The sequence below is a fragment of the Thrips palmi genome, unplaced genomic scaffold (assembly GCF_012932325.1).
Source record: "Thrips palmi isolate BJ-2018 unplaced genomic scaffold, TpBJ-2018v1 HiC_scaffold_19, whole genome shotgun sequence".
Taxonomy (NCBI): domain Eukaryota; kingdom Metazoa; phylum Arthropoda; class Insecta; order Thysanoptera; family Thripidae; genus Thrips; species Thrips palmi.
In genome coordinates this window covers 6772110-7305686 of record NW_023144628.1, presented here as the reverse complement: position 1 = coordinate 7305686, position 533577 = coordinate 6772110, and the positions used below count along the sequence as shown (strand labels likewise).

The following is a 533577-nucleotide window of genomic DNA, read 5'->3' as shown; positions in this document are numbered from 1 at the left end:
GCGCGACGGACGCCTCATCATCCCCCTACAGTGTGGGGCGGCCTCGGCAGCCACCACACTGTAGGACTAATGGGGGCTGAATGGAGGCGTCACGCGACCGGGCCGCCGAGACGGCCGGCCGCCAGCACCTACACTGCGACCGGCCGGGGCGGCGGGGCGGCGCGCCGTGGCGGGGCGGCAGGGCTGTCATTATATTACATGCATGAAAGGGTGTGTTTAAAAAGGAGAGCGCGCCGGGGCAGTGCAGTGCCAGGGCGAGGGGCGTGGGCCCTTCCCTTCCCGACATCTTCGGCATTCTTGGGCCGCCGTGATATAATTGCGGAGTGCGGTGTGTGTGTGTGTGTGTGTGTGTGTCTCGGTTTGTGTGAGTAGGGCGGAGTGTTTGTGTCCAATGTGCACACACATACACACAGCGCTTACATATAGTTCATGAGATGGTGCTGGGACTGCCATCCGAAAAGAAAGAAAAAAATGACGTCCACCACAAAGGAGGGGAGAAATTATGAAAACGAATAAATTAATTTGGAGGAAAAGTTAATGCTCGCGTAGATAAGAAGAGGACTACGTTCCGTGTGATGAGTATCACTGTTTTACGACGAGCCCTCGAAACAAAAAACAAGAAATGAAAACACACACAAGCTGATCCCTTAATGTGTCTTGTACTTTTAGGAATGTTTCAAAGTAAAGGTATCATCAGCTAAAAAGGAGCGGGACCTGATGTCTTTTCACTCGCGAAAGGAAGACGAGTGACAAGACAGGGGAGGCGGGATATGGGAAAACTCGAGCGAAGAACTGGGTGCTGCAAGCGCGGATACTAGTACTTGCACACTTCAGCGTCCGCTCCACCGCGTGGCATACGCGTCGCGCGAGTGGGGGGGAGCTCAGCACCCCATCGGGGCTGAAAGAAAGAGCGCGAGGGGGGGCGGGGGCGTGGCGGGGCGTGGCGGGCGGGGCGGGCGTGGCGGGGCGTGGCGGGCGTGGCGTGGCGGGGCGGGGGTGGCTCGGTGCGCCCTCCGCGTCGCGCCTCTGCCGCCTCCAGGCCCGCGGGGCGTCTCTGCAGAGTCTCCAGTCCCGAGCCATGATTGATTTAATCAAAACAGCAGCCTAGGCAGCAAGTGCGCCTCGCGCCGCCATCCCGGGCCGTGCCGTGGCCGTGCCGCCCTGGGCGCGACGCGACGCGACGCGACGCCTCCGAGACGCACAGTGGGCCAGAAGACCGGTGGAGGCGGCCAAAACTCTAGACGCGTTTTGAGCTCCAGAGTCGCTGTATGGGACTCGAACCGAACGTGTGACCCCACCAATGGATTGCTCTCCGAACGGCGAAAACGCTGCTGCTGCTCCTCAGTGACCCCATCGTTATATTTTCGAAAGAAAAATGATAAAGAGGAGGGAAATGAAAAACGTTTTGTCGACAGACGTGTGCGTGCGTGTGTGGAGCCCTGCTCGTAATAAAGATCGTTACCGTTTCGCGCCTCGGCCGGGCCCTCGGCCCTCGGCAGACCTTGCGGCTCGCCTCCCGGCCCTGCTCGCGCCCTTCTGCACGCGCGCCTCGCCGGCCTCGTCGCCGGCCGGCACGAACAACAACAAAACGAAAACGAAATCCCAGAGGAGGAATAAATGAAAAATGAAAAGGTCGTCCGTGATGCTCGACGTCCTGCTTCATTTTCCGACCTTCTTTTTGGACTCCTGTGTGAGTGTGAGTGTGTATGAGTGTGTGTGTGTGTGTGTGTGTTTGTGTGCGTGCAGCTCTCTAGCTGCCAATAACGTCGTGGTGAGCAGCCCTCGCAGACTGATCCCGGCCGGTGGTTTCGTCGCCGCTGTCCCTCTCACACCTCTAATCCGAACGCCCCATGAGAGCGAGACGGACAGAGCGACGAGCACACTGTCGGGATGATTTCAGCCGTCCGCTCGGCCGTCGCGATGTGCAAAGGAGGAGTGAAAGTGTCGTCCAAGCTCGCGGTGTTTATGGCCCTGATCGCGACACGCGACGCGCCAAGTCCACGACGGCCTCTCGAGGAATGCACTGAGCCGAGCTGCAGACGTCGGTTGCCCACCTTATCGCACACACCAGTAGAACATGGTAGTCAAAATCAGATCACCATGACGGCAAATGATGTCATTTTGGTGTCAAAGTTTCGTCTGAAGTCACTCCTCTTTCACGTCTCGTTGGATCTCATTTCGACTTTTCTGTTCCCCCCGGCCAGTGGTTTTCGCAGTGCCGAAATTGCCATTGAATGACTCACTGGACTCACCCTCGCGCGCCGACCGCCGGCCCGACCGCCGGCCCGACCGCCGGCCGTCGCAGCAAAGTATCGTGGTTTATGAAAAACGCCTCCCTCGCCAAATATTGTACTTTTCTCTTGGAAATTGGCGGGCGGGCCTCACGGCGCTTCGGCGGGCAGCGCGTTCGCTGCGCGTTCGGCCCTCGGCTTTACTGCTGCGGTAATTGGATAAACGCCGGCACGGCACGGCACGCCGGGGCAGCGAGGGCAGAGGCGAGCCCGACAAGCAAATCATGTCATTTCGGCCGTCACTGCGTCACTAACGGGCTAATGGCCGTCCAGGCCGTGTCGTAAACCGACCGCAGACTTTGTCTCCTGCTTGTCACTAAGGCCGTCGTCCGAATCGAACGTCTCAATCTCGGCGAGAATGCCTTGTTTTTCACTTTTTTAACGGCACAACAATCACCATGGGACACCGGCCGGCCGGCCTGCACCGCCGACATGGGGCACTAATGAACCGGCGGGGGAAAACCACCGCGAGTGCCAGAAGACGAGGTGGCCGCGAGGAAGACGAGACACACCGGCTTGGCGACGGCCTCCGTGGCGCCTGAGGGCCTCGGCGGGCGACAGCGATGCCGCACTGTCTTGTCTCCCTCGCACCCCCACGGAGCGCCCCGGAACGCCCCGCGAGTGGGAACGGCACAGCGGAATCAGCCTGCAGCCGCCGCGGCCTGCGTGGCCTGCGGGGCAGTGGAAACTTTGGCGGCTCATTTGGTGACAGAAAAACACACGCACACACGCGCACGACACGTCGGGGCGGTCCCGGTTCTGCAGCCGACACTCCGTCGCCGCGGCGGGAGCGCGGCGGTGGCGGTTCACACGGTGCACTGAATCCCTGTCTTCACCGCGGCGCGCTGGGCCGCCAGTCGAGACGGCGTCGCCGAGCAGAGGCGGTTGTCTGTCCGCGTCCGGGACGGGGGGGCGGCCTCCACTTGACGTACCATGTCTGCGTGGTGGTGGTGGAGGAGAATGGTGGCAGCTTTCCGGGGATGGCCCCGCACTTGCACTGGAAGACGAGGGCGCTGGTGGCTGGCTGCGCGAGCTGCGCGGACCTGGCTCACGCCGCGGGGTCGGCGGCGTGGAGGTGGACGTCGGCGACGCAGGGCATAATCCAGACACTAATAATCCAGAACGGGGCGCCGACGCGGGCCTCTTGAAGCACTACCGGCCGCCATGCCGCATCACTGATTCACACTGCACTGCACTGGCACGACGTCGTCGTCGCGTCGCGGTGGCGTCCGACGCCGTGGAGAGGCGCTAGCTTGGCGCGGTGCGTCGCTAGCTTCGCGGTTCGTCACTGCGATGGGCCGCCTCCGACGCCGTGGTAGCGGGCCGTCGAGCCCCCCGGGGGGCAGGGGGGGCGGGGCGGGGGTGCGGGGCCACTGGAGGGGCGGTGCGGTGCCCGCGGCGTCGGGTCCTGGGGCGGCGGCGGCGCGGCGACGGCGAGAGGCTGGCTGCCGGGACGCGACGTGCTGCTCGGCGCACAGGGACTGCACTGGCACCGCCGGCCTGCCGCCCGCCGGCTGAGGGGCTGGCTCGGGGCGAGGCGCTCGCGGCGGGGCTGGAGGGGGAGGGCGCCCGCCTTGCGGAGCCTTGCGGCCTGCCTGCCTGCCTGGCCGGCCGCCGCGGTGGGGAGAGCCTAGAGCCGCAGGGTGCCGCGGTGGCCCGGCCGTGCCGTGCCGTGCCGGGGAGGGACGCGTCCGCGCGCTGCCATTGGTGGGCCGGGTGCGCCGAGGGCCGCCATTGGCCGCCTGCCGCGCTTAGGCGGTGCTTCGCCTGGGGCGGCCGGGGAGGCAGCGGCGGCAGCGGCACCGCCAGACGGCCAGCCAGCGCAGGCAGCACGGTGGCGGGGGCAGCGGAGGCTGTCGCGGCGTCGCGGACCACGGCGCCGCGCTGGACCACAACGCGGCCGGCAGTCGCGGCGCGCGCACGCTCGCGGCAAGCGGCACGCTGCGCGCCGCCAAGATCGCCGAGCGCGAGCGCGACGGCGATGAGTCGCGGCTCGCGGGTTCGCGCGGCGCGGCACAGTGGGCCAGAAGAGCGGTGGAGGCGGCCAAAACTCAAGACGCGTTTTGGGCTCCAGAGTCGCTAAACAGGACTAGAACCGAACGTGTGACCCCATCAATGGATTCCTCGTTCGCAGAGCAATCCGTTGGTGCGGTCACACGTTCGGTTTCAAGTTCATTTAACGACTCTGGAGCTCAAAAGGCTGCCTTCATCGTCTTCTGGCCCACTGTGCGGCGCCGGGATGAGCGTCGCCGGCCGTGCATCGTGTACCTCTTTGAAAAGTGTCCCCTCAACGGAATAAAAAACGCTTCGCCTCGCGCTCGCTCTCCTTGCAGTGGCTTCCCATCAGTTCAGGACATTTCACTCGGAAACAGCGCTGCTCCTTCGCAGCAGCAAACACTCCGAGACCGCCTCCGTCTCCGCTCCACTGCTCGAGCGTGCTCCACCCGGAGGCTGGGGCCGCTGCGCTACGGGGAAGTCCCGGACGGTCTTGTAGCCGAAGCCGCTCGCATAACGAGATATTCGAAAAAGGGGGAAACAACATCGGCCGCAGTCCCTCCCTGCACACTGATTTCGACGACTGGGAGGTCACTTCTCTCTCGCACTCATGGGGCGGCCCCGAAGGGTGCGAGGGAGGCAGTCTGACGGAACCCCCAGCTCGGAATCATGCAGCCTGCTGCCCCGAAAGGCTCTCCGCTTATTTGCAAGACCAAACTTTTGCGTTGGGCGGGGCGGGGCGGGGGGGGGCGGGGCGGGGCGGAGGGCTGCCGCCGCCAAGGGCCAAGGGCGCGGTGCTGTTCATTCCTCACTGGATATTATCCCAGGCGCTCTAAACTCCACATTATTATACCTGACATTTACATTACAAGCTCGCAGGCCAACAGCTTGGGGCGCTCGCAATTATGCGGTGACATTTCTATTTAGGAACACAGCAAGAGAGTGTTGCACTGTAGTTGCGTGGGCCGTGGACACGGGCCAGCGGGCCGGCGGGCCGACGGGCCTGGGGGGCGCGAGGCGCCGAGCAAGGCGCCACCCCGCGGCTGCCGCCCTGCCGCCTCATCCCCTAGGACCGTCGCTCTGTCTCTCTCGCACTCCAACGGAACGCCCCGTGCTCACGCGGCGTCCGTAGGGGTGCGAGAGAGACAGAGCGACGGAACGCGTCGCCAGCCAGCGGGCACGTGCAAGTTATAAACTCGGACTGGGTCCACGGCAGCCCACGGCAGCCCACGGCGAACCGCGCACTGCATCATTGTTTACGCAACCATTGAAGCGCAGGGAGGCTGCCGCATGGCTGCCGCCCAGAGGCAGCTCAAAAGTTTCAAAATTAATTCACTTTTTCCTGTTTGAATACTTTGAAAGCGGAAAAAAGGGAGCGCTGTCGTTTCGGCTGTTTTGTTGGTCAACCTCGGTTTGTAATAAGTTGGCATCCAGAGAGGTCAGTCAACATCATAAGCAGGGCTCAATCGAGACTGAGCAAAGCTTGCGCAGCCCGTGTGGCGGCATGCTCCAAAACAACGTAGAAAACACGTCAAGTCTTGGAATTAACGCTAGTCAAAATAATTCGCTTCAAATCTCAAAATCAATTAATTGCAGCGGAAAATACATTTTATCCGACCCGGACCTAGTATCTGCGCGCTTATGGTGAATGTAGCGGGACCCTCACACATGCACACACTCACGCACACACACACATCACACGGCAAATGCACGAAACATAGCCCCGAGCCACCCTCTGCACTACGGCTATGGTGCGCAAAGCTTGCGAAGTACGCCGTTGTTTATAACCTGCACTCGCCAGAAAATCCGACTGGTGCGAATGAATGTGTAATTGCCGCACAGAGACAGTAATTACTAATTACTTGGGACGAGCCGCGAATCGCCAAAGCTGTTCACCGCTTTGCAAAGAGATCTAACTCTCCGCTGAATAAACGTTCATCATTCTATCTAAATGAAAGCTAGTTTTTTTTTCCTCACAAAAACCCGGTATTTATTACTCTACTCGGTGGTGCGGCAGTTTCCCGGAATGAACAGAAATTAAAACAATTTTCCATACTAAACACGCAACGATAAGGGGCAATTTAAGAGAGGGCTCGCCCGCCGCGGGCCCCGGGGGTGCAACGCCTGCAACGTGAGCGTGTTCGTGCTTTGGGCCCTTTGGCTCAATGCGCTGGTCATTGTCTGCACTTGCATTCTGACCGGCGGCAGCGCGGCCCGGGGCGGGGCGGGGCGGGGCGGGGCGGCTGTCCAGCAGCGGGCAGGACGACATGCGGCAGCAACGGAACGCCTGCTTTTTGCACACGGGGATGAATATTCAAAGTGTCAGGCGTCATAGGCGGCGCGGCACCACTGTACTAGAAAGCTTGCTTGTTTTGTTTGAGACACGGCGCGCGCGCGCTCTTGGATTTCTGCATTTACATATGTGCACGACTTGCATAGCTAGAAAGGCGTCGTCGCCGCTGGACGGTGGCCGCCGCGCCCCGCCCCGCCCCGCCCCGCCCCGCCCCGCCCCCCGCCCCGCCCCGCCCCGCCCGGGGACCCTCGGGGGCGTCACGACGCCGCGGCCCGCTACCGACCGGCGACCGCGGCGGCCCGAGGCGCACCGCACACCCATGCAAGCCTTGCTCGCAGTGGAGTGGCGGGGCTCGCGGGGCCCGACGGGACGGACGCGATGCGGGCACGCTGGAATGCCGCGCCGACCGCGGCACCTTTTATTAGAAATATTTAAAAAAAAAAAAAATTGGTGTGGGATTTTTGAACCCCAGCCTGAAACAAGACAACAAAAAAGGAAGGTCGAAGCACGGGTGGGCCGACGACGGCGACACGTTTGGGGCAAAATGAACGAGCCGCCGCTTCGCCGCTTCCGTCGTCGCCAGCCTCATTACTCCGGCCACGGACTTACGGTGCGCACTTCATCGCGTGCGAAAGGCGAATCAAAAACAAAAACAAAACCCCGGAGCTTGTCACAAAAAACCGCGCCGAACCGCCCAGCCAGCCCGACCCGGGACCAAACATGTGCAACAATACGTAAACAATTAGGGGTATAAAAATGAAGACAAAAAGGTCCAAATTGGAACCAAATGCGAGCGAGCGATCCAGGTCGCCCTCTCACCCCCGCCCCGCGTGTGCGTGTGTGCGTGCGTGCGTGCACGGCGACGAGGCGTGCTCAAAGTGTGGGAACGATAACCCGATCACGTGACGGGCCCAACACGCACGCACTGCAACGCACTTTCCCTTATTGTCGTCGCCCGTCTTTTTTTCTGCGGTGTCAAAATTGCGGTCACGCCCGAGTTTTGTTTTTGTTTTAAGGAGTAACCACCGCCGGCGGCACCGAGGGCGACCCACAGCGAGCGACCCGGGGCAGGCACGGACAATAGGCCCCATCTTGCCTCCACGACCACGGACAGCATCACCATGGCGGGTATCACCGTGCCCGCACCTGTCGCGTCCCCAGCTGCCACCTCCCGAAGGTACCCGAAGGTACCCGAAGGCAGCCAGCATCCTGAACGGCACCAAAGGACGCCCTGGGGCCCAACTGCCCGAGCGGCGAGGCAAGCAGCCAGGCAGGCAGGCAGGCAGGCAGGCAGGCAGGCAGGCAGGCAGGCAGGCAGGCAGGCAGGCAGGCAGGCAGGCAGGCAGCCAGCCAGCCCAGGACGGCGAGGACACGATGGGGCCAGGCCGAGACCTATTAGCTCAAGATTGGGTCCTTGTGCCCCGGGGTGCTGTGCGGGGGTGGCCGCCGCGCCGAGCTCTGGGTGTGCGGGCGTGGTCAAGCACCACGCCAAGCACCACCCCCACCAGTACACCGAGTACTACCAAAAGCACTAATGGCCTCATCTCAGCGCCACCACGACCCACCATCGCGTGGAGGGGCGGCATCACGCCGATGGTACTAAATCAACCGACATGATAACGTCCTTATGCAAACACACGAGCCCGGCCGGGTGGAGGCCGGCGAGGCCCGCGCCTTGGCCAGCGCGCTTCCACAGGGCCCACAGGGACAAAGTAACCCTTCCGGGCGCTCGGCCGGGGTGGGCATGAGGAGGCCGAGGCCCTAAACGTGTCGAATAAATTAGGCGAGGCGAAGAAGGAGGACCCCCTCCCCCTAGGCGCGCGCGTCGCGTCGGACGGCCCTCTTATCATTAAACGGCCCAATTGGCCGATTAAAGGGTGACCTTCCCTAGTAAACAGTTTGTCCCCCTCGCCCACTCCGAGTCCCTGACGGTCCCTGACCGAGCCCAGCGAGTCGAGGCGCAGGCAGGCAGGCAGGCAGGCAGGCCGCCCCCAACCGCCCCGAGCCAAAAAGAGGGCCGAATGCACCAAGTCTGGCGGGCGGAGTGTCTCGGAGCGGCGCACTGGCGCGCCCGATGGACTCCCGGCGACTCGACTCCGGCACCCTGGACTTGCCGGACTTGTCGGGGGAGCCGGGGAAGGCCCGCGGGCACGGCCAATGGGCGCGCCGCACCTGCGGCAGCACCTTGCGCACGGACAAGCAGCGCACCGTGAAGGCGAGGGCGTCCAAAGCGGATCCGATCCGAGCTTGACAGTGTCATCACTCCGATTTCACGAACTGCCGTAAGTACGGGGTCCACGACGAAGCGGCTCAGCGCGCCGAACTGCAGACTGATTCCGCGAGGGTCGTTTTCGTCGCTCTGTCTCTCTCGCACTCATGGGGCGTCCCGTATGGGAGCGAGAGAGACAGCGACGGAACACCTCTCGGAATGAGTCTGCTGAACAACGCAGCGCGCCTAATCTTCATAATTCCTCTAAAAACGTGCGGCGGGGCGCGGTTCAACGCGCGGCCGGCGAGAAGCGACGCGTTACCAACAACAACAACAACAAGAGCCTACCGCCCGTGCCCGTCCGCCCATTGCAGCGGCAGCGCAACAAAAACAACAAAAACGGGCAAAAGGAGCGACCGTGAATCTGATGCTGATCAACGTGTTGTCTGTGTCGAAAGGAAAATGGCTGCGGTGTGTCGCGTCGTACACGGTGTACTTGGTGTACCCGGTACCGCCGCGCCCACCGCGCCCCGCCCCGCCCCGCCCCGCCCCGCCCCGCCCCGCCCGTCACGCTGCTACGCTGCCGCCCGCATCGGGGAGGAGTTTTAATTAGTTCAAAGTGGCCGCGCCGCCACGCCGCCACGCCGCGCGATGGCCGGCGGGTGCGCTGGCTTCGCCCTGGCTTCGCTGGCTGCCTTGTAGCGGCCGGGCCGGCCAGGACGACAAGACCCCCTCCGTCCACTCCGCCCCCGCTGCCACGCCACCGCAAAATGGCGGCGCGAACCCGATTTTCAGCGCGGAAAAATATTCTCGAAACACGTCGGTTTTCCCCCCGCCCCGCGCGCCCCCCAAAAAGGAACGTTCCTCTCTAAATCAAGTAAAAGGAATGATCGAAGCGTAATCGTCCACTATTAATTAGGCTGAATGCAGGCCGGCCTGATGGGATGATGAAATGATTGGACACTGATTGGCCCCGATTTGTGGCGATCGTGTAAACTAAAACCTCCTTCTTCGCGCGTGAGCATCGAGCATCCCAGGCGAAGGCAAGGCGAAGGCAGGCGAGGCGGGCACGTTCCGAAGGTCCGGACCCACAGAGTGCGTGTCCGCGCGTGTGTGAGTACGTGTGTGTGTGTGTGTGTGTCTGCGTCCGTGCATGTGCGTGCATGTGTGTGTGGACTCATGGCGCGGCCTCGGTGATGGTAGTCGAACTGCGGGACCGGGCGGCAGCAGCAGCTTGATCGCGCAAAAGTCATGCCTCGTGTGTGTGTGTGTGTGTGTGTGTGTGTGTGTGTGTCTGTCTGTCTGTGTGTGTGTGAGTGAGCGCGCGATCTATGCCGCCGTCGCGTGACACCAGCGAATTATCGGTCGCCAAATGAGCGCATCTGAAAATCGTAGAAACGGCCATAATGGCGCAGCAGTATGTATTAGAGACGAAGGTCGTGAGTGTGTGTGTGTGTGTGTGAGACCCCTTTTGCGCAAGATGCACTGGGCGATGCGGGTGCTGTAGTACCCTCTCTTTCGACAAACATGGCAGATAAAATCGAATAAAATGCCCAAATTCAAGCAGTGAGGGATTGGATCCTCGCCGCGCTACGCACTGGTACGGCTTCCCGGGCAGTGTGTAATGCATTCTGCTTGCCTGCTTACGAAATTAATTTGGCGGCCTGCCCCGCGGGGGTTTTGCGGCTGACACTGCACGTAAGCACCGGCCGCACTAACACTGAGAGTACTTTCATCGCCGCACGTGTGAGTAGCGTGAGCAGCGTGAGCAGCGCCTACCCGGAACACACTCCTGGTAATATGCATTTTAATAATCAGGACACACCCATTTTTTCCCCTCTCGTGATGTATAAACCCCCACTGCGTTTCCAGCAGCGTAGCACGAAATTTTAATCTGTAGAGTTCTCGCTCTGCGATACCAGGACAGAATTAGGGCTCTTTTGCCGCAAATTAGGCGGCGCCGCGCAGGCCGGGGCGGGGCGGGGCGAGGCGGGGCGGGGCGGGGCGGGCGGCGTCCTCCCGGGAGGGCGATTTTCCTGTCACTCGCTCTGTGACGAGGGCCGCGTGGCCCCATGGCCCCGTTGCCGGACCACGATAGAGCGGCTCGGCTCGATTCCCGAATCCCGGCCCGATTCGACACCTGTCAATCAGAGGCCGAACCTTTTGTGCACGTCGGCGTCGTCGGCCGGCCGGGGCAGCGCCGGGGCATTTAGGGCGGGCAGTGCCGCCAAGCCGCGTCGGCTGGACCAGGTGCGCCAACCTGCTGACGCCAAGCCGACCGCAACGGCGACGGCGACGCTATGCGACGCCGCACACCGGTGGAGGCGGACAAAACTCTGAACGCCTTTTGATCTCCAGAGTCGCTAAATGGAACTCGAACCGAACGTGTGACCCCACCAATGGATTGCTCTCCGAACGAGGAATCCATTGATGGGGTCACACGTTCGGCTCGAGTCCTGTTTAGCGAGTGTGGAGCTCGAAACGCGTCTGGGGTTTCGGCCGCCTCCGCCGGTCTTCTGGCCCACTGTGCGTCCCGGCGGGGCATGCAGCAGGCTCAGAGGTACACTGTCTGGCTCTCGGAACAGCGCCACATCCTCTTTATACTGTTGCGCAGTGAGGCTCTCCCTTTGCCCGTGACAGCATGGCGCAGCATGGCGCAGCCTGGCCGCCCGGACCTGTTCCGTACTCGCGCTCCCCGGGAGAGGGGGCGGGGAGGGGGTGAAGGCCGGGACGACGGCCGGGACAGTCGCCCGCGGCTAGACAGGGAGCAGTGGGGGGGGGGGGAGGGGGCAGAGCCGGGCAGAGGCACAGCTGCTGGAGCCTGTGGGGCGCCCTGCAGGTCCGCAAAGGGCCGCCGAGGGAGACGTCCGCGAGGAAGGCGAAGGGCGGCGACGCGGCGAAAGGGACAGACAGTCGGGCCCACGCACAGTGGAGTTGCCTGCCAGAAGACCGGCGCAGGCGGCCAAAACCCTTGACGTGTTTTGAGCTCCGGAGTCGCTAAATAGGACTCGAACCGGACGTGTGACCCCACCAATGGATTCCTCGTTCGGAGGGCAATCCAATGGTGAGGTCACACGATTGGTTCGAGTCCTACTTAGCGACGCTAAAGCTCAAAACGCGTTTCGAGTTTTGGCCGTCTTCACCGGTCTTCTGGCCCACTGTGCCACGCACCGCCAGGACGACCACTGTGAATGGTAGAGTAGTTGGTTCTGATCGGGCCGAAAAAACAATGCATTCATCCTCTTTGAATGGCGCGTCCGAGAACGAAAGCAACAAGTAGTCGGACAACAATGGCCAAGGCGGGCACCATTGTAGACATGGAAACTTGAACACAATCTTTTTACAAAAACACAAAATTTCAAAAAAAAATGTAACAAACAAAAAGAACTGCAACTAAAAAAAATAGCATAACTCAAAATTAAAAATGAACGTAACAGTGATCACCATTGAACCGAACCTCATTCACCGTAAGTACTGAAACAGGCTAAGCCCATTAGCGCGAGAAATATGGAAATCGTCCATCGGCCTTTATTTTCCATTTTCAAACAATATCGGCCGTCGGCGTCCACCGCGACGTGGATGCCCTTCGCCCTGCCGGCCCTTTGGTCGTTATAATTCACCGCCTTTAAATAAATCATTTGGTGGGAAAGGGCCGGCAGCGGGCAGATCGTCGCTCTGTCTCTCTCGCTCACACGGGGCGCTCCGCCGAGGCGCGAGGGAGACAGAGCGACGAAGGGCTGCGCGCGGAGTCGCCCAGCAGGGACCACCACCGGCGGCGGGCGCGCGCCGCGGTGGACGTCATCTACACTGTGTGGCAGGACGGCGTGCCCCAATTAGTGGCGGGCGTGCCGCGTGACGACGGCCAGGACGGCGACCAGGACGACGATGGCATGCGCGCCTCGCCGCGCCACCGCATCGCGGGCACTCCGGAAGGCACGCGCGGCCACCCTCACGGCCAGGACCACGAGGGCCACGAGGACCACGAGGACGCGCTGCAGGGGGCCGAGGCGCAGGGAGCCGCGCCGTGACTCCCTCTTCAACAAGCGAGGTGCGCGCCGAGCGGGCGCCACGTGCCGCGCAAAGCCGCCGCAGCGGGCGGTCGCGGGTTCGACTACCCGCGACGGCGGTGTTGTTTTAGTTGTTAGCAGCCCTTGTTCGCACAGTGGGACAGAAGACCGGTGGAGGCGGTCAAAATCCCGGACGCGTTTTGAGCTCCAGGGTCAGTAAATGGGACTCAAGCCGAACGGGTGACCCCACCAATGGATAGCTCTCCGAACGAGGAATCCATTGGTGGGGTCACACGTTTGGCTCGTCTCCTGTGTAGCGACTCTAGAGCTCAAAACGCGCCTTGTGTTTTTGCTGGCCGCGCCACTGTGTCCATTGTGAGTCATGCTGCGCCAAAGCGATCGGTCGGTGGCGGGTTCGAATACCCGCGACGTTGTTTTCGCTGTTGGCAGCCCTCGTGGTGCTGCGCCATGTCGCACGCCACGTACAACGCGATGTGGTGGGCGGCGCAGGCCGACCTGCACCGCCTCACGGCCAAGGACCGCCGGCTGCAGCGTCGGCAGCGGGAGACGGACAAGCGCGCCTCGCTGGCCTGGGTGGTGCGGCTGTACGCGGACTACATCCGCATCACCCGCCGCCTGGACGAGGTGCACGACCAGCTGGTGCACCCGCAGAAGCGCATCCTGGTGCGTGGGCCGCACCGCGCCGCACCGCGTGCTGCAGGCCGAGCAGTGGGCCGGAAGGGAGAGAGGGAGAGCCTTATGGAGGCGAAGCATGCCTCCTTGCTGACCGTCATCCCTTGCGCAGATCCGCCGGCTCTTGGACGGCTGCATCGGCCGCCTCCTCGAGCTCAAGCACGAGCTGTACACCGAGCTGGACAAGAGCAACTTCCAGTGCGTGCACGTGTCTGTCTCTCTTGCACCCAATAGGGGACGCACCACGCGTGCGAGAGAGACAGAGCGACGGCGTCGCCATCACCGCGTGCTTGTCGTTCGTCCGCAGCTACATGGACGACCTGCTCATCGAGCAGAAGCTGACGCACCAGGACCTGGAGGTGCCGTCGCCGCGCTACTACCGCCGGGAGAACGAGCCGGAGCTGCAGGCGCGGAGGGAGTTCGTGGACCGCGTGCTGGGTGCGCACAAGAAGGCCGGCGTCTTGAGCTCCGGAGTCGCTAAACAAGACTCGAACCGAGCGTGTGACCCCACCAATGGATTCCTCGTTCGGAGAGCAATCCATTGGTGGGGTCACCTGTTCGGTTCGAGTCCCATTTAGCGACGCTGGAGCTCAAAGTCCGTCCGGGATTTCGACCGCCTCCGCACTGTGGTGCCCGGGGAAACAAAATCAAAAGTGACTCAACGGGCGGTCTTGCCCGCAGCCAAGATGGCGGCGGAGGCGGAGAAAGGGTCCGCGGTGGTGGCGGCCGAGGCCGTGGCGGCGGTGGAGGCGGCTGAGGAGGCGGCGCTGGCGGGGCTGTCCAAGGGCGGGCGCGCGCGCCGCATGCGCGAGATGCTGCAGGAGCAGCACGAGGCCGCCGAGCAGGAGCCCGCCGACCAGCGCGCCCTGCGCGAGGCCGTGCACCTCATCCAGATGCACGAGCGCGCACGCCAGAACCGCATCCAGTCCTTCAACCGTGAGTCCGCGACCGTGGCCGAGGCCTTGGCGCCCCGGGCTGCTGGCCCATCCCGCGCAGCGCTTCGTTCTGGCTCTCTCGCACTTGTGGGGGGCGCTCCACGAGTCCCATTCAGCGACTCTGGAGCTCAAAACGCGTCTAGAACTTTGACCGCCCCCACCGGTCCCCTGGCAAATCCACTGCACCAGGCCGCAAGTGGATGGAGCAGCGCTACCAGCAGCCCACGGCCAAGAAGGACCGGCCGTCGGCCGAGAGGCAGCACGCCGCCGCCGTGGAGATCCAGCGCCACTACCGCGGCCACGTGGCGCGGCGCCGCGTGCGGAAGTACCGCGAGAAGGAGGACACGCTGGTGGGCATGCTCATGCCCAGGAGCGTCGACTACTCGTACAAGGTGCCCCAAAAACTGACCGCTAATTTCGCAAAAACTACAGTTAAGATGCAACTTCAGCACCGAAGTTGCTCCGTTTTTCTCGGTTCGAACCGACCGCCTGCCCCCAGGCCCGCATCGAGGAGGTGCAGGCCCTGCGGCGCAAGCTGCGCCGCGACCTGCAGGCGGCCTACGAGGCCACCATCGTGCAGGAGCGCGAGTGGGTGGACCGCGTCCTCAGCCCGGACATCTTCGACGACATCGGCGACGAGATGCGCGACTGGGTGCAGTCCTGGTACTACGACGTCAAGAAGCTGCCCAAGTACCCGCCGGGCAGGGAGCGCAAGCTGGCGGGGACGCTGCTGGGGCTGCCCAGGAAGACGCCCAAGGACATGTTCCCCGTCGTGGACACCGTCATCCCGGGGGTGCCTCGTGAGTGCCATTCCGAGTGTCGTCACTCTGTCTCCCTCGCACTCGTGGGGCGTCGCGTGCAGGTGCGAGAGAGACAGAGCGACGAGGAGACGAGGACGGCGTCGGCGGCCACTCACTCGAGTTTCCTCCCTCCAGCGCGCAAGCTCGGCGGCTCCAACCTGGTGACGGCGGACTTCTGGTGCACGAGCACGGAGTTCAAGGAGGCGGCCGAGAAGCTGGCCAAGGACAAGAAGAAGGGCAAGGGCGGCAAGGCGGCCAAGACGAAGCTCTCGCGCGAGGAGAAGAAGGAGCAGCGCGCCAAGCGGCGCGAGGCCAAGAAGGCAGAGAAGCAGCGCAAGCTGGCCGACAAGCAGCGCGGCTTCCAGCTGGAGGAGTCCGCCGTCATGCCCGCGCTGGGCATCGCGGAGCAGGAGTACCGCGTGGTGCGTCCGCCACACTCTTAAAAACTTGGCGAGTTTTTCGCAGTGCAGCCGATCGTGCGGCCCATCGCACAATAGGCCGGGAGACCCCACCAATGGCTTCCTCGTTCGGGAAGCAATCCGTTGGCGGGGCCACACGTTCTGTTCGAGTCCCATTTAGCGACTCTGGAGCTCGAAACGCGTCCGGGATTTGGACCGCCTCCGTAGTGTCGCCTTTCCAGGACTGGGAGCAGATCCGGCCGCCCGAGGACAACCCGCTGGAGGAGCTGTACGTCGACCTGATCCGCGATGAAGAGATCCACGCCAAGCAGTTCGAGGTGCGGCAGGCCATCGACGACCTGATGCGCGCAGAGCTGGAGAAGCTCAAGGAGGCTGTGTGGCGGGAGAAGAACAAGCGTGAGTGTCCACGGCGGCGAGGGTTGGTGGTTCGAGTCCCGACGCCGGCAGTTGTTTGTTGTCCGTGTTGCCGACAGGGAGGAAGCGGAAGCGGAAGCGGAAAAAGAAGGGCAAGAAGCGAAAGAAGAAGAAGAAGGGGAAGCGGCGCGGCAAGAAGAAAAAGAAGGACCTGACGGCCGACAAGACGACCGACGAGCTGCTGGAGATGTTGGTGCGCGCCGGCGTGGTCAGGAACTCGGCCGTGGCCTGCATGGAGGACTTCTTCGGCGAGCCGGCCTACTGCAACTTCGAGCTGCGCGAGCGCCTCAAGGACCCCCTGCCCACGCTGGGGGACATCCGCCAGGCAAGCGGGCAAAGCGAAGCGGGAAATTGCACTCGGTGCCCCGCATTGGTTTGGACGTAGTTGCCCAAAATCACGGTTTTTACCCCAGTGTGCACCCAGTGTTGCCACACCAGCGGGGATAATCTCCCACGATGCGCACCAGTGTCGAGAGGGTTGCCAACCTCAGCGTTGCTTTCGCGCAGCAGTCCAGCAGGCAGGCTTAGGTTGGCAACCCTTGCAGCCCTGGTGCATCGCAACTTACGTGGCAACGCAACACTGCCCAGGCCGTCCGCGAGTTCTGCATCCTGCCACTGGGTTCGCGGCGCGCGCACGAGCTGGCCCCGCTCGTCAAGTCCGTGCTGCTGGCCGGGCCGCCGCTGTGCGGCAAGAGCCTGCTGGCGGACATCGTGTGCACCGAGACGGGCGCGCTGCGCATCGACCTGACGCCCGAGGCGGTGGCCGCGGCCCGGGAGAAGTTCCCCGCCAAGAAGGAGTGGAAGCTGTTCCTGCACGTGGTCAACAAGGTGGCGCGCCTGCTCGCCCCCACCGTCATCGTCATGGACAACGCGCACCGCAACTACTACAAGCGGGTCGGTGGCAAGAGAGCGCACAGTGGGCCATAAGACCGGGGGAGGCGGCCGAAACTCTGGTCGGGGTTCGATTTGAGTTCCTTTGGCGCCTTACGAAGCCAGGGTAGGCAGTCCCGTCGAGCAGCAGAGTGATGCGGGCTGGCCTACCCTGGCCCCGTAAGGCGCCGTGAGCTACTCTAAGTAAGGCAAACCCTCCAACTGAGCGCCTTCAAAGAAAATCATAGGACATTCTGAGAGGCAGAGCGATACACTTGTCAGAATCATTGCGCTAGCCATTGGACTTCACCTTCGGACTTTGCAGGTCCCCAAGGCGGAGCGCCCCCTCAAGCCCAAGAAGTTCGCGCGCACGCTCAAGAAGATCGTGAAGGGCATCAAGAAGCCCGACCAGGTGCTGGTGCTGGGGCTGACGAACGAGCCCTGGAAGGCGCGGGGCCGGCGGCTGGTGAAGGCCTACCAGAGGCACGTCTTCGTGCCGCCCCTGGACTACGGCTCGCGCTTCCTGCTCTGGCACAAGTTCATCATGGAGCACCACGGCGTGGACCGCAACTTCGAGGTGTGTACCCGCTAGCCGCCCCCTGTGCAACGTGTCCTTGACGTGTCCTTGCGTTGCCCTTGACGCGTCCTTGGCGTGTCATTGCGTTGTCCTTGACGTGTCCTTGCGTTGTCCTTGACGTGTCCTTGGCGTGTCCTTGACGCCCAGGTGACGCCGCTGGCGCACGTGACGGAGTGGGTGCCGCTGCCCACGATCCGCGAGGTGGTGAACCGCGTCCTGAGCGTGGAGCGCCGCATCCACCTGGACTTCAGGCCGCTGCGCCAGCAGGAGGTCCTCACCGCGCTGCTCGAGTTCCCGCCGGTGCCCCCCGTCAAGGTAAGGACGAAACGAAACCTCGGGTATTCGAACCCACGCCGCGCGCGTTTGAAATCCCGGACGCGTTTTGAGCTCCAGAGTCGCTAAACAGGACTCGAACCGAACGTGTGACCCCACCAATGGATTGCTCTCCGAACGAGGAATCCATTGGTGGGGTCACACAGTGGGCCAGAAGCCGGTGGAGGCGGCCAAAACTCTAGACGCGTTTTGAGCTCCAGAGTCGCTAAATGGGACTCGAACCGAACGTGTGACCCCACCAATGGATTACTCTCCGGACGAGGAATCCATTAGTGGGGTCACACGTTCGGTTCGAGTCCCATTTAGCGACTCTGGAGCTCAAAACGCGTCTAGAGTTTTGGCCGCCTCCACCGGCTTCTGGCCCACTGTAGGTCACACACGTTTGGTTCGAGTCCTGTTTCGCGACTCTGGAGCTCAAAACGCGTCTGGAGTTGTGACCCCCTGCCACGCCGTCCGGCTGTCGACAGGAGCGCGCCAAGTGGCTCAAGTGGTGGGGCCGGACGCCAATCCAGAAGAAGCGGGCCAAGGTGCTGGAGGAGTGGCAGAAGGCGGCGGAGAGCGCCTCCAAGAAGCGCCGATAACGCGCGCCAAATAGACTCTCCGACTGTCCGGCCGTTGCGAATGAGGGATGAATCCGAGCGTCGCTTTCGCGACTCGCGCCATAAACTCGCCGGCCGGCGGACAGAAACGGGACGCCCCCGCGGTCGGGCTGCCAGGCAGTGCCAGGCAGTGCCAGCCCTGTCATTGGTCTACGCGGCCGTTTCTCGGAGCAGGAGAGACACTCCGCCGCGGTGGTGATAAATCCTAAATCGCAGCACCCCACTTGCTCCCGGGGCACTCCAAGCTGCTCCAAGCGGCACGCCGAGTCCGAACGGCGCTCTCTGTCTCTCTCGCACTCACAGTGCGTCCCGGACGGGGTGCGAGAGAGACAGCGGCGGGCTCGTCTGCCGACCGGGGTGACCGACCACGACCGGCCGGGCCGGGGCCCGACTCGCGTCATTACTTATTGAAACACGCAGTTTGGAGCCTTGATCCATTTTATTCGCTGGCACGCTGCCCGGCCCGGACGGCGCCTGTCATCGCGTCCAGCTAGCTCCCTCTCACTCCCTCTCACTCCCACCGCGCCGCGCGTCATGGCGTTTAACTAGCCCCCTCACTCCCACCCCGCCGCACTGCGCCAATGAAGCTGTCCACCTGATTCACGCCACTTTGGCCGAGCGAATCCGCACCGTGTTGTAACGCTCTGTCTCTCTCGCGCCCTTATGGGGCGCCCCATGAGTGCGAGAGAGAGAGAGAGAGACACCTCCCGGTTGTAATCGGCCAGCAGGGCCACTGACCGCGCTCGCGTCGCGGTGCACACCACCTAGTGCTGGTGCGGTCGACTCGGCCGACAGTGGTGCGGTGTGTGCGTCCACCGCCGCCGACCGGAAACTTGCGGAAAAATACAACGAAAAAAAAAGTACCCCCAAAAATAATAAAAATTGTTGTGTAAAACTGCGATTTGAAGTCGATAAGGTCCGTGCCGTTCCCCCAGCACGCGTGGTTCCTCGTCGGGATGGATGCCCGCTAATTGGTGGCCCGGGCCGGCAGGACACGGTGCGGCATGGCGTGCGTGTGTGTGTGTGTGTGTGGGGGGGGGGTGATGGATATCGGAGGCACTGAATCTCCATCTCGACCATTTGAGACAAAAGAAAAGTGACGCCATGTGGGAGGAAAAGGGGGTGGGGAGGGAGAGGGGGTCAGCAACATACGAATATATGAGAAAAAACGCTGAAAAAGTTGGTGGACGACTGGAAGACGAAGAAAAAAAAGGATTTGGTAAGACGGTGAAGGAAAGAAATAAAGAAATAAAAGGGAGAGGGAGAAAGAAGGGGCCGAGCCGACCATGGCCGCGCACCGCCATGCTGTTCGGTGATAGCATCGCGAACCAAGGAGGAGGAGAAAGGGGGGGGGGGTAAAAACGAGGCGCACAATGGAGAAATAAGGCGACGCATCAAAACAATTACCAAGAAGCATTGGGATAAACCGCCGCCAGGGACCTCTACCCCCGCTGGAGCCGCGGGGCTTTGGCGGGGCTCGGCGGACCGCGGCAACCGGAGACAAAAGTGCATAAATTAGTAGGGAAGGGCTAGTTCCGATTACTTGGCGATAAGCCGGCCGTAGCTCATCCAGGCTCGGCGAGCGAGCCAAAGGCAGCCAGCGACTCGCGGGCCGGACGCCAGCAAGCGAACCAAAGGCAGCCAGCACGCTGATTCCGAGAGTCGTTCTCGTCGCTGTGTCTCCTTCGCGCTCACTCGTGGGGCGTCCCCACCAGTGCGAGAGAGACAGAGCGACGAGAACGACTCTCGGAATCAGCGTGCAGCCAGCCCGGCCAGCCAGCCAATGGCCCATTCATCGGACCGCTCATCTCGGCCAGCCAGCGGCTGTATTCCGAACTGTGCCTGTCTCTCTCGCACCCCAACGAGCCGCCGCATGAGTGCGAGAGAGGCAGAGCGGCAAAAGCGCTACTCGGAACGAGCCTGGAGCCAGGCACTGCCAGGCACTGCCAGGCACCCTCGTAGGCTGCGATGGTCCGACTCGTGGCCATTCATGGACTCGCACTATCGCCCATAAGGCCGGGCCGCCAGGCCGCCAGGCTGTGAGCCCGCGAGCCCGTAAGGCCGCGAGCGACGTTCGAACCGCATCGCAGTCCCAGCGTAGGAGCAGAACCAGAACATGGAACAATCCATAGTAAATACTAGTCTGGCCAAACCACGATTTCTACAGATTTGTTACCATTTCGACAAACTTTGCTGCAATACCGCTCCCAAACCAGGACGCCTTTTTACTGGTATTTCATAACTTACTTTTAAACCAGTTATGAAAATGGGAACACCTTGCAATGCGATTAGCATTGGAATTTTTTCTCTTACGTTTTCAATTCCCGTCCACCCTTCCGACTTTGTTTTCCGCGGTGGAGTCGCAGATCGGCTGGCCTGGCCGGCCAATCACAGCCGCGCTGGCCGGGCCCGTCGGCCCCCATGCACTGCCCCGCACTGCCCCGCACGCCGCTGCCTCGCTCGCTCTCTGTCGCTCTCACGCGCACGCGGGGCCAGGCGCAGGGGTGCGAGGGAGACAGACGCAGTCGGGCTTTGCTCCGCCGCAGCCTCATGCAGTGCAGTGCCTCATGCAGTGCCGCGGCTTGCCGGTAATGAATGGCGGCGTAAGTCATGCTCCGCGATTGCACGGGGGAGGACGAGGACCGTAAAGCATGCGGTGGTGCACTGCGTTGCACCGCGCACAGTGGGCCAGACGACCGGTGGAGGCGGACAAAACTCCAGACGCGTTTTGAGTTCCAGAGTCGCTAAATGGGAGTCGAACCGAACGTGTGACCCCACCAATGGATTCCTCGTTCGGAGAGCAATCCCGCTGTCGCAGTCGACAGCGGCCGCCGATTCAGAACAGTCGCTGTCCGTCTCACTCGCACCCCCACGGCACACCCCGAGAGAGAGAGAGAGAGATACACGCCGCCGGCTTGGCTTGGGTGGAGGCGCGGACTGTCATAGGCTGCTGGAGTTATCACGCGTGAAAGTGTGTCGCGAAGCAGGCGGCCGGGTCCACGCACTTGTTGTTGTTGTTGTTGTTTTTGTTTGTTGCTGTTGTTCGTACCGATACCGCGGTCCCAATAAACGATCCCCGGCGCCCATTACAGCCGCGGTCCTAACTCATCCTCGCCGCGCGGCCGGCGCGGCCGGCACGGTCGGTTTCGCGGCTCGCGCGCCAAGTGCCTGCGGAGCGCTGCGAAGCGCGAAGCCTGCGAACTGCAACGCCCTTACGAGCCAGGAAGACCGATTCCGAGAGTCGTTTTCGACGCCCTGTCTCTCTCGAACCTATAGGGCGTTCCGTATAGGTGCGAGAGAGACAGAGCGACGAAAACGACTCTCGGAATCTGTGTGCAGAGTGATGATCCCGAACGCCGCGTTCGACGCACCGTCCCGCTCGCTCGTAAGGATTTCCGGACTCGGGTGCGAGAGAGACAGAGCGACGAAAGCGCCCCGTCTGGTGGGCCTCTGCAGCAAGAGCGAGAGAGACGGCTGCGAGCAAGCTGCAGAGCGCGGCATTCGTTATGGTGCTCGGCAATGCAAATCAGGTCATTACGAGTAAAAAGCGCGCCGGGTGCCTTCGGGTACCTTCGGGTGCCTTCGGAGTACCTTCGGGTGCATGCAGGCCGCGCACCAGCACACTGTTTCCGAGAGTCGTTTTCGTCTCTCTGTCTCTCTCGCACCCATACGGGACGCCGCATGAGTGCGAGAGAGGCGGAAAGCGACTCTCGGAATCAGTCGGCAGGTCCGGGACGCACCATGCTGGACGGCCAAACATGGCGACCTGGCTGCTGACTCGACTTTGAGTAGTGGAGGTGGATTCCGACGGCCCGCCCGCACTGGTCTGACTAAGCACAGTGGGCCAGAAGACCGGGAAGGCGGTCAAAATCCCGGACGCGAGGCAGTGCAGCAGTCTAGCATTCCGCTACACTGCGGGCGCGGGACGGCCCCAGGATGGAGCGAATTGATTGTGTGTAATCTAGTGGAAACTCTTTTTTTCCCTTCCTTAGAGAGGTGGAGCGAGAGAGAACCAGTTTCTAGTTTAGAGAAGAGAGAGAGAGGGGGGCTGGACGCGTGCCCGCGTTGTTGCTGCTTCTTCGTCGTGTAATTTGCGCGGCCGCCGTGTACCGAGTGCCGACGGCCCGGCGGGCTCTGGGCGGCCCGTGCCCCGGACGAGGGGGGCGAGCCTGTCAACACGGCGGCGGGCCTCGAGGCGGCGTGTCCACTCCACTGTGAGTCCGCGGCCCGCACCAAACATGCGCCAAAGCTGTCCTCCGCGCCGCTAATCGTTTTGCGAAATGCCCGCGTCTAAGTTACAGTGCGGTCGCCGAGATGCCGCGACGCGATTGCCGCATGTGCCGTCGATGCATTGCCCTGCCCCGAACGGTGGCTCCGTCTCTGTCGCTCTCGGAGGGCCGTTCGGAGGGAGTGCGAGAGAGAGAGAGAGAGAGAGAGAGAGAGAGAGAGAGAGAGAGAGAGAGAGAGAGAGAGAGAGAGAGAGAGAGAGAGAGAGAGAGAGAGAGAGAGAGAGAGAGAGAGAGCGCGCCCCGGCGATGCATCAGCGTGCATCAGCCCGCGGCAAGAAAAGCACGGCACGTCGGTACCGCCTTGCTGGGCCTCGCAGACCCGCAGACTGGCGGTGGAGGCGTGCTGCGCAAGTAGTCGCCGACTACGCCGAGTATCAGCGAGGCTTGTGGCCTGTGCTCCTCTCGGGGGCCGTCCCCCGAGCACCACAGTGGGCCAGAAGACCGGCGTAGCCGGCCAAACCTCTAGACGCGTCTTGAGCTCCAGAGTCGCTAAATGGGACTCGAACTGAACGTGTGACCCCACCAAAGGATTGCTCTCCGAACGAGGAATCCATTGGTGGGGTCACACGTTCGGTTTGCGACGATCCCCTTCGTCGGTCTCTGTTGCACTCGGCGGGGTCCAGGCCGCCGGGGCGCGAGAGAGACAGAGCGACTGCGCTGCCGAATGGCGAATCTCTTTGCCGGCTTACGGGAGCCCCCCCGCGTGCTGCCCCCCGGGGCCCCCCGGGGTGGGGCACTACTACTCCGCACACATTGTCCGAAAGGCAGCCACGCCACGCCCCCGTCCAGCCTGCCGGATTTATCAGCCAATCAGCTCGTTGCGAAACAAAAGGCAGCGTTAGCGCAGCGGGGGCGGGGGCCGCCGGCAAGCGAGGCCGAAGGGCCGAAGGCACGCCGCCAAGACGGCCAAGATCTTCCAGTAGACTGATCCCCAGAGTCGTTTTCATCGCTCTGTCTCTCTAGCGCCGACACGGGACGCCCCATGAGTGCGAGAGAGGCAGAGCGACGTAGAGGACTCTCGGAATCAGTGCACAGGCCGTGCGGGACCGCGGGCGCCCTGGACCTGCCGCCGCCGCCCAGTCTGAAGCATCGTCTCGTCGCTCTGTCTCTCTCGCGCCCCTTCGAGACGCCGCACGAGCGCGACAGAGACAAGGAGAGATCCCTCAGAACCAGGTGGCAGGGCAGGGCAGGGCCCCGCGGGGTGCGCTGCTGCTCCGAGAATCCAGACTGCGGTAGCGGCGAAGCGGGATTGCCATCGCGGCCGTCCAGTGATAACAGCCGCCAGAGGTGCACGCCGCCGTGGAGTGCCCTGCGCACGCCGAGCGGTGCACAGTGGGCCAGAAGACCAGTGGAGGCGGTCAAAATCCCGGACGGGTTTTGAGTTCCAGCGTCGCTAAGTGGAACTCGAACCGAGCGTGTGACCCCATCAATGTTCAACGAATGTGACGTCACGTTCCTTTGAATGTGAAAACTGTCACGTGACAAGCCACACTCAAAGGAACGTGACAGGCTTGGTTCATTTGTCATTTTAATTTGACGCGACGCCACGCCACGACTGCCCATAGTCAACCGACTGCCAATAACGACTGAAGGCGCTTTTTGAGCTTCTTTTGTTTTCCTCACGGTATTTGCAGTTTTGAAATGGTCGCTTGCCTGTTTTGTTGTCAGCTGTTCGACGCGATTAAATTATAATTTTTCTTGTACTGTGTCACGACGATTCTTCGAGAACGATCTGTGCGTTAGAGACTTTTTGTGTGTCACTTCTTGAATACCCAGTGGAATGCCTGTTGCTTGGAATACTGTGAGAATCATACAAGTTTATGAACACCAAGTCACCTTCATTATGAGTTTGCCACTACAGAAAGCAATGTTTTGGTTTGCTTTCAACGTCGGATACGATCAGAAGCAGTCACCCTGTCCACAAATTGATTCAGAGGGGCTGCTCAGAGTACCTAATAAGGTTAGTACATTTTAAACAAAACAAAAGACTGGGCGGGAACCGAAGCACGGCGTAATCGATCGCCACCGCCACCGCGTCGTCGTGGACCTGCCCACTGACTCCGAGAGTCGCTTTCGTCGCTCTGTCCCTCTCGCACTCATGGGGCTTCCCGTGTAGGTGCGAGAGGGACAGAGCGACGAAAGCGACTCTGGGAATCTGGACCTTCTCGGGCCGAGCGAGCGGCACGCGCGTCACGGGGATGGGGTTATTGCCGGCAAGCCCCGGGCTGTCCGAACGCCGCCCGTCTCTCTCGCACTCGTGGGGCCGCACGGCAACGCCCTCGAGAGCGAGGGAGACGGAGCGACAGGGAGTTCGGCGGCAGCCCGCCGCTTTAATGTCGCGAAATGATGGGCTGCAGAAGGCCGAGCGGGCCACGCCGTGACGTGCATAGGACGACCTGCCGCCTGCATGCATTATCGGACGGCCTAACCTCAACCTCGGCGCGTTCGCCGCGTTCGCGTTTAGCGCAGCAGCCGAGCGGCGCTGCAGTGTCCGCACGATTTATGTCGTAACGCGACGCCCAGCACGGCGCCCGGCCACTGATCATCATCGACCTGGAGAAAAGGGGTGCAGCCTCCATGCAAAAACACTCACACACACCAACACAACGCACAGTCTTTCACTCCGACACACACACACGCGCGCGCGCGCGGTGAATTCATTTGCACATTTGCTGGCAAACAGTCATGCCCCTCGCACACACAACCTGCCCGCCGCGCCACCGGCTTCACACGGTCAACAGTTTAAAAGCGGCGGTGGCGACGCCCCCGACTCCAAGGGCCGCCGCCGTGCAGGACGTCGGCCGCGCGGCGCCGCGGCCACAACAACAGGATCAGGGCCTCCTCGGCGAGCAGCTGGGTGGCGCCGCCCCATTCGTAGTGAGGGTGTGTGTGTGTGTGTGTGTGTGTGTGTGTGCGGCGGCCTTGCAAGCGGCGAAAAGGGACCCTCTGGGAAGAAAGGGGCATCCTCGGGGCGGGGCAGCGCCATGGAGCGGCGTGCGCGCGCCGCCAGCGCCGACCTGTGGCGGGTTCAACGTACAATTAGACGGGGCGTGGCGGGGCGTGGCGGGCCGTCGGGGTGATCCCTTTACGCGTCGCGCTGCCCTGTGACTGCGGACTGCGGCCGTCCGGCCCCGCCGTGGTTCCTTCGCCCAGTGCAGCAACATCAAGCCGGGCTCGCCCTCGCCGGGCCGACCCCAGAAACGCCCCGGCTGGCGGCGTGGCGGCGCGGCGGTGCCCCGGCCGGCCGGCCTCCGGGAAGCGCCTCCAGACGCTCGCCCGTCCGCCAGCCGTGCGTCCGAGGGTCCGAGGCCCGGTGCCCCTCGGGCTGGCCGATGGGCTGGCCGATGGGATGGCCGATGGCCTGGCCCCAGTCTGCTGCCCTCGGCGTGGGAACGCGACGGCCAGCCCTCGCGGCGCTGCGCCCCCGCCCCCGCCCCCGCCCCCGCCGCCCCCTTCCCCCGGCCTGCACGCCGCGCGCTCCGCCGCTCCGCGCCGCTCACGACGACGACGGTTCGAAACACCGACGGCCAGTCGGCCCGTCACACGCCGAGAATACATTTCAGGTGTGATGTGACGTGGCCTTGGCTGCCTTCGCGCGCCACGCCGCGCCGCACGGCTTGGCATTAATGTGATTAACTCGTTGCTTGTTTTCGGTCGTTTCATTAAACATTTTCCTTTTTCCTTCATAACAAGCTCGCTGGTGTTTCGCTCGCGAGCGTGACGATATGCAGTTGGGGAAAAACTGGGTCTAATTAAAAGTGAAAACAATTGTTTCTAGACTGGTAATTATTTTAGGTGTTGGATTCGCGGCGCCGCCTAGGGGCACGCCGCTTCTCTGTGGGAAAAATCGGGGCCGTGGTAATGTCCCGCGGGTCCTGTATTTCGGCAAGGCTGCTTTGGGCAGCGTGATGCGGGAGGTCAAAGTGATGAGTACACTGTAGACCGATTCCGACTCATGGGGCATCCCGTATAAGTGCGAGAGAGACAGAGCGACGAAAAAGACTCTCGGAATCAGTCTGCTGCACCGTCGGTTCTCAAACGGGGCCGGCCGGCAGTGACGTGTGTTTTGGGTTCGTGGGACGCGTGGGCCTGCCGGCGCCGAGGCGGCCCAGAGGCGCCAAGACCCCCGGCGGGGCGTGCCGGGGGGCGTACCGAAGGCGTACCGAGGGCGTACCACCGGAGGGCGTGCTCGGGCACGAGCGACCCCTTCGTTACGCGCGCCACGCCCCGCCACGCCCCGCCACGCCCGCTCTGACCCCGGGCCGGCTCCAGCACCGCTCCAGCGCTCCAGCCAGGGGCCCCACCCCCGCTGACAAGTACACTGGGAACCCTTGCCGACGGCCGGCGCCGCAGCAGGCTGAAGCCGAGAGGAGAACCCCGTCGTCGGCGTGCCTCACGAGTGCGAGAGAGACACCACCACACGCTGGGAATCATTTGCAGGCGGGCCGGACCTCACACGGTCCAGGACCGTCCAGGACCGGCGCTCCAGGAAATTGCATTTCCCGCACTTTTCCGGACGACACGACTTGGCATTGAATTGCCGGTCGGCGAGGGGAGTCCACCGAGTCCGGCGGAGTGTGGAGGCAGTGCGCTGCACTAGCTCGCCGCCCCATCCCTCCACAGTGGGCCAGAAGACCGGTGGAGGCGGCCGCAATCCAAGACGCGTTTTGAGCTCCAGAGTCGCTAGACAGGACTCGAACCGAACGTGTGACCCCACCAACGGATTCCTCGTTCGGAGAGCAACCCAATGGTGGGGTCAGACGCTCGGTTCGAGTCCCACTTAGCGACCATGGAGCTTAAAACGCGTCCGGGATTCGGCCCACCTTCTCCGGTCTTCTGGCCCACTGTGCGTCCTCCCCGCCGATACGTCTTCATCCCCGCCGCGGACCCTCCGACCCGAAAAGGGCGAAGAAATGGACGGCGAGATGAAAGGAAAGAGCCGTTGAATCAGTGTGGGCGCGGTGCACGACGCGCACGAGGCGGCGGGGTCGAGTTCGGCGAAAAAACAAAACCGAGGGGAATCGAACCCAGGGTGGCGACGCGGGGCGCACCAAGGGGCGCACGCAACAGGCGGGGAAAAGAAACGGCGTGTGCGGCGAAGGGCACCACGGCACGGCACGGCACTGACGGCGTGCTCGGCGGTGACGTGTTCGCGATGCCGCACTACTTGGCGGCGAGCTCCGCGACCCCGCCGGCGACACGGCAGACTTTCCAAAGCCCGCGGCCACGACGGTGTGCTCCGCGCCGCCGTGCCGCGCCGAGCGTGCCGGGAGGTATGCACGGAGGGGCCTAAACGCCGCGCGTCCCCGCCGCGTCCCCGCCGCGTGCCCCCGAGCCCCGAGGCCGCCGTCGTGGAGTAGTAGTACTACCGCGCGGCGTGTGCCCCCGCGGTGTGCCCCCGAGGCCCCGCGTAATGGACGGTCCGAGAGGATGACTCACACATCTACTTTTTCCTGGTGCGTGCCGCCGCGCCGAAGAAGTACGGCAAGAAGAACAACACGCCGCGGACGACGGCGAGCCGCGCGCGGCGCGCACGCTTGGCCGCAAGAAGAAGAAGAAGGCCCTGACGCATCCCAACGCACAAAAAAGGGGAGGGCCCGTGGAAAAAAAGAAGAATAAAACGGCGTGTAAATTCCCTTCGCTTCGTCCGGCCTGGAGGGCCAGCAGGCTCCGGGCAGGCTGAGGTCCTAAAGCCCTAAGGCTGCGGGGCACTGTAGGGAAGGGCACTGCAGGGCTTGTCGGGCGCAGCGCCGCGCAGCGTTTCGTGTATGAGCGGCGCAATGCGATGAGGATGAGGCACGGCCGATGCCAGATAGCGGGCGGGGAGGGTCCTGGACTCGGTCCTGGACTCGGTCCTGGACTCGGTCCTGGACTCGGTCCTGGACTCGGTCCTGGACTCGGTCCTGGACTCGGTCCTGGACTCGGTCCTGGAGAGAAGGGCACTTGGAGCGAGGATGCGCGCCCATGTGCAGCTGCAAGTTGTTTTCGTCGCTCTGTCTCTCTGGCACAGAGGCAACGCCCCATGATTGCGAGAGAGACAGCGCGCGACAGTTGTAGGTCCTCAAGCACACCTAGAATCGAACATACAGGGCTGCCATTTTAATCGTCGTCTGAGCCACAGGGGAGGTTGCCTTGCTGGGGTTGACGCGGGCGGTGGGTGCGCCGGGGACACGATGAGCGTCGTGCGGTGCCCCCTGGTGCCCGTGCGGCAAGCCGTGCGGGGCCGCCACAGGCCGCTGCGATGCAAGATAGGGGCGTGGCGAGGGCGGGGGGAGGGAGAGCCTCCTTGCGCCCGGGGCGGCGTCCAGAGGTAATCACAGGTGTGGTCCAGAGGGCGGCAGGGCGGCAGGGGGACGGGGAGAGACAGGTCGCGATGCCGGGGTCGGCTTCGGTCTTCGGCTCGGGACTTCGGGATCGTAGCGCGGCGATAAGCCGACTGGTCCCGAAGCCCTCGGTACCGATAGCCGGAGGAGGACGCGTCGGTGGGGTGAGTAACGTGCACGCGGTTTTCAAACATTTGGACGAGTGGAACAACCGGACTCGCTCCAAACTGGGTGGGCTGAAATTTTTGCAACGAAGTCGTAACCGAGTCTGACTCCCATTCTCACCCATATTGAGAGTAACCCAAGAACACTGCACCCCGTTGAGGAGGTACCAAGTGTGCGATTAAGGCTTGTATTGAATCCGAGAGTCGTCTTCGCAGTGGTGTTTTCCGGATCACACGTGGCGCCTGGAAGGTAGGCAACCCACAAAACCGTATGGTCTATAAACTTTTTAAGAAAACACCACTGCGTCTTCGTCGCTCCGTCTCTGTCGCTCGCATAGGGCGTCCCGTATAGGTGCGAGAGAGACAGAGCCCGTCTACGTTCGGGTTACGGAGTCGGCGAATCGGCGGCGCTCCAACCAACGGCCGCGTATTGCTTTCCTTTTCTCGCCTGATTGCCATGCAGTGTCTCTGCGTGGCGTGCCGTGCCTTGGCGTGGCGTGCCGTGCCGTGCCGATCCGCGCACGCAACGCGAGTCTGGCGGCGACCTGGGCGGCAGCAGGCCGCGCCGCCGCGCCGCCGCGGCACGAAAAAAGGCAAAATGTTTGCAAATTGGAACGAACGCCGCAGCCAGAGCCGGGGCAGAGCGCCACACTGATTGCTAGCTATTGGTTGGCTGAGGCACACACACACACACACACACACACACACACACACACATTCAAACACACACGCAGGCCGCGGGCCGCCACCGCCGCTCTCGTTAGCTCGCTGCTCCCACAAGGTCGAGGACCTGGTGGCACTGTCGGCGGCAGCCATGCGGCAGCCCCGAACCACGACGCCGAGGACCACCGACACTCGGTTTTCGTCGCTCTGTCTCCCTCGCACTCGTAGGGAATCCCGTAGGACGTGCGAGAGAGACAGAGCGACGAGAGCCTTGTGTCGGCAGTCCTCGGCGTCGCACTGGGCCAGAGGACCGGTGGAGGCGGCCAAACTCCCGGACGCGTTTTGAGCTCCAGTGTCGCTGAACAGGACTCGAACCGAACGTGCAACCCCACCAACGGATTGCTCCCCGAACGAGGAATCCATTGGTGGGGTCACACGTTCGGTTTGGCGACTCTGGAGCTCAAAACGCGTCTAGAGTTTTGGCCGCCGGCGCCGGTCTCCTGGCCCACTTTGCGGCGCCGCCCCCGCCTGGTGAAAACAGGCACTTGTTCCTTCTAGAGGAGTACTGGCAGGTGGCGGCAAGATCAATCAAACTCGTCAATTCATTTCGCTTGGGGGTTCGGATGTCCGGGTCAAACATTGTGTTGGACTATTGCCTGTTTTCCACTGCCTGCATCACTCACACACACACACACACACACACACACACACACACGCACACTAACACACGCGCAGGCGCTCCGTCGCAGCACGCGAGAACACCGGCCTGACGTGTGAACAACAAAGTCCCTCGTCGGCGGGGAAGGGCGGGGCGGGGCGCGGCACTCTTCTGGATCGGAATCCCAAATTACCCGGCGAAACGCAAATAAATAGGCTTTTACGTGAGTCTGGCTGGCAGTCCCAGGGCAGTCCCAGGGCAGTCCCTGCATGCCGAGAGGGTGTGGGTACCAATCAGGCTGACTGCCCGGCCGCTCGGCCCGATCGCCGGACGGACGGTCACTACACTGGGATGTCTCCGGCCGGCGCCACGTAATGAATGACCCGACACCGTTATTTTCAAACCGCCGGGGCCGTTCAGGGAGTAGCCGAGGTGCAGACGCCGCACAGTGGGTCTGGAGACCGGCGCAGGCGGCCAGTATTCTGGATGCGTTTTCGGCTCCAGAGTCTCTAAATGTGCCTGAAACCGTACGTGTGACCCCACCAATGGATTGCTCTCCGAACGAGGGGTGGGGTCATACGCTCGGTTCGGACACTCTTTGGCGACTCTGGAGCTCAAAGCGCGTGTAGGGTTGTGGCCACCTGCGCCGGTCTGGCCCAGTGCGCCGAAGCCGTTTAGAAGGGCCAGCGGCTGTGCATGGCCAGGTTCGACTCCCACTGGATGCCATTTTCTTTTTCTTTTTTCCGAAAGCCATGTTGTGCGGGTGGCAGCGTGGCCGGGGAGAGGCACGGAGAGGCTCGGAGAGGTCCATGGCCGGGGCCGCGCTGTTCCCCGCAGTGTACAGTCTCCTGGCACCGGCTCCGCCCGAGGGCACGCCGCACGCGCGCACGACCACACCGCTAAAAAAGAAGAAATAAAAGGAAAGAAGGAAACACGAGAGAAAAAAAGAAGAAGAGAATAAACACGCGCTCCTATGGAATAATTATTATTCGAGGCGCCGCGACGATCGGGATTTATTTTCACAATGTGTCATCCTTCTGTTTTCGGAGAGGAATCGGCTCGGCGGATCGGGCCGTGGGGGGCGTAGCCGTAGTCAGCAGACCGATTCCGGGAGTCGTTTTCGCCGCGCTGTCTCTGTCGCACTCTTGGGGCGTCCTGTATAGGTGCGAGAGAGACAGGGCGGCGAAACGACACTCGGAATCAGTCGACCAGGGCGTAGCCGAGGCGGAGTGGAGCTTTTTCCGACAGCGCCGCGAAACAAGAACTAGAGTGAGACGCTGCTGTGTGTGACTGCACAGGATTTACCTGACTGCTTGTCCGACGCGATCGAACGCACTGATACGTCCTATCGCGAACCCGCCCCGCCCCGCCCCGCCCCGCCACGCCCCTCCGCTAGATGCGTGCAGATTGCGCGCGGACGGACGCACCCCGCTTGGCCAGGACGGCGAGGGATTCCGGGGGGCCGTGCCGTCGCTGTCTCTGTCGCACTCGCGGGGCCGCAAGGCGTTCCGTGCGGGTGCGAGAGAGAGCGACGAAACAACGATCCTTCGGCCGGCGGTACTGCCTGCGTACCGCGAGAACTGCTGATTGCGCAGATAGATCCAAAGCGACGAAACAAAAAAACTGCCGGGGCCCGGAGCCGGGGCCCCGGAGCCAAGCCTGCGCGTGGAGGCGGCGGAGCGCCCGGAGCTCACGGGACCCTGGAGCTGGAGCCGCGGCGACGCCCGGAGCGGCGCACCGCCCTCCGGAGACTTCCAGCGGGCTGGCAGAGACTGGACGGGGCGGGCAGGGCACGCCGGCAGGGCACGCCGGCCGGGGCCCAGGGCTGTGGTTGTCGGGCCAACCCCGCATTACACACACCGCTTAATATTTATATGCCCAGCAGGCTGGTTTCGAACAGTGGTCTGACTCGCTCGTGCTCACGAGACGTCCCGTAGGGGTGCGAGAGAGGCGGCGCGGCGGCCCGCTGGCCGCGGGGCTGCGGGGGCCACTCCGGGGGCGGGGCGGCGGCGGGGGCGTGGAGGCACTGGCGGAGGAGGAGGGGGCGCGTTACCCCCTCATTACTGCGGGGACCATTCTCAGTGCGCTCGGCAGCAAACGGCTCTTCATTACGACATTACAAGGGTTAGGGCCGACGGGCCGAAGGTGTACCGAAGGGGTAAGTACCGAAGGGCGACCGCAAAGGACCCGAGTACTACGCGCCGACCGGCCGAAGGGACTGAGGGACCCACCCGCAGTGATACCATCTCGTCGGCGCAGTCGTCGCGGTACCGCCTCGCAGTGGGCCAGACGACCGGCGCAGGCGCGGTCGAAAACTCTAGACACGTTTTGAGCTCCACAGTCGCTAAACAGGACTTTGTTTTTGTTGCAAAAATACCCTTATTATTTCCAAATACCCGTTACTGTAAAATCTCAACAGAAAACTGTGCTCATCACTTGTCACGCATTAATAAAATTCATTATTTTTCACTTCCTACTTGGCGGTTTATTAACGTATCACTGTGCCGCGCGGCGCTCGGGTAGCGGCGACGCGGCGCCAACAGATATTAAATTCATATTAAGGGTAATAGTGAAGGAGGCGGCTGCGGTCATGCGGTCCTCGGCGGTAATGACACACACACACACACACACACACACTCGCGCGCGCCGAGGCTGTGCCCGCCGTGCCCCCTAATGCTCCGTTTGAACCGCTCTGCATCGAGATGAGGGGGTCATACTGCTTGCGTATTAATCACGCAGACGGAACCAGATCAGGACAGGGCCTCGGACAGGGCCTCGGCCAGGGCCTGCGCACTGACTCCGAGAGTCGTTTCCGTCGCTCTGCCTCTCTCGCACTCACGGTGTGTCCCGTGAAGGTGCGAGAGAGGCAGAGCGACGAAAACGACTCTCGGTCTACTGGGCCAGGGCAGGCCAGGGCAGGGCAGGCCAGGGCCTGGGCCAGGGCGTTGTCAGCAGAGGCAGGGCTGGACGGGCTCCAGTCCAGATTACATGTCATTACAAGCGACTCGTCTCCAGAGCCGCTCCAGCCGGACGACTCCAGACGGCGACTCCAGCGCGCTGCCGCCTAGTCGCCACCTCGGCCGCGGCGGCAAAGGCGACAAGTTATTCCCAGCAACAAAAACAACAACAACAGAAAAGAAAGAAATTAATAATGAATGAAACGAGGGATATAACGCGAACTGGGTTATGGCGGCGCGGCCGGGCCGGGCCGGATACACCGGGACGGCCGGGACGATTCCGAAGAGTTTTCGTCGCCCTGTCTTTCTCTCTCACACGTCTGGCACTCGTGGGGCGGCCCGTAGGGGTGCGAAGGAGACAGAGCGACGAGGCACTGCTCGGCCGACCTCGCAATAAATTCAGACATCCCGAAACAATTAAGACGACGAGGGCGAATTTGGTGGCGGTGCCTGGCGGCTGGCGGCCCGGCCCGCTGGAGCTCATCAAGGCCGAGAGGCCCTTCCTCGCCGAGGAAGGAATAAAGAAGGCCGTGCACCTGACGTCGCGTTATGCAATCAACAATCTAATTGGCCGTGGTGGCCCCTGATTGGCGAGGGTGTTCGTTCGCCTGGATTCGTTATTATTCGGTGTCTAGCGTGCGTGGGAGAGGTGCGCGCTGAGACTTTCGGAACGCAGCGTTTTCGGAAATGGAAGTCATACGAATGGGCTTCGCAGCTTGACTGAAGGACGCCGAAAGGAGTGGAGTGTGAGCCTTTGCTTTTTGGTAGTATTGCTTTTTTTTACATCTGTCTCACTTTTGTCTTTTGCCCATTTTAGCTCATTGTTTTTGGTGTCACTTCTCTCGTATCCTTTGGTGGTTAAAAATAACGATCAGGCCGAAATTGAAACAGAGTAAGAAAGCCCTCTCTGGCGGCCGCAACTATGTTCGAATAAACAGGTTCACGGCTCCACAGGCAGCGCAGGGCTTGGCACGGCACCGCGGCCGGGTAAATGGCTTCGCGCCACACCCCGCCACGCCCCGCCCCGCCCCGCCCCGCCCCGCCCCGCCCCGCCCCGCCACGTCTCGTCACGCCGACGGCGGGGCTCGCGCGCGCTATCCGGAGCACGCCAATCTGGACGCCGGCCTGGACTGCCTGCATGAGCGAAGCCTATTACAGCGCGGCTCTCCTTTTCTATAGATGAAAACATGAACAGCGGAGTGACTTCTATACGCCTTGCACTACTTCTGCTGCGTCGCATACGTTCAAAACCCCGCACGGATTTTGAGCTCCAGATTTGCTAAATGGGACTCGTATCCACCGTGTGACCCCACCACAATGGATTGCTCTCCGAACGAGAAATCCTTTGGTGGGGTCACACGTTCGGTTCGAGTCATAATTAGCGACTCTGGAGCTCGAAACGCGTCTGGACCGCCTGCACCGGTCTTCTGGCCCACTGTTCGTGCGAATGTGACGAGGACGTGATACGCGCCAGGCTCGTGACCAGACTACTACTTGTCGGCCATCGGAGCGCCTGCCCCTTCCCCACCCCCACCCCTCCCCAGCTCGCTGCCACACTGCCACAGCATGCAAAGCCCGCACCCATATTTTCACTTTATTTTATTCTGATAAAACAACAACAACACGACCAAGACGAAGAAGAAGGAGAAGTCGGGCGGGGCCTGCAGGGGTGGAGGGAGGGGGCCGCGTGCCCCGCAGCGCCAGCAGCCTGGCAGCAGCCGCCCAGCAAAAACAACAATCACAAAATGGCTCCTTTACATATTATTAAATGTCCGCCCGCGCATTCGGCAACAACAACAAAAGATGTGTCCCGCATCCCGCAGCGGCGGCATGCGTTGCGTGGCCGTGCCGTGGCCCGCGCGGGGCACACTAGACTGCTTGCAGGCGTATTCTGGTCTGGTCCATCTTGTCCTTGTTGGAGGCGGCTGGCCACAGTGTGCCAAGACTGGTAGGAGCGGCAAAACTTCTAGACGCGTTTTGAGCTTCAGAGTCATTAAATGGGACGCAAACCCAATGTTCGACCCCGCCAATGGATTGCTTTCCGAACGAGGAATCCATTGGTGGGGTCACACGCTCGGTTCGAGTCCTGTTTAGCGACTCTGAAGCTCAAAACGCGTCTGGAGTTTTGGCCGCCTCCATGTGCGCGCCGCGGCCAGCCCGGCAGGCACCGTGCCGCGCACGCCTGTGGCTGTGCTGCCTGCCTGCCGGGCGCTCCCTCCGGGGACACGCCCGGCGACGAGGCCGCCGCGGGGCTCGCCGCAGGCTCCAGTAGTCTCCACACGGGACGCCCCGAGTGCGAGAGAGACGCAGCGTCGAGAGCCGTGTTCGGAACCAGCCTCCAGGCGCTGGACGGCGCATAGTTGCCGGTGATTGAACAGCGGGCCGACGGGGACCTGCGTTGTGGAGGCTCACCGTGGAGGCACGCGACCGGAGTAATGACTCTGGCTCGGTGCGCCTCGGTGCCTCGGAGTGCCTCGGAGCGCCCGGCTACCCGGTGCCGTCCGGCCCTTTTAATACCATTTTGGTAAGGCCCGCGTGTTCCCGCTCCATTCCTGCGAGTGGGCGTCGGGGCGGCCAGCGCTCTGTCTCTCTCGCACTCACGGGGCGTCCTGTGCAGGTGCGAGAGAGACAGGGCGACGAAGACGCCTCTCGGAATCGGTCGGCTGGCTGCCCTGCGCGCTGCGCGTCAGCTCGCGGTGAGCCATGGCCCCCGAGGGGCAGCACGGGGCGGGCTGGCGGGGCAAGGCGGCAAGGCCCTGACAGGCGAGCGGTCGGCGCGTCCCCGCGAACCTAGCCATTGGCTGCGGCCGGCGCGGCCCAGCCGGCCCGGCCAGGCAGCCAGGCCCGAGCCGGCCGGAGAATTTATCTGGTAATTATATGTTGTGAGCCGGCTCGGCTCGGCTCGGCTCGGCTCGGCTCGGCTGCGCGGTTGGCTGCGGCTTCCACCAGTGTGTATCCATCCGCCACGCCGACGGCCGACGCGGACCGGGCGGGGATGCGATGTCGCGGTGGCGTACCGCGTCCCTCCGGCGACTGCCGCCCAGCCGGGCCTGCCGGGCCCTGGCCGCAGGCACTCGACTTGGCCGCGTGTTTAAATACCCTAAAACGCGGCAACGCGGCGGGGAGGGCCATCCCGGGGCTCGGCCCTTTACATGTTCCGCGATGCGGCGCGATAAGCCCGTGTGCTTTGACCGCCCCACCCCGCCCCACCCCGCCCCGCCGCACCCCGATTCCCCGGCCGATAACGCGCCGCCCAATGCCACTCGATGCTTTCACGACCAGCAACGCGTGAGTCACCTAGTAGGGCTCCATCCTTTAAGACAATAGGCGGCGCGATGTCTCGCGGCCCCGCCCCGCCCCGCCCCGCCGCCGTTTATCTTGGGCAAATTGGGAGGTACGAACGGCAACGGGGCGAGGCGGCAACGGGATAGTGGTGGAAATCACTCTTTCGATCTTGATATCGAGAGTAATGCCAGTTTCACAAAACTGACGTCGTCAGGGCGCGCGGGGCGGCGCGGGGCTACCCTACCCACCCGGCCGGGGCGGGCGTGCGGGCGTGGCGCAGACCTGTTGCGAAGGGGCGTGGGCACTAATTGGCGGTGGGGCTGCGGGGGCTCTTCATCACCACGCCGGTGACACTTCCCCAGAAAAAGCAGAAAAGGGGCGGCGGGCCTCGGAGCAGCCGCGCAGAGGGTGGCGTCCTGCACACGGCGCACAAACCGCGCGCAAAAGTTGGCGTTTCGCGACGTGTGTGCCGCCCCATGCCCACCACGCCTTCCAAGGTGTCGGGTGGGAGCTGGTGGGGCGTGGCGGGGCCCCGGTGGCCACCAATCAGAGCCCGGCAGCACCGCGTGCCGGACGCCGTGGCCGCCGCGAGGCGGGGCGTGGCGGGGCGTGGCGGGGCGTGGCGGGCCGTGGCGGGCCGTGGCGGGGCGGTGGCCCCACTGCGGGCACCGCGGGCCCCGGCCAGCCCAGCCAGCCCAGTGACATATGAGCGGCTGCCTACCGATGGCCCCGCCCGCCCGCCCCGCGCGCCCCGCAGTGATTCATTGAATGAGGATCAATAATAATTCGGAGGCGATCGACACTCCGATATCCTACTTCCTGTGCGCGAGTCGCGCGAGTCTGGAGCTGGCGTCCGAGGAGACAAGAATGGAGCCTCGACTCGCCGTCCTGGAAAAGTGGAAAAAGGGAAAACGGGAAGGAAGGGCATCTCGGGCGATGGAGGCCACCCCGTCTCCGTCGTTAAAAGCAAGCACGTCGTCGTGGACATCAAAACACGGCTTCAGTGGCGGTTGAGTCGCACGCGCTCGTGTGTGTGTGTGTGTGTGTGGGGGGGGGGGGGTTACAAGGGGAGTGATAGTCATTTCGCACGTCGCGCAGGTAACAGCACAGGTGCGGCTGGCCGGCCCGTCCGGGGCTCGGTCCGGGGCGTCGGCGGCGAGGTGAGGGAGGAGCGGAGTTTATCCCGACGAGCCGGAGAAATATGAATCGCGCGTCGGGCAAGTGCTTATTAGACTTCGTCCGGCCGCCGCACCCCGCCTCCAGTGTCTAGAATTTTGGCTGCCTCCACCGGTCTTCTGGCCCACTGCGGGACGTGGACGAGGACGTCAACGACGTGGACCCGGTAATGTGACGCCGTGGTTGCCGTGTCCGTGGGTCGTGGTGCCCCGGGGCACTGGAGTACTCCCTTTAGGCCCTGTAGGCCCTGTGGGCTGCTGATCGTCATGGCCAGGCCCAGGCCGGCCCGGGCCGTGTGGCGTGTACATGCACACCGTGCAACAGCCCCTGCATGTCTTCGGCCCCCACACCAATTACCCCGGCAGCCTCTTTGGCTCGCCTCTCGGCGTGGCGTGGAGGCATCCCTGGAATGTGGCGACCCGGCGACCCGCCTGGCGACGCAACCCTCCCTGAGAATAAGCATTTTAAAAAGTTTCGAAATTTGTCTCTGGCGCGGTTGATTTTTCACGGTGTTGAAATTCACTTGGCGCTGATGAAGCCATGTGTGTCCCACGCCGCCAGTCCCAAAACGCGGCCTCGGTGTCGTTTTCAATCTACAACTTTTCCCGGCAGTTGCCGTTTGGTCGCTCCGAGAGTGTGCTGCCCGGCACGGCCTGCCCACGGCGGTGCCGCGGTGCCGCCCCGCCGCGGGGTGTGCGTTCGCTGCGTTCGCTGCGTTCACCCGGGGCGTAACCCGTGGGAATGGGCCTCGCCTCGCCCGCCCGCCTGCCGGCTTGCCATCGCTCTGGGCGAGCACGAGCTGGACGCGGCCTTGTCCTGCCACGCCGCGCCGCGCCACGCCCCTCCCTCCTCTCTCTCTCTCTCTCTCTCTCTCTCTCTCTCTCTCTCTCTCTCTCTCTCTCTCTCTCTCTCTCTCTCTCTCTCTCTCTCTCTCTCCCTCGCACCGCCGTGCGGCCCCGCCCATAGGAGAAGCCCCCTTTATGCGTAACAGATTGCTGATTATTCGTCCGGTGGCTTCAACGTGGAAAGCACGGCGCGGTTTGGCATCAAGCAGCGCGTCCTCCTCGTCGTCGTCCGTCGTCGTCGTCCACGGAGGACGCGGATGTTTTCATTGTCCGACGTTCCTTTACGCACCCCTTGCAAGCTGGGTGACATTCCCGATTTCGGTAGCCCTCTGCAGACTGATTCCGAGATTCTTCTCGCTCTGTCTCTCTCGCACCTGTACGAGACGCCCCATGAGTGCGAGAGAGACAGAGCGATCAGAGTCGCATCGCTCCGTGTTTGCGGCACTCGATAGCCAGCCACTCCTGACCCGGCCCACTACTTGTTAATCCTGGTGGCGGCCGTGCAGGGGCCGTGCCGTCGTGCCGTCGTGCCGCCCGTCCCGTCCCGAGTCCGCCCGCGGCCCGCGGTCTGGTCGTAGAATCCAGTCTGCAGGGCCGGGCCTGGGCCGGCACTGGCACCACACTGGCAGCACTGGCAGCAGACAGCGCGCTGCAGCACGCGGCCCGTGTCGCCCTCGGCGGCGGCCCCTCCTCCCCGCCCTCCCCGTCCACCCCAAGAAGCAGCACACTACTTTGATCGTCGGCACATCAGCGCGGGGCGCAGCATGGCGGCGGCGCGGCACCGCCTCCCGGAGAACGTGACCGAACGCCAGCACGCCACGGCGCGGCACGGCGCGGCACGGCGCGGCACGGCACGGCCGCCTAGGTCTCAACAAGCAGCAAGGGGCGGCGATCGCCATTGGCCGGCCACGCCGCCACGCCGGCCGCTCTGATTCTACACGGCGGTAATCCATGCAAATTGAGTCCGCTGCATGACAAACGGTTGAGACGCCTCGCCTCGCCTCTCCGCCCCGCGCGGCGCGGCGCACAGCCCGGCCGTCACGGCCCCGAGGGGCAGCTGGATGCACTGGGATGCACTTGCACCAATATGCGCCGCACTGCAAGCACTGCGGGCAGTGCTGGGCGTCACGCGAGGGGCTGGGCCCGCTGGGCCTCGGCCAGCCGCAGCCTCGCGCCTGGCCTCGCCACGCAAGGGCCTCTCTGGGCCGGTCTGGCCGAGCAGCCAGGCAGCCAGCCCGTGCCGCGCGTCGTGGGCACCAGCTATTTAAATTGGCCTTATTAAAATGGACGTACGGGGCATTCCAGGCCTTTCCCCGGAACCGTCAGCCCGCCGTCATGCACCTCGCCGTCGTCATGAACCTCCCGGCGCGTGAGTCACAGCGTGCGTCATGCCGCGTGTTTACGTGCAGCCAGACAAAAACTCCGAACGAATGGACTCTGGTATTTGAACCCGCGGCAGTGACACGGCGGCGCCGATGAAGGGACGGCCGGACCGTATCGACGAGCCGACAGTGTGTTGATTGATACACCGCGGTACCAGCACTGGCGTAGAGGTGGCGGTGGTGGCGTTGGCGGCGGTACCCCCCGGCCCCAGGGAAGCTCATCAGCAGACCCGAACCCCTTGGAACCCCACAGCACAGCGGGGTGCCTTGCAGTGCCTTGCAGTGCCTTGCAGCCTCCAATCGGAGCGCGTTGGGCTGCGTCGGACCGTCGAGCCGCTTTGTTTCCCAGCTCCCCCCGCGTCCGTCCGGCGGTCCGTCTCGGCCACGGCCACGGCCACGGCCGCCTCCACTGCGAAGACTCCGAACGATAACTTACGTCTCCGACTCGCACTAGTGCGCGTTGCGCGCTGCGTTTTGGCGGCAGCGGCCGGAGGAGGCCGACAGAAGAGAAGACAGACGAAGAAGGGTCGCCGCACAGAGAGAGACGCCCCACGGGGCCCACGGGGCCCACGGGCAGGGGTGTTCCCGTTACATAACGTGCGCAAGTTATGGGCGCAGTAAAGCCCGTCGCGGACGGCCCGGGGCCCTGGGGCGGCGCAGCCTCGGCCGAAGGGTCGGCCGAAGGGTCGGCCACGGGCTGTGCCACAGGGTCGGCCAAAGGGTCGGCCACGGGCTCGGCCACCTCGTCGTCGTCCGCCCCTCTCACTCTCACTGCCTTTCTCTCTCTGCAGCCTCCCTCGCCGAGTTTGGGGAGGCAGTAGGGAGGGGGGATACCGCGGGCTGCGTGAGAGAGAGAGAGAGGGGGGGGGGGTCCCCGCCCGTCGCTCCTGTCGCTCCAGCGCGCTCCAGAAGGCCGACTCCGAGCAGTGCTTTCGCCTCTCTGCCTCTCTGCCTCTCTCGCACTCGCAAGGCGTCTCGCAGGGACGCGACAGAGGCGGCACTGTTCGGAATGAGCCTGCAGCGCCGCGGCCTGCATGCAGCCCCAGGGCAAAGGCTCACGGCCGGGTGGGCCTCCTTCCCCTGTGTGGGAGCGAGCGCGCCGCGGCCGCCGCGCGCTGCAACCCCATTCTTTTATTTCTTAATTCTCCGCGCGGACCACCGCATCGCGACGCGAACGCGCACTCCGACTCCGGCGACGTACTACATCGTGTCTGTCCAACGCCATGAAGGTCGCCCCGGTCGTTTCCATGCACCACCCACGCACAGCGCCGCACATGCACCGGGCCTATCTAACTATATCACGCCGGGCGGGAAAGGAGGGGAGGGAGGGGGGGAGAGGGAGCAGGGGCACAAGAGCGACGCGCCGGAGGAGCAATATTTCACGGGGTGTTCGTTGCCCGCGGGCGCCGCTCGCCCTCCCCTCCCCCTCCCCTCCCCTCCTCTCCTCTCCTCCTGCGGGCCCGGGCTGTGTGGGTACTGCACAACCCTTCAAACTTCCTCACTCGTTGCTGTTTTCCGTTCCCCTCCGCGCGTTTATCATACCCCCGAGCGTGCTCGGCTGAATGTCGATTGGCAAGTTCTTCGCGGTTATTGTATGGATTTTGTTCGAAAAAATAAACACCTCTTTCATGATTCATTCCGGGAAGAGAGAGAGCGCGCGCCTCCGGAGCAGAAGCAAATTTAAATATCGCGCTGCCGAGCGATTCGGGAGAGTCGTTTCGTCGCTCTGTCTCTGTCGCTCTCGTGGCTCTCGCCGTCGGGGTGCGAGAGAGACAGAGCGACAATTCTTCGCTGTAGTGAAACGCCCGGGCGGTCGGCCGCTCTGTGCCGCTCCCTTTAGCAGGACGAGGAGGACGAGGCGGCCGGCGGAGGCCATGACGGTGGAGGGGGAGGGCACAGTGTCGCCTCGGCCCGGTCGTCGGGTCGTCCTCCCAGGGGACAGGTTGGCCCGGCACTAAGATGGCGGCCCACCGCCCCGGGGGGGCCACTGGGGACCCCGACCCCATTCGTCACCTGCACCCCCTCCCCGAGTGCTGCGACATCTCCGCCTCCTCGAGCGAGGCCGTGGCCGCCGTGGCCTCGAGGCCGCCGTCGTGGCGCTCCAAGGTCGGCGAGGCGCCGGCAGAGCGCCAGCAGAAGGCCCTTGTCGCGTAATGAGGCATTACTGTGGCCTGGCGGCCGTGCCGACGACGACGGAAAAAAGAGGTCATTGAGTCGATGGGAGCCAAGGGAGCTCGGAATTGCCAGATACGTGATTATGTACTACATTACTCGGAACTACTCTTTTATTTAGTTTTTGCACTTTATACAACAAGAGACTCCTCGGTCCGCCTATAAAATCACCCAGTGTTTTTGTTGTGCGCAAAGTTTTGTTTTGCTTTCCCTTTCATCGCATCATGCATTTCAATTTTGTTTCCGTGATTTGTCGGGAATGCTCTCTCTATTCGGAACGCTCGGGAACGCCCCACGCGGCGTTCGGACGGAATCGCTCCACTGCCAAACTTCCTCGAACACATAACAAGCGGCGTGGCGGCGTGGTGGCCCCACTGGCCGGACTGCCCGGACACGCGGCGGAAAGCGCGCGTAATTGTCAGGGAATAAATCACGGTCCATTTTTAAGCGCGGCTCGCCACGGCGCGGCGCGGCTCTGCGTGCGGACCACGGACTCCAGGTGTAAAAAACGCGCCGGTTGTAAGAGTAATGAGAACGTCTCCGAGTTGGTCTCGAAGACGTCCAATTTGGAGCTGGGCAGCGAGCCAGCCCAGCCCGGCCTCATACACTGTGAAGCAGGTATCGACCTCTGCGCTAACCCCTCCCCCTCTCCCCCTCCCCCGCTGTCAGCGTTCTCCTTTTTTTGATATTTGTGTTTCGGACCGACAGCGCCGCTTGTTCGGTGAAATGGTTTTGTGGAAAGCACAGGCGGGCGATCGTGGGCCGCGCGGCGTATTTACAAATCGTTTTCGAATTAACACTCGACCCTCGTCGGGCGCGGTCCGCGCGGTCCGCGTCCACCTGTTGGTTGCGCTAGCGCGGCCAGCGCGGCCGCGGCCAGCGCTGTGACAGCCCCATCTGCGGCTCTGCGGACCAAGTCGTTCTCGTCGCTCTCGCGCCCATACGGGTCGCCCCATGAGTGCGAGAGAGGCAGAGCGACGACTCTCGGAATCCGTCTGCCGCGGTCGGACAGGGAAACCACAAAAATTAATAAGGAGCGAGCGGCGCGCGCGGCCGGCCTGCCTTAGAGAGGCCGGCCTTAGAGAGGCCGGGCCAGCGCTTAGAGAGACGGCCCGGCCGGATTTGTTTTGAGTCGTATGAATAATGCGGTTAATATGCATGGGGAGTGCTTAATGTGCGGGAGAGCGGCGGAGAGTCTCGAGTCGGCCGGCCGGGCCGAGGGCCTGCACTGCAGCACTCATTCCGAGAGTCGCTCTGTCTCTATCGCACCTCTACGCGACGCCTCATGAGTGCGAGAGAGACGAGAACGCCATTGGTGACGGGAAGGAGAGCAAACCCCGCGCGGGGTTGGCTTCACCTTCTGCGAGAGAAAATGAAAACACGGGGGGGACGGAAAGCAGAGCCCTAGCAGAGCGCAGCCACATCAACCTGCTGAGGGGTGAGCGTGGCGCCGAGGAGTGGAGTGTAGCAGCCCCCCCGCGGCGAGCCCCCGCAGAGCACCCCACCGCGCGATCTCACCCCCGCTGTGGCGCCAGCGCCGCGCGGCACGCGTCTGGAGTGCGAGTGCGCGCGTGAGAGAGAGAGAGAGAGAGAGAGAGAGAGAGAGAGAGAGAGAGAGAGAGAGAGAGAGAGAGAGAGAGAGAGAGAGAGAGTACTCCGTTTCCTGTCCCCTTCAGCTTTTTCAGGGCGGCTGGCATGTTGCGTGTGTGTTTGTCGCGAATGTACGTAGGAGTATTTTTCCTCCCTCTCCACGTGCGTGGCAAATATCACATAGAGAGAGCGAGAGAGAACTGGGTCCAGTTTGCCCGCAGTGTCGGTGTTTCGGGACTGGCCAAAGGGAGCGCGCGGGACGAGCGGGCCAGCGCCAGCAGCATGAGTCTGCCCGGCGCACTCAGCACTCCGTCGCTCCTGTCTCTCTCGCTCATGATTCGCCCCACGGAGTGCGAGAGAGACAGAGCGACGAAATCCTTGCCGTTTCGGAGTCAGTGGGCAGGGCGTATCGCCAGGCTCCTCTTGCAACGGTCCGTGCAAACATTAATACGCATCTCAGGAGCAGAGCGCCGGTCAACTCGCCTAGAGCTCTCTCTCTCTCTCTCTCTCTCTCTCTCTCTCTCTCTCTCTCTCTCTCTCTCTCTCTCTCTCTCTCCCTCCCTCTCTCTCACACACACACACACACACACTCATACACAGCGTACATAAAGTGAGTCGAATCGGCTATAAACCACGCCACCATAAATCGGCCGCGGAAATATCTCTGCCGGCCATCCGACGTCCCAGCAGCGCCAGCAGCGGCCACTCCAGCGGCTCCAGCGGCTCCGAGCGCACTGTCACCCCAGCGCCCGTGGCGCCCCGGGGCCATCGCTGTACAGTACTATGTTGTGTGCCGGCCGCGCAGGCCGCGCTGGCAGCGGGGGCGTCGCTCGCCGTACCTACAGTGGTGAAGTGGGTACAGTACGTGCGCGCTTCCTTGTTGAGGTGGCCAATTGTTATACCACGGGACCACCACACTAGGTACCTACTTTGTGTGCCCCTCCGTGCTGGAGTGAATTTCGTCTCCCTTTGTCTCTCTCGCACTCATGGGGAGGGTTGAGGAGAGACAGACTGACGGACTGACTGACGAGGGGCAGAAAGAGCGTCGAAACGCTGGAAAGAATCAGTCTGCATTGACTCTGCAAATTTTGCACCGAAAAAGCCGTTTCTTGAATGAAGATAAATCTACTTCTATCAACTGAATTCACTTGAAATGTTTTAAGTAAATTTACTTATCGTAAGTCAATTGTATCTTGGTTCAAAGAAACGGCTATTTAAGAACTGCAGACTACTTTGTGTGCATCGTCGCGCGCGGACTGCCGCGCTCTCCTTCTGCTGGCTGCCGCTGCTGCCGGCGAGATAATTAAAAAGAGCAACAACTCGAAAAGAGTTACGACTTTGTCCGCGGAGAGGAGAGAAGGATTCGTTAAAAGTTGTTGCGGCGATCTGGTGAGTGCGCCAAAGCCACACCGCCAGGCCAGGGCCAGGCCAGGCCGCCACGCGCAAACGGCTGCCGCCACTCCGCCACTTTTCCTCGAGAAAAACTCTTTCTTGCCGTCCGACGCTTGCCACAGCCTCGTCGCTCTGTCTCGCTCGCACCCCCAAGGCGCGCCCCATGAGCAGGAGAGAGACAGAGTGACGAGAGCGCCACTGCTGCTGCCATGCAGACGAGGGGGTGCGCCCGCCAGTCTAGGGGGCGTCCGTAAAGCAGACAACCACTTGCCAAAACAAGAGCGACCTTGAAAACACACACACACACACACACGCACCGCGCGGAGTGCAGATGCAGATTGTTAGCAGGCCGGCCTCGTTGTCGTCATCAAGGAGCCTCGAACAATGCCGGATACGACAATGTAATGCTGCTTTGTGTGTTTGTGTGCGCCAGGCAGCGCCAAGGCCAGACAATGGGCGACAAATGAAGACGCCTCTCCCTCCCTCTCACTACCCTCCGTCCACCGGCGCCGGCCCGGTGGACGCCATCCGGGACGCCGGGGGTCGCTTTAATTGTCCCACCTTCACCGAGTTTCGCCGCGGAGAACGAGAAGCAGTACGACTCCAAAGTACAGGCTGCTTGTTTTCCTGTTGTTTTGCTTGTTTTCCTTTTCGCCTTGTTATTGTTGTGTGTTCCGCGAGAAAAAGGGAGAGGCGGTGCGGTGGAGCCGAATGGCACGTCTCCAGCGAGTCTCGCTCTGTCTCTCTCGCGCCCACATCGGTCCACGGGACGCCCGGGGTGCCCGAGGTGACTCGACTCGATGCCGTCGTGCGAGATGGCCACACAGCCAACGGGTCCTGGTAAGGGAAGCCTTATCTCTTTACTACAGGAAGTACTTTACTATAGTAAAGTCAGGCGACTTCCAGAGACTTCCTGAAAAAAAAAAAAACAGGAACTTCCTGTAAAAAAAAACGGAACTTCCTGAAAAAAAAACAAGAAATTCCTGAAAAAACAAAAACAAGAATGTTCTTGCCGTGTGGGTGTTGTTCACGAGGGGGCAAAAACTCGGGATTTTCGTGTACACATGATTCGGAAAACGCAATGATTGCGCATGGTTTTAATTGATTTCATGGCTGATTTTGCCTTATTTCGCGACGCACCAGGGTGATGTTGAGCGTGATTGCGTGTGATTGTGTTCGGAAAGAAATGATCTCGGACTGATTTGGCATGGTTTCGTGTGATTCTGCCTAATTTCGGTCGATTTTAGTGATTTTGGCTGATTTCGGATTGCTTGATTTCGCGTGATTCTCAATGATTCGCGTGTGATTTCGGGGGCCGTGTACACATGATTGCGCGAGTTTTTGCCCCCTCGGTTGTTCAGCATATCTCTGCAGTGTAGCTTTTCCACGATAATGCGATCAGCGCTCTCGGGTAATGGCTCTAATGAAAGCATGAAAGGCCGCACGCGCCTCCGCGAGGACGCCCCACTGTACTTCGCCTCCATTCACGCGAAAAGGTAAAACGCGCGGGTAACGAAGCCCAACAAAAACCGCTACACTAATGTGCCGGAGTGGCTCCATGCACACCCCGAACGAAACTCGAGTGGCCAGTCACGTGCCGCGAAGGGAGGCATGGGGGAGGGGAGGTGCTCTTTTACGCCCGCTGACCGCACCGCCGCCCCCTTTGCAGGGCGTCTCGGTGTCACCAAAGAAAACACGGCGAAGGCGAATGCGCGAATGATCAACTGAATGAATGAATGTATGAATGAATAAACTAACAGAATGCACGAATGAACTGCCATCTGAATGCATGAATAAATGACCAACTGAATGCAAGAATGGGTGACCAACTGAATGAACGAATGAATGACCGGAGTGCCGAATAGGATGAAGGTACCGATGGAATGTTCGAAAGGGTTGGCTGAATGAAGGCGGCAAAACGCAAACAGAATCAAACGGTAGATCCGGTCCGATTGAAAATGAATAAACAGGATGAATGAAACGGGAGGATCCGCCTTGCCGGTAGGGCGAGCGCGCCCGGCGAATGAATGGATGAATGAAATGACACACGGAGTGGTTTCCATATCTGGAAATGAATTAACGGGTGTGGCCGCGTTGGGTCCACGGACCTTGGCTGCCCATGGCTCCCGATGGGCGGAGCGCAGCGGCACAAGCGTGCCATGGGCCGCCCCGCCTCACAACAACTCATGGCGCGTGCCCGCCCCGCCCCGCCACGCCCCGCCACGCCCCGCCCCTGCGGCGCAAGGCTCGCGCGGAGATGCACTCAAAGTTGCCGTCGCGGACCCGATAATCTGAATGATAATCCTAATTAAAAAGATGGGGAACATCTTAACACCGCAGCAGAGCATGCTCTGCAGTGCTGCAGCGTGCCGCAGCGCGGTCGCTGAGTTATCGCCGGCCAATCTTCGCTGACAAGCGCCTCCAAAATTTCCCTCGCTTGTGCGGAAAAAAAGAGGAGGAACGGTCGTAATCGACCCGAAATGAATATTAACGAAGACACGCGCTTCGCACCGCGCGCATCAGCAAACCAGCGCACTGCCATGGCACTGCACCGAGCGCTGGAATTTAATTTGGAACGCGGAGACAAACGTGTTGACTCCCAGACACGCCCACGCAGCCTTAATTACGTTATTCCGAAGGGAGGAAAAAGAGAAAAAAGCCGCGGCGAAGGGCAACTTATTACGGAGCCCGTCAGGTATGTGGAATCGAGTTACGAGCGAGGCGTTTAACCATGCAAGGTCCTCTCTCAAATTGGATCGGTATGGAAAGTCCGATACTCCAATCTGGTTTACTCGCTCTGCCCGCTCTGCCGGCCCGGCCAGCGAACGGCCCCGCTTCGATAATATACGCCGGGTAATATACGAAAAAATCTGACCGGCGTTGGCGTACGGATTAAAGCGAAGGAATTCAATCCGAGGAGTACAAACTTGTGGAGTATACCGGCAAGGCACACCGCCGGAGTCTGCTGCCGGAGTCCGGCCCTGTTTTACATACCGTAATTACGCGCCCAACACACCCACGGCCTCACCGAAGCGAGTTCGTCTTCCAGCTCCGATATCGGGCCGCAGCGTTCAGCGGAAAATTGGAAAGCGGAGAAAAGCGGTTCATTTACCAACAAAAACATATTTTTTCGCCGTGTTTCGGAACACACACGCCCCGGCAGCCTGCAAATGCATATACACGCGGGGAGTGTTGTTCTGGACGCTTGACTTGGGAACCAACCAGGTGCTGCTGGATAAACTCAATCACAGCTCTATGAACATCGCTCTCTCTCTCGCACGAGCATGTGTGTGTGTGTGTGTGTGTGTTTTGGCGTGCGTTTATGGTAAAGGGGGAAGGGTGACGCGGGCATCGCATATGATTATTACAACGCCGTTAGCACCCAGAAAATGACATTTCCTTTCAGCATATTGAGTGGAATAACACAAAGAAGGTGTCAGCTTGATTTAGCCTCAAGACCAGAAACCAACCGAAAAGTACAATACTGTTTCGGAAGCATCTAATTTCTAGGGTTCTTCTATTGTTAATTTGGGGAAGTTGCTGTCTCCGGCCTCATAAGCAAACAAAACTGTCAAAAATTGAAACTGATTTGGTCATCCCGGCAAGCCCTTTGTCGACGGCATTCATTTTCACGCCCGGATCTATGACCTCCGGAGGCAATACATCACGCCACCTGCCCGGGGCATGCCCGGGCCCGCCCGGAGCCTGGCTGCGGGTTCGGCGAGCTCCGCGACGCACCGCCTCCGGGTACCTCCGGGAACCTCGGGGCCCCGCGTGGCCCACAGGCGAAGGCCTCCGGATTCCAAATGGTGAATGCTCATCAGCGACCCAAGCATGTCCGGAAGTCAGTCAGCCGAGCCATTCCGAAAGATCTTTCTCTGTCCCTCTCTCGCACCTCCAATGGACGCCCAAAGAGTGTGACAGAGACAGAGCGACGAGCCTTCGCTCGGCAGGCGGGGAGGAGTGCTGCGTGGCCGAGCGGCACTTGGTTCCAGGCCAGTGACGTGCAAATAACGCAGGCGCTGCTGCGAATAGCGAACAAAAGAACGAGCAGTTTTCGCACCGCGTAGATCTAGTCCCGTCTGCTTGCTCGAGTCCGAAAACAAAACACGTATTAGCTGCTGACTCGCAACTGGAAAATATACCGAATCGTAGAGACTCCAGGTCCCGTTCGTCCCGGCAGGAGCGCCTCCCATCCCATTTCGCGTCCCCTCCGCTCTCAATCGGCAGTCAAGTGCCACTTCAATTATAAATGTGAAATGGTCGCGTCTGCTGTTTCTAATCTCCTCCGCCATCACTTCCGCGCCAAGAAGTGCATGGCCGAATCCGTCGAGCACTTTATCGAGCCAGAAGCCGAGAGTAATTTTCGTCGCTCTGTCTCTGTCGCGCATTTACGGGACGCACCATGCGTGTGAGGAAGACGGACCGACGAAGACGACTCTGGGAATCAGTTTGCAGCAGGGGTCGGCAAGGCCGCATGGACGAAAGAGCCGCAGGGACAGCGAGGGACAGCAGAAGCCCGAGGGACCGAGGCCTGCAGCGCAGCGGAGCCAGCGGAGCGGAGGCCGCCGCAGGGCACCTGATAGGTTAGGAAGCGCGAAGTCCGCGAAGCGCTGTTTGGCTGGGTAATCGTCCGCGTTGAGTAAACCGATGTCACCGAGCACACAAAAACACAGTGCCCCAGGTGACCGATAACGGCGCCAAGAAACCAACAAAAACCCGCGGAAACGCCAGAATGACACCGTTCGGACAGTGCCGTTGCGAAACGCGCCGCTTCGTAGTTCAAGGCCCTCCCGCGCGGGAATCCACGGCGTCATCAGATGGAGCGAAAGAATTTAATTTCAAAGACGCGTTGGCAGTAATCGAAGCTTAATGCCCCTCCCATCACGTTCGGATGAAGAAACGTCCATTTTTTTCGACGGCCGCACCAGGACCGTTTACTGCTTATTGGCGTATGTGGCGTTATGCGTTAGGTGTGAACTCGGCAGGGCTGGGTATAAATCAATCGTTCTTTTAACGCGCACGCACACATGCTCACACACAAGCGAGACGGCGAAAGACAGAGTACGGGTTACGGACAAAAGTGGCTTATGCCGATGATCGGTTTCAATAAGTCTGCCCGCGCCGTGGACGCGCTGGCCCCGTGTTTAATTGACTTAATTCGGGAGGTAATGGACTAGATGATTCCAGGTCATATACACTCGTCTTTAATTGGTTATTACTGCGGAGAATGTGGATGTAAATATACGGACAGCCTGGGACGCGCGCCGGCTGGGCCTTTGGCTGCCTTTTGGCTGCCAGCAAATATAACACACATATACACACACACAAGCAGTCGGCTGCCAGCTCACAGCATTTTACGGCCGGTATTTCGGTTATTACACATCTCGCCGGCATCGTGGGACGCGCGCATGCGCCGGCAAAAGTCTTTGGGCAAGGGCCTGGACGGGGCCCTGGACGAGGTCCTGGACGGGGCAGTGCTGCAACTGGAGCGGCGCGCCACCACCACCGCCAGCATGCCGACGTCCACCACGCGTTGGCGACGGCCGGGTAGACACAGCCTCATCAATCAGTGGCGGCGCGTCCTCAGGCCCACGTCGACTCCGACGTCGACTCCCGGGTCAGGAGTCAGCTTGTCGGCACTGTCTGCTGTCCATCTGTCTCTTGTCCATCCGTCTGATGGCTGGCCGGCTAGGCAGAGGTCTGTGGTGAGGTCCCGACCAGCAGCGTGTTGTGTTGCTTTGTATCAGAACCGCGGTCGCGCTGCGCGGCGTTCGGGCGGCTGCGTGCGAAAATGGTGTCGTGGTGTTGCTGAGCACTGTGGTGGAGGTGGAGTACTCGTTGAGGCCGTCCCGCCCCCGTCCCGCCCCCGTCCCGCCCCCGGCACGCCTCCCGGCCCGCCCCTTCGCCGCCCCCGCAGTGCCCGGGGGCACGGTGGGCCTGGCGCGGGGGCCTGGCACGCGCCACCACGCCGCGGGGATGCCATTGCGGTTGGGCATGGAGGCTTCGGTGGTCGCCGTAGGGGGGCGTCCGCAGCTTCACAGGGGTCCCGCAGGGAGTTCCACGGGGGGGCTCCCGCCACCTCCCGCCCGGGGCCGGCTACCGCCCCGCTACCGCCCCGCTACCGCGGACAAGATGACACGGTCACTTTAAAAGCCTCTTCCTCCCCCGGCCAGCGGGCCCCGCGGGCGACACGGACCCATTTTTCCACTTTCTTCGGCATTTCGCGTAAAGAGGTTTGATGGGCGGAAACGAAGCGACGCCGATAGCTGCTGCTGCGATCCCCTGGAGGGGCCCTGGAGCTGGAAAGCGAGAAGTCAGCCTGAAGGCATCCCAAAAGCAGTTCAGCACCGAAAGACCACAGCCCACAAGAAGCCCGATGGCATCCCGAAAGCAGCCCGAAGGCAGCCCGAAGGCAGCCCGATGGCATTCCGAATAAAGCAGCCCGAAGGCGGCCGAGAGGCAGTAAGACGGCAGCCATAAGGCAGCGAAAGAGACAGAGCACAGAGCAGCCGCTTGTCTCACCTCATCTCGGCGAGACAATGGGGCAGAGGGCCGCGGCTGATTGGATGCTCATACCACACATCACGGTAGGGTCCAGGGCCCCGCCGGCCCGGCCCCGGCGCGCGGGCCCATAGCCCAAGCAGCTTAAAACAAAACTCCAAATTGTTTTCAGCCAACAATGTGATAAATCATAATGCAGTGAAATTTATAACTGAGCCGGCCTCCAATAAATCAGGGTGTGACAAGCCGACAAGTGGGTGCTCGCCACAACGTGCCACAACGCCACGGCGCGCGTCGGCGTGATGTGATGTGCGGGTGATGCGCTGCGCCGAGCGAGGGGGACGCAGCACCCCGAGCGAGCGAAGCGGAGTCGGGGACGTAGCACCCCCAGCGAGCGAAGCGGGGCCTTGCGAGGGAGACGAAGCTCTTCCACCAAGAGGAGCAGAGCAAATCGTAGCGAGTTCTGCAGAAACGGCACCTCGGCAGCGCGCATCAGGCCGCTGAACCTGGCCAGGTCCCTGCTGCCACCACCACAACAAGTCGGACGAAATTAAAACAATTCGAATACCTCGGAGCGTAGCGCACGGCGCATCAGGAGGAGAAGAAGGGTTAATATCCTCGGATGAGAATTAATCTAGTCGAGACAGTGCAGTCGGTACCGTCGGGCACCGTCGGTGGGGCCGTCCAGGCCTGGCCAAGGGCCTGGCCCGTCCGGGGCCCGTCCGCCACCACCTGCACCCTAATGGCGGGCTCATCATCCATGTGGGAAAAATCGGGTTTGCATAATAAGCGCGCCGCTTTCTTTATAGCACCGGGTCAGGCCGTGTTGGCGGCGCCCGGCGCGGGCTGGCTCAGATTTATCGAACCAAATTTAGGCCTCGATTTCGGCCGCCCCGGGGCCGAGTAAGCCGAGGGGGAGTCGCTGAGAGGACTTTCCTCCGGGACTTTGTCCAGAGGTATCGGCGCACGAGGTGATGGGTAAATTGGTCTTGTTTGCCTTTGTTATTGTTTTTAAATAAACAAACCGCGCGCAGCGAGCAGTGTGGCGAATTGTGTTAAAACAAGTGTCCATAAGCCGTGCTTTCATGGCGGCCCAGCAAGACCAGGAAATGAGGCACACGCTCACACACACACTTACAACGCGTTCACACACACTGAGCGAGAGAGACCCTCAAACAGCCCGACGACCGCATAAATCATTCAAATTATGTGGTACTCGTTAACTGCGGCCGGGACCATTAAAACGCATTCAGAAGGGCTTTTCGTTGCGAAAAAATTTAATAAGAACTACATTAAAGAGGAACAGGACGCGGGGCTTTTGTTTTTGGAACCTCCAAAAAGGTGGCTCAACAAAACAACAATTAGTAATCGGGAAAAAGGCCCTTCGCGGACAGGGAGACAGCACATCACTTGGACCAAGTTCGACGTGAATGGGGTGTTGGCCCCCACAGAGACACCTGACGGGACTCGCGAGGGCTCGGCGGGGTGCCCGACGGGGGGCCCTACAGGGGGGCCTCAGGTGAGGGGCTTCTGATTATAGGGTGCTTGTGCAAACAGATCCACATATCCACACATCTTCCGTTACAAGTTGACAATATTCCCTCTAATGCATCTCCAGGCTAAGAAAAATTGTGTAGTTGTACTTTGCCGGCTAGCGCCTTGAGAAAATTCCTAGCAACCAGATTTCATTTCGGTCCACTCGTTTAGCCGCACCATGGCGCATCGAAGCAGCGTGACCCCTAATAAAGGCGGCCTTTCGAGATGCTGCTCTTTTTTGTTTTTGTTTTATTTATTTTTTCTACCTGGCTGGGGTCTTAGCAGGGATGCGGTGGGTGCCGCTCGTTCCGGGGTCACAGCAGACTCATTTCTGCGCGTGTAGTGCCTCATCAATCAGAGCGAGCGCCGCGCCGTGCCGCGCCAAGCCGCGCCAAGCCGCGCAGCGTGACCAAATTCCGTGGTGAATCGAGCGTGCCTTACGCGGTCTACGCTAAAACACTGCGAAGCGCGCCCGCTTTTTTCAAGCCCGTCTGGCAGACTGGCGGTCCGGCGGCCTGCGCGGCTTGCTTAATGGTGCCTTAAACTACCAACGGCAACAACAACCGGAAAAAATGCCCTCTCTAAAAACAAAACGGGTAAAAAAAAATAAAAGGACAAAGTTTGATTGGATTCTCCGGAGCATTCAGCGAGGGCGGGGCGCGCGGTTTGAATCACGGTCCAGCGGCGAGCCTCGTCCTGCCGGCGAGCCTGGGCCTGACCGAGCCTGGCCAAGCCTGGCGGTGCCGGCCGAGGGGGGAACGAGTTTTAACGACCGCCGCACTCCCGTATGACAAATTTGCAGGTCAGCACAACCAGGCTCAACAAGGCTCAACGAGGCGGCAGTGGGGCAGGACCTGTTCAGACGGACGCGGCTCTAGCGTCCTCGAGAAGGACTCGATTGAAAAGCTCACGGTGGCGGCAATGAGCGTACTCTGTTATTGGTGCCCATGACTCACTGTTAAATCAGGATTTCATAAATTGGTGGCATTTTTTTCACAAACATTGTTATGAAACAATCCAGATGTAAATGACAATCGACGATGAACCATGTTATGAAATGTAACGCGTTTCGATCATTCAGGGCAGTTAAACAATGGCACAAGTTCTGAGGAACACCGGTGCGGCCATTTGCCAATAACCGAATCACTTTAGCTCAGCGGGCGCGGTCACTGTGGGCAGCCTTTACCGCTGGCTCCACGTCCCCGGGAGCGGAGTTCAGCTACTGGCTCACCAGCGACACCCTTGGCCAGCCTGCTTTGAGCCAGTTTTCGAAATTTACAATCGGGGATTGCGGAAAATTACATTGTGAAGATGCTCAAAAGCAACACTAAGCATGCGCAAATTCAAACGGATGAGAAGATCAGAATACCAACAATTGTCAATTTTACGAAATTGTTCGAATTTTCGCATCAAGTTATGAAAATTGCAATGTTTGTAAAATTCATATCCGTGTTTGGAAAATTGTCATCAAAATTGCTTTGAAAATTCATAACTTTTTTAACAGTGATGTTTGAGGGTGTCATTTTGGTGCGGCCACTTGTCCGCCGTCCCGGCGGCAGACGGCGGTGGACCGCTAATTCCCCGCTAACCGCATCCATCCATCTATCCATCCATCCGGCGTTCCTGGCGGTCTGGGCAGGGCTGCGCCAATATTTGCCCAATACGGGGAATCCCTTTAGCCAGCGCGCGGTCCGTAGCAGCCAGCCGGCCGGCCCCTGGCCCCTCACCCAGTTCCTTGGCTCCGACCAGCGACACCCCGCGCCACCGCGCGGCCTATTATGCGCGGAGTATTTACACGGGGGCTGGACACAGATGTGCGGAACAAGCGGCACCACAAAAAAAGAAGTGTAACGAAAACTGAGTCGGAACGTGACACGGCGAAAGGGCGACCGGCACGTGGCAGCGCAAGGCAGTGCCACAACCAGCAAGCGGAGAGAAACAGAGAGTCTCCAGAAATAAAACACACTCGTTTCCGTGCTCGGTACGCATTTTCAGTCCACGAGGTCGTACATACTCTCGCCAAACTCTCGAGAACTTAGGCGACCCTGGCACAAGAGAAATGACACGGTTAAAACATGACCAAGTCGAGTTTGTTATATTCGAAGAAATAATTCGTAAATTACGAAGTGTGTACTTTCTTTGTGAACTTATTTACGCTACGCTAAAAATGCTTTGTTAAAACAGGTTTATTCTTCGTTGGGCCTTAAATGATTTGTAAGGTTTTCAGAGGGCCGATAAATGAAAATAAAAAAGCTCTGCGATGGTTTTTTTTCGTTCAGGTGCAGCGACACCTACATGGGGAAGGTGCACACCACTCTGTCGCCGCAAGGGATGCCGAGTGGGGGTGGGGGTGGGGGTGGCGCGTTGGTGGTTAAAGAGGTTTAATAGCCTCGGTAATGACGCGGATCTATCCGCCTAATCACAATGCGCCTTTAAAGCGTTACTCTAACAGGGACCCGCGGGTGGGCTGGGGGAGGGGGAGAGGGGATCACGGTGGAGACAGAGGGAGGGGAGGCGGAATCATGCTTTGACGAGGGTGCGGCTAGCCGACGATCTGTCAGGACAACAGATGGCCTCATGAGAGAGCGAGCGGGAAAAAGAGAAGGCGAGAGAGAGGGGCGACTGGACGGGCAGTACGGGCCCGCTTGTTGAAATGCATATTTTTAATCACCCCTTGATATTGAGCAAGCTTGGCCAACAAAGGCCAAGAAGGAGAAGGGCGGAGCGGGACCCAAGCAGGCCCACCGCCATTGTCCCAGCGTCACCTGCTCAAGTGGGCCGCCAGGTCGATAACGTGTTGATGACTGCGTTACACTGTTGGGGGCACAAACTGGCCAACAATGCCGGCACAGCAAGGTGGTCCAGGTGCGAAGGGTATGTTAATCGTCCTCATTTGAATACCCCATTTTTGCCTGATTTATTTGAAATTGGTAGGTTGGTCACGTCGTCAAAGCGGGAACCTAACCTCAAATTCACACGCTTTTGTTGTTGGGTTGGTGAACTGGTCAGGGCTCTGTGAACGTCCCTCTGGGTCTGGACCGTCGTCGCCTCGACACGCACCGCCTCGCGCCGCGGCAGCCTCCACCCCTGCAGGGCCTGCCTGCCCCACCCATTATCTTTTTCAGACATCTTGATAAGGCCGCGAAACGCCACCTGCCACGAGGCACGGGGCGCGGCGCGGCACGGCACGCAGATGACCCTGCGGAGAAGAGGGAGGCCCGCCGCGGCCACGCCCCTTCTTCTGCGATGCAGACGAGGTGAAGCCGCGAATCGATAGCAAACAAATGTCGCAAAGTGTGTATCGCCCTCTTTCTCCGGGCTGCAATCACTGAGCAGACAAACGGACGGCCAGGCAGGCCGGGCAGGCCAGGCAGGCGGACGGGGTAGACAGCTGTGATGGGAATCCGACAGCGAAAGGGTGTCGCGCCACGACGCGCCGAGATGTGTGTCAAGTGAATGGCTGGCCAGGCGGAGCGGGCCGAGGCGAGGGACCCCCCCGGGCGATTAGCTCTCCCCCGGTTTTGCTTTCAGGGATTTGCACTTGAATGTAAAGTTAAAAGTGCTAATGACAGGGCGACCCTTCGGCAACCCTTTGGCAACCACATGGCCTTCCCCGAAGTAATGGAGTGGCAACGGAGAAAACAGTTCCATTTCTGTCTCGGTCGCGCGACGACAGGTGCCGCTTCCACGTTGCCTGTGTTGTTTTTATTTCGCCACTAAAAGGCCTTTTATTTGTGACAAGACCAGAAAGACCTTTTTGTATCCGACATGCAACATTTCGCAATGAATGCAGGACATTGTTTTGAACGCCTCGTTTGCCCGGTAAAACCATCTCCTGAACATTAACTTTTGACCATGTCTGGGAATCCCAGTAGGAATTTACCGTGTGCGGCCCAAGTGATGCATCCGTGTTCAAGCCAAGTCAAACGATCACAATCATGGGTCCAAAATCTCTACGATTGTGTTTGAAAAACGCGTGCACAGCCCCTCGCCCTCTCTTCCCCCGCGCCCCGCGCACCTTCTGCGTGCCTCGCCGGCCTGCCGCGCCTGCCTCCCTCCTCGGGAACACCCCGCCCCGCCACCCCTAGCCAGGCAGGCACGATTGCAGATAAACCAAGTATGAAGTTGTTTTTAAATTCGGGGCGGGGAGGGCGCGGCGCGTCGGAGGAGCCGAACCACCCCACTGCCGTGACGGAGTGACGGGGACGACCGAGACGAGTTGACGAGGTCCTCATCGCGGAGACGGAAACAAAAGCCCTGCCGCGGAGGACGGCTCTTGCGGTTCGTCGGTCTGTCTCTGTCCGTCGCGTTCGTGGCGCTGGGGCGCACTCGGGCATTCCGCAAGGGTGCGAGAGAGACAGAGCGTCGAGAGCACGCCGTCGTCCGTCCGCCACCGCGGCGACCGCCACGACCGCGACACCAGGAACGTGGTGGCGTGTCGCGTGAGGCAGCGGCCCGTGCTGCGCGGTGCTGCGCGGTGTGGCACGCGGCGGGACCACGCTTGGCCAGGCAGGCAGATGGGTTTCTGAGGCTTGGCGGCCTGGCGGCGAGAGGGCGCATGCGCGGTGGAGGCCGAGGCCGAGGCCGCGGGGCGTGCCCGGCCACCCTGCAATCTAGCCGCCCCGGGCCGCGGGCTCCGGGCCGCGAGAGAGGCGAGCCGAGGGGCGTACACTGTACACTGCTGGAAGCGCTGGAAGCAGCCGGGCAGTGTCGTTTCGTCGCTCTGTCTCTCTCGATCTCTTCCGGCGCTCCTCAGGGCGCGAGAGAGACAGAGCGGCAAACCGTTCTTCTGAATGGCTCGGCAGAACAGCTGAGCCGGCGCTGCGTCGCTACCAGACGGTCGCTACCCCCGTGGGGGCTGGCCTCTTCGCGACGGGCCTGGTGCGCGGGGTATGTCAGCGTCGGCAAGGTATGTCTTCTCCAGAGGAAGGTTGCAGTAGACAGGAGTCGAACCAGCCTCCTAGCGACGCTAGGCCGGCGAGGCAGGGCACTAATTCGCGCCCTCACAAGCAGGGCGGTCGTTCCGCGAGGAGTTTTCTCTCAAGACAAGAAGTCTGGCGGCGCGGTCCCTGACGGCTGCTCGTCGCTACCGCCGCTAACTCTCGCCGCGCCCTTCCGCGGCCCCACCGCGGCCCCACCGCCCCCAGGCCCTGCTCCGCGTCCCCGCGCCTCGCAGCACTAGCGGCGAGGGCTGGGCCGCTGGGGCGCCGCCAACAAATTGGTTTAGAGGTTAGGAAGGCGGGGATGATTCGGTTGCGCGTTAGATGAAGCTGCACACAGGCGCGCTGCCGCCCCGCCCCGCAGCAGCCCTCTGTTCCGTGAAGCGGGTAGTGTAGGTACAGTCCCGCGCAAAGGGAAGCGACTGCCGCTCGACGGCCACGTGCCTGGCGGCCTGGCGGCACGGCGACGGGCCGTCGGCGACGAGGAGCCCCCGTGGAGGCCGTGTGGCGACAAAGGGTGGTCCTCGCGCGGCGCGGCACGGCGGCCGCCCCCCGCGGCGACCAGCATCGCCACGGTCACGTACCGCGCCGCGGCGGTCAACCCAGCCGACCCAGTCAACCCCGGCGGCGACGCGGAGGCCGCTCGCTCGCGGAGCACGAACACGACAAGTAGAGCACCCCGCGCGCTACATCCAAACTCGAAAAAAAAGGAAAACATTTCTAATTTTCGTTTGTTGTTGTTTTCCCGAATAGCCTCAGACATTCTCCGGCCGTCCTATCTGACGGTCCCTCGGACGGTCCAGAGTCTGGACTCCGCGCGTGCCTCTCCCGGCCCTAATTGCAGGTGTGAAGGGCTGGCGGGGCCGTAGGGGGCCGGCCCTTCGCTGGCTGTCATTCGCCGAGGCCGAAGGGCCGCCCCGCCCCGCCACCGCGCCGCGTGTATGATCAGCCTGTCTTTAAAATCTCATCACCACTTCAATCTCGATCGCACGAGCGCCGTCTCGCGCTGCCGCTAGGCCGGAACAAACCCAGCAAGCTAGAGCCCCGGGTTCAAATACCCCTCTACCTCGTTTTGTTGTTGTTGTTTTATTTTTTTCTTGTTCGCCACGCGATCCGCGCTGATTCACCTCGTGTCGATGGCGCGACGGATCGCGTTGCGTTTCTGCATAATGCCCCGACACCGGCCTGCCCCGCCAGCTCGTCACCTGCAGCAGCCCGGCGGCACACTGAGAGTCGTTTTCGTCGCTCGGTCTCTCTCGCACGGAGCGCCCCATGAGTGCGAGCGAGACAGGGCGACGAAAACGACTCTCGGAATCAGTGTGCAGGCTGGCCATGCTGGAGCGGCGTGGAGCGGCAGCGCGGCCAGCCTCTCATTACAGTGGCACGCGGTGGCTTTCCGTGGGCGGCGTACGGTGCACGCCCCGCCCCGCCCCGCCCCGCCCCGCCACGGCCCGGCGCTCGTGCTACTTCAGGTCGCTCTGCGCCCCCCTCGTCCTCACTATTAGTACCCGCAGGACTGATTAGTACTCCGAACAGTTCTAATTCCCGCCATCAGGGTCTAACGAAATTGCCAACTTTCGGTGGCTCTATCTCCTAAAAGGCGAGAAAAACTACAGTTTCAAAATTCTTGGAAAGACAGACAAGCCAAATTCTACTCTCCTCCTTTGGCTTTCCGTGGCTCTGGGGGGCGGCCTGGAAATGGTTGCACTGTCTCCGAGGCTGCTGCTGCAGGACACTGGAAGGCCTGCAGGGTGGCGCTGCTCGCCACGGCTCGCCACGGCGCGGCACTGCTTGTAGTGGTGCGCGATGAGTCGTGAAATGAGAGCAGACGGCCCAAGCTCAACCACCGCGACCCACCACCCTCTCCCTGTTTGTTTGCGCCTTGCCCTTCTCTCTCTCTCTCTCTCTCTCTCTCTCTCTCTCTCTCTCTCTCTCTCTCTCTCTCCCTCTCGACGCCGGCGTTACTTTGGCGTAGTAATGAAAACGGCGGCTGGGCGTCGCGCTGCCCAGAACGTCGCTCCGTCTCTCTCGCACTCACGGGGCGTCCCGTAAGGCCTCACGGGTGCGAGAGAGACGGGCGACGAGCCTGCAGGCCCGGCCGTGACAGCAGGTGTAGGTGGAAGCAAGGTGAAGCAAGGCGGGGTCCCGAAAGAGAGCTTGACTCCGCTGCAAAGCCGCCCGGCCCAACAGACTGATTCCGAAAGCCGTTCTCTCTCGCACCGGTACAGAGCGCCCACGAGTGCGAGAGAGGCAGCGCGATGAGAGCGACTCTCGGCCGTCCCAATGAAGCAAATGGCCCGCTATTTAATTAGCCGCGCTTAGCCGCGAGGTGGCCGCGACAGGACTGATCCGGGCTGCCAGCTCGGGCGGCCCGCCTGCCTGCCGCCTGCCTGCTGGCCGCCAGCCCTGCCTGGCCGGCAGGGATTATCGCCCTCCGCGTGGCGACGACGCGGCGACGGCTTCATTGTGGAAATAGACTCGCCACCCATCAGCGCTGGCCGTGGCCTGCCGAGCGATTCCGAACGGCGCGGTCGCGCTGTCTCTCTCGCACCGCCACGCGGCGCCCCACGCGTGCGAGAGAGACAGAGAGTGAGAGAGAGCGCAGCCTGCAGCACCACCTATTTTCCGCGTGAATGAGGAAGGCTGCGCGTATGATGCGAGGGACGGCTGGGGTGGGGCAAAGTGAAAAAGACGAGCACGCGCTGTGTGTGTGTGTGTGTGTGTGTGTGTGTGGTGTGTGTGTGTGTGTGCAGTGTTGGTGTCACTCCAACTGGAATGGTAAAACGCGCCGTGTGTTATTGCAGAGACGTCCTGCACAAACAGAACCACAAGCAGAGCTACGCGGGCAAACAGGCACACACACACACAGACGTACGAACAGCACTAAAACATAACCCTACTCGCTCGCACGACAAGCCCAGCGCAAACGCAGTCACGGCATCGGCGCCCCCCAGAAAAGAAGAAAATTTGCGAAATTGCCCCCCGCGTTTCTCGGAACAGCCGCACGCCCACCGCCGCGCGTACTACTCCGCGCACGCAGAGCGGCGGCGCGGCGGTGCTGTCGCGTGGTGAACGTATCCAATTTGTAGCGTCTCCTCCACCCCTTCCTCTCGCCGCTCTCGCCCCCGTCCAAGCACTCTTAGCGGAGCGTGGCGGAGCGTGGCCCAGCGAGGCAGCGCCGTGTTTTGGTTTGTTTTGCCACGCGACCGACCGACCGAGCGGGCCGCGCTGCTGCGCCGCTGCGCGCGGCTCGGCGGCTCAGCGAAACCCTATCCACTATCCACTCCGCGGTCAAGGGTGCGCCTCGCCGCGCACGCCAGTGGAAGGGCACGCTGCGCCACTGCGAACGGATACGTCGACAACAACGAGAACAACAACAGCCAACAACCTGCAACACTGCCTCGTCAGACATCTGTAAGTACGAACAGAACTTTTTCGCTCTCTCTCTCTCTCTCTCTCTCTCTCTCTCTCTCTCTCTCTCTCTCTCTCTCTCTCTCTCTCTCTCGCTCCTTTATTCTAATCGAACGAGTGACCGCACCAATGGATTGCCCTTCGAACGAGGAGTCTATTGATGGTATGTCACCGCTCAAACTGGCCTCGCGCGCGGACGAGGTTCCGCGAGTCGCCGCGAGATGGCGCTGCGCGCGCCGAGCCGCCGCACGCTCGCGGTGGCGACCTAGGTTAGCGTAGTAACTAGTTTGTAAGCAAGTGGCGTCACTGGTGGCGGTCTTGCATTCTAACAGATCTCCCCTACCACAGGAGAAACGAAAATCGTGACCTGCTTTGCATTGCTCAAGACCCAGTTCATTATGATTGCCCTCAAATCAAAATGAGTGAAGATGTGTTTGGCGAGAGAGCAAGGGGCGCTCCTCGCTCCTCACTGCTCTACAACAGTATTATAGCAGAGAGGCAGGCAAAAGGAGCCGCCACTACACTGTGGCGACTGCAGCAGCCTCCCCCTCCCCTCGGCTCCCCTTGGCCGTCATGTCGCCCGCTGCCCGCTAATATCTCCCGGCACGTGCGTTTGTTTGGCAGAAGATCAGCCACGGCGGGGATATTGAGTGGGTGCGCCCCGCCCCGCCCCGCCCCGCCCCGCCCCGCCTTGTTGACTCGGGTGACAGTGGTGACGGCGGCCCAATAACGCGCACCGTCCCCTCTGCCCGATTCCCGATTCACACGGCCTCGACACGGCCCCGGCCAAGGACTCAGCCTCCGCGAGGACTCTCTCGGTGTCGGGGCGCGTGGAGCTCTGTCTCTGTCGCACTCACAGGCGCACTCCGTTAAGGGTAAGAGAGTGACAGAGCGACGACCTCTCTTCTGCATCGCACGGCACGGCAGGCTCGCAGGCACCACTGACGCTCTGAGAGAGAGAACGCGACAAAACGACTCTCTTAAGTTCAGTCCCTTTAGCCCACGCGCCTTACGAGCCCAGGGTAGGCCAGCCCGCTCCACACCGTCGCTCGACGGGACTGCCTACCCTGGGCTCGTAAGGCGCGCACCCAGGCCGAGCTCAGCCGGCCTCGCTTTCTATCCGCTCTTCAAGTTCAAGTTCAAGAAATGGGGCTCGAACCGAACGTGGATTGCTTTCCGAACGAGGAGTCTATTGGTGGGGTCACACGTTCGGTTCGAGTCCTGTTTACCGACTCTGGAGCTCAAAACGCGTCTCGAATTTTGGCCGCCTCCCTGTCTTCTGGCTCGCTGCGCGTTAGGCGTTGCAGCCCCCTGGCGTCCGTCCGGCCCGCGGGCTGGCTGGCTGGCTGGCTGGCTGGCCGGCTGGCTGGCTGCCTCGTCGGGGCGTCTAATGGGGCCGTGATTACTCGGCGCCAATCTATCGCAGATTACGCGGCCGGCCGAGGCGGGCGGAGCGGCGCGGAGAGTCTAGCGCCAAACCCTAACGACATTGCCGCCGTTCGGCAGACTGATTCCGAGAGTCGTTTTCGTCGCTCTGTCTCTCTCGCACTCACGGGGCGGCCCGCACAGGTGCGAGAGAGACTGGGCGACGAAAGCGACTCTCGGAATCAGTCTGCAGGGCTAATGCGCGGCCTCCGCCGCCACGGCGAGACGACGGCGTCGTTGCGGCGCTTTCCGCGCGGCCCTCGGCTCGGCCGCTCTAACGGCCCCGACGTTGTCCGCCACTGTTTGCGGACCCCGACACCACTTACAGCCCCGCGCCGCGATCCTCGACGAGGACGCCGTCGTCGCACAGTGGGCCAGAAGACCGGTGGAGGCGGCCTAAACTCTGGACGCGTTTTGAGCTCCAGAGTCGCTAAGCAGGACTCGAACCGAACTTGTGGCCCCACCAATCGATTCCGCCGTCGCAGAGCAATCCATTGGTGGGGTCACACGTTCGGTTCGAGTCCCATTTAGCGACTCTGGAGCTCGAAAGGCGTTTAGAACTTTGGCCGCCTCCACGGGTCTTCTGGCCCACTGTGCGTCGCGGACCCCGTCTGCCGATGCCGAACGGCTCTTTCTCTCTCTCTCGCACCCCTGTGGGACGCACCGTGCGTGCGAGAGAGACAGCGCGTTCAGCCCGCGGCGCGCGGCCCGGAGCCCCAAGTCATTACCCGTCAAGGGCCCTCCGCAGCACAAACACTCGACGCGACCCGCGACACCCCAGCGCGCCGCGCGTTGCGCTCGCGCCACCCCAGCAGCCCTGCGACAGCAGCGACAGCAGCAGCGATGTGATTTTTTGGCCATCGACCTCCTATGAATATTTTAAACACTCGCGTGTCGCGTGCGCCAAGTGACATGAAAATGGCGTTTCGCTGCGTTTACAGTTGGAAAGGAAAAACAAAAATGTTAGAAGTATCTCTGCACGGTTAGACTTGGTCCTGAAAGATTCAGGACCGTAACGCGTCCCTGAGGTAGCCGGACACCCGTTTCCAGGACGGGAGTGGCAAAATTCAACCAGTTTGCCGTTTGGTCTTGAGCTGCCGTTCGAGAAATCTGGTCCCGAAAAAATGGTACTTAGAGCGGTTCGAAACCAGGGACCGCCGCTTCCCCCTTCGATGCTTTTTAAACACTGAGCCCACCGGTACGCCAATGGAGATTATGGCTCTGCCTGCGCTGGTACCGTATCTTCTCTGGATAGACCTCCTCAAGCAATTGGTCGCCGAAAAAATTGTACATACAACCCGTCCCGAACCCGGGACTTGCGCCGCTTCCCACGTCATGCTCTTAACCACTGAGCCACCGGGACGCCATGGCACCCGCTCTGCCTGCGCTGGTACTCAATCTTCTCTGGATATACCTCCCCAAGCAATTGGTCGCCGAAAAAATTGTATTTTCTACCAGTCCCGAACCCGCGACCTGCCGCTTCCCACAACATGCTCTAACCATGGAGCCACGGGACACCATGGCGCCGGGACGTCCGTTTCACACTCAGCCCTACACCCTACAGGGTGGCGAAGCGGAAGAAAATCCCCCGAAAGAAAACGAAATGAAATTAATAATACTATGCTAATACCACGTACCCATCAGGATGGGAGACACGCACGCGGCTAGGCACGGCGCGGCACGGCACGCGCGGGCTGTGTGCCCTGCGTGCCCTGCGTGCCCCCAGGTGTGGCAGTCCCTTTGTGTGGCCGCCATCATGTCCCACCCGCATCATCGGCACGCCACGTACACGCCCCACAACGCGCTCACACACACACGCACACACACACACACACAGCACACACACACACAGGCACACACACACACACATGCAAAGCGTGTTCGGGGCGCGTAAAGGGCACCCACACGGCACATATGAGGCACCCAGCCCTTTGAGCCGACTATAGGTGACCTGATGGGCCCCGGGGCTGGCGAGTGGCGGCTGCGCGCGGTGTTCGGGGTGGCGAGTTGCCCCAGACACGCGGATGTACTAGAGACACTGTTTTTGAGCTCCAGTCCCCAAAGCCGCTTCGCATATCAAACTCAGTGCGGACCGATTCCGAGAGTCGTTTACGTCGCTCTGTCTCTCTCACACCACAGGACGCCTCATGAGTGCGAGAGAGACAGAGCGACGAAAGCGACTCAGGGAATCGGTCCACAGGACGGGTGCCATATGTTTGATCCAAGGCCTATCGGGGGTAGTCGAGTTGAAAAGCCCACGCACGGCGTGACGTGGTTTCTGGACGGAGAAGGGACACTACACTGTGTGCCCCAGTGCCGCCTTGAGCCCCGCCTCGAGATTGCGGGCCGGTTGGTCGGTCGGCCTGGGCTTGACTCGGCTTGACTCTCCGGGCGCGAAACGCGTTTAGGGACTCGCCGAGAGGAAATCCAATCTTCGCCCGCGGGCCCAGGCCGGCCCAGGCCAAGCAGGCCCCGGCCGAGGAGGGGAGGCCCGGGATGATCCTATATCGGACCTATATAAGACGCGGGGACGCGGGGCAGCGGTGTAGGGGACACCCCGTGCTGGCGTGCTGGCCGTGCCGCGTGGGGTGCGCCGCTCTCTCCCTCTCTCTCGCACTCAATCACACTCGGCGCGTGCGGACCGTGAGGGACAACAAAGAAGACACACCTGCCAGTTGCAGTCCAGGCTCAGGAAGGACATGTCGGCCGCCAGCGTGCCGCGGGCAGGTCGCACGGCGGGCCGCGCGGCCGGCAGGCCCTGGAGTCCTGGAGTCCTGGAGTCCTGGAGGGCGCCGTCCCTGGAAAAGGAAAACTTGGTGTCAGGCGCATGCTCCATCACCCAGCATCAGAACTACTTTCGATTCGATCCCGAATCTTCAATGAATTTTCAGCTGGGTTGTTGCAAGGTGAGTCACCCGCGACCTTCTTTACGTAGATGCAACCCCCCCCCCTTTCCTCCCCCGCTTGTTTTTGCCCCTTCCAGACCCAGACCACCACATTACCAACATCAATACGCATGAAACCAATCATCTCGTCAAAATCTTTATTTTTTTCATCCGTTCCGTGTCTACGCGCAATGCCAGGCCAGGCAATGCCAGGCAATGCCAGGCATACCACGGCGTTAGTTTCACACACTCGGACCCCCGGCCTTTTAATTACACCCTTTCAACCCCCCACCGCCGCAGCGACAACACGCATTTTTGTATGAGAATGTGGCGGTGCACGGCATTCCGGGCGCGTCGTCGGCGTGCCTCCGTCGGCGTGCCTCCGTCGGCGTGCCCGCCCGCCCGGGTGACCGTGGGAACGGGCGCCGCCGCCGCCGCGGCCCGTGCTACTGGTGCTACTGGTCTGGCCGCCACCAATAAGTGGCCCGTCTTGGAGGAGCGAGGAACGCCCCGCGCGGCACGGCGGCACGGCGGCATGGCGGCGCTTGGCGCTGCCCGCCACGTAATTGGCCACGAGAAGCCGATCGCGTGCGAGTCCGGCACACTCATTCCGATGGTCTGTCTCTCTCGCACTCTCGCGGTGTGCCGCGCAGGTCGCGGACTTTCGGGCGCGGCCGTCGGTCCGCCTTCTCGGAGTCGCGGACTCCGTCCACTCCGTCCACGGGTAGGCGGATCCTCGGAGAGGCGCTGGGCGGGGCTGCAGTTTGATTCCGGACTCACAGCGTTCTCGTCGCTGTCTCTCTCGCGCAGACGCGGAGCACCCCATGAGAGCGAGAGAGACACAGCGACACATTGTCCACGACTGTCTGCGATTTTCTTTTCATCCTGGAGAACAGAAGACGGCCACCGCAGACTGCAAGGGTTGCGCACCGCGGGCACAGTGTGCTCAGCTGCAGCACGGCGTCGTCGCGCACCTGCGCTCCTTTGCCGAACCTGGAAGACTGATCGGGACTCTCTTTCTCTCTGTCACACTCATGGGGCGTCCAGTGAGAGAGGCAGGCCGACGGAACGGAACCTACCGCTCGGAATCGGCCAATCAGCCGTCTGCAGAGCGTACAGCGATTCATCGCTCTGTCCCTCTCGCACCCGCACGGCGTGCCGCCACGCGTGCGCGAGAGAGACAGAGCGACTCTGTTCAGCCTGCTGCTGGCGAACCCCATCGAGGCCCGGTCCCCGAACCACACGGTCCACGGGGTCCTACGGCTCGTTCCCACGCGGCCTCTGACTCACCCTGCACTGCAAAAGCACTGCCCTGCAGTGGGAGGTTTCTCTCTCTCTCTCGCACTCATTGGGCGCTCCGTATCGGTGCGAGAGAGACAGACCGACGGCCGCACTGCACTGGCAAGCGGGGCCCCGGCCGACTCCCCCGCCCCGCCCCGCGCGCCTTTATGCCGGGCGCTGGCGGCGCGCTGGCTGCGCATCGGGGGTGAAATCGCATCGGTGCGAGTCAACAGCGCGGCACTTGATTCCCTTTCCGAGCGATTCGCCTGCCAAAACGGCCGGGACGCCCGGGACGGCCGGGACACAAAGGCAGCCAGATTAGCCACCGGGCCGAGAGGACAATGGGCCCTGGCCTGGCCTGTTCACTCGACGCGTCGTCGCCGAGCGCAAGTTACAGTGCACACATGTCTCATTCCCACACAGCGGACCTCTGGTGCTCTATACTACCTCCCGGTACTCTGGAGAGTTTGTTTGGCAGGTCTTGAAGCACACACATGACGTTACGGGCGCACAGTGGGCCGGAAGACCAGCGCCGGTGGCCAAATCTCTAGACGCGTTTTGAGCTCCAGATTCTCTAAATGGGACTCGAACCAAACGTGAGACCCCCATCAACGGATTCCTTCGTTCAGAGAGCTATTCATTGGTGGGGTCAGACGTTTAGAACGCCTCTCCGGTCTTCTGATCCACTGTGCGCCCTTTATGAACCACACCGCAACTTACACGGAGTAGCGCTGCTGGACTTCCCCGGCGGCAGGCCGCTCAAGCACCGGCGAAGCCCCCAAGCGCCTACACTGCGAATAGCGCCTCGCGCTGCCTGCCTATAACGCGCGCCGAGCAGGGTGGAGCGGGCAAGGCCGGTCGCTATTCGCACGACGCGCGTGCACGCGGCGCTAGCGGCCCGACTGCCTGGCGGTCACGTGTCGCGCCTCGCTCGGCCTTATTCGCACGACGACGCGGCGCTCGCGGTCTGGCGGTCTGGCTGCGGCGGGGCGCGCGGTGAGCGCGGCCAGAGCATGCGGGGGAGTACCCAGTGGCAATCGGAAGCTCCTCGCCGCCGACAACGGCGTCCTCTCCATCCTCTCTCTCCGAATCCCCGGCCCCCCGGCCCCCGGCCCGGCAGAGCGGCAGAGCGTTCCAATCTCAGTGCGCAGGCCCTGGCCCCAGCCGGGCCCTCCCCGCCCCGTGGGGACGCGGGGGCCGCGTGGAGGGGAGGGGGGGTGGAACACCGCCAACTCGACATCGGCGAGGCCCGGGGCCCGGGGCCCGGAGGCTGGCCGCGCTTTGGCGGCGCTTTGGCCGCGGGCGCCAGTCGTTCATGGAGCCATAAGGCGCCCCTCTCCCTTTTTGCGGCCACTGGTTAACTTGGCCGCCAGCCCGAAAATGACCTAATGCCTTCGAATGGCGCCCCGTGAGTGCGAGAGAGACTGAGCGACGAAAACGACTCTCGGAACCGGACCGCTGACCGTGGCCGTGGAGTGCGTCCTCGTGGCTGACGGGCCTGACGGGCCTGACGGGGTGCACGGGGTGGGCCGCTGCGAAAGGGGCAACAGATCGAGATAAAGCAGCGCGAGGCGGCGTGGCGGTAGGCGATGCCGAACATTGCTCCGTCTCTCTCGCACTCCACTTTGCGTCTCGTGGGAGAGACAGAGCGACGGAGCGCCGTTCGGAACCAGCCGCAGTGTGCCAGCTCCGCCATGGCTCCGCGCTCCGCCCGCGCGCGCCAGTTTTTCCTTGTTTTTCCTGAATTACTTTCTCCAGCCCGCGATCCCTCTCCCGCCTCCCTCCCTACACCTGGCGGGCCCTGCTAGGATATCTGCCTAATTGAATTACGACAACACCGAACGGCGCGCTTTATGAAAAATGGAATGCTTCCCGTTCCCGTCCCGGCAGCCCAGCAGACTGATTCCGAGAGTCGTTTTCGCCGCTCTGTCTCTCTCGCACTCATGGCGGGTTCCGTATAGGCACGAGAGAGACAGCGACGAAAACGACTCTCGGAATCAGTCTGCAGGCAGCCCCGGCACGGCGAACTCCTTTCTTTTCCCCGGCCGGCGTGCTTGCCGCTTGTTTATCGTGTTCCAGCAGCTGCGCTACATTACGGCATGTATTATTTTAGGGAAATTTGCCGGGAAAGAGACTTTCAAATGTGAGGTGAGAGTCGGGGCGCGGCCGGCGGCGTGTTGCCTACCTGGCCCTCCTGGCCCCGGCCGGGTCACCGAGAGACGGTTTCGTCGCTGTCTCTCTCGCACTCATAGGAGGTCCTGTATAAGAGCGAGAGAGACAGACTCTTGGAATCAGTCGACAGGCCGACTTGTCGTTCCCCGGCGTTCAATTTTCTCGGCTGTCGAGATGGCGCACGAGGTGCAAACAGAGAGCGCTCCGCCGTAGTGCGTGCTGCAGGCTGCAACCCCCAGCCCAGCCCAGCCACCCCTCGCTGGGGTTTGCCTCCGCCTTGGCCCGCCCGGGGGCGAGCCGAGCCGAGCCACCGCGGGCCGAGCCCAGCCGCGCCGGGGCGCCGCCGGGAGCCGAGCCGGCGGGCCGACACCCTTGCGGGGCCGCCGGAGGAGAAGAGACCGAGGACCGCGAGGACCGCCACCCCTCCGGCCCCCGCCGCCGGTCCCCGCCGCCGGTCTAGTCCCAGGGTCCCCTCCGGCCGGGCTGGCTCCGGGTCCGCTGGGAGTCCCTGCCAGGACCACGCTGGCTACGCTGGCTACGCTGGGGGCGAGGGTAAGGAGCGACGCCGCCACGCCACGCCACGCCACGCCGCAGCGCTGGTTGGAGGGTCACCCAGTTCGATCCGCCTGCAAGACCGAGTGCCGCGCAGCCATTGGCCGCCAGGCCGCCAGGCAGCGCCAGCAGCGCCAGCCGGGGAGGGAGGACCAGGCGACAAGCTCTGCGCCGCCCTGCGCTCTGCAGCGCTCTGACCCCATCGCCCGCAGCGACGCCCAGGCGCCCCGCCCGCCCTCGGCCCGGCCCTGAGCGATGGCCTAGAGCAGCCTCGCGGGCCGGGGCGGTTCGGCAGCACAGCCAGCACGGCACCCGTTTCTTACGTCTCCAGCGTTCCCTTTCGGGCTTCCCCGCGGCGAGTGGAGGCGAGGGAGACACGAGCGGGACCGCCGGAGAGCAGCAACGACGCCCTGTGGGTTGGCATGTTGGAACGCCCATACGTCCTTCTTTCATCCATTCACACCAATTATTTTTGCAACTGACACCGAGTATTTTTCAATGCACGCCGGCGTTTTCTCAATTCTCACCGATTGTTTTTCAACCCTTCCGGTTTTCGCCCTCCTCCGACCGGAGCCTGGCTGGAGGCTGGCTGGAGTCTGCCTGGAGCCCTTCCAGCTTCCAGCGCTTCCAGCGGCGCGCTGGCCGGCCCCTGCAGCCTCCCCTTGCCGCTGGCACCGCCTCGCCGCCCCTCCACTGCCGCCCCCAGCCGCCGCCCCCAGCCGCGCGGCCTCGGGGCCGAGGTTGCACGCTGCTGCCCCTTTGGCCAAATCGATACACGCAGCTACCGCCGGGCTGCCTGCCTGGCTGCCTGCCTGGCTGCCTGCCTGGCTGCCGCCCCCAGTGGGGCCCTCAGGCCGCCGCGGCCCCGTCGACCCGCCCCCGGCCCTCCCCGCCCCCGGGGCAGGAAGCGGAGGCGGCGCCACGCTGCCGCCGTCGGCAAGGTGGAAGCGACGCGATGCTGCGCGGCGCGCCCGGAAAGTCTGCGACTGAAAAATGACATTGCCGAATGGAGGGAGGGGGCCAACTTGCCAACTTTCCGGCGCGCGGTCGCCGCCACTGCCATGAAGGCGGGCAGGGAAAGCTAAAGGTGTGCAGCAGCGAGCAGGGGGCGGCGAGGTGGCGTGGGAGTGAACAAGACGGGCAAGACGAGCAAGACGGTCGCCGACAATGAAAAGCACTCTGGCTCGCCCGGACGGCCCGCCGCGCCGCCTCAACCTGCTTCAACCCCTTACACAAGTAACTACTTTGGCCCTCACACACGGCCCCCGACGGCCCCTCACCCACACACGCGCACGCACATGACACTCTCCAAGTTCCGCTCGCACTTTCCCCGACACCGATGCCAGCGCCCGTCCTTCTCTCCCTCTCTCTATCTCTCTGCATCTCTGTCTCTCTATCTCTGCCTCTCCCTGTCTCTCTATCTCTCCCTCCCTCCCACCACGATTCTCCAGGACCAACTGACATTTTTTCCCATGGCCGTCTCATTTACGGCGGTATTAATTTTTGCCGGCGCGATTTACCTCGACGGGGAATAAAAGAAGAGAGGGCGTGGAATTGCGCCGCAATAGTCGTATTACATTTTATTGGTATCTGTGGCAATGTGGCAGTGGGCTGGTTCCGAGACTCGCCGCGCCGTCCCTCTCGCACTCACGGGGCGTCCCGTATGGGTGCGAGGGGGACAGAGCCTCGGAATCAGTCCAGTGGGCCGAGGCAGGGACGCTAGGCGAGGGGAGGGGAGGGGGCGGGTGGACGCAAAACGGGGTGTGTAGCTCCCTCTTCAGCATACAGCCTTGCCCCGAGGCCAGGATCGGATTGGCGCACAGCCGCACAGAGACCGGCACGGGACAGGCGGGGTGGGGCGGGGCGGGGCGGGGTGCGGCACTCTCCATACAGGCCAGGGCGGCAAGGGCTGCTCTGCTTATTATCCGAGCCTAAGTTCGGCACGGAGTTCCCCGCAGCTCCCCCCGCCGTGCAGAGAGAGAGAGAGAGAGAGAGAGAGAGAGAGAGAGAGAGAGAGAGAGAGAGAGAGAGAGAGAGAGAGAGCGAGCAACCCCTTATTTTGGCGGCACAATTTCGGTTTGGAAATGACGGTCGAGGAGAAATGGATATTCATTCCGGCATGATGGGTGCGCATCGCTGCGGACTGCGGAGGCTGCGGGAGCAACGAGCATCGCCAGCCGCCGCACAGTGGGCCAGAAGACCGGAGGAGGCCAAAACTCTAGACGCGTTTTGAGCTCCAGAGTCGCTAAACGGGACTCAAACCGAACGTATGACCCCATCAATGGTTTCCTCGTTCGAAGGGCAATCCATTGGGGGGCCCCCACGTTCGGTTCGAGTCCCATTAAGCGACTCTGGAGCTCAAAACACGTCCGGGATTTTGACCGCCTCCACCAGTCTTCTGGCCCACTGTGCGCCGCTTTGGGCGAGCCACCGAGCTTTGGCTGCTTTGGCCGAGCGGCTGCCGAGCCGAGAGCCAGGCGCGTCCGCGCGGCAGCGGCACGCCGCTCGTTTGGCCGTTCGCTCGGGCACGGCGGCACGGTGGGGCCGGGCTGGGTGATGACAGTTAATTATTGGCTTTACCTTTGAAGTGGCGCGGTGCGCGGTGCGCGGTGCCACCAACAAGGCCAGCAACGACCACGGCGGGAGAGCAGCGCGCTTCTTTGACAAAACCCTGCCGCCACTGTGCTACTACCGCCGCCACCGCCACTGCTGCCTCATTTAGCGTTGTCGCTTCATGTCCTGCCGTGGAAGAGCAAAAAGAAGAAAGGCATAACCTCGCCGCTGCTGGTACTCGAACCCGTGCGCTTGTCATCAAGTTGGGAGACGCGACACGACAAGGTGCGTCATCGTCGTCCTTGCCCGCCGGCATGCTGATTCCGAGCGTAGGGCCCCCCCCTCTCTCTCTCGCACTCACAGGGCGTTCCGTGCGGGAGCGAGAGAGACACGCGGCCTGCCTCTCGGAATCAGCCTGCAGGGCGCCGGGATTGTGAGGGATGGGATTTAGATGGGCTGCGAAGATACGGCCACTCCGCCCCATGGCGCCCCATACTCCATATGCAGCACCGCGCACGTAATACGCGAACGGGTCACCCTTCCCCAGGGCGGTGCCAGGCGTGCCAGGCGTGCCAGGTCCAGGCGAAGGGCACCAGCACCAAAGGACTGGGCCCCAAAGCCAAAGGGCTGGGCGGTGCGCGCTCTCCCTCAACCACTCTCTCCCTCTCTCTCTTCCTTTAGCCGTCCGGCGCCGCCCGGTAAACATTTCCTCTCCTCGGCGTCGTCTTTGCCGCACCGCACCGCCCCTGCCCTGCAGGCTGGTTCCGGAACGGTCTCTCCGCCCCGTCTCTCTCGCACCCCCACGGGATGCCCCTTGAGTGCGAGAGAGACGGGGCGACGGGGCGCCGGTTCGGCATCGTCCTGCTGTCCTTTCACTGGGCGGTGCTGGGCGGCGCGCTCACAGGCAGAGCCAGGCAAAGCAGCCTCTTCGCCGAACCGCGCCAGCAGACTGATTCCGAGAGTCCTTTTCGTCGCACCGTCTCTCTCGCTCTCGTGGGGCGCCTCGTCTAGGTGCGAGAGAGACAGAGCGACGAGAACGACTCCCGGAGTCCGCAGGGGGCGCCGGGGCGGGGCGAGGGGGGTCAGCGTCAGCGGGGCCCTCTGTATCCGCCCATCCACCCCGACGGCAAACACGTCCTAGCCGAGGCGTGGCGCCCCCCGCCAAGGGAAAGGAAGACGGTGACGGCCTCGGACTCTCTGACGGCGGCCTCGGACTCTCTGACGGCGGCCTCGGACACTCTGACGGCGGACGTTGACGGCGGCGCCACTGCTCGCGCGATGACTCCGGGGCGTGAGGGTCGTCGTCAGTCGAGCAGACAGGTTCCGAAAGTCGTTCTCGTCGCGCCGTCTCTCTCGCACTCATGGGGCGTCCCGTCTAGGCGCGAGAGAGGCAGAGCGACGAGAACGACTCTCGGAATCAGTCTCCGGGGTGCGCCAGGGTCCCACGGGAGCGGCGAGGGCGAGCGGGCGGAAACGCGTCGATGTCGCCCGGCCGTTCCTCCGGTCCGCCAGTCGCGCTCCCTCGGGAACCTCCAGGCTCACGGCCGGGCTGATCCCATTTCACACCGGCGCGGCTCGGCGCGGCGCCCCGCCGTAATCCACCGTGAAAATATTGCGGCTGGTGATCCTGTAGAGGGGATTAATACAGTGCAGGCTGAGAAAGTGGTCGACGGCCACCCTCCCCGCGGCGAGGCGAGCGGCAAGGGCGAGCGTGGCGCCCGTTCCGCGTAACGCGATCACCGGGACCGGCAGTCGGGCCGAAAGTGCCGCGTCGCTCTGTCTCTCTCGCACCCCTTCGAACTGCTGCCGCGCGAAGGCGAAAGCGACGGACCGACGACAGCACTCCACGGAAGCACCTCGCATGGCGTGGTCGAAGAGTTGACTTATTTCCTGAGAAGACGGCGAGTCCACTTTAATATATTTCTTAATTCGGGGCGGGCGGCTGCGCACCGCCCACGGCCACGCCACGGTGAAGCCTCGGCCACGCGGTGCAGCGGCGGCGTGTGCCGTGGTGCCGTGCCGTATGTAAATAAACAGCTTTCCCCGTTTCGTCCGTCCGATTGGCCGCCTACCCTGCGCGGCGTCGCCGGCCATCGCCCGGAAAGGACACGCCGGCCTTTTCCACGAACGTCCAGCCGAACCAAACGATTCCGAAAGATCATTTCGTCGCCCTGTTTCTGTTTCCCTCGCACTCATGGCCGTCCCGAAGGGGTTCGAGAGAGACAGAGCGACGGAACGACCTGCTTGGCGGGCGGAGCGGGGCTGTAGCCCTTAATGGTAATGGTAGCCCAGCTCGGCGCCTGCGAGGTAGGCAAGTCGGCGCACGGGAGCGCGCCGCGGTGCCTACGCTGCAGGCGTTTCCAATCCATTGCCATTAAGGGCTGCACCGGACGCGCCGCATTGCCCTCAGCCTCGACTGATTCCGAGAGTCGTTTTCGTCGCTCTGTCCCTCTCGCACCCATACAGGGTGCCTATGAGTGCGAGAGAGACAGAGCGACGAAAACGGCTCTCGTGTGGACAAAAAGCGTCGCCGTTTTTTCCGGTCCACCTTTGGCCTTTTTTCCAGTCCCCCGTCGGCGGGGGAGGAATATGCGCGACATCGGTGTTGTTTGTGGCCCTGACCTCCACGCACCGCCGCCCCGCCTCGGCCGCCCCGCCAGCTGATGCGTTTCAGGCCGCCACGACGCGCACCCCGCGGCCGTCTGGACGTCGGCCTGCCGGGCCTGCCGGGCCTGCACCGTCAAAACCGGATCAGAGGCAAAACGGGCGGCGCGGCCAAGCGGGGATTATATCGGGATTAGGGCGCCACCATGATGGCGGGGAGGACGACGACGACTACAACGACGACGCCGAGGTGGTCGACGACGATGACGACTAGGAGGAGGAGGACGCTGACGACGACGACCAGGAGGAGGGCTCTGGATGACCACATATAGAGGCCACCGACGACGCTGAGGACGATGCCACAGATCTCACTCGTGACCGTGACCAAGACCGACCACTTCTTGAGCAGCGAGGGAAAGGTGCCACGACCCCTCTGCCGCCGCCGCCGCCGCCGTCCTCCCCATGCGGGGGTGTGTGGCAGTGTGGCGGCGGCGCGCCACGTGTTTTTTTGCCGCGACGCGACATGCTCGTGACACGCTGCGGCCCGAAATTATTCATGCAGCCTATTATATAAAGATTTGATGGGGATGTGTGTTATCGGGGAGCGGAGCGCGGAGCGCGGGCTCGCCGTTTAGTGGGATGATAAGATGATTGGCATCCCCGTACCCGCACACATGGTGAGCGCGCGTCTGTGTGTGTCTGTGTGTGTGTGTGTGTGTGTGTGTGTGTGTGTGTTGGGGGAGCACTTCAACCACAGGGAACAATTTTCTTGGTCGCATTGTCCGGCTCGTTAAACGGCTCAGACATATCTTTCCATAAGTATACAGCAAGTGTCGCGCCCACTAGGGGGATGATGATGACGATGATGATGACGCAAGGGAGTCCAAAGTGGTGAAAATCTATCCTCCGCAAAAAATGATATGAGGGAGAGTGGGAGGGGGAGAGAGAGGGCAAAAGCTACACCGCGCGAATCTCGGAATGAGACACCACGCGGTCCCCGCTCGCCGGACACGCCCACTTTCATTTTTCTGCCTGGCGCTCGAAAAAAGAGAGGGCCCTGCGGCGAGCATCGGACGAGTACACGTATCGTAATTTTACCCCACATTTTCCTCCTCTGAAAACGCACGCACGCCTAGCTCTTTTACATCTAATTTAAATACATTTTTGCGAAAGGGGGACGGGAGTGGGGGAAGAGAGGGAAGGGGTGAACACGGTCCGCACGGGCGGCCGCAACCCTTTTCGGCCCTCGGCGGGGTTCGTTTTTTGGGCCGACCGACTTCCTCTCACTCTCTCGCACCCCCACGGCAACGCGCCGTGAGTGCGACAGGAAACGACCCTTCGGCTGTCTGCGGCTGCCTGAAGGATCGCTTTCCTTCCACCAGTCACACTTGAGTAGTGCGGTCCAGAATGCTCTGTGAATGAAATAGCCACGCCCTCTCTAAATTCGAATTTTGAGTGAGATGATCACTCATTCATTCATGATTCATTCATGATCATTCATTGGCAGTGTAACGAAAATCTTCACTCCGTTTCGGCCTGCCGAAAAGTCTTGCACTCTGCTTCCCAATTTCTTTTTGTTTTCATGTTTTCGTTTCTGTTTTGCGGCAGGGCAGCGAAGGGCGGGCAAACGCAATGAACGGCGGCCGCCTCGCCTTTCGCCTTTTCGCCTAACAAGCACGCGGCCGTTCGGCTACAATGCGACACTACACCGTAAGTACACGCCGGGGCGCGTGGCGCCGAGTCGCGCCCAAGAGTCCGCGCCGCCCGCACCGCCTTCTCGCAATAATGAAAGCCAGAGGCACGCGTCGCCTGTCTCTCTCGCACCCTTCCGGACTCCCCCGCGGGAGCGAGAGAGACGGAGCGCGTCCACTCGTGGGGGGCGGTGCTCCGCGGTGGCGGCGGCCGGCGCTGGGCGCGTGCCTCTCGTTATGTACTTGATTACGATACGTCGGCCGGGCGAGCGGTCCCGAAAGGGCCTCCCCGTCGCTCTGTCTCTCTCGCACCCCTACGGGCCGCCCCGTGAGTGCGAGAGAGACGGAGCGACGGAAGCGCGCTCCGAGGCCGCGGAGGGCGCCGCGACGTGGACAAGGCCGTGGCGGTGACGCTGCGGTGGCGGCGGTCGCGTGCGCGGCGTGCGCCGTGGAGGCCGTGGAGGCCGTGGAGGGTTTAGCGGCTCCTCCCCGAACCGGGCGGGGAAGGCCGCGCTGGCCTGTGCAAGTCAGCCCGACAAACACACGAGTTCACTAAATGGTCAGTCCGTGACGACGAAATGGCCGTCAGAACGACTCGCTTTTGTCCAATTTTGACTTTAAGATCGTCTCACGTCAAAAAGACAACTTTGTGGGTTTCTTCGTGTTTGTTTGGGGGGCTGACGCGACCAACGCGTGGACGCCGACAAGTTCCTCGAAATCACCTACGTTTTTAACTACTCGGCGAAATCGGTTCCTGGGTTTTCGAAGAACTTCCTGAAAATCGCCTGCGTCTTACAGGCAACTTCGTCTTTGCCGTGCACCCTCGGCGGGGCTCGCCAACGACCCCAACACCCCGGACCGCCGGTGGCCGGAACCTCCCTTGCTGCCGCTTGCCGCTACTTGTGCTCTTGTTCTCCCGAAAGCAAGAAGTGCGGCGCAAACTGTGATGCGATTCCCGAATTTGATTCCCCGCGCTTGTTTTTTGTTTTTTTGTTTTCCGGTCTGTGGGCTCAAGGCGCGTCGTGGCGTCGCCAGGTCGAAGCAGCGCCGGCAGCGCCAGGCAGGCTGGCGGCGTGTCCGGCGAGGCGAAGGAGGGTGTGGTGGTGGAGCGGTGGAGCGGCGTCGGGGGGTGGAGCCCGGTGGAGCCACCATCCCCTTAGGGCCCTAAGGGCGGGAGGAGGGCTGCCTGTGGCTTGCCCTCCCCGCTCTGGGTCCGCCCCGGCCGCCCCGCGCCACCCCCTGTGGCCCAGCCTCCGGCCGCGCCGCCCCCGCGCCGCCCGCTCCCCCACCCCCGCGGGGCATGGCCGGGGTGCGGGGCTTCCCCTCCGCCACCGCCCCTCCGCCGTGCTCCGCGCTCGCAGGGCTGGGATGGGAACTCCAAAGAGACCGCGGGCTATTTGCACAGGCGCTCGGCTCGGCTCAGCTCGGCTCAAACGGCGCGGCGGTCCCGTGGCGACGCGACGGACTCGCTCCGAGCCCTCTGCTCTGGCCGTGGCCGAGCCCGTGGTGGCCGAGCCCGTGGTGGCCGAGCCCGTGGTGGCCGAGCCCGTGGTGGCCGAGCCCGTGGTGGCCGAGCCCGTGGCAAGTGACAAAACTGACCGCTAGTGATGCTGGCGGACGGACAGCTGGACGCCCCGAACCGAGTACCGAAATACTCTTTGGCGGTCGGCTCCGTCTTCGCCTTGCTCCCTTCTCCTCCTCCGCCTCCGCTCTACTCGAGGCCCTACTTGTTATTTTTAAGGAGCTCGGTACGCAGTGCGCGGTCGCCGTGGTGCCCCTGGGGGGCTAGGCAGCGCACCGCCCGCGCTTGCCATGGCTTGCCTCGGCCGCCATGGCGGCGTTCGGACCGTGAGAGGCCCCCGACCCGAGACAAGCAAGAAGAAAGGCCCTTGGACGGCCTCGGCCAAAATAAGTCGGCCGGCCGCAGACAAGTTTGCATCGCAAACCTTGACGAAATGCATAAGTGATGGCGGTGCCTAAGCGGAGTGCATAGCGCAGGCACTCCGGTGGGGCGGCCAGGACGGGGTAGTGGATGAGGCCCTGGATGGACTCCAGCGGCACGTGTGCCGTCCGGCCGGCCGAGCCAGCCGACTCCTGGAATATATCGGGCAGATTGGGCGCCCCGAGGCTGGGGGGGGGGGGGGAGAACGAGGGGCGGGGAACGTTCTGGGGCGGCCTGTACCGTGGAAAGGCACCGACGTGACATGACGGGGAGGGCGACAGTGCAGCGGAGTGTATCAAGACTTGGCACGCCGTGTCCATGCCGTGGCCGTGCCGTGGCCGTGCCGTGTCCGTGCCAGGGGCCATGGCGTGCACCAATGACAGGCCGTCGGGACGGGGACGACGGGCCCCAGAAGCAAGGGCGAGAGAGAGACACAGCGCTCCCCTGGGAACCCCTCCCCCCTCCGCCACCCCTCCTCCCCGCGTCCCCCGGATCCTTGATTGTGCCCTGCGGAACCCACAATTAGTACTGCCGGCGAGTAGAGCGGCCCTGCTGGGCCCTGCCGCCCTGGCTGGCTGGCTGGCTGGCTGGCTGGCTGGCTGATAGGGGAAGCTGCGGTCGATGCAGTGCGGTACACCAGCAACACTCCTGCAGCGTGTACAGCGTGAGCGTGTCAAAAGCCTTCTCGAAAAATGCGGGTGGCATTTTGCGGACGCGTAGAGTTTGGGCCGCCTCCACCGGTCTTCTGGCCCACTGTGCGCCGTACGGCCGTACGCCACACTCGCAACCTCGCAAGGGTGCGCCGCGAGCCTCCAATCTCGGCCCGCTGGATTTCCCGTCTCCGTCTCGCTCTCGGTGGGCGGAGGCAGAATTTCATTTTTATTTTCCCTCCCTTGGCGTCGGCGTGCGTTTCCCTGCTTCCCCCACTGATGGATACTCTGTGGGAACGCCGGCATCTGCCGCCCAAGCCACGCCCTCCGCGTGCACGAATACACGTAACGCCGCTGTGGGCCCCACGGCCGAGCCCACGGCGCCACCGTGGGGGCTCAACAGTGTAACCGCCACGACACGTGAGGCATCAGTGTCGGAAGGGTTGCCTACCTCGGCATTCTCGAGAGCAAAGCACGGATATTGCCTATCACGCAGGCTGAGGCAGGTGTGTACCCGGAGGGGAGGGGGGCACCGGTCGTGACACCCCCCCCCCCTCGGTCTCTCTTTTGTGGAACCTATATGTAGGCAACTCACAGAACAATGCGCTTGAATGAAGGCCATTTCAGCAGCACGCCTGCCGCGCCGCCGCCACCGAGTCACGGCAGACACTTCCCTCGCTGCAGTTCGTCGCTCTGTCTCTCTCGCACCCCTACGTCACACCCCGTGAGTGTGAGAGAGACAGAGCGAGTCGAGCTGTCCGCCCCAATCAGACCCCTCATCCGCCACGGCCCTGCAGCGCTGCGCTCTCCTTGTCCTGCCCCGCGTGTCGCTAGTGTCGCGTGGACTCATTCCGAGATTCTTTTCGTCGCTCTGTCTCTCTCGCACTCGTGGGGCGCCCGTAGGAAGAGACAGAGCGACGAATGCCTGGCTGCCTCGGCGGGGCGGCGCGGTTCGGAGAGCCTCTGGTAGTGCCTGTAGTGTCCCGCGCTCCGCAAACATTGACAAGGCTAACAAAGTAAAAGTCGGCGCAAACTCCGACAGAGCCGCCTCGCCAAAAGAGAGGTAACAACTGCCCTTCTTCTTATTGTCTGCGTGCGACTGCTGCAACTCTTTTACCTCATTGTCTCGTCCCAAAAAATATATACCTAATGAAAGATGAAAAGGAGGGGAAATTGAGTCGGAAAACACACAGACTGTCGTGTGCAGGGGCCTGTCTGCCTGTTGGCCTTGTCTCGAGGACGTTCAACTGCTCTTTGCTTTACTTTGCCACAAAGATTCGCGGGGCCCGGCAGCGGGATGATCGGCTTGAGCTGCCGGGGCTGGCGCGGCACGGCGCGGCACGGCGTGGCACGGCCTGGCACGGCCTGGCCTTGGCCGGCCTCAAAGAGCGCAAGACCAGACTCTTGATTTCTTTGCTCGCCTTGCCTTCCTCGCCCCGTTTCGCTTTTTATTCAATTCGATTGAGCGAGATTGCGCACGGCCCGGCACGGCCCGTGACCGCAGAGAAATAAAATTGCAGTGGCAAGCAGGGAGTCTCCGGCAGTGCACTGCACTAAGGCTGAGATCCATTCAGGGATTCAGGATTTGGATCCGGGGCAGCGGGGCTCGAACGGCCACAATGGGCACAATGGACGAGAAGGGACTCTGTTTATCAAGTAGGAGGCTTACCTGTGGCCAACGCAGCCCGGCCCCGCCCTGCCAAGGGAAAGGATTACATTTCGTGTCGTGCCTGCTACTCAAACTGCGCATAGTACTTCTGTCTACAAGCCTTTCATCTTTATCTCTCTTGTTCTTCTTTCCCTTCCATTTTTCGTCCTTTTTCCCCCTGGCGAGTTCTGCGTCTGTTTTGTAATGCGCGCGCAAAGTCTAGTGTGTGCGCGCGCGATTTTCAAAGGCGGACTAGAGCGCGCGCGTTTCTAGCGTGCCTTTGCTGCACCGGACGTGGGCGGGGCGGGGCGGGGCGGGGCGGGGCGGGGTGCGTCGGGGTAAGAGGAACGCCGCCGCCGCCGCGCCCTCTGCCCCCTGATGCCGCCTGTGCTGCTGAATTGTTATGACATTACATTTTAAAGCGGCTGGCTGGCGCACTTCAAAGGGAAGCAGTGTGTTTGTGATTCTCCGCCGTGGCGCGGCGTGGCGTGCCGTGGCCCTCCCCCACCCTCCGCACCCCTTTCCCGCGGCACGGCACGGCACGGCACGGCACGGCGGGCGCGAGGCTGGCGGGGGCGTGCCTGGGCATGACAGCGCCGCGGCCGCAGCGCCATCCGCGCCGCCACCAACAAGGCCAGCACGGCCACCACCAACGACAGTGCAGCAGGCTCATTCCGACACAGGCGTTTTGTCGCTCTGCCCCGTCGCACCCACCGACCATGCCGCAGCGGTGCGAGAGAGACAGAGCGACGAATCCGCTCCTCGGGACCGCCATAGGCCGGCCGCCGGCCATGTCGCAAACGGTGCGGCGGCGGCGGACGGAACATCGTCATCGCTCTGTACGACGTCTCTCTCGCGCCCTTACGGAACGCCCCACGAGTGCGCGAGAGACGGAGCGAAATGAGCCTGCCGGCATGCAAAGGGATCGCTGGCAGCCTCACAGCCTCCCCCATGGTGTCGTCGTCACCCCGCGATGCACCGCGACGCGCCGCGCCAGTTCATTTGGACAGAAAATGACTGGCTGCCCGACAAAGGGGTTGATTGGCCGTGCGTTGGATGCCGCGATGCCGCGATGCCGCGGGGGCGAGGCGGGGGTGGGGGAGGGGAGGGGGAGGGAGGAGGGCGCCAAATGGCCCCGCGCGGCCGCGGCGAGGCGGCGAGGCGGCCGCGATCTGCGGCGAACCGCGCAAACGGCGGCCCAGGAATTCATCGGGGGGAGCAAGGGACCGCCGCAGGGCCTTCCCTCCGGGTGCCGCGGGCCCGGCCCACAGTGGGCCAGAAGACCGGCGCAGGCGGTCAAATTCCAGACGCGTTTTGAGCTTCAGAGTCGCGCTAAATGGGACGCAAAAAATCTTTACATCCACGTTAGCGTCCGACAATAGGAGGACAACTCTTTGTGTGCCGTCAGGGCGGTTTTCGCGGGCACACAACCCAATGAATTAAGAGCTAAATTTATGATGGAAATGCCGGAAAGGAGAGGAAGGACTCGAGGGAAGCGTTTTGCCGCAAAGCGAGTTCCGCACTTCCTTATCCGCTTCTCCTAATTGTAATGACAGCAGCAGGTTGTCCCGCGGGACGCGCGGGACCAAGGCACGCCCGAGACTCGGGGCGGCTCGCCGCGGCCGGGCACGGCCGGGCATGGCCTGGATATCACTTATTCAGAATATCTTGATTTTTCTGAGGAAACTCTCGACAGTGGCCTCCAGGGGAAGAAGCTTCCGAGGCCTCGCCGCCTCGCTCGGCACAAAGGGAATAAAGAAAGTCGCTTTCGAAACAAAGGAATAAGACGGAATGGGGGAAAAGGACAAAAAGATTACCGAGAAAGAAAAACTGTTTCATGAAGGCGGACAAGCAAACGAATTTAATTGTCTTTTTAAAAAGTTTGTGAAGTGGAAGATAAGGTGGTCTTGGTGGCGGCGGGGTGCTCAGCTCGACCCTACGCCCTACGCCTTAGGGATTTTGCAGGGAAATGAGTGGAGGGCCGGGCGAGGGGTAAAAAGGCGGCCCTTTTCTTCCTGGCCAGTATTCGAACCCGCACCCGGAGAAAGAGGGGCCGAGGACCGCGAAGGACGCGCCCAAACCACAGCGTGTTCGCGACAGGGAAGACCGTAGTGACTTCATTCCCTCGACAGGGAAGACCACTGTGAGGTCATTCCCGCAGTCCCTTGAAAAGTACCCGTTTCTATCCTATCCTTCTTCCTATCAAAAATTCTTCTTACTCCCACTTTTTCCAGTTTTCATTTGTACTGCCCCCGGCCCGCGAGTCCCGGCCGAACCATATCGGTGCGCGGCCCAATAGTGTCGCTGCGCGTTGAGATAGCAATTTATCTATTTCTGCGCAGGGCCCCGCGACGCCGTTACGCCGTGATAAGCGCCGCAGTACAGTCCCGGTGTCCTGCACTGCAGTCACTGCCGTCAGGGTGAGTACACACAGTGTACAGTGATCTGCACATGCACGGTGGCAACGGTGCATGGCAAGCAGCGCGACAAGACGCGAAAACCGAATCAGAATCGGAGCGTGAGTAGACTGATTCAGAGAGACGGTTTCGTCGCTCTTACTGGACGCCCCATGAGTGCGAGAGAGGCAGGGCGACGAAAACGACTCTCTGAATCAGTCTGCAGAGGGAAGGAAACGGCGTCCCTGTCGCCGTGGCCAGAAGCAGAAACAGCCGCTAGTTAGTTGCTCCTGCCGCCGCGAGATGGCGCCACCGCCCGGGCCGTCCCACTCCGACGACGACCTGGACGACGTCTGCTACTGCTGCGAACACGGAGTAAACATGGCTGTCTGGCAGCAACAAGTTTTCGCCCTAGACGCCAAATACAACGCCCACCGCGCGCCAAACCACCCAAATTTTAGTACGTGATGGTTGACACGTCTAGCGGGTCATCGTGACCACTCCAGAAGAGTCACAGTGTCCTGTCAGGCGCGTTGTGGCGTTGCACTCAGCCCCTAACCTAGCTCTGACAGTTGTCAACCTTGTGTTTTATTCCCAATGTTATTGTTTGCAGGGACCCAGTACATTCGGAGGAGAAGCCAACTCTTGAGAGAGTGTCCACGGAAAGAGGTCAGTGAACAATTCTTTGAGGTACATTGAGGTGAAGGAGTAATATGTTGCCTTGTGCAATCGCTCCAGTCGAGATATCTCTTTTGAATTATATCTTAAGTTTCCGTCTTTGTCGTAGGATTCACAGTTTCGCAGACAGTATTTAAAGCATAGGAACCAATTGTTGCAACAGAGATATGGCATCTCGTTCAGTGATCAAGCAAGTTTAAGGAGTCTTAACATGAGTGCTCGAAGTAGCAGTCGGGTATGTTGAATGTGCCCCAAAACCTACCAGTTGTCCTTTCAACGTTTTTTCTCTTTCTTAAATGTTTGGCTTTCTTTTGCAGGTAAGTGAATCCACTGAATCGTTCCGACAGTTACATGGGAGTGAAGATGGTGTGAGCCTGAGCAATTTCTCCAGGCGACCCAGTGTTGCCAGTGGAGTTGTTCCTACTCATCAAGCGGAAGCTTCACGTGCCATTGTGGGAGGGAATACAATTGATGAAAATTATGCCTTTGTTGGTGTCCATCACATATTTGATCAGGTGAGCCCCCTGGACCATTTTACCCATCTACCTAAAAGCTTACAGATTTTTTTTCTTTTAAATTTGATTGTACTCCAATAATACTGATGGAATTTTTCAGCATAAAGCAGCTGTAACAATGTGCAAATTCGCCAATAATGACCGTTCCCGCCTCTGCTGTGTGTCCAATGATGGCTCAGTATCACTTTGTGATGTCACTGCTACTCCGCCCAAAGTAGACTTCATTCTGGAAGGTCACAAGGGACCAGTAACTGGTAGGTAGCTTTTACTATAAAAATTCATATCTGTCACAACTCTCTTTTATTGTATAATTATAATCACTTCATATGTCATTATTTCCAAAGAATAACTGTTAATTCTCTTTCAGGCTGTGATTGGTCAATATCAAACGACTTACTAGTTACCAGTTCATCTGATGGTACTGTCAGACTATGGGATGTTTCTCTTACAAATCCTAAGTGCCTACGGACCGTGTCAGATCCTGATAATGCCCAAGTCCTATGCTGTGCATTTGTCCCAGCCAACAGCAATATGGTTGTTGCTGGAAACGGACAGGGATCTCTTCTAGTTCTCAATATTTCAACAGGAATTTATCCACGTCCTCGAAGCAATGGAAAAATAGGTGGTCAAATATTATCGGTAGCATGTGAGGCGACTGGACACCTCATATGGGCCGGAAACAACAAGGTATTGATAAGAAATTCAGAATCAAGTCTTTTCATGATTGCCTCAAATTTTAATTAACTGTGGGACTTTGCACTTCCAGGGTGTTATTGTCTCATTTATTATTGATGCTGGATCTGGTCGTCTGACTAAATGCAGGAAACTGAACATAGCTGAAAACTGTGCCATCACTTGTTTGAGCTGGCGTGCATGGATGAGTAGAGAAGCCAGGGATCCAACTATTCTTGTCAATTGTGCGGCCAATGTAGTATGTCTGTTCAGGTATGCTCAGAGGATTGAATGAGAAATATTTTCAGTGATTTACTTCACCTAACCATTTTTTAAATGTTTCCAGAGTTTCTGACAACAATGGCACTCTTCAACTCCGACGAAAATTTGCTGTTAGGCACAAACATCAATTGCTGCGATCTACCTTTTGCCCTATTATGTCCTTTAGGCAGGGCGCTTGCATTGGTGAGTTTGGTGTTAGTTACAGTTGCACTAAAATTACTGTTATAAAATTTTGAAAGCAACTCTTTACACTCTAATTTTGGTTTTGTTTACTACAGTAACGGGAAGTGAGGACTCTTGTGTTTACTTCCTGGACATAGAACGCGAAGGCAAAGCCTGTGTTAATAAACTTCAGGGTCATGCCTGTCCTGTCCTGGGTGTAAGCTTCAATTATGACGAAAGCCTCCTCGCCACCACAGATGTTCAAGGACTCGTAATCATCTGGCGGCGCAATGACTTAAACTCCATGCAGGGTGAAAGCAACTAGTTTGTAAGATTATTATTGTTACTTTGTTACCTCACATTCCATCTGGGTATCCCCATTTTATGATTTCATAGAGTATTTATTCAGAGTATTAATGTTACTATTTTTATGTAAATAAATTTTAACTTTTATTGAAAATATCATATCAAATTGATTTACAAAGTTCTACCTTTGTTGGGCAAACCATAACATCAAATCAGAACACGAACATATCATAGAGCAGACCTCGAAAGGCTAAGCACATCAACACGCCGGCCGACTGTTTGTCACAGGTTTTATCACGGGCTGCTGTCCGCTCCCCCACCCCTTCTGCAGGTGTGCTCATGTTTCTCTAGGACTGCAGGCCGGCCGCAGGTAGGGGGATGTTGCTGCAGGACTGGCACCCGCACCCAACCTTTTGTGTCTGTTGCATCGCTTTCATTGTTAGCAGTTGGGTGCGGGTGCCACGCGGAGAAGGGGGAGGGGGCGGGGGTGCCTTTACGACAGGACTGGGCAGGCCGGCGCACTGTAGCGGTGCCGAGCGCTGCGGGTCGGGTCGCGCCGGCGTCTGTCCGTCCGTCCGTCGTCGCGTCAGGCGCGTCAGGCGTCAAGTTTACTTGTAGTTCGCCGAAGCGGGTCGGCCCGGCAGGTCGTGTCGGTGTCGGTGCCCGTCGGTGCGTGGCGTGGCGTGGCCCGCTGACAAGTGCAAGTTGATCCTGTGCGTGAAGGACTCGTGGACGTGATGCAGCGCCCTCAGCGGGAACAGCGGGCAGTCCCGCGGCAGAGGTTCCTGCTGCCGACACCCGCCTTGCGAGACCTGCGCTCCGCCGCGCCGCGGTCCCGGCCGCCACCGCATCACGCCCCCGCGGACTTTGGCTTCGGGTCGTGGTACCCCCCTGGGCCTGGTGCCCACAACGCTCGGATGGTCATGGGGCCGCGGTCCCGCCCCCCAGGGCCTCCTGGGCCGCAGGGGCCGCACGCCCCCGGCCCCATCCGCGCCGTCGTCGACAGGCCGCGGTTCCGCGGGCCGCACGCCTTGCCGCACGCCGCCGCCCCCTCGACGAGGCCGCACTGGCCCACCAGGAGCGCCCGCCGCGCCTTCCAGCACCTGCAGATCGTGGAGCGGATCGCGTCGCAGTCCTGGCACCGCTGGGGGACGTGCCTGTGCAGCGAGTCGGGCTTCTTGACCGGCGTCGGGGCCGTGCGCACCTGGGTGGCGCGCGCCGCCCTGGACCTCGGCGTCGTGGACCCCGCCAAGACGCCGCCGCCCGAGGCGCTGCCGCACCCCCTGCTGTGGCCGCGGCCGGGGGACGCCTCGTACGACAAGCTGAGGGACTTGGTGGTCCAGCAAGCCAAGCGCTTCTCCATGGCGCTGCTGCCCGCCAGCAACGCCAAGCGTCGCAGCGACGCGGTGGACCACTCGCGCGTCAAGCAGCGCCGCGTCGATGCCGCCGACCGCGCCCCCGCGTTGCAGCAGCAGCCCGACTCGACGGAAGACTCCACCGTTCTGGACTCAAATAGTGTTCTGGACGGGTGGGCAGGCTACAAAATAGTGGATAAGACGGAAGATTCGCCCGTCCTGGACAGTCCGCTGTCGCCCGTCCTGGACAGTCCGCTGTCGCCCGTCCTGGACAGTCCTCTGTCGCCCGACCCGGAGGACCCCATGACGATGACGACACCCCTCCTCCTCAACGAGGACGCCAGCGAGAACTCCACCTACAGGCCGTATCACACTGTCGGGATGTCGTCGCTGTCCCCCGCGTGGTCGCTGCACGGGGCGCACCCGCACCCTCGCGTCGACGCCGCCGTGCCCCCGTCATCCTCGCAGTGGCCCTGGTACGTGGCGTCTGTCGGCGTGCCCCTGCCGGTGCCGTCGCCAACCCCATCCGTGTACGACGAGGACGAGCATCTGCCAGATGAGTACGTGTCCGAGGATCACTATGACGGCCTGGCCGACGGCCCTGACGAGCCCGGCGGAAATCCTGGCAGGGAAACCCCACTGTCTCCGTCAAAGGCGGTTTGTCCGCGTGTCCGGCGCGCGCCCAGGAGCCCGTCCCCCGATTCATCCTCCTCGTCGTCAACGTCCAGCACCTCGTCAAGTGCGTCCGACTCGTCCTCGTCCTCGGCGAGCAGTGCGTCGTCGGCGAGCTCCTCCAAGTCGTCGTCATCTCGTTCATCGCGGTTGTCCTCGGCGTCAAGCAGCGCCTCTACGTCGCCTTCGACAGCGCCGGGTCCGGTCGTGCCTGTGCCTCCGGGTCCGCCTCCGCCAGTGTCTGAAACGCCCCCGTCCTCAGGGCCAGGGCCAGGGCAAGAGCCTGGAGGGGTCGCTGACCAGGAACTCCCCGCCGCGGTTGCGTCTCTGGGTTCCCCCGACGCCGACCTGGAGCTGGAGCGTGAGCTGGCAGCCCTGGGCGTGCGAGGCGTCCCGGATGGCGCGTCGGACTGCGGCAGCCCCGTCTTGGCCGTGGCCATGACCGCGGCCGCGGCTTCTGTGGATGCCGAGGAGGAGAGTGCTGCGGACCCTGGTGCCCCCACCCCCGCCATCAAGCAGGAGATTGACGATTCTTTTTATTTTGAAACTACCCAGACAATCCCTTCCGAGAGTCAGCCGTCAGGAAGCATTGACACCCTGCCATCAAGTTTAGAGGTGAAGGTGAAGATTGAATCTGACTGAAAGTAGTTTGCGCTCACCAGAGTTTTACAGTAGCATTGCATTTATTATTTTATTGTGTTCTTGTATTTTTAAGTTTGATCTCGTGATGATTGACATCGCCCATAGTAATGATTATATGTATCGTGACTAGTTGTAGGAAACGTAATTTGGACCTGCTATGTGTAATTAAATGACAAATAAGACTTATTTTGCTTCATTATAAAATATTTATTAGTCAAGGTCAACAAGGACTTCATCATGTACACTTTGTACAAAACAAATCACAATTCAAATATACAAATAATGATACACAAAAATATTAGAAACTATTATATTTATTTTATTGTAGAAAAAGTTGATCAGTATAAAATTGATATAATCACAAATGTTGCTCATTGGAGGCAACATAATAAAGCCAATTTATAAACTAAAGGACACTGATGTGGTCTACTATACATACTTAGTTCTTTTGTATAATTTTTTTTTATCGAAGAACAATGTGTGATTACTGGGTAGGTCACACATGTATCACTTTCAAATACAATACCGAAGAAAAACAACACACTGTTAATCGAGCACAGCCCTGGGAGTAGGAGGCATATAGCAAATGAGAAACATTTTTTAAACATTCATAAATAGTAATAACAGTACCTAATCACACTCTAATTCACTTGGAAACTTCATTTTGTTCCTGGAGAATATAGATTAAGCCATTTTTAAGTAAGAAGCCCAAAATACTGGTGTAAAATTGTACAATATTTCAACACTAAAAATTCAGTGCCATTGTCTCAAATGGAATAAAAGCTCAAAACATAGTCTAACAACAACAAGAGCAAACCTCTCTCCATAGGAGAAGAAAGAAATACTATTAAATGATTGCACAAATCAAACAATAACCCAAAACAAGCAGATCAGTTTCCAAACGTTCAAACATACATTTTGATTGTTTCAAGGAAGGCATGGCAAAACTGTAAGCTGCTACACCCACAGCATATGTAATTACTGTTAATGACTAGATTAAGATTAACAACTTTGAAACAGCTTTGCAAAACACAATATTACTTGGCCATGACAAAAGTCTCAAGAAGATAGAATAAGAAAAGGTTTAATTAATGAGAACATAAAAGGAAATGCAGAAATTCTATCTGAATATTCCTTTTCTTGTAAAGGCAGCATTTTATGTCATAGCACATATTATCTATGATCTTTGGCTTATGACAATAAGAAGACATGGCCCACTGGGCCTCTGTATCTTTGTACGGCACATCTATCACAATCTAACTCTTGGCACACAATGTTCATGGCAAACAAAGCACTAAATGTAATGGAAGTTCATGATTTATACTGATAGATTTTTTGTTTAAGAGAAAGACAAATTAACAGCATCACACCTTTGAACCAGGTGTGTGGGAGGCTTCACGAATTGTAACATGAGTTACGAAGGGCCCTTGGCGAATACCACTTGTACCATTTACAGGGCCGTGATGGAAGGAGGAGCCATTGACCGGACCGTAGGTTGAGAAAAGCCTGTGACTTCCACCTGAAAGGAAAATTTTGCATCATTAAACTCATAATGTCCAAATTAATTAATACATGATCCACTGGCAATTGGAAATAAGTATACCTTGGGGTCTTGAGTTATGCTGCCCTTGTGGTGAAGGACCACCATTCTGTGGCGACCGACGAGGAAGTGAATTTGTATTTCCATTGTCCATCATGCGGTGTTGGTTAGCTCTCATGACAGCCTGAACACTTTCATATTCATAGAAATTTGAAACTGGTCTCTGATGGGATTCACGATTGTCTCTCCGTTGTGAATGGTAGTGCTGCTGCCGCCGACTGTAAGATGTAAATTAAAGAAATTACAGAAAAGAAATAGTATGACAGGGATGAAAGGAAACATTAAGCATCAACAAATCTCAGACGTGCACACATACACACACACTATAACGACTCTACTTCAATATCAACCAATCTACCGATCACAGTTCATAAATAAGGACTTCTATAAAAGGCTAACTAAGCATAATGGGCACACTCAATCTAATTAGTAACTAAATATTTCCTCTAGACACTGTATTCAAGTGAAACATTGTCGCAACTCATTCGTGCAATGAATAATATGGCATCAAGTCTAAAGAAATTTGTAAAGATATCATTTTACACAAAGCTACACACAACTTGGAAATTACTTTGCACTCTTGATATCCTCATACCTTTCTTCCTCTACTTTTAACCTCTGTAGTTGGACTTGCCGTCTCATTTGTAAGATATCGAGTTCAGAGAGTTCCTCTCTGGTCATGGTAAAAGAGAAGTGAAAGACAGACCAAAGAAAGTTACATTAATTTTACACATTTTAGTGACTTTTCCTACAATGTGTCTTCCTATGTCCGACAGTAACAGAGACCTTTACAAGAAAAACTAGGCACTTACTTGAGGTGCTGCTGAATTTCGTCATAATTAACATAGTGGCTGAAATGTTGAGTTGGATCCGTGATTCCTACTCGGCTTCCAGGCCTAGTCATCTCTCCATAGAGATCATATGCTCCGGGAGATGGACAAGGATGCACAGTCGGTTTGTGCTTCTGATGCTGGTATGGCTGATCGACTCTCTGTGAAAAACATAACAATGATTAAAACTAGCACAAGAGCAATAATTTATTTACAAATTGCACCGTTACCACACAACTTTGTGAAATTTATTCAGTAGTAGTAATTACCTGCTGAATGGCCTGCTCATAGCGTTCCTCCCTCTCATCCAGTGGATACTGGCCCCTGCGCTCAACATGTCTTCGCTGGTGCTGGGCTCGCAACTGGTGAATTCTCTGAGTGCGTGACTGACCCGCTTCCCCAGGAGATCCCTCACTACTGCTGCCGCCAACTCCTCCGCTGTGTGATTGTTGACTGTGATGTGAATGTGACGAAGAGACATGCTGCTGTTGTTGATGGTGGTGGTGATGATGGTGGTGATGATTCATATGCTGCTGTGATGATTGGTGATTGTTATGGCCTGTATGACCGTAGTCAGACCCATTCACACTGGCAGTTTCCTGCTGCTGCTGCTGCTGTTGTTGGTGTTGTTGCTGCTGCTAGGATTAAAGAGATGGGTTATTACTACTAATTGTAGCAAACTTACTACATTGGTTCAGAACCTCTGAAGACCGTTACCTGTTGACGTTGAAGCAACCTTCGGTATTGCTCCTGAATACGTTGCTGTTCGTCTTGAGCAGCTCTTCGAGCGGCCTCCATTTCACCAATGGGGTCGTCCATGTCCATCTCGCAGTCCAAATCGGATGGTTTCCGATGCTTGCCGAACCTGTAACCATACAGCAGAAATCATAAACAATTGTCCTCCGTCGCAGTGTAGACACTTTCTTTCCGGGTGTGCAGAAACTACGCTCTTTGGGTAAGGTGTATATTGTTCTTAAGGCCCAGAATGGAAGAGTAAGTATCGGCGTCGGCAACTAGTCAGCAGAACCAGACTCACCGGAACATGGAGCCGATGCCCTTGAGCAGTCCTGGCTTCTTCTTGCCCAGCTTGTTCTTGGCGTCCATGGCGTTGAGCGACGACTGGCGGGGCGCCCCCCGCGCGCAGGCGAAGGCCGGCGGGGCGTGCACGTCGCGCACGTCCACGGCCACGCCGTCCTCCTCGGCCACTGCAAGAGGGTCATCGAGAGGGCCAGGGTCAGCACCGGGGTCAAGCAGGCACGGGTTGTACGCACTGGGTAAGGCAGGGTCCAAGTAAGCAAGCGCATTACAAGTCTCCATACGGTCCCGGAGGTCCGCCGAGGCCGAGGCGAAGGGGGCCTCGTAGCTGCGGTCCACGGCCGCGCGGAAGCTCTCGTTGCAGCCGCGGCCACGGATCACACGCACCGCGCCCTGGGCGTTGCGGTACGTGTAGGCGGGGTCGCCGTCCTCCTGCATCTGGATCTGCAAAGCGCGAGGAGCAAGGGCACGTGAGACACAGACACCGACGACCAGCTGCCTCTGCGGCAAGGCCCAAAAGACATCCATCCAATGTCCAATGGAGACGCAAACACACACCTCTTGCACCATGGTCTGGAGCGACTCCAGGCTGGACGACTTCTTCATCCCCAGGGAAGGCCCCAGTTCGAATTTCTTGCGTTCACCAGAATCTGCAGGCAGGACGACAGGAATGAAAAAAGGAGGCTGATAGCGGGCAGCTTATTACGGCTTCAAGTGAGTTGCCCGAATGCAGGAAAGAATGAATAAAAATGTTATAATTGAGGAGAGCAAGCCATGCCACCAAAATGCCACAAACTGACAGACACAGAAGCAGAGCCCCAGGAAACAAGAAATACAAAACAGATTTCAAGTATTGTTCAAGTGCTCAACTAGTTACAAATGGTGCACCAAATATTAAAATGGAAATGTGCTCATCCAAGTACATACACTCAGAAGCTTCATGTGCTTGAAGAACACTCGTCACAGATTCAACAGAGATACCACGCAACATTGCTGTTGCCTTTTGAATCTTATGGCGTCCTTGAAATAGAAAACAAATGCAGCCATAAGAGACCTACATTCACTTTCCTCAGAATAATAAAATAAAACTACTAATAATACTACAAAGGGCTAAGAAGACTGGTTGATTTTGTAATTGTATTTCTAGATATCCATCCATAGGAAGGACTAAATTAAAGTATTAGTTTAGCATTAGTAAAGAGGAGGATTAACACAAGCACACATTAAACCTTACAAATAATCTTTCCACCTTAACACACACTACAAGTGGCAAAAACACAAAACGAATTTTTATTACCAGACAGGTAAGAACACAAACCTTCATTGCTGGTGTCATGGTCTGAGCTTCCACTTTTTTCTCGCTTCTCACGCTCTTCCCTATAGAAAGAAAGATAATAGGATATTGTCTTACATGGTCCTCATGATAATTTACAGAAAATCTTTAATTTTAGAACAATCAGACAAAAAATATTACCTAATTTTCTTGTTGCGTTGATATGTATCAGTACTTTTAGCATCTAAGGTGGCATGTCTTTTTTCTGACATACTTTGACGTCCAAAGGCATCTCTTGAAAATCCAGCTGCATCATCAAGTGAGAGCCTGACAAAGCAAATACAAATGCATCAGAAATTTGCTGAAAATTTGCACATTTTAACAAGTATATTTCCGATGTTGAAATTTTGGACTTACTGGCTTGCATAGGTCACATCACCATGTGGTTCGCTGGTGTTGCTTTGTTCTGACTGTTGTGATTGTTGATGTTGCAGCTGTGGTCCTACTTTATTGGGTTGCGACTGCTGGCTAGTGACACTTGGTCTGCGGCTGTCCTCACCCTCACCCCTCCTACCACTGAACAAGGAATTTTTCAACAGTTAAAAACACACATAAATTTAAGTCCTAAAAATAAACTGCTGAACAGGGAGTTTTCTTACCGATTGGTATGAGGCTGTTGAGTACCATAGGTGGGGCTTTCTTCTATGATAATCATTTCTGCATTACTAGGGTTAACTGTGGGGCTGTTGAGGTGGCCGTGGTGCCTATCAATGGGTGATGAACCACCAGCCAGGAGAGCAGTCGTATTCCATGTTGATGTATCATGGGTCGCACGGTAGTAGCTCTCATTGTGACGAGCACTTTGAGTGTGCCCGGTTAGTCTATCAAGAACTGGATTCCGCATTGATACACAGTCTGAAACAAAATAAAAAAGTGGTAGAAAAACACAGACTTGAGTGCTATAGAATTAATTACTCTAAGGCAAATACTTCTGATAAAATCATAACATACACACCTAAGGATTTGTCTAAACTACAATCTAAGCTTCGATCCAAACCACCATCAATAACACGATTGTGGTCTTTGTAAGGTAAAAATATAACAGTATTGTCAGAATTCTCACTGGTCCCAGAGTTGTCTGGGGTACATGTGTCGTCATGTTTTCCATTAACTTCAATTCCTAAAGAGAAAAGAAAGAAAATACATGTACATGTTAGAGTGCACAGAGTCATGGGTGTCAAATGTAAGAATGACAGTGTAAGTCAACCTACCTTTAGAAATGAGGGATTCTTTTGTACTGCTTGATGGCGCTGATGGAGATGGTGCCCCTGTTCTTCTTGCAATTGTCAATGTTATGACCCCTGGTATGGGTCCCTCAGTATGGAGCATGGCCCGTCTCAGAGTCTCCATGGCATCTGCATTGGACTGATTTAGGAGTGACACTCCGTTAACATTTAAAAGTTGATCATTTGTACGTAATCGTCCATCTCTGGAGGCAGCTCCTCCATGTAATACACTTTTAACAAATATTCCTAGGTCATATGATGCGGCTTGAGAGTTGCTAACACTCTGATTAGCTGACGTTTTGCCCTTTACACTGACACCTGGAAAATGACAAAAAGACAAAAATATTTAAATTGCATCACATTGCAAGGTGCACAAAAACTTTTTGGTTTTTGAAGAAACTGCTCTGTCTTACCTAAGCCTGCTTTCTCTGTGTCATGGACTGGGATGTCAAATTGAAGAATTTCTTTGTGTTTCCATGGGTATATTAAAGAATCTTCACCTGATTTTTCATGATTCTAAAAGGAAAAGGGAATTAGAAAATAACAGAACACAGATACAAATTCGATGATTGCCTCAGTGTGTGGTGAACACATACCTTGTGATAACCATTAGTAATATGAATTGCTTTTTCACTACTGGATGATTTATTGCTATCTTGTGACTCATTACTGCTGTTTGCTGGTTGAGATGGTGAATTAGATAACTCTTCACTAGATTCAGGTGATGACTCCTAAAAATAGTAACCAAGAATTAGAACAAAATCTTCGGTTTCATTCTTGATGAGAATAATTTTATTTACTCACAGTGTAGTTTGATTGAGGACTTGAGCCTGTGGCATTTGTGTCATCTTGCCGAGACACAACAATGTGAACAACACTACCAGCAGGTGCATTTCTTAGAACTGTAACTGCTTCAGCTTGCGTCTTGCCAGTCATTTCAACACCATTCACCTCTAGAAGCCTATCTCCAGGCCTCAGGCGACCATCTTCAACAGCTGCCCCCTACAGACAAAAACAGACAGGTTAAAATATATATATGATCATGCAAAAGATCCATCAATCTTCAAAGAACCTGGCAGTACCTTAGGTAAAATATTTTTTATGTAAATAGGGCAGTTGCCACCAGCTGGGTTATCCCTCGTAGTGATGCTGAAGCCAAGGCCATGTGGGCCTTTCGTCAATTCAATGGCCACTTTTCTCCCCATTCGACGAGTATTGGCAGCCAATATGGCAGTGGCTGTGTTGCGGACAAGTGTGCCGGAGGACCCAGGGCCTCCGTTGTTTGTTCCATTGGTAGGAAGCTTCTTAGTTGAAGAAACTGTTGCTACTTTAGTCTGCATTCCCACTACTGCAAAGAAAGAAAATAGGAATAAATTGATTTGTACATATTGCTATTTTCAATAAAGAAATAGTAAAGGAAACATAGCTTACATCTTTCCTCTGTTTCAACCATGGCAATATTCTCCTTGTCGGAGGACGATCTCGGAAAGACAGGGGGAGGAGGTTTCTTAGTATAGTTGGCTATGCTACTGCGGTGTTTGACTACACGCAGTCTCAGTTCAGGAGACCTCAGTGAATCTTTGAAAATATCCTGAACGCTGCAACAGAAAAGGAATGGTGAAACTCGATTCATTAAAACCGAAGTAGGAAACAGCTAGACGTCGGCGTCAAACGGAACTCAACTCACGTGTGGAATGGCATGTTGAGCAGGTTCTTGCCGTTGATCTCGATGATGCGGTCGTAGACCTGCAGGCGGTGGTCGCGGTCCACCCTGCCGCCCGGCTCGATGCCCTGCACCAGCAGGCCGCGCTCCTTGCCGAGGTGGTCGTAGTCCGGCACCACGTGGATGCCCAGCGGGCCGGCCTCGCTCCGCAGCACCACCAGCTCGGTGCTGTCTCTGTCGCCGTGGCCGTGGCCGTCCGCGTTGTCGGCGTGGTTGGCCTGGCCCAGGGGCTCCTTGCGGCGGTGGTCCCGCGGCAGCGACAGCGACTGCCCGCGGCTCGGCGCGCCCACGACGCCGTCCCTCGCGCCGCCGGAGCCCATGCCGGCCCCGGCGTGCACACCGGAGCCCATGGCGGGCAGGGACGCCATGGCCACTCGCTCGGCGGCGTCGCACCAGCGCAGACCGCTGCAAGACACAAGAGCATGGCCGGAGGTCAAAGACAAGTACTTCAAGACGCGAACCACAGTGGGCTAGAAGACTTGGACCGCCTCCACTGTGCGTCACAGCCACAGAGACACTCACCCCGCGGACTCGCCCAGGAACTGCATGGACAGGCGGTTGGAGCCGTCCCTGCTGAAGCGGCCGTAGGCGGGCGGGCGCAGGTGCGACTCGCGCTGCGCGTCGCGCTGCGCGTCGCGCTGCAGGGGCTGTGCGTCGCGCTCCTCGTCCTCCCAGTCCAGGCTGCCCGGGCTGCCCAGCGGGCTGCCGGCGTGGCCGTTGGTGGTGGCCTTGGCGGCCTTGGACAGCGGCGAGGTCTCCGACGTCTCCATAATGATGGGCGCGGCGGACCAGCGCTTCGAGGCCGCCTTGCGCTGGCAGGGCGGCGGCAGCGTCGAGGAGGGCACCCTGTCCAGGCGGTCCAGGCCCTCGGGCAGCTGGTTGAGGGCGGGCTCGCTGCCGCGCCGCACCTGCAGCTGCAGTCCGGACACCTGCTCGCCGGTCACCTCGATGTCCGTGCGGCCCAGCCCGCCCAGCCCGCACGTGCCGAAACGCTCCGAGCCCTGCGAGGAAGCCACACTGTCAAAAACGCCTGCAAAGTCGGGGTCGGCAGCCCCGCGGCACGGGTGCGCAACGGGACGGCCTACCCGCCAGGCGCCAAGCCCGGCAAGGCCAAGCCCCATAACTCACGTGGAAGATGTCCGGGGAGCCGGTCCCCACCGAGGACCCTGAGGCGCCATCGCCGCCAGTGTGTCCGCCGGGGTGGTCGCTGCCCGCCTCCTCAAAGGTGGCCGTCAGCGTCTCCCGGTCGTCGGCCACGTCCACCAGCCGGTCGTCCGGGTCCAGCAGGCCGCCCTCGGCCGAGCTGACGGCGTGCACCGACACCCATGTGTCCGGAGCCTGCAACAAAAAGAGCGAAACACATTGAGCACGCTTGACACCACAGTGTAGTGACTACACTTTACACTTTTCCGTCCGGATCGGCGGCATCGGCGGCCAGCTGACGAAAGCCCTGGCACCGCAACGGCCAGGCCGAGGGCCGGGCTGTGGCCAATGCGGGCCGCGCTTTCTCGGCGGCAAGCCGAACCGTAATCCGAAATCCGTCACACCGGGTTGCGGCGCGGGGCCGCCCGCCCGGCCCTTCCACAACGCCAAGGCCGTCCGCGTCCGCAGGGCCGCACTGCAGGGCAAGGCTCGCATGCCGCGGCCCGGGCAGCGATTCCAAACAGCAACGCTGTCTTCGTCGCACTCGAGGGGCATTCCATAAGCGTGCGAGAGAGACAGAGCGATGAACCGATCTTTTGAATCGCTCGACAGACGCCACCGACGAGGCCGAGTGGGACGGTGTCCGTCATGCCCATCTCGCCGCGGTGTGTGTTGGTCGACGATGTCCTTCGGCGTCGTCACGGCAAAGGCACGCCGTCGTACAGAGCGATGCGTTACGCGCGACGCCCAGCGAATCGCGAATGAGAATCAAAGGACGGCGGCGTCGGAGGAGGTTCGCTGGAGGGCGTCGGCGTCGCCTCATCGTCGCCCGCCGGCGTCCAGAGTGCCAGCGGGCAGACGGACAAACGGACAGACAGACAGACGGACAGGCACAGGGTCTTTATTCCTACAGCCGAGGCCCGGCCGATGCAAAGACCGCGACGCCACCAAGCCACTCACGTTTTCAAAAAAAAAAAAGACAAGGCGGTACAAAAAAAAAATTAAAAATGAGATATTATTTGCGGAACAGCGTCAAGTCAAAAGAATCGGGACAAATGAGACGGGAAAATGGCGGCCGCCAAAAGGCGCGGCGCGGCGTCGACGCGTCCCATCAGAAAAAAAAGATAATAAATAAAAAATGGAGCAGTCACGACGGTGATGGAGTTTGACACGCCGCCGCCCAGTGACGGCGACTACGGGGTTCATGAGGCCGAACAGCGAGCAGAGCAGCGCACTGCTGCCGACTCACGGCAATAAAGGGCTGGCCGCGGTATCGCGCCGCAGCGATTTCTCATCATCGCCGCCTTTTCCCTTGTTTTATGCCCGCGCCGTCCCCGCACTGTAGTACTTCGTACGCTAACCGGTCACTTTACTGCCGGCCAGAGGCGCAGCAGCGCAGCGGCGCAGGCCGCGGTCAGTGCACCTGCAGGTGCAGCAGGAGGCCGCCGATTACTTCGTCGCCGTCTCTCTCGCTTGCACATGCTTGTGGCTGCGGCTGGCCCCGCGAGTGCGAGAGAGAGAAGTCGGAAACAGCCGGCAGACCTCCCGGTGCATCGAGATGCGGGCAAGCGGCCTGTTTCCGAAAGACGTTTTCGTCGCTCTGTCTCTCTCGCACTCGCACGGGGCGTTCCGTAGAGGTGCGAGAGAGACGGGGCGAGGCTGCAGGCCGAGGCAGCGCGAGCTGCGCGTTATTACCGCACTGTGGAATCGGCGGCGCTCAACCTAACCTAACCTAACCCAGCTCAGCTACCCAGGCGGGCCGCTCGCTCGCCGGCATCGCCCGCCCGACGGGTCCCTTTCGGTTTCGTTCGCTTTCCCGGCGGCCCGTCAATACACCGTGATGAGAACCTGCGGCGGCTGCGTGCGTCTCGTCGCGCTGTCTCTCTCGCACCGGCGCGCGGGACGCCATGAGTGCGAGAGAGACAGAGCGACGAAAGCAGGTTGGGAGTCATGGGGCCTGGAGCCGTGCCTGGCGGCGCCAAATCAGTCGGATAAAGCCGAGTTCTCATGCCTTGGTGCCCGCGGCCGTGGCCGGGCCGGGCCGGCTGGGCCAACCTGCCTCCAGCCTCGGGTGTGTGGCGGGGCGCGGGGCGCGGCGCGCACGGCCCGGGGCAGGGCGTTGCGCAAGCGGGCGCCGCGACGCTCCACGACGGCCCGCCCCGCCACCACGCCGTACGGGTTATGCACGGCTTATTAGCCCCGCCGCACGCCACTCGGTCTAATTGTTATTTCTAAATTGAGTGCCACCACCCCTAGCGCCACGCGGCCGCGCGGTCAGCCTCGACCCGATGCGGGGGCGTAACCGGCCGCCCCCGCCAAGCCGGGGCTCGCAATCTAGCTCATTAACGCGGCCACGCCGCGCCAGTCGTTGCTGGACCGACTGGACCGAGCTAAACGGCGCCTCGTCCTCGTCGGCGGCACGGCGTTGGGCCGTGGCGGCCATGTGAGCCACGCGGCGGGTCAAAATCCCAGACGCGTTTTGAGCTCCTGAGTCGCTAAACAGGACACGAACCGAACGTGTGACCCCACCAATGGATGCCTCGTTCGGAGAGCAATCCATTGGTGGAGTCACAAGTTCGGTTCGACTTCCATTTAGCGACTCTGGAGCTCAAAACGCGTCTGGGATTTTGACCGCCTCTGGCCCAAAGGGCGCTGCTCGGAGCGCTGCCTCACCAGGCCTGGGCCTGTCTCTCGTCAGCGACCAGTGGACTGATTCCGAGAGTCGTCTTCGTCGCTCTGTCTCTTTCGCACCACAACGGGACGCCCCACGAGAGCGAGAGAGACAGAGCGACGAAAACGACTCTCGAGATGAGTCTGCAGACCGGCTTTACGAACGGACCCCATGCACCGGGCCGACGCAGGCCGACGCAGCCGACGGACTGCACTGCTCCCGATTAGGAGCCACAAAGAATCACGGACGGCAGACGGGCACTCGACGCACAGCGCTGGCGCAGGTGTGATAAGGGAGATAGAAGTCGAACCCGGACAGCGCGTCGCTGTCTCTCTCGCACCCTTACCGGCCGCCACGCGAGCGCGAGAGAGACAGAGCGACCAAGGCATGAAGCGCCACGCAGCGGCGGATGATAAAAATCCGACTCAATAAAAGCGGCAGGCCAGTGGCCGCCACGGCTCTGCAAGTGCACTGACTGGGCTGCCGCGGACGCGACCCGCCCCCCGCGCTGGCTGCCGCCCGCCGCGCTCCACGGCTATGTAATCAGATTCCGCGCGCCGCGGCCGGCAGGCCGGTAGGGGTACACCCTCAGTGATGCACAACTTGCGTCGGGTTCCGTCCACGGCGTGGCGGGGCGAGGCGGGGCGAGGCGGGGCGGGGCGGGGCAGGGGCGCTGACCGGAGTGGATGCCAGCGCTGCGTCACGGCAAGCGGGCGCCCGCCCGCCCCGCCCCGCCCCGCCCCGCCCCGCCCCGCCATTCACCGGCCAGTCCACTCCCATTGACTCCGGAGGGCGCAAAGTCGCCGACGTCGAGATTCCCATTCTGGAGAACGAGACGTCGGCCTTCCGCCCCAGGAACACGTCCCTGTTTGAGGCTGCGAGGCATGGATACCCAAAATGAATACGACATTCTCTTGACAGAAAAGCGCTCTCGACATAGGCCAGCCGTCCTACTCGATGTAGACTCTTTCTGTGCAAATTCGATTGCCGCCGCGGACCTCGTGCGGGGCGGGCCGCAACGCGCCAAGAGCAGCCACTTGCGCCACGGCGAGGATTGCGACGAGGGACGCGGCCGCGACGCCGTGCCGCCGCGCTGCACCACCACGGCAAGCCGACGGCAAGCCGCTGCACCGCGGCGAACGACCGCGACGACCCAGATAAGAAAAATGTACAACAGTGCGGCGAATCATCGTCATCGCATCAGTCGAGTCGCTACAGTGTAGTCGCGCCACGCGCCGCCGGGAGTACAGTGGAGGGAGCACTTGGCCGCCTTCGTGCACGCCGTGGTGCACGCCGTGGTGCACGCCGTGGTGGCGCTGGGCGGAAGGCATCGGCCTCGCCATCGCCATCGCCATCGCCCGGAGGACGGACAGCGAGGACCATGACGCGGCCCATTACGTCTCTCTGTCTCTCCTCCGGGACAAGAACAAGTGCCGGGGCGCTCACACACACGCACACACACGCAGAGGCGCGTGCACGGCTCGCGGGATGGAAAGCAATCCACGCCCCGCCGCCGCGGTGAACGGCCGGCCGGCTGAGATGCCGCGCCATGTAATGTGCAGACTAGACCAGACCGCCCCGCCCCGCGCTCCGCCCCGCCCCGGGCTCAGAACCAGGCACGCCCCCTTACACACGCCACGCGGCCACGCGGCCGAGACAACAACATGCCGGCGGCACGTGCGCCTCGCTGGCCGCGCCTAGAGCCGCCGAAACGCGTCACCGCCATCGGAGCGAAGCACGCCGAAGCGCGCCCGCCGGGACCACCAACCACCACACTGCAGTCCGGCCCTGCTTCGGCGTCGGCCGGGTCGCGGGTTCAAACACCGGCGAGAGCGACTTTTCCCTCCCCGTTACGTTGCCTGCCACCCGGGTCGGGCTGGCTCCTGTTTCAGGCGGCGCCTTGCCTTGCCCTGACTGCACACGTGCGCGCCGCCGCGCCGCACACCTGTCCCTGTGGGTGCAATCAGGTGTGCAGCCGTCTCTCTCGCACCCCCTGCGGCGCGCCCCGCGAGTGCGAGAGAGACAGAGCGAGTCGGGTAATTGGAGAGGCGCTGCTCCGCGCCGCGCTCCGAATCGGGCTGCTTCTGGTTCCCCAGCTTCGCGTCTTTGGCGTTCGCGGCCCGCCCCGCCCCGCCCCGCCCCGCCACGCCACGCCCTATTTGGCGGAAAGGCGCGGCCGCCTCGCGGGTGTGCGCGTTCCTTATCGGCGGACGAATAGTTAGCCACGCGCCCAAGAAGGTAAAAAGAAGTGTAAAGTCACGCAAAACTGAAAGAAAGCCTGGGCATCATATCTGTTGTTTGCTCGGCCGTTTGGCGTTCGGCTGGTTTGGCGCGGCGACGCCTTGGAGACACATTCCATGGCGTTCCAGCCCAAGAGGCGCGGCCAGCGCCTTCCCTGTTTGCTTCCGTGTTATCGCCGCGCGAAAAACAGACACGGCGCACCGCGGCAGCGCGCGTTAGTGTGTGTGTGTGTGTGTGTGTGTGTGTGTGTGTAGGTGTGTGTGTGTGTGTGTGTGTCCAGGACGCCGCGTCCCGGCTGGTGACTCACCCACCGCATCGCGAGGCCTTTGGGCCAAAGCCTCTTCCGTGCACTCTTTGACATTTGCCCCCATGAGTACATAGTACAGCACATTATTGCGCCAACACCTCCCTCCCTGTCCCCCTCCCCTCGGAGTCCTCGCCTCTCGGCGGCCCGCCCGGCCCGCGACGCGTCCGCCTCGGGGCAAACGCTCGACATGTTGTAGTATGCAGCGTGTGTTGTGTTTGTGTGTGTGTGCTCATCGCGGAGAAGGACAAGCGAGGGCTTGGGCAACGACGAAAGGCCACGCCGGGGGGCAGCAGGGCATGGCGGCCATTTCGCGCCGCCCGCCCTGCACGCCTTCCTCCCTCACATTTTTATCTCGCTCCTTTTTGCGGCACGACGCCGCGACTGCGACACCCACGACCTTGAGGCCCCGCGCCGCCGGAGCACTAGAGCACGGCCCGGCACACAGTGGGCCAGAAGACCGGTACGCGTTTTCAGCTCCAGAGTGGCTAAACAGGCCTCGAACCGAACGTTTGACCCCACCAATGAATTCCTCGTTCGGAGAGCAATCCATTGGTGGGGTCACACGTTCGGTTCGAGGCCTGTTTAGCGAGTCTGGAGCTCAAGACGCGTCTCGAGTTCTGTCCGCCTCCACCGGTCTTCTGGCCCACTGTGCGCCACTAGCCGCGGCAGAGACAGGCAGCGGGCAGGCAGAGATCGCCGAGGAAGATTGCTGGCTTGCTGGCATTCCGCTGGAGCGGCGGCAGGCAGGGCAGGCTGGCTCGCGCTCCCCGCCGCGGTGGCGCCGCGGTGCTACGCCACTGGCGGGGAGCGGCGCACGGCAACACTGCGCCCCGCCCCGCCACGCCCCGCGAGGCACAGCGCCGCTCGAATCGGCCATAGCCAACTCCACAGCTATTTGAATGTAATACTCGGCGGGCCGGCAGCGTTGCCAATACACTGCCTCCAAGGCGAGTGCACGGGAGAAACAGGTACGGCGGCGTGGCACATCGCGGGCCGGGCCGCCTCGGCCGTGAGCCTCGGCCCTGCCCAGCTGGCGTCACTGGCGTCATGCACCTGCCGGCCTGCCGCCCGGGATGCGCCGTGCCGTGCCACGCCGTGCCACGCCGTGCGCCGCGAAAGCAGTCGCGGAAAGAGTAACAACACTCCAGCCGGCCCGCTGGAAGTGAAGTGTTCAGTGTTGGCATGGAACCCGACGGGTGCACGCGCACACAAGGAGCACCGAACACCTGGCCCTGGCCGCCCTGGCCGCCCTGGCCGGTCGGCGCATATTTTCGTGACTGTACAACATTCTCCGCACTGCCTGACCGACCAGCCCGCCGCCTCCCTCCCAGCTGAGCGGAGCGCCCTAACAAGGCGCACGGCGGCGCGGGCCCCGCGGGCCGCGGGGGGTCCACTCAAGTTGTGCAATGTACCGCGGCCCGCCGCGCCGCGCCGTGCCACGCCCCGCGACAAATTCGCCCCGCTTCTGTTTCACTTTCGTTGGCCGGCGCGCCGCGCGGCGCGTTCCCCCTTTCCGGCCGGCCGGCGCTTTCCACGCAAACCAGAACGACGCGAGGCCGGCGATGCCGCCAACGTGGCGGGGCTCATCATCGCCACCAGCAGCACTCCGTCGTTTCTCGCCGGGAATGGCGGGCACGATACTTGCCGCCCCGACGAGCGCTCCGCGAGCCTGCTGCTGCTCGCCGTGCCCTCCATGATCGCCATTGCCGTACCTGCAACACCAGAAAGAAGGATCCAGGTCACTTGTCTGCCCAACAAACAAACACTCTCGCGCGCTCTCGCGCCACGCCGTCGTCGGCCTGAAGCGGCGACTCGATTCCCCAGCAGCCCGGAGTCCTGGAGCGCGCAACTTCACTCGCGCCCTTCCACAGTGGACCAGTGGGCCGGCCGCCTCACCTTGTCCTGCTCATCCTTGCCGCCGTCCTTGACGCCATCCTTGACGTCGTCCTTGACGTTGTTGTTCTTGATGTCCTGCGTGGCGGACTGCTGCAGCTGCTTCTGCAGGCACCGTTGCAGCTTCTCCACCTTGTAGGTGTGCCGCCAGCCGAACAGCTGCGCCAGCTTCTCGGCCACGTCGGCGCAGCGCGGCCCGCGCCCGGGGCCCAGCCCCAGCGCCAGCGCCGCCTCCTGCTCGGCCTGCGTGGCCTGCGTCACGCCGGGCACCCCGGGCACCCCGGGCACGCCGCCCACCCCCACCCCCCCCCCGCGCCCGGAGAGCCGGCCGAGGGCTGCACCATAGCGGCATGGGGCGCTCAGGCGGCCATACTGGAAGGGCAACAAGCACGCCGTCAGGGCCAGCACAGCACAGCCGTTCCGCAGTGTGTCGTCGCTCTGTCTCTCTCGCGACCCGCAGGGACGCCCCACGAGAGCGCGGGAGACAAAACGACGAAACTGTTCAGAATCAGCAAGTACAGACTGATTCCGAACGGCGCTGTCGTCGCTGCGTCTCTCTCGCACTTTTGCTGTACGAGAGGGACGGCGACGACGGCGCCGTTCGGAACCAGCTCCGCCCTCCCGGAAGGGTCAGTGACCCAGTCGGGGAAGGCGCAGTGAGCGGCGGGCCCTTCAGGGAGCGGTTCGACGACAAAGAGTGTAGGCTTCGGGGCCTAGAACGCGCAGCGCGCATCGTGGCCGCCAGGGAGGCACGAGTCCACACCGTGCGGCACACCGTGCGGCACACGGCAGAGAAAGAGGGAAAGAGAGACAGAGAAAGCGTGCGTTATGCACCGTAATGCAGCGCGCACTGCACGGCCATGCAGGCAGGCAGGCCCGCGGGAGTAGAAAGCAAAGACCGCGGCCCGAAGCCCGAACGGGACAGAACGGGACGCCGGCCTAGCCTTAGCCTGGCCTAGCCTTAGCCTGGCCTAGCCTGCCGGGCGTTCCACGGTTCCGGGGCGTTCGGCCGCTCCAATGCATGGGAACCGGGCGGGGAGCGGGCCGGGGCGGGGGGAGGCACGGGCAACAACGGCAACGCCCGGCGTCGCCGTCCACGCGGCACGCGGCGACCGAGAGAGCAGTGCAGTGCCCGGCCTCAGCCTGCCGGTGTCGTTGGTGGAGCCCAGCACGCCACGCTCTCTCACTCCCTCGCCAAGCAGCGCGCCGGCGCCCCGCTATCAAAATCACATCGCCTCATTTCGACTTTACGGCTAAACGACTTTCGCGCGGCTCCGCTCTGCTCCGCAGTTTGATCCTAGTAATTATTGCCCCGATACGAGTCGAGCCCGCAGCGATCGGGCCCAGCCGAGCCCTGCCGGGCGCCAGGCGGCGCGGCTTGGCACAGCCAGGCAGGCAAACTAGTTGGGGGCCCAGCCCAGCCCAGCCCAGCCTCCAGCCCAGCCTCCAGCCCAGCCGGCCCGCCCGAGCTGGCAGCCCCGTTGTGGCACTACTCGCCGCGCTTCGTTTCCGCCGGACGGGAAAAGGGCCAATCAGCGTCCAGCCAGGCCAGCAGCGCAGCGCCCGGGCCGCCCGTTCAGTGTAGTGTCACGGCGTGAGCCAATCTGCTGGAGTCCAGTCCAGGCGGCTGGAGTCCGGTCCACTGGAAGGCCGCCGCGTCACCGCCCAGCAAACTGATTCCCAGCACTGCCTTCGCCGCTCTCTTTCTCTCTCGCACCCGTACGGGGCGACCTAAGAGTGCGAGAGAGACAGAGCGACGAAGGCAGTGCCAGCAGTGCCCTCACAGCACAAGCTGCCCAAAACGGGAGAGCCGAAACCATTCTCCTCGCATTCTGCTCGATTCTGCTGCAGCAGAGATCACAAGTCGCGTCGTCGCACTGTCTCTGTCGCACTCGTAGAGGATCCCCTGAAGAGTGCGAGAGAGACAGAGCGACGCACCGCTCTTCTGAATCACACGGCAGCGCCGCGGCGGAGCGGATTAACGACTCCGAATTTCATGTCATTGCCGACGGGGTGATAACTCAGGCGACTTGGCATCATAAAGCCAAAGCCAAAGCCCCACTCGGAAACGGCAGCGACGCGAGGCATTTTCAGAACGGCTCGATTTATGGGCGGCGTCTAGTACCGTCCCGTCCACCGACTGGCGGGGCTCGCCGCGGGGCTGCCCATGCTACGCGCTGCGCCACTGGACGCGAAGGGCTGGTCCGCCCGTCTCTCTCGCACTCGCGGGCATACGGGAGGGTGCGAGAGAGACTGTTCGATTCGAAATCAATCTGTCCACACGCCACAGCCGCCGTCCACCTGCCAGAGCACCCGGAGTCGGAGTGGCCAACCGCAGGGGCTTCGGCTTGGCTCTGCGTCCCCTTCCTCCTCCTCCTCTTCCTCCTCCTTCTTCTTCTTCTTCCTCCATCCCACGGCAAAGGGCGCCCCGTCTCGCTGCACTGCATATTCACGCCGTCGAGCCGAGTCCGGCGCGCACCTTGACCCGCCGCAGCGCCCAAGCAGCGCCGCCGCTCCGCCAAGGACGCCGACAACGCCGCCGCCGTCTTGACTCGCCGTCGAGCAAATCGGCGCGCAAATTGCCATTTCTTTTCCCCGGCGTCGCCTTTTCTTTTATTCTCGCAAGTCGAGTCACTTCGGCGAGGCACGCGGGCGGCGCGACGCGACGCGGAGGACTTTGGCGTCGACCCACGTCCTCACGACGCAGCCATCGCCGCCGTCGCCGCGCGAGCACAATGCACACAGCGCAGCGCAGTGCAGGCTGCCCCGTCTCTCTCGCACCCATGGGGCGTGTGGTCGAGGTGCGAGAGAGACAGAGCGGCCGGCGCCAGCAGCAACGGACGGCGGCAAAAACCAAAGCGATAATGTCACACATTCCGCGATCGCGCGGGGCGCGGGGTCCTGCCGAGCCGAGCGACTTAGAAGAGTCGTCTCGTCGCTCTGTCTCTCTCGCACTCATGGGGCTCTCCGTGGGGTGCGAGAGAGACGACGCGGCCTCGCGGACCTCGCGGATCACGTCGACGCGGTGGAAAGGCGCCGAGCAGTTCGCACATTACCCGATATCACTCCGCGGCAGCCGTTCCATTCCACTCGTCGCTCAGTCTCTCTCACACTCGTCGCCCCACGAGTGCGAGCGAGACAGCAACGACACGGGGCGCCCTTCGACGCGGGAAAGTGAATCACTGCAGGGCAGGGAGCCAAAGGGACGCCGAAGGGAAAGGAGTATATGGCCGGCAGGCGGCAAGGCCCGGCAAGGCCCGGCAAGGCCCCGCCCTGGACCGAGCGCACACACACCACCACACACGCCGGCGCGGCGGAGCACTCACAATATAACAAGCGTGAGCACCTATCAATTGCGGCACACTCTCACATTCGCAGTGAAAGCGCGCGAAAGAGCGAGAGAGAGGGAGCGACAGGCAGCAGGGAGAGCAGCGCGGCCGAGGCACAGGGAGGCCGTGTGGCAGGCCCACCGCCCGTACGCAGACACGACTAGTCGTGTGTTCGCAGAAGTTCGCCGCCGTGCCTGTATACACTACACTGTACACCTTGTACACCCTGGCGGCGGCGCGGTGCCGTCTGCCGCGGATCCTCCGTCGCCATCGCTAGGCCTTGCGCCTCGCGCTGCTATCGCGGGGGCAATTAAAACTAAGTCCGCGACGCCCAGGCGCACCAACGTGCGGGGTACGGCAACGACGGAATGACGGGCATCCGGACGGGCACGGCGATGACGGGCACGGCGACACCAACGACACACAGTCGCGCCGAACGAGCGCCAGCAAACGGCCACGCGCCCTAACGGTGCGACAGTCCGGGCGTGGCCGCGTGGCCCCGTGGCCGCGTGGCGCCACGGCCGTGGCCGTCCCGTTAGCGGCTTCAGCGTCAGCGCGTCAGCGGCCGTCAGCACACGCAATGCTATAGCGGGCGGGCCTGGCGGGGCGGGCCCGGGGCCCTAGGTGCGCACACACCGCATCCTCAACGCCCCGCCGAGCAAGCACCCAACCCCGGACCCAGCTGACCGGCCACACCGGCCCAGATATCCTGCAGCACTGCAGCAGCGACACACGCACGGTTGCCTCACTGCCGCTTCAAGCCCAACGGAGCTTTCGTCTCTCTCGCACTCACGGACCAGCGGGTGGGGTGCGAGCGAGAAGGGGCGACGAAAAAGCACTGTTCGGAACCGCCACCGCGTCCGCCCTGCTCCATTCGGCGCGCCGGAATGCAGTGAACTGCTCCGCAGCACACCGCCGTTGGCCAACCCCGCCCCGCCACCCACGCCGACGTGAACGCGAACCACGTCCTGGAGCAGGCTGGGGCGCTGGGGCGGGCGGTGGCGGCGGCGCGCGTGACGGGCAGGGCGGCGTGCCGGCGGAGCCCCGGGACGTCACCGTCACCCTCGGAAAAGTCCCTCGCTAAGCCGGACGGCCGTGGAAATACCACCGAGGTGAGGCGCGGGCGCGCTGCGGTGCTGCGGTGCTGGGGCGCCCCGCCCCGTCCCGGCAGAGGCCGCGAAGGCCCTCGCCGAGGGCGTTCCCGCCGCCAAAAAGTCCCTCTGCTGGAAACAATTACAGCATTTCGCAACGTCGTCGTCGCCGAGGGCGTGGGCGTCGCCGTGGCGTCGCCGTGCGCATGTGGGTAGCGCGGCACGGCGACGGGACAGTGACCGAGAGGCGAGCGCGCCGAGCACCCCGCCAGCCGCCACCGCCGCACAACGGGACGGCTTCGGCGCCAGCGCCGCCAGCAGCGCACCGGGGGCACCCCGACGACCGCCCCGCGCCGCCGCCGTGGAGGCAACGAAACAGGTTGCACGGCCACGCAGCCACGCACGCCCCCCGCGGCTCCGCGGCTCCGCCCCGCCGCGCCCTACCTTGACTCATTATCGCCATAATCGCCTCGCAGATAGCGCGAGGCCTGGCGATACGCGAGCACCGCGGCCCGCGAACGCCCGGCCGGGCCGCCACGCCGTCGGCACTGTCGGCACGCCCCGACGCCTCGCTCGCCCCCAGGCAGGTGCCCACTACACTATTTACCCAACACGAGGAATGTCATGCCCAGTGCAGTGCCCGGCGCGATCCCAGAAGGCGATGCTCTTTGCCGCGGCACAGCCAGGCCAGGCGGCGTCGACGGCCACCCGATAGTGCACTACACTGCACGACGGGCGGGACGCGTCGCGTGGGCGTCTGGGTCCGCCGTCGCCGTCCCCACCGACCACAGCCTTGCCTCAATGGGTGGCGCGACAGTCACATTCCAGCGGGGTCAGCCCCGCAGCCCGGCGGACGGACCAACGGGGACAGAGATTAGCAAAGAAAGGTGGCAACCCTAGAACGCCCCCCCCCCCAACAAGCCCGTCAGAACAAAATTTCGACGGGGCTGGTCAAAATAAGACACCCTCACACGGTCAAGTGTGGCGTTCTAACTACAGCCTACGTATTGGGTTGGCTTCACGTCCGCACCAACTCGGATGGGTTGCAAGTCCAGCGACGGTCTAAAATTCAATTACCTGGCCCTCGACACCCCGCCCATAAAGCTAGTCGCAAATTACGACCGACCGAGCAATTGCAGTAATTGCGCCGTTTTAATCGGAATGCTCGAGAAAATCATCGCTGAGTTACGACGACGTCGTACGACCGCGGGGGGCTATTGGACCGTCGGCGGCAACCCTAGCCGGCGTCCCGGCGACTGGCATCCAGGCGGATTCCAGCGGCCACCACGCCGGCCTCCACGGGCTGCATGAGGCGCGAGGGGGCCTCCGCTAATTTACGACCAGAGACGCGGCCGCCCCGCCCCGCCCCGATCCGCCGAGCCTAATTAGGGGCCGCGCGGCTCGGCACGGAAGGCCACGACGCCGTGGTACGGGGCCCGGACACGGCGGGCACGACCACCGCCAGCACCGACCACCGCGCTAACGGAATGCACCACGGCGGCCCGGCCGGCGGCGTGCTGGACGCTGCTGGACGTGCCACAACGCCTTGACTAGCCGGCACGCATTTTGCATTCTGCGAAACCCGCCGCCCTCGCCGCCCCCACAATGGCTGCGGAAATAGCCGCCGAAGATGACCGGTCAAAGGGTTTACCGCCCGCGAAGAGAGCACCGTCTCTCTCGCACCCCCAGGCAACGCCCCGAGGGGGAGACACAGAGCGACGGCCTGCAGCCCGCACCTCACGTTCCAGTATCGGACCGCCGCGCCGGAGGCCCCGTCCCCGTCATTTGGCTCGAGCCAAGCGATTGCCGGTCGAGTTAGCGGCAACGCGCTAACTCGCGGAAGCCTCCCCCGCCGCGGTAGCGCTGCACCGCCACGCGGCTTCGCGGCTACACTCTCCGCGCCGTCGACTAGTGTACGGAGGTGCTACACGGGCAGTGCCAGGCCGAGCCGGGCGGACGGCAGCGAAGGCCGAAGGACAGTCGGCTCCAAGACGACAGCCAGCAGACTGATTCCGAGCGTCCTTGTCGCTGTCTCTCTCACACCTGCACGGCACGCCCCACGAGTGCGAGAGAGACAGGACGACGGAATCAGTCTGCTGGCCGTCGCGGTGCCTTCCATGTTTGTCGTTATGGCCGGCCGGGCGGCAGGAGCAGAGCCGCGCAGAGCAGCCCGCCGATCCGGTTTCCGCCGTCGTCCCGTCGTCCCGCGGAACGTGGCCTGTGCCTCGCGGGCCGCGGCGCGCGCCGCATCGGTTCGACTCCTTGCCGGCTGGATTCCGAGCGGGGAGGTCTCGTCGCTGTCTCTCTCGCACCGACACAGGGCGCCGCAAGGTGCGACAGAGACCGCGGCCGCGCTTTTATTCACCAGTTGCACAACAACAACGCGCCGCCGCGGGGCGGGCCGGGCCGGGCCGCAGTGCCGCAGCACCGCCCCGCCGGGCGCCACAGCCCACAGCCCACAGCCCGCCGTCAGGCCGTCACCGGAATGCAAGCGGAAAGTACCGGGCCGGGCGGGGCGGCACGGTGACCGCGGGGCCGGGTCGCGGTGGCGGCAAGCGAGCGATTCAGAAGAGCGCTGCGTCGCTCTGTCTCCCTCGCACCCCAACGCAGAGCCTCACGAGCGCGACAGGGACAGAGCGACGAAACGAATCTTCTGAATCGCTCGGCAGGGAAATGGATAGCCGCGGTCGCGACCGCCTTCGCCAGCTTCGCCTTCTTGGAGTCCGCGAGCGCGGGGCTCGGCCGGTGGCAGTCCGGATGCAGCGTCCACCGCCGGCGGGCTTATCGTGAGAAAAATCGGAGAAGCCCCGCGCGCCGACATGCAGCCGAGTGAGCCCAGCGTCGCTCTGTCTCAGTCGCGTCCATGGGGCGTCCTGAGTGAGTGCGAGAGAGACAGAGCGGGATCCCTCGGCAGCAGCAGCGGGGCCCCGCAGTCTCCCACGTAGCGCTGCGCGGCGGGCGCTCGCGCCGAATCGATCTCCGTCTGCAGAGCACAGCCAGCAGACTCATTCCGAGAGGCCTTCTCATCGCGCTGTCTCTCTCGCATCCATACGGGACGCCCCATGAGTGCGGGAGAGACAGAGCGACAAAAACGACTCTCGGAATCAGTCTGCAGGGCCTTCCGCTGGAGATTTCCCTCGTCCATCCGCGGTTCCGCCAAGGCAGCGCCACGGCAGCGCCACGGCAACGCCAGGGGCTCCGCGGTCGCGGCGCCTAGGGACCCGTCACCGCCGCCAAGGCCTGCTCGGCCTGCTCCGCGTCCTCGGCGAGGAACGGGCGGCAGGCAGCTGCACACGGCTGCCGTTGGCTCATCAATGAGTGTTGCGTCTGCAGATGGCTTCGCCGCCTCGCGCAGCACTGTTGCACCACGCACGCTGCAGTGCAGGTGCATCGATCGGACGGCGTGCCACAGTGCACGCGCCGCCCGGCCCGGCCCAGCACGGCCACACCACCACACTGTCGCACTCGCGACGCGACGACGAGGACGCCGGGGCCACTTTGGGGGTAGAAAGCGTAAACTCTTTGGTCGGCGGCACGCGGCTCGACGGCCACGCGACGCCGGCCTCACTGCGTCACAATCACCACTCACACTAAATTCACTGACACACTCGCGACAGACGGACCGACGGAAGCGAACGCACGCACCGCGGCACGGCTTCGAACGCGCGCGGGCACAGCGGCGACGGCGAGTCGGACAGCGCGGCGACGCGAACGAGCGATCCACTGGGCTTCGCGGCTGCAGCCAGACTGAACTCAACGGCGGGCCGGCGGGCCGGGACTCGCGCTCGCGGGGCGTGGCGGTGGCGGGGCGGGGCGCGCAGCCTAGACCGGCCGGGCGGGGCGGGGCGGGGAGGAGGGGGCATGACGACGACGGTGGTGGCAACCGGCAGGAAAACACTGCGAAACCTTTCCGTCAACGCATAGCCAACTTTTTCAGACATTTTGCAAGGGCAGGGGGCTGGGTTGGCCAGGCAGGGGGGCGGGGCCCGGCCCGGGCAGCCAGCCACGCAGTCAGCAGGTGGATTCCGAACGAGTGCCGGTCTCTTTCTCGCACCGCTTTGACGGTGTCCCGTGAGGGCGAGAGATGCAGAGCGTCAAAGGCACTGGTGGTCGGGATCAGCCGCTGCAGCCGCGACGCGACGTCATCTGGCGGCCGATGTCGCAGACCGTCGCCGACAGCCTCGCATCCCCTCTCACCTTGACACACAGGCTAACCCATTCTGCCGGCGCTGCGGCGCGCTGCGACGCGACGTGGGAGGCTGTAGAGGCACGCGACGAACATGTGCAGGCATTAACGCCCCGAGCAAACACGCGCCGAACGCACGCAGCGCCGTCAGCCGTCCCTTCCGAATCATCGTCCCGTCGCTCTGTCTCTCTCGCACTCACGGGGCGTCCCGTACGGGGAACGGAAGCGACGGAACGGTCCTTCGGAGCAGGCGGCAGCTCGCTGCAAAGGACGGCCGACGGGCACCCCAGAGGGGCACCCCGGTCGATGACGCCACGCCGATGTAACCGGCAGGCAGGCCGACCGGGATGCTCTCGTTGGCTCGAAAGTGTCTCGGGAATGCGGCGTCAGCGTCACCTGCCAGGCCGGCCGGCCAGGCCCTGCCCTGCCCCTCGCCCGGCCCGCTTCCTGGTCGCCGACTCACTCGGCGACGCGACGGCCTGCTGGCTGCAGCTGCAGCTTCCGCGGGTCGGACGCCACTCTGCCATCCTCCCCCAGGAAGACTTGACTCAGGCTCGCGTAAAAAGCCCGTCGGGACGCCGCCAGTGCTCGACATTCGACATGCCGGCGACGCCAACCGAACGCGCTAGCCTGCGCTAGCCTCGGGGCAGCCTCGCCTGCCCGGGGTAGCCGGCTAGCTGCACCGGCCGAAGCCCAAGCCGACCGGATGTACCGGTCGCCTCTGGTCGCGGCTCAGCGCGCAGGGCGTGGCGGCGTGGGGATGGAGCGGCGGCGGGTACACGGTCGGCACCTCCAGGGCCTCCAGCACCTCCAGGACGACGGCGGCGAGGGCGACGCGCGGCCGCGAAACTCTGAATACAAAAGGAGGAGAGACACAGACGCAGCAGCCACACTGCTCGACCCCACCCCGCGCACCGTGGGTAAAACTTTCAAGGCCCGCAGCAGCCTGCGCACTGCAGTGTCCCCCCTCGCATTAATTGAGGATGCAGTTCCCCTTTTTGTTGGCGCACTGTCGTCGAATGAACGAGGAAATGAGCGGCCCCCGCCCTCCCTTCCTGTCGACCGAGCGCTCTGTCTCTCTCGCACGCATGGGGCTCGCCGCAAGGGTGCGAGAGAGACAGGGCGACGAACCGATCCTCCGAATCGCTCGGCTGCCTATTGAATCGGAGGACGAGCATCAGCGAGACCCCCTCCCCCTGTTCCTCACACACACACACGCACACACACGCGCATGCTCACACTCACTGACCATGCCAATGCGCCGTACGGATCGGCGCCGGGTTTGGTGCGAGGCTTCCTTCCGCCTCCACGTAGGGGCGCTGCGCTGCCCGCCTCTCTCCCTCTCTCTCTCTTCCCGAGTGCGCCCCACGAGTGCGAGAGAGACAGCGATGACGGCGCACCGTTCGGAACCAGCAGCGCCGCGCACGTGCAGGGGCGTAAAAAGGAGTCGCCGCTCCAACAAGACGGGCCCCAATCAACAACAACAACAACAGCCGAAGTGCAGAGCAACATCACGGGCCTTATTACGAGCCGCGGGCCCTACACTCTGTATACACTGTACGCACCCATCAGGAGGCGAACGAGGGAAAGTGCAGCAGTGCCATGCACAGTGCCATGCACCGCCTTGTTATGCCGTACCGGGAACAAACAGCGAGACAGCGAGGCAGCGCTGCAATGCGCTGCACTTTGGCTGCGCGCAGCTCTGCAGGAAGCACCGAGAAGCACTCGCTCCGCGAAACATGACGGCGACCAAATGTCTTCCTCCGGCGGCATGCCTGCCAGTGGAGTGGAGTGGCTCTGACTTGCTCTGACTGCACAGCCCGCGGAGTCATTCCGAACAGCCGGTCTCTCTCCGTCGCACCCTCCAGGACGCCCCGCGAGCGCGAGAGAGAGAGGCAGTGTTGCTTCCGTCCACTGCAGGCTCGGCGGGAAAAGTGCAGGCGGGTCGCCTCGAAAGCGAAATGAAATGAGCGCGACGACGCGCCGCCAGCAGCAGGCCGTCGTCGCTGTCTCTCTCGCACTCGCGGGGGCGTCGCGAAGAGAGAGAGAGAGAGACAGAGTGGAGTTCGGAGGCAGCCTGCCGTCCGTGATCCGGAAGGGCTTGACGGCGGCGGCGCTTTGACGACGGCGACCTGGAGCAGAGCGACGCGGCGAAACGCGGCGGCGTACTGTACAGTACTATGAACGTGTCAGTGTGTGTGTGTGTGTGTGTGTGTGTGTGTGTGTGTGAGCCACTACTCATTTACACGGGGCCTGACCCCAGGTCGAGGGGGCATCTCACTCGATGAAGTAACATTCACTCTCACTCTCACAGACGCGCACGAGGCTAGGTCGCGGGTGGCCCCGTGCCGCAGGGCCGCAGGGAGGGAGGCAAGACTTCTGCAAGCATTGCTCCACCAGGACCAGGGTCCAACCCAATTAGCGGGCCCCCTTATAAGCCCAAACCCTCGCCCCCGGCCGCGGGAACTCGGGGGCCGACGGCGCTCGTCCAGCCTCCATTCTCCAACCTCTAACCCCCGTCGTGGACGGGCAGGCACTTAGTCATCGTGATCGGCGGCGTCGGGACAGCACCACCGCGTCAAGGCCCTGGCGCCGTGTCGGGCTTCGGCATGGGCTCCGGCATGGCGTCGCGGACGCGGCACGTCGGCGTGGTTGATGGCGCCGATCCATCCCGGGCCGGCAGGGCAGGGCCTCGCCGAGCCGCGGCGCCGCGGTCCACCAGCCTCGCCGGAGAGAGAAAGACAGAGACACGCCGGGGTCCTTGGTTCGATTCCCACCGGAGCGGCGCGCCGGGACTCTTCCTCGGCGTCCCGCAGGGCGCCGAGGCCATCCAGGTCGCAGGGCGCTGCAGGCTCACTTCGAACAGTGCACTGTCTCTCTCGCACCCCTACGGGAAACCTCATGAGTGTGAGAGGGACAGAGCGGAGGCCACGGCAAAAAAGGGCAATCTCGCGCCCCGCAGCTTTTAACCTGCTGGGAATGCAATTGGACCGCGGGGCGGCAGGGCGGCGGCAGGGCGGCGGGGCCGCGTGCGGGACGGGCGGCACGTCGCGATCGGCTGGCCGGGAGAAAGCCGAGCAGTCACCGCGCCGCCACCCTGTCCCGTCAGCCGCGTCCCCACAGTGTGCCCACACGGTGGCGCCGGGAAGCCGCCACTTTTCCAATTGTCTCCCCATTATTACCCCCTTCTTTTTTCGGTGCAAAAACCAACCTCGCCGGCCGGGACCGGTTTCTACGTACACAAAATAATCAGGCAGACTCTCGCTGGCGTGACCCCGCCGCCCAGGTTCACACCATCACAGCACCATCAACTAAAACGCGCCACCATTGTTCGCGTCGCACGCAGCACGCCGCGCCGCACGCACGCCAAGCCGGGCGAGAGCGCGGCGGCGCGGCGCTTCGGCGGCAGGGAACGCGTGCGCCGCCGTGAGTGCAGGCCGGCCCGGTGCACGGCCGCGCTGCGTGCGGCCTACCCGGCCACATCACGGCGTCCTTCCTGGAGGCGCCAGCGCCACTAGTCCGACTTGCCGAGCAACAGCGCGGCTGCGGCGCAGTCCGGGCGCCGGAGTGGCTGGCCGCTGGTGCAGGCTGATTCCGAATGGGGACTCTCGTCGGTCTGTCTCTCTCGCACACACACAGGACGCCCCATGAGTGCGAGAGAGAGGCCTCACACTCGAAGTCAGCGGGCTGGCCGGCATGGAAAACACGACAGCAAACAACACAGCCAGCCACGCCGTCGGCCCACTCGGTTCCCAACGTCCGCATTGTGTGCCCGTCCCGTCCCGGGGAGAGCTTCGTTCCCGATCAGCGCGGCCGCGGCGGGCTTGGCGGGCGCCTCGGCGCGGAGCTCCACGTCGAGTACACTAGGAGAGCGCGCCGAGGGCGTGGCGGGCCCCGGGCGCCCCGGGCCACACGCCGCGACGCGACGCGCCGCCAAGGCCACGGCGTCGGCCTGCGCCCCGCGAGGACGCGCTTACGCGTAATTACCCGGCACCGCCAGCAACACGCTCTGCGTGTGCAGCGCCACGGCGACCGCCACGGCGCCCCGAACAAAGGAAAGGGACGACGCCGAGGCCCTGGCCGCCCTGGCCGGCGGGGAGGGGCCACGCCGCCACGCCGCGGCCTCAGACGTGGGTGGCGTCCCAAGTCAAGCGCAGCCCGCGGCCCGGACCGCGCTGCCTCGCGCTGCCGCGTTCAACGCCCTCCTGCTCTCCCGTCCGTCCAGCCAGGCCAGCGTCTCCAAGCAGCGCCCTCGTCACTTTCTGTCTCACTCGCACCCCTGACCCGTGCGCGGCGCCCCATGAGTGCGAGAGAGACAGAGGCTTGCACCGTTCGAGCTTCGGCCGGCCGGACGCTTTTCCCTGAACCAAACCCACGGCGGCGATTGGCCACCGCACCGAGCTGGGCCGGGCCGCTGGGCCCTCGGCCCACGCAGCACGGCGCCGCGCCGCCCTGCACGGCCATCCCGAACGACCGTCTCTCTCGCACGCACAGCGACGACACGCGGCGCCAAATCAGGCTGCTCGCTCAAATTGCGGCGCGCAACGTCCTCCGGCCGGCCTGCAGACCGATTCCGAGAGTCGTTTTCGTCGCTCTGCCTCTCTCGCACTCAGGGGGCGTCGCGTATAGGTACGAGAGAGACGGAGCGACGGCAGTGTGCCGGCCGATGGCCCGGCGGCTTCCGAGACGACAGGCTCACTGTAATTTGGCCAGGCTTACGCCCCGCCGAGCGAGCGCCACCGCCGACACAACCCGCTCCAAATTGGGCCCCGCCCCGCCCTTCCACGGAGTCGTTACGTCCTCCAGGACCTGGGCGTAAATTTAGGGTTCCTTGACCACGCCAGCGCGGCGCGGCGCGCGGCCACCGTGACGGCGGGGACGTGTCTGAGAAATCTCAACGCACGACCCGCCCGGCCGGCCAGGCCACGCAGCCAATGACAGAGGCAGAACACCCGACGCACGGAAAGTTGGACATGCGGGTAAGAGCTCCTGAGTTCAGTCAGTGTCTCAGTTCCTCTGATGCCGAGAGTCGTTTTGGTTCGCTCTGTCTCTCTCGCCCCCATGAGTGCGAGAGAGACAGAGCGACGAAGACGGCTCTCGGAATCGGTCTACAGTCCTCGCCTTGCCGCTTCGCTTCGCTTTCCCCGGCCGGCAGGAATACAAGCGAATCACAGCAATTAGTCGCCTTGCCGCGGCGCAGCAGTGCCGTGGCAGTGCCGTGGCAGTGCAGCGCCAGGTTCTCATGGCCGCGGTGACGCGTCCGCGCGCGCCCTCCAGGTCGGCGAATGGAGGCGCCTCGTCGCCGCGGCCGCCAGGCTCTTTCCGTCTCTCTCGCACACCTGAGCAGAACAGACCACCACATGAGTGCGAGCGAGACAGAACGATGACGGCGATGTGCCGAATCGCAATCGCAGTGCACTGTCGACGGGGAGATGAGGCCAACACGGCGACGCAGCACTGCGTTGCGCTTCGACACGCACAATCAGAGGCCCGCTAACGTCCGCCGCCAAAATGGGGAATCCATCCGGGACGGGAGTGGCACTGCACTGCCGTCCGCTCCGCACTGCCCGCCAGTGGCGTGACTCACGGCGAGAGGGGCCTGACCTTCCCCACGCCGACGGGGGTATCTCCGCCGCCAGACACCTGCGGCGATACTCCGCGGATGCATCTCGCAGCGCGGGGTACCGCCGTGGAGGCGCGGGGTAGCGCTGCCGGCCCTGGACGCTGGTGGCGATACTCCGCGTCGCCGAGTCAGTGGAGGGGCGGCAGTCGAAAGAAAGGGAAGGGGTATGCAGCTGCTGGAGGCCCTGCATGCCCCCACCCACCCCCTCGCCGGCAATCCAGTGACAGCTCCGGACACCTGCAGGCTGTGCGCCGCTCCGCGAGCACGCCGTGGACGCCGTGCCGTGAGGCCACGCCACGCCAGGCAGGGCAGACAGCCAACTCAACTGGCGGACAGGGGCCAGCAGGCAGGCAGGCTCGTTTGCCGCGGCCGGGCCGGCGCTGCGGGCACGCTGAGGCCATGCTGCGGGCAGGGACTGTACCTACCTGCCACCTTGGCGACACTAGCGCCACGACGCGGCAAGCACGCCAACCGCAGCGCGCCACACCTCGGCACTGCGCCCGGACCGCGGCACCGCGGCACCGCCAGGCCGCACTCCGCCATTCACACACTTGTTTATTTGGATTCCACTCCACAAGACGTGACCACGTGACAGCCTCGCCCGGGGCGCGCCGGGCAGCCGGACGTGACACCCACGCCGCCCCGCCCCGCCCCGCCGCGGCCGTTACTCCACTGCACTCGAATGGAGAGCGATATGACGGCGGGGGTCCTCGTTCTCGTTACAGACGCCGGACAGGAAGCGCGGCGCGGCGCGGCAGACGCACTCAGTCATCGGCCGGCAACTCGACACGGCCGCTTCCTGCCGGTGGAGACGCCGCCGCCGTTATCTCACCGCGTGCCCTGCTGCATAGACTGGACGAGTCGTATCCCTCCGCAGATAGTCCCAGGACAAGGCTCCCATATGATAGCATGGAGAAGCACGCTGACAGCATAAAATACAGAATTCTTAGCAATTAAATGTTTTGAAATGGAAAGAACAGCTGTTTTAAATACGATTCAGCTCGATAAAACAAAAATTGTATTGCCTACTTCTATAATAATGTGATATAAAGACGGCCGACGAGCTATCCTCACGGTGAATTTCTCATACCCCGTAGCCGGGCCGCGCGCCAAAGCAGGCCATTCTGCTAGCATTCTGTTTTCTTTGTACACTTGAAAGTAAACTGTGCTTTGCATTTGGATGAAATCACAGATATAACCAATCTAATTTTAGGTTGAAAATGTTTTCTGGCGATTCAAGACTGTTTGTGGGAAGAAAAAGACTACCACAGAACACAGCAGACAGGGCCATCATATCAACACAAACCGAGGGTATGAGGAATTCACCGTAAGCTTTTAGCTCCGTCTGCAGGTTTTACGAAAATCCTTTCCTAAACAGTATTAAGACGCCAAACTCGTCCAGAGTCGTTAAAAATACCGCCATCACAAAAATGCACTTGCATTGCTTAAGAAATGTCTAATAAGTTTACAATGGGCACTCCGAAAATCAGTCCCATAAGATTAACATGGTAACATAGTCCCTCTGGTCCTGGCGGATGAACACAACCCCAGACCTCACTCGTCCGGCCTATGGTGCCCTGCTGCATGGTGCCCTGCTGCATGGTGCCCTGCTGCATGGTGCCCTGCTGCATGGTGCCCTGCTGCATGGTGCCCTGCGACCCCGGGGCCGGCGTCGCTCTCTGTCGCACTCGTGGAGCGTCCCGCGGGCCGTAGGGGTGCGAGGGAGACGGCTGGACCGCGCCGCCGGCGGCCGGCTCCCTTCCAAACGACCACAGGGCCGCCGGAGGGCCGTCGCGTCGAAGGGCATAAAAACACACAGCCCCGCCAAGGGCCGGCCGCGGAGTTAGCCTTGGGCATGCCACTGGACCCGGCCCTTGGGGCCCTTGGAGCCCTTGGGGCCCTTGGAGGGGCCCTGGGGGCGGGGGACCCTTCGGGCCGTGGGCATTTAGTTAGCGTCGGTGCCTGACGCCCTGACGGTGCTGCTGCCGATGCGGCGCTGCGGTGAGTCAGCAGCAACAGGTTGTTGTGTCTGCCGGACCCGAGCCCCAATGGGCAGGCACCGTGCCCCTGCCGGCGGCCGCTCCACGTGGGTCCACCAGGTCCACCAGGTCCACGAGGTCCGCGGCGAAGAGTAAGGCGCAGGGCCGTGCCGCCATGCCGTGGGCCGCCCGATCTCAAAGCCTCAAACCGCGACTCACTCGCCCAGGCTCATGCCGCGAGTGAGGTCTCTTCTCTCTCGCAACCATGCAGCATCCCGTATGGGTGCGAGAGAGACAGACCGACGAGAGCCCCCGTTAGGAATCCGCATCGGCCCGCGTCGCCGCCCACCTGCTCTGCTCGGCGCCGTGACCTCCGGCTGCGTCACCGCGGTGACGGCGGCCTTTCTTTGAAAGCCAGTCACACGCACACACACGCCCCAAGCGGAACCGAACTGAATGCCGCTCATTAGTCAAGCCGGGCTGGGCTCCCCGACGACGGCGCGGCGGTGCGCCTGTCGAGATAAGCACGAATCAACACGGGCAGCGCGTGTTCGGCCAGGTCCTAGAACCAGGTCGCCGTCAACGCGCCGCGACGCACCGCGAGAAGGGGTTCAAGTGCAGGCGCGCCTCCTCACTCCGAACAGAGCTGTCCTGGCTGCCTCTCTCGCACACACACGGGCCGCCTCACGAGTGCGAGAGAGACACGCGGCCCCGATTGGCTTTATTGTTACGTCTCGTTGGAGGCGGAGGGGCAAGAAGGGGTGAGCCTGCCGTCTGATTCCGAAGGATCGCTCTGTCTCTCTCGCACTCATGGGGGCGCACCGTGAGTGCGAGAGAGACAGAGCGACGAAACGGCCCCCCCAGACGGCCGCTGCGCGTACAAAGGGCGCGCCGGAAGGGCTGCATTACACGGCGTGGCGCGGCGCGGCCGAGATAACAGGTCCAAACCAAACCCGGGGAACGCCAAGCACCCCCACAGGCTGGCCCTACACAGGAAACCGAGGCAGCGCTGCAAAGGCGGCGACAAAACCGCGCCGCGGCCCTTCGGTCCTTCGCTGGCCTTCCTGGGCGAGTCCTGGGTGCGGCGCGCCTTTCCAGGCCAAAGTGCGGCGTGGCGCGGCGCAGCGTCGCCGTGCCCTCAATAGGCCCCTGACTCATACCGGCCCTATCGCTCGCGAGGCAGGCAGGCAGCGCAGTGCAGTGCTCAGCGCATTGTCTGCATGGCGGCGCGATCCTGGTGCAATGCGCCAATCGAGCTGCCACACTGGTTTCCGAAGAGCCCTTTCGTCGCTCCGTCTCTGTCGCACTGGAGGGGCGTTACCGAGGGGTGCGAGAGAGAAGGCGACGAAAGCACTGCTCGGTTGGAGGTTCGGAATCGGCCTGCACTTGCCAGCGATAAGGCACGCGCTGCCTTGCTCTGCATTGCTGCCCGCCAATCCCTCGGCCCCTCCCATGGGTACTCAACCTGCCGGGCCGGCCCACTGCCCACCAGCAGGCTTCCGTCGCTCTGTCTCTCTCACGCGCACCCCTGCGGCACTCGCGACTCCCCGAGAGTGCGACAGAGACAGTCCGCCGCAGAGCCAGCGCCTCTCCGCGCCCCGCGCCGCCAGAGACGGTGTCAGATGATCGACGCCGCGGAAGGCGCGGAGGGCGCGGCGCGCAGCAGGCCGGGAAGGCCAAGTTCACGTACGACGGTCCGCAGATTCCTCGCGACCACAAGAGGGGCCTCTGCAACGCGATCCTCCCAGCGCCCCAGAGGCGCGATGCTGAGGTCATGCCGAACCGGAGACTGCGCGCCCGGGACGGCGGCAAGCGTCCCGGCTGGACCCGACGGCGGCACCGTCCCGCCTTCGACAGTCGTCTACGTCGCTCTGCCTCTCTCGCACCTGCAGGGAACGTCCCATGAGTGCGAGAGAGACAGAGCGACGAAATCGACTCTCGGAATCAGTCTGCAGGCAGTACACTCCCCCGAACAGGCACGCCGAATCGGCCGCCGGTCCACTCCAGCGCACAACAAGCAAGGGGAGCACGTCACACGGACGCGGCGTGGCGGCGTGGGCGGGGACACGGCTTCTGCGAACCCGGCCCGCCCGCCCTTCCGCCCCACCACCAACACGGCCAGGCTGACTCCGAACACGGCTTCGTCGCTCTGTCTCCCTCGCACCCCTGCGGACCGCCCCGTGAGTGCGAGAGAGACAGAGCGACAGGTCTCGGACACGGCGGCGGCGGCCTTTGAGGGCCGGGAAGCCCGCCGCGCACCTCGCAGCCACAAAACAAATGCCCGGGCCGCCGCGAGAAGGAGAAGGAGAGAGAGACTGAAACGAGACTAACCGCGGCCGAAATCGACCAACATGAATCATAAACGCAGAGTGCTGCCGCCTTGCCGCCGCGTGGTGGCCGCGTCGGGCTGCTTCCGGACCGGGCTTTCTGTCCCTCTCGCACTCGCTGGGCGTTCCCCGAGAGAGTGAACACGGTTTGCAATCACCCGGACGGGTATTGCGAGCAACGGCAGGGCCGCAAAAACGGCAAACGCACACACTCGCACTTTTACTCGGCAAAACCGGAAGGATAATTAGGGAGAACCCGCCCTGTGCCTCCCTCTCTCTCACACACACTCTGGACCATGTGCTCGGCGCGGCCATGCTGGGCGCTGCTGGAGACCGCCGAAGTGGCACAGCCGCCCTTCCAACTGGAGCGAGGGCGTGGCGTGGCGTGGCGTGGGTCCACATGTGCCCCGAGCCCGACCCTAACGATTTATGCAAATGCGCGTCAAACACTTCCGCGGCCCGCCCCGCCCCGCACGGCCACGGCGGCCACACATTGCGCACACGTGCACGCCAGGCCTCGGCCAGGCCCCTTCCGGTCCAGCAAAGTGTCCCTGCTTCGCAATTCGGCAGAATCCGAGAAATGCTAGACCGAGGTCGCTGCGACGTTCGCACTCGGGATCGAGAACCGCATCGCCGCATCGCCATCGGCGCGCAAGGATCGGAGCGATCCAAAGCGCTGCGGGTTGAGGCGGGGCGGGGTCTGCGGTTCGCAATGCTATGCAAGTCATTCCACCGCAGCGCTGCGCCGGGCATTCCATGCAACTTACACTCACACACACACCTACATTCACACACACGCACGCACGCACACGCAACGACGCTGGAATGGCACCGAGCCCAGCCAGGGCCGCTCCAATCCGCGCGCTCATAGCCGCTTAGCGCTGCCAGAAGTGAAACGCCCCGTTAAAACGGCCTGCCGGCCGAGCCGAACGGCCAGGCCAAACGCCCTGCACTGCGAGTCGAACAAGCCCGATGGGGGAAAGGTGAAATTAGCACCCCGCGAGGGAAACGCGACACGGCGCCGCTAAGTCGCGCCTCCAGTGCCCCCCTCCCCCTCCCCGGCTCGCTGGAGCGCTATTCCTGGCCGCGGTGGCCAGGGCCGCACGCCGGACAAGAGGTGGCCGCCGCGGGTCGCGGACAGTACACGCCAACCACCACCACCTCCACTACCACCACCACGACGCGCCGCGGGCCGCGAGCTTTTTGGCGGCAAACGCCCGTCCGTCCGAAAAGGGGCAGAGAAGGGCGCCGCCGTGGTGCAGGCTCTGCTCGGCACTGCGCGCGAGCGGTACATGTCGGTCCTGATGTAGGTCAGCAGCGCCATGAGCTCCACGCGGGGGAGGGGGGAGGGGCGTCTATCGGTAATCGGCACGTAAATGACGTCGGCAGCCCCGCGGACCGCCGGACAGGCGGACGGGCAGACGGACGGACGGGCAGTCAGACAGGCAGGCTGACAGACAGCCCATCACAAGATTGAATTTCGTCCGCGGGGATCCCTGGTCGGGTTTCACGCCAGCGAGCCGCAGATCAGCACCACCGAAATGACCCTGTCCGAGACCCTGTCCGTCTGCGCCGGCCCGGCTCGTGTAAAGGGGCCTAGGCCACGACAAAGGGGAGCGAAAACAACGAGGAACGCGCATCCGGCGGCGGGAATCGAACCCGCGACCCGCCCTGCAGGCACTTGACGCGCCGGGGTTATGGGCAACTAAACGGTCCACGTCGTAAAATACATCCGGCGAATCCTGACCATGGCAGGGCCGCGTCCTCGCGCCGCAGCGCGCCAAGCTGCAGGGCGGGCAAAGTCTTTCTCTCGCGGGGTGTTTCGCGGGAGGGCGAGAGGGACCACAGTCTAGTTCCGCGCCACTACTTTGTAGTGTAGTGTACCGCGGCGGCGATGTCGATCCCCCTCCCCAATTCAAAGCCCACGCCACACGTGCGGCGCGACGCACGGCCAGGAGGACGCGGCACGCGCAGCACCGCAGAGCACACGGAGCAACGCGCTGCCGCCACACTACCAAAGCACTAAAACGCACAAACCAGCGCCACCAGGACGCAACCCGCAGGACACGCAGAAGCGGCATTGCACCGCTGCACTGGCGGGCAGGGCGTGGGTGTTGCCCCCCGGTCGCCCTGGACGTCATGACAACGCCGGCAACCCTTCCCGCGCGTCCGTTCACCCCGCACCCCTCCACTGCCACCGAATTCGAGGGGATGGCGGCGCGGCGGCGGAGGGGAGGGCTGCATGCCGCGGCACGGCGGCACGCGACCGCCCGCGCCACCACCTGCGAAGCGCGCGCGCGAGCCGCGGAGACGAGCCGAGCACCGCGATGACGCGAGCCGAGCCGAGCCGAGCCACGGCGGCGCTCGCGGTGCACTCGGAGGAGTCGGAGCCCGGGCTCGAACCATCGGACAGCGAGTCGCGCTACTGCAGGAGCCGTGATGATTATCAAGATGAGCTCATGTCGCTGTCTTCCCGGACCGTCCCGGACGCCCAAGGGCACGGCAGCACGGCAGCGAGAGGCTGCGCTGCGGCGAGAGTGACTGCCGCGCCATCACTCTCGGAACGCTCGGCTCGGCAAGCTCGCTTCGGCCGCTTCGGCATGCCAGAGGGCTCCAGTGACATTCTGCGGAGCGTCTCCCGTTTCCTGGAGCGAGCGAGCAGGAAAAACAGAGGGCAGAAAAACCCGCCCCCACAGCCCGGTGGCTGCCGGCCGGGCTGGGCGCGGCTGGGCTCGGTGCGGCCGCAGCGCTCGGCTCGGCTTGGCGCGCAAAACGTAACCGTCACCGGGCCGCCGGGCCGCCAGCTCGGGCTGGCCGCCGCGCCGCCGCACCGCCTCCTGCTGCCGGCTGGCTGCCAGCGCGACGCGCCATGCAGGGCTTGCCCCGGCTCGGCTCGGCTCGGCTCCGCGTGGCCCGGCCGGGCCTCGTGGCCGCGCCGCTCGGCTCGAAAGGACGGCGCAGCGGCACGGTACCAGTACCGGTCGCCGGGCTGCGGGGCCGAGCGGCTAGGCACCGAGTAGCAGCCATGTTCCGGGGGTTCCGGGCCTCCGGGCCTCCGGGCCTACAGCCGCCGCCGTTCCGGCCGCCACGGCCATGGGCCATGCACTGCGGTCGCCGCACTGTAATTGTTTCCTGCGACCAAACCGCCGTTTAGGACCGCCCTGCCCCGCGGGCTGAATCCCAACAGGGCTGCGTCGCTGTCCCTCTCCCTCTCACGAGGCGTGGGACGGCGAGAGAGAGAGACAGAGTTCCTTCTTCCCTCCTCACGACCCGCCACAAACTGTCCGTCGTCCAGCCGAAGAGTCGTTTCATCGCTCCGTCTCTCTCGCACTCATGGGGCTCTCCGTTAGGGTGCGACAGAGACAGCGCGACGAACTCATCCTCTGAATCGCTCGGCAGCCCGGCGAATCCGCGTCCGCGCGCACTCGACAACGCAACGCACCAATTTCCAGGCGCGACGCAGCATGACCCTACACTGTCGCACACGCGCGGCACGCACGCGCGGCACGGCAGTGCGCCCTCAACGAGAAATCCGTTCCACAGTAATTATCAACAACATCGCAGCCCCCTCCCCCTCCACATAAAATCAGAACGTGCCTGCGGCTCGGCCCGGCCCGACAAACCGCTCTTCTGAATCGGCCGGCCGGGCCGAGGCCTCCGCCGGGAAATTCGGTGTCCAAGTAAGGCATCGGCTCGACGCTGATATGGAAGCGGGACCAATCAAACCTCCAAGTAAAGGGGAGGGGGCCTTTCGGGCCTTTGCTGCTTTTGCGGTGGCCATCGGCAAGGCGAAGACGCCCATCCCGCGGCACACCAAAAAGAAGCCCCCACCCCTCCATTATCCTGACCCATACAGCACGCAGGTTGCTGTACTTCTGGTCCGGGACATTTCACTCCCCGTCCCTTTTTGCAGTGCAGGAGCAGCTCGATTCCGAACACCTTCCGAACGCTGCTCTGTCACTCTCGCTCCGCCACGGACCGCCACACGAGTGCGATCAAGACACCGTATAACTGCAGTGCGAGCCGCGTGTGGCGAGGAAGCGACGTCACGACATCATGAGGGATTTCTCCGAGGAAAGGGAAGACGCGGATAGACTGACATCCCCATTCCATTCCATTCCATTCCGTGGCGCCATTCCCGCGGACACCACCGGGGCACTCGTTCATTCATTCATGCATTTATTCATTCATTCGTTCGGCCTTTCTTTGTTTCCGCGCGGACAAAGCCAGTAGAAAGTACCCCGGCCTGTACGCCCTTGATGCGCGCCCTGCAGTCGCTCCGTCTCTCTCACACTCACGCAGCGCCCCGTAGGGGTGCGAGAGAGAGAGACACGGCCGGAATCAGCATGCAGGCCGGGCCGGGCCCTGCGAGAGTGGAGCAAACACGACACGCGCGGCCAAAAAATCCGAAACTAGAGCGAGCAAAACGCTCAAAGAAACGCGATCGAAGAGGAAGAAAATCAGAGGCGTTTGCATAATGACCCCCAGGCCGTGCTCGCACCCCAACGGAACGCCCCACGAGTGCCGGAGTGCGAGAGAGACAGTCCACGCCCATCTCCGCTTCCTGGCGCGGCCAAATTAAATCGGCAAAACGGTCTCCCTTCTCCCTTTCCCACATAATGACCGGAGCACGAAGTCTAGTGTCGCCGTCGACGCCTCCGTGGCCCCGCGCGCCTTCCGCATCGCATCCCTGCAGACTGGTTCCGAGAGTCGTTTTCGTCGCTGTCTCTCTCGCTCCGAAACGGGACGCCCCATGAGTGCGAGAGAGACAGCGGAGTCAGCCCGCGGGCCGCGGCGTGGGAATGAATGGCACATAGGAGCGCCCCGCGGCCCTCCACGCCGTCAACGCGCCAAACGACAGCAAAAATAACGAGACGGAAAGCGGTCAGAAAAAGCAGAAGGCGTCCTGTCACAGCGGTGACCTCTCAACCGGCACCACTTTTTCAAATTTAATTCAAGAATTCTCTTTTTTCAGGTTCAATTTTTGTGGATCCGGCAAGAAGCGGCGCTAGGACGTCCAATTCGCTCCCCGGCCGCTTTCCTTGGTTCTTGCCTCCATCTTTTTCCGCCATTTTTAACTGTGCTCAATTGTTTCTCTTTAAGCCGTTGACCGCGCCAAAAGGGACCGCGGCGAATCGAGTCCGTCTGGCTGGCTGGCTGCAGACGACTCCGAGAGTCGTTTTCATCGCTCTGTCTCTCTCGCACCCATGCGGGACGCCCCACGAGTGCGAGAGAGACAGGGCGACGAGAACGACTCTCGGAGCTGGGCGTCGTCGGCCAGGGTGACGCTCCTTTACAGAGATGGCGGACATGCCCGTCGCTCTCCTTCATTAGCGGCCCACGCCGACTGCCCCGACAGCACAGCACCGCGTCCACGGCGTCCACGGCCACGGCGCGCACGGCCTCCGCGGGGAGCCGCCGCTGAGCGGCCCGAGCGGCCCCGGGTTTGTTGAACCCTCCTCGCCGTCATCTGGGGCATCATGCAGGCCGGGCCGGTGGCTCGGCGCCGAGGCTGGTATCGAACGCCCCGGAATCCCGGCGGCAGCGACACGGCGACACGACGGCGGAGTGCTACGATAGTGGTGAGCTTCATGATGGCCCGAAACACGGCGCCGGCGGTCGCCTGGAAGACGGACATGTACACCGTTTTGGCGCCAGCGGGGCACGGCGGCACGGCTTCCGCGGGGTCAAGGACCACGCCAGTGCCCGGGCCCGGCCACGGCCCGGGCGCCCTGCCCATGACAATGACAGCGTACAGCAGCGGACAGGGCACTCCGAGACACAGGCTAACGACACAGTGGGCCAGAAGGCCGCTGGAGGCGGTCAAAATTCCTGACGCATTTTGAGCTCTTGAGTCGCTAAATGGGACTTGAACCGAACGTGTGACCCCACCAATAGATAGCTCTCCGAATGAGGAATCCATTGGTGGGGTCACACGTTCGGTTTGAGCACTGTCTGGAGCTCAAAACGCGCCTAGAATTTTGGCCGCCAGCGTCGGCAGCCCGACGACCGGCCAGCCGGCCCGGGTTCGACCACCACCACAGCGTAAAAAGATTTCCCTCAATTACGAACGTAAAAAGTCGGAGACCGCGCGGCGCAGACAAAACACTGTGTGGTCCCGCGGGGGAATCTTCCTGCCTATGACGTGTACGTGTAATTGGTGTCGGACCCGCCGAGGAGACTGAGGAGCACGACGGGCAGGAAGGCGAGGAGAGAGTGACGGCGGATCCACCGTGGATCCACGCAACCGCCGAACGGGCGGCGCGAGCACGCCGTCAGAGACGCGCCGGAGACATCGCCCGGAGGATGCACTTGTATTGGTGTGGCTCTCACGTGCGCTCTCCGCGGGCAGTGCAGCGGACAGCGGCTCCGTCGCCACAGATGAAGTCAAGGAGTGACAAGCGGCGGCGGCTTTTTCTGCAGGCTGGCTGGTTCCGAGAGTCGTTTTTGTCGCTCTGTGGGCCGTGCCGCATAGGTGCGAGAGAGAAAGCGACGGGAACGACCCCCGGAATGAGTCCGCGCTGCAGCTCGGCTCCCGTTCGGTGCCCCGCTCGGATGTAATCGCATCGCGAGGCGCGGTTCGGCGGGGCGGCTTTCGATGAGGCAATCGTAGTGATTTAAAAATACCGTCATTTATTCAATCTTACGGTAAAATACGTTTTAAACCGTAAAATACGTAATTTATTCCGTAATTTTCGTATTTTTCGTAATTTTCCCTAAATGGCCAGGAACATACGAATTTTATATTTTGACCTTTCTGACGCACATTGAATTACTGCGGCCCCTACTGTACCCTGCTGCACTGTCTGAGTGAAATTGGAGGGGGGACTTACACACGGAACGCCTCTAGCATCCCTCGTGCAAATTTTCACAGAATCCCGTGATGTTTTAAAATCGAATTCTAGGAGGAAAAATTCTGATTCATCTTCTGATTTCTGATTGTCAGTTAGAAAATTTTTTACTGACTAGCGCGGCAGAAAATTTCTGAGTGTGTCATCAGGAATTTCCTGATAGGAATATTTCCGATAGCCAATAAAACCTTGTCTGATAGGTTTCTAGATTTTTTAACAAAGTAGAAAAGAGCACCAGGTAATGTTGATGGTGCAAAAATGAAGCGTTGATGGCTATTTTAATTTTATGGACATCGAATCATTTTTGATATGCCTAATCACGAGCTACCAAAAATCGGACTTAAGATTTGGATCAGAGTACAAGTTTCCCCCGCCCCCCTTCCTACCCACGGTGTTTCCACCTTAGCTATCCCCCCCCCCAGCTCCACCCCGAACGATTTTAAGACAAAAAAGAGTCTGTAATCATAGGATTGTTGTACCATTAATATGGATTGCTGCCATTTAACTTAAACACGAATTTCGGGAAAAATACGAATTTTACGGGGGACGTTTATTACTTACGTTTTTTACGTAAAATACGCTCGTATTTTACGCGTATTTTACTGGGACTAAAATCACTAGGCAATCGCGAGCCCCGTCGCCGTGCTCGCCGTCCCCGCCGTCCGCGGGGCAAAAACGGCAAAAAGGGGAACGGGTTCAGCGACGGCACGAGGCGGCCACAAAAGGCCTTTCGCCGCGGAGGCTCGCGGCACCGCGGCACCGCGTCGGCCGGCGCACCTCGGCGTCGAGGACTCGGGGCGAGGCAATAGGCTTACGCGAAGTCGGCGGTGACGCCACCGCCATGCTGCGGGCCGAGGGCTGCGCTGCGGCAGGGTGATGGTCCGGATATCAGACAATGGACCATCGCGAGACGGGCCGGGCCTCAAGCTCAGCTTCACTTGAACCCCTTCCCCCTCCCCCCTCCCCGCCTCCGCCCGCCCACCGCCGCGGCGCACGCAAAGAAGAAAGCCGTCCAGTTCAATCAAACATAAATTTGCCCCGAAGAGCCCCGGCCGTCCAGCTGCGGGACCATTCCGGAGAATCGTTCCGTCTCTGTCGCACTCACGGGGCGTCGCGCAGAGGAGGGAGAGAGAGAGAAGAGGCGGCTCTCGTCCGGCTGGCCGTCCGGACGGCGCGGCAACCTTCCAAAACCGTCACGCCGCGTCGAGGACCGCGTCGGGGCGGTTAGGCGAGGCTCACCCACTCGGTGTGCTGCAGCAGCAGCGCCAGCAGCGCACTGTACTGTACAGTGTGCGCGTTGCATCAGCACAACAAAAACAAACCGAAAGTGGCCTACATCTCGACAAGTGACTCCGATTGGCGTCCCGCTCCACACCTGTACAGAGTATAATTGGCTAATTGTCGCGCTGAGGTGAACCGGCGGGCCGACGGGGCCGAACGAGTGGTCCGTGCCCCTCGCAGTGCGAGTGAGACGGAAAGACGAGTCTCCCTCCCCCTCCAGCGAGCGGGCAAACCCGTCCAGACATCTCATGACGGCCCCGCCCCGCCCTGCCCGGCTGGAGCATAGCGGCAATGACAAAGTGACGAGACCACGAGGCTCTCATTGACCCACATACGACGCCGTGGTCGTAACGCGTATACGCGTATACCTCAAGGTCAGGCGGCCCGCGCCGTCCGCGGATCGCAGCCCGGCCCAGCACTGTGGTGGAAGCGGCCAAAACTCTTGACGCGTTTTGAGCTCCAGAGTCGCTAAATGGGACTCGAACCGAACGTGTGACCCCACCGATGGATTGCTCTCCGAACGAGGAATCCATTGGTGGGGTCACACGTTCGGTTCGAGTGCTGTTCAGCGACTCTGGAGCTCAAAACGCGTCAGAGTTTTGGCCGGTGGCGCTGGTCTTCTGGCAATCCACTGTGCGGCGCAGCCCGCTGTCGTTCGTGTCTCCTGGCAGGGCGGTTCGGCACTGCAACTCACCTGCAAGCAGAAATAAGAAACACGCAACATTAGCGTCATTGCAGTGTGGTAGGGGAGGGGGGCCAAGTCCAGGTCTAAGCCCCCCGGCACCGCCGGCACCGCCAGCACGGCCAGGCCCAACCCGACCGAGGGAGGGCCCTTGTACGACTTCCCTTGGCGCCGGGCGCCCTACGGAGGTGATTCCGAACAGTGCTGTCTCTCTCGCGCCCACGGGGACCACCGCAGGGGTGCGAGAGAGAGAGAGAGAGAGAGAGAGAGAGAGAGAGAGAGAGAGAGAGAGAGAGAGAGAGAGAGAGAGAGAGAGAGAGAGAGAGAGAGCGACGAAGCACTGTGCGGAATCAGTCTGCAGGCCGGGGCGGAAACAGCAGGGCTCATCTGAAGGGCCTAAGTCCCGCAGACCGAAGGCCGAGCCGAAGGCCGAGCCGAAGGCCGAGGCCAGCCGAGGCACCGCGGTGGAAGGCCTCTCTCTCACTCAGTTCTCTCTGACCAACCCACTCATTTTACACATTTTTCGGCGTCAGTCAGGAGGAGGAGGGGTCGAGCGGTCGCCGTCGTCAGGAAGGCCCGCCTGTCCTCCAAGGCCAACGCGTTCGCGTTTTCTCCATTTTCTCCCCTCCTCGGCAGCCGCGGCAGCCGGGGCGCACCCCTACACCGCAGCGCGCTGCACCGGTCGGCCGGCTCGGGGTGAAGGGCCCCAGGACGCCGACGGGGCGCGGCGCCAGGACGTTACCCTGAAGCCCCACGGGGCTGCATATGCACCGTGTCTCTGGATCAATCCCATCAGCCAGCCAGCCAGCCGCCAGCCCACCAGCTGACTGATTCCGTATGCACAGCGCTAGCGCTTCGCCCAATGAGCGCGAGAGAAACTCAGCGGCGAATCAGGAACATGATAGGCCAGACCAGGGACGATCTTCTGCCAATTCGGGAAAGCGCAGTTTGGATCCAACCCGCGCAGGCGCAGGCAGGCAGTCCGCCTACTATATCTCCGACGCCGCGTCTGCATCGCGCATCGCGCCGCCGACACAGTCGCACAGTCCGCGGGACGCACTGCCAGCAGAGCCAGCAGGCTCATTCCCAAACGGCGTGCTTCGTCGCTCTGTCTCTCTCGCTCTCATGGGGCGCTCCCTGGGTGCGAGAGAGGCAGCAGGGGAGTCAGCCTGCAGGCCGTACGCGATTTCACCGCGCGGGTCGCGGATTTCCATAAGTCCGTCGTCGCGGTCCTCCCTCCGTGTCCAAGTTTTCTCCGCCATTGCGGCGCGGCACGGCGCGGCGGAATGTATTACACCGATAAGCCTGCCGTGCCAGCCTTGGTGCCGGTCTCTACCAGCACGTGCAGCATTGTGCGCGGGGACCGCGGGGACGCGACGCGACGATAGTGCCGCGCAATTTCACTTTTGCAGCGCTGCAGCGGCGCCGCCGACGACACCGAGACCCCCGCCCGCGTCCACCGCGTCCACCCCCACGGGGCACGGGGCACCTCGGGGCACCAACACGGGGGCGTGCGACGGCCGAGATAAGCCGGCGGGAACCAGCCAGCTCTCTCTCTCTCTCTCTCTCTCGCACTCATGGGGCGTCCCGTGCAGGTGCGAGAGAGACTGCGACAAAGTGGCGCCCTTTCGGAACCAACCTGCTGCAGGGCTCCCCAATCGGCCGTCGCCCCCAGCAACACACACGCAGCGACACTGGGCACACATCCGGCGGCCCTTCGGTACACTGGTAACACACCCTCCTCGGGGTTCTGGGTTCGACTCCCGGCGCCGCCCTTCGCACTTCGCCAACAAGCTAATTGCCGACGCGGCGATGCCCATTCTATTCAATTCTGGACGGATAGAGGCTAGAGGCTGGATAGACGCGGCATAGAGGCTAGGATTGACAAGCAGGGCCGGGACGCCTTGGCTCCGCCTTGGCTGGGCTCCACTTCGCGGCCTGTGTGCATTGTGTGCAAATGGCGATGCAGCCACAGCCAGCCAGCCAGCCAGCGATAGGCGCGGAAAAGGAAGAAAAAGAACAGTCCAGCGGGGAGGGAAGCTGGCACGGCGCCACGCCACTGTCAGATTGTCATTATTTCCACGAACGTCGCTTTCGAGCGCGTCACAAAAGCAGCAGGCTAGTACCCGTTGCTGCTCATGCGTTTTGGCGGGAAAAAAAATGGGGAACGCGGCGTTTGGTATGTTTCCGGCGGCTTTTTCCGTCGCCGAAAGCTCCACAGCTTCAGCTTTACCGCTCACGTCGCACATTCAGACAGACAGACAGACAGACAGACAGACAGACAGACAGACAGACAGACAGAACAGCATCCCACCAACAATCCAGCAGGGACTCGCGTCCCGGTAATTTGAGCAGAGCTTTTCCTTTCCGGTGTCAAAAGAGAGAAGGAGAAGGAGGAGGGCCACGGCCATGACCGCGAGGAGAGGCACAGTGGGCCAGAGGACCGGTGCAGGCGACCGAAACTCTAGACGCGTTGAGCTGAACAGGACTCGAACTGAACGTGTGACCCCACCAATGGATTCCTCGTTCGGAGAGCAACCCATTGGTGGGGTTACGCGTGCGATTTGAGTCCCATTTAGCGACTCTGCAGCTTAAAACGCGCCCGGAATTTTCGACCGCGATGAGAGGGAATTCGCGGCCTACCTGACCTGTCATCTTCCGTTCGGCCAATTTGCCTCGACGGGGGCAACCGGGGCAACCCCCTGGCCGGTGCCGGGGCGGAGGGCAGAGGGGTTGGGGGGGGGGGTTGCAAAGTGGCCCTGCTGTCGCTCCGCTCCCCCAACCAGACCGGCAAACAGGAAACCCGTCATTTTCGGTCCCAAATCAAGACAATACCCATCGCCGCCCGGGAAAGGAATTTCCCTGAGAAAACGGCGCCTCGAGTTTCGCAGGCCCCGGCCGGCCCGGCCTGGTGGCAGTGTGTGAGCGCCAACTGGAGCCCGCGGCTGCAGACTCATTCCGAGAGTCGTTGTCGTCGCCTGTCTCTCTCGGACTGATGGGGCGTCCCTATGGGCGCGAGAGAGACAGAGCGACGAAACGGACAGCCTGCTGGAGCCGATTCGCGCGCGGGGCCGTGGCGGGCCACTCCAGCACTCCAGCGGGCGAGGTGAATCACGGCTGGGGGCGGGGCGGGGCGGGGCGGGGCGGGGCGGGGCGGGGCGGACGCGCTTGACCTTGGCGCCGGCATCCGCGGGCCAAAGCTCCGAGGAGCCAGCCGCCGCACCACCGCCGCCATTGCCCGCGAGCTTCCGGCTGCTTCCGGGAAACGTTGAGCAAGCGATTCACGCCAGCCAGCCCAGCCGGTCGGCGGGCCAGGCCGTCGCTCCGTCCCTCCCGCACTCACGGCCGTCCTGCGCGGCGCGCGGCCGAGAGAGAGACAGAGCGACGACGCTCCGTTTCGGACAGCCGGGCGGGCCGACAACCCCTTGCGGCCTCCCCGACGCCGCCGAGGTCGCCGACGACGCCGAGGGCGTTGTGCGATGTGCGCGCACACGGCGCCTCCGCCTCGCCGAGGACAAGCCGCCCTCCCAGTGGGCCTGCATGGCCTGCACTGCATGTCCCGGCAGACTGATTCCGAGAGTCGTTTTCGTCGCTCCGTCTCTCTCGCACTCATGGCGCGTCCCGTGCAGGTGCGAGAGAGACAGAGCGACGAAAGCGACTCTCGGAATCAGTCTGCTGGACGCAATTAACACGCGGGCTTACGGCTTACGCCCCAGCACGGTGGCCGGCACGTGGGACGCGACAAGCACTGCCCGACTACGAACAGTACGCTCGTCGCTCTGTCCCTCTCGCACTCATGGGGCGCCCGTGCGGGTGCGAGAGAGACAGAGCGACGAAAAGCGACAAGACGGGAGGCGCGCCATGCGCCTCGCAGTGTCCCGTTGGGACACACACCGCGTTAATAAGCTAAACACTCACGCACGTTCATAGTGGACTCACACTCGCCGGCGGGAGGCACTCACGGGAGGCGTGGGCTGGCTGGGGCGTTCCTGTCCATTTTCGACCTTAAATGGCCGTGAAATGAGTGAAAACGGAGCCGGTCTATCTAGTGCTGCCGCGGTGTAAGTAAGTCCCTGGAGCGAGGTAGCAGCTCCACACACACAACACGCTCACACACACGAGAACAACACACAGACACAACCGCCCGCGTCACGCTCCGAGGCTCGGCCCGGGGCCCCGCCGCACACGCCCGCCAACTTCTGTAAACCAAAATCGAGAAGACGAGCCTCCTTTCCCGCCGCCAGTGCACAGTGAATTTGCCAGAAGACCGGCGCCGGCGGCCGAAACTCTAGACGCGTTTTGAGCTCTAAAGACGCTAAACGGAACTCGAACCGAACGTGTGACCCCGCACCAATGGATTGCTCGTTCGGAGAGCAATCCATTGGTGGGGTCAAACGTTCGGGTCGAGTCCCATTTGGCGGCTCTAGAGCTCAAAACGCTTCTAGAATTCTGGCCTCCTCCACCGGTCTTCTGGCAAGTCCACTGTGCAGTGCAGTGTGGTGGCGTGCCGTGCCGTCCAATGACAGGTGTGGATGTTCTGGCGGACAATAAAGCCCACTCACTCACTCCACTTTTTTTCTGCCTCTCTCACGGTGGCGGCACCAAGCATCGCGTAGCATGGCGCACACAGAGGGGCCCAGCTGCGGCGCGGCCAGCTGGGGGAGGGGAGAGAGAGAGAGAGAGAGAGAGAGAGACCTCTTCCACAACTTCGTAATATTCCTCCCTTTTTCTCCGGCGATCCGCGACGGCACGCCGCGGCACGCACGGCATGCCCGTGCAGATTAAACCAGCAGCGTTCGCCATAAATCCGAGACATCGCGCCGCATCGCCGGATGGCCCGGACAATGTCAATGGGCCATTAATTAGGCGGCGATCGGACGGACAGACAGGCAGACAGACGGACGGTGGGCACGCGATACGTACACCGCAGTGTACCGCACCACATCACCGACGGCCGCATGTGGGCGCCGCGGCAATCGACGGGCGAAAAAACCTTTTCAAAAAAAAGGCTTCGATGTAGGAAATCAAGACCATTTTCATTGATTTCTTTTGCGACATTCCATCCACGCATTGCTCGCCTCGTTAGCGCGAGCCATCGCGGCGGCGTTTGCAACGCCAAGCAATGCGACGCCGTTCGTCCCATGCAACGGCGTGCAGCCGATTAGCGCGGCAAGGTTGCATCGGGCTGCCTGCACACTCACAGACACAGACACACACACTGACACAAGGCCGCGCTGGACATACCGCCACCGCGCCGCCACCTGTTGCATCGCCTCGCCTCTCTCTCTCTCTCTCTCTCTCTCTCTCTGTCTCTCTCTCTCTCTCTCTCTCTCTCTCTCTCTCTCTCTCTCCAGCAGCAACAACTGCGCGCAAATGTCATCCTCACCTTCTGCGTCCTTCGTCTCCTCTGCTATTTTTTACCCCCCGCAGTAGTAGACTGATTCCGAGAGTCGTCGCGCTGTCTCTCTCTCTCACCAACACGGGACGCCCCGCGAGTGCGAGAGAGACAGGCCGACGACGCAGCTGGATGGCCGCGGCGACACGACGCCACAATGACGACGTCCCTCCGAAAAACGCCCCGCGCTCTCCAAGCGCCCAAAAATGAAAAACCGCCGTCGGCGAGGCCTGTGCGAACATGGCTCGATATTACCCCCACCGCCATCATGCCGGCGCGCTTTTTTTACGACGAGAGCTAACGGCGTCGGGACGACGTCGGGATGGCGCCTACCTTTGTGTGCACGGCGCTCGGCGCGCTCGGCGAGGCGATCTAGACCGCCAGCGCCGCCAGCGCCCCGCCGCGCCGGGCCCACGCTGCCGGGCCGCAAGGACAGGCAGTCGTGCACCACTTCCTCGCACTCTAGGGCCGTGGGCGAGCCGAGTGTCCAGGCGACGCCGTGCCGCCGTGCCGTGCACTGTGTGTACCGCCACGCGGCCACGCTCGGATGATCATGCGACCGACCGACCGGCCGCCACGGCCAACAGGGCCGGCCGGCCACGCGGCCACGCGGCCACGCCAGCAGGCGGCCCTGTCCCTCTCGCACTCCTGGGGCGTCCCGTGTAGGAGCGAGAGAGGCAGAGCGACGAAAACGACTCTCGGAGTCGGTCTGCAGGATAGACAACCTAGGCCACCGGTACAAGGGACTACAGCGCAGTGCTGCCAACTGCCGCGGCACGACCGCCGAGCTCTCTCCTGCGCCGCGCCTTGCTGCGCCTTGCCGCGCCTTGCTGCGCGTTGCCGTGCGCCGTGCGTGCGTGCAGCCCCAAACTAAACCTCGAACCTCGCACGGCCGCGCAGCCGCGCACGGCGTGATGGTTAACCCGTCAGCCGGGCAGCGCGGCAGCGCCTTTCAGACTTCAGAGACGTCCAGGCGTCCGGCCGGCAGACTCCAGCGCGGCCACTCCGCCGTGCCGCGCCACTGTAGGCAGACGTTTTAATTACACGCCGCGCCGGCGAGCAGAGCAGCATAAATAGGACAGCGACCCGCGCGTCCAGCGCCCTGCAGTGCAAGTGCAGTGTGGTGCACTCCGGCAGCACATCCATAAACTGTGCGCTGACGCCACCACGGGCGCTAGTAGGTAGACGTGCCAGAGAGACACAGACTACGATCAGCCGAGTGATTCAGAGGGCCGGTGTCGGTCTGTCTCTCTCGCGCCCCTACGGCGCACGAGTGCGACAGAGACAGAGAGAGCGACGAAGCAACTCTTCTGAATCGGTCGGCAGGGCAGGCCAGTAGAGACATCGCCGCGGGGCGGCCACGGCATGCAGGAGTGATCAGGAGGGCGAGGGGGAGAGAGAGAGAGAGAGAGAGAGAGAGAGAGAGAGAGAGAGAGAGAGGGAGAGGGAAGTGCAGGCGGCATTCCTGGAACCAGAGCCAACAACACGACGGCCGGCCGGCCAGCCGCTACGGCGTCGTAGTCCTTCGGCGCTTCGGCCGCCCTAGGCGCCCCTCGGGCTGCAGTCCTCCGGCAGGCCCTTTGGCAGGCCGGCCGCGGGCTGCACCTCTAAGTGGAACGACGGCGACAACGAGGCAAACGGAGTACATGCAGCGGAACGGAGTGGCGCCGCGCAAACAAGTGGCAGTGACGGCGGTGGCGGTGCAAAGAGTGGCGGGGCGGGGCGGGGCGGCGCCAGCGCGAGCACACTGCGAGGCAGAAAGCCGCGAGGCGGACCGGCGGGCCCCGACCTTGGCCGCGGTGCCCGCCCGCTCGGCCTCACGCCACCCCGCCCCCACGTACCACGCCGTACCACGCCGAGCAGAGGGACAGAGGGCCGGGGCACAGCGCCGCGCCGCCGCGCTCGGGACCCACGGGACGATGCGCCGCCGCCACCCCCTCCCACCCCGCGAAACCAGGTCACCGCACCGCGGCAATTCACTTCTTGACCTGCAGCAGCGCCGCAACCGCGCGCACGACGCCGACGTCCAAAAGGTCCAAGACACCGGGGCCGCGGCAGCCAAAACAAACCAGGCCAGGCCGCCGCGCTGTCTCTCTTACTCCCTTGCGGCGTCCGGGGGCCGTGCGAGAGAGACAGAGCGACGAAAAGCCCTGCTGGCCCAGCCGCCTCGAATAATACCCGATCATTCCCAGGCCATCATTAGATAGATGACGGCGCGGCGGGCGCACGACGCCGATCGCTATCCTGGACGGGCGAGCGGTTTGGCCACGACGCCGCGGTGGGAACCTGGAACCAGTATCACACGGTGGCCCCGACAATCATGCGCACATCCAAACCGGCGGGGCGGGTCGGCCGCCAAAGGCAGCCACTGGCGCGCCTCTCGGGGGCGGAGCGGACGGGTACCGCCGCACGGCACGGCACGGCACTGCCAGGCTGCAGGATGCACCGGGCGGGGAGGGGAAGGGTCGCCGCCGATAGCATCGAGGCCATTTACGTGTGTCCGTCCGCGGCCGGGGGCAGTGTGGGGGCAGGCCCGGGCATCCATGCGTGGAGCATGCGTATACGCAGGGCGGCGTGGCGTGGCCAAGCGAGGCGTGGCGTGGCGTCCACCTGCGCAGTCAGCCAGTCAGCAGGCAGGTCTCCCACGTTCCTAATTATGGCGGGCTTCAAATCACCGCGGCCAGCCCAGCCAGCCCGCCGGCCAGCCCCTTGCTTTACTTTAGTTGTGTTGTTATTGCGCGGCGGGCCGCGGGCCGGGCCGCCCGAGCTGGCAACAGCGCGGGATGCAGGTGCAAGTGCGTCGCTGGCGCAGTGCTGGCGCGAACACGACCCACGGCGTGCCCACGGCGCGGCCAACTGCACGCGGCTTTAATCAAACGGCCGGCCCGGCCCGGCCAGGCCGACGTCGACGTGAAGGGACTGGCCGCGCAACGTGCACCGCGCGGAGGGCCGAGGGCCGCGAGGAGCACGCTGGTACACTGCGCCGCGCCGCGCCCCGCGACGCCACCACGCGCCAGCACTGCGATAGCGGTGCTGAGAAGCGATTCCCAACATCGCTTTCGTATCTGCCTCTCTCGCACCCACAGGCTAGCCCACATGGGTGTGAGAGAGAGTGGCACCGGTTGCACCGCCGCGTCCCTGTTGCACCCCGTCGCCCTCCACAACGCCGCCGTCCTGGCCGGCCGACCTTCCTTCCTTCCGGTGGGGGAGCAGGGAGCGGCGAGCCGGGCCCGGCCGGGCCGCCAAGCGAGACGCCGCGGCACCCTCGCGCACCCCCGCGGCCAGGTTCAAGTACCGTCCGCGCCCAAAGTGCACGCCGCGGCCAAGCCGCCAAGCCAAGGCGGCCCGCGGTGGGCCAGAAGACCGGCTCAGCTGGCCAACACTCTCAACGCGTTTTGAGCTCCAGCGTCGCTAAACAGGACTCGAACCAAACGTGTGACCCCACCAATGGATTCCTCGTTCGGAGAGCTATCCATTGATGGGGTCACACGTTCGGTTCGAGTCCCATTTAGTGACTTGACCGCCTCCACCGGTCTTCTGGCCCACTGTGCGGCCGGGCTGAGGATGGCGGGCAGAGGCACTACAGTTACTCCACTCCACTGCGGGTCGAGCTCGAGCCTCTTCCCTCCCAACCCCTTCCCCCTTCCCCCGCACGACCGCCGTCGAGCGCCAAGCGAGCACGCCCCGCTCACCTTTGCAGGCCCCGCAGGTCCTGCAGGTTGAGGCCGCCGCGCCGCGTCATCGCCACCAGCCTCGCTCGGTCCACCGGGACGTCCACCAGGACGTCGGACGCGCCCCCGCCGATCAAATCAAGGCGCCTCGCGGGGCAGGCATCGCGCCGTGCCGCGCCGCCGTGCCGCCACACCGGGCTTGACCTAGGCCAGGGCCGCGCCAGGCCGCGCTGCTGGAGGACCTCTCTCTCCAGTTGGCAACACCGCGCGCGGTCCGCGGCCCGCGCCCTCCTCGCAGCGCCGCGGCCTAGCGGCAGACCCATTCCAAAGAGGCGTTTCGCCTTCGCCGCTCGTTCTCTATCGCACTCACGGGGCGCCCCGTCAGAGTGCGAGGGAGACAGCGACGACGCGGTCCCTCGGAGTCGCCCGGCTGTAGCCGCGCTGGAGAGCCGCGCCGCGTGTTTGGGCCCCTCGGCCTCTCGGCCCCTCGGTCCATCCGCACGCAGCGGGCCCTCTTTCTCTCTCGCTCGCACCGACGAGGCGTTGCGTCACGCGGCCCGCCCCGCGACCGCCCCGCATTGTGCCGCGTCTGTCTCTGCCTCGCTCGAGGACTGCTCGGACAGCTCGGACGGGGTGCGGCTTCGGTGAGCGACGAAGAGGTGCGTCTCCAGCGTCCAGTGCCGCAGATTCTGTGGCCGCCAGCGAGCAGCCTGGGCGTCGGGATTCGGGATTGAAGGAGATTTCGACGCGCGAGACGAGGACGAAGCGCGGAGTCCCTAGGGTATCGCGGCAGGACACTGCGTCCGGAGTGTCGCTGTCTCTGTCGCACTGGCAGGGCGGCCTGTCGGTGTGAGAGAGAGACAGGGCGACAAACGATTCTTCGGCATGGCGCGGTAGGACGCGCTGACAAGGAAGGCCGCCGCCGCCGCCCGCGGCGCCCTGCCGCCCGCGAGGGAAAGGCGCAGCGCAGACCGGCCCGACCGGGAGGCGTCCTTGGCGCCAACAAGCAGTGCGAAGCGGCGAAGGACCGACCCGCGGGCAGCGCGAGCACGCCGCCAAGCACGCCACCACGCTGGCGGCGTCCAGGACGACCAGGACGTCCCGGGCCGCACCCACCTGCGCCTGGCCGCGGGCGAGCCAGGCCCAGCCAGGCCCAGCCAGGCGCCAGGCGCTCGGACGCGGTGCGAGTGCGACGGAGACGCCGCGACCCACATCGTAATCATGCCCCTCACGCGATAGGACGTGCCGTACGCGCACCGCGCCGCGCGAGCCGCGTCACGACGGCGACGCACTGCTGGCCGCGCCGTGGCGCAACGCCAGGCCACGCACGGCGAGGGCGGACGCGTATGCAGCTTGCAGGCAGCACGCAGCGCGCAGCGCGAAGCACAAGGGCAGGGTCACCCCAACACGGCGAAGGCGGACACGGGGGCCATCGCCTCTTGCGTCAGCAAACTGTCCTTCTGCCCCCAGGAACACCGAAGGACAGGAACGAACCTTGGAGTCAGCCTGCAGGCGCCCTGCGACGCCCCTGTGACCGACCACAGTGTAACAAGGGCTCTCGGCCGGCCGCCCACGGCGGCGCCTACGCCGTCGGGGCAGAGCAGCCCGTCAGGCCGTCATCTGGGTGAGGCGAGTGGGGCCCCGGCCGGGCCCTGGGAGGCCCCGCTGGGGTATCGATTGGCTGGAACTCGCGGCAAAGCCGAGCAGCGCGGCGGCGGGTGGCGGCGGCCCCGGCCCCCCAATACGCTTCGACCGGAGGACGCCGCCACCGCCGCCCCACGCGCCTACGGGCCGCGCCGCTCCGGCTGCACGCCAAGCCGGCCGTCGAGCTGGCCACCAAGGTCCAGCCCTGTCGGCGCCAACGAACTGATGATCAAGGCGCTGCAGAGGCCGCACAGTGCTCTCGCCGCTGTCTCTCTCGCACTCGTGGGGCAAGAGAGAGAGAGAGAGCGCAGAAACACTGTGCGGAATCGCTCTGCAGCGGCGGGCATCCCGAGCGTGGCGTCGTTCGTGGCGGTACAAGGCCACCTTCCTCGCCGGATGGAGCGACGGGGCCGGCAGGTGCACACACACACGGACACACACACACATGGGCACGGCGGGCACGGCCCGGGCAGGCCGGTGCGACTTGGCGAGCTGATAACTGCTAACCTAAATACTACAGCGCCGGACCGGCGGCGGGGCGGCGAGACCGAGACCCCGAGTGCCGTGTGGGGCCGTGTGCCCCGACCAGTCCTCGCCTCGCCACGCCCCCCCAGCGGCTGCTCCTCCATCGCCAGAGTATCGCCACCGTCACCGCGCGGCGCCCTGCTCGCGGTTCGGCTTTTTCACGACGCAAAAAAAGGAACCGATCGAAACTGGCAGTTCCGACAAGTGGGCCGTAAAGTAAAGCCAAGGTGAAGTAACCAGCCCTCCCCCTCGCAAAAAAACACAACAACGGCCAAGCGGGCAATGCCCAGCAATGCCGCACGGAGAGACATTCGGAGCGCGTCCGTCGTCGGAAGGTCCCTACACTGAGAGTACGGCCCGCATGCGAGCGAGCGAGGCTCGCCTGGACAAAACGGCGCCCTCTGCCTTTTGCACGCGCGACCGCAGTGACTCACTGCTTCGCCGCGGACGTGACGCGGAGTGACGCATCGTCACGTCACCCCGAGCGGCGGACGGCCGGACGGCCGGGCGCGTCAGCCACCCCGACGACGCGGCGACGCGGCGACGCGGATGGGGAAGTGCAGGCAATGCAGTCTGCAATGCACCGCGACGGGGGCATCCTTGGCCAGTGGCAGAGTTATCAAGCCGCCCCCGCCGCAGTCGCGAACACCGCCAACCTGCTGGGGAGCGATCAGCGTGGAGCCGTAGGCAAAAAAGCAAATCCCATGGGGGCAGAAACACTCTCCTCGGGACCAGAAAAACTCCCCATGGGTCCCAGAAACACGTCCATCCCATGGGGCCAAAAACACTCTCCGTGAACCGACGAGGAACACGCGCGTGATGCGCGTGCGCCCACGCCAGGTTGCCGTCGACGGCTCGGATCCGCTCGGTTTGATGCGATACGACAGTGATAACGGGGGGCCGAGCGTGGTACGACAAGTGTAACCGGGGAGGTCTCGACGAGGGCGGCTCGAGCCCCCGGACAGCAAAGCGGCACCGTTGGGGCCGTGGCATTCGAATCTCGGCGGAGATAGTAGCCATTTCGGCGCTTCCGTGTCTGGGGACCGTTCCGGCTTGGCCGCTGGCGGCGGGGCGGGGCAAGGCGGCGCGGGGCGCGGCGCGGTGGTCCGCGACCGCTACTCCTCCACAAAAGCAGGGCAATCCGGCCCCAACTCACTCCATTCCCTCCGCCCCGCACAGCCCCGCCGCACCGGCCGGCCGGAGAACCCGATCCAGGACCTTCGCCAACGAGTCCTGCCCGCGCCGCGCCCTGCCGGCCTGGTCCGCGGGTCCGCCCAGCCCTACCGCGGCGCGAATCGGAACTAAAACATTCCGAAACATTGGCGGCTGTCGATCGTGGCCCAGCCAGAGTCGGCACTGGGAGACCTCGCGGACGCGGACCGATTGGCGGGTCCTCCAGGCACGGGCGCAGCATCACGGCACTGAGTGCCAAGTCACCGTGGTCGCCCTCCCCCTCCCCCTCCCCTCCCGCATTCCGCGCCGAAAGGGAAGCCCTCGCTGGGGGCCGCAGGGCCTGACAGCCCCAGCCCCGGTCGGCGCCGACGCCGGGCGACTCCTGACATGCTCCTGGCGCCGGGTGGCGCCACCATGGAGGCAGGGCGCCGCCCCGTGTAACTGCCGCCACGCACCAGGCGATTCGACTGCAGACGCCGTCGCCCTGCTTCGCCTCGCCGCCGAGGGGTTGCGTTGTTGGCGGTTGCAAGAACCCCGCAGCAGCGAGCCGCGGGTATCGTTCCGAACGGGCAAAACTTTTGGCGCGGGCGGTACTCGTTGTACTCGAGTCGAGTCTCGGCCCGGAGCCGACACAGCCGGAGCCGGAGCAAGCCGGAGCTGGAGGCGGGGGAAGGGGGGGGGGTGCCCCGGGCAGGGGGCAGGGGGACGGGAGGAGAGGAGGACTCGCTCGTTGGGGTCGGGGCCGGCTGAGGGGCCAGCAGGGCAGGGCCAGCAGGGCCAGCACCAGACCGCCTGGGTCGGTTTGGTTGCCGGTGAGGCAGCATTCGGCCCCGCACTCACTTCCTTCATCAAGTGTTTTCAGTTCCGGAGCCTCCCCTGACTCCGGGGAGGCCCAAGAGCACGAGTCGGAAGGGATGTCTTGTCTCACCTTTCCAGACGCCTTCTTGTAGCGGACCGTCGCCTGCTGCACCAAATCCTTGACCAGGATGTCGCCGTGGCCGCAAGGCACCACGACGCGCACCGGCCCGAAGCACACCGTCACCTTCATGGCATTCCTCTTGACGTTCACTGCACTTCACCACAACCACTCACAATTCACTGCACTATCACAACACAGGCGCGTGAGCACGCAGACACATACACAGAAACAGACAACACTTTTCACTGACTGGCAACTGGCACCACACACAAATCAACAACAACTCTATCACGTTATCAACAACAACAACCGGAAGACCGCGGCGCGTTGAGAGTCGCATGTGCCGCGCGGCGAACGGCGAACAGGGGAAGCCCGGGTGGAACGCGCGCAGACATGTTGCCGCGTCGAGCACGGCGCGCACACTGACTGGCGCGGCGTGGTGTGGCGGCGTGGCGGGCGACGACTGAGGTGAGGACTGGGGGAGGAGGGAGGCACGCCAGGCACGGCGTCGACGCCAGGCCGTGGCTCCAGCTGCAGCCGCTACCCCCTCCACCAGGTGCACGGCATAGTCGCTTCACCTCAAGTTGAGCTCTCCAGGCGCGCCCCGCCGCCCCGTCCTGGAACGGCCTGGACTCCAGCTGGAGGGACTGCAGACTCCAGGCCGGCTCCAGGAGCACTCGCCGCGCGCCGCGACCGCAGCCTGGAACAGCGCCTGGACGGGTCGGGTTGCAGTGCAGCTGCCCAGCTGCAGCGGAGAAGGTCCAGCGCTGCTCCAGCTGAGCGACCACCGAAGGATTCGTTTCGTCGCTCCGTCTCTCTCGCACCCTAACGAGGCGCGTCACGAGTGTGAGAGAGATAGAGTGATGATGGAGCGTTCTTTCGGAATCTGCTGGAGCACAGAGAAATGATACTTAGCTGCGTTTCGCTGGAGTCTGCGAAATGCCTTATTTTCATGCCGCGGAGCATTGATCCGAGGAGCCGCAGCCAGAACGTGGAAGTCCCGTGGAAGCAGGCAGGCATCCAGCTATCCTGGAGCCCACAATCAAGGCGAAGTTACTGTACCTACGTAGTACTCCCGTCCCGAACTGATTGGACCAGTCGCTGGCACCGAAGCGAGATACGTACGACTGTCCGTCACTGACATGTCATGTCATGTCGGCCGCTGCCGCCGTCGTGACGTGACGAGGAGGGCATGCCTGCCGTGGATTAGGCAGAGGGAAGGACGTGACGTCATCAGGCATCGGTCAAATTCTGACAGCCACTACTCGGTGCTCTAATTTAGTCTCCAGGGAAGCTCCCTCAAATTCGTCACTCTCTTTGCTGAAGACGGTTCAGGCCACTGCACTGTGTACTCCCCATTCAATTTGGGCACCGAAGTAGTTTTCGTCGCTGTCTCTCTCGCACCCATACGGGACGCCCCATGAGTGCGAGTGAAAAAGCGACGAAAACGACTCTCGGAAGCAGTCTGCTGGAACCTGTATTCGACATCAGCGACTTCTACCGGCAGCGAGCCGCACTAGCCGCGCTCCGCCGAGTGTCCCTGCAGACATGGGGTATGTCGGCCAGACGGGCTGCCCAACTAGGAAGACAAGAAACTTTAAATTGGTTCATCAAACTTGAAAAATGGACAGAAAAGAAAAAAAACAGGATTGACAAGTGACATTTAATGACTTAAGCACCAAGATGGCTTAGACACAAAAATGAATGACATAATAATAAGAATGATTTAAGCCAAAATGGCTTTGACACAAAAATGAATGACATCATAATCAGAATGACTAAAGCACCAGGATGGTTTAATGACATCAAAATCAGAATATAACATTGCAGTAACTCTTGCTACGAATACATGGAGTCAAGAAGACTGGTAATTCAGTAAAACTTGTAAAAATAAAAATAAAAAACTAGTAAGTTAGTTGATAACTGAATCATCACTTTGGCCGTTTACAGGAGAGCTAACGGAGCGGAACAGCGTCATTTGAACACCACCCTCCTCTATGGCAAACCGTGGGCAGGGGCTGACACTGTTAGTGACTGGAATACGCAGAGTATTAGCAACTGTGAGGTGGGCAGGAGAACCTGTCAAATTATGAAACAGCATGTGTTAATTCAAAATAATAAAAAAAGAATTAAGAAATTGATTTTACAAGGGATGAAGCTACGATTGCTGAAAGGCAAGCAAAAATTCACCATAAGTAATGAACTACTTTTGTACGCAGAGATCCCTACCTTTCCTCAGGGCAAGGGCATGGGGAGTGAATCCATACGCATTTCGTATGTCGGGATCTGCCCCATGCAGGAGCAGCCACCGGGTGAGGGTAGCATTACCAGCTTTAGCTGCCAAGTGAAGCATGGAGTTGTTGTGCACATTTACATCATCAACAGAGCACCCTTGAGAAAGAAAGAGAAAAGATAAGGATTTTTGTAGCAACAACTAAGGTGTAACTAACTTGAAGAAAAGCACACCTTTTTCCCACAGAAGATTGAGAGCTCTGGGGTCCCATGAAGAACTCTTACTGACTCTGTAAGCCACTAAGTACATGGCAGTCTCTCCGTCTGAATTAGATAATGAAATGTCTGCTCCTAAACAGGGAACGAGAAATGTGTCACAATTAAGAGTTACTTAGACTCCATACTGCAGGTAGGAGAGCTACTTGCCAATATTTATCATGTACTGGATGAGTTCAAAATTATTGTTCCAGCAGGCTCTCTGCAACAGATATAATTTCCTTTTAAAATGAGAAACATTTGGCCAAGTTTAGAAGGACATTTGTACTTACCAAGAAAGGTGTGTATCCATGCGACACAGTGCAGTGCTTCCAAAGGGGAACGTTCACTAGATGACCGTTCTTGGCCAACAATTCGATGCATGCATTGGTGGCATCGGGATCCGGTGGACACTGTGATTCAATACAGTTTGATTCAAATAATTTGAATAAAAAATTCCTTATTAATAACTGAACAATGTGCCAGGGCATCACCCTGGGATTATACTTGACCATAGAAACAAAACTTACACCTGCATAATAATGGATCTTAGCCAAGTCAGTCTGCTCTGAGAAGTCAGGACCTGTAACCCATGACATCTCGAGATGACACATAAAGACCAGCGACATTGGGTGAGCTGAGGGACTTGGACATACCTTTGGTGCATTTCCTGTAGAGCAGGTACCCCATCGCGACCACTGCGGCCGCGCCGCCTACGCCGCCCCCGTACAGGAGGACGGTGGGGTCGGCATGGAGCCCAGTCAGCAGGTCGGCCTCAACCTGCCACCAAATCTCCCTCACCTCTGCTGCAAGGTATCCTGGAAACACGACATCGCTCGTCAAGTCATTTCATTCAAACTCAATGGCTGTCGTTTCTTCGTTTTAATATAGAAGAAGACTGCCTCCATCTTTGATACCATGATGCCGGAGAGCGTCCAGCCCTGCCCTGTAGGCCCCATCGAAAAGTCAATCACTCCCCATCCCTTTCTGCCTGTATACTTTAAGAACCGCACACGGAGTCACACGATCACTTAAATCTCACCAAATAGGTCGATTGTGGCGTTCATGGTTTGACGCAGATGTTCGGTCTTCACAGACCACCGTTTCGCCGCCGTTACTTTCTGAACTTCGTTTGACACGTTCGAACCGGCTGCGCGCGCGTACCTCGCACTACGTGGGTGCGTTCCAGTAAGAAGCTTCCAGGCAGAGAACGACCAATCGAACTTCAACGTGAAGGGCAGGGCATCTCTCTCCTTGACTCATTCACAATTTAATTCGAATGATTCTTTTAATTTAAAAAATGACCTTCACTGCAAAATGAATGGAAGAAAGCACTAGCAGGGCGCAAGACTGTGGAAACGAAGATCTGACCGGAAATGACCAGTAGGGTGCCGAGGTCGTTGCCCCGTGGCAGTGCAAAGTGGAAACAAAAACATCCGCAGCCCCCCGAAATCCGGAGGACGAGGGCGAGGAGGGAGGGGCGGAGTGGGTGATTGCAGACGATATGCAACATTAGGTGTAGAAAAATATCATTTCTAGCCATTATGGCACGTAAAAATTACTACTTTTACTTCATGGCGCATTGAAAACTAGAAGGGTTCCTCAAAAAGAGGGGCGTCAGTATGGCTCGTCAAGTAGTGGCGACAATTGCCATACTTTTCGCCCTGTTTGCAGTGTTCTGCATTGTTCAGGGTTCTGAGGGAGACCAGTCCCCTTTCTATCGCAACTGCATAGACAAGTGCATTCAAGCAAATTGTACCAAAGGTAAAAATAACTGAAAACAGTCCAGATTATTATTCATTTTTCTTGCAGGTTATAGTTGCCTCCACAAATGCTGTCTATCCAAAAAGTTGTGTTATTTTCATTCCTTTTTCTGTGACCTGTGATGAGACTGAAGTGTGAATCTTTTCAGGTGGTAAATTTTCCAACACAAGCAATGTTCATTATTCAACATTAGATACCATAATTGGGTGGACTTGTCAAGATGAATGCAGGTATACATGTATGTGGCCAACTGTTGAAGCGTTCCGAGGAAGAAAGTGGAATGTTCCGCAGTTCCATGGCAAGGTGAAGTGAAGCAATGAATTACTATTCTTATTTTGAAGGCTTTCCTAACCATCATTCTTATTCTGTGTATTGTCAGAAACCAGCATATCTAATAGATTTTTGTGTACTATTTTCAGTGGCCCTTTGTTCGTGTTTTGTGCATGCAAGAAGTGGCATCTGTCACATTTTCCATCTTAAATTTCATTGTTCAACTCAATGAATGGCGGAAGTTCCGGAAAGAAGTCAACCCTGACTATCCATTTTATTGGATGTGGTCATTCTATGTGATGGTATGAAGCTGTAACTGAGAATTTTACAAACACTGGGAAGCATATCAACTTAGTCATTTATTTTACCTCTTTTGTCAACAGATCTGTCTTAATTCATGGGTATGGTCTATTGTCTTCCATGCACGGGATACTTCATTTACTGAAATTATGGATTATGTGTCAGCCTTTTCAGTAGTGACATATTTTTTGTTCTGTTTTGGGGCAAGGTGAGTTTTTCTCATTTCAGATTTTTTGCTGTTCTTGTTATCAGTTGGGAACTAACATTTTACTATTGTTCATTTAAATTTCCCTCAGAGTTGGAAGCCATTTATTCCGAGGAGCAACTGTTGTCCACGCATGTCTTTGCATTGCACTGTATGTCTTCCATGCAACATATTTATTATTTGTGAAGTTGGATTATGGTTACAATATGATTGTCAACATAAGTGTTGGTAAGTGCTCAAAATTGATCACCATATCCTGGAAAGCTAATAAACTCATATGAGGCCCATATTTGACGGATTTCTCTTTTGTAGGTGGTATAACATCTATTGTCTGGTTTGCCTGGTGTGTTAAAAAGCAGAGAGAATTACCACACACTCACTATTTGATGCATTTTTTACTCGGTTTGTGGGCAACAATGCTTTTTGAGATTCTTGACTTCGAACCAATTTATTGGATTTTTGATGCTCATGCCATTTGGCATTGCACAACAATTCCATTGCCATACCTGCTTTTTAGGTAAGTTTTCTTCTTCCACAATTTTCACTGTGTATCACAGTTTTCTTAAAAAACTTTACTAATTTGTGAGAACTTTGACTGTTTATATTTAATATTATTATTATTGATTTCAGATTTGTGAAAGCTGACTGCAAGTACTTACACAAGGAGAAAGAGAAAAATATTTGATTATTGCTTTTTTTCTTTAGAAGCTTAATGCCTATCTAAAGACAGTCTTAAATGTTTTTGAAAGTATTACCAAAGGACTGAATATGCAGATCGTTTTAAATCTGCCTATGTGACACTAGTCAGTTGTGGGCTTAGTGTACTTGTGTAAACACTGCATGTGCGAGATGTGAAATCAAACAATGGATGTGAGTTTGCAGATTTAATCCAAGAAAGTAGTTGTTTCATTTTCTGCTTTTAAATTGCGCTGTATGGTTTTGAACACCAATTGGACACAGTTACCCGCACTTCTTTGGTCACATAAAAATAACTATTACAGAAAATTCATTTTAAAGGTAAAATCAGATGAATTTTTGTAAGACCACAGTCCATTCTATTTCTCTGCAGCTAATGTCTGTTGTTTGAGTTTGGTCCCATAGTCAACAAAAGCCATAAATACCAAGTCATATTTTGTTTTTCTTCTCTCTTTCTTTAACACTAAAATTTCTCTTATATAATTGTGAAGTCTATGTATGCATTTAATGTTGGCATTTAATTTTTGTCTAGAACTCATCTTCTATAAGTAGTGCCTTTTCTTAGCTGTAACTTGCAAGGGGAATGCTACCTTTCCTGTGACTTAGTTTGTTTCAACAAGTTTACAGTCAGAATTTGAGTCTGTTTCATGAAAATTTTACAAGTTATTTGACTTGATTTCAGTTTTAAAATTGGAAAGGATTTAGTATTTGCCTGTAAAGCTACCATTTCATTGTAGTGCCTTTCTCATTCTTCTTATTATAACTATCGTTGCACCCTCTTTCATATTTTAACTATTACCTGTGACACTTGTTATGTTTGGCTTCACTCTTGGTTGTAATCCATGAGTTAAAAATTTATATCGTCTTTACTTTCTTATCAATTAGGTGTGGTGCAGTACCATTCCACCCATAAGTTACAGTAAAAGTCTGTTGTAGCAAATTGCCCAGATATTTTTTTTGTTAAATTTGTTATTTTGTGGATTGTGGATGCGAGGATGGCTGCTTCTTGCTCCATCTGTCTTTTGGATGTATCGTGTCCAAGGTTAATTGTGTTGTTAATTTTGTTCTTTGTTTGCAATGAATGAGTCCTCTGTTTATGTCTCTTCCCAATTTGACAGAGCTCTAGGGAGATAACCTGTATAATGTATTTTTATTTTATTTCTTACTTGATGTTTGTTGTACTTTATGCATGAATGTGAAATAGGTATTCAAGCACAAACTGACTGCAGCACCCACTGGCTAAAAAAATGTGGATCACTTACTTTAAATTAACCTTCTGAACATGTATGTGTTCAATATGAATTATCATTTTTAAGCTATGCCCAGATTGCACTGAAATGAGTCTTTGTGTTCAGTCCAAAAATTTTTTTGGTGCTTTGGGACCCAATGACAGATTTTTATTAAATTCTTAATAAAATGGATAATATGACATTTTTCCAATGTTAATTTTCAAGTGACTGTTGTTTACAATGAGGTACAAGCTGTTGTTTTAAGTACTTACTTTTTAATAAAATTTCAGTGCAGTACCTTGAGTCTGAATAACTCCTTTGTAATGTTATTATTTGGGGCTTTGTTAGAAAGTATTTTGTGCCATTGAATGTTCAACATTTTATTTGTTCTGTGTAGAGTCTTTGGCTGTTGAAAGATTGATGCCATTTTGGTTTGATGTGACATGAAATTCTTTTTTGTAGGTGTGAAACTACTGTTGTACCTATCATTGTTATCAATCATTTTATATTTTAAAAGTTTCAAATATGTTTCAAAATTAAGATGTGGAATAGTTTATGAATTGTTAGACTTTAACTTTGGTTTCTAAAACCAAAATCAAGTTGCGATGTAATGTGAATGTAAGCTTGTTAGTTGCTACCTTAGCGTTTAGGTGACTACAAAGTAGTGCAGCTATTAGTGATAGTTTGTTTAGATAACATTGATATATTGTCATGTTATGTGTAGGTCCCTTGCTGGTTTCAAAAATAATATATGTCTATTTTTAATTATTCCAATCACCCCAAATTAATGTGTTTGTTGGTATTCGATTTATTGTTGATTTATATACACTTGTGTTTCTTTTGTGTGTGTGTTGCTTGCACTTTACCTATTTACCTAGTATCTAAATGTTGAGTATTTATCAAAATATTTGCATACAATAATATCATGAGGTGCCTGCAACTCACTAAGCTGGAGCTTGGTTGAAATTTATTTCTTGTTGATCGTCCATATTTGCAAAAGTGGTTATGATATGAATTTCTTGTTTTGTTGTTATATTATTTGATTTTTCTGTGCTTTACCAAAGTGAACCAAATTCTTGTTTCGTGATACTCTAAAATGTTTTTCCTTTGGATTTTTCTTTTTTGTTATTACACAAAATGTGAAATTAAAATCTTGCTTGAAGAACGTCTTTTCTTCCTAGTCTTCCTAGCCTTTGATGGGGTTCAAACTGGGTGGCGCAAGTGGAACGGCGATGGGATCTAGGCGAGTGCCGTCGCCGTCGCCGCGTTGCCGTCGCTCTGGGATCCGCGTTTATTTGGTTATTCAACATTCAAGGCGAAAAGCGGCGCGATTCGGACCGCTGGGCGCCGCGCCGACCCGACCGCCCCGAGTTCCGTCGGGGCGCTGCCTATGCAGGTTTCGTCGCTGTGTCCCTCTCGCACTCGTGGGGCGCCTGCAAGGGGTGCGACAGAGACAGAGACAGCCACTGCGCTCGGAACAGGGCCGAAGGGTGGTGCTAATGCTAAACACAGGCGGTGCTAACGCGCCAACGCGGCGCTGCTGAGCCCGGCCAACTTATTTCCGCCAGGATGAAGCAGGAACCGGATGCAACGGCAGCACTGCAGGGCTGCAGGCTAGATGACTGGATGCAGGGCAGGACAGGGCGCCGCCCGATCCGCACGGCGACGGCAGCGACAGCCTACGCGGAACTCGGCAAACGAAGCACCAATTGCATTATTTTTCAAAAAGTCCGAATCACGACCGCCCTCACGCACACCACGGCGTGCGCGGCGTGCTGCGGGGCCAGACGGTGCGAGTCCCAGTCGGCCGTCGGCCCGCCCGAGGCCCGCAGCCCCGCGGCGGCCCGCTACCAAAACTCATTTCCGCGTTCGACGCAAACTGCCCGCGCCCAGGCCAGCAGTCCAGGAGCGCGGAGCCTCCGATTACTTGTCATTTTTCCGGTGGCGCGCCGCTCCGCCGCTCCGCTCCGGTGGCGCTTGGCCGCGCTTGGCGTGGCGCTCGGCGTGGCGCTTGCTCGGATGGCCGCTTGGCCGCTGCCTCGTGTAATTGGCCGCCGGCTCCACAAATAACCTGCTCAAGTAGTCAACAATTTCCTGGCCGCCTCCAACAATAATCTAATTGCGCTCGGTGCCGCGTCGGGCCAGGGCGGGCCGGACGGGGCGCTCCCGCCGTCCGGGGCGACGTCGCCGTCGTCGAGAAGAGCGCCGGCGTCCTTGACTTGCGGGACCGCGGCGGCGAGGCGAGCGGCAGGACAGGGCGCGGAGCTCGGCGCGGAGGACCAGGCGGCGTGAAGCGATTCGTTATCTTGAGCGTTGTGCGACAGGACGAGCAGGACGGACAGGACGGCGCGTCTTCCGGGATGACATGTTGCTGATTCACGCCCCGGCACGTCGCTCTGTCTCGCTCGCACCCTTTAGGTGCTCTCGGAACGCGCCGCGAGTGCGAGAGAGACAGAGCGACTCGTTCGGAATCCGCCTGCCGGCGCACGGCGGGAACGGAACGCGCTTGCAGTGGAGCAGTGGCCAAAAAGGGTCCCAGAAAAAAGGCGCCTCTGGCGGGGCTCGAACCCGTAACCCGCGCGCACCCAGACCAAACGGCAGCGATGTTACGTGGAGTTACGCCGGAGGGCGGGCGGACGGCACTCCCCGCATGAAGCGGCCGCGCGCCACGACGGCAGTTGTTTCTTTTGGATTCCTCGGCGTGCGGGGCGCAGGGCGGGGCGCGGTGGCAAAGGGCCCAAGGACCGAGAGCCTCGAAACTCCGGGTAGGGCCGCCGTGCCGACGTGCCCAGCATGCCCAGCGCCGTGCCCTCGCCGCCCGGGTCACTGCCCTGCCCCCGGTTTGTGTTCTCCAGGTGGGATAGGCTAGGATAGGGCTCTAGATAGGAACTTGCCGGCGGCCGGGTTGGGGGGGGGGGGGTCCCATTCAAAGCGAGACTGCCGTGCTGCCGCCAAGGCAAAGAAGGCCGACAATGCGCCTTACCTCGTTCGTCTCTGTAATGTCTTTACGACGTCACCGGCCGACCAGAGTTTCGTCGCCCTGTCTCTCTCGCGCCCGTACGCGACGCCCCACCAGTGCGAGAGAGACAGAGCGACTAAAGCTCTGTCCGGGGAGACTTCCACAACTCCGAGCCGCCACCGAGCCGGACCCCAGGCACGACTCCGCACTGCGTGTGTCACAGCACGGCTCTAGAGTCGGGCCGCGTGGCCGATCAACGAATCAACGAATCTACGACCGTCGCAGCGTTGCTCAACGGAAACGAAAATTCGCGGCACGTACTGCAGAAAATAAAGATCCACCTGGAGGAGCAGTGGAAGCCAGCGTAAGTCAATAGTTGTCTGCTTCATCACATTTTTCATCGGTACGGTAAAAGTGATTGATTTCATGAAACCTGTTCGCTCCGTCTTACTTTGCGAGTTACTTCCGGAGTGTTTGACTATCCGTGTCGTCGGGCGGCTGCTGGGCGCTGGCGGAGGTGGTGACACCGTTCATTTTTTCCCACTCCCCCTCCCTGCCGCCCAGGGGCTCTGTCTCTCTCTGCCCCGCTGTGCTGGGGCCACATTAGTGTAGGGCAGGGCGTGTTTGTTGACAATGCGCCCAGGAAAGGGAAACTGAGTGAAAAGGGTTGCATCGGCCTTATCGGGCGTGGCCGCGTTTGTGGCGGCGGTGGCCCGCAGACTGATTCCGAGAGTCCTTTTCGTCGCTCTGTCTCTCTCTCGCACCTACAGGGGGCGCCCCATGAGTGCGAGAGAGGCAGAGCGTCGGAAACGATTCTCGGAATCAGTCCGCTGGCGGTGTGGCCTTCCGTCCGGGTTCGGCTTCCTCCCGGACGTCAACGAGTAGTACTTTGTGTACCTTGTGTACCTGTGTGGAGGCGGCCGTGCCCTGGCGGTGCCCTGGCGGTAGCGGGCCACCTGCCCCACCCCCTCCACCGCCACCCCAAAGCTCCACGCGGGAGCCGGCCTGCCTGCCCGGCCTGCCTGCCCGGCCCGCCCCACTGCGCCCCACGCCGCCTCCCAGTCAGTTGCGATCAAGTCGTGACGGCGAGCGCAGCGGGGCCGGGGCCGTGCGGGACGGGACGAACGAACGAAACGCGAGTGTGTGTGAGTGTGCGTGTGTGACAGGTCACGTGACAACGTCACAGTGTCATGCCGACGTAGTGGTGCACCGGTAGTGATCGCACATCAGTGTCATCCAGTGCAAGTGTTGGTGTGTGTGTGAGTTAGTGTCGGACGTACGGCGAGGCTGCCCTCCGCGTGGATTTGGAGGACAGGCTCTCGCGTCGGTCCGACGGTGTGTCAGTCAGACGGTCCGTCCGGGACGCGCTTTGGATACAGTGCCTCACGCCGCCCCTCCACGCCCTCGGCACTTGCCGGTGAGTACCTGACCTAATCTGGATGAACCTAACCCCAACGTGTCGGACATTCGGGTCTCATGCGACCACAGTTCAGGAAACTGTCGGGGGATGAGCGTCAGATTTGGACAGAGTGAACTCTCTGTGGGCTGCCTAAAGACTCTGAATGGACTATCTGTGGGCTGCCTAAGGACTCTGTATGGACTTTCTGTGGGCTGTCTATGGACTCTGTTGCCTCTTTGTCGACTCTCTAAGTACTCTCTCTAGGTACTCTTCGAAGGCAGGACCGCCGAGCCGACTCGAGGTTTACGCGCCCTGCCAGTCCTGCCGGCCCTGCGCTGCCTTGTGTGTTCCCCGTTCCCGGCCACGACACTGCTTGTAATTGATTCTCCATTTCCGACTCATGGCTTGGCCGCTTCCCTTGTGCGTTGCGTTCCGTCCCTGCGGCTCGGACAATGCGCCGCGCTGATTGGTGGCGCAATTTGGCCTCTTATTATTCGCCAGCCAATCAGGAGGCTGAGAGTCGTTTTCGCCGCTCTGCCCCTCTCGCACCTACACGGGAAGCCCCATGAGTGCGAGAGAGACAGAGCGACGAAAACGACTCTCGGAATGAGCCTGCAGGATGCGCCTCGCCTCGCACTTCCGACTTGGGCTTGGGCAGCCATTGGCTTTGCCATAGGCTTTGCCGTGACCGCACAGTCTGATTGTTTGGCCAAGTCAAGGGGATTGCGGGCATTGCGTGTCGCGTGTCGAAATGGTTTCGGCTTTTGTCTCTGTCTCTCCACACATGGCGCGGGGCGCGCGGCCAGGGCGGACCAGTCCGGGGCCTCCTCTCCAGCCTCTCCAGATGTTCGCCGTCCTTCAGGATGCCGCGGCCCTCCCCCTCCCCCTCCCCCGGCGCCGCTCGCCGCGTCCGCACTCCGCACACACCACCGCCTGCAAAAACGGATTTCACGCGCATCAGCCCGTACACTGTACAGGTGCGTCCGCCGGGATGACAACCTTGTCGGCGCGGGTTCGAATCCCGTCGACGCGGGACGGCCGTTCCTGCTTTTATCGTGGGCGCCGCGGAGTGCCGCTTATCTTTGCGACTTCGGAATGGGTTCGAGTTGGGCGCGCTGGATGGGACAGCTTTGGCTGCGGTGGAGAAGGGTGACCTGGCTGCGGGGCGGCCGTCAAGGGTGCGCCATGCTGGAGGACGTCGCGAAGGTGTCGACGGCGGCGTGGCGAAAGTGCGGCCCGGTGGCCCATGGCGTCCATGGCGGCCATGGCGGCCGGGTTTGCTCGCCGAAGCGGCCGAGCAGCGAAGCAGGCGAAGCGGCCGAGCAGCGAAGCAGGCGAAGCGCGCCCAGTGGGGCCCAGACGGCCCAGACGGCCCAGACGGCCCAGACGGCCCAGACGGCACCGAAGGCGGCTCAACAAGGATGCGATCCAGGATGGCGCGACTAGAGGCGGCACGGCGTGGCTGCAGCCACCTGCACACTGATTCCGAGAGTCGCTTTCGTCGCTGTCTCTCTCCGCGTCACGGAGCGCCCCGTGTTGCTGCGAGAGAGACAGAGCGACGAAACGACTCTCTGAATGAGCCACCTGCTCGGTCGCTTTTTGGCCGCGGTCTGGGGGCGTCCCCAAGGCCGCTGCCCGCACACCGGCGAGGCGCGGCGGGGCGGGGCGGGGCGCGCGGGGTCGGCCCACCAACGCCCGTCTGCCGCGGCCGCGGCGTCGCACGCGTCCCACGCATGTGACTCCTCGTCGCCGAGCCCCGCGCCCCGCGCCCCGCCCGGCAGCCCGGCCCGCCGATCGGCCGTCCGCGTGGCCTCGGTGGCCGCGGCCGGCGCAAGCAGCGACGCCACGCGGACGGCGATGACGGGCACCCATCTCCAGGACGCCAGGAGCAGCTCGACGTCGACCGCGTCCCTGGCGCCGCCATTGTCCGCGCTAATGTGGGAAGTCGAAAAGGTTCCGCGTGTCTGGCGGATCGCCGCCGTGCTGCCGTGCGGCCGGTGCTTATCGCGGCCACGTAAACGCCGCCCAAACGGCGGACCGGCGCGCCAGCGTGCCAGCGCCGCCGGCGGAGTGATTCGGTTTGAGGAGAGTCCTCTGGCAGGAGGAGAGTCACACTGGTGTCACACTGGTGTCACACTGGTGTCACACTGGTGTCACACTGGTGTCACGCTGGTGTCACTCTGTTGCGTCGGCTCCTCGGTAATGACGTCCTAATGGCTGGCCTGGCTGGCCGTACGGTCCTGCTGCACGCTGCGCTGCGCCGTGCCGCGCGTTCAGAGTGGACGGACGCAGTGGACTGACGCAGTGGACTGACGCAGTGGACGCGGCGCTCGTCGGCTTCGTCGTTATTTTCCCAGGAACCGGCCGGCCTTCCGTCACCGCGCGCACGGCGAGCACGGCGAGCACCGCGTCAACGCAACGCAGTGAGAGTGCCCGCAGGCCGACGCCGAACGACGCCTCGTCGCTCTGTCTCTCTCGCACCCCGACCGAGCAAGCCTCGAGTGCGACGGGGACGGAAAGCACACCGTTCGGAATCATCGGCCTGCCGCCCAGCCTAACCCAGCCAAGCTGCCCGCAAAAGGCTCTCGTCCCGGCCGGCCAGCAGGCGGATTCCGAAACTGCGGCCGTCTCTCTCGCACTCCTACGGTACGCCCCAAGAGTGCGAGAGAGACGGAGCGAAGCGTCCCGTTGCGCGTGCATTCTGCATTCCCGGTGGCGGCGACCACGGCGACGACCACGGCGACGACCACGGCGACGGCGAGAAGCGTGCGTCCGCGCGTCAAAGTCGCGCTGCCGGCCGGTCTAGTCCGGTGCCCCCGGTGCCCAGGACGCCGCCGACTAGGCGAGGAACGCGGGCTGATTAGCGTGCCTGTCGTCGTCGCTCTGTCTCTCTCGCGCCCATAAGAAGGGCCCGTGGGTGCGAGAGAGATAGAGCGACGACAACGACTCTCGGGCTGGAGTCCTGCAGAGGCAGTTGCAATTACAGGACGGCGAATCTGGCGAAAGGCAGGACGACGTGTCCGACTAGACGGACTGGACGGTCTTGATGCGGCGGCCCTGATGCGTTGACATGATCGCATTAGCGGTCTCACGGCGTCCGCTCGTCCAGCGTGATGCACTGTGTGGTCTGCTCGCCGCCGCGCCGCCAGACGCCCGGACATTCTAGCGGGTTCACCGTTCGCTGCGCGCGTTTAGGAAAAAAATGAAGAAAGAAAGACTTGATTCGTACGACTGGCGATGATGACGACGGACTGCTTCGCACCGGGCATAGCGGCAGTGCCTTGGCCGCCTCGGCCGCGCTGCAGATGGGAAAACGGCAAAACACTGAGGCAATCGTTTTGAGACGCTTTGTCCGATTCCTAATGGCCGCGGGTTGCGTTGCTGCGTTTCTTCACGTTATCTCGGAAGCCACCCGTTCGGCACGGCTCAGGGCACCTACACTGGAGACCGGGGCACCTTGGGGCACCCCGATCAGTGAGTTATCCTCCCCATTCGTTCGCGCGCGGGGATTTATTGCGGGGAGTCCTCGGCAGGGCCGTGGCCGGGCCTACACTGGGCCTACACTGGGCCTACCTGGATTACCTGGATGGGCGGGACGGGGCTGCTTCGCTTGCTTCGCTGGCTTCGCTGGGCCGCCGGTGATTAGCAACAAAAAAGGGGCAAAAATAACAAAAGTGCCGTGCCTGCAGGAATGCGCCCGTGTGGTGTGGGACCATCCGGGCCCATTTTGCGAAACGCGAAGCTTCCCCCCCCCCCCCCCCACCTGCTGCGCGCGGGTCCCGAAGGAACCCCCTCTCCCCCGCCTCTCCGGGCTCTCCGGGACTCGCAGAGGCAGTGTCAGGGGACAGGTGGGATGAGGGATGGGTTCCGACCAAGGTTGAATCATCCTGTGCGTGTGTGTGTGCGTGTGTGTGTGTTATGGAGTCGTTTGGGTGTGTGGGAGTTTGCACGTGTGTGCGTGTGGGTTCGCGCACGCCGAAGTGATTTTTGGGGTCCCTTTTACTCGTTATAATCTTTCTGCGAAATCCGTCCCGTCCGCCCCTTCCCCGACAGGGGCGAGATCGTAGATCGCACACACTTACACACGCACACATGTACACACACATGTACCGACACATGTATACACACACACACACGCTCGTGCGCGCGCACACACACACACACGCTCACACACACTGGACACGTTCGACACTACCTTTCTGTGGTGGTGGATGCGTACCTATTGGCACAGTATCGTTAGGGCATACCGGTTTATGATGGAAGTGGCGCCGTTAGTTGCGGGTTCGATTCCCCCCTCCCCGAAAAGTGCCGCGCGAACTCGTGACCGGCGATAGGGGAAGCCGATACGTCAGCGCGCACTTCCACGGCACACGCCTTGCCAGGCGTGTGTCTGTCTCTCTCGCACTCGTGGGCCGCCCGGTGCGGCTCAGCGGGTGCGAGAGAGACAGACGCTTCTGGGTCAAGGGCTGCACTGCTGCGCTGCACCGTCCAGGTGCGCCACTGCGCCCAGGTGGTCGCGGAGGCAGTCGCGTCCAGACGGCCAGACACCACCGCTAATTCCAATCGGCTGCCATTTTTTTGGTGTCCGTCCGTCTGTCTGTCTGTCTGTCTGTCTGTCTGTCTGTCTGTCTGTCTGTCTGTCTGTCTGCTGTCTGTCTGTCTGTCTGTCTGTCTGTCTGTCTGTCTGTCTGTCTGTCTGTCTGTCCGTCCGTCCGTCCGTCTGTCTGTCTGTCTGTCTGTCTGTCTGTCTGTCTGTCTGTCTGTCTGTCTGTCTGTCTGTCTGTCCGTCTGTCTGTCTGTCTGTCTGTCTGTCTGTCGGTGTGCGTTTACATTTTATTTGAAGTGACAAAGCGTCAGTGAGTAGTCCTACATCCTTTTGACAAATGGGCTGAAACCACACCTTCCATGAGGCGGTTTTGGTGTGTCCGGCCCGGGGTCGGGGTCGGGGGCCGCGGGCCGCCACCTCGCCCCGTTGTCGTGGGCGGCGAGGCGAAGAAGCGAGGGGCGAGGAGGAGAGGAGTGTGCCGGTGTGTGTTTCGCGGGACTCGGCGGCATCGAGGGGCGATGCAAGAAGGCGTGGGCCGACTGGGCAGACTGGAGCGCGTAACCACGTCATCCACCCCAAATGCAGCCAATCCGAAAACGAAAATAAGTTATCGCCGCGTGCACCTACAACTGCCGCGGGAAAATTGAAATGTAACCGACAGTGCCGCATGAATATAACTCGTGGATTATCACGCACGGGGAACGAACAGCCAGGATTGTTCCCAGCAGCCGCCTTGGCGCGTCTCCCAGAGTGTGTCTGTGTGGGAGCAGATAAGGCGATACCCGAGAGTAACTGTGTGTGTGTGTGTGTGGGTGTGTACGTGTGTGTGTGTGTGTGTGTGTGTGTGTGTGTACACGTGTGTGTACTACGTGAGGGGGGGGGCAGGGCATTGAATTGACCATCTTTATAGTGCTAATGAAAATGCACATCGGGCCTCTCAAATCCTTTGTGTGGAATCCTTAGCGATGGGGGATTAGTATAACGTATATACAAAGTAAATGAAAATTGTTTATGTCCGTCTTTTTTTCGCGGTGTACCTAGCATGTCCTGCAGCGAGGCCAGGGAAGTCCCGCGTCCCGCCGGGCAGCGCGTGCCAAACGAAAGGGCCAATGGTTGGTCGGCATATTGACGACGAGTAAATCCAAGGGACGGGGTTTCCTGAGTGAGTGTTGCGATGCGTGTGTGTGTGTGGGGGGGGGGAGAGGGGGGCGTGTTTGTATGGGTGTACCCTTCTCACCTGTGGCCAAAGGGTTGTCGACCTCAAGGCCCCCCTGCCCGGGGCATGCCCTATGCCCCGTGCGGCCCCGTGCGTGCCCCAAGCCCCGCGCGCTGGCCCAGGCGGCCAAGCCCTTCCCTCCAGCGCCCCCGTGTTCCTCACTCCGGCGTCAAGGTCTCCATTCAACATCGATCGTTGCGCCGATAGTATCAAAGGATTACGACCTTCCCGTAATTTTTTTTTTAAAAAGTCGTTTTTTTTGTTTGTCTTACTTTTGTTGGCTGAGGTGGTTCTTTTTCAAGGAAGGGCGTATGCGAGGCCGAGCCGGGGCCGAAGCCTGACCGGACCATGGGGATGGAGCTGCAATCGTGTGACACGGCCAAAAGGGATTAAAGGGAGAAATAAAAATATACTTGTAAACAGCGACAATTCAATAAAAAGAAGTCCTTTAGGGAATGGATGCAAACACGTACCGATTGGCGTCCCTTCCAGTCCCAGGGCTTATTGGCGGCCCTGCCCGGCCCTGCCCGGCCCTGCCTGCCTGCCATGCTGGCCCTGCGGGTCCTTATTGGCGGTGCCTCGCGCCGCCGAGCTCGGCACTGCTTTGGCGCTTTGGCAATGGCTCGTTAGCGATAGCGAAAGTGGATCACTGTTGATGCTGTGTGTGTGTGTGTGTGTATTAGGTGTGTGTCGGTGTGTGTGAGTGAGTGTGTAGGTGTGTGTCCCAGGCCGGCCAAGGACGAGGGCAAGGGACTGGCTGGGTTCTCAAAGGGCCCTCGGCCTCGCCACGCCACTGGGCCGTGAAGGGAGGCGGTTGCCGACCGCGGCCCTTCGCGGCCCTTGGCGGCCCTTGGCGTCTGGGCGGCCCGGAAACGATTTGGAGGGAAAAGGGAGAAAGAGCGACGCTGGGGCGCCGCGGTGCGGAGCGCGGAATCGTCGGGAATCCTTCGGGAATCCTTCGGGAATCCTTCGGGAATCCTTCGGGGTCCCTCCGGGTCCCTCCGGCGGGTCCGGCCGGGGCGTCCTTGGCCAGGACGGCGTTCATTACTCAAAGTGGCCACGAATTGAGGGAATCGAGGCGACGACGTCCTTCGTCCTTCGGCAGTCATTTCCTCCTCCTCGGGTCTGTGGCTGCTGCTGCTGCAGCGGCCGTGTGGTGCGTCCCCCTTGGGCCTTTGGAATGCTGGACGACATCGAGTAGTGCGTGCTGCGTGCGTGCGTCCGCACACGGCGTGGCGTTACCCAACGCGGTGCGTGGCGGGGCGGTGTCGCCCCAGTCCCGCATAGGCCCGCCGCGCCGCCACAGAGGTCGCGTGACGCGCTGAGAGGTGCGGCACCGCGGCACCGCGGCGCAGGTGAACACCTCGCCTTATGAAATCAGTTCTGTGTCGCAGCGCCCCGCTTAGAACAAAAACTCCTAACAATGGGAAAAGCTTGTCTCGTAGAGTACTTACGCGCCGACTCACAGCGGGCGAGAATACCGGTGGATGCGGTCAAAATTCCGGACGCGTTTTGAGCTCCAGAGTCGCTAAATGGGACTCGAACCGAACGTGTGACCCCACCAATGGGTAGCTCTCCGAACGAGGTTCGAGTCCTGGTTAGCGACTGAGCTCAAACGCGTCTTTGGCCGCCTCCACCGGTCCTCTGGCCCACTGTGTGACGGGCCGGCTGGCGTCCTGGAAGGTCAGAGGGTTCGTATAGTTATTTCGAGGCCCGGGGTGCAGACGCACGTGATAGGACGGCATAGCAGGCGAGAGAGACAGAGCGACGAGAGCACTGTTCGGAAGGGCCGTACGTGGCGCGGGCATGAAGCAGCCCGTCGAAGGAGGCTTCTCCGAATCGCCTGGATTCATTCCGACTTGACCCGACCACGGCAAGGCGACGGCCGACGCGACGAGGCGTCAACCGTCACCGCCAGCCGTCAGGTGCACGTCATAGCGACGCTGCAGACTGAGAGGCGTTTTCATCGCTCTGTCTCTCTCGCGCTCATGGGGCGTCCCGTACAGGTGCGAGTGGGACAGAGCGATGAAAACGACACTCAGTCAAGAGAGGTGCACTGGGGGTGCTGCGGCTGCGGGCAAGGGTGTCGAATCGCTGCCGGATGGCCGGAAGCAGCTGTCGCGCGGGCAAGCCCTTCCTCCTCGACGAAAATGAAGAGTGTATCTCCCCGTGGTCGCGGCCGTCGCAGCTTACGCGCGGCCCCCACCCATTAGCGCGGCCAGGGCGTGGCGGCGTGGCGGCCCGAAAGATCGTTTCGTCGCTCCGTCTCTGTCGCACTCGTGGGGCGCCCGCAGGGGTGCGAGAGAGACGGAGGCATTACGGAGCACTGCAGGGCACTGCAGGCCCCTAATGTCCTTTACGTGTATTGTCGAACACCAACCACTGCAAATGGCCTTTAATTACAATGTGGAGGAGCGAGGGGGGCATAAGCGTGCTGCCTCACTCGCTAAAGTGGCAACGCGGCGCGAACCTTCCGCATCATCCGCCCACACTCCGTGCGTCTCTCCTCTGCCTCTCTCGCACTCGCGGCGGACGCCCTGCAGGCCCTGGAGGTGCGAGAGAGACCGAGCGACCGAACGCAGGACGAGTCGCATCGGTCCCTCTGCTACCCTTTCCCACCTGCAGGCACACTGCAGACCTCCTCGCCGCGGAGTGCACTCGGGAGTGGACGACTCGGAAGGTGGAGGGTTTTGTGCGGATACCTGCGAGTCCAGCGAGCAGGGCCAATTGAAGGGCCAATTGAAGGTTGGAGGCCTCCGCCTCCATCATCAACAGACCGATTCCGAGAGTCGTTTTCGTCGCTCCGTCTCTCTCGCACTCATGAGGCGTCCCTTATGGGTGCGAGAGGGACAGAGCGACGAAAACGACTCTTTGAATCGGTCTGCAGGCTCTGGCAAGAAGCCCTTGCAGCCCTTTGCCCACGCCGCCCCGGCGAGCACCGCCCCGTAATCCTGCGTCAATATTTTTGAAAAATAAAAGGGCAAAAAAACAAAAAACGAATATAGGACTCTTCAAACGCGTTGCGTACTTCTCGTCTCGTCGATGACGACGCCTTTTCCCGCTCACTTTTCGTCTCGATGGAAGGCCGCCCGCCGCCGACGATGATGATGGGGCAGCGCCCTCTCGAATGAAAGAAAAAGTGTCGCGTTGGGAGAAGTGGGGGGGGGGCACTCGTTGGGGCATTTGCATACAAAGACAGATCTCGCGCTCCACCGCGGCCTAGGCGTGTCACTCACCGTCCAGTCGCCGTACATGCACTGACTGGTATGACTCAGCCTGACGGTAATATCCAATATAAGTGCATATGAACTACAAAAAGTTAAAACAAGCACTGTTAAAAATGAGTTGGAGAACCCTAAAAAGGCGTTCCGAACACGGGTAAAATGGTGCTTGAGACTCATTCAAAATAAAAGATTTGAGGTTTCAGAGTTTTCCAAAGGTCGGAGGCAGTTTTATTCCCAACTCGTTCTTCGTGAATTTTCAAAATTTTTTGGTAACTTTCAAAACAAAAACAATTTTTATTTTGTTTTCAAGACAAGGGCCGGAAATCCAGGGGAAGTGTTTGAATGTCCGGCCGCCGGCCGCGCGAGAAAATAAAACGAACGGAAACACGGCTATATTTTCGTTTTTTATGCCCCGTGTCTAATTTCCATTCTCTCTCTCTTGCTCTCTGAGGTGCGAACTGCCAACCACCCTGCCGAGCGATTCAGAAGATAGGTTTGTCGCTCTTCTCTCTCGCACCCTGACGGAGAGCCCCACGAGTGCGAGAGAGACAGAGCACGCTGAGTCGCTCGGCTGTCCGGCGAGCCGTTGGCGAACCAGCGAACACGGCAGTAAAGTAAAGCCCTTTTGTCGGACAGGCATTCCTATTCAAATTTGCCGCCTCCTCCGCCTTCCACGCACCATCACACACGACGACGGCCTGTCCACGATGGAGTGTGCGAACCAGAAGAGTGGCGTTCTCTCTATGATGGGGCGCAGCGGGCGCAGCACGCGCAGCGCCGGGCGTTGACACTCGTAAAAGGAACGCCACACACCAACACACACACACACACACACACACTCACGAGAGGGAATGCACCTATGCAGCACGCGTTGAATCCACCGCCGGACTGCGGTTCGGTTCAGAGAAAGCATTTTCATGCGCGGGTCGTGCGGATGCATACGATGCGGGCTGTAGGATGCCGCGGGGTGCCACGGCCGTGGGCTAGAGAGGCTCGGAGAGGCGTGGCGCACAGTGGGCCAGAAGACTGGTGGAGGCGGTCAAAACTCTCGACCAGTTTTGAGCTCCACAGTGGCGAAGCAGGACTCGATCGGAACGTGTGACCCCACAAATGGATTCCTCGTTCGGAGAGCAATCCATTGGTGGGATCACACGTTCGGTTCGAGTCCCATTCAGCGGCTCTGGAGCTCGAAACGCGTCCAGAGTCCTCTGGCCCACTGTGAGGCGTGCGCGGACGAAGCCCTGAGACCCTTCCCTCTGCGCGCGCATCGCACTCCATCAGAGTCTCATCGCGTGCGCACGGCACCGACAAAGACAATGCTGGTGACAAATCTCGTGAGAACGCCTCTCATCCTCCTCGACGTGCTTTTTGGAGCCGTTTATTGAACTTGGCGCGTGTGCGTGCGGCGTCGTGTTCTCTCATCAGCGTGCTCTCAAGGCCGCCGCCCCGCCCCGCCCCGCCCCGCCCCGCCCCGCCCCGCCCCGCCCCGCCCCGCCCCGCCCCGCCCCGCCACGCCACGCCTCCGCACAGCAGACAACGCGCGGCGCCCCCTCCGCGGTGAGGCGGCGGTGGGGTGGGAGGCTGAGGTGGACTGCTTGCATAATTGTCATTGCGCCCATTACAGATTGCAGTGCCCCTCCCCTTCCCCTCCCCTTCCCCTCCCAGGGCGCTCATCAAGAGCCCCGTGTCGAAAGGTCATTGACGCTCCGCGCGATGGGTGGTGGTGAGCGGAGCGGGGGGAGGGGGTAAGCGAACGGAGTAAAGGCCCCAAGGGGTCAGCACCTATCGATAGTAGAAATATTTTAATGCGACTGCATTCGCCTGCTCGCTGCAGGCAGGACTGCTGGGTTCGATTTTCACATTAAAAAATCAGTTTGTTGCGTGGAGCGAGCGGCAGCGAGCCTGCACGGCTAAATACCGCTGCCTCCCTCCTTCAGCCTCCAAAGTGGAAATCGTATAAAAGCGGCACAGCAATGCATTGAACGCATTAAAATTTTTAGAGACTTCTCGCCAACTATCAAAACCTAAACTTGAAGAAGCAGCGCGTGTTCTCCCTTAGCGATCGTCTGCACTGCACTCCTTCGCACGACTGTACACGCGCGCAAGCAAAGCAAAGGAAAAAGCCTTTTTGTGCAAACATTAATTAAAAGTGCTGCAGCCGCTTGTTGCGCGCTGCGCCGCGCTGCCGCCCTGTCATCGCACCGGCCGGCCGGCCGCGAGTAACACATTCAGATCGGGGGCCGAGATTTTACCGGGTCGGATATTACTCATTTGTCGGCTCAGGGCCGAACCCTCCCCCCTCCCCCGCTCCCCCTTCCCGATCCCCCTCCCCTTTCCCCCAGCTATGCGCGAATTGCGATTAAAACAAGAGTTATGGCCCGTCGATTCCACGAAGTGGACGTTGGCCGCCGCGGAGCCGCGGAGCCCTGGACCGCGACGGTGGGCGTGCTGCCTCGCCGCCGTATCGGCCTTTGGGCCATTCGTCTAGGCGCGCGCGCGGTGTCCCCGCGCCCCAGCGCCCCCACGCAGTGGGCCAGCCGACCGGTGGAGGCGGCCGAAAAGCCCCGGACGCGTTTTGAGCTCACTGTAAAAAAAATTCTGAAATTTCAGTACAATTTGTTCAGACTTTGCAGTCTGAATCGGTAATTCAGAAAGTTGCTTTGAATAATCAGACTAGGAACTCTGAAATTTGAGATCAAACCGGTTAGTCTGAATTTTAAGCAGAAGGTCTGAAAATTCTGATAGAGTTTTCGGACTTGTCATCCTGAAACCTGTTTTCATAATGTTGGTATGAAAATGTTGACAGATTGTCTACTAATCAAGTCTATGCGTAAGGCGTTGTATAAATTTATCGGAAATAATAATGTACACCCGTGCTTCACGCAGATTCGTCTGTGTACGATAGATTAACCGTAAGAGTTGTCCGAACTTGCATTCTGGACTTGCCGAAAGGAGCTGGTATCCCCTGAAGAGAGTCACGCGGCACGGCTTCCCCCGCCGCCAGGCAGCGCCCGTAGCGCAGTGGTACCGAGCTCGTCTCGTAACCAAAAAGTCCCGGTTCGAACCCGGGCCGTAGCCAACAAGCGAAAAGTGGAAAGGAGGTACCGTCACACGTTGGTGGTTCATATTGTTCTCTTGTTGATTTCTTTCTCTTTGATTTATAGATGGCACTTTTATTTAATATTTCAGAGAAGGAGTCTGAAAATGTTTTTCAGACAAGTAGTCTGAATTTGGAATTCAGACAGAATGGTCTGAATAATTACTCTGAATTTTCAGACCACTAGTCTGTTTAAAAACTTCAGACTAAAATTATGAAATTTCAGTAATACTTTTTTTACAGTGCTCCAGAGTCGCTAAATGGGGTTCGAATCGAACGTGTGACCCCACCAATTGTCGAACGAGCAATCCATTGATGGGGTCACACGGTCGGTTCGAATCCTCTGGAGCTCAAAACGCGTCTAGGGTTTTGGCCGCCTGCGCCGGTCTTCCGGCCCACTGTGCGCAGCGCCGCCCATGCTGCCGAACCGTACTTGTCTCTCTCGCACCCTTGCTGCGTCTCGAAGGGGTGCGAGAGAGACCACGACGGTCCGGAACCAGCAGCCGCCTTCTGGCGGCGTCACGGCGGAATCGGGAACCACGAAAATGAAACTGGTCGTCGCCTTCGGCCCCTTCGGCGCGCCGCACCGCGGTACATGCCGCATGATATATCTGGGGGCGTGATGCAACCCGGCCGCGCGCTGTTGCGACACTGCTTTGGCGAAATGTGAAATGTGGCAGTCAGACGCACGTATTCGGCCGGGTCGAGCCGCACCGGGTCGTACGGGCCGTATTGGGCAGCTTGCCCCTCCGCCGCGCCCTCCCGCTCTGCCTCTCTCGCACCCATACGGGACGCATGCGAGAGACAGAGCGAGGAGCGTGGCTCTCAGTCCGCCGCCGCCGGTGTGAGACCCTCCAGTCCAGACTCCCAGAGCGATATTGCCCAGCCAATTTGGGATCCGTACGGCCGGTACGGCCCCTAGCCCGCGCGCAAAGGCGGAGTGGCCGGCGGGATTTGGATTTGGGGCTTTCGAAAGGCGCGGCTCGGCGGAGAGTGATTCAACGTGCCGCACCTGTAAGCGGACGTAACTTTTCAGTTTCTATCGCGGCACGTTCCTAATAAACCCCCATAGGGCAGGGCGGCGGAGGCATGGAGAACAAAAAATAAGAGACTTTGTTTTTGTCCGAGTACGACGAGGTAGAGGCAAGCCGAGAAAACACCCCAACTCGGAAGACGACGCAAAAATGTGCTACGCAAACAATGACCCAAGCCACGCAGTACCACGGCAGCACTCCTGGACGGAGACTGCGTGACGCGGCGCGACTCGTCCGAATCTTCGCAACATTCTGCGACTTGGGCGGCGAAGGTGTGGACCAGTGTGGACTCTCATTGTGCCAGCGCATTGCCAACGGGCCTCGACCGCGGCGGGCTCTATGGCTGTCGCACGCTTCGCAGAAACAGAGGGGCCAACAGTGGGTAGGTTCGGCTGCGGCCCCCTCTCGCACGTACAGGGACGCCCCGTGAGTGCGAGAGAGACAGAGTGACGAAAACGACTCTCGGAGTCAGCCTGCCGGATGGCGTCGTCGCGTGGTTGCGCAGGGCGCGCAGGGCGGCGACGACCGACGACGTGCATTGTGGCGGGCACGTCCGGCCAGTTCCGCTGTTTTCATTCCGCGCCAAACTGCCGCGTTCGTCGCGAATGGTGCTAGTGGGGAAGGAAGAGAGGTGGGGGACGCTTGTTTGCGCATACGGTTTTTTGTTTGCCGTATGCGGTTTTTTGGACGGGCTGTCTGGACGCAGCATGCACTGCGACGGGGCGCTGCAGGCAGACGCGCCGCACTTGGCGCGCGGAATGCTTTACGGGGCGGCGCCACGCTAGCGCCGGCAAACGCTAGCAAACGCCGCGCCGGCCTGGCAGCACACTGGCAGCGCCTGGCAGCGCACTCACGTAGCCGACGCGGCGGACGCGGCGCCAGTAATTGGCTGGCATTATTTCACACACACACACACACACACACACACACGACAGGGAGACGAAATTATCGTCGATATTTTATCGCGTGGCCGCGGCGGGCTCCGCCACACGTCATCCGAGGCGCAGTCGGCGCGGATTCGCGACATGTCGGTTGGAGCGCCGCCGCGCTGCGCTTCCATTTGGCGAGCCCCTGCCGACTGGTTTCGCGACCCACGCGGCCCGCCGAGGACCCGCGGTCGCCCTGTCTCTCTCGCACCTGTACGGGGCGCCCCATGGGTGCGAGAGAGACAGGGCGAAGCAAAGGACTCTCGGAATGGCTCTACGGCCCGCGGCCTGTCCGTGGAGGGCCTGGCGATGGAGTGGCGCCAAAACGTTTTGCGTTTCCCCCCTACGCGCCGCACAGGGCCAGAAGGTCGGTGGAGGCGGTCGACATCCCGGACGCGTGGATCTCCAGAGTCGCTTCATGAGACTCGAACCGAACGTGTGACCCCCCAATGGATTGCTCTCCTGCTTTCATTGGTGGGGTCCCACGTTCGGTGCGGGTCCCATTTAGCGACTCTGGAGCTCGAAACGCGTCCAGAATTTTGGCGGCCTCAGGACGTTCGGTGCCGCGGGGAAACCCCGGCGCTACTCCTTGCGTGCGCTGCGGGACTTCCCCGGCCGCGCGGGGTAGCGACGCTGCCCGTCCGATTATGCGCTCTGTGAGGTTGCAAGGCAGTGTCACACCTGCTAATGAATGACGATGGACGGTCCGTGACGAGCCGAGCGGCACGGACGTCCGTCCCAGCAGGCCCAGCCGAGCCGGGCGGCGCGCCGCGTGCGACCTTGCCCGCTAATAGCGGAAATGCAGCGACACGGCCCGCTGCCCGCGCGCGCCACGCGTCGGCCACGCGTCCGCCGCGGCCCGCGACGCGGGTGTTGAGGAGGGCCGGCCGCCGCGTTCCAAGTTCGTGGACAAAAGGTTCCGGGTTCGAGTCCCGCCGCCGGCCGGCACGCACGCGCGCCTTTCCGCTGCGCCGGCCTTGCGCACGATGCAGTGCTGCGGCGCCCCGTCGCTCTGTCTCTCTCGCACTCACGGCGCGGCCCGGACGGGTGCGAGGGAGACGGTGCCGTGCCGTCCGAACGGCTGCAACAACTACGCAGAAAAGTGCAGTGCTGCGTGGGGGCCTTGGACGCCCTGCAACAGCACCGCCATGCGTTCGCATGCATTGCAGATCGGCGTTTGCCGAAGCGAGTCAGGGACGCGGGGCCGTGCGTCGCAGTCGCAGCGCTGTGCGTCGGTGTTGTCGGTGCACCAGGCGACGAGGCGAGCTGTATAGCCGCCCAAAAGTAGAGTCACGTTACACGAGGCATCGGTAAGAACGCCTAACCTGCTGACTGATTCCGAGAGAGGCGTCGTTTTCGTCGCTTAAAGTCTTGGAATCACAACACACGACCAATGCCTGTACAACCATGGACAGCGTGATTATTGGCAGCACGATCATTGACAGCGTGGTTATTGACAGCACGATCGTTGATAGCGTGATTATTGACAGCACGATTATTGGCAGCACGGTCGTTGGCAGGAGCTCCTATCGGCTGGTCGCTCTGCCCCGTTGGCAGTGCCGCAGTGCCGCATTGCCGCGGTGCCGGTGCAGCCCTCCTCCAGGGAGTAATGGCCGGGCTTTGTGCACGTGCACACGTGCATTGTGGGCAGCGTGACTGTCAAGCGGCGAGGCGGCGAGGCGGCGAGGCGCTGACGATGGGCTGGGTGCCTCGCGGGGCCTGCAGACTGATTCCGAGAGGCGTTTTCGTCGCTCTGCCTCTCTCTCACCCGTAGGGAACGCCCCGTGAGTGCGGGAGAGACGGAGCGACGAAAACGCCTCTCGGAATCAGTCTGCTGGCCGCTTGGCGTCGTCTTTGTACAGCCACAGGCACTGCAGGGCGCCGCGCCGGGCTGTGCCCCTTGGCCGGTCCACTGCGAGCGGTTCGTCGCTCTGTCTCCCTCGCACGCATGGGACGTGGCGTCGGGCCGCGAGAGAGACAGAGAATGTTGGTAGTGGAGCTAGCTGCAGGCGAGCTAGCCCAGGCTAGGCCAGGCCGGCCGGCCGGCCCTGCCGCGAGGCTATCGAACTCGTGTGCCGCTGCGGTGCGCTGGGCCGTCGGCCCGCCGCCATTGGTCCGCTCGCTGCGGTCCCCGCGGCCGTGTCTGTGGTCGTGAGACGTCGTGAGCTCGTGCTTGTACGTGGCCCCCCCTTTTCCGATTTGTTCGGAACATGCTCCACCTGCCGGCCGCCCCGCCCCGCCCCGCCCACCGGCATATTACCTCATTGCCACATTGCGGGCATTCCCTCCGGGATGCACACCCGCCGGCCGAGCGGTCCGTGACCGGTCGCCGTCGCCGCCGAAAGCCTCTGCCTGCGCTAGCTGTACATTTAATTAAAAGATTGGCCTGCCGGGATACGGAGGGAATCTCCCTGTTCGGCCACCAGTCCCATTAGTCGCGTACTTCCTCCGCCCCGCGGCGCGCCGTGTGCTTTGTACTCGACTTGGGCACCGCGGCCCGCGGAACTACCACCCGATTCCGAAGGATCTTCGTCGCTCTGTCTCTCTCGCACCCCTCAGGGAAGCCCCATGAGTGCGAGAGAGACAGAGCGACGAAGCGACTTGCAGGCCCCGGTGGGACCAACGGGGACACGCCAGCCCCCGCGCCGCGCCCGCCAGGGTCTTTGCCACGACCTCTGGTGTCCCGTAGCGTCCCGCAGCAGCGTCCCGTACACCGAACGGCCATCGCGATAAGCCCCGGCTCCGAGCAGCCCGCCAATCCGGCAGCACCACCGCGACACGCGGGGACACAGTGCATGCCCTCAAATGGGCCTCGGACCCGGCACACGACGGCCCAGCCAAGGGCCCAGGACTGGCCTTCGATAACGAGGAGTCAGCGTCGGAAGAACCGCCTTGTGTTTGATTCGAGTTCCAGACCAGTGTCTGGGCTTCGATTTTTTCGGCCCATTGTCACAGTAGGCTTCGAATTTTCCAGCTCACTGTCATTGTCAGTGGACTTCATGTGCGGTGCAGTGTGCCTGCCTTCCAGGCGCTTGCCTGGGCTTGCCGGCGGGTGTGGCCCACACTGTGGCCCTGTAGGGGAAGGCGCGCACTCGGCCGGTCAACGCACGGCGCCGTACGGTACCTCTCGTACCTCTACCTCTTCCTTGGGCTTCCTCGGGGCACCGCAGCACCGGCCCGTAAGGCTTGCCCGTCGGTCCCTCGGCCGCAGCATGCCAGCGTGCGTTGCAGTGCGTTGCAGTGTGTTGCCGGCCTGGCCGACCGGCTGGGGAAGCGCCAAGCGTGTGGTTTACGGCCATGGGGGCGGCCATTCGAACGGGGCCCTTTTTGTGAGCAGCAAGCTCATTCCGAGTCTGTCTCTCTCGCACCTATACGGGGCGCCCAATGAGTGCGAGAGAGACAGAGCGACGAGAACGGCTCTCGGCTGGCGGTCTCTCGAACTCGAACGCCGTCATCGGGCGGGTGGATAATGATCAGTGCGCAACGCGAGGCCGTTAGGCCGTTACGGCCTGTCACAGCCTGGTGACCGGCCAGGCCGCGGCCCGGCCGTCACAGGTCGTCACACACTGGCCTGGCTTATCTGAGCCGAGCGGAGCAGCGGAGCCAAGCAGCGGATTGGCCTAAGCAGCCTTAGCAGCCTTAGCAGCCTCGAAAGTGTGACGTGGTGGTGCAACTGGCAAAGTGGCGCGGCCGGCGCGGCCATCGCGGGGGTGGCGGCCAGGCCGGTGCAGTGACCTGGTTCGCGACGACGCGGTCCACGACGGACGAGGTCCGCGACGACGCACAGTGGGCCAGAAGACCGGAGACAGAGCAACGGGACTCCTCGCTTGGGAGATACAGTAGGAGGGGGCTATTTGGCTGGTTTGGCAAGCCTCACGCCCTTCGCGCCTCGCGGTTAATCCGTTTGACATTGAAGCCCCACCGCGGCGACCCGCCCCGCCCCGCCACGCCCCACCACGCCCCGCCACGCCCCCGGACGACGACACAACCCCTAATTAAAAAGTAGATGCAAAGCACTGCGAAGGCGCACTGCATTTAGAGGCCCTGAATCGTCTGATTACGAATAACATGGGTAGACTTTGAGGGGAAGGGGGAGGGGGGGGGGAGACCCCCGCGAAGCGGCAGCAGCAGGCCGCGGCGGGGCCAAGCTCATGTCGATGCCTTATAGCTCCCGAACGAACGGGGCGGGGGAACGGGAAGGGTTGGAGGCGGGGGGGGGGGGGGCACCTATGGGCTCCGAGAATGTGCATTCATGATCTGTCCGCGCGCAGCACGAGTGCAATGCTCCCTCCCTCAGGCGCCCGATGGAGGAGCGCCGAGCAAGCGCAGCAGCAAGCAAGCAGGCGGGCAAAAAAAAAATAAAAACAACATCAAATAAAAATAAGCACAGCAGATGGTGATGAATGCATTACTTTGTTTTGGCGGACCCGTTACCGTTCGGCGTGCGTGCTGCACGGCCTGCATGGCCTGCGTGCAATTAGTGCCGCGCCGTTTTGGCGGTGGCGTGGCGGTGCCGTAATGAGCGTGAGTTGCGTACGCCTCGCCACGGCGGCGTGCGTGCGGCCGCCCCGCCGCCACACTGCAGACTGATGCCGAGAGTCGTCGCTCTGTCGGTCTCGCACCCATACGGGACGCCCCATGGGTGCGAGAGAGACAGAGCGACGAAATCGACTGGCTGAATCAGTCTGGCTGCCGCCCTGCCCACCACGACGACGTGGTCCTCGACCTCTGCGGCGGTGCGGCGCGGCGGTGCGGCGGGGGTTTCTTTTGGTGCAGTTCGCTGCTTATTGGCGCTAAGGAAGAGAGGTTGTTGGCAAAGGCGGAGGAAATAGTGGTGGAAATGACCGCGCCATGGCGGGTCCCTCCTGCTGCAGTCCTGCATCCTAATGACGGGCTTCCTCAGCACCGAGGCGCGCTGGCTGCCGAGGACGCCGATAAGCCGAGAGCCGACATCGTCGCTCTGTCTCTCTCGCTCTCATGGGGCGTCCCGTATGGGTGCGAGAGAGACAGAGCGAGGAGAACGACTCGGAATGAGCCTGCAGGCATTGGCCGCAGGGAGGGGCTGGGGCTGCAGGACGCCCCTGTCGCTGCTAGGCGGCTAGGCGCGGTGCCTCGCGGACCTCTGACCCCAGGCCGTGCCTGCAGACTGATTCCGAGAGTCGTCCTCGTCGCTCTGTCTCTCTCGCACCCATCGGGAATGCACTATGAGTTCAGGCAGAGACAGAGCGACGAAAACGACTCTCGGAATCGGTCTGCTGGCCCTGGCCGCGCAGCCGTGCACGGTGCACTCCGGCAGCCGACGTCGCCGCGCTTGAATAGCAGTGGCGCAGCAAAGTTATACTTTGATGTGAGGGGGACGGGGCTCACCCTAGAGCAGCGGTTCCCAACCCCAAATGGGGTCGCGAAAAAATTTCGAGGGGTCGCTGGGGTCGCGGCTGTTTTCCGGCTGGCAGAATTGTTCAAAACAGTCGAAAATGCCTTTGAAAACTCGTGTTTTAGGCCGACTTTAAGCAGCCACTGCGTCTGATCCGAGGCGGTATTTCGTCCTCCCTCAGTGGGCATTTGGTCTTTGGACCTTCCTTTAGCATGCCTTTGTTACGGAGTTCGATTATCGGCCTTAGTTTGGGAGCAGTGTTGTCTCAAAGTGGATCAAAATGGCATTCAAAGGCATTTTTTACTGTTTTTATCAACTTTGAGACAATACTGCTCCCAAACTAAGGCCGATAATCGCACTCCGCAACAAAGGCATGCTAAAGGAAGGTCCAAAGACCAAATGCCCGCTGAGGGAGGACGAAATACCGCCTCGGATCAGACGCAGTGGCTGCTTAAAGTCGGCCCAAAACACGATTTTTAAAATACATTTGTGGCCGTTTTGATCAACTTTGTGGCAATACTGCTCCCAAAATAAGGCCGATAATCGCACTCCGTAACAAAGGCATGCTAAAGGAAGGTCCAAAGACCAAATGCCCGTTGAGGAAGGACGAAATACCGCCTTGGATCAGACGCAGTGGCTGCTTAAAGTCGGCCCAAAACACTATTTTTAAAAGACATTTGTGGCCGTTTTGATCAACTTTGCGGCAATACTGCTCCCAAAGCGACCCGAGGCGGGGCAGCGCGACTCCAGGCGGTGTGTCGCGGCGGGGCCCGACCCTGGCCTTGCTGCAGCCTGCAGCCCTGCCGGCCGCCCGCGCGTTCAAGTTCCCGGCTGTCCGTCCCGGCCGTCTGCGTCTGCACGGCGTCACGCTCTTGTTTGGGCCTTGCTTTGTGTCGCCGGGGACGTGACGGCGAGCTGCACGGAGCTGCATAGCCGCATAGAGCCGCATAGAGCTGCAGCAGGGTGAAGGACCTCGCCGCTCGCCCCGCCGCGCCGTGCCGCGCCAGGCGACGCCCCTCCCCCCTTTTCGTTTCTCCCTTCCCCCTTCCCCCTCCCCCTTTCCTCCTTCCCAATCAGCCAGGAACGGCGCGGCGCCGCCGTCGTGGTGCCGTCGGCTTCCCAGTGTAGTAGGAGGAAGAGGCGCACCCAAAGCGATGCGCTTTATCTTTGTTGAACCGCCGCGCGCCCCGGTCCGGTCCGGTCTGGTGGTCCTCCTCGATTCGGGCGTGAAACCGACAGCGTTCGCTCCAAACAACACTGGGCTCGCCGATGACTATGCCGGGGCGCGGGGGCCGCGAGGCGATGGTCGTCGCGGTGTGGCAGTCCTAGTGCTGTCTGCAGACTGACTTCGAGAGTCTTTTCCCGTCTCTCTCGCACTCACGGCGCGTTCCGTACAGGTGCGAGGGAGACAGAGCGACGAAAACGAGTCAGTCTGCTGCCGACGCTACCACGTTGCAGCCCCCCCCCCCCCTCGATAAAGGCAGCACTCGGTCGTTAGCGCTTGTAGTTGTAATTTGAATGCCGCGGACTGCGTCTCTGTGCGCGGCGGCGCGGTGCGGCGCAACGCGAAGCAGTGCCCGGCCGTGGCGATGCCCGCCGTATCGGCAGCACACTGCTCCGCGCTCGGCGCTCCGCCTCCGGGTCCCCCCGGGTCCACGGCATGCTTGGCCAGCACGGGGACGGATGTAATCAGCTGGCTAAAGGGCCGCGCGGCCGGCCAGCCAGCGGCCCAAGGCGGCGCCGCGCCCCGCCGCGCCACTGCCAAGAGTCGTCGTTTGGTCGCTCCGTCGCTCTCGCACCCCTGCGGCACCCGAAGGGATAGACAGAGACGGCGCGACTCGGCAGCGGTTTGCCGGCCCCCCGATTAGGTAAATTGGCGTCGTCGACACACGCGCCAGCGCGTCGCGCCCCGAGACTCAGCGAGGTGCGCGACGCGCCGCGCCGTCGTGGTCACCGAGGCCACAGGTTAAACTTGGCAATGTCCGCGCGGAAAACCGCAAGGGAGGGCGCGGAGGGCTCGGCCAGCAGACTCATTCCGAGAGTCGCTTTCGTCGCTCTGTCTCCCTCGCCCTCAGAGTGCGAGAGAGACAGAGCGACCAAAACGACTCTCGGAATCCGCGGCTCGCCCGTTTGCGGACAGCAATATAGTACAGTGGAGGGCGCGGACGCGGACGCGGCGCAGCGCGCTCTGGTGTCACGTGCGCCAATCTCGACCGGATCGGAGTGAAATAGTCACGTGTTGTGAGGGCAGGCAGCCAGGCAGGCAGCCAGGCAGGCAGCCAGGCAGGCAGCCAGCCAGGCACGCGCGGTTAAGGCAGATGCTCGCCTTCGGATTTAATCCTTTCGCGCATCCTTACGGCCCTGCCATGCCACACGCATTCGCGTCCTATACATACGCAGATAGATGATCCGCGGAGCGCTGCGCGTCGCGAGCGCGCGCTGCTACTGCTGCCGCTCAAAGGCAAGGCCCTTCACCGCCCCCAACAAGGCCCCGCTGCAGCCACCGCCTGCATCCCATCGGCTACTGTGTGCATGGTGCCCTCTCCGTGCACCTGTCCTCACCGGCCTTATCTTGCATCGGGCCATGTAGATAGGGTAGCCGAGCCGAGCCGAGCCGAGTGATGCTCAGGCAAACACATGTCGGCCTCCCGATCCTGTTACTCTAATTTTGAATCCGCAATCTCTTCTTCCCGGCTTGTTGGCTATACTGTTCCGCGGGGCGTGGCGGGGCGGGGCGGAGCGGTGGCTGTCGTGTAGCGGTGGAAGCAGCCGCAACGGCCTCTGATCTTGACAGTGGCTAGGTTTGCAGCTTCAGGTAGTTTGTGGTGGCTGTGGTTACCGGCGTGTGTGTGTGTATGTATGTGTGTGTGTGTGCGTGCCGGGTGGCGGATAGGGCGGGGCTTGCGAGTAATGTCCCCAGCCGTTCCATATACACAAAGGCCGTAATGCGATCAAAGGCGCGCGCGATATTTGGATAAGCGGTGATGGCACGGCGCGGCGGCCGTGTCACGTTACAGTGGGGCTGCGTTCCGCGTCCGGCAACGGTAGCGGCAGGATTCGCGCGGAACGCTGCTGGCGCACTGTCAAAACATTTTGGACTCAGAACCACTTCATTGGATCGATTCCCGTTTCTGTCCTGCGCGTCGCCGGAGTGGCGCACCAGTGGCGTGAACGTTCCAGCGTTCCAGTAAAAACCGGCGCTCGAACAATTAATATAAATTGAAGGAACGTCTTGCCCCGCCATTCCACTGCAAGTTTTTCGATCGAGCGCCGCATTTGCGTCGTTTTCTTGCCGTCGCCGTTCGTCCATTCCCGAGTAACGAGTGAATGGAGGATGACTTGTGACATCCGCGTCGCGCCGCGCCGCGTCGGCCGATCAACAAAAGCTCATTCTCGTTCTCGCCGTTGTTGCGGCGCGAGTCGTTCTTTGCTGTACTTTCCGCTGACTGGAGACTCGTTCCGAGAGTCGTCTTCGTCGCGCTGCCTCTCTCGCACCTGTGCCGGACGCCCCAAGAGTGAGAGAGAGACACGGGGCGACGAAAACGGCTCTCGGAATCGGTCTGCTGGAGAGGACGGACTTCCCCCGCCGTTTGCCTCGCCGGCCGGACATCGCCGAAGATTCTCCAGCCAAATCATTATTCCCACTTCCCAAAAAAAGTGCACCTCAATTTATCTTTTTTTTGACGCGCAGCGCGGGGTTTACGCAAACGCTTTCGCTGCGAGCGATCGTGTCAATTTTTTGTTTTCACGGGGGTGAAATATGAATCACGTAGTAGGTGGACGGACGGACAGCCCCGGGCGGCGCGATTGGCTGCGCAGACAAGTAGCAGGCAATTAATTTATAAATCATTCCGTGAGTGTGTGTGTGTGTGTGTGCGTATTGTGTGTGCCTGTGTGTGTGCGTGCGTGCGTGGTATGGCGCACGCCGCTCACTTTTTCACCGGCGATAAAATTGAAGAGCGTAAAGAAGTAACAGTATGCCCGTCCGTTGGTTGGCTGGCCGTTGGCTGGCCGTTGGCTGGACACGCACGCGCCAGCAGGATCCGTTTGCATCCGCCTCGCCTCTGTCAGGTGTGCAATGTGGTCCTGGTGGCGACCCACGGAGGCAGGGTCATGCGCCCCGTGCCACCTCTGTCGCGGCTTGATCGCTTCCTGAAAACTAAGTTTGCCAGTTTTAATTTGCAGTGTGCACACAATCGGTAACTCCGTCAAACGTTTCGAAGTGTCGCAGCATCTTCTGCCCGCACCGTCTTCCTTTGCATCGCAGTGACATCGAGTCACCGATGTCTCTCACACCGACGTGCCAGTGCTCACACACACAGAGGCGCACACATGACATTGCCGCATCTGGAGCGAGCCGATTGTGGTTATGCGATGCCCTGCAATCGCTAAGGAATCGCGAGAGGATCGAAAACGGGACGTAACGATTCGACTAGTTGCTCGATCGCTGCATGACAGGCTCAGCGGGCCGGCAGGCTGGCTCACTGGAAAGCAGGGCAGCTCGCAGGGCAGCGTCTCGTCCGCGGTGGCTCCCATCTCATCGCCCTGTTACTGCATAGGAAGGCTCTAACGACGTCCTGATTTCCTGGGTGTCCCAAAGGTCCCGAAAGGTCCTAAACTCCCAGGCAGCACAGTATTTTATACAAAGAGGCAGCCAGGGAAACTGGGCTCGAACCGAGGATTTGAACCCCCAACCCGGCTTCTTATCCAGCCTCCAGGCACGGAGACCACTGAGCTACCGCACTGTTATGAGTGTGGCAGAGCGCTGGGCGATGGCAACGCGACTTCCGTGTTGAGTGTCGCATCGCCAGTGTTTCGGTGCCACACCTAAACGCTTTAGTCGCGACTACTGACCATCGATCAAGCCTATGACTAAAGCCAGTTTAATCGAGTCCTTTCATGCTGACTATTATTGGCGGTTCAGTCACTCTCACTATTTAGCAGTCTTATTGTGATCATCGGCTGAACAGTTGCAAGGATTGAACTCGTGTAACTGTCGCCATTGGGGGGTTCAACAAAACACAGTTTTATCGTGAGGCACCGACCCCTTCTCTCAGTGCACCTCTGTCACGGCTTGATCGCTTCCTGAAAACTAAGTTTGCCAGTTTTAATTTGCAGTGTGCACACAATCGGTAACTCCGTGAAACGTTTCGAAGTGTCGCAGCATCTTCTGCCCGCAGTCCGTCTTCCTTATGCATCGCAGTGACATCGAGTCACCGATGTCCTCACTCACACCGACGTGCCAGTGCTCACACACACAGAGGCGCACACATGACATTGCCGCATCTGGAGCGAGCCGAGTGTGGTTATGCGATGCCCTGCAATCGCTAAGGGAATCGCGAGAGGATCGAACGAACGGGACGTAACGATTCGACTAGTTGCTCGATCGCTGCATGACAGGCTCAGCGGGCCGGGCAGGCTGGCTCGCTGGAAAGCAGGGCAGCTCGCAGGGCAGCGTCTCGTCCGCGGTGGCTCCCATCTCATCGCCCTGTTACTGCATAGGAAGGCTCTAACGACGTCCTGATTTCTGTTGCAGGTGAGGCTCCGTCCCAAAAAGGTCCCTGAAAGGGTCCTAAAACGTTGTGCCCAGGGCACCGCCACAGTAGGTTTGTATACGAGCAATGAGGCAGCCTGGGTCCCTAAACTGGGCTCGAACCGAACGAGTGACCCCACCAATGGATTCCTCGTTCGGAGAGCAATCCGTTAGTGGGGTCACACGTTCGGTTCGAGTCCCATTTAGCGACTCTGGAGCTCAAAACGCGTCGAGAGTTTTGTCCGCCTCCACCGGTGTTCTGGCCCACTGTGCGACGGGGCGACCCTGCGCGTTGTCACGAGAAAGAAAGCGGCGGCTAATTGGTGTGGCTTGGCAGGGCGCGGCGCGCAGCGGCGTCGCGACGCCCCGTGTGGGCGTGGCCGGCGTGGCGGGCGTGGGCGGCGCGGCGAGGTGTCAGGGCCGCGCCGCCACAGTCAAGGCCGTCCGCGCTAATGGCGCATTCACGCAGCCATTGTGGGATGCCCTTACGGTGTATGGCCGCATGACGGATCCAGGCTGGCCACCTGCGGCGTGTGGCCGCTGTGTCGCCTGCCGTCGCCTCCACTGTTCGCTCCGTCTCGCTTCGGGCTTGCGGGACGCCGCGTCAGTGCGAGAGGGACGGCGATGACGAGGGCACTGTTCGGCGGCCTGCTGATCGGCCAGTGCTCGTCGCGCCCCCCGCGGACGTCCTGCAGGGGGCCGCCGCGGCGCGGCAAGCCTCGGGGCCCCGCGGCGCACGTGGACGATGACGACGGCGACGGGCTGTCGCGGTGGCGTCACCGCCGGGGCTTGTCGTGATGGGGACGTTCATTTTTGTCATTTTTTGAGATTATGTATACTCAAAGGGTGTCCCGTAAACACGTTGCACAGAGGGTAAGAAGACCGGTAGGGGCGGCTAAAATAAAATTCCGGACGCGTTTTGAGCTCCAGAGTCACTAAATGGAACTTGAACCGAACGTGCGACCCCACCAATGGATTGCTCTCCGACCGAGGAACCTATTGGTGAGGACACACGTTCGGATCGAGTCCTGATTAGCGACTCTGGAGCTCAAAACGCGTCTACGGTTTTGTCCGCCTCCACCGGTCTTCTGGTCCACTCGGAATTTCTTCACGTACCCCTCCTTCACTTACGGTGCTGCTGTTGGCGGACCCGACCTGACATGCACCATGCACTAGCACCATCATGATCGGGTTTTCGCCGAACCACTTCCCCACCGTTAGGAAATTGCCGATCGCCGGTCCGCCCCGCCTCGCCCCAGCGTGCTCCAGCTTGCTCCTGCTCGTCGCAGAAGAGCGATGATAGAAATATTCTTTTTACGAGCGCTGCAATAATGATGTGGGCTGCAGCCTCTCATCGAACGGGCTCCTTCTCCCCGTCCCTCCCCCCCCCCTCCCGCTGCGTTAATGCTGATTAAAGCGATAGCGCGCTTCTAGATCGACCCCGCAGTATAAATAAATAAGACTGGACCAGGGGGGGGGGACCGGGGGTTGCAATGAAAAATACTATTCGTAATTAACGCCTCGCTGCTTGACTGACGCGGTACCGCGCTGCAGACCGATTCCGAGAGTCGTTTTCGTCGCTCTGTCTCTCTCGCAATCGTGGAGCGTCCCGTCTAGGTGCGGGAGAGACGGAGCGACGAAAACGACTCTCGGAATCAGTCTGCTCTGCAGTCCGGGCCACGACCACGGCGCTTCAAAATGGAGTTGTTTAATTAACCCTGGGGCTCGCGGCCTCCGAAGCGTGCTCCCCGTCTCTCTCGCACTCGCGGGGCGTGCCGGGCGTGCCGCAGGGGCGCGAGAGAGACCGCGACGAAACTCGGCGGTGTGGTGGCTCTGTTGCTGAATCCGCGCGGCACTGCGGCACTCCGTTAGTCCCGCTGGACGAGGACGTCGCGCTGCAGACTGAGTCGCTCTGTCTCTCTCGCACCTTCACGGCACGCCCCATGAGAGCGAGAGAGACAGAGCGACGAGACTCGCGCGGAATGAGTCTACACTGCAAACCTAACTGTCTACTAAGTACACACTTACAAATGCGTGCTTGCAAGTACACACTTACAAACGCATGCTTAGCCAAGTACACACTTACAAATGCATGCTTGCAAGTACACACTTACAAACGCATGCTTGACGCCGTATAACTCCAGCTGCAGTTGTATGTTCTTCAAGCAGCGTTTGTAAGTGTACTTGCCAAGAGCGTGAGTGACAGAGCTTTGTAAGTGTGTACTTAGTAGACAGTTAGGTTTGTAGTGTACTGCTCCACACCGAGCACTCCGTCGTCAAGTCGTGTGGTTTGCGACAGCGGCGGGCGTGACGGACCGGCGGCCGCTCGGCCTGCTTGGGACACAGTGGCGGAGCGCGAAGCGGCGAAGCCAAGTCCGGCCCGGCACTACCCCTGGCGGACCTAGTTGCTCAAAAGTTAGCCCTAAGTTGACCCAGGCTCGGACTGGCCAGGGCAGACAGGCAGAAAAATCTGCCGGGGCCTTTGGATTTGTGACCAGTAACGTCACGAAGTTGGTCAAAAAGTGATTGAATCTCCGAAAGTGGCCGTTTTCGCTGAATTTGAGCGGCCACTGCTTCGATCTAGTTGCGGCCAACGGCCTCCCTCGACGTCCTAGTATTCTTAAGACCCTACTCTTTCATGCCCTGTATCGGGAAGACGTTGACCACAACGATTTTGCCTTTGACCGCAACGATTTTGGGACCAAAGTTGGTCAAAAAGTGGTCGAATCTCGGAAATTTGCTGATTTTGCTGACTTTGGGGGGCCACCGTGTCCAATCTAGTAGCCGTAAAAGGCCTCCCTCGACGTCCTAGTATTCTTAAGACCCTACTCTTTCATGCCCTGTATCGGGAAGACGTTGACCACAACGATTTTGCCTTTGACCGCAACGATTTTGGGACCAAAGTTGGTCAAAAAGTGGTCGAATCTCGGAAATTTGCTGATTTTGCTGACTTTGGGGGGCCACTGTGTCCAATCTAGTTGCCGTAAAAGGCCTCCCTCGACGCTCTAGTATTCTTAAGACCCTACTCTTTCATGCCCTGTATCGGGAAGACGTTGACCACAACGATTTTGCCTTTGACCGCAACGATTTTGGGACCAAAGTTGGTCAAAAAGTGGTCGAATCTCGGAAATTTGCCGATTTTGCTGACTTTGGGGGGCCACTGTGTCCAATCTAGTAGCCGTAAAAGGCCTCCCTCGACGTCCTAGTATTCTTAAGACCCTACTCTTTCATGCCCTGTATCGGGAAGACGTTGACCACAACGATTTTGCCTAGGCTATTGACCGCAACTTGTGTGGGAGCGGTAGACTCACAAAGTTGGTCATGAAGGGTAAAAACTATGATGATCGGGGGCCTTTTGCCGTCTTATCTGCCGGGGCCTTTTGGGGGCCAGTCCGAGCCTGAGTTGACCTGGTCCCTAGTTTGCCCGCGTTCGGACCGCTTCACAGTGGGCCAGGCGGCGAGGCGGCGTGCGGTGCTGCAGGCCGGCGGGGTGGACAACGGCCTGCAGGACGCGGTGTGGCGTACCGGCCGGCGTCCCGTTGGTCCCGTTAGCGCGCGTCGCTAACGACACACATGCAGGCCGTGTGCTGCTTGTCCAGGGTGTCACCGCGACGGGGCGGCAGCGGCCGGGCTCGCTCGGCAGACTGATTCCGAGAGTATCGTTCTCATCGCTGTGTCTCTCCCGCACTCACAGGGCGTCCCGTGTGGGCGCGAGAGAGACAGAGAGAGAGAGAGTCTGCAGGCACCGCGGCAGGCCGGCGGGTTTGTTTATACGGCTCAGCCTTTGCCATTTGCAAACCCGCAGCACCGCGCCGACCGCGATGACGAATAGGGCAGGCAGCCCAGCGACATGCAGCACTTGCAGCCCGCAAAGCGCTTCGTCGCTCCGTCTCTCTCGCACCTGGACGGCGCGCCCCGTGAGTGCGAGAGAGACGCACTGCGGGCCCACTCCCCGTTGGAGGCGCCGCGCCGCCCAGTCCATTCAAATGGGCCTGCACTGCAAAGCGCAGCCAAAGCGCAGCAAAGCGCGTCTCTGTCTCTCTCGCACGCCCGCGGAACGCCACACGGTGCGAGGGAGACGGAACGACGAAAGCACTGTTCGGCCCCAGCCCGCAGCCTGCTGGCGTTGGGTCCTCTTCCGAGGCTATCTGGCGGCCAATGGCGGCACGCGGGTGGGCATGGTGGGCACGCAGTGACAAACAAGCTGGACCCACCGCGCCCACCGCGCCGCACCACGCCGCCACGCCCCCGGCGGCACGCTCCCTCCTTTGTTGGCCGGAATGGCGTTGGCCACCGTTTCCGAACTGGGATCCGATCCAACTGTCCGCGGGGCCCGCTGGGGTCCGCTAGGCGTCGCGACGCGCTGTAGAGGCGGCGGCGGCGCGGCTCCCTGCAGCTTATGGTCCTTGCGGTGTGGTGGCCCGGCGGCGGGGCAAGGCGCGGTGCGTCGGGTGGGGTTTCCGCTGCCGCCAAGTCGAGCTACATCCTCTGCCGACGACTGTCGCGCTGTCGCGCTGTCTCTCTCGCACCCCGGCGGGCCGCCCCATGAGTGCGACGGAGACAGAGCGATCGGCTGCTTGCCGCGTGATCATGGAGGCGATGCCGAACGCGCCGTGCGACGGTGTGACGCGGCGCGACGCTTGGCGCGACAGGGACCGATGTGGACAGCCTTTATGGCCGGCGTCGCTCTGTCTCTCTCGCACGCCCACGGCGCGCCCCATGCGTGCGAGAGAGACGGAGCGATGAGGCTCCCCGCCGTGCGGTGCGGTGCCGGGCCTTCCCCAAGCCAGCCGCTGCGCTGGGCGAGGCTCGTCGGCGACGCCGCCACGCCGCGGTCTGCCGAGTGATTCAGAGGAGCGGTTCGTCGCTCTGTCTGTCTCTCTCGCACCCTCAGGAAGCGTGAGTGCGACAGGACGACGAAGCGCACTTCTGACTCGTTAGCAACGCCCGCTCTGAAGAGGCTTGCAGGCTGCCTAGCGCCTGCAAGGTAGGCCGCCGCGGCACTCGCCTGCACTGTGTTGCCTACCCGGCACCCGGCAGGCGCCCTATCAGCGCGGCGCACAGTGGAGGCAGCCCAATACCGGACGCGTTTTGAGCTCCAGAGTCGCTAATTGGGACTCGAACCGAACGTGTGACCCCACCAACGGATTGCTCTCCGACCGAGGAATCCATTGGTGGGGCCACACGTTCGGTTCGAGTCCTGTTTGGCGGGCGACTCAGGAGCTCTAAACGCCGTCTCCGCCGTTTTTCGGAAATTTCCCCTGTAAGGCGCCTCCGACTGTGGACGGGGGAACGACGGGCGACGTGGAGCGTTGGACGTGCAATAAACCGGGAGAAGGCGTGGAACGGTGGAACGAACGCGGAGGTTGGGGTGGAACTAAGCGAAAACGCGCGGCCCGCCGGCCGCCCAGCACGCGCGGGGCTGCACCAGCACACTGCAGCGCCGCAGGACCGCAGGACCGCTCGCTTCGAAAAACGGCGGCCGCCGATTTATTTCTCCTCCCGCTTCTTTTGCTGCAGGCTGACGATTCTGAACGGTGTGCTCTCGTCGCTCTGTCTCCCTCGCACTCGCGGGCTGATCCACGCAGGTGCGAGAGAGACAGAGCGACGATGCGCGGAATGAGTCTTGCCTTGTTTGGCGCTGTTTTTGCTCCCCATTGGCCGGTTGGCCCACTGTCGGCCTCGCCTTGTCCAACCTGATGGACGACGTGTTGGCACCGCGTCGCCCCGTCTCTCTCGCACCCCTACGTGACCCCGCGTGAGTGCGAGAGAGACAGGCCGAAGAAAGCACCGCCCGAACGGCCCGGCCGGCCGATTGAACGAGAGCCGCTTGCGCAAGCCAGCCATTTGATGGACCGCTTGCTCCGTTTTTGCCTTTTTCCGCAGCCCTTAGCGCTGCCAGTGGCGTTGCTGCGGACCTATTCCGGGAGTCGTTTTCGTCGCTCTGTCTCTCTCGCACTCGTTGGGCGTTCCCTGTAGGTGCGAGAGGGACAGAGCGACGAGAACGACTCTCGGAATCAGTCTGCAGGCCGCGCTGCCTGCGTTAACGTTAACGCACCGGCGCGGAACCCCAGCTGATGTCATAGCGAGAGGAAGGCGGAGGGGGGCTCGGCGTGTACAAAGTGTTTACTTTCCTCCGTGTGTGTGTGTGTGTGTGCGCGCGCACTCACGGACACACTTACACGAGGCAGTCGTAATGAGGCGGGCGGGAGGTATTTCACTGGAAACTGCTGAGCGCTGAGCCCAGCGGGGGGCGGGCGAAGGCGGAAAAGGTGGGGAGGGGGTGATATTCTAGGGACGACGTATAGGACGGGGAGCTTAGAGCGTGGCCCTGCGTGGACCACCCACCGTGCCGCGGGCCGCGGGGCGTTGGAAAAATGGCCGGTGGCCGCCGGGGCGAAGCAGCGGCAGCTTCACCGGCAAAAACGCAATCAAGCTGCCTTTGGGGATGGGCAGCGAGCGGAGAGGCTCCGTCTGCCTCACTCTCACGGGGCGTGTCGTGGGGGTGCGAGAGAGACGGAGCGACGGGGCTTCCCTCGCGGAATCACCTCGTCCCGAGGGTGTGCTGGGGGGCTGCTGTGGCGTTCCGGGACTCGTCTCGCGCTATCGCGCTCCGCATCGACACCGGTGGGGCGGGGCGGGGCGGGGCGGCAGTAAGGACTCACTCCGGACCGGCCAGAGTTATGGTGGCCCGGGCGGCCCCGCGGGGTGACAGGTCGGGCGGGTTCGCCCGGGCGGTGACGGCCGATACACTGCAACACTGCAGCACGGCCTGCGGTGCGCCCGTCGTGCTCGATGAAGCCGTCGTCCTGGACGGACACCCCCTGGCTGGAGTACACTGCGCGCCGGCCTGCGCCACTGCGCGGAAACATCGCCACGGCCTGTTCGAACTTGTGGAAGTTTCAAGTTCGTTCAGGAGCTTTGATTCAGCCACTCTACTCCCGAAACGCGCTGCCTTTGCACTCCGAACGGCGCTGCTCTCTCTCTCTCTCTCTCTCTCTCTCTCTCTCCCTCTCTCCCTCGCACAACCCTACGAGACGCCCGTCGAGTGCGAGAGAGACAGAGCGGAACACCGTTCAAGCTGCTGGAGGGCGTTAGCCTGCGCGGCCCGGCGGCCGTCCGGTGTGTCGGTGTTGGCAGCGCCGCAGCGCCGCCGCGCCGTGAGGTTGGTAGCCCTGCGGTACCCGGCCGCTCCCCCCGCCCCCTTCACCGCCGCGCCGCTCGACGCCGCGCTGCTCCGCGCCGTGCTCCGCGCCGTGCTCCGCGGCTGGCCGGCCAGGCTCCACTCCAAGATGGCAGACCGGGCGAGCAGCACGCCGTCGCGACGCCCGGCACCGCGCCGCTAGCGAGCTCCGCGAACCCGCCCGCGTGCACCGAGTGCACCGCCACACGCGTCCGTCGGGGACCTCTCTCCGTCTCTCTCCCCCGCCCGCGCGCGCGCGCGCGTGTGTGTGTGTGTGTGTATGAGTGAGTGCGCTGATTAGTGTCTGAAATCGAAAAACAACGACTTCGTGTTTGTGTGGTGGTGTGTTTTGGTGGAAAAGTGCGTGTGTGTGAGAGTGAGTGAGGTAGAGCGAGTGGTGGTGTGCAGTGAAGTGCATCTAGTGCGGATTGGATACCTTGCCGCCGAGCACCCCAATGCGGTGTGAGGGAAAGGATACAGGATGTCGGAGAAGTGTCGAATCAGCCCTGGTAAGGACCGGGTCATTGCTTTACAAAATGTTGTGACTGCGCCTGAAAAGTGTGATCTCGTCCCTTAGTGGTGAAACTGTGTGGTGCATGAGGTCTTGTTCGCTTCACGAAAGGCTGAATGTTACGCCTTGGTTTTATCAGTGGTGGAGCGATGCTGAGCTCTAGCGACTATTGACAAGACGCTCTCTGCGAACGAGAACTAACTCAATCCCTTTTCTGGGTGTGTTTCACTTAAGCGGTCGGGCACATTATTTCAGCAGTGATGCAAGGACTGCGTGCCACTGCGTGCACGTGGCTGCCCACACAGTGAGCGTTGAAAAGAAATTACAGGCAGACGGGGCGGTCGGACGGACAGGACAGACAGACGGACGGACAGACCGAGGGACGGACGTGCGTGTCGAGTGCGTGAGCGCGTAGGTCTGTGCTCTTGTGCATACGCATTGTGGTTGTCACACGTCGACGCGGCCACGGCACTGCACGACGAAAAAGAGAAGGAGAGAGGAAGAGCTCGGAGGCAAACGAGATGCGATGCACGTTGATGAGGGCGAGGCGAGTCCCCGACGCGCGTTCGCTGTCCCCAGGGACCCAAGGACCGAAGGGACCCAAGGGCCGCAAGTGAGACTCGATTAGCTGGCCGGCCCATCCCTCGGCATGCCGCGGCATCTCGTCTTGCAAATCAGGGAATCGTCGCCGTGCCGCCGGCAGGCCGATGTCTCTGTCTCTCTCGCACTCGTGGGGCGTTCCGTACAGGTGCGAGGGAGACAGAGCGACGAAAACGACTCTCGGTCCGCGGGGCCACCCCACCCCACTCAGGCCGCGCAATGAAACAGAAGATGTTTATTGGCGGACTGGATAATAGGGGACAAATGAGGCGACTTTGTGGTGGCGACCGGTTCGGCCGGCGGGGCCCTCGGCGTGGCGGGCCGCGGACAGTGGCGTGGCGAGCCATTTCCATGCGGTAGTGTGTGCGCGGAGCGCGGAGCCTGGCGGCCTGGCGCGGAGGCCGGGAGCCGTCCAATACGTTGAGGACTGGTCGAAGGAGACGGCCCCCTGCGGACCGATTCCGAGAGTCGTTTTCGTCGCTCTGTCTTTCGCGCACTCACGGGGTGTTCTGCACAGAGGTGCGCGAGAGACGGTCTTCTGGCCCACTGTGCGACGAAACAGCCTCTCGGAATGAGTCGGACCGCGATTCGGAGCATTTCCCCGCGGAGCGCCAAGGCAGTGGCGCGTAGCGGTGCGGCCGGCTGCCTCTCGGGCTGCCAGGCTGCCAGCTCGGCCGGGCCGCCAATCTGCCGGTAAAACGTGTAATCGCCAAATGAGGCATTGCTCGCCAATTTCAGCGTCTTTCCGCAGTGTGCACGCAACGCACGCTCGGCGTGCAGCGCTGTGCAGCGCTGTGCGCGCGGCGCGCACGCACGCACGCCGCGGCCGCACGCAAGGCGAGGCACGCTGCAGCACGGCCAGGCACGGCCAAGCACGCGGTGCAATAAGTCGTGCCCGGGCCGTCCTCGGCGTGACCTCCCGGAAACCAGTCCAGCCCGGCAGGCCCGGCAGGCCCGGCAGGCCGGGCAGGCCGGCGGGCCCCGCGGACCCGGCCCCAGACCCAATAAGTCCATACTCCGGGACCGGGTCCAGCAGGTGTGTGGCACACACGGTGTGCCGGGCCGTGTAACCGTGGAGGTAACCCGGCCGCGGTGCGCCGCCGTGCGCTGACGGAACAGAGGGCGGCCTGACGGCGGCCTCGCTGTGGCTCTTTGGGCCTCCCCGCCGAGGCTCAAACTGGCGCAGTATTCTTCTTAAATTTCCAATAATTTTTCCGGACGAAAATACATTTTCTTTCAAAAGAAATTTCAATAGCGATCACTTCTGTTCAACAATCAATCTTTCATAATTTTTTGCCAACAACTGTTAAAAACCTTTTCCCAACAAAATTTTCAATGCACCTTTTTGTCACTTTTTTGGGAGGGTTGTTCTGGTTGCTGGTGCCGTGATGCACGGCGCAACTGCCCCCACAGTGCAGTGCCTCCCCCGGCCTCCCTCCCGGGGTCCGCGCCGGCGTCCGCGGCGCTCGCCATGAACGCCTAGGCCTGATTGGCCGCCCGCGGAGCGCACAGCGTAAGCACGGCGTAAGCACGGCGAACTCCAGCGCAGCCTGCCGCAGCCAGCTAGGCGGGCCGTGTGAGAAACCTGTGCTTTGCTGCTTTGCAGTGGGTACACTGGCGTGGCGTGCTGCCCGCGCTGGCATTGGCTGGCATTTGCCGTCCGACGCGCCGCGGCCACCCTTTGCTATTTTCCGAGCCATTTCGTTTTGCCTCGCCGAGAGGCGTGTAGAGGTGGACGACGACGACGACGCGGCCGAGGATGTGCCAGCACACTGAGAGTCGTTTTCGCCGCTCTGTCTCCCTCGCACCTGTACGGGACGCCCCGTGAGTGCGAGAGAGGCAGAGCGACGACAACGGCTCTCGGAGTCAGTCCGCGGGAGCTAATGGAGGCGCCGGCGCGCTGCCAGGACCACGCCGACGACGAGGAGCAGAGCGTTCGGCGGACGCGGTTACTCTGCCTGCCCTGTCCGGAGCGACCGCAGGGGCCGCGGCGTCGCCGAGGTGCATCAGCTGGCGTCTAAATCCCGGCCGGCCTGGAGAGGCACGCGATGCCAGGCCGGCACTCGTCGCTCTGTCTCTCTCGCACCCGCACGGAGTGCTCGGAACGCCCCCGGGAGTGCGAGAGAGACAGAGGGACGTTGTTTTGGAATCGGACTCGAGGAATGCATCGCCTGCCTGCCCGGCACTGCCCGGCACTGCCCGGCCACGCAGCGCGCCAAATTATTATGATATTCCCCTCCCCCTCCCCCTTGCCCTTGGCGGTCGTTTCACTGTGAATTGTTTGAACGTGCAGCGAGCAGCGCGATGGTGCAGGCTGCGCAGGCCGGCAGGCTGCAGAATGATGGTGTCAGCGCACGGATCTGTGTCTGGCTGTGACTTTGGGCAGCCACTGCGTCAAATTTAGTTGCGGTCATAGGCCTTTCCTCGACGCCTTACTATTCTGAAGACCCTACTCTTTTATGCCCCGCCTCGGGAAGGCTTTGACCGCTGATAGTTTGGGAGCAGTGGTCTCGCGAAAATGGTCAAAAAGTGAATGAATTTCAGAAAATCACCGTTTTTGCTGACTTTGAGCGGTCACTGCATCCAATTTAGTTGCGGTCATAGGCCTTCCTCGACGCCTTACTATTCTGAAGACCCTACTCTTTTATGCCCCGCCTCGGGAAGGCTTTGACCGCTGATAGTTTGGGAGCAGTGGTCTCGCGAAAATGGTCAAAAAGTGAATGAATTTCAGAAAATCACCGTTTTTGCTGACTTTGAGCGGTCACTGCATCCAATTTAGTTGCGGTCATAGGCCTTCCTCGACGCCTTACTATTCTGAAGACCCTACTCTTTCATGCCCCGCCTCGGGAAGGCTTTGACCGCTGATAGTTTGGGAGCAGTGGTCTCGCGAAAATGGTCAAAAAGTGAATGAATTTCAGAAAATCACCGTTTTTGCTGACTTTGAGCGGTCACTGCATCCAATTTAGTTGCGGTCATAGGCCTTCCTCGACGCCTTACTATTCTGAAGACCCTACTCTTTCATGCCCCGCCTCGGGAAGGCTTTGACCGCTGATAGTTTGGGAGCAGTGGTCTCGCAAAAATGGTCAAAAAGTGAATGAATTTCAGAAAATCACCGTTTTTGCTGACTTTGAGCGGTCACTGCATCCAATTTAGTTGCGGTCAAAGGCCTTCCTCGACGCCTTACTATTCTGAAGACCCTACTCTTTTATGCCCCGCCTCGGGAAGGCTTTGACCGCTGATAGTTTGGGAGCAGTGGTCTCGCAAAAATGGTCAAAAAGTAAATGAATTTCAGAAAAATATTTTGAATAACGAATGTGCACACCCTCTCAATTCAAAGCGATTTAAAGACGCGACAGCTCAAATGGCGCCCAGAGTCGCGTCCAGCGATCTGAGGCCGCCCCGCCTCGCGTAGCCTCGCGCTGTCCGCCGCGGTGTTGCCAACGTGGTGGGCGTAAAGCCGTGGGCGTGGCCACTACGCTGTAAAGTGCACTACTTTGCGCTGCAGCCTGCCTGCAGCCCTTCGCCCGGCCGGGCTCGGCCTGGCTCGGCGCCCGAACGAACAGCCCGCCAATTTTCTTTTGTGTGCGAGCGAAAATTATCCGGGTGCCCGCCCCAACGGCCTGGCCTATGGCGCCGAGGCTGTGCTCGCTGCCTTAACGCGAAAACAAAACACAACACAGCTGAGCTAAAGCAGCGGGCCTTTTTAAGCGGTCGGGCCGCCAGCTAGCCTAGCTAGCGCGAGCAGCAAGCGCTCGCTGCTGCGGCTCAAAATGACGACTTTTTTTCCGTGCACGTTTTTGTTTTTTTCGCGACGCGCGGGCGACGTGGACGACGCGGCTGTAAAGTTGTGTACTCCCGGCGTGCGAATGTGCGAGTCGAGTCGGGACGCGGCGTACCCCTCCGTCCGCCCCACAGTGGACTTGCCAGGAGACTGGCGGAGGCGGCCAAAACTCCGGACGCGTTTTCAGCTCCAGAGTCCCCACGAATTCCTCGTTCGCAGAGCAATCCATTGGTGGGGTCACACGTTCGGTTCCCGTCCTGTTTAGCGACTCTGGAGCTCAAAACGCGTCGGGGACTTCGGCCGCCTCCACCGGTCTTCTGGCCCACTGTGCACCCTCCCGCCGCCACCCAGCAACGAGCGCCGCGGAGCACGCCGTCAACCGCGGGATGGAGAAAGGGGGAAAGGGCTCCGAGGTCCAGAGGCTGGCACGCTGCAAAAACGCAGCGACAGCGCGCTTAGCATTCATTACGCTGTACGTTACTGCGCAGTCTGCGCCCGTCATCGCGAGCACGGCGGGGCAGAGCGGCGCGGGGCAGAGCGGCCGCAGCAGCGTCGTTACTTTTTTGTGTGTTTTCGTCTTTTCCTTTTTCGTGATTGGAGTCCTCCGCGCCGACTGAGGCTGAGGGCCGCTGCAGCAGTCCGCGCCAAAAAGCTGGAGCGCAGCAGCAGACTGATTCCGAGAGTCGTTTTCGTCGCTCTGTCTCTCCCGCACTCGTGGGGCGTCCCTTACAGGTGCGGGAGAGACAGAGCGACGAGAACGACTCTCGGAATCAGGCTGCAGCGGCTGCCCGTCGAGCGTGGCTTACGGCGCCTTGTGTGATGCGCGAAGCGCTGCAGACCAATCGTCCTGGAGCTAGAGCGTCTCGCTGGAGCGTTGGGGTGCGTCAGCGCGCGGGGAGCTCCACAGTGTGCCGGAGTCGAGGGGGGTAATTTGCGTGCGCTGGAACTGCCGGACCGCGGGCAGCATCCAGCAGGCCGTCTCCGTGCAGCGCTCTGTCTCTGTCGCTCTGGCACTCCTGACAACCGCAAGGAACAGAGACAGAGCGACGAAAGTTCGGAATCGTGAGCGTCCTGGCCGGCCGGCCGGACGACGGCCTGCTCGAGTGCTGGGCTGCGGACGCGGCGGACGCCCTGGCCGCCCCGGCTGCCCCGGCTGCCCCGGCGGACACTCTGGGCGTGGCGGGGAGTAGCGTCATAGCGTATTGGGTTGCGTAATGGCTCGCCGGCCAGAGCGGGGCGGAGCGCGGCGCGCGGAGCGAGGCGAGCAGAACCCGACCGACTGGCACTGGACCCGAGCCGAGTCCGGTCGAGTCAAACCGAACCGGAGAGTCGGAGACCGCGTCGGAGACGGAACGAAGGAACGGAACGCTCGGCTGCTGGAGTCATCCAGAGCCCGGCAGGCCGATTCCGGGAGTCGTTTTCGCCGCTCTGTCCGTCTCGCACTCGTGGGGCGTCCCTCACAGGTGCGAGAGAGACAGAGCGGGCAGGCCTGGCCAGGGCCTGGCCTGGGCCTGGCAGGCGGCGGGACGCTTTTCCCGCCAGAGAAACTGCTTCCTCCACTCCACTGCAAGCTCCACTGTCGCCCGGAGGAAACGGCATCTGGCTGGAATCCCGGTCTGGATTAAAGTCGGCGTCTTCTTTGCGGGGCTGCCTGCAGCTTCCAGGCACCGCAAACGTAATCTCGCTTTTCAAAACAAAACGGCACGCCCCGCCCCGCCCCGCCCCGCCCCGCCCCGCCGCGTCCTTGCGCCGAGAGCTTACCCACGTGTGCCGAGCTGGCCGAGCCGGCCGAGCCGCCAGTGCGCACACGCCCAGCTTACCTTGCGGCCGCCCACGCGGGCCTTAACCAGACGACCGATTCCGAAGGATCGCTCCGTCTCTCTCGCACTCCTGGGGCGGCCCGTAGGGGTGCGAGAGAGACGGAGCGACGAATAAGCGACCCTCGGAATCAGTCCGCTGTACGTCATACGCGGCGGGCTGGAGCGCTGGAACAATGCTGCCCGCTCTGCCCGCTCTGCCTGCGCGGCTCGGCGCCGACCTTTTGGCGTCCATATTCGGCGGGAAGTGGAGTCGCAGTGATGTGGCAAGGCCGTCCGTCGCCAGGCCACGCCAGGCCGGCCCATTCAACGGGGCGCTCTCTCTCTCTCTCTCTCGCACTCATGGGGCGTCCCGTCGGGGCGCGAGGGAGACAGTGACGCAGCACCGTTCGGTTCGGAGCAAGCAGGCCGGGTCGGGTCGGGTCGGCCAGACGCAGCCACGCACAGGGCGGGGCGCGAGCAAAGCGCCGTGCGGGTAGGCAGCCGGCCTGCAGCGCCGCCCGGCGGCCCGGCCTGCCTCCACGGCGGCGTCTCTGCCACCACAATGCCACGGCCCAGCGCGCCGCCCGCTCGTTTCCGTCTCTTGTCGATCCTCTTTTTGCCGCTCGGCCGAGATTGGATTCGAGGCGCTTTGTTTTTCCGAGGAAACGCGTGGCGGACTGCGCTGGCGGACCCCTCGGGCCTCCCTTCGGGCGCTGGGGTCGGCGTCGGTCGTCCGGGCCGTCTCCGTCTTCGTCTTCCGCTGCGTCGTGTTTTGTCTCGGTCTGCCAATCATTGTAAGAGGCTTCGAGTGACCACGAAGGTCAGTCTGAAGCCGGCGCGGCGGCGTGGCCCTAGGTGGCCCGATGGCCGTGGCGGGGGTCCCGTCGTCGGCGTGGTGCTGGCGGCGGCGGCGGCGGCGGCGGCCGGGGAGAGTTAGTTTGATCGATCGGCTGCGAATGGCTCGCAGTTCGCAGTCTCACAGTGGTGTGGAGAGCCGAGGACTGTTTTTATGGGGAATAGAGTGGCGCGAATGGAGGCTGCGTGGCGGGGGGTGTGGCGGGTGTGGCGCCGACTCGCGCCGGCCGCCGTGTGTCCGCCCAGCCCAGCCCGGTGCCGCCTGGTGGTGCGGACAAGGCCAGCCCGCCCCGCCCCGCCCCGCCCCGCCCCAGCGGCCTTAGTCGCATTTCCTATTTGGTCTCGTCCGGTGGAGGGGGCTGGGCGGCTGGACCCTGACACGGAGCGCGGCGGCGCGGCGAACAACACGTCGCCCGTTGCACACCTCACTGTGCGCTTTGCTTGGTCATTTAATTAAGAACGAGATGGATGTAACGGCGCTGTTTGGCTGCGGACAACCCTCCTCGAGGCGAGGCCGCACAGGGGCCAGAAGACCGACGCAGGCGGGCACAACTCTAGACGCGTTTTGAGCTCTAGAGTAGCTACAGGACTCCAACCAGACGTGTGACCCCACCAATGGATTGCCCGTGCGGAGAGCAATCCATTGGTGGGGTTACACGATCGATTCGAGCCCCATTTAGCGACTCTGGAGCTCAAAACGCGTCCGGGATTTTGACCACGGCCCACTGTGTGGCGACGCCCGGCGCGGCGGCGCGGCGGGGGCGGTGGCCGGGCCCTCCAGACATCCGGCGGGGCGTGGCGGAGCGTGGCGGACGTCGTGCCGCTTCCGGTGCGCATGGCGTCCCCGACGACGACGATGACGACGACGCCGAGGCGACGCCGCCGAGCGGGCGAGATCCACCGGCCCGCCGTCGACGTGCGTGCCGTGGCGGCAGGAACAGCTAGGCCCGTCACGAGCGGGACCGTCGAATACTTTTGTATTCAGGCGCCGTGTGTGTGTGCGTGCGCGCGTTATGTAGGAAGAAGTGTGTCTGTATGTGTGTGTGTGTGTGTGTGTGTGTGTGTGTGTGTGTGCTTCGCGTGACTCACCCACTCGCGGCAGTCGCGGCAGTGGGAAGCGTAGAGTCGTTGGGCCCGCGGCCTGCCGGCCTGCCGAACCACGCGGACGCGGCTCCTCGCCGTTTCCCTCGGGGTCCCTCCGGTCGCCGCCGCGTGCCGCGTGTGGCGGTCACGGCCGTCTAGGTCTGCTGGCTCTGCCCGGCTCTGCCGCTGCAGACTGATTCCGAGAGTCGTTTTCGTCGCTCTTTCCCTCTCGCATCCGTACGCGCCGCCTCATAAGGGCGAGAGAGACAGAGCGACGAAGACGACTCTCGGAAGTCGTCTGCTGGCTGGCTCTTCGCGGGTAGACCGGACCCGAGAGACGCCACAGCGTGTCTGCGTCGCAGCGCTGCCTTGCCGGCAGCAGTGCAGCAGCAGTGCAGCAGCAGGACGCCCTGCCGGCCAGCGCTGCCCGCCTCGGCCTCTGCCCGCCTCGCGTCATACGGTGCAACCGGCGCGTAATATATGAAGCAAGGTGAACGGGTACACACACTCACACACTGGCGCTCGTCTTTGCCGCTCGGCTAGCGCTCACACACACACACACACGAACACTCACATGCACGGCACAACCTTTGTGTGATCTCATCCCGGTGCGCGGAGCTGCGCGGCGCTGCTGGGTGGTGCCCGCGATGTTTACTGCAAACCCTCCGCATCTGCATGCTATCTGAGCAGCCTGTGTGTGTGTGCGCGCGTGCGTGTGCGTGTCAGAGCTCGTGGAGTGTGAATGCGAATGTGAATGCGAATATTGCTTGCTTATGCTGATGCGGACTGAAATAATGGCCGCTGGGCGCAGCGCGCGGCTTGGCCCTCTAGGCCCTTGTGTTGCCGCCGCGGGCTCGTCGCTCTGTCTCTCTCGCACCGACACGACACACCCCACGGGTGCGAGGGAGACAGAGCGACGAAAACGACTCTCGGAATGAGTCTGCTGGCGTTGTCATCGCGCGGCTTGGCCGGGCTTGGCGGAAGCGGCGTCTCCGCGGGCCCTGGGACCACTCCACTGCTTGGGGGCGTGGGAGGCGCGTGGGAAGGCACTCGGCGGCGGCGTGTCGCGCAGTGTACACACCGCCACTGGCCTGCCGGTCTTTGAGCGGAATGCGTGAGGTCGACGCGCATCTTGATGCCGCGTCTGTGTTTGTTTATGCATGTCCGGCCGGCCGAGAAAGAACCGCGGCGGCTCAAGTGAAGGCAGGTTAGGGCGCGTTTCCTGTTTGGACGCGATCCGCCGCGAGCGAGCTGATGAAGGGCCTCATCTGCATACCGCATGCATGGCATGCATGGCATGCATCGCTCGAAATTGAGTTTGGCGCCGCGAATGCGCGCTCACGCTCTCGCTGCGAGTCATCTGCCATGCTCCGCCCCCTCCGGCCTCCGGCGCGGACGCCGAGCGTGAGGGAACGGCCCGGACACACGGCGCGGCGTGCCTGCCCGGCCGGCCGCGCCGCCCGGGGGTTCGATTCCCAGCAGCGCCGCGCCCAAGCCGGCTTTTCTTTTCGCTGCCGCGGCCCGCGCCCCGCGGCGTGCTGGCGGTGCTGGCACGGCGGCCCTCCCTGGGGACCTTGTCCTTGTTCCCACCTTTCTCTTCCCTGATGTCAGAGTGAGAGGGACAGGTGACCCGGGCGTGTGTGCGTGCGTGTTACGTGTTACGGCCCCGTCGATGGTGAGCGTTAACGACGCGCTGCCGCGCCTCCCAGCAGGCCGTGATCCAGGCGGCCCGGGCGAGCGGGCCGAGTGCACCGCTCCCTTGATGATGCATTGCCGACCCGCCGCCAGGTCAATCTGTACCAGTTGATTATTTTGACATAGACAGATTGATGCATGAACGGATGGACATGCAGACAGACAGACAGGCAGACAGACAGACGGCTGGCTGACCTGCCGCAGCCTTTATCATCCAATATCGGTGCCCTTGTTGCCTCACTAAATGGAGCGCGCCTGTTAGGTCAGGGCTGCCCCCGCCCCCGCCACAGTGCGGCGGGCCGGTGCCGCTGGGCCCGGCCAGGCCCCGGCGTCCCGGCTGGCCGGCCGTGCTGCGTACACTGTGCACTCTGGGCCCAAAGGCAGCCTAAGGCGGCCTACGGCGGCCGAAGGTCCCTAACCTGTATATGGTCATGCTCCACGGAGCCTTGCGGTCGCGCCCCGCCTCCCGCCCGTCCTGCCCACTGCAAGTCCTCGTGCACCGCGTCGGCGCGGACGCGGACGCCGTTCGGCTGGTCAGGGAGCGGCAGCGGCGCCAGCGGACACCGCTTTGCGGCGTGGGCGTGGCGTGGCGTGGCGCGGCGTGGCGGAGTGAGGGTCCCTACGCGTGATGCAGAGCAGCAGAGAAGGCCCGCTGCAGGGCTCGGGGCGCAAAACACTTGCACTCTCACCGGGCCGTCGCGTCCCGCTGCCTCCGCCGCCGCCCGTCCTCGTAGTGCACTCTTCCTCAACTATCTCTCCCCCGTGCGCAAGCATCTCCCTCGGGCGGCACGCGTATACCGGGCCGAAGCGCGCATCAGGCGCTGTAGTCTCTCTAAGGGTGTGTGTGTGTCTGTGTCTCTCTGTCTGTCTGTCTGTCTGTCTGTCTGTCTGTCTGTCTGTCTGTCTGTCTGTGTGGTCTATCTCTATCTATTGGTTTGTCTATCTGTGTCTGTGTCGCTGACGGAGTTCGGATGTCTAACGCTCGCTGTGTTGCTTGCAGGCATGGCGCCGCCACGGACGTCGAGGAGTCCCTGCAGGACGTCCGCGCTCCTGTTTGCACTGGTGAGTACCCCACAGCACATCGTGCCCTTCGTCTTTTTATTCCCCGTCCTCTTCGTCCTCCTCATCCTGCTCGGCGACGGCGGCATTGATGACGGTGTTTGTCACGCAGAGCAGGACGCTCTCATTATTTTCGCATTAAATGGCCGTCGGGTTGGCGCTGCGCTGCAGTGCGCTGCAGTGTGGTGGACGGCGCTGGACGCGGGTCGTGACGGGGGCTGTCCGTCGCGGCCCGGCCGCCTCGGCGTCGGGGAGGGCGGCTGGATGGTGGACGGACGGGGAGCCAGGAGGGGGGAAGAAGCCGCACGGAGCCGGCCCGGCTCGCTGTCACAGGTGGACGCTCTGCTGCTCTGCTGCCCGCCGAGGCGGCCGAGGCCGAGGCCCTCCGCGCCGACGTGGAGTTCACTCGCCTCTCGGGCACCGGGGCGGGGCGGGCGGCGATGTGGAGCAGTAGTGGACTGACCTCCGTGACGAATCGACGGATCGGCACCGCAATGATGATCTCTTCGTGCCGATGAGCTTTCTGAAAACTTTACAATCTAGTACTGTGTATTTACGCCTTACGAAGTAAAGGAGCTTCAACGGAGTATTTTGAGCGTCGCGAGATTCCATTTTCTAGGAATTTTCTGAATTTATTGCGCTTAATTTTGCAGTATTTTTTCCGTAATGTGCCTTCGCTTGATGTTAAATTATGTCCTATTTTAAAAGATTTGTACCTGATCGAGATTTGGCGTGAATATTTGAACGCCAGATTGGGCAAATGCCCCCCCCCCTCCCCGGCAACACCAGTCCAACCAGAGCCACGCCGCTGGAAGGAGCCGCCTTTCTCCCTTCAGCGCCTGCACTGTATACTTGCACTGCACCCCCGGCCTGCCCGGCCTGCCCGGCCTGCAGCGCGCGGACCGGGCGGCACAGGCGGGGGCTGGCAGCGAGTGGCATTTGGCTGCAGTCATCGCCCCGCCTGCCTTGCCACGCAGTGCCTTGCAGTGCACCGAGTGCACGCAGCCTGCGCAGCCCCGCGTAATGTAATGGCGCGTAAGGCCCGCAGACTGAGTCGTTTTCGTCGCTCTGTCGCCCTCGCACCTACACGGGCCGCCCCATGAGTGCGAGAGAGGCAGGGTGACGAAGACGACTCTCGGAATCAGTCTGCAGGCTGCCGGCTCGGTCCGTATGCCGGCGTGCCGCGGCGCGTCGTGCAGCGGGCCTTTTACGCTCTGAAAAGCAGTCAGTGGTTAGCGCGTTGAACGCGCATCGCGTTTTTGCCCGCCGTTAGGATACCGGGCTGGTGTGTTCATTCATATGCAGTGGGGGAGGTGCGTGTCTTTTGGAAAAAAAATGATAAGGTTTTGCTACTCCCGTCGCTGCAGTGATTCTCTTTTCTTTTCAAGTTTTCTTCTGCCTTCTTTGGGCGTTTTGCTTTTGCAGTGTGACTGGCGGCTTGTAAATAGAAAACTGCTCGGACAAGTCGCCTTTCCGCGGCGTGCTGCTCAAATTATACATGCGCAACGGGACTCGGCATCGGTGCGTGGCGAGGCGAAGCGAGGCGAGGCGAAGGGCTGTCGATGCGACTGGTGCACTGCCCGGCATGCCCCTCGGCTCGCTCTGTCTCTCTCGCACTCATAGGGCGTCCCCCATGCCCCCGTGCCGACGGCACGCCCCACGAGTGCGAGAGAGACAGAGCGACGCGGCGGTGCGGCGATTTATCACACGGGAATTTGGGTCTGGCGCGGTAAGGCGGCTCGCGATCCCTCGGTCATTCCCTCGTTGCATGCCGGCCTCGTTGGGGCGGATGACTTGCAGCGCGCGGAATTTAAACCACCCGCACCATTGCCCCGCGCAGCGCCGCGCAGCGCCGCCAAGCCTGCTTATCTGTTGCGCGGCCCGCTGGGCTCCGCTGCTCCGGCAGCAGCGGGCATAATGTCGCCGCCGTAAGTGTGGTCATTACCAGTGCAGGGCACGGCAGGGCAGCGCAGGGCGCAGGGCCGGCCGCGCCCTTGGCGGTGTGGGCGCGGACTTTCACCCGCCCTCGCCGTGGCGTGCCGTGCCCTGGAATAATAGCCGGCTGGCTGGCCGCGCCGCACTCGATTGGCCTGGAGATTTGGGCAGCGAGAGACAGGTATGGCGCTTTGTGGCGGCGATAGGCGATCCCTTGCGGCCGGCCGGCCGGCCAGGCAGCCGGACACGTCCCGCGGCGGCTATCCGATACACTTTTGGCGAGGCTCGCGGCGGCCGCACAGTGGGCCGGGCCGTTACACGGTGGCGGGGCGGGGCGGGGCGGGCCGCAGGTTACTCAAGCGCGCGGCCGCCACCGCCGCCACGCGGCCGGCCGACACGCCCCGTATGATTCATATTATTCAATATCGCTGGCCGCGCCGCCAGGCCGCCAGCGCCCCGCGCTGGGCTGCCGTTGATGAAAGTGGTGGACTCGGACTTTCTCCTCCCCGACGTCCAAGCCCCGACCCTCTGCTGGACCCCTGCGGCCCCGCGGCCCCGCGGCCACAGTGCGGGACGCGCGGGGCTGACTGACCGGAGGGCCCCGGGCGGCGCGACGGCGCGGCGTGCAGGCCGATTCAGCGCGCCGGCGCTCCGTCTCTCTCGCACCCCTTCGGCGCGGCCCGCGAGTGCGAGAGAGACGGGGCGCTCGGAGGCGGCCGCGCCGCGTGTGCCGCGGCCCATTCACGAAATGAAGCGCGGCGTGGCGCGGTGTCTCGCCCGCAACAACGAGGGCCCCGTTTCGGACTTCGGCTGTCCGGCGCTTTCTTCCCGAGGCGTGCTTGGCGCGGTGCGGTGCGCGTGAGCGTGCTTGGCGGCGCGTGACGCGCGATGCCGCCCCGGGGTCGCCGTCGACGTTTCGATAAACGGCCACGCAGCAGACTGATTCCGAGAGTCGTTTTCGTCGCTCTGCCCCTCTCGCCCTCATGGGGCGTCTCGTATGGACTGGACTGCCACACCGTTAGCCTCGGTCAGGCCAGACTTGTAGGCGGAATGTCGCCTAGTGCGCTGCCCGACGACCATGACGACGAGGACCTCGACGACGCGGCGTGCCCGGCCGGAGAGTGGCGGCAGGCGAGGCGAATTTAAACGGGTGGCGCCTGCCTGGCATGCAGATGGGCCGGCAGGCCGACAGGGTTACGTGGCGCGGTCTGACGTGCAGCCGAAATTGGAGGACAAGCGGCGACGGCGGCGACGCGGTGCGGCCCTGGCGGAATCAGCATGCGGTGCTGTGATTTTGGGCGAAGGAGAAAGTGACGCCGTGGCCCCGCCCCGCGACGAGCACACGCACATCGCGCTATCGGCCGCTCCACTGTTTTAATCGTCTTGTCCTCCTCGGCGAGCGAAATACATAACGAGGCGCTGTCTGCGCGTGCTGGCGTGCGCCTGCCTCCGAGGGGTCGGCGGCGGTGCCCCGTCGCCCCGTCGGCACGACCCGGCCGTAACCTCACGCGTCGACCCCCTTCCCCTTCCCCTGCCTCCGCGGGGCCGGGGCAGGCCGCGCCATTGTAACAGGGCTACAGGTGTGCCCGATGTTGCGCAATGGGATGGTCCCGAACTCATTCCTGCCACGGCACTGCCACGGCACGTCGCGGCGCCGAACCCGGCAACATCCGTTCGCCTGACCGTCCGTCCGTCCGGCCGTCCGCCGAGCAGTAACAATAACAACAACAGTAGCGCCGCGGTGGGTGTCCCCAAGCACACACACACAGTACACTGCACGCTGCACGGCCACGCCCACCTCCACCCCGGCCTCGCGCGCGACAAAGAAAATGCGAAGTGAAACTCGCCTATGTTTTGTACTGCTGCGTCGCTCGCCGCCGCCGTCGTTGCGCCATCGCGACGGGACAAAAGCCAATCATCGGCCTCGGCGCGGCTTTGATTTACTCCAGATTCTCCTCACGCGCACACGCACACACGCACACAGACACACACACAAACGGGGACAGAGAACCGAGCGCCTGCGACACGGAGGTTAGGCAGACCCGCCGCACCGCCGTGGCCGACGGATGCCTACCTCGCAGGCGCCCTGTGTGTACTGTACCAAACCGCCGCCACAGCCTGCTGCCTGCACTGCATTTCGATCGGCTCGCATGCCTCCCCTCCCTCCCCTCCCTCCCCTCCCTCCCGCCGCTGCGTTGCCCAAGAGGCACAATGCACACCGACACGGCGGCGGCCGAGAAGGCGGCCCGGCGGGCGGAACAACAATAATTCGTTACCGTATTGTTCCATTCGGAAACTAATTGAAAGGGGCGCGTCGGTCATTCAGCGCGCGTGCGTGGCGCGTCAGCGCGGCAGTAACGCCGCCGCGGCGCGCAGTCGCGCAATCGAAGCGGCCGCGCCGTTGCCGCCGCTTGCCGTCCTTCCCGCGTCCTCGCAGCGCGACTTCGAGTCGTGCCGCGCGGCCGGCAGACCGATTCCGAGAGTCGTCGCCATCGCTCCGTCTCTCTCGCACTCATGGGGCGTTCCGAATAGGTGCGAGAGAGACGGAGCGACGAAAACGACTCTCGGAATCAGTCTGCAGGGTGTAGGAGCGCTGACCGAACCCGATATAAACGTGTCCGTCGCAAGATTGTTGTTGTTGTTGTTGTTGTTGTTTCCGCGTGGGAAAGAGCGAGCTGACGGCGAGCTGACTGGAGCTGACGGACAGATGGACAGGCGAGATGCTCGCGCATGAGGCCGTGCCGGGCGGTGCCGCGGCGAGGATTCGTTTCATTCGTTGCAGCCGCTCGGCGCGGGGCTCGGCGTGAGCGAGGAGCGAGACTGACTGCGCCCGACGCGGCCAGCCGTCAGTGTCAGTGTCGGCGGGGGAACGCTCAGTCATCGGGGACCCCCCTGGCGGCAGGGGCGCCGCGGTGCACTGGGGGCTTGCCGGGTCGGGGCAGCAGCCTGATTCCGAGAGTCCTTGCTCTGTCTCTCCCGCACTCGCGGGGCGTCCCGCCTAGGTGCGAGAGAGGCAGAGCGACGAAAACGACTCTCGGTATCAGTCTGTGCTGTGGTGCACTGGGCTTGCCGGGTCGGGGCTGCTCCGCTCCGCGGTGCGGCCCGTCAGAACAGCCGCTGGGCAGGCCTGGGCAGGCCGTCCTCGTCAGAGTGCGCCTGTATGGTGGCAGAATTTACGGACGTGCTCGCATGCCGAGCGAGCTCGTGGCCACTTATGCACGAATTAAAGTCTGCGGTGTGAATTTTATAGAGGGCTCGATGCTGTTCTTGCGTCTTTGAGTTACCCGCCCCGACCCCGAGAGCAGTCCGTCATGTGTGCCTGCCTCCGATCCGAGCGCGGAGTGCGAAGGAGGGAGAGACTCTAGCCGCCTCTGGCTGGTTTCTCTCTAGGCGTCATGATTCCCACTTGGCGACACTCGTCCCCGTCACCGCGCCTTTTGGCCGCCGAAGGCTTGGCGTCCTGGCGGCTTGGCGGCCTGGCGGCTTGGCGGCCTGGCCGAGGCTGACTGGGTTCCGTCACCATCTCTGTAATGTATTCCACTCGCGGCGCCGCACCGCTGGGCGACGCTTTCTCCTCGTCCACCTCATCGAGGACCGCGCCGTCGTCGCCACCCTGGACCACGACGGCGAGGACGGCGACGGCACCGCGGCGGCCAGTGTCACTTTTTCCTCCGCCCTGCTCGGCCTGGCTCAGCCTATAGACCGATTCCGAGAGCCGTTTCGTCGCTCTGTCTCTCTCGCACCTATAAGCCAGGCCCCACGAGTGCGAGAGAGACAGAGCGACGAAAACGACTCTCGGCATCAGCCTGCCGTCTCAGCTCGGCCCCCTTTCTTCATTTAATTCGTCCGATTTGCCGGCGGATGTGTCATCTCCAGTCAAGTCTCCAGTCAAGTCCGCGGCCGCCCGGTGCTGCCACTTTGCTCTGACGAATGGCTTCCTCCTCGCCGAGGTTTTTTGAGCGCCACAAGAAGCAAGCACCGTCCGCGCTAATTTGCCGAGCCTAGGCGGGCGGGGCGGGGCGGGGCGGGGGGGCGGGGCGGGGCGGGGCGGGCGGGGCGGGCGGCCTCCGGGGCGCGGCGTCCCACGCGTTGCGTCCTGCGGGTCGCGCCCGAGGCCCTCCGCTCCTAATGGCTCGGCTTCGCCGCTTCGCCAGTGCGATGTGAGACAATAACTCATGACACTCATCGGCCTCCCTCTGCAGACTGATTCCGAGAGTCGTTTTCGTCGCTCCGTCTCTCTCGCACTCATGGGGCGTCCCGCATGGGTGCGAGAGGGACAGTGCTACGAAAACGACTCTCGGAATCAGTCTGCTGCACGTCGCCTCGACGTTAATGCCCGCCTCGGTGTCCGCGGTGATGAATTGCCACCACGGCAGTTCGTTTTAATCGTCCCTCTAATTCGTGACAAATAATTGGCGCGTCGGACTCGCCTGTTTGCGACCCCCCCCCACCCCCCCCCCCTTCCCCCTCCCCTTCTCCTTCCCTTCACCCGGCGTGCATGTCAGCTCGCGTGTCAGCGCGGCACCCTCGGCCCGCTGACGAATCGCAATCCGTTTGTCCGTTTGTCACGGCCCCACATAAATCTCTGCGGAGCAAACAGAGAGTTGAGCCGAGAAGCCGCGGCAAGGCGGATTGCTATTTATTGCCCACCGATGAATAACGGGGCCGAGTTCGTCAGGCGTTGTTGTCTCTGTCTGTCCGTCTGTCCGTCCGTCCGTGTCGTGCCTGTCGTCGTGCCGCCTGTGCGGTAACAGCCCGAGAGATGCCGTTATGACTGCCTTCATTGCGCTGCCCAAGTTCAAGATCACGACGCGGTCGGAGGCGCGGCGCGGCGGGGAGGCGGTGCTGCAGTGCAGACTGATGCCGAGAGTCGTTCGCGTCGCTCTGTCTCTCTCGCACCTGCAGGGGAAGCCTTATGAGTGCGAGAGAGACAGAGCGACGAAAACGACTCTCGGAATCTGCTGCCTGTTGCAGCACCACCACGACACTTGCACGGAGTCCCGGAGTGGGGCTCGAATTGAACTCATGAGGGTCTTAACGGATCTCTCTTCGAACGAGGGAGCTGGCGAGGTAGCCGTTAGGTAGTACCCTCGTGTGTTTAATTTGGATTCCGTCTCCATCTGGCGGCTGAAGTGCCAGTTGTGTCCTCCTCACTCCGTGTTGCCGTAGGGACTAAAAAGTTCCCACGTTCCACGACCAGTCGTAAGGGTTGTCAATTTTAAACTGCCCATATCTGGGATCCACCACTCCGTCACTGTTCTTCAAGGGATGTGACGTCACACTCGTAAAAATTCACTTTCAAACGAACAGGGCGCCGCATTCGTTGAATAACAGTGCCGATGCATCGCAGTAATTCTCCCTACTGCGGTAACACTTGATGCAATGCGTCTATTCGCAGGGCAGGAGTGTGCCTGCCAATAGCCTAATTGTATTCTGCCGCGTCGTTGGCGCCTCGTTTGCTTATTCGCACGACATTGGCGCTGCGCTTGGCCTGGCTTGGCTGGTACTTCCCCGGGCCGCTTCTGGGAACGAGCGTCGCCGCGTCGCCGGGCACACGCTTAACGAACGGCCATACGGCCATCGTGTCGGGCCGCGCATGCCCCGCCAGGCAGGCAGCCAGGCAGGCAGCCAGGCAGGCAGCCAGGCAGGCAGCCAGGCAGGCAGCCAGGCAGGCAGCCAGGCAGGCAGCCAGGCAGGCAGCCAGGCAGGCAGCCAGGCAGGCAGCCAGGCAGGCAGCCAGGCAGGCAGCCAGGCAGGCAGCAGGCAGGCAGCCAGGCAGGCAGCAGCAGGCAGCCAGGCAGGCAGCCAGGCACAGCCAGCAGGAACGAGCCGCAAACAGCCAGAGCGGCAGAGAAGCCAGACAGAGCCGCTTGAATATTTGCACGTGAGCAGTCAGGAGGCACCGAAAGGCATTGTCCAGCAGGGCTAGTCCCAGGCACCGCACTGCAGCACACTGCACGAATCAGGCGGGCCGCCGTCACTGACCCTGCTGCACCACGTACGGCGCGGGATACGAAGAAGAAGAGCGAGACAAACAGAAAGCCGCAAAAATTTGCGTCCGTCAGTCGACGAGCGAAGAAGCCGCTCCCTGCACCGATGAGACTCTGACTGCTCCGCTCCGCGACGCCTGTGACACGAGCGCGCGGAGAGGCCAGCAGACCGACCGAGAGTACTTCCGCGACCACTGTCTCTCTCGCACTCGATAGGGCGTCCCGTTTCGTGCGAGAGGAAGAAGCCCTCCCGCTCGATTTACTTGGCGCTCCGCTCCGCGACGTCGTGGCCAGGGAGAGGTCCCCAGACGCGTCCAGGTCTTCGGCGGCGCCGTCCTGGTCAGCACTCTGCGGCGCCCGTTAGTGCGAGGAGCAGGCGACGACTCTCGGAATGGGTCTGCAGGCGAAGGTCCAGGGAGAGGTCCCCGACGAACGCGTCCGTCCGGCGGCGCCGTCCTGGTCACGACTCTGCGGCCGGCGGCTCTCGAGGCCCGCGGGTCACGCGCACGCACGCACGAGGCGGCCGTTCGTTTGTCGGATGACACGCGGAAACGCGCACGACGCACGAGTGGACTGCGCCAAAATTCGCCCGTGCGAAATGGGCGCGCGGTTATGACACTGGTGAAACCAAGGCGTGACCTAGCGCCCTTCGTGACCTGGACAGTGTGTACGCCCTTCATGAAGCCTACCCAATAATAGCTCGTGCGACTTTCCGTCCGTCTAAATGCATGGGGGTAGCCTTGAAGCGTAGTTGTTATGCTCCTAGTTTTACCAGTGTGCTCGCGAAATGGGCGCTTGGCAATGCAAGGTTGTCGTCCGTTCCTCGCCCTGGCCGTTATGCAAAAGAAGGCGTCGGTCCGCGGGGCGCTTGGTGGTGCTTGGCGGGGCGTCGCTGCGGTGTGCGCCGCGCGGCTTCCGTTCTTGACGGGCACCTCCCGGGTCGCCTCCGCACGGGGGGCCGCCACCGCCACCACCAGGACGGCCCCGCGCCCTGCCCCAGTGCCCCCTGCGGTCTGGCCTGGCCGCGCCGCGGACTGATGCCGAGAGTCGTTTTCGTCGGTGCGTCCCTCTCGCACTCGTGGGGCGTTGCGTTCAGGTGCGCGAGAGACAGAGCGATGAAAACTACTCTCGGAATCGGTCTGCTGGCCGGGCCACCGCAGCGGCGGATTTCGAAACCTCGGAACCGGGGAAGGGAAGGCGGATTAATAGAGTCATTCCGAGTAATTAGGCGCGAGTAAGAAATGGCACGGTCGCGGACGCACGGCCGCGGGCCGCGCACAACGCAACACGCGTTTCCAGTGTGTTCGTCGAAGGCACACTGGAGGGCACGGCAATGGGTTCCTCGTCCGAAGGGCAGTCTGAAAGTGCCGTCAAGGGTTTTATTCCAGACCATTGGGGAACTTTGAAGCTCGCTCACACCGTGGGGGTGCCGCACTCTCTGCGCGCCTTGCGAGCCCAGGGTGGCAGCCCGAGCGGCTGGGCGCTCCCGGGCAGTCCCGCTGGCCCGGGTGCTGGTGCGTGCGCTGGGCGGCTGCCGCCTACCCTGGGCTCGCAAGGCGCTCGGACGGACCCGGCCTGGCTGGCCCTCCCCATCATGAGCTCTGCAGTGGCCGAGTAGAACTCCCATCAAACTCTGTCGATCAACTGATGTGACGTCATATGCGTCAGAATGTAAATTTCATCTGAGCGTGATGTCACTTGCGTCGAATACCAGTGTGATGGATTCTTCGTTCGAAGCGCAGTCCACAGGTACGGTCGAGTGATAGATTCGAGTCAGTTTTGAGTACAGTCTCGCAAATGGCTTGTTTGTTTTCGGGGCGCACCGCGCTGTGACGGTCCTAATGCACACTGTTGCCTCACGGCCGGCCTGCCCCGCGCTTGGCGTGTAGGAAGTAATTTGAGCGGGTCGCGGATCGGATCGCGTATTTACGACGCGGGCCTTGATTTACGACCGCAGTGTGCTCTGTCTCTCTCGCACCGCTACGGGACGCCCCGTGAGTGCGAGAGAGACAGAGGCCGCCATGGCGAGTCGCGGGCCAGCCTAGGCAGTGTCGTGACCCCGATGGGGCTGCCGGAGTGGACGGAGTGGACGCAGTGGACGGGCAGTGCTGGCTTGTGGGGCACCGCGGCACCGCGGCAGCGCAGCGTGATGACCGAGTGCACTGCATGCATGCTGATGGGGGAGGGGGGAGGGGGGAGCACTGTGGACCGCGGTGTCAGGCATTCCCTTAGCAGGGCACAGCGGCACTCTCCTCAAAACTATGACACACCCGCAAAAAGCATTTGCGCAAAACTTTCAGAAAACAAGCTGGGCATTCGTCCTCTTTTTAATTAAAAGAGACCCTGTGCGGGGACTCCGGGGCGACGCCGGCAGCGGTAACGAGCCCCAGGGCGCCTGGTGAGGTTTGATTGCAGTTTGACTCACTCATAGCGCCTTGCGCCTAACCGAGCATGAGCATGGCCGGCGTCGCGTCAAAAACCGCAGGTCGGGACGCCCTTGCGCAAGCGCGGAGCGGTGCGTCGCCACCCTGCTCGCCCGGCACACTCATTCCGAGAGTCGTTTTCGTCGCCGTGTCTCTGTCGCGCCTGTGCGGTACGCCCCGTGAGTGCGAGAGAGACAGAGCGACGACTCTCGGAATGAGGCTCTGCGTGCGCGCCGCGGTAGCACGGCCGGCCGGGCTGGAAGCAGCTGGCAGCAGCCGGGAGGCATCGGGTTGCCGGCGGCCCGGTACGGTTTCATCGAGTATCGGCGCCGTGTGCGGTGGGGTGCGGCGGCAGTGTGGCGGCAGCGTCGCTTCCAGGTCCTGCAGGCCAACGCCGCTGCTGTCGCCACGGCCTCGGCCACGCCACTGGAAAGCGAGTCGACTTTGGCGCCGTGGACGTCTCGTCTCGGCCACAGCAGACTGATTCCGAGAGTCGTTTTCATCGCTCTGCCTCTCTCGCACTTACGGTACGCGAAATTGGCAAAGCGACGAAACAGACTCTGGGAATGAGTCTGCAGGCCCGGCCAGGGCCCGGCCGCCCCGCCCACTTCCGGCTGTGACGTCACCAGCCGCGCGACCTTGATCGCGTCCTACGCAAACGAGATGGGCCGGGCAATAGCGCGCCGCTCATTTGAATATCGGCAAGGCCGCGGCGGCGTGGCGGCCAGGACGGCGTCGGCGGCCGAGTCGTTGGGGGCGCACAGTGGGCCAGAAGACCGGAGGAGGCGGTCGAAATCCTGGACGCGTTTTGAGCTCCAGAGTCGCTAAATGGGACTCGAACTGAACGTGTGACCCCACCAGCGCCTCGACAGCGTCCTCGGGGAAGGGCAGGGCCGGTATCGAGTGTCCTCTCCCACTCGCTAAACACCGTGAGAGCGGCGGGCGACGCGGGCGACGCGGGCGTGGCGGCGAGCCGAGCGGCGGTAGGCCAGCTGCAGGCCGGCCGCCATGCGACACTCCTTTCACCCACACTTGGGGACTTTCTACTTCCTTGCGGTCCGCCGGCCCGGCCCGGCTATTCTGTTACATTTTCCGCGGTAACACGGCGCGACCGCCCCGCATGCGACGCGCCGGCCGCTGCTACTTCCGCGAGTGTGAGTGTGTGAGTGTTGGTTGTTGCCGTTGGCTTTGTGTGTGTGTGGTCGTCGTGGTGGAGTCTGTGTGTGTGTCGGCGAGGGAGGACCGCCGCCGCCCGTTCCCGGCTAACGCAGTAACACGGTACGGCGGTGCAGGTGGGCACACTGTGGTGGGCACGGCGTCGAGGGCCGCGGCCGTTTTCCCCCCACGTCCTTTCGGACTTTTGGAGGGCGCTGCGAGGACTGGGTGGCGGTCTTGGCGGCGCCGCGCACACCGCAAAAACGCGTCGTGGCGAATCGCGTCGCGGCGGATTAGAAAGCGTGTGACGCGCTGCCGACAGGCCGGGCCCTTTTGCCTACGGGGGCTAGGCCGGGGATCGAACCTGCGCCTTCAGAGCGCGCCCAGTGGGCTAGAAGACCGGTGCTGGCAGCCAAAACTCTAGACGTGTTTTTGAGCTCCAGAGTCGCTAAATGGGACTCGAACCGAACGTGTGACCCCACCAATGGATTGCTCTCCGAACGAGGAATCCATTGGTGGGGTCGGTCACACGATCGGTTCGAGTACCATTCAGCAGCTACTCTGGGGCTCAGAACGCGCCTAGAGGTTTGGCCGCCAGGCCGCCTCCGCCGGTCTTCTGGCCCACTGTGGCTCGCTTCCTTGAGCCCCCCGCAGCTGCAGTGGCGCCGCGCTGCCCCGGGCTGGGACCGCGGGCGCCGCCGGCGGCGGCGCTGTGTTGCGCATTTTTTATTGATCACGATCGTTGTGTAAAACATTTTCTATATTTTGCTTCACCAAATAGAGTCGCGGTGCAGGCGGTGTCGCGCGCTGGCGCTGGCCAAGCCGGCCCGGGCCGCGGTGGTCACGCGCGCCGAGCGCTAGCAGTGCCGGTGTACGGTGTGTACACTGCCGGCAAAGCGCGCGTGGAGGACGACGGCGAGGTGCTCGGTCCCGGACGACCGCGGGGATGAGTCCGCGGGCGGCACTGCACTGTGCGTCGTCTTTGTCGCACTTGAGGGGCGTCGGCAGTTGGTGCGACGGAGACAGCGCGACGAAAACGACTCTCGGAGTGAGTCTGCTGGTCCGCCCGGGCCGGGCCACGTGCAGTGCGCTTGCAGTGCAGGTGCACACGTTAGGCGGGCAATGGGGCAACGCGTGCAGCCCAGCCGCCTTTGTTGCCGTGGCCGTGCGTGTCCGCCAATTTGTACAAGGCGGGCACACTGCGGCACTGCGGCCGCCTTTCTCGTGGAAACACAGTTCGCTTCCAGAGGAATAAGTGAGAAAAAAGGCGGGCAAAAAGCGGACCGGTCGTCATTTCCCGGTCACTACTTCCGATGCATCCTCCTCCGCTTTCCCCCGCCCCGCCCACGGCCAGCCCGCCGCGGCGACTCCGCGATGAACACATCCCAGAACATACAAGCCGGGAGCCCCGACACGGCCGGCTACAGGCAACTCTTCCTGTTTTCCTTTCCCTGTTGCATCTCCGCGCTGCAGAGGTGCAGTGCTGCAGTCGCTGCAGTCGGTGCACTTGTGCGCCGCCAGAATGCAGGATGCTGCCGGATGCACATGACTTGCCGCGCCGTGTCGCCTGCCGGGCAGTGCACAGTGGGCCAGAGGACCAGTGGAGGCGGCCAAAACTCACGACGCGTTTTGACCTCTAGAGTCGCCAAACAGGACTCGAACCGAACGTGTGACCCCACCAATGGATTCTTCGTTCGGAGAGCAATCCATTGGTGGGGTCACACGTCCGGTTCGATTCCCATTTAGCGACTCTGTTGCTCAAAACGCGTCTTTTGGCCGCCTCCGCCTGTCTTCTGGCCCACCGTGTCCCGCGTCCCCCTGCCGCGGGTTGCGTGTTGTCACGACCTCCCTCGGCGATACACCGTGCGATACTGGTCGCTGTGCTCGCCATTGCTTGGCAGCCAGTTGGCCGACGCTTGCCGACGGCTTGCCGTTGGCTTGCCAGCAGTTTGCCATTCGAAACTGCGACTGTGCGAGACCGTCCGTCCGTCCGTGCGCCGCCGCCGCCCGGCCAGCACGCCGCGCCAGCACACCGTGTGGGAACGGCACGTCCAAGAAACACGAGTCGAAAACAAGCAATTACCGTCCGCATTATTCGACGCGCGTTTGTAACACATTTACACCTCTTTCTTAGCGGCGTTCCCGCCGGTTGCGCGCCGTGTCAAAATAAAAACGTATTTTTACATCCGTGTTTTTGCGGCGCCGCGCGGGGAGGAGAAGCAGGCGAACGCGAAAGAACACCGAAAATGCAAATTTACTGCCGCCACTGCACACCGGGGCTGCGGACTGCGGCCGGTTGAAACGGAGCCAGGCAGATTATCTCTCTCTGCTTATCGTCGCTCCGGCGAATAAGGCTTCGCTGCGTGCCGCGCTCCAGCCGCTCCAGCCGCGTTCCAGCCGCGCAGCGACGATCAACAATTAAAATAAGGCGGTGTAGGTACTGCGTCGCGCAGGGCCCGCTGCCTGCTGCTGTTGTTGTTGTTGTTTTAGCCGTCACACGGGGCTGCAGTTGGCGAGCTAACTCATGCACAGAGGGGCCAAACTAATCCCACGGCATTGAAGGCCGGCCCCTCCCCGGCCGCTCAGGTTGTTCCCGCCGATTGACCCCTCGGCTCGGCCCGACCGCAGCAAGGGAGTCGTTTTCGCCGCGCTGTCTCTCTCGCTCTCGCGGGGCGTCCCGTGCGGGTGCGAGAGAGACAGCGCGACGGAGACGACTCTCAGTGTGCAGGGAAGGAGGAGGAGAGGCGCCCATTAGATTCATATCGCGATTGGGTTTCGTCCCGCCGGCCGCGCGGTGCGGCCATGTGAATGGCAATAAGTGTGAGATAGGCTGCGCCGCTGCGCCGCCGCGCCGCCCCCGCCGACACCAACACCGGCACCGCGAACGCCGCGAACGCGAACCTGAATGTGAAGCGTGGTCGTGCGTGGCGGCGGCTCTATTGACGCGCCCGACTCATTCACTGCTAATTGCTGCCTCGGCTCGGCTCGGCACGGCTTGGGCCGTGCTGCTCCACTCGGAGACCTCAACGCGCGAGCCGCAGCAGAGCACCGCGACGACCCCACCCCGCCCCACCCCCGCCCCGCCCCCGCCGCCGCGTCACGACGAGGTTATATCGCTGTCATTACCGAGTCACGCGGCGCGCCACGGCGGGGCGGGGTGGGGCGGGGCGGGGCGGGGCGGGGCGGGCGGCATTTTTCAGTGTCGCCCAATCTGTCTCATTCGGGCGGCTAATTCGTGTAAATGCGCGCGCGACACGGCCTGCTGGACACGGAGGGGGAAGGCTGCCGAAGGCCTGCAGGGCCGGGGGAGGAAGACGTCGTCGACGTGGGGCTGCGGACTCATTCCGCGAGTGTCGTTCTCTCTCGCACCTGCACGGAACGCCCCGTGAGTGCGAGAGAGACAGAGCGACGAAAACGACTCTCGGAATGAGTCTGCTGCGGGTATGGCCCCTCGCGAAGATGTTTACCGTGGGATCCGTTGCGCCACCCGCCCCGAAGCACTTTCCTCCGTTTGCCGCGTCGCCGCCGCGATGCCTCGTTACGCGTCCTCCAAGGGCGGGGCGGGGCGGGGCGGCGCACGGCGCAGCAGTGCGAAATGCCGTCCCTGCCGCACCAAATCCCCGCAATTTAAAGAATAAAACGAAGACGGAGAAGAAAGAAATTGGACTGAGGTCCTCCATCCTCCGGGGCGGCGTGCTTCGGCAGGAGGGTGCCGCGCTGACGGGCCATGGGGCCGTCGGGCCGTGGGTCTGAAGGTCCGAAGGGCAACAGGACGACGACGAGGGACGACGAGGGACTGGCCGGCCGGGCTTGTCCGGGGCGGTCGTCTTGCGTCGCCCTGCGCGTGCTTGCTTGCTGCGGGGGGGGGGGGGGGGGGCTGTCCCGCGCGGCGCCGCGACTATTGTCTTATTCAGCCAAGACGCGACCGGCCGCGGCGGGCCGCCAGGACACTGCGGAGGAGCTGCACACCGCAACATCCTTCCCCCCTCCTGCCTTGGCCGTTTCTTGGCGTTGGCGCGGATCGGCGCAGCGCGGGTTGCGCCACGGAATGAATCTTAGTCCGATCCCCCTGACGGGCAGGCAGGAGAGGCCTGGCCCCCCGCGGTCCCCGACGGTCCCGGACCAATTTCGACATTTTGCCGATCGAAAACGGCGCGGCGAATAGAGCCCCGGTGATTTACAACGAGGGCCGCGTGCCGTGGGGAAACCGTCCGGTGTGCGGAAAATGGTTTTGGCGTGTCCCGCTGTGAGGCCTGTAAGGCCTGAAATAGTTTGTAAGGTTTTCAGAGTGCGCTTGGTGCCATGCTGTTGTGAGCGCTGTAAAGGCAACGCACACACTCGCTGCACTTTGAGTGTTGGTAGTAACATTTCCGGAACACGCGCTCGGTGTCGTCCTGTAGTGAGCGTTGTAAACGCACACGCCGCCCCGCTGCACTTTGAGAGTGTCGGCCAGCAACATCTCGGGACACACGCCGTCTCTACGCGCTCGAGGCTTTGCTTTACAGCCTCGTTTAAATGAGGGACAGGTGCCTCGTCCGCACCTAAACTTTACTCTTGCCCGTCTGGCTTTATCCTCCAGGCCACAGCAGACTGATTCCGAGAGTCGTTTTCGTCGCTCTGTCTCTCTCGCACTCATGGGGCGTATACAGCCTGACTCGTTAACCGCCCCCCGCCATTGTAACAGTGCACGGCGCGTTACCGCCCCTCCGGCTTATCATTATGCACACGTTCCGGCCGCGGCATCACCGGCTAGATTCATGGCTTCATAAATTTGTCGCTCGTTTCAAAGTTTCCCGCAGTTTGACCTTTTTTTCCCGTTCGTAATCTCGTGAAATTGGTCGTCTTCCCTGCAGGGCAAAGTGGATGGGCACGCCGCACTGCTACTGCTGCAGCGAAAGCGGCGGGGATTAATGCAGCATTACGCTGCAGAGTCGCTCTGTCTCTCTCGCACCCGTTGGCGGTGCCCGAGGCGGTGCCCCGCGAGTGCGAGAGCGACAAGGACAGCCTGCTGGACGCTGCGGCGCGCTGCGGCCGATGACGCGGACCATCAATATGGCCGAACCGGTTGCAGCGCTGCAGCGTCCTTGGCCAAGGACGCGGAGTGCGTCGCAGTCTCTGCATTTCCAGTGCACTTCCCTTGCGGTGTGGCGGCGGCCCGGCGGTCTTGATTGGTCGGATTCGGTTCGTCGGCACAGTGGATTTGCCAGAAGACCGGCGCAGGTGGCCGAAACTCTGGACGCGTTTTGAGCGCCAACGAGACTCGAAGCGAACGTGTGACCCCACCAAGGGATTGCTCTCAGAACAAGTAATCCATTGGTAGGGTCAAACGTTCGTTTCGAGTTCTGTTTAGCGACCCCGGAGCTCAAAACCCGTCTCGAGTTTTGCCCGCCTGCGCCGGTCTTCTGGCCCACTGTGCTCCGCGGCCGTGGCGCGGCTCGGGGACGGACTTGGGGTAGGACGAGGGGAAGGAAGAAGGAATGTTGCCCGGGCCCCGGGGCGTCACGCGGTGAGCTGCCGCCCTGCCGCAGCCACTCATTGCTCCGTCTCTCTCGCACCCCCACGGGCCCTACGGGGCACCCCACGAGTGCGAGAGAGACGGAGCGACGAAACGATCCTTCGGAATCGCGCCGCCGCAGTCCTGCGCAGTCCCCGGCCTGTGGGCTGTGCCTCGGCACTGCCACGGCTGTGCCGCTGTGCGCCCGGACAGGAGAATAGCACATTTCTCTGTCCGGAGCAGCGGTCGTGTGTGAGAATGTGAGTGTGGCTGTGTGAGGGAGAGACACAGTGGAAATGTTTTGTTTCCTGGTAGGCCGACGCTAAGTCTGTCAAGTGCGCGCATGTGCGAGTGTGTGCACTAGTGTGTGTGTGTGTGTGTGTGTGTGTGTGTGTGTGTTGGACCGAGGCAATGGGGTGCGTTTTTAAGGTTCCTTCTTTCCGCCCTGCACCCCCCTTTCTCTCTCGCTCTGCCCGGTGCCCTGCCCCTCGTTTGTTTGGAACAAACGACGTGGCGGTGTGGCCGGTGCGGTATCAGCATCTCGAGCCCTGGACGGCGCGGACGGCGCGGCCGGGAGAAAGCCATCGACGTTATCTTGTCCGCACTGTGCCTCATTTCCACTTTCATAACCCTGGAGGACGAGGATGCCGGGCCGGGCAGACCACGCCAGGACCGCCGGGACGGGGAGGCCGCCGTGGCGCATCGGGCGCATCTCCGTGGCGGCTGGCGCGGCGCGTCTCGGGGAAAGGGGCGTCCACGTCGTGGAGGGGCAGCGGGTGTCGCGGAGCGTGGCCGCCCTGGCTGCTTTGGTTGCAGTGTAGGGTGTGCGAACTTGACACGTTGAAAGCGACGGCCAAAATAGGGTGCTCATATGACCCATCGCCACAGTGACGTCTGCGTGCCCTGGGTTCCGCGTTGACGACACTGGGCGATGCTCGTGGCCGCACTTGTCCAAGCGGTTTCAAGAGTCAAGTCCAACCGCCCTGAACCACCTTTTGTGTCTGGAGGTTATGTACGCATTGAGATTCAAAAGTGCTCGTTACTGACCCATGTCTTCTTCCTCCGCAGGTGAGTTGTCCTCTCGGACGTCCTCGTCTGACCTGGCCGTGCTGGCCGTGCTGGCCGTGCCCGCCAAGGGCGAATCGGCGTCATCGGCCGCCTTTGGTTGCCTTTGGCGGCGAGTGAGTCGAACCCGTCCTGCAGCGTCACGGCCTGGCATGAGGCCCGTCCGAACTCCTCTCTGCAGACCGAGAGTCGTTTTCGTCGCTCTGCGTCCCTCTCGCACTCGTGGGGCACATCTTGTAGGAGCGAGAGCGACGGAGCGACGAAAACGACTCTCAGTGTGCCGGTGCGGTCATCGCCGGAGTACCCGCGCTTTGCCGCGTCACACACGCTTGGCGCGCCTCGGCGCTTCCGGGGCCTCGGGGGCAAGGCCTGCCGGCCTGCCGCCTTGTTTCGGTGTCAAGCGGGGAATCAATTAGCCGCCGGTGACATCACGTGCGCCGCTGACGTCACGGATGACGTCATGTTGACGGGAGCGTGGTGCGCGCTGCGCTCCGGACCGTGCGGTGTGGACTGCGCACCTCGGGCAGACGGTCTCGCCTCCAAATAATTGTTTTCCTTTTTGCGTTCGGCGTGGATTCGGGCTGCGCGGAGCGGCGGAGGTGAAGGCCGCGACCTCTCGGTCTGGAGGCCGCCGCCGCCACTGCCGCGGGGTCCACGGCCTGGCTGGGCCTGGCTTGGGCTTGCTTGGGCGTCGGGCTGAAATCGAAACCGGCGCGCCGAGCCGCCGCCGGCTGCGGACCCCGAGCCTAGTTAAACGAGTTAAACGTCATCCAAGGCCGCGGGGCTGGCGCGGCCTGGAGAGCCGCGCAAGGCCCGAGGACGCGTCCGGGCCGCCGCGGTCGTTCCCCCGACCCGACGCCCGGCGGCCCGGCGCCAGCAGCCTCTTGGTTGGCACTCGCCTTTTTGGCGGGAAAATGGTTAAATGAACGAACGCGCGGGATCGGCTCCAGCGTGCCGTGCCCGCCGGGCTGGCTGCTCTGCGTGGAAGTGTGGACCACGCCGAAGAGTCGTCTCGTCGCTGTCTCTGTCGCTCTCCAGGTGCGTCCCGCGTGGGTGCGAGAGAGACAGAGCGACTCGGTCGGTGCTGCTCGCACGGCAGACTGAGGCGGCGCCCGTCACGCCGCGTGTGGCGCCGAGCACCGCGTCGGTTCGGATTCCGAACAGCGCTCCGTCTCTCTCGCACCCCCAGGGGAGGCCCCATGGGTGCGACGCGGACAGAGCGACGAAAGCACTGTTCGGAACCAGCCCACTGTCGGCGGCGAGGACAATTTTCGCCGGGGCACGAAAGTCGAGTTGGGAGCAGCGAATCATGCTGGATTGCCGGGAGGCTGGGCGGGCGGGGCGGCGGGGGCTCAGAATGCAGCACTGCAAAGGGAGCCCGCTGCACAGTGGGCCAGAAAACCGGTGGAGGTGGTCAAAATTTTAGACGCGTTTTGAGCTTTAGGGTCGCTAAACGGGACTCGAACCGAACGTGTGACCCCACCAATGGATTGCTCTCGGAACGAGGAATCCATTGGTGGGGTCGCACGTTCGGTTCGGGTCCCATTTAGCGACCCTGGAGCTCAAAACGCTTCTAGAGTTTTGGCCGCCTCCGCCGGTCCACTGTGCGGCGACAACGAAGGCTTGCTCACGGACTTCCAGAGCCCTGCCCGGCGGCCGTTGTGCGTCCTTGGTCGTCCTTGGTCGGTCCTCCCGGATTCCTCCGCGAATCGGGCGATTGGGATTCCGCGTGCCGCCGAGACCAACAAAGGGTTCCTGCTCCTGCACTGCAGCCTGCTGGAGCCTGGAGTCTGGAGTCGCTGGAGGCAATCCAGTTCGCCGCGCGGGGCGGGGCGTGTTCCCCGCAGTGCGGCGGCGCGGCGGCGCGGCGGGGCAAATATTTATGGACAATCTCCCTGACCGGCCCAAAGGGAGTTGCAAGTCCGTGTTTTATCGCCGCCCTGAAATAACTTGTTACGCCGGCCGCCGTTTCAGGAGTAAAAAGAGCGCGCTTGTAAAATCAAACAAGAACACGAGGGGCGCGGCTTTGTTTTGCAGTGGCGGCGCAGCGCGGCGCGGGGTCCTTGGGGCTGCCTGGCGCTTGCTGCGGCCAGGGCGGCCAGGGCAGTGGAAACGGGGCGGCCGGCCGCGTTGGCGGCGCGATATGCGAAATGAAGTGGCGGCCGATCGGAAGGCGGACAGACAGACAGACAGACAGACAGACAGACAGACAGACGGGCCGGCCAATCAGAGAGGCGGGGTGACGCGGCCGGAGTGGCGTTCGGCGGCGCCCTAAAGGTCGGCGACGTCGTGGCGCAGGACTGCCGCCGCCCTGCCGCCGCGCACGCCTTGTCGTCGGCCCGCGACCTTGCCGTCGGCGCTCCCGCCCCGCCGCGCCCCGCCACGCCCCGCCACGCCCCGCTCCACTGCGCCCCGACAGGCGTGGCTCCGGCGGGGCGGCGTGGCGCGTGGCGATACGCCGCCGTGGCGACGCCGCCTTAGCTCGATTTTACAGCACGATTGCTTGGCGGGGCGTGGCGGGCGGGGCGTGGCACCGCCCCAGCAAACGCCCCAGGCAGGCAACTACAAAGCGACTAGACCAAATTTTTCACATCCGCGCACAGCGTTTGCTATGCGCCAGCGCGAGGACGTGTGACAAGATGTGAGCGAGTGTGTGTGTGTGTGTGTGTGAGAGAGAGCGAGTATGTGCTTTGCCTACCGGCACACCTTGGCCGCCACGCCTCCGTCCGAAAGGTCGCCGCCGGTTGCCCTTTCCGCCGGTTTATCTCGCGTTCCGGAAATGCTCGTCCGCTACATCCTCATCCTCGTCCTCCACGGGCCACGCGCCTCCTGTCTCTGCGCCCGTCCGTCTGTCCGTCCGTCCGTCTGTCTGTCTGTGTTTGTGAGAGAGTGACTTCACCCGGGCCACTTTGCCTCTGCCTCTGGGCGGTGACGTCACACACACATACCCGTCCCGCGACCCGGCCTGCTCGCCTCGCGGGCTGTGACTGCCGTGACTTCATGCGAGTGCAAATATGGAAAGTGATGTCACACGACCGCGACGCCCGGAGTGCCAGTACAACAGCCTGAGTGGCGGTGCCAACACAAACACGCACTTGGTGGCTTTTGGAGCTTTACTGCTTGGCGGCTTTTGGACTGCAGTGTCAGTGATTGGCGGCTTTTGGACTACAGTGTCAGTGCTTGGCGGCTGTTGGACTACATCGTGTGTCTTCCCGCGGGTGGCGCGGCGGGCTGATTGCTTTATTGGCAGTTTCCCCGAGGCCGGCTTGCCTGGCTTTGCCTGCCGGCTAGGGCTAATTAAGCCGCGCGGGCCCTGCAGTGCAGGCCGCGCAGGTGGCACGGCGCCCCCTCGCGCCGCTTCTAAACAGCCGGTTATTAAAGGCGTATGAGCGTGACGGGCTGGCTTCTCCTTCCGGCTGCGTTTGCTTGCACTTCTGCAGTGCTGTCGACGCGCCCCGTCTCGCTCGCACTCGTACCAGTGCCGCCCCCAAGGGTGCGAGAGAGACAGCGCGACGCAGCTCCCCGCCGTGCCGGCGCGCGGCATCGCCGTGCGGATAGCGTGGAGGCCGCGCGTTAGACGCGCTTGGACGCAGTCCGGGACGCAGTCCGGCTTCACACCGAATCCATTATTGGACCACACTTTTGTTTCGGCCGCCGCTTCGTGGTTCGTGCGAAAGGTGCTGGCGCCAGGCTCGGACTGGCCCCCAAAAGGCCCCAGCGGATAAGACCGCAAAAGGCCCCCGATCATCATTATGTTTTTGCCCTTCATGACCAACTTTGTGAGGCTACCGCTCCCAAACTAGTTGCGGTCAATAGCCTTCCCGATACAGGGCACGAAAGAGTAGGGTCTTTAAAATACTAGGGCGTCGAGGGAAGCCTTTTATGGCAACTAGATTGGACACAGTAGCCGCCCAAAGTCAGCAAAATCAGCAAATTTCCGAGATTCGACCACTTTTTGACCAACTTGGTCCAAAAATCGTTGCGGTCAAAGCCAAAATCGTTGTGGTCAACGTCTTCCCGACACAGGGCATGAAAGAGTAAGGTCTTAAGAATACTATAACGTCGAGGGAGGTCTTTTACGGCTACTAGATTGGACACAGTAGCCGCCCAAAGTCAGCAAAATCAGCAAATTTCCGAGATTCGACCACTTTTTGACCAACTTGGTCCAAAAATCGTTGCGGTCAAAGCCAAAAACGTTGTGGTCAACGTCTTCCCGATACAGGGCATGAAAGAGTAGGGTCTTAAGAATACTATAACGTCGAGGGAGGTCTTTTACGGCTACTAGATTGGACACAGTAGCCGCCCAAAGTCAGCAAAATCAGCAAATTTCCGAGATTCGACCACTTTTTGACCAACTTGGTCGGAAAATCGTTGCGGTCAAAGCCAAAAACGTTGTGGTCAACGTCTTCCCGATACAGGGCATGAAAGAGTAGGGTCTTAAGAATACTATGACGTCGAGGGAGGCCTTTTACGGCTACTAGATTGGAACCCCTGCGTCTGAAGTCGTAAAAAAATTGAAGGTAAAGTTTCCCATCCTGGCGGGAGTCGAACCCGGGCACGCCGTGCCCCGCCTCTTCGATGGTATCTGTCCGTGTCGCTGGGCGGCGCGTCTGCAGGGAGGCCTGGAAATGACCGCGCCGAGGATGTGTCACGTTTACGGTGCAGCGACGCTCGTTTGCTTTCGGAGACGTCGCAGACAATGACATCGGGCGGGAAATCTCGGGCCGGCAAGTCTCGCCGCTGTTAAAAAGCAAGCGATTCGCGCCTGCACTGGAAAGGGAGGGGGCATTGTCCAGATTGTCCGCCTTGATGTTCTCATCGCCGGGGGGGTCGTGGGGCCCTTTGCGTCGTCGGCGCGTCGTCGCCGTGAGACCACGTCCGTCGTCGTCGTCGTGGCGGCGGCACTGCTGCTATCCTGGCCGGCATCTCCTTCAGGAAGTGACAGTTGCTCGAGATGAGCCGTTTGCAGGAGAATTAAGCAAATGGAGCCTCGCCGCAGCATCGCGGCCTGCCCAGCCAATTAATGGGCACGATATAAGCATGCGTGTTGATAAGCCGCCGCCCCCCCCCCTCTCCTCCCCGCCACGCTCCGCCGCGGGACGCGGAAAGACAACGCGGGTATTAATAGTAATGAGCCTTGCTGCGCTTTCGTTTTGAATTCTTGCCTTTTTCGCGCTCGTTAGGCGAGGAACCTCCACTGCAGCTCGCCTGGCAGCGTGCTTGCAGTACTTGCAGCACTTGCAGTGCAGGCGCAGTATGCGTTGCTGGGGAAGAGAGCCGTCCGTCAGTGACTCACTCTCACTGCAAGCAAATGCAGGCTGTAGTTTTTTTGTTTTCATTTTTTTTTTTGTCGACGGACATTTTAATTGGCGTTCGTAATTTCCGAGATGGTTCTTATGTGTCTCGCGAGCAGCTGACGACGCGCGTGCACTCACACACGCAATACACACACACACACTCGTGCTCGGCCTTCAACCCGATACGTCGATAGGCAGGCAGGACGTGGGCTAGCGCGGCCGGAGCACGGAGACTGATGTGGCCACACTGTACGAGGTGAGGAGGTTACGGCATCGTTTGGGTCGGGACGGGAGGTGTTCCCTCCTCGGTCGGTCGGTTCACACACGGGTCAACCTCCAAGGGCGGAGCGGGGCGGAGCGGCCGAGGGAGGAGGACCACGCACAGGCCGGACAGACGGACAGGCAGGCACACTGCGTGCGAGCCAGATGGGCGGCCTTGTGCGAATGGGAATGATGGACTTTCGATGCTGCTCTCCTGAATACATGGATGAGGTTTCGCACACGGCAATGGCTGGCGTGCTGCAGGATGATTCCGCACAGCTCTCGTCTCGCTGTCTCTCTCTCTCTATCTCTCTCTCTCGCTCTCACACTCATGGGGCGTCCCGTCGGAGTGCGGGAGAGACAGAGCGACGTGCTGGAGGCTGCTGGAGGCTGCTGGAGGCTGCTGGAGGCTGCTGCAGGTGCGTGCGTCCACCAAGAGCGGCCCGTCCGCCACTCTGTTGCAGGGCAGCATCGCGTCGCCTGGATTACGAACAGTCGCTCTGTCTCTCTCGCGCCCCCGCGGGACGCCCCGGAGTGCGAGAGAGACAGAGCGACGAGGCCCGCAGCTGGATGAGGCCCGGTGGGCGAGCGCGGAGGCACGCGTGTCGCGTGCGCGGTGCGCAGTGCATCTGCGTATTTGAAATGCAAACGAGGGGGCGTCCGCAGTCCGCACTCGCATTTCGGTTTTCGCTTCGCTCTTCGCTCCGCGACCGCAGCGCGCCTCGTGTCGAAACTAGGCGCTGCTTTCCGCGTGCCCCGCGGCTCCGCGGCCGCAGGCTCATTCCGAGGGTCGGCTTCTTCGCGCCGTCTCTCTCGCACCTATACGGGACGCCCCGTGAGTGCGAGAGAGACATCGCGACGAATACGGCTCTCGGAATCGGTCTACAGAGCTGTGGAGCGGTACGGTACGCAGGGACACACCATTGAATGGGAGACTCAAGGTGAGGCCCAGTGCTATGCGCGTTCCTCCCCGTTCCCGTGCCGCCTGCACCAGGCGACGGAGAGCCTTTGCCCCGCCGCTTCCTGTTTCCAGGGCGATGCCTCCCTCCGTCTCTCTCGCACAGCTCCGCCACGCCCCACGAGTGCGAGAGAGACGGCGGGTGTCCACTCGGCTCGCTAATGGAAACGTTTCGTTCATTAGGTTGGCCGGCCTGCGGAACGAGTGCGAGGTGTTGAGCGGCGCTGCGTGGCGCAGCCTGGCAGTGCGATGAGCTTGGCTGCGTTTCGAGTCCCGGTCGCCGTCTGGCCCTCGGCCTGGCCTGGCTTCTGCTGCTTCTGGCTTCTAGTGTGGAGAGGCGGCTGCGAAGCCGCGAAGCCGCGAAGCCGCGAAGCCGCGAAGCCCCCGGCTGCAGTTGTCGGGCTCTGTGACGTGTACCTCCACGACGGCGGCCTCCTATGACGGACACCTCCACGACGGCCTCCTGTGACGGGCACCTCCACGACGGCGGCCTGCCAATCGGTGACTTGCACGTCGGCGGCCGGCACGACAGTGACCTCCACGACACGACGGCGACCTGACGCAGATCACGGTCTGCTGTGACGGCAAGCTGGTGCTGTTGGCGGCTCGCTATGACGGCAACCTGGTGCTGTTGGCGGCTCGCTATGACGGCAACCTGGTGCTGTTGGCGGCTCGCTATGACGGCAACCTGGTGCTGTTGGCGGCTCGCTATGACGGCAAGCTGCTGATGACGGCCGCATGCCGGCCGGGCCGACATGACGTGTGCCCCATTGTGGCCGCTGCCGGCCGGCGCGTCCCACGCCGACCGGCAGCCCAGCCGGGCCCTGCGGCCCTGCGCCACGTTTCCGGCTCGTTGCCTTGGAGTGTCATGTCAATTAGTCGTCCGGGCCGCCGTGCAGGACGCCGTCGTGCGGGCGTACCCGGAAACGGGCGCCAAACACACACAGTCCCTCATGACCCGGCCGGCGCAGTCGGTGCAGCACGCCGTCGTCGTCGCTCATGGCGGCCTCGGTGTGCTGCAGGCTGCAGGCCCTGCACTGTGGCCGGGCGGTGCTGCGTTTCCCCTGGAATGGAATGGACCGTTGCGGCTCGCTGCGGCGGGACAGTTCTGATCCGATGGCCGTTGCAGCGCGGCCTGCAAACTGCGCTGTCGTCGCTCCGTCTCTCTCGCACCCGCGGGGCGTTGGGTAGGGGTGCGAGAGAGACAGAGCGACGAGCCGCCGCTCGGAACCCCTCGGTGACCTAACCCAGATACTGCATGCGCTGCGCTGCTGCGCTCACGACCTTCCATACTGGGCGGGGCGTGGGCGAGGCGGCGAGGTCCGGCAAACAAAGCACGCGTCGCTCTGTCTCTCTCGCACCCACAGACTGGGCGGGGCGGCGAGGTCCGGCAAACAAAGCACGCGTCGCTCGAGTGGCGGATTTACGAGTCAAGTGGCGGTGATGTGAAATCCATAAGGCGAAGAGGCAGCGGCCGGCGCGTTTCGAGCGGTGCTGTCGTCGCTCTGTCTCCCTCGCACCCCTTCGGCGCGCCCCGTGAGTGCGAGAGAGACAGGACGTTCTGAAGCAGCCCGCGGGATGAGGGATGCGGTCGCGGTGCTCGTCGTAAACGCTGCGGCGGCAGCACGTCCGCTCCACGGTGTAGTGGAGACGGCTGGGGCCCCCGTTTTCATTTGGGCCGTTTGCGGCCGAAAAGGTTCGGTCGATTCGCTCGCCGCGTCCTTACCGCGCACCGCTCTCGCGTAATGTGGGAAAACACGTGCCGACGGTGTAGCAGCGTAGCACGGTAAAGCGGCCCTTGGGACGCAGGCAGGGACGGCCTGACAAAAAGCGAGGCGCTGCCTCCACTGCCACCGCGGCGTGTTTCGAGGTTTCGAGTCGTGATGTGATGGTTCCCCCTCCCCTCCCCTTTCTAGTGGCGTGGCGGGCGGTTCCCACTGCCTTCGCAGCCCCAGCGCAGCACGGCGCACGAAGGTGTGATATGACGAATGGTCCCGCTGCCAGTATTTAGCGTGCGACTTGGCGCTTCCTGCTTCTTTCTTTCATTCGACGCGCGGCCGCTCCGTTTCTCTCTCTCTCTCGCTCTCGTGGGGCGGCCCGGAGGGGTGCGAGAGAGACAGAGCGACGACACGGGCGGCAGGGCTGTCCACCGCGACCATGCACTGCACCGCCCTGGCACTAAACTGCAGGAGCCCGAGCGGAATGCGTAATTCGTCCGGAATTTAGCTGCTATTGTCTGTCTGTCTGTCTGTCTGTCTGTCGGTCCGTCGGCCGCCCTGCCCATTGTTGCGTCACGACGCCTTGCCGCACGCGCCGCGGCGCCGCCTGGCCGCCTAACTGCGCGATAACGCGCCGAACGAACCAATCAGCGGACAGGAACAAAAAACGGCGCTCGATAATCCGGCCGCCGGTGGCGCGAGTCGAACCCGGGTCAGCGGGGGCAGCTAACGGGCGGGCAGCGGCCGCGCAGTGCGGCTCGAGGGGTTTCATACGGGTAGCGCTTGCGGCGGCTGATCCCTCTCGCACTCGCGGCGCCAGCCGGCGCCAGCCCGTGGAGTGAGAGAGACAGGCCGAGCTGCCGCGGCTCGTTTCCAAAGGCTGTAGGAGCCGACGCCCCGCCGCGCCATGCGCGACCGGCAACACCGACAAGGACAGAAGATGACGATGTTCGGAGGAAAGAGAGAGACAGAGACAGACGCAGTCGCGGTGCGAGCCGCGAAAAAAGGAGGAGGGAGACCGAGCCGCGACTAGTGCGCGCGAGCGCGCGCTGCGCAGGCTTGTTAATTGTGGCGAGGCAGCGAAGCACTAACGCGCGCTGGTTTGAGTCGTGCCGAGTCGCGCCGAGTCGCACGGTTCGCGCTGATGGGCTGGAGGCGGTACAAACAACAAGCTGCGTTTTATTTCGAAAATCAGTGAGTCGGAAAAAAATACCTGTCTTCTTTTACCATGGCTAAACGACGGGAACAACAAAAGCAAACGTTTCGAAACCGGAAAGAATGGGTGTTAAAATGTTAAAAGGGGTTGTCATCAGTATTATTGTTTGAGGTATTTTGTTGTTGTTTTTTCGCTTTGCGCAAATGCACACGTCCTGCTAACGCCGCCGCCTCAGCGCGAAATTATTCACCGCAGCCCCGAGGTGGCCGAGGTGGCCGAGGTGGCGCGCTGAGGCGGTCCAGCCCGGTGGCGGTGCCGCGGAGCCGCGGTGCCGCAATCGGCGGCAAGTGTTAACCCAAATGCAGCGGCGGGGCTGTGGGGCGGCGGGCCGGCGGCGCACGCCGGGGCAGTCAAGCAGTACGACAAGCAGCTGCCACTTGGCGGCGACAGCGCGCCGACAGCGTGCCGACAGCGCCACGGTCCATTGTCCATGTCGGCTGTCGCCTCGGCTGTCGCCCGCTTGATAACGACCCGCTATCTTTACCCTGGCGGCCGATGCCGGGGGATCCCCGTCTCCGTCGCACTCGAGGGGCGTGCCCGGCGCGGGCAGGGGTGCGACGGAGGCAGAGCGACGACGCGAATGGCTGACCGCGACTCGACTCACTTTGCCGCGGCCGGGGTGCGAACGACGCCGTCGTTGGATAACCGTGCTTACATTAGGAGGGAAAAGCAAAGCGCGGGGCGGGGTATTCGAACCCGCGACCGCAGAGGTAACGCGCGTCGAGTGAGGACGGCGATGACGACGCAGCCGGAAGCCTTTTTGTCTGTTTTCGGGGCTTTGCCGCTGTGGTCGGCCGGGGGCGGGCCGGGGGCCAGGGGGCAGGGGCCGGGGGAACGAGGCGGTGCGTGACAGTGCGGCTCGGGCCATCCCCGATCCGCGGCCCCTCCAAGCAGTGCGGCCCGACGCTGCTTTCCGCTTTCGCCGAGGACGCCGTCGACGGCCAGCCAGAACGGCCAGAACGCCGTGCAGGCAGGCCGGCCCGCGGGGCAACAGGCTGCCCGCCAGCCTGCCCACGGCTCGACCTCCAACTGGACTTGACCTGCTCCAAGTGTAAGGGAAGCCATGGCATGACGTGGCAGGTTCGCGCCGAAGGCGGTCCGAGCGCCTTGGCCAGCCCGCAAGACGCGCCTGCTCGACGGGCCTGCCTACCCTCGCCTCGTAAGGCGCGCTCAGTATATTCCGTTCTGACCAACTTTGCGGCGACGCTGCTCTCAAACCAAGGCTGGAAATCGCACTCCGTGGTAACGGCAAGCTAAATAAATGTGGCATCAAAGAAAACTGCCCCGTGGAGGGAGAGCGTTTTACTCGATTTTATTGTTCGTGCCCGCGACAGGTCCCCTGGCCCACTGCGTGGCCCACTGCACTGCGGACTGCGCGACTGCGCGTCGCTCCGCACGTGTGTCTCGGCTCGCACAATGGCTCTGCAATTATCCCAGTGTAGTGGCAGTGCTATTACGGCGAGGCGCTCGACTCCACGTGCACTGTGCAGCGGGGCCGTCCCTATGCCGCGAGCCTCGGCCGAGTCCTGTTTAGCGACTCGGGAGCTCAAAACGCGTCTGGGGTTTCGGCCGCCTGCGCCGGTCTTCTGGCCCACTGTGCGCCGCCGGCCCGAGCTGGCAGCCCGCTGGCTGCATCCTCCGCTTTGATCTGCGTGCACTGCGTGCATTCCTGCCGCCGGCCCCGCCCGGCCCTCAGCTCCTGGCCGCCGCCCCGCGGAGCGCTGCACAGCCAGCGGCCCGGCCAGCAGGATGTTGAGCGCGGCGGCACCGCGGCACGGCGGCACGGCGGCACGGCGATGGTGCGATATTCATTGGCAAACTGCGCCTCTAACTCATCACAAACAGGTTCTTGTTCTTGCGTTGGGCCGCCGCTTCGGTCGCTTCGGCCACGGCGGTGGGGTGGGGGAGGCGGAAACGCCCAGCTCAGCCTGTGTGCCCCCCGAAGAACTCTTGGCAGAAAGTTTTAACTTCTGACTCAATTTTTGCCAAGGAATTGAATTCTTTTTTTTGGAAAGGGGGAGGGAGGCTGCGTTCTGCGTGACTCCACGCCGCACGGCAACTCACTGCAGTGTCGCGGCGTCTCTCCCACGGTGGGACAAAAGCGCAAAAAGGAGGGGCGTGTTGACCTGCCCGTCGTCCATCTCGCTCCGTCGCGTGGAGGGCAGGGCGCTTCTCGGACGGCCCGAAACAGTACCGGAGCGTTCCCAGCCGTGCGGGCCGACCGAGGGGCCGACACTGGCAGGTCGGCGGGTCGTCCGGCGCCCATCCCTGACCGCCGCCAAGACGTTTCCTTCTCTCTCGCATCCCGACGGCACGCCCCATGAGTGCGAGAGGGACAGAGGGACGTTCGCTCTGCGGGACGCCGGGGCGGCCTGCACGGCCTCCGTGACGCAACCCGCCGCCACGCCCGCCATTCTGCCGCTGACTTCCCACCGAAGAGCCCCGGGCGGCCCGGAGACGCGTTTCGCGGTGGCGTGGCGGCGTGCCACATGGGAACGGGCAGCACGATGACGACGCCGGGGTCGCGGTGGAGGGGGAAGGACCTGGCCTAGGCTGGACCAGCTTCGGCCGCTTCCGGACAGAGACTGTCCGACACGCTAGGATTTTATTCACCCACCCGTCGTGGCGGGCTGTTGACGGGGGCCCCTCCTGTCTCGTTGCGGCCTGCACTTCCACTCCTTGTTTCGGCTCCGCCTGGCGAACGCCTGGCAAGGCGCGCGCACCGACGAGAAGGAGAGACAGAGACAGAAAAAAGGGTTGAAAAAAGGCGTGAGCGAAGTCAAGACGGCAGTGCATGGCGGCCGATGGCAGTGGAGGCTTGCAGGGCCTTGCTGCAGGCTTAGGGGCCTACCTCGCCGGGCCTCGCCGTGCTCCATGCCTGCACGCGCCGCCGAGCGCGCCGAGCGCAGCAGCAGAGCGATTCCGCGGTGTCTCGTCGCTCTGTCTCTCTCGCACCCCCACGGCCCTACGCAAGGCCCTTCCAGTGCGAGAGAGACGGAGCGACGAACGCACCTCCGCTCGGAGTCAGCCGGCCGCAGCGCAGCAGTGTCATGTTCTAATTGGATCAGCATTTCTCTTGACTTTGAGCAAGCCCTCCCCCTTGCCCCCGCACCCCGCGGCCGTGAGGGCCGTGAGCGCGTCCCCCTGAACCCGACCTAGGCCAAGACCAACCTCGACCAGCCCGGAGGAGCCCCGAAGAATGCGCGGTGCAGCAAGGCCACACTAGCGCAGGAATGTTTCGGCATTCGACAAATTACCGCCAACACCTGCGCGCCGTTTCGACTTCCTCGCGAATGTCTCCACTCTTTTCCTTCCTCTCGTTCCCGTTATTTTGTCGTGGGAGCGTCGACTTGTCGGTTCCAGGGTTCACCATTCCGATCGAAGTCAAGCGCGTTCGAGCAGGCCACGGGCAAGTCCCCCTCAAACGGGCAGTTTATTGAGTCGAGGTGGAGTCCGCCCGCTTTTTCCGACGCACTTATTGGCACTTGTCTCCGCCGCTGCACCTGTCCGAGACGTGGTGTGTGTGTGTGTGTGTGTGTGTGTGTGTGTGTGCGGCTACCGTACATGGCGTCGCGTCCCGCCGCGGTGCCATCCGACACGCCGAGAGACAACTTTATGACACTAATAAACGGTTCACCTGCTACCTGCGGCCGCCAGCCCCTCCAGCCCCGCCGCCCCGCCCGCCTGACCCGACGCGATGCGACGCGCAGCACCGCGACGCATGCCGCTTAGGCCCTTGCCGCCGGGGAAGGAGGCAGGGGAGGGGAGGGGGAGGATGAACATGTCACCGTAAGGAGGGGCCTTAACTTTACACACTCGTACAGGGAACAAGGGCAAGATATGGTGACTGTGTGTGTAACTCTGTGTGTGTGTGTGTCTGTGTGTGTGTGCCGCGATCTTTAAGGGAAGCCGTGTGTAGACTTAGCTGCGTCGCCTTGTTGCTGCTCTACTTTACTCGATTACCAATGAGTGTGTGCGCGCTGTGTGTGTGTGTGTGTCGATGTGAGAGAGTGTGTGTGTGCGCGCGATTCCGCCATCGTATTTTACACGTCGCTCGTCGAACACTCTGAAACGCGGCCGTTTGTGTGTGTGTGTGTGTGAGCGTGTGTGAGCGCATTCAAGTGCACGTGTAGATGTCTCTAACGAGATGCCTCTCTCTCTTTCTGTTCCAGGTAAGCGCGCGTGCGTTTCCTCTGCGACGGCTTTCCAAGGCGGCGTTGGACTTGCGCCGCTAAGTAGTCATTTTTTTTCTCTCCTCGCCTTTGCTCTGGACATGACGTGGGATTCGGCGCGTCTTGAACCCGCCCTGTTCGTATTTAGTGCCGACCCGCACGGCACCGGCCGTGTACTGGCGGCGGGTAGCTGGCTGGTACACGCTAAAAGAGGAAAGGAATAAGGAGCGAAAATATGAATTAAAATTAAAAGAATGGTAATGAGGATGGAGGCATTAATCGTCGCTGGGGGTGGCGGCTTGGCTCGTGTCCGCGACTGGCGTCCGCAGTCCGCGCGCCGCGGAGGCTCTCACGGAGTAATCAAAGCGCCGCCGGCGGACTGATTCCGAGCGGGAGGTCTCTGTCTCTCTCTCTCCCTCGCACTCAGGGGGGCGTGCCCCGCAGGTGCGAGAGAGACAGACGCCAGGATGACCGGGACGGGAAAAAATGAAGAGGAACGGCGCGAGTGCGATGCGATCCTGCGCGGATAAAAGGAGGGAGAATGAGCGAGGCGGGGAAAAAGGAAAAAGGGACAGGACAAAAAGAGGACTGGGAGTTCCATCAGGAGGCGAGCGGGAGGCCTTCCAAATCTTCCTACATGTCGGCGCTGCCATTTTTTACGCTGACGGCGTGCTGGCCCGTCGGCCGGGACGGCCCGCGATCCGGACACGCACCCCGCCGACGACGTGAGGGCCTTCTTCTTCTTCGGCGAGCGCGGCTCGCCTGCGTCGTCGTCTCGGGGTGTCTAGAGTTTTGACCACCTCCACCGGTCTTCTGGCCCACTGTGTGCCGCTTGCTCGGCCTGGCATAATATTTACCCTGGTTGCGGCGGGGCGGTGGCACCGTGACACCACCAGGCGCAAGGCGCGCCACACCACGCCGGGCGAGAGGCCGTGTCGACACCGGAGTGGCCGGCGGGAACACATCTGCGCCGTGGGCCCGGCCTCGCCTCCTGCAGTAATGAGAACATCGGCGCTCAAACCACGTCCAGAGCACTGTCAGCGCCAAACAGGTCTTCTGCCCCACTGAGCGGTGCGCCGGCGCCAGCCGAGCGACTCAGGAGAGCGGCTCGTCGCTCTGTCTCTCTCGCACCCGCACGGAGAACCCCTTGAGTGCGACAGAGACAGAAACGTCTCTTCTGAGCCGCTCGGCAGCCGATAGAGACCGCAGTGGAGCCGCGCGCGCTGCCCGAACGCCTCATATCCTCATTTGGTATTCAAGCGTTCGTCATCGCCGGTCGCGAACGGCCGCACTGCCCTTGATAAATGCCCGGCTTCTCGGTAGCCCTGCCCGGTGTCCAAGGGTTGGACATCTTTAAAGTCTGTCTTTACTAAAAAGTTCGTAGCAGAAACGACGCATCAAATTAATTTTCGTGGGTTGGCACCAATATGCTTGCCGTCTGCGCCCTTTCGAAAATCGCGAGGCTGAAAGAACGAACAGGCGCCCATTGAAACTGCCCCTCCATTGTTGCTGAGGTTGGATTGTTTGGCATGCTCTCAAAGGCTGCGGTTGTCTTGTCATGTTTTCCTCGATTTTCAACTAGTTATGGAAACGGGAACACCGTGCAATGCGATTAGCATTGGAATTTTTTACGCTGACGGCGTGCTGGCCCGTCGGCCGGGACGGCCCGCGATCCGGACACGCGGACACGCACCCCGCCGACGACGTGAGGGTCTTCTTCTTCTTCGGCGAGCGCGGCTCGCCTGCGTCGTCGTCTCGGGGTGTCTAGAGTTTTGACCACCTCCACCGGTCTTCTGGCCCACTGTGTGCCGCTTGCTCGGCCTGGCATAATATTTACCCTGGTTGCGGCGGGGCGGTGGCACCGTGACACCACCAGGCGCAAGGCGCGCCACACCACGCCGGGCGAGAGGCCGTGTCGACACCGGCAGGGCCGGCAACACGGCCCCGTGGACTCTGCTCCGCCGTCGCGGCCCGGCCTCGCCTCGCCTCGCAGTCAAATGAGAACGTCGGCGCTCAAACCACGTCCAGAGCACTGTCAGCGCCAAAACAGGTCTTCTGCCCCACTGAGCGGTGCGCCGGCGCCAGCCGAGCGACTCAGGAGAGCGGCTCGTCGCTCTGTCTCTCTCGCACCCGCACGGAGAACCCCTTGAGTGCGACAGAGACAGAAACGACTCTTCTGAGCCGCTCGGCAGCCCGATAGAGACCGCAGTGGAGCCGCGCGCGCCGCGCCGAACGCCTCATATCCTCATTTGGTATTCAAGGCGTTCGTCATCGCCGGTCGCGACGGCCGCACTGCCCGCATTGATATAGCCCGGCTTCTCGGTACGGCCCGCCCGGCCCGCCCGTGTCGGCGAACGATATATAACTCGCGCGATTGTTGTAGGGGCGCTGCTGCCGCTGCTACCGCTCCCACCAGCGCTGCGCCCGTGTCGGACAAACAAAATGAAGACCAGGGCTTATTAGATCGCTATTGACTATTCAATGCCATGTAAATAAGCCCGCCTAGCTCCTAGCACCGCGCTGCCGAGCGACTCAGAAGAGTTGTTTCGTCGCTCTGTCTCTCTCGCACTCGTGGGGCTCTCCGTGAGGGTGCGACAGAGACAGAGCGACAACAAACCGATCTGCTGAATCGCTGGGCTGCCTGGCCGTGCCCTCCGAGGCCGCCGTCGTGCCCGTGAGCGATGCTGCACGTCTCCTAGCCTGCAGCTAGCTTGCTAGCCGGGCGGCGGCGACTTCTCGGAACCGTCGCAGCAGCAGCAGCAGCGAGCCGGGTAGGGTAATCGAGACTATCGAAATATGACGGCGTGGGGCTGCAGCCTGAGAGTCGTTTCCGTCGCTCCGTCTCTCTCACACCCGCACGGGACGCCCGATGAGTGCGAGAGAGACAGAGCGACGAAAACGAGTCGCGGAATCGGACTGGCGCGCTGCTGCGGTGCCGCCCCCGCGGCTGCTCTGCCTTGACCACCTCGTCGGGGAGAAGAGGGGGCCGCGCGGCGGGCTCGCACCACCGCCGCGAGGCCGCGAGGCGGCTGTCCATATTTCCACCAGTGCGGGTCCGCGGTTCTTTAGGCGCGGCCCCGCGGCCCCACGCACGACAGTCGCGCCGCGGTCTCGCCGCTCGCCGCGTGTGGCGGTCGGCACTGCCAGCGTCGCCAGCATGCCGTGGTGGCCGCTTCTCGTCGCGGTGAGCAGCCTGCCATCTTCCATCCCGGCTTTGAGGAAATTTCCTCTGGATTTCTGTGTGTGCGCGCGCGTGTGTGTGCGTGCATGTGTGTGTGTGTGTGTGTGTGTATGTGTGTGTGTGTGTGGGGGGGTGTGAGGGGGGCTCGCGGAGCGGCAGCAGGTCCGCGTGCGGGGGCAGCGCCTCGAGCAGCGCCGCGGGGACCGGCCGGGACGCTGCAGCAGGCAATCGCAGGGCGCATCGCCGTGCCCTGGCGGTGCCGCGGTGCCGCAGTGCCTCGGGCCGGAGAGGAGGATGTGGAGGATCAGCAGGGATCGCTTTGCAGCACAAAGTGAGCAGGGCGCGGTGGGGCGCGGCGGGGCGCGGCGGTAGCCAGATGCTGTCAGCGGCGTGCACGACTACCCGAAGGGACGATGTAGTTATATGTAGCGCTGCCGGCCGGCCGGTCGGCCGTGCATCGGGTGGCTCACCGCCGCCAATTCGTTGTTTGTGAAAACGAATAAACAACGACAACATCCAGCACACGGGCAGCGCTGGACGCTGAAGTGACCCTCCGGAGGCCGAGCGCCATGTGGGACGTGACAGTGACCTTCGTCGGGGACGCGCCGCGCCACCTGTGGCAGGCCCTCGGCCGCAGACTGATTCCGAGAGTCGCTCTGCCTCTCTCGCACTCATGGGGCGTCCTCTGCAGGTGCGAGAGAGGCAGAGCGACGAGAACGACTCTCGGTGTGCAGTCCGTGCAGGCCGGGACCTGACGTGTTCGCGGCGCTCTGGCTGACCGGCGCGTTTAAGTCTCCCGCAGTGCTGAGCGATTCCGTGGGGTCATCGCTCTGCCCGTCTCACCCTCCCGGGGCGCCCCATGAGTGCGACAGAGACAGAGCAGCGCCCGAGTGAGTGTAGAGGCTCCAGTGCCGCGGCATGCCCACTGTCCACCCGACTGGAAAGGGTTGGTCCCCGTTCGGTCCCCGTTCGGTCCCCGTTCGGTCCCCGTTCGGTGCGCGTTCGGCCCCCGCGCCCTGCGGCCTGCGGCTGCAGCCCGTTGCGCAACGTTGCAAAACCGCAAGCCGCGAAAACGGCGCGCCGCCCCGCCTCGCCACGCCCGGCGCGTTCCAGCGCCCCAGCCGCTGTCGGCCGCCGGCCCGCCAAGGGATGATCCAGTAATTGAACCTGAACCTGCACGACGGCGACGCGGCCGTTGCTACCGCCGCTCCCCGATAGCCCGCGCGTTGTTGTTGTTGTTGTTGTTGTTGTTGTTGTTGTTGTTGTTGTTGTGGCGGCTGTTGTTACTGTTGTTTGTTGTGCTGTTGTTGCGGCTGCTGTTGTTGTTGATCGGGGTGCTCCGGGGCCCGAGGATCGTAAGGGCGGCTTTATGAAGTGGTCGTGACGCCCGGATGGCCGCCTCGGATTCGCGTCGACTTTGATGGCTTCATCGCGGAGGACATCGAGTGTAGCAGCAGTGGCAGTGCAGTGGCAGTGGCATTGCAGTGCAGTGAGGGGGAAGGGAAGCGAAGGGCGGGTAATGAGACTCTTGGGGTTGCCCGGCCCGGCTGGCCGGTATTGAGCGGTCTCTCTGTCTCTCTCTATTTCTCTTTCTCTCTCTGTCGCACTGGGTCTCGTTATTCCGACCGGCTTGTTTCTGTCGGCTAACTAGAGCGGCCCGGCCTAGCCGACGGCGACCGCGGAGCCGCGGAGTTAGTTGTTAGGCCGAGCGGAGCGGCGAGGCGCCGTGTCAAGCCGAGCTAGCCGCGGCCACGTCGCGAGCCGAGCCGGGCGGGGCCGAGCCGAGCCGAACAGGGCAGTGAAAGTGACGTGGAGAAAGGGTGGGGAGCCTGGGGGAGCATGGAGACAGGGGTGGACGCGTTTCGGGTGGCATGTCCTCGAACGGGCCTCGAATCAAACCCCACGCACCTGCAAGTGCAAGTCCAAAACGAGTCTAGCTGTGCTGTGTCCGCCGAACGGGTCTTCTGGCCGATCCTCGCTCAGCACAGTGGCGTTCCGGAAGGCCGAACGCGTCTCAATCGCGCCGAGAGTCGTCCCATTGATGGACGACGTCCCGGATGACGTCCAGGATGACGACGTCCAGGATGACGTCCCGCGGGATTGGCGGTCGGCGGCGCCGGTTCGCGCGCTTTTTTTTTTCTTTTTTCCACTGCCGCCGCGATGCCACGCCTTTCACTCGCATTCCTAGTTCGGTCATCGACTTGAGTCGAGTCGACTTGACGGCTATCAAATAGAGCTCGGCGACGTCGGCGCGGGCCGGGCCGGGCCGGGTCCGGACAGCCATGCAATCGGAATGCAGAATGCACACTTCGTGATAAGGCTGTGCCTCGCTGTGCTTTCCTTTCCCCCGCGGGAAGGAGCCATCGCGCCATTGTGCCTGGCAGGACGGGGCGGGACGGGACGGCGTCGGGACGCCGGGACTCGGACGGGATAGTCCTCGCCCTTTACCCCCACGAACAAGCCCGCCCGCCCGCCAGCCCGAGCGAGGCTTGGCTGGGAATCAATTGCTGATGGCCGCCTCACGCGCCCCGCCGCGCCGCGCCGCGTCGTCACGATGGCCGCATGGACGGGCACCGCCGCCACGGCTAGCTTGCTGTTCTGGACGCTTTTCGCTTTCCTCCGTCGGCGCCAAGTTTTTGGCGGGCGGCGTGGCGCGGCGTGGCGGCGGTCCCACGGCGGAGCGCTGCCGGCACTGCTGCGTGCCTCAAATTGATGAGCCGCCATAAATCAACACGGTGGGCGGCCCGCCTGGCCCACCGCGTGGCCCGCCACCCGCGGGGCCGCGACGGTGCGGTGCGGTGCGCGCTTGCGGCCGGCGTGATGTAAGCCGCGCTGGACGACAATGCGCCAATCGGAACTTGGAGAGCGAAGGGCTCGGGGGGCCACAGTGGATTTGCCAGAAGACCGGTGGAGGCGGCTAACAACTCTGGGCGCGTTTAGAGCTCTAGAGTCTCTAAACAGGACTCGAACCGAGCGTGTGACCCACCAATGGATTCCTCGTTCGAAGAGCAATTCATTGGTGGGGTCACACGTTCGGTTCGAGTCCGATTTAGCGACTTTCGAGCTCATTACGCGTCTAGAATCTTGGCCGCCTCCACCGGTCTTCTGAGGAGACTCGAGGAGAAGGGCTCGGTTCCGAAGGCAAGATTTATGGGAAGGGCGCTGTCAGGCCGTCTGGGGTCGCGGCCTGGGCCTGTCAGGGTCGCGTATGAACGGCCCGAGGTCGTAACTCCGAGCCCCGGGCGAAGGGTCGTCGCGTCGCCGACGGCCACGTCAAGGAAGCGAGCCGGGTGTGCCGCCAGGTTACTGCACAGTACTCCGACCAGCGCGTTCGTCCGCCCTGTCCGTCTCTCTCGCGCTCGTGGCGCGTCCCGGAGGGGGTGCGAGAGAGAGAACGAGGGAGACACCGCGCGCTCGTAATAAGGACGGTGTAAGGACCGGCCTTCCCGGGCAGCCGGGGCAGGCAGGCAAATATTGAAGACCTTTGGCGGAGATTTACGGGCAGGTCTCGGGGAGTCTCGGCGAGGTGCTCGCTTTTACGAGCCGGCCGTGTGGGAGGCGCCGAGGCCGCCCGCCAACGCCCACACACACGGACACACGGACACACGGACACACACACACACACACACACACACACACACACACACACAACACACACAGGAACGGGCGCACTCGACCGAGGGATAGCGAAAAGAAGACCTTTTTCTCGGTGCCGCTGTCCGGCCGAACGAAAACCTTTTTTATCGATGCTATGAGGAATGGCGGGTCGTTTCGCTTCGCGGTCCCACCACACTCGAAGTGAAGGGCCATTCGGCGGAGTGCTTGTGGGTTCGGTCGGCGTTGCGGCGTTTGTGGCGAGGGAGGGACGGGCCGGGCGGTGCGTCGCGGACATTCCGATTGGCCAAAGCGCCAAAGTGAGGCGAGGCGGCGGGGTCCGGTCGCAGCGGGACCAGCGGGACACGGCGACGTCCTCCTGCCTCCCCGCCGCCGCCGCGGACCTCCCCGCCCTCCAGGACGGCCCGACGGCCAGCCCAAGCACGGCACGCTGCACGCCGCGCCGTGGGGGCGACGACCCGGCCCCAGTGCAGCCAGCACCGCCAGCACACGGCGCACCGACGCCGTTTAGCGGATTCCTCGGCAAAAGCGCTGCTCCTGGCGGACACGCGCGGCAGTGTGCTTCCGAACGGTGCTTCGTCGCTCCGTCCCTCTCGCACCCTTGCCTACCGGCCCTTGTGTGCGAGAGAGACAGCAACGCTGTTCGGAATGAGCCTGCCGAGGTGCGCGACGACGTCGTCGGCGAGGTGACTGCGGAGCGGCGTCGGGGCGGGGCGGCCGGAGGACCCGGGCGTCGCGCGGTGCCGCGCAGTCAGTGCCCGGCGGGTGCAGTGGGCACGAGTGGGCAGGACGTGCAGGTCCAGCTCGCGGCCGCTGACCCCGCTCGATAGAGAAAAGGAGGGGGAGGGGAGGGGTCCAGCCTCCGCTATGCCTCGGCTATGCCGGCCTCATCATCGGCGCGGCGCCGCGGGACGTCAGGAAGGCGCTCTCGTTGGCGTCGTCCGCGGCGCCGTCGCCGGCCTTGGCGTCGTGCTTGCGGTGGTCCGGGCCTCGGTCCGGGCCGGGCAGGGCACCGCCTCGTGGGCGTCAGGCAGCGACCCCTCGCCGGCTATTTTCCTCTCTCTCTTTATTTTTTCCGGGCCGCGTGTCCGAGAGTGCAATGGCGCGCGTGGGCCGCGCTGCATTTCGCCGTGCTCGCCGTGTAGGTGGCGAACAGCCTCGCGTCCTTTGTGAGTCGACAGCGGCGGAGATAGCCGACGAACGAACCAACGACACGGACGTCGCATCAGTCGCGTCTCCCCCGCGCTGCGTGCTTTTTACACACTCTTCCCGTTTTATGAGCGTGTCGGGGAGTTTCGTTTCGTTTTTGGACTGCAAATCGACCGTCGTCCACCTCGGCCACGCCCCCCGCCCCCGCCCCCGCCGCCGAGGCGTTTAGTGTCGTGCCGCTAGAGGGCGCTGACCTCGGCGCCGCGCGGTGTGGTGCATGATGCACTGCATGTTGCTGGGCGCGTCACGCCGCGGCAGGCGCTGCACTGCGAGGCACCGCGAGGCACCGTCGGCCCAAAGGTCAGCGGGAATCGCCCCTGGCCAGCCTGGGGCCGTCCTTTCCCGTCCCCGTCCTGGAGTCCTGGAGCCTCCAGTCCGGAGCGCCGCTATTTTCTGGTCAAAAGGCTCGGCCGGAACCGGAGAAAGAGGGAGGGGCGGCCCGGCATGCCAATCCGGCGATACTGGAGCGATAGCAGGGGACGCTCTTCTTTATGGCCGAGGGCCACCACGCCGCGCCGTGGCCGAGCAGGCCGTCATCGTTGAACTTGACATTATGGGCAGGCCAGGCCGAGGGCCGGGCAAGCCAGCGACGCGCCGAGCGAAGCGCGCACAAGACGACGCCGGTTTCTCTTTACAGTTTTCTGTTCTCGCACGGCGCGCTGCAGCTATTTTTCGCAGTGTGGCCGTGCTTGTGTCCGGTGGTGGCGTGTGGTCTTCGCCCAGGGCAGCACTCCGTCGCATGCCTTTGTGCTGGCGACTTCCTTGTAGGGTCCGGGGCGCTGCGTGCGTGCCGGGCCTGGCCCGCCCGGGCCGAAGGGCAGCGACTTGCTCCGTCTCTCTCGCACCCCTACGGCACGCCATGGACACGCCATGAGTGCGAGAGAGACGGAGCGGCGATTGCACGGCGGTGACGCGACCACTTGTCGCGGATTGGCGGCCGGTGACGCGACGCTTTGGTTCGATCTTCGGTTTTCGATCAGCGCGGCGCGGCGCCTGGGGCGGCTGGGTCCTTGATCCTCGGTCGTGAGCCGGGGCAATTAAAACGGCATTGTCACCACGGCGCGCTGTCCGCATCGCATTGCCTTGCCGTCCGCGCGGCCCGGGTTCAATACCCCACGTCGTCCGGCCGGGCGGCCCCGAGGCGGCCCGCGGCGGCCGTCCAAGCGTGGAGTATTGACGACGGAGCGGAAAGGACAGCACAGTGGCGCGCCGACGTGCCGGAAGGGCTGGTGTGGTGGTGGGGCCGCGAGGGGCGCCATCGGAACAATCCCGCATTGTGAGACGCACGGCATGTCGCGGCGTGTATTGTTGCATTGTGCGGTGGCCTGCAGGCTCATTCCGGGGAGTGCTTTCGTCGCCCTGTCTCTCTCGCACCCACGGGGCGTGCCACAGGGGTGCGAGAGAGAAAGAGAGAGAGAGCCTCCGTTTGGAATCAGTCGGCCGGTCAGCTGGGCCGGCCGGCCGCGCGTGCCGAGGAAGCGCCGAGGAGGCGAAGGGGGCCTGGATCCTGGTGGGAACGCCGCGGTCCGGGTAGCCGGGCAGAGCGAAGAATCGAGGAATCCGCAGGGCAACGCGTTGCCGACTGGCCATGATTGACTGCCTGCCAGATAGGCCTCGGCCGGCTAGACGGCTAGACACACAGAGGAGCAAAGTGCCGCTGCAGTAAAAGGAAAGAAAGGCACGCAGGGGCGGCCGGACAGGCCAAGGGGCTGGCCAAGGGCCGGGCGGCCTGCAGCGGGCACTTCTCGTTGGCGGCCACGCGGCGATCGGCCGATCGGGAGTCCGCAGTCCGGCCGCCGGACAGGCTTGACGTGAAGGCGGCTCAGAAATGGAGCGAGGGCGGCCATGGCGCGGTACGCTGATTCCGAGAGCCGTCGCTCCGTCTCGCTCGCACATACAGGAACGCCCCGTGAGTGCGAGAGAGACGGAGCGATGGCAGTGTGCTGGGCGGCGCAGGGCGGAGACGGAGCAAGGTCGGAACGCGCGGAACCGCAGCAGGCTGGCTGCCTTTGACTCGACGGGCCAAATCAATAATGGATCGTTGTTTCTCTCTGTTGCAGGCGGTGCTAGTGAACAGTGTAGCGGGCGCCCAGCTGCCCCTGTCTGTAACAACAGGTGAGTGCACAACCTACTACGGTGCCTCCACTCCACTGCCTCCACGCCGTGGCATTGTTCGGCCCGAGCGCCTGCGGAATGCAGGGCGGGCCGCCCCGCCGCGCAGCCGTGCCGCCGCGTTGCCTACCTCGCAGGCGACTGGGCTGGGCCGCCGCAGCCACGCCACTCGGCACGGCACGGCCCGGCACGCGGAAACGCTCTGGATCCAGAAATGAAGAGCGATTGCGCATTGCATTTCGCCCAGCCCAGCCGCTCCGGCGGTCGGGTCGGGTCGGCGCCGCGGTTTTATTCGGACAAGTAGAGTGGAGCCGCTCAAGTGGGTGAAGTAGCTCGCCGCGTTGCCCGCGTCGCGCGCGTTGCCACAGACGCCGAAATAGTGTGGCGCGGCGCCCGCGTCGTGACGCGGAGATGGAGACCCTCGCCGTCGTGGTGGCCCGGCGGCCCGGCGGGCTGCGGAGGGAAGTAAGTGGCCGTGCCGCCCGTGCCTCGGCCCAGCAGACTGATTCCGAGAGTCGTTTTCGTCGCCCTGTCTCTCTCGCAACCATACGGGACGCCCCGTGAGTGCGAGAGAGACAGGGCGACGAAAACGACTGTCGGAATCAGTCTGCAGGCACGCACTGGCCCGCACCGCGACCTCAAACGTGACCCACTGGCGCGCTGGCTGGCGCTGGCTGGCGCGCGGCCGCCCCGGAGGCGAGCACGTCGCCGTTTTGAAACGGCGGTACTCATTTAGGGAGACCAGACCCTCATCTCATTTCGGGAGCGAAAATGGACTCGAGGATGGCGTCGACGTTGCGAGCTCGACGGCAACGCGAACGAGCAAGGTGCACGGCTGCGGGGCCCATGTCGCTCCGTCGCCGTCACCTGCGGGTCAGGGCGGGGCGGGGCGGGGCGGGGCGGGGAGGGGCGGTCAAAGGTCGCAGCAGGGACGCCTCGGCGTCGTGCCGCGCGGGGAAGGGGGGACGACGGGGTGCTTTAGAGGCCAGGGCTGTCGTTGAAATAAAGATCGGCGGGCGCCCACGCGCCTCGGCGGGCGCGGTGCCTTGGCGGTGCCCACACTGCGACACGCGCGGCCCGCTGCAACAGTGTGCGACAGTGTTGCTATGGCAGTGGTTCTCAACCTTAGGGTCGCGACCCCAAGCGGGGTCGCGAAATTTTTTTAAGGGGTCGCGGCGATGCTGGGGTCGTGTTTTAGGCCGATTTTAAGCAGCCACTGCGTCTGATCCGAGGCGGGCATTTTGCTCCCTCAACGGGCAATCGGTCTTTGGACCTTCCTTTAGCATGCCTTTGTTACGGAGTGCAATTATCAGTCTTAGTTTGGGAGCAGTATTGTCTCAAAGTTGGCCGAAACGGTCAGCAGTGTCTTTGAAAAATCGTGTTTTGGGCCGATTTTAAGCAGCCACTGCGTCTGATCCGAGGCGGGCATTTTGCTCCCTCAACGGGCAATCGGTCTTTGGACCTTCCTTTAGCATGCCTTTGTTACGGAGTGCAATTATCAGTCTTAGTTTGGGAGCAGTATTGTCTCAAAGTTGGCCGAAACGCTCAGAAATGTCTATGAAAAATCGTGTTTTGGGCCGATTTTAAGCAGCCACTGCGTCTGATCCGAGGCGGGCATTTTGCTCCCTCAACGGGCAATTGGTCTTTGGACCTTCCTTTAGCATGCCTTTGTTACGGAGTGCGATTGTCAGTCTTAGTTTGGGAGCAGTATTGTCTCAAAGTCGATCAAAACGGTCGCAAGTGTCTTTGAAAAATCGTTGTGACTATTTTGGTCAACTTTGAGACAATACTGCTCCCAAACTAAGACTGATAATCGCACTCCGTAACAAAGGCATGCTAAAGGAAGGTCCAAAGACCAATTGCCCGTTGAGGGAGCAAAATGCCCGCCTCGGATCAGACGCAGTGGCTGCTTAAAATCGGCCCAAAACACGATTTTTCATAGACATTTCTGAGCGTTTCGGCCAACTTTGAGACAATACTGCTCTCAAACTAAGACTGATAATTGCACTCCGTAACAAAGGCATGCTAAAGGAAGGTCCAAAGACCAACTGCCCGTTGAGGGAGCAAAATGCCCGCCTCGGATCAGACGCAGTGGCTGCTTAAAATCGGCCCAAAACACGATTTTTCAAAGACATTTCTGAGCGTTTTGGCCAACTTTGAGACAATACTGCTCCCAAACTAAGACTGATAATTGCACTCCGTAACAAAGGCATGCTAAAGGAAGGTCCAAAGACCAGTTGCCCGTTGAGGGAGCAAAATGCCCGCCTCGGATCAGACGCCGTGGCATGTTAAAGGAGGGGTCCCGTGGGGTCGCGAAATTTTTCCTGGGGGTCGCGGAAATTTTTGGCTTCAAATTTGGGGTCGCGAGCCGAGAAAGGTTGAGAACCGCTGTGCTATGGGAACAGGATGCTGCGCGGGCAGGACTGCGCTGCCTGCCTCGGCCTGCCTGCACACTGGGCCTCTTTGTGGCCGTGGAAGTTCGCCCGGGGCGGGAGGGGGCGGGGCAAATGTGTACTTCCCCGGACGTCAACGTCCTCCCTGACTCCCCGACGGCGTCGTCGACTGGTGTCGGCATGAGGGCTGGTGGACCTTGACGGCGTGCTCTGTGTACCGCTGTGCCGCCATCGGGCGCCGTGCCCTGCCAGCAGCGCAGCGATGGATGATGATAAGCCAATCCGACTCGCGGCCGCGCGGCCACGCCCCGGTCCATGAGGACCATGAGGCCCGTGCACGCCGAGCCACTCCGTATTGGTGGGCCTGCTGGCTCATTCCGAGAGTCGCTTTCGTCGCTCTGCCTCTCTCGCACCTGCGCGGGATGCCCCATGATTGCGAGAGAGACAGAGCGACGAAAACGACTCTCGGAATCAGTGTGCTGGTGGCCTGCCTGGCTGGCCTGGCTGGCCTGGCTGGCCGCGCTGCAGTCGGTATGGCCGTTGACCCGCTGCACTGCTCGGCCTGGCTCGGCCCCACGTAGGGTGCGCCTCCCCCTCCCCCTCTCCCTCCCACGACCCCCCATGGGGACTCGGCCCCGGCTTGCAACGGGACCGGGCAGGGCCCCGCTCCGCCCCGCTCGGTCAGCCAGTTCCTGGGCCCTTCCCGCGAAGGGCAAGGTCCCTTTATGGGGCCCTTCATGGGGCCCTTCATGAGGCCCTCACGGCCCTGCACCGGCTGCGCCATGGCTGCGCTGTCCTCGCGAAAAGCACGCCGATCGCTCGCGATAGTGTTGTTGTTGTTCCTTTTTTCTGCCGTCAATCGCGTCGAAGCGAATCGATTAAGTTTGGAGATTCGGGTCGTTTTCTTTCCCTCGTCTTTTAATCGGAAGCATTGGTAACTGGTTTCGTCCGAGCCGACAACGCGAAGGGCCCTTGCCGCTTTTTTACGCTTTTGTCACTTTAACACCTGTCCTTGTTTTTTGCCCGGCAGCGACTCCAGCCGCGCCAGCGACGCCGGACGCGGTGCAGGACGTTCGCATCGACTGCAACAGCAACGAGATCGCCGTGTCCATCGGCGGCGACGTGGGGGTGGACGCCCACTCCATGTTCGACGGCATGGTGTACCCGCGGGGGCTGTCCAAGAACTCGTCCTGCCTGGCCGAGTTCCGCCGCCACCGCGGACCGCTGCGCTACCGGCTGCCCCTGCGCTCCTGCAACACCATGAGCACCGACCTGGTCAGTCAGATAGACAGCCTCTCTGGGACCCGTCTCGCGATGGGTGCATTGTTGGGAGTGATTTTGGGGGATGATCGACGTGGAGGTGTGTGGGCAACGGGTGCTTGACCCGGCCTGCCACACAGTGTGCTTGCCGTCGTCGTCGCTGGTGGTGTCGCCGAGGGCAAATAAGGGGCCGGGCCGACCGGGACGCACCGGGACGTCGTCGGGACGCTCGGCAAATCCATTAGCACGTTCTCCTCGCCGGCATTCCGAACATTCGTCGCTCTGTCTCTCTCGCACCCCCGTGGGATGCCCCGTGAGTGCGAGAGAGACATTCGCTGTTCGGAGTGAGCCTGCTGCTCGCCCTGCTCGCCCTGCTGCTCCCCGTCCAGTCCATACACGATGCGGCCGGCCCGGCCCCACGGGCCCACGGGCCCCACACACTCTGACTCATTGTGCAAGCCCCGGCCTGCGCGGCCTGCAGACTCATTCCGAGAGTCGTTTTCGACGTTCTGTCTCTCTCGCACCCATACGGGACGCCTCACGAGTGCGAGAGAGACAGAGCGACGAAAACGACTCTTGGAATCAGTCTGCTGGACGGCCTGGACGAGACGAGCCGCCCGGCACCGCGAAGCACCGCGAAGCGACGATGTGTAGTAACAGACGTATATACTTGACACGTCGGGCGCGCGCGCCGTGTGTGTATGTGTGTGTGTGAGACGAGTTGTCAGTGAGGTACGAGTGTGAGTAAATTTAAGGTGACGGATGGGGTGTTTGTGGTAAGAGTACAGTGCGCCGCAGTATGTGCCCTGCGTCCCCACTAAGTGCGTCTGCGTGCCTGTGTGTGTCTTTGTGTGCGTGTGTGTGTGTGTGTATGTACGTGTGTATGTGGTGTCAAGGTCCGCATACTCAGGCAGGCCCCCCACCCCCTTCACTTCCCCGAGGACGCCGGCGTGCACTGCCATCTGCCTCGCGACAGGTGTCCAGGTGTTGCGTACCGGCCGTAGCCGTGGCCGCCGTGGCCCGGTCGGAGTGGAGCAGAGCGGGGCGGCCCGATCGGTTCATGACACGGCTGTCTCTCCCTCCGCGTCGCTCTGCCTGTCGACGGCATCCTGGACGTGCGTGCGCCTGCCCAGCCCGCCCGCGCCCCCCGAGACGCCATTTTGCCCGTCATCGCACCGCGGCCCGGCGGCCCCACGGGGGGCACCGCGACATTGTCTGTGGCTCGGCGGGGCCCACCGTGGGGCGCGGCACTGCGCGGCACTGCGCGGCACGGCCCGCTACGGCCGGCACGGCGCGGGGTGTCCTTGTTGCAGCGAGCCAAACAAGGAGTCACTTGCAACAGCCCGCGGACCGCCTCGCGGGGGGCGGAGGGGAGCGGGCGTGTGGGCAGACGCGCCGCGAGGGGCGGGGCGGGGCGGGGGCCGCGAAGCCGCCTTGTTTGTTTTCGGAACGTGTCTTTTCTTCTTGTTTTTTCGTCCCCGCGCGTCACCTCCGCAAACGGGCAGCACGCACACGCGCGCACTGCGCGAGTTGTTTTCTTGCCATTCCTCCAGGGGGCTTCATGCCAGTCCACCTGCCTCGTCGAAATAGGGACGTCTAGAGCAGGCCGGCGAGAAGAATCCGGGCTAATCGAACCACTGTTTAGAGAAAGAGAGGAGAAGCTGGTTCGGGACAAAAGCCGTACCCACGATCACGTAATTGCACAGCGAAAAGGGAGAGAGCGCAGTGCATCCGATAATGCAGCGAGTATGGCGCATCCTGCCGGGGCGGCCCTACGGTGCCCTAGGCCTCCTAGGCCCAGCCCGAGGCGGACGTCCGGGCCACTGCGAGACTCCAGCGAGCACTCCAGCACTCGGACCTTGGCAGTCGCCTGTCAGCTCGTCGCCGTCCGGGCGGCCCTTCCTTCCGCGTCGCCGCCAAGCACGCCCTCCAACAGTGCAGCGCGTTCGTCGCGCTGTCCCTCTCGCACTCGTGGAGCGTCCCGCAGAGGTGCGAGAGAGACGGCGCGACGCAGCGCCAAGACTCCAGGCTACTATAATGGGCGGGAATTTTAAAAGTCCGCGCCGCTGCAGCAGGTTTTGCCGCGCTAACGACGCCGTCGTGGAGTTGAACGGGGCGACGTGGGGGGCGCCATGGCGGCATGCATGGCGGCGCGCGCGGACCGACGGCAAAAAACGCGTGCCGTCGCTCTGGCCGTCCACTGCGTCCGCACGCACGCGACTCACGGCCTTCTTGTTGTGTTGCAGAACGACGGCGGCGTCGAGTACTTCAACACGATCGTGGTGCAGCCCCACCGGAAGCTGGTGACGAACCAGGGGCGCGGCTTCCACATCCGGTGTCGCTACCAGACGAGGGACAAGACCATCTCCAACGCCGTCAACGTCAGGTGAGCGGAGCGGCGGGCAGGGTCACTGGCGGAGCGGCGGAGCCAGGCCATTGTCCTGCAGACTGCAGAGCGACGCCGCTCAGAACTTTGTCGCTCTGTCTCTCTCGCACTCATGCACATGAGCGAGAGAGAGACAGAGCGCCCGGAAGGCGAATCCGTTTCAGGGCAACGCGTCTTCGTCGTCCTCATCAACCCTTTGCTTTCCCGCAGCACGGCCGAGCCCACCCCTCTGACGGCCACCGCGCCCATGCCGGGCTGCAGCATGAAGATCTTCTACGGCGACCCCACGCAGAAGGAGGTGGCCGAGAACGTGAAGATCGGCGACCCGCTGACCCTGGCCATCCACATCGACGACCAGCCGCTGTACGGCCTGCGCATCTCCGACTGCCTGGTGCGCGACGGCCTCGGTTGGGGCGAGCAGCGCCTCATCAACGCGGAAGGGTGAGTCATAGGCCGGACCCGGGTTCGAATCCCCGAACACTTTCTCTCCGTTTTGTCCGTTTGGTCCTACAACGCCCCCTTGTTTTGCAGGTGCCCCGTGGACAACGAGATCATGGGCCAGTTCGAGTACTCCGAGTCCAAGACGCTGGCCCAGGTGCGCTTCCAGGCGCACAAGTTCCCGTACACCGCGTCCGTGTACTACCAGTGCAACGTGCGCCTGTGCCTCAAGGCGGACAACGGCTGCGACGACTCGGTGAGGGAATGGCATGGCATGCAATGGCATGCCTGACAAGGCGGCGGGGCGGCAAGGCGTTGCGCGCCGCAAAAACGATGCGGCCCACCGCGGCACCGCGCCCCGGGCCAACTGGGGCGTGGCGAGGCGCGATACGTTTCCGTTTTCACCCTCGGCAGCGCGGCAGCAGACTGATTCCGAGAGTCGTTTTCGTCGCTCTGTCTCTCTCGCACTCACGGGGCTTTCTCATGGATGTGACAGAGCGACGAAGAAGGCTCTCGGAATAGGTCTGCAGCCCGACTCGCCGCCGCGAAATGGCTCTGAAAGCGAGCACGGGCGCGAGGGAAGCCTTTTAGGCTTTTAGGGAAGTCCCCCGCGAGTCCGCTCCGCCACGCCAGGACGCTGACAGCACGCTTGCCTGTTGCAGCCTCCAGCCTGCGACGGCTCCCGACGGCGGAGGCAGGCCGCGGACGGCGCGGCGCCCAAGGACGCCGAGGACGGCAGCCCCGCCACCATCGAGGTCTACTCGGGGCTGTACGTCAACGAGGCCAACGACGCCAACAGGGCCGACCTGCTCGACGACGTCTCCAGGGAAAGGGTGAGTATACCCGGCGCACCGCCCCGCCGACCGCGGCCCCGCGGCTCGGCGACAGTGGAGCCATTCCACCGCCCGCACTCCTCCCTCTGTCTCTCTCGCACCTCCATGGCTTACTCCGCGAGAGCGAGAGAGACAGACTGAGCCCGATCTCCGACCTTGTTGCAGGCGTCGGACGACCCCAACAGCATCTGCATATCGCAGCGCAGCTTCGCCATCGGCATCGCCGTGGCCGGGCTGGTGCTCATGCTGGCCGTGCTGGCCGCCATCCTGATCCTGCTGGCCAAGCGGCGGCGCAAGACGGCCTCCACCAGCGGCTCGTCGATCTACTCGGGGCCCTACACCAACACGGCGTACAGCCGGAGTAGCTAGTTCGGAGTTGCAGTTAGGCCTGGCCGAACCGAACCGAACCCAACCGGACAGCTCCGGGCACTCTGGGGTTGTCTTGCCCGGCCACATGCCAGACGCCAGGCTGCCAGCCAGCCGGGCCGCCATCGGGCCGCGGCGCATCAGCCATACGAGTCGGGCCGGGCCCAGCCTAGCCCAGCCCAGCCCAGCCGGGCCGAGGGCCGGGTCAAGCATGAGGATCTAAGTCATCGCACCAATAGGCATGGTCTGGAAAAGGCTTTTGTTCAGCAACAGAATCTAGAATAACAACAATTTTTATTTTTTATTTTTTAGGGTGTATGTGTGTGTGCGCGCGTGCGTGTGTGATTGTCATATGCTCCTTTCTTACACTATTGTTCTTCAACAGTGGTGTCATTTTTCTTCTTCTGAATATTGTGATATACCTGTAGGTGTGTGCTATCTGTTCTTTTTTTTTTGTGCTGATGTTGCTGAAATGACTGCCTTTTCTGGTTGGTTGTAACTGCAGTCCTCATCGTGTGTAGCTTCTCTCGATCCTGCAGTTGCTGATTGTAATTTTTGGGGGTATGACTTTTGATGGTGTTGGTCGTGTTATTTTCTTATTGAAAACAGAATTAGTTGGAGTCAACTGCAGTGATTGATGAAGTGGATGATGTTTGCTGGTTACAAAACCACAAGACAATTAATTACTTTGTATGAAGTTGGCAGAAATTCAATTAGCCCTGCAATTAGTGTACTGAAAGCAGCCAACTTACTCAAAATACCAAGTGCCACCATGTAGCAAACTGCCAATTTATTATTGGTAAGGGTCTTTTAAATCATTGTTTTGTTCATGACTGTTGGTGTTCCCTATCTCTTTTAAGCTTTTAAGTCTCTTCTCTTTTAATTCTACTGTATGCTCCTTTATTGATGCTTCAAATGCACTGTGATGAACTGTCAGCAAAGTGAATAGGTAACAAAAGGGATGAAATTTCCTTCAAATTACTCCCACAAAGTACCTAATATATGTTATAAGGACCATACAATGGGAAAATAATCACTTCTGTAGGTATTAGTTGTCAAGACCAGCTGTACAATTTTCATTGGACAGACCTATTTTCTGCTCTGTCCTTCCTTTTATTTTTTGAAATTTCTCAACTGCATACTTTATGTACTCAGATTTATGGATAAAAATTAAGGGGAAATCAACAAAAAAAATTATGATGAAAAGTCATCAGACTTTGGATGAGACCAATTTTTTTTGGATATGGCTCAATACCTTTAAGCTCAATGGGAGCAACATACTAATACCTACAGTTTGATCTTAGACTGCAGTGCTGTTTAAAGTGAGAGAACTGTAATTAATGCATGTTTGTTCTTGACTCACTGTGCCATAAGGGGCATGAGATGTAACAAAACACGTTTCATGTTTACATCAAATTATTTCTCCCTAACTAATTAACATAAACTAAAGTTTAGTGGATTTAGTCTAAGTAGATAGTATGTTAAAGACCAACAAGTAACATTTGACAACGGCTTCTTCTTTTTTTTTTAAAGAAAAATTTATTACTATTTGCTGATTGTCATCTGTTATCAAGGGACAGCAAGTTTTTCCCTGTCCAATGAAGGCTCAGCTGTCCCTGGTTGACTATTTGTCTTTAAGTGTCTTTTTAGTTTGGATAGAAGCTGCCCTTCCCAGAATTCAGGATAATTACAAGTTGGCATTTCACAAATACTTTTCAAACTCTTAGCTTTACCAACAGTTTTGTTTTGCTGCCTTTTTTGTGATTTAAACACCCTTCTCTGCTTTGAAAAAATCTATGTGATGTGCTACCCTATCCTATTTGCATATGGGGTCAAGGTGGTGGAATCAATCTGCGATATTATTGATAGAAATGGAAATTTTAGCTGCCTGCCTTACTTTTTCATTGTTGCTATGTTTTTTTTTTTTTTAACAAGTCTTTTTTTGTACAAGTTCAGTACTTGAAGCATTCTCTAAATTGAATTAATTTTTACAAAACCTGTGGATAAGTAAGGCAGGTTTGTCTGCATAGTTAAGGTGATGTGGCACTAGTTACGTAATTTGGCACTGGTTCATAACTCCAACGAAATAATTTATGTTTGAATGATTGTGGATATTTGTAAGATAAATGTATCTGACGGAACACAGAATAATTACACTGCTGTGTTTGTATTAAGATCTGCATCTGTGATGAAATTATTTACTTGTTAAAATCTTTCTTTAAATTATGTTTAAGCTACTTGAAACTTTTTAAATGATTGTTTTTGTTGACTTTAAAGTCCAAATTAAAGTTTTTTTAAATTTATATTTATGTTTTTATAAAATACAGTTTCCATTCGATTTTGTTGGCTATTTATCTTCAAATGTGTTTCTTGTTGTGAAATTTCTTTTAATGGTGTATATTTTGTTACCAATTTTGGAAACTTCCAATGCCCAATATTTCAACGCCATTTCAATGTAGCTAAAGGTTCTCAGAGAGAAACCAAACAAGCAAGGTGGCTGAATGTGTGTATGTGTGTGTGAGTGCATGTTTTTGTATGACAAGGAGTGAAATTTTAACACATTTTGAGTGGGGATCTGGACCTTTGCCTGAGCTATAATTGAATCTACTGGTTTGTACATAGTATAGGGAACATGAGTTATAATAATGAGCTAGTAAAAATGTCACTGACCATTTTTACTATTTATGGAAAAGTGAGTAATAAAAGAAAAGATATTGGACTGCAATTAACAAATTTTCACACTAAAGTCCTAATGCATAATGAGTAATATACCTCCAAGCACCACAGAAAAGAAGAAAAAAATGGTCCTTCTGGTGCTTACATTTTGAAGTATTGAGGTCATCCAGCTTCTTGAACTTGTGTATTTTCAAAAAACTGTATTTAATATTATTTCTCAGTGTGAATGAATGAAATGTTGAAATCTGCCATTTTTTTATTTTTGTTTCCAATTTGGCTCTACTTCCTACACTTAAGACCCTGGGAAGACTGCAGCATCAAGAACTTACTGAATTACTCTTTCAACTTGGGGAAAGACTTCCAGTACTTTGATTCCATGCTCAAATACAAGAACTTGTCAAAGTCTGTATAGAATGTTTCCTGTCAACAAATCTCAACTATAGTTGTAAGCCTTGTTGAAAAGTGAGGAATAAAGATATGGTGCTTAATTTATTACATGTTTGTGCTTCTTTTGACTGATCTACATTCCACACCTTCCCATTCCCTGACAGTAGCAACTGTTGTCGACTATATGAGTCCTACCGGAAGAACATGGAGCATGGAGTATCTTCAAGAAGGGTACTTCCCTGGAAATAAAACTATTTGCACGATGCTTTAGGGCGAATAAAGTAGCGTTCCGTTTATTCACCCAAACGCTTGTTACCAACCTCAACAAACTAGGTTTTGTACGTCAAAAGCTCTTTTTCTCTACCGTTCCTGTCTCGGATATGTTCATTGTGACGCTTCTATCTGACCAGTTTAAAAGCTGGACGTGACCCTACCCTTCAAAAGCTTCATAAAGCTGGCCTTGTTTGGTTGGTAAAGAGTCGGCGTCTGCTGCTGTGTTAGTGTTCTGCTGTTCGGAGAATCCATTTGCCAGTCGTTTGCAAATTTGGGCGTCAAGATATATTTTATCGTCTAGCTTGGCATTAAAATTTACTTTTGCCATGCTTGGTTATCGTTTTAGTATAACAACGGTGTGGTTTTGAAGCAGCCATGACCGGCAGAATGAGTACAACGGCCGCAGTGTCCTACCCAAAATAACTTCACCCCAAGGATCACGTCAAGTTGGTTCAAAATGCCTTCTACATCAGTATTTACCATTTTCTCCGCTGTCGTAGTACTCCTCTACGCAGTCGGGGTACATTACTTAATGTATGCTCCCAAGGACCGTTCCTGCGCTATGACCTACATGTTTGAATATCCTCAATTTGTGGTAAGGATACTGTTTTCGTCTGCTCTTTGTTGTGGTTATGTTAACTTAAAGTAGTTCAAAAAGTAGAGAATGTCCAACACCATTATGATTTATTTTTGAATGATACTAAAAATTCACTTCAGTTTTGTACCAATTTGCTTTTTATTTATTGTTCTCAGAGGTTTATGTCTTGTTTACAGAGAATTGCCATGTCTGATGAGGTTACTCACGCCCACAAACGTTATAGTCTATGGGCTTACAGTGAGGGACATCACATTGAAGCAATGCGTAAAATGAAATTTTCTGGAATTCCTGTCCTTTTTTTACCAGGGAGTGCTGGTTCACACAAACAAGGTTTGTAAAATGATAATATAAAAAAAAATACACTTACTCCTGATGTATACTGAACTGTAAATGTTTTTTGCCAGCTCGGTCACTAGCATCAGTGAGCATGCGTAAAGCTCTGAATTCCCGCTCTCCATTTCACCTGGATTTCTTTACTACTGATTTGAATGAAGAACATTCTGCTGTGTATGGTGGTGCCTTGGAACCTCAAACAGAATTTGTTCGGCAATCAATTTACCGTATCCTCGAACTCTATAGAGGAAGCAAAGACAAAAGACCAACTTCAGTTGTGATTGTTGCCCATTCTATGGTACGCTCTCTACACTAATTTCAACTTTAAATTGATGATGATTGACGTTTACTTTAATTCACCATTGACTTAACTTGCAGAGTGGTGTCATCGCTAAAGGGATCTTCAATGATATTTCTTTTGACCCAAGCTTAGTTAAAGTTATTCTTACCTTTGCAACCCCTCATAGCCGTCCTGTAGTTCTGTTTGATGAATATTCTTACCACTACTACAGAGCTACATCAAAAACATGGCGTTTAGGAAGAGAAAACAGACTGGGACACATATCCTTGACCTCTGTAGGGGGAAGCTATATGGATTTTTTGGTTCAGACTGATTCAATAGCTTCATGGGACATTGATGTCCACACAGTTGTAAGTTACCTGCATTCTTAAGTCTGTCTGTGGTGTTATTGACCCATATTTATATGCCCTCACTTCTTTTTATCCTTTAGACCACAACAGTTCCAACTGTATGGCGATCAGTTGATCATTTGGCTATATTGTGGTGCAAAGAATTGGTTCTTGTCACAGCCAGAGCACTATTCGATATGGTGGATCTTGAAACAAAACAAATCACCAATGATCGAGATCTTCGTAACTCAATTCTCTCTTACCACTTCCTCCATGTAATTCACTACAATACATTTTAAATTTCAGAAATCTCTTAGTTTGATGCCTTATTTGTTGAATTTTCATTTGATTGCAGAGAAATTCTGGAAAACAGTATCGTAAAGCCATTCATCAACCCTTTGTTACTTTTATGGATGGTTCAGACTGGGTAGAGCCACTTTATCGTCAATTTACTGTCTCAGCAAACATTGACCCAACTGGAAATGATCGACTTAAAAGACCTAAACATATTATGATTCGCCTGATCGATCATATTTTGCATTCAGCCTTAGCTGTGGAAGCTATTAATCACCAGGAGGGGGATTGGGTGTTTGCTTGTCAAGCCAATTTTATTTCAAATGACAAACGGGTCTGGTAAGTTATAAAACAGTGTGGTACTCCTGAGTAAAGAAGAAAGGAGTTGGTTATTTTCTTAGAAGTATCAATTAGTTTTAAAGACATTCTTACTCCAACTAATATGTTATTTTTCAGCAAAAATGGAGAAAATCTTTCGAATTCCACAATGTTTTTGCCAACTAAAAACCATAAGCGCAAGCAACTTGTTCTTGATCTTCACCGTCTTCAACAAGAGAAAAAATTTTCGCATATTGTGTTAAGGATACCTCATACTAATGATCCTGTAAGCATTTCAATGTTTGAATTAATATTTTATCTGAGATAAGTTATCGGAAAAAGTTTTTTTTAACGTACTTGTACAGCTGATACTTGATTATCCTTCATGTAGGTCCAAATTCACGTTGATGTCCACAATCCTCGAATCCTGAAGCCACCTGCTGTTGGGCTTTGGATGCTTTTTGATACCCGTCCGGTGGTTCTGGTTCAAGAAACTGCCCAAAAGGCCTTGTTTTACACCGTGGACTTTTCAGAGATTGAGTCTCTATGGCATGTTTTAAATTTGGTTGTGAAACCTGTGTCATGTTCAAAGGAAGAACACCATGCTGTGGCAATGTTGAGTATTCCATGGAGTAACGAGAAATTATTCAGCTTTATAAAGTAAGCCATTTGCTGCTGTATTGTTGATTTTTTAAAGTTTGAATTGTGTTATTTGCCTACGACTAATATCTTTCTCTGTAACTGCAGTGAGGCTGTCCAAAACCCGCTTCCTGTAAGACTTCTTCATGTCAAACCACGTATGCGGAAGGATATACCAAAGACCATTGAACAGAATGTCAGGGCTGAAATATCTCTAGATCCGAATTGCAGATACCAAATTAGGTGAATACACACTTTGCAATTGTATTTTAAGGGTTAGTTCTCTTGTTGCTAAATGACATTGATTTGTTTCAGTGTAACGGCTGCACCAGGACTTTTACTAAGCCAATTTGCACGATCCCTCACACCATGTGTTTTTGCCTATGTAGTTGCAATTCTTCTCTTAACACTTCGAGAACAGTTGCTGTCCTATCGTAGAAGTGGCAAGTGTTCCCTTTTCCACATTGCAATGAGTCGTGGAGCAAAACCCTTCTACATCCTCCCCTTGTGTAAAATGCTCACCAGGTTGCTTTCTCAAGGGTAAGTTTGGATTTACTGTCTCTAATCTCTAGATGTTAGTTCTCTTCATGATAAAATGTTTTTTCTCTCCTTTCCAGCGATGACTTAAACTCTGACCACTTTCTAACTGCATGGGGAATACCTGAACAGGGCATGAATCTTATGGCTAGAACACCCATGGAAAATTTGCTTTTCCCATTCTTTCTGTATGTGTGTGCATTTGGGATTGTGTATTGTGCTGGATTTATATTCATGTTTTGTCTTATTTTCAATGCAAAAGTGTTCAATGTCATTTGCCTGAGCTTTGTCGGTCAATTTTTCAAAAGATCATTCCTAACATGCATAGGTCCATTTAACTTGACCGAATTTCTAGGAGAATTCATGATAAAGGCACCTCCTGTTGTTGTAATAACACTTCTAATGGTTGGCTCCTGTTCCTGTGGAGCTCTATCTCTTATTCTGGGTGGCATATTTTTCTACTATGTGCTCTGCAACATGTATAACGACTACTTAGAGGCTCTATTCTTGTACTCTATGAGAGTAGTGACAGGCAGAGAAAGAGTATCTTTGGAAGGTATTGCAAACCCTGGTGCCAATAAATCCAACTCTTCAGGCTCAAAAGAGGATGAGACTTTAAAGTACACTGAAAAGAAAGGTAAATTTTCAGAGTTGTGGTGGTAGTTTGATAATATGGATGTCTATCATCTGGTTTGGTTTCTTTGTCATGTACTGCAGTTCCAGGGTGATGTATCTTATGTATTTATTTTATTTTTATTTCAGCAAAAGCCTCCTCAAGTCGTGAGCAATTGAAGGGTACAAAACGTGCTGATCATAGCTCGAAGAATACAGATCTTTGTTTGAAAAATGCAGATGCAAAGCATCGCGATCACAGTTCAAGTGACGATCTGGATGAAAAGGAGGACGAACGTAACAGTCTTTCTGACATAAATATGTATATGACCATTTTCCTCATCTATGTGACTGCAATAGTACCAAGTATACCGTCTCTGCTCACTTGGGCACATAATTACAAGTAAGTCACATGTGCTCTGTACACAATGTTTACTTCATTTTTAAACAGCCTCTTAACTCATTGTCATTCCTGTTTTTTTTGTTTTTTTTTTAATTGCAGTTTTGATCACAGTTTAAATCCTGATCCAGTATTCATACCTCTTGTGCTCATAGTAAGCAGTATAGGCAGTACATTTTGGACAAATACATATCCGCACCCCAAGCTGTAAGATCAAAGCCCTTGAGCAAATATGATAACTTTGTTGTTTTGTAAACTCTGCCATCACTAAGTTTTTTCCTTTTCTTTCCAGACCGTATTTAAGGATTATTGCTGATTCTCTGTTTGTACTAGCAACAGTCACATTGCTCTACGCTCCAACAAGAATAAGTTTTATTAATTACATTATTAGTGCAGCTATGGTGATCTTGGCTGCCCACCAATGGCTGACAAATGTGTATCTGTTTTTCTTTCCAACCATTTACACTGAACATGTGGATAGTGAGAATGAAAGCGATGCTGATTCCATAAATGATAATCGCTTGGATAGCAGCCATTCTGGAAGTGATGATGAAGTAGCAGATGGAGATGACGAAGGAGGAGACAGTGCCAGCAACAGTGACTACAATGAAGATGTGAATGACACAGAAGCAAGGAAAGCTTTCCCTATCTGCAAAGTGGCTCATGATCAAGAGACAGAGGACGAATCTTCAGATGCAGAATGTGAACACAGTCACAATGGAAAAGAATCATATGACCAAGATGGCCATTAAAGGAAAAACCATTGCCCTTTTCCGATAACTAGGAATTTCATTGTATGATTTTGTTCTTTTTTTAAAAAAAATAATTGAACAAAACTATATAGGAAGACAAAATCTATATCTGCATTTGTCATAGTGATGTCAGTAGCAAAAAGACACAGTATTACTTATTGCAATCAGAATGGCCACATGAAAGCATGCTATAAAATATTACTGAGGCACGTCACTTAAGATTTTTTTGGTTGTGTTTACTTTTTTGTTAAAACTGAGACTGGCACTGTTTGCAACAAACTTTTCAACATGTAATTTTACAGTATCTAGATTATGGGAGAGGAAAACAGTATGTTCATTTACATAAAATAGTTGGTACCACTTTTGTGCAGTTATGTATTATTTATTTATTGTATTGTTAAGATTTCTCAGTATTTTTTACATTGATGTCACACATGTATAATACGTGTGCTTAAATGAAGTGATATTAAGTCAAAAGTAGATACTAACATTTTACAAATACTGTGACTAGAAGCAAAGATATCCTATTTAATAGCTAGCTACACTGTTTTGAATGGTGCAGGGCTTCTGAAATTCCAGTCTTGGTTTCTCCTTGACCAGGCTTTGGTCGAGCATCCACTCAACGGATCCAATTATCAATTTGTTAAGATCTTGTCTACCACACACTAATATTTTGGTGTTCCAATGTTTTTAAATTTTAAAAGTGTGTTATGGCATTATTTCTGTTGCCAGAGGTACATCTGAGATGGTAAATCATTTTATGTTTTATTTTAAGAACATGAATACCATACTAAACCCACTCAGGGAGTGCAATGTTGGAAATCTTTATAAATTACCAAACCTTAGTATCATGGCCTCCCATTTCTTTAAATGGTCCATTCTTAGAGTGATTTTAGCTGTTGGTATCTGCTTTGTTTTGATTTTTAACTTTAAAAAAAATGAACTCACTAAGGAAATTTTTTAAGCTGTTTCTGGCTGCCTATACATAACATCCACTTTGTTGACTGCCATCCTGTCCGCTTGGGAGGAAGTTTTAAATTTAAAGTTAAGTTTGTACATATGGATGTAATGTGTGGGCAGCCCCTGACTCTAATATGTGGGACCTTAAACTTTATCTCTCACATGGTTTATTGTAAATTTTTGTAATTGATAGGAAGACTTATTGTGATTTACAAACAATGATGTATTTTTATAATCATTCAATTAATTGTTTACTCTTAAATATTACAGTGTATGTATCAGTGTATCTCATGATTAAGCCAAATTACTATAAATTTTCTTTTGTTTTCCTGGTTTTCCTGGCCCTACACAGGTATAACTCTAGGATATGATTAGTTGGGAACTTTTGAATCTCTGTTGGCAAAGTCGGCTTATCAATAAACTCTACCCTATACCCCTGTATTATTTTTAGCAAGTGTAGGGGGTAATGATGATTGACGGACTAAATGTTGAAAAGACAATATCATGACATGTGAGGGCGATTGTGATTGAAAACTTACAAGTCAGAGCGTAGAAGATTGTTGATCTGGCACTAAGTTATTGAAGACAGAGTGTTGCCTCTCTTATTATTGTTACATTGTCTGTTTCTTTCATGCTCATTGCAATATTTTTGTTACTGTATCCATCCTCATTCATTCTTTTCCTGAATGTATTCTCATACTTATAGCACTTTAATCAAACAAATAAGACAATTTTGGTTAAGTCTCTGTAAAGTTTAATTTCTTTATAACATCATGTCTTGCAATGGAGTTAGTGTTTGAGGCCAGTTTGTTGTTTTAAAAACTAAAATCTTTTTAGGGCTGTGCCCATTAAAATAGATAGGCTTTGTTAAGGTTTAAAAATGGAGCTTTATTTCATGATTTTTACTTTTAAGTCATTATATCTCATATCTGAACTGATTTTGCAGGGAAACACATTTTTTCCCACAAGACCAGACACATGCAGTCACTGCAGTTCATCCAAACTTGCATTAAAAATGCAATTATAAGACATTTTTGTGGTGTAATGGCTTTTATTGTATTGTAATATTTAACTTCGAATCCTGCTTAGTTGTTTTAACACTCATATTTTGTGTCCTGAGTGTGCTTCAGTATTTGCATTTTAGTAGCTCTGTCCTGTGCTGTTTGATTTTTGTTAATTGTTGTTGAAGGAGAGGAAATGCCATACAAGCACTGAATGTTAAAATTTTACTTAATCCACTGTGCATTGATTCCTAGGCAAAGTATTGTGATAAACTTTTGAAAAAGTGGACAATATGTTTTACAATGTTACTCATTTTGGATAAAAACTTGTCATGATTGTGTGGAACTGACCCTTCATTTCTTTAGCAGATTGGAGTTTAATGAGCACAATTACGAGCCGCGATTCGATCTACGATCTAGTGACTATTGAAAATGTGATATTATTGTGTAATGTAGTGCAACATGCCGCGACTTTTATATGTGAGCTTTCTTTGTGTTTAAAAATATAAAGCCGACGGCTACCAAAATACCAAAAGCTGGTGTCTCGTCATTCTCGCCTCCTCTTCCCCCGTTCCTGGCAGTTCCTACACTCGCTGCATCGCGTTGCGCGCATTGCGCGTTGGCCGGGCGGTAACAATGGCGCCTGCCGCCTTGACACCGAAGCACCGAAGGCGCCGAAGCAAAGACCGAAGGCCGGCCAGACTGGGCCCGACTCTACACGTCTGCCGAAATGGCGGGCGAGGGCGAAGGGGGGCGCGCCGCCCCCGTGCCTCTGCGGCCTCTGCGGCCCCTGCACCCCCTCGGGGCCCCGACTGCCGCCCCTCCTCCCCACCCTCGGCCCCGCACCTCTGAACCCCCAACACCATGGATGTGAGCGAAGTGGGTAGAGGGACTGCAACTCCGCCGCGTCACTTGTGCCTCGAGGTCTCCGCAAAAAAAAACGTCCCCTCTCTCGGCCGGCCGTTATAGGAACTGCAGGATGATTCCGCACAGCGTTTCGTCACTTTGTCTCTCGCTGTTCTGGGGCGTTGCACGCGATGCAAGCGTTCCGCGACGTGGTCAGAGGGATCTGAGGAGAGGGCGCAGGTTGGAACCGCTCTGCGAGAACTGGCGTTGTTTGGTCGGCAGGGCGCGGAAGGACACCTGCCGGGGCGGGGCGAGCGGGCCGAGGCTCCAGGAGAGGCTCCCGATCATGATCATGCTGGCGGTCCCAACAGCCACGAGGTGAGCTTCAGTCTTCTGAAGCATCGCGACAAGCACAAGCACCCCTGCGCTCGCCTTGCCGCCTGCAATACGCAGGGTAGGCCAGCCCGCAACGCGGACGCACGCAGCGGGCGGCCTACCAGCAACTTCGCAGGCGCTAGAGGCCTACATCCCCCTAAGGAGTAATGTAGGGCTGTATGTGGCGCAAGGTTCCAATCTGACTGCTTTCATTTCTCAGGGGGAAGGACCACCGCAGTCCGACACTCCTACAAAGGTGAGATGCTGGAGGGGGGAGGACGGGGAGGGTGTGTTGGCCAGTGGACTGATTCCGAGAGTCGTTTTCGTCGCTGTCTCACTCGCACTCACGGGGCGTCCCCTAAAAGTGTGAGAGAGACAGAGTGACGAAAGCAACTCTCGGAATCAGTCTGCTGACACTGACACAGGGCGCGGTGGGCGCGGTGCGCGGTGCACGCGGCGGATGCCAGGAACCGGGACAAGGGGCCGCTGGGGCTGCTGTGCTGCCTGTCCGGCAACGCCTCGGTGCCGCCCAGCAGCGTGGCCGTTCCCATGCGCCCCACCTCGGCCGCCACCGCAGCCACCGCCACGCCCGTCGCCACGCCCGTCGCCACGCCCGTCGCCACGCCCCCCAAGCACCGCACCGTCCCGGTGTCCATTCCGCTGCCGCTGCCCACCCCCCGGTTGTCCTCGCCCCTGGCATCGTCACCTCGGCCACCCTCGCCCTCGGCAACCTCGTCCCAGGCAACCTCACCCCAGGCTACCTCACCCCGGCCACCCTCGCCCCGGCCACCCTCGCCCCAGGCAACCTCGCCCCAGCCAGTCTCACCCCGGCCGCGCTCGGCGTCCCCCGCGGCCGCGGTGTCCTCGGCGCTGTCCGCGCACCTGTCCGTGGCGCTGGCCTCCGCGCTGCACGTCCCGCTGCCCTCGCCGGCGTCCTGCGTGACCACGGCATCCCTGCCCGCCAAGGTGGCCGATGACGCCCGCCTCGTCGACAGCAAGCACCTCAAGGTGCAGGCCAGCCTCTCCCGCGGGCCGCAGCGCCAGGTGATCTCCCATTGCAGCAGACTGATTCCGAGAGTCGTTTCCGTCGCTCTGTCACTCTTACACCTGTAGAGGACGCGCCATGAGAGCGAGAGAGACAGAGCGACGAAAACGACTCTCGGGATCAGTTTGCAGCAGCGGTCCAGCTGAGCAGCCAAGCCAGGCACTGTTTTTGCAACGACCGTGCATCTTCTCTGCGAAGCACAGACGTCTCCACCGCCTTGCCTGCTGAGCCCCACCGCGCCCCCCGGCAGCGCGTCGAGCATCAAGGACAGCAACAGCAGCTTCGCCTCGTCCAAGAACTCGGGCAGCAAGTCCACGTCGAGCGGGCGCAGCGGCCGCAGGAGGTGAAAGTGCAAACCGACCTCCTGCACGGACCAATTTTCCTATTTTCCAAAGTGACAAAGTGACCCCCGGTTTGGCGGCTGCCCCTTCCGGGCCCCTCCGCAGGCACCACCGCCACGAGCTCCCCGCCTTCCCCGCGTCCGTGCACCCGGTAGAGCCGCCGAACCTCAGGAGGAAGATCCGCGTCGGCAAGTGAGTGTTGCGCCCGTCGTGTGTCCGTCTCTCTTCGACCTCCTTTCGGCACGAGCGTGGGAGTGAGGCGTCTCGTCTCGCGCCGACAGGGACAGGTCGCCGTCGTGGCGCATGCAGATCCTGTACGGCGGCGGCGGCGCGAGCCAGGGCCAGGGCGGCGCGGCGTCTGGCGCGTCGAGCGCCACCTCCGTGAGGACCTCGACCGCGGACGCGTCCTCCAACGCCAGGAGCAGCGACGTGAGCCCCAGCGCCAGCGTGCCGGGCCGCCCTCTCGCCACCATCGACAGCGAGCCCGTCATGCAGATGGTCTCCAAGACGGCGTCCAGGACGGCGTCCAGGACGGCCTCGGGCACGGACTTCAAGACGGCGTCCAGGGTCACGTCGAGGGCCGCGTCCAAGCGGGCGTCTCGGACGGCGTCGGGCACCGAGCTCAGGATGTTCTCCAAGAAGGCCTCGGAGCAGGACCTGTCGGCCGAGACGGCGACGGACAGCTCTGAGAGCAAGAAAGCGACTGCGCGGCCTTCGCGAGAGCAGCTCGGAGCCCTCGCCGAGGAAGCGCCCACCGTCCTGGGGGTCCTGGGCGACGAGGGGGCGGGCCGGGCGGACAGCCCCGAAAGGAAGAAGGCGACAGAGTGGCCTTCGCGAGAGCAACTTGCGGCACCCGCCGATGAAGCAACCACCGAAAAAGCAGCCGCCGATGAAGCACCCGCCGTCCTGGGCGAAGAGAATCCAGCCAGCCCGCCCTGGGAGGTCCCGGCGCACGTCCTGGAGAACCTGCCGTCGCCGCCATCGGAGCTGCCAGGCGAGGAGGAAACGCCACCAGACGCGCGCACGTACGACGTCCCAGTGGACTATCCGTACGGCCTTCCAGAGGACTATCCCTACGACTATCCATCCGACTACCCATACGACCCGGCGGACTACCCGTACGATTTTCCGACCAACATCCCAGCTGGGGTCGCTGCCGACGCCCCAGTGGACTTCCGCGCCGACGTGCCAGTCGATTTCCGCGCAGAGATCCCGGTCGAATTTCGAGCCGAGATCCCAGTTGAGTTTCGAGCAGAGATTCCGGTCGAGTTTCAAGCCAAGATTCCGATCGAATTCCGAGCCGACATTCCAGTCGAATTTCGAGCCGGACGAGTATATCCGGTGGCGTCGCCCGAGTGGCGGCGTGCTCAGGGAGCATCAGAAGACTCCCCGACTCAGCCTCCTGGAACATCAGAGGACTCCCCGACTCAGCCTCCTGGAACATCAGAAGATTCCCCGACTCAGCCTCCAGCGATACTGAAAATCCACCAAGACTCCCCGACCCAGCCACTAGAAACATCAGAGGGTCCTTCAGTCCAGCCTCCAGAATCGACACAAGACTCCTCGGCCCAGCCTTCCGAAACAACGAAAGGCTCCCGTGCGAGGCCTCCAGAAGCCTCATCACTGGCAACCGCGGACAGCGACGCGGCTGGCACTCCGGACAACGAGGGCGTGGACGACAGCGAGTCCGTGGCCTTGGTGCCGCACTCCAGGGCGTCCGGGGCGGCGCGGACGCCGACGCCCCCGGCGTCCCTGTGGCGGGGCGCGGCGCGGAACGCCGTGCGCGACATCGCGGACTACCGCGCCGCCGCCAAGCTCAAGTACGAGCAGGCCAAGAAGGTGCAGCAGGGCAGGGGGAAGGGCGGCGCCGTGCCGGCGGACCTCAAGTCCCTGCGCGACCTGCTGCGGCACAGCTTCCAAGACGGCCTGGACGAGGACGCCGCCAACGACGACGCCAGCGACGACGCCAGGGCGGGCGTCAGCCTCCATGACGCGCCTGGCGTGCACAAGAGCGAGGACATCGGGGAGGGCGCGTCCTGTGCGTCCTCGCCCTCAAGCTCGTCGCCCGCGCTGCTTGAGTCGCTAGGCAGCCCGGACGACGCCATCCGCAGGTAAGAGGCATGCTGCGTGCTCGCCGCTGGGTTGGCGGTTGAAGCACCGACTCACGTCACTTTGTTACGTGGCAGTGTGCTGGACGGGGAGACCGACAGCGCGACCCCGGACAGCTCCAGCGACAGCTCGGGCCGCTCGGTGCGCCGCGAAGACACGTTCGAGTCCGACGAGGGCCTCATCATCAAGATCGAGCACGACGAGGCCGCCGCCAACGAGGCCGCCGCCAACGAGGTGGAGCACAAACGGTGCCTGCAGGGCCACGAGCAGTACCGCGAGCAGGACGACGACCGTGACGCCTCCACCATCAGGTAGGCCATCGCGTAAGCCGTCATCGTGTCCGCCACCGCGCGACCTCAACCCACCCGTTGGTCAGGTCCCAGAGAAACAGCGCCGACGCCGTGTCCTCCGCCATGGTGGCAGCCTTCGTGCAGGTGGCCGCGGCCATGAGCGGCGCCATGGGGGCGGCCATGGCGGCCACGATGGAGGAGATGAACACCAACGCGTCGCCGCTGGCGGCGGCGGCGGCGGATCCTCCCCCCGTCATGCCCGCGGCCTGCCCGGCGACCGTGGGCAACATGGGGGTCTCGTAAGTGAAGAGCCACGCTTTCAAGGTGTTCCCTACAGCAGCGCGCACTCCGCAATGACCAGGAACCTGCCTGCCAGAAATCAGAACTGGACGGAGGCGGCGAGCGACATGCAGCGGTGCGTGGACGACACCCCCTGGACCGCCATCAGGCCCGCCCCGCGGGCAGCAGCCCCCCAGCGTTCGCGCGCCGCCCCCCACCACTCGCTCCGAATGTGCGTGCCCGTGGGGCAGGGCGGGCAGGGCGCCGCGGAGGGGCCGGCGTCGGCCATCCCCCAGCGCAGGTCCAGCGCGGACCGCGCATCATCGCGGCAGCGGGTAGGACGGCGGCAAGGGGGAAAGCTGAAAGCATTGCGGGGCTCTGGTGCAACAGGCTGCATATCTGCAGGTGCCGGGTGCAATCGAAGAGGACGCTGCCGTGAGCGGCGCTGTGGCAGAGGACGTCGCTAAGGCATCCGTCGACGCCGCGGCTCAAGAGACCGCCGCCACAGTCACCGCCACGACCACCGCCACCGACACCGCGGCCGCTGACGACTCCGCGGCCACTGTCGCCGGGAGCGGCGCGGCGGACGCCGTGGCAGTGGAGGCCGCCATCGCGGCCGTCGCCGCCGAGGTGTTCTCCGATGACGGACCCGCGGGCGCGCAGGAGAGCGTCGCCAGCTCCGCGTCCAGGGGGCGGACACAAGTGGTGCGCCTCCATCTCGGATCGGGACGCGCGAGGCGAGGGTGGTTTTGTTGTTGACGCGCTGCTCTGTGTCACAGGTGGACGACGGCTCGGTCAAGTCCGCGGGAGGCAGCCCCCGAGTCCGCTCACCAGTCCGTTCGCTGGCGCGGTCGCGGTCACCGTCCTCGCACTCTCCAAAACATTCGCTGACCTCGCAGACCCACCGGTCGGCGGCCTCGGCGCGCAGCGTCCGCACCAACATGGAGATCCACGCCACCAAGGACAAGCCGCAGCCGGTACGCCCCTCGGAGCACCCGACTTGACAGTGCGGCTGTTGGTCTGTCTCTCTCGCACATGTATGGAGCGCCCATGAGTGCGCGAGAGAGACCTCCCCTCTCCGAATCAGTCCGCTGGCTCCTCGACGCCCAGTCCATCCTGCCACGCCGCGCCACGCCGCAGCGGCGAGGATGTTTCCATCTTCCCACTCTCTCCTTTGCCCGCGTTTGCAGCTGCGGCGGTCCATCGTGTGCGGCGTCTCGGGCCGGGGCCGCACCGTCCCCGTCGTGTACCTGGGCCCGGGGCCGCACAGCGCCGAGGCCGCTGCCGCCACCCCGGCCCTGCCGCGCACCCCGTCGCCGCAGCGGCAGCCCGACCCGGAGCAGGGAAGGACGACGCCGTGCGCTGCCAGCTCCGTCGTGTTCCCCACGTCCATCCACAGCGGCTCGCTAGAGGGCACGTTCCAGTATTTGCGTATTGATCTCTTTGAGAAATTAGAAAGGGAAGTTTGCTTCCATGGTTGTTTTTATTTCAGAGAGAGCGCGCCAGGCTGCAGCGAGTGAGGGCACGCGTGCGGACGGTGCAGACGCGGCACCGCAGCCCAGCCCGCGACGCTCGCCGACGTCCTCGTGCGCCGCAAACTCCGTCGTGTTCCCCACGTCCATCGTGGACACCAGGTCGCTCATCGCCGAGCTGGAGGGTGCGTCCTCATGGCACATTCAAGACGCGCGACGTACGTACGGACGCGGCTCGTCTTGTTTTAAGTCATTTCTTCGTCTCTCACTCCAGCGAGGACGCGGCCCCCTTCACCCCCTCCCCCTCCACCGCCAGAAGAACCGCCGCCTCCGGTGAAGAAACCCCGCACTCCGCCGCGACAAGGTTAGTCAGCAAACCTCTAAACAAAACCTGAAAGGTTTCGGAGGAACGTGTGGGAAAAGCTCCGATTTCCCGCTTTCCTGTTCAGAGCCGCGCAATGTCCGCGCGTGGAACTCCAGCCCCAAGACCAGCCCGACGCTCATCAGCCGCGCGGGCGTGTCGCTGCTGGACGACCCCGTCGACGCCCCCAGCCGCAGGGCCTCGCCGCGGACGCCGCCGTCGCGGGCAGACTCGCCGGGGGTGAGTCCCCCCGGTCGGTGCTTTCGTCGCTCTGGGCGTCCCGTTGGGGGCGACAGAGACAGCGAGGCACTGGTCGGCATCAGACTGCAGTGGCCCTGTGGGTGCGATGCGCAGGGGAGCCGCACGGGGCGCGCTCGCTCGCCGGACTCCAGCGGAGGCAGCGGCGGCCGCTCCATCATGGCCTCCGGGGGGTCGCGGTTCGGCAGCCGCTCGCGGTCGGGCGCTGCTGGACGTTCCTTCGACGACGCGAGCCGCAGGGCCTCCCCGGGGACGCCGCGGCTCTTCGGTGTGCGGCAGGCTGGCCAGGCTGAGTCCCCGGGTCGGTGCTTTCGTCGCTTGGGCGTCCCGTAGGGGGCGACGGTCGTCCCGAGGCACTGGTCGGCTAAACTGCAGTGGCCCTGTGGGTCGTTGCGGGAGCCGCACGGGCGCGCTCGCTCGCCGTTGTCCAGCGGGGGCAGCGGGGTCGCCCCCTTGGCCACCGGGGGCCGGGTTCGGCTGGCTCGCGGTCGGGCGACCTGCAGGTGGCGTTCCTTGACGACGAGGAGCAACAGGCGTGCCTCCCCGAGGTGCGTGCTCTTCTTGGTGTGCGCGGGGCGGCCGGCGGCACGCGGGGCTAACCCGCACCGTGAGACCTTGATTGGGGCGGCCGGTCGTGTCCAGCAGCTTATGCGGGCTCATTCCGAACAGACTGTTCGTCGTTGCGGGAGCTCCGACCCGACCGCCACCGTCCGGGTGTTGTCTCTGTTGTCCAGGCGGGGGGAAGCTCGGGGTCGTCGCTGCACGAACGGCGCAAGGCTGGCTGCGACGTGCGCCCGACCGCGCTTGGGCCCTACCAAGGTTGCGGAGCAGGGATTCGGGGCGTTCCGGCAGAAAACCTCATTTTGCACCCGGCCCACGCTGCACGGCGGCTCGCCAAGCGTGCCCCCGCGACGGGTCTTAACAACCGGGCCCCGTCGGGGTTCGTCGTGTCGTCATTCGCCTAATTGTGCTGTGCGCTCGGCCAGCTTGGCGCCCTCGAGGAATATGCTTAGGGACCCTCGCGGCGGTGCGGCACCCACACCGCCCGCCGATTCCGAGCAGTCGCCCCGTCGCTGTCTCTCTCGCACCCCAAGCGCCTTATCAGCGCGAAGACAGAGACACAGCGACGAGTCGACTCTTCGGAATCGCTCGGCGGCGGCGGCGGCGGCGCGGGCGAAGCTCGTTGCTAGGCACCAGGTAAACTGGGCGCGCCGTGCCACGCCACGCCGCCGACCGAGGGGGCGTTGAGGCGTAGGGACTGCCGAGGCTCCTACTCGCGAGTCGACCAGTACACGGCCAAGGCTTGGTGACAGTCCGCTGGCCTCGTCGGGCCGGGAGCTCTAGAGTCCTAGACGTCCTAGACCTCGGCCACCATGTCCACCATCAACATCAGCGACCACAACGAGACCATCTACAATCTAGTACGCAGGCCGATGCCCACCGAGGACCGCCTCCCCAAGTACCAGTCCAAGTTCCACTACCTGGTGCGCCACGAGTTCTACAAGCCCAAGCGCGATCACCAGACCTTCGGCTACCCGGAGGTGCCCGTGGACCCTCCCAACAACTTCCTCAAGAAGAACGCGTACTACACACTGCGGCCGAAAGTCGGTGAGTCAAAGTACCGGATTGTAATCCGGTGTCAAAGAAGTAGTTTCTTTTCCTGTTTTTGCGTCTAGCTGTGTACATAAATGTATCACATGTCATGTTACTAACGCGGATGTCTTTGTTGTTCTTCTCCCCCACAGACAAGCACCCCGACTACCCCACGGTGCTGGGCCGTCCCGACGCGCGGCCCAAGGCCCCAGCGCACCACGTGTACGACGAGGCCAGGGGCCGGCAGGCGGCGCGCGGCGAGCCCAAGGACTACTCCAAGATCAACATCCAGAACGCGGTCCGCGCCGTGCCGCGCCAGCCCCCCGCCAAGGCCGTGGACACGCGGCGCGGCAGCAGCCTGCTGCTGGAGACGTCCGGCTTGGAGCCCAAGTACATCTTCAAGAAGGTACGCGGTTCGTCGGCGCGCTGCTGCTGCAGACTGACTCCGAGAGTCGTTTTCGTCGCTTAGTCCCCCTCCCACTCTAGCGGCGTCCTGTGTAAGTCCGAGAGAGACAGAGCGACGAAAACGACTCTTGGAATCAGTCTGCCGTTGCGATACAGGCTCGGTGGCCTCAGTGTGCTTGTCCCTGCCCAGGACTTCGCGCAGCTCGGCAAAGCCAAGCGGGACTCTGGCGGCCCCAAGAGCAGCCCCCAGTGACGGGACGGGCTGCCCCGAGGGCTGCCCGGTAAGGCCGCCAGAGCGGGCCAGCCTAGCCAGCCGCGGCAGGACACTCGAATGGCAGTTGTAACTCAGTCTTTAATTTGGATCGTTGGACTAACGCGTGACGTTTGTGGGGACTAGGACTACGGCAGGGTGCCGGAATACCTGTGCCGCCGGCTGCAGCAGGAGGAGGAGGCGCGCCTGGAGGAGGAGAGGGAGCGCCAGAACGTGAAGCCGCTCCTGCGGCACATCAGCGAGGAGGAGCGCACCTCGCTCGTCTCGGTAAGGTCCACGGTTCGAATCCCGATGGCCCACTGGCCCACTGTGCGATGTCTCGTGTTTTTCTTTGAGTGTGTCTCGGAGGGTGTTTGATCGTTTCCTGCGTGGCCCTCAAGGGACTGAAGCAGAACTGGCAGGAGCTGCAGACCATGTTCCAAGGGCTGCCCATGCTCATCGACACCATCCCCAAGATGAAGCGGAAGGAGGCGCTGGAGACGGAGCTCCGCCAGCTGGAGAAGGACATCGCCATCGTGGAGAGGAACCCCGTCATCTTCGTGGACGAGGGAGCCGGGGACGCCTGCACTGTGTAGAGCACCTGGGGCAGGACAGGCAGGGTTGAGAGGGGGAGGAAAAAGTACAAGCATGAAGCACCTCTTAAAACACTTTATTTGACCAATATTTAAGTGCTGATTGATCTCATTAATTTAAGAATTAAAAAAAAGACTAAAACAAAGTAACACTGTCGATCTGGAGTGGTTCGTGTACGATGCTGTAAAGGAAACAAATATAAGAAACAAATAAATCGGCAAGTAACGAGTACACGGGCTGACTTCACCTCATGTCCTTTATCACACCCGCTAGTATGCGCATGGTATGTGCGGGCTTGGCCCGATAAGAACGCCCGCAGGTGCGCCGTGCGTGCAACGTGCAGCACGCGCGACTGAAAAATTTCGACAGAGGAGCGCAGAGATCGAACTTGGCGCGTCGCGCGTCCGGTTCATCGGTCGCATCCGAAAAGCAGAGTGTCGCCGTCTCTGTCCTTGTCACGCCAGGGCCAGGGCCAGGACGGCGCGAGGCGCGCGCACACTCTCGGACCGCGGCTGTTTCGGACGCAGTTCGCCTACCGGCACGGGCTGCTGTCCGCGTCAAAAGAGAAACTGACGCGTATGAAACGATGCAACAACAAACTTGTGGAGAGTGAAGCCTGTCCTGAAGCAGTCCTCATTCTGTGGTGACTGCCCCCATGGTTTACGAAAGACATGAGCGAAGGGTCACCAGTCGGCCAGTCACCGCGTGGAGGTTAGAATGCCCCTAGTTTAGAAAACGGCCGCGGTCCGCAAGTGGGCGCTGGTGGTCAGTCGCAGGAAAAAATGGCTCACATGTGAAGGAAAAGTGCAAAATAAGCTGCGCACGTGTGTTTACAGTGTGTATTCCTATTTTAAGTTGTGCGTTAGCGATAAAAGTAGCCAGGTTGTGACAAGGTTCATCGAGCTCCGTCCGAATGTGCCCCCCTTGGTGTTAAATTCGGGCTTGTTTTCACCCGTGGTCACCGCTCTGCTCGGGCCCCGGGATAAGCCTACCCTAGGCCTCTCGGCGAAGGTCGCCAGCCCAACAGACGCAGATTAGATTAATTCCCGTGCGAAGCGCCGAGCTTGGCGGACAGCCGCGGCTTGCCGCGGCGCGACGCTCGGACCGGGACGTCCTTTTGCCGTGTGCCCGGCCGAAAGGGTTAGGCCGCCCGCCTGGGTCAGCTGCCGAGGGTCCCTGGAGGAGATCGCCTGCCTTTTTTCGACAAGGGCACCCGATCGGCGCTGCCTAGGCTGATTTCTCGTGATCGGCGAGGTGCCCCAGGCCCCCCGGAGCACGCGAGTGGGCGATGACGCCCCGGGCAGCCCCAGGTAGACGAGGATGACTTGCCGCCCTGCCCTGCTGTCCCTGCTGGAGCCTGTCTAGTCCAGTGCCCCCTCCAGGACATCTGCATCTGGAGTCTGGACCAGAAACATTTCGCTAGTGTGTTCGCCTCGCCCTACTCGGACCCGCCCTCTTTGTGGACGACGCGGTTCTAAATGGACTCGGTTGTTCGTTACAGAAGTTTCTGAACCACTTGTCCAGAGGCTTGTTGTGTTAGGGGTCTCTGCCATTTGGGCTCCATGGACATAACCTAATTCACACCTGTCAAATGTAACATTCCATTCTTGGGCATAGCTGAAGGATTATGCTTAGGTAGGGTGTGCTGCTGGAAAAGTTGCTATAAATTGATGTATTTTTCGATCCATGTTCAATTTTACTGTACTAATCTGAGAACTAGAGGTACAATTTCATTGTAAATTTTGTTTATTTAAAGTGATAAGGCACAGCTGGTTTTTCTAATCCTCGCCATTTATCTATGGCTTTACATAGCAAGGAATTTTTTTTTGTTTCCAAACTTGGACATGAGTGAATGTTTTTCTTTGCTGTTTGGCAAAAATTATGGCTAAAGTAAATGTATATAAATTAATCCTTGGCTTATGGAGGTTAAGTGCTTTCCTGTTTTTCTTGTTGTCATAATTTTTGTCTCATGGTCTCACTTTGATTCCCATTCATGGATATTTAAGAAACTTACTCTCATTGTCCTACCTTCTTGGATACGATTAATTTGTTAACAAATTAGTATTTGGTTTCTCAAGTTGTATTTCAATATGTTTTAAATATTTCAATTGTTTCAAACTTATTCTGTTTCAGTGTGCTGAAATGTCTGGGCGCGCCTGAGATCAGCGCGACCAGCTATGGAGAACTCGAATTCAGCTGGTGGTCGGAGGCGAGGAACAACCAAGCATTCAGCAGAAGACCAGGCCCTTGACCAGATTGCTAAAGAGGTAAGCTTATTTAAAGTGAAGATTGACTCAAAGCAACCGCAAACATCTCATTCAATGAATGTGCTCCTGTGAAAGACTTAAGTTAAATCAAGGAAATGTTCATAAATTTAATGCACTTGGTTCTGTTTTCTATTTTGTATATCTATTTTACTGACTTCATACAAAGTCTGTCATTGTGTGAGTGTGTGCGTATCTTAGCATCTTCCTCAAATGCCGAAGAGCTCTCAGAGCACCTGAAGAAAATTGAAACCAACTTCACAGGCACCTACTTGACATCTACTACTGAAGCAGAAGAGAAAGCAGACACATGTTCCCATTTGGAACGTCTGTCTCAAGTCTGTGTCAAGACCCCAAGCGGGATCATAATTTCATGTCGTCAGTGGACAATTGTCGAGACCCATCCCCACCAAGCCAGTACCACCCCCTATCCGTTTGAAAAGATTTTTGCACGTTTGCAAGACCCGCGTCCGATTGTCATCTGCGTGCTCATGATGCAGCGCCCTTCGTCCGCCCGTGTGCGTGTGTGTGTGTGTGTGACTGTGACTGTGAGTCGCGTGCTATACATAGCCGTGTCGCGGGCGTGGAGGCAGTGTAGGCACGTGGCGACGCTGGGGCGGCGGGGCGGCGGGAGGGAGGGCGTCGCGACGCCGGCTCGTCTGGAGTGCAGTGCATGTGCATCTCGTAGTTGTGCCTGATGAGAGGCGCGGGTCGCAGGCCAAGCAGCCGCAGCCGCCTCTCCCTGTCCCGTCGGTCCCGTCGCCATGGCGCTGCTGCTCGTCTTCTGGCTGGTGCACCTGTACTGCGTGCCGGGCACGGTGAGTGAGGCGGTGGCGTGCTGCGTTGTGATTGCGAGTGAGCGGCCCCCCACGTCCTGACGGTCCTGCCCTGCCTGCCGAAACGTGTGTGTGTGTGTGTGTGTCTGTGCGTGCGTGGTGCCGGCCGGCCGGCATGGCTGCGGCCAGGGCTGCAGGGCGGGCGTCGTCAAGGCGTCGCGGCGGTCGCGGCACCACAATTAACTCGGCGTCGTCCGAGCCCTGCGGCCCTGCAGCCCTGCAGACAGATTCCCAGCGGTGCTTTCGTCGCCCTGTCTCTCTCGCTCTCGCTGGGTGTGCCGTAGGGGTGCGAGAGAGACTGAGCGACGAAAGCACTGTCCGGAATCGGGATAGGCCACGCAGCGCTACGCAGGGCCCCACGGGGCCCTACGGGGGCGGGGAAGGGGAAGTGAGGGGCTGGCAAAGGCGATGCCCCTGCACTCTCTGCACTCCGCGCGGGGCAAGCCAAAGGCAGGCCAAAGGCAGGCCAATGGCAGGCGCGCGCCCCGCTCGGCATTTTCTGGCAGATCGTCAGCCCGAGGACGCCGTGTCGCCGTGCAGTAGGGGGAGCCGGCGGAAAGCTAACGAGGGGGGCTCCTTTTTTCAGTCGTGCCTTTCGGACTTCCCCTCTGCGACTGTCGCTGGCGCGGCCCGCTCGGCGCCCACCCCGGCCGGCGGCGGCGGTGGCAACCCCCACAAGTGGCCCTTCCCTTGCCTCCCCCGGTCGGCGAGCCCCGGCCCAGCCCTCTCTGCTCGCGAGCCTCTCCCTGTTTTGCAACTCGCGCGCCACGCGGCGCTATACCGGCAACACTCACCGTTCCCCGCCGAGCTGCGCGCCGCACTGCACCGCTGTTTTGTGCGGGTGGCTTGAAGCTCGCAGGCTTGATGCCCGCGGCGGTGCGCTGGCGCTGCCGGCGGAGCGGAGCGAGCGGGCCGACCGGGGCAGGCAGGCAGGCAGGGCAGGCCTACCTAGCCGTCGCCACTCGTGCGGCGTGCAGCGCGTGCTCGCGGCGCTCGCGGCCTGCTTGTGCTTATCGCCGCCCCACCGGGCCTACCAAGCCTACCCAGCCTACCAAGCGCGCCACTGTTAGGAATACCGTCTCGCTCTGGCGGTGATAGCGAGAAAGAGAGAGAGAGGAGAAGCGCGCAAGTGGCGGCAACCCGCTGCGTCGCGGTCCCTGCGCGGGATTTGCTCCCAGCTTGCGGCCTTCCCCGCCAAGCAGATGCGTCTGGCCGTCTGCCTGATTAAGCCCTATAAACTGCCGGCCGCGCTGCTGCTGCTGGCTGCAGCGCCGTCGAAGCTTTCATTGTGGGGACGTGATGTCATCGGCGGGTTCGGCGGGGCGTTCCCACAGTGCCCCACAGTAGCTGGAGGAGGGAACGTGTCAGGCGCACAGCGCGCACAGCGCGCACAGCGCGCACAGCGCCGGCCGCCAGCTTCAACTCTGTCTGCGGATTACAGTGCTTGATTGACGGCGGCCTCTGACAGCTTCCTCTAACGGGTTCCTCTGACGGTTTCCTCTCTGACGGCGTCCTCTCTGACGGCGTCCTCTCGGAAGGCTTCCTCTGAAGGCTTCCCCTCTGACGGCGTCCTCTCTGAAGGCTTCCCCTCTGACGGCGTCCTCTCTGAAGGCTTCCCCTCTGACGGCGTCCTCTCTGAAGGCTTCCCCTCTGACGGCGTCCTCTCTGAAGGCTTCCTCTGACGGCCTCCTCGCGTTTGATGGGCCTCGTGACGCGGAGCGCGCCGATGCGGCCGTGACGGCGCAAGCGACGTGCTAACGAGCCTCGCTGCGTCGCCACTGGTCGCCACTCGGTGCAGCTGTCGCGAGATTTGGCGGAGCGCCTCGCGTAGCCTCGCGGGGCGGGGACCTTGAGTTTGACGGAGACCCCGGAGCGAACCGCCCGCCCTGCGCCCGGATCCTCTCCGGGGGCGGCGCGGCAGTGCAAGGGAAGTCCCCGTTCGCCCCCCTGGTCGAGCCCGGCTGGGCCTGTGTCTACCTGCCTCGCGGACCCGCGGCGCGGTGGGCGCGGTGGGGTGGGGCGGCCCGCTTGGAGCCGCCAGCCAGCCCGGCCGGCGTGGAAGTGTGGAGCCAGTGAGTCGACGACATCGCAAGTGCGCGCGTTGCGCTCCGCCGCCTCGCCACGCCCCGCTCCGCGCCCCGCGGCCCGCTGAGCCAGGCACTTATTCCGCGAACGTGGTGCCTTTGAGGCGTCGGCGGGTCGGCGCCTTTGCGTCGAGCACCACGCGCCGACAACGCGCTGCCCGCTGTGCCGACCGCGCCCGCTCGCTTTTTCGCGGTCCGCGGCCCCGGGCTGGACGGCTCCGACGGCGTCCTGGTGCGGCCAGTGCCGTCGCCGCCAGCCCCGCGGAGTCACGCGCAGCACGTAGGCGTCGCGCCGAGTCGCGCCGAGTCGCCCGTGTCGTCCGTGATGCAAGTGTCGCGAGTGGGATGAGTGTGGAAAGCGCGCACGACGCGTAAGTGGGGTGAAGTGCGAGTGCCGCAAGCAAGTGCCGGCGAAGCGAAGCGCTTTGAGCTGTGGCGCGTTGCACAGTGGGCCAGAAGACCAGTGGAGGCGGCTAAAATTCTGTTTTGAGCTCCTGAGTCGCTAAACAGGACTGGAACTGAGCGTTTGACCCCACCAATGGATTTCTCGTTCGAAGAGCAACCCATTGGTGGGGTCACACGGTCGGTTCGAGTCCCATTTATCGACTCTGGAGCTCAGAACGCGTCTAGAATTTTTGCCGCCTCCACCGGTCTTCAGGCCCACTGTGCGTTGCCGCGCTGGGTGCATCCTCGTCCATGTCCGTTCCCCTCCCTCTTTTCAACCTGTGCTGCGATCTCCCTGCCGAGCTGCTTTGCGGCTCGTTGAAGCGAGTGCCGTGTGGTAGAGTGGTGCAGTGCTTCAGTGTGTTTACGCCGGAGGCCGTCGGCGGTCCTGGAGGAAGATTTCGGTCCCCTCGTCGTTCGCGGTGCAGGCAGGCGGCACCGCCCAGGGCTGCTCCACTGCTCCACGCCGCGCGGCGACGCGGCTCTGCTGGTCATTGATACCCCGCGGCGCCCCGCAGTGACCGATTACCGCGCCCCGCGTTCGGCGCCAACGCGACCTCTACGGCACGCCCCATGAGTGCGAGAGAGACACTCTCGGTGGCTCCGCCGCCACCGCGTCTGGAGTTGAGCTCGTATCGAGTGACGCGGCGGCGGGCGGCGCTCCTGTTGTCGGGGTCGGGATTAGCCGGCATTAGCGCTCCTGAAGGTCCCGAAGTGTCGCGTGACGATGGGGCTGCCCCTGGAATGGCAATGGCGGGAATGCTTCTCTCAAGTGGAGCGCATCAGCGCGCCGCGTTGGACTCTGGATATTTTGAGGGGTGCCGGGGGTGCCCCGCTCGCAGTCAGCTGAGCGTGAGAGTCCGCAGTGACCCGAATGCGTCGGGATGCTGAGGTGGTGGGGCCCTGTGGGGCCTCACGGGGGGCTCGGCTCTCCCATCCCAACCCGCCCCTGCCGCCCCCACCCCCGCAGCGTGCCCATCCAGCCCATCCCGAGAGCGGTACAGGGGTCCTGCAGGAATCGATCCCGGGGCGACCTTGGGCCCCGCGTCGCGGTACGTCGCGGGCGGCCCTGACCGTCAGGCCTGTTCTTGGCCACCAGTGTGCCGACCAGACGCAGCGCGCCCAGCTGTTTCTGCACGACATCGCGTGTGTCGGCGTCGTCTGCTGCCGCGTCGTCTGCCGCCGTGTCGTCTGCCACCGCCCAGCCGGTCCCCGGGCTGTCCTCGGTAGTCCGCGACCTCCTGCCCGCTTCCCAGGGCAAAGTGAATGTTAGGCCCAACCGTCGGTGGGAACTTGTTGGGAGGCCTCAGTGGCCTGTCGCGGCCTGTCGCGGCCTGGCATGGCCTGGCATGGCCTCCAGCGGCCTGGTGCCCCCCGTGGGGCCGTGGGCACCTGGTGGGAACTCAGAGTGTGTGCGCGGTCCTTGGTCCTGTAGGGAGGGCAGCACAGGGCTCTGGTTGTGCAATGTTTGCCTCCGCCACTATCAGTGCCCCAGGTGACAGAATTCCGGAAATGGGGGGCGGGGGCGGTGAGTCACTTCATTGTGTGTTTAGGTTTCCGAAAATACATGGCGCGATCCGAAATGTGGGTTTGTGTGGCGCGCGCGCTCTGCCTGGTGACGTCACTGCCTCGTTCTGTTGTCCGGTGCTTGGTTTGACTCGAGTGTTGGACGCGCGGCGCAGCAGCATGGGACCCAGTGGACCCTTGCCCTTCGACGGTATTAGAAACGTCGCGGCTCGCTAATCAGCGTCCGGCACTTGTCAAGGCGTGAGTGCGAGAGAGACACTGTGAGTGGGAGAGAGACGGGGCGTCTTGCCGGTGATTGCGCGGGTCCTGGCATTCCTGTCGTCCGCTATCGCCGCGCCTTGGGCTGCCTTGGGCTGCCTTCGCTGCGAGCACTACGAGACGAGGTCGAGGACTCGAGGCGAGGCAGGGCCGGTCGGGCCTGGCGGTGTTTACACTGTCCCCACTGCGTCCCCCAGGTGTTCGCTCGCCGAGGGAATGCCGCTGACTCGTGCGACTGGGCTCGCCAGGCTCGCCCCGCCCCGCCCTGCCAGGCAGGATGATTCCCCAGCTCTGCTTCCGTCGCTGTCTCTCTCGCACCCCTGTGGAACACCGCGTGAGTGCCAGAGAGACGGAGCGGCGATGGGCTTGCAGCCACTTCGCGCCCCGCCCGCTTCTTGGATGCATCGGCCGCGCCATGGCTGCGCTCGCTGCGCTTGCTTGCTTTCGGCCGGCTGACTGCAGCATGCTGGTTCAACCAGTTCAACGCTCCCGTCCCGCGCGTCGCTTTCGTTTGAGTTAGCAGTCTCGTTGTGTTTTTATTTTTAGCGGTGGCTGCGAAGCCGCGAATGATCGCGGCGGATCGTTTCTGGGACGCTCCGGGGGAAGTCCCGCCGTCCCGAGTGGCTCGCGAAATATTGGCGGGTCGCATATGTCGAGTGGGCTTCGAGTTTCTGTTTGCTGGTGGCGATGCAGGTCGGAAAAGGGGGGGGGGGGCTGCTCCACCACCTCCCTGTCCCAAAAGCGCGCTAATTGTTCGCCTGATGGCCGTATCTGGCGTATCTACGGAGCGATTCCAAATCATCGTTTGGTCGCTCTGTCTCTATCGCACTCGTGGGGCACCCCGTAGGGGTGCGTGAGAAAAACCACCAAAACGAGCCTTTCGGAATCGCCCGGGCGGATTACCGGGCTGACAGGCTGTCAGCCTGCAGCGTGGGCAGTCCCGACGGGCAGGGGTGGCGCGGCGCGGCCTACCCGCCGGGCGCCCCGCCCCCCGTCCTCCCCTTCCCAGTCCCGCGGTGTGACGTGCCGTGTCGTGTGCGCCAGGTGCGCGATGCTCGCCGGCCAGGTGAACGGCGTCGCGGAGAAGGACAAGGAGCAGGCCGTCGCGACGCCCGCCGACGCTCTGGAGTGCGACGAGGACCCCAAGGACTCTGTTGGCGACGAAGCGCCCGCCGACGCTCTGGAGTGCGACGAGGACCCCAAGAACTCTGTTGGCGACGAAGCGCCCGCCGACGCTCTGGAGTGCGACGAGGACCCCAAGGACTCTGTTGGCGACGAAGCGCCCGCCGCCAAGTCGCGGGACGCGAAGGAGGGCCATGTCGAAGAGGACGACCCTGCCGAGGGGGACGATGACGCCGCGAGCGAGGGTGGAGGCAAGGACGACGACGAGGACACCGACGACGCGTTCGAGGACGCTGAGTTCGCACCGCCGCCGCTGGCCCGCGGCCGCAGCAGCAGCTCTGTGGGGGCGTGGCTGACCGACGAGGACGAGGAGAGCCTCATCGTGGACTTCCTGGACAAGAGCACGGACGAAGTACGGCACGCCCTGCCGGGCCGCGTTAAGCGCCCCTAGGGCGGCACGCGCCACAAGGGACGGCCTTCGCTCGGTGCTGACGGCCTGGTGTTTGTGTTGCAGGCTGAGGCGCGTCTCGCGGCCCGCAGGCAGGCCAGAGCGGAGGCGCGGGAGATTCGAATGCGGGAGCTGGAGCGGCAGCAGAAGGAGTCCGAGGAGAATGCCGACCGCCTGTACGACATGCATCCCGGTGAGTAGCCTCCCCCTGCCCCGCACCTCCCCGACGTCAAGTTCATCCTTGAGGAGACCGTCTGACTGTACCGATGCTCCCCAGAAACTGCTCTCCGGACGCCGCCAGCGCGCTCCGTGAGCCAGTCGCGGACGCCCGTCGTCAACAACAGCGGCGGCGGCAGCAGTGGCGGCAGTGGCGGCGCCAACAACCACCAATGGAGCCGGCGGTCCTCGGAGGACTCCCTGGAGGACGGCGGCGGCCCCAGCCCCGGCCCCAACGGCGAGACGCCGCGGGACGGCAGGTCGACGCGCGACCTGCGGCACGAGCTCAAGGAGGTGGAGGACAAGTTCCGGAAGGCCATGATCCAGAACGCGCAGCTGGACAATGAGAAGGCGAGCTACACGTACCAGGTGGAGCTGCTCAAGGACAAGCTGGAGGACCTGGAGGTGGCGTACGCCCAGCTGCAGGTACGTGTCGGCGCACTGTACTACTACACTACTGTACCGGGAAGAGCGGACGGACTCCGGGCTCATGTCATGTGTCTTGTTTGCAGCGTGAAAACAAGGAGAAATGTCGCGAGGTCGACCAACTCAAACGCCTCACGCAGCGCTTGAAGGATGATCTGGTGATGTGCCAAGCTGCTTTGGAAGAGCGTGATAGACTTATTCAGGTAAGCCCTTACATTAAATACCTTGGGGAGTGGTTGCCATTTTTTTTTCAATGAACTTGATGAACTTATCTTTCTTTCTGGTTTTGCAGGAACAAGGTTTGGTTATTGTTGGTGATGAAGGGGAGCTAGATGGCTGTGAAGATGGTGAGAAGCGGACACCTAGGAAAGCTCTTGTCTCTGTTGAATCAGCAGAGATGCTGCAGAAAGCGGGTGAAGGGTCTCTAGGTCTGTAAACTGCAAGATAACTCATACCTAACAATTTGTAAATATTGACATTTTCTTTTACTAACAAAATTCTATGTGTCTAGATGTTCGACTGCGAAAGTTGGCAGAGGAACGTAATGAACTTTTGGATCAAATCCGGCATTTTAAGTTGGAGCTCGAAGACGAGCGCAGTAGACATCGAAATGGACCTCGAACTCTTAATGGTCCACAAGACTCAGATATGGAAGACCTTCAAAGTATGTTCTTCTTGACTCACTTGTTCAGTTGTGTGGAACATTACTTACCTGTCACAAATTTAATTATGTTGCCAAATTTTTCAGGGGAATCTCAAAAATTGTTAGGGGATTATAAATTCAAACTTCAGAAGGCTGAGCAAGATGTTTCAACATTGCAGGCCAATGTAAGTTATGATTTATTTAAATACACATAGAACTCACCCAATTAAGTAACTGTTTATTTAATGTAATATCTGATCTTATGGCTTTTGCAGGTTGCAAGATTGGAGAGTCAAGTTATCCGTTACAAATCTGCTGCTGAAACAGCAGAAAAAGTAGAGGATGAATTAAAGGTAGAAAAGAGGAAACTGCAACGAGAGGTAAGTTCTTTTTCAACCTTCAATTTCAATGTGGCATTAACTATTCAGGTCTACTGAGCTGGTATTTTCCATACTGTTTCTTGTGTGTGAGTGGACGTGTAGCAGGATGGATGCTATGTTTTTCCTTTTTATTCCACATTTTTAGTGTTAGGGCTGTTAGTGTGTGTGAGAAGGCATAAACAAGGTATCTCTTACAGTACTTTCATATCTTTCAGTGACTTTGTTTGATGATGGCTGATTTTTCATTCTTTGAGTTAAGGATGTGGCTTATGGCTTTGTTTAGTACCATCTATTTGATGAAGCATGCGGTTTTATTGTTGCTACTTTTCTTACAAAATTCCGTCCTAGCTTGTCATCACTATTATCTTGCACTTGACACTTTCCATCTCATGTCAATGTCAGCTATTTATTAAAGCTTTATTTCTCTTCAAGAATGCCTTTCTCATATTTAGGAATTATAAGAAAATATCTAACTTAATGAAGTTGCAATTGCAGGTTATTAATGGGCTTGGAGATGAGAGTACTCTGGCTGTGTCTGATATAGCATTTGAGGAAACTGGGTCATTAAAAGAATCAGGTCATTTAGAGGAGGTCAAAGAAGCAGATGAGCTGTCTGAAAGGATCGAGGATAGCAGCAATGAAGGTGGTGATGAGCAAGATTTCTGGGCGGTAATATTTGATGGGACTTCAGATGAAACTTGTCAAAACCCATCTTCAAATGAATCAAATGGGGCTGATGTTTGTGATCCAAAATCTTATCCAAAGAGCAGCGTTAACAATTCCCAGTTCACAAAGATATGTGAGGATGATAGTGATGATGAATCTTTTGAAGCAATTTCCGCCATAGCCTTCCTTCTGGGTGACGAGGCTAATTATGCTGTTGACTCAAATGCTGTTGACAAAAATTTTGTGAAGGAAAACTGTACAGTTTGTGTTGCTGTTGAAGATGAAGCAGAAGACTTCTGGGCTAAATTACAGGAGGAAGATGACGAAGCATCTGACTTTCAGAATCAAAAGTCAGACCGCGATGAATTTTCTGATCCAAATTCATGGTCCATTTTAGGATCCAGTGATCTCCCTGGTGCTGATCAGTGTCCCAATCATTGTCAATCTGAAGGAGCAAGGAATGAAAATGATGTTGAATCGGATATGTTTGATTACCTTGAAGGTGTTACAATTTGGGATGAAGATGGAGCTGACGAGAACAGTAATGTCGCTAATGGCTTTTACAATGATGAATTGGATTATCTCGTAGGAGTTACTATTTGGGCAGAGGCACCTGCTGATTTATTGTATGAACAGCAAGCTGCTATCGAGGATCCAACTGGTATTCTAGATGAAGGCAAAGTTCATCCCTCAGAATACTACTGGAGTTACAATATTCATAACTTCGATCCTCAAGATCTATTAGGGGGAAAAGAACCAGAAGTTCACTTTGTGAGTCAAGAATCAAAACGGTCTTTTGAAGTGTCTCTTGACAATGACGGCTTGGAGGCTGTAGACATGGACACAAAATCCCCTTTCCCGAGCCTTGACAAAGAGAAATCCGCTGCTAAGCACTTGTTTGCAATACCAGAATCGCCCCAAGAGGTTGAAGGGGCCCTGAACCTGAAAAGCCCAGCAGCCAAGAATGGTTCTTCCCAAAGGTTCCCCAAGCACTCAATGATTCCCAAGCCCAAGAAACAGAATCAACAATGCCACAAGTCGGATGCGGATGCGAACGCGAACGCGGATGATTCCCCAGCGCCAAATGTCACCTCGGCCACTTTAGATCGTCCCGGCAGTCGCAGGTCGCGGGATCGAGACAGAGACAGGGAGAAGGACCGGGATCGGCGCAGGCGAGGACGAGGGTCTCTATTCCCCACCCTAATTTGTCTTGTCTGTCGTTTTGCCCATTTTGTTTTTTTCTGCACGTGCCTGGTTTGCTGCCCCCTCCTTGGAGTGAAAGTTGAGTCAACTACATCATGTTCCCTTTCCCCAGGAATTTGTATATTTTGGACCTTATCTCTGTCAACTCCTCGAGTTTCGGCAGGTTCGTTGGCTAGTATGTTATCATCATCACTCTGACCTGCACTTAGCATGAACATATGAACGAACGAACCTGCTCTGCATCATTTTGTATGAAGTGTTTCCTTTTCCTTATCTATTTTTCGTTCCTGTTTCATGCTGCTCATTTCCTTTTTTACTTCAGTGGTATTATGTATTGCTCCTGTAGGTGAAAGAGATATCGGAGCGATTGACTCTTGCTGAAGCAGCTAAGCTGGCGCTGACTCAGCAATGCGAGAGGCTCAAGCAGATCATCAGATAACACCTATGCATCCATCACCAGTACTATCAACCATCATTTCATCTCAACTTACCAGTTCGTTTGTTTTCTGTCTTTCCATTTTGTCTGTGTTCATCCAGTTAAACCCGCCTTTAATCATCTCATTCAATGATTCAAAAGTAGTGCATACACTCATTTTCATTAATTTTTAAAAATTATTACTTTTTTCCTTTTTTTTACTTTTACTAATTTTTTTTGCACTATTTTTTTATTACTTCCTATTTGAATTTCTATAAAGTGTAATCATTCTCTGCGTATTGGTTGATGGGTATTTCTTTCTGAATTGCATAGCCCTACGTACAAATGAAAGATCTTTCAACTCTTCCGCATACATGCCATAGCCTTGGTCAACCAAATGCTAGCATGAATTTAATTTGTACTCTCACCACAATTCCTATGCTATTGCTATAATATACGTATTGTGTGCATCATCACTTAACTCACAGGTGCTGCTGAATTATTGAAGTGGGAATCCGTTCGTTTGTTTTTCCTTCTATCTCTGAATGGTGCGTTTTCTTTTTGTCGAAGACTATCCCTCTTTTGTCCCCCAATCTCTCATGTGTGTGTGTGATGATTTGAAATAATATTGACTGATTTTTATTCCTCTTTAAGATGCATCCCAAGTTGTGCTTTTGTAACCTTTTCTAAGTCAGGATATTCTGATTGTCGTTTCATCTAAGATATCGAAGTCATGTAGCTTGTTGCATTTGACTGTATTTCATTCAACCAATGTTTTTTTTTATTAACTTTTTGCATAACTTACTCCGTTTTGCTTCACTGCTGTGATACCTGCCTTAATTGTTTCTGTTTCAGTGTGTTTATTAATTGATTGCTGTGGATTTAACAATTGTTTTCTTAGTTTGTTCAGTTTTAAGATGTAAATACGTACATTTTTGTCGTTTTTTCCATAGTGTGACAGTGTGCCAGACTTGATGTGAGCATTTGTCCTCCTTTTCGGCCATTTAAGGTATCAGTGTAAATCTGGCTCCGCTGTTCCTCAGTCAGGTCGCAATATACCAAACAAGGCTGACTTGATGGCCAAGTGTCTGAAATTCACAGTTTGAAGTACACAGTTCATGTGACATAACCAATCTACCATGTGTGTCACAATGTAACTGGTACTTCTTATGTTTTCCCGTTCCTTGATAGGATGTTAGACAGTCACAGAACTGAACAACGATTTTTTGGCTTCATTTTACATGACACTACAAGCCTTGTGTTTTATGTTTTGCAGCTCCGGGAGTCGTTGGCACATGCAGAGGAACTAGAGACAGCCAATTCACATCTTCAAAGAAGATTGGATAAACTAAAAAATGCCAAGTCTGCTCTATTTAAGGATCTCTGATGTCCATTCTACCATGGTGAGATAAAAATTTGCCATGGATCTGTCCTAAAGACTTTATTTCTCATAAAATGGTTAACTAAATTGATTTGATGGATTACGTCCACCTAGGCATGAATTCATTTGACCATGTACTTTCCCAAATATATTGGGGCACTGTCTATTTGTTTCAGTATCCTATTAAATAATCGTTTATATATTCTGTATTTCATGATATTAAGAGAGGTAACTGTCATTCAATGATTTAAATTCAATTTTGGTTGTTTTGTGTAATTTGCAACACCTCCCTTCTACTTATGACATAAGGATTTGGTAAGTTTCCATGCACCAAATTGGTACTGCAATGGCTTATTCACTTTTAATAGTGTTTGTGATTAAATATTGGGTCCTAAAGATACTGACTGACTTGTCTCAGGCCTATACTAAGACCTCCAGACCATTTAAAATGGGATAACTTTGAAGCTCTTAAGCTCTTAAAATTAAGTCTAGCTTTCTTCCTGCCGTGGTGTTTTTAATTTATTTGTGTGTTGTAATTTCATTTTTTTCGATTATTGTCCCTCCTTTCTGTAATTTTCATTTTCTGTCTGAATCTGTCAGTCCTAGGGTTCAACAAGGGGTCAAGAGTTTCATTTTTACCACATGTTGCAAAGGGAGGGGTTGCGTGGTTGATTGATTGATTTAACTCCTGCCTGCCTTCTCTCTTTTGCCTTGTTAACTTTTTTTTTTTTTTTTTTTTTTTGGGGGGGGGGGGGTTAAGAAACGAGAGAAGCCATGTGCCTCAATATTGTACATATCAACATTATTTGTGCCATTGAATTCACACAAACTAGAGCTGGCTTCATGACTGTTGGTGCTTTACAAAATTTTTTTTGACGAAAAAATTTTGTTTGTACTCTTGAAAGGCTCAATGAATTTTTTTATCTTGCTCTTGCTGTTTGATGGAACTCACTCAGTGCAATATATTGATGAAGTTTCTATGTACGGGTTTGTTTAGGCTGAAAAATAGAAATCAATGTTTTTCCCTTCGATTTGTGTACGATACTACTTATGGACCACCACAGACATTTTAGTTTCTGATTCCAAGTTTTGTTCAAATGCCACTTGCATTTATGAACTTCCAGTGAGCAACTTGCCTGTACTTGCACAGTTTTAAATGGGCAAATGTGGCGTTTCTTGCCATAATCCTTTTAAACTAATAATAATAAATAATTGAAGAGGTGGCTGTGTACCTTGCCTTATTTTGGTGAGAATCCTGCCTTTTTTGTTTTGCAAAATTTCCACTGCATGTTTCCCTTTTCAGCAATTTAAGAAAGACTGCTAAGATGCATATTATGAATGCATACCCATTGTAAGTAGCATTGTAGTGGATATATATTTGGATTCTTGGAAAGATGCATTGGTCCCCATAATGTAGTGAGTTAGATCTTTAGAAATCCACAGTGCTGAAATTGCTGCAGCAGCATAACTCTGCTTCCTAGATGCTTAGCCAAGCTTTCTTGAATATCTTCATCTTTGTTGTTCGGATCGAAGCATACCAATCAAGATATTATTGTTTGACTTATTGTTCTTGAACCCTATTCCTATGTGTGACTGTCAGGTGTTAAATTGAATTCTTTGCATAACATTTTGTTTGTTATTTTGATTTTTTGGTATTGTTAGTTAGACCAAATGAGGAAATGGTGCATTGGTGGGAGACTCTGGTATCCCACTTTACTGGAATTGTGATACCATTGGTTGTTACCTTGTGTGTATGCCACTTACAGAAAGGATGTTTCAATTCCCATTTTATTGCATGCCATGCTTAAATTGCATCTTTTGTTTTGAATTAATGACTTGATTTTTTAATACTTGCATTTTTATTTGCTAAATTCTTTATGAACCAGCTTTACAATGACCTGTCAATTGTTTATTAACAGCTATTAGTATTTGCTTTGAACAAAGTCCTATATAGTTAAGATGTTATTTAAGACCATTGTTTTTGTTATGTTTGTATGTATTGTGTAGAAAGAGACTTTTCAAATAAACTCCTTGTAATTATTATTATTACTATTTAGTCTGAGTTGAATTCTGCTGTTACATCACTGTTTATTTAGAGACATCTTCATTTTCCTGTTGAATATTTTTGCAGAAACAGACACTGATACTCTTTGACACTGTCATTTCGTGTGCTCATGTGTGTACACCTAATTTGTTTCTATGTAGAAGACCTTCTCCCCCGTTTGTATGGTTCTTAGTGGAATCGATGATGAAGATACATCGACTGTTCCTCTGCCTGTTTTGTAGACATTGTAACATGACCACACCACATATTTATTTGGTTAACTAAGTTTCTTGGTTGTCCTCTTTTGTATTTTTGTACGTAAGAAGCTGTAATTTAATTAGATTGTTTGTATTAAACAGGTACAGTAATGTAGAAAATTCTGTATTATTTTCTTTTTATACTTTATTGTACAGTAGAAGCTCAAGTATTCTGTGAATGAAGTTTCTAGTTGTAAAGATTTTGGAGGCAAGCTGTACTACCTGTGAAGAGTGTTTGTCCTTGTAGCCAGATGGGTGATCTCTCATTCTCCTGAAAGTTTGTTAGAAAGAATTTGTCAAGATAGAAGTTACTAGATGTCCTGGACTGAGAGATTCCTTGCCATTAAACACTACGAAGGATAATCATGAATTGTGCAATTTACAAATTTAACAAGGGTATTGACTGTTAACAGTTTCCTTTATTAACATAATTTGTATCAAATTGTATGGACAATGTATTATAATTTTTCAGAGGTACCAGTCATATAGGCAACTCTGATGCAACTGTAATTATTTTCTCCTACTTAAAAATATAATTGGTGCTGCAGTGTTAACTTATTGATGTGTGAATGGTATTAATTTTTTTTTCCTTTCTGTGGATTGTTATAAGAACCAATCATTCAATTACACTATTAAAACCATATGCATATCATTTTATTTTAATCCCTTTCTAAGGTTCTTAGTATTTGATTCAAACCTACCTTTGTAGTAATGTTTTCATCCCATTGGCCCACTAAAGATTTTTAAGTACTGAATACCACATGCAGAACTAGAAGTTCTTGACAACTAGGAATCCAATCTCATATCAACATCATCCCATAGTGTACACCCTGCAGAGTTTCTTTGCTTCGATAAAAACTGCTTAGTCTTTTCAGATATTTGACCTTGAGCTTCACTTAAGAATTTAACAGCACTGACTACTTCATTAAACCCGAAAGACTTGCAGGGACCCTTTTCTCTTGAAACCCATGAGAATGTAGAAGTAGCCTCCATCCACTGGCCAGAAATTTTAAGAAAGTCCAATGCACTCTTTAAAATGTCATCAGACTTTTCCAGCACTCTTCTTGCAACTATGGGCAATTCTTCCAAAACCTTCCAGAACACCACTGCCGCACCTTTCCGCTCGCGCATAAGTTTGTTGATTGAAAGGACAAGGCTTGAGGCAATGCTACTGTCATCATTAATTATGACCTGCCATTAAGACAAAAAGCAGCAAAAATTAAATTTCAAATTTATTTGTAAAAGATGTTCAAAAAATGAAGAGAACAAACCTGCATAGCTACAGCAATATTTTGACCTGATGTATCCTGCTTCAACCAATTGTAAAAGGTTTGCTCCAACTTTCCAAGGTCCGATTCATTCCTCCACAAACACATAAAAACATAAGATTGTAATTCAATAGCAGTTTGTTTCAGGTGCCCTTCAAAACTTGCAATATAGTCAAGAAGTACACGATAAATTTCTGAACAGATTAACACTGATGATACGGCATTTTCAAATCTATCTGAGCCGCAGAGTTCAATATATTCATCGATGCATGTCCGAACACATGGCGCAGAAACACCAGGGGCAGTCAACACCATTGACAACACAATGTCACTGGCCTTCCGAAGCTGCTCCCATTCAAGTCCATGGAGTTCTGGTACCAAAGCCATAAAATTGTCAAGCGCACCATTGGTTTCCAGAGTATCTAACATCTTCTCGATGGCTTTGGCAGATTGTAAGCAGTTCCTAATTTCCTCTTTTGAAGAATGAGAAATCCAATCAGTATCTTTTAGCTTTTCTACGAAGCAGTTGAATGCACAGTAAACTGGCTGGTTCTCAAAACTTGATTCATTGAGCACTGCCATAATAATAGGACTTCATATGCATGATCTGAAAATTATAAGAAGCAACAGGTTGTTATTTACAAATTGATATGACAGCTCAAGTTCTGGTACACTTGCAACAGTCACAAACCAGTAGTGAAAAAACTTAACTTAAAATGACATCTAAAGTGGAACAAAATGATTGTGAACAAACGGCAAGATGACCATAACCTGCCTAAGACTGTCAACAAACAGGCCGGTGTCTGCTGCACAAACTACAAACCAAACCAACCAAGTATGAATGAACTAAGGAAAACATGAAGAAAACTAGGAGAAATCAACTAATAAAATAAAACGTCTGAATTCGCCGTTTTCCAGGTGTGTATTTATTATTTTTTTATTTGTTGTAGTTGATTTGTTTTCAGTATAATTAATTTTCTACTGACCCTCCTAACCTGATAAAGTTGATAAAACTGATCCTGAACTGTGAAACATCGTCAGGCTATTGAAAGTTTTGAATTATTCTGTTGTTATCTAGAAAATTAACCGATTGCATGAGTCTCAGTAAAGCTGTTATTGATTAATCGAACTTTGTAAAAATATACATATCAATCAAAATGACAGTTCATGTCCTTTGTGTAACGTCTGCCGGAGGATTACCTTTATTCACTCGAAAAAAGGGTGATGGTGAATCGGTTGGTATATTATTTCATTTACAATAAAATCTATAAATGTATTAAGTTTTAACTTACTTATTGGCTCATTTTTGTGTTTAACATATTTTAGCTACCTTTCTCGATTGTTGCATCTCTGAACGGCGTACATATGTTTTGTAAGTCACAGGATGTTATTCTACAAACCACTTCTACGCAAGATACCACTTATGTTTGGGATGAATTTGAAGACAGGTGAGATTGGTTAGATATGTCGTAAGCAAGGCATTTGCTTCCACCTGTACGTAGAAACTTTTCTTTTCACAGCATTGTGTTGGTGGCAGCAGCATCTTGTTCTAGTGAAGTCATTTTACGGAAGCTATTAAATGCAGTTTTTAATTCGATGCTCCTATTGGTTGGAGTGGATGAGATCAGGAATATCCGAAACCCAGATCGTTTGAAACGAGAACTAAGAGTATGGCAATTTCACAAGGTTTCCATGTGGAAAGCAACTGTAATTTTGATTAACTCACCCTCTTTGTTTTTCAGGTGTGTTATCCACTCATTGATAAGCTAATGGATGGAGTTGATGGCAGTTCAGTTAACATTTCCACTGTAACATCTCATACAAGCCAAAGTAGGAATGCCAATGCTTGCAATGAACGTGATTCTGGAGAGTCTTACTTTTGTGGAAATCTTATAGGTTTGTCAGAAACATTACTTTGTTATGAAAGCAATGATTTGCTGGTGAGTTATTAAAAAAGTTTACCCAATTTTCCAATTAGTTTCACATGTAATACTTCAGGGACATACCTTTTTGTTTTTAGACATGTTTGGATGCATATGCAGATTGCTTAAATAGCCAGTTTGCGTGCCTTTTGGTGTCAGGGCGTGAACTTATCGCTACTCCTGCATGGGAAGATTTACATCCTCTGGAGCGTCAACTTTTGACGCTTCTCACAGTTGTAGCTTCTCCTTGCACCTCAAGTGATACACCGGTGTTCCTTCCTTTCAAGAGTCCTTCCGTAAGATTAATTAAATTTTTGCTTTCTTTTCTTATATGTACTACTTAAATAATTTCTCTGTAATTGCTATTTAGATCCCATTTAGACTAGTTTGGGTTCTTCTTGTCCCTGGAGTATCAGTTTTGGGCTTGTGTGGACCTACACCAGGATTGTCCGAAGCAGAACATTTGGCCCTTCAGTGTTGGGGATCGAGTGCAGATCATTTACGATCCATTACTCAGATAGCTCCTAGAAATTTCCCTCATTCCATACATCTTGACGTCAATGTTTTAGGGTGAGACTTGACTTTTCATATTACAGATGCTATAGTGCTTTATGTAGCAATATTTCTCCTACAAATTATTATTATTTCTCTTGTGACAGGTTTTTGCTCATCAATTTAGACACTGGAAAATATGTGTTGAGCTACACAGCAAATGACAAACCTGTTTGGCATGCAAATGATAAACCTGAAACTGTGGCCGAACGCTGTAACCCCATCAATGCACCTTCAGCTAGTCACCGACTTCATGTATTGAGAACATTTTATTATCAGGCTGCTGAATCACTTCTATTGACACAAGGTGATTTGGATTTTGTGAAGAAAGTAAAATGTAAATATCAAAAATTGTTAAATGATTGTGATTTTGGCCTTAAAATAGCTGTCAAAACAAAATTTTATGTGTTCTGATCTATTTGCAGCTGATAGCGTCAAAGAAAGCTCGGCTCTAGAGGCATATTGGTGCTCTGAATACCACAAATGCCACGGTATCCGTAGAAGCACAAATGTATTATGTGTTTTGTATGGTTCTTCCGTCCCTACACATACAATGAGGTAATTATTTAACACATAAGACATTAAATTTCAGTGCTTCTCAATTGGATCTGCCTAATTTTCTTTTAAATTTCTCTTTCGTGCATAGATTGCTGTCTCAACAAACATTAAGCATTCTCACTACTGACAAACAGCTACGCTGGTGAATATTGTAAAGTACTAACATTTTTGTTACTTTATTTTATAGCTTTATGATTGTTTAATTAAATTCCTTTTATATTTTTGTAAAATAAATATTTTAAAGCAGAACTCATGTTTTGATATCAAAAGCAGATAACTGCTCACATGTTCCGTTGGGTGTGTAAAAAATGTCCCCCCATTTTGACCCTGAACAGTCTTTTTCAAACGAAAACCTGGAACCCTGGAACTTGATGAGCTTCCAGTAATGTGTTTTAACAAGTGAGATCAGGCACAGGGAATAGGTTACAGGATAACTACTAAAAAAGAAAGTAACAAATTTGTTTATTGACAGCTTACAGTGACCACACAGAGCCACTTGCTCCCAATCTTATCAAATAAAAATAAATAAAAAATGAAAAAGTAGCAACATTTTCATGGCCTTAGTGCATTAACAATGCACAACTGTATACAGCCCCTGCAATTTCCACTGTTTAAAGCAATATTTAACAATTCAGAAAACAGGAGGACTTAAGGTGATACAGGACAATGAAACAATAACAAAAAACTAAAGGAGGAAAAAGTCAGGCTATCAATGAGGATGTTAGACAAATGTAAGGATCACTACAGCACCTTATTATAACTATAAAATGTCAGAGCCTTCAAATGCCAAGTATGAACAATGTTAGAAAATAAAAAATTTCAGAGATGCTACATCTTCACAAAATCATCAGTCTCAGCCGACAGTGCACTAAAATGTGCCCTTTCAATGAATGAACCTAATAAAGAATTACAAACAGTAAAATTTGTTAGCTAGAAGAGTTTACTTTAGAGGTGCTGCACGAAAATTCGAACAAGGCTTCTCTTCACACACACACACACACCTTCATTTCATAAATAAAACACTGCTTTACATGATTCGCTATCAATAAACTCCTCCAGGAGTAGGTAATAAGACTATTAAAGTTCTGTCACCCTTTCAAGTACTCGCCACATTATAATAATAACAATATTTTTTCCTCTTAGAATATTTGGTATATCAAACAATTAGGTACTGAAAATGTTACTCAACATTCTGTAACTATTAGCAAAGCTTCATTTAATAAAAAATTAAAGTATCTGTCGCTAAATGCCAAACATTTACAATAACAATGAATTATTTAATGATGCACAGAGAAGTAATAACCATCAAACAAGTAGTTTTATCACAATGTACAAGAGTTACTACTGTGGGACCTGCTTATAAGGTGTTAAATTGTGATCACACCTCTATCTGATTGCTGCACCATAGTGTCTCCATGGGCGGAACCATTGACTGATGCCAGTATAAGACTGGTCACATCTCTCTATGGGCCGAACAGAGATGTCATAGCGCAACACATGAGTAAAATAATCACAATTTCTCACTTACTATAAACGAGTTCCACTGTACCTGAATTGAATAACGTGTCAATTGTAACATCTAAATAAGTCGAGAACTGGAGCCTTCGACATTTTCACAGTTTTTACCTGTGAAAAATACTTAATGTTGACTTACTTTACAAATTTTCCTATGAGGTAGAAGAGTGAGAAGAGCTATTCTTGCTAATCTCTGAGGGCTTCATAGAGGAACCATCCAACACCATCTAGAAATTAAAGAAATAGGCAATGATTAGGAAACTTTGACTAAGTCATGACAAAAACTGCAATATATTGGGTATAAAACTATCCATACAGAAAAGGGCGAATACATTCTTAAAAACATGATTTTTCTGCCACCTTCTTGAAGAGGTTAGCAAATAATAAATAAAAAGAGATGGGAATTTTTAAAAATTATTAGGGGAAATAAGGGTGGGAGTTTGAAGTGATCAAAACATTAAAGGGAATATACTACTAGATTATGGTTAGTCATCCCTGATATTAAAAGGCTGCTCTACATAAATTGGAAGAAACTACAAGTTAACGTGCTCTACTACACATTCCACAACAGAAACAAACAATGACTACCATAAATGTTCCCAACTTTGCCACATAAAACAAGTGTGGGTACTGCAAATAAAACAAATGCAAGCAAAACTACAAAAGTGCTAAATACAGAATGAAAACCTACATGTTATAAAGTGAAAGAACAAACTACTAGGATTCAGATAATGCAATGAAGGAACAGTATCATACTACTGCTGGGGATGCCAGATATGATTATGGGAGTAAAAAAGAGAACATCAAAACTGAAAAATATGGAGGTTTATTCAATAAACAATATAACCAATAACAAAGCTGCCCCAAATGTATTCAGAGTATAATCCTTAATGTTACCTCATACTAGAAAACCTTACACTCACCCTGAGTAAAATTAACCTCATCAAGACAGAAACAATAGGCAAGAGTTCAAAAAGATGGAATAACAAAAACTTTGGTTGAAACCAAGATATTAAGTCAAACATGAATGGACCTAATGAGAAAAACAAATCCTAAGGAGATTGCGATACTTTGAAAAGGTCCATTGTAGTTTGTCAGTATTAAGTGGCCTAGTTTATCTCGAAATGTAAATACTGCTCATGGTGTTGGTGAAATGAATGCATATCACCAGTTTCTCCCTCTTTACAATTATGTCATAGAAAAATTCAAAAAACACTTGACTCAACTTCAACAAAGACTATCATGAACCTAACAAATCCTGATTTAGACTTCCACCTCACAGAAATTTCATATAGGGGTATGCAATAAAATTTTTACTAATGATGGAGTAAGATGGAATAAGTTCCATTCCTTTCACAATCATATTTATTATGTTTAAATTAGTTCTTAGAATAAAAAGGATCAGAAAAAGAGAAATCACAACAAAAAAGGGAGCACTCCAGTGACTACTTTTTGATTAAAAAGTCACATGAAGTTACCCTACAGACTAGGGGAATGCAAAACTCCATGTTAAAAAAAGATACATGAGAGCAGACCTTAATATAAAACCCTGAATTACGCATTAAACAACACAACCAACAGAAGAAAAGAGAAGTATACCTAGCATTCACTCTACAAAAGTCCACTAAAGTTTTTGTACTATAACATGCAATAAACCTCACATGCACAAACATTCAAATACTTTAAGGCAGCAAAAACTGTTGACAAACAAGAAAATTAACCAATTTAGAAAACAAAACTTTCTCCTTTTGAAGAAGTAAAAGTGCACATGCATTTTAAGTCAAAGGAAGATAAAGAATGAGCAGCATTTTACACATAAAAACACAAACAAACAAAATGTTTTAACAAATTTGACAAACTTTATTGGGTAGGATATATTTTAAGAAGTGGCAATTTGTCAAGTAACAAAAAAAAATTAACGAGAAAAGAAAACCAACAAGCGAAGTATTAATAATCAACAATATGAGGTCAAGGAAGCAGGCCTTGATTTCACCACAGTTGTATTCTTAGAAATAATCTCATAAGGATCAGCTTATTCTGAGCTTTCACATCAGAGACAAGCATTACTTGGAGAAAAAAAAGGATTCCTGATCTTGCTCAAACAGAAGCAATCAAGCAAAATCAAAGGAAAATGCCAATTGAATACACTAAGGCAAAAGAAGAAAGACAGACAACTGAAGAGGGAAGGACTGTAACTTGAGTGCAGTTTGCAAAAGTAGTAACTGAGAGAAAATGACTAGTCAACTTTCAGTAATAAGAAAAGCATGTCTGGAAAGACATCAAATATCTCTTAGCATAACAACGAAGCACTGTCTAAAAACTCAATGGATAAATCTTGGCACAGCAGGTTGGCAGAAGTAACGGACTGCTTGGTGTTCATTGAAATGATTTACAAACTCAAAAGAATGATACCCCCACAGCTCCCTTGCCTCTATGAAAGATCACATCTGTCAGAACCAATAAAATTTGAATTTCAACTACAGATGTTAACCCTTAACTAATTTTTGTAGGAGAGAAGAAAAATAAAGAAACAAAGGGGTCAGGCAACATATGAGACCTTAACTAAATCAAAACTTCTGACAGGTAAAGGTTCATTTTGCAGTAGTAATGTACTTTGAAAATTATGATGGTGGTGGAGGGGGCGGAGGGGCTGATGGAGGGGGCTCTTTAGGTAATGGAGGAGGTGGAGGTGGGGCAGGGATTGAGGTTGGGAAGACTTGACCTTGGGGGTAAGGCATTGGGTAAAAAGAATAAGGGTACTGGTACTGAGGGTAGAACATCATGGGCTGCATTACGGGAGGGGGAGGAATGCTAGTATCAGGCAAGGTAACAGGACCAGGATGCATACAAGAAGGTGGCAGATCATGGTTATAAGATACGGAAATTTCATTTAACAGGGGAGGCTCATACCTGAACTGGCTCCCATGCATACCACCCTGCCTACGTACCTTGTTTCCACTGTAGTGTTGTGGCTGCGGCATATGATGTCGGCCCCCTCCCCGAGAATCCAAACCGTTTTGCCTGGCATAATTACTCTTGCTTGAGCCACTATGGGGGGCGTTGCCAATGCTGGCACCACGCTTTGGGGTGTCGGCATCTGAACTCAACTTTGGAGCTTTCGAATGTAACACATCCAAGCCAGGACTGGTCCTATCCCGCTCTCTCTTACGGGATTCCTTGGAAGACGAGGAGCTACTTGATGCCGATGATAATTGGGCAAGATTAATCTTGAGCTTCAAGCTACCACCAGAGGAGGGGGCAGCAACTGCTGGAACTGGAGGCGGTGTGATATTTGCCTTCGGAATTTTCAAAGTGATTGCTGGTTGACGAGACAGATTCGGAGTCTGGGCTGGATCCATGTTGTCAGGTTCACCTTTCCGCCTTTCTTTGTCCTTTTCTTTATGTTTGTTTTTATGTTTTTTCTCTTCTTTATGCTTCTCCTTATCTTTATCTTTGTGTCTATGCTTTTCTTTCTTTTCTTTTTTCTTCTTGGCTTTGTGATGGTGGTGGTCCGCTCCTTCAGCTGATGGGGTGCTAGATGCCACGTCCTTGACCTCTGATGCAGGGAAAGCCACAGCACCCAAGTCCGCTTCAACTGGAACAAGGGGCATTGCTGACCTTACATCTGGCATCTTTACAGGCACCATGGAGCGCACATCTGGCATAACAGCAGCAGGAGACGACTGCCTCTCATCAGGCACAACGGCATTACTCCTAGCTTGAAGTAAATTGGGCATAAGAGGTGGATGAAGCACGGCCTTAATCTCATTATTAGGATAAGTTGAGGTTTTATTGAGCAAATGGTGCGCCGGCTTGGGTTCCACTTTAGCTAATGAAGGAGGCATGGACATTGCATGCATGCCTCTATTAGATGACACAAAAGAGGAATTGTCATTTTGATGTACATTCTTCATTTCTACTCGGCTATCTCTGACCTGGCTATCATACCCAGCATCCTTCTCCATTTTAAAAACGTCCATCATTGGTTCATTTTCAATTGCAGGACCAATTCTAGTGAGGAGACTAAGGCTTTGAGATTTGCCAGGTGTAACTGGAGGGGAGCCAAAAGCTATACCAGGCGATGGACAATTGGTTTTAACAGGTCGCTGGAGGATAGGCGATTCTCTTTCTTTAGGTAAAGTTTTCTCTGGACTAAAGATACTACTTTTCACAGGGGGAAGTCTACTTGTCATTGAAGATCCTTCAGTCCTTATATCTGTTTCTACCTTCTCAACTTTAGGTGTCAAGAGGGCAGGAACAGTGGTCCCATTTCTTGTACCAGAAAGAGATTCTGCATTAGGTTCAGTTTTGATATTCTTCACAAGAAGGTACTCACTTGATGAGGGCTTGTAACTATTTTGTCTCATTGACATTGAGGGTGCAGTCATATCTGATTCCATTCTTCCAGAAGGAACAGCATTAATTAATTGCCTAGAGGGAGATACTTTTTCTTTCTTGATGTGTAAGGAAGGTACCATGGAAGGTTGAGGTTGTAATTGGACGGTGTCAGATTCCTTCTTTACATCTTTAAAGGGCATATGTTTAACTTGATGCTTTTCATTGATCCTCTCCACTGCCTCAGATTTTCCAAAGAATGACTCAAGTTGACGTCTCTCAGATATTTCCTGCATCATTTTTCTGTCTAATGACATAGGAGTATTAGTTGCCCTACGATCAGTAGCTGATAAGCTACCTTTATGTCTTGAATAAGAGTCCATATTTGTATTAGAAGCTTTGAGCTTATCATGACTTCCAGAAGAATGTCTATGGCTTGGATCAGAGGGACCAGGTTGCTTCTGGGGTAAAGGTGACGGACCACCTGCAGCAGCTGTAGTCACACCAAATCCAGACCAATCTTGACTTGAAGGGGTTAATGAAGTTGAACTACTCGAACTGATTGCACTATCACCACTAGTTGTCCTTTGGGCAGGTGAATGAGTCATGAGAGATGACTGAATATGGTGGATTGAGGAAACTTCCCTGCGAGAAGCTTCTCTCTGTTGAGCCGCTTCTCTTCTGAGCTGATCTCTAGCAGCAGTGACCTGATTTCCTGAATGGTCCGGCCTCATCTGATGATCTGATCTGACTTGATGGTCAGGCCGAGTTTGGTGGTCTGGCCTTGCATGATGCTCAGCGCGTTGCTGATGATCTGGTCTGTTTGGGTGATCGGGACGAACTTGATGGTGATCTGGCCTCACTTGATCAGGCCTCACTTGATGATCGCTTCGGGAATGGTGATCTGGCCTCACACCATGATCTGGCCTTGCCTGGCGATCAGGTCTCTGTTGGTAGTCTGACCTTGTTTGATGATCCAGCCTCTGTGGGTGATCTGGCCTTGGTGGATGGTCAGGCCTCTGTTGGTGGTCTGGCCTTGGTGGATGGTCAGGCCTCTGCTGGTGGTCAGGCCTTTGTGGATGCTCTGGCCTCCCATGGTGATCTGGTCGAGGGTGGTGGGGCATTGACGAGCGATGCTGGGTGGGGTGTGGCATTTTGTTGTGCACAGGCATACCAGCATGAGGCTTGAGCAAAGCAGAGGAAGATGAAGGGTGAGGATGACCGGCATGATGACTCCGGTGGTGACCATCCCTGAAGCAAATCAAGTTGTTAGGTCATCTCTTTTTTATTGAATTCCTACAAGCATATAAATTCTTGGCTGAATCCAAAACTGAACTCACCTGTGTTGAGAGTGGGAGCCCTGTGGAGCCACTGGACGCTCGCGCTTCTCTTGATACTCTCGAGAATCAGCACGCTGAGCGGAACTCTGAGAAGCTTGAGAGGAAGCTGAAAATCATAGTTAAGTTAGTTAATATAACAATCTATCAAAAATCCACATGTTTACGACAGGGTTTTCTGGCAGTGCAAGACCAGTGAAAAAAGAACAGAAAAGTAAAAGATATAAGGAAGCCTAGAATGCATGGTAATATGAACACTTACAGGGTTTATTCGGATCTGGTCTGTGCTGAGACTGAAAGCTAACACCTTCAATCACTGAATCTCTACCTGGAATCATTTTGTCCTAAGGGGAAACAAAGGGAAAACATTAACTGTAACAAAGCCCATGGGCTGATAAACAATAACTTTTCACATGTCCAATGTTAAAACACAAGACAATTATAACAGAATGAAAACAGAGATTTAAAAAAAAAAAAAAAAAAAAAAAAAGCACTACACACTAATGAGTTTTTTTTCTTTAAAAAAAAAAAGTGATATGGCCACATGTTTAGAAAAAAAATTATTACTGGCTTGATGTAAAATACAAAATTGAACATTAAAAAGAGGCTGCACAAGACAAAAAAAAAATACTTACAAATTGGTATGTTGTATTCTGATTTGCTGATTTAATTTTCTTCTTGAGCCTTGAGGGGCATTTTTCAAATATAACAAGGAATTCATCAGTTAATTGTTCTAATAAGTCTTGAGTAACAGTTTTATCAACATAGTAAAACCAATATTTTCCTTCATTTGATTGAGGAATCTAGAAAATGAAAATGCAGAGGTGTCAAAGATTACATGTGACTTTCTCCCAGGGAATTGGACTTATAAAAAATGTTGAGATACCAACCTCCCAATTAGACCACTTGCATGCTAAGTGGATACAAAAGCACGCCACTACTGTGGGTTTGTATTGAAGGCACATGGTGGTTAAATGCAAACTGAAAAATTGAGTAGGATGAAAAATAAATGATACGCTATTTCAAAACAGAGCAGTTTCAAACTGACAATTTTCTGTCAGTTTTGGCATACCTGTTTGAGGCCATAAAGTACGACGTTTGGGCGAGGTCTTTACTGGCTGTGAGTGGACAGTAAACATTGCATAAACAAAGTGAAATGCACAGTGTATAGCAATGAAGGGTAAAGTAAGACCATCAAAGTGCCATAGACATAATTTAAAATATCAGAATTGCATAAAAATTTGTCAATAAATTTTAAATGCACTTCTGAGGGAATGATATGGGCTCCTCCAATAACTAAGCCTCATTCAACAGAATGTCATAGCAACTTGACAAGTCCACTTATGCTTCTGCAGCATAAAATAATGGATCAGGTCCGCACTTACCACGCACTAAGTGGCAACATCGGACAACATGGGTGTGAGGATGATCTATAGCTACATCAAATCCCAATGTCTGAAGTAGGACATTTTCATTAAAAACTAAATCCTGGGCCTGTTCTAGATATTGCTGGAAAAAGGACAAAAACAAAATGCCGTGAGCACAAACTATATAATTCCACTAAAAATTAAGAATGAATCATTAGATCATCATTTCTTGAGTGGGTAGCACAGCAATAAACATATTTTAAACTATCAGGAGACTGTGTAATGATCACGAATGTAGCCAACACATCTCAAGGACCTGCTGCATATGTTGAAAAAGAGCAAACTCTATTATCTAAAGATGTTCCAAAAATTAGCTCACTAAAAAAGCTACCACACTTATCAGAATAAATTAAGAGATAAAGGAGACATCAGATCCAAAAGCACTTACCTCTGATCTTGTGTCTAAAGCTTCCTGCGTCCTATGCTGACAAATTTGTTTTACTCTAATAATATGTTCTAATTTCCGAGGCTGTTCCTCGACCTTGGCAGCAAGGAACAGAGCTGCAGCCGCCATAGAATCCAGGTTGAATTGTGAGAACGAGTGAAAAACATAAAATCGGTGCATGTAGACCATGGCTGTGTTGATGCAGAGCTGGGTCCTGAAGATTTGGTTAAGGAAGAAAACAGGTTGCACATGCTTCATCTAGAGAAATGTAAACAGTCGCAAAGGTGTCAAATTTCAGACACCAATCGGAACTCTGATAAAGAGGGGCGGTCAAATTGTGGCAGTTGCGCAATTCGTACTGCAAGCCTTAAATTGAGGTTAGGCCAATCACAACACAGCTCAATAGCCAAACTGAGTAACATAACCTATCACATCTAAAAACCACAATATCCCGTTCGAGACATTCCCCTATGTGGGGATTAGCATCTATAACGTGTGTGCTACTTGAAAGTGTACCGAAAACGCAATTTGTAACCCCGTGTAAGCTCTGTTATCGTCAGAATGGCGTGGCACTAGACTAGGGTGGAGAGAGAGAGATCTTTCAAGGACCAGGTCGAGGTTGCATCACCTGAGGTCCAGCGGACAGGGTTCAAATTTAATCGGTAGAAGCTGCGAAGACAACCATCAGAGAGCATCAAATACAAGCAAGCAGCCCACTTTTGGAAAGAGAGGACGCTTCATATTCGACTGAGCAGGGCAAGTGCCGAACGGCGCCAGTCACATAGCCTCACAACAAATGGCAAGGATACACTTGTAGGCGCTGCCCCATGTCCTGGATGAGATGAGCAGCTTGTTGGCGACTTGATAATTCCCCGTCCACATTGTAACCACATTTTGTGCTCGGTGTATTTGCTAACTGTTCTTTGGTAAAATACCACTTTTCATCAGCCGCCATTTAATCCTCCATGAAGATCACACCGGAAGTTCACACTGCACGAATCACAAATAAAACATGCTCGTTCTGGAAGGCATATCCGCCTTCGAGAAAGCGTTGTGATTGGTCAGAAATGATGTTATGAAGGAAGTCGCCATTTCAGGTTCTTGCATAAATCAGAGCGCGAGTGCGTCGGCAGCAGATTATTTGGACGGCACGTCATCGAAAATGGCCAGAAAACCCGCCCGCAAATAAAAATATCGTATCTATCTGGTCTAACTGCAGCTTACCGGGCAACTGCTTAGTGCTGCCACCTCCTGGAGATCCGCCCAACCTCCACACGCTCCATCTCTCTTGCACCAACAGCGAGCCGCACCGCGCTCCCTCGCGCGCGCCCTGGGCTTCCCCGAGCGGCCGATAGGTGGCACGGTGTGCATTCATGAAATCCCGGTTACGGAGAGGTTAGGTCCGTTTGAAAAACAAACCCAAATCGCGATCGTGTTGACCGTGACTCGAGCGCCACTAGCGGGCTGTTTACTGTGATTTGTTGATTTGTTTAGGCTTAGCTTCTTCTCTTATCAATTGAACTGATTAAGTGAAGGATGACGACCAACAATATCGCTTTATGAGTATCTTATTCGGCGAATTGCCGGTGTGGTAAAATGATACTTAGACTGTTCTGGATCAGTTACTTCCTGGTCTGCCTACAGCTAGTATGTACTCAAGAGACACAAGATGGGCCGACAAAGGGTAAGAAGAGTACTTGTTTTTATGTACCATTTCCTGTTGGTTTGTTATTTTTCATTTACAACCGAAACATTGCAAATAAAAAAGATACTTAGTTTACACGAGTTTCAATACACACACTGTGTTACATGTGGACCTCCTATTTCATAGTTTGCCTCATGCCTAAGGCCATTTCATTATTTGTTACTTAAATTTTATGGACATATAAGTTTTCATGTATATTAAAAATGGTTGGTTTTCAATAGAAACCAAACCATTGCTCTGTTACTTTTGAAAATATAAAATAAATGTTCATTCATAACTTTTGCCACACTATCCCTGATATTGTATTTACTAATTTTATCACTCTCAAATTTCCCTTGATTAGATTACCCCTTTGCCAGTTTTCTCTTTCTCTTTGCTAATAAATGTAGTTCATTAGCTGACAACAAACACATGCTTGTTATTCAACTGTGAAGTATACCATTTTACTTATAATTTCCAATGATCCCAAACTCAAAGAAAATTTTTTTTCTAGCTGTAGTTCAAGAAAACTGTTCCCAAGAGCAATTTCAATGTGGTGATGGCAGATGTATTCCTCGGCGTCGAAAGTGCAATGGACGCCCAGATTGTTTTGATGGATCCGATGAGCCTTCTGATTGTCGTACGTGGATTATTCTGATACATTAGTAGTATTTGGAAAAGGCAGTTTGTGTTAATTTCACTGTTGTGCCTTCTAGCTCCTGTGACATGCCGCTCCCTTCAGTTCATGTGTGCTGTAACAAGGAAATGTATTCCACAAGGCTGGACCTGTGATGGTGAACCAGATTGTGGTCCCAATGACAATTCAGATGAAGATCCTTTAGACACATGTATGCATCTTTTCAACGATTTGATTTTCAATTTTCACTTCCTCATACATTTCTCTATCAAATTATTTATTCTTCATTCATTTTCCCCTCACTTTAGGCTTTCCAGAAAACAACTGCCCAGCTAACTTTATTAGGTGTGGATCAACTGATACGTGCAAGCAGATTCAGTTAATGTGTGATGGTACACATGACTGCCCAAATGGTGAAGATGAAGGAGAATTTTGCAGTAAGTGCTCAGTTGATGTCATGACCTTTTATTGCAGCTTTACTGCAGTCATACTACTATCCACACCATTGTTTATTTTTCAGAAAACACTACTATGTGTGACAGTATCAAATGTGAAGATAAATGCAAGCCAAGCTCTCAAGGCCCATTGTGCTACTGTGGTAAAGGAAAACAGGCAAATGGAACTGTTTGTGTTGGTAAGTGCTCTGCATGTCATTTGGATTCAATATATATTTTTAATTATCTTTGTTACTTTAATCATACGAATAAAATTTTTGCCTCTGTAGATCTTAATGAGTGTGAACTAGATGGTTCTTGTGATCAACGCTGCAAAAACCTTATAGGCTCCTTTGAATGCAGCTGTGTCCCAGGTTATAGAAAAGACGGAAATTCATGTTTTGCTATCAACAGTGAGTAATTTTTTTACATTTGCTGTGATTCATTTAAATTTCTTATTCAGCTGTTGCAATGTTAAAGTTTTAATTCTAAATTTCAGCTCCAGAAAGTGAAAATGCAAGCATACTGCTCACCTCTGCTGATGATATTCGGCGCATTTCTCTCAATGGATCAATTTGGCCAAATAGCCACCTCATTACCCGGCATCAGACTCAAGCCTTGTCATTCGATCACCGCAACCAAACAATGTGTTTCATAAAAGATTACAAGCGTCTTCAGTGTGCCAATATTGATCACTTAGATCAGCCATGGGATATGCCAAATCCGTCTATGTACTCATATGAGACTGTAACTCAATTTGCTTTGGATTGGGTGTCTGGAAATTGGTATTTCCTGGATGATACTCATGAGGTGATTTTTTTGTGCAATGGTACACTGCAAGCCTGCACCATCATTGTGGATGTCAACATTGGCAAACCTCGAGGCATTGCACTTGACCCGACAAGAGGTTATATGTTTTTCACAAAATGGGGCACTGCTCACCCAAGCCTTGAGAGATCATTGATGGATGGAACTGAAAGGAAAACTTTGGTTGATCGACGTATTGTGTATCCCTATGGAGTCACTGTTGATTTTCCCAACCAGCATGTTTATTGGGTGGATACATTCTTAGATTGTGTTGAAAGAGTGGATTATGATGGCAACAACAGGAAAATGTTGCGAAGAGGTGTTCCAGTTCAGAACTCTTTTGATGTTGCTATTTTTGAAAACTATCTTTACTTGACAAGTTGGAGGAGCTACAGTGTGATACGTCTGCACAAATTCACTTCTGAACATACTATTATCAGCAACACCAGCCGACCATTTTCCATCAATGTGTATCATCGTCAAAAACAACCTGATGTTCCCCATCCTTGCAAAGACAATAATGGAGGCTGCCAGCACTTGTGTATTTCTGCATGGAAGAAAGGCAATGCTCAAAATCAATGCTTGTGTCAACCTGGTTTCAAGTTAGGACCTGATCAGAAGTCATGTGCAGTTGCCAATCAGACAAAGTTTCTCATTTATGGAGCTGGGCGGCCTGGTATGGTAAAGGGAATATCTCTTAAACCAAGCACTAAAAAATCAGAAGTAACATACCCAATTTTAGATGTCAATAGATCTAAAGCATTAGATTATGATGTGAAAACTCAGTACATCTATTTCACACACGCAACGTAAGTAAATTCTAGAGTGTATGTGGGCAACAAGCTTATTACAATTTTAAGGTGAATTTTATTGTTTCATTGTGTTTCATTACAGACCAAATAATAGCTATGCAATTATGCGTCGCAAGGTCTCGGGTGGGAAAAAAGAGGTTCTTCTAGACCAAGGGATTGACAACTGTGAAGGTCTTGCTGTCGATTGGCTTAGTGGTAATATCTATTGGAGTGATGAAGGCCTTCAAGCAATCAGTGTTGCCCGAATAGCAGACCCGTCTCAGAGAAAAGTTCTCATACAAGGGCAGATGCATCACCCTCGTGCTATTGTTTTGGACCCAAGAGCGGGGTAAGTTATTATATTATGTTGAATAAGTTTCTACTTTTAAACATATTTAACTCAACAGATTATATAATTTCTGACGTTCCTTGTTCAGCTTTATGTATTGGTCAGATTGGGCTACAGTGCAGACCCAAAAGGGGAAGATTGAGCGTGCAGGAATGGATGGTAGTAAACGAGAAGCTTTTGTTGTTGAGAATGTACACTGGCCCAATGGCTTAAGCATTGACTACGGTGGCAAATGGCTATATTGGTGTGATGCATACCATGACAGGATTGAACGCATTCGAACTAATGGGAAGGATCGCAAGGTACCTCATACTGCTGTCATTATTTTCTTCTGTGTTTTGTTCTTTGAATCTTATCAAACTTATGGATGTTTAATGTTGTAGGTGATCTTTGATAAAGCCCCAATGGAACACCCTTATGGTTTGGCTCATAGTGACAATTTCCTTTACTGGACTGAGTTTCAGAATGGAACTGTACAACGTTTGAACATGACTGATCTTAACAACCTCACAGTTACCACACTGAGTGTTGAAAACCATCCTCTTTATGAGCTACGAGTGTTTGATAATAGCACTCAAGAGGGTGAGGGGTACATTTTAAAGGAGTTAACAATGTTTTGGTTAAGTTTTATTTCACCTTTTTTTCCCTGTTCACAGGCGCCAATGACTGCGCAACAAAGGACAACAATGGATGTGATCACCTTTGCCTCATATCTCCCTCTGGATTGGTCTGTGCTTGTCAAGATGGATTTGACTTAATGGGGAAAAAATGTGTCCACAATCAGAACTATACTGCTCCATTTCATTGCCATGCTGGCCAATTTATGTGCGCTGATAATGTAACATGTATTGACCGCCACTCTGTCTGTGATAAGCGCAAAGATTGCCCAGATGGTTCTGATGAAGATACTGCCATAGGTGGTATTTGTGGGGAGGCTCCACCTCTAGTCCCTGCTCATTGTAAGTAATGTCATGTGTGTGTTATCCTCATTGTCTGATGCCTTAATGTCATGAACTAAAATTTTAATTATCTGCAGATGAGCTGGATTGTGAAACTAACTTTAAGTGTGATGGAAATTCCTGCATCAGAAATGCATGGGTTTGTGATGGTGACAAAGACTGCCGAGATGGTACAGATGAAGATGTTTCTCGATGTGGAAATATAACATGTCCACCTGAACAGTTCACTTGTAAAATATCTGGACGCTGCATTCCAATGACTTGGACATGTGACACTGAGTTAGATTGTGGAGAAAATGACCCTTCAGATGAACATAGCAATTGCCGTATGTATTTCTATTAATAATTGTTCTGGCATTATAAAAATAAAGTGATTGTTCTACAAGTACTCTTTGTTATAGAATGTCATCCATCACAATTCACATGTGCTAATAAAAAGTGTATCCCTTATGATCATTACTGTGATGGGGATGATGATTGCCAAGATCAGAGTGATGAACTCGATTGCCCTCAAGCATGTAATAATTCAACAATGGTATGTTACTTGAATTTTAAATAATTATTTGCATTATTGGTGACCAATTGCAGTGTTTATCCATGTTCTGTTCAAACATCTGTTTTTGTTGTTGTTTTCTTTTAAGTTGTACTGTGCTCACAACAATCAATGCTTGCCACTGAGCTTCAAATGTGATGGAACAAATGATTGTGGGGATGGTAGTGATGAGGCTAACTGTCCAACTTCTTTGGTACCCACACACACTTCTCATTGTGAGCCCTCTGAGTTCGCTTGTAATGACAGCTTCTGTATTCCGGCAAAGCTGCAATGTGACGGCCAAAGAGACTGTCTAGATGGATCTGATGAATGGTCGTGTGGTAAGCTTTCAATGTTCTTCCCTCTCTTCGCTTAGTAAACTTGTTTATTTGGTTTCTAAAAATTTGCATTATTTTTGGGGGATCCTTTAGTAAATTGTCATGGCCATGATTGCCACAAGCACCATTCTCAAAATGGTTCTCTGGAGTGTGAACCTCCTGCCCAGTATTGTGACAACCGCACCAAATGTATTCAAATTGACGAATTCTGTGATGGAGAGGCTAAGTGTACTGATTTATCAGATGAAGGAGGCCAGTGTGGTGAGTTTTCTCTGTTTTCTTTCTATCTCTTTCTCTCCTTTCCTTTTTGTACACTTTTTTTTATAAACTGTGATTTTATTTATAGTAAAAACACATCTGGTATTAATTTTGATTAATTTTTCAGACCTTGAATTGTGTGGATCTTCTTCTGAATGTTCTCACTTGTGTCAAAATACTCCTGAGGGTATTTTATGTTATTGTCCTCCATCCCTGCATTTGCAACCAGATGGATTCACATGCAGTTTTTCTCACCCATGTGAAACTTGGGGTGTTTGTGCACATAGTTGTGAACCAATTAAATCCAAACATAAGTGCAAGTGCAACCCTGGTTACGCTTTGCAAGCTGATGGGTTTTCTTGCAAAAGCACTGGTCAGTATATTCTTAATTTGGTGACCTAATATTATTGTATCTTGAGTGTGACTACTGATGTTTTCTTTTACAGATAAAGCCACTCCCTTTGTCATATTTAGCAACCGTCATGAACTGCGTGGTGTTGACTTACATTCGCAAAGCCCGAAGGCTCTCATTTCCAGCCTCAAAAATACGATTGCTCTGGATTTCTATCATTCAGAGACTGAAGACAAAATCTTCTGGACAGATGTAATTGATGATAAAATTTATCGTGGAACGCTAGTTGGAGGTTCCTTGAGTAACATAGAAGTCGTTGTTCAAACTGGCCTCTCAACTGCTGAGGGACTTGCTGTTGACTGGATTGGTCAGAATCTGTATTGGGTAGAAAGCAATTTGGACCAAATTGAAGTTGCAAAATTAAATGGAAGCTTTCGTCGCACTCTAGTTGCTGGAGACATGGAGTCACCAAGAGCCATTGCTTTGGACCCTCGCTATGGGTAAGCCAAATTTCAATTTCTTTGATAAACTTGTGTCATTTAGTTCCAGTTCTAACTAATTTTTTCCTCTTCAACTAGCTTATTGTTTTGGACTGATTGGGATGCAAATAACCCACGCATTGAGAGGTGCAGCATGAGTGGAGATCTGAGAAAAAAGGTGGTTGCTGTGGATCAAATTGCTGATGGTGCTTGGCCTAACGGGCTGACATTAGACTACCAATTACAACGTATATACTGGATTGATGCTCGCTCAGACTCAATACATACAGCCACTTATGAGGGTCAGGATATTCGGACTGTCATTCGAAATCATGAAACTTTGTCACATCCATTTGCTATAGCATTGTTTGACAACTATGTCTACTGGACGGACTGGAGAACAAATTCAGTAAACCGTGCTAACAAATGGAATGGCACTGATTTAACAGTGATTCAAAGAACTCTGACACAACCATTTGATATCCAAATTCTTCATCCTAGTAGGCAACCTAAAGGTGGGGAGAAAAGTTACATGTTTAAACTTAAGAATCTTTCTAATTTATCGGTTTCATTTAATATTTATGTTCTACAGGAAATTTCAACCCATGTGGCACCAATAACGGAAATTGCTCACATCTTTGCTTGCTAAGTGTTAACAACACCTACAAATGTGACTGCCCTCATGTTATGAGATTAGATAAAGATAACCATACATGTGTCGGTAAGCTGCACCCTTGAGTTAATCACATACTGTGTTTTAATATTAACTCTCTTTAGATGTTTGGAAGTTGTAAGGGTTTGTGTGCATGATCTATGTGAAAGTGGTGATGTCTGTCCTTCTTTGTTTTGCGAATGTTGCAGTGAATGAGCAGGTTCTCCTATTCTCTCGAGCCAATGAAATCAGAGGTGTCGATTTAAAAATGCCTTATTTCCACACAATACCCACTATAAGCCTCCCTCAAGTGCTTTCACCATCACAGCTCGATTTTGTAGCAAGCACTAAAAAAATATATTGGACTGATGTGCAAGTCAATGAAGTAAAGCGCACAGGCCTTACTGGTGGGGGTGCAGAGAGTATTATTGATACAGGTATGTCCTATCAATTTTTTTATATCTACCTTGAACTGTTATCTTAGTCGGTTTTCCTTTCTCTGTTTTTTTTTTCTTTCTTAATATCTTACTGTTTCTTTTATCAGGCATTGATTCCCCTACTGGTTTTGCGATTGATTGGATATCGGGGAACATGTATGTGACTTCTGCTGGTCCCTCATACAATCAGATATTGGTTTGCAATTTGGAAGGAGAATACATAATTACTGGAATAATAACTATTCCAAATAAAGTACCAGAAAACGAAACAGCTTCATCTCATCCTGTAACAACACAACCCACACCTTCAATAACAACTTTGCCACCTTCAGATTACGGAGAGAATCATGATAGCACGGAGTCTGATGGAAAATTGACAAAATCTGAGCATGCTCAAATTAAGTCATTAGCTCTAGATCCTACAAGAGGAAAATTGTACTTCAGTCATGTTCGGGGAACAACCTACATTATTGAAGAAGCCAATATGGATGGAAGTGGTCGTCATACTTTGGTCTCTAAAGTAGAGGATGTGGCAAGTGTTGCTCTTAGAAGTAAGTATACTCAATACTACCCCTATTACTGTTATTAATTCTTTCAGCACAGTTAAATTACTTTAGGAGATTTACATGATTAACTATAGTTAGCTTGAGTTAAAAGTTAGGAATTATTTTTCAATACACACTAGTTTACTTGGCTGCTTTACATTTTATTTGCTGCATTAAGATTTAAAAATTAGCATCAATGTTTGTGTACTTGCTGTAGGAAAAAAGGTGAGAGCAGTTTATCATGGGATCTTGCCGCTGATTATGGGTCAAGAAAGTGTGATGGAACAATTAAACAGTTGGATTTGTAAGCAAAGCCTTCCAGTACAATTGCATGGTTGGCACGTTGGTGAAGATGGCCTGTTGAACATGAGCTTTTTGAATGGCATGTTCCTCTAATGTATCATATTTAACCCTCATTTTGTTCAAATGTCTGCTTCCAAAGCATTTGTTGAGCATCTTGGAGCAAATTTTTTATTACACTATGAAGGTCTGTTCCCTTCAAACATTTTTGTTAATTATCAATTTTCATGGGGATAGATTTTAGCATGCTCAAAAGTCCCTGTTTGGCCTAATTTTTGAGTTTTGCATTTGTATTCTTGTTCATAAACTTCACTTTGATTGACGTGTCTTAATGGTGGTCAATGCCAATGCCTTCTTTTTGCACCTGATTATGTCATCATTTAAGTATTTAAAAAAAAAAACATACGTATTAATAACTTTCTTTTCTGTTTAAGGCTTGTCTATGGATTTGGATGATTGGCGTTTATATTGGGTCAATGTTTGGAGAAAAACCATACAGTACTATGACTTCAAAAGCAAGCAGACTCTGGATGTCCCGTTGAAGCAAGAAGCTGTTCCTACTGCTGCTGTTGTTTATCATGGGTTTTTGTATTATGCTGACTTGCATGACATGGCTATCCATATGGCAAACAAAACCTCTGGACTTAAGAATGACACTGTTCTTCGAGCTAATACAAGTGAGTTCATGTATTTATAATTGATACTCAGGACTGTTTTGGCTTTCTAAAGCAAATTAAGTACGCAGGAAATATTATGTCACTTAAATCTGTCTTGCGCTGTTACTAAATTAGTTTTGTTGCATCCTCATATCTCTTTAGTTCAAGTCATGTCTCTCCGTATATATGATCCTGAGATTCAGCAAGGCAGCAATACTTGTAAGGTTAACAAAGGAAATTGTTCACACTTATGCCTCCCTATCTCACCTACTGAACATGTGTGCCGTTGTGGAACTGGTTATATAGTTGACCCAACTGATCTCACAAAGTGTATCGGTAAGTCTTGATATCTTACATTCCCTTGATGTATTGGTTATTAATTTGGTTGTTGTTTCACAATTTCTTCTCAATTCCCTTCAGGCATTGAATCTTTCCTCCTTTACTCAATTAACTGGGAAATCAAAGGACTTTCCCTGAAAGCAGGAGACAACACAACTCAGGTATTGGGTCCTATATCCCGAGTTTCAATGGCTGCAAGTGTAGACTTTCACGCAGGTAAAAGGATAATGTTCTACCCTTTTGTTAAAATAAGTTGTGGTTTTGGAACCTTTGAATAAACGAAGTTACCTTGTGGCTAACTTACAGAATCTGAATACTTGTATTGGGCTGACAGTGATCATGGATCAGTTACACGTATTCGTCGTGATGGAACAGGGCGCAAAGTGGTAGTAGAGCATTTTGAATCCATGGAAATTATTCCTATGGACTGGTTGACTGGTGAGCAAACTCTTTATTTCAAAACTTTGTGTTACTGTTATAAACCTTTCATTATCTAGCATAATTCTGTGAATCTTTTTATCTTCTTCCTAAGGATTGGCTGTTGACTGGATAGCAGGTGAGTGAGGCAAATTTTTAAAGAAAACAATATTTTTTGTATCTTTTTTGGCAAGTTGTTATCTTTTCTTCTCTTTATTCCACAGGTAACCTATATTGGACAGACCCAAAGGTTCATGTGATTGAAATGTCCAGGTTAGATGGATCATTCCGCTATGTAGTAGTCACTGGTGGGTTGGACAAGCCTACTTCGGTAGTTGTTGATCCAGTGCAAGGACTTTTGTTCTGGAGTGATGCTGGTAAACAACCTCGTATTGAACGAGCTGCCTTAGATGGTTCCAACCGGAAAGTCCTTGTTAACATGGGCATTGCAGCCATCAATGACATAACTTTGGACTTCGATGTAAGTTCATATAAATTTAAAAGCGGAAAAGTTGTTAATTTTTAAAAAATCATTTTCTTAAGCATCTATAAATTGATTTTTTCTAGGGGAAGAAAATTTATTGGTGTGACTCAAGTACCCACAAAATCGAAAGAGTAAATTATGATGGCACGGACCGTGAAGCTCTCCTGGAGCGCTCACTAGATTCTCCGTATGCTCTGACTGTATTCAACAACTCTCTCTATTGGATTGACACGTAAGACTTATCATAAATGCGCTTATCTTTATTGAATTGTTTGAAAGTCTAGCATTGTTTATTCCTGATTTCAGAACTTATGAGAGAGGGAGTATTTTGTCAGCTCCTTTGGCCAACCTCTCAAACTTTTCAGTCATGCTGAAGGACATTGGTGATTCTCTTAAGGACATTCAGGTAATACCTTGTGGCGGTGCAAGCTATATTTTACCTCTTGATTTAATTTTTTGTTGCATGAGTGTTTTTAATTTTACCTATTGTATCTTGCATGCAGGTTTTCTCCAAGTTGAAGCAGAAAGGCACAAATCCTTGTGCTATTAAAAATGGTGGATGTGCAGAGCTTTGTTTGTACAATGGAACACATCCAGTTTGCGCTTGTGCTCATGGGAAAGTTGCAAGCGATGGTCATTCATGTGAAGGTAGACACAACTAATTTTGCTTATCCAAATACTCAAAAGTCTTTAATTTTAAAATCTTAGAAATTGTTTTAATTTATTTAACTTTTGTTGTTGCTTATAGACTATGACAGCTTCCTGCTCTACTCCCGCGTTCTGCGGTTGGACAGCATCCATATGACCAATGAAAATAATTTAAATGCTCCATTCCCAAGCATCCAATCCAAAGAATATATGCGAAATAGCATTGCTCTTGCATATGACTACAAGCGGAAGCTCATTTTCTACTCTGATATTCAAAGAGGAAGCATCAACAGTGTTTTCTTTAATGGCACCAACCACACTGTCATTATTGAGAGTAAGTCACTGTTTTATAATGTGAATTACAATTACTTGTATGTTGTCTGATGTTATCAGCAAACTTGTTTCAAACAATGTCACTAATGTGTATAGGCCTGTGATTTTCCTTTTTGGTATTGTTATGGATAAATTTGTTGTACTTTAGGGCATGGTGCTGCAGAGGGGTTGGACTATGATGCATCAACTAACACTTTATATTGGACTTGCAACAATGATTTGACTATTAACAAAATTAATCTTACAACGAATAGCTCTAAGGTAGAACAAATCGTCAAGCTCAAAGAAAATGACAAACCACGTGGCATAGCTGTAGATTCGTGTGAAGCGTAAGTTTGATTAATTGATTATGGCAAAGTGCGAAAAACCTGGTTCTACTTCTTTTGACCATCTTTCTTCAATGTTCCTCAGGCGCGTTTACTGGACAAACTGGAATTCAGTACACCCTTGCATTCAAAGAGCATACACCAATGGTTTTGATGTAGAAACAATTATTTCAACTGACATACGGATGCCTAATGGTTTAGTTTTAGAGCACAGCACTCAAAAGTTGTATTGGTGTGATGCTCGTTTGGATAAAATTGAACGTGCAGAATATGATGGCAGCAACAGAGTTGTGAGTATTCAAGAAGAAATTTTTTTTTTGAATCATGCTTCCGGTTTTAACTGTTGCATTGACTGGAACCTTTCTTTTCCAATGACCAGGTGTTAGTAGAAATAATCACACATCACCCGTTTGATATTGCGGTCTATGGCAATTATCTGTTTTGGACGGATTGGGTGCTTCATGCAGTCCTCCGAGTTAACAAGTTTTCTGGTGATGATGTAGTTGTTCTTCGAAAAGATGTGCAGAGACCAATGGCTATTGTTGCCGTGACAAATGACACAAATGACTGTATGTACTGTTGTCTTTTATTTTTCTTTTTTTTTCCATGTTGATTGCTATACGATCTATTTTTTATGCTTTCCTTTGCAGGTGCAGCGAATCCTTGCAAGGTCCTTAATGGTGGATGTGCACACAAATGCAGGTTAAATGTGACTGGTAATGTTGTATGCAGCTGTTTCCCAGGGTCTGCACTTCTCCCTGATGGCAAATTATGCTCCAAAATCTCTGGAGAGTGTACATCATCTTCCTTCACTTGTTCCAATGGTAGATGTATTCCTTACTATCTGACTTGTGACGGTATTGATCAGTGTGGTGACAACTCGGACGAAGCACCCCAGTACTGTGGCCAGAGAAAGTGTCGTGCGGGCTATTTTACATGCATCAATAAGCGTTGTATTCCAATGAATCAAACATGTAACCACAATAATGATTGTGGGGATGGAAGTGATGAAGTGAATTGTTCGTGCTCCGATAAAACTCATTTCCAATGTACTCATGGTGCTGCTTGTATCAATGCTTCATATGTTTGTGATCGGAGTGCAGACTGCCCTGACGCTAGTGATGAAATGAACTGCCCTAAACCAAATTGTACTGAGCACCCAGGATTGATTAATTGCAACACAACAACAGCTTGCATCAATCCCTCATGGATTTGTGACTCTGAAAATGACTGTTGGGACAACTCAGATGAAAAAGATTGTCCATCAACCAGTCCTAGTTCACCTGCTCCATGTCTAAGCCCTCACTTCCAGTGTAAGAATGGTAACTGCATTCCAAATAACTGGCGCTGTGATGGTGATGACGACTGTGGTGATAGCAGCTCAACTGGACCAAGCTCGGATGAGACTGATTGTGGGAGTATGTGTAGAGATGACCAGTATGAGTGTACGAGTAAAGATTGCATCCCACTTTCGTGGCAGTGTGATGGCACTCCAGACTGTCCAGATGGCTCAGATGAGGACCTCAAGTGTAATGCTCGACCATGTACCCTACCAAATTTCAAATGTAACTCTACTGTCAAATGTATCCCTGCGATATGGGTGTGTGATGGTGAGGACGACTGTGGTGATGGCTCAGATGAAACTTCAAATGACCAGTGCCTGCGCAGACCGCCCGCTTGTGCCGACACGCACTTCCAATGTGCCAATGCCAAATGTATTCCTCAGGTAGGGTTTACTAATTTTTTACTGATTTTGACTGACCTGTATTTTTATTATTTATTTATACCATTACATAATGGGATTATGGTATGTTCATTAGGAGTACTACTGTGACGGGCAAAATGACTGTGGCGATAATAGCGATGAACCAAAACTCTGCGGCCTTCAAGGCTGTAGAGATAATGAATTTGCCTGTCGCAATGGAGCCAAGTGTGTACTAGCCGCTTGGACCTGTAATGGTGTGGATGATTGTGGAGATAATTCAGACGAAGAGGGGACATCATGCCTTAATGCAACAAATAGGTTGTGCGAAGGACCTCAAGTGTTCCACTGTGATAATGGTCTTTGTGTGAATGAAACGCTCCTGTGCAATGGGCAGGATGATTGTGGAGATTTCAGTGATGAGCGCCTTTGCAGTAAGTTTGTTTTGGGTCTTTTATTTTTACTTTAGACTTTTTTTTTATTCATTCTGAATCACTTTCTTACACTCTTGTCTTCTTTTTTCTCTTTAGACATTAATGAATGTGAGCAAAATAGTACTTGTGCTCATACATGTATCGACAAAAAAATAGGATACGAATGTCAGTGTCATCCAGGATATAAAGTCAGTCCTAGAGATCACAGACTATGCCTGGATGTTGATGAGTGTTTGGAGTCACCTTGTAGCCAGAAATGCCGCAATACTGTAGGCTCGTATGTCTGCTCTTGTAACAATCGTTATATTCTGAGACCTGATAAACATTCCTGCAAAGCAAACTCTGGTGAGATATTTCATCACTGTTTCATTTTTGGCATTATGATTTTACTCATTTTTTTTGTTTTGCTTGATGTTACATTTTTCCCCTGTGTTCTGCCATGTAGGTGATGAAGCAAAGCTCCTGTTCTCTAACCGTTATTATATCAGGGAAATGGATTTAGCTGGTAGAACAAGCCTTAAAGTTCACAATCTTACAAATGCAGTTGCATTAGACTTTGATTGGGAAGGAAAATGCTTGTATTGGTCTGATGTAACAGCAAGTGGAAGCACCATAAAACGACAATGTGGAGGAAATGCAACTCATGAGGTATTACTTTGTTTATGTTTCTGTTTAATCCTTACTTGTGATAACTGCATGAATCCTCATTTCTTTCATCTGAAAAGAAACTTCAAATCTGAAGCACCTGCTTATATTTTCCAGGTTCTACATTCGGCTACACTTCAGAACCCTGATGGATTAGCTGTTGATTGGGTTGGCCAAAATCTTTATTGGTGTGATAAGGGTTTGGACACTATTGAAGTATCCAAACTGGATGGTCGATATCGGCATATTCTTATTAACTCTGGCCTTCAAGAACCACGAGCTATTACTCTGGACCCTCATCAAGGCTATATGTACTGGACAGACTGGGGAGATCGCCCGTACATAGGGAAAGCAGGCATGGATGGTTCGAGTTTCACCGTCCTTGTGAATGATTCCCTTGGATGGCCCAATGCGTTGACTCTATCATATGAGACTAATGAACTGTTTTGGGGAGACGCACGTGAAGATTACATAGCAGTCTCGGACTTAGATGGCAAAAACAGAAGAGTTGTGATGAGTCGTGCCAAGAATCCAAGACTCATGCTACACCACATATTTGCCCTTGCAGTTTTTGAAGATTACTTATATTGGACAGATTGGGAGACCAAAGCTGTTGAAAGATGTCATAAGTACAGTGGCCAAGACTGTAAACGTCTTGCCATTATGGTACATCGTCCAATGGATATACATGTTTATCATCCCTATCGACAACTTCCAGTTACCAAAAACCCATGTGCCAATAATGGAGGCTGTTCCACTCTCTGTTTACTTCGACCCAATGGCGAGCATCAATGTGCTTGTCCAGGAAATTTTGTACTTGGTCCCGACAACCGCAGTTGTATTGCAAACTGTACATCTGCCAATATTGTTTGCAAAAATACCTACAAATGCATTCCGTTTTGGTGGAAATGTGATGGCCAAGATGACTGTGGTGATGGTTCAGATGAACCACCAAACTGTCCCAAGTTTGAGTGCACTCCAGGACAATTCCAGTGTCGTAATACCAAATGCATCCATCCATCTTATCTTTGTGATGGGACTTCTGACTGTGGAGACAATTCTGATGAAGAAGATTGTGACAAGGTATTAACTGTCAGGCAGATGTGTGATACATCATATCACTTTCCTTGTTAGTTATATTTTATTTTAATCTCTCTGTGGTTTGTTTTATTACAGTACACATGTTTGAACACCCAATTTAAGTGCCATAGTAATGGAACTATATCTGACCATTGCATAGCTGGTTCATTACGCTGCAATGGCAAGATAGATTGCCCTTTGGGGGAAGATGAGAAGGATTGTCCTCCAAAAACATGCCAACAAGATCAAGTAAATTACCAAAGTTGATGATCTCTTTTTGTCACCCAGATGGAAGGAGCCGTCCCTCTTGATAAATTTCTCCAGGTTGTCCTGGACTTGCCCTCGGAGGATGAGTCCCTCCTCAAAATTGCTCAGTCAGATGGGTCGAAAAGTTGGTCACCGACTACCCCGCGAATCCGTTTAATTTTCAGAGTTCTTTGCCTTTTCAACACACTGACTTTCTTTTCACTCTACTTCTTATTAATAATGCTCTACCTATCTGTTTTCAGTTTTCTTGCCAAGCTGATGGAAAATGCATACCTCATGTTTGGGTGTGTGATGGCGATGAAGAGTGTGCCGACGGTTCTGACGAAAGGGACTGCGAATCTCGCACCTGTTCCGCAGACCAGCTTCGGTGCAGCACTGGTCGGTGCATCCCGAAGGCGTGGCGCTGCGATGGAGACCGTGATTGCCGGAATGGAGAGGACGAGCCCGCCAATTGTTCGAATCCTGAGTATCACACTTGTGATCCCACCTACTTCAAATGCAAAAATAACAAGTACGTCCTCTAGTAGTTGCCATCTTTTTAAAAAAAATTGCAATTTATTTGCTTTCATTGTTGCTTATCTGTCTCTGTCATGTCCTAGATGCATCCCGGGGCGTTGGAAGTGTGACTATGACAATGATTGTGCAGACAATTCAGACGAAGTTGGTTGTGAACCCCGTAATTGCAGTGAGTCAGAATTCAGGTGAGGAAGTAACCATAATTGTAAAAGTGTCGGTTTTGCTAAAAACGCTTTGATTCTTTTTTTTCAATTTTCACCACCAATTTCTTTTATCTCTTTAGGTGTTCCGATGGTAGATGCATAGCAGGTATGCAGAGGTGTGATGGTGAATATAACTGTGATGACCACACAGATGAGATGAATTGCAATCGCACCTGTAGTTCCAATGAGTTTCAGTGCACATCTCCACAGTATTGTATTTCAAGGTTCATATCTTATTACTAATCATTCATTCATTACCATCAAATGAATTTGTCATGATAAAACTGTGATTTATTTTTCTGCCACAGTACTTGGAAATGTGATGGTGATGTGGATTGTAGTGACGGTTCTGATGAAACTGACTGCCCCAACCAATGTCCAGAGAACAAGTTGCATTGCTTGAACAAACAATGTGTTTCTGCTTCATGGGTATGTGATGGTGATGATGACTGCGGTGATGGCACGGATGAAACAAATTGTACAAAGTGGGCATGTGAACCAGGGCGCCACAGGTAAAAATGAGTTTTGGTAAACATGTGTTAAACTAAACTTTTAAAATATTTGACTCTGTATCTCATTTATCTTTTTCAGATGTTGGAGAAATGAATCAGTTATTTGCCTCCCTGGATTCAGTGTGTGTAATGGAGTTTTTGATTGTGAAGATCACTCAGATGAGAGATTTTGTGAGTAGCTGTGCATTGTAGTTTGTTTTTTTTAAACAAATCACTGGTTGTGTTGAAAGTAACTCTTGATGTTTGTGTCCACAGGCAATCAAAGTCACTCCATAAAGGGTGACTGTAGTCAAGGCAATAATTTTATTTGCCTCAATAAAAATTGCATTCCAAGCAGCTTAATTTGCAATGGAAAGAATGATTGTGGTGACAACTCTGATGAAAGTGATTGTTCACCTTCACCATGCAAGTTTGGCACATGTTCTCAACTGTGTGTCATTAAAAAGCGTGGTAATAGTACCTTCGCTGCCTGCAATTGTCACTCAGGTTATACTCTTGCATGCTCTAATGGGAACAAAACATGCGACAATGCCAATAAAACTTGTGTAGCCAAAGGTAAAGCATTGTCGGTTACATAAAATTTCTTTTGAATTGATAATTTTTTTTTTGATGGCCAACCCTCTGCTTTTTATTGTGTTTTAGGTCTTCCTGCTCAGATAATTGTTGCAACAGACACAGGGTTAAGAATTTTTGATAAACCACACGTAGCTCTTGATCTTATGACTAGCTCAGGAAAACTTGTATCTGCAAACAAAATTGAATCCATTGATGCATTTTGGAATCCTCCTAAGCACACTATTATCTTCTCTGACCATCATTATCGCAGCATAAAACATGATAATCGTACTCTGGTAAGCTGATAGTCTTCAAATCAAACACTGGTAGTTCTTGGATTCTAAGTAAGAGACTTTTCGCCGGTAGGCTTTTTGAGTTTCAATGCGCTGTATCATATGAATCAAGATGCCTGCCTCAATTTGGAGATGCTCTTTTAGAATCAGAAAGATATTTTAACCAAGTTCTTACCATAAACTCGAAAGACAAAGAAAGACTTTCCTTGAAACCATTTTTCTTTGACTTTCAGATCTCACAGTTGGATAATCCTCGTGGTGTGTCTATTGATTGGATACACAAGCTATTGTTTTGGGTTGACTCTGGAACTCCAGCCGTAATGGTTGCAAATTTGGATGGGACTCGACGTGCTACGCTAATTGAAACAGATTTAGAGGAACCTCATAGCATTGTGGTGGACCCTCAAGAAGGGTAATAACAGTCAACTCATCCTTACCAAGATTTACATTTCCCATCCTCTTAGCCCATTCTGATTACTCCTTGATCATTTTTAATTGCAGGAAAATATTCTGGACAGACTGGGGCAAAAAGGCCCGCATTGAAAGCGCACAAATGGATGGACATGGACGACATACATTAGTCGGAGACCATGTATTGTGGCCTACTGGCCTAGCAATGGATTATCAGGCCCGTCGCCTTTATTGGGTGGATGCTAAGAAACTTACAATAGAAGCTGTAGACCTTGATGGTAAATTTAGGAAGAATGTCATAACGTTCCCTAGAGGTTGGTATTCGGCAATTTTTTTCACTTCTGTTAGTTTTCATTTCATCCTTTTGTTCTGTTTTCATGTTGGCAAATTTTACATTTTAGGTACAAGACCATACAAAATTGACGTCTTTGAAGATAAGTTATTTGTCAGCTTAAGTGCCCAGAAGACAGTCATGGTGAAACGATTGGACAAGTTTGGTCGTTTTGGCGTGAATGGTACTGTACTTTACCAGGGAGAGCAGCAACGAGCTCCAGATATTGTTGTGCTACAGGAGAACAAGCACCCTCGGACATGTAAGTATCTCAATTGTAAATTTACTTGGTCATTTTGAATTTTATTTAAAATATATCAATGAATCTTATTTTTTATTTTTATAATTTTTAAGAATATCCTGGAAAAGTTAATTTGATGTTTTGTTTCAAATCCATCATAAAAATAAATGTTCATAGTAATGACAAGAATATTCTGAAAAGTTCCTAAACCAGTTCTTCCTTTTCAGCACTAAATGTATGTCAGAAAAATCCTTGCCACCCCTCTGCTCTTTGTGTTCCACAAGGCAACCGCCCAGGTACCACTAACAGAACATGCTTATGCCCCGATGGCTATTTAGCAACTGTTTCCAGTGCTCTGATGGTGAGAACTAAAAACAAGCAACTAGTCATTGAAATTTTTAATTTGTTTCCTGTTTAAGTTCTTCTTGATGTTATAAATGAGTTGATTTGTTATAATATGTCATATGCTTATTTCAGGTTGAATGCAACCTCAAACCAAAAGCAGCAGAAAAATGTGATGTGAAGTGTATCATGGGTAAATGTCAAATATTTGCTGAGGGTCCTCGTTGTGTGTGTGAACCCATGTATGGTGGAGAGCATTGCAATAGGTATCTGTGCTCTGAATTCTGTAAAAATCAAGGCCGCTGTGATGCTGTGGTTGAGTCAAAGCTAGGAAAAGCAGTACCTAAAGTGAGCCTCATCATACTTTTATTCTTATAATTTTTCTTTTGAAATGTAGATATGTCTTAGTTTCATGATAACAACAATTCTTTTATGTTTTCAGTGTACCTGCCCACCACAGTGGACTGGAGAGCGTTGTGAAATTCCACTAGCTAACTGTGGTTGTGAAAATGGCGGCACTTGTATCCCTGCTGGCCATGGAGCGGTCTATTGTGCTTGTCAACCACAGTTCACAGGTATTTTAAGTGATGACCAATGATATTTTAGAGCTTTATATCAGGTGGGGATAGTTTTTTTTTTACATGATAATTTATAAAATGTGTTTTACCTGTGTGCTGTAGGTCCTCGCTGTAAAGATTGTCTAACTTTAAAATGTGGTCCCAATGGAGCGTGTTATCTTCAAAGTGATGAGCCTAAATGTAACTGTTCCAATGGATACACAGGGAAAAACTGTGAGATTTCAAAATGTGTTGGCTTCTGTAAAGGAAATGTGAGTAGGTCTACAATTATATAATTCATAATAAGGCAAATTTGTCCATTGTCTGATTTTGTGTTTGGTGTTTAGAGTACATGTAGAATGACAAGCGGTGGTCCTAAGTGTGTTTGTGCTCCTGGCTTTACTGGAGACAAATGTGAAAAGGATAAGTGTAAAGACTTCTGTAAAAATGAGGGTATGTATGAGGTCTATGGTTGTCATTACCTATGACTGATTCATAATTTATCATTAAGCACGGTTTTATGTTTATCTGTGAACAGGCAAATGCATAGCGGGAAACAAGAAACAGTTTTGTCAGTGTGGACCGAAGTTTGCTGGTCCTTTGTGTGAAATAGATCTATGCAACTGTTCTTGTGACGACAGGGATCAGCATTGCCTTTGTGTGTTCCCCCCACCAGAGGAGTGCCAGTCTAATTCTGTTCAGAAGTGCCGTCCAGGGGCGTGCAAAAATGGCGGCACTTGCGTTGAGAGCCGCGGGAATCCTGTTTGCCGGTCTGTATATCAATCTATCCTTTGCTCTTCCCTTTTCCTACTACAAGTTTTTAAATATTGATGTTTCTCTTTCCTTCAGATGCCTTGATGAGTATAACGGTCCTGAATGCGGAACATACTATGGAACTAATCATGCATGTATTAACTATTGCAAAAATGGAGGAGCATGTCATCTCGATGGCAAAGGAAATGCTTCCTGTTCTTGCCTGGATGGTTGGTTTGGATCAAAGTGTGATCAAACTTCACATTGCAAACCAGGGTATTGCTTGAACTCTGGCCATTGCCCTGAAACAGATGGCAGTCCTCAACCAACCTGCATGTAAGAAACTGTTCAGTTATTGGTTAGGTTCATTTTGCATCGACACCTGTGTTTCTTTTGCAGATTTTTCTAAAATTGTTCTCTTTACAGATGTCCTGTGGACTTCACTGGCAAACGTTGTGAGATTGCAGTGACGGGAAGCTCCCCATCATCCAGTGAAGGCAGTGGAACCTCTGCTGGTGTCATTATTTCTGTAACAATACTAATAATTTTGCTGCTTGGAGTAGCTATTGCTTATTACGTAACAAAACGGATTCGTCGAGGGTAAGGCAAAAGACGTGCTTTTACTGAGGTCATTTTTAAGTTTCATTATCTTGTACAGTAATAATCATCTTGTCCATTTCAGAGGTAAATCTTTCCTGCATCAGCGCATGACTGAAAATGTTGAAATCAGCAATCCTATGTATCTAAGGGAAGACCTTGATGATGATGGTGATAATTTTACTCTAGACTCTATTGTTAAGGCAAGTTTCTACATTCATGGAAAATATTCTTATGAAAGTTGGCCTGTCAGTCAATTTCATTTTTTCTTATTTACAGGGTAATTTCTCCAATCCTATGTACGAGTCAATGTATAATTCTGGTGCATCTACTGCAAGTGGCACAACTAGTGAGGAGAAGAAGGGTCTCCTTCGTGGAGATGATGTCCCCTCACAGCCTCACCCACTTGCTGGAAGGGAAGAATTGTGATGGGTGTTCTGTTAGTGAGTAGAGTTATCCTATATGTGAAAAAAGTCAAATGGAGCTAATTATGGCCTGTATGAAGAAGTATTTTTATAAGGTTGGACAGTGAAGTGTGAGTCAAGAAGCACTTGTTACCCACTTGTGCTCATACTTGAGGTAGCGTTTATTTTCTGTTATGGCTATGAGGCATTGGAATTCTTTTGCATATACGAGAGGTTCTGTATCAAAACCACTAATTAGGAGACAATGTAGGTTTTGGTATTGTTCTTTTTGTTTTTAATCAACTAAAAGGTCAAAAGTTACAATAATTTTCTAATATTTTCAATTTACTTTTTAAAAAAAAATTATTTCAATACTGTATTCCCCTCCCCCCCAATCCCAATTTTTTGGTGTTCCATGTTTTAGTGCAGATTTGTTGGAATTCTTTTTTATGAATCAGAACCTCTTAAACAGTGTGCTGTTGATCTGTGCTGAGCCAGAGGGTGCTACTTTAAATTATATTTGGCATGCTGGATCGCATCATACTCAATGTGATAACAGGGCCTGGGTAGCACTTATGTGTTGCCAGATGGGAAGTGGATTTTGACGGGTGATAATGTGGGTAGTTATATTAGTTTTCCTTGTGGTAAAAGGATATGCATGAATCAATATTTATTGGTGTTAAGCTATTAGTCATTAATTTTTTTCTGTGCCAATGTGAGTGTAGGTACTGATTTTAATCTTTCAAGAAACTATCTGTTATTGTTTCTTAGCAAATGACTGGCTGTTAAACAGTTTTGTGGTATTATTGCCACTTGAGACGCACTTTCTTGCCCTTTTCTTATTTTCAACTGTTGAAGAAGTGCAAGTCGGTTTTTAAATCATTTTCTTATCTCTTAGTGCTTTTTTTTAATTGCCTCTGTGCCAAGCTTTGTAATAACTTTTATGTGGTTACTCAGAGAAGTGTATTACCTTATCTTGTTGTTTATGTTAGAATCTTATACAGGATTTTGCTCACATTTTTGAGGTTTTTGATTCTGTTTATGGTACTTGCGACTGGCAAAAAGATGTGTTCAGAGTTTTTGTTCCTACTCACACGCAGAATATCATATTTATTTGTCAGTAATACTCATCTTAACGTTCTTCCTCATATTTTATGGGAACTTTACACCCATATTAACAGCAATATATGCTCTCTGTTATAATTTTTATTTCTATTGTAATTTTAAATAGACAAAGAAGCAGTTTCCATTTATATTGGTCCAGAAATCCATCCGGTTACAGTGGGGACTTGACAAATATTAAGAAGCATTTTAGTTTTACCCTGTTACCCGTTTGTGAGTTTTTATTGGTTGTGTCTGAACTAGTGTTACCCATGCAAAGTTAATTGTTGTGAATTTTCTTTTAAAACTTTGCATTCTCACCGTCCTGAATATTTTGTACCCTGCAGAAGTAGCTCAGCTTTCAAATTTGAGTCTTCCCATTATGAAGGCTGTATAGACTGCTTTCAATATAAAAGCGTGTGCATGTGGCAATAGTTCAATCACTTTGCCTGTGTGCTATTTTGATTTTTAAGTAGAGAGTTGTATTGAATCATATTATGGACATGTTCATGGTGGCGAGAGTGCTGCTCATGCCTTTCGAAATCCATCCATTTTCTCAAACCGTCCTCCATCAAATTTTCGTGGAAAATACTCTTGTTGTCATTACAAGACAGACAAGAAAAGTCCTGTTTTATCAGTTCATGACGTCCTCTGCACTTTAGTCTGATAATTTGGCATTCATTTTAGAATGTAGTTTGATAGTTCTTCCATAAAGACTTTATTTCCGTATTGAGCTATCATGTGCTTCTTTTTAGTCAATATTTATTATATTGTGATTGTCTTGTGATTTACTTGACTTGTGTTTTTTTGTGTTAATTTGAAACTGCACAAAGCTGTTCTTTTATTATTTTTATTACAGTACTTTGCTTCCTCCCTCAAATTGATTTACTCTTAGAATCTTTGTTCAGTTGTTGCATCAACAAATACATATCGAGTCACTTCTAATGTCAGGCATTGCTACATTCCAATCTCTCTATGCTCCTGATGGAACTTTGTAGTTAGTTATTATGATATTATTTTCTTGCCTTTGCCTCTTTGAAGGCCCTCCCCTAACAGTTTGACCTTTTCATGTTCATCTCCTTTTAAAATGTATCTGTTCAGTTCTGCCATGTTTTTGAACTTCATGTAGCTATTAAGTTTATATTGAGCATTCATTTAATTATCAAGGAGAAATGTATGATGGCTAATTGTTGGTAGCTTATTATATATGCAATATTTTAGTTAAGTTTTACTCTTATTTTATGCTTGTGAAATAAGACAATGCATATTTTTAGTTAGTTTCCTTTCGTGAACTGAAACAGAAGTTTGTAACTCTGCATTCCACTCTGTGTTGTGGGAAGTTTAAATTGATTTGCATCCTAAGATGCTGGTCTTCTTTCTGATTTTGTTTCCTGACATTGAAAAAGTATCCATGCTTGTGCTGGGTTTGTTGTGCTCAGAAACTAGGTGTAAAGAAAATGAGTGGTTGCGTCAAGCTAGTCAGTCTTGCCCTCTTGTACAAAATTTCTCTTGCTAAGTAAGTTATTTAAGAAATTTGCATTTCATTCATGGTTGTCAAAAAGCTGCTAGTATTTTAGGTCCCGTCACTGGTTCCAGCTTGCTGCGTGTTATCAGTGAAATGGAATACCCATATCATTTATTGTTTGCAACAGGAAGATTCTCATCTTAAAATACTGTTTTAAAGTGTTCCTTAGTTCCATAGTCAGCAGCAGCAGAACTGTGGTCACCTCCATTTCCCATAATGATAATAATTGCTCTCTATCTGTATGTTTTCTGGGTTGTCCCCAGCATTCCACAGTGGTTTTCTCAAATGCTGAACTGAATATCTCATAGAATCGAAGCTAAGTATAAGAATATGCACCTCATCATGTGCTAGTGCTGTTTGTTGGTCGACCTCAATAATATTTTTATAATATGACTATGTGGGAACCAGAATTGACATGCAAAATGTAACATTTTTCAAACGCGCAATTTACGAATTTTATATACCTGGGAGAGATGTTATCTGTTCCTTTGTTTGTGAATAAATGTGATTGTCACAAAGGATGATGTGTTTTCATTCAAGTGTTTGCCTAGCATGGTAATTGTTGCTATGGTTGGATGAATGCCTCACTAAAGTGAATTCATTGACGTCATAAGGCATACTGAATGAAAATATTCAGAGCTTTACACTTTCATTGTTCAAATATAACAACATGATAAAATACAAAGCAAATTTCATTAGAACATTAATAGACAGACAAGACAGTACGTTTTCAGGCAAGTTACAAAAAGTTCTATATAGACCCGTAACAGACATTTTCAATTAAGTATGAAACATCTATCCCACTCTTTAAAGCACCATAATAAATAAAGCAAGACCAAACAATCCACACATCGATAAATTTAAGAAAACAAGAACACAAGGTTATTAAAAGCACTTATATAAAAGTTACATTTGAAATTAAGAACAGTTGAAGGATCAAACTTGTTCACGACCTGCCTCAATATTTTAGAAACAAAGAATACCCCGCATGGACCAAAACAGAAATAAAAAAAGAGAGTTACAGTACAATCTTTAACATGAAATTTTAGAAAAATATAATTAATTTACATGTTATCACAACTGACAACTCATTTTGAGTGCCATAACAATACAGTATGCATAAAGCACACTGCAATACTGAAATTCAAAAGAATTACATAGGCTCCTTAATTAATCAAAAAATAAAAACAATGTGAAGGCATTGACAGTCTTTTCATACATCCTGGACAAAGCAGATGTGATGTTTTTGTGATTTGGACCAAATTAAGAATGAAAAATACCCTGCACACAGCTACAGACATTTCTGCCATCATATGCATTAGAAAAACTTATGTCTTAAAACACAATTCTCTAAATGGTTGACAAAAACGAAATTTTTATCGTCTTTAACTTAATTATGGCATCGGTTGCATACTATCGGTAAATATACTTTTTGTTCATCACAAGTTAGGGGCAAGTAAATTGAGGGCATTCATAGCAACTTCAAATCCAATGAAACAAGCAGCATTAGCAGGGAAGGCACGCAGCATTACTGGAACGACACCCTTATAGAATGCTCGAGGTCCGTCTTCTTTCAGGAGACTGCGGAAGACATCCTTAATTCCATTAGGATAAGTACCCTCAGGAGCAGTCTGCAGACGGCTTTTGATCACATCTGCAGGCATGCCGACTGCCCAGTTGGCAATGCCAGCCATACCACCAGCAAATATTGTTGATAGAAGACCGATCTCCTGTCCCTCTTTCTTCAAGCTGCGCTGAATAACATCATACGACATAAAGTACATGCCGCTTGCTGGAACATCTCGCAAGAGGGTCGCCACTGAACCCTTGTAAATACTACGAAGACCGCCTTCCCTGTACAGCTGCTTCACACAGTCTTTTGGCCCAGCGTACTTGGCAGGTCCTGTACCAGCTTGTTGTACTTGTAACAAGCATTTGATGCGCTCACCAGGAGCCATGATGACAGTTGTTAGAACGCCAGAGAAAGCACCGGCATTGAATAATTGGACCAAGGACAATTCTTCCCCTTCGGCAGACTGTTGCAGCCTCTTTCCCAGACCGAATCCAAAGAAACTGAGGGCGAAAATAGGGGCAACGCCGGTTAGGGGTGCGGCCATTCCTTTGTACAGCCCACGAACTCCCTCCTGCTTGACTGTTTTCGTCAGACAGTCAAACGTCCCGGCGTACATAGGTAGTTGTCCGGGAGCAGGTTTGGGCATAGTTTGAAGCCGAACCTTGATAGTGTCTAAAGGGTGTCCACTCAGTACTGTGCACACACCACCAAAGCCGCCCGAAATAAAATACTTGACCGGGCTGGTCTTGCCCTGGCCTGAAGATTCCGCCGAGTCAGACATGATTCACGAAATTTGTTGAACTAGAAGACAGAATGTGCGGAGAAGAAGAGGTTGTTGGTCTTCGAACAATTCACAGATCACTGAGCAAAGTTCATAACTCTTGTCAAAGTGCACCCTCTCGGCCACACACACACAAACACACTCACACAGGACTCAACCCTTTTTCACCAACTGTGCATAATACATCGTGTCACGAGTTCGTCACGAGTTCAATTTATAAGATATTCTTAAACCAAGTAACACCACATGCAAATTAAAAACCCTCTAAAATTATTTGGTGAGTTTATTAACTTACCTCTCTTCAATCGCATCATTATCGTCACTTCTCGAAGATGGATTGTCGGAGGCACACAAGTTGGCAGCACCTTTCGCGCGAAGCAGTTCAAATCCGCTGTCTCGAGGGCGTTACCAATGTCTTCCCCGGGCCGCGGGTCGCGCTGCGCTATGCGGATGAAGGAGGACTTACTAAACCAATGTCCCGCGTTTGAGCAGTTTCGAAATGGCAGAATGAAGTGCTGCCAGCTTGACGAGCAGCTGGCCGGCCGGTCACGCTCTACAAGACAGTCCCACCCCCAACTACGCACCCGTCCCTGGGGTGTGGGGTGGTGGTGCTACCGTATCCAACGTTACGGCCAACCGGCTCGGCTCGGCTCGGCTGCTCGGCTCGGGTGACGCCTCGCGCTGGCTATATCGCTTGCTTATTTTGCTCCAGTAGCTTGTGTCTATTTCACTGGCGATGGAGAGCGAGCTGCTTCGAAGGGAACAGGAGTTTCACAAAATAAACTCCGAGCTTGAGGAGCGGACAAACCGACTATTGCAGGAGATTGACGCAGCCAAGGTGACAAGGATGACAAACAAGAAAGAAGGGGGGCGGGGGGAATCCGGGGGAATCACACAATAACGAAAGTGTTGTTCTTGTACTCACCCTACTTCTGCTTACAGAGTAAAAATGGGCTTAATGATATTGCACGTCCAGTGATTAGGTAGGGTACCCATTCACTTTCCAATTAAATTTTAGTTAGTGTAAACAACTGTTGTTTATTGATTACTGCACCTCTAGTTCAGCACTCAATCGTTCACGATCACTTTCTCAAAAAAATGATTCGACATCGATGCAGTCATTCTCTGTCAAAGAAGAAAGATTCCCTAGCTCTTCAAACAAGAAAGAAATGTGAGTAATTAGAATACAAACCAGATACTTAAGTGTGCCCGAGTGTGCCTCTGTGTTTCTTTTTCCACAAGTAAAATTAAATATTTCAGGGCTGAGGACCCCCTTGCCATTCGGAGCAATGGTTTGGGATATGAGGCAACGAACCGACTGCTAAGAGCTAAATTAACTATCCTGAACAAGGAAGTCGACACCCTGAGACAAGACTACAAAAGCAAGGTATTCAAAAGCAATATTGTATTTTTCTCATCATTATTTTTATCAAAGTTCTTATTGTGTTTCAGTCAGAAGAATGCAGAAAACTTAGCGCAGAACTAGCTAGGTCTGACGAAGAAGGTGCCCGTCTTGACTCCTCTCTTTCAAGTGCAAGAGACGCTGCAGCAAATCTTCAAAATAAACTTGAATTAACATCGCAAAACCTGACAAGAGCACAAGCTGAAAACTCTTCATTGAACAAGGTATAGAAGTACAAATCAGAAATTATTTTGAAATGCTGTAATGTTAGGTAACGACCACCATGTCCATTTTGTTAAAGGAATTGGCATCTGCTAAAAAGGACCTGAAACTCCAGAAGCAACAGACTTCTGCTGTAGAATTACGTTTAAACAGAGCTCTGGAGGATAATGAGAAACTTCGCAACAGCATGAAACAAACTCAACTTCAGGTCAAGGTTTGTTTAACACCTAATTCATTGTAATTTCTCTTTTTGTGTGTGTGTTTTTACTATAGGACAAAAATTGTCTATAGGATGATCGAGAAAATCAAAGAAAAATAATAGATCAACTTCAGTGTAAACTCAAAACACTAGAACGCCAACGCATGGAGTTCACCAGCATCTGCACCAAGCAGTCACACTTAATAGACAATCTCCAGAGACAAAAGGTAGAGCTGGAAAGAAATTGAAAATACAAAGCTTCGTCTGGGCTCAAAATTATTTTTCTTGTATTACTTGATTGTTTCAGGCTCATTTAGAAGCCAACAACTTTTTACACACAGCAGAAAATGAGTTTGATAACATCCTTGATTGGTGCTTGAAAGGTGAGAACAAAGCAAAAGTAAATTCTTAGATGGAAGCGAGAGGGAGGGACAGTAAAAGACTTTGCAAAGTGATACAGATTTCTTCTTTATTCCTCTATTACTTTACATGTTTGTATTTAAAAAGTATGTAGCCAGTGCATGGAAACAAATACAACCAGTAAAAAAAGGGGGCAAATGTCACTAGGCCAATATAACAAACAGAAATGCAAGTTCATGGGAGTATACATGGTATACTGATATAACATTTCTGCACTAAACAAAACATGCAATCTACAGATCATGAAAAGGGATACACACATCTAAAAGGGGAAAAAAAACAACAACTATAAAAGATTGCACTTGGCCATGAAATATAATACAAACAATCGTATATGATAATGGATTAAATGAGTAACACGGGTTTGACTGACCAGCAGAACACTTCATATGTTGCAACACATTCTGAAACTGAATTCAATTTCACTTAACCCTCATAATACAAGTAAAAAGATTCATTCTTAAAAATGATACAAACTTATTTCATTCCAAAATATATCAATAATCTCTTCTATTAAAAATCTGGGTGCTTGCAACAACCATTTATACTAAAGCTATTTTAAAATAATTGAAGAATGGCCACATTCTTACAACAAATTATTTCAGAAAATTTGAAAACAATTTTGAGATGCAAGTTTGTATGTTAGGAAGAACAGACACATTAAGGATGCCACCTTCTTTAACTATAACAACGCAAAACCATAAACAGGCTGATTATCGTCATACGATTGACAAGTCTTAACAAACAGAATTAACTCAGCCTGAAAAATCACAGTCAATAAGGTGAATAGTACACATCAGCATTGATCAATGGGAGGACTGTGTAGACACATTCAATTAACTACCATATATTTGAGAACCATCTCTCCCGTTTCACATTATTTTGTGTAAATCTACTAGTTTTCTCCCTGCCTGCTTTCAGCTCAACATGAGAATGAACTTTAGAAAAATAAACCAATCCTAGTACATTTCAGAGGCTCATCAAAGCAGTTAACAGATCATCGATTACAATTTACTATTTCATCTTTTGAGAGCAAAAATCACAAAACTAAATCACAAGCAAACAAATCTCTAGAAAATAGTTCTTGAAACTATTAAGCATGCTGAATTAGGTGGAGATTGTATTGTATGAACCATGAGTTCAATAAGTAAAAATGGGATAATGAACAAACTTTGATTAGATAAACTTTAACTAACCCAGTAGTGTATGGGGAACATTGAAAGTAGAAATGTCAGTAAAACAAACCAGGTTTTACTAAACTTAAAAACAAGATATCGTTAGGTGTACCCTGTAATACATCTTATCATAGAGGGTCACTGAGTTTACGTCTTCACTTGTGCATTCTGAAAACAAGAGTAATTCAGTTATTACTGGTCATCAAGATGCACGTTTGGAGAAAATCATCTGAACCTGAAAAATGTCCTTCCATTTTAATTCAACTATCAATCAAATAAAGTTACAAGATATACCAAAACAAGTTTTACTCACCTCAGAGAACAAGTCCTTCATAGCTCACGCCATCTGCCTCAGGAGATTCCATTCTATTACGAAGATGATCTAAAGTATTACTAAAGTGTTTGCTGATTTGCTCAGTTTCCTCATTTGTTTCTAAATTGGGCAACTCTTCATGAATTTTGCTAATCAGATGATTTAACATTTGAACTGTAACCTGCACAGAACAACAACAAAAAGGAAGTATAAGACTTTTTCTCATCTTGACCCCAAATAGTTGATTCCTTTTAACTTAAGACTAATCACAACACTTCAAAAACCTAAACACATACCTGATCGTCTCCTTTCTCATAGAAATAGAGGTAATGGTTGAGCAATTCAACAAAGAGTTGCACTTGAACTGAGGAATCCATGCACTGGTTTGCAATGCGTACTCCTTTCTTGAGGCAATCTAAAACTCGTTTTCCATCATGTTGCTGGGGAAAGACACAATTTTGACATACTGAGATAAGAATTTCAAAACACCAAAGAGATTCTTACATTGATCTTCCCACTCACCTCCTCTCCACTTATCTTTTTCCCTGACCAGAAGAGATGACAGCATGTTGCTACTCCACGACACTGATCCGGCTTCTTCAGTAGTTTAGAAGCAGCTAGGGTGCACTGAGTGCGCACAGGCTCAGCATTCTCTTCACTAAGACATGCCAACTGCTCAAATGTTCCAACCATCAAAGTCATAGCAGCTAACTGTGCCTTACTGTCTGAGATTTCATCCTCATAGATAGAGAATGCTTGAGAAATGAATTCATAAGCAACTGTTTCATAGTCTTCAAACTGAATCCTACCAACAGCTAGAGCTCCTTGGAGGAACAATCGAAGTGGCAGTTCAGCAAGTTCTGCCTTCATTAAGGCAGTAATCGTTTGATGACAGAACTTGAAAATTTTCTGACACTTTTTCTCCCACATATCATCCTTTAAAAAAAAAATAATTGAAAATAACAGGGAATTTTTAAGAGAAAACTAATTTATACAACATGCACAATTATCTTTGTAAAATACAAAATTGTTACCTGATCTTTCAGAGCCTTATATTTGTATGCTAACTGATATGCTTGGAATACTATTGGAGGAAGTGTGAACTTAATTCTTCTGTTTCCTTCTGCCTTCCCTGCCCCAAGATGTTTCCGTGCAGCACTTAAAATAAGATATTGCTGGTCTGGCACCTCAGACTTCAGATGGTGTATTAACCTGTTTGATTGATAGAATGCAGCTGTAGAGTTACAAGTTGCAGAAAATTGATAAATTTATAAGAAAAATTTTAATACTAACCGGCCTACAAGCCCCTGCTCCTCAGCAAAGTCTTCTGGGTCTTCCTCCTCATGTGGCTGATCTGGTTGATCAGTGATTAGAGAAGCCACCATGGTCAACACAGTATCAACCTGTCACCACAAATTATAGATTAGCACCCAAAACTGGTTTACCGTAAAGGGATAGATAGAAACCTATCTCATACCTCCTCAGGTGTTGGAATAAGTGTGTCATTTTCAAGAATGTTTATGATTATGTAAGCTGCCAAAGACTTGCGGCCCTTGTAGTCAAAGTACTCGAGAAGAGGTGCATACTGTTGGAGCTTCAAGACAGTCAGAATATTGTTATACTGGTCAACAGGAATTTTCATTAGCCGCATGAGCTCCCGTGAGACTGCACTCTCATAGCTGACACTGGAGGGACAAAAAGTCAGTTAAGGAAATGATGTCAGAAAAGTGAATGTCATTCTTGATTATGTAGTCAAATCATACCGTTCGACATTCAACTTCTCAAAGATGTGCAAAGTACAGCCTAAAACCTTGTCAACATAATCCACTCTGTCTGCATAGCACTTATGAGCCAGGTTTACCAAAGAAACTTCCAAAGAAACCATATCTTCTGGAGGCATGTCCTGTCGTGACTGAAATACAGAAAAAGAAAATTATTAAAGTTAAAAAAGAAAAACTAGTCAGAAATAATTATCTCTGAAAGAACAGACTGCACTTACCTGTATAACAGAGGCAACTTGCTCAGAAAAAATGTCAAACAGCTTCACATCATTAGGAATACCACCAGATGATTCCGTTCGCTGAGAGAAGGTTGCTAGTCGGTCGACCAGAGAAATGATAACATTCTTAACATTTACACCAGGCTGTAGTTGGGCACAAGACTCCAAAAATGCATTGAGAGTCTGAAGGTGAAATTCGTCAGGGAAAACCTACGGATAAAATGGACAAACATGATCGATCATGAAACACATACTGACAAACATGATAATTGTGATAATTAATAGCAAAGGAAAATTCATGCCGAATTTCATTTATTACCTGTATGATGCATTCCATAAGATATTCCTGAGCAATTGCATCTCTGCAGCTTACAACCTGCTCCAAGATCCCAGGTAAGACAAGCTGAAAAGAATAACAAATGGTTAAGTTTAAGTTTGCCCATTAAAGCAATTGCTAAAATTTACATAAACACATATTGGCCAACCTTTTTATACAAGTCTAGATTCACATTTTCAAGCTGTGACAACCGAACCAAGTTTGTACCAACTAAAATCTTAAGCTCTTCTCTCTCCCTTTCACGTCTCTCCTTGTCCCGTGAATGTCCTTGATGCTGCATACGCACCCACAATTTGTTCATTTCAGCAAAATTCATCAAGACAAAATCAACAGCATCTCGTACCTAAGTTAACAGGTGAGATTCATGATAAGAACTCAATAGATCATATTTGAAGGTAGAAGTCAAGATGATGTATAGCTGTTCTCAAATTTCTCACCGTTCCCTCTGATTCTTCTGCCCCTTCGGGGTTATCAGGTAATATATTCCTTGTAACTTGAAGCAGGTAGTTGCGAAGGAAAAGGCCTCTTAATGGATGTTGCACTCCTCGGCACATCTCAACTAAATCCCGGAGAAGATCCCGTTTCAAACAAGAATTTGTTTTAATGTAGACTAAACCGACAGTGATGAGAAGATATCTGAAAGTTTCCAAATGTTTAGAAAATTTTGTAACTTATGGCCAGAAGTAATTAAATAGGTGGTATAAGACTCACAGTCTCGGGACAATGTTTCCTGCATACTGCACCAGTTCATACAAATCCGTTACTTTCCGTCCTTTTTGAAACTCATCATATAGATGAAGTTCCAGATGTCGAAGTTCATCTGTAATGGCCATATCTAAAAGAGAAGTTAAGGTACACACAAGATCAAGTAAATGTAGAAACAGAGAGGATGCATGTGCAAAGGATACATAGTTCATAATAGCTTTTTGGAGACAACAATGAAGTACGTAGTTCTCCAAGCATTGTTGATGCATTTTTCAAGCCATCCATAAGTTTTCCATTATCCAAGGAGCGTTTCATTTGAAATGCTTGTGACTTTACTATTCCCAACGCTTCGTCGAGCATCTTCTCCTGTTCTTCTTGAGGAGACATTTGAGGTGCCATCATTGAAGACCTAAAACAGATATGTTGAAGTTATTCATACAGTAATATTATGTCGCATGCTCAAAAATAGAACCAACACCATGATTCAGGAAAGCATCACAGCACAGTCCCAAACCCTAACAGGATTAGAAAAAAATGGATGAGTACAGGAACGAAAGTTTAGGTCAACAACTAAGCGACAGAGCATGGGGACAATTCTATGTGTGGAGGGCAGAATTCATTAAACTAAACTACTTGAAATAAAATATAGCTGAAATGGAAGCACTCTGAAAGCTGGTTAAGAAATATTGAAGAAGCACCAAAATGAGAGACAAAACCTGACAACCGACCGGTCATAAACATAACCCCGCCGCCACCAAAACTAACAGGAGAAAGGTTAGCTTCCGAAATACATGTACCTAAAGACAAGGGAACTCCTAAGGTTACATAACGAATACAAATGAAGGAAAGGTGATTGACATTCGCGGACAAACTTAACTACAAAATGGAAAAAAAGGAGACAAGTGGGACCGCCACCGACCGTTGAAGAGTTTCTGCAGGTTTCGTTCATCAAGTTGGATTTTGCTCATACCGAAACATTGTGGGGACTGCTGACAAGTGGCAGGTTTCTCGACGTAAATTCTAGTTTCCGAAATCTACACTCTGGACCGCCAGGACAAGAAGGTTGTGTTGACAAGGAGTGGCGTTGCTGTTCCTCCGCTCCGTTCGTGAGATTCCGATGCCAGAGGAGAGCTTACCGGATTGTGGTGACAGCTCTCGCCAAGACTCACTCGAGCGATCATAAAACAGCAATAGGTTCAATTAATCACACCTATTCGACGTAAAATTGGAATGTAAACGGCGGAAACGAGTGGAAGGGAAGGGGTGTCAAGCAGTGTCAAATGGACGATCGGCCGACTAGTTCAGCATTCTATGACAAATTTGGCGGCCCGAAACTTCACGAAACCTACGTGAAATATACCTCTCTCGAATTTTATCAGTTTTATCAGTTTTGCTTCATACATTGAAAGATTTTTTTTTTAAGGTTTAAGACTGTGTTACAGAAGAAATAGCGCGTTGGGAGGCAAAGAACAACTTTCCTTGATGCTGTGTTGAATTTCGCATACAAGTTAAAAGTAGTCTAATGTAAAAACAAAGTCTTCTTTTTTTTCTGTTTTTGTTGGGCTTTTTATTTTTGACGTTCAGACAGTTATGGATTTCGTTCACAGGAAGCGAATTACTGGTAACTTGGAACAGTTAGTGAACGAAACTTCTTACGAGCGACTCGTTCGTACTATTGACAAGCTAGACGAAAATCGAGATGTAATACCTGAAGCTCTCCTATCAAAGTGGAAGGTTAGTTATATATTTTGTGTGTAACTATATTCTTTGAAATTGCATTTTCATCCCATAAGACTTGTCCACATGATCTACTCAGTTTTCTTTTGGTTGGCCCAAAACAGGTCATAGGGAGGTCCCCTCAAAAGTTTCCTTTCCTTTTGTCATAGCGAAAGCAAACACAAACCTGTTGCTGGCAGATAAAAATATTTTTGTTCCTTCATATTTGCTCTCCATTTCTGTTATCTAGGAAAGACCCAATTTAGGTTTTACGCCGAAAGAACTGTGCTTTAAATTTTACTTGGATATCCAACGAAGAGGCCCTCAGGCATTCCAACTTTTGATAAATTGTTTGAAGGACAGCGGCCACCCAGACTTGGCAAGGGCTTTGGATCCAACTTTGAGGTAAAGTGTCATACAAAGTTGTCAAAGCATGAGGGAATTCCATTTAGAAACTTAGTGATAACTGTTATTGGCAATTTCATTAATTAACACTCTCATCATCTGTCTCATTCACAGTATTGTTGAGGAGCCCATTGAGGTACCTCTTGAATATTATTCTGATGAGGGAGATCATTATGTCTTCCTGAATAAGGAATGGAGAAGTGACGAATGCAACAAAGATAGAGAAGCTCTCCAGGATCTTTTTCAGGGTCAGGGGTTTCTGACTTACGAGGAAGGAAAGGTAATTTTACTGATGGTGCTTTCAAGCTTGTGTAATGTTGGGTGGCCTTGCGTTGCGGACAAGACAAAACCTCTTTGATTCATTTGCAGAACACAAGAATGTAGGTTTTTTGCATCCCCCCTGCTATGCTATTCAAGGCGACACAAGTGTGAACACAGCCTTACTTTGTTTGATCACATGTTTATTCCCATTCAGGTGCTATGTGTAATACTCTTTTTCCGCTCTTTGCAGGCAAAGTTAGAAGATGTGAGTTCCCTAATGGTTATTGTATTTTCCTTGTACCTTGATGGTTCTCAGCAAATGGAAAATTATTGGCTCCACTCAAAGTTTAATGACTTTGACCTTCACAGAAAGCCAAAGATTCTTATTAGTTTTCTTTACTCGTAAGTATTTTCTTTGACTTTAACTGAAAACAACAGATTTTTTTTTCCATTGGACAACAAGGACTAAACAAGTAAATTCTCTATTAAATCTGCAGAACAAATATGGGTAAATATGGAAGAGTTAAGGAAGAGACTGCTAAAATGGTTGCAAGGAATTATGAAGATGTTCTGCATGTAAAAATTTATGTAGATGCCAAGAAAAGAGGTAAGATTATCTTAATAGTTTAATGTCACAATTATGTACAACCTGAATTTTTCTTTGAAGAATCTACCTAAGCTTCAGTAATTCTCTATCTAGGCTCATCACCAGTTGTCTCTGAGGAGGTGTCTCATTTTATTTCCGTCTTTGCATCTGACCGTACTACACACTTAGAGGAAAAACTTCTCCAGGTATATGTCTCAATTAGAAGAAAGGGAACATATTTTCTATTAAACACCTAAAGCCCCATTCGATTTTGCATGTTGCAAAGTTTACCTTTGATTTCTCTATTTGCAGTTGCAGCAACTTTATAATGACAAAGGTCTTCATCCCATCACTACGTTGGACTCCAGGTTCAGAAAACTGTACCGAATTCAGAAGCAGAGCTGAAAGGTGTTTATGGCATTTTACAGACAAAAGCCAACTCTCCTATACTGTGATATACTGAATGTTTTTAACCCCTAGCTTTCTGAAATGTTACTGTCATGACTGTACTGTCAGGCTTTATCCTCTCTTCTATGGGAGTGGGAGGAGCATAGTTTGCATAATTAGGAAGAAGAATGTGATTCAGGTCAGCTGTTTTCCTGCAAAGTAATTAATGTAAGGGACCAACATAGGCTCAACTGTCTTTGACAATTCCCAATATTATTGATACACTTTTTATATTTTTCAAGTTTTGTAACTGTTATAATTTTTAATAATTTTTATATTATTATCATGTTGTAAACCTGAGTTTTAATAAATCCTTTTAAGTCTATTACTTTAACTAAGATATTTTGATTCTTCCTCTTCCCTCTCTATGGTAAAGTATTCAAATTGCTGCTAAATGCTTAAATGCGAGTTAGATCTTCATTAATCCGTAACTGTACCGAACAGGCGCATACGGTCTCTCTGCATTTGCTTCAGGAAATATTTAGCAGGGAGAAAAGCCCATCGCTTGTCATTGTGAAGTAGGAGGGCACCACAGGGGCTGGGTAGGGCTGGGGCACAACCGTTTGGACCACGTGGCCACGTGCCGAGCCCCGCGTGGCCTTGGTCCGGCCCTGGGTCTGGCTGGGCTGCAGTAAACCCACTCCCACTGGCCTCAGCGCCTCACCCCCACGCCAGCACTACGCCATTCATGGAGACCAGGGGTCTGATTCCGAACAGTGACCTCACCGCTCGCGCTGCTTCCTGCGGGGGTGTGCTGGGTGAGAGAGAGAAAGATGGCGACGAAGCCGCTGTTCGGAACCAAGCTGCTGCCCTGGTCCAGGGCCCTGCAGTGGAGAGCCTCTCCGGAGATAAACAACTGGCGGATACCAGCTAGCACTGGTTCCGCCTGGAATGTGGAAGGGGTGGAGGGAGGCGCCACCGCGCCACCCGGCAGCAGGGGGGCTGGAAAGGGCTGCTGCAGGGTTTGCAGGGTGGATGTGGGACGAGTCGCCTGGGGAAGTCCCAGTCACTCGTAGATGACTTCCGGGGAGTTTTAGGAGGCGGGTAGGTGGGCAATGTAATGTCACATATCCTCCTAGGGGGTGCGAGGCAAGCGTCCTAAGGGGGCGTAGAGGCAAATGTCGAGGCCCCCTCCCCCCTCGAGAGGGTGAGAGAGGGTTGCGCTGGGATCCTGCGTTTGCTGCTGCTGCCGCTGAGGCAGTGGTTGTGGTGGGGGCGTCCCGCGGCTCGCGGTTGGCTGCGCGCTACCCCCTTCCACCTCCACCATGCGGCCGCCAGGCAGTGCTGGCAGCCAGCAGGCAGCAGGCAGACAGCCAGCAGGCAGTCAGTCTTGCGCGGAACCTCGCGGCGTGTGTACGTGTCGCTGTGGACCGCTACGCTCGCCTTCGTGCACGCGAATTAAACACCACTTTCGTCAATTACTCAGAGTGTGTTTGTTGCGGAGCGCGAGTGTCGTCTGCTAGAGCGTAACCCCGCTGACAGCTGAGTAGCAGTGCGTGTGCAGTGCCCCTTCAAGTCCCCCGCCGTCGAGTTTGGTGGCTTTCCCGCAGGATCGTCCTGCCCCCAGTCTTTGTTGTCGTCCGAGTTGGACGAGAAAATCGATACGCGCTGTTCCAGGAGCGTGTCGTCAGCTGAGGGCCGACTAACCTAAACTGCGCTCCCCGTCGTCGTCTCGTCCGGACGGAGTGCAACGGAGTGTCGAGTTGCTGAGGTGAGCTGCTTTTTCTCCTCGTCGGTCGGCCTGTCGGATCAGCACCGCGCTATCATGGACTGCATGGCGAGCTAGTGCTGGCGGTGCTGGCGTTGCGACAGCTTGAGGGCTAGGGCGCCGAGCCGAGGGGCCGAGGGCAGGGCCTAAGCGACGTGCCCCAGGAAGGGGCGGCACGGAGGGCAGGCAGGGCAGGCATTGTTGCTGCATGGCTGGGCCGTTGTCGTTGCATCACGATGCACCGCGCTCCGCCCGGTCGTTACTCAACCAAATTCACGATTCCTCTGGAAAACCGCAGGAGTAGAGGGAACAGTGCGGCGCAGACTGCTCGCCAACTTGTGAGGACATGGCAGTTGGGCGGCGGGTCGGGTACCTTACGTTGGCGTGGCGGCCTCGCTCTCTCTACGAAACGGTGCCCGTCTAGGCCGCGTCTAGCGTGCCGTGGCGTCAATCGGGGACAACGTCCTGTCGGGTTCTTGCCCGGCCGGGCGCGGCGTGGGCGTCGACGGGGTGGCTCCAGCCTGCTCCAGCCCGCCTCCAGGCGCCACCGCGGACAATGCCTTCTCGGACGCCAGACTGGCGACAGCAGACTGATTCCGCACAGTGCGGAGGGGCCCCGCCGACCGACAGTACCCATGAGTGCGAGAGAGACAGAGTGATGCGGGTGGGCCCCTCCGCACTGTGCGGAATCAGTCTGCTGGCGTGGCGACGGCGGTGGAGAGTGGAGAGGTCCAGGTCGCCCGACCGAACCGAACCGGACTCCTGTCTGTGTGTGGCGTGGCAGGTGCCAGCGGCAGACTACCTGGCTGCGGCTGCCCGGCCTGTCCGTCTGTCCGCGCGTCTGGCCGTTTAGCTGGCCCGAGACGCGACAGGGACAGGTCGTGCTCGCCGTGCTGTACAGGTGGTCGTCGCCTCGCCAGACACATCGGCACCACTGTAGGCACCGCCGGCACCGCCGCCGCCGCAGCACCCACACCGGGTGTATATCGTTTGTACGACCTCTTTTTGTACGACCTGCCCGATTCTATCCCGACCTCGGCGGACGAAATTTTTTTGTACGACCTCGTTTTGTCCGACCTCATTTTTTGTCCGACCTCCGTTTTGTCCGACCTGTGTACACCAAGGCCGTGTCCACACACCCGAGTGCACCGTGTACACCCGTGTGCACCGACACCGTGTAAACGCGTGTGCACCGGCGCCGTGTACATCCGTGCGCACAGCAACAGTCTAAGGTCCTGCCGGGCCGGGGGAGGCGATTGCTATGCCAGGCCTAGGCTTTTCAAGCAGACTGCTGCCACGCGGCGGGTTGCCTACCTTCCGGGCACACAGCAAAGGTCTTAGGTGCTGGCGGGCCGGGGGAGGCGTTGCTCCAGCCTGCTAGGCAAGCAGCTGCTGCCACGCGGCGGGTTGCCTCCCTTTCCCGGGGCACACGCAAAGGTTTTAGGTGCTGGCGGGCCGGGGGAGGCGATTGCTATGCCTGGCCTAGGCTACCCTTGCTGTGCGCCCGTAAGGTAGGCAACCCGCCGCGTGGCGCAGTCTGCTTGAAAAGCCTAGGCCTGGCATAGCAATCGCCCCCGCCCGGCGGGACCTTAGACTGTTGCTGTGCGCACGGATGTACACGGCGCGGGTGCACACGCGTTTACACGTTGTGCGTGCACACGGGTGTACACGTGCACTCGGGGGTGGACACGGCCTCGGTGTACACAGTCGGACAAACGGAGGTCGGACAAAATGAGGTCGGACAACGAGTCGTACAAAATTCGTCCGCCGAGGTCGGGACAGAATTGGGCAGGTCGTACAAAAAGAGGTCGTACAAACGATGTACTTCGCCCACACCCGCTACTGCCGCCGCCGCCTCGCCCGTCGCCGCTGGCGTCCTGGGCCTGGCGGCCTGGCACTGCTGTTGCTTCGTAACTTCCTTCCAGGACGCGATAGCGACTGATAAGTGATACTGCCAGTACTGACTCCAGGACCGCCGACGTCATAAACTCAGGAGCAAAAGGAACAAGAGCACGGCGAAATCGAGGAAGTAGCACCGCGCTGAAAAGACTGGCTAATTGACGTCCGTCGAGCGATTCTCAAGAAACGTTCGGTCGCCGTCTCTCTCGCGCCCCTACGGAACGCCCCATGAGCGCGACAGAGACGGCGTGAAGCACGTGAACGCCTGCCGGGCACTCCGCGGCCTCGAGGCCCCGACGGGGCCCTGCCGTCAGCAGACGTCGCCGTCCCCGTCCCCTCCGCGCGGACGGAGTCTGACGAGTCCGACGGACATGAAGGTGACCGAAGGTGACCGCCTCCCCTCCCCTTCTTGCCTGGAAACGCGCTCGATGACGGCCCGACCGCACTGCGCTCTCCGCGCGTGTGGATGCATGCATGCAACTGGCGTGCAGGCCGTGCCGGCCGTGCACTGTATCGCCGGGCGGCGGAGGCAGAATGCAGCCTGCAGGCCGGAGGCAGCGAGAGTGCAGTGTACTGTACGTAAGTGCAGGCCCAGGAGGCGGGCCCCAAGGTGGGGCACTTCCCCGGCCTGCCTGGCGATGCCTGGCCGGGCCAGATTGGCGAATTGCGAAGGTTGCTGCCTGCCTGCGGCCCCTGCGGCCCTGCCCAGCGAATCCACACAGCGTGTCGCCGTGTCGTCGCTCTGTCTCGCTCGCACCCGCACGGGACGCCCCATGTGAGCGAGACAGAGCGACCGCCCTGCTGCCTCTGGCGTTGCCGGGCCGCACGGCGGCACGGAGTCGTTGTTGCCCTGCCGCGCCACGCCGCCACGCCGCGCACAACAGCCGGCCATGCTCCACTTTTGAAACCTGTCCGCCAGTATGGTCGGCAGGGTGGCGACAAGGTACTGCACGCCTTCCAACAGGAGGAACCCGCCGCCCGATCCGCCCCGCCGCGTCTCCGGCCAGGACTGCAGTTTGGAGTCTTCCGCGGCGTCGTTTCTGATTCTGCGATGCGTCTGACGGCCGTGTTTGACGCTAGGCGGACGAAAGGAGAATCCCCGACGCCGTCGCCCCGTCCCGTGTCGTCCCGTTCCCACGACGGCCCGCCTGTCTGCCGACGCCGCGCACGCCGCGCCAGACTTCTCCAGCTGTGCTGCTGTGCTGCTCCACGACCTGGCCGACGCCGACCCAAAGGACTAGGAGGGGTGGGGGCGTTGACCCGGCCGCGCTACTCCGTGCCGCGCTACACCCGATACACCGAGTCGCTTCACTCCAGCCGAGCGATCCTCAAGAGTCGTTTCGTCGCTCTGTCTTCCTCGCACCTCATGAGTGCGACAGAGGCAGAGCGACGAAACGACTCAGAATCAGTCTGCGGCCCGCCGCGGCGTTGGCGTTGGTGTTTGAACCCGATTTACGTACAGCGCGTAGTCGCGGCGCGCGGCGGTTGGGCGGGCATGCGGCCGCGGCGTGCTGGAGCCGTGCTGGAGTCGTGTCGGAGCCTAGCCGCAGCCCAGCCGCCGCCAAGCTGCGAAGGAGGCGAAGGAGGGGGAGGGACCTCCCGCGCCTCTCCTCTGGCTTCGACAGGCTCGGACTGGCCCCCAAAAGGCCCCGGTAGATAAGACCGCAAAAAGGGCCCCCCATCATCATTGTTTTTAAACCCCTTTATGACCAACTTTGTGAGGCTGCCGCTCCCCCACAAGTTGCGGTCAATAGCCTTCCCGTACAGGACATGAAGAATTCTAGGGCGTCGAGGGAGGGCCCTTTTACGGCAACTAGATTGGACACATGGCCCCTCCAAAGTCAGCAAAATCAGCAAATTTCCGATATTCGACTACTTTTTGACCAACTTGGTCGGAAATCATTGCGGTCAAAGGCAAAATCGTTGTGGTCAACGTCTTCCCTATACAGGGCATGAAAGAGTAGGGTCTTGAGAATACTAGGACGTTGAGGGAGGCCTTTTTACGGCAACTAGATTGGACACAGTGGCCGTCCAAAGTCAGCAAAATCAGCAAATTTCCGAGATTCGACCACTTTTTTACCAACTTTGGTCCCAAAATCGTTGCGGTCAAAGGCAAAATCGTTGTGGTCAACGTCTTCCCTATACAGGGCTGAAAGAGTAGGGTCTTGAGAATACTAGGACGTTGAGGGAGGCCTTTTACGGCAACTAGATTGGACACAGTGGCCGTCCAAAGTCAGCAAAATCAGCAAATTTCCGAGATTCGACCACTTTTTGACCAACTTTGGTCCCAAAATCGTTGCGGTCAAAGGCAAAATCGTTGTGGTCAACGTCTTCCTTATACAGGGCATGAAAGAGTAGGGTCTTGAGAATACTAGGACGTTGAGGAAGGCCTTTTACGGCAACTAGATTGGACACAGTGGCCGCCCAAAGTCAGCAAAATCAGCAAATTTCCGAGATTCGACCACTTTTTGACCAACTTTGGTCCCAAAATCGTTGCGGTCAAAGGCAAAATCGTTGTGGTCAACGTCTTCCGGATACAGGGCATGAAAGAGTAGGGTCTTAAGAATACTAGGACGTCGAGGGAGGCCGTTGGCCGCTACTAGATCGAAGCAGTGGCCGCTCAAATACAGCGAAAACGGCTACTTTCGGAGATTCAATCACTTTTTGACCAACTTCGTGACGACCAGGCAGGCCCCGCTAGGTGCACCGCCGCGCCGAGGTGGGGCTGGGGCGTTCGGTAACTGATTGTGGGAGATGCTCTTGGCACTGATGCGTTATCTCGCGGTGCAGTGGCGGTGCAAGGGCGCGGCGTGGCGGCGCGCTGCACTGCTAGCTCGTGGCGTAGCGCGCACTGTAGTAGCGGGCCGCCGGCTCGGCCGTGGCGGCCTTGGCGCCGTCCTTGTGCGCCTCCCTCCGCGGTGTCTCCGCCAGTCGGGCCTGTCAGCCTGTCGCCACGTGGCAGTGTAGGCCCCATGCCACAGTTCACTGACCCGTCGCTCCGCGGCGCCTCCGTCTGCCCTGCAATGACGGTGTCGGCCCCGCCAGTGCAGCAGCGCCACCGAATCTCTGGAAAAACGAGAAAGAAAAGCCGAGCATCGCGGAACCGGAGGGACAACTTTTATCCCGCGGGAAAGGGACGGAGAGAGGATTATCCGGTGAAGAGGTGCGGTGGCACGCCGTCGTCGTTTCGGCTTCCGCGAGCACGCCGCGGAGGCCGGCAGGCAGGCCGCCAGGCAGGCCTTGCTTCCCTGGTTTTGGCAGCGGCCTTGCGGCTGGCTCGAGGGCTGGCTGCGTGTAAAGAGCCTGGCTACGTAGGCCGCGGGGGCGTCGATGACAAGTTTGCACGGCGCCTGCTGTGTATTTTGCCGGTGCACCGCGGTGCCGCCTTGGGTACCACCGCCTGCCTGGCGTCGTCACTCCGTCACGTGTTTCATTATTCGGGGACGGCGCTACTCCCCCACACACACAGGCAGGGCGAGTGTGTCACCGTGTGCCACGCGCCGCAGCTTCTCGAAGCTCTCGCAGCCCGCCCCACCACGTTCCAATATGCAGTGTGGGGCGCACGCCGCGCGTTGCGCAACTCAAAACAATACGCGAGGCGGCGGCCCCGACTGCAAATGGCGAGTACTAGAGTAAGGGGCGCGGCGGCGCAGCGCAGCAAGCGGGCTTCTCTCTCTCGCTCTCAACGGGGCGTCCTCTCTGGGGCGTCCGCGGCGAGAGAGACGGCGCGGCGGTCGGAATCGCCCTGGAGCGGGAAAGCAGTCGGGGTGTGGCAAATTTGGTGTGCGCTTGCCGCGCTTGCCGCTCGCCACGCCTCCGGAAAGTTTCCACGGCGACGGCTCGGCGGCTCGGCGGCGTGGTCTCGTAGTGTAGTGGCACTTGCCGGCGAGGCCGGGCCTGGAAGAGCGAGCGAGCGGCCCGGCGATAATGAGGGCCGTGGGCACGCCGTCGATCCGTCCGGGCACGCCGGGCACGCCGCCGACGAGGTTCCGTTGGTTAGCGGGTCGGCTGGGCTGGGCGTTGTTGGGCCCTCGCGAGGGCGGCCCGGGCCGGCCCGGGCCTGCAGACTGATGCCGAGAGTCGTTTTCGTCGCTCTGTCTCTTTGGCAACCATAAGTGCGAGGGAGACAGAGCGACGAAAAGCACTCAGGGAGTCAGTGAGCTGCGCGGTCGATGTTTGTCGCACGGCACGCGCCGCTCAAGCGCAACGCGTCCTTATTTTCGCAGCACTGTAAGAAACGGCGCAGTTCCTGGCGCGTGGCGGCAGGCGGCGCGGCGGCGACGCTGGCGTTTGCGCTGGCGCCTCGGCTTTACGTAGTTCGTGGACGCATGCAGGCCGATGTCGCGCTGTCGCTCCCGCACTCCTGCCGGGGCGCTCCCGAGAGGGACTGCTGGCGGTGGTGGTCCGTCGCTTCGATCGGCGCGCGAAAATAGTGGCGGGCCGCGGCGGCGGTGACCCTCACGCCCGACGACCTTCCCCCTTCCCGGCGTGGTGGCGCCAGCACCGCGCCAGCGGACTGATTCCGAGAGTCGTTTTCGTCGCTCTGTCTCTCTCGCGCTGGGGCGTGCTGTGTAGGTGCGAGAGAGACAGGGCGACGGAAACGACTCTCGGAATGAGCCTGCAGGGCGCCAGTGTGCCGCCGCGTGAGCGATGGCGGTAGCGGGGTTGGTGCATAATCGATGGCCGAAGTTGCCGTCGGCCAGGTGACGTCACTCGCGGTGCAGCGCGGCTCGAGGCTGTCGCCGCGTCGCGGACGTCGCGGGCGTCGGGGCGGCCTAGTGACTAGGGCGCTGCGTGGGGCAGACGGATGGCCTGTCGGACACGACTGTGGGGCTGTAGGGTGGAGGGTCGGCGCCGTCAAGGTCGCGGGGGCCGCCAATTTGACGCCCTGCCCGCCGGCCGGCTGATTCCGACCCGGACTCTCTCGCACCAATGGGCGTTGCGCAAGGGCGCGAGAGAGACAGGGAGACGAGTGTGGTGCCGCCACTGCCGCCAGGGCTGCGACCCTCCCCCAACTGGGCCCCGATGGCGTCGTGGCCGGTCGTGCGGGATGGGCTAGGCGATAGCGCTTGATGGACGGGCCGCTTATCGACCAAGAGGAAGAGGGACGTCCTGGTGCGTCGTGCGTCGTCATCGAAACTAGAGCACGCCTGTCATGACGGCCAGCCGCCCGGTTTTCCTTCTGTCGGACCATTAGTTTCTCGTTGTCACAATCAGGCCCTCGCGTTCCGACCCAGATGCCCCTTGATGCCGGTCCGTCGGTCCGAGCCGAGCCAGGCCGCGGCTGCCTGCGTGTCATGTTTTCCTTGGAGATAATCGCGGTCAGATGCGGGCAGCGGGCTCGGCGGCGGAGCACGGCGGGCCGCGCGTCGCGTGGTCACTTTCACCAGTGCAGGTGGGGCGGGGCCGGGCGGGGGCCGGGCGGGGCGCGCGCCGCAGCGGCTAGGCGTTGTGTTGGGTCCCGTTGGCCGCGCCGTGGCGCTGCAGGCCGTGCAGTGGGAGTGCGAGAGGGACAGAGGCAGCCTGCAGGCAGCCTGCAGGCGGACTTCCCCGTGACGCTGGTGGTGGGCGTGCGCCGCGTGCGCCTGGACTGGCCGGGCCTTGCATGCGGCCCGCGGTCGCCGCGGTCGCCGCGGTCTATATCGGACCGGATCGGCGCGAAGGACGAAAGGGACTCGCTGCCCAGTGGCGGTGGCGGCACAGCCCTGGCGGTAAAGCCCTGCCAGGCCCTGCCAGGCCCTGCCAGGCCCGGACGGGGCCACAAAGGCGACACGCTCGCTCAAAGGGAATCGCCGTGGGTTGGGTTATTCTGGTGGCGCTGCTTGTGGCGTCCCCCGCGATCCGCGCGCACGGCGGCGCTCGGCGCACGGCCCAGGCAACCCCTAGAAAAGACGGGCGGAGCGCGGGGGCGGCCTTGGCCTTAAAATGTGCTTAAAAGAGGTGCATCGATTTTCTTTAGCCGTTTCCCCGTTCCCCGGGACAGCGAGCCTCGCATATGCTCCCTCCCCTCCCATCTCCACGCGCGTCGCGTTGCCTCACAACGCCACTCAAACAGACGCAGTGTGTGCGCGTGATGCTATGCGATGCTCTCTTTCCTGCCGCCGTTCCTCATTGCGCACTCTGTCTCTGTGTCTCTCGCACGCCCGAGGCGTGACGGCGTGACACAGTGAGGCGACCGCGTCGCGCTGCGTCGCGCTGCGTCGCGCCCGGAAGAGACGCCGCGCCAGAGCCGCGCGGAGCGTGCAGAGCCACCCCGTGTTTGTTTTGGCGTTAATCTGGCGGCACGGCACGCCACGCCCTGCCAGCCACGCCTCGCTGTGTTGGGGTATTTATCACCCGAACACGCCACGGCAGCCACCGCCGCAACCGGGAGTCTTTGTCGTCACTTTGTCTCTCTCGCACCTACACGCAACGCCCCATGAGTGCGAGGGAGGCAGAGCGACGAAAGCGACTCTCGGAGTCAGTCTGCAGGCGGAGAGACATCCGCCAGTGGCGTGGAAAGAAGCCGGACGGGCGGTGTGGTCGGCAAGGCCGCGCAAGGCCCAAAAGCACTTCATTTACTTTCCAATCGGCGCGGAGCCGCGGAGAGGAGAGCCGGGCGCGGTAAAGGGGAGGGGGAGGCGGGAGGGAGCCCCGGTCTCTGTACCGGCCGAAGTTCATCCGATACTGCATCAGTCATGTTCGAAACCGGCTGGCGCGCCTCAGCGCGCCACGTGCGAGCACGTGCAAGTCGGGTGGCCAGCCTGGCAGCCTGGCCCACCCGGGCGGGGCGGGGCGGTGATGAAAACAAACAGGAGGGGCCTAACTTGCATCAGCTCGTCTGACCCGTGCGGCTGGGTCCGGCTGGGTCCGGCTGGGTCCACCGCCGCGGCTGCCCACCCAGCCGTCGTGGTTTTGTTCTATTATTTATCGTGTGTGTGTGTGTTTTGGCTTTTTTGCGCCGCTTTCTTTCTGACACTGCTCGACCCCGCCACCGCTCGCGGTTCGAGGAGAGTGAAGAAAGAGGCGGGAGGGAGAGAGGGCGAAGGGGAGATTGTAAAGCGGTTGCACGATGTCACCTTGTGCGGGTCGCGCTTCCCCGCTTTGCCGTGCCGCCCTGCAGAGAGTCATTCTGCCTCCCTCTCACCTAAACGGGACGCCCTATGAGTGCGAGAGAGACACAGTCTTGTGCGGCTTGTGCCGGCCGGGCTTGCGGCGTGCAGCGCGTCCTTGTTGGGCTGCAGGCGAGAATAGCCCTGCTACGCCTTGGCGACGCCTTGGCTACGCGCAGATCGCGGAGTGTGGGCCGCGACGACGACGACGACGACGACGACGACGCGGTGCACTTGGCGCCGTGCCCGCGCTGCCGTCCTGCAGCGCGTCCTGCACCACGTCGACGGCCTGCCGCGGCCTGCACTGCCGGACGTGGCCGACGTCCCCCCCCCCCCCGACCGATGAGTGGATGGCCTCTGCGACTTCTTTTGAACCTCACACACACACTCACATGCACACTCACACACACACAGTCGCGCCGCACCGTACTCACGCCATCATCCGCCGTCGGTCTTTTTCTTTGATGCGATTTCCGTGCCAAGACGAATGCGATGATGGATTTTGCGGTCGATGGGATTGGCTGGCCGGCGGCACGTGGATTATGTGGCACGTGGCGCACGGGATGTCCGGCCGTCTGCGGCGCGGTGTAGGCCTGAGGTGCACTCATTCCGAGAGTCGTTTTCGTCGCTCTGTCTCTCTCGCACACATGGGCGTCCCGTGTCGGTGCGCGAGCGACAGAGCGACGAAAACGACTCTCGGAATCGGTCTGCAGGCCGGTGTGCCGCGGGCCCCGCCCGCTCCGGACTCCGGACCCGCTCCGATTTTGTGGGAAAGTCGTTGCCGCCGGCCCGCCGGTACTTGTGTGCGAGGCAGTGGGGGGCACTGTGTGCAGCCGAACGACGCCGCGAGAGAGAAAGATTGCGCGGCGATACGACGACCCTTCGCCCTGTTTGCATCCCTTGCTGACGACGCGGCGGCCCCGCGCGGTCTCGGAAGGATGACGGTGGCATTTTGAGGTCACGCCGAGGGAGGGCTGCGCCGGCCCGGGGGCAGGTCAGGGAGGATGTCAACTTGGCGCCCCGCCCCACCCCTTGGGTCTCTGCGCAGAGGCGGGCTGGGCCGATGCTGTGCGGGGTGCCGTTGGCTTTTGCAGCAAGCTCGGCGTGCCGGCGTGCCGTCCACGCGTCCACGCCGCGCGTGCCTCTCTGGCGTCCGGGTGCTAAATATACCCGGCACTTCGCGGACCCGCGAGAACAGGGCAGCAGGACCAGGCGAATGCTAGACGCCGACGGCACGCCGACGGCCGGGCCGGCCTCGCTGCATGGCGACGTCCTGTGTTGTATCCGTCCGATCGGCGCCTGGCGCGTTGGCCTGCGCGGGGGGATCGGTGTGTATGGAGCGGAACAGTGGCCGATGTGTGGCCCCAGGCCTTGCCCCAGGCCGCAGCGCGTGTCGCAACCAAAACGACCAGGAGCACAGCAACACCATTATCGAACAATGAGCACGCCTCTGGTGGTGGTTCCGCACCGCCACCGCCTCGGCCCGTACACACCCGTCACCGCCAGGCGCGTGCACTGTAGTTGGATCCCGAACAGCGCTCCGTCGCTCTGTCTCTCCCGCACCCCCAAGGGACGCTCCATGAGAGCGAGAGAGACGAAGACGACGAGGGCACTGCATCCAATTTGCCCGCCGTTGAGCCCCGACTTAATCCCCGGCAGTTCAGTGTAACGGCCTCGCCGCCCCCGCTGGGCCCCGCTGGGCCCCGCTGGGCCCGGGGCGCGAAGGGCTTAGTGCGCCCCGGTGCGCCTCTGTGTGTCGCGTGGCCCGGCAGGCCACGTGAGAGAGGGAGAGAGAGAGGTGGAGGGGCGGGAGGAGGCGCCGCCGCACGGGGCGCTGCACCCGCGACCCGGGCAAGGCCTAGCCTCGGCCCGAGCCCCGCTGCCTCGCTCGACTTGGCTGCAATCCGCAATCAGGAAGTTGGCGCGCTCGTTTTGTTTTGGGAGCGGGGCAGGGGGAGGGGGAGGGGGAGGGCGTAGCGAGACGCACCTGGATGCAGATTGCCGACCGCGTCGCCGTCCGTCCGTCCGTTTCTCGCGTTTTACTCGGCTCTGCTTGTTTTGGTGGCGTGGTCGCGTTCGCGTTTTGTTTTTGTTTTTGCTGGCGGCGCTGGCGTTATTTCGATGTCTCGATGTCACTCGGGCGTGTTTGCGTTGCGCGCTCGCGCCACTCGCGTCATGTCAGCGCGGCCGTTGAACGTTCCGCAGCCGATAAGGACGACTGTTTAGGTGAGCCGCGAGCGGGATGGGGTTCACGACCACGCGCGACCAGGCAGACTGATTCCGAGAGTCGTTTTCGTCGCTCTGTCTCTCTCGCGCCTACATGGGACGCCCCACGAGTGTGAGAGTGACAGAGCGACAACGACCCTCGGAATCAGTGTGCGGCCTTGGGGCACTGTGGCACTTTGAGCGCGGCGTTGATGGTCCTCAAGATAACGGCGGCGTCAAGGAAGGGCGCCGCGTGTCTTGACCAACGCACTTCGTCACCAGGCGAGCTAAGGGGAGCTAAGCGCCCTGGCTTAGCGGCCGTGACGTCGTTTGGCCGGAACGCAGCGCCGCCCTGGCGGTAGGCAACAGCGCCGTGCTTATCGAGGCCCTATCGCCCAGGATATCGCTGCCGTGCCGACAGGCCGACCGACCGGGCCGTGACGTGCGCTGCCAGGACCCCATCGCGTTTTCGTGTTCCCCTCGACCGAGTCCCCCAGGACGAGGGGGGCTTGGTGGCCCTCAAGGCCGTTCGATCGCCGTGTGCTGCTTGTTGACGATGAGTCGCGGCGAGCAGCCCCGCGCACCCGCCGCCTCCTGGTTGTCACTTATTTCGGTTCCTTGTTGTGAGGACACGCAGGTGCTGGTGGCCGTCTTTGTGGCCGTCTTGGTGGCCGTCTTGGTGGCCGTCTTGGTGGCCGTCTTGGTGGCCGTCTTGGTGGCCGTCTTGGTGGCCGTCCTGGTGGCCGTCTTGGTGGCCGTCTTGGTGGCCGTCTTGGTGGCCGTCTTGGAGGCCGTCTTGGTGGCCGTCCTGGTGGTGGAGGGGACAGTGGCCCTAGGAAGTGGCGCAGTTCGGGCGGCCGCCCCACCTTGGTCCGCCTGGTCCGCCTTGTCGTGTCCGCGCGTATCGATCGCCCCGCCTGCTGCTCTGCTTGCCGGGCGGGCGGCGGGTCGCGCGTGGGCCGTCGGGGGGATGGGGTTCGAGTCCCGCCGTCGTCTCCCTCGTTGCCGATTCCTTTTGCACAGCCGTTTTAAAAGTGGGTCTCGCGTGCGGCGGCGGTACGTCCAGCTCTTTGTTGGGGGCCACCCTCGCGGGGGCCGAGGGGCGAGTGACTTGCCTTATTTAGTGGAGCCTCTCCCCCCCCCTCCTCCGCCCTAGAGTCGCCCCCCCATGAATGAAAACAGGGAGCCAGTGGCGCCGAGCGGGGCGCGGGGCGGAGGCATCTCTGGGGGGCGCGCTGCGCGCCATGGCGCCAGTAGGTGTGTCTATTCGCAGTCCCATTGACTGCAGCCCACCCGGTGGGGCCCCTGCGCCCGCCCCCGCCCCGCCGCGCCCCACCCCCATCGGCAGCATCCATCGTCCGATACGCGTTCAAGGTTGGGGCCTCCCGCCTCCCCCTGCCGCGCCTTGCTGCCTTGGTGGAATCTGGCAAGCGTCGGGGCTTTCGGACTGATGCCCAAACAGTTCGGCGGGCCGGGCTGGGCCGGCGGGGAGGGGGCGTGCACAGATTCCCTCGTCTTGTATGAAATTCTTGGCAGGCACGCGCCGCGTGGCCGGCTGGCGGCGCTGTGTGTTGCCACGCCCCGCCGCTGGCATGCGCGTCTCATTTCCGTCGCTAAATTTGAAAGAAAGGCTGCGAAAATAGTAGCCGGGTACTTACGCAAGTGTAGCGGAGGGCTGACGTGTCGCCATGTGTCTCTGTGCCGCAGGTGTGAATGTAGCAGCGCTGCGCCGCCACCGGGACTGCAACCCTGACCCTGTCGGACCCTCTCGCCGCATCCCGACTTTTCTATGAGAGCGACGGAGCTGGACAGCGACCCCAGGGCACTCGCAGAAGCAGCAGTCGCGGCGGTAGCGGCGGTGACAGAGAAGGCGCCGGACGACGCGGCTCGCGGTGAGTCCTTCGTCCTTCGGCCCGCTTCCGGTGTCTTTGCCTAGTTCCTTCCGCTGTCGGCAAGCAAGGAGCGGGGCGGAAAGCATCGCAAGCGCCGTGCGGGTAGGCAGGCCCGCCGCGCTCGCACGCCGGCGAGGTGCCTGCCCGCACGGCGCTCCGGCCCGGCTGTCGGCAATGGTTTAAGGTTTAAGGTTGGACGCTCAACGAACGGCTCTGTCAAGCATGAGCCTCTCACTGTTACTTAGTGAGGTTGATGGGGGGCGGCCTGAATTCCAGACGCCTTTTGAGCTCCATCTGGAGTGCAATATGCGTCTTGAGTTTGGCCGCCTCCACCGGTCTCGCCCACTGTGCGGCGGCCCGACCACACTCCAGCTCCAGGAGTGGCACCGCCCTTTGTACGACGTGCTGTGCTCTCTGCTTGCAGGATTGGCGTCCAACGGCAAGGTGGTGCTCCCCTCCCCTCTCCGGCTGTGCGGGAATGGTGTACTTGGTGTCGGGCTGGGGCATGGGCGATAGCACTGAGCGCGTCAGCAAGTATGGCGACCACCAGGAGCAGCAGCAGCCTCAGCAGCAGCAGGATGTCGCGCAGGACCGCCAGCAGAACAACAACCCGGACAGCAGCCCCAGCAGCCCCAGCAGCCCGACGGGCGGCAGCAGCAGCCTGCCGCTGCAGCTGGACCTGCTGCACATCGAGGACAACTCGGAGGTGGCGCTGCACCCCCTCCACAACCAGGTACTGCACCCCGCCCTGCCGCCCCGCACCCCAAGCACCCCCTCGCCGCGGTAGCAGCGCGAGCAGCGCGCCGGGACTGTCCGCCGCCTCGCCTTGTCTTGTCGCATCGCCCCGTTTTAACTCGCGCGGCCCGAAGGCAGCCTGAAGGCGCCTGCAGGCTGATGGCCTCGTTGTGCACAGTGCGGTGCACCGCCACGGCGGCGTGTGCCGTGCCGGCTGTCGCGCTGTGTCGCGGAGCCCTGGCGGAGCCCTGCCCGACGGCTATCTATCTTTGGCGCCCCGGTCGGCGCGCGGCGCGTTGACGCCGTCGAGAAGGTTCGTCAACACTCTGGTGCCGTGGGCCAGGCCGTGGGCCTGCTGAGCCCTGCCAGGGCCGGCTCTGCCGCTGTGCCGAAGTCCGGTGGCCCGTGGCGCACCTGTCGGAAACAGGTCCCGGCCGCCCCGCGCCGCCCCGCGTCGCCGTGTTTGTCGCGCGCTCGAATCTGTTTTGTCACATTTGTTTACGCGTCGAGGGCGGTATGGTATTTTTACGCGCTGTTTGGCGCCTTTTCCTTGTCGCGGTCCGCGGCCCGGCGGCCAGGACGGCCAGGTGCGCGGGGGCGGCGCCCGGGCTGACCGGGGTGACGCGCTGCGAATGGCTTGGCGTGCCGTGCCGTGCCGTACCTCTGGCGTCGCGGCGGCGCTGTTGATCGCGGCAATCTATTTTTTCGCGGTCGGTCTTTGCCTCTGCCCTCCGGGGAAATCCCGGACGGATTTTGAACTCCGGAGTGCCGTCTTCTGGCCCACTGTGGCGCGTGGGGCTTCTTTCTCCCTCGGCTGCCGTGGCGTGAGGCCCGCGGGGCCTGCACTTATGTAAGGCTTTCCCTCCCTGCCGGCTGGCTTATGGCGGCTTGTAATAACACTGATGATGCCTCGGCATTGCTTGGCATCGGGTCGTGGGAATGTGAATGTGAAGGCCCGGCGCCGACGGTCATCTCCGAACGTCGTTTAAATTTACTCCCGTCGTCGCGGCTCGGGGCCGCAGGGGCCGAAGGTGGACATGAACACGGCAGCGTTCCTTGCGCTCTGCTACCGCAGCGATCTCCCACCCCATCCCCTTTAGTGTATAAGCACGTTCATTGAGCTTAATTTTGGTTTTTGAACGCATTTTACCCTTTTTTGTGTATTTTGACTCCGATTTTGATTTAAGTTGCTAAGGAACCAATTGCTTTTTTCAATTTTTTTTTGCCTTATTTCATTGCTGTGCCTTGCCATGAACATGAACCGCTTGTTAGGGGCTGGGTTGTCCCGGGTCAGCCTCCCCCGCTGTGCGGTCCCCGGGCTACTAGCCCCGCGGGGAGCCCCGGCTAGGGGGGGCGCCGGGGGTGGGGAAGGGGGGGCCCCACTCACGTTTATGTGACATTCCAGATGTTGTGGTCGGGACATGGCCGGACAAGGGGAATCGGATAAGCCTAGAGGGCAAAGTAGTTCGGTCTGTCCCAACCGCGCCGCCCCGTGCCTGCCCAGGTAAGTATTGTTTTTTTTTTTTTTAACTACTCACCTCTCCACCATCTCGTTCACCCCTTTTCTGACTCGAGCGCGTGTTGCTTTTTTTCTATCTTTTTTTCCTCTTTTCCCCTACTTTGTGAGAACGCGAGACATCACGCGAGTTTCAGCGTGAACGGTGTCCTGGGATTTGGGTTCGTTCTGAGGCTCACTTCGCTATCATTTCGCTGGTTCCACCTTGCATGTTCTCTCCCTCCGCCAAAGTGCTTTTCAATTTTTTTATTTTTTTTAAGTCTTGATAGCTGGTTTTCCCCGCTTTGCTGACCATTGCGCATGTCTCCTCTCCGTCCCGTCTGAAGCAACAGCGTTTTGCTCTGAATGGGGGAGTGCCGCGTGGACATTCTCTCCGCCGCGAACTTTGTTTTTCTGTTTTGCCGTCTCCGTTTTTGCCCTCGCGGGGAGATTCGAATCGTGCCGCGACGGCCGCGTCCGTCCATCCGTGTGACGAAAGCGGTAAAGCGCGACTGTCTCTCTCTTTTTTTTTTTTTCGCCGATGGGACCGCGGAGGCGCGTCCGTCCTAGTGGCGCGCGAGTGACGTCATCGTGTTTACAATCCTCTACCCTCCCCCGCGGGCCTGGTGACGTGTCGCTGACGCCCTACTCCTCCAATGTGCGCAGGTCGGCGGACACACGCGCCTGTTGCTGCTGAACCAGTCCACCATCTGCAAGCCGCTCAACTCGCGGGAGCTCAACTTCTACCAGAACATCCCCCTCGACATCAAGACGTTCGTCCCCAAGTACAAAGGTAAGCCTGCTGGCCCCGTTGGCGCGCTGGCGGCGGCGTTTGCCAGTGCCTGCCTGCCGGGCGCGAGGACGCCCTGGTTGATGTCGGTGGCGGCCTGCCGCGGTGCAGCGAGGGTGCGGCCAAGGTCCGGCCGGGCGTCGCGTCGTCGCGTCACTGGGAGCAACGCCCCCAGCGCCCCAGCCCAGTGCAGCCCGTGTCCGTGTTTTTATGGGTCAAGACCGCGGGGATGAAGATGAAGGGAAGGGCGCTGCGGCGCTCTGTCTCTCTCGCAACCGACGCCTGGCGAGAGCACTGTTTAGCCTGCAGTGCGGTGGCCACGAGCAGGAGGAACGATCAGCGATTAGCCGGTCGGTTTTTCTCGCGAGTGCATGTGCACCTGGTGTCGCGCTCGAGTGTGTTCCGCCTGTTTTTCGGGTGCAATTGATTTGGAAGGATTTTTTTGCGGGCCATGTCGATGGAGATGCGAGGCCGACTGTACAACGAGGCGATACGGCGCCGCTGCCGCGCTACTGTACGAGGAGCCCCGGGCGTTCATCTCGGCGCCGTGCCGTGCCTTGCAGTGGCGTGCCGCCGCGTGCCTTGCAGTGCCGCGCCTTGCAATTGCATGTGAAATGGTGGCCGTGTCGCGTCCTTGCCCTGAACTGTCGCGCGGCTCTTGTTGCTGTCGCTCTGTCTCTCACGGTGCGCCTCGTCGGCGTGCGAGAGAGAGAGGCTCTGTTCAGAATCAGCCTGCCGCCGATGCGTCGGTGGCGCGTGCCGCGTGCTGTGGCCTCTAGCCGCGGGGCCGAGAGAGTTGATTTGCAACGCGGAAGAGGAGCGGGACGGGGAGGGGAGGGGGAGGGCGGCCCAGACAAAGGCGGACAAGCGCGGCTCAGCGCGGATCGGCGCGGCTTCAGGGAAGTCGTTTGTTTGTGTATCAGTCGGGCTGCATCTGCCAGCGTGGCGTGGCGTGGCGCGGCGTGGCGCGGCGGGGCGTCGCGGGGCGTCGCGGGGTGCGCTCGGCCAAATGTGGACCTGCCAGAAGTGGCAGGTGCGGGGTGCGGGTGTCGGACCGTCACGTCGAGTGGCTGTAAAAGGGGGTGGGGAGGAGCGGGGCACCCCAGTTGGCAAGGCTGGCCGTTGGCTTGCCGTCGGCTGGCCGCGTGTGTGCGAGCGAGCCAGGCGGCGGCGTAGTGGGCGCATTAACCCTGTTGGTTGGAAACGACCGAGGCTTTACTGCCTGCGGCCTTTAGTCACAGTGAAAGGGAGGGGGGAAGAGGGTGGGGGGCTCTGAAATGCACACACCTTGCACATCGTTAAATCTGCCGGGCCAGCTGGGGCCCTAGCCTGCGATCAGGACACCAGGACGGCCCGACCGCACCGCCGCCCCCGGCACACCAGGCCATGCCAGATGCAGAGGGTTTGAGGCCGCGACTCGCGACTCGGCGGCGGTGACTCATGTGCCGTGGATTCCCTCGGCCGGCCGTGCCGCGGCGTGCCGTGCCCCGCCGATAGACGATTCGGCCGCCTCGCGCGCCGCGCCTGTCGTACAGTCGGTGCGTTGTAAAGCCTTGCGCCCGCCAGCGGCCTGGCCTGGCCTGTCCTTTAGTCATTCCGAACAGTTTCTCCTTCTCTCTCTCGCAGTCAAAGGGCGTTCCGTGTGGGTGCGAGAGAGACAGAGCGATGCTGCGCGGCATTCCTCCGCCATCCTCGCTGGCGCCGCTGGCGGCGTTAGCAACGCTAGTCCCGGCCGTTCCTTGTGCAATAATTGCCTCGGTAATGACTGGACGGGGCGGGGCGGCCTTTCCTGCCGCCACTTGCGACAGGCTCGCCGTCAGCTCGCCGCCGTCGGTGCGTTTCGTTGGCGTTCGCGCTGCTCTCGGGGACGGCCGTCGTCGCCGAGCCCTGCCGGGTCGGATCGGCCCGGCCAGGGGACTGTACGGTACACCAGTATTATCGGTGGCGGAAAACAAATGTGGGTGACGTGACGGCCGAGTACTTGTTGTGCTGGCCGCGCGGTGCGGTGTGCTGTGCCTGATAGCATTGTCCTTGTTGCGGTGGCGGTGACGGCCCGTACGCCGCCCTTATCGCCACTGCCGCGGGCCGACGACGACGACGACGCGGAGGTCGCGTTGCTCAAGGCGGGTCGTCGCCAAGTGCATCCGTTTCGCGGCGCCTGTTGCCACGCGCCGCGGCAGCGCAGCACAGCACAGCGCACTCCAGCCGACCGGGGCGTGGCGGGGCGGGGCGGGGCGTGCCGACGGCATGCGTGTCCCCTTTGTCGTCGTTTGTAGGGCATCGATTGACGGCGGGCGGGGCGTTGGGGCGTTCCCGGCCGACAGGCCCTTGATAGAGGGCCGCGCCCGCGGTGCACGCCGCGCCGGATGAGGTCACCCAGGACTGACGGCGTCACTCTAGTAGCCTCGTTTCGTCACCACGGATGGCGCCCCTTATAACGAGTGCTCTACCGGGGCTGGCCTCTGGCTTGGGCGTTCGCGAGCGTCCCGTCGCGTGCGATTGACGATTCCCCCCCCCCCCCCCCCCCCGCACGGGTGTGCTGCACGGGCCACTGTGCACGTGCTCTGGGCTGGGATCAGCTGTTGGCGCTTGGACTGGGCCGACGACGCCGGCGCCGTCAGCAGCGGGTTTGCTGGGCGCGTCTAGGCCGCCCGGCCGAGATTGCTTACCAAGCCGACGGCAAGGCTGTACTGCAAATGATGACAAGGCGGCAGGCGGCAGCACTGGGGAGGGGGGGGAGTTTGCTCGCGGCCCAGGCGCCTGGCGGTGCAAATTCGGGCGCCGCCACCAGGCTGATGCCGAACGGGAGTTTGTTTCGTCGTCCTGGCTCTCTCGCGCGCACGGGGCGTTGCGTGGAGGTGCGAGAGAGACAAAGCGACTGTGCACTGCTCTTCGGGATGGACCCAAAGTAGTAAATGACTGCCGCCTCGCGATGCCTCGTGCTGACCGGGCCTTTCTGTTCCGCATTCCAGCGACCTGGGACAGAGACAGAGCGACGAAAATGACTCTGGGAATCAGTCCACAGCGCGCCTGCCTGCCTGCCTGCCTGACGAGGTAGCGGGCCGTGCCTCATCGGCGTGCTTGGTCGCTAACCTCTCCGCCCCGCGCGACGCGTTGTCTGTTCCAGGCGTGATGCAGGCGACGCACTCGGGCGCCGTGACGCTGGACAAGCGCTACAGCCCCAGCTTCCGCGACGAGCCGCGCGCCGCCAAGCGCAAGCGCGAGGTGGGCGGCTCGGGCTCCACCTCGGGGGCGGCGGCCGGCCAGGGCGGCGGCTCCTCGTCGACCGCGGGCACCGCGGGCGTGCTGCGCATGAAGGTGCAGCGCGAGGGCGCGGCCTCGGCGTCGTCCTCCAACGGCTCGCAGCTCTTCCTCCTGCTGGAGAACATCACGTCGCGCTACCGCCAGCCGTGCATCCTGGACCTCAAGATGGGCACGCGGCAGCACGGCGACGACGCGTCGGCCGAGAAGCGCAGCAAGCAGATGGCCAAGTGCGCCGCCAGCACGTCGGCGTCGCTGGGCGTGCGCCTCTGCGGCATGCAGGTGTACCAGGCCGACACGGACAACTACGTGAAGCGCGACAAGTACTGGGGCCGCGAGCTGAGCGAGGAGGGCCTCAAGGCCGCCATGTACCGCTTCTTCCACAACGGCTACCAGCTGCGCACGCAGGTGATCCGCCGCATCCTGGGCCGCCTCGAGTCCCTGCGCAGGGCCATCGAGCGGCAGTGCAGCTACCGCTTCTACTCGTGGTGAGTACGCCATGCGCATCGCCCGCAGTCCGCAGCTCGAACGGCTTGTGATTCGGCGAAAGCTACGCGACTACATCGCTGACTTTTGTGTGTCTCTTCCCCGCAGCTCCCTGCTCATGGTGTACGAGGGCTGCGAGTGGGACCACATGACGCCGCGGAGACACTCGGTACACTCTGTGCCGTCGGCGTCGACGGACAACCAGCGACGCTGCTCGCAGGACTTTTTAATCAATGACGAGAGTGAGTGTTTTTCCTTCCCCTTGTTAACGATCGCTGCGTGCGTGTTTTGGGCCGCGCGGTCTGGCGATGACGTCAGGGCGGCCGCGGCCGCGTCGCGTCCTCCTGGAAGGGAAGCTGACGGATGCGGTAATTTGTTCCAGGCACACAAGACTCGTCGGACAACAGCCGCAGTGCGGGCTGCTGCTATGACGCGGACGCCAGCAACTCGTCCATGGACTTCTTGATGTCGCCGAGGCACGAGCTGGGCGACGGGGACGGCCACTCGGAGCTGGACGACGACGTGAGCCAGGACTCGCACCAGCGTGGCTTCGGCGAGGCGGCCGCGCGCGGCGCCAAGAACTCGTCCTCGTCGTCGTCTTTCTTCCCGATCTCCGAGGACACCATGTTCCTCGACACTCCGCCGTCATCTCAGCCGCGGGGTGAGTACCAGTTACTTGGCCAAGGCTCCGCAAGGGCTTTTTATGTTGGAGCTGGTTCTGAACCTCGGCCTTGACCATCTCGTCCTGCCTGTCCCGCAGACATGCCCGACTCGATGCCCAGCCCCTGGATGCTGTACAGCAGCGGGGTCGGCCAGTTCGGCGACTTCTGCTCGTCGCCGCCGCACAGCTCGGAGGAGCTGTCCTCCGACCTGGAGCTGCAGATGAAGCCGCAGATGGGCGCCAAGCGGGTGCGCCAGCAGCTGCGCTACGACCAGGACGGCGGCCAGGGCACGGAGGAGGAAGACGAGGAGGACGACGAGGACGAGGAGCTGTCGCCTTCCGCCACCGACCGGTCGCTGGCCTCCATCGCCAACAAGCGGCTGCGTCCGCGACGCCCCACGCCGCTCGGCGGGCACACTGCCGCCATGGGCCACGGCAGCCACGGCGGCCACAGCCAGGAGGCCAAGGCCAAGAGGCTCAACAGGATCTCGCCGCCCTCGCCCCACGCCGCCCAGGGTGACGGCGAGGACGACCTGGCGCCCGCCATCCGCGTCGACGTCCGCATGATCGACTTCGCCCACACCACCCTGGCGGCGGCCACCTCGTCCTCCGCGTCGCCGTCGACGACGTCCTCCACGCCCTCAGGTACGGTGCACCACGGCCCCGACTGCGGCTTCCTCACCGGCCTGGACAGCCTGCGCCGCATCCTCATGGAGATCCTCTCCGAGGACTAAGGCGCCCTCGCCCTCGTCCCGGAGAGACCGGCTCTCTATGACGTCCCCGCGCACGCTCACGCGCACGCGCAGGCCAGAGCCCAGCGAATCCCGCAGGGCTGTTTTCAACTCGGATCTCTTTTCCCCCGTGATACTGCTTGGCTCGTAGTCTCCCCGCTTTTCTAGCCCAAGCCCCTTTCCCTTTGACCGCGTCAAGACGATGGATGCCCTCGAGTACCACCGCGCCAACGTGTCGTTCATGCTGCATGATGGACTACATGGCTTTGTTTTTGTCTAGTGTGCGTGCGCTTGTGCGTGTGTGCTCGATTCGGTGTTTACCGAAGTAAAGCGACTTCTTGTTTGTGTGAACCAGATTCCACAACTTGACAATATGAGTTTTTCTTTATCCAACAAAGTGATTTGTATCCTGATATTTTTTTTTTGACGAGTGCCTAGTGTATGGTGCTACTATGATGGATTCTGCATTAAGGATCGGATTATGATTTATTGGGATGTTTCCTGATAGTGGATGTAAGATATTTCTGTTTTCATTGAGCTTAAACACCTTAGGTCCGCTTGCAATATACTTTTTCCCATGCCAAATTCTACAATTCAATACACATTATTGCAGCAAGTAGTTTTGAGTTGTATTAGCATTGTATTCAGCAATAAAATTTGTTGTATTATTCATAATCTGAAAATTTAACAATGTTACATTTTTACAAAGCAGTTTAATTTATGTTATCTGTGAAAATTCAAATGAGGTGTTACTTTTATTGGAATGGTAAGGTTTTGTGTACTTTTGTTAGTTCGGTTTGTAAGTTCGAGTCAAGATTTAGAGCTTTACCACTGATTAACATCCTATGGATTGTCCTTAGTCAGTGTAAAAGGAATGTGATAAAGCCTTTCCTATTATCAAGAATCAAACCAAATTAAACAATAAGCATGAAAGATTAAAAGGAATGTGAAGTACAAAGTTAATCTTGCCCTATATTGAAGGTGTGGTATCTTTGACAAAAATTATGTTTCTTTTATTTGTCTGCTGTTTGTTGTGAAGGCAGCTGAATTCTTGATTTGACTTTTTCCAGCAACTTGTGAGTGATGACTTTTAAAATGAAAATTCTGGATTTAGTGGGGTGTGTTCTGATGTCAGATCTCATTTAAGTCTCATTAGAATCACCTATTGTGTGGTGCAGCCTTACAGTTGTAGCAAACATTTGTATTCCAGCTGCAACGTTTTCACTTCCTCAAATTTACTGTATTAATTACCAAGGAGAAATGTTTAATGCCTTGGCAGTTCTTACAGTGAACTCAGAAGATATGAATGATGAATTTGAAAGCTGTAAAATCAAAAATTTGTCTTTTATTGAAATTGTAATGTGCAGCTTTTGACACTATGAAATTTATTTTAATGTAAAAATAATGGGGGTTTCTGTGCTTTTATGAAGGCGTAACATGAGAAGCAGCCTATCATTGCACTACACATGATTCCGTTTTATGTATCACCCAAAATTCATGTGTTGTGACGCTCCTAATCAAAAAATTTGAAGAAAAAAAATCTATGTTGTAGAATTTTCTTGACTCATTTCAAAAGTACCATATTTGATCTTAGCGAATTCAATAATAATATTGACTTTAAGATATTCCTAGTAACCCGGCAGTATTCTTGTACAAAAGTCTAGTTATTTTTATAGAACATTGTATATTTATACTGTAGATAGTTTTTGTACGCCTTCTTTGTTCTTTTGGTTTTTCTGTGTCCTTGTTTTATCATCAATGATGCAAAGTGATTGTGTGAATCATTTCAAAAGTTTTCTTGGTTTAGCATTAAGCTGGAAGTGCTGCATTCATGCCCTGTTTGAATCCTACCTTCCTTCCTTCCCTCCTATTCATAAATGCTGTGGAGTGTTTTCATTCCTTCACCAAACAATCTTTCAAATTGACCAAGAAAAGCATATTTTGATGTTTTCTTTGTTGATTCAGCGTAACACCCACAATCTGTTTATTTGTATGTGTGATTGTGTTTCTTCCAACACTGTGATATTTATTCTGTCAGTGTATCTTTGTTCTATGTAATTTTAGTGTAGTTTCTGGAAAAAAATTCATGTATTTTCTTTCTTATTTTTGCATTTAAGTGTGCTATATATTCTGAGAGTAGGCATGCCATGTATGTCTCCTTACCTGGCTGTTGCTACAAGAATCTCTTCAAGCCTTTACAAAATGTTTTGTGGTGAGAACTGCTGTTTGAAATCCTTTGAAATCCTTCTTTTTTTCCCCTTTTTATTAAAAAAGAGGAAATCAAAGGCAATTAATTTTCCAAGTTTTTGAAACACTATTTCTATCTATTCATATCTTCTTTTTAGCTGTTTAGATAACCTTCGAACTACATGTTTTATGGTGTACAATGTCTCCTTGTGACTTAACTTACTGCCACAAAACAGTGGTGTGCACAGGAAGGCCTTATGCATGTTACCAGAATGTTTAAAGAGTTGCTTAACTATTAACAGTTGCTGTGAAGTGTTCGTGTTTTCCACTAAGTGGGCGTGAGGACATGACAGTCAAGCTGTGATATTTTGTAACCCTATTGCAGTCTGGTAAAAAGTTACCATTGTGGTGTAGTTCTTTCTTGTGTTTCCTTATCGTCTCGAGGTGTGTGATATTGTTTACTTTTTTGTCAACATTACCATGTAATGTTTCTTATGAAATTAATATGTGTGAGGGTATGATACTCATTCCTTTTTTTTCAAATATTGTGCAGTCTCGGTGAGGCGAACTTAATAAAATGTAATTTTGTAACCTAAAACATGTTAAAATTTTTGCTGAGAGTAGTTCAAAGGTGTTGTTGGTTCTTGTGGTTGTATCCTAGGCTAAGCATGTATGAAGTATTTTGAAGAAAAATAAAAAATCTTTTAAATAATTATCTCTTTTATTTATAAAACTAAACCTGCTTTTCGTTTTGTAATATTCATATGTTACAAGTAGGAAATTGTGATGATGATGATGGAATTCACAAAGATTATCATTATTATTATCATTTTTATCCATATTACTTATTATTATCATATTATTATGATGTACTTGAAATGAAAGTGGTCGTGAATGAAAAGAGGCCAAAAGGGAACAACGAAAGACGATGGAATAGTAGTAATAAAAATAAAATGGAATACGTTCATATTGTTATAAATGTAGGTCGTTATGCAGAGCTAAAGTCTTGAAGCCTGGCGTTGCCGCGCACCGTGCCCTGGCCCGCCCGGCCGCGGCACTGCGCCCAGCGGCAGCGGGACTGGCGTGGCCGGCCCGGGTCACTGCAGCCCTAGGCCGCCCGGACTCAGGATGATCTCCCTGGCGTGGCCGGGGCCGTGGCCGGAGGCGGGGGCGGAGGCGGGGGCGGGGCGGGCGGTGCTGGGCCGGGGCGGGCGCGGCGAGGAGGACGGCGTGGGGGAGGTGACGATTATGGAGTGGGGGGCGTGCACGTGCACGTGCGACGTGCTGGAACGAAACGAAACGGAAAGGACATTAGCGTCGACCCGCACACAACAAAAAACCAAACCCCACGCATCCATTAGCCGAAAAAAGGGTGCCGCTGTGTCACCTTGGCGCCGCGTAACTAGGGCCCGGCTGGGCGTCGTCGGGACTGAAGCCCGAGTTGTAGGAGTAGGCGCCGTCGAGGTCGTCCAGGTCGCCGTCGATGTCCACCGCGGACAGCAGCGGCAGATCCCCTGTCGAACCCAGCCGCTTCGAGGACTGAAACGCAAAGCAGACAGCCATTAGACCCTGATGGACTCCCACTGCACGCACCAGGTTGACGCGGTCGTCGGGCACCCCACCTGGCTTAGCCGGCGGACGCTGCTGGCGACGTAGCCCTCGCCGAGGTCCTCGGAGCGGCCGCGCACGAGCGACGGCAACGACGGCAGGTTGATGGAGGGCACCGTGAAGCCCAGGCCGGCGCGGCCCGAGCCCGACCGCGAGGCCTGCTGCTCGTTCTGCAGGAACAGGGACGTGGCGGCCAGCACCTGGGAAGACTGCGACGCCGGCACGCCGGAGCCGGGCCGGTGGACGCCAGCGCCCACCCCCGAGCCGCCCGCGACGCCGGGGCCGCAGGGGCCGCAGCCACTGGCGATGGACACGCGCTTCTTGCCGCGGGCCCCTCCGGACACCTGCAGACACCAAGGTTTTGGGTTTACACTGCACCATAAAGACTGCTAACGATCTAATAGCGCTCAAAATATTGGTTTTCAAAGTCAGTTCCACGCGCGCTCGGCGCACTGCCCGAGGCACAGCCTTACCGACGGGTCGTTGGGGTCGGACGGACTCCTAATGAGCTCGGACTGGGTCCTGGACAGCCTGGATCCCGTCCTGGAGCAGGTCCTGGAGCCCGTCCTGGAGCCGGGCCTGGAGGCGCGCGACGACGGCCTGGACTGGCCCTTGTGCGCGTGGCCGGCGTGGCTGGAGTGGCGCGGCGGCATGTTGCGCCCCATGGGCCCCATGGCGATGCGGCCGGCCGCCTCCAGCGCAAGCACCTGCTTCTTGTGGCGGCTGCGCTGCCGGAAGCGCTTCAACAAACACCTGCAGCAGCACAGAGGGGAGTCAGCCATCAGCCATCAGCAAGAAGACCGGGGCCGGCGGCCAAAACCAGAGTCGCTAAACAGGACTCGAATCGAACGTGTGACCCTATCAATGGAATCTTCGTGCGGAGAGCAATCCATTGGTGGGGTCACGTTCGGTTCGAGTCCCATTTAGCGACTGTGGAGCTCAGAACGCGTCTAGAGTTTTGGCCGCCTCCACCGGTCTTCTGGCAAATCCACTGTGCACCGGACGGAACCCAGAAAGAAAAGGGTTACCTGGAAGGGCAGACGCACAGCATGACCCTGAGCAGGCAGCAGAGGACGCCGCCGGCGATGAGCGTGGGTCCGATGAGGCGCAGCTCGAGCGTCTTGAAGCCCTTCTCGCCCGTGCCCACGAAGGCGATCACCATGCCGACGGCCACCGTGCCCAGCCCCACGTAGAGCAGCGCGTTGGCCGCGGCGCTCTCGTGGCCGAAGGGGAACGGCACCTCGTCCTCGTCCGAGCTGGAGCCGCCGTACGCCGTGTCGTGGATCTGTCCGACAGCACGCCGTGAGTGCAGGCAGTGTAGGCAACCCTGGCTGCGAGTCCACCGCCATGGCCTTCGCCACGGCCCGCGGGCCAGGCGGTAGTGCGCGCCGCCGACCTCGGTGGCCTCGCTGGCCTCGTTGGCGGCGACCCGCGCGTAGGCGACGGCGCCGACGGCCTTGCGGCACCGGGCGGCGCGGCGCCGCAGGCAGCGCATGCCGCCACCGTTTGGTAACCCGCGAATGTGTCGGTGTCACCGCCACCGCGCTGACCCACTACGCCGCGTGCCGCGTGCCGCCGCCACGGCCCTGATTGGCGGAGAGCGGCCATCCCCGCCGACCTGGCGGCCTGGCGGCCCAGAGGGCTGCCTCCGAGCAGCGCGCCGTCTCGCTCGCGCTCACCAAGCTCCCCGTCGGGGCCGTCGGAGTGCGAGGGAGACTTCGGAATCGGCCCGCTGTCGGACGATTGGTGGCGCGCCACCACCGCGCGGCCTATCACCCCGGACATCTTTACTCGCTGGTCATTCCCCGCGAGGTGCGCGGCGTGCGCGGCTACCGCCATGCGACCATCGCGCGTGGCACGGCGAGCCACCGCACTGGAAACGAGGAGGGGGGTGGGGACTCGATAACGCGCTTTTATTGACTCCCATCCCGCCATCCTGCCATCAAGTCCCTCCCCGTGAACCTCCGGCCGGACACCGGCTGCAGCTCGCTTCCGAACACCGCCCTCGGGTGTGTCTCTCTCGCACTCCGGGACATCCCCGATAAGGGGTGCGAGAGAGGCAGGCTGTCCGGAATAGCTCGTCTGGATGACACGCTGTCGTGCGGCACGGCGTGCGTGCGCGCGGCCCGCGCACCACTACACCGGTACAACGACATGGGAAGCATGGAGGCGGTGGAGGCGTCCCGGCCGTCCCGGCCCCGGGGGATGTCTGACCCAATACGCTTCCATAATGGATGCCGGCATGCGTGCACCGCTCGCTGTCGTCACTCCGTCTCTCTCGCACTCGTGGGGCGAGTCGGATTGGTGCGAGAGAGACGGAGCGGCGAAACGGCCCTTCGGATTCGGCGGGCCCGGCTGTGCCGTGTCGCGTTGCCTAGCGTTGCCCGGCCAACCTGCCCTTCTCGCGGCCGAACCCACATCCAATCAAGGAGACCACCGCCACTGAAGCCGCTCTCTCTGAAATAGATATTTTGTCCCCTCCAATATTAGCGGACCTGACCCAAATACTAAAGGTGGGCTCCGATATCGAATCGGCAAACACGCAGAGCCGCCGGCCGCCGATTCGTCGGTTCGACCTCGCGTAGTGAACGCGTGCACGGGAGCCGAGTGCACGCTCATTCCGAGCAACGTCGCTCCGTCTCTCTCGCACTCATGGGGCGTCTCGCGAGGGTGCGAGAGAGACAGAGCGACGGAAGACCGTGCGGAACCACTCTGCGGCGGGGGCCGAACAAGTGCCAGGACAAGGACTCGGGACTCCAGGAGTGCCAACTCACCCGGTTCCGGCGCATCCATCTTCGGCGGGCCTCCGTGGACTTGACGCGGTGGTTGATGCCCGCCTCGCAGGCCGAGCTCCGCCGCTCCCGGTCGCGCTCTCTGTCTCGCTCCCTCTCGCGCTCTTGCCATGCCGCCTTTCCCTGTCAGATCCGGGCAAATTGAGTAACGGCGTGCCAACGGCGTGCCGAATGGGGATCGAACCAATTAGGACCCTCCCCCACCCTTTCTTGACTCGGACTCATAGTGGGCCAGAAGACCGGCGCAGACGGCCAAAACTCTCGAAGCGTTTTGAGCTCCAGAGCCGCTAAACAGGACTCGAACTGAGCGTGTGACCCCACCAATGGATTCCTCGTTCGGAGAGCAATCCATTGGTGGGGTCACACGTTCGGTTCTAGTCCTATTTAGCGACTCTGGAACCCAAAACTCGTCCGGGATTTCGACCGCCTCAACCGCTCTCCTGACCCCCTGTGGGACGTCCGCCAATGCAGTTCCCGTTTCAACACATTTTTGGAAACAGCCGTGGTATAAAGTATGGACCAAGGTTGCATGAATTTTCCAAGACAGCTGGCTGATCGGTTTCGGCCGCCGAAGCCGCCGAAGCCGCCGAAACAGCAGCGTCGGCGTGCGATCGATAATCTTACGCGCATCAATGAGACGGCCAACGGACACAACGGGGACAACTTGGAGCTTCCGCGTCAGCCAGCGTCAGGGTCAGCCGGGCCATTCAGAAGTCGTCGCTCTGTCTCTGTCGCACTCATGGGGCTCTTGCTGAGGGTGCGAGAGAGACAGAGCGACAAACCGATCTCCCGAATCGCTCGGCAGGTCAGACTGCTCAGACACCACACGCTGGGGTGGGGAAGTTCGTCCCGCTCCTGCCCTTGGGAGCTCGTTCACTTTGTCGGGAGTTTCCAGCCGATCGGAAAGGGCAGAAGAGGAGAAGAGCAGAAAGCTTATTTTCCCTGCCCCTTGTTTTTAAAAAAGAATATTCCGGGCAGACATCGGCAGTGTTTCTAAACCAAACCACACCAAATATAAGTACTAGCATGCATAAATACTCGTGCACTAAACCCACTAAGCAAGTCATTAAACATGCTCAAGCAAAAGAATCAAAAGGAGGAACAAAAGTAGGAATAAGAGGCAAATAGATTGTAAGGCCATTTTGTGATCAGGATCCAATGGGAAGGAGTAAAAGGGTTAAAAAGAAAATAGAATAACTGGGCAGTCTGGACTCGGCGCTTGAGGTCGCGCAGTCGCTTCGCGCCGGCTGTGTGAGGTTCTAGGGCCTAGAGCGAGGCGAACCTCGTGGAGGGGCAGACTTCCATTACCAGATTAAAACTTTTCTTTTTGTTTTGTTCCGGGTAGCTTTGTTCTTGGCCACTGCGGGCGGTCGGGGCGGTCGCCTCGCCACCCACCCCTGCAGTGCTGACGAACAAACATGTCACACTCACACCCGCTCCCGCTCACACGCACACTAGCGCACCATCATGTACACTGACGTTTACTCGCACTCACTCGCTCTCTCGCACCCACACACTCACACACTTACACTGACACACACACACACACACACACACACACAACATTCACACGCACATACACCGTGCTCGTGGCCAAGGTTCTGTGGTTGTGGTCGTGCTGCGCAGCGCCATGGTTTGTTTTGCTGTGAGGGTCAACTCAACTTACTTCGCGTGGAATCAGAAATATTTTATGTTATTGCTATAAAGTTTTTGATGGTATAGGGGCAAAGCCTTTGTTGATTGTGTGTAAAGTTGATGTCTTGTCGGTAAAGAGTTGGAGGTGACTCCCGGGGTTTGGCTCGTCCTGCAGGTGCCCGACGACGACCCCGGTCTTGGACGGCCCGACGCAGGCCGACGGCCACGGTCACGCCCGCCAACATCGCGTGGGCTGCCGCTGCTGACGCGCCACTCCAATCAATGGCACGTCAATACGCCTGGCCAGGGCGGCCGGGCCAGGACCTGGCCGACGTCCCCCCAGGGGCCTGGCCGTCCCCGCCGTACCCTCCCCGCCGTGTCCTCTACTTTTCCTGGGACGGGTACGAACCTCTGGCGGTGGCTGGCCAGGCTGGGCGGACTGGGGTCGCTCCAGCTTGCCCTGGTAGAGGCCGAGCGCCAGAGAGGTGAGCGTTGGCACCTTGGCCGCCTTGCCCGCGGCCGGCGGCGTGCCGTTGGGCTCTCGGCCGTCGACGTCGGCGGCGGCTCCGGGTCGTGGCCTCGGCGCCGAGGCTTTCGCGTCAGCCTGCGGCGCTGCAGGTCGGGGAGGCTGCGTCGGCGTACTACCGCTGGCGGACGCCGAGCCGGGGTCGCCTTGGATGCCGTCGACATCGTGCTGCGGAGGCCGCGGAGGCCGGCTGAGGGCGGGGAGAACACCATGCTTCTTCGGGAGCGCCCCGGTGCTCGCCTTGGACTTGGAGGCCGCGGCGAGCGTATGGGCGGCGGCGATGGCATGGGAGGCTGCTTTGACCGTGGGCTTTGGGGCTGCACCGGTGGGCTTCGGGGCTGCACCGGTGGGCTTTGGGGCTGCAACAGCGGGCTTTGGGGTTGCACCGGTGGGTTTTGGTGCTGCACCCGCGGGCTTGGGGGCTGCGACGGTGGGCTTGGGGGCTGCACCGGCTCCCGGCTTTGGCACGGCGATGGCAGCTTTGGAAGGCCCTGCGCCGCCGGGCTTGGGTGCACCTGGTTTAGCGGGCGGCTTTGAGGACGCGGTGTGCGCCTTGTTGGCGGACGCGATGACGGTCTTCGCGGGCGGCCACGACGACTTGCCTCCCTTCTTGGCGACGGCCTTGCCGGTCTTCCCTGCCTTGGCTTTCCCCTTGGTCGCGCGCAGCGGGCCGACGCTCCCCGGCACAAGGCCTGGCATCCGGCGGTGTCCGAGGCCGAGACCGCCCTCCCCGCGCCACGGCCGGCGACGACCCCCGACGACGTCGACGTCAACGACTTGCCCGCGGAGGCCGCGGAGCTGTCCGGCCTGTCCGGCGCGGCGCGGTCAAGCGACTCCACTGACGTGACCGCCGCTGCCGCCGCGCTCCTCAGAGCGACGCGGGCGTCGTGTCAGTGGGCCAGCCGGTAGGCCTGTCGGCCTGTCCATCGAGGCATCGAGCATCGACTGCGGACTGCCTGGCCGACGGGCTGGCCGACGGGCTGGCCGACTGACAGCAAAGGGGCAGCACAGCTGAGTGATGCCCCCCCTCCCGCCCCTACCTGGTCGCCCCGACGCGAACCTATGCACTCACTCACTCGAAGCCCCTCAAGTGATGACTTGACTGTCTATGCCTTGGTCTGCCTTCCCTCCCCCTTGCGCTTCTTGCCCTTAGCAGCGACTTTCGCCCTCCCCGCCTGGAGTTTCTCGCCCCCACCCGCGCCCCCTCGCCCCTGCGCCACGGTTCCCTAGTTCCCGCCTGGTTCCCACACCTTCTCGCCGGCATGCTCGCGACGCTTGCGACGCTTGCCCGCGTCCCCGTCCAGGACTAAGCCGTCGCGCTCCTCGCTGCTCGCTCCGAGGCGGTCTCATCCTTTTTAGCCTTTTCCCGTAATTGAGTTTTCCGCCTGATTGGGTTGCCTCGGCCTCGGCACTGCAAGGCTCCACACTGCCATCGCCAGGACGCTCTAGCGGCCCCGGCGGCCCTGGCCGTCACGCCGACGTTCGTTCGGCGGCACAGGAACGAACCGCGTCAAAACCATGACGTCATGCATGGCGTCTCGGTGCGCCGCTCCCCGCGCCCCGTTCGCTGCCATGCAGTGCGAGGAGACGGACGGCAAGGCGGCGGCCCGTGCCGCTGCGCCATCTGCATCGCCTGCAGCCCCGCCAAACTCCCACTACACTGCGAGCTCCCCCCGCGGGGGGAGCAGTGCGCCAGCAGACTGATTTCCCAGAGTCGTTTCCCTCTCGCACTCTCATGGGGTATGGGCGCGAGAGAGACAGAGTGACGGAAAAGACCCTCGCAATCAGTCTGCGGAGCATGCGTTGCAGTGCGGCGACGGCACGACGCACGTCGTCGTGGTGCTCGACGCGCCCGTCGCGCCCGACGCCCACCCCCCACGTGACCTTCACCAGCCGCGCTTCGGCCGCGCGCCACAGGGGGCGCCACCGCGCGGCTGGCTGACCGCGGCGGCCGAAACGGCGGCGGTCGGCGGTTCGCGGGGCGGCCGAAAGAGGGCGGCACGCTGTCGGACGGGCCGGGCCGGGCCGGACGAGGGGGTAGAGAAATATTGGTAATAACGGGAAGGTGGGTGGGGGCGCAGCGCCGCTGCCTTTCGATGTGGACAGAAGGGCGCTTGAACGCACACGCGGTGGCCAGGCGCCGCCTCTCTTTACCTCCCTGCAAACTAACTCTCGACACCGAGGTGAGGGACACCGGAACAATGGAGACGTCAGTGTGGGACTCGTCATTTGCGTTCTGGTGTACGATGTGCAAGCGCTGCGTACCTTGACAGGGGCCTAAATCAGTTGTTGATGTGCGCGCTCGTGTGTGTGTGTGTGTGTGTGTGTGGTGTGTGTGTGTGTGTGTGTGTGATGGATCGGCCTGTCGGGCAGACTACCGTTACAGCCCTGTCACAGCGCACTTTCGACACTCACCCGGCACTCCGAAACCGATCAATTCCAACCAGGGGGAGGAAAGGAAACACGTTGTTAGTCGGTAAATGAAATCACTTTGTTTTTGTTTTAGGTTTTTTTCATGCAGCATGCATCGAAGCGGTTTTACCTGCCCTCAGTGCGATAGAGAAGGAAGGTGAGGCGCCTGGAAGAGACATGGAGAAAAACGGGGGGAGATGGAAGAAGGAGAGAGACAGACAGACAGATGGACGGAGGAGGAGAAGAAAATAGTGATGAGTGAGGCACGCGTGCAGCTGAGACGAGGGCCGTCCCCGAAGCACGGGCCGAGGGCGCCGAGGGCCAGCAGGCGGATCGCCCTGTCTCTCTCGCACTCGAGGGGCGGTCTGGCGGCCCGGCCTGGCGGCCCGAGGGGTGCGAGAGAGACAGAGACACTGCCGCGTGGTGCGAGGACGGCCCCACGGCCCCCGGGGACACTGGGACGACACTCACGATTGCAGACCGTAGACACCGCAGAGGAGACAAGACGCGTCGAGACGATTAGACGTTTAGACGCGACGAGGCAGCAGTCAACAGCCCAGCCAACAGCCCAGCCAACAGCCCAGCCCACACAACACAGGCATAGTGACACAGAGGGACACAGAGTTAAAACACAGCAGGAGGAGATAGAGAGAGAAAGGCGGGCAGACAGACAGAGAGAGAGACAGTCAGACAGTCACGCGCCGCCACGCCGAAACAGCATGCAGGGCTCGGCCTGGCTCGGCCTCGCATGCGCCCCCTAGTGGGGTGTCCACCGGGTGTCCCCGGACAAGCCCAAGTCCATCAAGTCCATGCACCCTCCCCACCGCGCCTGGAAGCATGTCAGTAAGGTGCGTTCTGCTTTTTCAACTTTTGAACGTCCGAGACGACAGTGTTGTTGTTGTTGAGTGGCGCCTGGCAACGCTGTTCATATCTGTTCGGTCTGTTCAGTAAATGGCACTAAAAGGAACAACACATTCACGGCGCAGCAGCTGCGGGAACAAGCCGTCACTCACAGTCACAAAAAGACAAAAGACAAACGAAAACAAGATGAAGTATAGAAAGAGCTAGAGAGTGATCAGAGAGCGGAGGAACCGAGTGCGAGATAGAGGCTAGGGGCCAGGCCGGCCGGGCCCAGGGCCCAGGGAAGGCGATGGAGCCAGGCTACGTCTACAGAGTGACCTTTCGAGAAGAGAGAAGAGTAGAGTAGAACTAGACTGGTGCTTTTCTTAGATTAGAGAAAGTTCTAGCTAAAAGTCGCCGGAAAGGTGGTTCATTTTGTTTCTGGGTTGCCATGGCCCCTCGGCTCTGCCCGCGGCTCCGAGTTCGTCCCCTCTTTGCACCTCAGGGGGCCCAGCCCAGAGCACCATCGCCCGGCCAGCCGCCAACCTGTCCAGAGCCTGCCAGCTTCGTCAGTCCAGCGCGCGGCGCGAACAGTGCGAACGCCGCCGCCAGGCAGTCTGGCGGGGCTGGCAGGGCTGGCAGGGCGGCGGCGCGTGTCAGCAAACATCACCCCCACCCCACCCCACCCTCTTCCGCCGCCCCGCCACGCCCCCGCTGCGCCTGGCACAAGCAAACACTGCAAAATACCAGGGAAGGCAAAGGCTCCAAACACCAGCAGGCCAAAAGCTCTCCGGGAAAATTGAGAAGAAAAAACAAAACAAAAAGGAAAAGACAACAAGGAAATATTCAGATACTGTGTATTTGCGCTGGAGCAGAGGGAAAGAGGCCAGCGGGGTAGGCGGGGCGCGTGGATTTGAAAAAAAAATCCCGCCAAACCGTCTTTTTAAATCCCAAATAATTAAAAGGGAGCAATTTATTTTATTTTTTCGAAATGTGGCGCGTGTTGGAGGGCACTCTTACCCAGTTGTGCGGGGGGTACTGGGGGAAGGGCGCAATCTCCCTCGTCGCCACATGGCTGGGCAGCTCCAGGCGCCCTCTACGAAAGTTGCTCTTCCTGCGCAGTCGCTGCTTCTCCCGGATGTAGATGGCCGCCTGCATGGCTCAGTGTCTCGCCACTGGCTAGCGGGCCGGCCGGCCTGACTACGGCTCGTCACGGCGTCACGTCGGGCTCAGCGACAGCAGCGTGTCCTGGCTCGCCTCGCCATCTCAACACATCTACGCCTAGGCTGCTGCAAGGTTGGCAGCGGCCTGGGCAGCGGCCGCGGAGCCATCGGCAGCGCAGGCAGCGCAGGCAGCGGCTGCGACTGGGGCCGCTGCAGCAGCAGCTGCCGCCACGGCGGGGCCCGCGCTCGGCGCGCTCGGCGCGCTCGCTGGCAAAGAAACACCTGCAAAACTACAACAAGACAGCAATCGTTTACGCCCCGCCCTCACGGCAGTCTGGCCCGAGGGCTGGCCGCGGACACGGAGAAAGACGAGAGAGATACAGAGAAGGAGGAGAAGGAGAAGAAGAGAGAAGTTGCATGGGAAAACAACGCAAAATGAGAAACAGTTTGATACAAAAAAATACCACGGTATCGTCGCGTATCACAGTGGAAGTATCAGTGGGGGGAACGATAGAAGTAATACAAGAAATGGAAAATTGGCCTTCTGGCGCCCGCTCACAAAATGGCTCCGATACTGCTACCAATACGCAAGTACTCAAGCTAAGGGTCCTCTCATCCGGACAAAAAAACATCAATGAAAAATTACATGTACTCGAGACGACTACTCTACGTGGTGCTCAAGGGCTTGCAGTTCAGATAGTCCCCTTAACGGAATGACACCGTTAGAAAAATTTCTGTCACTATTTAAAGAAAATACAACAATTTGTGATCGTCGGTCCGGATAAGTTTGAACAAAAAGTATCGGAGTTCACGCTGCCTGTGTAGCCCTCTCAATTTTACAACAAATTTGACAAAAACAGATTCAGAGTGAGGTCACAATAAGAGGCTGATTCTGACAGGAATTTTTCTAAAAGAAACTCCTTAATGTTTTTTTTGAATACACGAATACTCCATGCACTACGCTAAAAGGTGCGGCCGACGGGGTGTCACTGTCAAAGGTGTCAAAGGTCTCTACGCTACGGCCGGCTACGACCCTCCACTAGATTTTAAAATCAAATCAAAGGACAAGGCTCTAAAGGAAGGGGAGCCTAAGGGCCTAGGGGGCCTACCGGGGCCCTACGGGCTCCCCTACTTCTCCCTACCCAGGCCCACTGCCTCACCGGCCTCACTGTGCGCACTCATGAAGCAGAATTCCCCTTGTACTTTCTCAAGTTCGCTTTGCTCACAATCCACAAAACTCCCGCGAAAGTACAAGAAACAAACACTGCAAAACTTTCCTCTCTCATGAACAATCCTTTCTTTCCACAGTGTCTCTGTGCGAGGCCCAACAGCACAGCCTGCCGTTTTTCTACAGTCACAGCAATAAAAACAACAACAACAACACCAACAACAAACAAACAAAACGAAAAACAACAACAACAAGGAGAAACCGAGAAGGGTCACACCTCGGCGAGCTCAATGCTGCCGAATCCCACAATGCGTCCATTGAGGTCGGCCTTGAGGTCGGCGTACGAGGACAGGCGGCGGTGGCTGGGCGCGCGGTACAGGTGGTGCGCGGACGCGGTGGAGAAGCGCGGCTGCAGGTGCTGCACCTGGAGGTGGCTGGGCGCGCCGCGCGGCACGGGCGGGTGCGGGTGGAGCTCGACGTTGACGTGCGTGTGGGCGTGCTGCTTGTTGCGGACGTTCCTCCGGGCCTGGCGCTTTGCGAGCGACGCGCCGCCCGCCGCCGCGAACATCGCCTATCGCCGCCTGCAACAAGGAGAAGGAGGAGGCCGTCAGGGAGGTCCTTGCCCCGCGCCGCACGGCCGCGCAGCACCGCGCAGTGAGTGCAAAGAGAGCACTCGCCGGCACCCGTTTCGCCGCTCTCTCTTTGTCGCACTCGTCCCATGGCTGCGAGAAAGGCAGAGCGATGAAACACGATCCTTCGCTTCGGAATGAGGCGGCCGCCGAAGTGGAGTACTGCTGCACGCGACGCGCGACGGCCTGGCCGGATGCAGACCGAGAGGGAAGGGGGAGGGGCTTTTATTTTCCAAACTCGCCGCGCCGACTGACGGGCTGCACGGGCTGACGGGCACGCCTGCCGGCCGGCCATGCGCGTAGCATCGTTGCACAGTGGATTTGCCAGGACACCGGCGCCGGTGGTCAAACTCCCGGACACGATTTCAGCTCCAGAGTCAAATCGAGCGTGTGACTCCACCAATGGATTCTTCGTTAGGAGAGGAATCCAGTGGTGGGGTCACACGTGCGATTCGAGTCCCATTTAGCGACTCTGCAGCTCAAAACGCGTCCGGGAGTTGTACCGCCTCCACCGACCTTCGGGCAAATCCGCTGTGCGTCACCAACTTTTCCCTCGCGCGGTGAAAATACTGTTTCGCTTCGCCTGAATCACAGGTGACCTTTTGATCGCTCCCCAGGGGGGGCAGCCTGGGGGGCAGCCTAAGGGCCGGCAGGGCGGAGGGGGGCTGGGCCCAGGCAGGCACGAGACCCCGCCGTACTCGGGTTGTAAGCTCTCGCGGCATATCGACCCCCGAGGGGGCACTCGGCCGCACTCGGCACTCGCACCGCCGCGCCGTGCAGGCCGCGCAGGCCGCGCTGCACCCCGGAGGCGAGTTGTGCGCTAAGCTCCGCGGTTTGCCAGAGCTGCGACCTTTAAGGCGACCCGCTGTTCCCCACGGGAGTCCACCAGCAGAACCCTTCCGTCGCCCGTCCCTCTCGCCCTCACGGGGCGCCCCGTTCGCACGCGAGAGAGACAGAGCGACGAAACGCCGTGCGGAATCAGTCCGGACTCCACCGCGGAGTCCTGACCTGCCCCGCCTGCGCGCGTGCCGTGACGGTCCGAGCGGGGCGCGGCGGGGCCAAGCGGGGGCTCCACTCTGGACACGCGCCAACAGCCGAATGTCATCGGGGGCCTCGCGTGCTCCGCGCCCCGCGACGAGGAGAACGAGGAGGACGGGGTGGATGCCCCCGGGACACCGCCTGGCCCGGCCTGGCCCGGCCGCACGCACGCCAAGGCGGCAAGGCAAGGCGGAGGCCGCCGGCACGCCCCGCCCCGCCCGGAAAGCGTAGCAAGCGTAGCAAGCGTAGCAAGAGGCCCTTCATTTTTCATGGCCGAGGCCCTGTTGATTCCGCAGGGCCGCGGCCGCAACCTCCGGACTGACCCGGTGCGGCCGCCGCCCTGGGTGTTTGAACCCGGGGCCGCGACGCCGCCACGCCGCCACGCCTTTTCGGCGACTCTGAAGGTCAAAACGCTTCCTACTCTTCCTTCTCGTTCCGTCTGCAGAGTGCAGCTCCTACAGCATCGCCGGGGACCAGGCAGACCTGGCCGGAGAGCGCCTGCGACGCGGCGCGCTGCAGCCCGGCTGCACCACTGCAAGGCGGGCTGGCCCATCCTGCCGTCCGCAGGCGCTCTCGCTGGACTAGGTCGAGCAGGCCGACTGGGTCACTAGGCTGGGCGGGGTGGACGAGGGTCGCGGGGCTGCACTGCAGGAAGTGGATGACACAGAGGCGCCACATGGGGATTCCCAGGCGCCGCGTGCCATGGCGCCACGCGGCGACGCGCTGCGCCGAGAGGCGTGGACTCGGGGCGTTCCCGCTGCGAGTTCGCCCCGCTGGAGGAAGTTTGCCTCGGCCGTATCCCCGCACCCCAGAGACTCTAGCCAGGGGGATGGGGAGGGGCGGGGGAGCAGCGCGCTCCCCGCGGCTGCGCTGGAACTAGCACAACACCTGGGCCTGCTTCGCCTGGTCTAGGCGCTCCAAATACATCGATCCGGCCCCCTCCCGTCGCCCCCCTCGGCCCCCTCGGCCCCCTCGCTACCCGCACCCGACCGCCAACATCCGCACCCTCGACGCCCCCCCCCCCATTCCAGCGCCCCCTCAAAGCGACGCCTCGCACTCTGCGCCTGGAGGAGGGGGCCTGGGGACGGGGGTGGGGGAGGGGGTGGGGGAGGGGGCTCCGAGAGGATGCGGGCGCGCTGCTGCTGCTGGGGACTGGCGGCTGGCGGGTCTGCCGGGTCTGGCGGGGCGGGGGCCCGGCCATCCCGTCTCAGACGGCTGTCTGCCTGCCAGGCCCACTGCGAGCTTTGGAGGCCAGGGGCGGCAGGGGCGGCCAGGGCGTGGCGGCGCGGTGTCGCGGTGGTGCGAGTCGCGTTGGTTAGTCCGGTCTGCATCGACCAGCGGACCAGCGGTCAGTGCGTCCGGTCCGGCTCTTTAACGCCACCCCTTCACAGCTGCAGCGGCAGACTGATTCAGAGAGCCGTTTTCTTCGCTCGGTCTCTCTCGCACCCATACGGGACGCCCCATGAGTGCGAGAGAGACAGAGCGATGAGAACGACTCTGTGAATCCGTCTGAAGTGGACTGAGGACCGCACCAGGGCCCAGGTGGGTGTCACACTCACTGTCGCTGGGGGGCTCAGCCCTGCAGCCTGAGTTTGATTCCAAACAGCGCCTCGCTCTGTCTCCACCGCACCCGTAACGGAGGCCCCACGAGCGTCGGTGACACTGCTCCGAATGGAGCTGCCGTGGTGGTGGCGCGAGCTGGGTCAGGGAACTCAATGCTGGGAGCTTTGTCACAAACAATGACCTCAGCGCCCCCCCCCCCCTCCGCCTCCGTGGGCCCGGGCCGCATGACTGGCGCAGTGGGTTTAGGCCTGCCTGCCGCCCCGGCCCTCCCTGGCCCTCCCCGGCCCGCCCCTGGCCCGCCCTTCCTCTGCCAGACTTGCTGCTCGGCGCCCAGACCTACCCCTACACCCTACACCCCACACCGCGAGCGGGGCCCTGGCCCGCCAGCCCCTCGGTGAGACACGGCCACGGCCGCCGTCCGACCGTACCCGTCGGATCAAGACGTCGCCCTGCACGGCATGGCGGGGCACGGCCCCGACAGCACACTGATTCCGAGAGTCGTTTTCGTCACTCTGTCTCTCTCGCACTCATGGGACGTCCCGTATAGGTGCGAGTGAGACAGAGCGACCGCAGAGCCATCCCGCCTGTCACGCTCCCGGCGACATTGAGGCCGCCGCACGCGTCGCGCCAATGGCAGCCCAAAGGCAAAGCCATTACTCCGTCCGTCCACCTCTCATTTTATCGCTACTTTTTGCTCCCCCTTTTGATTATTCTTCCAGCTCCGCGAAATGGAATGGGGTCTGTTCGGTGCAGCAGCCCTTGCCTTTGTTGGCTTGGCGTGCCGCTGGCGTGTCCACGGCGTCGCGTGCGCTGGGGCTGGGCCAGCACGCCGCCGGCACGCCGCACGGGCCGACCCCTGCCTCCCCCTGCCCCGCCCACCCCCGCCCTGCAGGCGAGCCCCCTCCCCCTCCCTCTGCGCACACAATCCAAGACAAAGCCGACCTCGATGGCGTTCCAGGTGCCCTGCGGACCGACACCTTCGAGTGTGCTGGCTGCCGCGCGCCACGATGGACGATGCACAGTGGGCCAGAAGTCCGATGGAGTGGAGGCGGCCGAAACTCAAGAAGCGTTTCGAGCTCCAGAGTCGCTAAGCAAGACTCGATCCGATCGTGTGACCCCACCAATGGATTGCTCTCCGAACGAGGAATCCATTGGTGGGGTCACACTTTCGTTTCGAGTCCTGTTAAGCGTCTCTGGAGCTTATAGAGTGTCTCGAGTTTTGGCCGTCTCCACCGGACTTCTGGCCCACTGAGCGCCAGGTGCTGAGTCCACGACGGACAACGGCGGCGGCGTCCTTTGGCGGCGTCTTCCCTTCGACGTCGCGTGAACCCCGTTTGTCGGCCACGGTGTCCGCTGTGTCCGCAGTGTCCACTGTGGTCGCGGCGGCCGGGGTGTCGCCGATGATGGGCAGCCGGTCAATATTACATTATCTCGGCGGCAGACACGACGGCAGCACGACAATGGCGATACACGCCGCCATGGCGCCGCGCGGCACGGCGGCACGCGAGGCGGGCTGGGCCAAGCCGCGGCCCGGACGCCCGGCGCCAAGCTTGTGTGCAGGACGGTTGACCTGTTGCCCCGGCCGCGCGACCAGTCGCACCCGCCACGCCACGCCCACCAGGCGCGATTTTGGCATTTTAATGCCCCCAATTTTCTCCCGGCCCCACTGACGGGCGTGTCAGAGTGAACCTGCGTGCGTTTGTGTGTGTGCCTGGGCGCGTCCACTGTGTCCACTGTGTCAACGTGTCGATATCTCATGACGACGCCGCTCGCTGGCCGTCATGTTCGTCGGCCGGCTTGCCCGACTTGTCCAGCTCGCTGGGCTTTACTTTCGCCGCTGTTCAGGTGGGTCAGCGGGTCAGCGGGTGACCGCACTGTCAATCGCTGCGTGTCCGTTCACTGCGTGATTCACCACCACCACCAAATGGGGAGGCGGGACGAATAGCGGTCGTCTGTGACTGCGTTCCATATTTTTCGGCATTTCGACTCACAGTATTTTCAGCCTAAGTCCAAAGATTTTTTTTTCATTTTTTTCATTTTTTTTTGGGGGGGGGGGGGGGCACTTTGTGCTGGCAGGTGTGGCACACATGTCGCAACAGTGCAACGTGCGCGCCGCTCGCAATCCAGAAAAGTCCGGCATCAGCGTTTCTCCAGTGCACCGCGGCACTGCCGAGGCGCCGTGGCCAGTGAGTCGGTCGTGTTGCCGCCGCCGCCTCAGCGAACGATTCAGAATAGTCGCTTCGTCGTTGTGTCTCAGTCGCACTCGTGTGGCTCTCCGTGAGGGTGCGAGAGAGACAGAGCGCCAATCCGATCTTCTGCATCGCTCGGCTCAGCGAGCGCGGCTCGTGGCGAAGCTCGTGGGGGCGGCCGAGACGGCAGTCGGTGGCAGCCGAGCGCGCCGAGCGTCAGCCGCGGGGCACTGCGAGGCACGCGGAGCCGAGAGCGGCCACACTCCCAGGTAATCCAGGATCATCCCTGCTTGGTGCGCAGTGCAGTGCGCAGTGCCCGCAGTGCGCAGCCTCAGTTTCCCACGCCCAGCCACTAGCGTGCCCCTTGTTTGAAACAGCCCCAGAGGGAAACTTGCACTCCCTCCAAAATAGTATAACGCCACCAAAATACCCGCAACGTCAAAATTAGTGTAAAATGTTTTTTTTTTCAGTCGAAATTTTGACCGTCAATATGATATCAAAATGACAACATTGTAGGCTTGTTGGAAACTCGCAGCTGTGGTGCCGGAGTGTACGCCTTTTCATTGCCGTGACATAAGCCAATCTAACAAAACCTTAGCAAACTTTACGCTAACATCCTCAGCCAAACCCCAAACTTCCCGGAACAAAACCCTAAATTTTCCGAAACGAAACCCCAAACTTCCCGGAACATCTTGGTGGGGGATGACAGGAGACCCGCAGCGGCGTCTCCAGCCACTTGACGGGGTTTACTGCCCTCCTTGAGTAGCGTGTTGTCGGTTGGAAAGGGGAGGGGGAGGGGAGGGGGTTTGCACTGATGGGGGTAATCCGGCGCGGCATAGAGCCTCTAACGGCCGTCATTATCGCTGACTGCGAATAACGCCGACGCCTCTATCGGCAGCCCTAACTACCGTTGGAGCCCCGTCAGGGCGGGCTGATCCGGGCACTGCTCCCGCCAGTCTGTCTCTCTCGCACTCATGGGGCGTCCCATAAAGGGTGCGAGAGAGAGACCGACTCGAAATCCGTCCTGCAGGGGAGGGCGTCGTGTCATCGTGCAGCGGCCCCCGACGGCAAGGCCGGCAGCCCCCAACACGTTAAGTGGACTTGTCAAACGGCGCGCGTGGCGTGCTGGCTTGGCCGTGGCGCTCGGCCGCACCTCGCCGCCTTGGCGCCTTGGTCCGCGGTGACTTGGCGGAGGCACGCTGCCTTTCTGGCGTTCCGCAGGGGTGCGAGAGAGACAGAGCGACGAAAGCTCTGTTCGGAATCGCTCTGTAGGATAACGATCCCAGGAGGACGGCGGCGCCGGGTCCAGATGCCATTCCATCGGCGCAGCAGGGCCGGCAGGGCCGGCAGGGCCAGGCCGGGGCTCGGATGAACACCAGGGCGAGATGATCCCTTGGCGGCAAGGCGGCGGGGCGGCGGTCGATGTCCCCGGGGAGCGCTCTTCCAGCTCGTCGTGATGATGTTATCCAACCCACGCCACTTGATCAGCTTCGACAACCGCGGCGGCGGGAAGAGAGGGGAGGGGGAGGGAGGGTGTTGTCGCCGGAAGGTCTCGCAGTCTCACATCTATCTCCGTTTGGACGTCAAGCGGAACGAGAGGCTTGCCCTCAAATTGGCGGCGAGGCCGTCGAGGCCGTCGAGGCCCTGCAGCACAGCGCGGCCCGCGGCGTGCAGCTAGAGTAATGGGCGCGGGGGCGCGACGCTGGGGGCGCGGCGAGCTAGCACGCGGGAAGGACTTGTCGGGTCCACGTCTCGACGCCCGTCACGCCAGTCACGGCGTGTCACGACGCCGTCGTCACGGCGGCACGGCTGCCAGTCGGCCGTCGGTCCGCACCGAGGCTGTCACGCGCGCGCGCGGCCGTCACTGCGTACTTACGGGTCGTCACTTGGCTGGACCAGGACGGGGGGCAGCACTGCCGCAGAGGCCAGCCGATGTCCTCGAAGGCGTTGACGATGACGGCGGTGACGGCGACGGCAATGTCATGGCGGCGTGCTGGTCGTCGCTGAGGGTGTGGCGGGGCGTGGCGGGCCTCGGACCCACGCTGGGGCGGCGACGGCCCTCTCGGCTGCCTGCCTGGACGGCGTGCCTGGACGGCCTCGCGGGGGGCTGGCCTGTGCGCCCTGGGCCACCGCCTCGGCCACACTGCCGCACCGCCGCACCGCGCTGGCGGTGCAGGGGGTGGGGCAGTGGGGGTGTTGCGCGCGCAACCCCCGCCGACCAAGGCGTGGTGCGGCGGGGCGGGGCGAGGCGGGTCGGGCAGCGTACTTGTAGGAGGAAAGGCTTTCCCAAATGGGTCGTGGCCGTGGTTGTGTCCACCCTGCTCGTCCAGCGGGCCGGCCCGGCAAACCTGTCCCATCCCCGCCCCGCCCGACCCCGCCCCGCTGTGGTGACGGCCGATCGGCGACCCAGTTCACTGGGCCACGCGGCCGTCGCGGCCCCTGCCGACGGTTCCGAGCCGCCACGATAATAGTTGGCCCCAGCACATCGGGGGATGGAACGGAATGGGGTCGAGAACGTCGAGCAAGCTGAGCAGGTCGAGGATGGAGGCGCCGAGAAAGCGCGGCGTTTATTCGTCTGCAAAGGGTTGCGTGTCGCAGGGAGGCGGCGAGGTGGCGGCGGCCGGAACGTCCCGCTACACTGCGCTACACGCGAGCCTCCGGGGGGCACACGCACGACGAGCACGACGACGTGGACGCCTTGGCCGGGGCCTTGCCCAGGGCCTTGTTGGTCGCCGCGACGCTCGTCCTGGAGCTGGAGCCCTCCGAGAGCGCGGCGGCGGGGCGGCGGGGCTGCGGACATGGACGTCGGCGTCAGCAGGTGCGGCCGGCCAAGGGCCAAGGGGATGGGTAACAGAGACGTCTGCTCACCGGCCGTGGCAGGCCAGCCAGGCCAGCCAGGCCCTGCAGGGTGGGGAGCCTCACCTTCCTGGGGGGCGCCAAGGCCCCCGTCGGCGCCTGGGCCTGGGCCTGGGCCTGGGCCTCCGCGATGGCGTGCAGAGTGGCGCTGTGCGCGGCCGGCACGCGCGGCAGGAAGCTGCAAAGGAGGGGGAAGCCGGCGGTCGAGTCATGGGCCTGCCTGCCTGCCTCCCGGACGTCGACGTCGAGTACCTGGTGGAGCAGGAACGCTGGCCGTATCCCCGCGGCCGCATCCCCGGCGGCGCCGCCAGTCCGGCGTGCGCGCGCGCCCCCTGCTGCATGGCCTGCTGCAGCGTGGAGCAGCCCCGCCGCATGGGGATCCTGGAGGGCTGCGCACGGCGGGACGTCACTTCGTGCCCTCCACCATCGAGGTCCGCCATCGAGGTCCACCATCGAGGTCCCCGCCGACGACGGCAGTCTTACCGGGGCGCAGCTGTTGGTGCGGGGCACGTCGCGCGCCCTGTCGCCGCCCGAGTTGACGGTGGTGCCGGCACAGGAACCGGAGCCGGAGCCCGAGCCGGAGCACAGCGACATCACCGGGTCGCGGGACGGGGCTCGCTGTCAGGAGGCACAGCCAGTGACGAGTCTGGTGAACGGTGGCGCACGGGTTCGAGTCCCCGGGCTGTCGGCTTTCCGGCCCCGCGCTGCACCGTGCTTCCCACACTACCTGGACGCTGCGGACACTGCGGCGCGTGCACACCGAGGACATGGACGACGCCGCGCTGCCGCAGCTCCTGCCAGACAGGCGCCCCCAGTTTCTGTCGGTTTTCTCAATGTTTTTATTTTCACAAGAAATACAAACGAACGTGGTTCTTGCATCGTTTCATTAATTTGTTTTGTCCGTGATCTTCGGTTTGCAACCGTCGTCAGCCTGCCGGGTAGGCAGCCCCCTCGGCTTCAGCGCGGCCGTGCGTGGCGGGCCTGCCTACCCGGCCGTTGGCAGGCGCTCGCGCTCAGCCGCTCGCGGTGACTTCAGGTTCAACGACAAGGACTCCGCGTCGCACTCACCGGAGGTCCGCGAAGTACGAGTGCCTAAGCAGGCGGCGGGCGGGGGCGCGCTGGTCCGGGTCGTATAGCAGCATCAGCCGGAGCAGGTCGCGCCCGCTCTCCCCCAGCGAGGGCACCAGCTTGCCCAGCCCGCAGCCCGGCGTGTCGGGGAACAGCGGCAGTGACCGCGACTGCAGCCAGCTGCAAGGGAAGGACGGAACGACCGGGGAGCCGCCGGTGCTTGAACGTTTGAACCAGCACCGCACCATTGCACAGTGGGCCGAAAGACCGGTGGAGGCGGTCAAAATACTGGACGCGTTTTGAGCCCCAGTCGCTAAATGAGACTCAAATCGAACGTGTGACCCCACCAATGGATTGCTCTCCGAACGAGGAATCCATTGGTGTGGTCACACGTTCGGTTCGATTCCTGCTTAGCGACCCTGGAGCTCAAAACACGCTTAAAATTTTGGCCGCCTGCATCGGTCTTCTGGTGGTACTCTCGCACGGCCACTCACTGGCGGCGCAGCTTGGCGTAGAGTCTGGGGTGCGGCGATCCCAGGATGCCGTGGATCTTGGCCAGCTGGTCCGCCTCGTTGGAGCCGGGGAACAGGGGCTTCAGCCTGCGGCCGTCAGACGTTTCGAGTTCTGAACGCGTTCCTCGAATAGGACGCCGACGTGCGAACTCTACTGGATTCCTCGATCGAAGGGTGTTTCATTGGTGTAGTCAAGTGGCCGATTCAAGCCGCATTGGAGAGCAACCGCGTTTGGAACGAGTTCTGGAGCGCTTTCAATGTATTGGCGCCTGTGGGATTGTTTTCCTATTGATGTGGCAACACTGGTCATCGTGTCTGCCTCACCGACCCGGCCCTCCCTTCCGTCCACCTCGCCACTGTGCCACTGTGCCACTTCGCGACCACCATCGCCGATAATTGTCGCGCATTCTCGTTTCCGGGTCTGTCTGTCGGCCGGTCGGCTCGTCGGCTTTGTGGGCCTCGGCCAACCGGACGAGGGACGCAACACGCCGCCGAACGCCGAATCGATGGCGGCAAGCCGCCGGCAACGCGGCAACTCGCAGTGCAAGTAAGGCGGGCCAGGCGAGCAATCACAGCGCGGTACGGGCCCCGCCGGCCCTGGCCCGCCCCTGCACCCGCCGGACTGCTGGACGCCGCGCCCCGCGCCCCGCGCCCCGCCACTCGTCAAGAACGCCACTCCGCGCCACGCCCCTCCAGGCCGAGTCCGGCGTGAGGCCGCGTGGCCGCGTGGCCGTGTCCATGGTCGATGCGGTTTGGGCCCCACTTTGGGCTGCGTCCCACACCTGCAGGGCTTGCCTGGCCGGTTAGCCCCGCGGCAGGCCGACCAGTCCGAGCAAGCCAAGCAAGCCGAGCCCCGTTGGGGACAATGGACTATGGACAGTGGGCGCATTGTGCGTGGGGGCAGTGGTGGCCGCCGGCTGGCTCTCCCTGTCATTCGTCCCGGTGAGACGGGCACTGGGCCAGCAGGTCGTCTCTCTCGCGCTCGCGGGGCGTTCCGTAAGGGAGCGAGAGAGACAGAGAGGCTCTGCAGTCTGCAGTCGGGCCGCCCCGCCCCGTGTTCGCTCGTCAATAATGAAGAGGCAACTGGCTTACACGGCCTCGCCCCCGCTGCCCCCCGCCGCCACGGCGCGCCACGCCCTCCGGTGCGGTTGCACTGATCCACCCGCCCTGCCCTGCCCCGCCCCACCCCGCCCCACCCCGCCCCGCCACGTCCACGTGTTTATTTCCTGTTCATCACAGCTCGTCGTATCGACCGCCGAAAAACGGGGCGACCACGCGTTGCCGTTTGAACGCCTGGAGGTGTTGGCTCGTCGTGGTGTTGACGGGCTTTGTCGAGCGATCCCGAAGAGCCACTCCGTCGCTCTGTCTCTCTTGCACCCTCACGGGACGCCCCATGAGTGCGAGAGAGACGAAACGACTCTTCGGAATCAGCCCGCCGGAGCCGCGCGCCAGGCGTGCACACTGACGTGAGCATCTCGTAGAAGACGCAGCCGGCCGCCCAGATGTCCATCTTGGGCCCGTAGAAGCCCGTGGTGAGCAGGCACTCCGGCGAGCGGTACCAGCGCGTCGAGATGTACTCCGTGTAGGGCGGCTTGGAGTAGCTGCCCCGGATGGAGCCCAGGTCGCCCAGCTTGACGCAGTCACCCTTGACTAGGATGTTCTCGGGCTTGACGTCGCGGTGGAAGATGCCGTTGCCGTGCAGGTGCTCGCAGCCCTGCAGCAGCTGGTACAGGAACGAGCGCACGCGCACCTCTGGCAGCGTCCTGTCGGGACAGGGGGCAAAGTGTTCGAGGCACCGCGCCGTCGGTGTTTGCAGTGGGCCAGAGGGACCGTGGAGGCGATCAAAACCCCGAACGCGTTTTGAGCTCCAGAGTCCGTAAATGGGACTCGAACCGAGCGTGTGACCCTACCAATGGATTGCTCTCCGAACGAAGGATCCATTGGTGGGGTCACACGTTCGGTTCGAGTCCTCCTTAGCGACTCTGAAGCTCAAAACGCGTCTAGAGTTTTGGTCGCCTCCATCGCTCATCTGGCCCACTGTGCGCCGTTGGTATTTGAGTCCCGGTCGTCGCGTGCCGGCTTGCCTGACTCTGGACTGGAGCAGCTCGTAGAGGCATCGCTCCATGAGCTCGAAGATGAGCGTGACGGAGCCGGAAGCCACGTCGCTGGGCCGGGCATGACAAACGGTTTAGAAACGGCCTGTATGGCGGCATGGCGGCCACCGCGCTAGGAAGGGAACGCACTAGTGCTGCTCCAGCAGGTGCAGGACGTTGGCATGGGGCTTGAGCTTCCGCGCCGCCACCACTTCGGGGATGTTGGCGGCCTCCACGGGGCTGAGGCAGGAGAGGCTTTTGCATTACTGCGTTCGACAGGGCGCGAACGGGCCGGTTGGTTCGCGGCACAGGGTTGCAGTGCCCTCGCGCCCTCGCAGACAGCCGCTCCATTCAAGGCATTCAAGGGCAGGAAGGACCAGGAACTCACGACCGGTACGCGTTCCGAAGCCTCTTGGCCGCGAACAGCTGGCCTGTGTTCCGGTCCTGGCATTTCAGAACCTCCGAAAACGAGCCCTCGCCGATTTTGCACAAGACCTCGTACTCTGTAAAAAGATAAACAAAAACAGGGCGCGAGGACGGGGGTGCTGTCAGCGGGGGTGGCGTGCTGCGGGGGCTGGCGTGGCGTGGCGGGGCACGGGGCCGCGCTGGGCCGCGTCCACGGCGTCCACGGCGTCCTGTGGACACGTCATGGCAGCCCGGCCTCGGCCCGGCCCCGCCCGCGCTGCTCGTACTCGTGTAGAAGGACGCGGCCATGCTCCGCGCAGCGCCATGGCCTGGCCATAACCCAACAATACCTGCCGACCCTCGCCGCCCTCGCCCTGCCGGGACGGCCGGCACGTCGGCGTGCTTGCACCAGGGCTGTGACTCGCATCACACACCGCCACGCCCAGGCCACGCCACGGGACTTCCCCCGTCCTGCCTGTAGACTGATTCCGAAAGTCGTTTCCGTCGCTCTGTATGTCTCGCACATATAGGGGACGCACCGCAACGAAATGGAGCGAATCCGCAGCGTGTGCGGTTTTACGGGTTTTACAGTGGCGGGAAAGCACGGGAAAGGCGGGACGGGGGAAGGCCGCCTTCGGGCAGAGATTTGGCGCCCTTCTGCACGGGCTGCCGGGCTGTCTTCGCTGAGAATCCAAGTGAGTTACATCTAGAGGGCACTAAAGTGCAAACGAATCAAACCCGCCCGCCAAGCACCGCCAAGCGTGCACGGGGCACTTGCCTTCCCTTCCCTCTCCTTCACCTCCCCGCGCCGCGCCCCGCCCCGCGCCGCGCCCTGCCACCCCCAGCCGAAACGGGAGCAGGGCAGCCAACGGGTGCCGTGCTGCGGGGCGGCGTTTGCACCCCTCCGCGTCGGACTGTCCGGGCAAACGTCTTCCCTTCCTGCGGCAAGGGTCGCCCGTCGAGCCCCGGGAGGCACTTCGAGTGGCTGGGCGCCTCTGAGGGCTTCCCGTCGCAGTCACTGTCGACGGCAAGGGCGCGAGGTCCGAGTTGCACTTTTGTTTGTTTTTCTTTTCGTTGGCCTGCTTGTTTTCGCTTGCCAAAAGGGTTGGGATTGGCTCCTCAGCGCCAGGTCCCCAGTTTTCCTGCTCTTTTGGTCGATTTGATTGATTTCCCGGAAGGAAAAGTGAGTGGTTCTGGTTCTCGGTCATCAAGGTGCAAGCCTGGTGTTGCCTCGAGTCGAAGGTCACTTTATGTCATAGAATCTTTGCAAACTCTTTTGAAATCACTTGTCAGGTGATTACATTTCTGTCACTGACGTTTATGTTGTTCTGTGTTCAGCTTGTCCTTTTGTTCATCCCAAATTTTTAGTCAACATTACTGAGGGTCACTTGCTGATGGACTTGTGTCTCATGTAGTTCTCTCTAATAATTGTTGCTATTTTTATTTTTGCAGGTCCATTCATTCTATTTGAATTACCTACTAGGTTTGGAAAATACTTACAAGCAACTCCTCATTCTTCGGCAGCCTGATAACATAGCGAAGAGCCCTGCCAATGTGTCTATTTGAGAGTATGCATCGTCTCGACAGTGTGCTTTGTTTCTCAACAGTTTCCAGTGCATTGATGTGTTTACTTTAGCAAATATGACTTCTAAGTGCTCTGTGAAAGCCTCTTATGGCTATTCAAATTCAGATCAACAAACAAGGCACACAAAGAAATTGCTTAATGAAGACAGATTCTTCAGCCCCCCTTCTTCAGAAAGGCGCCCTGATGACTCTAGTGAGCCATCGATGGAATCAATTGAAGAAGAGATGGCCAGAGTGTGTGGGGAAAGGGTTGACAGTCCAATCCCTAGTCCGGTCCCACTGAAGGATTCTCCCCCTCCCAAGCCTTGTCCTATTAATCTTCCAATGCCCACTCCTCAGCCTGATTCTTTGGAAACGAAGAAGGCAGTGTCAGGCAGAATAAAACCAGTGCCTCCCGATGTTCCAAATGGTCAAACAGTGCCTAATTGGCATTTGCTTCGATTGAAACATGAATCCGATCTTCAGAGAAAAATGAAGAGACTGGAAGAGGAGGAAGGTCCAGAGAAAAGAGCCAGATTGGAAAAACGATTCCTAGAACTTTTTGGACCGGATGAGTTAGTAGTAGTCGGCTCACCTAATGGAATTATTCCAGAAAAAAAAGATAAAGATGCCATAGCTGCTCTAACTGTCAAACATCTTATGCCATTGTACAAGAAACAGAAAATAGCCTCAAAGGACCTTTTCAAAAAGTTAGCAAAGCACATTTCTGCCAAATTGATGGAAAATCAGAATAATCCAGGTAAACAACTAATTCATCCTGTATTGCATGCAGTTTTAGCAATTGAATGCTATAATTTCCCAATTGGATTTTTCAGATGAGAAGGATGTGCAACTTATAGTGCAAGAATATTTTCAAAATGGAAAATGTGTTTCAACTGAAGCTGATATCACCATATGATACACATTGCAATTTCAGTCCTCAACTGTAAGCTATCAAGTTCCATACAAAGTATTGAATATGCATTTGCTAATTATGTTCCCATGTTTCACCATGTACAATTAGTGTTAATATTATTATTAAATCAATTTGTTCAACTCCTGTAGTAACTCACAGAAAATTTTAAATGTGTCCACATTTCTTGCCAATGCCCAAGGAGACGAAGTAAATGAAAGAATGGTGGTTCAAAAGTTTATTTTCAGTTCACTCCTGAGAAACATCAAGTTCAAATTTTAACACTGATATTTATATACTTTGTGTACATATGTTTATCTACAAATAGGAATATGATTATGTTCACATTTACAACTTTAACACCTCTAGAAAAACGAAAAACAAGCTCAATAGCTTCAATACTCAATAAAATCACTTTGGTTCAGTACCAAATAAGGACTGACCACATGATACTTTGCATTTGAATATCACTGGATTAAATGATTCAAACCCCAAAATAGTGTAGTACGTTTGGTTCAAAAATGTTACTATGAATAACATGACATTCATTCATGGCTATCACAAGCATAAACATTTGACTAAAATTCTGCCAGAGACGTAGATGAAACAATATTAATACATGCCTTCACAGATCTCTTAGCCTTCAATAAAACGGCATACAGCTCAATCAACAAAATTATTGCACATTTTCAACTAGAGAGCAAATAGCCACACAAGTAACATACAATGCTCCATTACGAAGATTAAAAACAACTTTGCTTCAGCAAATTTTAAAACACATTCTTACAAAGAACTGCTTACACACTTATCTTGATAAAGTGACTGGGAATGATTACAATGGCAAAAAAATAAACATAAGTAAATAGGGACAGGCAAAGTTGTTTCTGAATCTCTTACTATTCCAGTTAGCATCGAGTTTCATACAACCCACTGTGCCCAATATACCTCACCCACTTGACAACATCATGATCAGAGTAGTTCAGTTTGGATTCGAACACCTTCAGGTATCTAACTTTGAAGCCAGATGGAGCAAATGGTACCTGAAACCAAGGCCAGAGACACGGTTAGCAAACTGTGGTTAAAAGTTTAATTGAAGGGAGAACCTTCTGGTATCAGATGTTTAAACACACCTCAAAGTTCATGCTAATTGGAGGTCTTGTCCACTTCTTTTTAGTATCAGTTTCCAGCAATTCAATTTCAGCCGATAGTTGAGTTTCTTTCATTCCAGCAAGCCGCTTAATCCTGAAAGTAAATAATTTAGCAGAGATCCAAAAAAAGACGAGTGGTAGAGAATTCTGAGAAATTAAATCAGCTTACTTCCACATGATGGCATTTTCAGACGCCTTGTACTTTGCCTTTCCTTTGAGGCAAATCAACTGCACCCCAGAAGTGTTCAAAGGTGTGGGGATCTTAACTTCAATCTTCTGACCTAGCAATGCTGGTCTGAAATTGCTTTTGAGAACAACTTTGACCTCCATTTTAGTGCGGCCAACTTCGCGTACTAATGGTATTACTCGGAAGGGCAGTGAAATATCTTTAGTTGTTCGGTACCTGAACACAAAGCAAAATTTAGAAACGTTAACTTAAAAATTAAATCACCTTGTCAATAAATGACTTACCGCATAAGTTCAAATTCGCCATCTGGGGGTATGAAACTGATGGCATGCTCTGTTTCGAACTTAGAAAGCTTGACACATTGATGGAACTGGCAATCATCTATAACCACGACAGGCTTTCCAGAACGAGCTGGGTCATCGGCTCCACCAAGACCACCGCCTCCACTGGTCACCAAAGATTTGCCCTTGGCTTCCATTACAATCTTGTCATTGATTCCAAACTTGCACTCTGGCATTCCTGAGAGGTAGGACTTCATTACCACTCTTCCGGCGACATGTGCAGACAAGACTTGACCTAAAGAAAAGAACAATGTCAATCAAATAGTACACAAGTGGATAGAACAGCAGAATGCAAAAAATCATTATTTGAAAAAGAGGCATACCCTGAGGAGACATGAGGAGATTCACATATTCAAGAACATCAAGGAAAAGCTCATTGCGGCGATACTTGATTCCTTCGCGACGCCATCCAATCTGCCCAGTCACTTGAGAAGTGATCTGGGCTTGTTCCTCTTTGGTCTGGGACTTGATACCAGCCTGTGTAATGAAAGTCTTCAGCACTCCTGTGTCAGAGTTTTGAGGATAGCCAAAGTCCAAGATTTCTGAAACAATCACAAAATTAGATTATGTAACACTGACACACACACACACAACACTGTTATCAGTTTTATTTTCCTAGATTAAATTACCATCAAGAAGTTCATAGATGAGAACAAAGTTGTTTTTGATGTTTTCTTCAGAGATCTTTCCAAAGTATGATTGCATGACATCAACAATCTTCAGGAGAAATTCGAAGACCATTGCGGCATTAACATTTTGCTTGGTTACTGCAGCCAACCAGATATTTGCACGCTGAAGAAGACACAAGTTAATTATGGAGTCAATAATAAAGAAATGATAGACGCAGTAAGGAAACAAAACAAACCTTGATGTGGAAGAAGGATGTACGGGCAATGTTGGTAACTGGAGAGCGGACTTGTTGTCTTGCATGGATGACATTGACACGGAATGCATCCACAGCATTTCGTCCAATATCATCTCGGTACACACGTGAGATTAGCACCTCCCCCTTGTGGTTGTACACAAACAACCCTCCAATCATGGTGGGATTTTCTCACCTAAAAATACAGAGACCAATGAGAAACCAATGACAAACAAACAAGTGACTTGTGTCCTTACAAATGTACAAGAATGGAGGAGGCAAGATGCAAAAGACAGACCAAAAACAAATGGCAACACGAGGGAGAAGGCTGCTCAGGAAATTAGATTTGTCAACACTCAAGAAACAATGCTAATCAAACAACTAACACAAAACTGACAAGCAGAACTTAACTACCCTTCCAATGACCAGAGAACATAACCTGACTTGACGTTTATCTAAAGCATCGTCAGGACGTATCTGAAAGGCGAAAAGGGCCAACAGCAAGGGCACCACGGAACAGAAATCGCTGAGTTACATATTTCAATGGCAAAAGCGATAGGTGATAAGAGAAAAGCTATTCAAGAGGCATGAGAACGAAGTTGACTGACTGAATGCAAAACGGCAAGCAACTCCTCAACGGTAGCTCGGGCTCAGAATTTATCAATGGGTGGCGAGGAAGTCTTACCAGTCCTTTCAGAGTCCGTGAAATAGTCTAGAAGAGAACTGTCATTTGGTTTGACAGCGATTATCTCTTCTGACTGGTGGATGCCGCCCACCAAACCTGACAACCCACTAAAATCCTAGATCAACTGAACTGATCCAAGCTTCCTGTCATGCTGGCAGATATACAACGATTTTGGCAATCAGTAAACATCAAAAGAGTTCAGAGGGAAGAAACGCCTGAAATAATTAAGAAGCGTATTTAATGTAAATCGAAAGCAAGAATATATCACTAATCAATCAAATTTTTCTATTTTCCATGAATGAATTGGGTGCCACTTTGACCTGACTGGTGAAGGGCGGTAATTTCAAAGTGTATGAATGAATGGACTTCTTGACAGCAGCCTTATATTTCTTTATTAAATGTGCGTTTTATAACAAGGATAACTTCATAAACAGGGCATGGAATCAAACGATTTTTTTTTCGTTCACGCTTCTTAAAATCTCTGCGATCCTTATCAAATCAAAGTGTCCAAGAGAGAGCGAGACAGACAGCGCGTGCAAATAAACGTTTTAGACATTATTGGCAGATTCATCGGCGGCGGCCGGCAAGTGAAAAACCGCACGCAACGGCGTGAGCGCCAGTTTCTTTGAATTAATTGGAGTTTCTAAAGTGTCAGACATGGACGTCGCACTGGCATTGAAAGGGCTTCAATTCAAAATCAAAGGAAGCGCAGAATTGACTGCAAACCATGGAGCTGTGAGTGTTTTAAATAGTATTCATTGAAGGCTTATGACAGTGTTGGGTTATGTTTACGTTTGCCAACACCGGTCTTATTCGTATTCTGGAGTAGCCCGATAGATTTTTCTCTTCAGAATGTATTTAAATGCCATTGTTCAATGATCTTGTTTTTATTTTAACATCCAGTGTACAAGTTCTGTATGTCTTAACATGTGTTTATGATTGGTTTGTTGTAGCGCTCTGAAGATGATCTATCCAAAACTCTTGGTATTTCTGCTAAATGGGCTTCTGATGCAAATAAAAATTCCATCCTGTTTGACCCTTGCTTGAGGAAATTGGTGAATGAATCTTGTGGCACCTTCCTTAGTGGTCAAAAGTTAGCCCAAAATTTGGACAGCGGTGGAGACCATGGGCCTGAGTTATTAAAGCTCAGCCGACGATACAGGCATGTCTAATTCAATATTTTTATTTGCTATGCTAAATAAGTGAGGCATTAAAATTATAATAAATTCCATTTTGGTTTAGGTCTATTATTAGGGTTTGTCTGAACAATCTTTATGACATGGTAGAAAAGTCAAACCACAGTGAAAACCTAAAAGCAAGTTATTATGTGGATGTCGTGAAAGTTCTTGATGCCATAGAATTGATCTGGCATCTGTGTGAAATTTTGTTTGTTGATGTTGTACCAGGTAATAGAGATTCTGAATTATTTTGAGTCTGCATAATTCAGTTTTAATTACAGAATATATTAATAAGATTTATGTTCGTACAGGTAACATTCTATTGCCACAGTTACTGGAATGGGTTCGATTCCACTGTCCTCAAGCAGAGAGGAAAGCTGCCTTGCTGCTTCAAGCTGGCACTGAACGGGTTGAAGCTGGATTTGAAACAGCTAGTGCTGAAAAAGATCCCGACTATTGGAAGACGACCATCGGTGTCCTTCTTCAGGGACGCATTGATGCCACCAGAGCATTACTTGTTTTACATTCCGATGCAAGAACTGCTCCTTTCCAAAATGCTGATGTTTGTTTGCGCACCATGCCCCTCTACAATGTAAGTCAATTATTCTCTTGTTTTCTGATTGATCTTAACAGTCTTCGGCCTTTTCTCCTTCATAAGACATGGTTTGGTTTTAAGGTTCATGGTGGCACAGCAGTCTCTGTTTTCAATGCTCAATGGTCTCATTGGCAAGCAGATGTCAGAACCAAAGTTGAAGATGGAGTGTTTGCCAGTAATTCCGACCTCGAGCTTATCATGAAGGTAAAACAACTATTACATAGTGACCTTTTCAAAGAGGGTGAAGTATTATTTTAGCATGAAGTGGTTAAAATATTAATTAACATAATCTTTTTGGGGTGAATTTCAGATTGTTTCTGGTGATATGACAGTAATGGATACCATCCGCAGTTATTGTGGAACCTGGTACCAGCTGATGACAGCAACCTTGTTTTTCTCCGAACCCACTGTGAAATCATTTGACCTTAGTTACCATGCTGATCATGCAATGCGAGCATTTGGCAGCACTTCTGAAATGCAGGATTTGGACAAGTTGATTCTTCTCTTATTTGAATCAAATCCTCTGGAAGTTATTCAAGAACTGCAGAAAACGGCAGATAATGGGTGGTTTGCTGTGCATTTAACCAATCTCCTCTACCTCTGTGGTCGTTTGAACATTTTTGATAGCAACAAAGTGAAGTAAGGCTTTTTTTAAGAGGTCAACCACTTGGGCTACTTGTTTTGTCCTGGTTTACATGAATTTTCTAATTTCACAGTGTTGCTCATCAGCTGCATGAGCATGTCCTCCTGGATTATGGCACCATGTTAATGGCACATCCTTCACTCTGGCAAGTTGGTGTCAGCTATCTGGACCATTGTCCTCCCCAAGGGCTGGAACGCTTGGAAGTCCTCCTCCCTGCAATACCTCTTACATCTGAGACTCGTGCTCTTAAAATCATGCAAATTGCCCATGACAGACGTTTAGGTTCAGTTGGTATGAATCTCTTTTCAAATTTTCAAAATAATTTATGCAATTTAATTTGTCGGTAGATGTGTTCATTATTTTTCATGATGTTTATTTCAGTTACCACTGTTTGCAAAGTTATGGCATCGAAATCTCTCAGGCAGGAGCGACTGGGAAATGCCCTAGCATGGGCTCTGAGGTCTATGGATGCCAACTTAACCAATCACCTTGCAGACAAGTTCCTAGCAGGTTTTGCTTCCAAAGGAGAGTTTGAAGCTTCTGACCTCTTAGATAATTTGGGTTCTTGTATGCTTGTGAGTGATCGTCTCACTTTCTTAGGTAAATATTTTCTTTTGACTGAATCCAATATTTTTATTTTTAACTATTTTCTAACAAACTGAAGTTTTGTTCATAAATGTATTGATTTTAGGCAAGTATTGCGAATTCCACCAACTATACAAAGCTAATGAAATGAGAGCTGCTGGATCACTGCTTGTATCACTTTTGAGTTCTCATCTTCCACCTAAGAAGTAGGTTCATCCCTATTGAAGACTCCTTAAAATTTTCTTTCTTGCTTTTGTATTTAATTGTTGCACCTTTTTTTCAGTTTCCAGCTAACGCTACTCATGCATGCTGTACCTTTATTGGAATCAAGAGAGTTAGTGTTGACAGCAAATGACACAGATATTCTCTTGTCTTGCTTAGAATTATTAGAGACAGAACTCTTAACACAGGTAATTTTTACTTCATAGCTAAGGGGTCCATGGTGAAATGGTGTATATTTTTATACCAAAGTGTTCATGAGAACCTCAGCTTTTTAATAATTCAAATTTGGATTGCAGGTGGACCCATCAAGTATATCCAAAACTCTTGATGCAGCTACCAAGGAAAAAATTCAAATCATTCGCTTGAGCCTTGCTCGCAATCTGTCCAGAGCCATTATTATCGAGGGCAGTGATGTCCCAAACACCAATGCAAGAATGGTAAATGCCTCTTAATATCTGCAACTGTACAAACAATTTATACTTGGTCTATTCTGTGACCACTTTGGCTATAACCTAATCAATTTCATGTGAAACTCTCTGGTTTTAATTTTACTGTAATATAAATAAAATGGATCAATGTAGCTCAGCCTACCAATTTATATTGTTTTGTCCTTCCCATATCTGACACACCAACTGAAAATTTTGCCACTGCCCTAATGCACCGTTATGGCCAACTCATCTTTGGGGTTTTGAGACCCAAACGGGGCCGTTTGAGCTCCGCGACGCCAAGTAAGCGCCGACGTGCTAGCCAATGGGTACCTGCAGACTGATTCCGAGAGTCGTTTTCGTCGCTGTCTCGGCTCGGCAGGCCGCGTCCGCGTCGCCGCGTGACGTGTCGGCCGGCTGTGCCATATAAGGGCACGGACCTTCCCGCCACTCGCGCCGCGCCCTGCCCCACCTCGTCGCCCCGACCCCGCGACGCGCAGCGAGAGCCGAGCCGCGACGCGCCGTGAATCAAAGCCATCAAAAGCGCATCACACTCTGAAATAAAATCATTTTTTGTGAACTTGAGATGAGACCGTTTGAGTTGTTTGAGCTTGCTCCGCAGCGAGTACCCACGGTCGAATAGATGTGTCGTTGCCCCGCCGCCGGTCCGCCGCCGCCGCGTGCTGAGCAGCCTGATTCCGAGTCGTTTCCGTCGCTCTGTCTCTCTCGCACCCATACGAGACGCCCCATGAGCGCGAGAGAGACAGAGCGACGAAAGCGGCTCTCGGAATCAGTCTGCAGGCCCTTCCTTCCTTTCTCGCCGTGGCGGCCGAGGTGGCGGCCGAGGTGGCGGACCGGCGGACGTCACGGCGCGTCCTGTCGGTGTGGCGGTGACGCCTGACGCCGTGTTGACGGACGATGACGTCACCGTCCCAGCTGAGCACGCGTCGCGCCCCGTCGCGCGTGCCGCGGAGCGGAGTGCCCAACGCCTTGCCCAACATGGTGACCCCGGGCCGCGGCCCACGCGAGCGGCGGCACGGCGAGAACAGGTGACGAGCCAGCCACCCAGCATAATCAGTATCACCGGCTGCTGACTGATTCCGAGAGGCGTTTTCGTCGCTCTGTCTCTTTTGCGCCTGCACGGGACGCCCAGAGTGCGAGAGAGACAGCGACGAAAAGGACTCTCGGATTCAGTCTGCTGGCTGCGAACGCGACCGAGACAGATCGAACAGACGCGATGTAAACGACACGGAAAAGGCGGTGCTGCGCGTGCTGCGTGCTGCGCACTTCGGGGACTCCGGGCGGCTCCGGCTGCGGACTGATTCCGCCGCTCCGTCGTCCCTCTCGCACCCATGCGGAACGCCCATCGAGGGCGAGAGGGACGGAGAGTCGGAATCGCTCTGCAGTTTGATGTTTGCCGCGCGTGCCCCGCGTGGGCGTCGCTTCCAGGACTCCCAGGACTTCCAGGAGGACCGCAATAACAACCCGCACTTCCTGACGGACTCTGGGACGCTCGGACGGATGAGAGGAGGGGGAGGCTGTGGATTCCGAGAGTCGTCCTCGTCGCTCTGTCTCTCTCGCGCTCATGGAGCGCCTCGTAGAGATGCGATAGAGACAGAGCGACGAAAACGACTCTCGGAATCGTTCCGCAGGGTCCGGTGGCGGTCCGGCCGCGCTTATTTGGAAGCGATTCCTCTCGGACGCCGTGACGTCACCGCGCCGCCAAGCGCGCCAAATCCTCGGCGGGACGGTATTTGGCGATGACCGCGGCGAGAGGCGAGAGCCCCCCGCAGGTGACTCGACCGCGTGGCGACACGCAGTGCACACGCAACCCACGCACTGGGCCAGCACTCCGAACTATCGCTCTCGTCGCTGTTTCCCTCGCACTTTTGGCGCGTCCCCGATAGGTGCGAGGGAGACAGAGCGACGAAAGCGCTAGTTCGGAATCAGTCTGCAGCTCAAGAAGAAAGTGCCGCGGGGTCCTGAGCGCGCCTTGCGAGGCCCGTCGAGCAGCAGAGTGTCGCGCGGCTGGCCTACCCTGGCCTCGCAAGGCGCTCGGAACACCGTCGTCGCGGACCTGGAAGTTGACCTGCAAGTTCATTGGCCCTACCTTGTCTGTATTCAGCCCCGACCTGAGCCCCAGCACTCCGAGCCCCACGCTGACAGCGACTTTCAGACGACAAGGGCTAAGTTCGGCCTACCTGGGAGCGCCTTAGGCAAGCCCGCCGAGCTGGGGTGCCTTGCGGGCTGGCCTACCCTGACCTCGTAAGGCGCTCCCAGGGCCGCCGTCGTCGTGGACATGCCGAAGAGTCGCTTATGTCGCTCTGTCTCTCTCGCACCTAAGGGTACGTACACCACACGAGTGCGAGAAAGACCGAGCGATCAAAACCGACTCTCGGAATCAGTCTGCTGCAGGGACCTGGCAGCGAACCCACACACACCACCACGTCCCCGGCGTCTTGTCTTTCCTCACTGCAATGTTGTCTGTCCTCCGCCCGCAGGGTCCGCAAGGCTGCCAACACGATTTGGCGACGCGGCGCGACGCGGCGGTCCGGGCCGTGTTTACTCACAAGCCGGCGAGCCACCTCGTTTTACGGCGCCCCCGTGCGCGGCCGTGCGCGCGCTCGTATACACTGGTAATCGAGGAATGTGGCGTCACGTTCGTTTCGACGGCAATCGTGTCACGTTTGTTCCAACATGACGCAACACCAGCGCGATATCAGTCTCCATTTCGCCCGGGCCGATGCACAATAAAAGGAGCGAGTGTGACAAAATGTTGCGACGAACATGTGACACGATTCGCGTTCAATCAAATGTGACGTAATTACTTTGTTAGATTTCCAGTGTGCGGCCCCTGCCTCTGGGCCATCATAATCGTCGAGTGGCCGGGCGACGCGCAATACACGCAGATATTGGGAAATGAGATGCGAGAGGCGCGGATTTGGAGCGACCGAGTCGAGTGTCGAGTCCGCGGCCTGGCCCGGCCTGGCCTGGGGCAGGGCAGGACTGCCGCCGCACCGCGCTGGCCGCGCTGGCCGCGCCCACGCTCGTCGGGGAAGTCGGGCACGGCCGCCGCCTTGGCCGCCGCCCGATCTCGCCCGGTCTCTCTCGCGCCCCGCTCGGAACGCCCCCCAGTGCGAGCGAGACGGCGCGACGAAGCGCGGTTCGGAACGAGCCTGCAGAAGACTCGGGGCGGGGCGCGGCCGGCGAAATCCCACGCGTTCGCGACTACGTCTAAAGCGAGCCGCGCCGAGGTGGACAGCGGAGATTCCGAACAGTGCGTCGGTCTGTCTCCCTCGCACTCGTCGCGCGTCTCGTGCGGGTGCGAGAGAGACAGGCGCCGCTGTGCGGACGGGGCGCCGTGTTGACCAGACGCGGCTCGGGCGTGGTGGCGGGGCCCTGTGTGCTGTGGGACGGCACGGGGCGGCCAGCGCGTGGACTCTGCAGGCCTTATCCAGCGCGGCTCCAGCGAGGCTCCAGCCGGCACTAGCCGAGGCACTAGCCCAGGCACTAGCCCATTCATGGAGCCCTGCGGTCTTGACTTCGCCTCGCGCGTCGCCCTATCATGTCCATCAGCTCACAGAGTGCAACAGGCCTCGGCAGAGTAGCCAGCGGCGCACCTAGTGGACGCCCCGACGCAGTGTCTGCAGGCTTCGTCGCTGTCGCACCCGCCCTACTAGTCCGAGAGAGACAGAGCGACGACATCACTGGTCGTATCAACCTCCCGAAGATCAAGTGACGGTGTCTGTTGACAAAGGCGTGTCTCGACTTCGACCGCATTGCCCGACTTTCATCTCATAGAGCAGCATTCTGGTATTGAAACAAGTAGTGACGAATGTGGAAGGGGGAAAATGAAGACAGAGAAGAAGGTTTTGCACTGATGGAATTATTTAATTACTCTAATGTTATTTACAGTGTAACAAGTTTGAGAGGAGAAACAAGTGACATAAAAAATGACGTATCAGAATTACTGAAAACTATGGCGTGTTTCTTTGCTTGGAAAGCAACAATTTGTTTGAAGGGCTGATGTATATACTGCTAACACAACTAATACACAGGCATAAATATCACAGTTAACAATTTAAAAAACAAATCAGGATCGGGATAACAATAATTGTCGCACCGCGCAAGTGAAAAAGAAATCGACATCTCTTTGGCTAGCATAAAATAATAAATAACTTCATTGCTTTAAATTAAAAAAGTAACACAACATAGTGGAAAGTAATGCCCAGCGACACTCAAAACAATTCAAAAAAATAGACCTGTGAACACTCACCGGGCTCACAATATTCCGAAGCACGTTTGAGCTCACGCGACTCACTCTCCATCACACACTCCCGAAAGCCACCACTCACTTTCTTAACCCACACTTTCTCTCGAGATTGCATTTCTTTCCCACACACCGCGCGCCACTACGCGCACAGCGGACAACAAAGACGTCACTTTTAAGTTTCAGTTTATCTTCAGTCAGGTACTAGTTCCAACGAACACAATTCACTCAAACAGGTCAAGAAAAATAATTAAAAACAAAATACTGCACTGTCTCTTCACTACGACGACGCGGCTGGCGGTTGTGTGGTGTCGGCGTTGTCGGTGGCAGTGCTGGGGGCCGGGGCGGCCGGGACGGGCTCTGGCTGGGACGGTGCGGGCGCGGCGTTGGCCTCCACGGCCTGCGCGGCGTCCGCGGGGAGCGGCTGGGAGTCCGTCGGCATGGCCTCGGGCACGGCCTCCGGCGCGGCGACCGCCGCCTCAGTCTTGTCGCTCTGACTAGAAGCAGGGCCCACGTCCATGGGCTCTGCCGGCGAGGCCGGCGAGGCCGCCTTGGCCTCCAGCCTGGAGATGCACTGCTGGATGAACTTGATGGTCTCCTTGCGCGCCAGGCGCACGTCGTCGCGGCCCTCCGCCTCGATCACGTCCAGCTTGATGAGCTCGCGCGTCAGCATCTCGTCCAGGTAGATGTACCTCTTGTCCTTCTGCGTGCCGACGAACTCGTCCACGTCCTTGGACAGGGACTCCACCTCGACGCGCACCTCCTGCACTTTTTCCAGTGGGTCCTTGGGCTTGGACGGCGGCGGCGGGTGCTGCGGGGCGGGCTGCTGCGGCGGCGTCTGCTGGCGTGGAGGCTGCTGCTGCTGGGGGTATGGCTGGGGGTGAGGCTGGTGGTGCTGCTGTTGGTGGTGCTGCTGTTGGTGGTGCTGCTGCTGCGGTGGCTGCTGGTACTGCTGGCGGGTGGGCGGCGCTTGCGGCTGCGGGAAGGGCCGCTTCTGCTGCGGCGCGTCCTGCTCGTGGTTCTGTTCGCGCCACGACGGGAAGCCCATGTTGTGTCTCGAGAAGCCCTGGCCGAAGCCGCTCCGCGACGGGCCCTGGTGGTGCGGGAAGCCCTGGCCGAAGTTGGCGGCCGACGAGTCCACCTCGTCCTTGGCCATGACGGGCTCGTCGCGGCCCTCCACGAAGATGGGGATCTGGCGCACGTTGGCACCGCTGCCGCCCGCCTTGGGGGGCTGTTGCTTGGGTCCGGACGGCGGCTTGGCGGCCGCGGGGTCCTGGCTGGCCGCTGGCTGCGAGGGCTGGGGGTTGATGTCGAGCCGCGACACGAAGCGCTGGGGCCCGCCCTGGCCGGCCTGCTCGGGGGCGGGCGGCGCGGACTGTGCGCGCTTGACGCGGTCGTCCTGGCCGTCCATGGCTGCTTGTGCTTCTGCCTGCGCCTTGGCCTCGCCCAGGTCCACCGTGTTCCTCAGGCCGTGGTGCGCCAGTCCGGGCTGCGGCTGGGCTGGGGCTGCGGCTGGGGCTGCGGCTGTTGCTGCTGCGGGGCCGGCTGCTGTTCGCACTTGGGCTCTGGCTGCTGCTGGGGCTCTGCCTGGGGCTGCGAAGTGTTGGAGCCAGTCCGCTGTCGGAAGCCCCAACCCATATCCCCGGCGGCGCTCTGCTGGGGCTGCTGCTGTTGCTGCTGCTCGTACCACGGCCGCAAGCTGTCCGCGAACTCGGGGTGCTGCTGGGCCAACTCTTCCAGGCGGTGTCTGAAGTCGGGGCGGCCGCGGGACGTCAGCCCGTCATCGTCGAATGGGAACCCCGCCTGCAACACGAGCACAACACGACACGGTCAGTTGGTTTGCACTTGAAGGGAAACGGGTTCAAACACACATTCGTCTTTCCTCTGCGGCCCATTGACCCCCACGAGCCCCATTGGCCGCGCGCCCCGCCCCGACATCCGGACCGTCCGTCCGGACACCGCGGACAAAAGTAAGGCGGGCGAGGCGTGGGCGCCGCGGGCCGGCCGCGGGGCGGGGCGCGTGGCGGCGGAAGGGTGGGGGGCGCCCAGCTCAGCAGGCCAGGCTGGGACAGGCTCGGCGCGTGACTCATCCACCTGGTAAACACTGCAAATTTGAAAGGCTGACGGACGGCGCAAGCAAGGCAGGCCTAGAGGCAGGCACTTGCGAGCTCACGCGCACGCCAGCGCACGCTCGGCGGCTCGGCGCACGCACGTCAACGAGCCGAACCCTCCGACACGTTCGACGACAACCTCCCGACGGCGGCACGGCACGGCCACGGCGGTCATCCCCCACCCCGGGCGCCCCGATGACAAACGCATTTGGCACACTTCGGCGGAGTTTCCAAAGCGGCCTGACTTTGCCAGCCAGCAGCATGCACATTCCGCGGCAACGCTAAAAATACAGGGACAACTCGAAATAGACGCAACCAAGGCCCGCCGCCGAGGAGAGCCTTCGGGCCTTAGGCTGTGCAAGGCGTCGGGCCGAGCGGCAAGCCGCGGCTTTGGCGCACCATGGCGACACGCTGCCTGCAGGGCCATCATCGCTTTCGTTTCCCTCGCGCTCGTGGGGTGTCCAGTGGGGGCGGGAGACAGAGCCACGGTCTGCTGGGCGCCGTCGAACGCGGCCAGTGGACGCACCAGGGTTCAAGGGGAAGGCCAGCACGCCGTGGCATGCAGCAGCTGGCGCTCTCGGTGCCGATCCTCACCGGGAAGTACTGGGGCGGCAGGTCCACGGGGGAGGAGTCGCTAGCCATGACAGTGTGCACGACGACGTTGGTAGCACTTTAGCGGCACTGCGACGCCCAGGTGCTGATCGAGGGACTTGGACTGCCTCGGCAACTCTTCGCGACCACGGATACGACACGACACGACAAGGCGCGGGAACGACCGATTCGATTCCAGTCCTTGCTGCTCGCCAGCTTTGCTTCGACTGACTGACTGTTGTTTCAACCGGCAGGCCGAGATGCTGGGGCCCCGTCCCGTCCCATCCCCTCCCACCCCGCGGTCGCTTCCTCTCGATCCTCTCCCACTCGCAAGCCGAACCACTACTGCCCCACCTCTACCGTGTCGTCCGAAAAGTGACCGCTCCTCGCTGACCACTCCCGGACGCAGCCCAAGTACTACTGCGAATTAGAGCTGAGGGGAAGGGGGTCAGGGGGGAAGGGGGTGACTGCTAACACTGCTAACCAGAGGCGGGTCCAGTAGCAGCCTTAAGATGATGAGAACGCTCGCGGGCAAGGTGGCAATAATTGCCTATTGACGGGGGCAAACAGAGGCTTGCTTCTTAGCTTATGAGTGGCGCGCAAGAAACCGACTACGTAATGGGAAAGGGGAGGGGGGAATCCCCCCCCCCCTGCCACACTGCTCACTACTTAATAATCGTATCAACCCCGCATTGCCGGCATGATCAAAGGGTCACAGGGCATAGGCGATTTGTCTAGCTCGGTTTGGAAGCCCCGATGGCTTTAACCAACCTTAGTGGCAGGGGACCCTACAATCAAGTATCAAATTTATAGGGCCACTTTAAACCATCAAGCAAGCCAAACACTGATGAGTCTGAGAGCCATGCAGAGGGCTAATTGTGGCCGGGTGCACGCTTTGAAAACTGTGCGCACGCTGCTAGACAGCAGCCAAAATGAGAAAAAATAATTAAAATTAAATATATTAACTAATGATGAACATTAAACAAAGGGCATGGGGCTAAATTATCAAGGACACTTGAGCACTGTGGATTATTTCACAGAGAACAAATTAACCCAGCAAGGGGGCAATATGCAGGCAAACGCACACAGGAACAAACAAACACACGCGCAAGTAAAGTTCAATTGAGTAACAGTCTCAAGTGACTTCAAGGTGAACGACTGGACGACCACTCACCAACAGCACACAATAACCTCAAACTTTCACATAAAATGAGTTCCAACGCAAGACAGTCGCACAAAATGATCGGTAAGAGCAGAAAATTACACAAACAGCAAATTGGAGCACCGCCAACCCTCACCGCGGCCGCACTGGGGAAAATATCGCTTAGTTAAGCAACAAGACGGAAAGCAGCAACACGACTCACCCTCCGAAAACTAGGTGGATTTGGAACTCTTTCGAAGAACATCTCCTTGTCTTTATCCAGTTTCTTCCGAAGCTCTTCCAGTATCTGATCACCAGACTTCCCTCGGAAACGGTCACGCAGAGACGGTCTATCCTTGTCACGAAATCCGAATGACATTGTGGAACACTGTGCGTGGAACGGTTTTATACTTCAGAGGAATCTTCAAAACATGACGAGAAGTGACGAGAAGATTCTACGAGGGCAGTGCGAGCGGGCAGCCAATCACCGACGAGACGGCGGCCAGGGTGGGAAGGCTGCGACCAATCAGAGCACGCTGGGAGCCAATCCCCGGCGCGGCCGTGCCGGTACCAACATGAAATACTAAAAGGTCAACTTGTGACCACTATAATTACCAAGAAAGTCCTTTAAAATCTAGCAACTTAAGTTCAAACCACGGCATTTATTACGAAAAATCAATGAATACGACTTAATGACTGCCGAAAGATAAGTAACACTTGTGTTAGACAAGCGGCAGTTGGCAATATTCCGCGGGAAATTCAACTGAGACGGGCTTGCAAAAGGGGAGGGGGCAGAGCTCTGGAAGCTACGACGAGAAACTTCTGGGAGGTTCGAGACGATTCAGGAACACTCTAGAGGACTCTCCCGAAATCCCGAATGGTGCAGCGTACATGACAACTCTAGACTTGAGGAGACATTGATGTTCTAGGCACGGGGTACTGTCAATGAAGATTTCAATGGGCGTAATACAGAACAGAAAGTTAAACAAGTCAGCAAAACGACAAAGCTCCGCAGACAGTAATCCATTTTTTCCTAATAAAATTATGAAAGAAAATAAAGCTTCAGAGACACTGACAATCAAATCAGGGAAGTATCTTAAAAATCTGTTCATATGCAGTGGGCACAGAAAGGTATCACATAGACGTAATCGCCTTAAATCACTCATACGAGGAAAACAGTTGTCAAAATTTCTACGTCAAAATAACTTTTACCTTTTAAGACCTACAATGGAGCGGATTGATACTCTATAACTAGTCGCCAGTGAGTAAAACAAGTCAAAATCCGTTATTACAGTAAGGAAAATAAAGTACAGCATTGAAAACTAAGATCAAGTAAGCATATACAATGAAAGAGAGCTAAATCTGCAATTTAAGTAAAATGTAATTTAATATAGGACTGTTGGACATACCTGGCGCTAGGTTATGGCTCTCTGAAGTCTACCCTCTAAATTAAGATTCCTGTTTGAAACTGAAAATGATGGATGCAAAATACAGGTTTTCTAGTTTAAATCCAACCACTTTTGGGGTTAGGATTTTTCGCAGAAAGTGAGACACATGACAGGCAGTAAGCCAACCTACGGTGCGCAAAAAATAATGTTTTTGCAGAAAAATAAATTACCTAGCAAGCTGTTTAATTTGACAAAAATGCCTAGTCTGTATTTCTTATGGAGCTCTTAGTCCGTCTAAATCTAACAAACCAAACAAATTGCTCAAAAAAACTTAATTACGAAAATAAAAAACAATTCCTAGGCGTACCACCAGCTTGCTTATTGGCAGTGTTTACCCTCACAGGTGTCACTTTTGCTCTTGATTTGTCGTTTTCGAAAACGTTTACGTTTAATTCGCTTCAGATGGCTGACCCCAAGTACGCGAATTTGCCCGGCATTGTAAGTATTTTTAAGGAAGTGTGCTTAACTGAGAAATGTATTGAAAAGTAATGGGTGCCAGACATCCCTTAACCTTGCCTGTTGATATGAATGTATTCTGCAAAACTTAAGAACTACCTTAAACACTTTTTATGACATTCGCACATTAGATCTATGAGCCTGTCCTTTATTAATGAATCACATTTCTTTCTTGCGTTTTTTTTCTGCAGGCTTATGATCAACCTGATGTTTATGAGACTGGCGATTTGCCTGAGGCTGACCAGAACGAGGATACTTTTGAGGTTTGTGTCCCAATTCATCTCCTAACTGTTATTTCACGTCTCCTTTTCTTCCCCCATCTATTAATGTCACATAGAACTAGGTGCATCTGCTTTGAAGTCCATGACTTCTCATTTTCAGGAGGAGAACGAATGTATTGAGAGGCTGCACTTAAGTGCATCTGAATCGTTCCTCAAGTTCAAGGACAAGCAATTGTCTGGGAGCGGTGTTGACTTTTCTGATCGACTGAAGAAAGTTCCCAATCGTGGCTATGATGCCAGGTGTGTTTTGACAAGTCAAGTTTTCTGGGTTAGCCTGCCTTGCCTTACTTCCTGGTGCATTATTAGATCAACTTTATTTCAGATCTGGCATATGGGAATTGGTCGCTGAAGGAGAAAAAGAAACATTATTGCAGAAATACCAACGCTTGCAATGTGAAATGAAAGAATTTGTGGAAGAAGTAGCTGCATTGAAGGTATGTTCGCTGTAGACTTAATAAAAGATTGCTCTGCAAATTTACTACTATATTATGCTGAGTATTTGCTACTGTAATGGTCTTATGCTTGCAGGATGTGGCCAAAGGAGAAGATAAAGGAGATGCTGCTGGTTACAAAGCATTGGCTTCAAACATTGAGCGGGCTCAGAAACAGCTGTCTGAGTTCCGATTGGAAGAAACTCTGGGACCAGAATTGCTTTCTTCTCTGAAAGATCCAGAAACAGCTCAGATCAAGTAGGTAAAAATCTTCTATCAATTTTTAGTTTTCTGTTGGTGTTCCTACCATCATTTTCTTTCTGTTTAGAAAACTTTTTGCTCACTTTGAAACATACAAGCAGAAAAGTGTCAAACCTTCAGACACAGCTACGAAACAGAAAGCCACTGCTCAACCATCCACTGGCGAAGATGGCTTGTTATATCAATTGCGCTACCGCCCTGAACAAAGTCAACTCCAGCAAGCATCCCGAGTAGCTGAGCTGGAGCAACGATTAAACAAATTGGAGAGTATTCTTGGCACTTCAAATGAAAACATGGTGAGTATTGACCAGCTGAAGCATGTGTGTGCTGTTTTCCTTTCTCTTTCTGCCATCCCTATAATTATCTTTCCGTTTGCAGGCTCGTTTGGGATCTACTTTGCAAAATCAAAGCATCTCCTCATTTGTGCAAAACTTAGAGAGTCGAATTTCCCTTCTGGATCAAGCACAAATTGACAGTGTAGATGCTAGATTATCTGGGTTGGTAACCAAAATGGACAGCATTGCTGAAAAAGTTAATGGCCAGTCAGACCCAGAGAAAGATGCCAAGGTATATTATTGTGTTGAATGTTTCCATCAAGATTCTTACATTAAATGTAGTTAGAGCTATAAAACTTGTTTCTTGTAGGTTACTGAGCTGTATGAGCTGGTCAAAAAGACTGAAGCTGTTTCAAGTGTGCTACCTCAAACTGTCAAGAGACTAACTGCTTTGGAATCTCTCCATCGTGAAGGTTTGTTATCATGGCAAAAGCCTAGTCACTTGCAATGTTTAAAATATTTTTTGTCCTGATGTCGGACTTTGTTCTGGTTTTTATTTTTCAGCAAGCAACTTCTCATCATCTCTATCAAAACTGGAAGCGTTCCAGTTGAAATTGGCTGCAAGTTTGCAAGGCAATGAGAAGCTGCTACAGTCAGTTGAGAAAGGTTTTGCAGAAAATGTTGAAACTATCAAGAAGAATATGAGTGGACTTGACCAAAGGTTGGCTGTACTATCTAAGAAGTAACAAGAAAATTAAGAGATGTAATAATTGCAATGAACTGTAAACTAAATTTTATTATTATTATTTATCTCTTAGTGGTTGTTGTTACTTCAAGTAAAATAGAATTCTCTTGTACTGCTTATTATCGTGTTGTTTTATATTTTTAATCATGAATAATATCAATTTGCTTACTATTTACAGTGGTGTTTTATTGTGTTTCCTGTTTTTCCAAAATAGTAATGATTGATGTAAAAAATTGTAATCAATGATTTTTAGCACTGCTGGTACAACCTGGACAGCTGTGTAAAGTATCATGGACGAAAATATCACAGTCTAAACAGAAAATCTGGGAGCATGCACCACATTTATAAGCCTGAAACAAAAAGATAGCGCCATTAAAATAGATTAAGGAATCAAATTTACAACAACCACTAGATAATAATCACATACATGTTTATCTAGCTCCACAAATTTTCGACGACATCCAAAGCACCTGGGCTGTTGATTTTCTTTTGCGTCGATCTCCAAAAAGTTGTCCACAGGGAACAAATGGTGGTACGAACGTGCCAAGTGTGGAGCGGAAACCAGTGTGAGACCACATGCCCGACATTCAACAGGCAGCTCACAATATTTGCTTCCACACTGTGGACAGAGATGTCCCGCTGCTCCTAGTTTAGTAGAGTCCACTTTGCTTTCAACATCCAAGTGACTGCAACAGCAATTTAAAGTATTACAATGGTTGAAGGTATCAGCATCACATGAGACAGTGATAATGCGTACAGACCACATGCAAAATGACATTGGGTTATTGGAGGAAGCACTTGAGGCATCGGAGGATTCAGTGCCGTTGCTGTGATGAGGGAAGCCCATCCTTACTAGAGAACAATCTTGAGTACGAGCGGCTGGAGGAGGCTCCACTTGCTGGAGTAACAGGTCGCGGAAATGACAGTCATCAAGAATGACAGAATACAGGCCTCCTGTCTCCTTGCTGAGCTGACGACACACCTTCACTTCAGCAGCCAAGCCAATGACTGAGCAGCGGACTCCCTCAGCTTTCAACTTCTAAACAAGCAGGTTAAAAGAGGAGATTAATTCAGAACAAGAATAATGTTTCATAAACCAACAACCAATGGAGAAAAGTATATTATTTTAAGCAAGCAAACTAGTAGCTGCACCTGAATGGTTACATTGATGTCATGTGGATCACAAGTGGTGAGTGATCCCATGACAACAAGTACTTCTCTGCTGGCATGCCCAGGTAATAGACGCAGGGAACTCAAGGCTAACTCTAGAGAATTCTGAAGGGAGGGTTCCCCAGCACATGGACCTTGAGATATTTGCTTTATTATCTGCAACAAAAAATTAGTTCAATGAAAAATTTGTCCTCAAAATATAGTTGATAACAAAATTAAAACAACTCACATCAACATGTTTCCGTCCATTTCCTGCTAACTCACAAACAAGTTCAGCTCGCTTATTACGGGTTACTATGATGCCCATCTGACTGATGGGATTTTGATCAAAGTATTCCTCGACAAAACCTTCCAAAAGCTGCAAGAAAGGGATTAAACGGTTCATTAACTTGACCTTTAAAAGTCTGAATGGAAACAAGAAAAAATGAGCTTTGAGGTTTACCTTTGCTGTGCACAGTTGGCGAGTTGGTTTTAAATCCTGATCTGTCATTGCTTCTGAGGAATCCAAAATTATGTACAAGTGTCTCATCATACCCAGACGTGTATTGGGGCGGCGCTCCGCTTGTCGTTTTCTTTTAGCTCTTTGAATGATTTCTGCCACAGAGGCCTCCAACATACCATCATCATCCTCCTTGATTGCCTCCCTAGAATAGTAAAAAGGGGGAATCAAAAACCATAGACACAGAGTATTTAGACATGACGTACCAAACCACGACACAAACCATGTCTTCTCATAACCCGTCTCCCAACGATACTCGTTCCCGTCCTCTTCATCTGCCATCTTGCAGCTAGAGATCTGAAATTTAAGGACAAGTTGATAAATGGAAACTACATTTCAATCATAGTGTAACAAGCATAATAAAAGGGGTATGGTGAAACATGAAACTCATAACCCAAACAAAGAATCTTCAATTTTCAAAGATAAACAATTTGCAGCTAAAATATGTACGAATATTTTAGAATTTTCGAAATTAACTAGATGTGCATGACAGTTAACTGGTTTACCTTCTGTAGAGGAGATAGCACTCAACTAATTTTCAAAATTTAATTTGTTTCCCCGGCTTTTCTCCTGTTGTCTGTCGTCTGCTCTGCTCCGCACCCTCACCCTGTGAATAATGAAACAACACCAGCGCCGCAAATGGCAGGGTTTGCGGAGCCCTGGGGGCATCGCCATCCGCGGCTGAAGCTGAAATAGGTGAAGGCTACAAGAGGGCGCAGGAAAACATAGCAACCACCCCACCCCACCCCACCCCAGCCCTGCCCCCCTCTCCCATCGCGCGCGCTGTTGCTTCTGCTTCTGCTTGTCTACCTCTGCTGTTTTTGTGTGTTATTGTGTCTAGTCGCGACGCAGCACGCATTTCGCTCCCTTTCTCTTACCTTTGACCGTCGTGCCTGTCCGTCCCGTTGTTCTCCGACATCGTTTCTTCGTCACACCTTTGCCCGTGTTCTGCTCTCATGAGGTGAATCTGTCTTTTGCCAAATCCAATCCTTTCTGTTTTGTTATCATCGCCGTCACGTCCCGTACTTTCCGTATGGCTATGGCCCCGAGGTCGTGCAGCCAGACGGTAGTAAACTCGGGTGAGTCCGAATGTGTGTGCAGCCTGGAAAAGTCACAATCTTGGTTATCTTGACTCGCTCGTTACAAATTTTTCTGTGTTATGTACGGTCGTGTTGTGTTCCTTCCTGGGCTTAAACATTCGTTTTGTCAAGAATTTTTTGCCATCTTGTTGTGTTTGTGTTATATTCATGTTTTGAACCTTCTCATTGGCTGGGGAGAGTTGTGTCTTTATGGTACAAAGCACAAAACTTTGACTTTCCAGGGCTTGCATGCCTTTGGTCTGACACTTGTCACCCTTCCTTATGGTGTCTAGGAGAGAGATATTTTGGGTACAGACTTTCAAACTTCAAACCTCATTCTTTTCAGATACGAGAGTTTTTGTACTTCCAAAGTGGTTCCATTAGAAGCAATCATGAGTCGAAGTGGCCCCGTTGGATCCTTGGGCGGTGGTGGTTGGGCAGGAGCCTCTCCAACTGTACCGAACCCAGACGGCTCCTTTATGGACAATTCCAAAGAAAGCAAGAGAAGGGACAAAGTTCTAGCAGACATGTATGAAATGTTCCTGGATTCAGTTGAGCCTGAAGTTATTCAATCTGTTGTTCATTCTTGTGGATTTAATCGTGAGTATTTGCACTATCATCTAGTAACTTTTTATGAACCAATTTTTGACCTTTTGAATTGAATAGAATAAAATGTTTAGAGAATTGTTGTTAGACCCCATTTGGTGTAGTTTAGAAAGTTGTCCGTGTCTCAGAATTTAAGAGGCCTGTATAGATAATTTTGTTGAATTTGCCTTTTGTATTTCCCATTCCAGACAAGAAATCCATGGATGCACTTTTAGATATTTGTGGGACAAAGAATGCTCCCACAGGTGTGCAGTCTGCTCAGAAACCAAGTAAACCTGCCCTAAATGGGACTTCACCAGCTTCTGCAATTCGGTCACATGCTGCATTCTCAGGAAACAACAGAAGTCCAGTCCCGGAAACACCAAGAAGTAACTCAAGTTCAGGTGCAATACCACGAAAACCTTTGACAAATAGTTTACCTATGGAAAGGCCTGTGAAAAATGTGCAGCCTGTTGCCACAGACAAGATGAGAAAAGTGAGGTGGTATATTGAGAACGGAAAACGCATCATGATTTTAATGCGTGGCTGCCCAGGTTCTGGGAAGTCATATCTGGCTCAAGGTCTTGTTCTTTCTTACGGGGGAAAACCAAAGGATTATGTCTTCTCAACAGATGACTATTTTATGAAGAGGAATGGTTATGATTTTCATCCTGCGCAATTATCTGAAGCTCATCAGTGGAACCAGACAAGAGTTCTGAAGAAAGTACGAGAAGGTTTAAGTCCTGTTATTGTTGACAATACAAATACTCAGTTATGGGAGATGACATTATATGCCAGTATGGCAGTCAACTATGGATATCTGATTGAAATACTTGAGCCAGACACACCTTGGTTCTCCAAATTAAATGAGCTTTTTAAGCGCAATAAACATGGAGTTCCAAGAGAAAACTTAAGAAACATGTTAGATCGCTATGAATCTGGCATATCTGTTGATGACCTCATAAAATCTACTGGAGCAAATTATTCTAGACCTCCACCTCAACCAGCTGAACATTGTCTGGTTTCGCCCATGGCAGTGGGAGCTCCTAGTCTAGTCCCCTTGAAGAATGCCAATCCTGAACAGAGGATTAATAAAAAGGAGACAACTTTACTTGCAGAATTAAAAGATACAAACCTGACATCACAAGTCAATTCCAAATCATTGACTGGTGGTGAAGGGTTTTATTTTGGACAAAATGCTAACAGCAGTTTAAATTTTTATACCTTGGGAAGTAAACAAGGAAACAATTCTTCACCTCCAGATGCTTTTAACCTGTTACTCAATTCTAATTCAAGAGGCTCAGATATATTTAGTAGAGATTTTAAACCAGGATTAGAATCTATTACTGGAGGCAAAGAATTGGGTATTAATGAAAAACTAGCAGTTAGCTCCAGTAAAATGTTTCCTATGAATGATACATCAGATTTTTTACTGCCGTTTTCGCAAATTCCAAAACGAAATGAGGAGTCCAGTAGTGGTTTTTCAGTGTCAGTAGAAAAGAATAATATTGCAGCAGTTACTAGTGAACAAAGTGATAGAAAAAATCCGTCCTTGCAAGACTCTCTGTACTCCAAAGATACAACAACCAGTGTTGCTTTTGTTCAAGATGGTGAAGATAAAGAAGATAAAATTCTGTTAAATTCGGTTGTGCAATCTAATGCTAATGCCAGCAGTGATAATTCTTCCAGCATTTCTTCTTTAGCACCACTGGATGTTTTATTGAAAGAAACTCCAGTCAGTTGCCCTGTTGATTTGATGGGATCTGCTGATGCTCAAGAAACAAAGAGTTCAATGAAAACTCAACCTCTTATTTCTACAGCAAGCTGGATTGGAATGGCTGATTGGAATGTTGGTGTTGACAAGAATGAAAGTAATGATGTCATTCAGCAAAATCCTTTACCAAAGCCACCTCGTTCATTTAATATGAAAAATATTCAGGATTATTGCCAGTCTGTCAAGGATTTGAATGCTGCATCTCCAATTGAATCAACTGGCTGGGCACATTGTGACGATAATTTAATATCCTGGCAGCCCATTGACAAAATCCAACAAGGGTTAATTTATAAAGAAGAATCAGCAGGCCCACAGAGTCTATTAGACAACTCTCAACGTTCTAGATTTGTTAAAGTTGATGTTCAAGACAAGGAAACAAACACCCATCATGCTGACTTTTGTACCCTAAGTCAAGTTTCTTCTAATGGTGCAGTAGATGGTGTTGTTGTTTTAAATACCTATGATAGAGACATCAACAAAGGAAGAACAGTCCATGATTTTAAAATTCCTCTTAAATTAAAACTCGATAAAGGAACTGTAACTGAAAATGATTTTGAAATGGAACTAAAAACAGAGAGTAAGCAGGAGAAGATAAAGGAGCTGTCACGTCTGTTCCCAAATAAATCAACCGCCAGCCTCAAAGAATTTTTAAAACAATGTAATTGGGACGTTAACTATGTGTCTAATCTTCTCCTTGATGAGACTGACAATGATGCTCTCTGTACCTCATTTGTAGGTGATGATAGTATTGATTCAGATTCCGATGTAGAACCCTCAACACAGGAACCTCCTGAGGAAAACCTTGCGGTAACTGAAACTATTATTTGTAATGAACCCAATGATGATCAAAATACATCAAATGCCATAGAAGAAGCTGAGGAAGTGAAAAGGCATATAGAGTCAAGTATTGACTTTAGTGAAAGGAGCTATTCCCCTCATCTTCTGGCAATTAAAAATTTCCGAAGAGGCCTAAGGGAAGGTGCAATTCCGAAGTCCACTTCACCTGTCTCTGAAGATCCTTTTGTCATACCCCAAGGTCTTTCAGATGAATGTAACGAGCCAACTCCAGAACCATCTCAATCTCCTTCTGAAAGTAGTGATGGAGATGAATCAAATGAGACATTAGAGTTTATTGTAGGTCAGGACTTTGTTCAGCAATTGGCAGATAAATTTGGAGGGTCTTGTAATGTTGGAAGTAAGTACCTCAATCAAGGGAGATAGTTCGTTTCAACAAGTTCAAAATTGATTGACTTATTTCAAATTTGTTGTTGTAGATGTTTCACCGCTTGTCAAATTTCCTATCAGTCTTGCTCGTCAAATTCATGATATTATATTTGCTTCAAATGAAGAAGAGGATGGTGATTTTGCAATGAAGCTGCAATGTGAGGAAGGTAAGGTTTAGCATTTCTTTTAATTGTTTTCTTAATTCACGTGACGGTTACTACAGTAATTATTTATAGTTTATGAGGGACCATGTGGTTTTTTTTTTTTTTTTCAAAGATTCTATTGAATGTCTTTTCTTACACTTATATTAGATGAAAGATTAGCACGACAACTGTATGACGAAATGATGAGCTCTCATGCTAAACAACGGGCTGACACGTCACCTCCTCAACTGAGAGAAATCATGGACATGGAGCTAGCACAAGCCATTTACAAAGCAGACGTCGTAAGTTCTGGTTTATTCTCTCATTTTCATGATTTGTCTCCAAAAGGCCTTTCTCTCCCTCATCATTTGAACTAGCTCAATAAACCATTTACATCCCTGGAAAATCTTATACTCTCAAGAACCTTTAGTATTCTGTCTGGAAAGTATTCTTAGAATTTTGTTTTTTTTTTCGGACAGGATTCATTATCAAGAAACACTCCAGAAACAGCAGCAAATATTCTTGCTAAACGCCTTCTTGAGGAGAACTATAGCAATATTGACAAAAGAACACTTCATGATATTTATGTGTCATGTAATTACTCTTTTGAAGACACCGTTAAAACTCTTCAAGAAGCTCTTTCATCTGATGGCCAAGTATTTGGTGTAAAAGGAACAGCTGAAAGAGAGCAAGAACTTATAAGAAGAGCTCAACAAGCAAGTATGCAAGTGAGTTCTTTAAATATGTTACTTGTTAGTGTTAATAAGATTCCTCTTTTTTTTTTGTTATGAATGTGTTTGCTGTTGACATATTAAAAGTGAACTAAAGATATCTTATCTTAAAGGGAACAGTCCAAGGAGCTGCTTCTGTCGATGTGTTTAGTGACGGCAGTCTGTCACGAAAAGAGGTATGATTATAGAAATAATAAACTTGATTAGTGTATATTTTTCACCACATTCTTTTCTGGAGAGGCTTACATTAGCATTGTCACAAACTATGTAGTTTAAAGTTCTTACTGTACTTGTTCATTCATTTTCATTCACATTCATTTTGATTTTACAGAGAGGATGCCAAAGGATTGAAGACTCCATTGAAAATGATAATCCATGGGATCTTTCTGATCCGAAAGCATATTACAATAAATATAGGGCTAAGGCGGATGAATATTTAAAGGAACGTGATGAAATGTACCGAAAGGCTAGTGAAGCCTTCAAACGACAACAGAGATCTGTTGCAGCTTATTATGCAAAACTGGTTGGTTTTGTAACTTATGGTTTAATGTGTGTTGTGCTTAAACAACTTGATCTTTTCAAATCTTTTCTTCTCTTTGGTTTTAGGGTGAGTTAAATGGGAAGAAATACCAGAATGCAAGTGCGATGGCTGCTGCATCCCTAGCTGCTGCCCAAGCTGATTCCCAAAGCGACACCCTTGATTTGCACAACTTCAAAGTTGCTGAGGCCGTTATAGTCTTTGACTTGTTCATAGATTTTCGGATTAGATTATTATCTGAACGTGGCGCTTCACAAGAGTGTCTCAGTATCATTACAGGAAGAGGTTCCCACAGCGTCAATGGGAAACCTCGCATAAAGCCAGCTATTATCAATCGTGCTAAGAAACGTAACCTGAGGTAAATTCTGTTCTTCAGGCATTTCTACATCTAATCAAAGTAATTAAATTAATAAATTCTTTTTCAGTCTCTTATTGCCCTCTTTCTTGTTTTTATAGATGTCAAACATTGCAGAATCCAGGTGTCGTCAGAGTCTGGGCTTCATCTGATTCCAAGCCTTCCCACGAAATAGACTAAATAGACGTTTATTAAATGCACCTCCATCTTAACATAATCTTCAAAGCATTACCTTGTATAAAGGTTAATTGTGGTTGTCAATTGTGGTTGCATTCATATTTCAGTGTGTCACTGTTAATTTCTAAATGTATAGCTTAAAAATTGTTGTTTAAATTCTTCATTTTTGCCCTATTTCTTTCTAATAAAATCTCAATCATGTTATGCCTCATTCTGCTGTGCTGAACTGCAAAATTAGGCTGTGACTACTGCTAGTATAGTTTATGTGTATCTTCTCTATGATGAGATTTGAAAAAATATTGTGCAGTACCTTTGCGCAACTGTAGCTAAATTCTGTGCGATTGTTGGGACTGCAGTAACGTTTAGGAGTGGACTATCAACTTAAGACTTGTAAATGTAGCTACTCAATGTTTTTAAGTCATAGTGAAGTTTTATCTTGCAAAATCAAATCATAGTATAAAATATTATTTTTTTAATTTTTTATATATTGTTGTATGAACTGATTTTATGCTCAAGTTTGTCTTCTCTGTGGGTTATGTTACCATATATTACTATAAGCAAGATTTTGCTCAATTTCTTATACTTCATACTTTTTTTTATATAGTTGCTTCTTTGTGGGAGGAATGCCATGCTAGAGTGAGGTAGCTGTAGGTAAGATTTACTGTATTTTAATCAGTGTTTTTCATTGAATTGACAATCTGTTGACGCACTTTCATCATGACCCCAGCGTGCTTCCCCCAGCGTGCTTCCGCCAGCGCCCTACCCTCAACACCCTTTCCCAACGCTTCATCGCGCTTCATCCCTAGCGAGTCCAGCGCGTTTTGCGTGCAAGCCCCCGAGCACGCAACTGCTTCAGTTCATCCCTTTTAAAAGTTAAAAGTAGCAAATTAATTCAATTAAGTAATTACAACTAGGGTTGTTCAGGTGAAATCGTACCTCATGGGAATATTCTTATTGTTTGTTCAATGTTAACTCTCTTTCAATTGAGGCGAGACACTTTCTGTGTTAGTTACGTATCCATTTTACGAAATTGATTGGTTGCCTGCATATCCTCCATATTTGAAAATAGCCAGTTAAATTTGAAGTATTATATTTTTAATTTAGTTAGATGCTATTTTTCCTTTTTAATAACAAGTAATTGGCGACTTCCAAGGAAATTTAGCCTTAACCACATTTCCCCACTCTTATACAATGACAAACTCAGTGTTTTCTGATTCTCGGGTTCGAGAAAACATGTTCTTGTACTTAAAGGTGAGGATGCAACAGGGTATTTTTCTTAGTGCCATAATTAAGTTAAGCATGAAGGTGGTCATCAATGCCTGTATTCCATTGCATTCTTTTTTTTATGTGACAACTTAATAAATTTATGAGGTTTTTGTCAAATTGTAGTGATTTATTCATACACAGCTCATGAAAGAGACATATTTCATTCCAAGCAAACACCTTATCTCATTACTTTCCCTACAAATCGAACACTATACACGCGCGTCACTAGAAAATATGCCAGACAGCACGCTGCGAGGCACGTGAAGCCCAGAGCACCGAGAAGCACTTGCACTCCCAACTCCGAGCCCGTCCAGCCGAACAGCCACCGCGTGGCGTCGTCCTCCAGCAGGTGGCTGACGAAGCTCGGGGCGGGGAGCACCTGCAACGTCAAAGCAGTGAGCGCTTTGAACGCAGTGTAGGGGACGGGGAGTACTTGGGGAAGAAAGGGCCCGTCGGGCACAGTCACTCTCAAAACAAAGACACCTGTGGGGTACAATCGGTCACAAGAGAATGGGCCCGTCAATATCCCACGCGCGGGTGTCACGATGCTGCCTGGTGCTTGGGGTTGCCCACAGAGGGCCAGCAGCCGGTCGAGGAGGCCAAAACTCTACACGCGTTTTGAGCTCTCAGGTCGATGAACAGGACTCGAACCGAACGTGTGACACCACCAATAGATTCTTCGTTCTGAGAGCGTTCTGAGAGCGGGGTCACACGTTCGGTTCGAGTCCCATTTGGTGACTCTGGAGCTCAAAACGCGTCGAGAGTTTTGGCCGCCTGCTGTGCGACCCTCGTCATCACGTCGGTTCGCGGGGCAGGGCTCACCTGCAGGTCGACCCAGGCGGTGGTCCAAGTCAGGTTGAGGGCGCGCTGCGTGACTGTACACTCCCACTCGCCGGCGTGCTCCGGCCCCACTGCGGCCAGGCGCAGCACGTCGCGGTCGGGCCACGGCTCGGCCGGCACCCTGTACTCGCCCCTGCCCAGCTTCTTCTGGGCGCGGGGCGGCTCGTCCACGCCGCGGCCCACCTGCAGACAGACGGGCGGCCATGCACTTCAGAAGAGGGGTTCACGGCGCGCTCTTTTGCGGACCCATGGGTGCGACAGAGACAGAGCGACGATGACAATGCGACTCGTCAGAAGCATGCTGCAGCGACTCGCACTCGAGTGCACTCGCCTCCGGCACGCCTCTGGTCCACTGGGAACGTTCTGGGGGATAGTTTGAGGGGCGACAGAGGCGCGCCCGAAACGAGGGGACAAACTACTTGACAGTGCAGGGGACAGCGAAAAGCGTCAGAGTATACCTACAGACGGCCGAGGTGAAGCGCAAGCGCGGCCAAGCGCCTGCAGTGCGCGGGGTAGGCAGTGCCGCCGTGGCGCGCTGCAGGCCGGCTGCCTACCCGCCAGGCGCTTGGGGTGCCCTACCATTACCATTGCGGGCTAGGCGGGGCGTGCCGTGCCGCCCGGTCCAACGGCCATCACCTTTGGACTCTGCAGAACCGTGGCGTTCGAGCGAGCGCCCACAACGAGCAATGACTCACTGCAAACCTCGAACGCCGCGGTTGTTCCCCGCGACTGATTCGTCATTCTAAGTGCCACGGCCGCACGCAGCGGACTGATTCCCAAGAGTCGTTTCGCCGCTCTGTCTCTGTCGCACCTGTGGGGCGTCGCGCAGAGGTGCGAGAGAGACAGAGCGACGATTCGTGAGAATCGCTCAGCAGAAGCGCCGGCATTGTGAAGGGCTTATCGCGGAGCGCAGGTCGACGGCGAGCCTCGGGAGGACTCCCCGGACGGACTTCCCCGCGGGCAGGTCGGGCGGCGCCTGCAACAAGCCGACAAACACACGCAGTCTCAATCTTGTCTCATCGGCCGACTCGCAATCGCGAGCATCGCGAGGCTGGCGTGCCGGGAGTGTGTTGCCACGGCAACGGCATCGGCCACTGGCGTGAAGCCGCAACAATGACTATACGACGCACTCTGCAGCCTCTACCTACAGAGGGTCAAAGGACGTCGAAGAACCTCAAAGGACACAAGCGGGAACAATTTTCTGCTACCCAAAGAAAACTTTGGCCGCTCCTTCAATCAGTTTACACCCAAGTCTTAATTTAGTGCGGAAACCGATTTGCTCGCGCGGAACCGACCGCCGCAACCGATGACCGCGTGCGGCGCTTGCGTTATCTGTCAAGGCGTCGGAAGGAGGGGCGGGGCGGCCAGACGGGCCGGACAGAGACGGCGCATGGCGTGGCCATGGCGAGCGCGGCGTGCGGGGAATACGGGGAAAGCTGGCCAATGGCGGCCGCGGCCGGACAGACCGCTCGGGACGGGAATGACTGACTGAGACGCGGTGCTGCGCGTTGGCGGCAAAATGTATTGCCGGTCGGTACCGCCGTCATCGCGCGCTGCTTATCTGCGGCCTGGCTCAAGTGGACTGCGCCGCAGTCGGGCCGGCAGTGTGTCCTGCGCCGCGAGGTGCAGCACGTCGCCTACGCCGCCGACGTCGTTCTCGCCAACAACACCGCCAACGTCGTCCACTCCGCCAACGCCTCCAACACCGCCAACGTCCTCAACGTCGTTCACGCAGTCATGAGACGCCACCGGCGCCCCGCAGCCATGCCGCTGTCGTCCCGCTCGGACCAGGACGACGAGGACGAGGACGACGACTCCGTGGCCCTGGTCCTGGACGCCGACCTGATGGCGCAGCTCAGGACCACGTTCGGCAGCGTGGGGGCTTTCCCGAACAACGCGGGTGTGTGTCGAAATGTGTGGCGCGTTGTTTCACGGCGGCAGGGAAAATAAAAGGAGGAATGATGACGCGACGCTCGTGTGTGCGCAGGTGCATCGGCGGTGGTCCGCGTGCCGACCGCGTTCGCGCGCCAGATGCACTACTACGTCGTGCTGGCGGCGGAGGAGCAGGAGCGGGAGGAGCGCGAGGAACGGGAGCGCGTCGAGCACACCAGGAGGCTGTGCGAGCAAGGTGAGGCGAAGCGGCGCGAGCGCACAGTGGGACAGAAGACCGGTGGAGGCGGCCAATATTCTAGACGCATTTTGAGCTCCAGAGTCTCTTAACAAGGCTCGAAACGAACCTTCACGCAGTCCTTTTGAACGCGACGTCCTGTTCCTCTCTCTCCAGATGAGCAGCTGGCTCTGGAGGTGTACGAGCGGGCGCTCGCGGACCTGGAAGAGCAGCGCGGAGAGCTACGCGACCCTGTACGTTGGTGGTAAGAAGTGCTCACGAAGCACGCCGACCGAGTGCAGGCCTCGCCCCACAGCAACTCACACTCTGCCGCCCCACGCAGACCCCGCCTCGGCCTCAGCAGCCTCAGCCCGTCCCCACTGCTCCGAGCCTCCCGGTCGAGGACTCCGTGGATGACGTTGACTCGACGGACGTGGACCCCGAACTGCTCGACCTCATCTTCTCGTCGAAGCGGATGTCGAATGAGAAGGACATCTCCAAGAGGCTGGACTCCCTCTTCGCGGAGCACGACAAGTTCTTCAACGCTAGCGAGGCGGCCGAACGCGACTATGACATCGTGGCCCTCGTCCTGGAGGCCAGCCGCTTGAAGGCGAGCGGTCAAGGAGGCAGTGAATCAAGCGGGCCTGGCGCCGGGGCCAGTGGTTCAAGCGGGTCTGGAGCTGGGGCTAGTGGTTTAAGCGGGTCTGGTGCCGGGGCCAGTGGTTCAAGCGGGTCTGGTGCCGGGGCCAGTGGTTCAAGTCGGCCCGGATCCGAGGCCAGTGGTTCAAGTCAGCCTGAAGCCGGGGCCAGTGGTTCAAGGGGGCCTGCAGCTGGAGCCAGTGGTTCAAGCGAGTCTGCAGCTGGGCCCAGTGGCTCTAGCAGTTCTGGTGCTGGGGCCAGTGGTTCAAGCTGGCTCACAGCGGGCACGAGTAGATCGCGGTCGCGGTCGCGCTCGCGCTCGCGCTCCGTGTCGCCGACACAGAGAGAGAACGCGTTCTTGGGCGAGCTCGGCATCAACCGCCGCAAGTCGCTGGACGAGGACGAGGAGGACGACGAAAATCCATGGGACGCCGCCGACCCGATGGCCGCCTACCAGAGGTACAGGGAGAAGGCCACCATGTTCCGGGTGCGGCGCGACCAGTTCCGCCAGACTGCGCAAGAAATGTTCCAGCAAGGCCGCCGCGACGTGGCGGGCTACTACACCTCCAAGGTAAGCAACACGCACCGACTAGCGCACCACGCTAAAGCGTAGGCTCATGGAGGGAAACAAAATAATATTTTGAACAGTACATGCCAAATGGTAAATATTCTTGGCAGATTTTGTTCACCGTTGTTTTAAGTTAAAACTAAGCTTATTTATTTAACTTTTTAACTATTTATTTAACTTATTTCATTTCTACTTCTTTATTTTGAACTTATTTAATTCTTCATTTTCGCTTATATCACACTTATTCCACGCTAATTTGACATCCACCCTCCAGTCCTGCGAGTGCAACCGGGACTTCCAGAAGAACAACGCCCTGGCCTCGGCGGCGCTGCTCGCCACCATGTCCAACACCGACACCCTGGACCTGCACTTCTTCCGGGTGAGCTCGAGTCGCTTTGCTCCGCGCATCGAGAATTAATGCGCGGCCCCCTGCGTGGCGCTCGAGCCGGATAATCCTTCTCCTCGGGAACTCAGGTGGGCGAGGCGGTGACGGCCTTGGACCTGTTCCTGGACCACCACATCCGGACCCTGGACGAGGCCGACGAGGAGGGCGAGGGAGTGTGGCTGACCATCGTGACGGGGCGGGGCGTGCACAGCCTCAACAACAAGCCCGTGCTCAAGCCCGCCGTGCTGAAGAGAGTGAAGCAGCGGAAGCTACGGTAGGGAAGCGGCGGCGTGAGAGGAAAAGAGAGGGGTGCCGCACGCTCTGCATGTTGTTTTAAAATGGGGTTTCCTTTTGCTTGCGCAGGTTTGCGGAGCCCAAGGGAAACCCTGGCGCCTTACGGGTGTACGTCACCGGGGACTCAGCGCTCAGCCACCAAATCAAGGAACCGCAGCCGTAGGAGATGTACCTTATCACAATCATGTTCATCAATTTTGAAATAAACATTCACGAAAATGTACAGCCTCCGTTAATTTGAATTGCTGGACAGGAATTGCCCCATGATAGGCAAAAATTCTCTTACTGGACCATCGTCGAAATGGCTTCTAACCCTCTGCCCTCTTCACCTGCGACCGGCAACCCTGCCGACACTAGTCCTTGCCTACTGGCTCAGGCAACACCGGTCTGAACTCCACTAAAAACTGACCAAACATGGATTTTGCACCCCATTCCCCGGTAGAGGGAAGACCACAACCACCGAGTAAGTGCGGTAGTCCTGGGCTCGGCCGGTCCCCTCTCGGTGCCCTGGAGGGCAGGGGCGGCTCGCGGCTCGGCTCCGGGCCGGGGTCGACTGCCAGGCGCCCAGGCGGTCACCATAAGCAGGCTGCAGGCTGGCGCAAGGGCTGGCCCAAGGGCTGGCCCAAGGGCTGGCCCAAGGGCTGGCCCAAGGGCTGGCCCAAGGGCTGGCCCAAGGGCTGGCCCAAGGGCTGGCCCAAGGGCTGGCCCAAGGGCTGGCCCAAGGGCTGGCCCAAGGGCTGGCCGGGCCCGGGGGGTGGCGGGGTGGGAGGGCACCGGCGCGGGACCACCAGGACTGCGGGGGCGCTACGCCGCTACGCCACGCCGCAGCGCTCTGCCAGTCTCACGCCAGCCGTGAGTCGCGCGGGTCGGGTCACTCCGCCTCCGCCCCCTGCAAGCCCCCAGGCCTGCGAGCCGAGCGAGGAGCGAGCGCCCCGCCGAGACGCGCCGGAGCCGAGCCGAGCCGATCTCGCGGCGCGCGCCCCGGTGGCGCGGCGTGGCGCGGCGCGGTCCAGTCAGCCCCGTCAGCGCGCCCTCCCGGTCCAGCCTCCAGCCGCCGCCAGCCTGGGCCTCTAGGCCTCTGTAGTCCCGGGGGCCTGGCCGCCACGAGGTCGCCGCCGTCCGCCGTGTCGCGTAAGTCCGGACGGAAGTACACGGCCTCGCCGCCACTGTTTAAAATGCGGGCCGTGCGCGCGGCCCGACCCGGGGGACCCACCAGGGACCAACTCGACGCGCACGCCGCTTGTGACAACAGTCTCGTCGGGCTGCTGGGGCAGTCGGCGGCGTGCCGTCGGCGTCCCTCGTTGACGGGAGAGGACCCCGTGATGAGCTTTGTTTGCCAGCGACGTTTGACGGCAGCCCTTGACGTCCCCGTCGGCCCGCGTCCCCGGGCCCGGAGAAACACGGCAGCCGCCCAGCTTCGTTGCTTTGGCGTTCCCTCCCTCAGGACCACATCAGAATGATTCCGAGAGTCGTTTTCGTCGCTCTGTCTCTCGCGCACCTAGGGGACGCCCCACGGACGCGGGGGAGTCAGAACGACGAAAGCGACTCTCGGAATGAGTCTGCAGGCGCTTCCAGGTGCCTCCAGGCATCGGCACATTGAAACGGCCGGCCGCTGCCCCTGTCACGGACGGCCCCTTAATTGTGTAATTAATGCCGGGGGATTACTCGGGCACGCGGCACCGCGCGGCACCGCGCGGCACACGGGGCCTATTGAGACAGTAATTTTGGGGGAGGACCCGTAAGTGGTGGGCCCGGAAACGCCACCTGCTTCGGCAGGTCAAACCCCGCGAGGAGGGGGAGGGCGTTGGGCTAGCCCCTACCATGCGTAGCAGGCTCTACCACCGCCAATTCATCGCAAAAACGAAAACATCGTCAACAGCAAAAAACAACGTGTCCCTTCGGGACCTGGCGGTCTAAAAATTGGACGCTGGGAATGGACCCGGATTGGTCGGGATTGGTGAAGAGGAGGAGCAACAGGGTCGGTGACGTAGTACGTGGAACACGGGGAGCTCGGAGGGGATGCGATGCAGGCAGGCAGGCATGCCGTATGCGGGGGGGGGGGGGGGGGGCTTTCCAAATGGCGTCCCGTTGCGTTGCGCCCGGTCCGGGGTAGGCCGGGTAGGCCGGGTCTAGGCCAGCGGGCCAGGCAGTAGACTAGGAGGCCGCCGAGCCAACCCTGCCCGTCGTAGAGTCGGCCTGCTGAATAGACCAGCTCCATGAAAGCCACGAGGTTCCTTCCCCCTCCCCCGTCCCCTTTCCGCGGCCGTTTCAAAGGGTTTAGATGCGGGAGTCCTCGCCTCGCAGTCATCGCAGTCCGGCAGCGCGGGACTTATTTCCATCTTGGTCCTGAAGTTCCTCGGAGTCCTGCAGGTCCTGGAGGTCCTGGAGGTCTTGGAGGTCCAGGAGGTCCAGGAGGTCCTGGAGGCCCTCGAAGTCCTGGAGGTCCTGGAGGTCCTAGAGGTCCTGGAGGAAATCAATGCGCGCGCAGTGGCCTTTAAATGTCGCAGCAGCGAGGCCGCTCGGCCTGCCCAGGCCTACACCAGGAGCGGAAACGGATTGCTGGGGGGGATTTGAACACTTATCACCACCGAAGAAGTCAATACGCGAACCTATACTGATTACTGATTCAAATTATTTTTGCCCCAGGCAAGCATACCGCACTGAAACTCGGGCATAAAATGTGTCAGAGTTGAATTTCTTTTTCTGTGAGTGGGTTGAAACTTAGGTACATCAAATTTAGATGTACGAGAAATTTCGAGTGGGTTATAATATCTCTGCACTGGTATAATTTTTCCATCATTTTATTTTCTCCAAGGGTGGCAAAGGTTCGGATTCGTGCGACAAATCCCCCAGGGCGGAGTCTGCAGGCCAGGCGGCGTTCTTTTTGTTTCACACGCTTCCCCGGCCCTTCCCGCCCCCTTTCCTCCAATCCCTCGGCCCTGCGGTGCGGGGGAGGGTGGCCCCGCTGGCCCTGCTCGCCCTGCTCGACGCAGGAGCCCGGACGACCGCTCTTTCAGGACGACGACAAAAGGATTAAAAACTTGAGGCTTGGGGTATCCAAGTCCGCTGCGTGGACCTCACAAGGTTAGCCGGGGTGCGCCACTCAGCGTGCCGCAGTCCCCTCGCACACACAAACGCCAACAGAGATACACACGCACACACACACGAGCGCGCGCGGGCTGAATCCCCTCGTGTACCAGCCTCACTATACACTCACATACACTGCAGCAAGGGGTCATAAAGTGGTGGCGGCGCGGGGTGCCCGTCCCGCACTGGCCCGACCGGCCCGCACGGGGTAGCAGTGGAAGGCCCCCCCCCCCTCCACGGCCCCGGTCCGGACGCGACACTGGCCCAGCAAAACTACTCGTGGCTCGCGGCGGCATTCCGCGCGGCGTGGCGCCGCCGTGCCTGCCCCAGCATGCCCCTGACCCCGGCCTGTATTTTCAAGGCGACCCGCTTCCCCCCCCCCCCGCCCCGCCCCGCCCCGCCCCGCCCCGCCCCGCCCCGCCCCGCCCCGGCCCGGCTAGCCGACTCCCCCCGGAAGGCTGCTCATTGATACAAATGGCGCGGGGATGACGGCCGTCGAACTATATTAGCCCGGGGGACACGACTACGACCACGAGGCACGCCGCCGGCGGGCCGTCGCGCGGGGGAGGGGGAGGGGGGCGTCGCGCCGGTTGGCTTGTAGCCCTTCCCCTCCCCTCCCCTCCCTCTGCCCTCGATTGCCGTCTTCACCTTGGTGGCCACTGGCAGCCACTGGCCGCGAGGACGTCGAGGACGTCGGCGGGACGGCGCGGCGCCACAGAACGAAACCGAACGAAACTAAACTAAACGACGCGGTCCTGGTCCTCCAAGCGGCGGCCCCCGGGAGCCAGGGCAGCCAGGGCCAGCTTTCCACGTGGGGGTTGGGCACAATGGATAACTCGTCTATTATTTATACTCAATTCCCTCATCGCGCCATGGCCATTGCAGCCTGGATATTGCTCGCACACCGGTTTTTTTTCTCCTTCTCCGTCGTCGGCTCCTCCTCCTCCTCCTTCTTTTTGCCGACTTGTTGTCGGATCGGTTGCGTCAGCGGGAATTAATTTTCTCGCATGCATCGTTTCTGATGTTGATGTTGTTGTCGGTGTTGTTGGAGTCACGGGGAATTTTATTAGAGCAGCGCATCGGAGAGGGAAAGCGGCGGCGGCGGCAGGGCAGCAAAAACAGCGACGACAACAACAGCAGCAACAAAACGCAACACACACGCCAGGGCTATTTGGACACAATGCAGCCGCATCTGTATTCTCTTATTTGCGCGGCGCATTATGGATGGAATATTGCCATTTTGCGCACCGCTATTTGAATGTGCGGAGCGGCAACTAGGGTCGCTTTGTGTGGGGGAGGCGGGGCGGGGCGGGGAAGTAAGTGGCGCCACCCCACCCCGCCCCGCCCCGCCCCGCCCCGACAAGTTGCCCTCCTTTGTTTCTCAAGCACCCGGTGAATGAGAATCCACTTGCGCGACCTCAGCGTTTTTCCGGCGCTCAGCCAAGGCAGGCCAAGGAGAGCGGGGAAGTGGCTGGCGCGGCGCGGCGCGGAGTCCCAGGTCCTAGGAGTGGAGTGGCCGCACTCCGCGCCCCGCCCGACGCATCGCTCGGTGCCTCGCAGCGAGGCCGAGCACGCCGCCACGCCGAGGGCGGCACGAGGACGACCTCGATCCGCGCGCGGGGCGAGAGAAGCGAAAATCGCCATCGCCGACATTGTCTACAGCCAATCCCGGATAACCTCGCCACGCTCCGCCGCACTCCTTTTGTGTGTACACTCGCCACGCGCGCCGCGCTGTCGTCGCTGTCGTCGCTCTGTGCTCGGATCGGCCGCCCCGCCAGCTTTGGGCGCTTTCGATGCATTCGGCTTGCTGAGCCGTTATGGCGACACAGGTTTCACCCCCCCCCCCCTCTAGGTCGCCGAATGAATTCGGAATGAATGTCGCGTCGGCCCTGCAGACTGATTCCACTGCACGATCAGTGGGGGGCGGGAGGGGGTTTTCGGCCTCACCCGGGTCGGCACCGTCTGGTCGGGCCATGTAGTGGTCGGTTCGATCGGGATCAAGCCACGCGGGTAATTATACCGAATAGCGGCCCCACCTATTTAGGGGGAAAGTTTGGTATCATTGCATAGGTATTGATGAGTACTGATCGAAACTGCAAGAAATATGCGGCGCTCTTCAAGGATATTGCTATAAATGTTTATTTATGTACAATGTGAGCCAAAAGAACCCAACCGCTCCGGCCGGCTCTAGCTGGGGTTTTCTGGTCACAGCGTCTAAACCTTTGAGTTTAGAGGGGTATAGTAAGCGAGCCGATTGTTCCTTGCACAGAGACCTACAATCGACTCGCTTACTATACCCCTCTAAGTTGAACGGTTTAGACGCTGTGACCAGAAAACCCCCAGCTAGCGCCGGCCAGAGCGGTCGTTTGAGGTTAGGGTGGGATACATAAATAAACATTTATAGAAATATCCTTCAAAAGCGCCGCATATTTCTTGCAGTTTCGAACAGTACTCATCAGCAATGATACCAAACTTTTCCCCTAAATAGGTGGGGCCGCTATTCGGTATAATTACCCGTCTGGCTTGATCCCGATCGAGCCGACCACTAAATGGCCCGACTAGACGGTGCCGACCCGGGTGAGGCCGAAAACCCCCACGCGCCCCCCACTGATCGTGCAGTGGAATCAGTCTGCTGGCGGCCCTGGCGGCCCATGGCCCGGACTGGGTGGATGCTGCAATGGCGCCCCTCCCCCTCGCGGCCGTGTAGTGCCCTTGGCTTGTGGTCCCCGCGGTGGGGCGGCCCGGCGGTCCTCGCCGTGGCCCTGGCGCACAGTGTATGATCTCGAAGCTATCAACTGCTCAGATCCCGCAAATACCACGGAGCCTCCCCCCCCCCTCCCACCGCAGCCGAGCCCCCTTGCAGGCGATTATGGCGCTGTCGCTGGTGTGCACAACTGCTCGTCACGCCGCCACTTGGCGGGGTGGAGGCCTCGGCGGCCTAGGCTCTCGGCCGGGGGAGGCCTGGCCTGGCCTTGCCGGGGGAGGCAGGTAAACCCAGCCAGAGGCCGAGCCTTGAGGCCGAGCCTGAAGCCGGAAGCCGCGCTGTCACGCTGTCAATTCCCCAATCAATCCAGCGGCCGTGTCCGAGGCCGTGTCGCACCACGCAGCGCGCTCCCCTCCCCTCTCCCTCCCTCACCGAGACAGCAGCAGCTGCGCTCCAATTAAATTCGCGTTTTGCAGCGCCGGAGCGAGGCAGACGGGCGACGCGGCACGCAGCGCTTCGCCGCTCCGCCTCTCTCGCACCCCTGCGGAACGCCCCACGCGCGTGCGAGTGAGACACGACCAAGTCGCCGTTCGGAATGAGCCTGCGGAGTTGATTGGCTGGAAGCAGCAGGCCCTGTCTGCGTTCGCCGCGCACGCGACGCGCACGCGACGCGCACGTGTGTGAAACGCACTGCGCGCACTGCGGCCCCAGACGGAGTACGGAGTTCCCCCTCCCCTTCCCCCTGCCGGTGCTTGCTCAAATATTGGCCCGCGTTAACGAGCCAGAAAGGAGACGGGCGAAGAGGTGCTGCCGTGCGGTGCAGGCGGTGCGCCAAAATAAACCGCAATCGTGCCGCAAGTGCGAAACTCGGTCCCATCCAAGGAGGATTTGACCCTATCGGGTCGCTGAAAAATGTGAATGTGGTGAGACATGGATGGCCACACTGCGTCGAATCTGGCTGTGGCCGAAACCCTCCCTCAACGTGCTTGTACTACTCGAATTTGCTGACAACTGCCAAAGTTTGGCACTTTGCACGGTTTTCCACTGGCAACGACTGTACCGCGCACTTGTGCGTCGTTGCGTCCGTGGCTACGTGTTGCGCTTGCCTGCTTGCCTTACCGGTCTGCCGCCGGTCGGGCCTGCCAGCTTGCCAGCTTCCAGGTCCGTCGTTCAGGCGGTAAACTTTCCCAATTTCTCTCGGTGAGGCTGCTGGCTGATACAGACAGAACAGTGCGTCGTCCCTCTGTCTCTCTCTCCCCCTCACGCCCAAACGGCACGCCCAAACGGCACGCCCACGAGTGCAACAGAGCGGTGACTCTCGGAATCAGTCTGCTGACTGGCATACCCGTCACTGCCGACCCAAGCCGGCTGCACCTCCGGGCTGTTTGCGAGTGAGATGTGTCGTTCCCGCACTCATGGGGCCGCTCGGAGGGGTGCAAGTGAGACAGTGCAGCGAAGCACCGGGCTGGCCGCACGCCCAAGCAGCGCGCCAAGCAGCGCGCCAAGCAGGCAGGCAGACAGGCGGGATTAATGACTGCACTGTCCCCACTCACTCACCTCGCAAGGAGGGACAGACCCGCCGCCTTGGCGGGGCCCAGCCAGTAGGGATGGGCACTATATGCAAGCGCATATTTTGCATAATTTCTAAACTTATTTCAAATGGAAAAATTTTGATATGTTTGGAGTCCGGGTGCATTGCCTGTCACATTTATAAATCGCATAATGGTCGCATAATTGGCCATTTACGCATAATGCGCATAATTCACGCATTTTTCTCGCATAATTCACATTTTGAACCCAAAAAGCGCATTTTGCTGTTATAATTGATTCTTGAGATTATTTCTTTTGGTCGGTTATCGTGTTTTTAGAAGTTTTAAAGCAGAAACACAAGTTAAAATTTGAATTTTTCGCGTGGTGCAGGTTGTCAGTGGAGGAGGGTTGGCTGGTTGCGTTCCCACTGATCGAAGTTTTTAATATATTCACAATAAAAAATTTAAACTGTGACCATTTTGGTTTGTTTAAAAATTAACCCTTTTGATGCATTTTGCCCTCTGTTTCAATTTTTGCCCCTTTTTGCATTTTTTGCAGAAAAGAAGGATTTTTTGCGCATAAAAAGCGCATTTTTGGGCCATTTTAGTCGCATAAGTCCCGCATAATACCACAAAATTTTACCGCATAATCAGGTGTTTTTATTTGCATTAAGTGCCCATCCCTACCAGCCAGACCCCCAGCAGGCTAATGGGAGTGAGCAACAGTGTGGCAGCGCGGCAGCGCGGAGCAAGCATAACGACTGGAGCGCGCTCGGTGCGCTGTGCAGCCCTGCGGACTGATACCCAGAGTCGTTTTCGTCGCTCTGTCTCTCTCGCACCTGCACGGGACGCCCCATGAGTGCGAGAGGGACAGAGCGACGAATCAGTGTGCCGCGCGGCCAGACCAGACCGCCCGGGCCGGAGCACCGCGGAGCACTATAACGAGCTGTTGATCCTTGAAAAGGGGGTTGTGTGCGCGGCTGTGCCTTGGCGGCGCACCGACACAGTTTAAACTCCAAGATTGCACTGAGGGACGCGTCGCTGTAAACGAGACGGGAGGCCGAGGGGACTGCTAGCGCTGCTTACGCCGCTTACGCCGCTTACGCCGCTTACGCCGCTTATGCCCCGACCCACCGTGCCTAGCCGTGCCTTTGTGTGTTGCAGATGCGCCACGCCACGCCACGCCGCCCTCCGACACGCCCGGCCTGAGCTGGGCCCTGTGATGACGCCGACCCCTGCCAACGCCATCGTCCTTCTCCTGCTTCCCCTCTTCTTCTCCTCCTCCTTCTCCTCTAGCTCCTCTCCTGCCCCCTTCGCCTCCCCTCCCACCCCGCGGCCTTTCCAGGCTGAAGCTACGCCCGCAGCGGTTACCGAAACGCCGCCATGTCCTTCGGATTCCTGCGGGCTCGCCCCGCCGACGTCCACCCCGTCGACGTCCACCCCGCCGACGCCCACCCCGTCGACACCCACCCCGCCGACGCCCACCCCGTCGACGCCCACCACGGCTACGTCTACCCCGTCGACGCCCGCGTCACCGACGTCTACCCCGTTGACATCCACCGCAACTTCCAATTCGTCGACGACCAACCCAATCGTCCCATTGCCGCGCACTCTATCGACAGAGACACCGTCGACCACCGGACAATCAAAACCAACGCCGTCATCGCGCTCTGGCGTCACGGACACCCCAGCGCCAACATGGAGGGAGATACTGTCCCCGCCCACCACGACCTCGGTGACGTCGCCGGCGACACCAAGGACTACGCCAAGGACGCCGGCGGCGAGGATGATGCTGGGCGTGCCACCGCCCCCGGACGATGAGGACGACGGCGAGGGCACGGACGCGCCCGAGTGGGAGGGCTTCACGGACGACGACGTCCTGGTCGACGACGACAACGCGACCAGGGAGGCGCTGTCCGCGGCCGTGCTGCAGGGCGAGCAGCACGTCAAGCCCAAGCCGGAGAAGCGGTCCGAGGCGCGCGCCAAAGAGGTAAGCGAGACGGTCGGTTTCGATACTAAACACACCTCATTTGCCCCTGAGGTACATAAATACGATTTCATGGGACGCCCAGTTCGCTACTTGTATTCTACTCCCCCCGTTTTTATTCTTGTTTATAAAAAAGTTATTACCTCGGAGGAGCCCCTTTGAAGCCCGAGTTTTTTTTTTTTAGGTTGCAGAGTCCCCAACGAAGCTGTTCCCGGTCCGAGTTTACTTTATGAAAGAGGCAACTCCTCTCCGCTTCGAATTCGAATTCAAATCGTTGCCCCTCTCCCTCTCACCGTTCCACACTGCTCCTTGTTGCAAAATAAGAGGGCGAAATTCCAACGATGCACCAGTGTCGAAGGAGTTGCCAACAAACCTCTAAGGCAGCGGTTCTCAACCTTTCTCGGCTCGCGACCCCAAATTTGTAGCCAAAAATTTCCGCGACCCCCAGGAAAAGTTTCGCGACCCCACGGGACCCCTCCTTTAGCATGCGACTGCGTCTGATCCGAGGCGGGCATTTTGCTCCCTCAACGGGCAATTGGTCTTTGGACCTTCCTTTAGCATGCCTCTGTTACGGAGTGCGATTATCAGTCTTAGTTTGGGAGCAGTATTGTCTCAAAGTTGGCCAAAACGCTCAGAAATGTCTTAAAAAATCATGTTTTGGTTCGATTTTAAGCAGCCACTGCGTCTGATCCGAGGCGGGCATTTTGCTCCCTCAACGGGCAATTGTTCTTTGGACCTTCCTTTAGCATGCCTCTGTTACGGAATGCGATTATCAGTCTTAGTTTGGGAGCAGTATTGTCTCAAAGTTGACCAAAACAGGCACAACGATTTTTCAAAGACATTTCTGAGCGTTTCGGCCAACTTTGAGACAATACTGCTCCCAAACTAAGACTGATAATCACACTCCGTAACAAAGGCATGCTAAAAGAAGGTCCAAAGACCAATTGCCCGTTGAAGGAGGACGAAATACCGCCTCGGGTCAGACGCAGTGGCTGCTTAAAATAGGCCCAAAACACGATTTTTCAAAGACATTTCTGACCGTTTTGGTAAATTTAGAGACAATACTGCTCCCAAACTAAGACTGATAATCACACTCCGTAACAAAGGCATGCTAAAGGACGGTTCAAAGACCAATTGCCGGTTGAGGGAGTAAAATGCCCGCCTCGGATCAGACGCAGTGGCTGCTTAAAATCGGCCCAAAACACAACCCCAGCTACCTCGCCGCGACCCCTTAAAATTTTTTCGCGACCCCACTTGGGGTCGCGACCCTAAGGTTGAGAACCACTGCTCTAAGGCAACTTTTCAAAAGCAATCCCCACCCCAGATGTTGCCCAGTTGGCGGGCTGAGGTCGGCAACCCTTTCGAGACTGGTGCATCGTAGAAATTTTTCCAAACTAATGTGGCGGCACTGCAACTGTCCTCCACTCGTGCAGGTGGGGCAGGAGGCGCGGCCGCAGGCGTCGGCGGTGGTGCGCGGGCCGCGCCGCGAGACCTACGACAACCGCGTCACCATCCTGGGGCTCTTCGAGCTCACCATGCACGGCGTGGACCGGCCGCACGGCCGCAGCGAGCTGGCCGCCGCCAAGATGGCCGTGAACAGGATCAACCAGCTCGGCCTCATCAAGGGCTACACGCTGCAGCTCATCTACAACGACACCAAGGTAAGCAAGTTCGGCGACCGCGACGCCGCCGGAGCGCCTGTGGCGGGCAGGGTAGGCCACCCGGGCGACATGCGTGCGCAGCGCGCAGCGGCCTCGGGGACAAGGATGAAGCCGTCTGGCGGCCAGACGGGCTGGCAGCCAGGCAGGCAGTCCAGCAGGCAGCCAGCGCGACGTGAAGGCGGCCGCACGGCCCATTGGCCCTGGTTTTTATTGGGCCAAAGTGAAGGGCCATAATTGGCTTGCGACAGGGCCTGGACGGGGCGGCCGGGAGGCTGGAGACGCGCTGCGCAGCGCTACGTTAACCCGATCCAGCCAATCCGGCTCCACGGGCCTCGACGGCCATCCCCCGCCTCAACTTGAGTGGCGGCGGGCGCCTCCGCCCCGCTGCTGGCGCGGGGCTCGGGGAGAGGGGGCAGGAGGGGCGACGCGCCCTCGGGCCGCTTGGCTCGCTGGGGCGCCGCGGCCGCAGGGCAGGGTCAGCTCGAGTGGCGTTGCGGTAGGCCGCGTCTCAGCAAGCTCCTCCCGTAGCTATTAGCGGTTTCCATGAAACTCACCTGCGGTAATCGGCCGCGGCTCTGTTCGCGACACACAAACGGCAGTGGAACCCTGGTGGGAATCAGTGTACTACGCTAACCTAGGTCGCCACCGCGAGCGTGCGGCGGCTCGGCGCGCGCAGCGCCATCTCGCGGCGACTCGCGGAACCTCGTCCGCGCGTGAGGCTAGTCTGAGCGGTGACAATTTCTTACGCACGCGACGCGCGTCGTTCGCTCGTCCGCCCCGAGTGTGACTCCCCCTTCAGTCTGATTGCGGTTCGCGGGCAATAACGGCCAACGGTCTAATCGGCCAGCAGTCCGGACTGATTAAGCGGGCCGCCTCTGTAATGAACAAGGCGCGGCTTACGGTGTGCTCGCGGTGTGCCCGCGCGGCACGTGGCGGACGGATTACACCGCTACACTGTCTCCGTAATTAACCGCGCCGTGTGCATTAGTGAAGAGTAGTTCGGGGAGTGCGTCCCCTCCCCCCCCCTCCTCTCTCGCAACCAAGGCGCCGCCCTTCGCTCCGGGAGGGATTGGTCGTAATGAAATTGGAGCAAGCAGCAGCAAGGATTCGGTGGGGCCAAGGGCCGCCCAGGGCCGCCCAGGGCCCGGCCGAGATATGAAGCGGGGAGACTGATCCTAACTGGCCCGGCCCGCCGCCAGGCCGCCAGGCGCCAGCAGACTGATCCCGCGAAAGTCGCTTCCGCCGCGCTGTCTCTCTCGCCCCTATTCGGAACCCCTCATGAGTGCGAGCGAGACAGAGCGGCGAAAGCGACTCTCGGAGCGTGCAGGCAGGCCTTGAGCACCGCGTGCAGCAACCACGGCGGCGGCCTCCCTGCTGGTGGGGCGGCCGAGGCCGAGGCCCCACCGCCCGGGGAGAGGACGGCCCCACGGCCTCGAGGGAGGGGCCGGGGATGTGCCCGGGGAAAGTAATGGCCCTGGGGAAAGGGATCAAGATGTTGGCCGCACCACATGATGGCACTAAGTGATGTCGGCCAGGGCGAGGGTGGCGGCGGCGGCGGGGCGACGCCGTCGTCGCACGCGGTTCGGTAAGTCACCGGGACGGGGTTAGTGAAAGGGGACGAGGGAAGGCCGCGGGGAGGACGCTTCCCGTTTTCGATCCGGTTGAGACAAAGACAGAGGCAGAGCGGCGCGTTGGAGGGAGAGGGATCGCTGCCCGTGCTTGCCCATGCACTTTGCCGCTCTGCCGGCCTGCCGGCCCTCCTCTGATGGACGGCTCGGAGTGGATGCAGATGGGTCCGCAGTGGCTGAGCCGTGGCTCCGCTAAAACTGTAAAAAGCACAACAGGGCAAAACTAACTAAAAAAACGTAAACAATAACAAAAGGCCACGGTCGGGACGCAAAGCCCCTTTTGACCGATTTCGCGAATCCATTATCATCATCGGTGCTGTTTGGGTCCCTCTGTACCTGCAGCGGCTCGAGAGATGGAGGTTTTCAGCGTGCAACGCGTGAATTTTTTACATTGATGCTTTGAGAAGCAAAAAGGAGGGGAGTGCGCAGAGTCGAACCGCGGACCTGCAAATCGGAAAGCGGTGCACGCGCGCACGTGGCCATGAAGGCTTGTTAGTTGACCGATCCGCACGTGTGGCGGTAGCTGGTGAGGGGATTCGAACCACCGTCCCTACCGCGCGTGGCATCGCGTGGCGAGGGACAGCTGGCAGCCGGCTCGGCTCTATTCCGAAGGACATGAAGCAGTGCCGCCGGACGCACGTGCGCGCGCGCACCGCGGTGGCAGCGTGCTTGGCCACGGCGTGCTTGGTCACGGCCACGGCCTGCACGGAGGGCACTGGCAGGCCCAGGCTCTGCCATTTGTCGTCACGGTGCGGTGGGCCGCGCTGGGCCGCGCTGGGCCGGGCTGGCCAACCCCCTATTTAGGTCGGCTTACCCGGACTTAGCCCGCGTGGATCTCTTTAGCCAGTCAGGGCCCTGGCTGCCCTAGGCTCATTCCGAACGCTCTGTCTCTCTCGCATCCACGGGGCGCCCCGCAGGGGTGCGAGAGGGACAGAGAGACGGGGCGCTGCTCACGCTGTTCGGCGTGAGGCCGCTGGGCCGCTGCGTTCCCTCCGCCCGGGCCACTCCCTCGTCCCCGTCGGCCTGCCGTCGGCCTCCTTTGGCTTGCTGAGTGATTAGGCGGCCCGAGTCTTGAAAGTTCAAAATAATGTCCGGGTCTCTGCTGAGCCACTCTGAGCCACGCTGAGCCGTGAGCGCTCCAGAACGGCTGGGTTAGTGGCCACGCGTCCCGCACCGCAATTCAAAGTCCCCGGGTTCAAGCCCCGGTAAAGAGTGTCCCTTTGTTTTCCTTTTTTTCTGTTTACATGTTGTGTAGTGGAACGCCGCTTGATAAGGTCAGTGCGGTGGGCGGGGTGGGGTGGGAGGGGAGCCTTCAATGCCGTTCCTGGGCCTTGCCTAACTGGTTGGTCTTGCGGATGGCTGGGATGGCTCTGCACACTGTTAAAACTAAGGTGAAGCGTTCCGCTGCATTCGCTCTGCCAGTGGCGTGCCTTCGGAATTCCCTCCCACATTTGGATCTGGAAGAGCAGGGGGCTTATCGGCACCGGCGCGCTTCAGGCGTAGGCACAATGCGATAAGTGCGAGAGGGACAGAGCAGCGAACCGCGAAACGGGCGGCGATTTCCCCTCGCAGATTCATCTCGAAGGAAAAATGCTGTCTGGCCGTTGTTGCCTGCTGGTTGTTATGCCGCCTTGCCGCCGAACTAGGTGGCGGTCTGGCGGTCTGCGGACTGATGCCGAGAGTCGTTTCCGCCGCTCTGCCTCTCTCGCACCTACACGGGACGCCCCATGAGTGCGAGAGAGACAGAGCGACGAAAACGACTCTCGGAGTCAGTCTGCTGCGGCGGCGCGGCGGGGAGGCGCTTCATTTCTGTCTCATTCCGCGGCGAGATTGGAAACGGACGGCACGGCGGAGGGGAGGGGAGGGGAGGGGAGGGGAGGGGTGGGGGGCGTGTCGCCGCCGCGCCGAAGCAAATATCAGTGCTGTCAATAAGGCGAACGCGGATATTACGACCTTCGGCGTGCACACGCCTTGTCGCAAAGGGTGACCGAAAACGCGGGGCGTGGCGAAGCAGCATGTTTTGCAGCAGGACAGGAGCGGGGACAGCAGCCCGCCCCACCGAGTGGGAGGTACTACAGCTGGAAAAACCTTTTTGGTGTGTTGTCGCTATTTTTGTTGTTGTTGTTGTTACTCTGTTGGGCGGGCCGACTTTTTCCGCCCCCGCGGTCGCCTCGCAAACACTGAGGCAGAGGGAGTGCGTGCAGCATCGCGAGGTAAATAACCGCGCGCTGTTCCAATACTTTTCCCCTCCCTCCCTCTCTCTCTCTCTCTCTCTTCGACGGCCGGGGCCCTCCCGCCCCTCATAGGCCTCGTGTTCCCTCCGCCGATCAAAGGCGCTTTTTCACGGTATTGTGACCGGCTGCCTACTTTGGTCCGCTCCACTCGGACTCGAGTCGGGCCCGCCTTCGCCTGCCCGCCTGCCCGCCTGCCCGCCTGCCCGCCTGGACCGGCACACTACGTAGTATCATGCCTGGACGCTGGCAATGGAGCCAATGGAGCACTCCCGTTTTCGCGCCAAATTCGAAACGAGGAGTCCCTTCGCGTTGCTTTGCATCCCATGCGCGCCTTCGCGGCGAGACGCTCGGACCACATCGTCATCGCTGTCCGATGGCTGTACACTGTAAGCCCCGCGGTGCGGCCAGTCGGAGGAGGACAACCCGATTAAACCACCCGATTCGTTTTATGCAAAGGGGTATAACTCCATGCTACGAAAGACGGCCTCCTAATCGTGACGTCAGCGCCCCCAAGGCAGTGGTACCAACGTAGAGAACAGAAATTGCGGTAAAAGCGGTCTGCCCGGGTGGGTGTCGAACCCGCATCCCCCGAGCCGTTAGCGGCTACGCTAACCACTGCGCTACCGATCTCACATGAGAACAGCGGTCCAGCGCAGCATCTTGGCGGACCACGCTGGGTCGGCTCTCACTTTTCGGTTTAGATGTTGGCACCTCTGCTGCCGGTGCGCTGCGCAGACGGGCCACGCGCACCCATAAGAGATATCCCCCTTTGGTTTTATGGCACAGTTTGGCCGTTTACCCTTCAGCAAGCACGGAGCGCGCTCGGCGTCGCGACCGCCAGCCAGCGGACTGATTCCGAGAGTCGTTGTCTCTCTCGCGCCCATACGAACATCCCATATGTGCGAGAGAGACACCGCGACGAAAACGACTCTCGGAATCAGTCCGCAGACAGTACAAACACACGGAGGGGAGACAATGTCGATCTCATCATGGCGGGGATTTTGTGTGTGAATATTCATTTCACTACTAGTCACACTCACACAGTCACGCGCAGTCACAAAAGGAATACACGCGACACGGTTCGCTCTTACTTCATCAAACAGACTTCGCCAGTGTGTCTCTCGTCCGCATGGGCGGACAGGCGGGCGGACGGACAGGCAGACAGGCAGACAGACAGGCCCGGCCTGGGATTCATTTTCATGAATGAGGCCCCGGGCCTCCCTGGCCGTGCCGGGCCGTGCCGTGCCGGGCCTTAGCAGCGTAGCAGACTCATCTAAAGGAGGAAGCTCGCTCCTTTCTTATCTGTCCGCTTTTCCAAAAGTTGCTCTCCCTCAACCCCCTCCCCCTTGCTTCTCTGCCACGGTTCCGCGGGCAAACTCAACGGAGTATGATTGAGTGGTCCTCGCGCGTCCTCGCGTCATGCACCCGCCGTGGACTCTCCATGGCCGTGCCATGGCCGTGGTCAAGCTTGGCGTCATCTCGGTCCCCGCAGTCCCCGCGGAGTTCTTTCCTGCCGCTCAGTGCAACGGTTTCTCTGTGTTGGTTGCATGTCGGTAAGCAAAAAGAAAGAGAAAAACACAGAAAATAGAACTGCTCGTGGCGGAGAATCGAACTCACAGATTGAAACTGGAAACTCAGCTCTCTGTGCGCGCGGCTGCCGAGGCGCAAGCCGAGCTCGCTCTTTGGCGTTCCGTCGCAGCGCTCGTTGGCGTCCCGAGCACGTGGCACGCACGTCTCGGCGAATCAAGATTCTCGCCGGCTGCCAGTGGCGGCGCAGGGGCCGAGTCCGTTTCGTCGCTCCGTCTCTCTCGCACCTACACCGGACGGCCCATGAGTGCGAGAGAGACAGAGCGACGAGAACGACTTTGAGTCTGCGGGCAGGCTGGCGCTGGCACGGCGGGTTGGCGGGCCGCAGGGCAGGGCGGCGGGGCAGGGCTGCAGGCCGTGGATTAGTGGTGGGTAATCTTTATCCCTGTCGTCGGCTTGCCTCGCAGCTCACAGCGCGCTCACAGCCCCCAGCGGGGCCCCACTACGCTACACTACGCTACACTACGCCACCCCCACAGCCCGCCGCGCGGTCTCTCCTCTGCATTCCTCTTAACTCCGGCAAGCTTTTACCTCCCTGCAGCGCCACAAATTGAATTCTCTTACAGCAGCGAGACAGGTGCGGTGGCCAGGCAGGCCGGGCAGATGGCGCGGCGGCCCCGCCCCGCCCCGCCCCGCCCCGCCCCGCGCACCGCACACATGCCCGCCCCGCCCCGCCCTCCTCCGTAAAGTTGCCAGAGATTGGCATGACGGTGAACGCCGCCGCCGCACCGCCGCCGCGCCGCCGCTGTCTGACTCCAGCAGTTAGGGAAGTCGTCGTCGCCATCCCATCCTGGCGCCGCAGCGCGCCGCCTTGCCAGTCCTGGCACCGTTCGGCTCGATGGCCCGGCTGGCTGGCTGGCTGCCTGGCCGCCTGGCTGGCTACCTGCCTGCCTGCTCACGTGTGCGTCGGCGCTCCAATTTAATTACTATTACCGGCCTGGCCCCGCGGGGGGCCGCCATCTCGCCGGAGCCGCGCGCACCTCTCAGCACGTTCCCCTTATCTCTTTGGAGGGCCGCGGCCTCGGCCAGGGCTGCCAGGGCTGCCAGGGCCTCGGCTACCCAGCCCGGCCTAGCCCGGCCCGGCGACGCGCGGGGTGGCGGGGAGGGGGAGGGGCTCATTACGAGCAGCCGATCAGGCGATCAGATTGCAATGAGCCGCGTCCCGGACGAGGAGGCCCGCGCCGCCCCGCGGCACAACAGGGAAGGCAGCGAGGCAAGGCGGGCGAGGGGACTGGAGGCAGCGGCGGCAGCGGAGCGGCGCGAAGGAGTTGGACAACGCAGAGAGATTTCACTTGGGAACTTACTTGGCCTCGCCTCAACCTAGCGTAGTACCGGCTGCCTCGCATTTTAATTTTTGCAAGAGTTAGCGCTGCCCGCACCGAGCCCGGCTCCGCGACTGCCTCGCAGTGTAGCGGGCTCCAGCAGACTCCAGCAGGTGCGGCTTGATGTGCTCAGCGCGGCTCAGCGCCCCGCGACCTCGTTAGCCCCTTAACGGTGGATCAGCCCCGGCCTTCAATCGATCACGGCCAATATGAGCGCGTCGGCCGTCGCCTGCAGGCTCGTTCCGGTCCGGACGGCGTCCCGTCGCTCTGTCTCTCTCGCACGCCCGCGGCGGCCCGGGGGTGCAAGGGGGGCAGGGCGACGAGAGGCTGTTCGGGTATGGCGGGGCCACTGGAGTGTGGGCGTGCGCTCGCCGGTCCAGGGCAGCAGGGCACGCCGAGGCACGCCCAGGGCGAGGGAGCGCCGGCAAAAGGGCCAAAGCGGAAAACCGGACCGTGCAGCCCTTCGCTCCCATGCTCCCGTGTTTCCTCGTTTTTATTCGACATACGAACAAAAATCTTCGTATTATGACAACACAGCCACTTTATTAACGCACGCAGGAAGATCATCAGAAACTCATGACGACTTTCTTCATAATACGAATGAATCTCTTTATTATGATACTTTAGTATCGTACCAGTACTGGGAAATATCTGAGTGGTATGACTGCACAGCATTTTGTCAGTGGAAAATTGAACGTATTTACCGGGGGGAGATAGCCAAGGCGGTGTGGTGAGCTCTTCTCGCTCCGTAATGCCATGCTTCGTCTTGCTGGTGACGCGTGTCGTCCTCCTGATGGTCTTCCTCCTGCCAGCCACACGGCCACGCCGCCACGCACGGCGCAGCGGGGCGGGGCGAGCGCGCGGCGTGTTACAACTGGGGATGGTGTGCTTTGGCCAGGAATCACACCTTGGCGTTCCCCGCCCGTCTCGCCCCGGTACACTCTGTCACGCTCCGTTGCAAGCCCGCCGCCCCGCCACGCCCCGCCCCGCCCCGCCCTGCCCAGGCCTGGCCCACCCCGACACCGTGCCGAACGGGGACAGTGACGATTAAGCAAAGCTTGGCGCTTCGCCTCGGCCGCCTATTCCGTTCGTTCCGTCGCCTGCAGACTGATTCCGAGAGTCGTTTTCATCGCTGTCTCTCTCGCACCTACAAGGCACGCCCCGTGAGTGCGAGAGCATGAGACTAGGGGTAATGGACTCGCAACGGAGCTGGCCGGAATCTCTGCATTGTTAACGCGCTCAGCGGTGACAATGTGCGGTTTGAGATGGCCCGGGCCATTCGGAGACACATTTAAAGTATGCCCTAACCAAAAAAGTTTCAATTTGCCCACCAGGCCTCGAACAGGAACAGCCTACCGTGCGCTACTCAAATGCGCAGGCGACGCCATGTACAGGGCGACGCGGGGACGCATCTTTAACCGGCGATAGAAGCTTCCCGATGCCGCAAAAGTGATGGGACATGCTTAGTCGACATATCAAGGTGCACCACTTGCCGACATGCACCACTGGAAGCTTCTAGCGCGAGTTGAAGAGGCGCCCCCCTGCGTCGCCGGACCATGGCCGTCGCCCTGCGCATTTGAGTATCTGCCAAGATGGTACTGTTCAAGCCCTGGTGGAAAATTGGATTTTTTTTGAATTTAGGGCATACTTTAAGATGTCTTCTTTCCAAAAATGCCCGAGCCATCTCAAAACTCGCATATTTAGTCGGAGAAATAGTGAACTACAATTAGCAAAGCAGAGATTCCGGCCAGCTCCGTTGCGAGTCCATTACCCCTAGTCTCATGGCGAGAGGGACACGGCGACGAAAACGGCTCTCGGAGACAGTCCGCTAGCTGGCCCTGGATTCGTTAAGCCGCGCTGGCCGAGGCGGTGGCGGCTTGGCGGTCGTGCGGGTGCGGGGCCGGGCCCGAGGCCGGGCCCCACTTTGCTGTCATTTCGACCACGAACCGTTCTCAATGGGAAATGGCTCCCCTGCCACGCTGCCAGCCTGCCTGCCCGGCCTGCCCGGCCCCACTCACACGGACAGCCCTAACCGGCACTAACCCTCACTCACCGCGCACCGCGGCGCACCGCCCCCTGCCCCCTGGGCCCTGGGCCTGCACCCTGCCAGCAAGGCGAGCATCCTGCATTGCGTGGCGGCCGCGCTGGAGCAGCACCACTTGGAACACTTTCAGTTTGCGCTGCCGGATCGGCTGCCAGCTCGGCTGTCGGCCAAGCAAGTGCACCCAGAGGACCACGCGGTGCATTCCTTGCCAAGTATTCGGAGCACATGCAAGCTATTTCCTTCATTTACACCAAGTACTTATTTTGGTGTTAGTCGCCTGCGACATCATTTCTTTGTAACACCTGCACCATGTGGCAAACGGTTTTCACTCTCCCATTTCACCGCTAGTGCAGGACCGTAGAGCAGAGCGCCTGTCAAGCCGAGGGTAGGCCGCACGCCGCACACGCGTGTCCCGCCGGGCGAGGGGCGGCCTACCCGCCGGGCGCTCCGCGCTCCGCTCACAGCAGCGCAGCACTGCGCAGCACTGCGTGCAGATCCGTGGGTCAACACGGCGAACCGCGACCACGGGGGACTTATGCACTGCAAATGGACGCAAAATAGAGTACGGGGAAAGTTTGGACCATCCTCGAGCACCCCCCCCTCCTCTCCCACACAGACAGACACCCCCCCCCCCTCTCTCCCTCTCACACACTCGCACGAAGCGGCGTTGCTGCTCACGGCAGTACGCGTGCATATCGCCGGCGCATAATATTGCAGCCTGCCGTCTCACCCTCGTCATATTAATGTTGTTTCTGGCCTGCGAGAAAACGCCTTTCATTAAACTTACCCTCTTTCTCGCGAGGCGTGGCTGGAGAGAGAGGGAGAGAGAGAGAGAGAGAGAGAAAAGGGTGCGGGGGTCTTCGTAATGACGGAACGACAGACACAAAGGCGCCCCGAGTGTGTTTTAAGCTGGATTACGCTTTTCAACGTGCCGGACCGCGTCGCGCTCCCTCGCGGCAGAGCAACTGGTGCCGTAGCCAATTCCATCCTTTTCCCCCGCCAGCGGGGGACGCTGGGGGAGGGGGACGTCGCGCACACACGTTCTGCTTACCTTGGGAAGGATAATGTCCATATGAAGCGGCGGACGGTTTGGTTAGCCGAGGAGGACGCCGAGGACGTCGAGGACGTCGAGGACGCCGAGGACGCCCAGCACGCCGTGGACGCCGAGGACGCAGAGGACGTCAAGGAGGCCCCGAGGGACCCGGAGGGGCCACGGGGGAGAGCTCAAACTGCTGTTAGTGCTGTGCTTCGTGCCCTGCGAGTGAAACACACGCACGGCCTCGAGGCGCGGCGCGTCCGGGCCAGCCTGGTCCAAGACACATCGGTGTTGGACCGTCCGGCAGTTCGTTCTCCGAGCCCACTTGCGGCGAGACGGTTCGCCGGCCGCGTGCCGTGTGCGTGTCCGTGCTGGCACAGTGTCAGCACGCGACACCCGGAGCAGGCCGTCTAGGCCGTCGGTCCGGTTCGGTCGGACGGCCGTCATCGCCAAGAGTTTTTGCGCGCCCGCGCCGCGCGTCGGCCCGTGTCTCCGTGTTCCTCGTCAGCGCGAATTATCATGGGTCCCCTCCCCGGTTTTTGCGGTTCGTCCCACAGCAGGTCCCCGTTTTTTTTCCTTCCCCTTTTCGCGTAATTTCCCGCACGAATGATTCCACCTGGACGTGCGCGTCGCCGCTATTTGGGTTCCCGCCAGCCCCGCCAGCCCCGCCAGCCCCGCCAGCCCCGCCAGCCCCGTCAGCGCGGCCAGGCAAATGATGTCCGCGACGTTTCATTCGGCTTGACGGCCGTGACGGTGGCAGCCGGGAAGGACGAACGGACGGGCGTTCGGGCACGTTCGGGGACAGGCTGCGTTTTCCACTTTTTTGATGAGTCGCCAGTTCGCGAGCCGCCAACGTGCGGGGCGCCGCGCTGCATCGGCGAAGCAGCGAAGCAGGCGAAGCCCTCATTTGCCATTCATTCAGTCTCTTACATTCAGCGGGCGGAAAAGGAAAGGAGGGAGGGCGGCAGACAGTGGCGGTGCTGCCAGGGGCGATGCAGGGGGGGGGGCAGCACCGGGGCTGGCGTTGCCGTAGGTCGGCGGGGGGCCCTTCTGGCGTCGACAAGGCATCACCGAGTCGCTGGCTGCGCTCCTCGGCCCTCATCGACGCCCCCCTCCCTCCCCCGCCGAGGGTTTACCGGCTGAGAACGGCGCTCGGGGGATTCGATTGTCGTTAATGCGTCTGTGCCGCCATCGGGGCGGACGAGATGCTCGAAACAAAAGAGCGCACTGCCATGGATATCGGCGCTCGAAAAAATAAATCACAGAAAAGAAAGAAAAAAGAAATACACCGATGTACTGCGTTTGTGGAGCGCGCGCCCGCCGCACTGCGAGGTAACGTACGCCCCCCCCCTCCCCTCCCCCTCCATCCTCGCCAGCGGAGCTCCGACGGCCCCTCCGTAATTCATAATGCAGAATGAAAATCGGCGCCGCTTTGCAATCAAGGAAAGCTCTTAATGGCGGATTTGGGATTAACGGAACCCCGGCCGCTTCGTTCCGAGCCGCGGAAGGAGGGAAAGGGGGAGGGGGAGGAGTCTACGCGGACCGGTGAGGAGGACTTTTTGACACGGCCCCTGTACACGGTGCCCTCACCGCCCGCTCCACAACCCTGCCGCCGTCTCTCCTACTTTGCATTCAATGCGCCTTTACGCAAATCCGGAGGATTACAATATTACTCCAGCAAAAACTTTGTCATCGCGTTATTCCGTCGTGTTTCATTGACAAGAAGCAAAACTTGCGTTGATATTACGACGGTGGCGGCTCTTTCGGTGGTCTTGGAAGGGGAAGGGGGCAGGGCCTGGCAGGCAGGGGTTGGAGGTGGTGGCAGTGAAACTGGCTGGCGCATCAGGTTCGCCGGATCGAAGGAGCAACACCAGAAAGTCGCCCTGCATCGCCTGCCGCCCCACTGCTCCACTGCTCCACTGCTCCGCGGGCTGGGCGCTCAGGCTGAGGCTTCCCCCTTCAACCCCCTGCCTGCCCCCGCCCGCCCCAGCCCCACGTGGCGTCTAATCCGGAACGAATTCGCCAAGCACGGCGGGGCACGGCGAGGCACGGCGAGGCACGGCGCAAGATGAATAGGAAGCATTCTTTTTCCCGCTGAGGCGGCCGTTCAGCAGGGCGCGTGGCGTGGCGTGCAGGGAACGACGTGGGGAATCGACTTGGCGGAAACGACGTGGGGGAAACGACGCGGGCAGAACAGCGCGCAAAACAACGTTGGCGAACGTGAGCGAAACGGCGCGGGAAACGAAACGGGAGGAACGGCGTGGGGGGAACAACGTGGGGGGGGGGGGGAAACGACGTTGACAAGAAAAAACCTCCCGGGCAAAACATTGTTGGCGAAGGTAGGAGAAACGATGCAGGGGAAACGACGTAGAGGAATGGGGAATAACAACCTGGAGAGGTTGTGACTTTCCCTGTCCGACGTTTTGATTAGAAGAGTGGGACACTGACGCTAAGAGCGTCATCTTTGGCACGGCCGGCAAGGCGGGCTGCAGCTGCAGGGGAGGACGAGGGAGGACGGCGTGTGAGAGTGTGGCAGCGAGGAGAAGATGCAGGCCTGGGGCAGGGCAGTGTGGCAGCGAGGAGAAGATGCAGGCCTGGGGCAGGGCAGGGCACGGCATCGGGATATTGGGCCCGGAGCATGCGGGCGATGCACGCATAAAACCCGGCAAAACTTTTTTCCTCTCTGCTGCTGACGATCGAGTCGAGATTTCCCGAGATCTCCGGGCCACGGAGACGGCGGCAACGTAGTCCATACCCGCCCCGCTCCGTCCCGCCCCGCTCCGTCCCGCCCCGCCCCACCCCACCGCGCCCCGCCGCGGAATAGACCTATCGCCCTATCGCCAAATTGTATTGACGCTCCAATTTCCCGGCCCTGGCCGCGCCCGCATTTATTTTGTTTGACTTTTATTTTTCCGGGACGCAGGGCAGAAAGGGTGCTGCATGTTGGCTATGGCCAGGCCACGGTCAGGCTACGGCCTGCTCGGGGCGGCCCGGGCGCCTCCCTGGCGGCGCCGGTCCGGTGGTTTATTCACGAATCCACTATACGGTGCCGGCGGTGCCCGGGCCAGGCAGCCGGCCGCCGGCCAGCCAGGGCAGCCAGCAAGGGCAGCCAGCTACCCCCGCGCCGTGCCACGCCGTGCCACGCCGTGCCACGCCGTGGCCCCAGGAACAAGGTGCCCGCCTGCCACGCCGCCACGCTCTCCGGGGCTGCACCATCAGGGGCTAATAGAATGAGGCAGTAACTTTCCCTTCCTCACGTGTGGTGTGTGCATCACCCCGCCGGCCTCTCCGGCCCTCCCCCACTCCTGGCCTCATTTCGTTATCAAATAAGCGGCCCTGGCCAAAAGGGCGGAGTGGCGCGCGGGTCCATCCAGCAGCGCGCCGAAGTCTAACTAGCTGCGGCATGGCAGCAGCAACAACAACAACAGCATTACCGTCGTCAACAACAACAACAACATGAAGCGGAGCCGCGGGGCCGCGGAGCCGCTCACCAAGCAAATCTCTCTCACGGAACGCCAGCTAATGTCCTTGGCCCCACTGGTGCCGTTTTTGCCGCCGCTGCCTCCGGCTCGCTTTGCCATGCTCTGCGTGGCGGTGCGGACTGTGAAATGACTTGATTTCCTTGCAAATGGACAGGAAATAGTCGGGTGGCCGCGACGCGACGCGACGCGACGCTGCTCCCTCTGCCCCGGCGCGTCGCGCGTGACGTGGCGGACAACGCCGGGGACGCTGGAAGCTGCCGAGGCGCTACGCTCGTGCCGCTGTCACCCACAGCTGTGGGCAGTGTAGTGAAACATGACTCTGGGCACGTTAACACACTGTGTGGCCCAAAATTTGGACTCAGGAACGTGCACTCTCGTTCCAGGAACGTGATGTGACACGTCCCCGGAAAGAGAGTGTGGCGATACGAATGGCTTTCTTCACACCACTAAATGTATTTGCACAATTTTATAATATAAGGCGTGCGTTTCAGCAATGCACCTAGACGCCCCGCTGGCCCTTTCACTGGGCCACCACTGTGACAGTGACCCACAGTGTAACGAGCCCGACTAGGTTGGCTGGTGCGGCGAACCTCACCAGTGATAAAAACAAACAACAAAAAACAATAACAAAAGATAACAAAAAACAATAACAAAGATACGGGACGAAAAAAAAAGTGGTGGTCAATCAAAAGCGGTCGTGCGGTTCAGCAGCACGCCGTCCCCCTCCCTGCACATGACGGCCTTGGACTTCCAGTGGCGCGTGCGCAAAAAACACGGCAAAAACGAAAACATAACGCAGCGAGAAACGTGAATAATGCGTGTCTGTCCTGCTCCACGTGGAATATACGCGCGCGCTTTTCCAAAAGAAAAGGCTTTCTCTTCAAAGTGGACCTGCTGAGTGCAGGGAAAAGCGGGGAAAGCGGGAAAGGGGGGAAGGGGGGCGGGGGGGGGGGCGAAAGGCCGCTTTCTTTGCGCGACTGGACTGGCTGGGCATGGGAGTCAGCCCGGAGAGGGGGCTGTGTTCAGAAAATAAAAATGAAAGCACCTACCTACCTGCCCCCGGAAAAAAAAGCGGAGTAAGAAGAAAATCCCCGATGCGGAGTCTCGAGAGGAAGTAGAGGAGGTTGGTGTGTTTTACCGCTCATTGTTTCAGAGACTGGGGGCCGAAAGATGCACGGTGTCTCTGGTGACGACCTAACCTTCGCTTGGCCCTCGCAACCCTATCATCACAGCCCCCGAAGTCCTTAGTCAGTTACAAGCTCGCGTTGCTGCGTGTCCTCCTGTTTATCCTGTCTCTCTCTTTCTCTCTCTCTCTCTCTCTCTCTCTCTCTCTCTCTCTCTCTCTCTCTCTCTCTCTCTCTCTCTCTCTCTCATGAATTAACTTTCTGCAAGGGTAGCGCGCCTTACCTGGCCACCGCCTTTCCGGCTCTTCCATCCCATCAAAGAAGTGGGAGTAATTTAGCGAGGATCCCAGGCGGGACCCGCGCAGGCTACCGCGACCGGGCAGTGGACTGATTCCGAGAGCCTCTGTCTCTCTCGCACTCTTGGGGCGTCCCGTGTAGGTGCGAGAGAGACAGAGCGACGAGAACGACTCTCGGAATGAGTCTGCAGGGCACCCTGGGCGGGGCGGGGCTGCCCCGCGGATTTCCGAAAGACGGAGGGCGGGCCATGGCAGGGGCCACGGCAAGGGCCGCGGCGAGCCAAAGAATAATGACGACTAGCGCGGCGGCGGGCCGCGGGCCAAATCCAGTAAGGCCACTGGAAGGTGGCGGCCATGGCGGGCGCCTCGGATTGCGCTGTCATTTGAATTTGCAGCGCCTAGCCGCCGCGGTCCAGGATACGCCGAGCCTCCGAGGAGGCGGATTGAAACAGCCTCGGAGCCAGCCAGGCAGCCAGCCAGCCAGTCCGACCGCGAGAGCCGCCCGAGTCTCATGGAGCAGCCTCATTCTGATAGTCCTTTTCGTCGCTCTTTCTCTCGCGCACTCATGCACACCGGGGTGCGAGAGAGACAGAGCGACGAGAACGACTCTCGGAATCAGTCTGCAGCAGGCCGGGGCCGCGGTGGCAACGCGGTCCCTAGGCCTAGGCCATTGGTCCAACTCAACAAGCTCGGGAGCGCCAAGCACGCCAAGGTGAGGGGACATAAATAGAGGCTGCGGGAAGGCGGGGAGGGGAGGGGAGGGGAGGGGCGGTGGGGAAGCTCATCCTCCAATAGCAGCCGCGAGACCCCCGAGGGAGCCGCCCGCGACCACCGCGGCCGCGCGCCTCCCGAAAGATGCCCGAAGATGCCCCCGAGGCGCAGAGACGCGACAAGTTACCGTGGCCTCGCTGCCTCGCCGCCAACGCCAATGTGGCCGCCATGCTGCAGCCGCTGCTGCTGCTTCGCGGGTCACGGCGGGGCGGGCGGGGCGGGGCGGGGCGGGGCGGGGCGGGGCGGGGCGGGGCGGGGCGGGGCGTCGCCTATGTAGGTCCGTGGCGTGGCGCGGCGTGGCGGTTTACTGAATGGCACCGGCTGTGAGCTGCTACAGGTGGGGAAGTCAGGGGAGAAGTCAGGGGAGAGCTATTGTGTGTGTGTGCCCGCGTGCGGCGTGTGTGTTTGTGTGCTTGCGCGTGTGTGTGTGTTCTGTGTGTGCAGGTGTGTGTCTAGGTGTGTGTGTGCGCGTGTGTGAGTTTGCGTACATGTGTGCGTGCGGTGTGTGGCGCAAACGGCGGTGCGGGATCATTTTCCCTCGGGTATAAAAGTGTCTCCCCGGAATGGAGTCTGTTGCCCTCGTAAAACCGGATACTTTCTCTCATTTCCATTTAAAATAGTAATGACGGTCACGCTGCCGCCCTTTCCCCATTGTTGTCTCTCTTGCCCTTTTTTGCCCCGGTAAAGCCCTTGACTGCGGCAAGCCCCTTTGTGGCACGCGGGCCGCCGCGGCCCACGCGTGGCGGGGACGGCGCACGGGGCACAGCACACGTAGTCGAGTGATTGCGCTGCCCGCACCACTCGCTCTGTCTCCCTCGCACCCCTCCGGCACACTCCGTGAGTGCGAGAGAGACAGCGAGGAGTGCGGGCGGCGGTATCGCTCGGCCGGACAACGGGCACCGGGCTCGGCGCACGCTGCGTCCCCGTCCCACTCTTGCCCGCGCGGTCGGCTCCGTCCGCGGAATGACCTTGTCGGAGGGGAAGGAGCAGGTCGACGGATTTTCCCCGAACGGACAAAGGCGGCGCGACGACAGCGATGTTCGCCGAATCCGCTTTTATGCCGCCGGTGGTTGTGTGGTGCTAAGCTGCCGCGCGGGTAGCGCCTGTGGAGTCCAGGGTAGGCCGGCCCGCCAGGCCCGCCAGGCACGCCCGCGCCGCGTGGAGCTGGTGCAGCCTACCCGGAACTCCACAGGCGCTCTCCGCGCTTCGCTCGCTTCGCTGGGCGCCAGTTATCCGACAGTTATCCCTGCTCGAAAGTTTCTGGCTCTGGCGCCACGGAGTCCCGGAGGTTGACTCGCGTGCGGAGTGTTCAAGGGCCCCGCTTACAATGACGGCCGAAAGCACGAAGGCGCAGAGAGGATGGCGGCACCCATAGCAAGCCGGACCCACAGTCACACGGACCCACAGTGGGCTGGCGGTCAAACTCCCGGACGTATTTTGAGCTCCAGAGTCGTTAAATAGGACTCGAACCGAATGTGTGACCCCACCAATGGACTACTCGCTCGGAGAGCAATGGTGGGGTCACACGTTCAGTTCGAGTCCCATTTAGCGACTCTGGAGCTCAAAACGCGTGTAGAGGTTTGGCCGCCGCCATCGGTCTTCTGACCCACTGTGGCACTCACGGACCAACGGACGGACGGACGGACGGACGGACGGACGGACGCAACGGGCGGCCGGCTGTGCAAGGCTGTGCAGGCTGTGCAAGCTGTGCGGCATTACCGTGCGGGACACGCGTGACCAACATGTTGGCACCAGACTCCAATTCCCCCTCCCTCCCCGCAGACCCAAGCCTCGGGACTTCTCCGCGCACCTCCAAGCCTTCGGCTCGCTTCGGTCACGCGCACTCCCCGTCCCAGAACACAGCGAGTATAAAAGCAGACCGTCTTTTTTTCGCCGTAGGGCCTTTTACGGTTTTGAACGCTGCACTTCAATCTAGGCGGCGGCGTAGAAGCCTTTCAAAGCGGAGCCAAGCGGGGCGCGCGGCGGAGTCACACCCTTCACCCGCTGGAGTGCGCGACCGGGGCCCGGCTGGCTGGGTGTGTGTATCCGAAAATCGAGAGCCACTTTTGGGGTCGGGTGGGTGTTTCACGGGTAAGGGCCCATAAACAAGCGGGGCGCGCCGGCGCGCGAGCCTGAAAAGGTGACGCCTGTCTCTCTCTCTCTCTCTCTCTCTCTCTCTCTCTCTCTCTCTCTCTCTCTCTCTCTCTCTCTCTCTCTCTCTCTCTCTCTCTCTCTCTCTCTCTCTCTCTCACTCTGAATGCAGAGAGCAGGGCGTAAACCGGAACCGCCCTCAAGTGCAAGATGCGAATTCAAAGCGCGCGGGCCCCCATGGTGGCAGGCGGGGTCCAAACAGAGCTTCCGCACCACTCCGTCTCTCTCGGACTCACGGCGGGCTGGCGGGCGTCCTGCGGGGTGCGAGAGAGACGGCGCGACGGAGCCCTGTGTTTGGAATCAGCCTGCAGGCAGGCCAAGCCGGTAGGACAGCGTGTGATATCACAGCGGTGGCATTCCGCTGAATTTGTTGAAAGGCTTTTGACGAGGGCATCACACCGTCCCGCCACGCCCCGCCACGCCTCGCCCCGCCACACCCCGCCACACCTCGCCCCGCCACGCCATACCCGGCGTTGAAACTGGGTCAAAAGAACCGCGAGGCAGAAGAAGGGGATAACCACGTCATTAATAATTTTAATTCGGATAGCGAACGCGGTGGATCGACCTGCTGGAAATTTCCGTTTGTGAATGTGCGCGGCCGGGAATCACGCTTCGCACCGCTTCGCACGCGGCGCGCGGTCGCTGGCGAGCAGTGCGGTGGGCCGTGCGGTGTCGGAGGTGAAGCCCGCCGCCAGCCTGTTAAAGCAAAAAAAAAAAAAAATCATAAAAAACAAAACAAAAAAAAAACATAAATCTTTGAAACACACGGCGACCTTGGCGAGCCTATCTCCGCCAGCACAGTCTCTGGCCGCGAGCCTTCTGGCCGTCCTCCGCAGCGCAGCACTGCGCGGCACGGCCCTGCAGTCTGGTTCCGAGCAGTGCCTCTCGCTCTGTCTCTCTCGCGGCATTGCGGAACACGAGCCCGAGAGAGACAGAGCGACCGCTCGGACCCAGCCTGCCGGCTGCCCTCCTGCCCTTGCTGCCCTCGCTGCCCTGGCCCGGGCCGCCCTTTTCCCGTTGATGTTTGGTTTCCTCCGAGGAAGCCGGCGAGTTGTTAGAGTGGCCGGGAAAGAAGGTGGATTAATAGCGGCATTAAGGGGTGCTCCAAGTCCGGCCTGGCACCGCCCAGCCTCCCCCCCCCCCTCCCTACTCTGAAAACTCCCCCTCCTCGGGCGATTTCTGCCTTTTTCTCGCAAATTCGCGAATCAATCCGGAGACTTTGTCGGCGCTTTGTTCTCGACAGTAGTCGAGGACCTAAGAGTCGTTTATTGGTTTTATTTTCGTTTTATTCCATTTTATTTCCCCCGCGGAATCGAAAAGCCTGTTGCGGAAAGCGGCGGAATAAATAATGACGAATAATTAGTAAAGTAAATAAACAATGCTGCAAGCGACCGAGGCACTGGTAAACGTACGGCGGCGCGGAAAACAACTTTGAAGCTCAGCGTGGCGGAAGGCAATTCGAGTTTACATTTAATTTTCCCCCTGCTTTTTTTTTCTCTCCTTCGTTCCTCCTTCGCGTCGCTCTCGAGACTCTAGCTATCGGCCACTTGGTTAGTTTTCTGTCAAAGCGGCATCAGTCCGATGCGACCGATTTTGGAGGGTTTTGAGCCTCACCTTTGGACAAAGTTTGACTAAGTTTAGGATGTTTGGTGAAATGTTGAGAAAAGGCGGGTATACGACAAAAGGTACCCCTTTGTTTTGGACCAAAGTTTGTTAGGAATGGCCAAAAAAAAAGGTCCGATCGTGCTTTAGCTCAACAAAGCATATCTTCACATTCGGCGGAGAGAGAGAGAGAATATGCTGGGAATAATCGCAGCCCGATAGGGAGCCTTTAGCCCTTCAAGCGGCCCAGGCATCAGCCAAGATGGCTGCGAGCAGTCTGCGGCCGGGGGTAAACACGCCGAAAAAAAAATAAACAAAAAAAAAATACGGGGGTAAAAAAATAAAAATAGAGAGTGGAGCTGAGCGAGTTGTAAGTAAGTAGGGCAGGGATGCGACAACATGTGTGTGCGCGTCGCAGCGGTGGCGGCAGCAGTCGATGGCGGGCCATTCGTCACCGAGGACCAAGGAGTTCCCCCCCTCTCTCTCTCCTGAAAGTCAGTCGAGAGGAAGAGGGTATTACGCGGCCGGTTCGCCGCGGCCCTCGGCAACTCCTTCGGCAATGAATGCTGAATAGGTACGCCGCCGCCCCGAACAAGTGTACGCCGCAGCGGGCCGAGTCCGAACCGAACGGCGCTTCCCCCCCCCCTCTCTCGCCCCGACAGGAAGCCCACGAGCGAGAGAGAGAGAGGGCGAGCGACGAAAGCGCTGTTTCGGAAAGCGCCTCGGGCGAGACAGCGGCCAGCAGACCGATTCCGAGAATCGTTGTCGTCGCTCTGTCTCTCTCGCACTCATACGGCGTCCAACAGGTGCGAGAGAGACGAAAACGGCTCTCGGACAGTCTGCGGCGCGCTCCTGCCTCCATTACGGCCCGCAAATGACTCACGTTTGCATCGGCCGCCTCCCCCCGCCTTCTCTTTATCGAGTCGGCCGAGTCGGCGGCCGCTGCTGCTGTGTCACCTCGCCAGCAGACTCATTTCCAAGAGTCGCTCTCTCTCGCACTCACGAGGCGTCACATAGGGGTGCGAGAGAGACAGAGCGACGAATCAGACTGCTGCATACGCCCCACGGCGCCCCACGGCCTCCAAATTATCGGTCGCATTCGGGCGACGGGGGCAGCCGCGCGGGGGCCTTGCCCGGCCTGCCGTTTTACGGTGCAGCCTCACGTGCAGTGCAGTGCAGTGCAGTGCAGGCCCACAGGGCAGTGTGGGCGCGGGGTGCGAGTCAAGTGCTCCGGCGCCGAAAAAAAATATAATAATCCAGTGCAGGCTGCAGGCGGCTGGGCGCGGCGGCCGTCCTCACACGTCGTCGCCCAGCGGCGTGACATTTTAATGGGCCGTGCATGATGCCGCCGCTACACTGCAGCGGCGCACCGCGCCGAGCCGACTTTTCACGTGACACTAGAAAATGGAAACGTGAGAGTATACTTTGAGTTTCGTTCGCGATGCGGAAGAAAAAAATGAGGTAAAATGCGGGAGGTTCAATGGGACCATAAAGATGCAGTCACAAAACGAGGGGCTATACGAGGTTTGGCCACAGCCCTGTGGAAACCGACTTCCACGTTCAAGTCACTGGAGTCAATAACCGTGGTGTTTTTGTTTAATAATATAGTCGAAAAAAGATTTGAGATGTTGGGAGTCGATCCCAGGACCCAGCTGATGGAATGGAACCACACGTCTGTAATCTGTCAGCTAGCAGAGCCGAGTGAGTCCTGTCATCAGCTCTGTCGGACGAGACGTGTTTCCTTGCTCAAGAAACGACTTTTCAAGTTCATTAGGTTTTGTTTTGCATCGAGAGCGACGGTCTTCTTGGAGACGGCGAAGCACGGCGTCGTTGTCCTCGCTGCACCTGTGCGCGCCGGGCCGGCCGGCCTCCGGGGTCCTCTTCCCTTCTCTTGCCGGGCCATGCCGGGCATGATCAAAGCGTAGGCGGGGCCGGCGGGGCTGCTCACGGTGCCGTGCCTTTTACACGGCCGGGACAAAGTCTCTGCTCCGTTATCGTCTTTTCAGTCCCATACCCTTCATCCCGGCGGGCCGTCAGGGGCGGCGGGGGCCGCGGGGGCCGCGGGGGGCGGGGGCGACAGCGTGCCCAGGGGCGCGCTGTGCGCTCCACCGGGGGGCGCCCTTCCCCCCACCCCGCCCTCCTCGAAACATAACCCGGTCCGGGCTGCGGGGGCCCCGGGGGCCAGGTGACGGGGCCACCGGCCATGACAAAGAAGCCTCGGAAAAAAGGGGAACAACCCGGTCGGGTTTTGTCCGGCGGCGCGTGGTGCACTTGGACCCGGATGTGTGTTTTTCTTCTTCGACGGCGACGTCGTGGTCGCGGCGCCGCGCGCGCTGTTTGTCGGGTGCGATGCAAGGCCGTCAGGTTTCGGGTCGGGACGTGGAAAAACGTGGGCACTTCAGAATAGGAAGCGGCGGCGCTGAGAATCGAACCCGAAACGTCGTGACTTTACTGACGCTGATACCACTGAGCTAACAAGAGAGAGTGTGAACCTTCGCACGTCGCGCGACGTGCGAGACGTGCATGTTGTGGGAGCGGGATCCATCTCTGTCCATTGCTAACTAACTTTGGCTTTGACGCCGGTGCGCTGGGGCATCCGAGGGCATTCCTGCTGGCAAGTGGGGTGGCAAGTCGAAACTAAATTACGTAGAGAATCCCCGTGGCGCGAAGCGGAGCATGCCGCACCGGTACGTACTGCTCGGTACTTGGCGTGGAACAGGCACTATCCGTTTGCCAAGACCGTCCTTGTTGTGTGTGTGTGTGTGTGAGGGAGAGAGAGAGAGAGACAGACAGACAGACCGCGCCGCGGTATGGCAGATGTGTTGCCGATATGCCAATGACAAAGCCCCAGACGTTTAAAAAGTGAGCCAGAGAAACAAAGAGGAAACGGAGACAAAGAGAGACAAAGGACATCACGCGGGGTCACTTTCCAATCCGCGAAAGTTTTTCCTTCCTCGGACTGATTCGGAGGCCGCATGAACGCAGCGAGGGATGAATGTCCCCTTTTTGTTTGTCCCGCTTTGCACTGTTTGCGGTTCGCGGTGTTGCAGCGGCGCCAGCCGCCGGCGTCCTTGGCTGCCTTCCGCGCTGCGCGTGCTGCCTTCAGCTCTCGCTTCAGCTGGTCTTGGCAGGCAGGCGTTTGGCCGCCAACGCCACGGCAACGCCATTGCCTGGCTGCTCTATTTGCCCCTGCACTGCTAATTGGTGGCGAGGCCGGCGGAGGCAGCAGGCCGATTCCGAGAGTCGTTTTCGTCGCTCTGCCTCTCTCGCACCTGCACGGGACGCCCCATGAGTGCGAGAGAGACAGAGCGGCGAGAACGACTCTCGGAATCGGCCTGCAGGCAGGCTGGGCCGGGCGGGGCCGGGCACACCTGCTGGAATTAGCGCGTGATTAAAAAAGCGCGCCAAATATAAACAGCGAGTGTGCCGCGGCGCGGCTCGGCTGTCGGATCACGCACGGCGAGGCGCGCGAGGCGCGTTGGCAGGCAAGGCAAACACTCGTTAATGAGCGCTGGCTGCGCGCCCTTTGCTGTAAAAAAAGAGAAAAACACGAGCACACAAAAAAACGAGATAATTGTTTGGTGATTGGGAGTCGAACCCGAGTCCCCGATGTGGACCGGGATTCGGTTTCCGTGGTTCCCCCGCCATGGCTGTGATGAATGGTAAGAGAAACGACTCTGTCAATACGCGGCCCGCGGCGCGGAGTTTGCCGGCGATCAGCATTCATTGGGGGTCTCTGCGGCGGGAGGTAGCGACCCACCGACGCAGCCACGCAGCCACGCGGATGGGTCAAGTGCTTTCCCCGCCACACTGTACAGCGGACTGCTTCCGAGAGTCGTTCTTGTCACTCCGTCACTCGCACTCATGGGGCGTCCCGTATAGGTTCGAGAGAGACAGTGCGACGAAAACGACTCTCGGAATGAGTCTGCAGAGTACAGGCTGAACCGCGCACCGCACAGCCCAAGGCGCAGCCGCCCGCCGCGCTCAAATTTCCCCCCGAAAGGGAAAGAGGCAAACTGGAGGCCGCACTGCCACTGGAACCACTCGCAGTGAGGGCGGCCCGAACGGTCTCTCCGTGTACACGCTGCTCCCCACCGCATAGATGGAGTGCTTCGGCGTGGCCGGGCGCGGTGGTTTCGTCTCGCAGGGCGCCTTTGCCGGAGTAATCAGGGAGCAGGGCCAGTGGCCCTGGGCCACCTCGCCGTGCAGGCGCACCCTCACGGCACAGTGGATTTGCCAGAAGACCGGCGCAGGCGGCCAAAACCCCCAACGCGTTTTGGGCTCCAGAGTTGCTAAATCAGCGGTTCTCAACCTTTCTCGGCTCGCGACCCCAAATTTGTAGCCAAAAATTTCCGCGACCCCCAGGAAAAGTTTCGCGACCCCACGGGACCCCTCCTTTAGCATGCCACTGCGTCTGATCCGAGGCGGGCATTTTGCTCCCTCAACGGGCAATTGGTCTTTGGACCTTCCTTTAGCATGCCTCTGTTACGGAGTGCGATTATCAGTCTTAGTTTGGGAGCAGTATTGTCTCAAAGTTGGCCAAAACGCTCAGAAATGTCTTTAAAAAATCATGTTTTGGGTCGATTTTAAGCAGCCACTGCGTCTGATCCAAAACGGGCATTTTGCTCCCTCAACGGGCAATTGTTCCTTGGACCTTCCTTTAGCATGCCTCTGTTACGGAATGCGATTATCAGTCTTAGTTTGGGAGCAGTATTGTCTCAAAGTTGGCCAAAACGCTCAGAAATGTCTTTAAAAAATCATGTTTTGGGTCGATTTTAAGCAGCCACTGCGTCTGATCCAAGGCGGGCATTTTGCTCCCTCAACGGGCAATTGGTCTTTGGACCTTCCTTTAGCATGCCTCTGTTACGGAGTGCGATTATCAGTCTTAGTTTGGGAGCAGTATTGTCTCAAAGTTGGCCAAAACGCTCAGAAATGTCTTTAAAAAATCATGTTTTGGGTCGATTTTAAGCAGCCACTGCGTCTGATTCAAGGCGGGCATTTTGCTCCCTCAACGGGCAATTGTTCCTTGGACCTTTCTTTAGCATGCCTTTGTTACGGAATGCGATTATCAGTCTTAGTTTGGGAGCAGTATTGTCTCAAAGTTGACCAAAACAGGCACAACGATTTTTCAAAGACATTTCTGAGCGTTTCGGCCAACTTTGAGACAATACTGCTCCCAAACTAAGACTGATAATCACACTCCGTAACAAAGGCATGCTAAAAGAAGGTCCAAAGACCAATTGCCCGTTGAGGGAGCAAAATGCCCGCCTCGGATCAGACGCAGTGGCTGCTTAAAATCGACCCAAAACATGATTTTTTAAAGACATTTCTGAGCGTTTTGGCCAACTTTGAGACAATACTGCTCCCAAACTAAGACTGATAATCGCACTCCGTAACAAAGGCATGCTAAAAGAAGGTCCAAAGACCAATTGCCCGTTGAGGGAGCAAAATGCCCGCCTCGGATCAGACGCAGTGGCTGCTTAAAATCGACCCAAAACATGATTTTTTAAAGACATTTCTGAGCGTTTTGGCCAACTTTGAGACAATACTGCTCCCAAACTAAGACTGATAATCGCACTCCGTAACAGAGGCATGCTAAAGGAAGGTCCAAAGACCAATTGCCCGTTGAGGGAGCAAAATGCCCGCCTCGGATCAGACGCAGTGGCTGCTTAAAATCGGCCCAAAACACGACCCCAGCTACCTCGCCGCGACCCCTTAAAATTTTTTCGCGACCCCACTTGGGGTCGCGACCCTAAGGTTGAGAACCACTGTGCTAAATGGTACTCGAACCAACCGTGTGACCCCACCAATGGATTCCTCGTTCGGAGAGCAATCCATTGGTGGGGTCACACGTTCGGTTCGTGTCCCATTTAGCGACTCTGGAGCTCAAAACGCGTTGGGGCTTCTGACCGCCTGCTGCAGCCCCTGCTTCGTGTTGTTGCAGTGCGACCCGGGCGCGGGGGTGGACGCCTTCTTCCACGCGCTGTACGCGCTGCGCTCGCGGCTCACCCTGCTGCTGGGGTCGGCCTGCGAGGACGTCAGCGAGAGCGTGGCCAAGGTGGTGCCCTACTGGAACATCGTGCAGGTAAGTCATCGAGCCATTCAGAAAGAGTGGCTCTGTCTCTCTCTGGGGCGATAGAGACAGAGCGATGCGAACAGTGTTGGCAACCGATCTGCAGGCGAAGCAAGTCCGCTGTGGTTGTGATTCCTTGTTAACGATTTCACCCCGCTTAGACCCTCAACACTGTACTTTTGAGGAAAATTAAAAAAATTCCGAGACAGTTTAATTAATACTGTATGCAGAGTAGGTAACGGGGCCAGCAGCCGGGCACGGCGACTTCCTTCTTGTTGTCGTCGTCGTCGTCGTCTGGCGTGGCCGAGGCCGAGACGTGGCTCCTGGCGCTGTTGCTGCGCTGGGTTGCTGCGCTGGGTTGCTGCGCTGGGTTGCTGTGCTGGGTTGCTGCGCTGGGTTGCTGCGCTGGAGTTGGAGCCGGCTGCGCACGCCACGCGACGCCACGCCGCCGCGCGACCTCCGCTTCGTTCGTTTTTATGCCGTCTTTCACCGAAATTCGTTCTCTCCTCAGCGCCGCGGCGCTTGGTGCTTTGCGTGACGCGCGCACAGCAACAGCGCCATCAAAAGGTCACTGCTGTTCCCGTTTCGCAGTGTCCCCACGATGCACCTGTGTCGAAAGGGCTGCCAATCTCGGTCTGCCTGAGGCAACTTCTTAAGTTCAACATTCAAGTAAATTAACTGGTCGCAAGTAAATAACCCTGGTTCACATCGCCGTAAATCACTGCCATTAAATCAGTGTGAGACCATCCTCCAAAGACGTGTATGGTGTGCGCGCGTTTACGTGTGTGTGTGTGTGTGTGTGTGTGTGCGTGTGTGTGTCTGAGTGTGAGTGTGCGGCGCGCGCTTCACACGGGAAGTGCCCCGACAAGGGAGGCAAATCACTCAGGGCTCCATTGCACCCTGCCGGCCTGCCCCGACCTGCCCTGCCCTGCCCTACTCGGGCTGTGCTGGCAGCACCACGCCTCTAAACGCGCGCCCCGACCCTCTCACACAAAGCCCCACGTGGCGTTGTTTTTGTTGTTCTCGTCGCTGCTGATGTTGTTATCATTTGTGGTTGTTTGTTGTTCACCCCCAACAGAGTTGGTCTGGTCACTCATACCCCTCCCGGCGCCTCCTCCACCCCCCTTCCTGGCCTCGGTGTTTTGCGCAAACTGCCACAAACACTTTACGATGTTTACCCATATCGTGTCGCCCGGTTCATTCGACATGTTTGACACACACACGCGGTTTTCCCCACCCCGCCCGCCCCGCCCCTCGCAAATAGAGCCGTCCCAGCGGAGGACCGCGAGCACAGCCAGCACGGCCTGCTTGACAGCGGCATTCCTCTGAGCGGCGCGGCCGGCTTTGAGTTTGCAGCAGCAAAAAGCGAAACGACAACAGCAACAAGTTTATTGGTTTGGGATCGTCCACTTTATTCCGTTCGCGGCAAAACCGGCTCCTGGTTCCTGGAACGTCCTGGATATCGGCCATGTCTTCACTGTAGGTTACCTGGTAAAACCAATTGGCCTTTTCCTTTTGTCCACTTCTCCTGGCTGTCCTTTTGCTCGAAAGTCATCCCCACCACTCGGACACCGCATACTACCCCGTATAAGGAAACCAAACGAGTATTAACCGAGAAATTTGAAAGGGAAAATAAAAAATTTGAACTCTACACCCCCTCCCCAGTCTTAATGGGGAGGCCTCCTGCTTTACTTCGGTGTTCGGGATGGGAACCGGTGCTATCAGGTACCTGGGGTTAATCCCGTCAGCGACTCTAAGCGTTCGCCGGGGGACCCAGTAGGACCCCAAAGCTCAGGCAGCTGGGTGGGAGCACCCAGTACGAAGCTCTTTGAGGGGCGGGACGTAGAGTGAGACGACAGAGAGACAGAGAGAGACTCAGACAGAGAAGAGGTTTGGTGGGAGCTTCTTGTTTTCGTAGGGTTGGTTGTGTACCCCATGGTACCCCCACTGTCCGGCGCTCCCGTACCGAACATACAGCGTTTTAGGCCAGCTTCAAAGGACTTATCATCGCCTCCCCGACAAGTCAAGGAGGCACCACCCGCAACCACACACCGGGTGGTCTGGATTGATGGATCAAATACGCCATCGCTCCAGTGCCGAGGCCAACCCGCCGAAGCGGATTGCTTTTTAGACACCCACAGCGGAGTGGCCAGGTGAATGTGACTCTGACCACTACGCTATCACGCTTGTACGTCTGGCAGCGTGTTGGACGACGGGTTTGAGTTGCACTGGGAGGAAGGCCGTCGAAAAATGTAATGAAATGACGGGATTCGATCCCCGGACCCCGCCATCGGGATCACACGACTTTACGCTCTCGGCCACCACGGCCCATGATGAGGGGATCGGCGTGAGGTGGGTTCTTGAAGCAACAGGACTCGACCGACCCGGTCAAAATTTCGCAAGAAGTTGGGGGAGTCGAACCGCCGATCCTAGCACTGATAACCGACGCCTCTACTCCCTGGACCACCACGTCCCATGCTCGGGGTGGGCTCACGTTTACGGGTTTGAACCGCACTGGGTGAGGCGGTAAAATTAAATGGAAATATTTGTTAGGAGTCGAACCTCCGGCATGTGGGCCTGTTGCACACGGCTCCGCTCTCATGGCCTCGAACCACCACCCTTAGGATAGCAAGTCGAAAAAACTTTTGTGACGCTGGTATTCGAACGCCGGCCTGCGGTAACTCGATCCCACGTCTCTAACCTCTCGGCTATCACAGCAGTTGCGAAACGCGATGGATCATCTGCTTTCATTAACGTTCGTTGAATGAGATTTTTTTTCTCTTCCAGGATTTGGATACTCGAATCATCTTGGGCAGTTTCTCCCGGGAGGTGGCGCCACACATCTTCTGCAAGGTAAGCTCACCTCGTAGTGCGACGAGGGACCGGAAAGGATGGGGACGACCCCGGGAGGGGAGGGGGAGGGGGGGGGTGACCTGACCCCGTGCGAGGCTCAGTGGTCCCCGCGCGGTCGTCTAATGGTTTAATCGCTCGAAAAACAGGGCGGGCAGGGACGGAGGCAGGCACGGACGGTGAGGGTCTCTCCTCTCGGTCGGTCGGTCGGACGGACGGACGGACGGACGGACACAGGGGGCACACATGGATGGCAATGAGCATGGCCCCCTCCCCCGAATCTCCTGAGCAGCACGCTGCTTCCGAGTGTCGTCTTCGTCGCTCTGTCTTCTCTCTCACTCATGGCGCGTTCCCCGTGTACGTGCGAGAGAGACAGAGCGACGAAGGCGACTCTCGGAATCAGCCTGCAGGTGCGAACTGGCGATGTGGGGAGCAGGGCGCTGGGCGTAGGGCTGCCCCATTGGCCTCGTTCTGGGGAGCGTCAGGCGCAGCAGCCCTTCGACTACCTGGCTACACTGCCAAAACGAGTGGACCTAAAGCCCACGTAATGTAGTGGTTATCGTCACCTCACGCGCGTGCTACGACCGAGAGTTCGAAACCGAGAGAAATAACAAACAGGTAAACGAATAAAAAGTATCACGGGTGTCGAACCTGCCCGTCCACAGTGCACAGTGCACTCTGCATTGCATGCTGAGCGGGCCGAGACTGGCGAGACGCTGCAGGCTGATTCCGAGAGTCGTTTTCGTCGCTCTGTCTCCCTCGCACTCGCGGGGCGTCCCCTGCAGGTGCGAGCGAGACTGGGCGACGACAGCAGTGCTCGGAATCGGGCTGCTGGCGAGACGCTGCGGCCGATGAATGGTAAAAGTTAAATCGATTTTGTTGAGTGCCGCGCTGCGCGCTGCCGGGTGGCGCGCCTCCCCGCCGTCAAGACGGTGAGGACGGTGGTGTCGGCGGCGTGGCGCGGCTCGGCTCAGGCGTCGTCGGGCAGGCCCGGCAAGACCGGCCGTGACGCATGGCGCGGCACCGCCGCGTCCAACTCGATTACGGGGATCGACCGATTCCGAAAGATCCTTCCGTCGCTCTGTCTCTGTCGCACTTGTGCGGCGACCCGTCGCGGTGCGAAAGAGACAGCGCACCTTCGGGACTTCGGAACCGCTCGGCTGGCGGCTTGATCGAGGTTGGTTTGAGGCGCTCATTGTCCCCGTCGAGGCCGAGGCCGTCGTCGGCGACCTCCCCGCCAGCACACTGGAGAGTCCCAGGCTGCGGCGTCCCGGCCGAGACACGAGACGAGACACGCTCTCGTGGGACTGGCCCGTGTCCGCCCCCCCCCCTCCTCCTTTCCCCCGGCTCATGGAACAACACAGAATGGTGCGCGCGACGCGCTCCGGCGGCAGGTTGATTACGAACCGTTCCCTTTGTCGCTCTGTCTCTCTCGCACTCGCGGAGCGTTCCGAGTGGGTGCGAGAGAGACGGAGCGAGGAAGGCGCCGCTCGGAATCCGTCTGCACTGCACTGCACTCGCAGATCATTGCCACTCTCATTGCGCGTCCTCCCGGCCATGCATGCAAGTCTGAGGACAATAGACACTGTGTGTGTGTGTGTGTGTGTGTTTCCTGCTTTCTTTTTTCCTCCCCCTCCCCCCTTCCTCCCCTGGGCGGACGGGCTGACGACACGGCGTAGGCCCAACAGCTGCCCCGGTGATGATGGCGCCAGGCTGCGCGCTGCGCTCTCGCGGGCGCCCCTGCCGCCCTGCTGCCTCGATGCGATGCAAAGACAAGGCTTACGCCCCGCCCCGCCCCGCCCCGCCAACGCTCTACGCGCTCGCACCGGGAGGAACGCGCAAAGTGCCGCGCCGCCGCGGAACTCCCTAAACGCAACCTTGAATCCATTATTCATGGCGCCCCGCCCCGCCCCGCCCCGCCCCGCCCCGCCCCGCCCCGCCCACCGAGATTGTCGGCCAACGCGGCCGGACGGCCTCGCAGGACGCGCTTCACTCCGCGCTTTACAGGCGGGCAATCGGTGCGTCTGACCTGTTGGACTGTTGCCTGTAGTGCTGCGGCGACGCGCTGCGGCACGCCGATTGGTCTGTCTGTCTGTCTGTCTGCCTGCCTGCCCGGGGCGTCAAGCGAGGCGCCCGCCGGCAGCCCAGCAGACATGCGTGCGCCGCGGCACTGTATCGCATCACGCCGACTGCAGGCGCGGCCTTTTCCAGTCCGTCCCAGGCCGGGGGAGGGGGAGGGGAGGGAAAAACTTTTCCCGGTTTGCGCCGCAATCCAGTCGCCCAGCACAGAGTCTAGTCGAGGCTGTCTGTCTGCATCCTGACAGGCCATCTCCGGAAAACAAGAAAACGCCCCTCGAAAGAAGGTAAACTCGAATATTTTGCGAAAGTGGATGAGAACGGCAAGAGGACGTTGTTGCGGTGCAGTGCCAGCGCCAGGTGCCAGGCCCGAGGACGCTGCTCCGAGCGCCTTACGAAGCGAGGGTAGGCCTGCCCGCAAGGCACTCCAACTCGGCGGGCTTGCCTACCCTCGCTTCGTAAGGCGCCCGGCCTGGCAAAAAGCGGATTACTTGCGAATACTAATATGAACATACGCGTGCATTAAAAACTCACCGTGAAAGCCCCCTCTGGATTACCTTTCAAACGAGGAATCCTATAGGTTCGACTTAATTTGCATTCGCTTCATATCGTTCCGTTCCGAGTCCCAATTTGAGGACCGTCGAGCTAAACAGGCCATCTGCTGATCCCCTCCGATGCGGGTCGCCGTGCCTCCGCCACGCTCTGCCACCGCGCTCCGTGCCGCGCACCCGCAGTGCGAGTTTAAGCGCCCTTTGCCGTGGATCTCGAAATAACAACCGCATCGGAAACAAAGAGCAACATTTCGGCGCGCGCCCCGCCGCCCCACGTGCCTAACACGTGGCCAGCACAGCTGCCGCACTCCAAGTAGGCCTTCGAACGGCCACACGGCCAACAGTGGGTCAGACGACCGGACGCGTTTTGAGCTCCAGAGTCGCTAGACAGGACTCGAACCGAACGTGTGACCCCACCACCAATGGATTCTTCGTTCGGAGAGCAATCCATTGGTGGGGTCACACGCTCGGCTCGGGTCCCATTTAGCGATTCTGAAGCTCAAAACGCGTCCTGGATTTTGGCCGCATCCACCGCGGTCTTCTGGCCCACTGTGCGAGGGAGCCGGGAGGGCTGGGAGCCAGGTGGAGTTGCCTACCTGTGACGGCCACGCCACGCCCTTCGGGCCCTTTGGGCTCTTCAGGGGGCCGCGCGGCCCTCGGCGGGCCCCTTCCAGTGGCCCTGCCGGCCCTGCTGCCCCACAGCCCTGGCTGCCCTGCCGGCCCCACCACGACCGTGACCGCCGCAGCCCCGCTCGCCCCCCGCTGTGCCGGGCCGGGCCCCACGTGGGGCGTGACGCGTTTACACTCTAGTTTACGGCACCTGTGTCGCGGCCACACACTTGGAATGGCCCGCCTCCGGCCCGGCGCCTGCCAGCCTGGCAGCAGCAGACGGTTTCACTCGTAGGTGTTCGTCGCTCCGTGTCGCGCTCTCCACTCGGCAGGCCCGCCCCCACAGCGCCTCAGCACGGCACGCGCAGACATCGAGATGCGAGACCGCTGTCTCTCTCGCACCCAACGCGGCATGAGTGCGAGAGAGACAGAGCGACGAAAGCAAGGCGAAGCAAGGCCGCCGCCGCCATGGCCTGCCGCCCTCGGAGTCACGGTCGAGCGCGGCCCGGTGCAGCCCTACACTGTCATTCCTGCTGCACACACTGCTGCAGTCCAAACAGACTCAGCGCGCTGGAAATTGGTAGAGAGGGGGTCGGACGGACTGGGATTTGTTTAGCCCTGGCTGCAACGGCCTGGTTTGTTTGTTGCGCTGTCGGAGGATTTGAGCGCCTCGCGTTGGCTGCATGTGTGCGTGTGTGTGTGTGTGCCTATGTGTTAGAGAGAGAGGGAGAGAGAGAGGGAGAGAGAGAGATGGAGCGTGACCGCGACACGTCCGCTCGCCATGGTGTGTGTGTGTGTGTGTGTGTGTGTGGTGTTGTTGGCGCGCCCTGCATGGAATGGGCGCATTTGGGCTGCATTACAAAATCAATGAGGGTGGCGGCATTGTGCTGCGCATAACCTTTGGTTAGCGCCGCTGGCCTCCATTTTAAACGAGATTGAAATAACAGTTACACACACACACACACACACACACGACCCTGCGACCGCAAGGCCCGCTCCGCATCACACCAGCGCCACCGGCAGCGCGGGGTGTTGGCGGTGTAGGGACGCGACGCGCCCCGTCCAATAATACTATGTTAATCAACCAAAGCAGCTAGGCCGCGCCCTTGGCCGCGCCGCGCACTGCACTGTACGCAGTGTGGAAACGTATCGCTAGCTCGGGAAAAACCAACTCGCTCTCGCGAACTCGGGTTATTTATTTGTAGAAGAAGGAGCGAGGCTAGACTCGGACTGGAGGCAACAGGCTGGTGGATGGGAGGCCAATGAAGTGGTAAGGGGGGGAGGGAGGGGGGGGAGGGAGGGAGGGAGGGGGAGGGAGGGGAGGGAGGGGGGAGGGGAGGGAGGGGGGAGGGGAGGGGGAGTTGCCTAATGGTCCCGCACCGCAGACAAGGGCGTTCCAACTTGAACGAGTACCTGCACAGGTGCCTTGGGGGAGGCGGCCGAGGCGGCCAGAGGCGGCCACGGGCCACGGGAGGCGCAGGTGCGCAGACGGGTCGGGGTGTGGACCCTCTGGATAAGGGTCGAGAGGGAGGGCCGGCGAGGAGGGGGAGGCCGCTGCCTGGCCCGGAAGTTAAGTTTGATAATGACTCCCGAAGTGCTCTGGCCGCATCGTGCATACCGCACGGTCAGGTACAATCGGGGGTCGCAAAAAAATATCCCCCTATCATTTTCCACCCCAATCTCTCCCCCCCCCTCTCTCCCCTTCCGACCCCTGCCCCCCTTTCCCGTCCCGTTTATCGACGTGGATGGGATTAACGAGGGATCCTCTTGCAGCACCTTTCAATTATTTATCGTGCCCGACAAGCGGCCCGGCCTTTTGTTACCGCACCCACACACGCGCAGGCACCCACACCGACACACGCTGGCTCACACTTACACACTCGCGCCCTCACGCGCCTAAACTCAGTCACACACACACACACGCGCGTGCACACATACATACGTCCACAAAGGGCTGGTACCGCACGCGGCCCTGTGATTTGTTTCCATTGGACGGTGCTAACGAATGCCAAAGTCAATTACGCCCCTTTTCTCTCGGATCCGTTTCCGTTCCGGCCGCAGTGGGCGCCGCGGCGCCACGGCCTGAGGAGCGGACTTCGCCATGGGGGTCTTGGGGGAGGAGGGTGCATGCCAACGGAGGCGCATTGTGCCCGACGGTGCAGGACACCCCAGTCATGGTACCTAGGGGTACATCACGACGACAAGGTCTGATGTACCCGGGAGTGTACAATTTGCCGAGACACCAGGCCAACTTTACCCAAGGTACAATGCGCCTAGGCGAATTGTACACCCAGGTACACTCAGCGCAGACTCCGCGCCTCGCCCTGTCCTCCAGCAAGTAGTACGTCGCGAGCCCTGCAGCCCCGGGGGGCCGGCACGTCATGGCACGGCACGGCACGGCACGGCACGGCACGGCAGGCAGGTGGTAACGAGCTGTCCTCCACACCTCGCCCGGGATAACGACGTGTCTTAGCGACCCTATTATTTGTGCAATCGTGGGGACGGTGCCCCTGGCGGCGGTCCTCCTAGGGGCGGGGGAAAGGGGGGGGGGACAATGCCGCCGCTGCCGGCCTTGACGGGCGAAACTCGGGGCAAACCTGCAGGGACGCCGTGACGAGCCATTCAATCGCCAGTCCGACGATTCGCTGAAAAGAATGATAAAGTGTACCAGAAATGGAAACTAATTCCGCGGATGACTGGCCTCCCCTGAGACCGTCTTCTCTGCGCTCTTTGGAAACACCGCATCTCCATCTCGGGCCGCTATGCGCGCACCACTGCAGACTGATTGCGAGAGTCGTAGTCCCTGGTCTGTCTCTCTCGCACCCATACGGAACGCCGCGTGAGTGTGAGGGAGACAGAGTCAGTCCGCTGCGCATCCCTCTGGGAATGCTTGGCGAGCGCAAGCAGTTTGCCCAGTGTGCCGGCAGCTCACGCCGAACCGAGTATATCGCGTATCCACTGCGCTTCTTGCCGGCGGAAGAATTTCAAGGCCGTGGCAGTGCCAGACCTGGAGACTCAGGGCCGCTTTCCTCGCTCTGTCTCTCTCGCACTCACGGGGCGTTCTTATGGGTGCAAGAGAGACAGGGCGATGAAGATGACTCTCGGAATCAGTCTGCTGAGTAACATTCCGGGACCTGAGCGCGGCGCGGTGCGGCCCCGCCCCGCCTGGCCCTGCCCTAACCAACCACCGGGCGTTGGCAAGGCTGGCGAGGCGTGGCGGGGCGGGGCGGGGCGTGGCGAGGCGGGGCATGGCGTGGCGTGGCGTGGATAGCGCAACTTTTCGTCGGGTCCCGACACGGCCAAACTTCGGAGCCAAGACGCACCATCCGGGTAATTGGCCGGTTATTAAGGGGGCCGGGAGATTAAGGGGCGAACAACACGGGTAGCAGCGGGCCGGTGCCTGGCGCGAGGCTACAGCACGAGTTGTGCGTGGCGCGAGGCTACAGCACGACTAGTGCCTGGGGGAGGCTACAACACGAGTAATGCATGGTGCGAGGCTACGACACGGGTAGCCGGCCCGTGCCTGGCGGGAGGCTACAGAACGAGTAGTTCCTGGCGCGAGGCTACATCACGCATCAAACAACCTCTAGGACCACTGCAGTGCGAGCGAAGCCCCCTGAGTGAGGGATGCCCTTACGATGTGCGCCACGTTGAAGGCTTCTGGAATACAGGCCTCTGGAGTACAGGCATCTAGAGTACAGGCTTCTGGAGTACAGGCTGGAGTTCACGTCTCTGGAGTACAGACTTCTGGAGGCTGCTGGAGTCGGCCGGGCTGTTACGATACCTGTGCCAATGGCGTGGCGCTCCAATGGCCAATGCCCCCGAGGGGGCCTCTGCCCGCCCTCCCTCCGCCCTGCGCCCTGGCCGGCCGAGGCGCCGAGGCCGTGGAGGCCGACGCCTTGCACTTCCTAAACTCGCTACGTAGTCGGCAAGTCGGGCCGGGCTGGAGGGGCTGCTTACTGCTTGTCTGGGGTGTGGGTCCACACTGTGGGTCCACACTGTGGGTCCACACTGTGGGTCCACACTGCGGGTCCACCCTGTGGGGCGTCTGGGCGGTCTGTAGGCTGCTTCCGAAAGTCGCGGTTTCCGTCGCTCTGTCTCTCTCGCACTCATGGGCGCTCCGTTCAGGCGCGAAAGAGACAGAGCGATGAGAGCGGACTCTCAGAATCAGTCTGCTGGGCTCGATCCAAGGATCCAACCAAGGATCCCAGCGCCACTTGTTCGCCGGCACGGTGTGCCGGGGCGGGGGGCGGGGCAGGGCGGGGCAGGGCGGGGCAGGGCGGGGCAGGGCGGGGCGGGGCGGGGGGGCAGGGCGGGGCAGGGCGGGGCAGGGCGGGGCAGGGCGGGGCAGGACGGGGCAGGACGGGGCAGGACGGGGCAGGACGGGGCGTCCCACGGCGGCTTCCCGCAGAGCCCTGCAGGCGCGCCCCTCCCCGCTCCTTGTTTATCAAGCAAATCAGTTTAACGCGATCCAAAGTGCAAACTGGCGGCCTGGCGGGCCGGGCGGCAAGCCCGAGCTGGCGGCAAGGCGGGCAGCCGAGGCTGGCAGCCGCACTGGTGTGGAAAGGCGCTGCCTGAGCCCCTTGTTGGCTCGGAGCGCGATATGCCCTTTTCCGGTGTCGGTCTGGATCCGCGGATTCTGGGTCTCATCCCGGAACTCTGTCTATCTCTCTCTATCTCTCCGGCGTCTCAAGCAGCGGACGGTGCCGCTTTCATTTCGGTCGGAATTATTATTCCCGTCGCGAATATTCGAGAGTATTTTCTTTCCTAATTACATTGCAGTTTGTAACCGGTCTGTGCTTCGCTTTGCTTTGCAGGCCCTGGGGCTGGGCGTGGTGGGCGAGGACTACGCCTGGGTGCTGCAGGGCGCCCCGGAGGACACGTGGTGGGGCGAGGACGAGAGCTCCGACGCGGCCTGCGAGGCGGGCCGCCTCAAGGACGCCGTGGAGGGCCTCCTGCTCGTGTCCAGCTACGGCAGGAGTCCCGGGGACACGCCGTCGGACTCGGGGATGGTGAGTGCTGCCGAGCGATGCCGCTGCCCCCCCCCCCTCTCTCACACCCCTACGGCACACCCTACGAGTGCGAGAGAGAGAGCGAGCGGAATCGCACGACTGCGCGTGGTGCAGGAGCACGCCGTCATGCTGTCGACCGCCACAACCACACTTGAACCGAGGGCAACACAACCTACACAATAAAAACAACGAACAAAATGACCCAAATAATGAGACTTAAACCCAGATTTCTACATTACACGGTACCCACGGCGGCCGTGGCTACTTCCCCGAAGGGTCCGCTCGCACCCCGAACCGATTCCGAGCGCATTCCGACATGGGGCGGGAATGGTTGAAATGAGGAGCGGTCGAGCACGGCGCGCGGACAGCAGCGCTAGCAGTGGGCCGCCACCACCACTGCCATCACCACGGCGACGACCACCATGCCGCCACCACCATCATGCCGCAGCCGGCAGCCATTACCACCACTGCCATCACCACGACGAAGATCACGACCACGACCACCACCACCACTTCGACCATGCCCCGCTAACACCACCACCACCATCACGCCGCGCCCCTTGGAGATTGAGACGTATTATGCGTCTAAAGTTGGCCGAACGTCCCGGCTTCCCAGAAACGCAGGCAGGACCGATCTGTATCTGCGCGTATTGAAAAGAGACAGCGACAAGTCCTCTGTTCTGCGGAAGTCGAGAGGCCTAGGCCGAGAGGGCCGGGGGCGGGGAGGGGCGGGGGAGGGGCGGGGGAGGGGCGAGGGGCGGGGGGGCGGGGGAGGGGGGCGGGAGGGGGCAGTGCGAAGGGGTGGAGGCATTCGGATCGGCCAGATAAAGGCGAGGAATCAAGCAGTGTCAGGGAGATGGCAAAGTTTGGCGGGGCATGGCGTCGATTCACCGCGTTGCCGCGTTGCCTAAACTTGGTAATAGGGTAATTTATTTGGTCTGATCCACACCGCCGCACCGCCCTCGCGCTCCGCCCGCCCGGCTCGCCCCACGCACCAGCCACCCCCTCCCCCATCCGCGCCAAGGGCCCCGTTGTCTTCTGTCGATTTCTCATCAAGGCGAGGGAGAGGAACAGTGCAAAGAAACGTGTAGAGCGAGAGCAGCTGTTATTTTCGCCTCAAATGTTTTGCACTTTACACGCGAAAACTTCTTCCTCCTATTTTTTTCTCTGCGGTTTTATTTTGCAGCGCTTGTCTTTTTTTGACCATCTCGTGCTTGTCCGCAGACGTACGACGAGTTCGTCTCGGCCGTGTCCATGGAGGCCCAGCCCGTGTCCGACCTGGCGGGGCAGACGTTCGACGCGGTGTGGGCGCTGGGCCTGGCTCTGCGCAACGCCCAGCGGGTCTGGGCCTCCGCGCCGGGCGGGCCGGGCGGGCCTGCACCGCGCCTGCACCACTTCAACTACACCCGCAGGGACATGGCCATGGAGTTCCTGCGCCAGACCGCCCTGCTCAACTTCACCGGCGTCTCGGTCAGTGCGAATGCGCGGTGCGGGGCCGGCGAACAGAAAGAATGTGCAAGCTGCGTCGCACAGTGGGCCAGAAGACCGGCGCAGGCGGCCAGAACTCTGGTCGCGTTCTTAGCTGCAGAGTCGCTTAGCCGGACTCAAACCGAACGAGTGACCCCACCAATGGATTCCTCGTTCGGAGAGCATTCCATAGGTGGGGTCACAGGTTCGGTTCGAGTCCTGTTTAGCGACTCTGGAGCTCAAAACGCGTCCAGTTTTGGCCGCCTGCGCCGATCTTCTGGGCCTCTGTGCGTCGCGGCCCTGTCTCCCGCGCATCCTCTATGGCAAATCTTTGCCAACTTCTAAGACAATGGAAGGCTCCTGGAGTGCGAGAGAGACAGAGCGACGATCGTGTTGTTCGGAATCGTCCCTGCCGGTCGCCGTGTTCTCGTGCTCCGCCGAAACATCTCATAAAAATGTATTTCTCCAGGGGCCGGTGTCCTTCCGGCACGCCGACCGCATCGGGATCTCGCTCATCTCCCAGGTCCAGAGTAAGTCCGCGCGGCGAATCGCCGGGCGCCGGGAGTCGAACCCACGAACCCGCAGCCCGGAGGCGGAGTCGCTAACCACTGCGCTAGCGTGCTAACGAGTCGTGTTGCAGACGGCGTGGCGCAGCCGGTGGCGCTGTTCCACCCGTCGTGGGGCGCGCTGCAGTGGCTGGGCGGCGCGCCGCGCGTGCGCTGGGCCGGCGGGCACACCCCGGTGTCGCGGCGCGTGTGCGTGCTGCGCGTGGTGACGGTGCGCGCCGACGCCTTCATGGCCATCACCAGCCTGGCCGCCCTCGGCATGCTGGTCGCCGTGCTGTGCCTCGCCTTCAACCTGCACTACCGCCGCCTCAAGTGAGTACACTGCACACGACCTCCAAATCAAAAACAACAACAAAGAGAGGGAAAACGGCGAGGGGAAAACAACTTGGAATTACGCGTTTCCTTGAAATAACGTCAAATAACTTAAATTTAAAACGGTGTACTAAATTTTTCAAAGTTGTTCGCCCCTCGGAAAACGGTTTGAAAACTTTTCGCGCTTTGACAGTGCACGCGCCCCTGGCGAGATAGGGTCAGGGCGGAGTCCGGCGGCGAGGGAAAGGGACGGGAGGGACGGCGGAGTAAAGATCGGAAAAGAGGGGGAAAGATGCGGAACACACTTGTTCTCGGCCACATTGTGCGCGGTATCTGGCCCCCGCCGCGCCGCACCGCACAAGCCCTGTCCCTTTTCAGTTAGGCCCCCGGAGACCTACCCTGCCCCCAGGGCGTGCCCGGCCCAGCCTGCCCGGCCCTGGCTGGACCCGCCCTGGACCGCCGCCCTATCGCAGCCACGCATTTGATAAAACAGCGGCGGGGACCGGACCGGAACAAAGATATTTTTTGTTTGCAATTTTTTCGTTGTTTTTTTTTACACATTTCTTTTTGAGAATGAGTTTTTTTTTTTACCCGGTAAGGTTTAAATTTGTGAAGCTGAAGTTTCCTTTCCAGTTGGTGAATTTTGTACACAAAGTATGGTCAGATTATTCTTTTTAAAATTCTTTTTTTTTTTCGAGGGTTGTCTATGCTGGGGTGAAGGCCTTGACTGGGAGAGCGCCGCCCCGGTCGTTTTCGAACCTCGAACCACGAAATCGATACTCGATATAAAAATGAAGGAATGCGGCGCGAGACTGGAGTACCGCGTCGAGGCCATCAAGGAGCAGCGGGGCGGAGCAGGTGCGCCCAATCGCCACTCGGCGATCAACATGAGTTCCCTCGGCGGGGCGGGGTGGGGCGGGGTGGTGAAGGGCAGGGACGGCCTGGCGTGACGGCGGCGGCAACTTTCGCCATCGAGTTAGCAGGGCGAATCCTAGACCTGAATGGCAAGAGCCGAGAAAAAGGCGAGCGCCAGACAAGTGGCCTTCCACCGCGCCCTGCCCACCAGGACCTTGCCCGCCACGCTTTGCGCACCACGCCGAGCACTACCTACCCCGAGCGCTGCAGCCCCGCCAGATGACTTTTACACCCAAAGTTTGGCGCCTGCTCAGCTGCTACCCGACGACGGCGAGGTCTGACGGCTAGGCAAGCACGTCGCCCGCGCGGCATGCTTGTGGAAGTGGTTGCCTACCCGCCGCACCGCAGGGGCCTCGTTCCAGGGCAGTCCGAGGGAAGTCCGAGGGAAGTGCGAGGGAATTCCAAGGGCGTCCAGGGCGTGCCGTGCTGGCCGGAAGGGGCCGGAAGTAGTGCAGGGGTAGTTGGAGCAGGAAGGGCGGCAGGGCCGGGTGTCGACCGTGTTGACGCTGGACCGGCTGTGACCTCCCTTCCCTTCAGCCGGAATCCAGAAGCCAGCCGTGATTGGGGTCGTCGAATATTCTATGGCTGCGGTCACCTTCCCCGAACCCACCCCTTTCACCCTCCCCCGCCTCCCCCACCCCTCTCCCCACTCCCCATCCAGCGGGGGGAAAAAGTAGCCGGCGGCGGCGCCCCTTCAGGTGGACTCCCCCCCCCCCCCAGGGACCCTTTCCTCTCCCTTTGGTGCTCCTGGGCGCCAAGCGCGCCAAGCCGTGCAGAGCCACTCGCCGCGTCGACAAGCCGGGGGCCGGGGCCGTCGGGGCGTTGGGGGCTCGGCTTGTCACTAGCAGCAGCGATGCCGAGCGGAAGGCGCCCCCCTCTCTCCCTCCCGCTTGAGGGAGGTCCCGTATGGGTGCGAGAGAGACAGGCCGGCGGGACCGGCCGCTCGGAATCAGCCTGCAGTGTGGCGGTGCTGGCGCTGCCGGCGATGCCCGGGGCTATTTGGGGAAGCGGGCCGCGGGCGGCGGTGTTGCGGTCAGAACAAGCGGCTCCCCGCCCCCTACCTGTGGGTCGTCTTGCCGACCGCCAGGCCGCCAGCGGCTGCGACACGTCAGTGACATGCCAGTGACACGTCAGTGACACGTCAGTGACCATCAGGGACATGCCAGTGAAACGCCAGTGACACGTCAGTGACACGTCAGTGACACGTCAGTGACATGCCAGTGACACGCCAGTGACACGTCAGTTATATTTCAGTGACACGTCAGTGACATGCAAGTGACACGTCAGTTACTCGGTTACACTCAAGTGACATGTCACCGCACAGTGTGTTTGCCCACAAAACCCACCGCCGCCGCCGCCGCGAGTGTGTGTTTGAGTTTGCGCGTACGGGAGACTTTTCCCGCTACCCGCGAGCCGCGACTTGGACTTAGCGAACAGCGCGCAGGTTCGCGGCAGTCAGCACGCCGCGGGGCGGCCGCGACCGCAACCCTCACGGCCCGCCGGCGGTTTGGCGAACTTGGCGCGCTGAGCAGACGCAGGACGGAGGACTGGGAGGACCAGAGGAGCGAATGATTCAATTTGAAGTCGCAGTTCGTTTCGATAAGAAAAATTCAAGCATTCAAATCAAGAGTTCAAACGTCAGTTTTCGGTCATGAAATGTGAGCATTAGAGTCAAAAGGTATAAATCACTGCTTTATCCGACACACTGTTGGGTGACAGTGTAGCAGTCTCCTTCGAATGCAAATACTCCGCGTTTGCCGCGTTTGCCCCGTTTGCCCGTTGATCCGGGTCAGGGCAGCACCTTGTCGCGTCGTAGCCGTGTCAAGTTGCGTGTAATGAAAGGACGAGCCGCAATTGGGATGGCTGGGAAAGAAGGGGAGGGGGAAGCAGGGGGAAGCAGAAAGGGGGGTGGGGGTGCAAGCGGGCTGACGAATGCGTGACGTTCCGAGTCCTCAGGACCCTCGCCTCGCTCCGCCTGCTCCGCCAAGCAGTGAGCCCCTTTCCGATCCCCAATCGAAACACTCCGGTGCCCCTGGATGCCGGGCCACGTTACTTCACGCAGCGCCGCGCCCCGCCCCGCCCCGCCCGCCCCGCCCCGCCCGCCCGCCCCGCCCCGCCCCGCCCCGCCCCGCCCCGCCCCGCCCGCCCCGCCCGCCCCGCCACGCCCCGCCACGCGCCGCCATCTGTCAAGATGTGCTCGAGCCACGCGTATCGGGATGTACTGGATGAGGGGCTGGATGGAGTCGGGGAGGGCGAGCTCTCTTCCACTGGAGAGCCGCTGCAGGGTCCGGATATCTCGGCCGTCCCGTCGCAACGCACCCTGCCGCGCCCTGCCGTGCCCTTCACTGGAGACACCATTTCCTCCAAAACTCTGGGACTTCGGCCAGAGTCACTGGCTAGCGCTGCAGACTGATTCCGAGTGGGAGGTCTCTCTCTCTCTCTCTCCGGCATGCACTGAAAAAAGTCTAGTTACATCAAGTAGGGTTTTGGCGCCAATTTCCTGACATTCTAATTGAATAGGAACCAACCAGGTACCAGACTGCCTGTAGTAGAGCTGAGTCTAGTAACACTAACCAGATTCCTTATGACTACAACTCCTCTGACTTGTGAGAGGAGCAAACCACAAATTGGCAACTTTCCCTCTCTCAATCCTGATGGAGTTACGTGGAATGTGGACGAGGTTCCACCTCAACGCCTTTTCAAGGGCGGGTGCTGTCGTCTCCTCCCGACCCCTTGCAAGGCCTTGGCGAGCTCCTCAAGGTGGCTGACTGCACCCCCGAGAGCGTCTACATCCATTTTCCCGGCAGCCTCCCATTATGTCCCTGGCCCTTAATGCGCGCGCTTCGTGAACGCCCCTTGTCGCCCCACCCCGCCCCACCCCGCCCCGCCCCGCCCCACCCAAACACTCGCTGGGGCCACACCAGACCAGACGCGGACGGGTGGGAGGTATTAGACCGAAGTAGACGGACCGACAACTGTCCTTGACTTCGCCCCCGCCGTCGTCGCCGCCGTCGTCTCGTCTTCTTCGAATCATTGGATTTTACGATCCGAGTTGTGAGGAAAATGATGGCTTCCCAGCTCGTGCGGAGGAGGGCAAAGGGGAGGGGGTAGTTTCGGAGGAAGGCGGCGGGGTGATGTTGACAGCCGATAAGCCTGCTTCGCATTCACACGTCCGACGAGCGCTTGTCCTGCGTGTGTGTGTTGGAGTGGGGGTGCCTGGCGACATCCATCCTTGACACACTAAACCCCGCCGCAATGCCATGCACCCCATATATTTTTCTATGTGTGAGGCGGGCCGTGGCATGATTGGGCTGCGTCCGTGGGCAACCCTCGACGACACCAAATTGGAGCTCGAGCCAAGCACTCGTAAAGGCACTGTATCCGCACGGCCAGATGACGTCGTTCTTGTCCGGCTGGACGTCTTGCTTGTGGGCACAACTTGACCCCCAAAGCCCCACGCTTAAGTCTGTACCGCGGTCCAAAACCCAAGACGCGTTTGGATCTCCAGAGTCGCTTAACAGAACTAACCGAACGTTTGACCCCACCACTGGATTCCTCCTTAGGAGAGCAATCCACTGGTGGTGTCACACGTTCCGTTCGAGCCCCATTTAGCGACTCTGGAGCCCAAAACGCGTCCGGGATTTTGACGGCGTGTGCGTTGGCGGGGTGCTTTGAGTGGCCCCAGCCAGCCAGCCGGGTGGATGCCGGCCGCGGCAAAGCGAGGCAAAGCGAGGCAAAGCGAGGCAAAGCGTCTGCAAGGCATGCAAAGGGAGACGGCGGGGCGCTGCTGCACCTCGAAGGTGAGGCGAGGCCGGGCGAGGCCGCCCCTCCCATCTCCCCCACATGCCTTTGTCACCCGACGCGTTCCCAAGAGCCTCAGGCCTCAGGCAGCGCTTAGGCACCGCCTCGGCACCGCCTCAGCCAGGCAGCGCAGCCGGGGCAGGCAAGCCAGGCCGAGGTCGCTCGCTCTCAAGTTGTCGCGAGGCTGCACGACGCCCTGTAAAATACGGTGGGAGCGACGGTCCCTCGCCCCGGGTGGGAGTCGAACGCGCGATCACGTTTCCCACGCGGATGCGGAGGATGCTTCCGAGAGTCGTTTTCGTCGCTCTATCTCTCCCGCACTCACAGGGCGACCGTGCGAGAGGGACAGAGCGACTCTGGGACTTGCTGGTCTGCTGCAGGTACATCAAGCTGTCGTCGCCGCGCCTCAACAACATGGCGGCCGTGGGGTGCGTGCTGGTGTACGCCGCCGTGATCCTGCTGGGCGTGGACCACGCCACGCTGCCCGCCGGCGCCAGCGCGCCCTTCGCCGCCGTGTGCACGGTGAGGACCTTCAGAGTCTCTCTCGACGCCCATCGGTCCAAGAGCGACAGAGCGACGAAAGCGACTCTCTTGTCGGCCGTGGACGCCGTGCCCGGCCGTGCCCGGCCGTGCCCCGACGCTGACGCTCTGCTTGGCCTTGTTGCAGGCGCGCGTGTACCTCCTGTCGGCGGGCTTCAGCCTGGCTTTCGGCTCCATGTTCACCAAGACGTACCGCGTGCACCGCATCTTCACCATGAGCCACGGCTGCACCATCGGCACCAAAAAGAAGGCGAGTGCACTTCCGTCGAGGGGTCCCCTGTCATGTCCAATGACTGTGGCGAGGACTGTGGGAATGTGCAAGATTCCTGGTGTTTTACGCACAAGTTGCCTATTCACAGGCTTTTTTTTTGCCGTTCCTTGTAATGCCACCTGAGTGTATGATGCGTTCAAATGTTGTACAAATGAACGTGGGAAGTTGTTCCCCTCGGGTTCCTTCCGCTCCGTCCGCGGGCAGGCTGGCTCCTCTCCATGCCGGCAGCCTCCCTCCCTGCCCACCCCACCCTCCGTCTCCGCGCCGCGCTGCGCCGCGCTGCGCGCCCCGGGCTGGAGGACGACAGACATTCCCCGTCCGTCCGTCCCCTTCAAAACCCCCGCCGACGACAACTTCCTCGTTTTCCTGTGTTCCGCCTTCTTTTTCCCCTTTTTCTCGTTCTCCTTGTTCCTCTTGTTGTGCAATTAAGCGGGGTCAGTGCCGAACGACGCGGCGGCGACGTCGCGCAAACCGTTTCTTGAATTAAGGGTCGCTAATTATTTTCGCGGGACACAATTATACGATTGTCGGCGCGAAACCGTTTCGGCTGTTCTGCAGAGCAAACCTCTCTCTGTCTCTCTCTAACGGTGGCCCGGGCTTTCCAGTGATGTAGGCTGAAACTGCAGGCGGGTTCCGAGTGGGAGGTCTCTCTCTCGCACTCGTGGGGTGTCCCGTAAGAGTGCGAGAGAGACAGTCCGACGAGAGCACTGTGCGTGGCCAGTTGGCCAGAAAGCCGATACCCCTCCGGTCACAAACGCCACTATTTTCCTTGTTTGCGCGTAATTATAGTTGTCCACGCCACAGGGCTGAAGGTTGATGCCGGTCTGTATTTCTCGCACCCCCGATCAGCCGCCGCATGAGCGTGTGTGTGTGAGAGAGAGAGAGATCTCCCGCTCGGAACCGGTCTGCTGGCGGTAATGTGACGAAGTGTATTGCAGCGGCCGGTGCAATCAGTGCAGCCAGCCTGTCCCACCCTGGCCGTCCTGGCCGCCCTGCCAGTGTGTGCGTGATTACGGCTGCTGGGGATTTGCATTGACCAAGTAGGAGTGCCCCGTCTCTCTCTCTCTCTCTCTCTCTCTCTCTCTCTCTCTCTCTCTCTCTCTCTCTCTCTCTCTCTCTCCTCTCTCTCTCTCTCTCCCTCTCTCGCCGAGGAGGGCAGCGCGCCAGCACTTTGGGGTGGAGAGGCAGGTGGAAATTGAAGCGCCCCGTCCCGAGTGTACTGTACACGGCCGCCGTCGAGGGATCCCTGCTGCAGACTGATTCCGAGAGTCGTCTTCGTCGCTCTGTCTCTCTCGCACCCACGAGAACGCCGCGTGAGTGCGAGAGAGACAGAGCGACGGAGACGACTCTGCCGCTGGGCGTGCATCGCCGTGAAGACGGGTACCTTGTCGGCGCCTCGGTGGAGTGCCTTGGGGAGTGGGTCTGGCGCGCCGCCAGGGCCGCCGTGGCCGCCGGGCCGCACTCGGTCATGATGACGCCGGGATGGCTTGCGTCCGTCAGCAGCCTTCAGGACTTCAGGCGCACGCAGCACAGACGCGGTGAAGGTCGTGAGGGGGCCAGAAGCCGGTGGAGGTGCTCAAAATCCCGGAAAGGTTTTGAGCTAAATTCAGTGTCGCTAAGTGGGACTCGGACCGAACGTGTGACTCGATGGATTCCTCTCCGAACGAGGAATCCATTGGTGGGGTCACACGTTCGGTTCGAGCTTAGCGATTCTGGAGCTCAGACGCGTCTAGGGTTTTGGTCGCCTGCGCCGTCCTTCTGGCCCACTGTGCGCCTCCTCAAGGTGGCCTCTGCAGGCTGAGCACTGCTTTCGACGCTGTCCCTCTCGCTCCCTGACAGGACGCCCCTGCGAGGGAGACAGAGCGACATGCTCGGAACCAGCCTGCTGGGCCGGTCTCCCAGGTGGCCCCCGGGGTACTCCCCTTGATCCGAATATCTGTGATGCCGGAAGCGGACGACCCCCGGTCCAGCCGGGCCCTGGTCCAGCCGGGCGACCCAGTCTGGACTCCAGAGTCTGGCTCCAGCCCGGCGCCCTGATTGGCTATTAGCAGGTGGCTGCCTCGCCACCTCGCCCTTGGCGGCCCTTTGCGTGCCCTTTGGGGCCCTCGGCAGCCCTCCCCCCCCCCCCATGTCTGCGCGTCGAGTGGCGGACGCCGGGGCGACGCCGGGGCGACGCAGGGACTCCGGGCGGGGGTCTCGGCCCGGGGCACGCCCTGATCCACGCCTACACCCTACAGGGAGATAACGAACAATCCAAACGGGCCCAATCCCAATCCCCGGGCCCCACCAGCCCCACCGCCTCCATCGTGACAATAACGAAGACCCCGCTGTCACCGCCCCTCCCCTCCCCCTCCCATCCCTGTCGCCCCCATTGAGCGTCAGTCACAGCGCGCCCTCTGTCTGCGTGACCTTATTAGCAGCAAAGCGTCAAATCAAAACGTTGCCCGCCCAGCCAGCGCAACCAGCGCAGCCAGCGCGCCCGAGCCGCCCCAACTTAAATGACTGATTTATCACGCGCTGGATATCGAAGCGAAGCGCGCAGCGGAGGGGAAGGGGAGGGGAAAGGCTTTTTGATTTATTTAGGTTCGGGTGAATCCCGTCACGGCGAGGCTGCCACTGCGGACTGATTCCGAGAGTCGCTTTCGTCGCTGTCTCTCTCGCGCTAGGGGTCGTCCCGTTTCAGTGCGAGAGAGAAGGGAGACCACTCTCAGTGTGCCGGCCGGGGTGATGACCCGCCGACTCTGCAGCCGCTGCAGTGAGCAGGGCGCTGCATTTTGCGCAGTCAGACCGGCGCGCCAAGTTTTGGATCGAGATTCGAGTTGGGATTGAGATTGAAATCCGCGGGCGAGGGCGAGCCAGTGCCGCCGGGGCGGAGCGGATTTGGGCGGAAATCAATGTAAATTAATGACGAGGTGACTTTGAGGCAGATGGGTTGCTCGGCGAACATCGCTGCGGTCTGCCGGGTAACGCTGCCCCCCCCCCTGACCACGTCTCCGCCCCGCTCTGTTGATCAAGGCGGCGCAGGATTCAGCAGGCTGACTCCGAGAGTCGTTGTCGTCGCTCTGTCTCCCTCGCACCCATACGGGATGCCCCCTGAGTGCGAGAGAGACAGAGCGACGAAAACGACTCTCGGGATCAGGCGGCAGGGCGCTCTCTCTTGCACTCCCTGAGGTGTGCGAGAGGGACAGCGAGGGATACAGTTCCCCGTCGGTCCGGACAGTGCTTTCGTTGCTCCGTCGCCCTGGCGGAGCCCTCGCCCCCCGACACGGCAGTGTGCGTTGCGGCGAGGCCAGATATTATTGGCTGGGGAAGATCCACCTGTCAATTAGACCGCCCATTAGAGACACCGGCCGCTTGATCCCGAAGGGCGCTTCGCCGCTCTGTCTCTCTCGCACCCTCGGGGAACGCCCTGTGAGTGCGAGAGAGACAGAGCGACGACAGCACTGTGCGGAAGGAGCCAATCGCCGCCAGCACGTCAAGGGGACGTCCGAGACGACGGCCGGCCGGGGGGCGGCCAGCACACTGAGAGTCGTCGCTCTGTCTCTCTCGCACGCATGGGGCGTCCCGTAGGAGCGAGAGAGACAGAGCGACGACTCTCGGAATCGGCGGGCCGAGAAGGGTGCTGCTGTCTGGCCGCGCTTCGACCTTGCCCGCCTCGCACGAGGAGCGGGGCGAGCGGGGCGAGCAGGGCATGGCGTAGAGCAGAGCGGGTCTACGGGAGCACCTCCAGGACTCCAGGCTGCGCGAGAAACATGCCACCCGAATCCCCCTCTTGATTATGCAGATGCCAAGGAAGGGAGGTTTGATTAGTGAATGTTTGATGCTGGCCCCGCAAAACCCGGCCCGTCTACCTACGTCGGCCCGCGACCCAAATATGCATGGAAGTGCGCGCGTGTGCGTGCGCCCGTCTGTGTAAATGTACAGCGTAGGCGCGCATCCGCCCACGAGTGGAGACTGATACGGGAGCCACGAAATGAGACTGAGTTACCCGCCTGACAGGATGTGGCTTTTATCTCCCCCGCCCCCTACACCCGCACGCGCACACACACGCACACACCCGCACGTGCTCACACACACGGAGAAATAAGCACTGCCGGTGTGCGCAGTTTTGCCTTCCTTTTGCGTGGGACTCTGCCGGGAGCGAGCGCGCCGCGCGGGCGTGTGCGGCCGCGAGGTGTGTGCGTCACTACCGCCACCGCCAGCGCCGCCAGCGCCGCCACGCCCGCGGCCAAAACTGCGCTGGGAACGGCGACGTGCCGGCCGTGCCCCTGCAGGCTGCAGCGGACTGATTCCGCGGCACTCGTTGCTCTGTCTCTCTCGCACCCTAATGGGACGCCCCACGAGTGCGAGGGAGACGGAATGGGTGTGCAGGGCGGGCGGGAGTGGCGGGAGGAGCGACACGCCGACGAGCACAATGCACCACCCGGCGGCCCGGCCGGCACGGCGCGCCGTACCGCGGTACATGCAGTGCGGGGCGCTGCCGGGCTCTGCGGTCGCTGTCCTTGTCGCTGGCCTTGTTGTCCTGCAGACTGATTCCGAGAGTCGTTGTCGACGCTCTGTCCCTCTCGCACCGAAAGGGGCGCCCCTTGAGTGCGAGAGAGACAGAGCGACGGAAACGACTCTCGGAATCAGTCTGCTTGACTTGCTCGTCGTGGTTGCAGCTGCTGCAGGACACGCAGCTCATGTCGCTGGTGGGCGCGCTGCTGCTGCTGGACGTGATGCTGGTGACGCTGTGGGCCGTGGTGGACCCCATGAGCCGCCACCTGCACAACCTCACCATGGAGATCTCGCCGTCCGACCGCGGCGTCGTGTACCAGACGCAGGTGAGTCCGGGCTCGCCCACGCCAGAGTCGTTTTCGTCGCTCTGTCTCTCTCGCACTCATAGGGCGTCCCCTATAGGTGCGAGAGAGTCAGAGCGACGAGAGCGACTGTCGGAATCGGCCTGCTAGCGCTCTCTCCCTGGCAGAACCCCTGCCTGGGTAGGCAGCGCAACAGGTGGGGCGGGCACGCCTGGCCGCCGGGTTGCCTACCCCCGAATCCGCGGGCGCCGTGTGACCCACAGTGGGCCCGCCGTCAAAATCCCGGACGCGTTTTGAGCTCCAGAGTCACTAAATGGGACTCGAACCGAACGTGTGACCCCACCAATGGACTCCTCGTTCAGAGAGCAATCCATTGGTGGGGTCACACGTTCGGTTCTAGTCCCATTTAGCGACCCTGGAGCTTTAAACCCGTCCGGGATTTTGACGGCCTCCACCGGTCTTCTGGCCCACCGTGCGCCTGCCCTGCGCCGCCGCCGCCGCTGCAGCCTGCAGCCCCCGCCTCCTGTTGCAGGTGGAGGTCTGCAAGTCGCAGCACACGGAGACGTGGCTGGGCGCGCTCTACGTGTACAAGGGCCTGCTGCTGGTGGTGGGGCTGTACATGGCGTGGGAGACGCGGCGCGTCAAGATCCCCGCCCTCAACGACTCGCACTACATCGGGCTGTCGGTGTACTTCGTGGTGGTCTGCTCGGGGCTGTCCGTCGTGCTCGCCTCGCTGCTGTGGCAGCGCGTCACGCTGGCCTACGTCTGCAGGTGGGGGCGTGGAGCACGGACCTTCAATGACGTCATGCTGGCTGCGTCAGGATCGACTTGATATGTCTCTTTTCCTGCCGTCGGCGGTTAAAAGACTAGTTTACGATTCGGATGTAGCCAGCGTAGTGTCCTTTCTGCGGCGCCCTCTTACTTATTTCGTTTGAGACTTTTTTGCGTTTGCCCTTGGCGGCCTTGCTGCAGCACGGCGCTCATCCTGGCGTCCACCACGGCCACGCTGTGCCTCCTGTTCCTGCCCAAGCTGCACGCGCTGCAGACGGGCGCCGCGGACCCCGTCGGCCAGTCCATGGGACTGCGGCTCATGTGCAACACGCGGAGGTAAGACAGGGCCGTGTGGCCGCGTGAGTGCGAGAGAGATAGACAGCAAAGACAGCGACTGGCGGCGGAGAGCTCCATGAGTGCGACAGAGACAGAGCGACGAAACGACTCTTCTGGATCGCTCGGCTGGGCGTCGCGCCTTCCGTAACTCTGAAATACTGCTCGCAGGTTCGCGGTGGACGAGTTCGAGGAGCAGCGCTACCGCGCCCAGGTGCAGAACAAGGTGTACCGCCGCGAGCTGGCCGCGCTCACGGCCGAGGCGGCGCGCCTGGAGCTGCAGCTGGAGGGCCCTTCCGTGGCCGTGTCGTCGGCGTCCGTGTCCGCGGTGAGGGCCGCGCCGCCCGACTGTGGATTTTGCCAAAAGACCAGTGGAGGAGGTCAAAATCCCGGACGCGTTTCGAGCTGCAGAGTCGCTAGATGGGACTCGAACCGAACGTGTGACCCCACCAATGGATTGCTCTTCGAACGAGGAATCCATTGGTGGGGTCACACGTTCGGTTCGAGTCCTGTTTAGCGACGCTGAACCTCAAAACAGGGCCGGGATTTTGGCCGCATCCACCGGTCTTCTGACCCATCGGCGACCGCTCCGAGTCCTCGCTGACCCCCTGCTTGTCCTTCCCCAGGGTGACGACAGCGAGCCGGTGACGGCGCTGCGCGAGGCGGTGCGCGAGGAGCTGTACGCCGTGCACATGCACGCCTCGCACCCGCTCGCCCCGCTGCTGCTGCTGGCCGTGCTGCCGCCCGTCACGCCGCGCGCCTCCTGGCCCTCGGCCGCCCCCGAGCGCCCGCGCGCCGCCTCCACGCAGCAGGTAGTACACTCTTAACATTACACTGACATTTCAGCTGGTTTTTTGTGGCCGTGGCACAGTGGGCCAGAAGACTGGTGCAGGCGGCCAAAATCCCGCACTTGTCGTGAGCCCCAGAGTCGCTAAATTGGACTCGAACCGAACGTGTGACTCCACCAATGGATTGCTCTCTGAACGAGGAATTCAGTGGTGGGGTCACACGTCCTCTTTAGCGTCTCTGGAGATCAAAATCGCATCTAGAATTTAGGCCACCTGCGCCGGCCTGCTGGCCCACTGCGCGAGGGGCTGTGAGAGCAAACCAAACGGAAACTGTTTGCTTGCAGGCGTTCCAGAGCGAGCCGCAGCTGGAGCCCTCCTCGTCCACGGACCACCACTTCATGCGCAGGGAGACCTTCGCCGGCACCGCCACGCCCGCGCAGGGGAAGCCCGGCGTGCTGGGCCGCTTCCTCAACCTGTTCAGCGGCAAGCACGCGGTGGGTTGCCCCAGGGTGGCCCCGGGGTGGGGCGGGGCCGGGAACCGGAAACCGGGGGAAACGCGGGAGGAGCCAGGCGCCAGCTGCTGCGGACTGATTCCGAAGAAGGCTACAGCTCTGTCTCTCTCCCTAGCGTCCACACGGGACGCCCCGTGAGTGCGAAAGAGATAGAGCGATGAAATCACTGCTCTCGGAGTGGCGCTGCAGGGAAGCGTCATGAGTCCTCGACGACGGCCTGCACAGCCCTGCAGTCTGATAGCGAAGGGCAGGTCTCGTCGGTCGTTCTCTCTCACACGTACACGGAACGCCCCATAAGAGCGAGAGAGAGACCTCCCCCTCGGAATCAGCCTGCCCCTGTTGAGCTCCTTGGATGCTCGGGCCCGGCCGGCAACTTGAATCGCTGCGTCCTGCGAGAGTTGGCCAACTCGTCCAACAACGGCAGCCCGTGCAGATGGGGGCTCTGCGTCGCTCTGCGTCCCTCTGCGTGCGGGACGACCAGAATGGCCCTCTATCCCACAGGTTGCTGGCGGGACGCGGCCAGTGATTCCACCCTTCCCTTCTCTCTCTCTCTCTCTCTCTCTCTCTCTCTCTCTCTCTCTCTCTCTCGCTTAGTTGCTGACGGAACATGTTTCCAGAAGAGAGAGCCTCGCTATTAGTGTTCGGACAGCCGCATGAAATATCGCAGCACGACATAATTTCTCGGTTCACGATTCGCGACCCAGCCGGCCATCGGCCAGCGGAACGCACTCCGAGAGTCGTTTTCGTCGCTCCGTCTCTCTCGCACCCATAGGGGACGCCCCATGAGTGCGAGAGAGACAGAGCGACGAGAACGACTCTCAGTCTGCTGCGGCTGCCATGCCTGCCATGCCTGCCATGCCGCAGCGGCACCCAGGAGGCAGTTTCTTTGCCGCCCTTTGTGCGCCCTTCGGCCTTCGGCCCGGCCGGCCATTCCACTGGCTGATCCCGAGCGGGGGATCCCGTCGCTCCGTCTCTCTCGCACCCCGACGGGGCGCCCTATGAGGAGAGAGAGAGAGCGAGCTGACGCCCCCGACAGCCGAGCAACGGCCGGAACGCGGAACGCGGCCACTGAGGCGGGGCCTGACGCCGCGTGACAGCGCGCTCGCCGTCTCGAGACTCTGCAGGCGTCGCTCCGTCTCCCTCGCACTCATGTGTCGTCCCGCGTGGGTGCGAGAGAGACGGAGCGACAACGCGACTCGCGGAATGAGCAGCAATGCGGCCTGTCTCTGTGTTGCAGGGCCTGGACAACCACGCCAGCTCCACGGGCTCCATCGCGGGCATCACGGCGGCGCTGCGGGCGCACATGGGCTACATCGCGGGGCTGGTGCCGTCCGCTGCGGGCAACGGACGCAGGTGCTGCTGCATGCCGCCACACTGCCGCCACGCTGCCGCGGGGCGCGTGGGCGCAGGACCCTTCGCACGGCCAGGGCCCCGCAAGGGGCTCCACGCCCGCGAGGCTCCCATTGGCGCTGCAGCCGTAGCGGCAATGTGGCTTCACTCCCCCCCCCTCTCTCTCTCTCTGCGATGTGTGCGCACTGCTTCCAGCCCTTTGGCTGGCGCTGGCTGGCGTGTCGCCGTGTCCACAGCCTGCCACAGGCCCGACAGGCTCCGCGGAACCAAAGTGTTTGTCTGTTTGCGTCTGTCTGCTCGGGGCCGCTGCGCACGCCGCGCCCGTCCCGTAGGTCTGATTCCGGACCGCCGCGGCCTCGTCGCTCTGTCTCTCTCGCACTCGTAGGGGCGTGCGGGAGAGGCAGCGACGAGAGCGCCGAGCGGCACGCGACGTTCGGCGCGGCGACACACTGTACTCGACAGGAACACGCACGTAAAAGGCGCCCCCCCTCCCCCAGGACGTGCTGCAGGACGTCCGACTCGCGGACATGCACCGCGTCACCGCGTCACCGCGCCCCGAGGGACGGCAGCGGACTCATTCCGAGAGTCGCTTTCGTCGCTCTGTCTCTCTCGCACTCCATGGGCGTCCCCTAAGGGTGCGAGAGAGACAGAGCGAGAAGCAGAGAGACCTCCCTCCCGCGCGGAGTCAGACTGCGGCCCCAAGCCCTGCCTAGCCCTGCCCACTGACAGGCTCCATTGGCTCGGCCATGGCTCGGCCGGGACGGGAGCGGGAGGCCGGTTAGGCCCCACTGGAAGGCCCCACCGGGAAACGACACGGTGGTCCCGTCTCCCTCGCCCCTCACTCAATTCAGCTCCTTTCAACCCAGGCGGCGTGTCTCACGATGATTGGCCCACTTCGGTTAGCTATCGCCGTGCTTTTTGTGTTTTTGTTTTCGTAAGTACTGGGCCAAGGTCCTGTGATGCCACTGCCCCGCTCTGGTTATCTCCTCCACCACTCGGCCTTCCTACCAGCAGGCTGTTCCGAAGATTCGTCGCCCTGTCTCTGTCGCACTCACGGGGACTCCTGCAAGGTGCGAGAGAGACGGAGCGACGAGACGGCGCAGGCCCGGCTTGCTCAAATTGGCAGCGGCAACTTTGGCTTCAATTCCAAGTTAGCCTGCCGCGTTCCCTGGCCGCTTTTGTTTGTGTTCACCGACTATTTCTCGCAGGCGAGGCGGCCGCTGCAGTCGCGGTGCACTGCAGGGTGGTTCCGAAACGGTAATTGGTCGCCCTGTCTCTCTCACACTCCTGAAGTGTTCGTTGGGGCTGCGAGAGAGACAGGGTGACGAAGCGCCGTGCCGGAATCCAGCCTTCTGCCGGCGAGCAACTGGCTCCAGCCTCTGTGTCCCCGTGCCCGCAGGACGCAGGACAACTCGTCGTCCTCGTCGCCGGGCTCGGTGCGCGGCGGCGGTGGCGGCAGGCACGCCACCGTGGTGCCGCCGCACATCGCGGTGCTGTCCGCCGACGAGGACACGAAGCGCAAGTTCTCGCTGGCCGCCATGAGCAGCATGTGCGTCGCCTCCAAGTCCAGCACCAGCAACGCCAGCGACGACGAGGACGACGCCGACGCCGCCTGCGCCACGTACGCCGGCGGCTCGTCGGGCAGGCTGCGCGTCCGGGGGTCGCCGCGCTTCCCCCACCGCGTCGTGCCCCTCGGCTCCGAGGTGAGCCGCCGGCTCGGCCGCCGGCCGCACATTTCATTTGCCAGCAGACCGGTGGAGGCGGCCGAAACTCTAGGCGCGTTTCCAGCTCCAGAGTCACTAAACAGGACTCGAACCGAACGGGTGACCCCATCAATGGATTCCTCGCTCAGAGGGTAATCCATTGGTGAGGCCACACGTTCGGTTCGAGTTCCATTCAGCGACTGTGGAGCTCAAAGCGCGTCTTGAGTTTTGACCGCCTCCGCCGGTCTGCTGGCCCACTGTGAGCCGCCAGACTCTGTGGGAGTGGAGCCATGTGCACAGCAGCTACTCATTTGACCCTCCTCCAGGTCGCGGCGCAGTCCCTCGGCTCCAACCGCCTCCTCGCCGCCGCGGCGCCGCCGCGCTCGCAGCGCTCGCTGGCCGCGGAGCTGGCGGGGGCCCGCTGCCGGTCGCTCGAGGACGCTCGCGGCGTGCGGCGCTCGTCGCTCGGCAACCCGGCCAGCCTCTACCCCTTCAGGACCACGTCACTGTCGCCCAACTGCGACGTGTGGGACATCAAGGAGCGCGGCATCCCCTTCACCGACTTCGCCATCCGGGAGAAGTTCCTGCGCGCGCAGCGCGAGCAGCTGGAGGACAAGCTGCTGCGGCACCAGCAGCAGCAGCGGCAGCAAGAGGAGGAGGAGGAGGCGGCGGCCCAGCACCAGGGCGGCGGCGGCGACGTCCAGCACGAAGCGGACGGTGGTGGTGGAAGTGACGCGGCCCCGGCTGATCCATCACCGGACTGTCAGAGAGAGAGGGAGACAGAGAGACCTCAGGCCCGCACTTGATCGGCTCCAGCGCCGCTCCACCGGACTCACGACTGATTCCGCGTCGGCCCGGATTGGCCGTGGCCTTGCGGACTTCCATTACCCGGCTGCCGGCCCTGCCCCGGCCCTGCCTGCAGCTGTAGCCTCGCTGCCAAAAGTTGCCAAAAGTGTTCCCCTTCCCCGAGTTCACGGGACCCGCCAATAATTAATAAGTTATTGTGCTGATCTGCTGCCTCCGGGGCGTCGATTCTCTAAAGTTAGTAGCTTTCGCCTTCGTCTTCCAGTGAGCGCTCCTTTGCTCTCGAGTGCAATGTCTAGAGAACTTTGTTTCTGTTCTGTGAGGTGTTCTCGCAGAAGAAGCCACGTCCACACTCGACACGATTTGGGGTACCGCCTCCTCAACATGGCGGGTGACGTTTTCAACGTGTCGAACGTGGAGTTCCGTCCGTAAGCAATAAATAGAAGTAATTTTGGTGGTGTGATATTGAATTCTATAATACTTGTAAGAATGTAGTGATAAACTTCGTGTCAAATGGTTTCTTGGCCTTCTTCTCACGTCGACGGGAGTTACCTTTTCCTTCAAAGCTGACAATTTCAAAAATTGTGTTTATTTTTTTATGTCAAGGAAAAGCAGCGTTGTTGCTGAATCCAATGACAGCATTTTAGCTGTCGAACATGTTGCCTACCGCACGGCGTTGCAGGATGAATTCCCCGTCGGGTGGGTTGCCCACCTTTCCAGCAATACTCTTGAAACGTAGGAACAAATAAATGACGAAAAGTGTAGTGCGAAAAACTATCTGGTTTTGTTGTGGTTGTTATTTCGTTGTGAATAAATACTACTTATTACTAAACGAGTCCTTCAAGAACCTTCGTCAGACAGAACCCCAAACTTCAAAATTGAGGCTGAAAAACACTACTCACTTCTAAAGTTCCTAGATTTCCCACACTACCACAGAATTTTACCATTAAAGACGATTTTTGTGGCTGGCTGAAAAATAAAAACGGCCCCAGAACGGCAGCAGCCAGTCGCAACGGGCGATGCCGCAAGCACAGAGGTCCTCTGTTTTCAAGAGACCGACCCGGATTATCCACAGACTTCTTTAACAGACTTACGGTGCACGGCTCTATAACTCAGGCCGATAGTTCAGACCCTAATTCCATCATGTAAGTATACATGATTCCATTAACTCTATTATGGCCGACGAAATAACATTTGAATAATCCCGCTCGTTCGCTGTGCGGTCGATCGTCACTTGTTGGTCGAGTCGTCTGCTAAACCTGCGAATATCTCCTTCGCGTCCACATCAAACCATTGAAGTTTTGTGTCAAGTAAAGAGAATAGTTCGACATTAATTTTAGCCATGGAAATTTTTCCTTTGCTTACTCATCTCCGTCCACAGCATGTCGTTTCCCCGTTTCCGCGAAACTCGTAATCAAATTTGTACAGCCAATTCCAGCTACCTTTGACCCCCCCGCCCAACGTTACACGTTAGCGACATTAGATAGCTTCATACAAATGTCAAAATGTTTTCGAAACCATGTTGTGGATCACTTATTTTGGCTTGAAACACTGACTGAAATGGAAGAAGAGGCCAAGATTATTGCTCGGATCACTGTCAGCGACACGGTCGCTCGTATAAATTTAGGAATTGTTGTGTCCTTGTCCGCATTAGTGGCTCTAACTGCAAGGTAGGCTCGCTGAATCGCTGATTCTTGGTTATGTTGTCATAACTTTCTGCGGAACTGTATCAGTAGAAGTCTCTATTGGAAGCCTTTTAGAACAATCTTGGCCTTAGTATAACCGTGCATTAAATACGAACGTCATGTCGCTGGTTGATTTGAGCAACAACTTCATTGTTTACTTCTGAGGAATTAATCTGAATTTTGGAACCTTGAAAGGCCAAGAAAATGTGCTAATTTGCTGTCTTGACTTCAAGAATATTTTGGATTGTGTGTTTCACATATTCTTCACTTGGCTCATCTTTTCTTTTGTTCCAGCTTTTTGCTTGGTCTCCTTGTGTTGACGTCATACATACTGGGCCTGGCCCTCTTCTATTTCCTATTCAAGTGAGTATTCAATTACATACTTTTTGTTTACCGTCCATTTCGTTTCCTAATGTTCTAGTGTTTCAGGCAAAGGAATGCTTTGGGCAATCTGTTACAAATTTTCATTGGTGAGACCTCAACGGATGATGACAAAAGCCACAAGGCCACAGGTTGTTATGTTTGCGGAGATGGCTCCTGCAGCCGTAGCAAAGAATCACATCTTCATGCCTCTCATCATGATGATATAATGATAAATGCCGAACTGGATGAATCTATTGAAAGTGTAAGTACCTTTCCCCATATTGCTTACCAGTGTTAATGTTTGCTCACTTATTACGAATTATGGTTTACATCAATGTTTTTGTTGCAGTTGTTGAACAGGATATTAAAGGAATTTGTAGACTCCTGGTATTCCCAAATATCTTCAGATAATGCATTTGAACTTGAGCTGAGAGTTTTGTTGAGACGTGCATGTACTATTCTGCTTCAGAGAGGATTAAAGGTTTGAGAAAAATGCTGCACTTTCATTCCCTAGTTTTTTCTTTCAATTTTTTAAATTTTATGACCTTGAGAATCTAATTTGGTTCTTCTTTTACAGATAAACTTAGCAGAAATAATCTTTCAGAAGCTTTTGCCCGCTGGAGTGCGTCATTTAGAAGACTATTTAATAATTCGGGAAACATCACAAAATCAAAGGATCCCCTTTGTTAGAGCAGCAGTTCAGCACCTTGGCACTCGTCTTCATCCCGCTACCCTCAATCGGGAGAGGGAGCTAGAATATCTTCGGCAGCTAACTGAGTGCATTATGCCCTGCTTGGCGACTAATACTCAACTTCGGTGCCAGTAAGTTGATAAATGTTTCCTTTCTTTTTTTTCTTATCCACATATTAAGCATGTGATCTGAGCATTGTGTCTGTTTCAGAAACTTTAGTGCATTAGTAAGGGAACTCTTAGCAGGCTGGGTTCTGCTGCCCTTGGCTGATGTGTTAGCCGATCCATCAATCCTGAATAGCCTTCTCTTATTACTTCTTGGCCATCAACAGCTTACCCAGTATAAGGATGTCAATGAACCCAAAGTGAATTTTTTAAAGAAGTTTGTGGGTCTTCCTTCAAAACCTTCTTCTGTAAGAGCTTTTACTCCTTATTCGCTGCACCAAAGACCCATTTACAAGTTTAGGAATTCTTCTTTTATGGTTTGTTTTGTTGTTGTCCTAGGCTATTCATCCAGACTTGTCAAGTATATTAAAAGAACAGAAACTATTGTACCCTTTTATGCAGTTTCTTAAAGGGGAGGGAGCTGTAAACATATTGCAGTTCTGCTTAGATGTTGGTAAGAATCCCTTAAATTTATAAAGACAGGTCAAAAACAATTTTGTTCACACAATTTGACCAAAAAATTTACAACAATTATTTTTTATTGTTTGCAGAGGAATTTAATAGAAAAATGCTTACTCCAGACATAAGTTCAGAAGAAAAAGATTTGTTGTACAAAGACGCCATGGACTTATATTCAGTTTATTTTAATCCAGTATCACCTGACAGTATTGGTCTTCCATCTGACATAGTTGAAAATATGAAACAAGGTAAAATACCCCCAGTGATTTCTGTTATTTCTAGGCATTGAGATTGTTTTTGGAGTTCAAAGCCACAAGAGCTACTCAACTTTATTTTCCAATTTACAGTTTTAACTGATGATGTTGGCAAGCTACGAACATCCCCTCCACTATTCCAAGCCTATGAACATGCATACAGCATATTAGAAAACAAGCTTTGTCCGTTATTCCATGCAAGTGATGATGTGAGTATTAACTGACTTACTCATGTATTCTATCTTCCTCAAGCCTCTTTTTGTTTATTTTGACTCCTAACTTTTGCTTATTTTTTAATTAGTATTGTAACACTTTTAATGAAAGTCATGTGAGAGAAGGGTGATTACCTTTCACTCACCTAGAAATGTTATCAAGTACTAGTACTGTTTGTGTACAGATCTCTTGTTTGGGGGGGAGAAAATTTCATTTCAGGCTATGAAGACAAATTATGGATGCACAGACTCAAAAGAAAATTTCAAACAATTCTTCAAGAGAAGGCGCAGATGGTATCGATACACCGTATGTTTATTACAGTTGTGATTGTGTTTGGACTTGTCCTGTATCATTCTGTATGTGTCCTTGTCATTTTCACCTGTGCCCATTTCCCAAAAGTCCCTACATTTTCAAGGGATCAGAAAGAAAAATAATTGGGCAGCTAGATTGTTCGTTTTGTCTGCCATCTTTCTATTTCTCACTGCTGCTTTTTTGTAGGTGTTCTCAAGCAATGCATTTTAGGTCTTTTTTTGTTCTGTGTTGTTGGGGGTTTCCTTATTGTTTTTAAAGTGTACTACTTGTGCGGTACTATAGCTGGGGTGTGTTTCACTGTGATTCAGAATATATAATTGGCGTCCACAGACATCATTTCGATCTATCAAATATCTTGCCATGTTTTAAACACTTACTTGCGTGTTTTATGTTTGTGCAGTTTTTCAGGTGGCTGGCTGGACCTAGAGTCCTGGTTACTGGCGTACGATCAGGAAATAAGTGAGTTTTGAACCTGACTCACAACTTTCAAGTTTTGTATTGCCTGTATATGTTAAATTGTACATTTTTAAAACCTTTTTGCAGCTCTCCTTTGTCGCAAGGATCACCGGCAAGAAATAGGTGATTTTAATTTTTTTGATTCTTCATAATAACTAGCGCATATGCAATACAATTACTGCAGAAAGCTTCATGGCTTATCCTAATGAATTTTCCCTTTTTTTCTCTAGATCCAACAGAAAGGCCAATGAAAATGTAGGTGCTGTTGCTCGCATAAGCAGTCGTCTTCACAAGATCAAAGGTGTACTCAGGGGACCTGTGGAAGGTCACACATTTGACTCAGACCCAGGCATTGACCTTGTTGACCCAGACTTTGTATGTACTCTTTCATCACAAATTAATCACTTATCAATGGTGCTGTTGTGTCATTAGTGTCAAAAACTGTTTGTTCAGGCTGAAGATATGCAGTTATCAGACTCTACAGATCGAGATTTGAGTGCATGGAGAGTTTCCATACCTTCGGTTCAAACAAAACTTGATGCCAGCAATAAATCATATTCAGTGTTTTACATAGATGTACAGAAAGTTGATGGAATGAAAGAAGGTATGAACTGACTTGAGGTATTTTGTTTCTGTGTGCTGAGCTGGATTTATCCTGTATTTTCATACATTCAGTTGTGGAGGAAAATGAAGGGAATCATTGGACAGTAGAAAGGAGGTACACTGATTTTTATGCCCTTGAAGCCAAACTAACTGAATTCCATGGAGAATTTACGGATAACCAACTTCCATCTCGAAGAATGCTGTTCTTTTCAGCCCCAAATGCACAGTTTCTGGAGAGTCGCAAACAGGTAATTTGATTTTAAATCCCATTTCCCTTTCCACCTTCGTCCTAAACTAAAACAGAATTAAATCTAAACGTTACAGGCTTTTGAGGAATATATCCAGAAGTTGCTTTCAAAGCCTTCCCTTCGTGGAAGTGACTTACTTTATGCATTTCTCCGGGTACCTGGCGAGTTCTCTGAGATGAACTCCAGCCCAGATGCTCTCAGTCGTCTCTTACGACGAACTGTCCCTTTGACTTTGAGGAAGGAAAGGGGCCAACACCTAGAGCCATTCATCAATATATTCTTTTCTTCTACCGAGGGTAAAAAGATAAGGTATTGAACAAGACAGTTCAAATATTCATCTTACCTTAAAATTATGATTTTAAATTAATTTTTTTAATGTCACAATTTTTGCAGCAAACTAGAGTACAAAGATGTGAGTCAGGAAAGTCCACCAGCTCGTGATTTTCGTAATATCATTGGCCCTGTATTTCGTGATAATTTTAGCCTGACAGAAGAACCTGCCCTAAGCTCTAGTAACTCAGATGTCCCTCTTCTGAAATCATCTCTTCCCAGCAATGATCGGTTGAAAGGTTTTACAAATTCCTTAATTCACATTGGTGAGTTTAGCTGGTATAGTGGTATTTTATTTTGAACAGAATAGGTTGTACATTGATACATTTCTTGAAACAGGTGTTGTTGCGTACAATATCTCCCAACCATCCCTTCGCATTGCTATGTCACTTCAAGCATTGGTTGGGCAGACTTTGGATGCAGTTGTGTCTTATTTTGTTGGTCGAGCTCTGAAAACATTGTTAGTGGCACCACGTCTGGCACATCTTATTCATTTACTACAAGGTAAATTGCATTAATGCTGTGCTTGTCTAAGTTTTTGATTACATACTGACTCATTTTCTTTACCTTGATCTGTTTAAGGAGCAATTTTCAACAGTAAAAGCACTCATTGGAACTCCATGGAAATAGAAGAGCGGGCATGCCGTGAGTTAGATCAATTATGCACTAAATTTTGGCTTGCAAAGTTAGCTGCCCCAGCATTTAAGGGAGCTTTTTGTGCTGTGCAGTGTCCACAGCTAAATAAACAACTTTTATATACTCTGCTGGATTTAATTGTTGAAGAGCTGTTTCCAGAAATTTGTCATTCCTGTTAGAATAATTTATAAAGGGAAAGGAACCTTCAGTATTTGGAAATGAGAAATGGCCTAGTCAGAACATTCTTTTGGTTGATGGCAGTGTCTTAAGCAGTGCTTTATGTTTCTTTGCCGTTCTCTATGAGTGGTACAGGGTACATTTAGTATCTGGTTGTTTCATACAAGAACTAAAAGCTTTCAATGTATTCATTCCATGTTCAAATTTAATTTTGGTTGCAGAATTGAAGATGAACACAATTGTATATGTGCTATGGTAGAAATTGGCAATTAGATTAGGTACTGTTTTTACTTTTATGATTTTTTTTTTACTTTGTTTTCCTCTCTTGCCTTTCACATTAGAAGTGAAATGAGGTACTCATTTTCTGTGATTTTTCCTAGCTGAAACTGAAATCTTGTATCAATAAGAAAGGTGTTCATCCAGATATAATTTATATAGGTGTATATATCTCTCATTTGTTGACATTTTTAATGCATAATTTGTGACTAAGAGGTCTGTGATGATGATATTATATCTATGAGAGTGAACCTGGGGTGTAATTGTTTTAGTGTGAAAACCATACTATTGATATTACGTTCCATGTATCCCTTAGTTACCAACTGTTTTTGGTGAACATGGTATGGGAATGTTATTTTTTTCAATATGACTTTGATCTCTAGTCTACTTTTAGTTGTAAGATGGGAACATTTTGTAAGGTGATAATTATTTTTGCATATGTATTCTGTGGTCTGTCTGGAAAGTATCAAGTGAACTTGAGCTGCCATGCTTTACAGATGGTGTTTTAGTGTTATGGGCAGTACTGGGGAAGTTTTCCATAGGTCTTGTATTGCAACCAAATCAGAAGGACAATTTGTTACGCAATTTGCTGTATTTTAATTCCTTGTTTCAAGAGTGTTTCATTTTGTCAAAGGTGAGCATTTAATTAAGGTGAATGTTACCTAAGAATTGTCTTTATCCGCTTAGGCTTCTTTTATGGCAATTTACTGTTTCTAAAACCCTTGGGAAGAAAGCTTTCTTAATTGTTCGGCTCATTCATTGGAGTAGTGTGTCACACATGAGATGTACCCTTAACAGCTGCCATTAATGTGCAACAGGCACATTGTCCTGCAGGTCGATGACTTACACCCCAGAGTGTTCTTTGGGAGATTTTTTGCATGGAATTTGTGGCATCCACTTCTGCTTGCGTTGATGGAACAAAAATGTTGCTGTCTTTCTACAACGTCCACTAATATTACTGAAATCACAGCAGTTTTTCTAAGAGGAAGCAATGTTGGTTTGAAGGAAACATTTCTTATTAGTGTTTGTTTACAGGAATAAAATCTGTTCATTTGGAAGCAGAAGCCCCATATCTAATACTGGCAGAAATGTAATGTATCAGATCAAATACTTACTGTTGTATCTTTAGATGAATCTATTTTAATTTGTGATAGAGTTAATAAATGTGATATATTTGCTATTTGAGGGGTATTTGTTAAGTTCATTGCCCCGGTGCCCCCCCATGGCGTCGACGCCCTTGAGTTCAGGGAAAACCACACACGACTCAACATTTCCAACTATTTATTCAAAGAAATCGACTAATGAAAACAATGAAACAGCTTCATGTCAGTAAAATTTAAGGCTGCAGAAATACACATCAATGACAACTAAGCAAGTTTTGTCTATATTACAGTAAATTTATGAACAGAAGCAGAGGCCATGAGAAGTTTAGAAGAGATTCAATGAACTGCAAGTTCCATTCTACCCGACTTTCTGCCTCTACCAATATTCCAAAAAAGGTACAACAGGTCTTTTAAATCTATATGTACAATAATAACAAGACAATCCAGTTTACCTATATCATTGTAAAGTTTTCAAAAAATAAATTACAGAAAGGCAGAAAATTGACAGGAAAAGCAGTTGTCAATGAAAATTAATTTAAACAACAGACTGAGGAAAAATTCTTTTGATAGTCATCAAAAACAATAAATGCTCACAGCCAGTGAGGACTACACTGAACTAAATAGCTGAACGTAACCACATCAATTCAACATTAAATGCTTAAACAAATGTTGGTATAAATTGGTCAAATGTAAAACAGGAAGACATTTTACTATCAGGATAGTAACAAAACAGGTTCTAAGAGTATTACAAAGATTAACTATCACATAGGAATTGGTTTTATGAACTTTCACTTAACAATAATCACCTAGAATATTGAGTGAATCTGTTCCTCCAAGAAAAGCAAGTATCATTTGATAAAAGTACCATACCAATACCATGACATAAACACTCACCACACACATACAAAATTCCCCAAAATGTGTATCAATTCACACTTATAACATACATTTATAAATAAACCAGGAAAGAACAAACAGTGATGTCAGAAGTACACACTAGGCATACAAAGTACCTCAACACTTCCAATAACAATTTTACTATACTTATTTTACAACAATGCTTGTGTAAACAATCATACTATGTTATCTTCTCAAAACAAACGAGCACAACATTTTAAGTCAACACAGAAAAATAGACAAATGCCCTAGCAAACAATCCATTGCAAAGAATTCACACTGAAAGTGTTAAATATGTAAAAGTGGCCCAAAAAATAAATTTTGACTGTCATTGTGAATGGCATGTGGCCTCAAGTTCTGCAGGAACGGCTTGTACAGATAAGAGAGAAAATTTCGATTCAATTTAGGGAATTTAAAGAATCTTACCTATAAATCACAGGTTTCGTAATTGTAATAATCACAGCCATGCGTGTGCTTAAGTAGAGTTTCTAAAGCAGCCAGGTCAGTATCTTCTAATATTCTCAGCTGCATTTCTCCTCCACACATGTTTTCACTTCTGACAACACCACCCGTAATATCTGTAGAAAAAAAATTTCTTAGAATCATAGCTATCACTGGTTATTGATTCAACAGTAAATAAAATGTCCAACAAACAGCACACATTATGCATATATCAACAAAAGAAAACTGGGAAAGAGGAGTGTGCGCTTTCGTAACAATACAAAGTGGCAAGAAAATCTAAAGTGTCAGGACACTCAATTATCAACATTCAGCAATGAGGTGCTGGGTTAGTTTCTTTTTTAGTGATATTAGAAATACCTTTAAGTACCAATTACAATACATTAACAAGCATCATATCACTGCCTCTACAAAGTAATAAAGCTATATGAAATGGCCCATTAGGCATCGAGGTCGAGGTGTCATTGCATCCGCCAGTTGAGAAGTCGATCCTGGCAGTTGATGTATTGGGAGCTCATACACGAGAGCTGGGGAATGAGATTGCTCTGAGGTGCTTGGAGCACTGACTTGCATGCCAAAGCTATTGCCTTCGTGGGCCATGGCCTGGGATGGAGCCTCTGAAATCAACAGGAACCAATTAGCAGAAGCAGATAAGGCTATTTCAAGTTTCCTCTCTAAATGATAGTTATTAAGTCCTCCCAAAGTCCGTAAGAACCATTGACTACAGCTCATTTCTCTCCGAATTGTACAAATGATACTACAGAAAAGGCTCGGGGACGGATCAAATTTAAGCGCCAACAGGGACTCAGGTGCACCAACCCAAAAACGAATGAAAACGACTGCTTTCGGTTCGCCAACAGACGGGTAAAGACATCGTCCCGACTGCAAACTACAACCAAACTCGAAAATTGCTCTCAGTTTTGCTCTCAATCAACGTCACTGGACAACGCACGCACTCCCACCCAGGTTCATTTAGCCTCTTAAGTTGGTAATGCCTCGAGTGCCGCTAACTAGGACAGGACACTCTCAAACAAAAAGACTGGCTACACCGAAATCGACCCGGCGGCGCCAAGCCAAACACCCTCACCAGAGCGGCTGACACACGTCCATCGATTGTATTTACCTGTCATTGTCATCGCAGCCGCGTGTGCCTCTTCACTCGGAGATGGCAGGGAGGGCCGCGTGCGCTTGCCGCCGCAGCCCGCCATGTCGTCGGCGTCCGCGTCGCGCTGGTCGCGCCAACCCCCGGCCCCTTGCCCCTGCGCGAGCCCCAGCCCGCGCGCCTCCATGCTCCTCTTCCGCGTTGCTGCCGAGGCATGCCCGTGGCTCCTGAACGGGTCGGCATTCCAAACACGCTGCGGAGCCAGGCCCAAGGGGAAGGCCTGAGGGGCTGCGGCCTGAGGGGCTGCGGCCTGCTGGGCCCCGCCGCAGAATCCCACCGCGCCGGCACTTGGGCTGCCGCCAAAGGCACAGGGGGGGCCAGGCACCGCCGGCACCGCGGCCACCGGGGGGTTATTTTCACTGGTGTCGGTGTCCATTGAGCAATCCTGGTCGAGGACCGCGGCGCCGGTGCCATGCTGCTGATGGAAGCCATAGTAGCCGTTGGCGGACACCAGACTGTTCCTGTGGCAGTTGCTGGAGTACGCGTGCTCAGACGCCGCCGCGACGCTGCCCCCGGCACTGCACGCGCCGGCGGCGCCGCTCTCCTCGAACAAGAGCGAGTTGATGCCGCTGCGAGCGTCGCTCCGGTCCAACGAGTCCTGCGGGAAGTACCGCTGCCGAGAGTTGCCGCCCGCGCCCCAGGTCATGGGGCCCAGGACGTCGTGGCTGGACACAGTCGGCATGGCGAAGCGCGGCTAGCGCGGCGGGTCAAGGAGGCACCTGTTAGGTTAGGAGGGGTACGGGGTTGGCAGTCAACAAACAACACAGGATGGATGGTTCGTAGAATGTATCTGTGTCACTTTGCAAAGGGCAGGACGCTCGTCGACTTGGCTGTCACAGGTAGGAACGTCGCTCCGCGGCCGCGGAACGGGACGAACAGACGTGACAACGAGGCGAAACGCGGTCCGTGGTCGAGCACGGCCAATCTATCTTTCAGCGCTCGCCGAACTGAAGTGAAGAACTCGGCCGCGGCCGCGAGTTCAGACACGCTTGCCGGGCCAGCCAAGGCGGACAGACAGACAGACAACGACAACGGCACGGCGGACGGCGGCAGTCGGCAGGTTTGGAGTTGACGCCACTCCCCACCCTCGCCCTCCCCCACTCGCGCCTCCCTGCCCCTCCCCACCCCTCCCCTCACCCTTGTGCCTCCCTTCCACTTCGCTAGCAGACGACACAGTGTAGTGTGATGGAGATCAGGCGGAATCGAGTCAGTCCCTTCTGTTTTAGGCGTTTTCGGGACGGGGAAAGGACATTCGCGGTTGAGTTGCAAACGCAAGCAACGAAAACTATTAGCAGCAGATGTTTTTCACACACCTGCACGATTTGTATCGACCTGCATGTACATCGATGGTGTCCGACGAGACTCCATCACAGTACATTTTAGAACAGAATTGGCGCGAACACTTGAAGGTTTCCCATTGAATGAATGGAGCGTTGCTGAGTACATACCGTGTATCATCCTTTAATGTAATACAGCGTCATGCCATGTAACAATCGTGATTAAAATCAAAGGCAGCCACAACACAAGAGGGCCACAGTTAGTACCGTCAAACTAAGTTCGGGGAGACGATACACAGTGCACCGTCATGGGGTATCGACAGCAGGCGGCGCGGGGTAGCGCCGCAGGGAGTATCGGCACGCTCCGTCGAGTCACTAACTTAACAGGCGGAACCACCCGGAACTTCTGATATACCTTATTACCTACTACGAAATGCTTTGCAATGTTTCGAAAACAAAAATCAGTTTCCTTTCCTACTTTCCACCGCAATAACACCTGATAACACCTGGCGCAGAGCTTGCATCCTCCGCAGCATGAGGGCGCCACGGGTGCTAGTGGGCCAAGAAAATCCTGATATTTGAGTTTGAAAGCAGCTTATCCATCGTGGAACAATTCCATTCTCTTAGTTCTCCCTACAATATTTCTGCTTGTATATTCCTGAGTCATACCAATCCGAAGAAAAGGCTTGTGGAGGCTAGGCGGGCGGTGAAGTAGAGTACGTTTAGAACAGGAGACTTGACTTGAGCGCTTTTTATGTTGTTGTTGTTTTTGTTCTTGTTGTCTACGCTTTACGCTTGCCTTCCTAACAAGCACACAAGCACGTAGCATCATCAAAGTGTCTTTCTTCTTCAACTTTGACTATTTGATAGTTTTTTCCGCATTGATAGAAATGCTGTCAACGATCATTCTGGTGTGACCATATTGATTATATGTTACTTCCACTTTCAAAAACCTTGACCACATCAACGCTAACATGTCGGATTCCGATGGTTCGGAGATGGATTATCAAAGCGAAGACGGAGAGATAAAAATTCAAAAGAGTCCTCTGCGGAAAGATAAACACAATGAAGAACTGCCTTTCAGGTTCGTAAAAATCAAACTGTACTCTAAGTAGTTATAAAAAAAATAGTTTCCATAATTTTCTAACCTTAAAATGAATGAAACATATCGCACTTTGACTATTTTCTTTTATTTCCTGGTCACCTGCACAGTAGTAACCAAAATTTTGATTAATTTTTGACTTGTAAATCAGCTGGCAATCATTTAATCATTTTATATTTGTTGCTATTTGATGTTATTCCCTGTGATTTGTTTTTGGTGACTGTAGCGGCCTTGTTTTTTGATTTTCAGCTTGTCAGATGAAGATGCTGAAGACACAGCTGATTCCCTGGACATCAAACCTCCTCAAGCCAACGTTCATCCACTCAAAGCTCGAAGTCACAGGGAAAAACGCAGTCACCGAGAAAAAGAAAGGCGCGCTTATGCAAGTGTGAGCGTCATGTCAAGTCTACGCACTTCAGAACGATCACCCAGGATCACACTGTTAACAATGCGTCTTCTTTGTACAGGGCCATCCAAGTCATGCACGAGGAGCAGAAGAGAGACCTCACAAGAAAGGTCATCACAGAAGCAGAGAGGAAAGACATAGGGAAAAGAGAGAAGAGCGTCATCGTGAGAGAGAAAAACGACATCATAGGTATTTTACCATCAGTGCTTTTTTCTTTTGTTGCAAGTCTGAGGTATTTTTGATTCACTTGAAATAATTAATTACTTTCAGGGACAAGCATGGTGTGATTGATGCTAAGAGAGAAAGATTAGATTATGGAGTGGATGAATTAAGACATCGTGATGATAGTGCCTTCCGAAACCATAGAGAGGTATGTTTCCCTAGGTATAACCACTCATTCAATTGTTATCTTGTTTAACACATTATAATCTGATTTATTTTTTTTAGGCACCGGATGCATCTCGTGCGTCATATAGAGACGTTCTGGAGGGGCGTAGGGTAGATCCTCGTGATGTTCATAATTCAAGAGAACCCCGTGAAACACGAGACATTCGTGAGGTTCGTGACGTCCGTGACGTCCGTGATTCTAGAGAGTTTAGGGAACTGAGGGAGAGGGAGAGGGGTGATAGGAGAGAAGATCAAAGTAGAGACCGCAGCCACAAAGAGAAAGTAACTTGAACATAATTTTTAGTTTGCAGTAACTAATTTGAATTTCAGGACAAATGCCTTTCATATTTGTCTGTGTTTTTCTTCCTCAAAAGCTATCATCTGCTGATCGAAAACCTGATGACCTGCGAGATAGAATTCTTGATCGCAGAAGGGATGGTGAGTCTCATCATGAAAGAGAAAGACATAAGCGGGAGAGGCGTGAAGGTCAGCACCAATTACATCTTGACCAACGTCATCAGCAGCTAGAGCAGCAACGGCATCAACTTGCACTACAGGATCAAACTTTGCCCCCGCCGGTTAAAGAAACTCCTCAAGAGCGGGCGGAAAGGGAAGAGAGGGAAAGTCGTAGGTTGAAATTAATTGAAGCAGGTAGGAATCCAGTTATTGGACCTTACTTCGGCAGTCCCTCAGTGTCCCTGTCCCTGCATGCTCGCGTTACCCTTGATCCCCGTGTAAAGTACGCACACTCAATGACTCCATCCATATATTTTTACCACAAGATTTTTATCGCAAAGTGCAATCATCAGAATGCCTGTTGTTACTTTCCCTCTATTAACATTATCCTGCAGATAGTTTGTGAACTTTGACTGTTCGTTTTCTCACATATTGCTTTCATTTTTATATAAAGATATTGTTGCAGAAAAGGAAATGGTCCGCCAGAAAGAAGTGTACCGCAGGGAGCTTGAGGCTCGAAGAGCCAGACGACAAGTAGAAGAAGAGAAGGAAAGAACATTGTCTAATATTGTCATGAAGAGAGAACGAAGTCGGAGCAGGGAGAGGAGGCAACTTATTGATGGTAACTGTGGGCTGCCTTGAACTTAATGAATTTTGTAGTAGCAGATTCTAAACCTTGTAGTAGCAGATTCTGAACCTTAATTTTTCCCTGTTAACAGATGATTCTGCTGTAATATTATCTGGGCCGTCTGATGAAGAAATGCAGGAAGAACAAGATGAAGAAATGGACCTAAATAGAGATATGAAGAGAGCTGATTTAGAAAGTGGCAGTGCAGGAAGTGATGCTTCTAGCACTTCTTCTAGTGACGGTGGTAAGATCATGTTCTCAGTTCTGAAGTATCGTATTCCACATGCAATGTGAACCCAACACTCAACAACCGTCCTATTTTTTTTTTATTATTCAGAGGAGAGTGATGATACAGAAAGTGACAAGAGAGCTTCAGATGCTGATGAAGAAGAACCAGGTCAGCAGAAAAATGGTACAGAAGATGCACCAAAGGTGGAGAATGGAGTTGTCTCTACTCCTCCTGTTCCCACACCAGCTGAATCTGATGAATTGGATAGCCTTGAAAAATTGCCACCTTATTACCCTGCTATTCAAGGATGCCGCTCTGTTGAAGAATTTGTTTGCCTAAACAGGTAAGTATTTTATTATTATTATTATTATTATATTGTAGGGAGCTAACTGACCAGTGGCATGGGCATGGATCCAATTGTTCTTTGCAAACCCTATGTGGTTGATATCTTGTCTGTTTTCTTCTTTGTGGCCTACAGAATTGAGGAGGGTACCTATGGTGTGGTATACAGAGCCAAAGAAAAGCGAACAGGTGAAATAGTGGCCTTGAAGAGACTTAAAATGGAAAAAGAAAAGGAAGGATTCCCCATCACCTCTCTCCGTGAGATAAACACTTTACTCAAAGTATGTTAATTTTTTAAATTGTTTTCCGGGAGAGTTTTAACTTTGAAAACCTCTACTCTTTTAATACTAATGGTTCATCTTATCTTCCAGGCTCAGCATAAAAACATTGTCACTGTGCGGGAAATTGTGGTTGGCTCAAACATGGACAAGATTTTTATTGTTATGGACTATGTTGCTCATGACTTGAAATCTCTCATGGAAACAATGCGGCACAAGAAGCAGGTCTTCCTTCCAGGTACAATTTTATCTTATCAAAATTCAACCCAAGAAGTTCTTTTATTCGAATTCTGACAATCTCTCTCTGTTTTAGGTGAGGTCAAGTGCCTCATGCAACAGCTTTTGAAGGCTGTTCTTCATTTGCATGACAATTGGATTCTGCATCGTGATCTTAAAACCTCAAACCTTCTTCTCAGTCATGAAGGTGTTCTAAAAGTAGGTGACTTTGGATTAGCAAGAGAATATGGATCTCCTTTGAAGTCGTATACTCCTATTGTTGTTACACTGTGGTATCGATCTCCAGAGCTGCTGTTAGGATCAAAGGTCTGTTAAATGTGACTTTAGCCTGAATTGACACCTGTTGGTTGACATTTCTAGATCTAATATTTTAGTATGTACTTCATTTTAAAATCCATCACTTGCTGTCATTTTTACTAGGAATATTCAACACCAGTTGATATCTGGTCTGTGGGCTGCATATTTGCCGAATTTTTACTCATGGAAGCTTTATTCCCTGGTAAATCTGAAATGGACCAGTTAAATCGGATTTTCAAGGTAAGTTGGTTTTTAAGTTTTGTGTGTTCTTCTACTGTTTCCTATGACTTACTTTATTCCTTTGTTAATTCAGGAGCTGGGCACACCAACTGATGACATCTGGCCTGGTTACAGTTTGTTACCTATAGCACAAAAATGCAATTTTGCTGACTATCCTGTCAGCAACTTGCGGAATAAGTTTGCCACAATGCTCACAGAGCAAGGTTTAGATCTCCTTAATAAGTGAGTAATAAATAACTGTCGAGCGTTGTTTTATATTGTATCTACCACTGACTTAGTCATCCTTGCAACTTGTTTTGCTACAGATTTTTAACATACGACCCAGATCAAAGAATTACTGCTGATGATGCATTATCACATGCTTACTTTAAAGAGGTTCCCTGTGCCATCGATCCGGCCATGTTCCCAACATGGCCAGCTAAAAGTGAATCTGTTCATCGGAAAGCTGCCAGTCCAAAACCTCCATCTGGTGGCAAAGCCTACAAGCAATTGGTATTTAGTGTTCCCTGAAAATTCATTGTAACCCTCTTCTCTATAATTCTTTCTAATTAACTGTTTGAATTTATTTTTCAGGGTGATGGTGATGATGAAATAGCAGCCATGGGCTTCCATATGGGATCAACACAAATGGAGCGGACAAGATTGGGAGCAGGCTTTAGCCTGAAGTTTTGATGTTGACTTAGAAGAAATTACAGACATTATTTTGCTGGCAAACTTAAATAAACCTTCATGTGATTTCTTTCTAGAGTATGTATAAGTGCTTAAGCAATAAGATTTCTGTACAGAATCATGAACTGTGTATAATAAAATATTCTTTTCTCTATATGCAGTCTTATTTCATTTATTTCACAAGTTCACAAGTTTATTATTTTAAAAAAATATAGTAAAGAAAAAAAAAACACTTGCATTGGGTTTTGAAGATAACTCATATCTTCTTCGAAATAAAGTGAATGACTGAGTTGTTTCTGTTACATCATAGTATTTGTTCACTATATTTTAATTACACAAGAGCAGGTCGGGTCGGTCAAGAGCAAGACCTGCACCAATATAATAGTCACATCACATTTGTTGAATGAACCTTTGGTTAACATAGAATTATCACATCCATACTGAATATCCATTTCCGTCCTCTCGTTTTCTCTTACAGCCTTTTTCTGCTTTATTGAGGTTTCTGTCTCCACCCCCTGTAGTATTGTGATGGTGTAAGTGTAGCTCTAATGGATGTTGAGAAAACACTTGAGCCATTACAAATTTTTGACCATTAGCCAGAAGCAGTTTAGTACACCCAATGAAGGCCAGTACAGTACGCTCAATGCCTTCAACAATTTGCAAAGAAAGTTGTCTTGCAGCAAAAAAATCTCTCGTCTTGGTTGCTGCATGTGCTTCTTCTTTCCATTCCTGAAGGTAATTTAGGAAACCCAAAAGTTCTGTGAATCTTGTGTCATGGGGGCTGTCATACTTGGCCAGGTTTGGATTACTTGTTTCTCTTGCTTCATCAGAATGTGTCCCATTAAGCATATCAAAGAAATCATTCACCTTCTTGATAAAAATAGCAGTCTCTTCACACTCTTCGTACTCCAATATGTCAATCATTTTGGAGACAGTGTTTCTTCTAACTTGGGCTGCTACAGGATCCCTCATTCTTGAATATGAGTCAGGAAATACATTTTCTTCATTTAATATGAAGCCATTGGACCATGCTTCATGCTCTTCTTCCATGTACATGCGCATTATTGTATCCCAGGTAATAATCTGCTCATTCTTGATCAGACAACAAGTCTTTTCCAGACCTCTGCCAGAACTCATGAAGTTGCTCTTTATGCATTTCAACAAATGGGAAACATCAGTGAAGAAGTACAAAGGTCTCCCATCACCAGAACAATAATTAAGTGTGTCAAAAACAATCCCATTGTCATTCTTGGTTACTGGTACATGCATTTGATAGAACGCATTACTGACAGGATTATTATTTGAAATTAGGGCAACAACAGGAACTCCAACCAATTCTAAGCTACCAATTAGTTCCCAAGTTCTCAAGAACAACTGCTCTTTGGTCAGGTTGGTGATAAGATATGAAGCTACCGCTTCCTTTACACCAGATGCAGTCCCTTTAATCATGAAGGTCAACATATGCTTTACAACTGGACGGGGACAGTTTAATTTTAATTCTTCTTCGTCCTCCAGCAACTTCTGCAGCTCATCCATTTCTCTCGTAACTTTACGCAAATGGGCATACCCACATAATTCACCAGTTTCCTTTGAAAAGACTAAATTTTGAGAGGTTGTTATTTCATTAAAAATGAGACAGTGAAACCTTTCATAAGGTTCCTTCAAGCCTTTCACTTTGGTCGCAGCTATGTTTTTGTTGCTGGCAACAGGCTTATAAATTGATGAGTAATCAAAGAGTGCTCGACCACAGGGCAACCTTATCAATCCACTTTGTCGTACAGTATCAGGTGCAACAGGGGATGTGCTTATTAGGTAAAGTGCAAATCGGATCAGAATGGGGTGCCACCTCATGCATGTCTTGCAAACCACACAAGTCTTGCTCGTTACTTTCGAGCACCTGATCTGGTGCTGTAAAAATATTCTTTGTACCTGAGAAAGCTTATTGTTTTCCAATATCGTTTTCAAATCTTTGCTCAACTGAGTGTCAATGTCAATTCCTTCCATATCCAACATTTTTGTTACCCTTGCTGTAAGTCTGCAATTAGTCTCATCTTGAAGTTCAATTTCCCCTAGTTCTTTCTTAAGGAGTCTTATGGAATCACTGTCTAACAAATAATCATGATCAGAATTCCAACCTGGACTTTCTTTAAAGCTTTCTGTTTCATCACAGTCTTGATTAATGGCCAAGTCCTTGGCAGTAGTCTTTGATTTGTGACAGTTCATTTTATCAGCAAATTTAGAACAAGCAACACACTTTTTTCGACGCATAGATATTAAAAGAGAACAGCGATTAGATCTGAAGCAAGAACCATTAACATTTTCAAACATGTCCTCTTCAAAAATGATATCCTTTTTGCCAACAAAAATCTTGCTGTTAATTTCATTGGACTCAATACCAGGACATATTTTAAGTTGATGAACAGCATACACAATTTTCACAACTCGATTTGAAAATGCCACAACATTATCATTGCAGAGTGGAAATTTTAAACCAGTCTCATTCCAAATCTGGTGGTCTTTGGGCAGAGGTTTTCCGTGAATGCCAATCTGCACAGAACCCTGCTCATAGTGCACAAACACACTTCTTCGCACAGACGTGAGTGGAAGACATTCTGTTGTAAAGAGAAGTGCACAGACTCCATCCTTGCGACAAATGGGATTCCACGGCACTGGGAGAGAAACCTTCAGATGTTCCAGTAATGTGTCCATGAGGTTCACACTGATACCAGAAAACTGTGGCATCACATCTGGTCCATAAAGAGGGCTTTCAACAGAAAGCAGAGGAGAAGTAGGTCTAACAAAGGATGAGCTGCTATTATTCCAGTCTACCTGAAAACGTCCAATAACAATAATTTATAGTGATGGAAAAAGAAACAAGGCAAAAATATATCAATCACATTGAATAGTGATGCTTACAATTAGTGGCACTCTGAATTCATCTATTCTACTATAAATGTTGCTCTCCTGTTTGTGAGAAGAAAATTGTTACAGATGTGATGTTTAGAAACATTGATGCATCATACAGTAATTATGAAAACCAATTCAAATAACAAACCGTAGGAATTTTAAAGTGTGTGGGTGATGGTTGTACAGTATCATTTACAATAGTAACTATTAGAGTTGAATCCAAATTCTTTATGGTCATTTGACGACTGGTGCCTTCCTAAGAAATCAAATTTTAGGAAATTGGTGAGCTTCTATCGGCTTCTACTCATGATGAAGCATATTACATGGATTATTAATTATCATATTGCTTTACTCACGGAAACAGGTGCGGGTTCGATTGGAAGAGATGGTAAAGAGGCAAAGGTACGCTTCCATTGCCCTTTTATGGTATTTTTGAGAAGAGGGCTGATATCTATAGCTCTTGCACAAGCCTGATCTGCTTCATTCATTTCACTTTGTACCTCTCCTTCAGTATCGCAGTAATCCACTGACTCAAGCTTTATTTCCAACATACTAGATTGATCTGCTTCATTAATATCAGGCTTTATGCGGGTTGGGTCAAACTGATCATCCACTGTCTCTTTGACAAATGCACTGGTGTGGTATGTATTTGGACCATTCTGTGCAAAGATGAAAAGAACAAAAGTAAATTAGAAGCCATTCTAAAGACAACAATTAAAAATTAAGTAACAATTTGAATTCACCCCTTCAACAGAACCATAACCAAATGTTTTGGTCGATGTGTTGGCTTCTAAAGCATCAACCATAGGTTTATGACTCCTTCTTTTCTTTCTACTGAAAAAGTTGCGCGGATTCCTCCGCCTTTTTTTCCTCTTTACTAGAAAATGTAAAGATACAATTAAACCAATGATGAACCTAATAAAACTTCTGAGCTGACGATGAAATATTTACTCACTCTTGGGTTTCTCATTAGAAGTAATTGAACCAGAATGGGAAGCAACGGGAACCTCCGCTACATTCATATCCATTACTCAACCTGCAAAAGTTTTCTTCATACACTATCTGTCATAGTTTGAAAGAACCCTAACAGTGCATTGAATTCAAAGAAAGAACTAAAGGAGGTTGTAAAAATATATTTTGAGTCAAATGCAATACAAAAAAAGATGCGCATAATCCATAAAATTCTTTAAGAATACAACAAGGACTGGTGGACCATCAGTCATCGGGTTACTTTCGTCTCAAAATAACTGGAACTGCAACTGACTCAATATTGGTAAAGCATTTAATTGGAGGATAAGGGTACCAAAAAGATAATCAATAGCACAGGGATCAAATTTGTGGGAAGGAAAGCAGTTGTCATAGTAAAAAAAAACACTGCCATCATATCTTCAAGCCGCGATGCTGATGTACTTTCGTCACCAAATAAAACCACACACTGCACGCTAGGTATCAACTTTACCTGAAACAGTATCTACAATTCTTCTACTACTTGACCAATGTGGAGAAAGCCACTGAAAATTCCTGTTTAATTCAGTAAAATTAGAACAAGTCCACGACCGCTGCACTCGAGAGCCTGCTGCACAGTCTGCTCCGTCTGCTCTGCAAGCAGCCTGTCAGCGCGGTGCCGCGACGCCAAATTCGAATTCACATTCATATTGCAATACCAACAAGAACAAAATTTGAGTAAACCGATGCCTTTCCAGTATTATCGACATGGAATACCCAAGTCTGAACAGCAATTTGCTTTACCCACACAAATCAACTTCATAAATTTGGAAGGGCGCGGGAAGGAATGACCACGTTTTTTAAGTTCGATCCTTCGCCGCCTACGCCTGTGTCTGGCCCATTAGCTCAGTTGGTTAGAGCGTCGTGCTAATAACGCGAAGGTCGTGGGTTCGATCCCCCCATGGGCCATATTTTTCCAGATCGTAGAATGAACATTCGATTTTATGTGGTACTACTGAAAACTGAATGGTTGGCTTATTGATTGGAATTCAGATCAAACACAAATTGGACAATATTATATTTATTCATAAAAAATTTTTTTACAAGTCAACAAAGACGAGTTACATCATCTTTAAAGTTAGTAATTTGATAATGTTTGTGGTACAGAAAAAGTTCAACAATGAATGCATTGTACACATATACATAAAATGGGTGGGGTCAAAAAATTACTTACAACATCACATGATAACCAGGAGAAGCTCCTTTATTAATTTACATTGTGGCATAAAGAGTAGAATTAGAATGAAGAAAAAGAAAAAAAAAAAAAGAAAAAAAAACACACAGCAACCCCTGCTTGTACAATAACTACATCTTTCATATGAAACATGTGCAGTTTACATGGTAAACCAAGTAGGAAGTATTGGCGACTAAGTGTGCTGGCTTATCAATATCCATCAAAATTAAGTCTGACAACTCAAATTACCTAAGACTATTTATATAAAAAAGCCATTTTTGTACAATATCTGGTGTCTTTGCATCAGAACACGCCATCAGATACTAGTAACCAGCAAAAAGATTAGTCAAAAAGCATAAGACAAATTGATTGATATTGGGTCAACACAGGTTTGTTGATTAATTAATGCAAGTTATTGTCTGTTTCAAACAGAACAGTATCCCCAATTGATAAAAAAATAAATAAGTAGGAGAAAACATAAGTCCTCAAAAAGACAATGAGGTATAATCTTTTAAAATACACATTTGGAGTTAATTAAGCTAAGGTTAAAATGTTGCTTGAGACCTCAATAGACACAACAAATCCAAATCCTACTAGAAAGTAATCAGTCTTCAAATAAGAAGTGGCCACAAGAGCCTTAGTTCTAGACAAAATCAAACTTTATACTTGTAAATGCTTAGCAATGCATAGGGATAAAAGCACTACACTTCTAGGATACACAATCAACCTGCCCTACAATGGCCTTGCTAGAAACAACACTTAATTCCAATGGGTATCCACCTTCTCAACATAAATGAGAAAATAGCTGGAGCCAAGAATTTGTAAACACAGGCCATAGAAGGGAAGGTTTGTCATAATTTTAATGTGATTATAACTAGCAATCAATAGCGGATAATAATGCACACATCATAACTACGATGGAACAAGTTTCTGAAACAGGCTGACACTTCTTACAGGACTAAACACTTAAAAGAAAAAAAAGGAGTCACAAAGAGGCAATCATTGTAAATTGGACCTATGCAGAAAAAACAGCAAACAAAAACGTCTGTCAATCAAACGTCAGATTCGGACTTTGTTCACATCCATTATGTAGCATCATGTGGCACAGGGAAACTTAACAACAACAAAAAAAAAAAATTATCCCTACTGCAACATAAATAATGCTCAATCATATTTTGCACAATGGTTTTCTTCTGTAAATAACACAGCCTAAAATAGTCTCTAATTAAAAATACACCTTAGTCTACTTCTCCACTACAATATAAATCCAGAAGTAACATTTGACCCTTTCATACAACAAACAAAACCAATCAAACAGTTATCCTGAAAACAATTGCCCTGGAGTATCAAAATCAGTCAACCGCTTTGTTAAAATGGTATTAACAAGAAATATTATTCACAGGAAATATGCTACTTGCAACCTAGCAACATTGTAACTGCCAAATTTGTCTAAGTGTGTTAACCACAGGCTTTTGACAATATGCCGTAAATTCAAAGGCTACAGGATAATTCTGTCGAATGAGAAGGTTCTCAAAAGTACTGAGGTGCTTTTATCCTCCAGTTTAAAATAATACGCTTTCATAAAAATTTTATGAAAATCCAAAACCTTACACCAAAATTCAAAATTATGCTAGTTTTGCATTGACATTTTCTACCCTATCTAGACAGTTATTAGAAGTTAAATAAGTGAAGTAAAAATTGATGGAGAAAGAGACAATGGGCAAAAGCCAGCGCACTTAATCAGACACAAGGAACTAAACCACAACTAGTAGAGTAACACTCAACTACATGACAATTAGGAGTACAGTGCTAAATCAATGAAAGAAATGAAGCACAGAGCCTCTCCACTTATCTAAAACGAAAAGTTACAGACATCATTCTAGCAAATGATGCAATAATAAATGATGCCATGGTAAACATTCAATACTGTACAAATTCTCATCACGCCGCATTAAATATCTTTACTAAACAAAACAAAAAGAAATCTAATCCTTTTATAATACATAAAACGACATAAAAACTGTGTTGGCTTAACAACATATATTTACAGCTTATTGCTACTGTACACAAATTCTGATATTTGATTTATCAGTCTACATGTGATAGCCCAAATTCAGATGAGGGTTTCTTTTATTCTACTGCAATTTACAGTAAAAATGCACACAATTTAAAAAAAAATATTGATTTACACTACTGTAAAACCCTACAGATGCTTTCATTCCAGGCCTAATTTATGCACACACACGCACACACATATCACTCAATCATTCAAATTTGATCATTTGAACCTAAAACTTTGAAGATTTTAAATTCCACTGAGTAGTTAAGTGCCCTTCGAAGTTTTCATCATCATGTTCTGCAAATAACAATAAATAATTAAAAAACTTTAAGGTTATTAAAATATTCTACATCATCATTTATAGTCCTCAACACACTAACCTGTAAGTTTTACTGGCTTGTTGATTGGTCGGAAGTGGCTGTAGATGATGCTGAGGTTGCAGATGAAGCAAGCCCGCCATATGGAGCTGGTGGCATAATGAAAGGGCTGCCAGGGTAGGGAGGAATTTGTCCATAAGGATCTCGTGCACTTCCATATTGACTTCCATAAACATTTTGTGGGTAAAAACTACCCGCTGGAGGTGCAGCGCCAGGCATGGGCCTCAGGTATGGTGACGTTGGGTCAAGCCCTGCCTCGGGTCTATGAAATGCACTATACATTGCGTCAAACTGATTTGGTGTATAGCCATATGGAGATGCAGCATAAGGATTGGTATAATTTGCAGCAGCTGCTGCTGCAGCTGTGAAAGGGTTGGCTGAACCTGCAGCACTTGGTGGAGGAGGATACTGGCATGAAGTGGGATTGAAGGACGGAGACATCATCATTGGATTGTAAGCTGCCGCTGCCGCCGCTGCACTGGAACTTGATGAGAACGCTGCTGTGTCAGAAGCAGCAGATGACGAACCAACAGCAGAAGAGGCAGCTGAGGTAGATGCAGAGGAACCGCTACTTCTACTACTATGAGTAGCACTTGTACTGCTTGAACTAGAAGGTTGCCGACTCTCATAGGCAGCAGGCAGAGATGATCGAGGTGACTCATGAGAAGATTTCTTGCTTTCTGACCTTGATGTAGACTTAGAACTAGAACGGCTGGAAGGAACTGGGGTACTTGGATTTGGTTCTGTTGAGCTCTTGTTGCTCAACGAGGTCTTTGGATCAGGTAAAAAGCCAGCCGAATAGCTATAGGGGTTGTAGTAGTTGGAAGTAGGAAGCGCTCCAGGATAGGCACCATAACTTCCATAAAGATTAGCATAAGGATCTAGAGGAGGGAAATTAGATGCAGTTGTAGTAGGAACACTACTTGACGTGCTTGAAGGGTTTAACTTTGTGCTAGAAGAACTACTTTGGCTTGATGAGACATTGCTAGATGAGAGTTTGTTCGATGTTTTGGAGTGTGATGTTGATAGGTCAGTTCCCACATAAGAAGAAACACCACCTTCACCAGAAGGTGGAGCTCGAGATTCCAGGCTGGATCCATGTGCCGTTGAGGATTTACTGGAAATATTTGAATGGGCAGAGTTGTTGGAATTGTCATCCAGTGCAGGAGATTCGAGTCTTCTTTGCTGAGAAGTAGACTTGCTACTTGGTGCAGGTACTCCGGGAGAGAAAGCTTGTGGAGCTGGGGGACTCTTCCATTGATTTTCAATATGTGAAGAAGATTTGTCTTCAACACTTAGGTCTGTTGGTGTATTAAAGTTAGAAGAAGTCATCATGCTTCCACTCTGCATGTTAGCATTGTACTGCTTGCTCACTGAAGATGACGAAGTGGGGAAGCTGCCAGGGAATGACCCTTTGTCCGCATTATAAGCATTGCTTGAAAATGATGAAGCATTGGAGTTGAGAGAACTAGACAAATCTGTAGCTTTGTTCAACAAGTGATCTTGGCTTCTTGAATTCCCTTGTTTGTCAGAAAATCCATCTGAAGACTTATTTTCAGCACTTCCATCATTGTAAATTTTTGTCAGATCTGATGCCGTAGCTTTGCTAAAATTGGAGTCTGGATCCCCACCTTGAGGGTCGCCTCTAAGCTTATCACCTTTATCATCAGTCTTTGGAGGAATGGAATCATTTCCTTTGCTAGATGAGGAGGAGGGAATGTCCAAACTACTATTGCTGCTTTGTCCATCTTCACTTTCTACCCTTTCACTTCGTTCCAATTTTCCATCACTTTTTGATTCAGTCTTTGCCTTATCTTTATCAAATGTTTTCAAACCAGGAAAGTTTGTAGCTGGAGCCAATCGAGGAGTTATAGTGACTGGTCCTAGTGTGCGTGTCTTAGCAGACGCTGGAGTTACAGTCACAGAAGGATTTAAACCACGTATTCCCGGCCTTATGTTTTGACCGGGCCTAATTGGTACTGCTCGTCCTGCAACTCCACCTACAAAAGAAGATTGGATAAAGATTAAAAGATACAAGAAATAATTGTATAGGTGTACAAACAAAGTCAACTGAAGAACCTACCTGGACGAACCCATGGTCTCATATTGGCAGTTGTTTGCATTCGACCTCCTGGAGTACGATTTAATATTGGCCTAATTCCAGGCCTTACAGCACCTGGCGCAGCTCGAGGGGTTATGGTGATGTTGGGATTGTTTCGTAAAGGATGAATTCCACTAGATAGCTTCATATTTCCCTTATTGACCACACCAACATTAACACCTGAGACAAAAGGTAAATGAAATTCAAATTTACAACAGAATAAGAATATTTGATCCAGGCAACAAAAGCATTGTCTGAATATGATTTAAAACAAACCTTTTTTAAGGTCTTCCTTGTCTGCAGCAAATGGCTTGTTTCCTTCTGTTTTGTTATTACCCCCTAAAGCACTTTTAAATGCAGTGCGAATTGCAATGATTTTGCCATTCTCTAATTGCATGTAAATACCCTTTGGACTCTTCAATACCATAACTCTTTGGCCAGCCTTCAGAACAATGGAAGACCTCTCTGGAGAATTGGTAGGGATGACAACATCTGCAAGATCAATTTCAAAATAAGATTCAATGCAAAGTTTTGGGTTTTTGTTGAAACACACAACTTAATAGATTGAAATTTACCCAAAGGCAAAGTCATTTCTTGAGCAGACATGCCCTGTCGCTGCCAAACTTCAGCAGGAATCCACTTAGTATTTCTATTCCCTGTGCCAAGACCAGAATTCATCTCAGATTGTATGGGTCGTACACTGGCAATGGGTTTTATGATGTTGCCAGCAGCATCACGTTGCACAGGTCTGAAGAACAAAAGACAGAGTAAAACATCCAAGTATTGGGGTTCGGGCGGCTTGGGGGCGCCATCAAGCCCGGGTCCAACATTGAAGTAAATTTTTTAAATAACAGAAAAGGACACAGTGAACTTTGTTTCATCTCAAGTTTAGAATGATACCTTATTTGCAGACCGCCCTGATTGGCATTGTAATAGTTGTAGACAGGACGGTTGTTGGCTCGTTTTTCCATCTCATAGCTCCGCTTGGCCAGCCTTTTCTCTGCCTGAGACAATTTCTTATCCTTTCTATCAACCAAGAGTGATTCGTGTTGGAAGGGTGCCTGAAATTAAACAAAACTTTGAAAATTAATTTTTTGAACTCAGCAGAATTACTGATCATCGCTGCATCTAAAAATACAGCACTGAAATAAAATCAATTGAAAGTCATGATATACCTTCGTTAACAGTTTTCCATGTTTCTCTACTATCTTTTGCATTGCTGTGTCAGTATAGTTATCTTTCTCGCTGCTAAGATCCTTTATCTCAGATTCCTTTTCTTCATCCCAACATAAATTAGTTACCTGTGATTTTTAACAAAGGGGATAAAAGTAAGATACATGATAGTTCAAAACAGGGTGATAAAGTTTCATCAAATAGCAGTCTCACCTCTTTGATGGAAAGATGAGCATCTGGATTGCATTCATCGACAACTCTGTCTGACATACCCTGCTTGTTGATCTGTCTGTCATAAATCTTTTTCTCCAGGCAGTTGTCCATCACAAAGCGATAAACATAGCAAGGTTTCTTCTGTCCATACCTATACACTCGACATACTGCCTGGGTATCATGACATGGGTTCCAAGATGCATCAAATACAATTACTCTGTTGGCACCCACCAAATTGATTCCCAAGGAACCAGCACGCGTCGACACCAAAAATAAGAACACATTGGGATTTGCATTAAATTCGTTTATAAGCTTCTCTCTCTCTAATGCAGCTGTACTTCCATCAAGGCGGAAGTAAGTACGGTTACGCTGCCATCTTTCGTAAACCCCAGGAACGGGTATAAATGATCGCTGTAGGTAATCTTCAATCAGCGATAGAGTAAACAGGGATTGAGAGAATAGGAGAATGCGATCGCCGAGAGCGAGTGCCTCTTCCAATATACAGAGGAAAAGAACCATTTTAGCAGAATTCTCCACAAGGCCAGGCACATAGTCCTTCATCAGTTCTACTGCCCAGTCATATGGGATTCCAGGGTCTTCTTTACCAGATGGTTTGATTATGGCTGTAGGTTCAACAAGTGGTTTTCCTTCAGCACCCAACGCACCCTCTTCCTCATCTTCCTTTCCCTCTTTGTCTTTGATGTCATCTTGTCCTTCCTTATCCTTATCAACAATCTCCATGGAGTCGACTCTCCATGAGTCTCCTTCATCAGCTGCTTTGGTATCTTGATCAGTTTGGTTGCTTGCACCACTTTTGCTACTTAAACCTAGTTCATCATCTTTAACAATTGGCTTTTCCTCTAACTTAACATCTCCCATATCATTCTTCAATTGGTCAAGAGGAGAAGGGCCTGGGCTGAACTTCTCATTTTCGGACTTCTTCAATCCAGAATTCTGTAAAGGCTTCATATCCTGGCTGTTTATGATGTTAAAATCTTGAGGATGACCATGGGAATTTCCCCAGGGATCAAACATGTTGCGATCCTTAACATCATACATGCCTCTTCCTGGATCCATCTTTGAAAGTGAAGCATCAAAAGCTCTAAAGTCATCGGAGGAATGAAGGAGATCTTCCGCTGAAGGGGCATCAGTAGATGACATACCAGATAATGCCATAGACCCTGTCTGGGTTTGGTTTGGAGGGTTGCTAGGTAAGTTCATTATGTTGGGGTTTTGGTAAACACCTGATGACATTCCCATGCTCTGTGGATTATGGCCCATCATATTTTCATTCATTCCACTCATGCCAGGCGCTGCATTTCCCATCCCAGCGCCCATGCCAGAACCCATCATGCCTGAGGGCATCATGGCAGGATTTTTGGTGGGTGCACCACCAGGAAGCATTCCTGATGCATTCACAGGACTTTGCTGTGGAATGAGGTTTGGGTTCAAATTGGGGTTCGGGCGGCTTGGGGGCGCCATCAAGCCCGGGTCCAACATTTGCTGATCCATTAGCCCAAATTGCTGGGTTGAACTGCTGCTGGAACTCGCCGAGCCGCTTCCATACATGCTTTGGTTGAAGGAAGAAGAGGAACCGCTGGAGCCATATCCCTGGAACGGCGCGCCTTGCGAGCCTTGGCTCTGGCCACTGCCACTGTAGCTTGATCCAGGGAAAGCCTGGCTGCCGGACGGGCCCTGATTGAATGAGTTATAACTGCTGTTGCCGCTCCAGCTTTGGTTGTAGTTGGACCCTGGAGGGAAGCTGTCTGTCATGGAATGCTGGCCAGAAGGACCGTTGCCGCCGAAGTATGGAGGTCCCATGCTCCCATACGCTGAGGTGCTTGAGGAGGACGGGTTGTTTGAGGAAGATCCACTAAACATGGATTGGCTCGATGACGAGCCGTACTGACTGCTTTGGGACGCTGGTGAGCTGGCGAGGGAATCACCATAACCACTGGATCCCGAACCACTGAAGGACCCTTGGCCAGTAGCATTCAAGCCTAAGCTGCTGGAGCTAGCATTGAATGCGCCAGACGGCCCAGAGTAACCAGCATGTCCATAAGAGCTGCTTGGGTTGTAATGATGAGCATTGAATGAGCCGTATGGTGACTGCCCAGAACCACTATAAGGGTTGTACGATCCCATCATTGAAGAATTGGAGTTCATCTGCCCATGCATGGGATACTGGCTTGATAAGTTGTAAGGATTACTATGATCACTATGACTTGAAGTGTTTGGCAACACAGTTGCAGCTGGTTTAGTTGGAGAAACTTCTTTCTTTTTCCTGTTTTTATTGGTACTACCGCGTGGTCGTCCTTTGGTGGCAGCTTTTCGTTCTTCAATAGGTGTGCCAGTGGGATCGGTGACTGTGTTAGCTGCAAGAGCAGCAGCTGCTTCCTCCAGGTCAAGATCAACTCCCTCTCCGCCCTCCCGCTTTTTCAAGAATTGATACAACACGTCAGGGTGATTCCAGATCTGTTCAAGAACAAAGAACACGTGAATTTCCAATCAGGTATGATAAAATAAATGAACAAAACAATCTCAGCACACCAACCTTGCAACAAACTGCAAATGCTTTCAATGGGTTCGGAACAGCTTTGGTTCGAACCACTTCATTCATGAAAGTGTCATAAAGTTTACGTTGGAATGGAGTAAGACGGACCAGGAGAACATATTCCTCCTTTTGAGGCAATGCATTTGTTAAGACTGAATGTGAGCGTCGCTGCACAAAACCCTCCAGCAGAGAGTGCAAAACATGAGCGCGATATCTCATTAAGCGAATATCTTGAGGAGTACTATCTATACACTGTCCGTTCTGAATGGGACGCTCAAACATATTGCAAAATTCAGTCTTGGTTCCAAGATAGTTGGGGCGAACAAAGTCCACCATACACCTGGAAGAAGATGGTATTGCAAAGTGATAAAACTGTTTCTAAATAAATGCTGTATTAAAGGGTATTTTTAAAGGTTTGAATCTTTAGAGAAGTTTCAAAGTTCTATATTTAATTTTAAGTACTGACCAATATTCAAGAAGATTGTTCTGAAGTGGGTAACCAGTGAGAACAACTCTTCGTTTAGTCCTAATCTGTTTCAGGGCCAAAGATATGGAGGCATGGCTATTTTTTATCCTGTGACCCTCATCACAAATTACAAGATCAGGGCCTGGCTTCACCAGCGCCTCAAATACTTCTGCAAAAGGATCAAAAACATAAAAGTAAGTAAGATGCTACAGCCCACATTTAACATGTGCATAGTTACTTTCAAAGAACTTACTTTCCAACATTTCCTTTTGGCGTTTTTCTTCCTCCTCAGGATCAAGTTCTTCATCATCAGATATGGGTCTCTTCCTCCTACTCTTTTTAGGTTTAGACATTTTCTTTAAACTGAGTTGACGGTACATTTCATATCCTATCAGGAGAACACCTCCATTTGTAGTCCAGTCATCTACCACCTGCACAAGTACAAGTAAAGTTGAAACAGATTCTTATAAGATTCACAAGATTTAAAAGATGTCAAAAAACTGATTTAATTTCTAACCTTTGCTCTTGCTTTAAGCGTTTTGTGAGAATCATTTAAAACAAAAATACCAAATGTCCGAGGCCGCACTTCTCCTTGAACTGCCAGAGGAGTAGCCAGAGGGTCATCAGGCATCCACATATTAAATTCTGATAGCCAATTCTGCAGAGTATTGATAGGCATAATACACATAACTGTTTTGGCAGGAGTATGCCTCAGGAAAATATCACAAAACGTGATGACCTGAACAAAACAAAACAAAGACTTCAGTCAAAAAGTGAGCCACGCACCCCCCAAAAAGAGGAAAAGAAGAAAACATGACAAACAAAGCAAAATTATTAATGAATGAACAAATTCTAACTTGTAGAGTGCCTTTTGACTAACCTGCAATGTTTTGCCTAAGCCCATGGAATGTGCCAATATACAACCAAAACCAGTGGATGTACTAAATCTTTCAATCGATTCTACAACGTTATCATACAAAAATCTTATTCCTCCAATCTGAAACAAAAATTAAATAAATAAATATATATAACAGTCCACACTAGACAGTGTCAGAGATGTTTAAATCAAATCAGGCACAGATAATAAAAAAATTTAATTTACCTGATGAGGTTTTATGAGCCGTGCTATGTGGGGAGCCAGGAAAATGTCAGGATCACCCTCTGGCTTTCCCATATTAACTTGTACTCTGCCTTCGTCATCTGGCACATTAAAAGAATCATTGGTATGCATCCCTGAATTTGTTGGGTCTTCTCCCTCTTCTTCCTCTCCATCATCAGAGGGTTCTGACAAAACAATGCAGTCATCTTCTGAAGAACTGCTGCTGCTTATCGTGACCACATCTGAAAGAACGCAATAGGTTGAAATCCACTCACAGGAGAACTAAGGGTGCCACACAAACTGTGAAATATATAGTATGAACAAACCTTTTTTCTTCTTTTTTCCTTCTTCATCAACTTCTCCCTCTCCCTCTTCTAGCTCCCCGTCCTCCAAGATTTCCTCCTCCTCTTCTTCTTCTTCACCTTCTGAAGCACTGTATGAAGCTTGAGCTTGAATAAAGGATGGTTGCTTCACTGCTGAAGCAGGTCTCTGACCACTTCCACTAGGTCGCACAGGTGCAATGGAGACTGATGGGGTCATCATGGTAGTGCCTTGGATAGGTTTAGATATCAAAGTTTTTGTAACAGAAGGTTTCATATCATCTTGAGAGTCCTTTGGCACTTTTAAAAGTTCTAGCACCTGAAAAAGGGAGAGATGAAACCAAATTATTTTTAAAAACTAAGCTGTCCTTGAGATGAAAGTTAGGGCTTCGGAGGCCATGAAAACAACTTATATTTTCCTGAATAACACACCTTCTTGTTTGATTGCGCTGTAGCTCCTGAGCCAACCTTCACAACAACTGTGTTAGGGGACGTGGCGGATGTACCACTTTTACTGGCCTGAGCTGGTCCAACAGACACTTGCTTCAGAAGAGAAGTTTTTCCTTGTAAAAGAGACATGACCCTGTCAGCTCTTTGCTGCTGTTGTCTTTGAATTGCCATCTGAAATAAATTGTGACACAATTGTGGTTATTGATTATTGTTCTTGCCAAGTATTTAAAGTACAATCTCAAACCAATTTATTATTATTATTGAGATACTAACCTCTCTTAATACTCTTTGCTGTTCTTGCACCCTCCGCAATCGCTCCATTTCTTGCCTCTGTGCAGCCAAGGTAGCTTCATCAAGTTGTGTCTCATCCATAACATCACGAATATTTCGGCGCATGTTAGATGATTTCTTTCCCTCTTTCTCCCCTCCACTGCCACTGGAAATCAAAAACAATTTAGATACACCAGAAGCAACATTTGAACGATAAACAAAAGCAGTGCTACTCACTCATCATCATCATCTTTCTTTTTTGATTTCTTGCCAGGTTTCTTTTTCTTTTTCTTCTTCTTCTTTTTACCAGATCCATCATCTTCACTTTCAGTCTCCTCTGATGTTTCGCCATCTTCTGAAATTAATAAAGGACACATGCAATCAGATGCAATCTTCAAATACAGTAGATGTCTCAGAATGTTCACATGATAAGTAACCAACAAAAGGGCAGTGCAACCTAGAAACAGTATTACCTCCTTTTTTCTTTCTTTTCTTGCGCTTCTTTTTTCTTTCTTCCTCACTTTCATCTGTATCTTCCTCAACAAGGACTTTTCTCTTCTGCCTCGACCTTAGTTTTTTCTTGACATCATCCTTTGTCTCATTCCCTTCATCATCACCTTCTTCTTCTGGTTTCTTACTAGATGTATCCTCTGGTTCAGATTTAATTGATTTCATGCCACTGTTTTCATTTCTTTCATCTTCATCTTCATAATTTCCCTCGGCCAAATCATCTCCTTCATCAAAATCATCACCACTCTCACCAGCTGCATAATCACCATCCTCCATGGCACCATTAACATCTTCATCCATGCCCTCATCCTCGTCAGGTGCCTCCTGTTTAACATCAGATGGGCTGACATTTGCTTTTCTCTTTTTCTTTCGGATTGGTTCGTTACCTAAATCATCTTCATTTTCTTGTGGTTCTTCTTTCAAAAAGTCTTCACCTGTCTTATCAAATGCCATTTCATTTTCATCTTCGTCCTCAGCTTGGGCCATTTCAAGAAACTGTGATGCATCCATGGGCCCTTCATCGTCATCAACGTCACCTTCTTCATCCACTTGTTCGCCCTCAAATTCCTCCCGTCCTGCCTCATAATTTTCATTCTCAATCGTTTCGGCTTTGGGTTCCACAGCAGGTTCAGCTTCTTCTGAGGATTTCTGATCTTCAATGACAGCCACTTCATTCTGGATACCATCTTTTTTCTCTGAGGCATCATCACTTTTCTCTGATGCCTCCATTCCATTTTCAGCTTCATTAGAAGGCTTTTCAGCCTTGACAATCTGATCTGGAGATGCAGCCTTTGGAGACTTCACTGTTTCATTTTCAACAAGTTCATCTTTGGGGGAAACTGCAACAAGAAAATTCAAATATCATAAAATTTAAAAACCCATCTTTTTCAAAATAAAAAATATGCTAAAACAAACACACAATAAAAGAAAAAATATAATAAAAAGTAGCCCTACCAGGCAAGTTTTCCATGGTGGCCGCACTTCCTTCAGAGGGAAGTTCATCTTTTGGCTCCTCGGACGAGTTATTTCGGGAGGACACCCTCTGAATGGTTACATCTCCAATACGAGATGGTACAAATGGATCCATGGTATGAAAATATTTATACTGAGACTTTAGGCAGGGGTCCCGAAAGGTGACCAACACTGCCACAACTCCAAAGGACCCATACTAATTTTCACATGACCTGTAACACAACACATTGCAACATTGAGTCCACATACTACTTGCTCATATTATGAGTAAAATCCTACACAGTAAACAAACGTTGTGAAAGAAAAACAACTAGTCCTAAGAGTGACATTCTGAGCAAAAACTGATATTATTTCAAATATTGGCTGGATAAGAATGAACACATTGCAGATAGAACAGACAATATAGAGATTCCTTAGCCATTAAGGGTGAAAAAAACCTGCAATGTAAGTAAGAAATGGACTAAACAAGTCGTACTACAGAGCATTCTGTGATTTAATTTTAAGGTTGGTCCCCCAAAACTTGAAATTACCGCCCTAAAAACAAACATGGCACGCCCGAAACCATAATAACCCAGATAAAAATCATAACCAAACGATAATTCCAATGAAAACATTGAAACGAACGCAAAAGAAATCCAGAAACTAGGTGATGAATACCCAGAGGAGCAAGTCAGTCAAAAGAAGAATACCGATGTAAGCAGATCGGCAGGTTAGCTCTAGTCAGGAGAGAGGCGAAATAAAATAAAGTCAATTTTCTTCCGTTTCACATTATTGAATGCCCACAAGTCGCAAAAGTCGGCGGAACAAACAGCAGAGCTAAAAAGAGCCCCCAGGGAACAGTGCGTCGCGTTGATAGGCCTACCCGGTGTGCTTAGACTCGGACTCGCAGTTACGCCTCTCTTCCAGTCCTCACGGCGCAGCCAGGGACGCGGGTCGCGTCAAACACCAACTCCGAGTCACGCACACACCACCCCACGCACGCATAAACCCAATTTCTAACCAAAGAAACAACATAAGACTAAATGCATCACAAATAAGTGTCGACTTCTGCCTAAATTTTTTCACACTGTCACCAACATTGCGGACCTCCGAAAAACAATCAAAACGTCACTATCGGCAGACGTTTCCTCGTCTACCAGGGGCTCTCTAAAAAAGAGCGGCCATCAACTTTGAAGATAACAGCGAGCAACCTACTCGAAATTGACGTAAACTCAACAAAACGCCGAGCACTTGCGGCGGGGACTAGTCTTATTTATGAGTTCGCGGGGTTGGCAGCCGTGCGCCTTCTCGCTGCGCGATCTTTCCGTCTCTCTCGCACTCGTTACTTCAGGCCCGGCCCCGGCCGCGACCCCACTTCCCCGTCGGCGAGCTCCCTTCCTCTCTTCCTCTCGCGGCCCAAGCGGCGCACGGAGTGCCGTCCTTTCACCTCACCCCGTCCCTCTCTCCCTGTCTCTCTCTGGCCGCGTAGCCGCGTAGCCCCGTCCAGGACGCCGTCCTCATCGACCAATCGAAGCGCGGAGACCTCGCGGCGGACTCGGAATAATTGAACGCGGGGCAATTGGCGAGTGAGGCGTGAGGACCGCGAGGACGCCGTGAAGGCAGGGCCGGCAGAGGTCTCCGCAGGGAAAGTCCTTAGCCCACGCACACACAGAGGCCGGGCCGGGCCGGGCGACCGCCCCGTCACCCCTCAAGGCCGCGCCGCCACCGAGTACCTGTGCCTTTCCTACTTCCGGCTCCCGTTTCAAGACGGGAATTCGGCCTGGGCGGGGAAGGGGGCGAATCTCGGGTGGCGAACCGATCCAGCGCTCCATGGGTGCGAGAGGGACAGCGAGACGAAGCACTGTTCGGAATCATCCTGCAAGTCCCTTGATTAAGGACTCGGCTCCTTCATTTCTCGGGCCGCGTTTCCCGGAGCACGCTGAGGGCCGGCGGGGAAGGACAGGAAGGGGAGAAAGGCGGAGAAAGGGGTTGGGGCTCATCGTGGAGGTCAGCATTGACGCGCAGAGGTGAGTCCAGTCCGAGGCCCGACGGGCCCGACGCCGGGGCCCCGCCCAGTCCGGTCCTCCCCGCGATGAGGGGAGGGGGAGGGGAGCATCCCCAGCCTGCCCCGTCCAGCAGAGCACAGCCTTCCGCGGTACGGCGGTACTGCGCGGCTCAATCAATCAACCCCCAGCCGCCGCGCCCCGCCGCGCCCCGCCGCGCTGCCCAGCCCCTTCCGCGCCGCCCCGCCGCGCGACGCCACACCGCGCTACTCCGCGTTCGCTGGGTGACGCTTTGTATTGATCGTGGCACAGCGTGCCTGCCAGGGCTTGGCCGGGCGGCTGGGCCGGGCATAGCTGGGCGTAGCCACGGCGTAGCGCAGGGGGTGGGCGGCCCGGCGGGCCTGGCTGCGCGAAGTGCGTGCTGGCGGTGCTGGCGGTGGCCGGGTGCGGGTGGGCCGGCCTGCCCTCCGCGGCCAAAGAGCTCGCGGCGCTGCCGGCGCTGCCGGCCGGCGCAGAGCGGCGCAGAGGCCCTCCCAGCCGCTGGAGCTACAGCAAGCCGGAGACAGAGGGTGGGTTGCGGGTGGCGGGTGCGGGTGAGCCGCTGAGAGAAAGCCCGAGAAGGGAAAAAAGGGAAAGGGGGGGGGGATGACGCGGAGACACACGACTGGTCGGCGCACGAGGCACTCCGCTCGCTCTCCGGGCGAGGGGAGGGCAGGGGTGGGGCCACTTCCAAAGTTGTGTAGTGCAACGCGCAGTCGACACGAGTTGACGAGGTCGGGGAGGTGAACTAGGAAGGCGGAAAACGCCTCGACCGCACCGTGCTTTCTTCGCTCTCTCGCTCCCATAGGGCCTCCAGCATGGGTGCGAGAGAGACAGCGACAAAACGCGGCTTGGAACAGGCCTACAGTGCAGGCGCCCACCCCGCACCACGCCGATCATTCCTCCCGGGCAGGCCGTGGGGCCACCCATCGTTTCGTCGCTCGGTCTCTCTCGCACTTATACGGGACGACCAATGGAGGGCGAGAGCTCTCGCAGACAGCGACCTTCTGGCAAGGGGTGCCTAGGAAGGGTGAAGGGTAGACACGGCATCCGGCGGCGTGCCCCGTGGGCCCCGTGCCCTTGTACTTGTTGAATGGGCGGTGACCGTGTGACGGCGGCCGAGGGCTGCTGGACACAGCGGACACACACGCGCCACTCTCAACGGACTGATCGGTACCCAGGACGCTGCAGCGGGACACTCAGGATCGCCGGCGCCGGCGACATGGTGGCATAGCAGCGTACGGCCCGAGAGGCGCTACTCGCGCTGCAGACAGATTCCGAGAGACCATTTCGTCCCTCTGTCTCTCTCGCACTCGTGGGGTGTCCCGCATAGTGCGAGAGAGACAGCGATGAAAACGACTCTCGGAATCAGTCAGCTTGCCAGCCGGCTAGCCCATTCATGGGGCCTATCCGTATCCGAAACAGCCTGGCAGCAGCAGAGCCGTGCACGCCAGAGCCAGCGTGCCGTCCTGGAGTCCTGGAGGCCGGTGCGGTGATTTGCGCCCCACCCTTTCCTACGTCGGCGACGCCAGCAGCGCCAGCAGCACGGCACATCGGCCACCCCGCGCGGTGCTTCGCGCGGAGCGGAGGGCCTATTCCAAATGCCGGCCACGTTTGGGACCCGCCCCCGCCCCCGGCCCCGCCCTTGCCCTACCCCTTGCTCGGGGCCCAGCAGACTGATTCCGAGAGTCGTTTTCGCCGCTCTGTCTCTCCCGCACTCATGGGGCGTCCCCTACAGCCGTCTGATTCCGAACACTGCTTCGTCGCTCTGTCTCTCTCGCACCCCTACGGACCGCCCCACGAGTGCGAGAGAGACAGAGCGACGAAAGCAGTGCTCGGAATCAGACGGCAGGTGCGGGCGAGACAGGGAGACGGAAACGACTCTCTGAATCCGGCAGGCTGCAGCTCGCAGCCAGGGCCCTGTGCCACACACTGTGCCACACGGCCACACGGGGATAAAGGAACCGCGCTCAAAGGTGGAAGGTCCTCCAACAACAGCAAACGCCCTGGTTTCTTTTCCCACCCCCACCAATCAAGCCTCCTCGTGTCTTTGGAGCCAGTTTCATTTGGGGTTTCAGTGACTTTCTTGAGAGAGACAGATATTGTAGGCGTGATTGAGATATGTCGTTACCTCTCTGATCCCATCATCACAAATAATGCAAGTGCAAAGCTATATTAAATAAAAAGAGAACCATTTCCCACAGCAACCAAAATACTAAAAAACAACATAAAACATTTACAAACTTAAAGTTCCCCCACACTTCACTACAATACACCACCAATAGGGTTCATTTAAACAGTATTATTATAAGATAACGAGTGATGGTACTAGTAAATGAGAGCAGATTCCGAGACAAATGTAGAAATTAAAAACTATTTGGCAAACACTGGGAGAAAATTAAGTGAGTGAAATTAGAAATGGCAGATGGTCACACTCAGGATGCCTCCCATAATTAGGTGCCAATTAAGAAAAAATATATTAGTTAGTAATGAAAGCCAGTAAAATTCCATCTATGAGCCATTTCCATGGAGATTTAATTCAAGAAAAAATATTCTATGAAGAAAGTATTTGTCAACACTTCAAAACAGGAACATATATGCAAAACAATGTCAAGTTCTGTTGACAAACATAACCTGAATGATAGAAGTTCCGAGTGCTATTCAACGAAACATTTCGAAATTAAGTTTCTCGATGATAGATTCAGTTCACCACGTCCAGATCGCCACTAATCCGAGACAAGAGCACTACGAATAATTATACAAAGCTAGTACTATTTTAGGTCACTTTAACCTACAAGAGACGAATAGGTTGCAGGTAATGACAAAGAAGAAAAGATAGCGAAAACTAGAGCTGAAATAACAGGGAAAACGTCAGCGGTGTTGGCAGAGACAGTTTGAGGGGCAAGCTTCTCCGCCTAAACCGCAAAATCACAAGGATACAAAATGCGTACCGTGAAATACTCCGACAAGACGACAATCCCGATTCGATTGCTTCTGGCTCCTGGAATAGTCCGCAAGAAACTGTCCACAGATTCGGCTTTGACAGCCTCAATATGAAAATGTCTAAACACCACAGCAATTGACGAGATTCCTAGTCAATCTTTGCCATTGTTTAGGTTTCGTTGAAAACTCATAACATTCCTTCGCGGATCATGAGATAGGTCCGCTGCCCTTTTCTCTCCCTCCTGCTTTTCTGCCTCACTCGTCGGGCGAGGTGCGGGCACGCCGCTCCGGGGAGGAATAGGACGTCGCCAGGTCTCTGCCCTCAGGAGTCTCTCGAGCGCGGAGTAGCGCCGCCCAGCCAGAACCGGCAAGAACGCGAACAGAGTGCTGATAGCGCTTTTTGAAGTCGTCGGGGCATAAAGGAGGAGAAATGGAACATAGTAATTTTCACAGGCTTTATTCGTTTTTTAGGAAGAGGGTCTGGACGTTTGTAAACACAGTCCACCACTTCTCCTCCTCGAAAGTCGCTAGTCCTCACAGGATCCTCATAAGGACTACTTTGGAGCTGACATATAGCAGAGGTTTGCCAAATACATGTTACATTTGAAATCCTTGCCATGATACGCCTCACATATCAGACTCAAACACAGTCAGTTTTCAGCTAATTGAGACATTAGTTCTTACACGAACATCATACAAGCAAACCAACATACTTGACGGTAAAATAAGCTGAGACAAGCACAGTCCTTAGAAAGTAAACTTACATTCATGAGAGCTTAAGTCAATCACAGCCAGATGCTTTGTAATCTGTGTAAAACCAATTTTTTGTCGAGCTCCAACATTTTACAAAACAGTCGAAAAATTCAAAAGTCGATCACTTACATAAAATACAAAATTCAAAAACCCATCATCACAAATGAAATTTTTTTTCATGATTATAGAGTTTATTCTTAGAAAAAAAAAGGCATACTAATAACTTTTTACTGGCCAGTATTTCCTAGACCAATTTTAAATTATGACTTGCCATAAAGGCATTATAATACATAACTAAACAGTATAAATTACCATTGACATTGAATGAAAAACAAAGTGGTTACTTTATAAATTGATATGCTCATTCGGCAAACATGAAAGCAATTTTTCAACAGTAGGACTTCAGGTAAAATAATATCTGTGTTAATAAACAATGCGACAATGCTTAATAAGGCACATAGAACAGAGACAGCCACAAAATTAAAAACACAAGCAAGTATTTTAAATCATAGAGGGTGGCATAACCAGAAAGTGGCAACATCCCATTTGCAGGAGTATGGTACCCACCGGGCACATACCACACCACACCCAACTAGTTAAATTACATTTTGAAAAGCTTATCTGAAAATGAATACTACAGAAATACCACACTGAACTCGAGAAAAAGAAACAAAGTGAAAATACATTGCCTGTTTGCCGAACAGATTGTTATTTCCTGAGAGGTAGACAAGAAGAACAGGTCATGACTTAACAGCTAGAAAGAAGTAGTCAAATAGATTCGATTGGCAAAACAGGCAGATAGATTAGTATCTAATAGCACCATACATAATTAGAAAATTTGTTTGATTAAATTTTACATTAAAAACAAATAAAATAGAACTTTACCAAAGACATTTCAAAATTTGTTCACAAACCTTCTGATGATAAAGCACTTAACACCGGCACCAATATTTTGCATAATTAATTTCCAGAACTTAAAAAGATATCTAAAAGAAAAAACTTCTTATCGTCTTGAGCTGGCAGAGCCAATGGATCGATTGAAAATGGCATTTGATATTGCTATCACAGGAGAAAACAGTTGTAATGGAAAAGTACTGAAACAGCAGAAACAGAATGCAGTCTTAGTTTTCTTATCAAAGATGAGCACACTTTTTTTCAGTGAACAATTTTCTTTTGGTTGAAGTGGCAATACATACCATGCTCCTGTTTCTGGTGAAGCCTCATTTCCACTTATAATAAAGAGAGGAAACAGAATTGAAAACACGCATCCACTGTAAATTTATAAAAACTCAATTAGAATGACAGCTACAAATTCTGGGAGTAGAGCAAACTCATGACATTTACCTCACAAAATATGAATTAGCTAGATTCGTGAGAACTGTTAGAGGCAGACCAAATCCAATAAAGTAGGGCCAGTTGGATTCGATAAATGTCAAGCGATGATGCAGCTCCCAACCCATGTTGATCCATTTGTATTCAAAAGAATACAAAGAGTAGAGGAGGCAAGTGTGCAGCAATGCAAATGCTTTCCCAAGAACGGCCAATGGTAGAAGACTGACCAGATAGCTCTGTTTGGAGAGCAGAAAGAGTGAAGAAATTACTAACAATGCAGAACAAAAATTAGTAGGTACAGAAACTGCAGTTGGAGAAATTTGATTTGTACCTGAATAAGAAACAAAGTTTGAACAAGAATACTGAATAAAAAGTCAGCTATTAATTTGCTAAAGTTACTTAGCATAACTGGTCTTCCACGGCTGTACCGATACGCTGAATTGGCAATATCCTGCAAATATAGATCAACAGATGATGGGCACCAGAGGATTATAGAATACTCAAACTGTTATGAGGAAATGACACAATACAAACCTGGAACCACAGATTATTGATGAATTTACTTAGTAGGAACAAAGGGACCACCCAAATGGCACCAAATATACAGGACAATGCAGGCTGCAACCACGACCAAACCAACTGGCCAGTTCCTGACTCAGATCCAAACAAGAGAGTGAGCAGCATGCTTAGGGTTGGTAAAAGTCCATACTCAAATAAAAACATGCTCAGCCAGAACAGGCCACCATTCAGACCACAGCACTGCATCATTCTTTTTATCACACTTGGTTGTCTGTAAAATGAAAGATAAGATGATTTTTTGCTGAAAGTTTGGCATGATGGCAAATTTTAAAAAAAATAAGCAAATTTATTAAAGGATTTTGGAAAGGTTTAACAGGAAATGCACACTTGTGTACTTGGCTAAAGGAAAATAATTTCATTTTTCTAAAGGGCTATTCCAAACTCGAACAGACAAATTGAACACCATACCAGTACACTTATTATTTTATTATTATTTAGGGCAAGCCAACTTACTGAGTATCTCGGTGTCTTCGAGGAGTATGTTGTCTTAGTTGATTTTCTCTCTCCTGAATATTTTTATCTAGGGTAAATAGAACTGTGGCTCCTTGCAGGCTATCACGCAGCCCCCTTGTGGTGGCATGTAAGATTGGCTGTAAAAAAATCCCAAAGACTCAGGTAAATTGCTTGACAAAAGAAAACCACTTGGTCCACCATGTCTTGAAGGAATTTGGACCACTTGAGGCAGGCAATACGTAGTTTAATGAAAATAGGAAGAGCTCCAGCAATAAAATTGGTTCAGTGTGATTGATTGGTGGCTTTCAACGGAGTTTTAAGACGTTTTAAGATCCCAAACAAAAGAACCTTAACCTAGAGTTTTGTTTATAATACTTACGTATATGGAGTCCATTGTACTATGTACATATATACGAGCTATAAAATGTCAAGAGAGCGTTTATGAAGTATAAAAGAGCACAAATAAAATGTTGTTACGGCCAGACATGGGGTTCATCAGACAAATAACAGTAGAGTCTGTTGTTGTTGACCTTTGTCGCCGTCACTGTCGTCAGCTGTTTACGTCGACTCGTCGACTTCTGCGCAGTAGAGATTTGGTTCGAGCTCTCGAAAGGGACTGTCGAGGCTCTCTAACTCGACTGTACTGGCGGGAAATGAAGTTAGGGAAGCCCAAGCACAGGCCAAACGCTCGCTGAGGGACGCAGTTTTCAAAATTTATATCAAGAAATGTCGGCCATGCCTAATCACGCGTAACCGACTTCGTCAATGGCAGAGAGATGTAAAGTTTATGCTGACGCAACACAGAGAACCACACGAATTTTCTGACCGCCGCTCCACTTGTCGTCACTCGTCCATGCAAAAGTAATTCTGATCTCGTTTTCTCGGTCGTCTCGGATATTTCATCTTGCACGTTGCGGGCGTGCCGGCGCGTGCCCCAGCAGATTGTGCAGCGTACAGGGGCTTAACTCCGCAACTGCACAAGCTCTGCAGGGCACGGCAC

General features: G+C 56.4%; 37 protein-coding genes and 1 non-coding gene across 75 annotated transcripts; 23 read left to right on the top strand and 15 right to left on the bottom strand.

Annotated features, from left to right (window-relative positions):
• Nucleotides 1-13263: 13263 nt before the first annotated feature.
• Nucleotides 13264-19954, top strand: LOC117646295 (dynein regulatory complex protein 11-like). The gene is made up of 14 exons (XM_034387155.1): nt 13264-13479; nt 13601-13686; nt 13796-13926; nt 14170-14424; nt 14613-14815; nt 14923-15223; nt 15359-15645; nt 15864-16038; nt 16116-16381; nt 16645-16950; nt 17252-17503; nt 17651-17818; nt 18304-18396; nt 19775-19954. Exons 1-14 carry the CDS (start codon nt 13264-13266, stop codon nt 19952-19954), a joined length of 2919 nt encoding a protein of 972 aa, XP_034243046.1.
• Nucleotides 19955-83504: 63550 nt separating this feature from the next.
• On the top strand, nt 83505-86290 carry LOC117645778 (WD repeat-containing protein 13-like). Of its 3 annotated transcripts, none has more exons than XM_034386179.1 (10): nt 83505-83643; nt 83741-83981; nt 84135-84190; nt 84309-84434; nt 84517-84714; nt 84815-84968; nt 85082-85401; nt 85481-85659; nt 85733-85851; nt 85947-86290. In XM_034386179.1, the coding sequence occupies exons 2-10, from the start codon at nt 83825-83827 to the stop codon at nt 86153-86155; spliced, it is 1518 nt and encodes a 505-aa protein (XP_034242070.1). In that variant the 5' UTR covers nt 83505-83643; nt 83741-83824; the 3' UTR covers nt 86156-86290. The 3 variants fall into 3 exon arrangements, with proteins under 3 accessions (XP_034242070.1, XP_034242073.1, XP_034242071.1); XM_034386182.1 differs by having other exon boundaries at nt 83545-83630; nt 83731-83981; XM_034386180.1 differs by having other exon boundaries at nt 83565-83981.
• Nucleotides 86291-89101: 2811 nt separating this feature from the next.
• LOC117646294 (partitioning defective 3 homolog) lies at nt 89102-145921 on the bottom strand. The gene is made up of 25 exons (XM_034387154.1): nt 145493-145921; nt 97681-97890; nt 97075-97553; nt 96891-96957; nt 96517-96818; nt 96261-96427; nt 95912-96177; nt 95634-95831; nt 95426-95560; nt 95243-95345; nt 94815-95147; nt 94559-94723; nt 94203-94458; nt 93961-94119; nt 93745-93870; nt 93589-93647; nt 93198-93290; nt 92829-92920; nt 92543-92714; nt 92272-92440; nt 91953-92100; nt 91505-91873; nt 91218-91396; nt 90409-90623; nt 89102-90324 (listed from the first exon to the last, which is right to left on the bottom strand). The coding sequence occupies exons 1-25, from the start codon at nt 145610-145612 to the stop codon at nt 90170-90172; spliced, it is 4737 nt and encodes a 1578-aa protein (XP_034243045.1). The 5' UTR covers nt 145613-145921; the 3' UTR covers nt 89102-90169.
• A 1211-nt stretch (nt 145922-147132) lies between these two features.
• Nucleotides 147133-149145, bottom strand: LOC117645957 (histone-lysine N-methyltransferase EHMT1-like). Its single transcript, XM_034386533.1, has 8 exons — nt 149013-149145; nt 148627-148788; nt 148501-148553; nt 148264-148383; nt 148142-148193; nt 147950-148066; nt 147713-147874; nt 147133-147562 (listed from the first exon to the last, which is right to left on the bottom strand). The coding sequence occupies exons 1-8, from the start codon at nt 149035-149037 to the stop codon at nt 147396-147398; spliced, it is 858 nt and encodes a 285-aa protein (XP_034242424.1). The 5' UTR covers nt 149038-149145; the 3' UTR covers nt 147133-147395.
• Nucleotides 149146-149396: 251 nt separating this feature from the next.
• On the top strand, nt 149397-152634 carry LOC117646121 (post-GPI attachment to proteins factor 3). Its single transcript, XM_034386838.1, has 7 exons — nt 149397-149734; nt 149883-150037; nt 150154-150306; nt 150388-150512; nt 150601-150737; nt 150822-151026; nt 151140-152634. Exons 1-7 carry the CDS (start codon nt 149593-149595, stop codon nt 151192-151194), a joined length of 972 nt encoding a protein of 323 aa, XP_034242729.1. The 5' UTR covers nt 149397-149592; the 3' UTR covers nt 151195-152634.
• Nucleotides 152635-156470: 3836 nt separating this feature from the next.
• On the top strand, nt 156471-252956 carry LOC117646083. Of its 3 annotated transcripts, none has more exons than XM_034386768.1 (9): nt 156471-156810; nt 200250-200311; nt 242058-242112; nt 245533-245777; nt 248009-248148; nt 248359-248589; nt 248680-248842; nt 249249-249419; nt 249585-252956. In XM_034386768.1, exons 2-9 carry the CDS (start codon nt 200252-200254, stop codon nt 249786-249788), a joined length of 1269 nt encoding a protein of 422 aa, XP_034242659.1. In that variant the 5' UTR covers nt 156471-156810; nt 200250-200251; the 3' UTR covers nt 249789-252956. The 3 variants fall into 3 exon arrangements, with proteins under 3 accessions (XP_034242659.1, XP_034242658.1, XP_034242660.1); XM_034386767.1 differs by lacking the exon at nt 156471-156810 and adding an exon at nt 189066-189434; XM_034386769.1 differs by lacking the exons at nt 156471-156810; nt 200250-200311 and adding an exon at nt 235103-235176.
• A 345-nt stretch (nt 252957-253301) lies between these two features.
• LOC117646019 (GPI inositol-deacylase) lies at nt 253302-260730 on the top strand. Its single transcript, XM_034386643.1, has 14 exons — nt 253302-253716; nt 253896-254049; nt 254124-254350; nt 254431-254703; nt 254784-254957; nt 255038-255315; nt 255433-255580; nt 255686-255954; nt 256042-256176; nt 256249-256473; nt 256551-257107; nt 257233-257485; nt 257585-257689; nt 257775-260730. Exons 1-14 carry the CDS (start codon nt 253579-253581, stop codon nt 258232-258234), a joined length of 3396 nt encoding a protein of 1131 aa, XP_034242534.1. The 5' UTR covers nt 253302-253578; the 3' UTR covers nt 258235-260730.
• A 1973-nt stretch (nt 260731-262703) lies between these two features.
• On the top strand, nt 262704-270644 carry LOC117646293 (the record flags this gene model as incomplete). The annotated part of the gene is made up of 15 exons (XM_034387153.1): nt 262704-262804; nt 262908-262994; nt 263084-264913; nt 264989-265222; nt 265288-265500; nt 265542-265815; nt 265871-266185; nt 266260-266457; nt 266671-266819; nt 267043-267170; nt 267402-267553; nt 268933-269179; nt 269317-269570; nt 269967-270107; nt 270221-270644. Coding segments are annotated over 15 exons (4518 nt in total), but the record flags the coding sequence as incomplete, so codon positions are not given.
• Nucleotides 270645-270922: 278 nt separating this feature from the next.
• LOC117646410 (centrosomal protein of 164 kDa) lies at nt 270923-287585 on the top strand. Of its 7 annotated transcripts, XR_004587783.1 has the most exons (12): nt 275852-275968; nt 278871-279360; nt 279463-279589; nt 279674-280038; nt 280125-280241; nt 280331-280466; nt 280550-280702; nt 280787-280866; nt 280957-281061; nt 281557-282911; nt 283277-283423; nt 284622-284748. XR_004587783.1 is itself a non-coding variant. In XM_034387311.1 (11 exons), exons 2-11 carry the CDS (start codon nt 272591-272593, stop codon nt 284653-284655), a joined length of 2562 nt encoding a protein of 853 aa, XP_034243202.1. In that variant the 5' UTR covers nt 270923-271124; nt 272547-272590; the 3' UTR covers nt 284656-287585. The 7 variants fall into 7 exon arrangements, 6 of the variants coding, with proteins under 6 accessions (XP_034243202.1, XP_034243200.1, XP_034243205.1 ...); XM_034387311.1 differs by lacking the exons at nt 275852-275968; nt 278871-279360; nt 283277-283423 and adding exons at nt 270923-271124; nt 272547-272680 and having other exon boundaries at nt 284622-287585; XM_034387309.1 differs by lacking the exons at nt 275852-275968; nt 278871-279360; nt 283277-283423 and adding exons at nt 271114-271248; nt 272547-272680 and having other exon boundaries at nt 284622-287585.
• Nucleotides 287427-290158, bottom strand: LOC117646415. Of its 4 annotated transcripts, none has more exons than XM_034387325.1 (3): nt 290022-290158; nt 288299-288902; nt 287427-288218 (listed from the first exon to the last, which is right to left on the bottom strand). In XM_034387325.1, the coding sequence occupies exons 2-3, from the start codon at nt 288875-288877 to the stop codon at nt 287814-287816; spliced, it is 984 nt and encodes a 327-aa protein (XP_034243216.1). In that variant the 5' UTR covers nt 288878-288902; nt 290022-290158; the 3' UTR covers nt 287427-287813. The 4 variants fall into 4 exon arrangements, with proteins under 4 accessions (XP_034243216.1, XP_034243217.1, XP_034243214.1 ...); XM_034387326.1 differs by lacking the exon at nt 290022-290158 and adding an exon at nt 289291-289407; XM_034387323.1 differs by lacking the exon at nt 290022-290158 and adding an exon at nt 289006-289117.
• LOC117646414 (protein fuzzy homolog) lies at nt 289073-291599 on the top strand. Of its 2 annotated transcripts, XM_034387321.1 has the most exons (10): nt 289073-289213; nt 289374-289530; nt 289622-289743; nt 289816-289963; nt 290038-290235; nt 290316-290513; nt 290588-290787; nt 290877-291106; nt 291195-291327; nt 291416-291599. In XM_034387321.1, exons 2-10 carry the CDS (start codon nt 289453-289455, stop codon nt 291471-291473), a joined length of 1365 nt encoding a protein of 454 aa, XP_034243212.1. In that variant the 5' UTR covers nt 289073-289213; nt 289374-289452; the 3' UTR covers nt 291474-291599. The 2 variants fall into 2 exon arrangements, with proteins under 2 accessions (XP_034243212.1, XP_034243213.1); XM_034387322.1 differs by lacking the exon at nt 289073-289213 and having other exon boundaries at nt 289310-289530.
• Nucleotides 291600-291769: 170 nt separating this feature from the next.
• On the bottom strand, nt 291770-301341 carry LOC117646409 (cyclin-T). The gene is made up of 10 exons (XM_034387306.1): nt 301136-301341; nt 300330-300540; nt 299900-300023; nt 299587-299632; nt 299405-299495; nt 299150-299317; nt 298777-298858; nt 298518-298623; nt 295791-298428; nt 291770-293069 (listed from the first exon to the last, which is right to left on the bottom strand). The coding sequence occupies exons 1-10, from the start codon at nt 301279-301281 to the stop codon at nt 292995-292997; spliced, it is 3687 nt and encodes a 1228-aa protein (XP_034243197.1). The 5' UTR covers nt 301282-301341; the 3' UTR covers nt 291770-292994.
• Nucleotides 301342-301746: 405 nt separating this feature from the next.
• LOC117646408 (prolow-density lipoprotein receptor-related protein 1) lies at nt 301747-326073 on the top strand. 2 transcript variants are annotated; one of them, XM_034387305.1, is made up of 60 exons: nt 301747-302010; nt 302525-302650; nt 302727-302858; nt 302956-303084; nt 303168-303281; nt 303372-303494; nt 303581-304697; nt 304783-305028; nt 305117-305330; nt 305412-305610; nt 305685-305987; nt 306065-306313; nt 306389-306522; nt 306629-306860; nt 306951-307118; nt 307243-307488; nt 307562-307967; nt 308046-308461; nt 308539-308667; nt 308808-309035; nt 309143-309586; nt 310315-310557; nt 310699-310872; nt 310957-311091; nt 311182-311313; nt 311408-311431; nt 311517-311773; nt 311860-312008; nt 312083-312182; nt 312280-312424; nt 312525-312758; nt 312906-313086; nt 313169-313373; nt 313463-313652; nt 313734-314809; nt 314904-315219; nt 315316-315564; nt 315665-315867; nt 315982-316947; nt 317041-317193; nt 317454-317722; nt 317811-317912; nt 318011-318154; nt 318239-318442; nt 318522-318613; nt 318698-318997; nt 319085-319293; nt 319524-319702; nt 319792-320015; nt 320103-320294; nt 320501-320634; nt 320751-320963; nt 321058-321190; nt 321296-321444; nt 321520-321625; nt 321711-321942; nt 322022-322261; nt 322352-322525; nt 322608-322725; nt 322802-326073. In XM_034387305.1, exons 1-60 carry the CDS (start codon nt 301923-301925, stop codon nt 322949-322951), a joined length of 14139 nt encoding a protein of 4712 aa, XP_034243196.1. In that variant the 5' UTR covers nt 301747-301922; the 3' UTR covers nt 322952-326073. The 2 variants fall into 2 exon arrangements, with proteins under 2 accessions (XP_034243196.1, XP_034243195.1); XM_034387304.1 differs by having other exon boundaries at nt 308805-309035.
• A 115-nt stretch (nt 326074-326188) lies between these two features.
• Nucleotides 326189-328064, bottom strand: LOC117646418 (congested-like trachea protein). The gene has a single exon (XM_034387333.1). It carries the CDS (start codon nt 327904-327906, stop codon nt 326992-326994), a length of 915 nt encoding a protein of 304 aa, XP_034243224.1. The 5' UTR covers nt 327907-328064; the 3' UTR covers nt 326189-326991.
• A 475-nt stretch (nt 328065-328539) lies between these two features.
• LOC117646416 lies at nt 328540-330184 on the top strand. 2 transcript variants are annotated; one of them, XM_034387328.1, is made up of 8 exons: nt 328540-328744; nt 328849-328889; nt 328967-329077; nt 329167-329293; nt 329359-329532; nt 329610-329744; nt 329822-329956; nt 330037-330184. In XM_034387328.1, the coding sequence occupies exons 1-8, from the start codon at nt 328643-328645 to the stop codon at nt 330139-330141; spliced, it is 930 nt and encodes a 309-aa protein (XP_034243219.1). In that variant the 5' UTR covers nt 328540-328642; the 3' UTR covers nt 330142-330184. The 2 variants fall into 2 exon arrangements, with proteins under 2 accessions (XP_034243219.1, XP_034243220.1); XM_034387329.1 differs by having other exon boundaries at nt 328644-328744; nt 328972-329077.
• Nucleotides 330182-335982, bottom strand: LOC117646412 (vacuolar protein sorting-associated protein 35). Of its 3 annotated transcripts, none has more exons than XM_034387315.1 (15): nt 335649-335982; nt 334882-335087; nt 334685-334808; nt 334411-334609; nt 334122-334316; nt 333956-334039; nt 333637-333846; nt 333401-333549; nt 333115-333322; nt 332931-333040; nt 332672-332849; nt 332160-332573; nt 331934-332077; nt 331638-331818; nt 330182-331559 (listed from the first exon to the last, which is right to left on the bottom strand). In XM_034387315.1, the coding sequence occupies exons 1-14, from the start codon at nt 335654-335656 to the stop codon at nt 331639-331641; spliced, it is 2409 nt and encodes an 802-aa protein (XP_034243206.1). In that variant the 5' UTR covers nt 335657-335982; the 3' UTR covers nt 330182-331559; nt 331638. The 3 variants fall into 3 exon arrangements, with proteins under 3 accessions (XP_034243206.1, XP_034243207.1, XP_034243208.1); XM_034387316.1 differs by having other exon boundaries at nt 330182-331492; XM_034387317.1 differs by having other exon boundaries at nt 335815-335982.
• Nucleotides 335983-336015: 33 nt separating this feature from the next.
• On the top strand, nt 336016-338418 carry LOC117646417. Of its 3 annotated transcripts, XM_034387332.1 has the most exons (8): nt 336016-336202; nt 336286-336412; nt 336645-336799; nt 336914-337079; nt 337311-337462; nt 337558-337667; nt 337746-337852; nt 337959-338418. In XM_034387332.1, coding segments are annotated over exons 1-8 (912 nt in total). In that variant the 5' UTR covers nt 336016-336200; the 3' UTR covers nt 338052-338418. The 3 variants fall into 3 exon arrangements, with proteins under 3 accessions (XP_034243223.1, XP_034243221.1, XP_034243222.1); XM_034387330.1 differs by lacking the exon at nt 336016-336202 and having other exon boundaries at nt 336209-336412; XM_034387331.1 differs by lacking the exon at nt 336016-336202 and having other exon boundaries at nt 336209-336412; nt 337761-337852; nt 337959-338075.
• A 960-nt stretch (nt 338419-339378) lies between these two features.
• LOC117646413 lies at nt 339379-363946 on the top strand. Of its 2 annotated transcripts, XM_034387320.1 has the most exons (9): nt 339379-339585; nt 339711-339804; nt 352704-352888; nt 353313-353621; nt 355785-355911; nt 359036-359657; nt 359764-359897; nt 360038-360316; nt 360416-363946. In XM_034387320.1, exons 4-9 carry the CDS (start codon nt 353367-353369, stop codon nt 361048-361050), a joined length of 2052 nt encoding a protein of 683 aa, XP_034243211.1. In that variant the 5' UTR covers nt 339379-339585; nt 339711-339804; nt 352704-352888; nt 353313-353366; the 3' UTR covers nt 361051-363946. The 2 variants fall into 2 exon arrangements, with proteins under 2 accessions (XP_034243211.1, XP_034243210.1); XM_034387319.1 differs by having other exon boundaries at nt 339381-339804.
• Nucleotides 361652-382868, bottom strand: LOC117646289. Its single transcript, XM_034387131.1, has 11 exons — nt 382674-382868; nt 375656-375959; nt 367617-367757; nt 365871-366127; nt 365316-365595; nt 364857-365186; nt 364622-364773; nt 364410-364518; nt 362299-362369; nt 361830-361890; nt 361652-361723 (listed from the first exon to the last, which is right to left on the bottom strand). The coding sequence occupies exons 2-11, from the start codon at nt 375944-375946 to the stop codon at nt 361652-361654; spliced, it is 1764 nt and encodes a 587-aa protein (XP_034243022.1). The 5' UTR covers nt 375947-375959; nt 382674-382868.
• LOC117646287 (MAPK/MAK/MRK overlapping kinase-like) lies at nt 380486-388040 on the bottom strand. The gene is made up of 12 exons (XM_034387130.1): nt 388019-388040; nt 387715-387829; nt 387477-387566; nt 387318-387398; nt 386700-386996; nt 385216-385320; nt 384722-384901; nt 384381-384447; nt 384137-384271; nt 383906-384042; nt 383720-383831; nt 380486-380611 (listed from the first exon to the last, which is right to left on the bottom strand). The coding sequence occupies exons 1-12, from the start codon at nt 388038-388040 to the stop codon at nt 380486-380488; spliced, it is 1467 nt and encodes a 488-aa protein (XP_034243021.1).
• LOC117645662 lies at nt 380970-390443 on the top strand. Of its 5 annotated transcripts, none has more exons than XM_034385954.1 (3): nt 380970-381066; nt 389184-390054; nt 390131-390443. In XM_034385954.1, exons 2-3 carry the CDS (start codon nt 389373-389375, stop codon nt 390211-390213), a joined length of 765 nt encoding a protein of 254 aa, XP_034241845.1. In that variant the 5' UTR covers nt 380970-381066; nt 389184-389372; the 3' UTR covers nt 390214-390443. The 5 variants fall into 5 exon arrangements, with proteins under 5 accessions (XP_034241845.1, XP_034241847.1, XP_034241843.1 ...); XM_034385956.1 differs by lacking the exon at nt 380970-381066 and adding an exon at nt 388627-388771; XM_034385952.1 differs by lacking the exon at nt 380970-381066 and adding an exon at nt 388778-388914.
• Nucleotides 390431-393588, bottom strand: LOC117645661 (AP-2 complex subunit mu). 2 transcript variants are annotated; one of them, XM_034385950.1, is made up of 8 exons: nt 393431-393588; nt 392749-392941; nt 392513-392675; nt 392207-392425; nt 391827-392118; nt 391525-391758; nt 391338-391449; nt 390431-391247 (listed from the first exon to the last, which is right to left on the bottom strand). In XM_034385950.1, exons 2-8 carry the CDS (start codon nt 392923-392925, stop codon nt 391113-391115), a joined length of 1332 nt encoding a protein of 443 aa, XP_034241841.1. In that variant the 5' UTR covers nt 392926-392941; nt 393431-393588; the 3' UTR covers nt 390431-391112. The 2 variants fall into 2 exon arrangements, with proteins under 2 accessions (XP_034241841.1, XP_034241842.1); XM_034385951.1 differs by lacking the exon at nt 393431-393588 and adding an exon at nt 393354-393377.
• A 395-nt stretch (nt 393589-393983) lies between these two features.
• LOC117645660 (nuclear pore complex protein Nup85) lies at nt 393984-397251 on the top strand. The gene is made up of 11 exons (XM_034385949.1): nt 393984-394165; nt 394384-394592; nt 394673-394836; nt 394920-395200; nt 395285-395407; nt 395514-395842; nt 395920-396137; nt 396228-396446; nt 396538-396637; nt 396715-396841; nt 396950-397251. The coding sequence occupies exons 1-11, from the start codon at nt 394088-394090 to the stop codon at nt 397103-397105; spliced, it is 2004 nt and encodes a 667-aa protein (XP_034241840.1). The 5' UTR covers nt 393984-394087; the 3' UTR covers nt 397106-397251.
• Nucleotides 397252-400944: 3693 nt separating this feature from the next.
• On the bottom strand, nt 400945-406724 carry LOC117646516 (BAG domain-containing protein Samui). The gene is made up of 4 exons (XM_034387525.1): nt 406601-406724; nt 405415-405707; nt 402880-403151; nt 400945-402841 (listed from the first exon to the last, which is right to left on the bottom strand). The coding sequence occupies exons 2-4, from the start codon at nt 405568-405570 to the stop codon at nt 401629-401631; spliced, it is 1641 nt and encodes a 546-aa protein (XP_034243416.1). The 5' UTR covers nt 405571-405707; nt 406601-406724; the 3' UTR covers nt 400945-401628.
• A 104-nt stretch (nt 406725-406828) lies between these two features.
• LOC117646513 (dynactin subunit 2) lies at nt 406829-409263 on the top strand. The gene is made up of 9 exons (XM_034387522.1): nt 406829-407077; nt 407287-407358; nt 407477-407616; nt 407699-407810; nt 407905-408065; nt 408136-408364; nt 408447-408635; nt 408714-408816; nt 408908-409263. The coding sequence occupies exons 1-9, from the start codon at nt 406856-406858 to the stop codon at nt 409087-409089; spliced, it is 1410 nt and encodes a 469-aa protein (XP_034243413.1). The 5' UTR covers nt 406829-406855; the 3' UTR covers nt 409090-409263.
• Nucleotides 409199-411782, bottom strand: LOC117646515 (general transcription factor IIH subunit 2). Of its 2 annotated transcripts, none has more exons than XM_034387524.1 (8): nt 411636-411782; nt 410981-411054; nt 410701-410902; nt 410488-410616; nt 410241-410414; nt 409850-410127; nt 409516-409774; nt 409199-409438 (listed from the first exon to the last, which is right to left on the bottom strand). In XM_034387524.1, the coding sequence occupies exons 2-8, from the start codon at nt 411037-411039 to the stop codon at nt 409328-409330; spliced, it is 1212 nt and encodes a 403-aa protein (XP_034243415.1). In that variant the 5' UTR covers nt 411040-411054; nt 411636-411782; the 3' UTR covers nt 409199-409327. The 2 variants fall into 2 exon arrangements, with proteins under 2 accessions (XP_034243415.1, XP_034243414.1); XM_034387523.1 differs by lacking the exon at nt 411636-411782 and adding an exon at nt 411264-411422.
• LOC117646511 lies at nt 411561-418746 on the top strand. Of its 2 annotated transcripts, none has more exons than XM_034387519.1 (10): nt 411561-411718; nt 412183-412436; nt 412631-415390; nt 415470-415586; nt 415731-415864; nt 416042-416290; nt 416407-416469; nt 416625-416816; nt 416900-417189; nt 417288-418746. In XM_034387519.1, the coding sequence occupies exons 1-10, from the start codon at nt 411714-411716 to the stop codon at nt 417364-417366; spliced, it is 4143 nt and encodes a 1380-aa protein (XP_034243410.1). In that variant the 5' UTR covers nt 411561-411713; the 3' UTR covers nt 417367-418746. The 2 variants fall into 2 exon arrangements, with proteins under 2 accessions (XP_034243410.1, XP_034243411.1); XM_034387520.1 differs by having other exon boundaries at nt 411699-411836.
• A 2307-nt stretch (nt 418747-421053) lies between these two features.
• LOC117646512 lies at nt 421054-423685 on the top strand. Its single transcript, XM_034387521.1, has 7 exons — nt 421054-421369; nt 421457-421597; nt 421754-421830; nt 421920-422786; nt 423058-423162; nt 423258-423442; nt 423532-423685. Exons 1-7 carry the CDS (start codon nt 421207-421209, stop codon nt 423623-423625), a joined length of 1632 nt encoding a protein of 543 aa, XP_034243412.1. The 5' UTR covers nt 421054-421206; the 3' UTR covers nt 423626-423685.
• Nucleotides 423686-431970: 8285 nt separating this feature from the next.
• Nucleotides 431971-432931, top strand: LOC117646286 (mucin-7-like). Its single transcript, XM_034387129.1, has one exon. It carries the CDS (start codon nt 432005-432007, stop codon nt 432929-432931), a length of 927 nt encoding a protein of 308 aa, XP_034243020.1. The 5' UTR covers nt 431971-432004.
• Nucleotides 432932-434166: 1235 nt separating this feature from the next.
• LOC117646285 lies at nt 434167-459998 on the top strand. Its single transcript, XM_034387128.1, has 3 exons — nt 434167-434430; nt 459652-459792; nt 459942-459998. The coding sequence occupies exons 1-3, from the start codon at nt 434167-434169 to the stop codon at nt 459996-459998; spliced, it is 462 nt and encodes a 153-aa protein (XP_034243019.1).
• Nucleotides 459999-469504: 9506 nt separating this feature from the next.
• On the top strand, nt 469505-485284 carry LOC117646284 (gamma-aminobutyric acid type B receptor subunit 2-like). Its single transcript, XM_034387127.1, has 11 exons — nt 469505-469603; nt 470684-470878; nt 472103-472348; nt 473069-473223; nt 478320-478461; nt 478607-478729; nt 483412-483573; nt 484082-484320; nt 484522-484656; nt 484825-485033; nt 485280-485284. The coding sequence occupies exons 1-11, from the start codon at nt 469505-469507 to the stop codon at nt 485282-485284; spliced, it is 1710 nt and encodes a 569-aa protein (XP_034243018.1).
• Nucleotides 485285-491073: 5789 nt separating this feature from the next.
• On the top strand, nt 491074-497334 carry LOC117646548 (sorting nexin-14-like). Of its 2 annotated transcripts, XM_034387579.1 has the most exons (19): nt 491074-491480; nt 491790-491858; nt 491925-492120; nt 492208-492339; nt 492436-492680; nt 492760-492961; nt 493053-493167; nt 493265-493420; nt 493520-493635; nt 493859-493945; nt 494352-494410; nt 494495-494530; nt 494638-494782; nt 494861-495011; nt 495083-495258; nt 495335-495567; nt 495652-495854; nt 495928-496092; nt 496171-497334. In XM_034387579.1, the coding sequence occupies exons 1-19, from the start codon at nt 491308-491310 to the stop codon at nt 496401-496403; spliced, it is 2892 nt and encodes a 963-aa protein (XP_034243470.1). In that variant the 5' UTR covers nt 491074-491307; the 3' UTR covers nt 496404-497334. The 2 variants fall into 2 exon arrangements, with proteins under 2 accessions (XP_034243470.1, XP_034243471.1); XM_034387580.1 differs by lacking the exon at nt 493859-493945 and having other exon boundaries at nt 491075-491480.
• Nucleotides 497335-497941: 607 nt separating this feature from the next.
• LOC117646550 lies at nt 497942-501369 on the bottom strand. Of its 3 annotated transcripts, XR_004587790.1 has the most exons (3): nt 500260-501368; nt 499497-499753; nt 499118-499255 (listed from the first exon to the last, which is right to left on the bottom strand). XR_004587790.1 is itself a non-coding variant. In XM_034387587.1 (2 exons), exons 1-2 carry the CDS (start codon nt 500978-500980, stop codon nt 499104-499106), a joined length of 873 nt encoding a protein of 290 aa, XP_034243478.1. In that variant the 5' UTR covers nt 500981-501369; the 3' UTR covers nt 497942-499103. The 3 variants fall into 3 exon arrangements, 2 of the variants coding, with proteins under 2 accessions (XP_034243478.1, XP_034243477.1); XM_034387587.1 differs by lacking the exon at nt 499497-499753 and having other exon boundaries at nt 497942-499255; nt 500260-501369; XM_034387586.1 differs by having other exon boundaries at nt 499116-499753.
• Nucleotides 501370-502342: 973 nt separating this feature from the next.
• Nucleotides 502343-507000, top strand: LOC117646549 (cyclin-dependent kinase 11B). 4 transcript variants are annotated; one of them, XM_034387585.1, is made up of 16 exons: nt 502343-502659; nt 502927-503065; nt 503145-503272; nt 503354-503453; nt 503531-503752; nt 503845-503908; nt 504393-504548; nt 504646-504798; nt 504892-505126; nt 505262-505406; nt 505497-505641; nt 505717-505946; nt 506061-506177; nt 506251-506399; nt 506483-506669; nt 506751-507000. In XM_034387585.1, exons 1-16 carry the CDS (start codon nt 502550-502552, stop codon nt 506847-506849), a joined length of 2379 nt encoding a protein of 792 aa, XP_034243476.1. In that variant the 5' UTR covers nt 502343-502549; the 3' UTR covers nt 506850-507000. The 4 variants fall into 4 exon arrangements, with proteins under 4 accessions (XP_034243476.1, XP_034243475.1, XP_034243473.1 ...); XM_034387584.1 differs by having other exon boundaries at nt 504381-504548; XM_034387582.1 differs by having other exon boundaries at nt 503845-504121; nt 504381-504548.
• A 76-nt stretch (nt 507001-507076) lies between these two features.
• On the bottom strand, nt 507077-511367 carry LOC117646547. Its single transcript, XM_034387578.1, has 7 exons — nt 511213-511367; nt 510709-510789; nt 510497-510630; nt 510110-510412; nt 509902-510009; nt 509763-509810; nt 507077-509675 (listed from the first exon to the last, which is right to left on the bottom strand). The coding sequence occupies exons 2-7, from the start codon at nt 510779-510781 to the stop codon at nt 507276-507278; spliced, it is 3066 nt and encodes a 1021-aa protein (XP_034243469.1). The 5' UTR covers nt 510782-510789; nt 511213-511367; the 3' UTR covers nt 507077-507275.
• A 226-nt stretch (nt 511368-511593) lies between these two features.
• Nucleotides 511594-511667, top strand: Trnai-aau. The gene has a single exon. It is a non-coding gene; the product is annotated as a tRNA-Ile (tRNA).
• Nucleotides 511668-511763: 96 nt separating this feature from the next.
• LOC117646615 lies at nt 511764-529691 on the bottom strand. 4 transcript variants are annotated; one of them, XM_034387672.1, is made up of 21 exons: nt 529469-529691; nt 524479-524708; nt 523488-524363; nt 523252-523369; nt 523018-523180; nt 522727-522915; nt 522301-522613; nt 521978-522216; nt 521756-521872; nt 521393-521614; nt 521129-521306; nt 520876-521044; nt 520410-520749; nt 517856-520330; nt 517645-517770; nt 517370-517530; nt 517045-517217; nt 516746-516961; nt 516452-516649; nt 514372-516368; nt 511764-514288 (listed from the first exon to the last, which is right to left on the bottom strand). In XM_034387672.1, the coding sequence occupies exons 2-20, from the start codon at nt 524609-524611 to the stop codon at nt 514381-514383; spliced, it is 8394 nt and encodes a 2797-aa protein (XP_034243563.1). In that variant the 5' UTR covers nt 524612-524708; nt 529469-529691; the 3' UTR covers nt 511764-514288; nt 514372-514380. The 4 variants fall into 4 exon arrangements, with proteins under 4 accessions (XP_034243563.1, XP_034243562.1, XP_034243565.1 ...); XM_034387671.1 differs by lacking the exon at nt 529469-529691 and adding an exon at nt 525359-525573; XM_034387674.1 differs by lacking the exon at nt 529469-529691 and adding an exon at nt 525359-525573 and having other exon boundaries at nt 523252-523366.
• A 210-nt stretch (nt 529692-529901) lies between these two features.
• On the bottom strand, nt 529902-533151 carry LOC117646617 (etoposide-induced protein 2.4 homolog). Its single transcript, XM_034387675.1, has 7 exons — nt 532957-533151; nt 532578-532714; nt 532080-532335; nt 531877-531996; nt 531558-531781; nt 531410-531484; nt 529902-531307 (listed from the first exon to the last, which is right to left on the bottom strand). The coding sequence occupies exons 1-7, from the start codon at nt 532969-532971 to the stop codon at nt 531217-531219; spliced, it is 918 nt and encodes a 305-aa protein (XP_034243566.1). The 5' UTR covers nt 532972-533151; the 3' UTR covers nt 529902-531216.
• Between the last annotated feature and the right edge of the window lie 426 nt (nt 533152-533577).

Coding starts and splice junctions, on each gene's coding strand:
- LOC117646549 (XM_034387582.1), top strand. CDS start 502,550: ATGTCGGATTCCGATGGTTCGGAGATGGATTATCAAAGCGAAGACGGA. Junction 503,066..503,144: donor AAAGGCGCGCTTATGCAAGT/GTGAGCGTCATG, acceptor TTCTTTGTACAG/GGCCATCCAAGTCATGCACG. Junction 503,273..503,353: donor AGAGAAAAACGACATCATAG/GTATTTTACCAT, acceptor AATTACTTTCAG/GGACAAGCATGGTGTGATTG.
- LOC117646511 (XM_034387519.1), top strand. Junction 415,391..415,469: donor AGGGTCTTGTAATGTTGGAA/GTAAGTACCTCA, acceptor TTGTTGTTGTAG/ATGTTTCACCGCTTGTCAAA. Junction 416,291..416,406: donor CTCAACAAGCAAGTATGCAA/GTGAGTTCTTTA, acceptor CTTATCTTAAAG/GGAACAGTCCAAGGAGCTGC.
- LOC117645661 (XM_034385950.1), bottom strand. CDS start 392,925: ATGATTGGAGGGTTGTTTGTGTACAACCACAAGGGGGAGGTGCTAATC. Junction 392,119..392,206: donor TCTCCTCATGTCTCCTCAGG/GTATGCCTCTTT, acceptor TCTTTTCTTTAG/GTCAAGTCTTGTCTGCACAT. Junction 391,450..391,524: donor GAAAATGCCATCATGTGGAA/GTAAGCTGATTT, acceptor ATTTACTTTCAG/GATTAAGCGGCTTGCTGGAA.
- LOC117646285 (XM_034387128.1), top strand. CDS start 434,167: ATGTGGCGGCACTGCAACTGTCCTCCACTCGTGCAGGTGGGGCAGGAG. Junction 434,431..459,651: donor TCATCTACAACGACACCAAG/GTAAGCAAGTTC, acceptor GTGTTGTTGCAG/TGCGACCCGGGCGCGGGGGT. Junction 459,793..459,941: donor CCTACTGGAACATCGTGCAG/GTAAGTCATCGA, acceptor CACCCCGCTTAG/ACCCTCAACACTGTACTTTT.
- LOC117646410 (XM_034387308.1), top strand. CDS start 275,943: ATGAGTGTGGAAAGCGCGCACGACGC. Junction 279,590..279,673: donor CCTGTACGACATGCATCCCG/GTGAGTAGCCTC, acceptor GATGCTCCCCAG/AAACTGCTCTCCGGACGCCG. Junction 280,867..280,956: donor TTTCAACATTGCAGGCCAAT/GTAAGTTATGAT, acceptor TGGCTTTTGCAG/GTTGCAAGATTGGAGAGTCA.
- LOC117646083 (XM_034386767.1), top strand. CDS start 189,407: ATGTCGGAGAAGTGTCGAATCAGCCCTG. Junction 200,312..242,057: donor CCGCGCTCCTGTTTGCACTG/GTGAGTACCCCA, acceptor TCTCTGTTGCAG/GCGGTGCTAGTGAACAGTGT. Junction 248,149..248,358: donor TCCAACGCCGTCAACGTCAG/GTGAGCGGAGCG, acceptor GCTTTCCCGCAG/CACGGCCGAGCCCACCCCTC.
- LOC117646615 (XM_034387672.1), bottom strand. CDS start 524,611: ATGGATCCATTTGTACCATCTCGTATTGGAGATGTAACCATTCAGAGG. Junction 521,615..521,755: donor GCTTAGGCAAAACATTGCAG/GTTAGTCAAAAG, acceptor TGTTTTGTTCAG/GTCATCACGTTTTGTGATAT. Junction 517,771..517,855: donor CTCATCTTTCCATCAAAGAG/GTGAGACTGCTA, acceptor TAAAAATCACAG/GTAACTAATTTATGTTGGGA.
- LOC117646516 (XM_034387525.1), bottom strand. CDS start 405,570: ATGTCATTCGGATTTCGTGACAAGGATAGACCGTCTCTGCGTGACCGT. Junction 403,152..405,414: donor ATCCACCTAGTTTTCGGAGG/GTGAGTCGTGTT, acceptor CTCGTGTTGCAG/GCGGGGTTCCCATTCGACGA. Junction 402,842..402,879: donor CAGCAGCCGGCCCCGCAGCA/GCAACAGCCGCA, acceptor CCCAGCCCAGCC/GCAGCCCGGACTGGCGCACC.
- LOC117646512 (XM_034387521.1), top strand. CDS start 421,207: ATGAGACGCCACCGGCGCCCCGCAGCCATGCCGCTGTCGTCCCGCTCG. Junction 423,163..423,257: donor TGGACCTGCACTTCTTCCGG/GTGAGCTCGAGT, acceptor TCGGGAACTCAG/GTGGGCGAGGCGGTGACGGC. Junction 423,443..423,531: donor GTGAAGCAGCGGAAGCTACG/GTAGGGAAGCGG, acceptor TTGCTTGCGCAG/GTTTGCGGAGCCCAAGGGAA.
- LOC117646408 (XM_034387304.1), top strand. CDS start 301,923: ATGATACTTAGACTGTTCTGGATCAGTTACTTCCTGGTCTGCCTACAG. Junction 308,668..308,804: donor AGATAACCATACATGTGTCG/GTAAGCTGCACC, acceptor TTGCGAATGTTG/CAGTGAATGAGCAGGTTCTC. Junction 318,443..318,521: donor TGTGAACCAGGGCGCCACAG/GTAAAAATGAGT, acceptor TATCTTTTTCAG/ATGTTGGAGAAATGAATCAG.
- LOC117646515 (XM_034387524.1), bottom strand. CDS start 411,039: ATGGCAGATGAAGAGGACGGGAACGAGTATCGTTGGGAGACGGGTTAT. Junction 410,617..410,700: donor GCCAACTGTGCACAGCAAAG/GTAAACCTCAAA, acceptor CCTTTCTTGCAG/CTTTTGGAAGGTTTTGTCGA. Junction 410,415..410,487: donor ATGGACGGAAACATGTTGAT/GTGAGTTGTTTT, acceptor TTTTTGTTGCAG/ATAATAAAGCAAATATCTCA.
- LOC117645778 (XM_034386179.1), top strand. CDS start 83,825: ATGGCGCCACCGCCCGGGCCGTCCCACTCCGACGACGACCTGGACGAC. Junction 85,402..85,480: donor TATGGGCCGGAAACAACAAG/GTATTGATAAGA, acceptor TTGCACTTCCAG/GGTGTTATTGTCTCATTTAT. Junction 85,852..85,946: donor TAGGCAGGGCGCTTGCATTG/GTGAGTTTGGTG, acceptor TGTTTACTACAG/TAACGGGAAGTGAGGACTCT.
- LOC117646547 (XM_034387578.1), bottom strand. CDS start 510,781: ATGGATATGAATGTAGCGGAGGTTCCCGTTGCTTCCCATTCTGGTTCA. Junction 510,010..510,109: donor TCGAACCCGCACCTGTTTCC/GTGAGTAAAGCA, acceptor TTGATTTCTTAG/GAAGGCACCAGTCGTCAAAT. Junction 509,811..509,901: donor CACACTTTAAAATTCCTACG/GTTTGTTATTTG, acceptor TCTCACAAACAG/GAGAGCAACATTTATAGTAG.
- LOC117646617 (XM_034387675.1), bottom strand. Junction 531,997..532,079: donor TCAATAATCTGTGGTTCCAG/GTTTGTATTGTG, acceptor CTATATTTGCAG/GATATTGCCAATTCAGCGTA. Junction 531,485..531,557: donor GCTAATTCATATTTTGTGAG/GTAAATGTCATG, acceptor ATAAATTTACAG/TGGATGCGTGTTTTCAATTC.
- LOC117645662 (XM_034385954.1), top strand. CDS start 389,373: ATGACTTCTAAGTGCTCTGTGAAAGCCTCTTATGGCTATTCAAATTCA. Junction 390,055..390,130: donor GGAAAATCAGAATAATCCAG/GTAAACAACTAA, acceptor TGGATTTTTCAG/ATGAGAAGGATGTGCAACTT.
- LOC117646284 (XM_034387127.1), top strand. CDS start 469,505: ATGTGCGCCACGTTGAAGGCTTCTGGAATACAGGCCTCTGGAGTACAG. Junction 470,879..472,102: donor CGCCGTCGGACTCGGGGATG/GTGAGTGCTGCC, acceptor GCTTGTCCGCAG/ACGTACGACGAGTTCGTCTC. Junction 478,730..483,411: donor CCATCGGCACCAAAAAGAAG/GCGAGTGCACTT, acceptor TCGTGGTTGCAG/CTGCTGCAGGACACGCAGCT.
- LOC117646413 (XM_034387320.1), top strand. CDS start 353,367: ATGGTGTACTTGGTGTCGGGCTGGGGCATGGGCGATAGCACTGAGCGC. Junction 353,622..355,784: donor TGCACCCCCTCCACAACCAG/GTACTGCACCCC, acceptor CAATGTGCGCAG/GTCGGCGGACACACGCGCCT. Junction 360,317..360,415: donor GCCGTCATCTCAGCCGCGGG/GTGAGTACCAGT, acceptor CCTGTCCCGCAG/ACATGCCCGACTCGATGCCC.
- LOC117646412 (XM_034387315.1), bottom strand. Junction 333,550..333,636: donor AAGTTGCCTCTGTTATACAG/GTAAGTGCAGTC, acceptor TCTGTATTTCAG/TCACGACAGGACATGCCTCC. Junction 332,574..332,671: donor ATAAGGCTCTGAAAGATCAG/GTAACAATTTTG, acceptor TTTTTTTTAAAG/GATGATATGTGGGAGAAAAA.
- LOC117646513 (XM_034387522.1), top strand. CDS start 406,856: ATGGAGCTCTTAGTCCGTCTAAATCTAACAAACCAAACAAATTGCTCA. Junction 407,078..407,286: donor ACGCGAATTTGCCCGGCATT/GTAAGTATTTTT, acceptor TTTTTTCTGCAG/GCTTATGATCAACCTGATGT. Junction 408,636..408,713: donor ACCCAGAGAAAGATGCCAAG/GTATATTATTGT, acceptor TGTTTCTTGTAG/GTTACTGAGCTGTATGAGCT.
- LOC117646414 (XM_034387321.1), top strand. CDS start 289,453: ATGACAGTTCATGTCCTTTGTGTAACGTCTGCCGGAGGATTACCTTTA. Junction 289,531..289,621: donor AAAAGGGTGATGGTGAATCG/GTTGGTATATTA, acceptor AACATATTTTAG/CTACCTTTCTCGATTGTTGC. Junction 289,744..289,815: donor TGGGATGAATTTGAAGACAG/GTGAGATTGGTT, acceptor TTCTTTTCACAG/CATTGTGTTGGTGGCAGCAG.
- LOC117646289 (XM_034387131.1), bottom strand. CDS start 375,946: ATGTTCGCGGCGGCGGGCGGCGCGTCGCTCGCAAAGCGCCAGGCCCGG. Junction 366,128..367,616: donor GATGGATGCGCCGGAACCGG/GTGAGTTGGCAC, acceptor GCTGTCGGACAG/ATCCACGACACGGCGTACGG. Junction 361,724..361,829: donor TACAAACCGAACTAACAAAA/GTACACAAAACC, acceptor TTAAATTTTCAG/ATTATGAATAATACAACAAA.
- LOC117646417 (XM_034387330.1), top strand. CDS start 336,269: ATGGATTTCGTTCACAGGAAGCGAATTACTGGTAACTTGGAACAGTTA. Junction 336,800..336,913: donor GCTTTGGATCCAACTTTGAG/GTAAAGTGTCAT, acceptor TCTCATTCACAG/TATTGTTGAGGAGCCCATTG. Junction 337,668..337,745: donor TGTAGATGCCAAGAAAAGAG/GTAAGATTATCT, acceptor CCTAAGCTTCAG/TAATTCTCTATCTAGGCTCA.
- LOC117646409 (XM_034387306.1), bottom strand. CDS start 301,281: ATGGCGGCTGATGAAAAGTGGTATTTTACCAAAGAACAGTTAGCAAAT. Junction 300,024..300,329: donor CTTTAGACACAAGATCAGAG/GTAAGTGCTTTT, acceptor TCCTTTTTCCAG/CAATATCTAGAACAGGCCCA. Junction 299,496..299,586: donor TACTTTATGGCCTCAAACAG/GTATGCCAAAAC, acceptor TCAATTTTTCAG/TTTGCATTTAACCACCATGT.
- LOC117646295 (XM_034387155.1), top strand. CDS start 13,264: ATGTCGCACGCCACGTACAACGCGATGTGGTGGGCGGCGCAGGCCGAC. Junction 13,687..13,795: donor CTGGACAAGAGCAACTTCCA/GTGCGTGCACGT, acceptor GTTCGTCCGCAG/CTACATGGACGACCTGCTCA. Junction 18,397..19,774: donor GGCAGAAGGCGGCGGAGAGC/GCCTCCAAGAAG, acceptor ACCAAGGAGGAG/GAGAAAGGGGGGGGGGGTAA.
- LOC117646286 (XM_034387129.1), top strand. CDS start 432,005: ATGACGCCGACCCCTGCCAACGCCATCGTCCTTCTCCTGCTTCCCCTC.
- LOC117646294 (XM_034387154.1), bottom strand. CDS start 145,612: ATGAAGGTGACGGTGTGCTTCGGGCCGGTGCGCGTCGTGGTGCCTTGC. Junction 95,561..95,633: donor GTCCTCAATCAAACTACACT/GTGAGTAAATAA, acceptor TACTATTTTTAG/GAGTCATCACCTGAATCTAG. Junction 93,871..93,960: donor GATGTGACCTATGCAAGCCA/GTAAGTCCAAAA, acceptor TTGCTTTGTCAG/GCTCTCACTTGATGATGCAG.
- LOC117646019 (XM_034386643.1), top strand. CDS start 253,579: ATGCCTTCTACATCAGTATTTACCATTTTCTCCGCTGTCGTAGTACTC. Junction 255,316..255,432: donor TCAAATGACAAACGGGTCTG/GTAAGTTATAAA, acceptor GTTATTTTTCAG/CAAAAATGGAGAAAATCTTT. Junction 257,108..257,232: donor AAAGTACACTGAAAAGAAAG/GTAAATTTTCAG, acceptor TTTTTATTTCAG/CAAAAGCCTCCTCAAGTCGT.
- LOC117646548 (XM_034387579.1), top strand. CDS start 491,308: ATGTCAAAATGTTTTCGAAACCATGTTGTGGATCACTTATTTTGGCTT. Junction 492,121..492,207: donor TGGATGAATCTATTGAAAGT/GTAAGTACCTTT, acceptor TTTTTGTTGCAG/TTGTTGAACAGGATATTAAA. Junction 494,411..494,494: donor GGCGTACGATCAGGAAATAA/GTGAGTTTTGAA, acceptor ACCTTTTTGCAG/CTCTCCTTTGTCGCAAGGAT.
- LOC117646415 (XM_034387325.1), bottom strand. CDS start 288,877: ATGGCAGTGCTCAATGAATCAAGTTTTGAGAACCAGCCAGTTTACTGT. Junction 288,219..288,298: donor ATATTGCTGTAGCTATGCAG/GTTTGTTCTCTT, acceptor TCTTAATGGCAG/GTCATAATTAATGATGACAG.
- LOC117646550 (XM_034387586.1), bottom strand. CDS start 500,980: ATGCCGACTGTGTCCAGCCACGACGTCCTGGGCCCCATGACCTGGGGC. Junction 499,754..500,259: donor GGCTGCGATGACAATGACAG/GTAAATACAATC, acceptor TGTTGATTTCAG/AGGCTCCATCCCAGGCCATG.
- LOC117646416 (XM_034387328.1), top strand. CDS start 328,643: ATGGAGAGCGAGCTGCTTCGAAGGGAACAGGAGTTTCACAAAATAAAC. Junction 328,745..328,848: donor AGGAGATTGACGCAGCCAAG/GTGACAAGGATG, acceptor TTCTGCTTACAG/AGTAAAAATGGGCTTAATGA. Junction 329,533..329,609: donor AAAACTCTTCATTGAACAAG/GTATAGAAGTAC, acceptor ATTTTGTTAAAG/GAATTGGCATCTGCTAAAAA.
- LOC117645660 (XM_034385949.1), top strand. CDS start 394,088: ATGGACGTCGCACTGGCATTGAAAGGGCTTCAATTCAAAATCAAAGGA. Junction 395,201..395,284: donor GCACCATGCCCCTCTACAAT/GTAAGTCAATTA, acceptor TTTGGTTTTAAG/GTTCATGGTGGCACAGCAGT. Junction 396,842..396,949: donor AGACAGAACTCTTAACACAG/GTAATTTTTACT, acceptor TTTGGATTGCAG/GTGGACCCATCAAGTATATC.
- LOC117645957 (XM_034386533.1), bottom strand. CDS start 149,037: ATGAACGCCACAATCGACCTATTTG. Junction 148,789..149,012: donor CGCCACAATCGACCTATTTG/GTGAGATTTAAG, acceptor TCGTGTTTCCAG/GATACCTTGCAGCAGAGGTG. Junction 148,067..148,141: donor CCAGTACATGATAAATATTG/GCAAGTAGCTCT, acceptor TTCCCTGTTTAG/GAGCAGACATTTCATTATCT.
- LOC117646418 (XM_034387333.1), bottom strand. CDS start 327,906: ATGTCTGACTCGGCGGAATCTTCAGGCCAGGGCAAGACCAGCCCGGTC.
- LOC117646287 (XM_034387130.1), bottom strand. CDS start 388,040: ATGGCCGCGTCCTTCTACACGA. Junction 387,567..387,714: donor CTTCGGAACGCGTACCGGTC/GTGAGTTCCTGG, acceptor CTCCTGCCTCAG/CCCCGTGGAGGCCGCCAACA. Junction 384,272..384,380: donor GCAGTGTCCGCAGCGTCCAG/GTAGTGTGGGAA, acceptor GCCTCCTGACAG/CGAGCCCCGTCCCGCGACCC.
- LOC117646121 (XM_034386838.1), top strand. CDS start 149,593: ATGGCTCGTCAAGTAGTGGCGACAATTGCCATACTTTTCGCCCTGTTT. Junction 150,513..150,600: donor TTGTTCTGTTTTGGGGCAAG/GTGAGTTTTTCT, acceptor AATTTCCCTCAG/AGTTGGAAGCCATTTATTCC. Junction 151,027..151,139: donor TTGCCATACCTGCTTTTTAG/GTAAGTTTTCTT, acceptor TATTGATTTCAG/ATTTGTGAAAGCTGACTGCA.